Here is a 483,697-nt window from a genome sequence, read left to right on the forward strand (position 1 = left end):
CACTTATGTGTGGAATCTAAAAAATAATACAATTGAATCTATGTACAAAACAAAAACAGACTCATGGACAGAAAACAAACTTATGGTTACCAAAGGGGAAAGAGGGCGGGGCAGGGATAAATTAGGAGTATGGGACTGACAGATACACACTACTAAACATAAAATAGATAAGCAACAAGGACTTGCTGTAATATGGCAACACAGGGAACTATATTCAATATCTTATAATAACCTGTAATGGAAAATAATCTGGAAATATATATATAACTGAAGCACTTTGCTGTCCACCTGAAACTAACACAATATTATAAATCAACTCGACTTCAGTTTTTTAAATTGAGCATAATTTGATAGCTCAGGCCCACTGGGGAGGGTGGAGCAAGTGCCCCTACACAGGTGGCCCCCGACAGTCCTGCATTTGAGTTCTTGCTGTTGTTGGCTTATTATAATTTTGTGACCTGCCCCTTTGTCAAGCTGTCAGCATGTGACCCTCAGCAGCTTCTCTACCTCCTTGAAGTTACTGCTTCCAGGATTGGAGCCAAAACGTGGTACATGGGGAGGGGCCGAGGGGGCAGGGGAGGGGGCGAGGAAGTCTGGTTCTGCCTTTGTCCTCCATCCTGGAGTGTGTAACTTCTCTGCCGTGGACCCCAGGCTCCCCATCTGAAATACAGGGAATTAGAAAAAGTGACTCCGTAAGGCTCTAAGCTTGGTAATTCCCATGAAGATGCTCTAAAGTGATCTCAAACTCAGCGTATCAACCCAAATGAGATTAAACTGTGATTGTCTGTGTAGCTGCCTCACTCCTCCTGTAATCGGTGCACTCCTATGGGCAGGGACCATCTTATAGTCATCCTCCAGCGCCTGGCAGGTAGCAGGGCCGTGATACACAAGGGTGGACAAGCAAATGGACCGACCAGCTGAGACCGAAGCACTGATTCTCTCCAGCTGTGAACCTCTCACCTGTCTCCTCAGCTCAGTCACAAGCTCTCTGGGAGCGAAGAATAGATCTTTTCTTCACGAGGTCTCCAAGCAGGGCTGATGGGCACTCAGGGTGCACTTGTGTGTCCAGGTCAGTTATTAAAATACTGAAAAACTTCCATACAGTTGCTGCCTGAGCCCTAGAGTGCCCCCCACCCCTAGATGCCCAGCACCTCATCCAATGCCCCCAGCCCCCTGTCTGGCTGCTAAAGGGTGATGTCTGGCCTAGCAGGGCCTCTGGGACTCTGCTCCAGCTCTATGGCTGCATCCTTCTCACTGGTCAGTGTATTGCCGTGCTATTGTTAAATGTCCGAGTGATGGGCCAGCCCGATGCAGATGATGGGGATGCAGCAGATGCCTGGTAAATGCTACTTGTTACCTGAGAATCGATATATGTGGGCTCTGGTCTCCCAGTGGACTGACGGAGTTCTCAGCAAGGAAGTGGGCAGTGTGCTGCCTGATGCCCAAAGACAAGTTTACAGGTCCCTGGCTGGACAACATAAGGCCCTCCAAGGACACCCGCAGGGGAAGGAAAGTACAGACTTGCTGTCCTTGCCACTCTCATCCCTGTCAATCCATCCGTCCATCCATCCCTCTGTCCACCCATCCACTGTTTGGGGCCCACACTTCAGGCACATCAGCTCCAGGAAGACCAGAGAGCAGGTCATGCCGTACAGTGGGCTGGGCAGGGGCAGTAGGAAGAGGTCAGACTTGGTGCTGGGGGTCGGAGTCGGGGTCGCTGGTCTGAGCCCCAGCCCTCTGACCAGCCTGGCGGCCAGACTCTCGGAGCCTGTATTTCCTCTTCTGCACAAGTAACAGAGTTAAACCTACTTTTAGCTTGTTGTGAGGCCTGGTGAGTCTAACAAAGGCTCCGATCTGGGCCCACAGTTGGGGCTTCTCCTCTAGATGGAATCTTATTTGGAGAAATCAGGACTTGAAAAATGACAGAGTGGTTACACAGGTATGTCTTGTTTGCAAAGACGCATCGAGCTGTACACTTATGTATGCCCTTCTGTACGCAAAGTAGATACAGTAAAAAGCTAAAACACCAAACGTTCTCAGGCATCGAAAATATTATCAGGAAAGAAGTTGAGATGCTAAAACAGATAGCTGAGAAAAATCTAGGATTTTAGTCGGTTTTAGTCGATTTAGTCGATTTTAGCCAGGGGGTCGGTACATTCCAGGCCAGGGATCATTATAAACAAAGGTAGGACAGGCTTTTTCACAAGGCTGTGGGAGGACAGGGGTAAGGCGGGCACGGGGCCAGGACAAGGCCCTGAGCTATGTGAGGAGGTCTGTGTAAGAAGCCATGCAGCAGTGGGCAGGGGAAATGAACGCCAAGAGCCTCTCAGGACCTCCCATGTTCCTGAAGGCTGGATGCCCCAAGGCAGGTAGAGATGGAATCCTCCGGACAACTTCTCTCTGCAACTCATCCAGCTCCTCTCCAGGCTTTCTCTTCTGCAGGTGGAGGGGCCCAGGGCCTGGCGAGGCCACCCCTGTCTACATGGGAAAAGTGGAGGTAGGTCCAAGAGACAGAATCTCCTTCCTCACCGTGGGGAGAGGAGGGGTGTGTGTCTCCTTCAGCTCCTGGGTCAGCCTTCCCGCCTGGGGCCTCAGAGAAGCCTCAGAGACAGGACCCCTCCTGTCCAGGGCCAAATCTTCAGATCAATGGGTTCATGCCACCGAGGTTGTGCAGACAATCCCACACTACACCCCTCTGCTCCTGGAAGAGCTCTTTCTGGAGCAGCTGAAATGGTGTAGGTAACTTTCTGTGCTTTCCCAGGGAAGTCAGAAGTCAGAGACAGCCGGCCAAGCTCTTGTGGGTTCATTCATCTGGATACCAGATGGGAGGGGCAGAAAGAGGGCTCCTTAAAGCAAAAGGAAATGAGAGCTGAAGACAAAGTCTGCAAGCAGCCAGAGGCCCGCCCACCTGTAGCAGCCGAGGCTTGTTGGTCCCAAAATCTGTTCTCCACTGTTCCATGGGATATTTAGCTGAGAATATGGCCACTCAGAAGGAAGACTACATTTCCCAGCGTTTCTTACAGTAGATATGGCCATGTGACTAACATCTAGTTAACAGGTAAGTGCCATTTCAGGGACGTTTATTTAAAGGGAAGAGATAGACCTTTTCTCCTTTTCCTCCTTGGTGTCTGGAATGTGGGCTTAATGGCTGGAACTGGAGCAGCCATTTTGGACCATGAGGTAATCTTGGGACTGAAGCAATATATAGAAAAGCAACAAGGCAGAAGGATACTGTGGGTTCTTGACCTCATGGAGCTGCTATACTAGCACTAGGCCACCTACCTCTGACTAGTTCTGTGAAAAGAAAGAGCCTTGTATTTTGCTTAAGTCATTTGCTGTTTTGGATTTCTCTGGTACTAACAGTCAAACTTAATATTACACCATTTTTCAAGGTGCAAATCCAGCCTCCTCCAAGAAACGCTGCCAGATGGTGTGTTGCTACTTGCAAAGTCCTTTCACATGCATTTAAAAAAATCCATTTCCTGTTTTCTGCACAATCACCTCTAGGTAGGTATTATTGCCAGCATACCACAGGTAAGGAGGAGGCGGCTCAGAGGGGTAAACGGTTTTCTGGTTTGGCAACACTCTTCAGCTTAAATATGAATTACTAATGCCTGTGTTGATCTCCCCTCCTGCCCGTGATCTTCTCCGTGGCCCAGAGGGGGCTGATTCAACTCTGATTCCCTCCAGGACTGAGGGCTCCACCCACAGCTGGTGCTCTGTAAATTTGTGCCAAATTGATTTACTGTGTATGCAGCAAGTTCTCCTCCATCCAAAGACATTGATTTCTTCTAAACTCCATTTCTCTCTTTGACATTCTCTAAGAAAGGGAGAAAAACTCCAAGGAGAGAAAAGAGCTTGGTCCTTTTGGGTGAATCTTTGGCCTGTAGAGGGCCAGGTGGCCAAGGCTTGGTAGTGTATGAAGGGACCTGCTCTGGGGTGTCAGAGGACCCAGGACAAAGTACCAGGGACCCGGAGCTGGGGCTGCAAGAGAAAAGTGTGGGGAGGAGGGGCCTCTGAAGCTGGGGGCCTGGCAAGGGTTCCACCCAGCTCCCTCTCTGGGGGCAGGGAGGTGGGCATGCAGAGCCCAGGGAAAGCAATGAAAGGAGCTGGTTTCATAGCCAGATGGTTTTTGCAAGTATTACTTCATTGAACCTCACAGCACTCCTCTGGAGTTGGGTGGCAGGCAATTTCATCTTTTGAAGGGGATGGAGAGCTGAAGGAGGAGAAAGAAAACGAAATCTGGTGACCCGGCTATGAGGAAAAAACACTGCCCCAGATTTGCAAATCTCCTGCGAGGAGGGAGGGACCCAAGGATTCTACCTCATGATGAAAATAACTGTTCTCCCCCCATATTCAACCAATGGCTCTTTACTGGGTCCATAGGCCAGCAACTTTGATCTGCCCAACAATTCTTGGAGGACAGAGGCAGGCATTGCCCCTTTCAACAGATGAGGAACCTGAAACCCAGAAAGGGAAAGTGACTTGCCCAAGGTCACACAGCAAGGGCAGGGGCAAAACCAGGACTGCAGTCACTTCTTGGTCTTAGCAATGGAGAAGGGGCCTTGTGTGCCACAGGCTCCCATAACCATGCACAGATGTAACCTGGGACTTCAGACTCCTTCTTCCGGCACCTTCTGTTGACAAGGGCTTACGTAGGAGACTGGCTTCCCTGGAGAGACAGTACTGCTTGTCCTAAGCATCCCAAGACCCTACTTGGATGCTACTTTCTTCATTCATTCATTCATTCATTCATTCATTCATTTATGGTTGCATTGGGTCTTCGTTGCTGTGCATGGGCTTTCTCTAGTTGCAGCGAGCGGGGGCTGCTCTTCATTGCGGTGCGCGGGCTTCTCATTGCGGTGGCTTCTTTTGTGGAGCACGGGCTCTAAGAGTGCAGGCTTCAGTAGTTGTGGCACGCGGGCTCAGTAGTTGTGGTGCACAGGCTTAGTTGCTCTGCAGCACGTGGGATCTTCCCAGACCAGGGCTCGAACCCGTGTCCCCTGCACTGGCAGGCGGATTCTTAACCACTGTGCCACCAGGGAAGCCCCTCGGATGCTACTTTCTTCAAGGAGTTGTCATTCATCTTCCCTCCCCCACGGTCCTCCAATACTTGTGACACACTGTCTGTGCCCTGTCACTCGTGTCACATATAATCCTTGACCCAGGTCTTGGCTCTCTGACTACTGGGTGCACCCAGGGCATGACCGCCATGCCTGGGTACCCCTCACGCTCCTTGGGTATGAGAGACGAGTTGGAGTGACCTCCTGATGGAATGAAGTCAGCTGTGGCTGTGAGACGCTGGGCCGGAGGATGCCGCTAAGTGTCTGTGGTATACACTGGGCCCTGGGAGGGCAGTCTCGAAGGCTGGGGGTATGCGAAGGAATGGCAGCCTCTCAGCAGTGCTCTAGGCCAGGCCTTTCCCTGAGGGGTTTGCAGAGCTAAGGAGAAGGGTCCATGAAACAACCCAGGGTCCGTCTCCCAGTGATTGTAGCTGCAGTCCTTTAAGAAACCTGCTAGTGGAGACTGTTTCAGATGCCCAGGAAGGGCCCCTTCTGCAGAGGAGAGGCGCCAAGCCAGACCCCATCACCCAGATGGGCCTTCCCGAGCTGCCCTGGAGTCTGTCTGTCCGGGGGCGATGGGCTCAGCCCCGGCAGCCACAGTCCCATCACACTCTGCCGGGGCGCTGAGCAGTGTAACACCCTCCCCCAAATCCTGGGCTCCCACCTCCACACCGTGGTTGATAGCTGTAAGTGTAATTTAAATAAATAGCAGCACAAAGCCAACCACAACGAGTAATCTTATTTTATTTTTTTTTGCGGTACGCGGGCCTCTCACTGTTGTGGCCTCTCCTGTTGCGGAGCACAGGCTCGGGACGCGCAGGCTCAGCGGCCATGGCTCACGGGCCCAGCCGCTCCGCGGCATGTGCGATCTTCCCGGACCGGGGCACGAACCCGCGTCCCTGTATCAGCAGGCAGACTCTCAACCACTGCGCCACCAGGGAAGCCCCACAATGAGTAATCTAAAAACTAATAAGAACCTTAAGCCAAAAGGATCGTTTTCCCTCTTGTGTCTTAATGCTGCTTTCCGGGGTGGGGGCAGATGGCTGGCTGCTCAGGGGCTGGAGAGCAAACGAGGTGAGGGCACACGCCTCACCCTCACCCTTGGTCCTTCTCTGTCTTCCCAGACGTTTCTAAGTGTGATTTTTTTTGTTTGTTTGTTTTTTAACATCTTTATTGGAGTATAATTGCTTTACAATGGTGTGTTAGTTTCTGCTTTATATCAAAGTGAATCAATTATACATATACATATGTTCCCATTATCTCTTCCCTCTTGCATCTCCCTCCCTCCCACCCTCCCTATCCCACCCATCTAGGTCACAAAGCACCAAGCTGATCTCCCTGTGCCATGCGGCTTCTTCCCACTAGCTATCTATTTTACGTTTGGTAGTTTTGAGGAACGCAAAAACGCTAGACATGCAGGCCCAGTCACATATATGAAAGAGATTATCTCTTCATTTCTTATTAACTTCAGCCCACAACTTCCTCAAAGACATCTCCCAGGACTGCAGCATCTAAATGCTTCTGCACATGAACTTTATTCCTTTGATTTCCCCTTCATGGTGTTTCAGCAGGATTTTGCAGCAGCATTCTCACTCTGCTCGGCTCCCTGCCCCCAGCCCTCCTCAGAGGGCCCCTTCTAAAACTCCAACGGGGTCTTCGCTCTCCTGCGTCAAATTCTTCCATGGCTCTCCAATACCCAGAGCAGGCTCTCAGCCTACACAGCAGAATCACCTGGGAGCTTTAAAAAAAAATTGATGCTTAGGCCCCAACCAGACCAATTAAATCAGAATTTGGAGGGCAGGCACTAATCATTTCTTTTTTTTTTAAACATCTTTATTGGAGTGTAATTGCTTTACAATGGTGTGTTAGTTTCTGCTGTGTAACAGTGAATCAGCTATACATATACATATATCCCTATATTTCCTCCCTCTTGCGTCTTCCTCCCACCCTCCCTATCCCACCCCTCTAGGTGGTCACAAAGTACTGAGCTGATCTCCCTGTGCTATGCAGCTGCTTCCCACTAACAATCTATTTTACATTTGGGAGTGTATATATGTCCATGCCACTCTCTCACTTCAGCCCAGCTTACCCTTCCCCCTCCCTGTGTCCTCAAGTCCATTCTCTACGTCTGCATCTTTATTCCTGTCCTGCCCGTAGGTTCATCAGAACCATTTTTATTTTTTTTAGATTCCATATATATGTGTTAGCATATGGTATTTGTTTTTCTCTTTCTGACTTACTTCACTCTGTATGACAGACTCTAGGTCCATCCACCTCACTACAAATAACTCAATTTCATTTCTTTTTATGCCTCAGTAATATTCCATTGTATATATGCAGGCACTAATCATTTTTAAAAGCTCGCAGGTAATTCAAATACAGAGCCATTGGTCTAAAGGGTAAAGTAAAGAGAGAGAAAGCTCCTCTAATCCAGAAGGAATTAGAGAATTAGCAAAGCACCATTTGCAACCACTGATAGAATAATGGACACCTGCAAGTCAATAGATGCTAAAACCATTGGGTGAGAGGTCTTTGAGGAGCAGGATATTCACACAGTCCCCAAATAACACTCTGTGTGCCGGGTATAAAAAGATGAGACTAGAACAGTGTGCTCAGAATGTGGTCCCCTGGGGTGACAGCAGCATCACCACCTGGGAGCAAATTCTCGGGCCCACCTGGGACCAGCTGAATCAGAAACTCTAGCACTTGGGGCTCCAGTGATGGTTTAACGCAGCCTCCAGGTGATGCGAGTTTGAGAACCACTTCGCTCAAGGACCTCTGGGGCGGGCATCACCAGGAGCTGCTCAGACCCCCTTAGGAAAGAAGGATTCATCATCCCTGGTGCTAAGAGCATGGTCAGACAGCAGCCTGCACGCCGCCCGTGAGGCTGGGCTGAGCTGAAGAAACCTGCCTGGAGCAAGATCTCCCCTCCCTCCGGGGCCGTCCCACAGTGGGTGAGAGATCAACTTAGTGGTATAAATGTCTGGGCCCTCCCCCCAACACAGGACAACACCGAAGCAACCCCGCCCCCGCCCCTGCTCCCAGCCCCTGGAGTCAGCTGAAGCTTCCACTTCTTCCCTTATGCAATCCTGCGTCCACCCTTCCCCGCCCCCGCACAGGTGTGGCTCCTAACAGCTCTTGGCTGTACGACCCCCCCCCCCCCACCAGAGGCTGCTCTTCATCTCAGAGTCCATTTCCGAGAGAGGCTGTGCTGCAGCAGCTCCGGAGGGCTCTGCCCCGAGTCGTCATCGGCAGCGCCGTCTGCTTCGTCCTCACCACGCGTATCACTCGCTCACTGTGTGCAGAGCCGGCAGCGGAGAACGCTAAGAGCATTTTTCCGTTCAGTTCTCAGGCCCACCCTGGGTCTCCGTCTCACAGGTGAGGCTCAGAGGTGAAGGTGGAGGGCCAGGGCTGGTCTCTCTGACGCCAGTATCACTCTTCTATCTACCAAGCTTCCATCTACTCACTCTCCTATCTCCCAGGGGTGCCCACACTCATGAGGGTCTGTGGGGTCAGGGTGGGGTGTAGAGGGGCCGGGAACAGGGTCCCAGAAACTTGATACACTCGGGGAAGTGCTGGGCTGACCCCAGGCTTTCCACGGTAACCCCTGAGCCAGCAGCCAGGGCTCTTGAGCCACTCAAACAAACAGTCCTGAGGGGGGCGCTTCCCTGGTGGCGCAGTGGTTGGGAGTCCACCTGCCGATGCAGGGGACACGGGTTCGTGCCCCGGTCCGGGAGGATCCCACATGCCGCGGAGCGGCTGGGCCCGTGGGCCATGGCCGCTGGGCCTGCGCGTCTGGAGCCTGTGGTTCGCAACGGGAGAGGCCACAACAGTGAGAGGCCCGCGTACCGCAAAAAAAACAAAGAAAAACAAAAAAACCAGTCGTGAGGGGAAGCAAGCACATGTATGTCTCTAATATAAGGCCGACTATGATGGGCACCAGGAATGAGAACGGGGAGGGGGCACAGAGAGGGCAACGGGAGAACTGGGGGAGACTTCCTGTGGCGGGTGAGGTGCTGGACACCAAGCAGAAACCCAGGAAGACCAAATACTTGGTGAGCCTGGGGTGTGGGGTGGCAGCCAGGCCACAGAGCAGCCGTGGCACAGAGACGGGGCCAGGGCCCAAACAGCTCTGCAGGGGCAGCTGCCCTGGGGGGCTGAGTGGAGGAGCTCCATGCATGGGGAGGGCTTGCCCGGGCCCAGAAGGCGATGGGAACAGCTGCAGCTCATGCCCAGAAAGGGAGAAAGAACACAAGCCGATCCCAGGCCTCTTTACCCTCCTGGGAGATGCACGGTGGGGAGGGAAGGGCAGGGGGCTCAGAATCAGATGCTCTGGCCACATCTCAGCTCTGCCACTTGCTGACGGTGAAGCTTTGAGTCAGTAATTTAATATCAGTAAGCCTTATATTCCTCATCTGTTAAATTGGTGCAATATGCCCTCCTCTCAGAGTTTTTCATTAGGTTTAAATAACATGAGAGATGTAAAAAGCACCTGGAACACAGGAGGCCCATAATGTTTTTTCCATCCTGTTTTACTTTACCCTGTGGCCAGTGACTTGGAAATAAACATGAAATGACCACAATTATCCCTGGGATCAGCCAGGTCATACTAAATGATCCCTATCTGCAAAAGGTTCTTACCCATCCTTGAAGATACTCTAAAACAGCAATTCTTTAAAAAGGATTCTGTGATGAAATAAATTTGACACATCTTAGAATAAAAATAAACATAGTTCTCTCCTGCAGGACTTCTCAGAGCCTTTAATATGTACACAAGAACACTGCAAATCTCTGAGAAAGGGATCCAGTATGGGGCTAGGGTTTTCCGAACATTTGTCCAAGAAACCTTCTGCCTTCTGACCACAAATTTTTTTTTTTTTTTAAATAGCCATTAACATGTTCTGAGAGATGCTGATCTAAGCTCATTCCGTTCCTTTACAGATGGAAAATTGAGGCCCAGAGGGATGAATTAACATACTCAGGGTCACAGAGAAACAGAGCTGGGATGAGAACCCAGCCCTCCACCATTTCCAGGAGCCCGGAAAACGGTAGGAGGTGTTTCCTGACATTCTTGAGCAAGATGGGGTGGGGGCGGGGGTAGGTACTGGGGGGTTAAGGGTGCCGTGCTTGGTTTCTCCAGTGGAAGCAGGTCACACAACAGCCCGCTGCCATTCACACCTGTCATTATTAGGTAGTTCCTGATTACGCCGGTCCCTTCATATTCTATTGCACCAGTGACTGCCTGAGTTTACCAGCAATTTCTGTATAATCTGAGCTGTGTACCTAGCTCTTCACTTGCCTAGCTGCCAGCAAGGCTCCATGAAAGTGAGGAGTATGTCAGTGAGGCGTGGTGCTGTCAGCCTCCAGTGCTGCGTGTGTGGTGGGCAGCGAAACGGGCAGGGGACAGCTTGACACCAAGGCCACTTACAGGCATGAAGAGACTAAAAGGCAGCCTCTTCCCTCTGCGTGGAAGCTTTCTTCTCCTAGCAATATGGATGGAGATATCCCACTTCTCCAAGCAAGCTGCCACTTCTCCGTGTTTAGGCAAGACTGAGCCAACTGATGATACTTTTAGCTAAGAACAGACATTTGGCAGCTGGAGTCAGGCCCTCATGTTGCTCTGCTGTTCATGCACTGGGAATGTGGTCTTTAGGCTCCAGGGACTGTCAGAAAGGGAGGGGCCTTCCAATCGCACTGCCAGGTAGCCAACCAGCCACATAACCAACCAACCAACCAGCAATCGGCCCATTCATCCAACTGTATATCCAAGAGGAATATGCAAAGAATTGTATAAGTAGTGATATACTGGTATATGCTTAACCACTGGCAATCTGGGGGGAAAAGCCCTGGTTTGTGCTGTTTGCCACTTTCTGCAGTGTAAATATTCTCACTGTGGTCGAATTCAAACTACCAATGTGATGTCATCAATGCGGAGTCAAGAAAGATGCCCAGTAGCCTGATTTTATTTTTTTATTATTATTTTTTTTTTTTTGCGGTACGCGGGCCTCTCACTGTTGCCTCTCCCGTTGCGGAGCACAGGCTCCAGATGCGCAGGCTCAGTGGCCATGGTTCACAGGCCCAGCTGCTCCGCGGCATGTGGGATCTTCCCGGACTGGGGCACTTTCTCGCGTCCCCTGCATCGGCAGGCGGACTCTCAACCACTGTGCCACCAGGGAAGCCCCCAGTAGCCTGATTTTAGATGGTATTTCCACCATACAGATACAGATAACTTCAAGAGCATAGATAATTATAAAATGGTGTAAAATCATTAGGAAGTGATGTTTTGAGTATCCGTTATTTTTGCTATTAAGATAATTTAATTGAAAGTTTATATAGTGATGGTTGTATTTAACAACCTAAAAGGTAGTTCTGATCACTAATTCCAATGTATGGCGTGTATGTGCATGGGGGTGGGGGACGGACGGTTGTCCTGACACCAACCAGAAATTCTTAAGACACAACCTGACCATTTTACAGTTTAACTCAATTCTGACACTATCTACCCAGAGACAGCATCAGATCCCCCAGGTTAAGGGCTCAGCACTACAAAACTGCCCCCTCCCCAACTTCAGATACCAGTCACAAGTCTAGACTGTCACCTGTGCTTGAGACTGACCAGCCATAGATCAGAGGTTCCCATGACCCCATTCTTGGGTTCAGTTAATTTGCTAGAGCAGTTCAGGGAATTCGGAGAAATATTTTACTTACTAGATTACCAGGTTATATAAAAAGATATAACAGGACCAACAGATGGACGAGATGCATAGGGTGACGTATGTGGGAGGGACTCCCATGTCCTCTCCAGGTGTGCCATTCTACCTGAATCTCTATATGTTAAACCAGGAAACTCTCCAAATTCCATCCTTTTGGGGTTTTGTGGAGGCTTCATACATAGGCATGGTTCATTAAATCATTGGCCGTTGGTGACTGATCCAACCTTCAGCCCCTCTCCCCTCCCCAGGGGTCAAAGGGTGGGACAGGTGGCATTGAAAGTTCCAACCCCAGTCACAGGGTTGTTTCCTCTGGCAACCAGCCTCCATCCTTAGGTGACCTAGGGACATCCCAAAAGTCACCTCATTAACATAACAAAAGACACCTTTATCCCTCTGCCACTTAAGGGATTTAGAAGCTCTGTGCTAGTCTTGTTATAAATCACCATATCACAACCACATTGCAAAATTCCTGACAAATTATCAGCTCTTGTAAGCTGATATGAGCCAGCCCCAGCACAAAGTAGATTTAGGGCACAGGGGAGAAAGTTGTTCGCTACTGGGGACAGGCATTGAAAAGGGATCGCTAGTGATATGACAGCCAAAAGTTTTAAATCTATACTGGAGGGAGAAGACCAGTCTGATTTAGCTGAGTCTGAGTTCATGTTGATTGCACTGATATAGTCCTTCTGGCATTCTTTGGATTGGGCATTATGTCCTCCAGTTCTGGGAACTTTTCTTATGTTATTTCTTCTATTTTCTTACATGTCTTATATTATTCCTCTGGTAATGTCCTCCCAATTACTTTCTCTGATTTCTCTTTCTAGAGCTCCTATTGGACCTTCTGAAATTATATTCTAATTTATTATTTTTTATTGATGTATAGTTGATTTACAATGTTGTGTTAGTTTCTGCTGTACAGTAAAGTAATTCAGTTATACATATGTACACACTTTTTTATATTTTTTCCATTATGGTTTATCACAGGATATTGAATATAGTTCCCTGTGCTATACAGCAGGACCTTGTTGTTTATCCATTCTATATATAATAGTTTGCATCTGCTAACCCCAAACTCCCAATCCATCCCACTCCCATCCCTCCTCCCCCTTGGCAACCACAAGTCTGTTGGCTATGTCTGTGAGTCTGTTTCTGTTTTATAAATAAGTTCATTTATATCATATTTTACATTCCACATATAAGTGATATCATACGGTATTTCTCTTTCTCTGTCTGACTTACTTCATTTAGTATGATAATATCTAGGTCTATCCATGTTGTTGCAAATGGCATTATTTCATTCTTTTTTATGGCTGAGTAGTATTCCATTGTATATATGTACCACATCTTTATCCATTCATCTGTTGATGGACATCCAGGTTGTTTCCATGTCTTGGCTATTGTGAAGAGTGCTGCTATGAACATAGGGATACACGTATCTTTTTGAGTTATAGTTTTGTCTGGACATATGCTCAGAGGTAGGACTGCTGGATCATATGACAACTCTATTTGTAGTTTTTTTGAGGAACCTCCATATTGCTTTTGCACCAATTTACATTCCCAAAAACAGTGTAGGAGGGTTCCCCTTTTTTGTACCCTCTCCATCATTTGTTATTTGTAGATTTTTAAATGATGGCCATTCTGACTGGTGTGAGGTGGTACCTCACTGTGGTATTGATTTGCATTTCTCTAATAATTAATGATGTTGAGCATCCTTTCATGTGCCCCTTGACCATCTGTGTATCCTCCTTGGAGAGATGTCTGTTTAGGTCTTCTGCCCATTTTTTGATTCAGTTGTTTGTTATTATGATATTGAGCTCCATGAGCTGTTTGTATATTTTGCAGATTAATCCTTTGTTGCTTCTTTGCAAATATTTTCTCTTTTTTTTTTAACATCTTTATTGGAGTATAACTGCTTTACAATGGTGTGTTAGTTTCTGCATTACAACAAAATGAATCACTTATATATATACATATATTCCCATATCTCTTCCCTCTTGCATCTCCCTCCTTCCCACCCACCCTATCCCACCCCTCCAGGCGATCACAGAGCACCGAGCTGATCTCCCTGTGCTATGCGGCTGCTTCCCACTAGCTATCTACCTTATGTTTGGTAGTGTATATATGTCCATGCCTCTGTCTCGCTTTCTCACAGCTTACCCTTCCCCCTCCCCATATCCTCAAGTCCATTCTCTAGTAGGTCTGTGTCTTTATTCATGTCTTACGCTTAGGTTCTTCATGACATTTTTTTTTTCTTAAATTCCATATATATGTGTTAGCATACAGTATTTGTCTCTCTCTTTCTGACTTACTTCACTCTGTATGAAAGACTCTAGGTCTATCCACCTCATTACATATAGCTCAATTGCATTTCTTTTTATGGCTGAGTAATATTCCATTGTATACATGTGCCATATCTTCTTTATCCATTCATCCGATGATAGACACTTAGGTTGTTTCCATCTCCAGGCTATTGTAAATAGAGCGGCAATGAACATTTTGGTACATGACTCTTTGAATTACGGTTTTCTCAGGGTATATGCCCAGTAGTGGGATTGCTGGGTCATATGATAGTTCTATTTGTAGTTTTTTAAGGAACCTCCATACTGTTCTCCACAGTGGCTGTATCAATTTACATTCCCACCAACAGTGCAAGAGGGTTCCCTTTTCTCCACACCCTCTCCAGCATTTATTGTTTCTAGATTTTTTGATGATGGCCATTCTGACTGGTGTGAGATGATATCTCATTGTAGTTTTGATTTGCATTTCTCTAATTATTAGTGTTGTTGAGCATTCTTTCATGTGTTTGTTGGCAGTCTGTATATCTTCTTTGGAGAAATGTCTATTGAGGTCTTCTGCCCATTTTTGGATTGGGTTGTTTGTTTTTTTTGTTATTGACCTGCATGAGCTGCTTATAAATTTTGGAGATTAATCCTTTGTCAGTTGCTTCATTTGCAAATATTTTCTCCCATTCTGAGGGTTGTCTTTTGATCTTCTTTATGGTTTCCTTTGCTGTGCAAAAGCTTTTAAGTTTCATTAGGTCCCATTTGTTTATTTTTGTTTTTATTTCCATTTCTCTAGGAGGTGGGTCAAAAAGGATCTTGCTGTGATTTATGTCATAGAGTGTTCTGCCTGTGTTTTCCTTTAAGAGCTTGATAGTTTCTGGCCTTACATTTAGGTCTTTAACCCATTTTGAGCTTATTTTTGTGTATGGTGTTAGGGAGTGATCTAATTTCATACTTTTACATGTACCTGTCCAGTTTTCCCAGCACCACTTATTGAAGAGGCTATCCTTTCTCCCCTGTACATTCCTGCCTCCTTTATCAAAGATAAGGTGACCATATGTGCGTGGGTTTATCTTTGGGCTTTCTATCCTGTTCCATTGATCTATCTGTTTTTGTGCCAGTACCATACTGTCTTGATTACTGTAGCTTTGTAGTATAGTCTGAAGTCAGGGAGCCTCATTCCTCCAGCTCCACTTTTCTTTCTCAAGATTACTTTGGCTATTTGGGGTCTTTTGTGTTTCCATACAAATTGTGAAATTTTTTGTTCTAGTTCTGTGAAAAATGTCATTGGTATTTTGATAGGGATTGCATTGAATCTGTAGATTGCTTTGGGTAGTAGAGTCATTTTCACAATGTTGATTCTTCCAATCCAAGAACATGGTAGGGCTCCCCTGGTGGCGCAGTGGTTGGGAGTCCGCCTGCCGATGCAGGGGACACGGATTCGTGCCCCGGTCGGGGAGGGTCCCACATGCCGCGGAGCGGCTGGGCCCGTGAGCCATGGCCGTTGAGCCTGCGCGTCCGGAGCCTGTGCTCCGTGACGGCAGAGGCCACAACAGTGAGAGGCCCGCGTACCGCAAAAAAAAAAAAAAAAAAAAAAAGAACATGGTATATCTCTCCATCTATTTGTATCATCTTTAATTTCTTTCATCAGTGTCTTATAATTTTCTGCATACAGGTCTTTTGTCTCCTTAGGTAGGTTTATTCCTAGATATTTTATTCTTTTTGTTGCAATGGTAAATGGGAGTGTTTTCTTGATTTCACTTTCAGATTTTTCTTCATTAGTGTATAGGAATGCCAGAGATTTCAGTGCATTAATTTTGTATCCTGCTACGTTACCAAATACATTGATTAGCTCTAGTAGTTTTCTGGTAGCATCTTTAGGATTCTCTATGTATACTATCATGTCATCTGCAAACAGTGACAGCTTTACTTCTTCTTTTCTGATTTGGATTCCTTTTATTTCCTTTTCTTCTCTGATTGCTGTGGCTAAAACTTCCAAAACTATGTTGAATAAGAGTGGTGAGAGTGGGCAACCTTGTCTTGTTCCTGATCTTAGTGGAAATGCTTTCAGTTTTTCACCATTGACGATGATGTTGGCTGTGGGTTTGTCATATATGGCCTTTATTATGTTGAGGAAAATTCCCTCTATACCTACTTTCTGCAGGGTTTTTATCATAAATGGGTGTTGAATTTTGTCAAAAGCTTTTCTGCATCTATTGAGATGATCATATGGTTTTTCTCCTTCAGTTTGTTAATATGGTGTATCACGTTGATTGATTTGCGTATATTGAAGAATCCTTGCATTCCTGGAATAAACCCCACTTGATTATGGTGTATGATCCTTTTAATGTGCTGTTGGATTCTGTTTGCTAGTATTTTGTTGAGGATTTTTGCATCTATGTTCATCAGTGATATTGGCCTGTAGGTTTCTTTCTTTGTGACATCCTTGTCTGATTTTGGTATCAGGGTGATGGTGGCCTCATAGAATGAGTTTGGGAGTGTTCCTCCCTCTGCTATATTTTGGAAGAGTTTGAGAAGGATAGGTGTTAGCTCTTCTCTAAATGTTTCATAGAATTTGCCTGTGAAGCCATCTGGTCCTGGGCTTTTGTTTGTCGGAAGATTTTTAATCACAGTTTCAGTTTCAGTGCTTGTGATTGGTCTGTTTATATTTTCTATTTCTTCCTGATTCAGTCTTGGCTGGTTGTGCATTTCTAAGAATTTGTCCATTTCTTCCAGGTTGTCCATTTTATTGGCATAGAGTTGCTTGTAGTAATCTCTCATGATCTTTTGTCTTTCTGCAGTGTCAGTTGTTACTTCTCCTTTTTCATTTCTAAATCTATTGATTTGAGTCTTCTCCCTTTTTTTCTTGATGAGTCTGGCTAATGGTTTATCCATTTTGTTTATCTTCTCCAAGAACCAGCTTTTAGTTTTATTGATCTTTGCTATCGTTTCCTTCATTTCTTTTTCATTTATTTCTGATCTGATTTTTATGATTTCTTTCCTTCTGCTAACTTTGGGGTTTTTTTGTTCTTCTTTCTCTAATTGCCTTAGGTGCAAGGTTAGGTTGTTTATTTGAGATGTTTCCTGTTTCTTAAGGTAGGATTGTATTGCTATAAACTTCCCTCTTAGAACTGCTTTTGCTGCATCCCATAGATTTTGGGTCGTCATGTCTCCATTGTCATTTGTTTCTAGGTATTTTTTAATTTCCTCTTTGAATTCTTCAGTGATCACTTCATTATTAAGTACTGTATTGTTAAGCCTCCATGTGTTTGTATTTTTGACAGATCTTTTCCTGTAATTGATATCTAGTCTCATGGTGTTGTGGTCAGAAAAGATACTTGATACAATTTCAATTTTCTTAAATTTACCAAGGCTAGATTTGTGACCCAAGATATGCTCTATCCTGGAGAATGTTCTATGAGCACTTGAGAAAAATGTGTATTCTGTTGTTTTTGGATGGAATGTCCTATAAATATCAATTAAGTCCATCTTGTTTAATGTATCATTTAAAGCTTGTGTTTCCTTATTTATTTTCATTTTGGATGATCTGTCCATTGGTGAAAGTGGGTGTTAAAGTCCCCTACTATGAATGTGTTACTGTCAATTTCCCCTTTTATGGCTGTTAGTATTTGCCTTATGTATTGAGGTGCTCCTATGTTGGGTGCATAAATATTTACAATTGTTATATCTTCTTCTTGTATTGATCCCTTGATCATTAAGTAGTTTCCTTCTTTGTCTCTTCTAATAGTCTTTATTTTAAAGTCTATTTTGTGTGATATGAGGATTGCTACTCCAGCTTTCTTTTGGTTTCCATTTGCATGAAATATCTTTTTCCATCCCCTTACTTTCAGTCTGTATGTGTCTCTAGGTATGAAGTGGGTCTCTTGTAGACAGCAAATATATGGGTCTTGATTTGTATCCATTCAGCCAATCTGTGTCTTTTGTAGGGAGCATTTAGTCCATTTACACTTAAGGTAATTATTGATATGTATGTTCCTATTCCCATTTTCTTAATTGTTTTGGGTTTGTTATTGTAGGTCTTTTCCTTCTCTTGTGTTTCTTGCCTAGAGAAGATCCTTTAGCAGTTGTTGTAGAGCTGGTTTGGTGGTGCTGAACTCTCTCAGCTTTTGCTTGTCTGTAAAGGTTTTAATTTCTCCACCAAATCTGAATGAGATCCTTGCTGGGTAGAGTAATCTTTGTTGCAGATTTTTCTCCTTCATCACTTTAAATATGTCCTGCCAGTCCCTTCTGGCTTGCAGGGTTTCTGCTGACAGATCAGCTGTTAACCTTATGGGGATTCCCTTGTGTGTTATTTGTTGTTTTTCCCTTGCTGTTTTTAATATGTTTTCTTTGTATTTAATTTTTGACAGTGATAAATATGTGTCTTGGTGTAATTCTCCTTGAATTTATCCTGTATGGGACTCTCTATGCTTCGTGGACTTGATTTACTGTTTCCTTTCCCATATTAGGGAAGTTTTCAACTATAATCTCTTCAAATATTTTCTCAGTCCCTTTCTTTTTCTCTTCTTCTTCTGGAACCCCTATAATTCGAATGTTCGTGTGTTTAATGTTGTCCCAGAGGTCTCTGAGATTGTCCTCAGTTCTTCTCATTCTTTTTTCTTTATTCTGCTCTGCAGTAGTTATTTCCACTATTTTATCTTCCAGGTCACTTATCCATTCTGCCTCAGTTATTCTGCTATTGATCGCATCTAGAGTATTTTTCATTTCATTTATTGTGTTGTTCATCATTGTTTGTTTCATCTTTAGTTCTTCTAGGTCCTTGTTAAATGTTTCTTGCATTTTGTCTATTGTATTTCCAAGATTTTGGATCATCTTTACTATCATTATTCTGAATTCTTTTTCAGGCAGACTGCCTATTTCCTCTTCATTTGTTAGGTCTGGTGGGTTTTTATCTTGCTCCTTCAACTGCTGTGTGTTTTTCTGTCTTCTCATTTTGCTCATCTTACTGTGTTTGGGGTCTCCTTTTTGCAGGCTGCAGGTATGTGGTTCCCATCGTTTTTGGTGTCCCCAGTGGCTAAGGTTGGTTCAGTGGGTTTTGTAGGCTTCCTGGTGGAGGGGACTAGTGCCTGTGTTCTGGTGGATGAGGCTGGATCTTGTCTTTCTGGTGGGCAGGTCCACGTCTAGTGGTGTGTTTTGGGGTGTCTGTGGACTTATTATGATTTTAGGCAGCCTCTCTTCTAATGGGTGGGGTTGTGTTCCTGTCTTGCTAGTTGTTTGGCATAGGATGTTCAGCACTGTAGCTTGCTGGTCGTTGAGTGAAGCTGGGTGCTGGTGTTGAGATGGGGATCTCTAGGAGATTTTTGCCATTTGATATTATGTGGAGCTGGGATATCTCTTGTGGACCAGTATCCTGAATTTGGCTCTCCCACCTCAGAGGCACAGCACTGACTCCTGGCTGCAGCACCATGAGCCTCTCTTTCTAGCAAAGATCCAGGCTTCTCCACGCGGGAATCTCCCTCTGGCTGTCCATGCACAGGGGTAGCATGGGGGTGACCACCCACCGGTCCAATGTGGCAACCATGCCGGAGATGCTGGCTGGGCTCTTCTGCCTTTCCAGCCACGACCAGGGAGTGGACTGGGTCTCCTCCTCCAGCCCTCCCAAAGGGAAGAACCTCTCAGGTTTCTGGAAGGAAAGGGTGCAGGGGAGCTGGGTGGGTGTCTCTGGTCTTACTCTCTTCAGAGGGATGGTTCCCCAGGAAGTTCGTGCCCCTTTTAACCCCCAGCTTTAGACGGTTTCAACAGCATAGCTTTCTTGAGAAAATGCTTGTCATGGCAACAGCTCCAGCCAACTCAGGCAGACTCTGGCTCACCAGCCCAGCCGGAGCGGGAGGAGAAAGGGGAGACTATTTTCTCTCATTCTGAGGGTTGTCTTTTCATCTTGTTTATATTTTCCTTTGCTGTGCAAAAGCTTTTAAGTTTCATTAGGTCCCATTTTTTTATTTTTGTTTTTATTTTCATTACTCTAGGAGGTGGATCAAAAAAGATCTTGCTGTGATTTATGTCAAAGTGTGTTCTTCCTATGTTTTCCTCTAATAGTTTTATAGTGTCCAGTCTTACATTTAGGTTTTTAATCCATTTTGAGTTTATTTTTGTGTATGGTGTTAGGGAGTGTTCTAATTTCATTCTTTTACATGTAGCTGTCCAGTTTTCCCAGCACCACTTATTCAAGAGGCTGTCCTTTCTCCACTGTACATTCTTGCCTCCTTTATCAAAGATGAGGTGACCATATGTGTGTGGGTTTATCTCTGGGCTTTCTATCCTGTACCATTGATCTATATTTCTGTTTTTGTGCCAGCACCATACTGTCTTGATTATTGTAGACTTGTATAATATGAAGTCAGGGAGCCTGATTCCTCCATCTCCAATTTTCTTTCTCAAGATTGCTTTGGCTTTTCAGAGTCTTTTGTGTTTCCATACAAATTGTAAAATATTTTTTTCTAATTCTGTAAAGAATGCCATTGGTAATTTTATAGAGATTGCATTGAATCTGTAGTATAATACCCAACTGCTTTGGGTAGTATATTCATTTTCACAATATTGATTCTTCAATCCAAAAATGTGGTATGTCTCTCCATCTGTTTGTCATCTTTGATTTCTTTCATCAGTGTCTGATAGTTTTCTGAGTACAGGTGTTTTGCCTCCTTAGGTAGGTTTATTCCTAGGTATTTTATTCTTTTTGTTGTGATGGTAAACAGAATTGTTTCCTTAAGTTCTCTTTCTGATCTTTTGTTGTTAGTGTATAGGAATGCAAGAGATTTCTGTGCATTAGTTTTGTATCCTGCTACTTTACCAAATTCATTGATTAGCTCTAGTAGTTTTCTGGTGGCATCTTTAGGATTTTCTATGTATAGAATCATGTTATATGCAAACAGTGACAGTTTTACTTCCTCTTTTCCAATTTGTATTTTTTATTTCCTTTTCTTCTCTGATTGCCGAGGCTAGGACTTCCATAACTATGTTGAGTAAGAGTGGTGATAGTGGACATCCTTCTCTTGTTCCTGATCTTAGTGGAAATGCTTTCAATTCTTCACCATTGAGAATGATGTTTGCTGTGGGTTTGTCATATATGGCCTTTATTACGTTGAGGTAGGTTCCCTCTATGCCCACTTTCTGGAGAGTTTTTATCACAAATGAGTGTTGAATTTTGTAAAAAGCTTTTTCTGCATCTATTGAGATGATCATACGGTTTTTATTCCTTAATTTGTTAATATGGTGTATCACATTGATTGATTTGCATATATTGAAGAATCCTTGCATTCCTGGAACAAATCCCACTTGATCATGGTGTATGATCCTTTTAATGTGTTGTTGGATTCTGTTTGCTAGTATTTTGTTGAGGATCTTTGCGTCTGTATTCATCAGTGATATTGTAGGTTTCTGTAAGTTTCTTTTTTTTGTGATATCTTTGTCTGGTTTTGGTATAATAGTGATGGTGGCCTCGTAGAACAAATTTGGGAGTGTTCCTCCCTCTGCAATTTTTTGGAAGATTTTGAGAAGGATGGGTGTTAGCTCTTCTCTAAATGTTTGATAGAATTCACCTGTGAAGCCATCTGGTCCTGGACTTTTGTTTGTTGGAAGACTTTTAATTACAGTTTCAATTTCATTACCTGTGATAGGTCTGTTTATATTTTCCAGTTCTTCTTGGTTCAGTCTTGGAAAATTGTACCTTTCCAAGAATTTGTCCATTTCTTCATTTTATTGGCATATAGTTCCTTATAGTAGTCTCTTGTAATCCTTTGTATTTCTACAGTGTCGGTTGTAATTTCTCCTTTTTCATGTCTAATTTTATTGAGTTAAGTCCCCTCCCTTTTTTTCTTGATGAGTCTGGCTAAAGGTTTATCAAATTTGTTTAACATCTCAATGAACCAGCTTTTAGTTTTATTGATCTTTGCTATCATCTTCTTCATTTCTATTTCATTTATTTCTGCTCTGATCTTTATGCTTTCTTTCCTACTACTGACTTTGGGTTTTCTTTGTTCTTCTTTCTCTAGTTGCTTTAGGTGTAAGGTTAGATTGTTTATTTGAGATTTTCTTGTTTATTAAGGTGAGATTGAATTGCTATAAATTTCCCTCCTAGGACTGCTTTTGCAGGTTTTGGGTCATTGTGTTTCCACTGTCATTTGTTTCTATGTATTTTTTAAAATTTCCTCTTGGATTTCTCCAGTGATCTCTTGGTTATTTAGTAGCACACTATTTAGCCTCCATGTATTTGTGTTTTTTACTATTTTTTTCCTGTAATTGATTTCTAATCTCATAGCATTGTTGTCAGAAAAGGTGCTTGATATGATTTCAATTTTCTTAAATTTTCTGAGGCTTTATTTGTGACCCAAGATGTGATCTATCCTGCACAATGTTCTGTGTGCACTTGAGAAGAAAGTGTATTCTGCCACTTGTGGGTGGAATGTCCTATAAATGTCAATCAAATCTATCTGGTCTATTGTGTCATTTAAAGCTTGTGTTTCCTTATTCATTTTGTTTGGATCTGTCCATTCGTGTAAGTGGGGTATTAAAGTACCCCACTATTACTGTGTTGCTGTCGATTTCTCCTTTTATGGTTGTTGGTATTTGCCTTATGTATTGAGGTGCTCCTATGTTGGGTGCATAAATATTATAATTGTTATATCTTCTCAGATTGATCCCTTGATCATTATGTAGTGTCCTTCCTTATCTCTCACAACAGTCTTTATTTTAACATCTATTTTATCTGATATGAGTATTGCTACTCCAGCTTTCTTTTGATTTCCATTTGCATGGAATATCTTTTTCCATCCTCTTACTTTCAGTCTGTATGTGTCCCTAGCACTGAAGTGGTCTCTTGTAGACAGCATATATATGGGTCTTGTTTTTGTAAACATTCAGCCAGTCTGAGTCTTTTGGTTGGGGCATTTAATCCATTTATATTTAAGGTAATTATCGATATGTATGTTCCTATTACCATTTTGTTAATTATTTTAGGTTTGTTTTGGTGGGTCTTTTTCTTCTCTGTGTTTCCCACCTAGAGAAGTTCCTTTAGCATTTGTTGTAAAGCTGGTTTGGGGATGCTGAATTCTCTTAGCTTTTTCTTGTCTGTAAAGCATTTGATTTCTCCATCAAATCTGAATGAGATCTTTGTTGGGTAGAGTAATCTTGGTTGCAGGTTCTTCTCTTTCATCACTTTGAATATATCCTGCCACTCCCTTCTGGCCTGCAGAGTTTCTGTTGAAAAATCAGCTGATAACCTTATGGGGATTCCCTTGTATGTTATTCTTTTGCTTTTCCCTTGCTGCTTTTAATATTTTTTCCTTGAATTTAATGTTTGTTAGTTTGATTAATATGTTTCTTGTTGTGTTTCTCCTTGGGTTTATCCTGTATGGGACTCTCTGCACTTCCTAGACTTGGGTGGCTATTTCCTTTCCCATGTTAGGGACGTTTTTGACTATAATCTCTTCAAATATTTTCTCAGACCCTTTCTTTTTCTCTTCTTCTTCTGGGACCCCTATAATTTGAATGTTGGTGTGTTTAGTGTTGTCCCAGAGGTCTCTGAGACTGTCTTCAATTCTTTTCATTCTTTTTACTTTATTCTGCTCCTCGGCAGTTATTTCCACCATTCTATCTTCCAGCTCACTTATTCATTCTTCTGCCTCAGTTATTCTCCTGTTGATTCCTTCTAGTGTATTTTTCATTTCAGTTATTGTGTTGTTCATCTCTGTTTGTTTGTTCTTTAGTTCTTCTAGGTCTTTGTTAAACATTTCTTGTATTTTCTCGATCTGTGCCTCCATTCTATTTCCAAGATTTTGGATCATCTTTATTATCATTACTCTGAATTCTTTTTCAGGTAGATTGCCTATTTCCTCTTCATTGGCTATTGTGAATAGGAAAGCAAGGCTTAGAGAGGTAGTGAATTTCCCAATTCAATAATGAATTTCCCATTCATTATTGGTTTTCACTTTGCTCCTTCATCTGTAACATATTTTTTTGTCAGCCGTCTTTTTTTTTTGATGGGTGGGACTGCGTTGCTGTCTTACTGGTTGTTTGGCCTGAGGCTTTCAGCACTGGAGTTTGTAGGCTATTGGGTAGAGCTGGGTCTTGGTGCCAAGATGAGGACCTCTGGGAGACCTCACTCTGATTGATATTTCCTGGGGTTTGAGGTTCTCTGTAAGTCCAGTGGTTCAGACTCGGTGCTCCCACCACAGGAGCTCAGGCCCAGCCCCCAGCCCGTGAACCAAGATCCTTCAAGCTGTGCAGGTGGCAATAAAAAAAAGGGCAGAACGATAACAAAGAGTAAAAAATAAAATAAGATTAGAAAACTAACAGATATGTTAGAAAAAATAAAATATAAATAAACAACAACCAGAAGGTAAACAGAACCACTTTAGCAAAAAAACAGAAGGGAAAAAAAAGCCAGAAAAGGCCTTGGCTGTGGGGGGCAGGGCTTAGGTGGGGGTGGGGCTTAGGCAGGGGTGGGACCTAGGCTTAGGATCCAGGTGCCAGAAAAGGCCTTGTGGGGTGGGGGTGGGGGGGCGGGGGGGCTGGGCTTAGGCTCAGCGTGGCCAGAGGGCCTCCGGAGTACCTCTGGACTTGGAGTGCGAATGATCAGGCCCGGGACCTCAGCAGGCTCCCCGTTCACCTCTGCTCTTCTTACCCCCCTGCCATGCCCCTAGGACCCACATGGCAGAGGGGGCCACAGAGGGCAGAGGACCATGTCCAGGACACCAGCAGGCTCCCCGGGGCCCGAGTGGGCAGGGGAAATGCAAGCTGCATTCTCTCCCTGATCCTCCGATCCCCAAGGTTCCCTCCCCATTCATCTCTACTCTTCTTACCCCATCTCCCTCCCACACCCCTAGGGCCCATGTGGCAGGAGGGGGCCCCTGAGGGTGGAGGACCTGGCCCAGGACCCCAGCAGGCTTCCCGGGGCCTCAGTGAGCAGGGGAAAGGCCAGCCGTGTTCCCACCCCCCACCCCTCCCCCATCCTCCAAACCTCCGAGGGTCCCTCCAGGCACGGGAACCCCTCCCCTCCCATGGCCACCCCTCAGGGGCACTGGACCCATCTGACCTCCACTTCTCCTCCCCCCTTGCTTCCCCCCACATCCTACCTGGTCACTCTGTGGTTCCTCCCATCCCCTTGGGTGTCGAGGTTCCCCACCAGCATCTGGTAGGTGCCCTAGTTGTGGGGAGATGCTAACTCAGCATCAGCATTTCTCTAATAAATAGCAATGTTGAGCATCTTTTCCTGTGCCTGTTGGTCATCTGTATGTCTTCTTTGAAGAAATGTCTATTTAGGTCTTCTGCCCATTTTTTAATCAGGTTGTTTGTTTTTTGTTGTTGTTGAGTTGTATGAGCTCAACATACATGTTTTTATATTTTGGAAACTAAGCCCTTGTCAGTCACAACATTTGTAAATATTTTCTCCCAGTCTGTAGGTTGTCTTTTGATTTTATTTATGGTTTCCTTTGCTGTACAGAGGCTTGTAAATTTGATTAGGTCCCATTTGTTTATTTTTGCTTTTGTTTCTATTGCCTTGGGAGACTGACCTAAGAAAACATTGGTACAATTTATGTCAGAGAATGTTTTGCCTGAGTTTTTCTTCTAGGAGTTTCATGGTGTCATGTCTTATATTTAAGTCTTTAAACCATTTTGAGTTTATTTTTGTGTATGATGTGAGGGTGTGTTCTAACTTCATTGATATACATGCAGCTGTCCAACTATCCCAATACTACTTGTTGAAGAGACTCTTTTTTCCATTGTATACTGCCTCCTTTGTCGAGGATTAATTGACTGTAGGTGTGTGGGTTTATTTCTGGGCTCTCTGTTCTCTTGCATTGGTCAATATGTCTGTTTTTTGCCAATATCATGTTGTTTTGATAACTGTAGCCTTGTAGTATTGTTTGAAGTCTGGGAGTCTTATGCCTCTAGTTTTGTTCTTTTTTTCTCAGGATTACTTTGGCAATTCTGGGTCTTCTGGTTCTATATTAGGATTGTTGGTTCTAGTTCTGTTAAAATTGTCATAGGTAATTTGATAGGAATCACATTAAATCTGTAGATTGCTCTGGGTAGCTTGGCCATTTTAACAATATTAATTCTTCCAATCCAACAGCATGGGGTATCTTTCCATTTCTGTGAATCATCTTCAATTTCAATTTCCTAAATATTTTATAGTTCTCACTGTATAGGTCTTTCACTGCCTTGGTTAAGTTTATTCCTAGGTATTTTATTTTTTGATGCAATTTTAAATGAGATTGTTTTCTTACTTTCTGATATTTCATGGCTAGTGTAAAGAAATGCAACAGTTTTCTGTATATTAATCTTGTATCCTGTTACAGTACTGAATTCATTTATTACTTCTAATAGTTTTTGTGTGGAGTCTTTAGGGTTTTTAATATATAGTATCATGTCATCTGCATAGACGTTCTAATTTAAAAAAACTTTACTGCTTTCCACCTTTGTCCTCCCACCCCGTTTTCCGGTGATCTTTCCCAAATTTATCATTCAACCCTATTATTAAATTTTTTATTTTAATATAATTTCTAATTTCCAAGAATATGTTATGATCTCTGGCTGTTCCTTTTTTTAATAGCTTCTATTTGTGTCTCATGAATTTAATACCGTCTCTTCTTAGATATTATCATTTATTTTGACATTTTCTTTATCGCTGGGTATTATCTACTTCTTCTGGGTGCCTTTTTTTGATTGTCTTGATCTGTGTTGTGTTGGAGGTTTTCCTCAAATATTTGATGGAACTTGACTGTGCCTTTGTGTCCAAATGTTATGGGAAACTAAGGCACAGGTGGGATGTAGGAGACTGGCGAGCTGCCTTGTGGGGTAAGCAGGTCCATGGTATTTTCACTTGGGGTCCCAAAGTCAGTAGCTGTGGGTACTGGGCACTTCAGTTTCTCTAGAGAATAGAAAGCTCCTCCTCTTCCTGCATGCCCAAGGATAGATACCTAGCTTCTAGGGAAGAGGCTGGGGCAGGCTCATCTGTCAGGTTACAAATTCTTGTTTAGTCTGTTGTACTTAGGGCTTCGTCACTGCCCTCCCGCTCTCAGGCCTCCCTGGTTCATTATTCAGAAAACAAAGTTCCAGTTTCCTGCCAGATTGGGGAAAGGGTACTCATTGGTGAGTATCTGGGCAAGGACTACTTTTCCTCACATGGATTTTCAAAATTCTCTCCCTGTTTTCAGCCCCCATTTCCCTGGCATCACCCCCATCTTTCTCATCTAGTGCCCCCTACTCCTGTGCTTCACAGGGGTTCTGCAAGGTGGACCAGATTCCTTCCTGCTGGTACCCCCTGACCTCAGGTGCTTAGATTTGGGCTTTCTCCTCTCTGCTAAATCATTTCTCGTCCCTCTGTCTACTTCCCATCTTCATATATTGGGTTTGAAGTTACAGACTTCTCCTCACTTCATCAGACTTGGAGTTTTATTTTAGGTTTTTGTTTTATATTGTTTTGGAGGTGATTTTCAAGAGGATAAGGAGGCGGGTACAATATGGCCTCACTTAACCAGCCTGAAACCACAAATCTGACTCTCAGATGGAAAGCCCATAACCAATCTCTCCCCTGAACTCTGACAGTATGTTTGAAACTTCTACTTGGTTGTTTTTTTAAAAAAAAAATCTCACATTTGTTTTCAACAAGACACGATTTCTTCTCCCCTTTAAAAAAAAAAAAAAAAAGGGCTGCTTCTCTCTAAGCCTTTTCTATCTTAATAAAGGCATGCATCAAATTGCTCGAGCTGAAAACACAGGAGAAAGCTGTAATCCCCCTCTTTTATTCATACCAGCCTGCCTGCAGCCCTTTTCCTTGTCAAGGCCTGGCTGCTACCCCTTCAAAATATATCCCGTTCTTTCATTTCTTATTCCACCTTAACTGGTCACCAGTTCAAGCCTACATCTTTCTATCACCTTTTGCCTAAACTGTTTTATCACCTCCTAACTAGTCTTCCTCCTGACACACTTGCCCACCTATACTCTACTTTCTATACAATGACCAGATCATGTCACTTCCCTAATTCAAATTCTCCAGTGTCTTCCCATCACACTTTGGATAAAACCCCATTCCTTCCTGTGGAAGATGAGGCCCTCCTGATATGACCTCTCATTCTGACCCCACCTCCCTCCCTGGCCCTCCTCTCTGTCCTCAGCTACCCTGGCCCTCTGACAGTCTTTTTCCTTCCTTGGTGCCTTTGCTATTGCTGTTCCCTCTGCCTGGCATCCTCTTCCCCCCAGGGTTTCACAGGGCTGTCTCCTCCTTGTTCAGTTCTTGGTTCAAATGTCACCTACTTCCCTGACCATTAGTTCTAAAGCAGCACCTCCCTCTCCAGTCACTATGAAATCACCTTTATACCACTCATCACTGTGTAAGATGATCTTGCTTGTTTATTGGTTTATTTCTTTATTTCTTTATTTCTGTCTCTTTTCATTAGAAGATAAGCTCCATGAGGGCAGGGACCATGTCTCTCCTGATCACTGCTATATCTCTAGTGCCTTGAATAGTGTTTGATACACAGCAGGAACCAAATAAAGACTTGTTGAACGATAGAAAAGTTGGAAGCCAGGAGTCCTTTGCTATCGTACCAGTTCTACAACTTTCAGGCTAGGCAAGCTTAAGCAAAGAACTTGACCTCTGTGAGCTTCAGTTTATCTTATATGTACCATGGGGATAATGGTCCTTTCCTTTCCATCTTTGACGGCGGGGGGAGGTGGTTGGTACACTGTTGTAAGGCTAAATGAGGTTGTGACAGTGAAGACCCTCTGCAAGAGCTTGTTTATGAACTGTGAAGTCCTCTGAACATGTACAGGAAGACTCCCATTTGCATACTTCCCCTGCCATTCCATTTATCCCAAGAGGGAGTGGAAGTGAAAGGAGGGCTGGAAAGGGAAGAGGGTAACTGGGTTTAATACCCTTATTTCAGAGAGAAAGGCCCCACTGCCATTTGTACAGCAGGAAGCAGCTGGATGGTGTGTCTATAGTTGTTACACACTCCAGACCTGAGGCTAGTGGGGCTCCTGTGCTTCCCTGCAAGCTGAACCCAGAGAGGGCTTAAGCCAACCTGGTGTCAATCTGTGACCAGAGACTTCTTGGATTACACTCACTCAGCTGTAGTCCAGAGCATCTATAGTGTTTGTTGATGACCTCTATTTTTTTCTTTTTTTTTTTTTGCGTTATGCGGGCCTCTCACTGTTGTGGCCTCCTCCGTTGTGGAGCACAGGCTCCGGACACGCAGGCTCAGCGGCCATGGCTCACGGGCCCAGCCGCTCCACAGCATGTGGGATCTTCCCGGACCGGGGCACAAACTCGCGTCCCCTGCATTGGCAGGCGGACTCTCAACCACTGCGCCACCAGGGAAGCCCCCTTTTTCTTTTTTTTTTTAAGAAAAAGAAATCACAGCAAACACTGTCTGGTACTGGTAAATGTTACCTTGGTTGGGTCAGGATGGTTCTTTCTCCATTTTGCTAAGATCATTAACCTTATTTTTAATGTTGGCTGTAATTTTTTTAAAGGATTTTTTTGCTTTCTAATGCGGCTTTTATTAATCCCCCTCCCTTCTCAGGGTTTTAGCCCACGTGTGTGGCTTGAACTGGGAGCTGAGCAGCACATGGGCTAGAACTACAAATCAAATCCCTGTGGCAGCATGAGTTTCCATCAAGCCCCTTTTCACCAACTTTCAAGCCAGACCCAGCCTGATTCCCCTTCCCCAAACCATCTCCCTCCCTTCCGGATCTCTGTTTGCCTGTGGGATGCCTAGTGTGACTTTCTTTAGTACTTCTTACAAGAAGTTAAGATTACCACATGGAAAGGGGGAAAGGGAGAGTGATGAGAGTATGGAAGGGATTTTCATAGGATCCTGGTCCTGTAGTTTTTAGACAGGAGTCTCCTTTCTAGAAGTAGGCAGAGCCTCTAGAACTGGAACCTGAAAATGCTCAGGTATAGAGGGTAAATGTTTCTTAATGAGGTTAATTCTGGAGAAAAGGGCAGGGAATAGGCTTGGAAATCGAGAATCTCAGGGTCATCAGGAACACCAAGGTCAGGCCATTTGAGCTCCCATCTGTTGCTGAACATTCATCTCATGTTCTCTCACAAGAGGCTGTGCAGCCTCTGCTGGCATACCTTCAGTGACGTGGAGCTCACTACCTCTCTAAGCCTCTCTTTCCCACTCTACCTGCACCTCAGGATTATCCTCCTCGGTCCCACTGAGCAGGGCTAAGGGAACATTTGCGGGCATCCTCTAATCAGATACTGGAAATTTTATGGGCAGAACAATTGCCACAGGGACTGTCAAGTCCGAGGAATTAATTTAGCTTGAAGAAAGGACCAATGTGAGTGCAGAATATTCATTAAATGGGGACAGAGGGAGCTTTCCTGGCATGAGTGTTGACTTCTGGGCCTCCACCCATCTCCCCCAATTTGGCTCTAATGCTACATCCTCCCAGTTGCCCAGTGCTCTTCCACTGCCCCTCCCTTGGCCCTTACTGGGATTCTATGATGTGGGCAACTCTGGGCCTCTCTCCACTCTTCCCTCTTGCTCCGAAACCCACTGGTACCATTTCTCTTCTCTACTCAATTTGTGAGCATGGTTTTCACTTATTCATGCAATCAAAATGACAAAGATTGAATGAGTGCCCACCATGTGTCAGGGTGCTGGGGGCACAAGGATGCAGGGGTTCCTGCCTTCGAGCTGTGCAGAGATTACCAGCAGAGTTGGAAGATTGGCAAGGCAGCAAGGTTACAGTGGTGTCTGGCCCACAAACCCGTGGGCCCCACGTGACCCAGTCCCAGCCTTTTGTGGCATCCAACATCATGTAGTCCAGCAGCCAAAGTTAAATGCAACAGCCATGTCAATCTCTATGTTTTGTGAAAAAGGGGAAAGGTGATCCCATTCATAATGCCCTGCCACCAGTGTCATCATCTCTTATACTTCCTGGAAAACTCCTCATGTCTCCATATGCCCCCCGTACTCTGGATCCCTCACTCATGACTCTTTTCTTAAAACAGGCCCTAGCACTTCTCTGTCCTTTCCCCCTGATGGTCCAGGCCTCACAGCTGCCTGTCAAGGGGCCCCTGGATTCCTGCTTCCCTCTGCAGGCCAGGCCGGAGACTATAGGATGCTACGGGTCAGAGGGTCCCGGACCTCCTCCTAAATGCCTGCTGCACAGGAGATGGAGCCCTTTGCTCAGTGTGACTGCTTTCTCTTATAAGAAACCCTTGACACACGAAATTCTCCACACTGTTACAGAGGGATGCACAAGTGTTGTGGGTGACAGAGCAGGGATATGTAACCTCAGGTGGGAGTTCAGAGGAGGCTTCCTCTGGCCCTGAGCTGAGCAGTCATGGAGGAACAGGACCGGGCCATTTGTTCCTACATCTTCAAAGGCTATTGACTAGAAAGACTGGATGTGGATCAAAGCGAGCTCTTCCCCTGAAGGCAGATCCACAGATGCGAGGCAGCAGCCACTCTCTGCACTTCATACATTTTCCACTTTCTTGCCATTTGGTACCAAGTGACAGCAAGCACAGGTTTCAGACTCCCCCACTGAGTAGGTAGGTCAAGGGCAGTCATCCAGACTCCACTTGCCTCACCCAGACTATGCCTGGGGGGCTTCCCCACCCCATTGGTGACTCCCTAGAATACGAAGATGTCAGGTTGGATTTTATTTTTATTTAGTTATTTATTAAAGTATTGTTGATTTAAAATACTGTGTTAGTTTCAGGTGTACAGCAAAGTGATTCAGATATATATATTTCAGATTATTTTCTATTATAGGTTATTGCAAGACTGAATATAGTTCCCTGTGCTATACACTAAATCCTTGTTGCATATCTATTTTATGTATAGTATTTTGTATCTGTTAATCCCACACTCCTAATTTATTCCTCCCCCCTCCTTTCCCCTTTGGTAACCATAAGTTTGTTTTCTGTGTCTGTGTGTCTATTTCTGTTTTGTATATAAGTTCATTTCTATCATTGTTTTTTAGATTCCATGTATAAGTGATATCATATATTTGTCTTTCTCTGTCTGGCTTACTTCACTTAGTATGATAATCTCTAGGTTCATCCATGTTGCTGCAAATGGCAGTATTTCATTCTTTTTTATGGCTGAGTAATATTCCATTGTGTATATATACCACATCTTTATCCATTCATCTGCTGATGGACATCTGAGTTGCTTCCATGTCTTGGCTATTGTAAATAGTACTTCTATGAACATTGGGGTGTATGTATCTTTTCAAATTAGAGTTTTCATCTTTGCCAGACATATGCCCAGAAGTGGGATTGCTGGATCATGTGGTAGTTCAATTTTTAGCTTTTTAAGGAACTTCCATACTGTTTTCCATAGTGGCTGCACCAATTTACATTCCCACCAATAGTGTAGGAGGGTTTCCTTTTCTCCACACCCTCTCCAGCATTTATTATTTGTAGACTTTTTGACAATGGCCATTCTGACTGGTGTGAGATGATGCTTCATTGTGGTTTTTATTTGCATTTCTCTAATAATTAGTGATGTGAAACATCTCTTCATGTGCCTGTTGGCCACCTGCATGTCTTTGAAGAAATATCTATTTGAGTCTTCTGCCCATTTTTTGACTGCGTTTTGGTTTTTTTTTTGATACTGAGTTGTACGAGCTTGTGTGTGTGTGTGTGTGTGTGTGTATGCATATATATGTATATACTTTTTTTTTGGCCATGCCACACAGCATGTGGGATCTTAGCTCCCCAACTAGGGATAGAACCTGAGCCCTCTGCATTGGAAGCATGGCCTCTTAACCACTGGAACACCAGAAAAGTCCCTGTATATCTTGGATACTAACCCCTTGTCGGTCATATCGTTTACAAATATTTTCTCCCATTCCATAAGTGGTCTTTTCATTTTGTTGATGGTTTCCTTTGCTGTGCAAAAGCTTGTAAGTTTAATTAGGTCCCATTTGTTTATTTTTGCTTTTAACTCTTTTTGTCTTGGGACACTGATCTATGAAAATATTGCTACAATTTATGTCTGAGAATGTTTTGCCTACGTTCTCTTCTAGGAGTTTTCTGGTGTCATGTCTTATATTTAGGTCTTTAAACCTAAATTTTGAGTTTATTTTTGTATATGGTGTGGGGGTGTGTTCTAATTTCATTGTTTTACATGTAGCTGTCCAGGTTTCCAAACACCACTTGCTAAAGAGACTCTTTTCTCCATTATATATTCTTGCCTATTTGTCAAAGATTAATTGACCATGGGTGTGTGGGTTTATTTCTGGGCTCTCTATTTCATTGATCTGTATGTCTGTTTTGGTGCCAATACCATGCTGTTTTGATTACTGTAGCTTTGTAGTATTGTCTGAAGTCTGGGAGGAATATGCCTCCAGCTTTTTTCTCTTTCCTCAGGATTGCCTTAGCAATTTGAAGTCTTTTTGTGGTTCCATATAAATTTTAGGATTTGTTCTAGTTCTGTGAAAAATGTCATGGGTATTTTGATAGGGATCATATTAAATCTGTAGATTGCTTTGGGTAGTATGGACATTTTAACAATATTAATTCTTCTAATCCAAGACCAAAGGATATCTCTCCATTTCTCTTCATCAACTTCAGTTTCCTTTATCAGTGTTTTATAGTTTTCAGCAGATAGGTCTTTCACTTCCTTGGTTAAATTTATTCCTAGATATTTTATTGTTTTTTCTGACATGATTTTGAATGGGATTGTTTTTTTACTTTCTCTTTCTGATATTATTTCATTGTTAGCATAAAGAAATGCAACAGATTTCTGTATATTAATCTTGTATCCTGCTACCTTGCTGAATTCATTTATTTCTTCTAATAGTTTTTGTGTGGCGCCTTTAGGGTTTTCTGTGTATAGAGGAGTGTCATGTCATCTGCAAATAGTGACTGTTTTACCTCTTCCCTTCCAATTTGAATAATTTTTAATTTATTTTTATTGTCTGATTGCTGTGGCTAGGACTTCCAATACTATGTGGGATAGAAGTGGTGAGAGTGGGATCCTTGTCTTGGAATCCTGAATTTAGCAGAATGGCTTTTAGCTTTTCACCACTGAGTACTATGTTGGCTATGGGTTCATCATAAATGGCCTTTTTTATGTTGATATATGTTCCATCTATACCCACACTGGTGAGAGTTTTTATCACGAATACATTTCATCAAATGCTTTTTCTGCATTGATCATATTGTTTTTGTCTTTCCTTTTGTTGCTGTGGTGTATCAAATTGATTGATTTGTATATGATGAACAATCCTTGCAACACTGGAATGAATCCAACTTTATCATGGTGTATGATCCTTTTTATATATTGTCGGATTTGGTTTGCTCATATTTTGTTGAGGATTTTTGCATCTATATTCATCAAAGATATTGGCCTGTAATTTTGGTTTTTTTGTAGTGTCTCTGGTCTTGTATTAGGGTGATGGTGGCTTCATAGAATGACTTTGGGAGTGTTTCCTCCTCTTCAATCTTTTGGAAGTGTTTGAGAAGGATCAGTATAAGTTTTTTGTATGTTTGATAGAATTCCCCAGTGAAGCCATCTGGTCCTGGACTTTTGTTTGCAGGGATTTTTTTTTTTTTAAACAGATTCTATTCACTTCTAGTGATTGGTCTGTTCAAATTACCTGTTTCTTCCTGACTCAGTTTTGGAAGACTGTATATTTCTAGAAACTTGTCCGTTTCTTCTAGGTCATCTGATTTGTTGGTACATAACTGTTTGTAGTGTTTTCTTATGGTTTTTTGTATTTCTGCGGTACTGATTGTTATTTCTCCTCTTTCATTTCTTATTTTGTTTATTTGTGTTCTCTTTCTTTTCTTCTCGGTGAGCCTAGCTAGAGTTTTATCAATTTTGTTTAAATTTTCAAAAATGACAGCTCTTGGTGTTGTTGATCTTTCCTATTTTTTTGATCTCTCTTTTATGTATTTCCTCTCTGATCTTATTTCTTTCTTTCTGTTGACTTTGAGTTTTATTTGTTCTTCTTTTTACAATTATTTTAGGTGGTAGGTCAGGTTGTTTGAGATTTTTCTTGTGTTTTGAGGAAGGCATGTATCACTATGAACTTCCCTCTTAGAACCACTTTTGCTGCATCCCATAGATGCTGTGAGGTTCATTGTTATTTGTCTCGAGGTATTTTCTGATTTCCTCTTTGATTTTATTGTTGACCCACTTGTTTTTTTGTAGCATGCTGTTTAGTCTCCATGTGATCATTTTATTCCTGTTTTCCTCTCTGTGGTTGATGTCTAGTCTCATACCTTTGTGGTCAAAAAAGATGTTTGAAATGATTTCAGTCCTCTTAAATCTGTTGAGGATTGTTTTGTGTCTGAGTATGTGGTCAGTCCTAGAGAATGTTCCATGTGCACTTGAACAGAATGTGTATTCTGGGTTTTTTTGGATGTAGTGTCCTGTAGATACAATTAAGTCCAACTGTTCTATTATGTCATTTATGATCTCTGTTGTCTTATTGATTTTTCTGTCTGGAAGATATGTCCATTGATGTCAAAGGGATATTAAAATCTCCTGTTATAATTGTATTCCTGTTAATTTCTCCCTTTATATCTGCTTGTATTTGTTCTGTGTATTTAAGTGTTCCTATATTGGGTGCATATAAGTTAACCAGTGTAATATCCTCTTGTACTGATCCCTGTATCATTATATAGTGTCCTTCTTTGTCTTTCTTTATGGACTTTGTTTTAGAGTCTATTGTGTCTGATATGAGTATTGCCTCCCCTCACTTTCTTTTCATTTCCATTTGCATGAAATACCTTTTTCTATACCCTCCCTTTCAATCTATGTGTGTCTTTCACCATAAAGTGGGTCTCTTACAGGCTGCATATTGAAGGTCCATTTTTTTTATCCAATCTGCCACTCAATGTCTTTTGATTGGGGCATGTAGGCCATTGACATTTAAAGTAATTACTGATAAGTATGTATTTATTGTCATTTTAAACCTTTTTTTTCCAGTTGACTTTGTAGTTCTTCTTTGTTCCTTTCTCCTTCTTTTTGTTTTTCCTTCTGTGGTTTGATGGGAGTGTTTTTGGTATTATGCTTGAGTCCCTTTTTTTTTTTTCTGGTTTCTGTGAATCTATTGTAAGTTTCTGATTTGTGGTTACCCTGGTTTTCAAGTACATTAACCGATAACTGTATCTACTTGCATTAGACTGGTAGTCATATAGGTTCAAACACACTCTAAGAGGTCTACATTATTTTACCCCCCTCCCCCACATTCTGTGATTTTGGTGTCCTATTTTACATCTTTTTTCCCATTTTTTAAAAAATTATACTTGATTTACAATGTGTGTTAGTTTCAGTTGTGTTAGTTTCAGGTGTATAGCAAGTGATTCTGTTATACACACACATATATATCTATTTTTTTCAGATTCTTTTCCCTTCTAGGTTATTACAAAATATTGAGTATAGTTCCCTGTGCTATACAGGAGGTCCTTGTTGATGATCTACTTTATATATAATAGTGTATATGTTAATCCCAAACTCCTAATTTATTCCTCCCCCCTCCTTTCCCCTTTGGTAACCGTAAGTTTGTTTTCTGTGTCTGTGTGTCTATTTCTGTTTTGTATATAAGTTCATTTCTATCACTGTTTTTTAGATTCCATGTATAAGTGATATCATATATTTGTCTTTCTCTGTCTGGCTTACTTCACTTAGTATGATAATCTCTAGGTTCATCCATGTTGCTGCAAATGGCAGTATTTCATTCTTTTTTATGGCTGAGTAATATTCCATTGTATATATATATATATATATATATATATATATATATATATATATACCACATCTTTACATCTTTATCCATTCATCTGCTGATGGACATCTGAGTTGCTTCCATGTCTTGGCTATTGTAAATAGTGCTGCTATGAACACTAGGGTGCATGTATCTTTTCGAATTATGGTGTTCTCCAGATATATGCCCAGTAGTGGGACTGCTGGATCATATGGTAATTCTATTTTTAGTTTTCTAAGGACCCTCCATACTGTTCTCTCCATAGTGACTGTATCAATTTACATTCCCACCAACAGTGTAGGAGGGTTCCTTTTTCTCTACACCCTCTCCAGTATTTATTATTTGTAGACTCTTTGATGATGGCCATTCTGACTGGTGTGAGGTGATACCTCATTGTAGTTTTGATTTGCATTTATTTCTCTAATAATTAGTGATATTGAGCATTTCTTTTCAAGGGCCTTTTGGCCATCTGTCTTCTTTGGAGAAATGTCTATCTAGATCTTCTGCCCATTTTTTGAGTGGGTTGTTTGTCTTTTGATATTGAGCTGCATGAGCTGTTTGTATATTTTGGAGATTAATCCCTGGTTGGCTGCATCATTTGCAAATATTTTCTCCCATAGGTGGTCTTTTTGTCGTGTTTATGGTTTCCTTTGCTGTGCAAAAACTTTTAAGTTTAATTAGGTCCCGATGATTAGGTTTTCAAGTATGTTAACCCACAACTAAATCTACCTACTTTAGACTGGTAGTCATATAGGCTCAAACACATTATAAGAGGTCTACATTTTGTCACTCCCCTGCCCCACCCACATTCTGTGCTTTTGATGTCCTGTTTTACATCTTCACATTTATCCTTTTGCTGCTAATGTAGTAGTTATAGCTTTTACAGTTTTTTGATTGTTTTTTTTAACATATGTACTGGCTTATTTAAGTGATCTTCAATCCTTTTATTTATTTGCCTTTCCTATTGTGATTTTCCCTTTCCTATAGATTCTTGTTTGTTTTCTATTTAGAAAAGATCTTTCAGTATTTCTTCTAGGGTAGGTTTAGTATTGCTGTATTCTTTTAGTTTTTGCTTGTCTGAGAAATTCTTTATCTCTATGACTATTCTTCTTTTTTCTTTTTTTTTTTTTTTTTTTGCGGTACACGGGCCTCTCACCGTTGTGGCCTCTCCTGTTGCGGAGCAGAGGCTCCAGACACGCAGGCTCAGCAGCCATGGCTCACGGGTCTAGCCGCTCTGCAGCATGTGGGATCTTCCCGGACCGGAGCATGAACCCGTGTCCCCTGCATTGGCAGGCAGACTGTCAACCACTGCACCACCAGAGAAGCCCATCTATGACTATTCTAAATGATAATCTTGCTGGGTAGAGTATCCCAGGTTGCTTTTTGCCTTTCAAGATTTTGGATATACAGTGCCACTCCCTTCTGGCCTACAGAGTTTCTGGAGAGAAGTCATCTGATAGTTTTTTGGAGGTTCCCTGATTCTTTGGTTTTCTCTTGCTGCCTTTAGAATCTCCTCTTTAATTTTTGCCATTTTAAGTGTCCTGGTGTGGGTCTGTTTGGTTTCATCTTGTTTGGGACCCTCTGTGCTTCCTTGATATCTCTTTCCTTCTTTAGCTTTGGGAAATTTTCAGCCATAATTTCTTCAAATACATTTTTGATCCCCCTTTCTCTTTTTTCCCCTTCTGGAACCCCTATTATATGTAGGTTGGCACTGCTTATATTATCCCATAGATCTCATATGTTGCTTTTGCTTTTTTTTCCATTTGTCTTTCTGTCTCCTCTTCTGATTGGGTGATTTCCAGTATTCTACCTTCCAGATCACTTACTTGTTCTTCTGCATTATTTAGTGTGCTATTCATTGCTTCTAGATTGGTTTTTTTTTTAACATCTTTATTGGAGTATAATTGCTTTACAATGGTGTGTTAGTTTCTGCTTTATAACAAAGTGAATCAGTTATACATATACATATGTTCCCATATCTCTTCGCTCTTGTGTCTCCTTCCCTCCCACCCTCCCTATCCCACCCCTCCAGGCGGTCACAAAGCACCCAGATGATCTCCCTGTGCTATGTGGCTGCTTCCCACTAGCTATCTACCTTACGTTTGGTAGTGTATATATGTCCATGCCTCTCTCTCGCTTTGGCACACTTTACCCTTCCCCCTCCCCATATCCTCAATTCCATTCTCTAGTAGGTCTACTAGGACACAGTCTTTATTCCTGTCTTACCCCTAGGTTCTTCATGACAGTTTTTTTTTCTTGAATTCCATATATATGTGTTAGCATACAGTATTTGTCTCTCTCTTTCTGACTTACTTCACTCTGTATGAAAGACTCTAGGTCTATCCACCTCATTACAAAAAGCTCAATTTCGTTGCTTTTTATGGCTGAGTAATATGCCATTGTATATATGTGCCACATCTTCTTTATCCATTCATCCGATGATGGACACTTAGGTTGTTTCCATCTCCAGGCTATTGTAAATAGAGCTGCAATGAACATTTTGGTACATGACTCTTTTTGAATTATGGTTTTCTCAGGGTATATGCCCAGTAGTGGGATTGCTGGGTCATACGGTAGTTCTATTTGTAGTTCTTTAAGGAACCTCCATACTGTTCTCCACAGTGGCTGTATCAATTTACATTCCCACCAACAGTGCAAGAGGGTTCCCTTTTTTCCACACCCTCTCCAGCATTTATTATTTCTAGATTTTTTGATGATGACCATTCTGACTGGTGTGAGATGATAGCTCATTGTAGTTTTGATTTGCATTTCTCTAATGATTAGTGATGTTGAGCATTCTTTCATGTGTTTGTTGGCAGTCTGTATATCTTCTTTGGAGAAATGTCTATTGAGGTCTTCTGCCCATTTTTGGATTAGGTTGTTTGTTTTTTTGTTATTGAGCTGCATGAGCTCTTTAAATTTTGGAGACTAATCCTTTGTCAGTTGCTTCATTTGCAAATATTTTCTCCCATTCTGAGGGTTGTCTTTGGTCTTGTTTATGGTTTCCTTTGCTGTGCAAAAGCTTTGAAGTTTCATTAGGTCCCATTTTTTATTTTTGTTTTTATTTCCATTTCTCTAGGAGGTGGGTCAAAAATGATCTTGCTGTGATTTATGTCATAGAGTGTTCTGCCTATGTTTTCCTCTAAGAGTTTGATAGTTTCTGGCCTTACATTTAGGTCTTTAATCCATTTTGAGCTTATTTTTGTATATGGTGTTAGGGAGTGATCTAATCTCATACTTTCACATGTAACTGTCCAGTTTTCCCAGCACCACTTATTGAAGAGGCTGTCCTTTCTCCACTGTACATTCCTGCCTCCTTTATCAAAGATAAGGTGACCATATGTGCATGGGTTTATCTCTGGGCTTTCTATCCTGTTCCACTGATCTATCTTTCTGTTTTTGTGCCAGTACCATACTGTCTTGATTCCTGTAGCTTTGTAGTATAGTCTGAAGTCAGGAAGCCTGATTCCTCCAGCTCCATTTTTCGTTCTCAAGATTGCTTTGGCTATTCGGGGTCTTTTGTGTTTCCATACAAATTGTGAAATTTTTTGTTCTAGTTCTGTGAAAAATGCCAGTGGTAGTTTGATAGGGATTGCATTGAATCTGTAGATTGCTTTGCGTAGTAGAGTCATTTTCACAATGTTGATTCTTCCAATTCAAGAACATGGTTTATCTCTCGATCTATTTGTATCATCTTTAATTTCTTTCATCAGTGTCTTATAATTTTCTGCATACAGGTCTTTTGTCTCCTTAGGTAGGTTTATTCCTAGATATTTTATTCTTTTTGTTGCAGTGGTAAATGGGAGTGTTTTCTTGATTTCACTTTCAGATTTTTCATCATTAGTGTATAGGAATGCCTGAGATTTCTGTGCATTAATTTTGTATCCTGCTACTTTACCAAATTCATTGATTAGCTCTAGTAGTTTTCCGGTAGCATCTTTAGGATTCTCTATGTATAGTATCATGTCATCTGCAAACAGTGACAGCTTTACTTCCTCTTTTCCGATTTGGATTCCTTTTATTTCCTTTTCTTCTCTGATTGCTGTGGCTAAAACTTCCAAAACTATGTTGAATAAGAGTGGTGAGAGTGGGCAACCTTGTCTTGTTCCTGATCTTAGTGGAAATGCTTTCAGTTTTTCACCATTGAGGACGATGTTGGCTGTGGGTTGTGCATAATGGCCTTTATTATGTTGAGGAAAGTTCCCTCTTTGCCTATTTTCTTCAGGATTTTTATCATAAATGGGTGTTGAATCTTGTCGAAAGCTTTCTCTGCATCTATTGAGATGATCATATGGTTTTTCTCCTTCAATTTTTTAATATGGTGTATCACGTTGCTTGATTTGTGTATATTGAAGAATCCTTGCATTCCTGGGATAAACCTCACTTGATCATGGTATATGATCCTTTTAATGTGCTGTTGGATTCTGTTTGCTAGTAGTTTGTTGAATATTTTTGCATCCATGTTCAACAGTGATATTGGCCTGTAGTTTTCTTTCTTTGTGACATCCTTGTCTGGTTTTGGTATCAGGGTGATGGTGGCCTCGTAGAATGAGTTTGGGAGTGTTCCTCCCTCTGGTATATTTTGGAAGAGTTTGAGAAGGATAGGTGTTAGCTCTTCTCTAAAAGTTTGATAGAATTCGCCTGTGAAGCCGTCTGGGCCTGGGCTTTTGTTTGTCAGAAGATTTTTAATCACAGTTTCAGTTTCAGTGCTTGTGATTGGTCTGTTCATATTTTCTATTTCTTCCTGATTCAGTCTTGGCTGGTTGTGCGTTTCTAAGAATTTGTCCATTTCTTCCAGGTTGTCCATATTATTGGCATAGAGTTGCTTGTAGTAATCTCTCATGATCTTTTGTATTTCTGCAGTGTCAGTTGTTACTTCTCCTTTTTCATTTCTAATTCTATTGATTTGAGTCTTCTCCCTTTTTTCTTGATGAGTCTGGCTAATGGTTTATCCATTTTGTTTATCTTCTCAAAGAACCAGGTTTTAGTTTTATTGATGTTTGCTATCGTTTCCTTCATTTCTTTTTCATTTATTTCTGATCTGATTTTTATGATTTCTTTCCTTCTGCTAACTTTGGGGTTTTTTTGTTCTTCTTTCTCTAATTGCTTTAGGTGCAAGCTTAGGTTGTTTATTCGAGATGTTTCCTGTTTCTTAAGGTAGGATTGTATTGCTATAAACTTCCCTCTTAGAACTGCTTTTGTTGCATCCCATAGATTTTGGGTCATCGTGTCTCCATTGTCATTTGTTTGTAGGTATTTTTTAATTTCCTCTTTGATTTCTTCAGTGATCACTTCGTTATTAAGTAGTGTATTGTTTAGCCTCCATGTGTTTGTATTTTTGACAGATCTTTTCCTGTAATTGATATCTAGTCTCATAGCGTTGTGGTCGGAAAAGATACTTGATATAATTTCAATTTTCTTAAATTTACCAAGGCTTGATTTGTGACCCAAGATATGATCTATCCTGGAGAATGTTCCATGAGCACTTGAGAAAAATGTGTATTCTGTTGTTTTGGATGGAATGTCCTATAAATATCTATTAAGTCCATCTTGTTTAATGTATCATTTAAAGCTTGTGTTTCCTTATTTTCATTTTGGATGATCTGTCCATTGGTGAAAGTGGGGTGTTAAAGTCCCCTACCATGAATGTGTTACTGTCAATTTCCCCTTTTATGGCTGTTAGTATTTGCCTTATGTATTGAGGTGCTCCTTTGTTGGGTGCATATATATTTAGAATTGTTATATCTTCTTCTTGGATCGATCCCTTGATCATTATGTAGTGTCCTTCTTTGTCTCTTCTAATAGTCTTTATTTTAAAGTCTCTTTTGTCTGATATGAGAATTGCTACTCCAGCTTTCTTTTGGTTTCCATTTGCATGAAATACCTTTTTCCATCCCCTTACTTTCAGTCTGTATGTGTCTCTAGGTCTGAAGTGGGTCTCTTGTAGACAACAAATATATGGGTCTTGTTTTTGTATCCATTCAGCCAATCTGTGTCTTTTGGTGGGAGCATTTTTATCTTGGCAGTTAACTGATTTTGATTGGTTTTTTCTATAGTTTCTAGTTTCTTGTTGCAGTGATCTGCATTTGTATCAGTAATCTTTCTTAATTCTGTCAGTATTTTTACTGCCTCCTTTTTGAACTTGGGGTCTAGTAGACCGGTGACGTCTGTTTCTTTGTTCTTTCAAAGGATTTCTCTTGCTCTTTTAATTGGGAGTAGTTCCTGTACTTTTCCATTTTACTTAGCTTTCTCTATCTCTATGAATTTAGGAGAAACTGTTATCTACTGTGGTCTTGAAGGGCTCTTTATGTGAGAGCATCCCTGTGTAGATGGTGTGAGTCCAATATTTTTGGTGCAAGGGCTGTTTTCGGTATGGATGCCATCTAGATCTTTCCTCAGCGTGTGTTGGCCATTATCCCCTTAATAGGGGGTGTGATTAGTGTTGTGGTGACCAGAGCCTGTACTGGATGTTGGGCAGAGCCTCCTCTGTGTTTTGGGGCTGTCATAGCACTGTCAGGAGTGAGGTCTGCTCCCCAGTTGTTGGAGTAGAAGCCTTGAGGGTCAGGTTTCATAAGCCTCCATTGCCCTTGAGTGCATGCTCTGTCCCAAAGGAGGGGATCACTGAAGCAAGTGAGGCTTGTGTGGTCACGGAGAACCTAGATGCTTGCACACGTGGCACATGTGTTTCTGCCCAGAAGCAGCCCAAGGTCATGTCAGTTTCTCTGTTGTGTTTGTCCCAAACCTAGTGCTAGGCTGTGGTGTGTGTGGGTCAGCGCTGGGGGCCAGGAACTGTGGCTACAGGAATTGAAGTGGTTGTGCTACTGCCTGGGACCTGGGTTGCCTCTTTGGCAGGCTTCTCTCAGGACTTGTGAGCCCCAGATCTGGCTCCAAGCTGAGGTGTGGGGTGGGCAGAGCTGGAGCGCACTGAACCACTGTGTACTCCTCCCCAAGGGCTGTCCACCCGAGACGTGAGTTTCTGTGGCACCACCTGGTGTGCGCTCTGACAAAGTCAGATGTGGCCTGACCCGCCTTCACTGTGCACGCCAACGAAGTCTGCCCAGAGGACCTGCCCTGCCGTGCACGTGCTGACAGTGGGCTCTGAGGTTCAGACTGGACCACACTCATCAAGGGCAGAGTCCAGGCCCCTCCAGCCCCTCGATCTGTCCCAGTGGACCTCCCAGCAGATGAAGGGGCTCCCCAGGGCAAGGGCCTGCCCCTGTGGACCTTCTATCTTTTTTATTTATTTATTTTAGTTTTTTCTTTTTTGGCTGTGTTGGGTCTTCATTTCTGTGTGAGGGCTTTCTCTAGTTGCGGTGAGCAGGGGCCACTCTTCATCATGGTGCATGGGCCTCTCACTGTCGCGGCCTCTCTTGTTGCGGAGCACAGGCTTCAGACGTGCAGGCTCAGTAGTTGTGGCTCACGGGCCCAGTTGCTCCGCGGCATGTGGGATCTTCCCAGACCAGGGCTCAAACCCGTGTCCCCTGCATCGGCAGGCAGACTCTCAACCACTGCGCCACCAGGGAAGCCCTGGACCTTCTATCTTTCATAGATCCCTCCCAGGGGCGCTGGCTCCACCCTGTCTTTTTTTTTTTTTTTTTTTTGGTCCTACCTGGTTATGTGGAGATCTTTCTTACAGCTTTGTTTGTATAAGAGTTCTTCTGCCAGTTTCCAGTTTGTTTTCTCTGAGAATTGTTCCACATGTACATTTTCTTGGATGTGTTTGTGGGGGGAAGTGAGCTCCACTTCATCCTACTCTACAATCTTGATCCCTCCTCCCCAACGTGGATTTTAAATGTTTATTTCCAGCTAGGCCTTGAAGTACAGACTCTGATCCAACTCCTTTCTGTTACAAAGGATGTAGGTAAGATTAGAGATGGAATGTAAGGTGCTCGGGGTCACACGGCAAGTCGGTGGCTGTAGCAGGGCAAGACTGAGAACCCTAGCAGCCCAAGTCCCACCCAGACCCTGGATAGAACAAAGTCCTTAGCTCACACTTATCCACAGAGCTCAGGGAATTACCTCATTCCCAGAAAATGGTAGCTCCCTTTATCTATCATAGTAATAGCCACCATGTGTTGGAACTCTTGTCCATGAGTTGGGACCAGAAACTACGATACTTATGTTATTTCACTTAGTCCTCACAATGGCCAGCAGGTGGGTATAACTGGGAGACTCAGAGAGGTCAAGTATGTGCCTCAAGGCCACACAGCCATGCTCTCTCTCACCAGGGGTTGGGGTTCTTGTCGCATACTCCAGGACACATCCCTCACCCCTAGTCCAGGTCCTAGGGTACCCCTCTATATGCACCCATAGCCCCTTCTCAGAGCACCCATGGTAGTGAGACTACCTCACTCTGTGAGAACTTCTGTTGGAGTAGGGATTGGCTCACACTCCTCACCACTGTGACCCCAGAATTTAACCCACAGCGGGGGCTTGGTAAATATCTATGACACACACAGATGAACAGTGCCACAGGTGGGGTATCAGCTTGGGTCCCCTCCTCCAAAGCCTGTGCTCTCTGCACAGAATTACTCCTCTGTCCTTCTCCCTACAGTACACGGGAGGTAACCCCAGTAGAGGCTCACTACTTTAACATCAGCCCTGGCAACGGCAGATGCTCCCTTGTGTTTGGTGGGGTTCCTGACCTTTGGAGAGCACCCCACCTGTCAAGTTGGCCAAGGTGTTGCTCTTCCTGCCAACTGGAATCCCTACAGCCTGTCTGTGCGCCCTGGGCCACACACAGATCTTGGAGAGTGCAGAGGCAGGTAGGATCCAAGTCTGGAGGGAAGGGACAGCAGATAAGGCCTTGCTCCCTACAAACATCAGATGACCTTCCCTTGTGTTGCCAGTAGGACTGGCCTGGCACCTTGGGGTATGCTGGCTGTAAGAGCAGGACAGTGTCACCAGGGAGCCTGGGCCTGGACTCCTGCTCAAAGAAGGGGCCAGGAAACCCAGAAGAGGGCAGAGCTGAAGCAGGAAATGCCCACAGCTGAAGGACTTTGAGAGAAAGAGCAAAGAGTAGTTCAGAGGAAAGCCAAGGAGGAAGATGCAGGAGGAGGGCTGTGGGCAGCTGGGCTGCAGGGCCAGAGCTTCCAGAGTGGACACTGGTGTGTTGCCCAGAATCCCCCTGGAGCAGCCTGTGTCGTGACTGGACAGGAGAGGGTTGAAGGCCCTGCTGCCAGGCTCCATCCAGGGCTCCTCTGCAAGGCTGCCCCAGCTCCGGAGTTCTGTATGAGACTGGTTGAGGCCTTCATCATGACTGCTTCACAGCTCAGCTTCTCCCTGCCCAGTCCTGCTCCCCTCCTCTCCCACAGAACCCTCCCCAGGAAGCCTCCTGCACATAAGTCACCTCAGAGCCTGCTTCCTGGGGGGCCAGCATAAGCCCTGTAAGGAGAGGTGGGGAGTCATGTGAGATCATAGCACACAGTGGTTTGGACACAGGCTGAGATGGTGGGAGCCCCAGCTGGGAAGTTTCAAAGCATGTGGGGTGGTAGTAGGGGATCCTGGGGACCCCTGGGGAAGGAGGCTGGGCCAGGGAAGGCGGGCGGGAGAGGAGAGGCCACGGGCTCCCAGGGAGATGCTGCAGGGGAGGAGGGTTGTCATGGCTTCCTGGATTAGAGATAAGGTTAGTTTCCCTGAAAGGTAGGACAGGATGAGATGGACCCAAGTTTACACTGAAGCTGCCTGTGACTGTGAACAGGGACTTACCTCTTTTTTTTTTTTTTTTTTTTTTTGCGGTACACGGGCCTCTCACTGCTGTGGCCTCTCCTGTCGCGGAGCACAGGCTCCGGACGTGCAGGCTCAGCGGCCATGGCTCACAGGCTCAGCCGCTCCGCGGCATGTGGGATCTTCCCGGACCGGGGCACGAACCCGTGTCCCCTGCATCGGCAGGCGGACTCTCAACCACTGCACCACCAGGGAAGCCCTAGGACTTACATTTTTCAAAGCATGTGTTCACTTAGCCTTGGAAGATTATCGACATCTCTGCCACTTTAGGGCTCAGATTGTTGCTAACAAAAGAGGATTACTTACATCTCTGACAGCGCGCCTTCAAGCACAGAAGCTCTCCACACATCTAGCAGGAGCTCTTAGCCCAGCTTCGTGCTTCGGGTAAAAGCATTCTGTGCTTTGGGAAGTGCCAGGCCCAGGTTGGATGAGGGTTAGAGCGTTACAGCTTCCTGGCTGCCTGGGATGTGACAGAGGAGGCCTTCCTGAGAGAGGGCAGGATGACATAATGGGGGAACACTGGGTTCTGCCTGGGGCAGCTTGGATGTGGTTCTTGTCTTTCCTTTTGTTGACGTGGTCTATCATATGGATTGATTTGAACATATTGAACCATCCTTGCAACCCTGGAATGAATCCGACTAGATCATGGTGTATGATCCTTTCTATGTATTGTTGGCTTCAGTTTGCTCACATTTTGTTGAGGATTTTTGCATCTATATTCATCAAAGATATTGGCCTATAATTTTGTGGTTTTTTTGTAGTGTCTCTGTCTGGTTTTGTATCAGGGCGATAGTAGCTTCGTAGAATAACTTTGGGAATGTTCCCTCCTCCTCAGTCTTTTGGAGGAGTTTGAGAAGGATCAGTATAAGTTCTGTATGTTTGGTATAATTCCCCAGTGAAGCCATCAGGTCCTGGACTTCTGTTTGCAGGGAGTTTTTTTTTTTTTTTTTTTTAAATTACAGATTCGATTTCACTTCTAGTGATCAGTCTGTTCATGTTATCTTTCTTCTTGACTCAGTTTTGGCACCCAGAGGGACTCCACACCAGGGCCAGAAACACCCCAGGCTCTGCTCTGTGTTGCATGGTCCTGCTCAGGCCTGTGTACAGGGAGCGGGGTTCAGAGGATTTGCCCCAGTCCTCCCATGAGGGAAGGGGGGCTGGAGATAGCAGCTGGCCTCTAAGGCGCTGAGAATGTGGGGTGCTCGCGAGGCTGCAGGGTCTGCATGGAGCAGACAGGTCTCCCTCAGAATGCGGGTACACCTGGAGACACCCTGGGAGCTGAGCCAGCCCCAGTTAAAGAAGCCTTCACGCCGGAAGTGTTTTTGATCTTAAGCACCTTAGGGAGTGACTGGCCAGTCCGCTCAATGTGTCCTGCAGGGCATCTCTACTGGCTGGGGGACTCAAGGCTCAGGCCTCCCCAGGGTGAGACCCATGGTGGTGTGGGTCCATCTATCAAGCAGCTCTGCCTGGGAGGCACTCGGGCTGGTCACATAAGCTGAAAGCTCAGACAAGATTTTTGGTTCTCTCTCGATTTTAAATACCACTCCCAGCCCCCCCGTTTGTCTGTATTCCTCACTTTGCCTATCCTGTTTGAGGGGAAGGGAGCGTGCTAACAGTACACTTTGAGTGAGTTTCCATTTGAATGGTCATAAATTCCAAGTTGGTGACTGGTGAGTGAAAGTCTGAAGGTTCTGCATTTGATTTCAACTCCCTGCCATGTGCACCCCAATGGATGCAGAAAAACATGTTACTTCCAACAGAGCCAGGGCGGGCGGCTGCTTGGAGATCTAGGCCAGTCCACTTATCCCCTTGTTTTCACAAATGAAGAAACTGATCCTAGAGAGGGGTGAGGGTTTACCCAAGGACCCCCAACCTCCTGGGCACACCCAGGCCTCTCCAGAGTGGCGTGGCTAACAAAAACTCAGACAGCCTACAGGCGAGTGTCTGGTCATCCAGTGAGTTTAGGGATGACATTTAATGTGCCCCAAATGGCTCATTTATTATTTTAAAACAGTGTTTTCAGTAGTAACTCTAAGAATTCCCTTGCATCTGTGTATTATTTCTCAGCCTACCAAGCCCTTACACAACTCTTTGCTTCCAACAACACTGCTTTGAAGGAGTTCTCGTTACTTGTGTCTAGAAATGAGGAAAGAGGTGATCTTGCTTGTCCAAGATTGCCCAGGTAGTGAGCGAGAACGTGGACTCAAAGCCAGGCCTGTCTCAGGTGAGAGGTTCTCTCTATGGTACCACCTTGCTTACTCAGAAATCTCTGCTCGCCCTGCCAAACTCCATGTTCAGCCCAACCTCGGGGCTCCATGCTGAGATCAGGTCTTAGGATAAGTAGAGGTTTGGCCTTTGGTTAAAACGTGCCAAGTCACGGCTGCACTTGCCCCCTTAGCCCATGAGCCCCCGGGGTATCCTACGTTGGGCCCACTGAACCAGCACGTCACTCCTTAGCTTGATGAGATGTTATGGAAAGGGGGATGCTGTAGTTTGGTTTTGACACATATACAAGAATAAATCTCTTCAATGAGGCCGCAAGCCTTCCAAAGGCCATTGTCATTTGTGTACACACAAAAGATGACGGTATCAGAAATGAAAGCAGTCTAGAGATGCTATTATTAGGTCCTTTTTATTTGGAGAACTAGGGCATCCATAGGGAAAGTTGAAAACCCAGAGCCTATTTAACCAAGATTATGTTTTCTTATCGATGATGGTAACCATGGCCAACTGTGAGCTGTAAAGAGGCTGGGATGATGCTTACCTGTAATCGGAGGGAAAGCGGGTTGGCTAGAATTTTATAGCCTTTATTGTTTATCTTTAAAAGTAGTTTTCACTATGGAAAATATAGAAGTAAATACAGATGAAAATTAAAAAGCACTTAATCCTACTACCCAGAAAGGTTCTCTTTTTGGATTTCTGTTCAATTCATACTACAGGCATATGTTCCACTCACACAGCACAATTAATTATGTTTGTGTTGCATTGATTATAACAGGATCCCAATCAGGAACCAGCCTTCCAGGATTTGTCAAAAAGTTGCTTGTGGAAAAGCACAGGAGCACATGATGGCTTTGTTAGTCTGGCTGGGTTTCCTGTTGAGTTATTTTGCTGTTCACCATGGAGTTGTCAGGTCAAGGTTACTTGTGACAGAGAAGGGGGAAACTCCTGAGTAGGTGACCTCAAAGGTCACCTATTGTTTGGCTTTTGCCCATTTTGATCAATCAGTTTATTGCTTTTTCCTTGTAATGACAAAATTCATTCATAGCTAAAGAAATACTGTAACTACTGAAATTATTGCAGGAAAAATACCTTTGCTATTGTGAGTCTAAAATGCTCCAGTGTTTCACTCACTTTTTTCCCCATTAAAATAATTGGTTTTTTTAATGTGGTGTTTGAAACACGTGATTATTTTTAGGAGTTAAACTAATGAAATACAGCGGAACAGGCAAGCTTTCTGTCTCTTTATATATTTACATACACATATACATAATTTAAAAAATAAAATTAGGATCATTCTATGCATATAATCTTGTATTTTGCATTCGTTACTGAATAGCATATTATAAGCATTTTCCAAGGCATTTGTCAAAAATATGATTTTTCTTTTACATCTTTATTGGAGTATAATTGCTTTACAATGGTGTGTTAGTTTCTGCTTTATAACAAAGTGAATCAGTTATACATATATTCCCATATCTCTTCCCTCTTGCGGCTCCCTCCCTCCCACCATCCCTATCGCACCCCTCTAGGTCACAAAGCACTGAGCTGATCTCCCTGTGCTATGCGGCTGCTTCCCACTAGCTATCTACCTTACGTTTGGTAGTGTACATATGTCCATGCCACTCTCTCACTTTGTCACAGCTTACCCTTCCCCCTCCCCATGTCCTCAAGTCCATTCTCTAGTAGGTCTGTGTCTTTATTCCTGTCTTACCCCTAGGTGCTTCATGACATTTTTTGCTTTCTTAAATTCCATATATATGTGTTAGCATACGGTATTTGTCTTTCTCTTTCTGACTTACTTCACTCTGTATGACAGACTCTAGGTCCATCCACCTCATTACAAATAGCTCAATTTCGTTTCCTTTTACGGCTGAGTAATATTCCATTGTATATACGTGCCACATCTTCTTTATGCATTCATCCGATGATGGACACAGGTCGTTTCCATCTCTGGGCTATTGTGAATAGAGCTGCAATGAACATTTTGGTACATGACTCTTTTTGAATTATGGTTTTTCAGGGTATATGCCCAGTAGTGGGATTGCTGGGTCATATGGTAGTTCTATTTGTAGTTTTTTAAGGAACCTCCATACCGTTCTCCATAGTGGCTGTACCAATTCATATTCCCAGCAGCAGTGCCAGAGGGTTCCCTTTTCTCCACACCCTCTCCAATTTATTGTTTCTAGATTTTTTGATGATGGCCATTCTGACCAGTGTGAGATGATATCTCATTGTAGTTTTGATTTGCATTTCTCTAATGGTTAATGATGTTGAGCATTCTTTCATGTGTTTGTTGGCAGTCTGTATATCTTCTTTGGAGAAATGTCTATTGAGGTCTTCTGCCCATTTTTGGATTGGGTTGTTTGTATTTTTGTTATTGAGCTGCATGAGCTCCTTAAAATTTTGGAGATTAATCCTTTGTCAGTTGATTCATTTGCAAATATTTTCTCCCATTCTGAGGGTTGTCTTTGGTCTTGTTTATGGTTTCCTTTGCTGTGCAAAAGCTTTGAAGTTTCATTAGATCCCATTTGTTTATTTTTGTTTTTATTTCCATTTCTCTAGGAGGTGGGTCAAAAAGAACCTTGCTGTGATTTATGTCATAGAGTGTTCTGCCTGTGTTTTCCTCTAAGAGTTTGATAGTTTCTGGCCTTACATTTAGGTCTTTAATCCATTTTGAGCTTATTTTTGTATATGGTGTTAGGGAGTGATCTAATCTCATACTTTTACATGTACCTGTCCTGTTTTCCCAGCACGACTTATTAAAGAGGCTATCCTTTCTCCACTGTACATTCCTGCCTCCTTTATCAAAGATAAGGTGACCATATGTGCGTGAGTGTATCTCTGGGCTTTCTATCCTGTTCCATTGATCTATCTTTCTGTTTTTGTGCCAGTACCATACTGTCTTGATTACGGTAGCTTTGTAGTATAGTCTGAAGTCAGGGAGCCTGATTCCTCTAGCTCCGTTTTTCGTTCTCAAGATTGCTTTGGCTATTCGGGGTTTTTTGTGTTTCCATACAAATTGTGAAATTTTTTGTTCTAGTTCTGTGAAAAATGCCAGTGGTAGTTTGATAGGGATTACATTGAATCTGTAGATTGCTTTGGGTAGTAGAGTCATTTTCACAATGTTGATTCTTCCAATCCAAGAACATGGTATATCTCTCCATCTATTTGTATCATCTTTAATTTCTTTCATCAGTGTCTTATAATTTTCTGCATACAGGTCTTTTGTCTCCTTAGGTAGGTTTATTCCTAGATATTTTATTCTTTTTGTTGCAGTGGTAAATGGGAGTGTTTTCTTGATTTCACTTTCAGATTTTTCATCATTAGTGTATAGGAATGCCAGAGATTTCTGTGCATTAATTCTGTATCCTGCTACTTTACCAAATTCATTGATTAGCTCTAGTAGTTTTCCGGTAGCATCTTTAGGATTCTCTATGTATAGTATCATGTCATCTGCAAACAGCGAAAGCTTTACTTCTTCTTTTCTGATTTGGATTCCTTTTATTTCCTTTTCTTCTCTGATTGCTGTGGCTAAAACTTCCAAAACTATGTTGAATAAGAGTGGTGAGAGTGGGCAACCTTGTCTTGTTCCTGATCTTAGTGGAAATGCTTTCAGTTTTTCACCATTGAGGATGATGTTGGCAGTGGGTTTGTCATATATGGCCTTTATTATGTTGAGGAAAGTTCCCTCTATGCCTACTTTCTGCAGGGTTTTTATCATAAATGGGTGTTGAATCTTGTCGAAAGCTTTCTCTGCATCTATTGAGATGATCATATGGTTTTTCTCCTTCAGTTTGTTAATATGGTGTATCACGTTGATTGATTTGCGTATATTGAAGAATCCTTGCATTCCTAGAATAAACCCCACTTGATCATGGTGTATGATCCTTTTAATCTGCTGTTGGATTCTGTTTGCTAGTATTTTGTTGAGGATTTTTGCATCTATGTTCATCAGTGATATTGGCCTGTAGTTTTCTTTCTTTGTGACATCCTTGTCTGGTTTTGGTATCAGGGTGATGGTGGCCTCGTAGAATGAGTTTGGGAGTGTTCCTCCCTCTGCTATATTTTGGAAGAGTTTGAGAAGCATAGGTGTTAGCTCTTCTCTAAATGTTTGATAGAATTCGTCTGTGAAGCCATCTGGTCCTGGGCTTTTGTTTGTCGGAAGATTTTTAATCACAGTTTCAATTTCAGTGCTTGTGATTGGTCTGTTCATATTTTCTATTTCTTCCTGGTTCAGTCTTGGCAGGTTGTGCATTTCTAAGAATTTGTCCATTTCTTCCAGGTTGTCCATATTATTGGCATAGAGCTGCTTGTAGTAATCTCTCATGATCTTTTGTCTTTCTGCAGTGTCAGTTGTTACTTCTCCTTTTTCATTTCTAATTCTATTGATTTGAGTCTTCTCCCCTTTTTTCTTGATGAGTCTGGCTAATGGTTTATCCATTTTGTTTATCTTCTCAAAGAACCAGGTTTTAGTTTTATTGATGTTTGCTATCGTTTCCTTCATTTGTTTTTCATTTATTTCTGATCTGATTTTTATGATTTCTTTCCTTCTGCTAACTTTGGGGTTTTTTTGTTCTTCTTTCTCTAATTGCTTTATGTGCAAGGTTAGGTTGTTTATTCGAGATGTTTCCTGTTTCTTAAGGTAGGATTGTATTGCTATAAACTTCCCTCTTAGAACTGCTTTTGCTGCATCCCATAGATTTTGGGTCATCGTGTCTCCATTGTCATTTGTTTCTAGGTATTTTTTGATTTCCTCTTTGATTCCTTCAGTGATCACTTTGTTATTAAGTAGTGTATTGTTTAGCCTCCATGTGTTTGTATTTTTGACAGATCGTTTCCTGTAATTGATATCTAGTCTCATGGTGTTGTGGTCGGAAAAGATATTGATACAATTTCAATTTTCTTAAATTTACCAAGACTTGATTTGTGACCCAGGATATGATCTATCCTGGAGAATGTTCCATGAGCACTTGAGAAAAATGTGTATTCTGTTGTTTTGGATGGAATGTCCTATAAATATCAATTAAGTCCATCTTGCTTAATGTATCATTTAAAGCTTGTGTTTCCTTATTTATTTTCATCTTGGATGATCTGTCCATTGGTGAAAGTGGGGTGTTAAAGTCCCCTTCTATGAATGTGTTACTGTCGATTTCCCCTTTTATGGCTGTTAGTATTTGCCTTATATATTGAGGTGCTCCTATGTTGGGTGCATCAATATTTACAATTGTTATATCTTCTTCTTGGATCGATCCCTTGATCATTATGTAGTGTCCTCCTTTGTCTCTTCTAATAGTCTTTATTTTAAAGTCTCTTTTGTCTGATATGAGAATTGCTACTCCAGCTTTCTTTTGGTTTCCATTTGCATGGAATATCTTTTTCCATCCCCTTACCTTCAGTCTGTATGTGTCTCTAGGTCTGAAGTGGGTCTCTTGTAGACAGCATATATATGGGTCTTGTTTTTGTATCCATTCAGCCAGTCTGTGTCTTTTGTGGGAGCATTTAGTCCATTTACATTCAAGGTAATTATCAATATGTATGTTCCTATTCCCATTTTCTTAATTGTTTTGGGTTTGTTATTGTAGGTCTTTTCCTTCTCTTGTGTTTCTTGCCTAGAGAAGTTCCTTTAGCAGTTGTTGTAAAGCTGGTTTGGTGGTGCTGAACTCTCTCAGCTTTTGCTTGTCTGTAAAGCTTTTAATGTCTCCATCAAATCTGAATGAGATCCTTGCTGGATAGAGTAATCTTTGTTGCAGGTTTTTCTCCTTCATCACTTTAAATATGTCCTGCCAGTCCCTTCTGGCTTGCAGAGTTTCTGCTGACAGATCAGCTGTTAACCTTATGGGGATTCCCTTGTGTGTTATTTGTTGTTTTTCTCTTGCTGCTTTTAATGTGTTTTCTTTGTATTTAATTTTTGACAGTTTGATTAATATGTGTCTTGGCATATTTCTCCTTGGATTTATCCTGTATGGGACTCTCTGTGCGTCCAGGACTTGATTAACTGTTTCCTTTCCCATATTAGAGAAGTTTTCAACTATAATCTCTTCAAATATTTTCTCAGTCCTTTTATTTTTCTCTTCTTCTTCTGGAACCCCTATAATTCTAATGTTCATGTGTTTAATGTTGTCCCAGAGGTCTCTGAGACTGTCCTCAGTTCTTTTCATTCTTTTTTCTTTATTCTGCTCTGCCTTAGTTATTTCCACTATTTTATCTTCCAGGTCACTTATCCATTCTTCTGCCTCTATTGATCCCATCTAAAGTATTTTTAATTTCATTTATTGTGTTGTTCATCGTTGCTTGTTTCATCCTTCATTCTTCTAGGTCCTTGTTAAATGTTTCTTGCATTTTCTCTATTGTATTTCCTAGATTTTGGATCATCTTTACTATCATTATTCTGAATTCTTTTTCAGGCAGACTGCCTATTTCCTCTTCATTTGTTAGGTCTGGTGGGTTTTTATCTTGCTCCTTCATCTGCTGTGTGTTTTTCTGTTTTCTCATTTTGCTTATCTTACTGTGTTTGGGGTCTCCTTGTTGCAGGCTGCAGGTTCGTAGTTCCCGTTGTTTTTGGTGTCTGTCCCCAGTGGCTAAAGTTGGTTCAGTGGGTTGTGTAGGTTTCCTGGTGGAGGGGACTAGTGCCTGTGTTCTGGTGGATGAGGCTGGAGCTTGTCTTTCTGGTGGGCAGGTCCACGTCTGGTGGTGTGTTTTGGGGTGTCTGTGGCCTTAGTATGATTTTAGGCAGCCTCTCTGCTAATGGGTGGGGTTGTGTTCCTGTCTTGCTGGTTGTTTGGCATAGGGTATCCCACACTGTAGATTGCTGGTCGTTGAGTGAAGCTGGGTGCTGGTGTTGAGATGGAGATCTCTGGGAGATTTTCGCCGTTTGATATTATGTGGAGCTGGGAGGTCTCTGGTGGACCCGTGTCCTGAACTTGGCTCTCCCACCTCAGAGGAACAGCACTGACTCCTGGCTGCAGCACCAAGAGCCTTTCATCCACATGGCTCAGAATAAAAGGGAGAAAAAGTAGAAAGAAAGGAAGGAAGGAAAGGAGGGAGGAAGGGAGGAAGGAGGGAAGGAAAGAAAGAAAGAAAGAAAAGATAAAATAAAATAAGATAAAAGAAAGTTATTAAAATAAAAAATAATTATTAAGAAAAAAAAAATTTTTAAAGAAAGAAACGGACGGATAGAACCCTAGGACAAATGGTGGAAGCAAAGCTATACAGACAAAATGTCACACAGAAGCATACACATACACAGTCACAAAAAGAGGAAAAGGGGAAAAAATAATAAATCTTGCTCTCAAAGTCCACCTCCTTAATTTGGGATGATTCGTTGTCTATTCATGTATTCCACAGATGCAGGGTACATCAAGTTGATTGTGGAGCTTTAATCCGCTGCTTCTGAGGCTGCTGGGAGAGATTTCCTTTTCTCTTCTTTGTTCTCACAGCTCCCAGGGCTCAGTTTTGGATTTGGCCCCACCTCTGCGTGTAGGTCGCCTGAGGGCGTCTGTTCTTCGCTCAGATAGGACGGGGTTAAAGAAGCAGCTGCTTCGGGGACTCTGGCTCACTCAGGCTGGGGGGAGGGAGAGGTACAGAGTGCGGGGTGAGCCTGCGGTAGCAGAGGCCAGCATGACGTTGCACCAGCCTGAGGCGCGCCGTGCATTCTCCTGGGGAAGTTGTCCCTGGATCCCAGGACCCTGGCAGTGGCGGGCTGCACAGGCTCCCTGGAAGACGGGTGTGGATTGTGACCTGTGCTCGCACACAGGCTTCTTGGTGGCGGCAGCAGTAGCCTTAGCGTCTCATGCCCGTCTCTGGGGTCCGCACTTTTAGCCGCGGCTCGTGCCCATCGCTGGAGTTCCTTTAAGCAGCGCTCTTAATCCCCTCTCCTCGCGCACCAGGAAACAAAGAGGGAAGAAAAAGTCTCTTGCCTCTTCGGCAGGTCCAGACTTTTCCCTGGACTCCGCCTGGCTAGCCGTGGCGCACTAACCCCCTGCAGGCTGTGTTCACACCACCAACCCCAGTCCTCTCCCTGCGCTCCGATCGAAGCCCAAACCTCAGCTCCCAGGCCCGCCCACCCCGGCGGGTGAGCAGACAAGCCTCTCGGGCTGGTGAGTGCTGGTCGGCCCTCTGTGCCGGAATCTCTCCACTTTGCCCTCCGCACCCCTGTCGCTGTGCTCTCCTCTGAGGCTCCGAAGCTTCCCCCCTCCACCACCTGCAGTCTCCGCCCGCAAAGGGGCTTCCTAGTGTGTGGAAACCTTTCCTCCTTCACGGCTCCCTCCCACTGGTGCAGGTCCTGTCCCTATCCTTTTGTCTCTGTTTATTCTTTTCTCTTTTGCTCTACCCAGGTACGTGGGGACTTTCTTGCCTTTTGGGAGGTCTGAGGTCTTCTGCCAGCATTCAGTAGGTGTTCTGTAGGAGTTGTTCCATGTGTAGATGTATTTCTGGTGTATCTGTGGGGAGGACGGTGATCTCCGCGTCTTATTCTTCCGCCATCTTCCCCTCCCACCCAAAAATATGATTTTTAATGCCTAAAGTATTCCATTATATAGCTGTAACACACATTATTTATCCACTCCCCTATTCAGCATTTTGTTGCTCCCAATTTTTTTCTATTATAAAAAAGGCTGTGGTAAACAGTGACTCTGTCCACATCTCTTATTTTATTGCAATAAATTTTAGAATCTGAATTACCTTAATGAGGTTTTCACAAGTATCAGTGATAGTGTGTCATTATCACACGTAATACAATGCTAGGCACACAGCAGACATTCAATAATTGGTAGCAGTTGGACTTTCCTGGTGGCGCAGTGGTTAAGAATCTGCCTGCCAGTGCAGGGGACACAGGTTCAATCCCTAGTCCAGGAAGGTCCCACATGCCACGGAGCAACTGAGCCCGTGCACCACAACTACTGAGCCTGTGCTCTAGATCCCACGAGCCACAACTACTGAAGCCCGTGCACCCAGAGCCCATGCTCCGCAACAAGAGAAGCCACCGCAATGAGAAGCCCGTGCACTGCAACAGTAGCTCCTCACTCGCTGCAACCAGAGAAAGCCTGCACGCAGCCACAAAGACCCAACACAACCAATAAATAAGTAAGTAAGTAAGATTGCTGTCTCTCAAAAACCACTAAAAAATAATTGGTAGCAATAAATAGGAAATCAAGTCCCTAAGCGGACAGACCTGTTCTGTCAGAGCTGAGAGTTAGGAGAGACGTGTGTTCCGTTTCATCAGGGGATGATGTAGGCGGACAGTTGGGGTAAGCAGATGAGAAGGGATGCGGTGGTGGGTTCTGCTCCCAGAATTAGACCGGCCTGTCAATACCTGAAATGAAATAATTCTCCATTTTGAGCCCAATATAACCTTCTCAGATGTGGTCCCCCTTAGGCCCCAGAGACCCACTGTGAGCACACTTACTAGCTTAATCACGTGGGGAGGCAGACTCTGAACGACATTGATCACACTCTTGATTCAGATCCTTCAGGTAGCTGGAAACTGTGATCAGAGAGCAAACAACAGAAATCATTGTGTTCTCAAAGATTATTTATTAGCTATTCTCACTCACGGTGGAAAAAAATAAAATAAATGAAATTGAATTAAAATAAGATGAAAATCCAACAACACTTCTTTCCCGAGGACCCCAGGTGGATTATACAAAATGGACCAATAGAGGCTTCGTATTTGTAGCTCACTTACAGGAGAACTCATTAAAGCAGAAATCAAGTAATGACAGCCTAATTTCTTGTAAGGTATAGGGTCTGACCTGGTGCGATAAAGTCACACAGATGATTCTTCCAAATAAAGAGACTAGAATGCTTATAAGTCTAAGAGCGACACCCCTTCCAAGCTGCACGGTTACACTAGGGCACTGCTGGGCTCCTCTTTGGAATGAGTCTTCCCAATCCAGACAATTCCATCACCTGTCCTTGCGGGTGGCCAGTCTCTTTGATGGCAGATTTGATTTCAGAGCAGAGTCTGGTCACCTGGAGCTGGATCAGATGAATAAGGGATAATGAGGTTCTGTGATGCAGTTGGGAGGTAAATGCTGTGAAGGTTAAAATAATGAGACCAGTTTTCTTACGTGGGCCACAGGTGCTGTTGAGGGCCCTCCCCAAAGAGGTGGGATCTTTACATCTCCACCAGGCGCCACGAGCATCGTGAGACTAACCACACGGCCTCCTAGGATGCGCGTGTGGAAGGCCAGCATTCCTTTGGATGCTTAAACTCTGGGCTGGTTGTTAAAACCCTGGCTCATGCATTTAGAGCTCACTGGGAGCTACAGCAGTACTGTTTGCTCTGTCTCGCCTGTCGATGTAAAATAAGTTTATATTTGGTCTAAGAAAGCCCAGTTCTTAAAAGGATTTCCATTCTTTGGGGGCTGAAGGCAAGAGGCACCGTTTTGTTTTTCTTCCTTCTTTTCAAATGCTCGCTTCCTAGCCCACCGGAAGAGGTCTATGTGTTTGTCCTTCATGACGCCTGGTCCTTGGAGGCAGAGGGTCCAGAGCACCAGTGGGGGCAAAGGGTCCAGTCGTCATGGGATGGCTTCAGGACAGCGATGTGTGCTGGGAGAGCTGCAGCACCTGATCACAAGGACGTCCTTGCCGTGTCTCTCTAGGAGTTCAGACACTGCCCCAGGCCTGTCCGAGAGGCGCCCCTCTCCTTCCCCAGATCGGGTGAGGAGGCGCCTAGGCCTCTGGGATAGGGGTGTTGCAGTTCCCATGGTAGATCCTGACGTGGCCCTCACACCGGAAGTAGGCATCGAAGACGTCGCTGTAGCCATGGTCCCTCCACCAGGTGCAAAGCTGCCGGTTCCAGGTACAGTCCAGCACGTGGAAGAGCTCAGGGTGCTCCATGCCAATCATGGTGAAGAAGTCCTGGTCCCCGAGGTGACCCCGGAAGTGGTACTTGTCGGCCAGCTGCTGCACCTGTGCTGGCTCCAGCAGGCGGCCGTACAGTGGGGACTGGCGCATGGCCTCCAGGTTGAGCAGCATCACCCCGCTGTTGAAGCCGGGGAGCCCCTCAGGGGGAGGGCCCCCGACCCGGGTCTTGGGGTTCTCATGACGGAACTGCCAGAATGTGTGCCTGGGAAGGGGAAAGAGAACAGATTTAGCCTGACGTGTGTGTGTGGGTGGGAACAGTCTGCCAGTCCTGTTCCTCTGGGTCCTCACAACCACCCAGGAGGGAGGTTCCATTTTCACTCGTTTTACAGCTACGAGGACTGAGCCATTCTGAGGCTCAGAATCTGTATCACACTGCCAGCAAGAGGCAGAGCCGGTCTGAGTCTCCCAAGTCCAAGCCTCACGTTCTTCCCACCACCCTCAGGATGACATCATCATCTCCATCAATCACATCTGTACAGACTTCGTGAGCACCAGGCACTACATCCTATGAGACGGGTGTTCTCAGAGGCAATATGTCACCTCACGCCTGAGGAAACTGCACAGAGAGGTTCAGAGACTTCCCCAAAGCCACACAATCAGCAAATAGCACAAGCAGGGACTCAGCCCAGGCATCCGGCTCCAGCGTCCACTTCTGAGGTTAGTAACAATCTAGGTGGAACTTTCCACCTAGATTTTTGTCTGTGATCTTGAAAAGGAGAGGAGAGAGAAAAGTTGGGAAACAGTTCTGAATGGTGATCAGGTAAAGACATAGGGAGCTAAACACAGGCTGAATCAAAATCATTTTTTTGCTTCAGAACAAGTCTCATTCATTAAAACCCCATGCCTAGCATTTCTGAAACAGCTCAGGTCCACCGGTGGGTCAAGTGAAAGTGGCTATGGGACAGCCAAGTAGAATTATAGCAATTTTAGAGAGCAGGTCCACTCAATTTCAGTTTCTCTCTAGGCAGATTTAGAAATCTGCTCTAAGTCCACTGGATGTTAGAGCCAAGGGGCCCCTCCTAGGTCCTTTATCCAGATGTTTCCATCTGGAGACAGGAAGTCAGATCCAGAAACCTCCCCGTGGGTGACAAGGTTAGAGCATGAGCCACTCTGTTCTCTAGCCTCTTTAACAGCAAGTTCCTGCACAGAATGGGCACAGGAAGGGGCAAAGAGAGACCCAGGCTCCATTCCTGCAGAGATGCCGTCACAGCAGAGGGGCTTCGACTTGGAGGAAGGAGGAAAGATGGAGGACACTCTGTCGTGGGCAAGGGCAGGAGTGGGCTGGGGCGTGTCCTGCATCAGGCTCCATCCCACCTGTTTTACCAGCTTTGCCTCTTCCCTAGAGTCCGTAGGATGGGGATGCAGCATAGCAAAACCAGCTCTGCCCCCGGCCTGGAAATGCCACCCTCTGGCCTCCCACAGAGCAGCTTCCCGACCAACGACAGGGAGGAGCTGTGCAGTGAAGTGGGCAGTGCAGTGGAAAGAAAACCAGAGGCCTGACCCGGGGTGGGCCACCCTGATGCATTTTCCAGTTCAACACATTTCTCCAGGTCTGGGAATAGAGAAAGCTTCCTTGAGGTCTCGCATATCACAAGGGGGCCGAGAGTTTGCTCCTGGCCAGGGTAAAGCATTCCATTTGGACATTCTTACAAGTGGAATACACAGGTTCATTGTCTGAATTTCACCATAATTGGACTGTGAGTGGAACAGAGCTCTGGTGCCTACTTGGTGATAACAACCTTGGCAAAAATAAGCTTCCAAAGCAAACGGAGATGCTAGATCTTTCTAGCCACTAAAGCCTGCAGTGATGGGATCATAGCAGGGTTAGAATGCCATTTGACAACTGTTAGTTCATTTTACCATATTTCTTCCAAATAGTTAATTTCAGGAACAGGTTGCAAACCAGCTAAAATTCTACCAAATAGACCTGGGCTACCACGGCATGGTAGAGGAGGGACCCTCAAACCAGGCGAGGTTTTTTGTTTTTTTTTCCACTATTCTAGTTGGAAATTTTATTACCCCGCTCTCAGTAACTGATAGAGCAACTAGACAAAGGATGTGGAAGATCTGAATAAAGCTATCAACCAACTTGACCTAGTCGACATCTGTGGAACTCTCTACTCTACTCAACAGCAGCAGAACACACATTCTTTTCTCCTGCAAATGGAACATTCACCAAGATAGACCATACTCTGGAGGACAAAACAAGTCTCAGTACATTGAAAAAAGTTAAAAGTCATATAAAGAATGCTCCCTAACCAAAATGGAACTGCACTTGAAATAAACTAGATAGAGAAAATTTCTAAATATTTAGAAATTAAGCAACACACCTTTAAAACAATCCACTGGCCAAAGAAGAAATCATAAGGAAAATCAAAGTATTGCAAATTGAATGAATAGTCCTGTACCCTTTCATTTTCAAAAGCAGGTGACCAGCTGTCCCATGTCCTGAGAAACTGTCCTAGTCTCAGGCAAACCAGGACGGTTGGTCATCCATTGAAATGTTTGGGTTCAGACTACAAGTTATGTGTCACCTTAGGTACAGGGCTTCTCTCTCCCGCTATCTTTTTTAAGAGGAGGGCTGTTCTATTGCCAAAGCACTGGATTCATTCTCCAGAGAGGAGAGACCCGGGGGAAAGGAGAAGATGGCAGCGAAGAGGCAGAGTCGGTGCGCGTGGAGCCCCTGGACACCTCATGCCCCATCAAGCCCACCGGTCCTTCTGTACTTCCCCCACGGTCTGTCCTCCCCTCCCAGAGGACGGGCGGGGGAACGTGGCACGGGCTGGTGGTGTGGGCGCGGCGGTCACGTCTGTGAGGTCCCCCAGCACCGCCATCGCCTCTGCCTGCTCAGCACCTGGCACAGTAGCGCCTCAGGAACCATGAAGTGATGATAAGGACTGAGGAAAAGGTCAGTGCAGCTCAGGCTACATGGCCTCCGATGTCACCTGGCACCAGGGGCAGGAAGAGGTCAGGACAGTTGCCGCTGCCGAGAAAAATCCTGCTGCTTCTCTGAGCCCTGGATCCACCGCTGCCAGGTCTATCTTGGGGGAGAGGAACAGGGACCCACGAGAGGGTGCTCAGATGTTTGAGAAAGGTTCAGAAGGGTTTCAACCCTTGAGCAAGCTGGGAGCAGAGGGGCCATTGGCAGCCCCAGGACGCCCTTACCAACCTCAGCAGGGAAGCTCCCCCAGCTCTTCTTGTCTACACAAGAGTGACCTGGCACCGGACTTGCTGGGCTCCGGAGGGCAGGGCCAGAGGCGGAGAGGTAGGTGGAATCCTTCCAGGCGGAGACCATAACCTAGGTGGCTCTTAGGGAACGTGCTGCCTAGGACCACTGCTTAATCAAGACATAAGAGGCATTTTATGACAAAGAGCCAGAAAGAACCAGGTCTGGGACATCAGTACATTATGATTTGTAAGGAGAAGCCAGAGAGGGAAAGGAAATTGGAAATGCAAGCTGCCTGGGGTGTCTGAAGCAGAAACACAGCCTGAAAATGAACCAACGATTCTCTAAGTACAAAATTACTGCCGTTATTTAAAGTGTTCCTACTACCCCAAGACGCACCCAGAAAAACCGAGCAGCTGCTTAGGGGAATGGTGGGTTTCTCAGGCTTCCACGGCAGCTGGTCCTTGTGGAGGAGCTGTGCGAGGCTTGGGGTAGAGAGTGATAGAGGGACGTGGAAGGGATGAGAACTCACGTAGGGGCCTCTGATCCCATGTGGCGCGGCCTAACGGGGCGGGGTCCCCACTTCCACAGCCGCGGCAGCACATGCGGGCTGCAAAGCCCTCTTACGATTCTCTACCTCACTCCTCTCCCAGCAGTGCAGGGACACTGTTGCCTGCATTTTAACAGAGGGAACAGAGGCCCTCAGTTGTGAGGGGCAGGGCCCCGACTCGGATCCAGGGCCTCTGACCTCCAAGGTCCCTTTAATCTTTGACTACTTCAGATTCCACCACAGGCTAATGTTCCAAGGAGCAGCACTTGGATTTCAATATTATTTCTGACTTTGGTTGGCAGACCCCAAGGCCACGGGTGCTGGGGACCAGGCCATCAGGTGAGGCAGCAGCTGCTGGCTTGGAGGGTGGTGGTCAGAGAGCACCCCAGACCCTTGCCTTCCTCATGGGGCCTGGGCTGACCATGTATATTCCCAGGGCACTGCCAGTAGCACGTGCTGAGGCTGCAGGAAACGTCTGTATGAATGAAGGAATCCGATTCTGAGAGCTTCCAGAAGTTTCTCAGATTAACCTCCATGGCCACAGCCCAGCCATGTGGTGCTGCCTAATTGTTTCATTTGGGCCTGTGTGGAGTCTTGTTCCCACCCCCATGGTCACCTGGAGACCCACACTAGAGGGGATAAGGTTTCTTCCCCCTTAGAAATAAACTTAACTGTAAAACGAGGCCTAGTGCAGATGGTCCGTTGTAAGTACCGAGTCCTTCCAGAAGTCGACGAGGCTTGCTGGGAGAGCACAAGTGAGGAGCCTTCAAGCACATTCTACTAGTTATGGGTGATGCATTTTCTAATTTTTTTATATCGAATACATCCTAATTAATAATCATAAAAAGGACTTTAAAAGCTAGTGGACTAGTTCTAGTGAGGAAAACCCATCCTTACAGGAAGGGGTGTTTGAAGTATTATAGTTTTGAAAAAGCAGAGCCATCTCCTCCCTCAGGTCTTTTCTCTGATGATCATTGCTAAGGTCACTCCAACAAGGCTCTCAACCAGAGGCCCTGGCTGAGAACCTAAAGCTCACGTTCTCCAGAAAAGGACTCACGCTGCCGTGAATCGTCCCTTCCTCCTCCCCACACACCACCCCAAATCACAGACTCTTTTGCCTCCCTGTTTCTTCATGATTTTTTTCTCCTGGGTTGGCCTTTCTCAGCTCCTAAGGCTCAGTTTTCTACTTTCACTTCCAAGAGGGGAGAAGCAAAGATGGGAACACACACTGGGCCCGGGCAGTCTGCACAACACCCCTCAGGAAGGTTCTGGAAGCCTGTGCCGACTCAGGTTGAGTTCAAGCCGTAGGTTCTCAGGCTGAGAAGGCCCTGTTGTAGGTGTGGGATTCACAAGGACGGCCTCACACGCGGCACATCTCACCATGGCTCACCCCTTGAGTGTGCCTCAGAGTCAAGGGCAAAGTCTCTAAGGAGCAAGGGAGGCCGGCCTCTACCCGGGGAAAGGTCGCCGTCTAATCAGCAAAGACTGGAATCAGGAAACACTACTTCCCTCATGGCCGTGCTTGTGTACCAGGCCCAATCAGCTCTTGTTTGGCTTGGAAGGGACCCTGTTTTCCAGTCGTCCGAGAGGAAAGGCCAGGAGTGAAGAGCCATGCTCAGAGGCAGCCCAGCGTTCCACCCAGCCCCGGTCCTGCGAGGTGACGGGACAGTTCTAGGGGATGATTTCACAGCAGTGGCACTGTCTCTCCATCCTGCCTTGGGCTGGGGCTGAGGTTCTGCGGGACGGGCGCTGACCCTTCATTCTCTAGGGGAACCACTGTCTTGTGGTATCCAACTGGAGAGGGCGTGGACCACGTGGGGCTGTGGGCCCCGCGAAGCTTTAAACTGCCTGTTGCCCTAGGGCATTTCTTACCACCGAGAGTCACAGCTGACCCTTGTTAGGATCTCCTGCTGGCAAGGCCTGAAGCAGGGAGGTCTCTGACTCCGCTGGTCAGAGAGGGTAAGAAATGTTCCCAAAGTCACACAGGTTATCAGTGGTAGGACTGACAGGGGCCCCTCGTCGGCACTGGTCAGTCAGCAGAGAGATGCCCAAAAGTCCACTCTCCCGTGTTTCCTAATTCTTCATGAGATGAACAGGAACAACAGAGAGCACACTGAACTGAGAAGATCAATTGCCGATCACTCAGCTATTTAACAGACCCAACCCATACGGAGGTGAGTGGAACATCCCTGCCCTCAGGAAACAGGCAGTGCAGCAAGGAGCTGAGACCTGGGTGTGAACACACCAGCGGGGGTGGTCCTGGGGTGGGGCTGGGGGGCTGCGCCTGGACCCTGGACGCCTGGGCTGGGGACCAGCGGGGTGAGCCCCTGGGCCTCTCAGGGCCTTGGTTTGCTCAGCGATCGCGTAGGGATGGGGATGAGACACCCCTTAGGGCCGTCCTGGACTCCAGGAGCAAACACATGCCAGACCCTGCCCAGCGCCTGGGCTGTCACCATGGGTGCTCAGCACCGAAGGCAGACGCCCTTCCTGCCCAGGCTCTTCTCAGGGTGTGGTGGTATCTCAGGGACCAGCCCTCGTCCACCAGCCAGGCGTCTGCAGGTTTTTGTTTAGACACGGCTTCCTGCTCCAGGGAGTCTGGAATGACTGTCTGTCTCGTTACCAAAGCAGCACCGGCTATGATCTGTCCACCTCTGTGGGACTCTAAAACCTGGCAGAGCACTGGAATCATGGAGCGTGAACACCCCTGCTGGCAAGGCTCTGACCTGCTGCAGGACAGCTCTCCTAACGCCCCCAGTCCTCCTTTGCTCTGGAGCCCTATGGGTGGCTTCAGTGGACCTGAGGCCTCCCCTGGCACAGCACCACCAGGACGCCAGCCGCTCCCCCGTGCCCTCAGGAGGGGTGGGATGCCCCTTCCTAAAGCATCCATCCCCATCCCTGGCCCTCCTGTCGTTCCCCGGCCCGCCGGCCGGACGTCTCGGCTTTCCTCCCACACCTGCTGTCCTAGAGCTGTGAACAGGTGGGTGGGGCTGGAGAACCCATCACCACTCAATCTGACAAATGGCTCTAGAGCACTGAGGTGCCGCCACTGGGCTGGGCCCTGGAGGGCTGCATGGCAAGGAACTGGGGGAGGCACAAGGGACAGAGATGATGGAGGAAGAGGCATTGCAGGGTTCAGCCAGGCAGACGGAGCTCGGAGGGGCTTCAGGCCTAGGCTACCTCAGGGGTGGCGGAGCTGCCAACAGCACGGCGGGGCTGGGAGGATGCAGAGGGGAGTGACCCCGTTCAGTCTCGAACAGATGCCCAGCAGGAAGCTGGACACAGGTGTGTCACAAGCACAGTGCAAAGCAGGCAGGACAGAATTCTGGAGAGTGCTGACATTTAGGGAATGGAGGATGAGGAGTGAGGACACAGGTAGGACCTCTGAGTAGCCTGTCCTCAACACTGACACGGGCCGTGGGGCCCCCTGAGGAGCTGCACCGACCTCCAGCTGGACCTGCAGGCCCACTGTGTGCACTTTAACCCTGCATGCCCCAGCCCTGTGTCCCAGCTGCCCAAAGCGCCCCCAGCCTTCCTCCTTCACCTTCATCCCCATCCAATCCAGTGGCCTCCAGGCCTTCTCTCCCCAGGTGCTGCCCTCCAAACCCTCTTACTGACAGCAACTGCCCATCCTCTGCCTCCCATCTGAACAAACACGGATCAGGACAGAAAGACACCCCAGACAGCACTAAGTATCTCCAGCCCTCCCTCCCCAAGTAGAAGCCAATCCTGCTGCCACTCCCCCAGACTGCAGGGATGCACGCTGCCTCCCCCGACACACCCTTCCAGAGCTGTCCCCCCACCATGCACCGCAGCCACACCATCAGTCTAGCTGCCTCCTCGCCTCCCTGCTCATCACCTCTGCCCACCACCCATACCCTCTTCTTCTCTGCTCCATCCCTAGGGCAGCCTCAATAATTTCAACAGCCGTGATAAGAGCTTCACCTTGGCCTCAGGGTTCTTCAAGCCCTAACTGAGCTAGCCACTTGGCTCCCCCTTCTGTGCACCTTGCCACCAGAAGGCACTCTCCTCCAGATTTAATGTGATTCTTATCAAATTACCCATGACTTCTTTTCCACAGAATTAGAACAAGCAATCCTAAAATTTATATGAAACCATAAAAGACCCAGAATTGCCAAAGCAATTCTGAGGAAAAAGAACAAAGCAGGAGGCATAAGACTCCCAGACTTCAGACAATACTACAAAGCTACAGTAATCAAAACAGCATGGTACTGGCACAAAAACAGACATATGGATCAATGGAACAGAATAGAGAGCCCAGAAATAAACTCACACACCTATGGTCAATTAGTTTTCGACAAGGGTGGCAAGAATATACAATGGAAAAAAAACCAGTCTCTTCAACAAGTAGTGTTGGGATAGTTGGACAGCCGGATGTAAATCAATGAAGTTAGAACACACCCTCACACCATACACAAAAATAAACTCAAAATGGCGTAAAGAATTATAAGACATGACACCATACAATTCTTAGAAGAGTACACAGGCAAAACATTCTCTGACATAATCATACCAATGTTTTCTTAGGTCAGTCTCCCAAGGCAATAGAAGTAAAAGCAAAAACAAACAAATGGGACCTAATCAAACTTACAAGCTTTTGTACAGCAAAGGAAACCATAAACAAAATGAAAAGAGAACCTATGGACTGGGAGAAAATATTTGCAAGCGATACAACCAACAAGGGCTTAATTTCCAAAATACAGAAACAGCTCATACAACTCAATAACAGGAAAACAAACAACCCAATCAAAAAATGGGCACAAGACCCAGACAGACATTTCTCCAAAGAAGACATACAGATGGCCAACAGGCACATGGAAAGATGCTCAACGTAGCTAATTATTAGATAAATGCAAATAAAAATAACAATAAGGTATCACCTCATACCGGTCAGAATGGCCATCATTAAAAAATCTACAAATAACAAATGCTAGAGAGGGTATGGAGAAAAGGGAACCCTCCCACACTGCTGGTGGGAATGTAAGTAGGTGCAGCCACTATGGAAAACAGTATGGAGGTTCCTCAAAAAACTAAAAATAGAGTTGCCATATGATCCAGCAATCCCACTCCTGGGTGTACATCCAGACAAAACTATAGTTCAAAAAGATACATGCACCTCTATGTTCACAGCAGTACTATTCACAACAGCCAAGACATGGAAACAACCTAAATGTCCATCAACAGATGAATGGATAAAGATGTGGTACATATATACAATGGACTACTACTTAGCCATAAAAAAGAATGAACTAATGCCATTTGCAGAAACATGGGTGGACACAGAGATGATCCTACTAAGTGAAGTCAGAAAGAGAAAGACAAACACCATATGATATCACTTACGTGTGGAATCTAAAATATGACACAAACGAATTTCTCTATGAAACAGAAATAGACTCACAGACATAGAGAACAGACTTCTTGTTGCCAAGGGGGAGGAGGAGATGGGGAGAGATGGACTGGGCGTTTGGGATTAGCAAACGCAAACTATTATACATAGGATGGATAAAACAACAAGGTCCTACAGTATAGCACAGGGAACTATATTCAACTACTGTATAGCACAGGGAACTATTCAATACCCTGTGATAGACCATAATGGAAAAGAATATGAAAAAGAATGTATATATATGTATAACTGAATCATTTTTCTATGCAGCATTAATTAACACATCACTGTTTATCAACTATACTTAATAAAATTTAAAAAAAAAAAGACACTCTCCTCCAGGGACAGGGAGCTGAGATAGATCCCCTCTGACCACATAACCCATGGAAGCTGCCAGTCGGCCCCTTGGGAGTCTCTGGGGCCCACCTCTCCTTATTTTCTAGATTGTCAGTCTTTCCTGGCTCCCCTGGTTCCCCCCCACAGTCTGAACTGCCCCCCAGCACCTCACCACATGCCTGGAACGTGACAGTGTTGAAAGCCGTAGAGAATGGAGACCCAGAAATGCTGCAGGAGGTGCCCGAGACCTTTGAGAGGTGAGTGATGGAGCCTAAGAGGCCAGACACTTGGCCCTGGGGACACAAGAGCAGGGGGAGCAGAGGCAGGGCAGGCAGATACACCAGCAGCAAAGAGAGGGCAGAGGGAAGCGTATTTACAGAGAGGGAAGCGAAGCCACATGTCAAGGGAAAGGGATGCGTGTGCCAGACTGAAGAGACAGGAAACAGGATGAATGGCAGGGGGGCACTTTGAGGAACGCTAATCATGATAATGGCTAATATTTAGTGAGTACTATGTGCCAGGCCGTTTTAAGTTCTCATTTAACGTTTGTAACAAACCCATGAGGTAAGAACTATTATCTCCATTTTATAGATAAGTGTGAAAGGAAGATATAAAACATTTGCCCAAGGTCAGAGGAGCCAGGCAGAAGAGTTTGCCGAGAAGAGGGAAATCCTGGGACGCATCTGAGCCTGAAGGAGGGACAGAAGTAAGAAGGTGCAGTGGCTCTGAGGTGGGAGCAAGGGATATTTTAAAAGCTCATTTTTGGTCAACTCTAAATCTTGGGAAGGTAAGAGGTGAAGTCATCTCAGAAGACAGAGGAGCTGGGGTGCAAGAAGGGCCTGAGAAAGAGAAATCGTCTATGAGGGCCCCTCGGAAATGCAATAAGGAATCAATAAAAGATGAATGAAAGAATTTGCTGGAGTAGCGAGGGCGTGAGGAAGCTCTGGATTGATAACCAGGGTATGCCTTATTCACCTGTATGTCTTGAGAGCCTAGCATGGGCATTTGATTCCCAGCATACCCATGAGAATGGCTAAGTTTCGAATGGATGGATGAATGGATTAAAGAATGAATGAACAAAAGAATAAGGGACTGTAAGATCAGATAGCAGAAATTTAAAAGAGGAGAATGTTGATGAAGGTGGTGGAACAAAAGTTCAGAAAGGCAGTTGGGAGACAGTGCGCCCTGGACCCTGTGAGCTGGGGCCATGCGGGTCTTCACCCGGGGAAGCCAGGTCTCCTCCAGGGTGAGGACAGAGAAGGCAAGGGAGAAAAGGTGGTCCCATGAGCTCTAGAATCCACACCTGTGATGAGATGCGGGTGTGACAAAGGTGAGCCATGAAGAGCCGCAGATGGTAACCTGACCCAGTGGCGCCCACAGCCCTGTGGACAGTGTCCTTCCCAGCGCTGGCTCTGGAAGAGCCCCTAGCTTCCAAGTAGCGGGGCTTGTACATCACTGCTAGGGAGCAGCTCAGATCTGGTGTGAGCCCTGGGACCAACCAGGAGACTGCAGGGCCTGCAGCCAGCAGGCTGGGTTGGTCACAACCCATGTGCAGGGGGCCCCAGCTCAGCTCCACAATCCTGCCCTTTCCCAGAAGTCGGGCTGAGGGAGGGACTTTCATCAGGGTGAAGACAAAGCCAGAGAGAGTCACCTTCAGAATTGGCTCACTGCTCCCAACAGCCCCGTGGCACTAGGGGACACAGGAGAGAAGTGCCCAGGACACATGCCGGGTGTTTTCCGGGGCAGTCAGCAGAGCGTAGGCGTGTGCAGTAAGGGTGATGGGGAGGACCACAGGTGGAATTTAACCTTGTGCCCGAATTAAGCTCAACACCAGTCCAGCCCGGTGTCCTTCACCCTGGTGTGGCTGAGCCGGGCACAAAGGCAACCGAGCTCCAGGAAAATGTGTTACTTCCCAAGCCCAGAAGCAGTCTGTGAGCTGTCCCACTTCACCTCAGCTGACCTCTGCCTGCCCCTGCTCGCTGTCCCACACACTGTGGCATGGGTCTCGGTCAAGGGTAAAACAAGTGATCGGCATGTTGACACAAACACTGGGGATCTCCTCTCACCTGTCAGGCACACGGCAAGGCACCGTGGGGGTACAGCGATGGGCCAGACACAGGCCCTGCCCCACGGGAGCCTATCACGGGCAACAGCACTTCTCAGATGTCACCATGCCAGGGACTCACCTGGGATCTTGTTAAAATGCAGATTCTCATTCAGATGCTGCATTTCTGACAAGCTCCCAGGTAATGCTGATGCTGCTGGCCCGACGATCATACTCAGAGGGGAAAAAAGAGGTATTTTTAATAATCTTATACAGAAATGAAAACCACATGAGTAGCAGTGATATTTTATCATGAAAATGGCCATGAAATAGGTGGCTCGGCCACTTGCAAATTTTTATGCTAATATTTGCTGAGCCTTCTCACGTTGCACAGTCCTGGGGGGCTGGCTGGGGAGATGCTTCCTGGAAGCAGGGCGCTTATGGTGCCAGGAGGGAGGGCCCAGGTCTGCCGCCTTCCATCCCCAGGGATTAGCAGTCAGTCTGGGGTGGAGGGGGAGGCAGGTATGTATTAGCTGTCCACTGACTTGAAAAAAAGTGCCGGTGCGTGACGGGGTTAAGAGGTTCTGAGGCAGACAGTCCGCGTTCAAATCCCGGTGCTTTGCTCACTACCCTGCACAAGGTGCTAAAGTGCTTTGTGCTTCAGTCTTCCTGTATGGAAACAGGGTTGTTGTGAGGATTTTATGAGATAACGCAGGTCAAACAATCCCATCAGATGAGATGATGGAAGCCAAAGACACACGTCACCTTCAGTGGGAAGCAGTGTGGATTCTCCGTGGCTCTGTTCCCACCCCTGCCCCATTTAGATGACCCCTGGGGTCTCTCCTCCAGTTTCCCCAGCACCAGAGGCCTCTGTCCTCATCAACTCCTTCTCACCCATATCCCTAAGTCTTCAGTAAATGTTCAAAGCCTGGTACAGACCAAGCGCCGCACCTGAAATAATGAGGAGGAGGAAGAGGAGTTGCCATCACTCGGGCAGCCCTTACTCAGCTTTACATACATTCTCTCAATCCCTCACGACAACATCTATGGTCAGTAAGGATGAGGAAGTGAAGGCTCAGAGAGGTTAAGCAATGTGCTTATGGTCACACAGCCCTCTTGCGAGGCTAAGCCCAGAGGTGAGGCTGCGGGGCAGGAGGAAGTGCCCTCCCTGCTCAGTGTTGCGCTCCCAGAGGGGCCCATGAAGTTGTGGAGCCTACAGGGTGGGCTCTCAATCTCCTGTGCTCTCACCAAGTTCAGAGCTGGAGTGAGAAAGAACTCAGAGAATGGATTCTCAGGGGAGGTCTGGTTGGTAGAGCAGAAGACAGGATAGGGGATTCCACACACCAAGACTGGGGGTGGGGTCTGAGTTTCGTCAGACCAGTTCCAACCGTGGAGCAGGCTATGTAAGGGTAGAGGGATAGCAGGAGTGAGCCAGTGTGCTCCCTGCCCCAGGTGCACTTAGATAGAGGCAGGAAGCCTGGTTTCAGTCGTGGCTCTGGCCCTGGAACCAAAATCCCGTAGGTGAAAAAACCTATAGAGATCACCCAGGAACACAGAGAGTGGAAGCAACTTGCACAAGATCCCCCAGCTGAGATGTAACAGCTCACATGCCCGGGCACCACAAAGCTGCCTGAGGGCCCTCCCACACCAGCAAGACGGCAGCCTCAGCTTTTGTCTCATGCTTTTCCAGATTCTGACCAAGGAAAACCACACACTTTTTTAGGGTCATAGGACATCAGTTCTTTCCCTAAAATACTTATGTCAGCCCTTGCTGCCTGTTCTTCACTTGCCATCATCTAGTAAGTTTAATCACCCCAGGATGCTCTCTGCAAACCCCCCACCCCTGCACACAATCCCAGGACCCCAACAGCCTTCGGAACCCAACCGCAGGGACCCATCCCAGCGGCCTAGAGTGTGCAGGGCACTGAGGACACAAAGGTGAATCACACAGAAACCTCTGTCCCACAGGAACCACTTAGGATGGGACAAGTAGTCACCACACTGGGGACGGCTCACCTTGGCTCTGGGCAGGGAAGTCTCTCTGGCAATGCTGGAGACGGGCATCCTGCCAGCCAAAGGAGCTCAGGGTAAGAAAGGGAGGCCACAGAGGCAGCCACTCCCAAATTCTCTCAAAACACTGAAACCCTCCAGAGTCCATGCTTCATCTGTGTGGCCGCAATGTCTTCATGTGGACAAAGGGCCATCCCCATGAGACTTAAATTATTCAAGCATTCTGAATCCTCCTGCATGAGGTCAAGTAGGCAAAGAAACTACTGTCACTTGGAAGTTCAGGTTGAGGACAAAAGGAGGCTCAGTGGGGTCCCTGCAGGATGGTTCAGAGAAGGGGTGTGTGCTCTGGAGAGAGAATATCTAGGTTTGCCCCCAAGGCTCCACCCCTTTCCAGCCTCTCTGCAAGGGACAGTGACTTGGGACCAGTGTCAGAGAGTCCCATCCCCAGCCCTGGCCCCACAGTGAAGTCAGAGAGAAAGGGAGCAGGCGTTCACCTCCCTGTGCCCCTCACATCCCAAGAGCCCTGCCCTGCCTGTGGGCTGTGGTGGGCGTTTATGAGCCACCATCTGTGTATGGTGACAAGCTGACAGAGTCCAGGACGGATGAAGGGAGACCACCCCCATCCTGGGCTCATTCTGACCATTCCCCCAGCGGCTGGCTCGGTTTAGTTCATGCTCTTGGGCCCCTGAGAGCCTTGTCCTTTGCGGGTGGTGATGGCACAACCAATGTGCTCAGCACAGGAAAGAGGCCCTGGATGGCGGGGCTGGGCCAGCCTCCTCCTTCACCCCGGGGCTGGCCCGGAGGCAGCCATGCCTTCACCTCTGCCTTCTGTGCTGTGTGGGCCTCCTGCAACTCCGTGGTGGCCCAGATGCAGAAGGACTCTGGGGCTCTTTAGGCCTCTCCTCACGCAAGGGCAGCACGGGGGCCGTGTGCAGGGCGGGGTGGGGTGGCAGCATTAGAGGTCATCTGTAAAGAGCACACCTGAGCCACACAGGCCTGGCCTCCAGCCCACCCAAACACCCAGCTTGTTCCTGGCCTGCCAGCGTCCCCTCACGGCTGGCTGCCTTCTGCGGCCCGAAGCCCCGCGGCTTGGCCCTCCACTGCGCTGTCTTCTCTGTTTCCTTTCTTTTAAAGAAGGAAAGAAGAAGAAATTCCACAAGACAAGCTGTCCTCCTGACAGGCCAGCTCAGATCGCAGTTGAGCGAGGCTGAATCAAAGAGCAGCGTTACCAGGGGGTTATCAGAACTGTCTGGCTCAGAAAATAAACAACTCCTCAAAGATGGCCTGGAATCTTGGCAGCTCCCTGTGCGTGGGTTGCTGGGACTGAGGCCCCTCCCGGTCTCTAAACATGCCAGGGGTCCAGCAGAGACCGCAGACCTGCAGTTCCATTCAACAAGCACAGGGATTCAGAGCAGGGGCTGTGGAGTCAGGCCTGGGCTGCCGTCTCAGGGCTGCCCCTTCCCAGAGGCAGGGCCTCCAGCCAGTTACTTAACTCTCTTGAGTGTGGTTATCTGTAAACCTGAGAGGATGAGATCTCTTTGAGGCTTAAGTTGAAGTGCCAGGGGAGAGCCTGGCACGTTTATTAATTGAAGAAATACTTACTGAAAACCTACTATGTGCTAGACACCATTCTAGGCCCTGGGATACAACCGTAAACAGGAAAGACAACTATGATTCCTACCCTCGTGGAGCTCAGTGTCTGGGAAGGATGCAGACCAGCCAACAGGCAATCACAATTCTGGGTGATAAGAGACAGGATGGCACAGCAATGGGGAGTTTTAAGACCCCCAAAGAGAGGCTCCTCACCCAGTCTGGAGGGGTTCAAGGAAGCCTTCCTGGAGAAACTGGTATGTGAGCCCCGATGTGAAGACTCAGGCAGGTGAAGAGCAGAGGTGGGCCACAGTGCACCTGGCCTGGGGAACTGAGCACAGTCCAGCCTGGTTGGACTAAGATGGGCGGCGGGCAGGGGCCAGACTAGAAAGGGTCCTGTGAGGAAGGTCAGGGAGGCTGACCTTGATGCCGAGGATAACAAAGGGTTAAAGCAAGGCAGCCTGTGTATGACGAAGGTCACCGGCTGGGCGAGGGATGGCCTGGAGAAGGCAGGGCTGGAAGCAGCCAGACAGCTGGGGGCTGCCGCAGTGACCCAGGGGAGCATGGCAGTGGTGTCAGGGCAGGAGGGAAGCGGAGCATTCAGGAGATGGTCAGCAGGCGCGGGACAGGACCTGAGGACTGACAGGTGGATAGAGGGACTGACGGAGGGTAGGAGCTCCGAGCCCGGGTTTCTGTCCTGAGCACTCTGGGCGTGGCATAAATGGCAACAGCTACATAACCATGATCACCGACTGGCGCAGGGACACGGGCCAGGTCATTGCCCTGTCTGGGCCTCGTTCTCCTGCCTGTACAGCAAGGAGACGCGCCCAGCGCAGACCTGTGCGTCTCTGTGCCACCCCCAACAACCGCCTGAGTACCGGCACACGCTCACTCCTCCCGCCTTTGTGCATTTCTCCAAACACAGGACCAGGCCGGGAGGACGCAGACAGGGACAGCTGTGAGACGCTGGCCAGCATGGCCCATTAAATGCCGACTTCTTTGCAGACGACGTAGAGCAAACCTGCCTTTCCCCTGCTTCTTCTGGACCACAGTCACCCTCACCTCGTTCAGGGCTGGTGAGCGTCCCTTGCTTCCCTGCCACATGGGGCCGATTTCCTAGGGAGATGTTCTCCCCTTTAATCTGGAAGCGTGCCCCTTAGCTGCCTCCTTGGATCTGATCTGCTCGAGTCTCTTCTCTATGCCTTCTAGATGGACCACCAGAATCTTGCCGAGCCTGGGGGGCTCCCACTAAAGGCAGAGAAGGATGGGACCTACCCTGGCCCTCTGTCCCCACCCAGCTCTCTACTCAGGCGCCCACAGGAATGCCTGGGGCTCCTGGAGCTGGAAGAGCACTGTGGAGAGGAACTGCAGCCCCACAGCACTCAGGGCCAGGGACTTCTCAGCTCTCTCTGCGGTGGAGGGCCGGAGCCTAGCCTGAACCAGAACCGCCAACTGGATTTGAGTGCACATGAAGAGGGGAATTAAAAAAAGACAGATCAAAACTGGCCTTAAAATTAGACGCTAGTCCAAGCCACTACCTGGGGAGAGTGATTAGAACCCTCTGCAACGACAGCAGGCTGCTGGACACCGCTCCTGCAGCCGTTCTTCTGGAATTCTCTGGCTGTTCAGGGGGCAGCTCTTCCTCCCCCAGGGCTCCTGGCCACCCTCTCCCTGCCTTTCTCCCCATGGCCGTTCAGGCTGCCCAGTTGCTGACTGAGGAAGAAGCGTCCTGACTAGAACCACAGCCCAAAGAATCAGGTGCTTATTTGCACCCCAGGGGGCCCTCATCCTGAAAATTCTGGTACTGCCAAGGGTCAGGGGGGTGCTGAGCTGCTCTGCTCTCCGCCCTGTGTGGAACCTGCAGGGCCGTTTTGCTGGGGAGGCCCCAAGTTCCCAACTAGTTCCCAGCCTGAGAAAAAGCAAGAAACCTGGGCTGCGGACACACCTTGGGAAGGAGGCAAAGAAGACAAGGAATGAACCCACACAGCAGAGCTGGGCCAGGCCCCACGGAGCCCAGCGCCAGCACCCTGCCCACAGCTGCACCATACCACGGGTGGGCCTGCATCTTCAACACTTCCTTTCCCTGCCAGACCTCCTCCTTCCCCTCCCCAGAGCCGCCTGGCTTCTCGCCCAAGACCTAGACACCTGCCCACACGCACAGAGCCCACAGGGGCCCGACCAGGTCTCCTGCCGTTCATTCCGCCCAGACGCACGTGCGCAGGGCTGCTGACCCAGGATGCTCCCCCTCCTCGCTCAGAGCCGGACTCCTCGTGGGATCTCAGGAAACTTCTACCAAACGAAGCCCTTCTAGCCTCTGCCCTCCTCCTCAGAGGCCATCCAGGTGCAGATGTCTCAAGGAGCCGGCTGCGAGTTGCCCGCTTCTCCCAGCAGCCCCAGTCTCCGGATGCAGATGCATGGGGCCACAAGGCCCGTGAAGGTGCCAATTCTTCCCTCTTCACGCCGTCTGCTCGTCCACATGGGCAGGAACCGCGAGGCTGCACGGTCAGGGGCCCCTCTTGCATGGGCTGGGCAGGTATTGCTGATGCCGTTCTGAGCAGACAGTGCTGCCTCTCCTTGGTGGCACTCCCGTGTGACTCGGCTCAAGTCTACCCCTAGGAAGGTTTTCTCAGCTAAGTCCGCTCTTCTTCTTCCTGGCTCAGGCTTCTCTTCCCTAAGAGCTGTGTGGTGAACGGCAGGGCTGTGCAAACCTTACTGTGCACACAAAATGTCTGTCTGGAGATCCAGTTAAATGTAGCTGGGGTTCAGCAGGTGAGAGGAGTGGGATCCTGCATTTCTGACAAGCTCCCAGGTGATGCTGCTGTGGTCCACAGGCAACACTTTGGGGAGTGAGAAAGTAGAGGAAAGAGACTTGGGATGTCTGCAATGTTCCTGCATTACGTGAGGTAATGCAGAGCCGAGAGCCCCTGAAGCCACGGGTGCCCACAAATGCAAGTTCTGCTCCTTTTGCTTCAGTTTTCTCCCTGTAATAGTAGGAACGAGAGACCTCGCGAGAGGTGTTGCCAGAGAATTAAATGAAATAACATCTGAAGACCGTGGTGCACAGCAGGTGACAGATGATGAGAGTTCTCCCTCCTTTCCTTCTGCTGTTAGTCCTGTGTCTGGCACATAACCTGTGTCCCATATGATCAGGGAGGGGGCTGGGAGGGCCCGAAGGCCTGTCTCTTAGACGAAGGGTCTCTACATCCAGCTCTGAGTGCCTGTGCGCATGGTACTGGAGAAGTGGGTTGTTCAGGTCATGCTGAAGGGTGATTCCTCAAGTGATTTTGTTACTTGGATACATGTGCATGAGCAAGAACGCCTGCTAACACGTGGGAGGGGTCATACAGAGCAAGGACCTACAGATGGCAGCCAGCCTGGAGAGCCCTGGGTAAGGCCCCAAGCCCTGCTGCCTCTTGGTCGGGGCAGCGACCACTGGAGACTTGGTCTGATTCTCACTGCAGGTCAGCAGCTCAATAGAAGAAAGGTAGGTGCTTTTAGAATCTGCATTAACCAGTCTGGCCAGGGAAAGGACCATTCATCAGAACCCCTCCTTTTTCCTGGCCTATAGGTACTCAAGCTGCTTCAGAGATCTTGCTTGTTTCCAGAAAAAGGCTAGGGGCTCAGGGAACCAAGCTCAATATGTGATATATAGCAGTGTTGCTTCTAAGGTTTAAGGCAAAGGCAAGAGGAGAAATTAGACTGATGGCCAATTCATCTTCAGTAAGCATTTACTGACAGCCAGTCTGCACCGTAGCCTCCCTTGCCCCCCCCCCACATATACTTAATCTTTTCTGATTAAGATCAAAAGTAAACCCCTTTGATCTTAATCAGAAAATGATGCTGTTTCAGCTCATACAACTCAATATCAAAAGAACAACCAACCCAATCGAAAATGGGCAGAAGACCTAAATAGACATTTCTCCAAAGAAGACATGCAAATAGCCAACAGGCACTTGAAAAGATACTCAACATTGCTAATTATCAGAGAAATGCAAATCAAAACCACAATGAAGCAGCACCTCACACCGGTCAGAATGGCCATCATCAAAAAGTCTACAAAGAATAAATGCTGGAGAGGATGTGGAGAAAAGGGAACCCTCCTGCACTGTTGGTGGGAATGTAATTTCGTACAACCACTATGGAGAATAGTATGGAGGTTCCTTAAAAAACTAAAAATAAAGCTACCATATAATCCTGCAATCCCACCCCTGGGTATATATGTGGAAAAGATGAAAAGTCTAATTTGAAGAGATATATGCACCCCAATGTTCATAGCAGCACTATTCACTATTCACATGGGCATTTGGGAAACAACCCAAATGCCCATCAACAGATGATTGGCTTAAGAAGATGTGGTACATATGCACAATGGAATGCCACTCAGCCATAAAAAGAATGAAATATTGCCATTTGCAGCAACATGGATGGACCTAGATAATATCATATTAAGTGAAGTCAGTCAGACAGAAAAAGACAAATATTGTAGATATCACATATATGTGGAAACTAAAAAATAATACCAATGAGTCTATATACAAAACAGAAAGAGACTCACAGACATAGAAAACAAACATGTTTACCAAAAGGGAAAGGGCGGGGAACAGGGATAAATTAGGAGTATGGGATTAACAGATACAAACTACTATGCATAAAATGGATAGGCAACAGGAATTTACTGTATAGCACAGGGAGCTATATGCAATATCTTATAATAACCTATAATGGAAAATAATCTGAAAAATACATAAATATAAATGAATCACTTTGCTGTATACCTGAAACTAACATGATATTGTAAATCAACTATACTTTAATTCAAAAAGAATAATGCTGTTTCATCATACTTGTAGAGGGTACCTGCTGAGACTGGGGGATCCCTCTGGCATGGTACCAGCCCACATCCAGTGCAGAGGGACACATGTGGCCAGAGAGGGAGCACTGAAAGTGATGGTGGTGCAAACACAGAGGTCAAGGGCTCTGAGTAGCAGAGATGACATGTGAGCCCCAGAAACCATGCTCTGTTCCCAGAGTGCATCCCTAATATACATACACACACGTGCACATGCACACACATACACACATGTATTTCCTCTGCCTCCGGGAAGCTGAGGTTCAACTTCCCAGCTAGTTCTGAGTTCTGCTTTCTTCAGAAAGAGGTACAAATTTGCCAGGAGGCCATTCCTTCTCCAGCCCCAGCCCTTCTCCATGCCCTGATAACATTTCACACAGCTATTTAAGAAGCAGGGTTAAGGTTTCTTTTAACTGGCTATTAAAATCAGAGCACAGAGACAAGTTTTGTAAAGCTTGGTTTCCATAAAGGATAACTTTTCTTCTGTGGGTTTAAAAAAATGAGAATCTTGATGGAAACTGTAGGCAGCCACATAAACAGTAAAGCCCACTCAGTCTTCCAGATGCCGACAGAATGTGAGGATCTTTTCCCTGAGGTTAAAAGGAATGCAAATTCATATGATTTGTTTCCAAATTTTTAAGAAAGGTGAAAATGCTAGTAAGACTGCTGTGAACTCAGATGACACCTCCAAGTGCAGGCTGTACTGATTTTTACCTCGCCACACTCCTAAGAAGACCTTCCCTTGGCATCCAGCTTCTGAGGCTTCCTCTTTCTCTGTTCTTGTCTTCAAAAGAACAGGAAATGCCAGCAGGTTTGTTTTTCTCTGCCCCCGGGGTGCTCCCATCCCTTTTATCAGAACAGTGGAAACTTCAAGTTAGAGGCACCCCTGGGACTAGTTTCAGAGCTGAGCTGGTTTTGTTGTAAAAATACATACATACATATGCTCACATGCACGCACACACACACACGCGCGCGCGCACACACACACACACACACATATACTGGTAGCTGACATTTACTAAATGCTTATTACATGCCAGCCACTTTAAAAACAACTTACATGAATTATTTCATCCTCACGACTTTGTGACGTAGGTTACAACAATGGCAATGATAATGGCAAACACTTATAAAGCAGCACGTGTCAGCACACGTAAGCACGTTCTAAGTGCTTCACACAGTTGACGCATTTACTCTTCACAAGCTTGTAAGGTAGGCTATTATTATCCTCACTTTATAGGTGAGGAACCTGAGGCTTACAGAGGTTAAGAAATTTAGCTGAAGCCACTCACCTAATAAGTGGTGAAGCCTGGGTTCAAACACAGGCAGCCAGGCCCCAGCGCCCCTCTGACAATTCCATCCTCACCGCCCCTCAGTGGACAGGAGCGCCCTGGGGTCATTCCATCTAGACAGGCACAGCCCTGAGCATCTACTCTGTGCAGTCCTGCTGCTCCCTCCAGGGGCTCCTTGTTCAGCAAGGGAGTGTGGGTGCATTAAAGACCTTTACACATAGAGCCTCACACAGAGCAGTCAGCTGGGCTGAAAGACCTCTTCAAAGCAAATGTTCCAGACAGAGAAAGATCAGATTAGTGGAGGGAAATCAAGAAAGTCCCATGGAAAAAGAGATAAGCAACAAAGATATACTGTATATCCTTGTTTTGTTTTTTAATTCATATATATATTTTAAAATCAAACACAATTAAATAGAATATGGCTTAAGTACATGAATACTTCGCTCTAGAATAACAGAGGTGGTACATAGTACCAAAAACTCACACACAGCCTTTCCACTTCTTCTGTTGATGAAACAGTGTGCATCTATACAATCAAATATTGCAGTGGAGTAAATTCTCTATTCATTCAAGACTTTCTCAAAGACAGAGGTGATTTATAATTATACATTCATATGTACATATATATACAGAGAATTATAGCCACTATCTTCTAATAACCTATAATGGAGTATAATCAGCAAAAATACTAAATCACTATGTTGTACACCTGAAACTAAATAATATAATCTTGTAAATCAACTATAATTAATTTAAAAACAAAGAAAGAAAGGCCCATGGAGAGTACAGTGAATGAGGAGGAAGGACTGACAGGCCCGGTGTTGGGGGTGGAGGGGTGAGTGCTCCAGGGGCCTGGAGGCGACAGAGTGGCGGAGGAGACAAATACTGTGAGTCCACACGTAGGAGGAACCACCTAGAACAGGTCAATTCACAGGCACAGAAAGGAGACTAGAGGGTACTAGAGGCGGAGGGCAGGGGGATACGGAGCTATTGCTTAACAGGTACAGAGCTTCTGTTTGGGGGTTATGAAAATATTTCGGAAATAGTGGTGATGGTTGCACAACACTGTGAATGGAATTAATGCCAATGACGGAACACTTAAAAACAGTTAAAATGGCAAATTTTATGTTATATATATTTTAACACACACACACACACACACACACACACACACACACACACACACACACACACACACACACACACACACACACACACACACACACACACACACACACACACACACACACACACACACACACACGAGCTGAGGAGAAGCAGCCAGTGGGCCCAGACTGTCAAGGTCCCGGGAACCACCCTGTCACTGCGCTGCCCCGCTGCTGAGCCCAGGTGCCAGGGCTGCCATTCCTTCCCTTCGGGATCTGAGAGCTGGAGCCCTGGTGCCCGGCGATAGAATCCGACGGCCTGACAGCCTTGCTCTTTGCCTGCGTCCCTAAGGCCAGCTGCTCGCTGGACCCCACCCGGGGCCTCTCTGCCCTCAGGCTGCCAGTCTCCAAGCCGCCTCAGGGCCCTCGGGCCCGCAGAGCTGTGGCTTTCCTTTTCTCACCGCTTCAAGTTCTGCAATCACAATCTGTTTTCCAAAGCCGTGGCAGCGGCAGACTGTAATTAACGCGGAACGTTCTGAGGGAGCGGAGGACATGTGGGACAGAGGTCAGGCTCTCCAACAACAACGCTTTCTGCTGCAAGAGGGCTGTTTTCTCCTCTCCTTCTCCCTTCCCGGGATGTCAAAACAATAAACCTCTGGGAGACAAAGAAATAAACCTGTCCTGCTTCACACGTACAAAGCAGGCCCTGGTGCAGGTGCGGGGACCCGCATACGGGGCAACAGTTGGACAGACGGTGCTCTGCCTTGCTCACCACCTGGGCCTCCTGACCGCAGAGACACACCTACAAACATACACCATCGAAGCTCCCATCAACCCAGCAGGGCCATATGGGGCCTGCACTGTCAGTCTGCATGCAGTCAAGTCACTAGAAGGAAAGTCCACTTTTTAAAAAAATAATAAACTGGTTCATAAGCCCCTTTTCCTGTGAAAGTGAGCAAAGACAGAACTATTGAATAGAGAAATAAATGCACTAACTGTATTTGAAATCCTGTCCAGTATAGAGGTTCTTGAGAAAAATTTCTGTTTTTCAGGTGTAGCTTAGGTGACATTTGGGATCTGTTTATTGCCGGGCACAAAAAGGAGAGAGAAGAAAAAAAGTCTCACTTATCTATACTTAAAAAAAAAAAAAAAAGGAAGCCAGATTAAATAAAGTACCATAAATAATTCTCCAGAAGAAAAGTTTGGTGGAATCTGGAATTTTGAACTCCTGTATAAAATCTTCTGAGAGTCTGCCTTTGAAATGAATCTTTGCCACTGCTTCATATCACTGCTATATGACTGCTCACAACACGTGGTCCAGCCATGTCCGTCCCCCTCTCCCCCCGTGGCCTGTGGACCTCTGACAGACAGGGCTAGGTGGACAGGGCAGGTGGACAGGGCTAGTTTCCTATTCATCTCTGAATCTCTGGTCTGCAACTAGCTTGGGATCTTGCTCAGAAAGTGTGGCCTATACCCATACATGGAAGTGAGTTACAACTCAGCATTCTGACTGCCAAAATAACAAGATGGCATGATTTAGCTAGGGCGGCGTCAGGGTTCAACCCCTCTCGCAGAAGGCAGATGTCTACAGAGTCTTCTGTGTTGACCCTGGGGTGACGTCATGCTCCTCACTGCCTCTGGAATTAACTGCAACTCCTTAGCACAACACACGAGACTCCCACGACCCAGCCCCTGCCTGTGTCTGACCACATCCTCTGCTGCCCCCCAGCCCTGCCCCTTGTGCTCATCCAGCCCGGAGCAGCTGGAGTCCCTGCACGTGCCACCTACCAAGGCCTCTGTGCTGCTGTTCGTCTCGGCCGCAGTGTCCTTATCCCTCCTCTTCATTAAAGCCCAGCTCAGAGGCCACAGCCTCTGTGTAGTTCCTTCCTCCGGGCCTTGGACACGTCCGTGGTTACAGTGCCCATAATCATCCTGTGTGCCTCTCTGACCGATCAAGCTGGGAGTTCTTGGAGGACAGGGCCTGTGTCTCTTTATATCTGAATCCCTGCTGCCTAGCCCAGTGCCTGGCAGGAAGTAGGGACTCAGTCTATATTTATTAAAGTGAATTTTTCTAGACAGGCGCACTCTCACCCCCACATAGTAAGGATAAAACATGCCTTTTCCGCAACGGCTAGACTCCACACTGTGACCACCCAGCCAAGGCCGTGGCCAGTGTCTGTGAAGGGCTTTGGGAGCAACGGAAGCCACAGCCAGCCTCAGTGGGGTAGCCACAGAGCACCTCACAGCATAAGATAGTGAGGCTGCAACCAATAAATACCTCGTTAGCTTCAGAGCCTGCTGGGCCACTTGCCAGGGCCGTGCTATACCCTTTCAGAGCCTGGACGTGCACCACCAGACTGAACGTAATCTACTTAATTAATTTACAGCACAGAATAAACACTGTACCCCCAGTGCTGCCCTCATTCAAGCTGCTCAAATCACATTGGGAAAAACCCACAGTGTCTCCCTGGCAGGTTAGCACCATCACTCCCAGGGCATCGCCATGGTGAAACTGGTAAACACACCCCCTTTTGCAAAACCTCTCCCTTCCCTCTTATTAATTTTTCTAGAAATGTATACAACTTTCATCTGCTTTAAGTAAATGTTTGCAAACGTTAATTAGCCCCAGGGATACTCCCTTTGTACACTATACATTTCAGTGAGATTTGGGCAAAATATGGTGGTCATACATGTATTTCTGATTAGCATATGTTCTGAATGAAAATGAGAGCACCTGGCCCTTAACTAAGATGAAATATATGAAATTGGGATGTGTCAGAAAACATGCCTGCAGGTCTGGTTCTGATCCTGCATTTTTCGAACAGTGAAGTTAGACTGAATGTTTTCTGATTTGGCTACTTTTGACATCTCTAAGGAATGAAAAGCCAGTACCTGATGGGGACAACGGGGGCTAAAGCTAGTGACCATCAGTGCTCCAGGCAGCGGATGGAAGGTGAGGCTTAGAATCTTACACGGAAATGGCGATTTCCTCAGGACAAGAGACTGGGATTTGGGGCCATGAGGGTGGGCCTCGTTTCTCAATGCCAGCCATCCATCCGGTGGTTTGGTTGCAAGAAAGGCAATTCCACCCAGCAGCCTATATTCATCATTTCTGGAATAGTAAGGCACACACGCTGTCAGGGCCCAGAGAGAATCAATCTAGGTAAGGCAAGAGAGGGGTTAGATTTTAAAAGGAAAATGTTCTTTGCCTTTCAAAGCCTTTCAAGGGTTACTGACATTCACCATCTCTGTGCTCTTACCTACTCAGATAAATGAGGGAAGAGGCGATGCTCTGTGACACCTCTGGAATCCACCAAGGGGCAAGTTGCTAGGCAAGAGAACTGTGATTCAGGGCTTGGGCCACTAGAATAAAAACTAAGAGAAACAATGCAGTCCTGTCAAGTAGCCAATCTGAATGGCATCCTTTGACCTCATGGAATAAAAGAGAGCCCCTGTAGTATCTCAGAAGAAAACAGGAGCAGGGGTCATGCCTCTGACTGCTGAGCAGGGCCAGCAGAGGCCGACGGTACCCCCTGTTCCTGCCAAGCCGTGTGTTCAGACACGGCCATCCAACAAGCGTACAGAAATACCACGCTCTAAAGGCACATAGCTTCCAGTCTGTTGTTTGGAATTCTGAACACGACTTCCCATAAAAACTATCTCCTCATGGTGTTCGGGTTCCTTCTTATACATGAAACACAGAATGACCTAGAGTTTAGAACGGGAGGACCAATGGTGAAGGGAAAAGGGGCATTCATGGCCATGAAACTGACTGGTCAGCAGGGGCATTCTGGGACCACAGTCCCATGATGATGGCCAGGAGGGATCCACGTGTGTGCGCGCGTGTGTGTGTTTTGTGGGGGAGCACGTCTGTGAGAGAAACATGGGGCTCCAGAAACAGAAACTCAGGGAAGGAACTGAAAGACAAGGAGAAGTACCAAGCAGAGGTGAGGATTCTGAGTGCCAGTAACTCCTCAGTTGAAGTCTTTCTCTCTAAAAGGACTCACTTCCCAGGTGGGAACAAGGGTGAGCTGTTTCGCTGAGGCCAGGAGAGGGGGGGGGCAGCAACAGACTCCCGCTGTTTGCTGGACCGGGATGCCCGTAACTCAGCTGTTCGCTATGATTAAGGAACACTATGCAGGACCACGTGTTCACCGAGCAGGGTCAAGACCTCCAGCGCCCATAGGGCCAGACGGTGATGTGAGCCAGTGAGACTGGGGCAGCGTGTGTGGCGGAGGTGCTGCGGAGGGCTGGAGAGTATGGGCCATCAACACAGCCGCCACGCCTCAGTCCTGGCCATGGGACCTGGAGAGAAGGCAGACACAGGGCTGTCCTGCCTTCTGAGTGTTAAATAAAAGTATAAAATACCCTGATTTTAAATGGTGGCAACTAATGCACATTAAGAAAAGAATGCCACAGGAAAACAAAAATCAAAACACTCTTCTGCCTGGTTGGTGGGATACTAGTTTGCAGCCCCTTTCCCAGTGCCTATAGTCAGAAAAAACTGTTTGGTTCTTCGGTTCCCAAAGCTAGTTACAGACCAGAATCACTTAGGGTGTAGGTCCAAAATGCAGATTTAGAGACCCATCGTAGACCAACTGAATCCGAATCCCTCTGGGAGAAACCTAGGAACCTGTATCTTGAGGTTGTGATTATGATGTGGCCGCACTGACCCTGAGGAACCCCTGACATGTTTGTGTTACTTTCCTTGGCTTCATAGGTATAACCAAACCCTCACTTTTGTCTCATACCTCTAGCTCATAATGAGAAAATAATATTATAAGAAAAATAAAATGATAACACCACAAAAAATACCGACCAAGGCTTCTAACACTTCTCTCCAGGGAAAGGACAGAGGCCAGCGTATGGGAGACCTGGGACACAGCTGTTGCCTAGTGTGTAAAATTGTGTCTTCTCTAAAAGCTTTATAAAACTTTAATATTCTACTCTATAATATACCCATATATATTTTAATATACCAATTTTCCCCCTACCAAATCTTTGAGAAAAACTGACTCTGGAGGAAGATGCAGTATGTTTATCCTGTGATTTGGAGAGCCCCCAAGAATTCCCCCAGCACAAGTATTTCAGGATATTTAGCAAAGTTCGAGAAGCACACACATATCTACATATCTATAATCCATACTATTTCATTTCATCTAGGCCCACTGGCAAAATGCCACATTAAGTCCACAGGTGGGAGGCTACATGCAGAATTATTTAGCTTCTATTAAGACTTCTATTTAAATTTCTGCTCCAAAAAAAGGCATGTGTGTACGTTAGAAATGTGTTAGATGGGGGAGAAAATGATGACATAATGACAAGAAATCATCCTTCAACAACATACAGCTTTCAAAGGTTAATGGCTTAAGAGTGGTTTATTTACTTTTTTTTTTTTTTTAATAAAAAGAAGCAGTCAAAGGAAATTAGGCGCTTAAACTGCTCTAAAGGCCCTGCTCATCTGGGCAGCGAGGGTCACTCTTGGAGGATTTGCTCACTGTGCGGCTTTGTGGTGTGGGCAGCTCAGACTCCTTGGGAAATAACAATCCATCCCGGAAGCTCCAGCCACGTGTATGTACCTCCTGTCTACACACAGGCCCCCGAGCAATGGCCTGCAGACCTGTTTCAGCCCCCCAGTGGGGTCTGAGGGACCCTAGTGCTATCTACAGGCAGCAGAGCCCCTGCAGGCATTCTGCCATTGTCTGCATTGTGGGGCTTCAAGGAAACCAAGGTATTCCTGCTGGGCTTAACTTTTCCTTTCTTGGTGACATCGCCAACTGCCACCAGCCTTTAAAGTCACACCTCCTGTTTTCCTACCTTCTCTTACCCTAATATCATTACTTCTTAGTAAGCTTAAAGCTAGGTTCCCTGGAGATATTACATTTTAGTAAGGGTGAGAATTCCTGATTAATTTCGGGCAGCATTTCACTGCTGTGTAGCACTTAACTATTGATCTGAATGCCCCAGGTGTTGATTCCTATGGAAAAGATGCTTTAAATTAAATGTGGGCTCTTTATGTCACAGTGCCCAACTTGTCATGAATAAAGTGATGATCACACAATCAATAAAGTTACTTCATATTATTACACTAAGGAAAGTGATAAAAGCTCTTTGTGGAAGCCAAATATACACCGTCATTCCCTCAGTCACTAATGTTCACGATGGAGAGATGCTCTGGCTTTATTCTCACCCTCACCCCACCCCCAAGAAAGTTCTGCCCCAGCTGGGACCCAAACCCACCTTCTCTCAAGGGATCAGCCACTTCCTCTCTGGGAGCCTCAAAATGGTGTCTAAGTCCCCTCAGCTGGAACGTTCCAGAGCTCAGTGCTTCTAAGCTGTTGTGAGGGAGGAGCCTTGAGAAGGTTCTCCCACCTGCATGCAGCCCCGGGAGTGGCACAGGCGAGACCCCTGCTGGCGAGGCGTGACCCTGCACCCACACCGAGGGGAGGGGGGCCTCCCAGCAAAGAAGCTCTCAGGGTGCCGCATCCTCTTTCCAGCTTTCTTTCACCACTGTCTCCTCTGACTCAGGATACAATCCACTCCCCCTCCTATACCGACAGGCTGGACAGCCCACTCCCCAGACAGGCGACAGAACCCCGACCGTCAGCACTTACCCCTCCTGGGCCTCAGCTGAATTCTCAGACCACCCCCTAGAAGGACGGGGGCGGGGAGGGGAGAACACACTTGGAGCCCTGGATACCTGGTCAGGGTGCCCACACATGACAAACTTCCTGCTTCCGATGGTAATAAAATCAGGGGCTCCTCGGAGTCTTCTTCTGTTGCTAACAGGATTAGAAAATAAAAATAAATCCCAAACACACAGAGGCACGCTGCCTCTGCCTTGTGGAGAGAGAACATTAGTTCTGTTTTGCCTAGAACGACCTTCCACCTTCCGATGACAGCTTCCCTTCAACAAGACTAAAAGCTGCCTCCAAACCCCTTTCAAAAAGAAGCAAGGGGGCCACAAGGTGCCAGGGCGCAAAACTTACGACAGCAATCTGTACTCTCCCCACCGTTAACCCCTTCCCAGTGTTTCCCACTTGGAGTGGATCTGATGATCAAGCTCGGTCAGGGCTTTCACCCTCCCGGCCTCAGGAGGCAGGCTCGGGGGGAAAAGGCCACCTCACACCTTAAAGGGACACGTCGCCCTCCAGCCACGGCCTCCTGGGCAGCAGGACCCTTCTTCCACGCCGGCTGCTTGACACGACACAACAAACAAAAACAGTCCTGTCGCGGTGACACAGCTCTAACGCCATTCAGCTCTCACGAAATCGAGCTCTGTTCCATTTGAAGTATGGTGACAACATCCCTCCCCCACTGACCCGGCTTCAGCAGCCCTCTGTCCTCACCCCGCCCGCACGGGGGAGCCGAGCCTCTCATCTCACCGGCCTGCAGGGGGCGCCCTGGGTCGCCGGCTCGGACTTCCAGTTCTGGGCCGCGTCAACCACAGCCTACCGTCCCTCCCTCCGCTCTTGTTTTTCTTTACTAAATATAACTGCATATTCAACCAACCAGGCATAAACATTAATTAGAAGTGCAAGTCACTACATTTACAAAAACATGCCATCTGAGCAAGACATAAAAAAAGCCTAAGAACTAGGTATAAGTGGAACCTTTCTCAAAAACCTTCAACTGTTATCGAATCGCTGAATTTAACTCTTGTTTTACTCATTTGAGACTTAGTAAAATCTTTCTCCTTTAAAAAAAATCAATTTCTTGTTTGTAAAATACATGTTCAAAGTAAAAAAGCTGGAAAACTCTATAAACCATAAAGAGAGAATAACACACACAACAATCTCTCTCTCATACACACGCACAGAGACCCGAAGCTAGAATTCAGGGTGTTTCAGCAAAGCAAACCCCAGGATTGCCCTCTACCACATGCTACTGTTACAGTCATTTCCCACAAAGTGTTTATCAATAATAAGTAAGGCAGCTACATCTTGTAAATCAAGCATCACGCTCAGAGTTTTACCTGCGTTTTCTTTAGTTCTCAAAACAACCCCAACGGTAGTAGTATTATTTCCAATATATCAACAAGGTAGCAAAGTCTCAGGGAAGTGAAATAAACTAGAAAATGGCACAGTTGGGATTTTAGATCACCGCAGTCCATCTACCCTAAAAACACATGCTCTCTGCATCACACCAGATGCTTTCTCTTTTGTTTTTACAGACCTCCACTCCTGAGCACGAGCAGTTTTAAAAAGGAAGGCACATGCATGGTGCTTCCACGTGAGAGGCCAGCACCTCCACAGTCACCTTCATTACAACTAAGAAGTTCCTGGAGAGAGAGAGAGAGAGAAAGAGAGAGAGAGAGAAAGAGAGAGAGAGAGAGAGGGGAGAGAGAGAGGGAGGGAGAGAGAGAGAGAGAGAGGGAGAGAGAGAGGGAGAGAGAGAGGGAGAGAGAGAGGGAGAGAGAGAGGGAGAGAGAGAGAGGGAGAGAGAGAGGGAGAGAGAGAGGGAGAGAGAGAGAGAGAGAGGGAGAGAGAGAGAGAGGGAGAGAGAGAGGGAGAGAGAGAGAGAGGGAGAGAGAGAGGGAGAGAGAGAGGGAGAGAGAGAGGGAGAGGGAGAGGGAGAGAGAGAGGGAGAGGGAGAGGGAGAGAGAGAGAGAGAGAGAGAGAGAGAGAGAGAGAGAGAGAGAGAGAGAGGGAGAGAGAGAGAGAGAGTTCGTTTGCTAGGGCTGCTGTAACAAAGTACCACAAACTGGGTAGCTAAACAACAGACATTTCTTGTCCCACAGTTTTAGAGGCTAGAAGTCTGAGATCAAGGTGTCAGCAGGGTTGTTCCTCCTGGGGGCTGTGAGAACCCCATCTGCTGCCTGCCTCTCCCCTGGCTTCTGGTGGTTTGTTAGCGATCTTTGGTGTCCTTCGCTTATAGAAGCAAAGCCCGATCTCTGCCTTCACGTCCACATGGCACTCTCCCTGTGTAAGTATGCCTGTGTCCCGATTTCCCCTTTTAATAAGGACATCAATCATATTGTATTAGGACGCACCCTCATGATCCCACCTTAACTAATTATATCTGTAATGACCCTATTTCTAAATAAGGTCACATTCTGAGGCACTGGGTGTTAGGACTCCAACATATGAATTTGTGGGGGGACACAATTCAACCCATAACAGTGAGTGAGAAAGAGAGACATATATGGGGCAGGGAGGCAGAGGATGGAAGGGAGGGTCGAAGGGAGAGAGTAAGAGAGGGAGGAGGGGAGGAAGAGGGAGGGAGAGCTGCAAAGGAGAGGAGGGGGCTGGGCTGACTGGGGCTGGGCTGTGCGCACCCCCTCTGGCCAGGACACGTCCCCAGGGCGGATGTGGGATGTGGGATGGTGTCGGTGTTTCTTATGAAAGGGGTGCCCCGTCATTGTGAACATCTGTAAGCAGTAGGTAAGGGACATGCTAATTGTGACCAAGTTTGAATACCACTGTGCCATCTCTGGCCCACCCACTGTCCACCACTGGTAGTGACTCTTGAATCATATATTGTCCCACAGAATTCTGCTGCCTTCAAGCTGGTAAGGCTGACAGATGGGCTTTGAATATAAGCTGCCTCAGAGAACCCTGGGGTGAACTTACCTGTCAAGACAGAATAGAATTTTCAAAAATACAAACTCAACTTAAAGATTTAAAATAGAGGTAAGGTGTCCTTATCCCATGCCTCCTGCAGGGAAAAAAATACGTAAATATAAGACATCATTTGCTCACCCCAATGGTGAAAGCTTGCTTCAAATAGAGCAGGCATGCTATATATGCGAAGTGTACATTAAGATGGGCTGTAAACGCCATAGGAACTCATTCCTTCTGGTTTACTTGGCATTACTGTCGCTGCATAAATGTTGTGCAAATGATGTTGGTGCTAGTATCAATCAGCAGATTGGTATACCACATCAGCTGAAGTGAGAAAAAATGGTTGTAATTATTCTTAAAACCAACAGGACCTTTTCTAACAAAGAAGAGAAGCCATAGACTAAGAAACCGAAACAAGGCTTGCTGACACCTCAGTGACATTTTGGCAAAAGGATACAGGAATCCAGGTCAGATTCTGTGAACTGTTACAGCTCAACACGGGGCAACTGATAAACACCGGTTTAATGGATGCCAGTGGGTTTTCCAGGCCCGGGAAGATCTGCACACACCATCCACTCTTCCCACTCCCGGCACCTGTACTGCTCCCCTGTGAGGCAACACGGGGCAGGGCCGATACACCCACCCTGCCCCCGCTGGGACCACGCACATACTCATCGCCAGGCCCCAGGAGGTGGGGGAACCACACAAGGCAGCCAAGAGAACACAGGTTTTGGAGTCTGATCTGCTTTTCAGCTGCAAGCCATGCCACTCACTAGCTGAGCTCTTTGAGCTTCAGCTTCCTGTAAGATGGGAATATTATTACACGTCTAGAGGCTGCTGTAAAGATTAAACAGCATTTTGTACAAGTAGCTGTCGCACAGAGCCTGGCCATAGAGCCAGTCCTCGGTCAGTGGAACTTTCTGCCCTTCTTCCCTTCCAGGAGAAGGATGGAGCCCTCTCAGGGAACAATCTCCATCTGACTGGACTGCAAGTATGAGATTTAAACAGAGGTGGAGATCCAGCGGGAGCTCAGAAGACCCCCAACATCTGGCACTGTCTTCTGACAAGCAAGTAAGAAAGTGTTGAAAGTGTATTTGGGGAAGAGGGGTGTACTAACATACATTTACACTTATGTGCCAGGCACTGTTCTAAGAACTTTATATACTTTATAATAGTTGAATTCTCACAACAGCCCTGTGAGGTAGGTTTTATCCTTATCCTTACTTAACAGATGAGGAAACTGAGGCACAGAGAGGTTAAGTGGCTTGCCTAAGGTCACAGAATAAGTGATGGAGTCAGGACCAAACCCAGGCAGTGTGGACCTAGCACCCATGAGCTTAACCACACTACTATGCCGCCCTTTCTTGTCCGAATCCTTTCTCTGCAGCTGGTTTGGGATTTCCCCCTCAGTTTAATGGATGTTTTGCTCCACTTTTTGCTGTTGTTGGAGCTAGATATAATTTTTTATTGAAGTATAGGTGATTTACAATGCTGTATTAATTTTCCCTTCACTTTTTTTTTAACATCTTTATTGGAGTATAATTGCTTTACAATGGTGTGTTAGTTTCTGCTTTGTAACAAAGTGAATCAGTTACACATTCCCTTCACTATTTTTTTTGTTTTTTTTTGCGGTACGCGGGCCTCTCACTGTTGTGGCCTCTCCCGTTGCGGAGCACAGGCTCCGGATGCGCAGGCTCAGCGGCCATGGCTCACGGGCCCAGCCGCTTCGCGGCAGTTGGGATCTTCCCGGACCGGGGCACGAACCCGTGTCCCCTGCATCGGCAGGCGGACTCTCAACCACTGCGCCGCCAGGGAAGCCCCTCCCTTCACCTTTTTTTTTTTTTTGGTACGTGGGTCTTTCACTGTTGTGGCCTCTCCTGTTGCGGAGCACAGGCTCCGGACGCGCAGGCTCAGCGGCCATGGCTCACGGGCCCAGCCGCTTCACGGCATGTGGGATCTTCCCGGACCGGGGCACGAACCCGTGTCCCCTGCCTCGGCAGGCAGACTCTCAACCACTGCGCCACCAGGGAAGCCCTCCCTTCACTTTTTAATCATTCACTCCACAAACAATTGTTGACACTGACTCTGAGCCAGAAGCTGGGAAGACGCAGCTGGGCTGGGAGGGAGGCCTGTAGGGCATCCACAGGCCTAATGAATGGGCAGAAAGGGGCGAGGGCCAGGAGAGGAGGAGAGAAAAGTGCTCTGGGTGTTCAGATAGGGCGAGAGTGGGCTCCTGTGGCTGATGGTCACAGGATGCTATGGGGAAGGTGTGATCGAGCTGGCCGTGAAAGACAGAGAGGGTTTCGCAAGGGGGAGACAAGTGAAGAGAAGCCCCCCAGGAGGCAGGGGGGGCTCAGGCAAAGATAAGAACGTGAGCGCCTGGCACAGCAGTTAAGGAAGCATGAGCGTCCAATCTGACTGGAGCGCACGGGGCCAGTCACAAAGGCCTTGGATGCCAGGCCCCCCAGGGGCTAAAATTCACAGTGCATCCCAGCACTCAGCTAGGGAAGCAGGGTGAGGATCTGCTGTAGAACTCCCTCTGGATTCTGCTCCATAAGGCTGGTAACCCATCCTCCTGCAAAAACCGTGCCCCATTCCAAACGCTCTCCAGGAAAGCTACAGGGGGCCACCTTCTCTCTCCTCAACCTGGAGCCCTGAATACAGCTGCCCTGACTTGTCCCCCCAAAACAGGGGGCCTGAGGGATGATTACTGCCTGCAGAGCTGGGAGAAGCCGAGAATCATGAGCCTCCTAACTCCTACCCACATTGAATCTCTTTTTATTTCCTTGCATGTAATAAATAAACCGTTTTGAGCACCTCCTCTGCATAAGGTGCTGTGTCAGGATCTGAGAGGAGGTCAAGAGGCTGCTGCCCAGGGCACACGATAGCTCCTGAATTCCATTTTGCCCCCTTTTCAAATCACCCCTTGCCTCCAGGCACTAAACTCCCCGCCAGTTCTGCAGCCACAAGTTGCTTTCAGCTTTCACACCCCCAAACTCAGAACTCTCCCACAGGCCCCCTTGAGACCCAAATCATTGTCATTTCTCTGACACCTAAAACACATCCCCCCTCCCCCGCCCCCGCAAGGCCCACAGGCAGTCATGTTACACAACCATGTCATGAGCAGGAAAAAGTGCTTGCTAATTACAGGGCTGGGAGAACATCCCTTTACATGTTTAATAATGAGGACCAGAATTGGACATGAAATCCTAATGACCCACAACAAACACCGTCTCATGCTGAAGCTGGCATGACTTAGTTCAGTCATATTTCCTGCACCTCTATCGAGCTTGTCACTCTGGAATCAGGCAAAACTAGGTAAAAATAAAAATATAAAGCTTTTGGAGCACTCAGGAAGGCAGCAATGCTTTATGTGCCTAGAACGGCAGAGAGACGTGAAGGAACTCTCCCTGTCGGCGCAGTGGAAACACGTCCCTGGGGAGAGAAGAACCTACCCACAGAGGGGGCCACCACCTGCAGAAGGCACTGCAGCCCGGTCTGGGAAGAAGCCGGGGTCTGGCCTCTGTGCCGTCATTCCCTGGGGCTGGGTGGAGGCTGAATTCTGGAGTGTGCGTGCAGAATGCCCCCACCCATCCCCACCGGTCAAAACCCTACCTGTCTGAGGTAGACATGCAGTTGGTTCTCCCCAGGCCTCCTTCTCACTCTCCTCTCAGGAGATCAGACCTGGGGAAACGACGTTTCGCAGACTCCCAGGCAGCCGGAGCTCTGCATGTAAGTCAGGGTCTGCCAAGCACAAGTCCATGAGATGTGGAGGGAGGGAATGCAGCTCCTGGCTGTCACTGCTGGTCACCCCAAAACCAGATGTCCTGCTGCCACTTCCAGGTATCCAAGAAGCAGGGCAGTGGAGGCAGCTTCTTGTCCAAACTCTAATCCCTGGACCTCACCTTAGGGTTGAGATCCTTCAGCTTCCTGGAGAGTCCAGAAACAGCTGTGGGGCTGGCAGCTGTACAATCTAGGAGTCATTCAAAAGGCCCAGCCAGGAACCAGCCCCTTCACCGATGCTATAAGCACCGAATTCCCAGTACTAAACCCCTTCTGCTTATAATACCTGGAGTGGATTCTGTTTCCAGCGCTGACCCCTGGTGGATAAACCACCTGGATAAACCGAGCAAGTTCGAATGCCACGGAACCCTAGTAGAAATGCTCCTGGGAGCACCGCTATTTAAACTAGTCAGTCCCCAGGGCAGCTCTGGAGGAAGGCCCTAGGTATTCTCACCTTGGAGCTGAGACGGAGGGCGGGGGGAATGGGGGGCATGTCTGTGTGGAGGTAGATGGCGGAAAGCGCAGGCCAAGTGTGTCAGTGCCAGGACCGGGGCTCCGTTACCTACAGGCTGACGAGGTCTGAACTCAGTGTGAAAACTGGAGAAGTGGAGCCAGTAGCCAGGCTCAAAGGAGAAAGGCTGAAGCTGGGTGACAGAGCCAGTGGTGAGCAGCTGCGAACACAGAAGTGTGCACGGGACTGAGAGTCAGGGCAGCTGAAGCATCCAGGGTCTGCCAGGCAGGCAGCTGGGGTGCTGGAGCAGCCTGGTGATTAGTGGGAGCCCGGGGTTCCCATAAGGCTCAACGACAGGGGGAACCAATTGGATTTGGGTGTGCTGAGTTTTCTTAAACTGAGGTATCCCTGTCACCAAGAGAGAGGGGTGCTGCATTCTGTTAGGTGACATTACTAAGAGACCTCACGGTCAAGAGGCAAGAACTTGTGCTACTGTGAGCCGTCTAGTCCATACTATACTGGATCTACCGGTGCATCTCAAAAGTGTGCAATGGCAGCAACATTTCTGGGCAAGTTGTACTATTTTTTTTTTCTCACAGCTTTAATCAATGTGCTTTAAGCCAGTGCTTCTCGACCTTTAATGTGCATCCGAATCACTTGAGGGGGGGGGTGGTGGGGGTCTTTTGAAAATGCAGGGTCTGATTCAGTGGGTCTGGGTGCAGTCCAAGATTCTGTATTGCTGGTGCAGACCACACTATGAGTAGCCAGACTTGAAGCTTGGTAAGCATCAGTCAACATGTGAACTACTTACAGATGCATCACCAAGTGCCAAGTGTCTGTTCCCTATTTCACGGATGCAGATTTCACATCAGCAAAAAGTTAAGGAGCTAGCCCAGGGCCTCTCAAGGGATAGGGAGCAACTAACCCACACGCCAGCCTGCCAGCTCTCACCTGCTTACAGCTCTGTTTTCTGCTTTCCCTTACCCTACCCTGGGCCCTTGGGAGAATGTGATTTAATTTCTCATTTCTGTGGACTCTAAAACCTGTGCCAGGGCACAGAGGTGGGGAAGAGAAGGGAGGGGGAGGGGAGGGAGACAGAGATGGAGGAGGGAGGGGGAGGGGAGGGGGAAGGGCACTGAGAGCCGACTGTCACCCAGGACCAGGTGAAGGCTGTTTACACCGTTTCTTGCCAGTTGACCCAGAGTCTTGTTGGTCCCTTCCCCTGGGATCCTAGGAGGCAATTCATGGCAGAACAAGGCAAATGGCAAATAATCGTATGAAGGATGCTCAGACTCGACAGGAGTCAGAGAAATGAAAATCAAAGTAACAAGGAGATATTACTGTTTACCCATCAGAAGGCTAACACTAACAAGGAAGTAACCATGCTGTGGGGATGGGGAAACAGGTACTCTCACCAACTGCTAATGGAAATGAGAACTGTTGTAGTTTTTTGGGAACACAATCTGGAAACGTCTATCAAAAATAAAAATACTGGGTTCCCTAGTGGCGCAGTGATTGAGAATCCGCCTGCCAATGCAGGGGACACAGGTTCGAGCCCTGGTCCAGGAAGATCCCACATGCTGCGGAGTAACTGAGCCCGTGCGCTACAACTACTGAGCCTGTGCTCTAGAGCCCGTGAGCCACAACTACTGAGCCCGCGAGCCACAACTACTGAAGCCTGCATGCCTAGAGCCTCTGCTCCGTAACAAGAGAAGCCACTGCAATGAGAAGCCCGTGCACCACAACGAAGAGTAGCCCCCGCTCGCCACAACTAGAGAAAGCCCGTGCACAGCAACAAAGACCCAACACAGCCAAAACTAAATAAAATAAATTTATAAAAAGAAATAAAATAAAATAAAAATACTATACCCTTCAGCTCAGCGCTCCTACTCTTGGGAATCGACCCCTGGGAAATAAAAGCAGTAGTTCGTAAGGATACACACACATATACAAGGATGTTTATGGAAGCAGTTTATGGATGTCTATGGAGGTAGTTATTTGTAAAAAAACAAAAAACAAAACTGCAGACAAAGTGAATACCCATCAATATAAGAATGGTTGAATAAAATAAAGACCATCCCTTCCAGGGAATAAAAAGAATGAAATAGGAGGTATACCAGCCGGCTTGGAGGGATTTTTCTATGAATTATTGATGAATAAGAAAAGCAGTATGCAGTGAATGTGATTAATTTTATAAAAAATTACTTAAAAAATCTTGCAGACATATGTATATGTTTATGTGTGTGTCTAACTGTATAATTTTTATAAGCATAGTTAAAAGTATGGAAAGATGCCAAGTTATTTAAATGAGTTATTTATGTGGAGCTCGCACAGGGAAACAACGAACACAAAACCAGTGCGTCTCTCCCTATGCCATTCTGTGTGTGTGTGTGTGTCTCTCTCTCTTTCTCTCTCTCACACACACACATGTTCCTGCATTGAAGAATGATGAAGTATGAAAAGGTCACAATGTGTGGAGGCCTTGCTCTCCTCCATCCACGCTGCCAACTTACAAGGCTGCTGGAAGGGCAGACCTGCCGCTCTGCCACACTGCCGTTTCCAGCAGATTTCCTCCATTGCCTGCAAGGTGTGAATCTGGAAGGTGTCGTGCCAGCAGTCACGACAGCCCAGCTACATGCCAACTAAGCTCTTTTTTCTACAGAAGAGGCCCATGTTTTCACTGATAGGTTCTTGCTGCTACCATTACCACCATCACCATCCTGCTCACCCAGAGAAATGAAGGCTAAGACCAAAAGCATGGGACGCACATGGGGAGAGAGGCCAGTGGCCTCCCCTTTCCCTGATCCTCTTCATCCTTTGGGGTGCCTCCTGGAGCCTGAGCCTGGATTGGCTCAGTCCTTGTGGGCAGCTGTCCCTAAGGACACCGTGGAGGGCGCCATCACGGGCCAATAGGTGTAGAGGTAAATGGCCGTCTCATTCTCCACTCAGGGCTGGAGGGGCCACTCCCTAAAGCCCACGTCACAGCCTCCTCATCAGAGGAACACAAATTTCCAGGCAGAGGAAATTCACTCTGCTCTGGACAACATATTCTATTTTCTGAAAACTCTCCTTTTAGTGAGTTCCTTTTTACATTGTGCTGAATGTCACCCCGTCCAAGCTTCTACTCTCTGGTCTAAGTCCTGCCCCTCCCCCCGCCCCCGGAGACATAAGGAACAAGCGTATTTCCTCTCTCACATGAAGACAGGGATCATATCCCCATGGGCTCTCTCTTATCTTGACTAAACATCCCCAGTTCCTCAGACTGGTGCTGAGCATACATCTCAGGAATTTCCTGATGGCAGGTCAAGTTGTTACTCCTCCGGTGAAGCCCAGGGATTTTGATAGGATACGAGCAAAGACGCCATGTGTCCAAGCCGTCCAAAGGAACAACCCTGCACCATCTCTAGCAGAAGAAATCTGAAGGAGATACGGAGCAGGCTGGGGAGGAAGGCAGTTCCAAAGGCCCTTCTAATTCCCCAAGAGCCTTCATCTGAAGAACGTGAAAGAGGCCCACCACTGGTGTTCCAACACAAATCACTGCAACCCAGCTTCCACGCTCAGTCCCAAGTGCAACCCACTGAGCTTGTCTGGCCGTGACTTACACAGGGAAGGCTGCACAGATTAAACCAGGCATGGACAGGAGGAACGGGGAGAGGCAATTAAGCTGTGTGTCCTCGAGAAGGCAATGAGCGTCTTGGCTCCCTTACAACTGCCTGCTGAAGGGCTGTGGGCTGGAGCGAGGGCGCTGGGCCCAGCAGGCTCATTGGCTGGCTGTGGGCGCCTGGGCCACCACAGGAGAAATGAACCAATTCAGAATTAGAGAGACCTGGGCCTGGGATTTTAGAGCTTCAATCCTAGAAAGAGCTTTCAAGGATAAAGACAACAGTGGGTCCACGGTGTTTTAGAACTTCCCAAGAAGCGGAGGCAGTAAGCTTTCAAAATTTAGCTCCTTGAAGAAGGAATCTTAGTAGGGTTCTGAGAGCACTGTGTTCATCAGGGATCTGTGTTATTAGCGGAGCAACATCGGGCAGGTCACTTCCCTGCCTCGAACCTCAGTCCTGCCTTTGATAAAGTAGATATCACTTCCAGGCAATGAAACAGAAACAAAGATCCAATAAGGAAAATTACTATGTACACTGGATTGCTATATGACTGGCAGTTAAAGGTATCCAGTAAGAGATAGGGTAGCTAGTAACTAGTATGAAACTATGGTGACCAGGTGATAGCTTTGAGCCGCTTTTCCCAACAAGATGAAAAAAATGGACTAGATAGAAACTGAGTGAGCATTAAAGCTGATTGCAAGTATAAATGTGTCCCTAGCTCAGGCCCCGCACAGAGGAGGCGGCTGCCACTGGGAGATGGGCTAAGGACATTCCACAGCCATCGGATGGATGCTCCCAAGGGGAGGGGAGAAGGGGCAGTTTCAACCCCGCTCCCCCGGAACAATGCTGAGTCTCCTGAATGCCTCTTTTGTTCCACGCAGCACAAAAATCACAAATATTTTCTAACTACCCTGTGTTTTTGTAGCTGTTTGTTCTTTTCTCAAAGGTCCTAAGATCACAGAAAGGCTTCCAAGAACAATAGCTAGTAACCTGCTCTATGCAGTTGAAACAACAAAGCTGAGGGTTTCTGGCTGAAGAAGGGAAGGCTGGCAGAAGGGTCTAGGCTGGGCCAGTGGGGTGCAGCCCTGTCCCTGTGCTCCCCCTGGAACGGGAAGTTCTCACTGGGTCTGCAGGATTCCTGTGGGATGATTGGGGCACTTGCTGCATTTCTCCAGGATAAGGTTCCAGTCAAAACTCACATGGTCTCTCTGCTCTCTGAAAATGAAGAGCTTAGGTTTCTACCCTGTTTTCTGTCTAAGGCCTCCATCAAGGCCCCAGAAGGGGATGATCTGCTCAAAGAAGTAAAGAGCCTAGACGTCCAGCGGAGGGCCTCCCCCCTCTCACTCTGCTGCTGTAGCTGTCCCATCTTCTTGGGGTGTCCTCCCTTCAAACACCACTGTCGCCCCTCGCTGCTCAAATGCCCCCACACAGACCACGGAGAAGGACAGCTTAGTAAAGAGCCTCAGACTGTGCGTGGAATCATGGCTCCACTATTTCTTGGCTCTGAGGGGGACCTTGAATGAGCATGTCAACGATCTGTGCCTCAGTGGTCTCATCTGGAAAATGGGGGTAATAATAATGATTTCACAGAATTGCTGTGAGGATTAAATAACATTCCATATAAAGTGCTTAGCACAGTGCCTGGCGTAGGGTGTGCACCCATAAACGTTACCTTTATCATTCCCATCAGCAGTAACAGTATAAGTACAAGCATCTCTGTATTCCTATTAACGTCACTAGCATAGTAACACTTCATCAGTGTTCTCCTCAGAGGAGCTGGGGTCCGTGAAGAGTGCTTGGTAATTGCTAAAAAGCAAAAGCTCAGCCCCTGTTTCCACCCGGTTCTGATTTCACTCAAGATGTCCCTTCTCTGCGGCTCAGTCACTGGAGGGGAGGACAAGGTGAGCCCCATGCCAGCCCTTAGGGTGCTTACTGGAAGAATGGCGTGGGGGTGAGGCCCTGGGCAATACAGCTCCTGCACCCCGTGCCCTGCCCCGCACCCGAGTTTCCGCAGAGCCAAGGCTCCAGGACTTGTTTCCCGGAACCCTCACCTGCCACGGGGTCTGGGCAGTGCTCCCTGCTCCGTAGTCACAGGCAGGGCTGCGCAAGTCGCGGGTTGAGGGTGGCCAAGGTTGGAGTCGGGGGGGGCCCATGAGCTATGTCTGTCCGCTGCCACCTCCTCCTTGAGCCCCTCCCCTGTGGCCCCCAAACCTGAACCCACATACCTGCATCATGGCATCCTCAGTTCAGCTGACACGCTGCCCTTGGAAACACTACACTTACTGAAAGTCTCACTGAGCTACGTGGAGGCCTCGGAGTCACCAGCGGGTCTGAGGCTGCCGGGCCAGCCAGGTGTCTGTCTTTCCACCTGAGGACGTGGTCAACCCTACCCTCAGGCCGGCCTGGGCCCTGTCTGGCTGCAGCTGCCCACGACTTCCAGGCAGAAACTTAGCCAAGTACCGCCCCAGCTTAAAATTCAGAACAGACAGGTTAGGAGAGAAGGGGGTCCCTCTAGTACAGAGAGGAAGTGAAGGAAGTCTGGGTCCCTGTGTCAGAACTGGTGCAGAGAGGCACCCGGGACCCCCTGGCTTGTCCCAGCTCTGCTCCTTTACCTCCTACTGGCCCTCACACGCTCCTGAGCGCCCTCAGAGCACAGATTCCCTGGGCATTCGTTCCTCTACTGAACAGCCCCTGAAGGCCTGTTGGCTGCCTGGCCCAGCCAACTCTTATCTGTCTCTACACCTCACTATCAAACTCCCATGGACCACAGCAGAGTGCTCTCTCCTCCCTAAACCTGCTCTGTACTTTCTAACCACTGGGGTTTGGGTTTGGGGCTGAGACACGCTGGTTGCGCACTGGAAAACGACACCCCAAACTAGAAAGGCGGAAGGCCTATAGCTGAGACTCCAGGAAAAACAGGGTAGAAATCTAAGGTTCACCCCAGTTCTGCCATCAACTGGCCCTGCAACCTTAAACGAGGCTGACCCCTCTCCAGGCCTCGGGGTCCTTAATATAAATAGCAGGTAGAGGACCCAGTCATCTCCAAAGGTACTTCTCTGGCACTGAGACTCCGTGAGAAACTCAAGACCCCAGGGCCCTTGTTCGTCATCCTTGCTCCCCATGCACAGGGGAGGTAGGCTCTCTGATCTCCCCCTTCCCGCCCCTCCTCTCCAGGCTCCAGGGGAAGGTGGAAAAACCAGCTCAGTGTCTAGCCAGGAAGTAGCCCATGGCTGAGCACCGGCAGCCAGGCCCAGCAGTCTCCACAAGAGGATGAGAAGGGCTGGCTCCCAGGCCCTGCTTCCCCTGAGCAGCCAGGCTCAACTCCCCTGGAGGCAAGTCTCTCCAAGGGGAGAGGGGACTTGAAGAGGTGACAGCCAGCGCTAAAGACCACAGATTAGCAGGAAAGCTGAGAGAAGGAGAGACGAGAGCGCAGCTTCTTTGTTAACCTTATCGATGGCACATAAACCTGCCTCACAGCCCCATCAGTGTGACAGCCAGGATGGATGTGCTACCCTCGGCATCACAGCGCCTGAGAAGGAAAAGAGCATCTGGTGTCCCAACATCACTGTGCCTGGGACTGCTTGCAGCACTCCAAGAAGAACGCTCTGCACACTGTGCTCAGGGCAGGGCGTGTGACACGCTGGAAAGGACACGGGGCTGTAAGCCAGGAGGCCCGGGTACCGGGCAGGCTCTGCACGAACCAGCTGGGTAACCTTGACAGTCACTTTCCTCTGGTCTCATTTTCCTACACTGAGAAATGAAGGGGCTGGAAGAGATGATTTCTATGTTCCCATTCAGCTGTGACATTCTAGAAGTCTACTAAATGGGAATGAGAATCAGTGCTAATCAGCTAGAACGAATTCAACCAATATTGCAAAAAAAAAAAAAAAAAGATCCTACATCATTTTTTTCTGAATGGCTGGGGATGCTACAGACAGAAGAAGGAATCTATCGCAGTGGATATAAGCCCCCCACCACCCCAGCACAAGAGGCTTTTTGCCTGAAGCCTGCGGTGGGCATCTACTCCCTAGAACCTCACTGTCCACAAGCCCACCCAACCCTCTGAGCTGGCTGATATAATTAGAGTGGGATTAACCTGTATCAATATTCCCTCTTCCGACTGATGAGGCTTTGGGGACTCTGGGACAGCATCGAAGTACTACTGTCTGAGTCATTAACATCTGTAACGTAACAGAGAACTCTCCCTGGAACATCTCTGGAGGCAGAAGACAAGTGAGTCCCAAGGGTTAGAAGGCCTGCGTCTGAAGAAGCTCGTCCACTGAATTATTAATGAAACCCTGAACGCTGCTCAAGTTTCCCATGACAGATGGCTTTGCAAGCTGATGGTTCTGAGGCCAATTAAGAACGATTGTGGATTCCGAGGCAGTGCCACCAACAGTGAGTGTCTTCAAATGTCTCCAGAGTCTGCTGCAGAACATTTGGTCAGCTGTCTCCTCGAACACAGACGTGATGATCGCAAAGGAGGAAGGGGTGCCAGATGCTATGGGCTCTGGGACCACCGCCCCACCCCAACTCCTGTCCTACAGCACAGAGCACCACCAGAGCCCCAGTTACAGAGTGCCAGAGCAGAAGGGGCCTTCAGAGGTCTCTGCATAAGCAGGCTCTGTGGAGGAGCAAAGCCTCGGGAAAGAAGGCGCCACGGGAAAAAAGGAATCTGGGTCCAAAAGTTTAAAAAAGGTTGCACTCAACGAAGCCAGGCCAGATTGCATACTCCAGGACTTCTCAGAGCCTTTAATGTGCTCTGTGAATTGAGAAAAGGGGAATATATGTGTATGTATATACATATATTATGTATATGTATATACATAATATACCATATATGTATATGTATATACACACACACATACATATATTTACATAAAATATTCAACTTCCCAAACTTACCTCGTCATGAGATCCTTTTCTCCAGGACATGTTCCGAGATTGGTTTTCCACGGAGCTCACCTTGAGAAATGTAACCCTAGACCACACAGCCCTCATTTTACAGACGAAGAGACCGAGGACCAGAGCAGTCACAGTGAGCCGGAGCCTAAGCAGAGCGCTTCATGCTAAATGGTCATGTTCCAGGTGCTTGGCACTGCTTTAGGGTGAAGGTCAAGGCTTTCTCCAGGAGCTGACAAAAGAGCTGGGGGCCGAAATGCTTCTGGGAAAACAATGGGCGTGAATCTAAGCCCTAGGACCAACCTGGAGGGAAATGGTTTGTATTAACAGTGTGAGAGAGCTCTGATACCTTCTGGCTTGGTACAGAAGAACACTTTCTTCCCTGTTAATAATTTGCTTAATGTTTCTATGTCTGCCCTGCTAGACTGTGAGCTCCAAGGGGTAGGGACCATGCCTATTTTATTCATGAATGCAGCCCCTACCGCTGGTACAGGGCCTGGCAAGCAGACAGCGCTCGGTAAACATTTGCTGACCGATGGACTAATGAACACGTGCCTTAATATCTACTTCCAAGGACTCAAGACACCTTGACGGTGAGCCCTCTTGCTTCCAGATGCAAGAGCCCCATGGAGAAATGAATACAGACTGTTCCTCAGCACCATGGGCCTGCCCCTGCTGCTTGGGGATGTGGTCAGCCAGGCTCCCACTAAAGCCGACCAGAGTACAGAAAGGGCTTGACTCCAGAAAGGCTGGAGTCAGAGCCAGCATTGGAACCATCTTCAGATGCAAGACACATCTGTATTTCCTAACAATGATGCAAGGTGAGCAAGGTAGCCACGAGTTATCTGAAATACGTGGGAGAAAGCAGATGCAGTAGGAATATACGGTATCCCAACTTCCTTCAAGCCAACCCAGGATCCATTCATTTACTACATATTTACTGACCAGTTACTCACGAGGAAAAAGAAAGAAATGAAAGGCTTGGTCTCCGCCCTCAAGAAGCTTATGGCCTAGAACGAGAGAAAAGATGCGTGTAGAAGTAACCACAGAACAAAGACGACAGTTACCAGAGATACACAGAGAAACTCTTTCCCTAAGAATAGGACAAAGAGTCTGATTTTGACAGAAAGCTGCAGTGATATTAAATTTGGGGCCTGAAAAAGGATGCTTGTAGCCTCCACTCCTCCCTTTGATCCCCTTCCTCTGGAGGCCTCAGGAGTTAGGACGCAGCCCGGGGCAGGCCTCCTCAGGAAGTGCTATGAAATAGCAGGGGCCTAGCCAGCAGGGTCCTAACCAGGAGGGGTGTGGGAGGGAGCTTCCAGGAGGGGCGGAGTAGCAGAGCCCAGGGTGAGCAGAGGAGGGCTGTGACAGCCATCCTCCAGGCTGGCCACCTGCTTCAAACCTCTTGGGGTGGGGAGTGGTTCCCAATGAGAATCTAAGCTCAGTGAATTTCCCGGTAGTACCGGGTGGCCCTCAGGCTTCCATATACAAATTATCCCAACAACGTCAAGAAACCACATTGCTTTTCAACCGAAATCCTGTCTGAAATAAGCTGAAATGTCCACAATCAGGATCTGCGGCCAGCAGTGGGGTCAGACCGCAAGGCCCTGATGGCGTCAGTCTGGAAGCAGGGGCTGAGCCCTGCATGGGGACAACCCCAGGAGTCAGGGGCTTTCAGTCCACACACACCCATCTTCCACAACAGTGGAGCTCGATCAGACGACAGCGCCCGCTATCAGGGAAAGTGGGCAGAGGGCAGTTCTGGGCGAGACAGACAAAGGAGAGCCCTGTCCGTGAGTCCTTTCCTTCGCCCTTGTCACGAAACGGTCTCCTCTGAGAAGTGACGGTGAAAATAGGAGAGAGGATGTCTGGAGATGGAAATGGAAATATGGGGGCTGCTGTTCCTTGAGGGGGCCCCTGAGCTCAACTAAGGGTGGCCTTAATATGCACATGCCCACTGAGCCTCCCTGAATGGGAGAGACGCAGAGGAAACAGTGCTACCCAGGAATCACGGTAGTGGGGCCTGAGAGGGGCCAGGAAGACAAGGGACACTGTGAAACCAACATGAGGGTGCATTATCTAGACTGCAGCTGGAGGCATGGGTGCTCGGTCTAGCCAGGACCCAGACGAACGTACAGGGGCCTCCCAGAACTGCTCTCCAAATGGCCAGGAGGTTGGCGCCTTCGCCCCCAGTTCCCATGCCCTACAGATGCCCCAGGGCATGTCTGAGCTCTCATGAGACCGCTCACTACCACTGGAGCTGAAATCTGAGCTGGCCGAGGGCATGTGACTCCACGGGCTTCTGCTGCAAAATGTATCACGAATTTCACCATATCTATTTTTTTTCTTGGTCTCCAAGAAGCTAAGTGCTGACTGAATCCTCAATAAAAGCAATTAAAATATCTTACTTTTTACTTCTTCCTAGATTAAAAAAAATCTTTTTTCTATTTTAACATTACCTATAATATCTCCTTTATTAGATGCCACCTTAAAAATCTTTGCAAGTAGATGGGAGTCTGAGGTATAAATAAATCAATAAAAATACGTGAATTAAAATTTTGATTCAAGCAACTTTTTGGCAAGTTCATGACAGCCCTTGAGATCACAGAGCAAGATAGCAGGGAGACTATAAAACCACTTCTAGGAATTACTGCTCTGCAGTCAGCAAATGAAAACTGTCAACACTGACGAACGGCCACATCACATACACACTCTGTAAGGTTATTTTTAAATTTCTCTTTTGTCGTAGACCTTCCTTGAGCAAGCTGATGCAGTCTTCCTTTCCTTTCCTTTTATTTTTTAATGGGTTGCGTTCCACTCCTAATTCATGGAGGTGGAAACCCACTCCCACTGTCAGCCTGAGGCAGGGTAAGGCCCCGCCCAAAGGCCATCAGACTGCGTCTGAAGAAGCTGCACCAGTACCATAGCAATGGGGGGCGGGGGGAGGTATTTATTCATCCACCCACCCTCCTGGTGCTGGGCTGGCCTATGGGTACAGATGAGGCCGAGACACCACCTGTGCTTGAGAACGCACAGTCCAACAGGCGCTAACAGAATCACATCCCCCCTGGTGGAGGAAGGTCAGAGTTGCCCCCTCATTGGTAACCCAGACCTGTCACTCTGCAGTTCCTTCATTCACTTAGCGAATGTTCTCAGAGACCCTGCATGCCAAGCACTGTGTCAAGTACTGGAGACATAGAGGTGATGAAGACACAAGTCCTGTCCTCTAGGAAGGAGCTCACGGATTTAGACTGGACCTTCCAACTCTGACATTCCTCAGTCCTGTTCAGTCTTGACAAAGACCCCACAGGACAAGAGACTTCCAGGGAAAGAAACATGCAGGAACAGAACGTCTATTCTTGAGAAAGAGGTGATACAGGAAAACAGACAGTCCTGAAGGGTTCCTCCTCCTTCTCTCAACCTGATCCCACCCCCCAGGCCCCGACCCAGAGAAAACAGACAGTCAACAACAAGGCCACATGTCTGTCAGCTGGCAGGGGGGTGGGTGTGGGTGTGGGGGTGGTGTGTGTGGGGGGGGTGACTCCGCCTCTCCGAAGCCCTCGTTCTGCCCTGGTCGCCTAGTGGAAAAACACTGGAAATCTGGTGGGAGGTGATTTGATTTTCTTGCCTGGTTGTGATGCAATTATAATGCTATAAAGCAGAGGGGCCAAAACACTCTCAGAGGGAAACAGAAAGAAAGAGTCCTTTCATCTTCGTCTGTACCCTTCTGCAACTCGAGGACAGCAACCAACACCTGGTCCATTTTATAGAATGCTCTCCTTGTGGATTTTCAGGACCAGGCTAAGAAATTAAAAGAAGAGGGTCTGAGGGGTAAGGGTGGGAAGAACTTGAGCTACCCGGGAGAGGAATCGTCTTTTGGAAGAGTCCTTGGGAAAAGACTCAGCTCCCAAGTAAATCTGAATGTTCAGAGATTAGTGCTTGAAAGAGAGGCCTTGGGAAGGCAGGGACAGCAAAACCGAAATCTAAGCTTTTGGAATTCTCTCCCAGTGGACAGATGATCAGAAAGGAATCTGAAGTGTCTCTGAAATGATTATGTAAATCATCAAAAGAGGTGATTGTGCAAATGTATAATCTCCCATCACACAGAATGATACACTATCAGAACTGGAAGGGAGCGTAAAGATCAGTAAATCCACCTCCCATTGGACAGACCATTAGTGGACCCAGAGTCCAGAGAAGTGAAAGAGCCTGGCATGCCAGGAGCCCAGACCCCATTGGGACCACGACCTGTAACTGCGTGTGGGCACACCGCTGGCTGCTGGCTGACTCAGGGACACATGTGTTCCAGGCCTGCTGATGCCAACATGGATAGCTCAGACCCAGTGCGGCCCCCAGGAGGCAAATGACCAACCAAAGCCTGCATGTCCCCCAGTGCCTCCAACCTCACAAACAGACACCATCACCCACCAGAATGTCCAAGCCAGAACTCTGAGTAGCATCCTTGACCCCATGGTGCCCTCACCCTCCTACCCAACTCTCCCTCCCTAAATCTCACCCCCGGCCCAGGCATTCATGCTCTCACTCCTCTCCAGACTAATTTCCATCATGCAGCCAACCTGACCTTCCTAAAATGAAACGAAATCAGGCCTCCCCATCCCCCCACAGGACAAAGAACAAATGCACTCCATGTCTGACCCTGCCCCTGCCCACCTTGGCACCCGGGACTGAACTCTCACAGTTCCCTGAAGCCCCCTGGCCGCTGCCGGTGCAGCAGTAAAACTCTCTTTACCTAAAATGTCCTTTCTTCTTGGCCAATTCCTATTTGTCTTCCAATAAGTCACCTTTTCCTGATGCCTGCCCTGATTACCCCTAGTTGAGTTCAGGAGCCTCTCGATGTGTTTACAGAGCCCCCATCACAATACTGACATCCATTCATTATTTGCTTACGTGAATGTCTCACCCACTGTACTGTAAGCTCCTTGATGGGGGAAACTGTTATTTCTGTCTCTTCAGATACCAAAACACTGGCACACAATAAATGTTTGCAGTGAAAGAAAGAATGAATGAATGAACGAATGAGTGAAAGCAACCACCAACACCGAAACATTAGTCAAGCTATCTTGTCCCAGTGGCCAAGAAAGGAATCCAAATGCAAGCTGAGTCATTTTAATTCTCTTGGAAAATAAAAGGGCAGCTCGATCATAAAAGTGAAAAGAATTTTTCATCTTAAAAAAAATGACTTTATACAGATTTGTCAGTTACTTATGTGTGTTCCATTCTGGAAAAAATATTGCGTGGGGGAAAGGTGATAGGATACAGATAGACAGGGAGAGCATTAAAAGATGTCTCCTTCCGTGAAAAACAAAGTTTAGCACATACATTGACGTCTACACTTAAACTGCAGCAGTATATCTACTCCCACCCTTATTTTTTTTATAACACTTTTATCGACACATAATTCACACACCATACAAATCATCCATTTAAAGTATAAAATTCAGTGGTCTTTAGTATATTTACAGAGTTGTGCAGCTATCACCACAATCAATTTTAGACCATTTTCATCACCTCAAAAAGAAAGCCAGTACCCTTTAGCTATCACTACCACAAACTATCCAAACCCAACTGCCCCAGCCCTAAGCAACTATTTTGGCCTATTCAGGACATTTCATACAAATGAAAGCATAGAATATGCGGTCTTTTGTGACTGGCTTCTTTCATTAAGCATAATGTTTTCATTTCATACATGTTGCAGCATGTGTCAACACTCCATTCCTTTTTATGGCCGAATAATATTCCCTTATATGGATATACCACATTTTATTTATACATCATCAGTTGATGGACATTTGGGATGTTTCCACCGTGTGCCTCTCATGAATAATGCTGCTGTGAGCACTCATGTACAAGTTTTTGAGTGGACATATATTTTCAATTTCTTGGGCACATATACATAGGAGGAGAATGGCTGGGTTATGTGGCTAACTATGTTTAACTTTTTGAGGAAGAGCCAGGCTGTTTTCCAAAGTGACTGCACCATTTTATGTTCCCATCAGCAGTGCGTGAGGGTTCCAATTTCTCCATATCCTTGCCAACACTTGTTACTGTCTGTCTTTTTCATTACAGTCATCCCAGTAGGTGTGTAGTGGTATCTCACTGTGGTTCTGATTTCCACTTCTCTGATGACTAATGATGCCGAGTATCTTCTTTTGTGCTTTTTGGCCATTTGTATATCTCTCCTGCTTTCTTTCCAGGCTCAGCAAATACTCAGTGTAATGCACTTTTCCCAGGACTTCCTGGTAGATCTCTGGGTCCCTCTCTGAGGAACACTGGGTACAGCTCCTGCAGCTCCTCTGTGGAAAGGACTCACTCACTAGCCCTTTAGAGATGACTCTGGAGCTGACTTTGAAGTGACAATGATTCAACTCAATAGACAGGGGACCGTGCAGCCTGATGTCTTCTAGAAACTACTAGGAGGGGCTTGGCTGGGAGTGAAAGGTTCAGAGATGAGTGAGGATAGAACTTGCTTGCTTTCAAAAACTTTACATTCGAGCTGTGGTGACACCATAGCCATAAGCAAGGAGCTTCAGAAGCAAAGGGAAAGGGAGATGTGCTTCCACCTTACGGGGGATGCGTAGATCAGGGAAGCCTTCGTGCAAGTAGCTATGCTTGAGCTCAGCTTACAAAACAAGTAGGATTTCAACAGCTGGAGTTGGGGAAGGGCATGCCACGCCGAGCAGAGGCATGCGCAAAGCCTTGGAGGGAAAGGAGAACAGAGGTAACGGGCGATCTTGAGGGGCTGGACTCAGGCCAGCACCTTTGAGAATCTAAACAGATGCACCCAGACCCACACACAGCTCACTGTGCATACAGCTTCAGGGCAGGGGGAGGGGAGTGGATGGAAATGGGTCTGAAAGATCAGGTTGAAGCCAGATCAAAAGGGGCCTTCACACCATACTGTATGTGGCTTTGTCCTGCAAGCCACAAGGAAGGGAGGCCAACAGGGCCCCATGGTGGCAGGATCCCCAAGGGTCTGCGCAGCTGAGGACCTGCAAATGCAATGCCACGGCCAAGACCTGCAAGCGGCAACATTCAGGCGCCTCCCTCCATGATGCCATGTGGCCCCCTCCCCTGCAGCCTGCCCTCAGAAATGAATCACAAAAGCTGACCTGTTCTTCCAGCTTGTTCCTCCACCACTGCTGGGAGCAGCAGCCTCTCTCTGGCACAAGCATCCTAACTGCCAAAGCTCTGACCCCCATGTGGCTCAATCACCCTAGAATCAGAACCCGAACCAGCTGGAGAAGGTCTCTCTTCTCACCTCCTTCCCCATCCCCACTCATTTCTAAACACACACAGTCATCACCCGTGAAAGGGCCATGCAGGCCACTGCCAGCACGACACGTGCTCTGACTTGGTCTCCCACAATGCAGGTGGGTTTTTCAGCCCTAGCTCCACGTGCTCACCTGCACCATGCAAGCAAGGGCAGGCCTTGGCTTTGCAGCTACCTGTCCTGCAGCAAACTAGATATATAGCGTTTGGCTTGCTATCTCATGGCTATTTCCGCTACTGCAGCAAAATGCACACATCAGCAGTCATGAAGAATGGCTTGGAATCTGCTGCAGCAGGAAAATGCATCTACAGAAAGCCCCACTCCATTTGTAAGACACTTTTTCTACTCTCTTTCCTCCATGGTGGTTACAAGTCAATGACGCAGTGACGCTTCAAACTGCGAGGTGAGAATCTCCTTCTGAGAAGACTGTTCTCTGAGCGTGAGCTGGGTAGGGCTCGGCTGGCAGACCAGCCAGCAGGTGACAAAATGCTATGGTAAGTGTTTATCAGTGGCCCGGCATAGCAGGCTATTTTCACCACACAGAATGCAATGTTACGATACAGTAAAAAGAATACCGGATTACGCTTCAGGCCTGGGGCCTCCATTTTCTAGTTTTATGACTTCCGGTAAATTCTGTAAAATGGGGACACTAACTCCCCGGTTCTCCCCTAAGGGGCTCAGCGACTACATGTGGCAATAAAGAAGTCTGGGCGGGTGGTCAGCATCTGGGAGGGCCAACAGGAAGATGCCAGAAGCCAGTCGAGCCAGCAAGACTTCAGAGAGCGAAGCAGGGCCTCCCTCCTAAAGAACTAAGGAACCCAATAGGGCTGAGGCAGTAGGAACTCAGGCATGGGGGCTGAGGCTGGAGCCTGGCTGTTGGGCCGGAGGCTGCGGGCCCAGGGCCTGCCTGGTGCTGTCGCTGGGCCATGTCTGCACCGTACACATTCAGCCTCGGGAGCTCTCCCCCACCTTCAGGGTCCTCAACCTCAGTACCACGAGGGCAGCTGGCCCACGTCTGACTCCTTTCTGTGTCCCCAGCGCCCGTGGCTGCCTCGACAGAGCAGGCCCCAAACACCAGCGATAAGCTTCATTCTTATATCAACTTTAAGGAAAAGGTACCAGACGAACCACATGGGTCCTTGGCACCTTCAGGTGACCACATACTCCACGGTCAGAGCGTCAGCCCGAGCCCAGGGCTCAACACTGGGGCCCCAGGGAAGGGGACGGCCTCCGCCACAGGTTAGTGAGGGAGCAGCTGCAAAACCCGGATGCCGATTCTCACGTTGTCAGTGCCTGCCCTCAATTCCTGTCTAAACAGACCCAACAGCACGGGACACAACGCTTCCTTCGCATCCTCTCAGAAACACAGACCACCACCACCGTCCCCCCCCCGCCCCCCCCCAAGCAGGAAACAGACTGAGATTCTCGCAGGCAGCTAAGCATAGCGAGTCATCTCAGGACAGCGTTCCTTCTTTGGGGGCTGGACAACCACAAAGGGGCACCCCTGGGGCCCATCAGTGCGAACCTGCACACCCAGGGAACAAGGGCAGCACAGGGGTCAGGGGCGGTGTCAAGGTCTGAACCCGGTCTCCACATTTACAGGCTGTAACACCCTGGGCGTGAGTTTTGCCTTTCTGGGCCTCTATTCTGTCATCTGTAAAATGGGGAGAGAAACGGTACTGACCTCATGGAGCTGGGATAATTAAACATCCAAACACTTTGAACGGTGCTTGACACATGACCCACGTTCACTAATTATGAATTATTATCGTTATTACACAGTCTACTTCTGCTCCCCCTTAATTTAAACTGCAACAAAGGGGAAAAAAAGCTTCAGAGGCGCCAAAGACATCGGCCTCGCTGGGGAGAGGATGTATAGCCTTCTTGATGTACCAAGTCAGAGCTGAAGAGGCAAGGAGTGATGCCACATTTTTATTCTTCATTTACATAGAGGAGACCCCGATGAAGCTGGATGCTTAAAGTCTAATAATAAATTAATCTTTCAGAGATGTATGTAGCACTGTAAGGTTTCTGCAGATTTTCTAACTCTGTGAGACACACAATATGACTCTCATTTTACCACTGAAGAAAGTGTAGAAGAAAATTCAGTTTGCTTAATTTCACGCATAATCCTCTATCAAAACCGTATATTCCGACAAACTGGATTTTCTAGTTTAACAAAGGCAGAAGTAGCGACATTCTGTAAACTGAATCTTCCGGTTAATGGAGTTCCAGGGAAACAGAATCTTACAGCATCTTATCCAGAAAGACCTTTTTTGGGGTGGAGGTGGTGATGCTCTCAGGGGCCATGGAATGCGGACAGTGCAGACAAGGAATCAGGCAGATCAAGGAGCATGAAACGGGGAGAGAGAGGCAGCTGAAGCTTGAAATGCAACTCCTGTTACACGGGAAGGCGGATGCCAGGCTGTGACGAGCAGCGGAAAGTTAACGTTTCCCGAATGGCATCGGAGTCACAGCAGCTACATCTGCAGGTAGACAGCTTTGCCAGCTCTGTGGAGGGAGAAGAAGGGAGGGGCCTTTCTCCCAAAGTAGGAAGAAGAAAACATGCTGGTGCGTCCAATAGGTGCCCAACAGTTCTAGAAGGACTGCAGGCAAACACGTGACCAAAGACCGCCTAGAGAAATTGTCCCATAAGTGACAGCATCTACCGGGCCCTAAAAGAATGTGTCGGCCCCCAGAAAACCAGATTTTCAGCCTCTCAAATGATAACGTTCCATATTTTAACCACCTCTGCTGGAAGAACCACCACAAGGAGACGATCTGCTGTTTAAACCTCTCGGATGCGTTTTCCTTGCGAACAGTCACCATGTGCCGCGTTGCGTATTTAACACAACTGCTTTACTAATTTTACAAATACTCACACAGCACTTGTACCTGGCGTTGTTCTAGGCACTGGACAAGCATTAACTTGTTCAATCCTCACAGTTCCATCCCTACCCACGAGGAAGGTACTGTTTTACAGATGATGCCCCCAGGCACAGTGAGGTCAAGGGGCCAGTTCAAGGTCACTCAGGCAGTGAGTGGCAGAGCCAGAATTTAACCCCAGTCCGGCCTGTGCCCTGAACCTCTCCACTAGGCTGCCTCGTGAGCATCACCCTCAGCCTGGTTCTGAGAGAGAGGAATGAAGTGACCCAGCTTCCCGAACCTTCCTCTCCGCAAATGCTGGGACCCCCTGCTCCCCAGAACCTCCTGGCCGGCTGCACAGTCAGAACCCTGGATGCCAGGGCAGAACGACAGCTGCACACCAGCATCCCCTGCGTGCGAAGCTTAAGCTTTTCAAAACCCCTGGAGATCAGCCCAGATGTGTACCAGAGACATCTAGGGGTTCAGTGCACTTTTATCCCCATATAAAATTTAAGCTGATTTTTAGGTGATGATAGAAGCAGTATGGTCTCAAAGCTGCCTTAGAGAAATCCCCCAAAGCTGTGACTAACGCCCCATGGCCATGAAATCCAGCTGTCAGGAAGCTCCAGGGAGCAGAGGCCCTTGGAGCTAACAGCTGTGAAAATGTACTGTCCTCACCTGGCGGGAACACCAGAAGGGGCGGGCCCCACCCAGACGGCAGGAAGAAAGAGCAGGTCTTTAGGACAGCATGGTTTGGAAAAGAGTGACAGACTGTGCTCGTCCCTTCTTGAAGCTGCTAACATCCATCTCACCCTGGTTCTCTGGCCTGAGACAGCCAAGTCAGCCCACCCGTCAGGAGAAATGACACAAACGCAGAGAATCTATTTTTTCCTTAAAATGGAGACGGGAGACTATAAGTGAAGAGGGGAAAGCAAGGGAAAGTGGTCTGCACAGCCACATCTGGGTAAGTCCCTGCAGGCCCTGAAGTCCTTCCAGGCGACTCCCAACAAACTGAAACATTTCTTCCAGACCCTGGCTATCCCAAAGCTTTCTTCTTTGTCCCTTTCTTCTTTGAATAGCTCCAGACATCCTGAAAACCTTGCTGGTCCCTGTGCTCAGAACATGAGCATGACCCCTGCTGATCATTATGCCCCTGGGATGCGTGCAAGGCCCGGGAACGGGGTCCTGTAGGGAGTCAGCACACACATTTGTATCCCTGCAGCAGTCAGTCAACCCTTGGAGGCTGGGTAGGACTCAGGGAAAGCTACAAGCGGGGGCCCTGGTTTCCCAGAAAAGCGTGCCCACGGAGCCTTGCTCCAGAGCGGCCTCCTTCCTGCTGCTTGGTGCCTGGGCCAAGATGGATGGCTTTTCCGTCCGTATTTCCAACTTGCTGATGTTCAGAAGTGGAATGACCTTCCTTGTGTGAGGGAAGGGCTATTAGCCACACAAAAGATCACTCAGAGGAAATGAGAGCTTCTCTGCACATCTGAATATCTGAAGGACTTTTGTGGGGAAGAGTACACACACACACACACACACACACACACACCCCTTTGTGTGGTCCCAGAGTACCAAAGTGAGGACGATGGGTAGAAACCACAGGGAAGCAATTTTTATTTAACTTTATATACAGAGAAACATTCCAATGAACTTGACCAGCAATAAAATAATGGGCTGCTCTGGAAGTGGCAAGTTCCCCATCACGGGAGGTAATCAAGCTGAGACCCAATAAGTCAGGGACGCTTTAGGGAGAATTTAAACACAGGAAAAGATGCCCTCAGCTGTTTCTCCTATTCCTGAGATCCTGTAATTATTTTAACAGAATCTATAATTGTCTGTTTGAGTTAGGAGAGACATTTCAATTCATCCTTCTCAGGTTATAAAAGAGGAACCCAGGGCAGGTAGAGAGGAGGTGACTTGACTGGAGCCACCCAAGGCTGTCTCTCCATCCCCTCATCCAGCAATCATTCAGCAGGATGAGGCAGGCTTGTTAAGCATGCCAGTGAGAGCAAAGAGGCAGCAAGGAGATGGGAGGGAAGGAGGCAAAGTACAGGTGGATTAAATTTCCAAGAGCTGGTGACACTCTGAGCACCTTCACACCACCCTGGAGACCCCAGGCTGGCTCTGTACACAGTCCCCAGGCCTCAGCACCAGGAGGTTGAGACCACAGGAGAGATACTATAGTAGAAACGGGCTGCTCTTGCAGTAAAGAGTAGGAAGGGATTTCTGTAAATTACGGGGTAGGTACTGAAACTCATCAGATTCAAAGACACCCACAGTAAATCTTTCCTATCATCTTAGATGGGTCACGGATGAGGAATGGATGGATGGAGGGAGGGAAGGAAAGAAGGAAGAAAGGAAAATGCTCTAATGCCTCCCTAACAGTAAGAGATATTTAATCCAAGTCAAGCTGCAGACTAACACAAAAATGAAGCCTATGCCCTCTAATAACTAAAAACATTCCCTCTTTGGTATAAAAGCTATGAGTGGCCTGACTGGACACAATTCACACTAAAACCTACACCACTGAGATTCCGCCAAAACCCAAAATCCCAAGAAACAGACTGAGAATAGCCATCCACAAGTCTCTTTAATTACACACTCATCACAGCATCCATCACCAGGGACATCACTGTGCTGTGAGGAAAAGTGATAAAACTATTTTTGCCAGAGGGACCTGTACAGGTCAGAGCAGAAATCCAGCCTTTACCAAATATAACTGTGAACAGAGGTAGGAGGGCAGTTTGCACGGGGCTCAAACACTAAGGAGGAACTTGAGTGCTCTTAAAGTTTTTAATGGAGAGACTGTGCGTCTTTAACATGCAAGTCTTTCCTGGGTATGTGTGGGGCACTGGTGCCAGGACCCCCCCAGGAATACCAAAATCTGTGGATGCTCGAGTTCTTTATATAAAATGGAGTCGTACTTGCATATAAACTACATATATCCTCCCATATACTTTAAATCATCTCTAGATTACTTATCATATCTAACACAATGTAAATAGTTGTAAATACAATAACATTCTATGTTAATAGTTGCCAGTGTGTGGCAAATTCAAGTTTCGCTTTTGGGAATTTTCTGGATTTTTTTTTGACCTGTGTTTGATTGAATCACGGATGTGGAACCTGGGAATAGCAGTTGGAGGGGTGCAACTGTATATGCTGTAAATTCCAAAAAAGGGGACTCAGGCTGGGAGATGGCTGGGCGTGAGGCTGCAAAACCTCTCCAGATCTGCTGCCTCATAATTCAGGAAACAGAGGGCAGGGGCCAGGAACGAGCCCTCTGGGACCTCAGGCACAGAGGAGACAGGGACCCGAGCTCTAGTCCTGACCATGTGACTGAGTGACGCTGGGCAAATCTAACCCACGCCCAAATCAGTCTCTTCTGCAAAACAGGGATAAAACTATCTGCCTTCCCACTTTGCTGAGTTAGTATGAGGAGCAGATGTGAAACCAACTTGGAAACAGTTGAGCCCTGCTCAAGCCTAAGGGACTGCAGTGCTGTTCCAACCACTGGCAGGAACTAAGAAGCTGCAGCGGGAAGCTCACAGCTCACAGCACGCACCTGAGCTGCCGGCAAGGAGACCACATGGCTGTCCAAGGACCTGGACAAGAAAGGATCAAACGGAGGTCTGAGGAAGCAAACAGCTTATTCTTTGCCTCTGAACAAAAGCCTTCGTCACATGAGTCTAGATGCAGAAGACAGGTTCTCAAACTGAGACATGACCCCAGGGAACAAGTGTCTAGAAGGAGGTGGACAGACTTCAACTCGGTCAAGTACCGGGAGGCTGTCCATAAGCTCAGGCTTAGCTGTGGGCAGCCCTGGTCACCCCGCACGGTTATGCCAGGCCATGGTGCCCATGCGCCTCAGAGACCGTGCTCGTATCAGCCAGCTTGGAGAAGCCGGGGCAGAGAAGGGGCCCTGAGACAGTGCAGTGAGAGAGAGAGTGGAGTGTCACACTCCTCTGGGGTATGGGGGTGGAGTGGCACGCAGGGATGGTCACATTATAAGGAGAAGCTTGAAAGGCTTTAATACTGGTACTTCGAAAACCCTTGACACCGCATGCTGTGAGCTGTTTTCAGTCTGTAATTTCCAAAACACAGATGGCTACTCACGGTCAGCTCCAATCTGGCCAGTTTCTGCACCTTTGCCATTGGCTTTCCACACTGGTCTCTGGACCACGGAATAGAAAAGCAAAGTCATATTTTTGATCATGGCCAAGGGCATGCAACTGGCCTGGAACCCCAAAGACTGTGAAAAGAAAAGGGTCAGCGGCAGCTTCGTATAATACAGGATGCAGCCTCTTCCTGCACAGCACGCTGCCTTTCCAAGCCCGGACAAAGTCCTCCTGGCTTCAAAAGGAGGCCCCACCTCCCGCTCTGCAGTATCCCCTCTGGGGACATTGTCCACTACTGACCAGCACCAAGGGAAGATGTGGATTGTGTAGGACGGCGGGTTGGTGGGGGGCACGTTGCTCACTGAGCACCTCTGTGCCTGGTGTTGTGTGATGTGTATATGACATCACTTCATTCTCAACTGTTCATTGAGCACCCACAGGACTAAGCCAGTGATGCTCAAACAGGGGAAAGTGAAGGCAGAAACTCCAACATCAGGATCACCAAGAAGGCTTTTCCAAACACATCCTTTCACCTGCATTGCAACACGTGAGTCACATATCTCAAATATGCCATGGCACAGGGAGCAGAAATCACTTTATAGCCAATATGCTGGGCATATCCCCATTTCACAGATGAGGAAACTGAGGCTTTAAAAGGTTTCAATATATTATGCAAAGTAATATGACTAGCAAAGTGGTGGAACCAGGAGTCTACCCAGCTCTGTCTGACTTCAAGGTCGGATAATTTCCCGACATTCTAGTCTATCTTCACAATGCAATGAGAGCATGTACAATACAATCCCAGAAAACCGAGTGATTTGGTTTTATCCCTATGGCTAAAGTTCAGTCTCCTCTACTTCCTTGATCCTTCATGCCATTATTTGAAAATAATAACCAAGCCTTAAAACTCCAAGATGTTCTTAGAGGACCAGAGTTGGACGATGGCTACAGGAATGGTTTCAGTTCAAGGCTTCCAAATTGTACTTGTGAGACTGGGAGAGAGAATGGTAATGTTTTATCAGCCAAGGGCCCCATCTGCAAAGAGTTCATACCTTTGTCGGGGGAGACACACACAGACACACAGACACACAGACACACAGACACACACACACACACGAAGCATCTGGCCTCCAAGTTATGACCTGCTGAACGATCTCAGGGCAGTTAGCGCAGAGGAGTGGGGTTTACAGCTGGGAGCAAGGAGGCCCTCGGTGGGCCCTCTGGAAGTGGGGGCTTCCCACGTGGGCCTTGAAGGACGACTGGGGCGAAGAGCAGGATGGAGGGAGAGCATCCTAGGCAGAGGGAAGGTCATCCCCAAAGGCCACACATGTGGGTGAGCACCTGTTTGGGAGATAGCAGGGGTTCAGGGTTCCTGTACAAAAGGTACAGGGAGCTGGTGGGATGGGGGAAGGTGGGGATGTGGGGAAAGGCAGACTGCAAAGGTCCCCGAGTGGCGGGCTAAGGCGTGTGGACTTTAGAATTAGCACAACGCCTGGCATACAGGAGGTGGTCAAGAGAGTGTGTGAGAGTTAAGTCATCAGTTAATTTGGGGCCAGGGAGGACAGGGATGGGGTAGGCTGCCCCTTGGCTGTAAAACACGCAGCTGTCAGTGAGCCAAGACACGGTGTCCAGCGTGAAATGAAACTGAAAGTCAAGTGGACACTCTGGCTAAGGAGCTTCTAGGCAGCAGATAACGGTGTGAGTGATGCAGAGGGAACCAGGGCCTTCAGCATCAGAAAGAGCAGCAGGAAGGAAGCAAGGTCCGGAGGTACCTCTGAGTTACGGGAGTGCGACCGCTGAGAACTTTACAGGGTGCTCAGTCCCTCGGCTGCAGGCAGGGCCTGCTGTCCAGACTGTATGCCCTTAAGGGTGGGGCCTGTGGCTTGTCCACTGAGCCTGGTGTAGAGAAGGCCCTCAACAGATACCTGTGGAATCCTTAACAGCTAAGCTACTAGTCACCAAATTAGCATGGATAAACTCAAACGTCCTGGGATGACAGGACAAGGGCCACCTCCCCAAAATGCACCCAAGACCGAAATGTCCAGCTCTCGTTAATTGCCTAAGGTCTTCATCTTGGGTGAAGCCAGGGCCAGCCCCGTGAAATCCGCAGAGTCTGAGTTTCCACTCCATTCCCCTCCTGGAGTTGGGCTGTGCTGGGCTGGGCTGCCCTCACCTACAGCCCCAGCTGGTTGCTCCCAGACGAGGACCCCTCCCAGCTTCTGGAGATTCTGCTCTAGATGTAATACAAGTCCATGCAGGAGGCAGAGGCGACATTTCCTGAGCCCTCCTCCCGCATCTGGGAGTGCACAGAAGCACAGGGTCAGCCTTTCCCAGTCACAGGCTGAAAGAGTGCAGCCCTGGCGAAATTCTGACATGCGGCGAGTGCACACTAAAAGCTCTTGGGAATTTTTGAGACCAGCCAAGAATCAATAGTGAAAACAAAGCATTTACACTTTTGAGAGGCAGTCGTCTCACCTTCACTTCTTTCCTCTGATTCCTTCCACATGGAATTATGGCCAAATCCCAGTGGTTAGTTCCCAAGTTAGTATCTACATAGTCTGAGCACTACCCAAAAGGGAAGCTCAACCTTCCCATTAAATCCAGGGCCAATCACAACTCCCACAATGACACGGAAACTCAGGAGAAGTGGGGGCAGGCCTGGTAAGACGCATTCACAGAGATGGGCTGCTTTCACTCTTCACCTTGGAAGTCCAGTCAATAGCCAAATTCCAGCCCAAGAATGGCCCAACATCCCCTTCCTGGTTCTAACAGATGGTGAATCCAGATACACTGCCAACCTCAGCAGTCTTTCTGACCCTAACTACCTCAGCCTCTCACAGCTTCCTCCCCCTGCCTCATTCCTGGCCCAGTCTTTTTTTTTTTTTTTTTTTTTGAGGTACGCGGGCCTCTCACTGTTGTGGCCTCTCCTCGTTGCTGAGCACAGGCTCCGGACGCGCAGGCCCAGCGGCCACGGCTCACGGGTCCAGACGCTCCACGGCACGTGGGGTTTTCCCCGACCGGGGCACGAACCCGTGTCCCCTGCATCGGCAGGCGGACTCTCAACCACTGCGCCACCAGGGAAGCCCGTCCGGCCCAGTCTTTTTCCTTACATCCTTCCCTGATCTGCCGCCTCGAGCTTAGAGTGGTAACACATCCTCGGGTGGCCCAGGACAGACTTGGTTTGCCCTTGAGGTCCTGGGGTGATTATGAACAGCATTCCCTTTTCACCCTCAAAGTATTCTAGTTTAAACAATAAATTAATGGTGAAATTAAATGGTCACCCCACCCATGCTGCACTTCCTCCAGGACTACTTCTCACAATGTTTATCTTTAATTACAACAGTCAGCCGGATCTAGAAAGTGGAGACTAATCCAGACTACATCCAGCTTCCTTCCCTCCTTCTCTCCTTTCCTTTAAATTTTAACCCCCATTTTTTTCCAAAAGGATTTATCTTAGCGAGCAAAGATGCCAGCAGGCATCCTATGGAGAGCCACAAGCTTACTACAGGTGTACCCAAGTTTGGCTCTAAGATTTCTGTTAGTGAACTGAAAGCAAAGGACATCTAAACAGTTGTACAGAAGGGGAAACCAATTCATTATCCAGGAGAAACAGGACTATTCGTGACTCTAAGACCAGGGAGAAGAGTCTCCAGCTGGGCCGTCAAGGAGGCCACTCTGTGTGTATTGACAACATCCCAACATCCTCACTTCCATGCCTGTGCAGACAGCAAGGCCCGGGGGCTGGAGTCTCCGTGGGCCATCACTTCCCTGGCTTGTTCACGAGGCAGCACCGAACAGACAGGATGGTGGATGAGAAGCAGTGAATGTACAACTGCCGCATGACTCCAGGCCTCTCCTCCTTCCCTCTTGCCTTGGGTTTCTCTCCTCCTCTCCTCCCCGTCTAGACTTTCAAGCTCCTCAAAGCACCTTCAGACACTGAGAGTAGTTCAAAGATGTTCGCATACACATTAAAGTAGTTGCCCACTCTGATAAATCGTAAGTCTGGGGATCTTTTTATTTTCTTCCCAAATTACACTTCTGGACGAGAATTATGATTGGCCTTGGCATTTTATGATTAGGTAAGTGTGAGGTCAATTAGAAAAATCATTTGATGGAATTTTAAATTACCAATAAAAATCAACTATTTCAAGTATAGGGAGAAAATATTTGAGGAAAAGTTTGAGCATCCAAAAACTTTTGCCATCAGCCTCCAAGGACCAGCCAACGACCGACCAAAGCCTTCAGAAGGTCCAGGCCAACTGGAGGAGGCATTTGGTCAATTTTTTGCCTCAATGAACTTTCAGACCCAAAGTCTCAAACTGGCAGTTCTTGGGCTGAATCTGGTGCACCATTTTGTTTTGTTTGGCCAGCAGACTGTTTGCTTAATTGCCACTATTTTAAAATCAGGAGATTTTACATTAATAACACATATTTCTGGCTTTTTTTAGAAAAAAAAAAAATCAAAACACCAGGCAACACTGGGCCCATATTCATGCAAAATAAACAAGATAATCAAAAACACCAGTTAAGGGCTTCCCTGGTGGTGCAGTGGTTGAGAGTTCGCCTGCCGATGCAGGGGACACAGGTTCGTGCCCCGGTCCGGGAGGATCCCACATGCCGCAGAGCGGCTAGGCCCATGAGCCATGGCCGCTGAGCCTGCGCGTCCGGAGCCTGTGCTCCGCAACGGGAGAGGCCACAACAGTGAGAGGCCTGCGTACCGCAAAAAAAAAAAAAAACACCAGTTAAGAACCAGGGCATAGATGGGTTTTCAATCAACGGCTCTCCTTCCTTCTGTGTCACAATCCATCTTTAAACCTTCAAAAACTTGTATTACTTCCTGGAGGCATTTACCTGAAACTAAACTGCTACAGGCTGGATCCTGAGTTCCCTGAATCACAAATGATTCTTGTGCCTGTTACAAGGTATTATGTTCACTGGATGATCCTCTTTTCTTTTCAGAGCCTAACCAGATGTTCTCTCATTTTACACTTTTTAAAACAAAAAGCCACTCAGTATCTGATCCTGAATGTGACATGGCACAGGGACTGGAGGCTGGGGCTCCTTTGCTCTGGTCTGTGCAGGTGGCTGGTGGGCACCTATCCTCACAGATATTCCATTTACCCACACATCTCTCCTACGTTCCAGCTGGCTGTTTCAGCCCCCTCTGCATCAACAAGGCCTCAAAGGCTCTCTCTACTCCTTTTATACAAAATGTATTGCTTGATCATCTATCTGATGCATTTAACCTTTGACAGCAGCTGAAAGGATGTGAGGTGTCAGTGGAAAGGGGGCCTGAAGGACCAAGGTCACGCCATATTCTTCCCAAACCCTGCTGACATCTTGGCAGGAAAGAGGAGGCAGAAGAAATGCGGATGCCTCTCCTCTCCTCTAGTCATTCCTTCTAAACACATGACTCACCTTTATGCTTTTACCTTGCTTACACACCAACTTCCAGGCTGAGAGCTGAATACCAATGAACTACAGTTACATTATTAGGAACATGAAAATCTTGTTCGCTGCTGAGCCAAGTTAGAGCACTAGAATTAGACTGTCTTCTTTACAGTTCCAAGCTCATGATCCTTGGGTCCAACAAGATAAGATGGTCCTAGCAGTTAGGGAAAGGGTTGCCCTTGCTTATACTCTGTGTAGACACCGGGCTTCATGTTATTAAGGGAGACAGTGTTTCCTTACAGGACCAAGCAGTCAAGGAGAACCAGAGAAGCACCCAAATGCACTGGCAAGCACTCCACGCTGCCTGGCAGTAATGAGGCCCCATGAGCATCTCCATGACGTCACGTTTCTGAAAACCCATCAGGAGCAGCACGCCTCATAATGAGTGCTCGTCTGCAGAGGTGGGGACAGGCAGATTATTATATAGGAAGCAATTCTGGTTCCTAAATATGCATCTCCTTCTACAAACAGTGATAGAAAAGTCTTGAAGATAAGCACGCCAGGGACGGCTAGGTGCCTGGATCAACACGCTCCTACGGGCAGCTCCTTGATGTGGGGGTCAGTTCTGCCCCCTCCAAACAGAAGATCATGGGAACGCTCTACGATCAACAGCAAATGGCTTGTTTAAAGAAGTCCCTCAACGCAGGAGTTGGAGGTAAGGCGTTCAGTTCAAACTCAAGTCCAGTTTAAAAGCTTGATATTTCTGCAATATCAATTCTGCAGCTAACCTAGTGGCAGAGGCCTGGGGACTGAATATCCATCACACTTAACCACCTGCAGAAATGCAGTCATGTGGCTGAAATGTGTACCCGAGGTAGCCACGGAGCCATATTGAAATTCTCCTCACATGGAGCCAGCCATGCCTAACTTAGCCCTTTTCACACACTGTTTGTCACAGAAAGTCCCTCTTGTACCTACGTCACTGTGATTCAACTCTATTTGGCCTCTTTTCCCCAGGAAGATGCTTACAGATAAGTCTTTTTTGCCGCCTAGATTACAAATGAGGTTCTCTCAACAAGATGTTTATTTGGCAAAAGAAACAAGTTGTAATGCAAAAAAAGGATAGTCCTCCCGGGCCTGTCATCCTTTGCTGGGCCTCCGTTGGAGCACCTGCCCAGGCTCACCCCCCAGGGAAGCCATCCAGGGCGGCAGTCCCTCCAGCTAGGCTGCCAGCTCCCGGAGGACAGGGTCTAGTTTCTCTCTCCTGCTCAGCCAGGCTCACAGTAAAAGCCCACTGGGGGAGTCTTCTATTTGTGCACAGGGCCAGGTCCGTCCTAAGCACGCTTCCTGGAGGCTATACCCACATAGCAAATCCAAGGGCCCTTCCAAGAGACCTTTCAGAAGAAAGAAGCATCTCACACACACACACACACACACACACACACACACACACACACCCCTTAGAATTCTGAAGGCAGAATATTAAACTGAGGATGACGTTGGCCACACAGTGAAGTTCTCAGTCCCACGTATTTGTGGCTCATCAAGGGAAACAACAGCAGCACTGACTTGGCGTTTGCACCTTTGGCATTTGTGTCTTTACCGAATTTCATCTGCCCTCTCTCCCTCACATTATAATCTCCTTGAAAGCAGGAACCATGTGTTCTACCTCGTAATTCCTCAAAGCACCTAATCTTACGGTTCACACGCGATGAACCCAATAAAAATTAAGAATAACAATGTTTCCTGTGGATTGTCGTTAAAAAGAAAAATGTGAAAGCAGTTTCTATAAAAACACCAGTGATGGACTATAGAGCCTTACTTAACAGCTGGCCAACACACTGTTGAGGAAGCATCCTCTGATTAAACGATGGTTCCTTCATGTGTTCAATCAACAGCTGCTACGTGCCTGGCACTCGGTCTGCACACCCTCAAGTTAGCATGCAACCTGGCCTCACCCCATCCGCTCCTTCATTCCCTCACTCATTCTTCCAATGACATCTGTGTCAGTCAGGTACCATGCCATGGATCTTACTTATTGATTCAGTAGTGCCAGAGGACTCATAATGCACAGGATGACAGAAGAGCTGAAATGAGTAGTGTTTTCAGAGGAGGGAAGCCCCTCACATGGTCCCCACCAGGGCCTCATCTCAGCCTGAGCATTCAGCCTTTGGGAGCCTCCCTGACTCCTATGGCCTTCAGATGACAGCAGATGTTCACAGCTTCCCTGGCGGGCACAGCCGTCAGAGAGGAAATAATTACATTAACAGTAACAGAATTCCACTCAGGTTTTCTGTATGCAGCTTTTTCCTTTTAAAATATATTTTCCCAGTGGGGTCATTAAAAAATAATGAGCTTCTAATAGATATTTGTATCTCCACCGCAGGGCAGGTATTTCTCTCCCCTTTTGCTAGTGATTCCTGGAGGGGCTACACCACTGCCTGCAGGTTACACGGGCTCCGCAAAAGCAGTCAGCCCTGTCTTCTAAATCCCAGGGAAGAAGGAATACGGGGCTTCTTTATCAGTCACTAGTTTAAAAGCTGGCAAGCTTTTTTCTCTTTACTCAGATTTAACTCTAATAGAAACTGACAGGTTCAATCTTGGTTAATTTTTTAAAAAACACGAGAACAAAGAGGCAAGAAGTTGATCCTCAGGTGTCAGGAGAAAATCTACTACCTTTCACCTCCAAGCCCCATGCTTACTCATCCTGGAACGACGGCGGGGACAGGTTCTCTTACAAGCAGAGCTTCATGCCTAGTGAGCAATGGACCTGAATTTATATTGGCCATAGAATCTTCAAGACACTACTGCTACATTAACATCCTGACATAAGACAATCTGGAGAGTGATGGAAGATGCTGCTTGGCTAGATGTTAGAGCCGTGTCTGTCTGTTTTCCTCCCTCATACAAACTGATTTCAGACAGAGAAACTTGAAGACAAAATGACACCATGAGTTCACACAACCTCTCAGCTCCAAACCCAGAAACAAGCACATAGAATTGTTTTTTTTAAAAAAATAATGGATTTTAAATGACATTTACTGATGAAATGGTATGCTGTCTGGGTTTGCTTCAAAATAATGGGGGTGGCTGGGGAAGAGGGAAGAGGAAAAGTGGATGGGGGTAAAGATGAAACAAGGTTGGCTCAGAGTTGATAATTACTGAAGCTCCATGAATATTACAATACTGAAGCACCCAGAATACTAGACTCTAGACAGATACATGATTCTGTCTACCTCTATGTTGGAAGTTTTCCAAAATAAAACGTAAAAAAAAAAAAAAATTATATTGGGAGACTAGCAATGTTTAATAAAGGAATACTGAGTTAGGTATAAGGATGGCCAAGATACACTGTTTAGCAAATAAAAAAAGATGCACAAGGGTATATAAAGTATGAGTCCACTTATACACACCACGCGCACACACACACACACAACTGATAAATCTGTAGAAAATTTCTGGAAAAATAATAATCCTCGCATACTGTTTGAATTTTTAATGAAAATGTATTACTCTTATATAATAATTTTTTAAATTCAAGGAATGTAGCAGGGGAAGGGAAATAATAGGGGTGAAAAATGATATGAACATCTCCATGAACCAGAAACCACTAGAGCCAAGGGCTGGAGTCCAGAAGCAGGTAGTGACCGGAAGGTCATGCTCTGGAGGGCACTGAAATACCGCAGGCCCCCAGCCAGGCTCACGGTGTGAAACAGGGGACCGGTGCCTGCCTCAGGCACAGTCTGTCCTCCTCACGTCCCCCGCCCCCCCTTTTCCTTCCTCCTCTGCTGCGATCTTCTGTATGCCTACCTTCCGCCTCTCTGAGCTCTTGGTTTCTGATAGAGGCATGTTAACATGTCACTCCGTCATTGTGGACTCATTGTTTTCTCCTTGTAATACTGTCAGTTTCTCTTCTGCAAGTACCTTATATTGCTTAGGGTATATAGTAAAAGTATAAAACAAGCCTGCATAGATGCTAAATTGCTGAGGGTGCTTTCCTCAGGGGAGGGAATGAAGAAGGGGAACACAGCGACAACACCCTAGCTGCAAGGAGTCCAGGAAAGAGAGTCTCCAGCCTGTTTGTCTTCCATAAAGGGAGGCAGGCTTCTATGGCAGGACATTCCTCAAACATGGGAAGGGGGTTCAGATGCTGAGAAGCCAAAGTATCAGCACTAATTATGCTAAATTATCAGTTGCTCCAGTTTCACATACCATGAGGAAGCTGAACCTCAGAGGTTAAATGATTTCCCTTAGGTCACAGAACCAAGTGGCTGAGTGGGACTGGATAAAATTGCTACCACCAGCAGGAAGTGCTACTCTGTGCCAGGCACACTGTTTAATTTAGCCTCCAGTCAACTCCACCATATACAGTACTGTACAGTGCTATAATCTCCAGGTCTCAGCTAAAGAAACTGAAGCTCAGAGAGATCAAGAAACTTCCCCAAGGTCACACAGCCTTGAGTGGCAGAGGTGGTATCAGTCCACTTCCTCCCCTCCTACTTCTGTGCTAGTCCTCACCTCCTTCCCAATGTCCCGGAGAGCCCTTCTCCAGTCCCAGGAGTGGGATAAAGCAGCCTGCAAATACGCTGGACATTTTCATTCCAAGCATCTGGAAAGAGGTTAGGCTGGCACAACTGCTATCAGTAAAAAGCACATGACCTAAAGGTAAAAGAGTGGACACTATTCAAATATTTACCACAAAAGCAAATTCCTGCCTGGTGGGGTTATCAGCAGCTGACAGGATTAGCCTGCTGCTTCCACCTCATGGTGGGTTTGGGCTCAAACCAGCACACAGCCAGCCTGTGGAGCCAAGAGAGAATGAACCGGAAGCCCACGGCCCCCACCAACAAAGCTGCCATTCAGCAGCTCCTCAGGCGGCAGCTTCAAGACAGAGTGACCATGACCAATGGTTGTGACCCCAGCTCCTCAACACACAGACAGACACACACACACACACATTCACACACTCACTCATTCCAGGCTCAGCAGGGGCCCTGTGACCTGGCTAAGCCACTGCCAGGCTTCCTAGCCCCAGGGGCCTCCCCTGAGGACCCAGGCCACAGTCTGGGCCCCCTGCAGGGGGTGGGTGGTGGACCTCAGGCCTGGTGCCTCAGGGAGACTTTAAGGGCTGCCTCCCAGCCTCCCACCCTCCCAGCCTCCCTCCCTCCCTCCCAGCCTCCCAGCCTCCCTCCCTCCCAGCCTCCCACCCTCCCAGCCTCCCTCCTTCCCAGCCTCCCACCCTCCCACCTTCCCAGCCTCCCACCCTCCCACCTTCCCAGCCTCCCACCCTCCCAGCCTCCCTCCCTCCCTCCCAGCCTCCCACCCTCCCACCCGTTTCCCTCATAAGCTCCAGTTCCATATCCTTTGTTCCTGCTCACTCAAGGATCTTATAAAAAAGCCAGCTCACAGTCCTCTGCTAAAAAGGGAGGGTTTAACACTTTGGCAGGGGTAGAACTGCCAGATTTAGCAAAGAAAGAAGGGAAGAAAGGAAGGGAGAGAGGGAGAGAAGGGAGGAAGGGAACCCAACAGGATACCCAGTTAAATTTAAATTTCAGATAAACAACAAATACTTGTGTAAGTATAACCCTATACAATATTTGGGATATACTTACCTAAAACAAGTATTCGTTGTTTATCTGAAATTTGATTTAACTGGGTATCCTGCATTTTAACTGGCAATCCTATATGGTTGGGAGTGGGGTAGAAGAGGAGGTATACAGAAAAACACATCAGCAGGAAAGGAAAACACAAATGCAGTTGTGATGATTAAGGAAGGAGGGAGACAACGCCTTTACTGAGAGTCTCTTCTACACCAGAAACTTGCATGTGCATTATTTCATTTGAGTGTTCCAGTAATTCTGTGTATTAGCCATATTTATCCCCACTTACAGATGAAAACACAGAAGTTCAGAGAATCAACTGACTTGCAAAGTGTCACATGGGTAATTCGTGAAAGGCAGGACTATAATCCACGGCTTCTGAGTATAATCTGAGCGCTATTTCTTCTACATATGGCTGCTTTGCCTGCTGATACACCCTTATAATTTTTATAGGTTGTACACAGAGCAGATCCAACAGTTTTCTTTACTTTTCCAATACATTCATAAGGAAGTAAATTCTAAACGGCATCCTGGACTAACACATATTTGCAAAATACAGTCGTCTACTTACAGAGATCATTCTATTTACAGAGAAAGCACTAGACCCTTCTCTCCTTTGGGCCACTAATCCCAACTAACCACATTGCCCAGCTAACCATATTTCCCTGACAAAGAGGCAGAGAAAGAGTCAAGACAAGAAGGACAATGTTCCACCCAAGATGACCACTGCTCCCCAGTTTTCAGTTGAGGAAGGTCATGAGATATCTGACTCAACAAAATCTTACAGGGACCCAAGAGGAAAAGGCTCCTCTATCCCTATGCTAGCATCCCACGAGCCATCATTTTCCCAAAAACACAGTTGATTTGGTGTTATGTTCTGGGGGGGGAATTGTTTTTTAAAAAGCTATCTGTCAAAAGGACAGTGGGAAATACTTTCTCCTCCAGCCCCCCAAGCCTCTAACATCTGTGGCACACAATCGAAGGGAAACAGCCATAAAAATGACTTAATATGTGCCTTTGTTGAAGTACAGTAACTGTCGGACAAGTGACTATAAAAAGAACACAGCTGAGACGGTCTAGATTTATTTCTGCTTAGTGAGTTTCCAGATCAGAATGTGCTCTGTTCATCAGTTGTTTTGCTTTTGTGCTGTTTGGTTTCTAAATTTTCCTTTCTTTTCACAGATGCTAGCAGCTTCTGTTTATGATAAAATCCTGCCCATCTCACAGTCCACACTCAGGGAGACCACGTGGCAGTCAGGCCCCACTGCCAGTTCCTGGGGGAGGGTGGTGCCCACACAGGTGGGCAGACAGCCGCGGGGATTCCCCACCAGCTACAATGGCCAAGTCCATGGAGATGGAGCTGAGCCTGTTCACAAGGGCTCCGCTCTGCCTACCCTTGCTCAGGCCCTGTTTACTCCCCTGCCTTCACCCCTCCTCTTGCTTCTCCCACCCCTCCCTACAAACACACAGGCACAGACTCCAAAGTGGCAGACAACTAACACTTGATCTTTTGGGCCACTGGAGCCTCCAGTTTTCTGTGGAAGATGGCAAAAAACCACACTGTTTCCACCCCAGCCAGCACCATTCTCAGCCTGAAACAAATACCCAAAGGCAATTATCCAGAACCCCGGGGCGCAGATTAGCTCAGGGCAGTCATTTGCAGACTTAATTATCAGAGGTGTTTAGAAACATTTCAGCTGGAGGGGGGTGGAAGCGGGGGGGGGAGGACATGGACGGACTTTTAATTTCTGTTGATTCTGAGGGCGCAAGCCCTACAAACAAGGCATTTTTTGGACTCTACCAGCTGCCCTGACGCAGGGGTCTCTTCTGTCTCATCGTAGAGAATGATAATTAAAGATTCTGAAGGTGAGAAAAACTCAACTTCATTTTGGATCTAAAATCTTTCCAAGATTTCTCTTGAAAAAGCCAATTAAATTGATTTAAGTTTCACTGTTTTTAAAATCCTCAAGGTACAGAAAACATGAATTCTGGCCAACACCATTTAAATAAGTGTGATCAGGTTTCCATATATATTACATGAGAAGATTCCAAACCGAGGCTTGGAGGCCTCCGGGCTCTAACTGCACTTAATAGTAAGCCTGGTTTAAGGATCCCTGGGGCACTGGCCCTACGGAGCAGTGAGGATCTCACCAGCTGACAAGCAACCTCAGGCCAAGGAAAGACTGTGCGGAAATGGTGAGGGTTGGAAGGGCTGGGATCACAAAGGCCAGGGCTGAAAGACGGAGGTCTCGGAGCCCACCTGCTCCCATTCCCAGACGGAGGAGCCCAAGCATGGTGGCTGGGCAGGCACCAGCACATAGCATATCAGACTCTGAGTGCTTCTTCCATCTCCTCCCAGGATCTTTGTTCCCTGACCAGGGACCTAACCCGTGTCCCCTTGCAGTGGAAGCGTGGAGTCTTAACCACTGGACTGCCAAGGAAGTCCCTCCTCTCTCTGTTAAATCAAGACCCCCAGACATAAGATACACCTTGTATGAAGGTGAGGGAATGAGGCAGGGAGGCTGCTATGAGTACCAGGGCAGATGTTTGCCCAAACCTCCCCCTTCCCCACACACAGCAGAGTAAAGGGCTCCACTCTGTCACTCTGGGGCAAACTGCAAGAGGATTACGTAAGGGAGAACAGCCCACCAGGCCCAGGAGTTATCGACTCATTCAGAGGCCTTGCAGGAATTTCCTGTTGTGTGATTTGGGTCTTGCAAATAACTACAACCAAGCCGAGGCTGTCACTCTCCTCTGTCTTAGAGGAAATGCGTGTCCTTGAGTCACCAGTTGCCGGTGCCCTGCAGCTCTCCAAAGACTGGGCCTAGCTCTGAGAATGCCCACAGGGAGCCAGCAGGAGGGTGTGCACTGAGAACGAAGGGTGGGCCAGCCCAGGGGCAGTGAAATCCCAGGCCGTGGGCCTAGTTTTTAACAAAAACCTACATGTGTTTCTGCTTTTCTTTCCCTTTTTAAATTTTTTTAAATTGTAAGACATATATTACGTACAAAGGAGTACATGCAAACACAGACACACTCCCTCAAGTGCAGCACAAAAGAAATGCAGCCCTCCAGCGGCAATCCCCACCTGTGTCTGCGTCCCCACCACTCCTCCGCTCCCTCCAGAGGCAACAGTCATGCTGGTTTTGGGAACCATCATTTTCTTGGTTTTCCTTATGATGTTCACCACTTGCGTATATATCCCTAAAGATTACATTTCCATTTTGCCTATCAATTCACATAGCTAGCTCCCCGTCTGCTCGTTTTATCTTTATATAATACTCAGTTAGCTGAATATATTATATTTATCCATTCTGCTGTCTATGAGCATTTAGGTTGTTTTCAGTTTGGGCTACTACAAATAATGCCGCGACAAACACTCTTGAATGTGTCTCCTGGTCCTCAGGTGCTGGAGTTTCTTTATGCTGCACACCTGACAGGGAAACACTGCAGCACCAGAACGCGCGTTTCACTAGCAGATGCCAATCTGTGTTCCAAAATTATGCTGCCTCTCCCTCCCTGAAAGACACTGATAAACCCACTCCACTTATACAGAGGAGGGGTCACGGTGACTCGAGGCCAAGAAAACCTAGTTCATCACCAGACTGGCAAGTGAAAGCTGTATCTTGATACCTTCTCTGTAAGTCAAAGCCCAAGATTTTAAAATTCTGAGCTGAGCCAGAACCAACAATCCAAATGGCTGGGCTTTCCACAAGAAAAAATGTCACAAACTCCGCCAAATGAATGAAGTAACATCTATGGATTCGGTGCAGACCCACCTGCCCATACTACTAAATATAAGCAATAAGTACAAACGTGTCCCTGAGATATTCAGCACAGAAAGACTGCAGACGGATCAGTCCCCATCTGCCGAGGGTGGAGGGGGGGTGAGGAGGGGTCCTGGAGGCCCCCCACGAGCTGCTACATACCTGTATACTGGCTGCATCTCCCTTGCTATGCCAATGACGGCGCCGGGCAGGAAGTTATCGAACTCCTCAAACAATTCCCGGATGTTGGTCTTGTACTTTAGGTCTAGGTCCAGCTGAATTATCCGCAGGATCTCTGGAGGAAAGAACAATACAATAATGAGACAGGCACACATCCTGGGAGGCTCAGCCACTGACAGAAAATGAAGTGGAAGGTGCAGAAAAGGGTACTGGATTGTTCTTGCTGTCACTGAATAATGCAAAGACACTGCTTGAAACAAAGGCCCTTCATCTACCAGCAAGCCCCCACTCACTAGAAGCCTTCATAAAAAACAGGGGCCCTGAAGATTTCCTTCCAATTGCAGACATACAGTTTCTGTAAAACTAGGCAACCAGATCCTCCAGTTTAGGCCACTGCCCTGGGGTAATTGTCAACAGGGCACCATTTCATTCTCAAAAGTATCTGATTTAGATGATACAGTACACGGACACCCTACTGAAAACTCAAAGCTACAGGTGTTTCTCTTTGGGGTACAGGTAGTAAGTGACCCACAGAAGTCATTATTGCTTCAGGTTCTTATTCCTATATATTTCTGCAAACCTAGGTATGTGTGGAGTTAGGATGCTGACCCAGAGAAAAACAGCTAAAAGACCTCAGATACTGTTTTTTGGGTTGTTTTTTTAACATCTTTATTGGAGTATAATTGCTTTACAGTGTTGTGTTAGTTTCTGTTTATAACAAAGGGAATCCGCTATACATATACATATATCCCCATATCTCCTTCCCTCTTGCATCTCCCTCCCACCCTCCCTATCACACCCCTCTAGGTGGTCACAAAGCAGGGAACGATCTTCCTGTGCTATGTGGCTGCTTCCCACTAGCTATCTATTTTACATTTGGTAGTGTATATATGTCCATACCACTCCCTCACTTCGTCCCAGCTTACCCTTCCCCCTCCCCGTGTCTTCAAGTCCATTCCCTACGTCTGTGTCTTTATTCCTGTCCTGCCCCTAGGATCATAAGAACCTTTTTTTTTTTAGATTCCATATATATGTGTTAGCATACGGTATGTGTTTTTCTCTTTCTGACTTAGTTCACTCTGTATGACAGACTCTAGGTCCATCCACAGTACAAATTACTCAATTTCATTTCTCAAAAACTAGTTTTTAAAGACAGTCTTAAAAATAATCATATTCATAAGCATCATAGTTACTAGTCTGTCATAAGATCAAGGCCAAACAGTGACTCTGAGAAATCCTGGAACAACTGGATTAGTTTAGATCTATCCCTGAATTAAAGCTGGCTGTTCATTTTTTATTCCAGCTTGTAAAACTCATATCTAGTTTCTTGAACTGGACATTGTACACAAAGGGTTTTATTCTTTCTTCTAAGTTGTAATATGCATTCAGCTGAGGAGTATATTTCCCATATCCACCGAACTTTCCAACTCAAGTTACACTTGCAGTTTCCTCCCCCAATTAGTTTTTGTATACTTGCAGGGTCAGGTTTTGCTTTGTACCTTCCTTCTTTAAAAATGATAAACAGTACTTCTAGAGACAACTACCCTGTCCTCGTCACACCTACAGTCTGCTTGATGTGTTATTTACCAGTTGAAATTACAGTAACAATTGTGTGCCGTAAATATAAAAATGTTTAAAGAGAATACTGACAAATAAGGTTTATAGAAATATCACATTAACTTAAGACTTGGCTATGACTAAAGATGGGAGAGCAAAATGTATTTGAAATTTGACAGAATTTTTACTTCACAATAACCTAATATTACTGATAAAAGTGAAGGGGTGGGCTTCCCTGGTGGCGCAGTGGTTGAGAGTCCGTCTGCCGATGCAGGGGACACGGGTTCGTGCCCCAGTCCGGGAAGATCCCACATGCCGCAGAGCGGCTGGGCCCGTGGGCCATGGCCGCTGAGCCTGCGCGTCCGGAGCCTGTGCTCCGCAACGGGAGAGGCCACAACAGTGAGAGGCCCGTGTATCGCCAAAAAAAAAAAAAAAGTGAAGGGGCAGTTGAAAATGGGTAATATTGAAATAACTGTTAACTAGCTTATGGAATAATGTGTTCATAGTTAGCCAAAGACAGCAGACGACTAAAATGGTGCTCTGAAGTTCTGACGTGGCACTTATAGCTGCAGGTTGCTAGGTTACAAGCAAGGTGTACACAGACGGAAATGAACAAATAATATAAAAAGTCTATGTAGATAGGAGATTCGTATTTTATTTCTCCAGTGACATATTTACAGTTGAATATAAATTAAAGGCGTGCTTGCACACCAAAGCCAGGTCCTTTAGGTGGTTCAGTCAAAGAGGTAAGACCTCCGGCTGGCTCACATGAGAAACGTCCACTCCTTGGCCCAGGTTTTGGGATTCTGCCAGCCTTGAGTTCATCAATAATTTTTTCAATATCCTTAGGTGTCAGATCCTTAAAGTAGCTGTCATTTATTTGAACCATTGGTGTGTTTACACAGGCCCCTGAACATTCCACTTCTATAAGAGTGAAAAGTTTGTCTGGTGTAGTCTCTCCAACCTTTACACCAAGCTTTTTCTGAATGACCTCCAGTATGCTGTCGGAGTTACGAGGCACGCAAGGGAAGCACGCAAGGCGTAGTAGTGCAGACTTGAACATGTTTTCCAACTGGCTTTCGGTTATACACTGTATAAAAAGTTGCTACTTCATATACTCTCATTGGAGGTACTTGTAAAACTTCTGCAACCTTGTTCATAGCAGAGATGGGCAGCCATCCATTCTGTCTTTGGGCTAAATCCAGGACTGGAAGCGCAGCTGCTGCTTTACGCCCTTCTGGGTAGTTTTTTACAACTGCCTCTATCCTCTTACAGTTTTCCGGTGTGAAATCAAATGGAGCATCTGGGTTATTCTCAGGAGTATCTCTCTGCACAAATAAGAGCTCCAGAGAGCTGGAGTTCTCTCCGGCTCCATTCTGCACAGCTGTCTTATGCAAATTCCTTACATGTCTTCCCCACTGGGCAGCGAAGCCAGCCGCGCGGGCCCAGAGCACCACGGAGAGGAACATGGCAGGCCAAACTGTGGGCCTTTGGGCCACGCCAGGTCTACTGTTATGTTTTTAATCCACTGTCTGAAAGACTAACTGAGCTATAATTAGACAGACCGACTCTCACAATCACCTGGCTCTTAAGAGCTGTTTGCTTCCGTTGCCCCCAGATGACTCAGGGGCGAGAAGGGAGGAGAGAGGCACTGAGATCATTCTCCATCCTTTATCCAACAGGACTGTCTGAGCTCCTGGGCCAGTGGTGGCAGCAGGGGACCACACACCAAGCTGACTGGGCCCTGCCCTCAGGGAGGGACACTCAGGTGACCGAAAACAGTAAGGGGGGACCTAGTGCTGACGTGACATGGAAGAGGGTTAAGTGATGAAGGAGAAAGAGTAGTACTAAGAGAAGGCCTGGCCTGGGAATCAGACCACAAGGGAGCAGATTCCAGTTCTGCTGCTGATTAATTCTGTGACCCTGGGGAAATTATTTCACTTCTCTAAACCTTAGTTTTTTCATTTGTTAGTGCAGATGATACAGTGTGCCTCATGAGGCTGTGATGCCAAGAAGACGAGAGAACAGGTGGGAAACGTCATCCAGGCTGTAGGCACCACAGGAACCCAGGGTCTGGAGAGTAGGGAACACTCACTAGAACCTGAGGCAGTTGAGGAAGACTGAACGGAAGAAGGGGACTTGGGCAGGCGAGGAGCAGTGAGGTAACAGCACCACCTACCCAGAATGCCGGGCTCCCCCCTCAACTCTCCACCACGCTTTCACGGCGGCCCAGCTGCAGAGCACGGCGCTGTCAGGACCCACTGCCCGTGGAAGCCCCCTGAAGACAGGGACCCCATCTTCGGCATCTTGGCCTCCGTCCACTCATAGTGCGGGGCTTGGCATTCAGTAAATGCTCAGGAACGTTTGTGGAATTCAGTCATTCTCTAGATTAGTTTATGAAGAAATCACAGCTCATGATTCAAGAAAACTGATTCATTTGTCTCTGTTCTACTTTCCTTTGTGATGCAGAAACAAATCAGTAACTGATATCCCATATGAGTTTTCTGAAAAAAAAAAAGTGCCAGTAGGTGAGAATCCAGCTGCTCAGGCCAGAGGGGAGCAGGCTGCTTCTTGGGCCCCTGTGGGAAGGGGGTAGATGAGAATGGGCCCCAGGCCAGTTCGGACCCGGCGGCCTGCCTGCCTTCACACTGCCCACCCCACACGTAAATGTGAGCAAAACTGCCACTTCCCCTCCTGCACTAAAGACAATAATCACAACTACCTAGAAACTAGGAAGGGTGATGACCCAGGAGCCTGGAGGTCAGCAAGCCCATGTGCTGACGTGGCTGCCTCCTAGACGCTGCCCTAAACCAGGAAGGAGATGAGAAACAGGCCACAAGGTGGAGTCTCGGGGCACCTGCTGCTCTCAGAGCTGGCCCTGGAGAACAGAGGTAAGGAACCTGATGGTGACCTTAGGGAAGGCCACTGTGTCCCAGGAGAGAGTGTCCAGGCATGAGTTGCAGCCATCAAGGAGTCATGACGGGGAGGCTCCACCGCACACACCCCTCCAGCCATTTCTCTCTTTCAGTCCATCTCCTGCGTCCCGAGCTCCCAAATCCAGGGTTTCAGGCAGCTCTCACACACGGTAGAGCAGAGCCCTCATGAGACAGGGACAGAATGGCACCATCATCCCAAACAGAGAAATCACATCATCGCCGGGGGTGGGGATGGTGAGAGGACAAAAGGGTGTTTGACCTGGAGATGGGAGGCCTCAAGGAAGTATGGTGGTAGTTCTGTGGCACCGTCAGGGCTATGAAAGAAAGGGAACTCTCATCCTCACAGCCCTGGGAGTACTTCCAATAATACCAGCGAGTGCCACATGAGAAGCACCCTTTCTCTGAGTGGTTTATAAGTGTCTGGTATTATTATACAGGCAACAGTTTTATTTCTCATAACCACCCAACATGTTAAGTGGAGTTATTCCCATGTTTAAATGAAGAACCAGAGGCTTAGAAAGGTTAAAAACAATAGCCCAAGGTCCCACAACCAACAAGTCTCGGAGCTGGGATCTGAACCCAGGTCTGCTTGACTTGAAAGCCCAGCATGCTCTTCCCAGTAGACCCTGATTCTGCTTGTGACGGGAGAGGAGCTCCTGGGAGGTAAGTTTTAGCTCCACCGCTACCCACACAGGAGGCCTGGGAGCACGGAGAAGTGCCAAAGACCTTGATAGACAAAAAGCAGAGCGACAGCCTGGTCAGATGAGAATTATGAGGAAGCCCTCTATATAAAAGCGGTAATTTCACTATAATTAGAGAAATTCCTGATCGGGGGGCCATGCGGTCTGTCAATCAGTCATTCTTCCTTGAAGGCTTACCATGTGCTATGTGTACTCTCTGGTCTTTCAAGATCATCTAAATCCTACTTAATCTGCCTGAAGCAATCCGAATACCTCCTTCCCTGGCCTGCCTGGACAGGACCTGGGCAGAGGGCCGAGCTCAAGGACATCAGATTCCCTTGAGGAGACCAGTTAATGCATTTGGGCAGAGCCTGGCCTTGTCTTAATATGCCCCTCAGTCAATCTGAGCACTTTCCCAGACCTTTAGGCACTGGCTGGGAGTGAACTTGGGAAGGTGACGTGCAGCCCTAAGACACAGGACTTTGAGATGCTTTAATATTTTTTATAACTCCTCCTTGGTAAAGCACCTTTCAGGAAGGATTTGCTTAAGCTTGGGAAGACTTCTTTCGAGAGAGAGCCTTCGCCACACAAGGTTAACTGATTAGGAAGGAAAGAGGCAGCAGCTCCAGCATGAAGTGACCCCTTCACACCAATGTGAAAGGACTGACCCAGTTGTCAACTTTCAGGCTGAGGCAGGAGGACACTCCCTTCTGTTCAGGGAGGCCGACAGCTCCCAGCACAGCCTGCACTAACACGCAGGCATTTGTCCAGACAGTTATCCTTTTATGTAATTGTGAAATAAGATGCCAAGTTGTAATGTCGCTGCTGAAAAGAGGAAGATGCTTACCAGGAAGGCTGGAATTCATTAGGATGAGATGTTTTAAAGGGCCCTGTTCCTCTGGTCCTTGATATAGTCATTTCTGTGGGAACTACATCCGGCGCGTTTTATACATAATGCTGAAAGACTGTTTTGAGGATGAAACAAGGTTGATATGTGGAAGTAGCAGCCACAGTGATGGCCCAGAGAAGATGCTGGTTGAAGGACAGCTGTAATGACAGCAAGTAAGACCACTGAAATGTAAGGAATAAATGAATGAGATAACTGCTCCCAAAGAAAAGAGGAGATGAAATCTATAAAGCACTGGGGAGAATGTTTGAGCAAAAGGAGGAGTAGTCTACAAAACGCAAAAAAATGTCTCGCATCTCAGGCTGGTTGAATGTCCGCCATGTCACAATCCCATGAGAAGAAAGCAGAAAAGGTAGTGGACAGAATAATCTAGGATAATGCATTTGAAAAGGGAACCTGATAATAACTGAGGCCAATATACCCATTTACAGATGGGGAAACCGAGGACCAAAGAAGCAGAAGGACTTGCCAGGGATCGCACAGTCCAGCTAAGTGGCCAAGCTGATCCCAGAACTCAGGTCTTCTGACTCCCTAGCCAATGGTCTCATGTTAACTAGCCCCCCTGCCACCACCCACTCCCAGCATGGACCATGAACCCCTAGGGAGCAGAAGATATTGCGTAATGGCCCAAAGGGTTGTGCACAAGACTTGCCAGGCACTCAACACAACTAGCTCATGGAGGATCCGCAAATTACCCATGAAACTGTAAACCTGCAGATTAATAAGTAGTAGCCAAAGAAAAGAAAGACTTCCATGACCCACACAGTTTGTAGGCAACTTTTGGAAATGGGAAAATGGCTCTCCATATTCTCACATTAACCTCAGGCAGAGACGTTAAAAAAACAAACAAATCTTTACATTCCTCTAAGAACACACCTTGAGCTGTGCTAAATTCAAAGGGAGGCAGGAACCTGACTTAGCATCTCAGAGCCACCCATGGGGACCCAAGCTCAGCGCCCCGTGCGAGAGCCACAGCGACCAGCAACCAAGCAATGTCCTCCCTGTGCCCACCATCCTCTGTTCTAGGCAGACCTGTGCATTCCCAGGAATGTGTCTACTGCTACATTCCATCAGTTGGGTGAGGGGCATTCCGACCAGCCCCTCAGGCTTAAAATCTTCTCACAGACGTGTTTAAATCACAAAAGCAAGAACTGAAGTATCAGTGTGTGCCTAGGTCACGTTCTCAGGTAGAAGGAAGCTTGGCTCACGTGTTAGGAAGAGACCTGTGTGTGCACCTGGTATTTGAGGAACACACTTGTGGCTGGTCAACCTCCTCAGGTGAGTTCAACTCCCTGATGCTGGTTGCCCAGGCCTCTTGGTAAACGATGGAACCTGGAAGAGCTTCCGGCATTCCCACCTCATGGCTCAGCAGCCGGAGCTTTAAACGCTGGTTTCCACGGAGGACAATAGTTTGGCAAGAGCTCAGAAAAGCTGACCTGGGCTATTTCAGGAAATGCAAGAATTGCTGCCTACAAGGTATAGAAGGTGGTTCAGGGTTCACACAGGACTGGTGAATGTGTGATCACAAGATAGGATCCACTGAAGTATGTCAACTCAAACTGGGAAAAGATGCTCAGGACCTAGGCGGGCTTTCTGGTCTAAGACATACTTCCTCTTGAGCTTCAACTCCAGGGGATAAAGTAAAAAATGTGGCGCCGTCTTCACAAGAGGAGGTCAGCTCGCCTCGTCCTCTCATGCTCCAGTTTCAGGCTGACAACATGGTGCCACTCGGTTCGAACAAGTTGGAAAAGGAAAGACAAGATCCCAAGTGCTGGCTCAAAATGCGCTTTCAAGACCTTCAAATCCCCATTACCATCATCACCGCCCTGACCCTGGATGGCACTGAGGAGGTTCCAACTGCCCGGGTGATTGCTCTTGGGGTTCAGAAAGCCCACCCCGGCTGCTGCGTCTGAGGCCCTGAGCACCAGCCTGGCTGGGCTGTAGGGTTGATGCCTCCGCACAAGTGCACTGCAGAAGGCAATGTCCACGGCCTTAAAACCAGCTGGGAGGTTCCCAAGCCAACATTCCCCGATGGAAACAGGCTTGAGACAGCTCATCATCAGCCTCCAATTAAACCAGCCACAGGGCATGTCATCTGACCATGGATGGAATTACAATGCGGAGTGAGTAATTAAGGATACCCCCAAACAAACAAAAGGATTTAAAAAAACCTCCTTTCCTCTCCCCTCCCTTCTCCTATCCCCAGAAACCACAGACACATCTTAACACACACAAAACAACACAAAACATAATAGGTCAGGAAATGATGAGGAGGTAAGACTCACTTAGGTGAGCACTGACCCCCCATCCTGGGCAGCAGACGGGCCTTCTCCAGGGGCAGATGAACCATGCAAGCACCTTCTCTCCCTTTGTGTTTTGAAAGAGCATCAGAGCTTCCCAGAGATAAATATTTATAAAACATTAGAAGGCCCTCACCTCTGAACATCAGCCCAAGCTTTCCACTAACCCGGAGGGGGCTTGGGGAGGAAGGGAAATGATGACAGTTCCAAGCAATGCGGGGCATCACGAGGCTGAGGACCTGGAAGCAGCTGCTTAGAGAGGGAGCTCACTTTCTCATTGTCTGCTTGGCAAGGTCGCAGCAATTTGCCACCTGCTTTATCATCATCTGGAGCTTGTTAATTGCTGCTCAGCAGCACCTCTGGCCTGTAGGACCCAAAGGGCACCTGAAAGGGGCGGAGACTTCCTCTAAGGGTAAGAGGCTCCTGACCGGGGAGGAGACAGTCCCGACGTGCCACACCAGCCCAGCATTTCCTGCTAGAGGGCTTCAGGCTGGGTGTGACGGAGGGCCCGCCATTCCACTGCACAGACCCAAGCTGTGTCCCCGAGGGGGTCCGAGGGTGGAATGCGCCGGGGCGGTTCTCACATCCAACAGGGAACTTGGGTCGCCTCCCAGCTGGGCTTCTCCATTCCCTTCCCCGTGCAAGGCCCAGCTGCAGGACAGCTGGCTAACTGTGGGAATAGCTGGCACGAAGGAACACAGTGCAACATGCCAAGCGTCCAAGGGGCTCCTCCAGCCCGCTCAGCTAAACGCTCCTTCCCTCGGAGCAGAGAGAGTGTGTCTGTGCCAGGCCCATTGCTGGGGCTTTACAGCTACTGACCCAACGCACGAACCTCCACTCTGCTCTGCTGGGTGGGTATCAGGACCCCCCATCTTCAAATGAGGAAGTTGAGGCTCAGAGAGTTTTGGAGACTCACCTAGGACAACCTGGCAAGGAAGCGTCAAGAGTTGAGAGCAAGCACAGATTTGCCTCATACAGGTTTCTGAGAAAACCCTTCAGACATCTCTGAAGTCCCTTTTCAAATTCCGTTATCTTTAAAAACAAGAAATGCTGCCACACCAAGAGCAAAAATACCAGACAGATGCAGAGCATCTCAGGCAGAGCTGGGCTTTCCCACAGCCACTTCCCTCAAGGCCCCCACCCTCAAGGAACTTGAAGACTATTGGGGTACCCTTTCATTGAGCAAGGGCCAATGGGGAAGTTTCAGGAAAAAGAGGTTTCATGCCACAAAATTAAGTTGAAAGGAAGTTCTGAAGCCCCACACTTGCTCTGAAGCCCCGCGCTTCCCTGCCTTGCAGGTCCCTGGATGGCCAGGATACAGCAGTGCTCGGGTCTGCAGGCTCAGCGCAGCCAGGAAGTCCCCCAGGCTAACCTATGCTTTCCACATCAGCAGCCGGCCCCTCCCCTGGGGGAGGAGGGGAAGGGAAAGGCAACTGAGTTCACAAGAGTGATTAATACAACCTGTTAGCAGCTCTGGTGAAAGGCTTTGGGGCCAAGAGGTTGAAATTAATGACCAGAGTCAGTTTTATGTATTAACTACAAAGCAAATTCTTTCTTCTAGCCCTACTCAACCCTCTCAAAATTAAGCGTGGAGTGTTAGCTATGGCTCAGCCGTAACATTTTTACAACTATCAGCTCCTGTTTTGTGGACAAAACAAGGTATTATGGAAAGACACGGTTTTCCCTTCAGCAACAGTGCAACGGGAGTCTCCTCCCTCATCCTTAGCACCTTCTGCGACTTGGTATAAATCATATCCTTTAGGATAGGACAGAATTTATTTTGAGCTTGGCTGAAAAACTTCAGGAACATATATAAGAAGACAACACATAAAACACCCAGCCTCAATTTTCCTCTCACTTATATTGCCAACATGAAATTACAGCTCATGTACTTCTTTATGAAGTTCAATATGCAGGGGAAATTGAATTTTAGATTTGAAAAGCAGAACAGCAGAATATCCCACTTTCTTTCATTTCTATGGTATGGATGTCCATGGTCCCTGCTGGCCTCTCCACAGCTTACAGCTCTCTGATGTCTGCTATAGACATTATTTCTTGTCTCTCGTGTAAACTCTCCTTCCTGTTGGGGGCAGGACCACACTGCGACTTTGTTCACCAACACTGAGTCTATGCCTGGTCTCTGCTCTTTTCACGGCTTTTTTCACGGACCCCTAGGGATGGCAGCTGTAGAAAGCAGTCCTCTCTGGGCAGAATTAATAGGTATTTTCTGGAAATAGCGATACAGCAGTTACCATGGGTCTGCCCAAACGGTCAAAGCAGGACTTTGCAAATTCCTCATTCTGAGGTTTTTACTGGAAGTGTGTGGCTCTTGCTTCTAATCCCATCTGCCCTCTCTCTTTCCATCTTCCAGCCACTCTCTTCCTCTGCGCTGGCATTTGAACCTACCCCAGACCCACAGATTCCATTCAGAATTAGGGAAACTAACAAAGGTTTTGTCCCATTGCCTCGCAGTTCCTCATCCCCAAGCTCTGCCCGGACACACGTTCCTGTCCCTGGGCCTGGCCAGCACCCCCCGCCCGCTTCGGTTCACTCAGATGACAATGACAATAACAGGACTGATTCCTTATATTTTACAGCACATAGCGATGTTCCCAGATCACAAAACTCTTTCCCATGCTTTGGCTCATTTAATCTTTACAACAACCCTAGGGAGCAGGTGCATCTCTGTCGGTTGGGTCCAACTGCACATAGCAGAAGACCTAAAGTAACAATGGTTTAAACACACATAAGACCATAGCTAAGCCATCCAGGGATGGGATGGCTGCTTTGTGAAGTTATCAAGGGTCCAGGCTCCTTCTACCTTTTCATTCTGCTATCCTAGGTCTGGTTTCCATCCTCAAGGTCACCTCATGGTTCAAGATGGCTACTGATGCTCCAGCCAACCTGGCTGCATTCCAGGCAACAGAAAGGAGGAAGGAGGAAAGGCCCTCCTTCTTCTTTGCCCCCTGCAATAAGGCAGACCTTTTAGGCAACCTTCCTGGAAGTCCTTAACAATTCTTCTTATATCACACCAGACAAAATTTAGTCACATGGCCACACCTAGCTGCAAGGGAAGCTATGGAATATATTCTTTTACTGGGCATAATGCTGCTCCCAAATAAATGGGATTCAGTTAAAAATGAAAAAGGAGAGAATAGAGCAGCAACTAGCAGTTCCACAGCAAGCAAGTATTCATTCCACCCACTCTGGAGATGAAGAAGTAGAGGCTCAAAGAGATTAGGTTTCGCTAAGGTCACATGGTCAATAATGGCAACACAGGAACTAAGTCCACATCATCTGACCCATGTCCAGACTCTTCTTCCTTGTTCACAAAGTCCCTGTGGCTGCAGTGGAGCCACTAGCGTGTTCCTGCCTGGACTCCTGTCTGCTCACCTTCCAGACCGTTGCTCAGCCCTCACCTGTTCCGTGATGGCCTACCATCGCCTACCTACCTACCTACCTACTGAGATCTGCGCCTGCCAGTCCTGGATGCCATCGTGAAGGATGCCTGTCCTTCATCGCCTGCCTCTCACTTCCCTCCCTGCCTGGCTCCTTGCCCTGTGCCCCAACATGTGCCTTCAAATCTGGGCATGGTCACTAGTAAGGTAAGCCCAGCCAGCGCCAACCCAGACCCCCGTGAGCTGGAGCACACCCCAAAACTCTGTAATGCCCGTGGAGTTCTGTGAGAAGGATGCCTCACCTGGGCCCTGCCCCACAAGGATCGTTGGCATCTCCTAACACTGTTTCCGGTGGTGAACCTCTTGTGTGGCCGGCGCCTTGTTCCATTCTGACACTGAAATCATACTTCCTGCACGCTGCGTGGCTGTGCGCTAGAGCAGAGACCTTCAGGTCTCTGACAACAACACCTAAGCAAGCACAGGCAGTTTTGCTTTCAAGGTCCCAGCACCCTGGCCACTTCTTTCACTTCACAAAAAACAAAGGCTTCTGATTTGGGCAGCAGTTCTTCCTGGTGTGAACAATGGATCCGTCCCTCTTTCCTGGGGCTGAACTGCCTGAGTCCCTTTCACCCAGCAGACTCATCCTTCTCCAACGGGGCTTACAGCTCACCACCACCCTCAGACTCAAGGCTGTGGGTCTCCTTCAGCATCCTCTCTAGCTGATACAGTGGGAGGACCTGCAAGAGAGGGATGGGCCCCACCGAGATGCTTACACCAGGAGGGAAAGTGGATCAGGCAGGGAACAGCCAACACTTCCCCAAGGGGAGAAAGCCTGCCCTCGGGCACACGCCTGACTTCTCCCTGGCACCATGGAGGAGTTGAGGAAAGAGAGGCCCCCATCATTCCTTGTGCCCAGAAATCCACATAATGGCAACTTGCAAGGAGAAAAACCAGTTTCTCTACTTTATGAACCCAGAAATACCTCTCTGAGACAGGTGAAGATCTACCCATCCCCTTACCTTTTGAAGCAGGAGAAAAAAATCTGTTTTTCTTTCTAAATCATTAAAAGGTTTTAGTCTTTTCAGGAGGAAAACCTGTGACGGTTTGCAAACTGACTTGGCTATGGTCAAATTGCTCTCCAGTTTTCCTGCCTCCTGAGAAAATGTTACATTATTTTGACTTTTATGCTACATTACAAAAAGAAAGATGGAAACCATAGCAAAATGCATAGACAAACTACAGACTGAGAGAAAATATTTGCAAATGATGCTACCGACAAGGGTTTAATTTCCAAAATATGCAAACAGCTCATACAACTCAATAACAAAAAACCACACAACCCAATAAAAAAAAAAAAATGGGCAGAAGACCTAAATAGACATTTCTCCAAAGAAGACATACAGATGGCCAAAAGGTACATGAAACGATGCTCAACATTACTAATTATCAGAGAAATGCAAATCAAAACTACAGTGAGGTACCACCTCACACCTGTCAGAATGCCCATCGTCAAAAAGTCTACGAATGGGCTTCCCTGGTGGCGCAGTAGTTGAGAGTCCGCCTGCTGATGCAGGGGACACGGGTTCGTGCCCCAGTTCAGGAGGATCCCACGTGCCGCGGAGCAGCTGGGCCCGTGAGCCATGGCCGCTGAGCCTGTGCGTCCGGAGCCTGTGCTCCGCAACGCAAGAGGCCACAACAGTGAGAGGCCCGGTTACCGCAAAAAAAAAAAAAAAAAAAAAAAAAAAGTCTACAAATAACAAATGCTGCAGAGAGAGAAAAGCAAAGGAAAAATGTACACTCCTACACTGTTGGTGGGAATATAAATTTGTGCAGCCGCTATGGAGAACAGTATGGAGGTGCCTTAAAAAACTAAAATAGAGTCGCCATATGACCCAGCAATCCCGCTCCTGAGCATACATCTGGAGAAAACTCTAATTCGAAAAGATACACGCACCCCAACGTTCGTAGCAGCACTATTTACAGTAGCCAAGACATGGAAGCAACCTAAATGTCCATCAACAGGTGAATGGATAAAGAAGATGTGGTACATATATACAATGGCATATTACTCAGCCATAAAAAAGAATGAAATAATGCCATTTCCAGCAACATGGACAGACCTAGAGATTATCATACTAAGTGAAGTAAATCAGAAAGAGAAAGACAAATATTATATGACATCACTTATATGTGGAATGTAAAATATGATACAAATGAACTTATTTCCAAAACAGAAAGAGACTCACAGACATAGAAAACACACCTATGGTTACCAAAGGGTAAAGGGGGAGGGAGAGATAAATTAGATGTTTGGGATTAACAGATACACACTACTGTATATAAAATAGATAACCAACAAGGACCTACTGTATAGCACAGGGAACTATATTTAATATCCTGCAATAAACCATAACGGAAAAGAATATGAAAAAGAATACACACACACATATATATACACACACATATATATAACTCAATCACTTTGCTATACACCAGAAACCAATATAAAACCGTAAATCAACCATACATACTTCAGTAAGAAATAAAATGAACTATCTATCATCATCTATAAAATGATGAGGTTCCCATATGCCTGGGAACAAGGTACTGGGCTAGCTCATTTTTATATATTTTACCTAATTTAATCCTTACAAGTAGGGTTTATTGTCCCCATTTTATAGTTTTCTCCCATCCAAAATACAGTCTATGTTTCATTGCTTTCATCCTTGTTTACCAAGGTTAAGAGGAGCCCCTCCTACTATGAATCTAAGAAGAATTACCCAAGAATGTGGAGTAGTCAAAAGACTGGCCCCTATGCTGGGAGTCCAGATTCCAATTTTCATTCGAAATCCTTTTTATAAATTGTTCCCATCACAGACGCAACAACTGAAAAGATTCTACCAAATTGTACTTATGCACTGATTGATTCATTCACTTGTTTTAATTTCATTTAATTAATTTAGTTTCTGGTTTTTAATTAAATAAAATTATTTGTTTTAATTTTTAAATTAAAGACATAAAATATAATGCCAAATTGACATCATTGCAGATGAAAGCAAAGAAAAAAAAATTTAACCTCTAAATATTTTAGTAGGTACTTCCTACCAAACAAGGACACTCTCATCATAACAGTACAACCATCAAACCCAGGAAATTAACATTAATACATCACTACCACTTAATCTACAGCCCCATTCAAAATTTGTCAATTGTCCAAAAACAAAAAGAAAATTTATGGTCCAGGATGGCATACGGTTGTCATGTATCTTCAATATGAAATAGTTCCTTAGTCTTTTCTTGTCTTCTGGGACCTGGGACAATTTGAGGAGCACAGGCCAATGATTTAGTAAAATCTCCCTAAATTTGGGTTTGCTAACGTTTCCTTCTGATTCGATTCAGGTTATGCATCTTTGTCAGGAACAGCACAGAAGTGACGCTGGGTTCTTCTCACTCCATCTTATCAGGAGGCACAACATGTCAATTTATCCCATTATTGGTGATGTTAGTTTTGATCCCCTGTTTTTTTAAAACAAGTAATGAAATGTGCTCTGCCTTATTTAATGAAATGTGGACTTAGGAACTCTGGGCAAGTGTGAGTAGGCAGGGTGCTAGGTTACAGCCCTGGCTCACAGGCCTGACTCTGCCACTGTGTCTGGCCTTGGACGAGCCACTTCTTCTCTGAACATCAGTTTTCCCAGACTGTAAAGACAAGGGCACTGGAGCAGATGCTCTCCCAACCCCTCCCAGCCCTGCATCCTTGTGACTCTGAATAGAGGTGGCCTTTTCCCCTCACTCATAGCCCAGCTGCTTGTCCTCAGAATAGCACAGATATATTAGGCACAGAAGATACTCCTCACTGTGTTGACCTTAGCCATGCCAAGCCAAGCAAGCCATAGTCCCTACTGTGTGCCCAGTACTATGTTAAGTGTGGAGGAGGTTCAGAAATGAATGACATTGTTCATAGCCGCAAAATATCCAAATACAGTAGCATTTTCATTATATATTCTCTGCTGCTGCCACTGCTGTTTCCAGTGTTTCCTTATACCCATTCTCCATGACTATTCAACATGACCATATGGAAACTAACACTTACTTAGTACCTACTAGGTGCCAGACGCTGGAATACTTTTAAATCTCCCAATTTCCATTTAACAAACGGAAATAACTTGCCTAAGGTCACACAGCTAGAGAGTGACAGAGCAGGAATGCACATCAGGCCTTTCTAGCCCTAGAGTCTGAGCTATTTGGCCACATCATACTCCCTTTAAACGTGTTTACTTTGAAACTATCCCACACCCTGTGCCAGTTACCTGTAGCTGCGTAACAAAACACCCCAAAACTTAGTGGCTTAAAACAGTGTGCGATTATCCCCTACAGTTCTGTGGGTCAGCTAGGCTCAGCTGGGCTGTCCTCAGCTGGGGTCTCCCATATGGACACCGGGAGATGGTGGCCGAGGCTACGGTCTTCCAAAGACTCAGCCAGGCTGGATGGCCACATCACACATTTTGCTTGCGGTTGATGCTGGCTGTTGGCAAAGAGCCCAGCTGGGGCTGTCAACCAGAGCACTTTCATGTGGGCTCCCCCTGGGGTCTTGGCTTCTCCCAGCAGGGCAGCTGGATTCCAAAAAGGAGCTTGCCAAGAACAAGTGTTCCAAGAGACCCAGGCTGAAACTGCACAGAGCTTAGAAGTCAGGCTGCATCACTTCCGCTGGGTCTTATCCACCAAAAACAAGCTACAGAGGCTACCCAAATTCCAGGAGAGGGGGCTGCACACAAGTGTGAATGCTGGGAGGCGTGGCTCCTTAGGGGGTTGTCTTTGGGGACCAGCTACCACATTCCCTCACCCCACAGTGGAATTACAGATTATTTTAAATTTCTTCTTTATGCTATTCTAAATATCCTACCATATATATGTATGTATTTTTGTAATGACAAAAATAAATAGATTAAAACATCTAATATTGTAATTATAATGTTATCAGTATGTCAAATATATACTAATGTATTATATATTTATGTGTGTGTATATATATACACACATATGCAACTAGAAGAAAATGTGTATTTTTAAAATACTTGTCCATCTTTTCAAAAAGGACATGTATTGCTTTTAAATTAAAACATTTGTAAAGGGATTAATTAACTACCTCACAGAAAATACCCATTTTCTGGCAAAGTCGATCACATTTAAGGCAGTTTGCCATGCCCTCAAGTTACTTTAAGATTCTTCTCAAGGTGGCCAGTTACCCATTTTTATAATCTTTTTCCTAAGGCAAGTCCATCTAGAAACTTCTGCCTTCCTCCTAGTTCACCACAAGGTGGTTTTCTGAGTTTCCAAATGCATTTTTTAAAGAAAAAGCAAACACTAAGCTGGGAGTTACTCTCAACTGGTCTCTTTTTCCTGTTATTTATCTAATTGTATTTGTGCTACATTTTCCCCAACTCCTCTTGCCAAGTAAATCTTGGAAGTTCAAGGCAAATGGCAGGTGCTTTGGGTACCTGAGCAGCTTAGAAAGACCCTCAAGTCTATTGGGATGAGTCTCTCAGAGGCCAAGTTGCATTCTCAGAGCTCCAGGCCTAGAGGAATCCCCAAAAGAAAGATCAGCCTTAGAGATACATGAGGACGCAAGATCACAGACGGGAAAGTTCAGTCAACCCTCAGCGGCAAGGAAGGTGGCCTGAGGAAGAGCAACCCCCCTCCTGCCAGGTGAATGACTGTGTACCCCTGTGGACAATGATGGCTGAAAGCAATAAAGCTGTCACTGCCCCAGATGTAGAGACCCTCTAAACCCAACATCCAAGCAGCCAGGGGGCCTCCCTCCGAATCACAACTGCCAAAGGACACTGCTGAGCCTGGACTGGAAACTTCTGAAATTGAGTATGGAGAGAGCAGGGAACCCAGGCAGAGATGACAAAAGTGGGACTGAATTCTCCTGCTGGCCTGCCTTCCCAAAGGAGGGCAGGCTCTGACCAGCCAAGCACGGGCATCTGTGAGCAGAGTCCGCATGCATCAGCGGCTCTGGGAGCCGGAGGACGCTGATTTGTTGAGTCAGTCAGTGCTATTTTTACCCAGTCACTTTCCAACCATAAACCCACACTTCAGATTTCATTGTTTGGGGTGGATTAAGAAATTCGACTTGGCCTTTCTTGTGGTTTCATTTCCTGAATGCCTGCATGAAGGAAAAACTTCAGCATTCCTATGGAAACATATGACGTTTTAACCTTTTCTTGGCAGGAGGGTGTCGGTGATTGGTGTCTTGCCTGCTCTCTAAACCTACACCGCTCTGATTAAGCAGGGAGGCCATGGCCTGCCCCTTCTCTCCTCTACCCAGGCAGGTGGAGTCCTACAGGTTAGTGTTTATGGTCTGGCTCCTGGAATGCTAGGTCAGGGCAAATCTGCCTTACGAATATTCCAGTCCAACATTAGGAGATGAAGTTGCCTCTGTGCAATTCATATAACAGCTAATTGTGACATCATTAGAGTCCTTGGTGATAAACATCCAGGTACAGAGTTTGGTAACTGCAGGTGATGGAAGAGTCGAACAATCTTAAAACTATTCCCAAACGATTTCAATTACAAAGCCAGACGTGACTGTGTGGTCACAGAAACAACGAACATGTACCAAAAGAAAAAAGAATGTTTCTTTTCTGTGGAAGCCAGGACGAGTCTTATTTTCTTTATAAAATACTTCCACTTTCACTTATATCTGAAGTACAGTCGTGATGCTGGGTAACTTTAATTCCTTGAGTATAAACAAGGTTTCTACAACTTCAGGGTCTTCCTGACTGACAAAAACACTTCTAGCTCAGGCAGAGCTGTGAGTTTCTATTCAAGGACAGAGCTTTCTCCTTTTCGAAAGAAAAATCTGGAACCGTACCAAATTTTCCTTCTGCATCTAATGAGAGGCTTCAGATGCTGTAATAAAAATGGAAACTCAATACTGCTAGAAATAAATCAAGCACTCAGGAGGAAAAATGCTGCCCCAGGAAGCTGATCACTAGGCACTGCCGGGCATGAGCACGGCCCTGCATTCCCGCCCAGGAGAAGCGCCACGCCAGCCCCTCCGAGGGACCATCCCACCAGCAGCACATGCGGCCGGCGCGCACTGCACAGAGTTCTAAGACACCGGATGCCTCCCTGTTCGTGACGAGCGACTCTGCATTCTTTCGATCATTCAACAAATATTTATTACCCCCCAACTGTATGCCAGGCACTGTTCTGGCCACTGCAGATATATCAGGGAAGCGACAGGCAAGGGCTCTGCTTCTGTGTCACTCTCTGTCTGCACGTGATGACTACAGACAGCAGTAGGTGCTGTGGAGAAGAGAAACAGTGACGGGGGCAACATGGCACTGTGAAGGGCTACAAAAGTTGGGGAAACAGACAGGGTCTTTGGGACAAGCAGCACTTGAGCTGAGACCTGCAAGATGGGGAAACAGAAATGCAAAGACCCGGGGGAAGCAAAGGCAAAGGGAGCCACTAGTGAAAAATCAGGGAACATCTTTAGTGCATCTGAGTGAAAAAAGGCGAGAGAGGTATGAAAGTCGTGGCAAGGCAGGCATCAGACCTGCAGGGCAGGGGAGCAGCCTGATTTGGCAACGTCCCTGCTCTGTAGACTCGGCACCTCTCTGTGTCTCCGGCCCCGCCCAGCTGTCCTGGTGCCTAATTGGATGTGCCCCTTGGCACCCTGCTGTCTTGGCTATGCTCCTAGCAGCTCAACTCGAGAGATGTAATCCCCCCACCATCAACCACTTAGGGAGCCGCTTCTCTCCATCACATAACCTTTGGGAGGCTGGGGTCCAAAGACAGAGGCTTGGAGGCTATTCCTAGAAGCAGACAATACCAGGAAGACTTAGGGGCACGTGTGCTCTCTTTCCTCGTCATTATGGGCTGAGTCTGGTCCTGGCCTCGGCTCTCTTCTCTGCTATTACCAAAACAATTCCTTTCTTCTCACCAACCGAGCTGGGGAAAGCTGCACATTCAGGCAAACCAAGGCATAATGAGGGTGGAAAAATAACACCGTGGGTCCTTTACCCCTTCCACGTGTTAACACCTGGGAGAGATCAGGTTAAGTGATCACCAGGAGCAGAAATAACTGAAAAGCAGCCATAAAAGGGCTCTCCGCGGCCTAACAGCCAACTGGCAAGGAGTAGGGGGTGAGTATCTGTGTACTTCATTCATTCAATTATTAGTTGAATAAGCATATAATACCTGGCACTCTGATTAGGATAAGCAAAACGAGGTCCCTGCCCTCAAACTGCTGATAGGCTAGGGATGGAAATTAACTAACAAAAATAATAATCTCAGGAGGCCTGTGATAAGTGCTCAGGAAGGGAGGGGCAGTGCTGCAGGGACAGTGAGGGGACAGTGAGAAGAGATGGGATTCAGCGGGGCCTCGTCTTAGCCTGCTCCAGCTGCCGTAACAAAAGGCCACAATCTGGGTGGCTTAAACCGCACTGATCTTCTCTCAGTTCTGGAGGCTGGAGTCCATGATCAAGGTGCTGGCAAATTCGGTTTCTGACAAGAGCTCTCGCCCCAACTTGCAGATGCCACCTTCCCGCTGTCCTTACGCGGCCTTCCATCTGTGCTCACTCAGAGACGGTACTGTGCTGTTGCTCCCTCTTTGCTAAGGACAGCAATCCCGCGGGGCCAGAGCCCCACCCTTATGACCTCATTTAACCCTAATAAATCCCAAGGGCCCCATCTCCAAATACCAGCGCCCTGGAAGCTAAGCTTCAACATAGGAATTTGGGGGGATACAATCCAGTCCATAATAGGCTTTGAAAGACGCATATGAACCAGAGTCTGTCTGTGTGGGAAATGGCATTACAGAAAAGCAAAGGCAGAGACGTGAGAGCCTGGAAGACTTCTGGAGAAAGCAGAAAGCAAGCCAGTTTGGCTGGAGTAAAGGATATGTGAGGGACACAGGGGGAGATGAGGCCGGAAAGACAGTCTGGGGGCACGTCATGGAGGATTCCAGTGCCACATCTCGGCAGGGAACCAGGGAAGTTACTGATCATAAGACTGACAGGATCAGGCCTGCAGACTGCATGGCTCTCCCCATCCAGGCTGGGGAGGGGGACAGTTAAAAGGCAGCTGCAGTGGGCAAGACGAGAGGTCTCTGCTTTGAAGCAGAGGCTGTACTTTAAAGCCATGGCTCAGAAGGGTGTGCTGCTGAGGACACGTGAGCTCGAGCTTTTCTGGGACTGGCCACCTGGAGCCCACCCAGGGTGGTGGGGAGCAAAGCTGAGGTCCCTATACCCGGGGCTGCATACCCCAAACTCCCCTCTGGGCGGCAAGGAACCGCACAAGTCCCTTGACAGAAACACTTCTCCTCTCTCAAGCTGCCCAGTGGGGAGCCCTGGCACAGCACAGCATGGCACGGCCAGCTAGGAGGCAGGGCCACGCACAGCTACTTGTGGCCACAGAGGGCTGGGCTCCAAAGGGAGCATTCCAAAGGGATGCAAAAAGTGGGGGCTCTCTCCAGTGAGGCTGAAGTCAACCGCTTCCCACCAGATCAAACCTCCCTGTGCCCTTCCGGGCTGACTCTGGAGACAGGGAAACTGCAAGAACAGGACCAGAGCTGCCCGAGCCACCCACTGCCCTGCCCTCCAAAGGGCCCACTGGTGGAAGGAAGGAAGAGGGGCCTCCAGAGGTTCCAGGGAGCTAGACATACCCTGTGAGCCACGGGCGGTAGTCCTGACAGCACAGATGAGACGCTGTGGTTTCCTGGTGAGGCTAGGAAGCCGGCGTCGCTCACAAGGTGTCAGTTACACGTGGTGTGCCTCGCTGTGGCCCCTGAGTCCACTTGCTCATCTGCAGAACAAGGGGCTAGGCCTAGGTGGTCCCCCAGACCCCTGTGGGTTCTAACCCTAGGACCACCATCACAGCACACACACCACGGAGGCAGCCGACCTAGGCGGCTCCTGATGCCAAACAACATTCTGAGTTTCATGAGACCTGGCAGAAGAACATCTCCCGGGGGCCCTCAATATGCGCCTAAAAGCTGGCATGGAACTGTACTGTATTAACTGGATCCTATCTTCTCAATGATTAAAAGCATCATTTCAAAGCTCTTTCATTTTCCTGTCTGGTTTTCAAATATCCAGTGAGCTTCCTATTTCTCCCAATTACCTTCCCCCACCACCCCTGCTACAGCAGTCAAACAACTCAGGCTAAAGGGAATCATATTTTAAAGGATGCAGGAACTGCCCCTCCCCACTCAGCACCTGCTTGCCATCCAGGGAGGGCACCAGCTCCCACCACAGAGCCATTCTTATTGTCTATCAGAGGCCACGACCACCCTTCCCTGAAGGAAAGGGGCCAGGTGTCACTCTCGGGGTGTCTTCCACAGGTGGCGAGTAGATCACAGAACCTGTGTCTGCAGGGATGCTGTTGACACAGTCCTTGGCTTTCTCACTTTGCAGGGGGCAGAGTCACCTAGCTTGGCAGAAAGACAGGAAAGCCATGGCACAAAGAGGACCCAAGTCACATGGATGATGCTCTGGTGATATATATATATATTGTTTAATGCAGATTGTGGATGATCCCATCCATCAGTTTCTTAAAAACAAAGTCTCAGGGCTTCCCTGGTGGTGCAGTGGTTAAGAATCCGCCTGCCAATGCAGGGGACACGGGTTCAATCCCTGGTCTGGGAAGATCCCACATGCCGTGGAGCAACTAAGCCCACGAGCCACAACTACTGAGCCCACGTGCCACAACTACTGAAGCCCGTGCGCCTAGAGCTCGTGCTCCGCAACAAGAGAGGCCTGCGCACCTCAACAAAGAGTAGCCCCCCCCTCACTGCAACTAGAGAAAGCCCACACACAGCAACAAAGACCCAACACAGCCAAAAATAAATAAAATAAAATAAATTAACTAAAAAAAAACTTTAAAAAACCAAGTTTCAGAGTAGCCAGGAAACAGCCTTGCCACTGGCGGTCAGGAAAAGCTCATTCTCCCTACCCCATTTCTGTCTCAAGTCCCCAGCCCTTCAAAAAAGGATAAGCCTTTCACCTATGAGGGGCTGAGAAGAAGGATCCTGGACTGAGGACCCCCATGGACCCAGTCCAAGGTCTTGCCTGGGCTCTCTTGCTCTAGGCACCCCCTCTTCATCCTCTTAGGACTTTTGTACCACTTGCAATTATACATTTAATTGTTTACTTATTTAGGGTCGGCCCCTCCAAGGAGACTGTATGCTCCGTGAGGATTTATAATGTGAGCACCGAGCACAGCACTTGACACATTCAACAACTGCTGTTTTGAAAAAGAGGAAATACAAGATGTTCCCAGAACCAGACTCACTTGGGAGGGAGCTACCCATTTAAGAAGCTCAGTGTCTGGTGGAGGCGACTATAAAACAGTCATTCCTCAGAGCCAGCAGGGCTGGGCCCTAAGGGTCACAGAGGTGGACAGCAAATTCTGCTGGGGAGGAAGGTCAGAGAAAGACACCCAGGAGGTAAGGCTCAACCCACCTTCTTAGACGACAAGTGGCAAGACCTCACAGGGAACAGGAGGGGCCTCAGGTTGACAGAGCACAAGGCAAAGCTGACCGATGGGAAAGGAAGCCGCCTGGAGCACTGGAGTAGGATCCTGGAGGCCCACAGGTCAGTGTCGCTGGGCACTGGGGGGGATAACGATTTACCAACCAGAATGTAAGTATTTCAGATTTTTTACAGCCGGATGGTCATGCAGTACGCACTGACGGAGCCCCAGCCCTGTGGACAGGAACAGGGGGCAGAAGCCATCAAGACGTATGTATGAGGTATTTCATGATGTATGTAAGTTAAATCATCATGCTGCACACCTTAAACTTATACAGGGTTGTGTGTCGATTATATCTCAATAAAACTGGAAGAGAAAAAAAGAAAATTGTACATATAATTTTGCCTACTGCCAAACAAATAAAATCATTTAATATCTAAAAGTAGAGGTCGGGGTATAAGGGAGAACTGGTGAGACTTTGTGACAATCTAAGGGGGAAGGAGGAAGGAAGGGAATCTAAGATGAGTCCGTTGCTTCTGGCTCAGGCAACCTATCATTTGCCAGGATACGAAACGGCAAATCTGGGGAAAGGAAGACAGTCAGTTCTGGGTTACCTGTTGATTTTGCTGTACCTATGGGTATTCAGATGGGGATTTCCAGGGTCAGTGTTAACTGAGACTTCTTTTTTTTTTTTGCGGTACGTGGGCCTCTCACTGTTGTGGCCTCTCGCGTTGCGGAGCACAGGCTCCGGGCGCACAGGCTCAGCGGCCATGGCTCATGGGCCTAGCCGCTCCGCGGCATGTGGGATCCTCCCGGACCGGGGCACGAACCCGTGTCCCCTGCATCGGCAGGTGGACTCTCAACCACTGCGCCACCAGGGAAGCCCCTAACTGAGGCTTTTTAAAACAGGTATCCAGTGGACATGGTGGTAAGAACATTACCAGTGCTCACCCACACGCTGTTCTCCTGGCTCCTTGCAGTTGGGTGGCCGTATGACTAGTACCTGGCTGATAGACTGTGAGCAGAGGTGATGGGTGTTACTTCTAAACAGTAACAGTGAAAGCCACTGCACCGCCCTATCCCCTCTCCCTTTGCAAGCCTGTGTTCCAGGGGGGCGTGGCTACAGGATGGAAGTAGTCTGAATCCCTGGGTTGTTGCTTGAAAGGAAGTTGCCCTAGAGAGTGGCTACACCCAGAGTGAAATTTTCTTGGGAAAAAAACAAATATATATTAAGGCACTGAGATTTCAGGGCGTGTTTGTTACTGCAGCCCAGTCTAGCCTAGCCTTCCTACTGCAAGAGTCACCAGTGTTCAGTGTACAGGCAGCAGCTGAGGTCAAGCCATGGACCAGTTAAGCGTGCACAATCTTTCATCTGCCCACACACCTGAAGGGAGAAGAGGCACCCCTGCCCCACTCTGGGGTACAGATCATAATCTTGGGTGGAAGGGGGCTATACAGACTGTCTAAATCCCCTCCAGGCAACTCTGATATTTGCGTTCATCCTCCACCCCCAGGATCTGAGCATAACTGGATGAAATAAGGAGAGAAGCAGATCTTGGGAACATGAATCCCAGTTCTAGGCCTCAGTCTCAACACAACAATCCATGCTTGTGAGCCATCAGTGTGCACCACCTCTCTGATATGCCAGTATAACTTGATTGATTTATCACGTCTATTAAGCTCCCTTGGCTTCCCCAGTCCCTCACATTTGGAGAAGCACTGACATTGAGGAGGCTGGAGAAGTGGAGGAGAGTGACATTAGTTTGTATCTCGCAGTACAGCCTGCATGCGCCACCTCCCTTTTGCCCACCTAGGGACTCAACACGCAAAAGGCAGAAGTCTGGGGCTGGAACTGACAATGTGAATAGCTCAGTAAGAAGATGCAAGTCACTGTTCCCATAGCAACACTCCTGACCTCACAGAACATATGCCTACAGTGTCTGCTGAAAATGTGATTTTAGACGTAGGACGTGGTCAATTACTCAGAACCAATGGGAAGGAACTCTCAAATCCCTCACAGCTGATGTCCCCTCTCCAGCACATCAGTGACCACGTACCACATCCTCTCTCTGGGCCTTCACACTAGCACAACCAGCCAGGAGTCCCTGCTCGCGGCAGCTCTGCCCCTTCCTCAGGCTGGCGCAGGTGTCCTCCTGCCAAACTCCTCACCCTCGTATCCATGCAGAAATACCTACTCCCTGACAGTATTCGTCTATACAGTTCTACTCTCTGCTCGTGGAATTATTTAGGCATTCGTGTGTCTGTATGATATGTGCTGTGTCCCACCCTCCTTTTATCCCCAGCCCAGGGAACAGGATCTGAAGGAGGCCCTCGACTGCAAGAGGACCTCAAGTGCATGAATTCAGGACACTCTCTTCAGACTTACTCTGTTAAATATTTCCACCAAGGACTTGTTAGAAGGTAGCGAAGCAGACCGACCCATCAGACTCAAGGTCAGGAAGCAGAGACAAAGAATGGTCGTGTGACTCCAGTTTTGATATTTCACTGCTGACAGCTTTCAAGCCTCATGCCTCCTCTTCCCCTTCTGCCCCACACCTGGGCAAGCTGACTAGAAAGACCGGGGGCTCCCTCCTTTGATGCTGGTGGGATGTTCAAACCACACCATCCCTGGCCTGTGCAGAACCTTCACCCCAACCGCACCCCACAACCACCATAAAAACCCCACACCGGTCTCCTTTCCCTACTCTTGCAAGTCGTCTCAGACCAGTTTGGGAAGTCTGCCCTGCTCTCCCCAGGAAGTCTCATTATGTGCTCTCAAATTTGGGGGGGGGCTCTATTCTGGTATACGCGGGTGGCCACAAAAAGGGGATACACAGGGATTTGCTGTGTCTGCAAGCACTGCATCTCCAGCAGGATGCAGCCATCAACTAAGAACCCCTGTGCAGCTCCGTCAACAGAGGCAGACGAGAATACCGCCTTGCTCTGTCCTCCAGTTTGCATCCGTCCCTCTCACAGTGCCCACCTCTCAAGTACTGTGTTCCAATCTGGACCCCATATTTGAAGGGGGGCAGAGACCAACTGAAGCATCCCCAGAAGCAGGCATCTGGGCTGTGAGCAGTCTAGAAATACTTCCTTTGGGGAACACACGAGGAAACCGGGGCTGTTTCCCCTGATTGAAAGTTGCCTTTGATTTTCTAAAAGAAAGGAACTAGGCTTCTTCACCGAGGTCAAGAGTTGGTATAAGCGTCAACATATAAAAGCAGGTTTTGGACAATGTAAAAAAGAACTTTCTAAAACCAAAACATGTCTGAAGATGAAAGAGGCTGCTTCTGGCGACAGCAGTTCCCTGTCATTAGGAGTCCAAGCAGGTTGTACTGCACAACCTCATGCTTCAGGATGCCACGGGGATAATTCAAGAACTGACGAAAGAATCGAACCTTCCAGTTTTTTCCAACCTTGAAATTCTCTGACCCAACGTAGCTACTCCCGTATCCCCATTAAAAACTGCAATATTCAATAGTCTGACCAGAAAAAGGATAGGGAAGTTCAAGGACTGGTTTGTAGTCACGTCCTATTTAAACCGAACCTGAATCTCAGCCAAAGAACCAGTGAGCTAAAGAGATGTGTGTGTGTGTGTCTGTGTATGTGCGTGCCCACGCGCACGCGCTCATGGAAACAGGTGGGGGGTAGGGAGAAATGGTGACGAGATACAAACTCCAGAGTGGACGCTATCAGGTTACAAATGGATAATCAATCCCAAGAAACAGAAACAGACTAGCCTGATATACCCAGAGGAAAGCAGTTTCTAAAGGGGAGCTCACTTTCATCCTTCCTGGGAGCGAAACACTAAAAGGTGATTTCCCAAATTTCACTCAGAATAAGTAATAAAGATGTGGCACAAATTTTAAAGCAAGCCCCGATTACCAAATGATTTCCTAAGTGTGGCTTCTGCCCCGGGAAGCCCTGTGCGTGCTGTGTGACTGGTGTGCGCCTCTGAGAACGCTGTGCTCCCCATGCGGCATCTCGTTTCCCCTCCCTCCCACTTTGTCTCCCTCACACGTGGGCAGCCCCAGGCCAGGACAGAACAGGACGGGGGTGAAGTGGAGAGACAGAGCTGCTGGTGAGCAGCACCATGGAGAGATGGGGCTCTGGGGTCCCTGGGAAAGCACTCTTGACCTTGCAGAGAAAGGAGGGGAGCAGAAGAGGTGCACGGAGGGGAGGTAGATGTGCAGCACATCTGGGAGGGTTTGACTCAGATGGGCAGATTCATTCCTGTAACTCCAGATCCCCAGATCTGCGCTGATGCTGGGGGAGGGGGTGGCACAGACAGTCCTTCAGTAATCAGAGAGGTCACTTCCATCCTGGAGACCTGGCTGGTCAGGGCCAACAAGGAAGGAGTCTCAAAGGTTTGGGGATGATTTATTCCTCTGGCCTGCCTGGTCCTCAAAACTTCTTTCCTTTGCCTGATGCCTCCCCTGATTCCCAAGCCATTTCCTGTTGCTTTTCTCATTTCATCATTCCCTTTTGAACAATTTCCTCTTCCTTTTTCTTTCTATGGGGGCTGTATTCCTCTTCCTGGCTCTGTAGCCCTTGGAAACAAGCAAACAGATAAGGGTCAGCCTCTGGGGACAGTCCCAGTGGCCCCCCCCAGAGCATGATGTGGCCCCATCTGGCCAAGAGGACCAGGCGGCAGTGGTGGCCGGAGCAGCCAGCGCCACTGCAAACGCGACCAAGCTCAAGGCCACCCCCGGCTCCCGGCTCCACACACACCAAAGGCAGATTAGAAAGGCATCCGCTGCTCCTACACCCCACAATGGCGCATCTGCTCTCCAAGAGCAACAGCAGTACCGGCACTCCTTAGGAGCAACCACAAGAACTCTACTGCTATCACAGGATTTTGTTCATAAGAGGTTTTCACAGACAAAGTGGCATAAGACCTTTAGCTGTAAGGAAAAAGCAAGTGACATGGTTCCTCCCCGCTTGGCTAATGAGGGCTGACCACAAACCAAAATATAAAATGCCCAGTTGATTCCAAAGAATTAAGTTTAGACAAAAGACTTGGGGTGAAGGTTTCCCATGTGTCCGATGGGCAGTGAACAGAAATGGGCCAGGTGTTTAGAACTTAGAGTCCATTTTCTCTAATAAAAGACATAAAAGCGTTCATTTATTTCAGAAGTCAATGCTTGGTAAAGCTCTGCTTCCTCCTCTCTGAAGAGGACACCTATGTGAATGAAAACAATTTCCCTCTTCGCACTGGCCACCAGGCTGAAGAGCTGCTTCTGCAGCTATGCATGTCTTTACCTCTTTTTCTATGGGACCTAAGCTTTCATTTTCTATATATTTACTCCCTGGCCCTGGATCTCTATTTGCTTTTATCTTTTTAACTTTGTTATCTTAGTGAGCACCTCAAATGCTCTGAGGAATAAAGCAAGGGATTAAGTAAGAAGATGGTAATAGATATCAACGATAATAGTACATTATCATTGTTTGTATGCCTACCATGTGCCAAATACTGTTTTAAAGTCTTCCTGTTATATACACTCATTTGGTTGCCACAACAACCCTGGAGATAAGCATATTATTATTATCCTCCCTTCGAAAAGGAGGAAATCTGGGCCTGGAGTGGTTATGTGCCCACAGGCGGTATCCGGCAAAGCTAGAGTTTGAACCATTGAAGTTTTCCTCCACAGGCCATACCCCTACGCAATGTGCTCTACATTGGAAATATGAGGGGGAGGTGAATGAATTGTAATAATTAACTCACAGGCAATGGTTAAGCTCTCAGGCTAGATTCTGAAGTTAGTTCCAAATGAGCTGCAGTATTTTTCTTCATGGCCCTGGTCCCCCAAGATCTCCAGTGAAATGAGCTACTACACTTTCTATCTAAGGGACGCCCCACTTCTCCAGGCCAATTCCAGACCGGCATGACTAAAAACTGCCATATGCTGAGGTCCCGCCTCGTGCCAGACACGGTGAAGAGCACGTTAAGTAATTAATCCAAATCCCCTGATTCTTAGTTATCATGTTCCCGAATACTGTGCCAGCCACTAAACCAGGTATGTGCTCATGGGCAAGTCACCTAATCTCTCCGTGCTGGACTTTTTCATGTTTAAGATGGGAAAACTACAGTACCTGCTTTCTGATCTCACATGGTGGCTGTGTGGATTAGGGGTGAGCACCCATAAAGCACTTAGAGCAGTGGCCAGCATCTGGTAATCGCTCAGCTAATGTCAGCTCTTGCTGCTGCTGCTGCCGCTGTTACCTGATAATGACAACTACATAAAGCAACCTGTTTATCTATCAAAGCAATAAGAGTAGCTGTCACTCTACAAGGGACTGGAACGCAGCATCTTCATTCTACAAGTTCTAAGTCTCAAATCACTCTCCAAATAAATCAGTCAGCCCTGTATGCAAAGGGTCAAGCCTCAGGCCAGAGAGCCAGACCCACTAGATGAGCAGAGTGTGTCACTCCCAAGGCCAAAACTTGTAAACAGCTCTGCAGAGGAGAAAACCATCCTGCTGGTGTTTCATTCTCCTTCCTCCTCCTGGAAACCTAGCAATAAGCCAAGGTCTGCTTTCACCATGAAGAGGTGAAGATAATAGGAAAAGTCTTGGTGGAAGGAAGGAAATTTAAAAAAAGAACAAAAGACCTTACATTTTTCATCCCTTTATGTGAAATCTATTATTTTTTCTCCCAACAAGAATAACTACCTCCCTATAGAAGGTCAGAATTTAAACCATTAAGTTGGGGCTGCCAAAACAGCTCCGTAAACACAAAAAGCTCTACTGAGAATTTCTAGCGTGCTTGGTGCTAAAGCACGTACTGAGGATAAAAGAACTTCCCAACCTAGAGAACAAGTAGAAAAAATTAACTATGTTACTAAAGCTTACATCATGTTTTCATTTACTTCATCTCCTTTATTTTCTATAAAACCCTGTGAGGTACATATGATCCTCCTCATTTACAAATAAAGAAACCGGGGCTCAGGCATGATAGATAAATGAAGACGTTCACACAACCAGTGGGCAGCAAAGCCAGGCTGAGGTTCAGGTCTGGGAACTCTAAACTCATCACTCTGTTCCCCCTACTGTCTGCCTCCCACTGAACTCTCGGATTCCGACTGGGATTGGCCTGCTCTGGGGCTCTCTGAGAAACCAGTTTCAACTGTTGTAGCCACAGAAGAAGGTCAAGTCATTTCCAGGAATCCAGAGGACTCAGGCCTCTCCACACAGGGATCAGGACTCTGCTGTGTTTGTGAACAAGAAGGAAGTGAAATTGCCCAAAACCCAATTGTTACCTCAGTCCACAGGAAAGGGGTAATTTGGAAGCAATTCAGAGTCCAGCCCTCAAAACCCCAAGAGCTGAAGGGAACTAGTGTGAGGGTTGAATAGCCAGAAAAAGGTTGAAGGCCTGAGACTTCCCAGAGCCAAGGAGTTCCGTGACCCACTTGGTGGACCTAGGTCATCTGTGAGGCATCTCATTTTAAGAGAGAAGCACCATCCTACATTCTGGAATAAAAATCCTCTGTTAGAAGACAGGCTGAGTTTATCATCTTGAGAGGGGGAGAAGGAAAAAAAACAAAGATAAAAATTAATGGCCGAATTTGTGCAACACTACCTGGCATATATAAATGCATTTAATCTTTATGATGGCCCTGTGAGGTCCACCAGAGACAGTCAGAGCAAGATACACAGATGAGCCCTGCACCGAGGCCACCTATGGAGAACCCCATCTTTTATTAACAGTGAGTTAATTCAGTGCAAAGGAACAAAGGACAAGCTTGGTGATTGCTTCATTCCCACAATGACACTACACGAATTTTTCAGATAACACCTTCCAAAAAATGCTAGGTGTAGAATGCAGACTGGTTGTTAACACAGCGTGTGGAGCCCTCCACACTTCAGCTGATTTCCTTTTGTATTTCAAACTGTCAAATGCCACTTGATCATAACAAGGGGCTAACAGAACAGCAGCCATCTTCCCTGTCTTTGCCTTTAAACTGAAAACACGACTGAAATCCCAGCTCCCCTCAGTGGCTATCACCATATCCCCAGACCAGCTTAAAAGAAATGGCCTCCTAAAATGTAAGGTACATAGCTAGTGGGAAGCAGCCGCATAGCACAGGGAGATCAGCTCGGTGCTTTGTGACCGCCTGGAGGGGTGGGATAGGGAGGGTGAGAGGGAGGGAGACGCAAGAGGGAAGAGATATGGGAACATACGTATATGTATAGCTGATTCACTTTGTTGTAAAGCAGAAACTAACACACCATTGTAAAGCAATTATACTCCAATAAAGATGTAAAAAAAAAAAAAAAAAAAAGAAATGGCCTCCTAATTCTGGAAGTTTAACAAAATCCTCGACCTTGGATTGAGTGTCGCGTGCAGCGTGTGCACACGGCCCACCGAGCTGAGGTGTCAGGTGCAGCCACTGGCCCTGGGGACTCTGTCTGAAGTGCCGGGTGTGAGGCCTCTGCTTGAGGCACCCTTTGAGCAAGTGACACCAGACTAAGCACAAAGGAAAAGAGAAGGGGAAAAAAGATTTCCCTGCTCTGCATTTTCACGAGTTGGATCATATGATATGTGGACTTTTGTGAGCGGCTTCTTCCATTTAGCATAAGGTCTTCCATTTCGCATAAGGTGAAAACTTCTCTCTCAAGGGGACTCCCACAGAATCTCTCCACCATCCCAGTGCACCCCACCCGCCCATCCCCACCCCTCCATTGGTGGGGACCCTGAGTGAATGTGTCTTTTCCCTCTGGAGCCTCCAAGCTGGGAAGAGCTGAGGAACCACTAGTTCAAGGGAAGCAATCACAGCTTGCGGGATCTTGGTTCCCAGGCCAGAGGTCAGGCCCAAGCTCCTGTGGTAGGAGCTCCGAGTCCAAACTGCTGGACTAACACACAACCACGGAACCCAGGGAATAATATTAATCGGAGTGAGACCTCCCGGAGGTCCTCCTCTCAGCACCAAGACCCGGCTCTATCCAACTGCCTGCAATCTACAGTGCTGGATGTCTCAGGCCAAGCAACCAGTAAGACAGGAATACAGCCCCATCCATCCAAAAAAAAAAAAAAAAAAGAAACAACAAAAAACTATGATACAGGCAAAGGAGCAAGGTAAAAACCTACAAGACCAAATAAATGAAGATGAAATAGGCAACCTACCTGAAAAAGAATTCACAGTAATGATAGTAAAGATGATCCAAAATCTTGGAAACAGAATGGAGAAAATACAAGAAACATTTAACAAGGATCTAGAGGAACTACAGAGCAAACAGTGATGAACAACACAATAACTGAAATGAAAAACACTCTAGAAGGAAGCAATAGCAGAATAACTGAGGCAGAAGAATGGATAAGTGAGATGGAAGATAAAATGGTGGAGATAACTGCCAGGGAGCAGAATAAAGAAAAAAGAATGGAAAGAATTGAGGACAGTCTCAGAGACCTCTGGGACAACATTAAATGCACCAACATTCAAATTATAGGGGTCTGAGAAGAAAAAGAGAAAAAGAAAGGGTCTGAGAAAATATTTGAAGAGATTATCATTGAAAACTTCCCTAACATGGGAAAGGAAATGATCAAGTCCAGGAAGTGCAGAGAGTACCATACAGGGTAAACACAAAGAGAAACACACCAAGACACATATTAATCAAACTACCAAAAATTAAACACAAAGAAAAAATATTGAAAGCAGCAAGGGAAAAGCAACAAATAACATACAAGGGACTACACATAAGGTTAACAGCTGATCTTTCAGCAGAAACTCTGCAAGCCAGAAGGGAGTGGCGGGACATCTATAAAGTGATGAAAGGGAAAAACCTGCAACCAAGAGTACTCTACCCAGAAAGGATCTCATTCACATTCGATGGAGAAATTAAAACCTTTACAGACAAGCAAAAGTTAAGAGAATTCAGCACCACCAAAACAGCTTTACAACAACTGCTAAAGGAACTTCTCTAGGCAGGAAACACAAGAGAAGGAAAAGACCTACAAAAACAAACCCCAAACAATTAAGAAAATGGGAATAGGAACATATATATCGATAATTACCTTAAATGTACATGGATTAAATGCTCCCACCAAAAGACACAGACTGGCTGAATGGATACACAAACAAGACCATATATACGCTGTCTGCAAGAGACCCACTTCAGACCTAGGGACACATACAGACTGAAAGTGAGGGGATGGAAAAAGATATTCCATGCAAATGGAAACCAAAAGAAAGCTGGAGTAGCAATCCTCATATCAAACAAAACAGACTTTAAAATAAAGACTATTACAAGAGACAAAGAAGGACACTACATAATGATCAAGGTATCAATCCAAGAAGAAGACATAACAATTGTAAACATTTATGCACCCAAAATAGGAGCACCTCAATACATAAGGCAAATGCTAACAGCCATAAAAGAGGAAATAACAGTAACACACTAATAGTAGGGGACTTTAACACCCCATTTTCACCAATGGACAGATCATCCAAAATGAAAATAAATAAACACAAGCTTTAAATGACACATTAAACAAGATGGACTTAATTGATATTTATAGGACATTCCAATCAAAAACAAGAGAATACACTTTCTTCTCAAGTGCTCATGGAATATTCTCCAGGATAGAGCATATCTTGTGTCACAAATCTAGCCTTGGTAAATTTAAGAAATTTGAAATCATATCAAGTATCTTTTCCGACCACAACACTATGAGATATCAATTACAGGAAAAACCTGTAAAAAATACAAACACATGGAGGCTAAACAATACACTACTAAATAACCAAGAGATCACTGAAGAAATCAAAGAGGAAGTCAAAAAATACCAAGAAACAAATGAAAATGAAAACACAATGACCCAAAACCTATGGGATGCAGCAAAAGCAGTTCTAAGAGGGAAGTTTACAGCAATACAATCCTACCTCAAAAATCAAGAAAAATCTCAAATAAACAACCTAACCTTACACCTAAAGCAATTAGAGAAAGAAGAAGAGAAAAAAACCGAAGTTAGCAGAAGGAAAGAAATCATAAAGATCAAATCAGAAATAAATGAAAAAGAAATGAAGGAAAGAATAACAAAGTCAATAAAACTAAAAGCTGGTTCTTGGAGAAGATAAACAAAATTGATAAACCATTAGCCAGACTCATGAAGAAAAAAAGGGACAAGACTCAAATCAACAGAATTAGAAATTAAAAAGGAGAAGTAACAACTGACACTGCAGAAATACGAAGGCTCATGAGAGATTACTACAAGCAACTATGCCAATAAAATGGACAACCTGGAAGAAAAAGACATATTCTTAGAAAAGCACAACCTTCCCAAACTGAACCAGGAAAAAATAGAAAATATAAACAGACCAATCACAAGCACTGAAATTGAAACTGTGATTAAAAATCTTCCAACAAACAGAAGTCCAAGACCAGATGGCTTCACAGGCAAATTCTATCAAACATTTAGAGAAGAGCTAACACCTATCCTTCTCAAACTCTTCCAAAATATAGCAGAGGGAGGAACACTCCCATACTCATTCTACGAGGCCACCATCACCCTGATACCAAAACCAGACAGAGATGTCACAAAAAAAGAAAACTACAGGCCAATATCTCTGATGAACACAGATGCAAAAATTCTCAACAAAATACTAGCAAACAAAATCGAACAGCACATTGAAAGGATCATACACCATGATCAAGTTGGGTTTATCCCAGGAATGAAAGGATTCTTCAATATATGCAAATCAATCAATGTGATATACCATATTAACAAACTGAAGGAAAAAAACCATATGATCATCTCAATAGATGCAGAAAATGCTTCTGACAAAATTCAACACCCATTTATGATAAAAGCCCTCCAGAAAGTAGGCACAGAGGAAACTTACCTCAACATAATAAAGGCCATATATGACAAACCCACAGCCAACATCGTTCTCAATGGTGAAAAACTGAAACCATTTCCTCTTAGATCAGGAACAAGACAAGGTTGCCCACTCTCACCACTATTATTCAACATAGTTTTGGAAGTTTTAACCACAGCAATCAGAGAAGAAAAAGAAATTAAAGGAATCCAAATCAAAAAAGAAGTAAAACTGTCATTGTCTGCAGATGACAGGATACTACACATAGAGAATCCTAAAAATGCTACCAGAAAACTACTAGAGCTAATCAATGAATTTGGTAGAGTAGCAGGATACAAAATTAATGCACAGAAATCTCTTGCATTCCTATACACTAATGATGAAAAATCTGAAAGAGAAATTAAGGAAACACTCCCATTTATCATTACAACAAAAAGAATAAAATACCTAGGAATAAACCTACCTCAGGAGACAAAAGACCTGTATGCAGAAAACCATAAGATGCTGATGAAAGAATTTAAAGATGATACAAACAGATGGAGAGATATACTATGTTCTTGGATTGGAAGAATCAACATTGTGAAAATGACTCTACTACCCAAAGCAATCTACAGATTCAGTGCAATCCCTATCAAAATACCAATGGCATTTTTCACAGAACTAGAACAAAAAATTTCACAATTTGTATGGAAACACAAAAGATCCCAAATAGCCAAAGTAATCTTGAGAAAGAAAAATGGAGCTGGAGGAATGAGGCTCCCTGACTTCAGACTATACTACAAAGCTACAGTAATCAAGACAGTATGGTACTGGCACACAAACAGAAATATAGATCAATGGAACAGGATAGAAAGCCCATAGATAAACCCATGCACACATGGTCACTTTACCTTTGATAAAGGAGGCAAGAGTATACAATGGAGGAAAGACAGGCTCTTCAATAAGTGGTGTTGGGAAAACTGGACAGCTACATGTAAAAGAATGAAATTAGAACACTTCCTAATACCATACACAAAAATAAACTCAAAATGGATTAAAGACCTAAATGTAAGGCCAGACACAAAACTCTTAGAGGAAAACATAGGCAGAACACTCTATGACATAAATCACAGCAAGATCCTTTTTTGACCCACCTCCTAGAGAAATGGAAATTAAAACAAAAATAGACAAATGGGACCTAATGAAACTTAAAAGCTTTTGCAGAGCAAAGGAAACCATAAACAAGACGAAAAGACAACCTTCAGAATGGGAGAAAATATTTGCAAACAAAGCGACTGACAAAGGGTTAATCTCCAAAACTTACAAGCAGCTCATGCAGCTCAATATGAAAAAGCCAAACAACCCAACCCAAAAATGGTCAGAAGACCTAAATAGACATTTTTCCAAAGAAGATATACAGATTGCCAACAAACACATGAAAGGATGCTCAACATCACTAATCACTAGAGAAATGCAAATCAAAAGTACAATGAGGTATCACCTCACACCAGTCAGAATGGCCATCATCAAAAAATCTACAAACAATAGGGCTTCCCTGGTGGCACAGTGGTTGAGAGTCCGCCTGCCGATGCAGGGGACACGGGTTCGTGCCCCGGTCCGGGAAGATCCCACATGCCGTGGAGCAGCTGGGCCCTTGAGCCATGGCCACTGAGCCTGCGCGTCCGGAGCCTATGCTCCACAATGGAAGAGGCCACAACAGTGAGAGGCCCATGTACAGCTTAAAAAAAAAAATAAAAAAAAAATCTACAAACAATAAATGCTGGAGAGGGTGTGGAGAAAAGGGAACCCTCTTGCACTGTTGGTGGGAATGTAAATTGATACAGCCACTAGGGAGAACAGTATGGAGGTTGCTTAAAGAAGTAAAAATAGAATTACCATATGACCCAGCAATCCCACTACTGGACATATACCCTGAGAAAACTATAATTCAAAAAGAGACATACACCACAATGTTCATTGCAGCACTATTTACAATAGCCAGGACATGGAAGCAACCTAAGTGTCCATCGACAGATGAATGGATAAAGAAGATGTGGCACATATATACAATGGAATATTATTCAGCCATAAAACGAAACGAAATTGAGTTATTTGTAGTGAGGTGGACAGACCTAGAGTCTGTCATATGGAGTGAAGTAAGTCAGAAAGAGAAAAACAAATACCGTATGCTAACACATATATATAGAATCTAAAAAAAAAAAGAAAAAAAAGGTTCTGATGAACCTAGGGGGCAGTACAGGAATAACGACACAGACGTAGAGAATGGACTTTAGGACATGGGGCGGGGGCAGGGTAAACTGGGACGAAGTGAGAGAGTAACACTGACATATATACACTACCCAATGTGAAATAGATAGCTAGTGGGAAGCAGCTGCTTAGCACAGGGAGTTCAGTTAGAGGGGTGGGATAGAGAAGGTGGGAGGGAGACGCAAGAGGGAAGGGATATAAGGATATACATATGCATAAGACTGGTTCACTTTGCTGTGCAGCGGAGACTGGCACAACATTGTAAAGCAATTATACTCCAATAAAGATGTTAAAAAAAAAAGAAGCCTCAAAATGATTCAGAAGAACCCTCCCCCCAAGACACCTCATGAGTCTATCTGATTCAGGTCTGTTTACCAGAAACAAGGTCACTCCCTCTTCAGGTCTCACTGGACAATCAACACAACCCCTCCAACTCCCACACAGCTTGTAAAATTTCCAATATTCAAATTAGCACAGATGCTGTGGGCTGAGAAAATATTCTGGGGAAATCACCAATCCTGAAGGAAGTGTCTATAATTCAGTTAAGGAAAAAATCTGAAGTTCCCCCCTCATGTCAAATCACTCTTATCTTCACCAAGAAAATGGACTACATTAAAAAGAAGAGTTTTATATAGTCCTGTATCTTAAACAATCCCTTCAGTTTCATTTTCTCAAATGCTGGGTATTTTCTTTGGCTCACTTTACAGGCTGTACACATCAGAAGTCGTAGCAAGGAAGGCTTGGTGTCCCTTCTGGCTACCCTTCCACAAAGCATCAACAGTTCCGCAAATGACCTCACTCCAGTTAAAGAGAAAGAAGAGAGAAGGGAAAAGGAAAGAAAAAAGGGGAGAAACGATGAAAGGACGGGGAGTCCTGGAGTATTGAGAAGAAAGACTGTTCTGAGAAATACAGAATAAGCCGGGTTTTGGAAAGCTCATGGTGTCAGAACTTAGAAGACTAAAGAATGGAAAAAGCAGCTTGGGTGGGGAATGTTCCATCATGATAATGTGACTAGTAGAACACGAAACTGTAAGCACACCTACAGGGAACGGGGAGGAATAACAGCCTGGAAGGGACCTTCCCCAGAACCAGCACCGGGAGGAGAGACACACCAGAGCAGAAAGCCAGCCGCTGGTATCTTTGTTTGGGTCCTGCTTCCGGAGGAAAGCTGTGGTCTGGAGGAGTTTTTGATCTGTTTTTGTTTTTTCACTTTGATCTCTGAAGTTCCTTAATGACCATGGGTAATGAGGTCAATTTGTGCTAATTTATAAAAAGCAGCTCTCTGACTTTAGAGCTGTGGCACAAATGACTCTAGCCCCCCGCTCTGAGGCCGTGGAGTTACCGGGATAGGCTGACCTGGCCGGAGAGGCAGGTCGACCCGCCCGCTGGATGCTGAGGGACACAGTGGGGACAGTGGCTTCACTATCTTCTTTCAGGGCCCTCCTGAATGTTGAAAATGAGCCCTGGCTCTTATTCCTCTCACAGGGGGCTCATATCCCTACTCTGCACCTGGATACCCACCTCTCCTTTCACAACAAGCCCAGAAGCCCCTCCAGCCCCTCTTCTCTCCTCTCCTCAGTCGCTTTCACTTAGATCTGTAACCTCTTTATTTTCCTGTGAAGGCCTTCTCCTCCCTTAGCATCTGAAGACTTCAGACTATAGAGCTTTTCCAGCTCCACCATCCCTGACACCTGCCCTGAGAGCTAAACTCCCTCCTTACTTAAAAATTCCAAGCCACTTCCCTCCTAAATGCCTGGACTGGCTTCTTCAGCGCCTTCTGGTTCATACTATGTTTCCCTGAACTTGAAAGCCACCGCAGAGCTGCTCCCCAGACTATGTCATCCTCCTCTTCAAAACCTTCCAAAGCTGGCTCCTTGACCACATGCCACAAACAGAACTCTTCTTTGGGCTTTGATGTGCTCCATGGGGATCTTCAAATCCAGGCCACTCTCCAGTCCATCCCACAGAAGAATGCATGAAAAAGCACTTAAGTCACTAGTTGAAAATGCAAACCATGTTTCTCCCTTGCTGAAAACTCCATCAATGGTCACAAATCCCACTGTCCACAGGATAAAGTCCCCAGCTCTCAATCCTGCAATGGCCCGGCCCCACTCACCCCTCTAGTCTGCAGTGCCCTGGGCTCCAGCAACACTGGTTAGGCCTCCGTGTTTAGGGCACATCAAACACCTTCCATCCCCAAAGACTCTATTTCCCCTGTACTCTCAGGCTGTACCCCTCCTGCTCTGCTTTCTGGCCCAGCTAAATCCCACCCATCCGTCAGTCTCACCTGAAATGTCACCCTCTCAAGGAAGCCTTTCTAGCACCCCCCACATACAAACCCCGAACCCCCACTAACACAGCACCTGCAGCTCCCCTCACTGCCCTTCTCACAACTGCATCTAATTAACCACCTGCTCAATTATCTGATTAATGTCTATTTGCACTGTGCGCTCCATGAGGACAGAGGTCACATCTGTTTTTCTAAACCCTGTATCCCTAGCACTTAGGGCAGGATTTGGCTCACAGCTGGAATTCAATAAATCTTTGCTGAATGAATGAGGGAATGAAGTCTGGTGACAGCTCCTCCATCTACCTGAGTCCGCTTACTGGCAATATTGGCTAAAGATTTGCTTCTGATTCCCCCAAATTCCTCTACTGTGTTACTTCTTTCGATATCTTCTCCACAGGCATTACCCCATCCAATATTTTCAGGAAATTTCAAATTATCTATGTAGTACTGTGAGGAACCATAAGAAGACAGTCAATCAGTCAGAGAGGCAATCTCCCCCAATATCTTGACCTAATATTTACTGGTGTGACTTAACTCAAGAGCTGCGGCATATAGAAGGAGAAAGAAATGGGATTCCGCCTCTGGAAACTATTCCACTAAGCTTCTGAGATTGTAATTGCATTGCACGCAAACTGAAGTAGAATCCCAGTTGCCTGGAACTTTTCATTTGTAGCCAGAAGTGAATGATGCAGGCTGCATTCCAGTGAACACACTCTTAATATTATGGCAAGACTTGAGGCTAAGGACATGCCTGGACATGATTAACAAAGTTGTGTACTTGTAAATTAGATGAATGCCAGGAAATATTTAAGACTTCCCTATCTCACTAAACACTTCAAAGATACGTCCTTGTTTACTGTCAACCTTTTACCCCCCAATTAAAAAAAGAAAGGGCAAATTCTTTCTCTCTGACAAAGGCCCTACTAAAGAAATTCACTGTGATATTAAATGCATCCAAAGGACGCGAGTTCAACTAACGCCTCAACTAGTTTCCTTGGCTCTAAATTTAGATGTAAGAATAAAGCCCTGTCCTTAGGAAAGGTTCGATTCCAGAGATACCACCTCTAGACAGGAAAAACGTCTAAAGGACAGAATTAAATTAGCGTACCTCCCAAAGGTATAGTTAATAGAAACAGTCTCTAGCTAGCTAGCCACAAATGTAGGACTTGCCCTTTACTCTCTGGGGAAGGAAATCCAGGAAGCGAGACTGAAACAATCCTCTGTGCTGGCTGGAGAAGACTGTGGGGCGGCAGGACCACAGGGACGTGCATTCCAGCAATGCTATATCTGATCTGCAAACTTTCTTCTGCAGTTTCCTCTCATTTCCTAAGCTGGACAGGCAGTGAGGTAAGGTATGCTGGCCCCAGGGAACTCCCCAGAAATCCAGATTCCTGCAAAGGCCCCAGTGAGGTGAGCTCTGCCAGGCACTTTCCAGACTAAGGGCCAAAGATGCCTCCCGGGTGCACGTGGTCTTTCCAACCTTAGACCCTCAGGAGTCTGAGGCCCCAATCACCAGCCAGCATTGGGTGATCATAGAGGCCTATCCAGCTCAAGGTTCAACATCCAAACCTGCTTGCTCCCACTTCTGTCCACAGTGCACTATCTCAGAACCACAGAATCTTGGGGTTGGAGGGTCAGAATTTCTTCCAATCCTTTTACTCCATCAAGCGCTTATTCAGACATTTTGTGACTTAACTTGACGGAGACATCTCAGAGCCAGGAGGTGCAGCCTGCAAGAACAGCATCAGACTGACCTGAGTTCAAGTTCTGCTCTAGCTCTCACCAGATGTGTGATCTTGAGTCACTTCATCTCCGACCCTTACGTTCCTCACACAATAACAGTCAGCAATAATTATGCTCACATCCATTGAGCACTAACTATATACTAGTCACTGTGCTGAGTACTTTACACTGATTAGGTAATTCAAACCACCCGAGAACCTTATGAGTTGAGTACTATGTTATTCCCATTTTAAGTAAGAAACCAAGATCTAAAACATATGTGACTTGCCCACTATGCTACACAGACAGAGGGGCAACCTCTAGTGATCCAAGCTTAAAAATTAAAAAATTAAATTAAAAGAATATATACTGAGCAAAGACATCAGAGGCCACACACTGGAGACGAGACAGATTTCACAGATTTACTCCAGGCAACTACTAAACAAAGAAAAGAACAAATAAATAGAAACAACAACAATTGGGGGAAAATATCAGAAACCAGAGTTGCTACAATATATTATCAAAATGTTGTTTTCAACAAAAATCATGAGACATGCAAAGAAACAGTAAAGTGTGACCCATACAAAGGAAATGTAGCAGTTAATAGAAACTATTAAAAATGTATCCAGATGTTGGATTTAGCAGACAAAAAATTCAAAGCATATATTATAAATATGTCCAAAGAACTAAATGAAAGCATGTTTAAAGAATTATAAGAAAATGTGATAAGAATGAATCAACAAATAAAGATTTTTAATAAAGATAAAAAAAATTTTTTAAACCAAATGAAAATTCTGGAGTTGAAGAGTTCAGTAACTGAAATGAAAAGGTACTAGAGGGGCTCAACATAAGATTCAAGATGGCAAAAGACAGAATCAGTGAACTTGGATATAAAGAAACTGAAATTATCCAATCTGAAGAATAGACAGAAAATATTATAGAAAAATGAACCAGAGTCTCAGGGACCTGTGGGACAACATCAAATATACCATATACATGTAATGAGAGTCTCAGAAGGAGTAGGCAAGGGGAGATAGAAGAAAAACTATTTGTAGGAATAATGACTGAAAATTTCCTAAACTTAATGAAAAACATCAATCTACACATGCAAGAAGCTCAACGAACACCAGGAAGGATAAATACTAGGAATTCTATAACTAGACAAAGCATAATCAAACTCTTCAAAGAGAAAGAGAAAATCTTGAAAGCAGTAAAAGAAAAATATCTAGCAAAAGTGAAAACAAGATAAAGCATTGCCAGATAAATAACAACACAGAAACTCATCGTTCAGACTAGCCATGTAAGTAAGAAATACTAAAAGTCCTTCAGGCTAAAAGGAAATGATGTCAGATGCTAATCTGAATCCACAGGAAGAAATGAAGAGCACCATATTAAAGATGTGTTAATATAAAATACATAAAATTTTTTCTCATTTCTTTACTTAACTTAAAAAACATAAAATTGTATGAAGCAAAATGATAACATTGTATTGTTGGAATTATAACATATATACATATAATTAATATGGCAAGAGTAGCACAAAAGGAGGGAAAGAGAATGCAGCTTCACTGGAGCAAAGTTTGATTTTACAGGAATTAAGTTCCTACTAGTCTGAAGTAGATAGTGAGAAGTTGAGATGCACACTGTAAGCCCTAGAGCAACCACTAAGAAAATAACTCAAAAAATACAGTAAAAATATCAAAAGAATTGAAATGCTACACTGAAATATTTTTATTTAACATAAAAAGAAGGCAATCACAGAAGAACACAGGTACAAAAAAAAGACAGAAGACATACAGAAAACAAATAGTAAAATGGTAAACGTAAATCCAACCATATCAATCAATTATATGAACATCCTAAACAAAGGCAGGAATTGCCAGGTGGATAAAAAGCAAGATCCAAACTATGTGTTGTCAATAAATGACACACGTTAGATTCAAAGACACAAATTGGTTAAAAGTAAAATGGGATGAGCTGTACCATGCAAACAATAACCGTAAGAAAGCTGGAGTGGCCAAGTTAATAAGAGACAAAATAGACTTTAACACAAGCATTATTATCAGAGATAAGGAGGAACATTCCAAAATGATAAAAGGGTCAATACATCAGGAAGATGTAACGATTATACATGCATATGCACCTAAAAACAGATCCCCAAAATACATGAAGCAACAACTAACAGACCTGAAAGGAGAAATAGAGGATTCAACAACTATAGTTGGAAATTTAAATACTCCATTCTTGCTAACTGATAGAAGAACTACACAAAATATTAGCAAGGATATAGAAGCCTTGAATAATACAATCAACCAGCTTCACCTAATTGATATATATAGAACACTCCATCCAGTGATTGCAGAATATACAATGCATAGACTCAGCACACTGAAGTACACATGGAAGATTCCCTGGGATAGATTATACGCTAGTTCATAAACAAGTCTTAATACATTTAAAAGGTCTGAAATTCTATCAAGTATGTTCTCTGTTTACGAGTAGAAATCAAAAACAGAAAGAACCTGGGAAATCTCCAAATGTTTAGAAATTATACACTTCTAAATAACCCACTGGTCAAAAAAGAAATGACAAAAGAAATCAGAAAACATTTTCAACTCAGTGAAAATGAAAACACAGCATGTCAAAATATGTGAGATACTGGACTTCCCTGGTGGTGCAGTGGTTAAGAATCCGCCTGCCAATGCAGGGGACATGGGTTCAAGCCCTGGTCCTGGAAGATACTACATGCCACGGAGCAACTAAGCCCGTGCGCCACAACTACTGAGCCTGAACTCTAGAGCCCGTGAGCCACAACTACTGAGCCCTCATGCCACAACTACTGAAGCCCGCATGCCTAGAGCCCATGCTCCACAACAAGAGAAGCCACCTCACTGAGAAACCCGTGCACCACAACTAAGAGTAGCCCCTGCTCACTGCAACTAGAGAAAGCCTGCATGCAGCAACGAAGACCCAACGCAGCCAAAATTGAATAACTTAATTAATTTTTTAAAAATATGTGAGATACAGCTAAAGCAATGCTTAGAGGAAAATGTATAGCTTTAAATGCCTGTATCAGAAAAGAAGGATCTCAAACAAATAACCTAATCTTCACCTTAAGAAACAAGAAACAGAAGAACAAACTAAAAACCAAAGCAATCAGAGGAAAGTAAATCAAAAAGAGTTGAGTAGAAATCAACTAAAGAGAAAACAGAAAAACTCTAGAGAAAACAAGAAACAAAAAGTTGGTTCTTTCTAAAGATCCAAAAAAATGACAAATCCTTGACTAGACTGATGAGGGAGAGAGAAAAAATGAAAAAAAAAGGAGATAAATATTACAAAATGATGAATGAAAGAAGGGACACCATTATCAATCCTAAAGAACAACTTTATGCCAACAAATTAGACAGCTTAGATAAAATGGAAATCTATAGAAAGACATAAATTACCAAAACTGACTCAAGAAGAAATAGATGATATGAATAGGTCGATAATAAGAAACTTATTTCATAACTTAAAATCTTCCCACAAAAAAAGCACAAGCCCAGATGATTTCACAGGTGAATCCTATTAAATATTTAAAGAAGAAATAATACAAACCCTTTGCAAAATCTTTCAGAAAATAGGAGAAAGAGACACTTCCCAACTCATTCTATGAGACCAAAAACACCACAAGGGAAGAAAATTTTAATTCTTAACAAAATATTAGTAAACCCTACCTACCAACATATAAAAAATATTATATAGGATAACCAAGTGGGGATTTACTTCAGGAATGCAAGGTTGGTGTAACATCCAAAATTAATTAATGCAGTACATCATACTGATAGAATAAAGGACAAAACCACTGATCATCTCAAAAGATAAGATAAAAACTCTCAATAAACTGGGAAAATAAGGGAATTTCTTCAACCTGATAAAGGGCATCTATCAGTTTTTTTAAAAACCTATAGGTAACCATAATACATAAATGGTGAGAGACTGAATGCTTTCCTCCTAGGATTGGGAACAGGGCAAGAATGCCTGCTTTTGCCACTTCTATACAACACTGTACTGGAGGGTCTAGCTAGTGCAATAAGGCAAAAGGATAATATTAAAAATTCTAATCGTCATCACCATCTAATTAATTAAAGGCATCCAGATTGGAAAGGAAGAATTAAAACTGTCTTTATTCACAGATGACATTATCCTGCATGTTAAAAATCCCAAGGAATCCCTACAGAAAAACTACTAGAATTGATCACCTCCCAGAGGTCCAACCTCCAAATGCTACCACATTTGGGAATTAGAATTTCAACATGTGAATTGTGGGCAGACATAAATATTCAGTCCACTGCACCTAAGAATTTACCCAACAAAAATGAAAACATATGTTCACACAAAACACACACATATTATATAGGATAATATAGGATAATATATCCAATTATATAGGATAATGTTCATAATAGCATTATTCATAATAACACAAAATGGAAACAATCCAAATGTCTATCAACTTGTGAATACATGAACAAAATGTAGTATATCAACACAATGGAATACTACTCAACAATTAAAAGGAATGAACTATCAATACATACTACAACATGAATGAACCTCAAAAAGATTATGCTAAGTAAAGAACCCAGATGCAAAAGATAACATATTGTATGATTCCCTACATATGAAGTTTTCAAAAAAGGTAAATTTATAGAGAAAGAAAGATCAGTGATTGCCTATGGCTAAGGGTGGAAACAGTGATTAACTACAAACAAGCACAAGGTAACTTTTTGGAGTGATGGAAAGGTTCTAAAACTGAATTGCAGTGATAGCTGCATAACTCTAAAAATTTACCGAAATCATTGAACTGTGCATTTACAATGGCTAAAATTTATGGTATGTAAATTGTACCTCAACAAAACTGGGAGGAAAAAAAGACAATGTATGTTTAAAAAAGTTTTTTAACCTTAAAATATAGCAGCTGCTATTACAACGGTTACTGATGCTATTAAATGTTGTGGTGTTGGGCCTTTCCAAGTGGAAGCCCTCCAGTGATAAACTTTGCTACTGTCTCATGAATGTCCTCTTAAATGAATTTAAATAAATCACGTAGAACAGTGCCTGGGTCTTAGTAAGCATTATGTAAATACAGGCATATCTCGGGGATATTGTGGGTTCTGTTCCAGGCCAGTGCAATAAAGCAAATATCACAGAAAAGCAAGCCACATGCGTTTTTTGGTTTTCCAGCACATATAAAAGTTATGTTTACACTATACTACAGTCTATTAAGTATGCAATAGCATTATGTCTTAAAAGTATACATACTTTAGTTAAAAAAATACTTTATTGCTAAAAAAAATCTGAGCCTTCTGCGAGTCACAATCTTTTTGCTGGTGGAGGGTCTAGATAGCTGCTGACTGATCAGGGTGGCTGAGACAATTTCTTAAAATAAGACAACAATAAAGTTTCCCACACTGACTGACTCTTCCTTTCATGAACAATTTCTCTGGAGCATGCAATGTCATTTGACAGCGTTTTACCCACAGTAGTATTTCTTTCAAAATTGGAGTCAATCCTCTCAAACCCTACTGCTGCTTCATCTACTAAGTTGATGTGGTATTCTACACCTTTTGTTGTTATTTCGACAATCTTCACAGCTTCTTTACCAGGAGTAGATTCCATCTCAAGAAACAACTTTCTCATCTAGAAGAAGCAACTCCTCATCTCTTCAAGTTTTATCATAAGATTGCAGCAATTCACTCACATCTTTAGGTTCCACTTTTAATTCTAGTTCTCTGGCTATTTCTACCACATGTGCAGTTACTTCCTCCACTGAAGTCTTGAACCCCTCAAAGTCATCCACAAGGGTTAGAATCAACTTCTTCCCGACTCCTGTTAATGTTGATATTTTGACCTCTTCCCATGATTCATGAATGTTCTTAATTATGTCTAGAATGGTAAATCCTTTCCGGAAGGTTGTCAGTTGACTTTTCCCTGATCCATCAAAGGAATCACTATCTATGGCAGCTATAGCCTTACAAAATGTCTTTACTGTTTTTAAAAATTGAAGTATAGTTGATTGACAATGTTGTGTTAGTTGCAGGTGTACAGCAAAGTGATACAGACATATATACATATATATATATATATATATATATATTCTTTTTCAGAGTCTTTTCCCTTATGGGTTATTATAAAATATCGAGTATAGTTCCCTGTGCTATATAGTAGGTCCTTGTTGGTTATCTATTTTATATATAGCACTGTGTATACGTTAATCCCAAACTCCTTATCTATCCCTCTCCCTTTACTCTTTGGTAGCCATAAGTTTGTTTTCTATGTGTGTGAGTCTGTTCTCATTTCGCAGATAAGTTCATTTGTGTCATGTTTTAGATTCCGCATATAAGCGATATCATATGATATTTGTTGTTCTCTGTCTGACCTACTTCACTTAGTATGATAATCTCTATGTTAAGTCTTTTTTTTAACATCTTTATTGGAGTATAATTGCTTTACAATGGTGTGTTAGTTTCTGCTTTATAACAAAGTGAATCAGTTATACATATACATATATCCCCATATCGCTTCCCTCTTGTGTCTCCCTCCCTCCAACCCTCCCTATCCCACCCCTCTAGGTGGTCATAAAACACCGAGCTGATCTCCCTGTGGTATGCAGCTGCTTCCCACTAGCTAGCTATTTTACGTTTGGTAGTGTATATATGTCCATGCCACTCTCTCACTTTGTCCCAGCTTACCCTTCCCCCTCCCCATGTCCTCAAGTCCATTCTCTAGTAGGTCTGCGTCTTTATTCCCGTCTTGCCCCTAGGTTCTTCATGACCACTTTTTTTTTTTTTTAGATTCCATATATACATGTTAGCATACGGTATTTGTTTTTCCCTTTCTGACTTACTTCACTCTGTATGACAGACTCTAGGTCCATCCACCTCACTACAAATAACTCAATTTCATTTTTTTTATGGCTGAGTAATATTCCATTGTATATATGTGCCACATCTTCTTTATCCATTCATCTGTTGATGGACACTTAGGTTGCTTCCATGTCCTGGCTATTGTAAATAGAACAGCAATGAACATTGTGGTACATGACTCTTTTTTTTTTTTTTTTTTTTTTTGTGCAGTATGCGGGCCTCTCACTGTTGTGGCCTCTCCCGTTACAGAGCACAGGCTCCGGACGCACAGGTTCAGCAGCCATGGCTCACGGGCCCAGCCACTCCGCGGCATGTGGGATCCTCCCGGACCGGGGCACGAACCCATGTCCCCCGCACTGGCAGGCGGACTCTCAACCACTGCGCCACCAGGGAAGCCCCATGACTCTTTTTGAATTATGGTTTTCTCTGGGTTAATGCCCAGTAGTGGCATTGCTGGGTGGTATGGTAGTTCTATTTTCAGTTTTTTAAGGAACCTCCATAATGTTCTCTATAGTGGCTGTATCAATTTACATTCCCACCAACAGTGCAAGAGGGTTCCCTTTTCTCCACACTCTCTCCAGCATTTATTGTTTGTAGATTTTTTGATGATGGCCATTCTGAACCGGTGTGAGATGATACCTCATTGTAGTTTTGATTTGCATTTCTCTAATGATTAATGATGTTGAGCATTCTTTCATGTGTTTGTTAGCAATCTGTATATCTTCTTTGGAGAAATGTCTATTTAGGTCTTCTGCCCATTTTTGGATTGGGTTGTTTGTTTTTTTTTGATATTGAGTTGCATGAGCTGCTTGTAAATTTTAGAGATTAAACCTCTGTCAGTTGCTTCATTTGCAAATACTTTCTCCCATTCTGAGGGTTGTCTTTTCGTCTTGTTTATGGTTTCCTTTACTGTGCAAAAGCTCTTAAGTCTTTCTTAAATAATAAGACTTGAAGGTCAAAATTACTCCTGATCCATGGGATACAGAGCAGATGTTGTGTTAGCAGGCATGAAAACAACATTAGTCTCATTGTACATCTCCATCAAAGTTCTTCAATGAACAGGTGCATTTTCAAGGAGCAGTAATATATTTTTTTTAATATATAGATATATTTATTTATTTATATTTTTGGCTGTGTTGGGTCTTCATTGCGGTGTGTGGTCTTCTCATGGCGGGCTTTTCTTATTGAGCATGGGCTCTGGGCGTGCAGGCTTCAGTAGTTGTGGCATGTGGCTCAGTAGTTGTGGCTCATGGGCTCTACAGCACAGGTTCAGTAGTTGTGACCCATGGGCTTAGTTGCCCTGCATCATGTGGGATCTTCCCGGACCAGGGCTCGAACCTGTGTCCCCTGCATTGGCAGGCAGATTCAACCACTGCACCACCAGGGAAGCCCAGCAGCAATATTTTGAAAGGGATCCTTTTGTCTGAGGAGTAGGTCTCAATGGTGTGCTTAAAATGTTCTGTAAACCATGTTATAAACAGATGTGCTGTCACTGAGGCTTTGTTGTTCCATTTCTAGAACACAGGCAGAGTAGATTTAGCATAATTCTTAAGGGCCCTAGGATTTTCAACATTAAACAAGCATTGTCTTCAATTTAAAGTCACCAGCTGCATGAGCCCCTAACAAGGAAGTCAGCCTGGCTTCTGAAGCTTTGAAGCCAGGCATTGATTTCTCCTCTCCAGCTATGAAAGTGCTAGACGGCATCTACTTCCAATATAAGGCTGTTTCATCTACATGGAAAATCTGTCGTTTAGTATAGCCACCTTCATTAGTTATCTCAGCTAGATCTTCTGGATAACTTGCTGCAGCTTCTACCTCAGCACTTGCTGTTGCACCTTGTACTTTTATGTTACGGAGATGTCTTCCTTCCAAAAACCTCATGAACCAACCTCTGCTAGCTTCGAACTTCTTTTCTGCAGCTTCCTCCCCTCTCTCAGCCTTTATAGAACTGAAGAGAGTTCGAGCCTTGCTCTGGATTATGCTTTGGCTTGGAATACGTGGCTGATTTGATCTTCTATCCAGACCACTAAAACTTTCTCCATCTCAGCAACAAGGCTGTTTCACTTTCTTATCATTCTTGTATTCACTGGAGCAGCACTTTTAATTTCCTTTAAGAGCTTTTCCTTTGCAATCACAACTTGGCTAACTGGTGTAAGAGGCCTAGCTTTCATCCTATCCGGGCTTTCACCATGTCTTCTTCACTAAATTTAATCATTTCTAGCTTTGACTGAAAGTAAAATGTGTGACTCTTCCTTTCACCTGAACACATAGAGGCCATTGTAGGGTTATTATTTGGCCTAAATTCAATATCGTTGTCTCAGGGACAGAGAGGCCCGAGGAGAGGGAGAGAGACAGGGAAACGGTTGGTGGAGCAGTCAAAATGCATACAACATTTATCAAGTTCACCATCTTATACGGGTGCGGTTCATGGTGCCCCAAAACAACTACAATAGTAACATGGAAGATCACTGATCACAGATCACCATACCAAAATGTGACACAGAGACATGAAGTGAGCAAATGCTGTTGGAAAAATGGTGCCAGTAGACCTGGAGGATGTAGGGTTGCCACAGGCCTTCAATTTGTAAAAAACCAAAAAACAGAAAACAGCAAAAAAAAAAAAAAAAAAAGGGGGTTTCCCTGGTGGCGCAGTGGTTGAGAGTCCGCCTGCCGATGCAGAGGACACGGGTTCGTGCCCCGGTCCGGGAAGATCCCACATGCCGCAGAGCGGATAGGCCGGTGAGTCATGGCCACTGAGCCTGCACGTCTGGAGCCTGTGCTCCGCCAACGGGAGAGGCCACAACAGTGAGAGGCCCGCGTACCAAAAAAAAAAAAAAAATGCAGCATCTGCAAAGCACAATAAAGCAAAGTGCAATAAAACAAGTTCGGTCTATATTCACTACAGTCTACCCTTGAACAACACAGGTTTGAACTGTGCAATTGCACTTACATGCAGTTTTTCAATAAATACGTACTACAGCACTACCTGATCTGAGGTTGGTTGAATCCGCAGAAGTGGAACCACAGATATGGCGGGCTGACTATAAAGTTATAGCAGATTTTCAACTGCTTGGAGGGTTGGTGCCCCTAACCTCTGCATTATTCAAGGGTCAACTATATTATCATTATTATTATTATCATCCTCAATGTCCTTATTATTAATGTGACAGGCATGCCTTGAAGTGCTCTGAGAAGGTGATCCTGAGCCCTCCAGGGGTGGCCATTGTGGACTCCTTCCCCAGAGGCTCTAGGGCAGCCAGAATTGTTCCTAAAAGGAGTCCCACTGAAAAGTGGCCACATTTCTTCCATTGGATAGAGCCTCTTTTAGCTTAAAAAAAAAAAAGCCATCTGTTTCTTATTTGTTCCTTTGTTCTTGGAACCATTCAGACGCCTGAGGAAAGGCCACTCCTAGTGTATTGTAAAAGAAAAAGATTCAGGAATGACAAGCCTTTGTGTCCCATTTGCTCAGCTCTTAAAGCACCCCCTTCTGCCCACCCCACCAACTCGGCTCACAGAGCTCTCTGGAACAGCTCTGAGGGGCAGGGCAGTGCTGTACTGGGAGCCCTGCCTTCCATGCACCCCAGCTGAGCCCCTCCTGGCAGGCCCAACCTCTCCGGAGGGCAGGATTTCAGCAATCCCAGACACAGCTGCAGGCTTTCGGCTCGGTAAGCCATCCAGGGTGCTTAAGTGAGCCTGAGACTTGCCCTGAACTCCAAGTCACAGTCCCTTTTCCTCCTCACTGGAGGTGACCCAGTGTGTGTCTGGGATTCTGTCTCAGTTTCCTTGCCTAGCACTGCTGTTCCTCCCGGCCCAAGGCCACAGCCTGCTTTCCCAGATCACCTACAACCTCCCTTCTTCAGAAAGCTGAACCCCATCCCCTGTACAAGGGCCTTGGCCAAAAAGTACCCTAAACATCGGCCTCTCAAAACACCCGGTAGGTTGCCATGCCCTCTAGAGCAGTGCTGTCTAATAGAAATTTCTACAGTGATGGAAATGTTCCGTATCTGTGCTGTTCAATGCAGTACCTACTAATCACATTTGGCTATTAAGCTCATCAAATATGACTAGTGTGACAAGGAACTGAATTTTTAACTTCATTTACTTTTAATTAATTTTTAAATAGCCACATGTGTCCAGTGGCTACTGATTCAGACAGCACAGCTCTAGATACTGAACACTGGCCTAGCAATCCCCTTGGGTGCTCCCTAACCTCATCCACTGACCCTGTCCCATTCCCCGACAGCACACACGGGCGCTGGCTTCCCCTGCGTCCCTTCCAGCATTATCACAGGACCAGCAACCCAGACATATACAGATACTCCCCCAGGGCAACAGGTGTGCTCATGGGGGTCTGAGAACTGTTCCTTTAATATTTCAGCAAAGCATCTTAGGGGAAAAAAACACACACAGAGGGAGAGACCACACAAATGAGTCAGACCGGTGACGCAAACATGAAGGATGGATGAGGCCCCTGCTTTCTCTTTTGAAATCTGAATAAATAATGTGCCTGGAATTTTGTCATAATTTCACTATTATACTAAGAGTTGGGGCCCAGATTATGTAAAACAAAATTTAAGAGTCACATCAGACAGGAAAAAGAGATTATTATAAAATGCATTGCAGGAACTAAAATACCAATGTAATGAATAATATTAGAATGAGATAAGACTAAATCAACTATAATTTCAAGTCCTTAATTGTCTTTTCATGCAAATTTTTTAAAAAGTAGCAGGTTTCAAGACAGGCAGAGCAACTAGCAGAAGGAAAATCCTTTGTTTTGCGAGTGTTGGTCAATTTTTAAAAAGCCAGTGTTGGTCAATTATCTCACAGCATAACCACCTTGGATTGAAAAAAATCAATATGCATCGAGGCAATTATTTTCTGCACCTCCTGCTACTGAACTGGCAATGGGTTTTCATGGCTCAATTAGTTTTTAGCTTAAAACAATAGCAGCCAGTCTATTTCTATCTGAGATATTTACAGCAAAAATGGAATGCTGGGCTTCCCTGGTGGCACAGTGGTTGAGAGTCCGCCTGCCGATGCAGGGGACACGGGTTCGTGCCCCGGTCCGGGAAGATCCCACATGCCGTGGAGCGGCTGGGCCCGTGAGCCATGGCCGCTGAGCCTGCGTGTCCGGAGCCTGTGCTCCGCAACGGGAGAGGCCACAACAGTGAGAGGCCCGCGTACAGCAAAAAAAAAAAAAAAGGAATGCTATTACAAATTGTTTTAGGGAAAAGACAGACTGAGAGTCAAATATGAGCAGTATAATATTAAAATGTTTTAATCCTTTGGTTCAGTAATCTTACTGTGATGATTTGTGAAATAATATTCGAAAAGAAAAACTATATACCTGAAGATATTCCCAAGCATCATAATCTAAAATGGCAAAAACTGAAACAATCTAAATAAATTAAATGTCCTATAAAAAGGGAAATGATTAAATATCCACTTCACTCAGGCTCACACTTGTCCGTGATCCAGTGAGAGAGCTCGTCAAGGTCACAGATGATATCCACGTTGCTAAATCCAGCCCTCATCATACTAACCAGTCATCAGCATTCGACACAAGTGATCACTCTCCCTCTCTAGAAATGCTCTGCTATTTGGCCTCAAACATTTCCCTAACCCAGACCAGGAGCTTATAGAAAAGCAAACCCAGAGGCTTCCCTGCAAGGACCTGCAGGCTCAAAACTGGGGGGAAGCTTAACACGGGCCCCACCCACTCATTACCTTCCATTCAAGTTGGAGACAGAAGCCAACCTGGGCTGCACCTGGCTCCAGTGCTAATCACAGGCTTCACCTCAGCTCTCCCTTATCCATATGATCACACTAGCCAAACTGAGACGAATTCATAACGGCAGGTAATCCAATAACTGTTCAACTGGGGCTTGGAGATAGAAAGCGTATGCCAGGTTCACCCAATTCTGTCTGACTTGGATTATAAAAACTAAGTTGCATTTCCTGACTGTGGAGTAATTATTGGGGAAAACATCCCAGAAGTATGCTTCACAAGGGAGGGATGCAAACCAAGGAGGTCATAATTGGCACAGCTGATTCATATAAAGGATGAGTAACTCTAAGAAGGAAATAGGCTCCTAGAGAGGAGTGGTGCAATGTAGAACATCTCCTCTCACTCCCCCCAGAGTTTTAAAAAAGAGCCAAGCAGGAGCAAGCTGCCCAGGCGTTTCATCCTGGGGAAGGCCAAGTGCCTGAAGAAGGAGTCCTAGGACTCCTTGATGACCTTAACTTACTCCATAGTAAGTAAAGGTTATCAAGTACAGCGACTTCAGGGCCTGGGTGTCAGGAGAGCCAGGCTGTAGGGATGTCCCAACCGGAGCCACACGAACAAGAGCAGGAAGAGTGAGCACACCACTTGTTGTGCGCCCCGTATCATCCAAGCACGGTAAATATATTAACTCAATCATCTTCAAAGCAGATACTATTATTTTCATAACTAAGTGACAGAGCTGCCTTTAAATCCAGGCAGTGTTGTTCCAGTGCTCTTAACTATTATGTAACACATAACAAAACCTTTAACACAAACACCCCAGTCATCAGAGAAAAGTTTCATGGTGTTCGCAAGGTCAGGGCACCCACAGTTCTTGATACCCAATTTGGGAAGTGACTCTTCTGTCAAGGGAGCAGAACACTCCCTCCACTCCCCACAGAGAACATTGATCACTACAGAAAATTCAGATAAAAGCCGCAGAGTCCTCAGATGGGAGCACAAACACCAGTTCTCGAGTTAATAAGTAAATATTGATAGGCATTTTGCCAAGCACACTGGAAAAAATAAATCTCTATAAAAATCAACTGATAGAGGCTGCTGCTTGGAAATAAATTTTTTAAAATAGATTTATTTGTTTATTTATTTATTGTTGTGTTGGGTCTTCATTGATGCGCGCAGGCTTTCTTTAGTTGCGATGCGCGGGCTTCTCATTGCGGTGGCTTCTTTTGCTGTGGACCATGGGCTCTGGCATGCGGGCTTCAGTAGTTGTGGCACGTGGGCTCAGTAGCTGTGGCTCACGGGCTCTAGAGCACAGGCTCAGTAGCTGTGGCACACGGGCTTAGTTGCTCCACAGCATGTGGGATCTTCCCAGACCAGGGCTCGAACCCGTGTCCCCAGCATTGGCAGGTGGATTCTTAACCACTGAGCCACCAGGGAAGTCCCGGAAATAAATTTTGATCAATTGCATTACCAGGGATGGAAATTAATCTGCAACGTGAATGAAGAGTTGGGATATGTGGATGCCGCCCTTGGGCCCGGGCACCGGTGTGGGAGCAGAACAAGGGCCCACGAAGAGGCCTCATTGGTGGGAACAGAAGCAGAAAACATCCACAGTCTGTTCCCTTAGCCCCTGGCTCAGGGGTCCCATCACGACCTTGGGAAAGAGGAAGTGGGATTTTATCCAAAACCCCTCAAAATATAACCTCTGTGGCTCTGTATACCTATGGATAGAACTAATCATTTCCAACAGATCTTGTTGCCACCTTCATAAAGGTCCAAGCTAAAGGGTCTCTCTAGGGGTTATCATCCACCTGTCTCCCACCAGGACTCAAGGTGTCCCCTTGAAGATGGACATCCTGGCAAAGCTCAGACTGCAGACATCCCCAGCCCCGTGACACACTCATGTTGGATGTTAGATAAGTCCTTGCCCTTCTGTGTTCACTGAAAATGAGAGAATTGGACTTATTGACCATGAACGTGTTTCCCAGACTAGTGTTTGAGGAACAGTAGCCTGAAAGCCATTTAGGATGATGTGGAAAGAAGTGTTCCATGAGTGCATCAATCTGGGAACTGCTGCTTAATCAAAGTTAAATAGATTTCCTTGTTGCTGTTCTCCAAGTCTCCAGTATGAGGAAGCACACTATCATTCTCCAAGGAGGGACTGAATGCTGTGTTTGCACATATTTTTCCATCACTGCTTTTCACATTTCCTGTAACGGTCTTCCCTGGAGCATGCAGTTTAGGGAATGCTGTTCTGCAAGACTTGTTTCAGATCCAGTGCTCTGGAAGACCATGGAGCAGCCAGGGTAGCAGCCCAGGGCTGGAGTCATTATGCCTGGTCTTGAACTCCAGCTCCAACCCAGCCAGCTGGGTAACACTGGCCATGTTACTTAACCGGCTTCCTTAGCCATAAAATGGGATAAATGACCCATTCCCAAGGGTGGGTCACGTGAGATAATTCATCAAAGTGCATAGCACAGTTCACTGGAAGGAGTAGTGGAAACAGTGGTAGTGGAATTCCATTAACTCCTTTGGAATCAAGCCTGGAAAATGCTTTTCCTGGTGCTTACCAAGAGACGTGCACCAGGACACAGAACTTGCCTTTTGTCCTTACAACTTGGCTCCTGCCAAGTAAGAGTTTTTTGTTTTTTGTTTTTAACATCTTTATTGGAGTATAATTGCTTTACAATATTGTGTTAGTTTCTGCTGTATAACAAAGTGAATCATCTGTATGTATACATATATCCCCATAACCCCTCCCTCTCACGTTTCCTTCCCACCTCCCTAACCCACCCCACTAGGTGGTCACAAAGCACGGAGCTGATCTCCCTGTGCAATGCAGCTGCTTCCCACTAGCTATTTTACATTTGGTGGTGTATATATGTCAACGCTACTCTCTCACCTCGTCCCAGTTTACCATTCCCCCTCCCTGTGTCTTCAAGTCCATTCTCTACATCTGTGTCTTTATTCGCATCCTGCCCATTCGCATCCTGTCTTTATTCATCAGAACCATTTTTTTTTTTAGATTCCATATATATGTGTTAGCATACGGTATTTGTTTTTCTCTTTCTGACTTACTTCACTCTGTATGACAAACTCTAGGTCCGTCCACCTCACTACAAATAACTCAATTTCGTTTCTTTTTACAGCTGAGTAATATTCCATTGTATATGTGCCATATCTTCTTTATCCATCATCTGTCAATGGACACTTAGGTTGCTTCCATGTCCTGGCTATTGTAAATAGTGCTGCAATGAACATTGTGGTACATGTCTCTTTTTGAATTATGGTTTTCTCAGGGTATATGCCCAGTAATGCAATTGCTGGTCATATGGTAGTTCTATTTTTAGTTTTTTAAGGAACCTCCATATTGTTCTCCATAGTGGCTGTATCAATTTACATTTCCATCAACAATGCAAGAGGGTTCCCTTTTCTCCACACCCTCTCTAGCATTTATTGTTTGTAGATTTTTTGATGATGGCCATTCTGACCGGTGTGAGGTGATACCTCATTGTAGCTTTGATTTGCATTTCTCTAATGATTAGTGATGTTGAGCATCCTTTCATGTGTTTGTTGGCAATCTGTATATCTTCTTTGGGGAAATGTCTATTTAGATCTTCTGCCCTTTTTTGGTTTGGGTTGTTTGTTATTTTTGATACTGAGCTGCATGAGCTCCTTGTATATTTTGGAGATTAATCCTTTGTCAGTTGCTTCGTTTGCAAATATTTTCTCCCATTCTGAGGGTTGCCTTTAGTCTTCTTTACGGTTTCCTTTGCTGTGCAAAAGCTTTCAAGTTTCATTAGGTCCCATTTGTTTATTTTTGTTTTTATTTCCATTTCCAGGAGGTGGGTCAAAAAGGATCTTGTCAAAGAGTATTCTTCCTATGTTTTCCTCTAAGAGTTTTATAGTGTCTGGCCTTACATTTAGGTCTTTAAACCATTTTGAGTTTATTTTTGTGTATGGCGTTACGAAATGTTCTAATTTCATACATTTAGGTCTTTAATCCATTTTGAGTTTATTTTTGTGGATGGTGTTAGGAAGTGTTCTAATTTCATTCTTTTACATGTAGCTGTCCAGTTTTCCCAGCACCACTTATTGAGGAGGCTGGTTTTTTCTCCATTGTATATTCTTGCCTCCTTTATGAAAGATAAGGTGACCATGTGTGCATGGGTTTATCTCTGGGCTTCCTATCCTGTTCCATTGGTCTATATTTCTGTTTGTGTGCCAGTACCATACTGTCTTGACTCCTGTAGCTTTGTAGTATAGTCTGAAGTCAGGGAGCCTCATTCCTCCAGCTCCACTTTTCTTTCTCAAGATTACTTTGGCTATTTGGGGTCTTTTGTGTTTCCATACAAATTGTGAAATTTTTTGTTCTAGTTCTGTGAAAAATGCCATTGGTATTTTGATAGGGATTGCATTGAATCTGTAGATTGCTTTGGGTAGTAGAGTCATTTTCACAATGTTGATTCTTCCAATCCAAGAACGTGGTCTATCTCTCCATCTGTTTGTATCATCTTTAATTTCTTTCATCAGTGTCTTATAATTTTCTGCATACAGGTCTTTTGTCTCCTGAGGTAGGTTTATTCCTAGGTATTTTATTCTTTTTGTTGCAATGGTAAATGGGAGTGTTTCCTTAATTTCTCTTTCAGATTTTTCATCATTAGTGTATAGGAATGCCAGAGATTTCTGTGCATTAATCTTGTATCCTGCTACTCTACCAAATTCATTGATTAGCTCTAGTAGTTTTCTGGTAGCATCTTTAGGATTCTCTATGTACAGGTATAGTATCCTGTCATCTGCAAACAGTGACAGTTTTACTTCTTCTTTTCTGATTTATATTCCTTTTATTTCTTTTTCTTCTCTGATTGCTGTGGCTAAAACTTCCAAAACTATGTTGAATAACAGTGGTGAGAGTGGGCAACCTCATCTTGTTCCTGATTTTAGAGGAAATGGTTTCAGTTTTTCACCACTGAGAATGATGTTGGTGTGGGTTTGTCATATATGGCCTTTATTATGTTGAGGTAAGTTCCCTCTATGCCTACTTTCTGGAGGTTTTTTATCAAAAATGGGTGTTGAATTTTGTTGAAAGCATTTTCTGCATCTATTGAGATGATCATATGGTGTTTATCCTTCAGTTTGTTAATACGGTATATCACATTGATTGATTTGCATATATTGAAGAATCCTTTCATTCCTGGGATAAACCCCACTTGATCATGGTGTATGATCCTTTCAATGTGCTGTTGGATTCTGTTCGCTAGTATTTTGTTGAGGATTTTTGCATCTATGTTCATCAGTGATATTGGCCTGTAGTTTTCTTTTTTTGTGACATCTCTGTCTGGTTTTGGTATCAGGGTGATGGTGGCCTCGTAGAATGAGTTTGGGAGTGTTCCTCCCTCTGCTATATTTTGGAAGAGTTTCAGAAGGGTAGGTGTTAGCTCTTCTCTAAACGTTTGATAGAATTCGCCTGTGAAGCCATCTGGTCCTGGGCTTTTGTATGCTGGAAGATTTTTAATCACAGTTTCCCAAGTAAGAGCTTTGGTGACCAGTGCTCACTGACCTGCAGTCAACTGACTCATGTGAACCCCCTCCTGGACTCTGTAGGGCAGATCCATGACTACATTGTGACATGCAGTAAACCTGGAAATATCTGTTTAGACTGGGCTGGGAAGAGGGGGTCAAACAACCTTGTCCCATTCTGACTTCATCAGCCACTCGTTTAAGGATAAAAGTCACTTGGTGGAAAGAGCCCTCGACCACAAGAAGGAAATCTGGGTTCCCATCCCTGGTCCAATATGAGCCCCAGGGTCTAATGTGCTCTTGTGCTCCACCACTAGCCACCTCTCTGGACCTCAGTCTCCCCATCAGTAATATTTAGGGATGAAGTGAACATAGGTTCTCAGTTGGAGATGAACATTAGACTTATTCAGGGCACTCTCTGGAAATAATCCTGTCTAGACCCAACCCCAGAGCTACTGAGTCAAAAATTTCTATTTTCACTGCATATAAAAATCACCTCGGGCTTCCCTGGTGGCGCAGTGGTTGAGAGTCCGCCTGCCCATGCAGGGGACACGGGTTCGTGCCCCGGTCTGGGAAGATTCCACATGCTGCAGATCGGCTGGGCCGGTGAGCCATGGCCGCTGAGCCTGCGCGTCCGGAGCCTGTGCTCTGCAACGGGAGAGGCCACAACAGTGAGAGGCCCACGTACCGCAAAAAAAAAAAAAAAAAAAAAAAAATCACCTCAATTTTTTAAAAAAAATCTCTCAGTGTTGGAACCCAGGCAAAGTATTTTGAAAAAAACTCCCTGGGTGACTCCAATCCAAAAAACTTGCCTGCATGATCACAAGCATCCCTTCAAGCATCTTATAAAAGGCCACCCGACTTCTGGGTTCCTCTATGAAAAAGATGTCGAACATACTGCCTTTCAAATCATTGGCTGGACGAGGTCAGGATTGTTGGGAAGGGCCCTCAGTTCTTGCAGAGAGAGGTGCTCTGTATATCCTGGGAAGCCCAGCACACACTTTTACCCAGCTGCTTCTGAGACATTCCATACAGCTACCTATCTCTGCAAGTCCAGCTCAACCCTCTGCCTTTAAGCCATCCTAACACTCTCTCAAACCATGTGCCAAAAAAAGCAAGCACCAACTATCCCAGATCCTCCTCCCCAATTCTATACTCACTTCATCCCAAGTCTTGTCTTGGGGCTGTTCCTTGCTGATGATCCCATTTCTGCCCTTCTGGACTCCGACTCTGTACTGGAGTCTCAGGCTTCCCTTCCACAAGGACCCTTGCTTGGGTTCACTCCACTGGCTTGTCACACTTTGGGCTATCTCAGGTAGAACACCTATCCTGGCTGGCCCCATACACATCCCAGGGACCATCTAAAGCTCACAGAACCTGACTGGCCAAGGGATAAAGGCATCATAACCTGAGGTCCAGAGGGACCCAAAGCCTTGGCATTCTGTTTAATTCTGAGTTTGGGCCTTAGCCACCTCTCTGCCCCTCTCCTCCATCCGCACAGGTAACTGAGTGCTGACTAAGAGCCAAGAGTACAAAGGAATCGGATGAGGCCAATTTCATACTTGGAACAAGTTTCTGGAGTGTTGAATCTCACTCTGTTCCAGTTGTCAGCACAAAGGGCTATAGAGAGACATAATAATGTGAAAACAAAAGAAATAAATGTAAGTGTTTAGAACTAATCCTAAAATCAACACACAATGGAATAGAGCAGAGATTGCAATGTAACCTTAAGGAGACCAACTAGGTCCCTGGCCAAGAAAATTGGCAGTAACCTGATAGAATACCTTAATAAGTCTTAAATTATAAGCTGTCAATCAAAAGACTGAGACTCTCAGAAGCGAATGTGACGGCGCCCATCTGAGCCCTGTTTTGGGAGGAGGAAACCACAGGCATCGGCTTTAGAGCACGTGGTTTCACTGCCCACCATCCCGTCCATCTTCCCTTACATTTCTATGTACACACTCCCATATGTATAGCCTGACATGTCTACCGGCAGCCCCAAAGATGAAAACCTAGGAATCCTGAGAACACTGTCAATTTGGCGTCCACAAGCCCAAGCTAAAAGGATATCCTCAGACTATCAGCTCCCTAGCTTCTAAACTTCTGTATCCAGAGTCACTCACTTGAGTCACCTCGAAAGAAGAGTTGCTTTAGATGAATTCAGAGAAGAAAGTAGGCCAGAACAATTCTTAAGGATGACAATAGTTCATTTCTCTATTAACACTGCAATTTACAGACTGCTTCATCAGAAATCATGAAATAATGTTTTTTATAATCTTGAAGTGAAGAAGACTTTTCTAGGTGGGACACAAAATCTAAAAGTCACAAAGGACTGACACATCTGAGAACACAATTATTTTTAGACTTCATGGGAGAAAAAAGAGTCAAAAGGTAACGAACTGGGCTTCCCTGGTGGCGCATTGGTTGAGAGTCCGCCGGCCGATGCAGGGGACACGGGTTCATGCCCCGGTCCAGGAAGATCCCACATGCTGCGGAGTGGCTGGGCCTGTGAGCCATGACTGGGGCCTGTGAGCCATGACTGCTGAGCCTGCGCATCTGGAGCCTGTGCTCCACAACGGGAGAGGCCACAGCAGTGAGAGGCCCACGTACCGCAAAAAAAAAAAATAAAAAGGTAACGAACTATAAAAAAAATATTTTCAATGTATATCAGGGACAAAGAAAAAACCCTAATTTCCTTAATAAATAAAGAGCTCCTTGAAATCAGTAAGAAAAAGTCAACAACTCAACAGAAAAATGGGCTAAGGATATAAATAGTTCCAAGAAAAGTAAATGCAGTGGTTCTTACCATATTCAAGGAGATCCAATTTCACTCAAAATAAGAGCAAGAAAAATTAATATTCCATTAGATACAATTTTTCACCTATAAAATTGGCAAAGATCAAATAGTTTGCTTAACATTCTGAGCTGGGTATGGAGAAACAGACAATCTCATTCATGCTGGTGGATTTAGAAATTGATATAAACATGATGGAGGGCCATTTGGCAACATCTATCAAAATTTTAAATGCACACACCTTTGACTCAGCAATTTCACTTTTAAGGATTCATCCAACAAAATCCTACATATGTGTAAAATCACTGGTGAACAAGGTAGTAACTGCAGCATTGTTTTTAATTATAAAATTTGGAAATGATCTAAAGGTATATCAACAAGGGACTAGTTAAGTAAATTAAGTTCCATACCATAAAAAACTCTGTAGGGTGGGGGAGGGATGGATTGGGAGTTTGGGATTAGCAGATGCAAACTGTTATATATAGAATGGATAAACAACAAGGTCCTACTGTATAGCACAGGGAATTATATTCAATATCCTGTGATAAACCATGAGAAAAAATATGAAAAAGAATGTATAACTGAATCTCTTTGCTGTACAGAAGAAATTAACACAACATTGTAAATCAACTCTACTTCAAAAAAATAAACTTCTAAAAATAAAATACTCTGTAGCTATAAAAAGAATGAGGCACCCCTAAAAACACTGATTTGAAAATATCAACAAGACATTAAGTGAAAAAGAAATAAGGTGCAGAACCTTTCCAGGGAGTTGAGAACTTGGTGGCAGGAATGAGGGTAAGAAGACTTATTTTCTCTGTATACCCTTCTGTGTTTTCTGAATTTTCTACCATGTGGCGGTGCTTGAAAATAAGACAACAAAAATTTAAAATGAGTTTCATCAATGTAGTAAATCTATATGCATCGATATCTAGACGTCTATCATATTATCAAGTGGGGGAAAAAAGCACATCTCGTTTATATTAAAAAAAACCTCTTTTGGGGCTTCCCTGGTGGCGCAGTGGTTGAGAATCTGCCTGCTAATGCAGGGGACACGGGTTCGAGCCCTGGTCTGGGAGGATCCCACATGCCGCGGAGCAACTGGGCCCGTGAGCCACAACTACTGAGCCTGCGCGTCTGGAGCCTGTGCTCCGCAACAAGAGAGGCCGCGCTAGTGAGAGGCCCGCACACCGTGATGAAGAGTGGCCCCCGCTTGCCACAACTAGAGAAAGCCCTACGCACAGAAATGAAGATCCAACACAGCAAAAATAAATTAATTAATTAATAAACTCCTACCCAAAAAAAAAAAACCTCTTTTGTTGTCTGTTGACATATGTGTGTTCATAAGCGCATAGAAAAAGGCTTAAAATGAAACATACAGTCTATTTACAGTGCTCACCCTTGAGGAGGGGAGTAGAATTGGGGTAGGAAAGAGGGAACCAAGGAATCTGTGCACTGGTTACCTTTAAAAATCTGCATTTTAAAGATTTTTCTAATTGACCACCCATAACTTTTTGTTTTGACTACTGTATTCTTTATTTCCAGAAGTTCTATTTGGTTGTTTTTCAAATATGTTAGGTCATTTTTTTAAAGTTCCCTTCAGGTATTCTCAGACTTGTCTTTTGTTTCTTTAAACACGGTTAGTATACATATTTTATGATCCAAATCTGATAATTCCAACATCTGAAGTCTTAAAGGGTCTACTTCTGCTGTTTCTTGTTTTTGCTGGTTCTCACTCATTGTACCTTATTTTCTTTGTGTTTGGTTCTTTTGAGCTGGGCACTGTTCATCGTTCTTGAAAGTTATTTGTGAGAAAGTAGGTGGCCAGGGCAACGTTCAACTAAGGTCCTGCCAGGTTTATGGATCATCCAGACCCCCTTTTAGTTGTAAAAAGCAGGCCCTGGAGTCAGGCAGTCCATGTTCTGTCCAGCTCTCCCATCAGTGCGGTGTCTTGGGACAATTTACCTGATCCCTCTGGGCCCAGTTTTCTCACCTGTAAAGTAGGGAACTGTACCTCCCTCTGAGCTAATGGGAGATAATACAATGTAGTAAGGCACTCAGCACATGCCTGGCACAAGGTGAGGCTTCTCTAAATCATGGCATCTATCATCACTGTAACATTGTACAACAAGGATCTGACCCAAGGAGATGGCAGCAAGAATATGGAGAAGGGGAGGGCAGCTGTGAGGGAACAACTGGGAATGGGGTCTCCCCCTAAGGAGCCTGTAGGCTTTGCGGGACCAAGAGCCATGCAGGCTGCATCTCAGCACTTCTCACAGGCCACCTAGTCCAGAGCAGGTGTTAACAAAAGTGTTATAGAAAGTAAGACGCGTGTGAAAGGGACTGTGTGATAAACAGTGTGCCCCCTGGGCCCTCAGGTCCTCCAAGCTTGCTACCCAGAGAGTGATCGCCCACAGAAAGGCCACTTGGAAGTCACAGAGGCCCAAAGAAGAGGGGCAGAGTGCCACCAAGCAACACCCTGGCTCCTAGAGCCCCCGCCCCCAAAGAGGGATGACGTGTCAGCGACAATTAGACAGGAACAGACAGCAGGTTCCGTGCAGAGCAGCCCCAAAGAAACTCTAACTGCCCTCTGGCTGCAATTCCTGCTCACACCTCTGTGCTGCTTGGATATGAACGTTCACACAAGTGTCCTCCACTGCCGGACCTTCATGACCATTATTTGTTAATTCAATGACTTGTACCCACCACTGCACCTCACTGAAAACCCTTTTGAGTCCACATATCCTTCAAGAGAGCAGCAGACACAACTCCAACCCCAGGCCTGGGACAGATAGCAATACAAAAGGGGAGCATGCTGGCACTAGAGAAAACCCACAAAAGAAGCGAGTCTAACAACACTGAAATCTCATTTTCTAGAATACAAGGAACAGAGATCTGGCAATCCCTTGGCATTTAAAGTAAGGTACAGGGGCTTCCCTGGTGGCGCAGTGGTTGAGAATCTGCCTGCTAATGCAGGGGACACGGGCTCGAGCCCTGGTCTGGGAGGATCCCACATGCCACGGAGCAACTGGGCCCGTGAGCCACAACTAGTGAGTCTGCGCGTCTGGAGCCTGTGCTCCGCAACAAGAGAGGCCACGATAGTGAGAGGCCTGCGCACCGCGATGAAGAGTGGCCCCCGCTTGCCACAACTAGAGAAAGCCCTCGCACAGAAACAAAGACCAAACACAGCAAAAATAAATTAATTAATTAATACCCTGTCTTGAAAAACCTCACAGAGACCCACAGAGTTACCCTATAAAAAAAAAAAAAAGTAAGGTGCAAACAGCCTGACAAAACCATCCTCTCTGCTGTTAGTGTCTCTTCAACACAATTCCTCTGTGCAGTGTTTTTCCGTAAATTTATTACCGATTCTTCACAGCCCCCCGCTGCGGAACGCTGGGACTGTCATTCTTGATGCTGAAGGGGCTGGAGGCCAGGTAACTGCTGTGCTTCTTGTCTGAAGTCACCCAGGAACCTGGGACATTTAGTCAGGTCAGCCCCTGGAACAGAAGCTGCCACTAACATCAGGGACATCGGTCAACAGCTCAGCAAGTGATGGGGGAGGATTACGACCCTGAGGAAGTTACATGTGTGGCAGACACAGCACAAGGGAGGAGACGAGGAAAGTGCTTTGAAAATCCTCACATTTTAATTTCTAATAGAACCTGGAATTTGCTGCACACAGTGCTCTAGAAAACTGCCATCATCTTAAGCAAATCTGGTGCGAACCTGTGGCTAAAAGGGCAGCATGCGCATACATGTACACTCACACGCTGGCATCTCCACCTTCCGGTCAGCAGAACTGCCAGCCAGGTCAAGAAAGATGAAAGGTGACTGGACGACCCACCCTAGCAGGCAGGGTGGTGGGCGGGGACTACAGTCTCATGGGTCACTCAGGCAACCTGAGTATCTCATTCCCACCCCACCCGGCATGTTCTTTAAAAACCAAGCTGTACTAAACATGCTTGATGTACGGCTACCCTGGTGATACAGCTGCCCTGCAGAATCTAGCCAGGCTGGGAAACGCAGGCGCGGATAGTCAGGAAGCATCTACCGTACTTCCCGAAGGTGCTGTGATGCCATTTTCAGATATCCCACAAAAGAGAAGCACCAATAATCTCAGTTAGGGAGAGTTTATAAAGCAGTTTCACATGTATCATCTCAATCATCCAAGACAATCAGGACATGGGTTTCTATGCCAAGTTGGTAGGGCAGAAAAGAGGGGAAGAAGGAGAGGAGACCTATAGACTAAGACTCAAGCAACACTCACACATTGCTGGTAGGCATGTAAAATGGTACGGCCACTCTGGAAAAGCCTGGCAATTTCTTATAAAACTAAGCATGGAACTACTCTAAGACCAAGCTACTGTTCTTTCAGGCATTTATTCCAGAGAAATAACAATTTATGTTCACACAAAAACCTGTATGCAAATGTCCTAGCAGCTTTTTTCATAATAACCCCAAACTGGAAACAACCCAGATGTCCTTAAATATGTGAATGGTGAAACACACTGGGGCATATCAATACTACTGAATTCTACTCAGCAATAAAAAGGAATGGATTTTGATACACGTAACAACTTGAAAGAGTCTCCAGAGAATTATGTTGAGTGGAAAAAAAGTCAGTCTTAAAAGGTTACATACTTTATGATTCCATTTATATAGCATTCTTGAAATGACAAAAGTATAGAAAATGGAAAACAGATGAGTGCTTGCCAGGGGTGGGGTGGGGAGTGTGAGGAGTGGATGTGGCTCTAAAAGGGCAACATGAAGGAGGAGCCTTGTGATGACGGAATGCTCTGTATCTTGACTACATCAATGTCAGTATCGTAGTTGTCATGTACTGTAGTCTTGCAAGATGGTACCACTGGGTGAAAGCTGGTAAAGGATCTCTATATTCTTTCTTACAACTACATATTCATCTACAAATATCTCAAATTTAAAAGTTTAATTTACAAAAAGAGAGACAGTAAGACTTAAAGAGACATGTAGCCCTTGTCTGAATCCCGATTTGAACAACCCTATGAAAACACATTTCTAAGACAACTGAAGAATGTGAACACTGCTTGGATATTAGACGGTAATAAGGAATTGTTCATTTTATTAAATGTAATAAAGATACTGTGTTTATGTTAAAAAAAAAGGTACTAATCTGTCAGAGATACTTATCAAAGTATTTAAGAATAAAATAATATGATATCTGGTGTGTGCTTTGAGATAACCCAGGGCTGAGGGAGAAGGCAGTGGGTGGGAGTAGAGATGAAATAAGATAGGCCATGAGTTGATAACTATTGAAGCTGGGTGATGGGTATGAGAGAGTTCATTATGTTATTCTACTTTTGTATATATTTGCATTTTTTCATAATAAAAGGTGCAGGAAAAGTCCCAGAGAAGACACTCACTGCCTTGCCTAAGGCCACGCCATCAGTAAGAAAGAGAAATAGATGTCAGAGGCACCCAGCTAAGCTGTGAGCTCAGAGCTGTGGCTCTCTACTCAGGGTCGGGCACTAAGCAGCCCGGCAGTGCCATCATGGCGGCCTCAGGGGCCCAGGAGACCCAACCTTCATCAGAGATGCCACGTGTCAGGCTGAGCGGGAGGCTCGAGCCTATCTTGCCCTTCTTCAACAGAAGATACAGACGTTCTCAGAGGCCACGCAACAGAAAAACCACGTGTTCATCTGATCCACCTTGGAAAATGGCCAGATCAGCCCTCCCTGCCCTCTGTGTGTACAGATGGCCCACCCTGTACGAGAGGCCACTCCAGGGAGAAAAGGCAGGCCACGCCCAAATGCCACCTTCTTCTCAAAGCCTTGCCCAAATTCCTTGGCCAAAGGTGCGCCCTCCTTTATCCTCTCACAGCTCTGTGCTTACACCCCCTGATCAGTTACCTGTTGCCGCATAACAGGCTAATCCCAAACCCTGCGGCTGAAAACGGCAAACATTTAGGATCTCACAGCTCTTGAGACACCTCAGCCACAGCTTAGTAGATGCACAGGCGGCAACCGTCTCAGAGTTCACTCATGTGGCTGTTGGTGGGCCTCAGGTCCTCTGGGCTGCTGGCCAGAGACCTCAATTCCTGACCATGCAGGCCACTCCACAGGGCAGCTCGTAACATGGCAGCCAGCTTCCTCCAGGGCAAGGGCTCAGAGAGAAAAAGGATCTCCAAGATGGAGGCCACAGTCTGTAGTAACATGACCTCAGAATCTTTGCCGTATTCTACACACTAGGAGTCAGTAAGTCCAGCTCACACTCAAGTGAAGGGCATGAACACCAGGAGGTGGCGATCAGTGGGAGGCAGCTTAGAGGCTGCCTACGACACCCCCCAAAGTCCATGCCTCTGTATGACAGGAATTTTAAATTCCTTCACTAGAAAAGTCATGAGGGCGAGACCCACATCTGATGCACGCCTTTTCCCTTCCCCTCCCCTCCAGGGCCACCTCAGACAGCTGCTCTGTGTCTTGAGAGCAGCAATCACACACCTGTCCCCTCTCACACTCTTGCTGAAGGGGTAGGCACCGGTGGCCGGGTTTGGGACTACATGGGCCCACCTGCGCTGGTCCCAGCTGACTGGATCAATGACAGAAAATGTCAACAATTCATGGCCTGCAGGCTGGCCAGAAGATTCTCTTTCAGGCTCTGAAATGGAAACTACCAAGAGATGATGCCTGTTGTGGGGAAGTTATAACAAACCAAAGCCCCACGCAAGCTTCAGTTCTGTGGGAACAGAAAAAAACACGTTTTAAAAAAGCAGTATAGGGCTTCCCTGGTGGCGCAGTGGTTGGGAGTCCGCCTGCCGATGCAGGGGATGCGGCTGCGTGCCCCGGTCCGGGAAGATCCCACATGCCGCGGAGCGGCTGGGCCCGTGAGCCATGGCCACTGAGCCTGCGCGTCCGGAGCCTGTGCTCCGCAGCAGGAGAGGCCACAACAGTGAGAGGCCCACGTACCGCAAAAAAAAATAATAATAATAAAAAAAATAAAAGAAGTCAGTCCTGAAGTAAGGCAAGAAGCTGGTGTGAGGCAGAAAAGCCACAAAGCCAAGGTTTAAGGCCACCATTAGAGCCACCTGAGATAGCTCCCTGAGCGACAAGCAGCTCTAGAACAGTATTTTATCACCAGAACTCCACACCCACGTGGCTGACTCTGTTCACTTAGTGGAATCCCTTGCCTGCTGAGAGTGCTTATCCACATGTGATGGGAATCATCCCCACCCATCCACCAAGGGCTTTCAGATTTTACAAAAAAGTTCAGGTTCACGTCATGTCCCATCCGCCTGACTTAGGACTCTCAAGAGGTTTTCACCCCCCAAAGGTCCAGGTCCAGAGGCTGCCCTGCGGACACCCTGCGTGCTTGCAGAGCCTGCCCTCTGGAAGCCCTTCTGCTAGGCAGCGCGGTGACTGGGGGGTTATGTGGGGAGGCATTACGCGCCAAAGGAAGAGCTGAGCAAGGCCAGGAAGTAGGAAAGCCGAGGGCACGTTTGACCACAAACTATTTCAGGCAGCCACTCAGGCTGGAAAACAGCATGGCTATGGGCAGCAGCCAGAAACTCTGCTGAAGGGAGTGGGTAAGGCGGCTAAGAGGGGCAGCGAGGCTTCAATCCCTGCAGCGCTCTCTCTCTCTGGAGGCCCAGGCACAGCCAGGCACATTCCAAAGGACGTCTGGAGCCAGAGTAAGTGGGTGGGGAAAAGGAAGGAAGAGCAGGCCTGAGATTCATTCCAAGATGCTTAACCAAGAGGACCTGGTCATCAGCAATTACACACATGGCTTGCGTAGAGAAATAGAGTCTCCTCCTGCCAGGGGACGATGCACAAAGACAGGGACAAGGAGAAGATGCTCGTTAATGTACTTAATGTCAACCCCAGAGGTGCTTGCTGGACACGCTGGACTGATGGATTTGGGATCTGCTGCCACCTGAAGAGACAGCATCCCTAGAGCACGATGGCCTCCGCCCAGGCTGAGAGGCAGGCTGCCCGGCACCACCCTCACCCAGAATACCTGCCCTTCTCCTCCCTCACCCTCAACCCCGCAGCCTTCAAGGCCTGGCAGAAACCCACCTCATCCTCCTCAATGAAGTATCCCCTCTGAACGCTGGCAGAACTGATGGTATCTGGTCCATTCTCCATGCAAATAATCTGACACCATCTCCCCAGACCAGCCCCAGGGCTGCTGACCTCCAACCTCTGGCTCTGCGAGCACCCATTCGCTTGGGCTCTCTCCCAACCAGAAGGCAAGCACCCAGAGGGCAGGGCAGCTGCACCCACTCAGCGCCCAGTGTATGGCAAGAGATAGCCACCCCTTCACAGGTGACAAGTCACCGAGAATAAACGCTGCTTAACCTCTTGACATCAATAAATGTTGGCTGATACCTTTGACTGGTAGCCAAGAATTTAAAAGAGGATCTTGAAAAGTCAAAAGGCAGAATCTAATAGGGGGACCAAAATGGAAGGTACTACTGTTCAATTTGGCAAGTGTCTTCATTAGCTTGCAAAGAGCCCCTGGCATTAAGTTAATAGAAAGTGGTCTGTGTCACCTTATTACTTTTAGCATTTTATGAGAAATCTGCTCAGTCGTCCCCTTTCAGAATAAGAAGACTGAAATGCCTCAAATTTTTTCCATAGGAGCTGCCAGAAAACGGTTTTCACTGCAACCACTGGACACATGTTCATAACCTTTGTTCAGTATTTACTCAGATGTTTTCACCCAGGCAAGCTCCTGAGTATCTGTTTTTCCTTTTGCTTTCTTCCACAGGAGAACTCCTGCCCCTCATGCCACGCTGAACACTGGCAGTCAGGGCACCATAGGCTGCAGCAGGCAATCAGGACCCACCGTGCTTCCTCAAGGCTTGAGGGGACCCATCAAGAAGTGGTCGTCCAGAAAACCCAAGCTCGTGGTTGTGACTAACTCACAAAGAACATCCAGGTTCTCCGCAATTTCTCAGAAGCTGCTGGACTTCATCCCCAGGCAGTTCCAAATGGGCTTAAGAAAATGTGCTGAGGCAGTGAGTCGGCTCTGTCATACGAAGGTGACCCACAAAATAGGCTAATTCAAGATACACGCTTAGGGGCTTCCCTGGTGGCGCAGTGGTTAAGAATCCACCTGCCGATGCAGGGGACACGGGTTCGAGCCCTGGCCCGGGAAGATCCCACATGCCACGGAGCAACTAAGCCCGTGCGCCATAACTACTGAGCCTGTGCTCTAGAGCCCATGAGCCACAACTACTGAGCCTGCGCACCTAGAGCCCGTGCTCCACAAGAAAAGCCACCACAGTAAGAAGCCCGCGCACCGCAACGAAGAACAGCCCTCGCTCGCCACCACTAGAGAAAGCCCACGCACAGCAACGAAGACCCAACGCAGCCAAAAATAAATAATAAATTAATTAATTTTTTTAAAAAGATACATGGCTCACAGAAACGTATTCATTTAATTCACTTGACAGAGATTTCCTGAATGCCCACTATGTGCGTGGTATTATTCTAGGCACCCGGAGCAGAGCAATGAACAAAACACGTAAGACTCGCTGCCCTCGTGGAACCTACATTTGGGTAGGGGAGACAGACGATCAAAGAAGAAAGTAGAATACATTCTCTGTTAGATGGGATAAGGACTATGAAGAGAAATAAAGCCCTGTAGGGGTCACAGCATGAAGAGAAATAAAGCCATGTAGGGGTCACAGCAGGGTGCTCCACAGCGAGTGAGTACACTGTTAACACAGGATGGCTCAGGGATGCCTCACCAAGGAGGTGACAACTGGACAAAGATCTGAAGGAGGTGAGGGAGCAAAGCCCTGAGGATCCCTGGGGGGGCTGGTCCAGGCAGAGGGGGCAGGGAAGCTGGTGCGGCTGCAGGAGGATGAACAACGCAGAGCTCCGGAGGAGAGGAGCAGAGTGGAGCTGACCGGCAGACCCTTAAACAGGACTTCAACCCACAGGCATCGTAGGCAACGTAAAGACAGGGAACCAAGAGCGGTGAGGCTAGAACGGCTGGTTTCCAGCTACGATGCCACTGAAAGCCCCTGCGAGGATGCTAAAATGGCCAGATTGTGGTCCATAGCCATAAGTGGCCAGTCTACACTCTGGATCTTATCCAACCCCTCAGGCTGTAGGTGAGGACCTGCACCCTGGCCAGGGAAAGGCCTTGCCCACGGGGCTCACAGAAAGGTGGCAACAGAGTTAGAAATTGCAGTCAGCTGTACCTGGGGTGGCCTTCAGGGCCTCACAGGACGGGCCGGCTTCCTCTTTCCCAGGACGGCCCTTCAGAAGGCATCGAGTCTTCACAGACTTAGAGAACAGACTTATGGTTGCCAAGGCGGAGGGAGGGAGGGGGAGTTTGCGGTCAGCAGAAGCGAAGTATTACATATAGAATGGATAAACAAGGACCTACTGTCTAGCGCAGGGAACTATATTCAATATCCTGTGATAAACCATAATGGAAAAAAAATATGAAAAAGAATGTGTATATATGTGTATAAGTGAATCACTTTGCTGTACAGCAGAAACTAACACAACATCGTGAATCGACTCTACTTCAATAAAGAAAAAGAAGGCAGCAAGTCTTCTCCGGTGCGCAGGTCCGGTTCCCTCAAGGGTCCGTTTCGAGACGGCACGGCCGCCCTCTGGGTCACCCTGCTCTGAAACCAGCTCGTCACTGCCACAAAGGGTGCCCTGCTTGCGGAGGGGCACCAGACTTACATCGCCCTCCTTCTAAACGACTCTGTTCCCCATGGCCCCACCACGTTTCGTGACCCAGAGAAAGTTTTCCTCACGCTTCTAGGTCTGAGGCAGACTTTGGGCAGCCCCAAAGCTACTTCAGACCTGCTCAGGAAGTCGTTGTGGTATAAGCAACAAAGAAGCGAGTAATTAAAGTGCCAGGCCCAGCCGGAGGCTCCCCGGGCTCCGCTGCAGGGAGAAGAGGAAAGTCTGACAGGAAGTGCCTTTCCCTGCGGGCTGAGGCGTCCTGCACCGCTTGCCCACCCCCCGAGAGAGCTACGCCAGTGTGGTGTGTTTACTACTCTAGTTCGAGGGCAGCATTTCTTAAAGTGAGTCCCGTGAAACAGCCCTGCCTCAGAATGTGAATAAGGATTCCTCAGAAAGGGGTTCTGTGATAAGTTACATTTGAGAAATACTGGGTGAAACTAAGTTAAACTTTTTTTTTTTTCCAACTTCAGCACTTACCAGAGCTTTTGATGTGCTGCTATGCACTGGACCCGCCGAGAGGAGAGGTACTAGTGACATGTGTTATTAGTCCCAGGGACTATGACTCTGCAGACGCCATCTCAGTCCCCGTCCAACCCTATGACGTCTGTACAGTCATTTATCCCCATTTTCTAAACAGAGAGTCAGCGGTACGGAGAAGTGAGGCTGTTCACCCAGAGCCTCTGTTAGGAGTCAGGAGGGGGTTAGGCAGTCCGAGACGTTATCTTGACCAGAGAACTCAGAGAAGCCCAGTGAGCCCTCCTGAGGAGGCTTCTGAGACATCTAGGCACCCCAGCAGTCATGGCGGGTGGGAAAGTCAAGTACCACCTTGTTATCAGCTGGGCTGCGATGCAGGACTCCCTGGCAAACCAGGCTGGAGAACGTGCCTGAGGCCCAAAGTCTCAGCAGGACCTCACTCTCCTCCCGCACAGGTAAGCCTGAGGGGTGCGCGAGAGAGAGGGTAACGGTGCTCCCCACCCCGCCCTGCTGAGGCAGCCCTGTTCCCACCACGTCTCCTGTCTCAGGAGCGAGCAGAAAACTCCAGAGAGAAGGGAAGCCACACTCATGCATGAGACCTCTTACGCAGTGACCGTGCCCACTAGTAAACAGGGTCCTCAAGCCAGTCTACATCACTGTCCTCTGGAGAGGAATCGGGGAACGGAGAGAGGCCCCCTCACCACAGCCAATTCCACATCCACACGAAACCACCCCTCGGGTCCCTTCATCCCTGGAGTACGCAGAGGCCGTGGGACTAACTGTGGGTACAGCTGCCGCCTTTCCCATTAAGGATTTCAGGAACTGGCAAACCAGTTAAAACAGCATCAATGAGTTTAGGGGGCCCCTTGCTTCTGCTTTCTCCCGATACTGAGCCTGACGGGGTAGGGGCAGAGAAGAGGCCACCCCCAGGATCCCCACCCCTTCTCCACTGCACCCCAGGTTCCAGAATGTATGTACATCCTGCTGCAGGACCCCTCCTACCAGACCCATGTCTGCCTCACTGAGGGATGATTAAACGTTGGTTATAGACGAGCTTCCTGATTTGGGTTCTAACTGAGCGAAATTATAAAGTTCCAAAACCCAGCCTTAAAAGCCGCCTCTGTTTATAAAACTGCTATGAGACAACAGTGGAGAATATTAATGACCCCCCACGGTAGTGAGTAAGAGCACAAAAAGCACAGAACAAAGAAGCCCCCACTGGATACAGCTTCTACTACATTTGTCAAATTTCACCCAAGGAAAAAAGAAAAACAGGAGATGGAATTTTAAAGGCTTTCTGCAAAAGACTGCACACTGATTCAGTGTTTCAAAGCAGGAATGAATGAATGAGAGCTGCCAGTGTGGATTTTCCCATTTTGGTTTTATCTCCAGCCTGCAGGCTTCCTAGCCCTGACTCCATTCTTTCTCACGTGGGCCTGTAAACCTGGGCTGAGACGCACCCGTGCACGAATTACCTGAGATTCACACCAGCTTTTTCCATCCAGCGCCGCCAACCCAAAGTAGGTCCAAGAATGTCCTCACAAGAGTCCAATCGTCTGCCTCTGGCCTCAGGACACCAAGGCCCCAGGGACAGATCGCTGAAAGAAGGGTGCTCAGGGGTGATGGTACCCATGATGCCAGGAGAAAGGGTGCTGGGAGCAGGACTGAGCCACCCTCTACTCATCACCAGTTGCCTTTTCATTCTGTTCTACAACAGCAAGCAACACACGTATCTTCAAGAATGTGACTCTGGGGCAGAGGACACTCAGGGCCCAAGTCCTACATTTTCAGGGAGTTTACAACATTTTGCATTTGCCTGATTTTTTTTTTTTTTTTTTTTTTTTGCGGTACGCGGGCCTCTCACTATTGTGGCCTCTCCCGTTGCGGAGCACAGGCTCCGGACACGCAGGCTCAGCGGCCATGGCTCACGGGCCCAGCCGCTTCACGGCATGTGGGATCTTCCCGGACCGGGGCACGAACCCGTGTCCCCTGCATCGGCAGGCGGACTCTCAACCACTGCGCCACCAGGGAAGCCCCTGCCTGATCTTTTTACTCACAAATCTCCTTAGGAAGCATGAGCAGGATGGGGCTGACCGTGTTGGTAATAATAATGTGCTATGATTGCACAGATTTCAAGTACTCTGATTCTGGGAGCTGGTCTTGGGAGGTGGGGGGGAGAAGCAATTTAAGCTGCATTACTCTATTTCCGGCTCACAGTAACCCTGAGGGGAAGGCAGGTCAGGGATGGCAATCCTCACCTGGGAGACAAGAGGTCACATGACTTGCCCAGGATCATCCAGAAAATCTCCTTCTCCCATATCAGAGGCTCTTTCCAAAAGGCAAAAGTGGGTGGCCTAAGTCTGAGAATAACTCCAGCCCCACACCCTTCAGTGCTGTGTCTGGAGGCACGTCTCATACTGCCACAATTACTGGGCACTCACCACGTGCCAGGCACAGTACTGAGGGCTATCGGAGGTATCATCTCATTAATTCTCGGAATGCCCTGACCACAGGCCAAGTCAGGAGAGGCTGCGACACTCGAACCCACCCCTCCTCTGTGTAGACACAGGATTGTACAGAACTTCAGTCCTCAACTGCAGGCCGGGAAACCAACAGAAACACAAGGCGCCTGGAAACATGACCCTGTAACATGCACAGACCAGAGCGGGCAGCTGCCCAGGCTCCCCTGGGGCCCAAGGTCTATAAACGCCCATCTCCCACGGAGCCGGTTTTGCCCAAGGCTCGTCAAGAAGCCGGAAGTTTTCGCTTGGAAGTTTCTATACCCCTAGCTCAACAGACAGCAGGGTAAAAACGGTCAGGTGCCCAGGCTAGCCTACAGAAGCCAAGTAGATACACAGCTAAAGCCGAGCTCTACGGCCCAGGCCTGGGTTCCAGGGCCCAGGAGCCAGACTCATGGGGTCTAGGAAGGAAAGTACTAGAAGAGGAGAGGAGGGTCTCCTCGACCTTTCCAGGACTGAGACCTCATCAAGGTCTAATCAGGCAGTTGGCCTCCTTCCTCCCAACCTCCTTCTGCCTAGACTCAGGGGTTTCTCAAGACATGCCTGAGCCTATCTCCAAAAGACCCCAGGAGAGCACCAGGCTCCAAAATCCTTTTTTCCTCCTTCCTTCCACCTTTCCCTCAACCTCATTTGTCATATTCATCCCATTCCCTTGGGTCATCTATCTCCATTCAGTGTCAGAGGAAAGCAATCAGACCGGAGGCTAGTTCACACCAAGTTTAGTTAGCACTTGCAAAGGACTGACTGCGCAGGAGGTTCCATGGCAGAAATATCTGCCTTGGTTTTACAGGGGTTTATGAGCTCAGAGAGGAAGACTGTCTGCTCTGCCTACTCTCATAAACTCTTCACTTCCTTTTGTTCCTAACCCACAGAGTTGCTAAAAGCTGAAGTTAGTTCGTAACTGTTCCCACAGCAGCCAGTGTCACAACATCTGCAGCCCCTCTCATGGAAAGAGGGAGGCAGTGCAAAAGCTGGGATGCCTGTCAGGTCTCACCCGGCACTGCAGTTCCCCTTCTGGATGTGACATGCTTGGTACACACGTGCACGTGCACATACACACACACTCCAGATTAGCTGCTGCTTGAGGCCAGGGAGTCCACCTGTGGGTCTCTCACAGCCTGTCCAGCCAATGGACACCCAGAAAAGATATGCAGCTGCACACCAACAGCTCCCCCGGTAATCCACTCCCAGCCTCAGACCCATCGTAAAGCATGGATCTGGTCAAGTTCCTCCCTGCCGGAATGTTCACAAAGGCTCTGTCCCCTGTGTTCAGAGCAAGCCCCCCGTCTGGCATCCAAGCCCCTATACACATACAAACCTCCTTCGCCCATCTCTTCCATCACTGCTTCCCAACACGTGCCCTAATGTGTTTGTCAAAAGAGGTGGTGTGCCGTCTCCCAAACACTCACCACACTCTTCCCACCTGCCTGCACTGCTCACTACCTGTTTCCACAATGACATCTTACCCACCCTTCAAAGGCTACCTCAAGTACCACCTTCCCCTATGAAGTCCTCCTACTTCCTGCCAAATGCCTGGGACTCATCCTCTCCTGAATGCTCAGCACGGTGTGGATCTCCCTGGTGGTCTTCATGACGTCCTGCCTAATTGTTGGACCATGCCACCCATCCCACCACCAGGAGCCCACCAAGCGGCAACCCAGCAAACATCTCTGGGACACCCGGAGTGCCCAGCGCCACGTCGTGCAAACATCAGACCCTTGGCAAAGGATATCTATTGCCGAAGGGTTGACCACAGGACAGGAGAGCCTTCCAAGAAAGTCTCCCGGGGCCTGTGGCCAACCCTACCCACTGCTGACTGTCTGGGTACCTGCCTTCCCTGCCCAGGGGATCCCCACCTCAACCATGGACCAGGCATTGCGGCTCAATCTGGGTAAGGGCTGTTTTTATGGTCCGTGTCTCTAAGCCGGGACCAATAGCTCCTTGGAGCCGTGTGACAAGGAGAGGGAAGCTGCTCTTTGCACCCTCCAGCTCCAGTTGGGAAAAAAATATTTTCTTTTCCATTGCGTAATGCTTCCAGTGGTGACAAACCCAACACCACTGACAGGAGATAAAAGCCCTGTGGGTGTGAGTGAGGAGAGCGAGAGGCTGCGTGTCTGTGTAGGGTACGTGGGCAGGCAAGTGTGAGCGGCAGGGCCAGCCAGCCACACGTGGCTCCTCCGACAAGCAATGGAAGGGAAAACAAGGTCCGACTAAAATCAGAGCCAGTGCGTTCCACCAGCAAGGCCCCTTCATTTGTCTCTGAGGATGTGGTCTGAGCCGAAGGGGACAGTCGGGGCAAAACACAAGGGGTTAACCATCGCCCACCCAGCCCAGCCAGGCCCCCTCCGCAGGGCTGCAGCAAGGGGCCCAGAAGAGGAGAGGAGGCCACGCGTTGGAAGCCTCGAGGGGCTGCGCGGGTATGAGAGGCTGGCACGCAGGTCTCGCCGTCAGAACGAGCGCGGTTGGCCAAGGCCTCAGGAACCTGCGGCGAGGCCCAGCTCACCCTAGAACTCGGAGAAGTGGCCTGCCCTCAGCTCCTAGCTTCCTCTCCTGCCATGTGGGGACAGCAACTGAAGCTCGAATACAGCTGCCTCAGGTCCCCGAGAGGCCAGACATCAACGGGCTTAGCAAACCGTACAGAACCTGGCAGGTGCAGGCTGAGACTGTGGGGCTGGGGCAGTTGACTCAGGCTGGCTCTGTAAGGCTCACCTTTGGCCCACGAATTCCACCTGAGGGGAGCTAGCCTAAGGAAATAACCCTAAGTAAAGAAAAGAATCTCTATGCATGAGGGTATGCATCACAATGTAACTGATGATTGTAGGAAAAAACAGAAAGCATCTAGGCAGCTGAGAACACAGAAATGATAAGATGAACTAAGGTTCATCTACTCAATGGAATCAGTCCAAAAATTTTCAAACACTGTGATTACACAGAAAACAGTGATGAGTGACATCAACTGAAAAAGTCATAATACAGATCGACTTGTACTATTTCTTTCATTTTTGAGCTTAAGCTGAAATGAAGGTTCGATTTCATAGGCTGATATACAAAAAAGACTCACTCAAAATGCTTTAAATATGTAGTATAACTCCTACTTTGCTTAAATTTTCAAAAAGCTACGTGCTGGGAAGATATTAGAAGATAATCAGAGAATTAACAGTAATGATATTTATGTAGTAATAAAGGGATAACTTTTTTTCTATTTTAATGTAGTTTTCAGATTTTTTTTTATGAATGACTGTTACTTTAAAAATAGAAAAATAAGTAAACGTACTGTAACGGCAGTTTGAGTACAGAAGCGTAACACTTATGCTTCAGAAAGGGGAGGGGAAAAGAGGCTTCAATGCACAGAAAGAAACAACCTGGAGTTTGGGGGCAAACACCTGACAGGACCTCCTGAGACATGACTCAGGGGAACACAAGCTTTTCTGACCCAGCTCTCCTGGGCAAGACCAAGGGTTTATGATCCACCCACATCCCATTCTCACTTTCCCAGAGGAAAAAGAACACTGTAAAAGAAACAAAATAAACCAAAATAGCAAGAATGCAGCAATTACACAAGAACAAAACAATCAACAAAGCACAAAACAGGGGCTCCCCTGGTGGCCCAGTGGTTAAGAATCCGCCTGCCAATTCAGGGGACACAGGTTTGAGCCCTGATCCGGGAAGATCCCACATGCCGTGAGGCAATTAAGCCCATGTGCCACAACTACTGAGCCTGCGCTCTAGCGCCCACAAGCCACAACTATTGAGCCTGTGCTCTAGAGCCCGCGAGCCACAACTACTGAGCCCGCATGCTGCAACTGCTGAAGCCCGTGCGCCTGGAGCCCATGCTCTACAACAAGAGCAGCCACTGCAATGAGAAGCCCGCGCACCGCAACAAAGAGTAGCCCCTGCTCGCCACAACTAGAGAAAGCCTGCACGCAGCAACGAAGACCCAACACAGCCAAAAATAAAAACAAATAAATTAATTTAGAAAAAAAAGCACAAAACAACAGCAATTTCTATGATTGAAAACAATGAATACAAAAAAGGCAGCAATAAAGAGCCATGACACACTCAAGACAGCACTAATGGTGCTGGAAAACAAAGCATCCTTCCAAAAATTGCAAGAATTCCAAAAGATCTGCCTGGTAGGAGCTCTGCAACACTGCCAAGTGTTGTGCAGCAGCCAGACTGCTCGGTGGAAACACCCAAACTCCGAGGGGAACTCCAGGACTGTGCGTTTTATTTTATGATTATCAAACTTTAGTTAACTCCTAATAACGTGCTTCTTAGCGAGTGGATGTAAAAATGAACCTCTGGCAGTGAATCATTTGCCTAAAGAACCCAAGAAAAGAGTCCGTGTTTGGGTCGGCACATCTCACACAGCTCCTTCCCCACCCCCTGACATCGGGCCCTCAGAGCCCACAGATCACCTCGAGGGACACCTATGATCTGATCTACTGCATGGACAGCAAAGCTCCAGGCAAAGCCTCTTCTCCGCAGACATGGCCCCAGGGGCAAGGCCAGGCTCTGGGGCAGGGCAGAGTGAGTGAGGCAGAGGGGCAGCGAGCTGGGTCCCTAACTCTTGTCATCTGCACTTACAGTTCACAGCCTGGTCCACGCCAGGGCTGTGAGGCAGAAGTATCTTCTCTGTCCTGACAACCCTCTCCCTCTGGGTGCCCCAAAGCAAAACCTGGCCTAGAGTTTAGCACATGATGGGCAGAGACCTACCAGCTGATGAGGAAAGGAGAGAGAAAGAGGGAAAGGAAGGTCAGGCGCGCCTCCTCCCAGATCTCCCAGTCCTTTGCCAGTTCTTCTGTCACAGAGCTTCATTCAAGGCCAATTGTGCATGCAAGACGACAGGACTGGGCAGCCCCTAAGGCCCACCTAGTCAAGACATTTCAAAGTGCAAGTTTAACCACGAAACCTTTTGCCCAAATAGAATCCTGCTCCCAAGCCTGATCTACAGAGCGATCAAGATGGACCGCTAGGAGTGAGGTGGGGATGGGAGAGAGAGGCAGGGAAAGGGTAGACCCCTCTTCCTTCTCTCCCCAGAACTACAGAATCCCATAGGAGATTCCCGTAACCCTGGACTCTTCACTAGTTCAGACTCCTCATTTCTAGGTGGGGAAACTGAGGCCTCAGCAAAGACACACAGGGCTTAGAGGGAGAGCTGGGACCAGCACCCACGTCTGTCTTCTCCCCTGGAATCCAGGAGAGGAGGAGCCACACCTTCCTCCAGTCTGAGAGGCCCACGGCACCTGCACAGGGCCTGCCCAGAGAGATCACACCTGCCCACCTGAGGGGAGAGAAATAACTGCTCATCACTCAACTCCTCGGTCAGCTCTCATGTGTAACCTCCAGGGCTATGGCAGAGCGGGGGGAGACTTGGGGAGCTGACCGAGCTGCACCTGGTCTCCTCACAGAATCACAAATGCCAGCTCTCCTCCCCGTGCCCTTTAGGTGAGTTTGTCCCCCATCTCCTTCAGACCTGAGCTCACTGAAGCTCCCTGAGCTCTTGCCTTACAGCTAAGAGAACAATCAGAGGCCTCTGTGGTGCAGGAACTTGCCCTACGGAGACAAAGGCCCAGCCAAAACAGTGGGCTAGATCTTCCTGTGCTCTGACAACCTGCCAACAGGAGCCCAGCCTCATCCTCTGACTCCTGGGTTCCTGCTTCACCAGGCATTCAAATGGTGGTGCTCCTGACTCCTCTCCCACCCTGGGCTGCTGGGCTTGAGCAGCGGGCCTCCACCAAGCGGCCGGGCTGGCCCCTCAGCTGTCAGGTCCCGCCTGGTCTGGGAACCGCAGAAAACTCAACTAGTCACAGTTTGGATAGCTGCTACCCCCAGACCCCAGAACTCCCCTCGTCACCCCTAAAATGCTCAGCTCATGGTTCACCGCAGCCAGAAATGGGGGCTGGGGGCAATACCCAGCCCTCCAGAATCAATCATGGGCAATTCGGAGGAAACGGACCCAGAAGTCTGGAACACCCCATGAATAAGACCCTCACCCCCTTCAAGTCTTCTAATCCTAGGATAACCTGCCAGCACTTCCACACAAGGCCAACCTACCACAGATCAGACAACCACATCTCTTCTGCCCTGGAGGGACTAAAGCCCAGAAAATACTTTAACCATGCATCAGCGTTTCAGAAAAAGTCTTATTACTAAGTCATAATCTGCACCTCTAACACCTATAGATTTGATATTTTAAAGTCAGATAAGTACAGGTTCAAACCAGAAAAAGCAGGATCAACAGACTGGGATGGAGGGTTATCTAGTCCAACCTGCCATTTTACAGATAAGCAAACTGAGTCCCAGAGGGGGCTGCGTATAAGGAGCAGAATCCGAGCTGGAGCCCAGATGCCCCGATCCAGGGACTCCACACTGCACAACTCACACCGTGAACTTGTGAATGGACTCCAGGAGCTGTGCAGCCCAGGGCCCTGCCCTAGAGTCTCTGTGCGGGAAACTCTGCACATAGAGGGCTTGGCTGGCCCCCTCACCCTCTCCCTCGTGTTGGAGTGGAGCTCTTCTCTCTGATACGGGACACCAGCAGTATTGGGGCCAGGAAAACAGATGCAAGGTCACACCCCAGGGGCTACTGCCCCGCAGCTCAGGTTACCTTTGGGCATGATCTGATGCATGGCCACTGAAAGGAAGAAGATGGAGTCACTGTAGTAGGTCCCAGAGCCGGCACTGAAGTGCTTCTGCATGGCCTCCACGACGGGGAAGAGCCTGTCCGTCAGCACACCGACGTCATGGAAGACAACCTGCAGAAGGGCACGGGAAATGGCGGAAGTGAGTACCCTACCCGGGCACCCGGCACGCGCGTCGGCTGAGGAGGGGGCAGACCTCTCCAGGGCCCACGAGCAGGGGGCCCACGAGCATAGGACTTGGAATCCCTAAGAGCTAACGAAACAGGGAGCAGTGGGGAGTCCGCAGAGGCTGGCTATGGGGACGGGGATGCCGAGTGTGAGCGTGTGCAGGCAGGCACGTGGGGTGTAGTGGAAGAGGACTGCGAGCCTGAATGGGGAATGGGAGCAGCTTCTGAACTTCAAACTGGGCCACCCTGGAGGAAGCTCTGTGCCCAGACTGGAAACCAGGTTAAAGCACGCTCCACTGCACGCGAGAGGCGCTCAATAAACGCACCCAGTCTTCAACGCTCACAGACATCTGCTGATGACCTTCCACCTCCCTCTTCCCTGGTGGCTAACAGGACAGGAGGAGCCTGCGAAACGGCCATGAGCTGCTCGGCCGCCACCACCCAGACTCCAGGGCCAAGAACCTGCCTGAACAGGGCGCCGACAGTGAAAGGAGGGGCCGTGCGAGGCCCCATCTGGCTAGCCTACACTCTCAGTGGCCCTGCCCGCAGGAGAAAAGACAGGTGTGGGTGGTGCCCGAGAAGTCCCCAAAGCAGTTAGGCTCCATTTTGTCGCTTACCTCTGCCCTTTCCCTCGACTCTGCCCGGGCCAGCCCACGGTGTCACCCACCCAGCCCACAGTCCCAGAGCCGTCAGTGGTCAGACGGTTGGAATAAGCACCTCTGAAGGCTCTGCAGCGGCCAGGTGCCCCGTCTGCTTCTTCCTAGTTTAGGTTCTGCTTTTGGCCAGAAATCTGTTTTTGTCTTAACTCACTTAAGTGTTTGCTTTTTATCCTCAGATCAACTTAAATTTCTAAAACACTTAGAAAAGTGTTTTAGAAAAGTGTTTTAAAAACTTAAAAAAGAAATATTTTAGGGCTTCCCTGGTGGCACAGTGGTTGAGAGTCTGCCTACCGATGCAGGGGACACGGGTTCGTGCCCCGGTCCGGGAAGATCCCACATGCCGCGGAGCGGCTGGACCCGTGAGCCATGGCCGCTGAGCCTGCGCGTCCGGAGCCTGTGCTCCGCAACGGGAGAGGCCACAACAGTGAGAGGCCCGCGTACAGCAAAAAAAAAAAAAAAAAAGAAATCTTTCATATCCTGTTAGTCCTTATCATTCCCTAGCTGGAACTCTTTAAATTTTTTATCTCTTCATAAAAGTCTTTTTACAACTTCTTGACATTTCCCTTCTAATGCACTATTTTCCTTTATCCTTTTACTGACTGCTTCTTTTCTTCTATTTGACTTTTTCCTTTTTTGTGATCTCTCAGCCTGGGATGGGGACTCCAGACCTATTCTGCTGTTTCTCAACACAGGTACCAAACTATGGCTTTGGCCTCGTACACCCCACACACCTCACGCACCTGACATCCTGGCTGCACGGGAATCACAAACCCCACAAGCTTTCCCACCTCCTGCCTTGCCCCCCTCCAAGCCAGACTCTGTTGTGCCCCTTGAGTAATTTTCCAAACATACAAATTCACTTCTCTCTCTCCTTGGCTTCAAAACTTCATATGGCTCCTCAGTGCCCTGGGTTACAGTCCAAATGCCCCAGCAAGGCCCTGCACTAGTGGCTCTGGCTACCCCTCAGCTCTCCCTCCCCTGGGGACTGAGCAGAACTGAACCAGGCAGTCCTTACCCTGCCTACCACACCTTGGTGTCCTTTGTCCTTACGTGTTGCACCTGCCCTTTGCATTGTCTGGAACTCATTCTCCCAGCCACCAGCTGCCGGGTGAACTCCCATCCAGTCTTCCAGCCTTGGTAGGCACCCACTCCGGCCTCCCCATGGCCTCCCACAATTCGTCACACTGCCCTGCACGCCCTGTGTCATAGGGAGGAAGGCGCCATTTCCTTGTCCGTCTCCTCTGCAGGTCCTGTTTCTGCATCGGTAGGATGGGGCAGTCCTGGAGGCCAGGGGCTGTGACTGCTCTTTGCCCTGGGCCCAACCCCAAGCCATCAGGACAGGTTAGCTGAATTAAATGAGCTGCATTTTGCACAAGTTACTAGACCTCTCGGAGACTCAATTTCTTCATGGATAACACAGTAATGATGACACCTCCATCCCAGGTGGCTGTTAGGACCACTTGGGACAAGCAGATAAAACACCTAGCCCACAGCCTCTTCAATAAGTGGTGCTGGGAAAACTGGACAGCTACATGTAAAAGGATGAATGAACACTCCCTAACACCATACACAAAAATAAACTCAAAATGGATTAAAGACCTAAATGTAAGGCCAGACACTATAACACTATAAAACTCTTAGAGGAAAACATAGGCAGAACACTCTATGACATAAACCATAGCAAGATTCTTTTTGACCCACCTCCTAGAGAAATGGAAATAAAAACAAAAATAAAAAAAAATAAAAATAAAAATAAAAAATAAAATGGAAATAAAAACAAAAATAAAAACATTAAAAGCTTTTAAGCTTTTAATGAAACTTAAAAGCTTTTGCACAGCAAAGGAAACCATAAACAAGACGAAAAGACAACCCTCAGAATGGGAGAAAATATCTGCAAACAAAGCAACTGACAGAGGATTAATCTCCAAAATTTACAAGCAGCTCATGCAGCTCAATATCAAAAAAACAAACAACCCAATCCAAAAATGGGCAGAAGATCTAAATAGACATTTCTCCAAAGAAGACATAGATTGCCAACAAACATATGAAAGGATGCTCAACATCACTAATCATTAGAGAAATGCATATCAAAACTACAGTGAGGTATCACCTCACACCAGTCAGAATGACCATCATCAAAAACTCTACAAACAATAAATGCTGGAGAGGGTGTGGAGAAAAGGGAACCCTCTTGCACTGTTGGTGGGAATGTAAATTGATACAGCCACTATGGAGAACAGTATGGAGGTTCCTTAAAAGACTAAAAATAGAACTACCATACAACCCAGCAAGGCCACTACTGGGCATATACCCTGAGAAAACCATAATTCAAAAAGAGTCGTACCACAATGTTCATTGCAGCTCTATTTACAATAGCCAGGACATGGAAGCAACCTAAAAGTGTCCATCGACAGATGAATGGATAAAGAAGATGTGGCACATATATACAGTGGAATATTACTCAGCCATAAAAGGAAACGGATTTGAGTTATTTGTAGTGAGGTGGATGGACCTAGAGTCTGTCATACAGAGTGAACTAAGTCAGAAAGAGAAAAAGAAATACCATATGCTAACACATATATACGGAATCTAATTTAAAAAAAAAAAGTTTCTGAAGAACCTAGGGGCAGGACAGGAATAAAGACACAGACGTAGAGAATGGACTTGAGGACATGGGGAGGGGGAAGGGTAAGCTGGGACAAAGTGAGAGAGTGGCATGGACATATACACTACCAAATGTAAAATAGATAGCTAGTGGGAAGCAGCCGCATAGCACAGGGAGATCAGCTCAGTGCTTTGTGACCACCTAGAGGGGTGGGATAGGGAGGGTGGGAGGGAGACACAAGAGGGAGGGGATATGAGGGTATATGTATATGTATAGTTGATCCACTTTGTTATAAAGCAGAAACTAACACACCACTGTAAAGAAATTATACTCCAATAACGATGTTAAAAAAAAAAAAATAGGGGCTTCCCTGGTGGCGCAGTGGTTGAGAGTCTGCCTGCCGATGCAGGGAACATGAGTTTGTGCCCTGGTCTGGGAGGATCCCACATGCCGCGGAGCGGCTGGGCCCGGGAGCCATGGCCACTGAGCCTGCGCGTCTGGAGCCTGTGCTCCGCAACGGGAGAGGCCACAATAGTTAGAGGCCTGCGTACCGCAAAAATAAATAAATAAATAGATAGATAAATAGAGATAACCATAAAAAAAAATAAAAAAAAAAACCTAGCCCAGGGGTTTGCACGCTGCACTTATTCCTAAGTGTTAGCATCCTGTGCCCACCCTTACCCCCTCCTCGGTCCCCTGAATTCCCTCAGTTCACAGATCAGTCTTCACTCATGAGCCAGCTTTTCCCTCTGAGCCTCATTACACCTCCAACCACTGCTAGAAGCTGGAATTTGACAAGAAGCTGGAAGCTGACAAGAGGGCCTTCAGAAATGGAAGCCTCTGTATTCATTAAAAAGGAAGATATGTACATATGGATATGTACAAACACACACACACATGCACGCACATGCGCGCGCACACATACACACACCCACACACACACTGAGCAGGGCCTGCCACAGCTAAGTTACGAGGGAGAGAGAGAAGCGGCCAGCTTCCTCCCCTACCTGGGCCCCCATCTCACCCCAGAGCTTCACAGGAGACAATTACATCCCATCAGCATTAATAGATTTATGAGGACAAACTGTACTAGGTACGTTGTTCCAAACACTGTACGGCAGAGCCCGCTCCAATGAATATTTCAGAAAATAGATCTACTTAAAGATAAATTAATATGTTCCATGGAATATACTTTCTGCAGCAAGAAGCAAACCACAGACACTGCAAGTGAGAATCAAAACACCCAGGCCTGCCAGTGTCTAAAACAGGTTTGCAAACTGTGGTCTCCTAAGGGCAGGGATGGAGTCTGGCACTCTCTGAAGCCCCCAGCCCAGCCAGGGGCTGGTGTATGGCAGGCGGAAGCGAAGCAAGAGTGATGGAAAGAGAGGAAAAAAGAGGGAGGGGGGAGAGAACATGGCACCCCTCCCTCTGCTCCTCCTCCTTTTCAAATCCCTCACTTCAGAGGCTGCAGGAAGAAGTACCACATAACCTAGAAACCCAGGACCACAAGGTGACGCCCATATTGAAGGCAACTGACCAAAGAGAAGAACCAAGACAACGGTTTACACCGAGCGTATTTTTTTAGGGATGTAGATTTAAAAGCCAAATCATTACTTGTAACTTTTATTAATAAATTTATACATATTCTAAATTAAAAATCCTATCCGTTATTATTTCCACCCCCCACCCTGCTTACACACTGATTTTTTTCAAATGCTTCACGTGCCTCCTCAACATGAATGCCTTCGTCAATCCCAGAGTCGAGCTGAGTCATTCAGAGTAGTTTTTCAGCACACGTCATCCTCGGCATCCATTCAAGATGTTTTGGATCCAGCCCCTTATAAATGTTTTTGTGAGCTCCTTAAAAGGCTTGCTCATATCAATATTCCACATTTATAATTATGAGATCAAAATCCCAGAAGCAGTGGCTAAATCTGTGTGAAGCTGCTTTGCCTCCTTTTACCTTTAATGAATGCTGTCAAGTACATCCTAGAAGCGCCCCCATTCAATAATGACTGAGGGGCTTCCCTGGTGGCACAGTGGTTGAGAGTCCGCCTGCCGATGCAGGGGACACGGGTTCGTGCCCCGGTCCGGGAAGATCCCACATACCGCGGAGCGGCTGGGCCCGTGAGCCATGGCCGCTGAGCCTGCGCGTCTGGAGCCTGTGCTCCGGCAACGGGAGAGGCCACAACAGTGAGAGGCCCGCGTACCGCAGAAAAGAAAAAAAAAATAATGACTGAGGCTGCTTCAGGCTAAGGTCTCAAGCTGATTGTTCGAAATAAAGCATGTAGTTCAGAGAGTGCCGTGTAAAATAAGAGACTGGAAAGACTCATCTCTCTTGCAAAGGACAGTCTGGGGATGGGCGGAGAGGTGAAGCTTGCCTCACAACCACCACGCACAGCACCTTCTCAACACTTCCTACACGGGAGGCCAGAGCCCCCAGAACGGCAGAGCCTGGTGCCCGGCAAGGGCAGAGGTCTAGGCCCTGGTCTCGTTGGCACAGACAGGCCTAAAGAGCCAGACCACTGCTCCGCTGCACAGCCACTGGGGACATAAGCCATGCCAAGCCGCAGCTGAACGTGGTAGAGAAAACTCATGTAGCACTTGGTGTGCCCAATGGGAATCAGGACACACTGAGCTCTTGGAGCCAAGGAGGGAGGCAGTGGGGCCGGCCCTGCACAAAGGGAGACACCAGGCTTCCAGGAAACGCCAATGTCTGCCTGAAGAGCAGCAGCTCCTCCAGCGGCAGGCACAGGGCCACGGGGCGGCCACAGCACCTCGCCGTGCTCGGATGTCCCTGGAGGAGCTGTTGAAGGACAGAGTGCCAGCGCAGCGCTCTGGGAAGCCTGTTCAAATCGCCGGGGCCCACGCACCGCAGGAACAGCAAATAGGCGTCCGCTTCTCCCGAGGGGCTGCCAGGGCACTCGGCAGGAGGGCTGCGTGCCAACATCTGGACTCGGCAGGAAAGTGCCGACGGCAACGTCCTCCAGGGGGTTGGCAAAGTTGCCGCCCACAGGGCTATCACCCTGCTCTGTGGGCACCAGTTTTGGGTGGAATCACACCTGTGCTGGGCAGTCCAGTCGGGGCTGGAGCAGGCAGTTCTGGTTTCAGATGGGAACTCCACCACTTCATCACCTGGCAACCCTGGTCAAAATACCGAAACTACCTCATCTACAAAATGGGAGAGAATCATGGCGGTGGTCTCACAGGCTTTGGTGAGGAATGTAGGAGGAGCTCAGTAAAGGAGAGTTGACACTATCACCCCCTTCCTCCCACTATAGCTAGAATGTCTTTCCCATGCAAGAATACCTAGATTTGATAAAAGAACACACTCTGTAATCAACAGCCCAAGATACGATACGGCAATAATCGGAGCCGCCTGGCTCTGCAGCCCTCGGCCGGCGTGGGGTGTCGGGGGGGTTACCGAGTGGACCCCAACACAGGCCGGTCAGCTCCCACAAGCACATTCCTCGTTTGTGTAATCTGAGTAATCAATTTCAACAACAGTTGGAGGGGAAATGATTTCCTGGGAAAAAAAATTTGTTTTCTCATTGATGTGCACTATGAATGTGAAGGCATATTTTTACAATGGAAAGAAAAACCTGCTAACAGACTGGCAGTCTTTCCATCCTACAAACATGCCAAAGACATTTATTACACCTCAGGGCTTTGCACCAGCTGTTCCCTCTGTCAGAACGCTCTCCCCCAGAATCATCGCATGCCTAGGTCCTTCTAGCTCTTCTGGTGCTGGTTCAAATGTCACCCCCTGAGAGCTTCCCCGACCAAACAAGGAGCTACTCTCCCCAGCCCCCCAGCCCCCCAACACACAACCAGTCCTGGCTATTCAATTATCAGATTTCTTTTCTCCAGAGCATGTATTACCACCTGACACGTTAATTTTTAAGTATTTAGTCATTTTTTGCTGTCTCTCCCCAGGCCCCAACCAGCCTATGAGGCACCATGAAGGGAGGACCTTGCCTTTCCTGCTCATCGCTATGCACCCAGCTCTTAGCAGACCGCTTCATGCCCTGTAGAAGTTGAGCAACTGCTTGTTGTAGGAAGGAATGAGCAAATGGATGAGCAGAGATAAAGGCATCCAGAGAGGAGGGGTGACAATGACAACCTGCCCCAGGACGCAAAGCGGTGGCCCTGCAGGTCTGGAGAACTTGGAGGCTCCTTCTTAACCCCAGGATCTCTCCCGGGCCTGTCACGTGCTTCCCCACTTCCATCCTGGCTCTTCTCCCAAAGGAGAGGAGTTTCTTCCCCATGGGACTTATTCTAAACCATCAGGAATATGGGTCTTCTTTGCACCTTTAGCCTGCTGGTTAGAATGTCAGGCAGGCCTGGCTGCAATATCTCACTTTGTCAGAAGGAGAGCTGTTGCCCATTACATTTTGTACCCAACCTGCAAGCTGCTTCAGAATAACTATGCCCTAGCTTTTAATTTTATGTCAGAAATGATATCAAAGGTGTCTCCTTAAATGAATGAACGTCCTGGACAAAGGAGCTATAGAGAGATGACTGAAAGATGGGTAGAGCAACGGAGAGATACACTGATTTCTTTTTTTCAAATCACTACAAAGTCCTAAACACACTATCAGTTATCAGTGGCTGCATGTTGTCCCCCTCCAATAACTTTAGCTCCCTTTGAAAACAAAGATCTCCCAGGATAAGTGAAAAACACCGTAAATTTGTTAGTTTTAAACGAAAAAACCAAAAATTATCATTGATGAGCAGTTTTCATGAGAAAAGAAAATTGTAAATCCCCAGGTTGCCCCCCCCATGCCACCTGTCCTGTTGCTCATCTTCTGCAAGATGTCCTAGATATAATTCGATTGTGTCAGGCAGAACCGCAAGCAGCTGAAGAGGAAAAAAGAAGCCAGCCCACCTAATTTCCAAAGTCATTTCTAACACCATTCTCATGACCCAGTTTACTAACAGCGCAAAAGCTACCGCCCCTCCCGCTACCCTCACTACAGGGCATCCTTGTCCAGTTCCTTCCCCGCCCCCACGTCCACCTCACACTTACTGCGCCATCAGCAGTGTCTGGATAACCAGGTGTACAGCTAATGTTCTGGGACCCCTACAAGACTCCCAACATTGCAGCAGAGATGGGCCGCGTTCCAGTTCTCCAAAACCTCGGTATGACCGAGGTAGGATAAGACGAGGAAGAAGCAGAACATAAGACGGGAAGGCCTGGCACCCATAGAGAAGGCCCCCTGGACGGTGGGTGACTTTCAGCAGAACAACCTCACCAGGGCGGGTGTGTCCAGCAAGACTGTGAGCTCCAGCCGTACTGCCAGGAGGGTGGTCTGGACCCGAGGTCCCGCATCTTCAGTGCGTGCAGGCCCTCCCTGGGGAGTCTGGTAAAAAGGCAGACTCCTGGGTCCTGACCCCAGACACTGAGGCTCAAGACTCTTTATTTAAAAGCCACCCCAAGTGATTCTACTGCAGGCGGCCCCTAGACGATTTGAGAAGGGGGGTGACAGAGGGCCCCACTCGACTCAGTGCCAGTCGGCCTGCCTCAGGGAACTGGATGGGTTCAGCTCTGGATACACGTGCAGCATGGCGCTGGGCAACCTCCAGAGTCTGTCCAAAGGAGAAAACCAAGGTGGCAAAAGGGTCAGGAGCAGCTGAAGGACCTGTGGGTGTCTGCCTAGCGGCAAGGGTGGGGGGACTTATATAATCTCACACACGTGCCAAGTCGTTCTCTCCAGCCCTGCCCTCTATCCCCGCTCATGTTTCCACCATGTTTCATTTTCTTGCCTGTAATGGAGGATAAATGGCAACGATTAACCCCATCCCCCTTTGAGACCTCAACTGTCTGTTGACTCAGGAGCCCTAACAAGGAATCAAGGAAGAGCAGGCCATCACGTCTGGAGGAGAGGAGGCCCCAGGCTCAGGACCTGGACCCGGTGCCCTCTGTGTGTCCAGTTGGCTACACCAGCTTTGCTTCCCCCTTACCCAGAGCTCGTCCACCTCACCTCCAGTGGTGGGACAGTCTTGGGCAAGCAGATAGAGATGAAGACCTTGTTTGCACAGCAAGGTGTAAACGTTATATATACAAAAACAAGCAAAAAAAAAAAGGTTGGTCTGTCTCGCAGGTGCTCCACTCTTAGACCTTGAAACACCTGGGCCTTCCCAGTGGATTTCCAGGATGACCACCAGGAACTACAGCAAATCACTGGGACGGAGGGTGAGCAAGGATCCAAGAAAACACAAACACGCCGAGAGGAGTAGAAGAGACAGAGGAATGGGCCCAGACGCCCCTCCAGGGCTAACTCCAAATGAACGATAAGGCGACTCCAAAGGAAAAGTGGGGGCAAAAAAAAAAAGAAAAGGTGCGTGCTATCTTTCCGGGGTCTGCATGTGTCCGTGACCAGCTGACAAACAGTGCCGTCGGACGGGCCACAAGCCCTTGCTGAGATTCGTGACACAGCTGTGGGGTTCCATGAGCATAAACCTATAATTTCTACAGCGCAGTCCATCCAACTCCCACAGCCCCACGGCCGTCCCCACCACCCGCTGCCCCGCCTCCCACTCCCAGGGCCGGTCTCTCAGCACTGAGCAGTCATTCTTAAATGCACCCAGTCGCCCCCTACCTTTTCCAGCACTCACTGAAGAATCTGTTTAGTGATCTCCAATAATCTGTACATAGTGGGTATAAACATTCCTTAATTCACTTCTTTTATAAATTATGAGGTTTGGATTGTTTAGATTTAATACTGCATTTTCCTGACAGTTGGAACCAGTTTTCTACAGAATAATGTTTTCCACCCCATAAGAAAAGAAAAGGTATGAAAGAGAAAGAAAGTAGGGAAGGGAGAAGAGATGGAAGGAGAGTAGTGACCCTGCAGTAAAAGGACTTTATTGTGAAATCTTAGGGTAAGTGTCCCAGCCCGCCCACCCACCAAGGAGTTGGACTGTCAGGTCTTCTTCACCAGATTCCTTGATTTGTCCTTTTTTGTGTGGTCATCTCCCATGACCTATGACCTCCCAAGGAACACTGCCATTGTACACAAGTGACATCCAAAAGGATGCGCTTAGCCAGCTTCCTGCTTCCACTGGGCAGGCAGGAAGGTGGCCTCAGCCAGGCCTCCCACACCCCCTCCTCAGTCCACACTACCCCCCTCCCTTCCTGGCTCTCTGGGGTGGGGACACAGAGGGCGCCCAAGCAGGGGATCCGTGGCCCGTAGAGCACCCTGCCGAGCTCAGACTAGCCAGCCAGGACAGCGTCCATCGTTTTCTGAGGCTGCCTGCTCTCCTAGGTTTCCTGAAACCCCCTCGTCCCATGCCCCCCGAGATGTGGTCCACACCTCTGGAGGGGTACAAAAGGGACTTCTAAAGAGGCAAAGAGACCAACCACTTTAATGCTCATAGACTTACTTTGATATGTAAAACACTAAAAAAATTAATTTAAAAAACACTTTAGAACTATGATTTCACAGATATTACCTAAGGAGAGGCTAAGGGAAAAAAAAGTGAGTCAGTTTAAAATACATATTAAGCAGCTAACACTGCAGGCAGTTCTAGGATATTAGCAAAAACAGCGAAGGAAACAATCAATGGCCCAACTCTGGGGACACTGCTCATGCCCATCACTTCCTTTCGAGGGTGAGATGATGTGTTTAAAATGCTGAGCGCAGCACAGGCAGCCAGGAGGCGCCCACAGGCTGAGTCCCTGCATTCCCCGAGGTCACACATGCTGACGTCAGGACCGGATCTCCTGACGCCCCGTCTGCAGCCTGTCCACTAAGTCCCCGCCTTAACTTCAAGCTGAGACTGTCTCTCCCCCGGCCACATCCCATTCCCAGCACTGCTCTGAGCCTTGCCACACGAGGTACTGGCACCTGCTCATCGAGGGGCCACAAAGAAACAAAAGGAAACAAGGGTCAGGCAGCAATGTGGACAGCCAGGAGTCCATCCGACCCTCACCAATACCATGCCCTTCATGAAGAAGGTAGCCATGGCCCTCGGAGAGGCGGAGCCACCCGCCCCAGGTGACCTGGTGGATGGCAGAGGCCCAGATTTGAGGCCGGGCCTTTCTGATTCCAGAATGTGAACAACCTCCGTGGCCTGCCCTCACGCCACTTTTCTTATTTTATCCCCTCGCCGAGGGGCAGAGCCCCGCTGAGTGTGCACACTACAACCCCAGCTCTGTCAAAGAGGTACACGTCGTTTACAGCCCTCTCGAGGCCACAAGCCCGTGTCCGAATAAACTCTTCTCCTGGATGGGCCCAGCATCCCCCCACCTCTCCCCAGACCCCCAGCTTCCACCTGCTCCCCTAGGCTAGGACACTGGCCTCCTAACGGTCTCCACTTCATTCTGTCCAGGGTGACCCTTCTCTGCTCAAAACCCAGAAGCGGCCCCTCCCATTACTCCAACAAAGCCAGAACCCTCACTGGGACCGGCCTGGACCTGCCCTCCTCCCGCTAAGCTTGCCGCCGTCCTACCACGCCCTCCAGTGACTCCCACGGCTGCAGCCCACGGCCCCCCTGCTGCTCCTCAAACATGCCAGGCACCTGCCACCCATCCTGCCACCCGAACACTCTTCCTCCGTAGCTGCCTGGCCAGCACCCTCACTCCTCCAGGCCTCTGCTCCAACGCCACCTTCTCAGTGACGGACCCCTGCCTGTCCAACTAAAGATCGTGACAGCCCTGCACCCCTCATCCTGCTAACATCCTAACTCACCTCGGAGGACGCGGTACAGTTTACTCATCTGCTTCTCAAGGAACAACAAAAAGATGAAATGAACCCCAGCCCTTTGTGAGCCCTTACTACACCGTGTCCCAGGCAGCAAAGCAGACATATTATTGGCTCGTTTACTCCTCTTCCTGCCAGAAGGTAAGCTCCACAAGGGCAGGGGTTTCGACTCTTCCTCTGTTCACTGACACACCCAGTGTGTCTCAGTGTCCTGGGACAGTGTGGCCACCTCTCAGGCACACAGTAAATTCTGGTTCCATGGAGGTTTCACGTGGCAGCAATGCCGCAGGGGCTCACACGGGCCTTAGAAAGAAAGCAGCACTCCTCTGCCGCTGGCTTCCGTGAGGTCCCCGACCTGCTGACAGGTCCCCTCTGTCAGCATTAATCTGCTTTGGCCTCCAGCCCTGGGATCTGAGGCCCTTCCCCCAAGTTGTATGAGAGCACAGACCGTTCTACTGAGGGGACAGCCAGGTCACTGGTGAGCGCCAGGCCCCTGCCACCCTGCAAAGCAGCCACCCAGCCTCCACCCCGACCTGCCAGCTGCCCACGGCTCAGGCCCAGCAGCTGTGGCTAGGATCGTGGAGACCCCTCTGCTGGTTGCAAAAGCCAAAGTGGGTGAGCAACACGGGCAGAGCCAAGAGGCCATGTGTACAAGTCACTGACTCGACCCCTCATGTCTCAGAGAGGGAAAGTGAGGGCCATTGAGGGAGGCAGGGCTCTCCCCAGGTTACATGGCCAGTCACGGGCAGAGCCAGCCCCAAAGCCAGGCCCTGCACCTCCCAGACAAAGGCACTCCACCTGCAGCTGGAAGCACCCTCCTCTACAGAGATTCGGGAAACGCCGGGGAAGCCTGGGTCAGGTCTCCACACAGCCAGAGAGCTTGCAGTGGCGCTGAGGAACACTCGAGTCTGCCCTCAAAACTTCCCTCCTTCCCTATGCCCAAAGTTGTCCTCAAGCTTCCACCCCCTGTCACAAAGGCAGCCGGACTCACACCAGGAAAAGGGAGGCTACGCCAAGTGCTCGGCAGAACTCGGGGTGGGCAGGGAGACCGCTGCCCTGGAGAAGAGCTTGGCAGGACCTGGGAAAGATGCACCTGGACCAGGAAAAGCCCTTCCAGGTGTGGAGTCTGGAGAAACTCAAGCACATACGCGTATGCAGATGTGCACCCAGATGTTCACTGCAGCAATGATTGTGAAGACAAAAAAGTAGGGGTAACCAGAGGGAAAATGGATAAACTGATGTCTCCCCAAAATGAAATCCTATATGGCAGTTAAAATGGCCACACAAGACCTGCCTGTATCAACACGAATACATCTCAAACCTATAATGTCGAGTGAAAAAAGAAATAGCAAGAGGATATAGAATGGGAGCATTTATATAACTGTTTAAGATATACAAAGCAATATATATATTTTACATATATGTGTATATATGTGTGTGTGCATGAACACATACGTATGGGGTAAAAGTATAAAGACAAATTCCACAAAGCATACCACCTCCTTGTGTGTGATAGTGAACACTGCTGAGGCAGCGGGGAGAAATGGGGGTGGGCTTTAGCTAGATCTATAATATGTTATTTCTTTAAAAAAAGAATCTAAGCAAAGAGAGCAAACTGTTAGCCCCTATTTAACTTATATAGTAGGAAAACAGGTATCATATTTTTTCTCAATTTTTCTATATTTTGATACTTCATAATTTAATGTATAAGGATAAAATGTTAAAAAAAATTTTTATTGAAGTATAGTGGATTTACAATATTGTGCTAGTTTCAGGTGGACAGCAAAGTGATTCAGTTATATATATGTTTTTTCAGATTATTTTCCATTGTAAGTTATTACAAGATAGTGAATATAGTTCCCTGTGTTATACAGTAAATCCTTGTTGCTTAAGAAACATTTTTTTAATAAAATACCACATAAGAGGAGAGAAAGCAAGGCTGTGCCATGTAAATTAGCTGGCAAACCCTTTATTATAGAAAAGCCAAGAGAGTGAGCTTGAGGAGCACCACTGCTGGGTCCTGACTTTCTAATATTAATTTGTAGACACAGGACCATTTAGGACTGTAAAGTTCCTTGTAAGGAGTCAAGAAAGTGTTCCTGGGAACAATTCAAAAGAAGTAAAAAAACAAAAACAAACAAACAAAAAAAGCACATACAGAGATGTTCTCTGGGGTGTTATTTATGGTGTGAAAAATCAGGAACTTACAGAACTGCTTACAAAAGAAATAGGACAGTAACTTATACTATACCCATACAAACAAAAAGGGCAAGATGAGACAGAAAATGGGAAGATGTTTACGAGATGCACCGCCACGTGTGGGTCCCGTATTAAGTGAAATGAGCAGAAAACCCCTTCTCCGGCTACAAAAAAGGTACCCGGCCAGTGGACAAGGCTCGAAGGGAACCTGGACAAATGAAGACGGTACATCCGATCTACAGTTTTATACTCTTGGTAGAAGCCGGGCGCAAAGGGGCTGCTGTCACTGCTCCCGCCTGCCCACCTTTCTCTAAGCCCTTCCTCCTCACCACCCCCCAGGTCCAGGACTCTGATTTCTCAGAGCTGAAGACTCGTGGGGGGCAGCAAGAAACCCCTCGCATTTTTTCCAGGTCCTAAAAGATCCCCCAAAGATTTCCAGAAATCCATTCCAGATGCTGCGCACGTCACAGAACAGGGCTCCAAGTCAACAGCTCCAGAGACAGCAAGGTCCTACCTCACCTCCCAGAGCCAGGGGCTTGAGACAGAGCTTTCCCCTGAGTAAAGAGAAATGCTTTCAATCTGCATCTGCCCTCAAAGCGTTACGGCTCTGTGAGAGCCACACTGGTGACTAACTTCAGTTGCTCATGTTTCTGATCAAAGCAAAAGCTGCTCGGGGAGCCAGAAGAACAGAGAAGGAACCGCAGCTGACCCCCTAACGCCCCACTTCCCCTGCAAACACTGCTCTCCACACTCTCTGAGCTATTTAACAGGCCAGTCGCCACAGCTGAAGGAAGTCACTAGCCAGGTTGGGTCTTAGGCGGGAACACGTGGAAGAAGTGAGGCTCGCAGACAAGCCCACACCAGGGAGCCCCTTCCACTGGGGACTGCAGGTGACTGGTGCCCCTGAGGCTGGGCAGCATGTAGCTGGGCACCCCATGCCCCGTCCATCGCCTGCTCCTGGCTGAGTGAGCCACAGCACAGCCAGACCCCGAGTGGGCGGGCGATCAGGGATCGGAGACTTTTTTGGCCAAGACTCAGGCGTCAGCAGTGCCCAACCCAGGGGACCCAGGACCGAAGTCTCACCCTACACGGACCACAGGTTAAAATCACCTTGAAACAGACAGACAGCAGCCAAAATCGCAAGCATCTCGCCCTGCCAACCGCAGGCGCACAGGTCCATCTCCCTCCAGGGGTACTCCCATATCAAGGTCTCCTCCCCAGCAGCCGTTCTCCCAAGAAGAAAGCTTGCTCCTTCCCCACTGTGAGACAGCTGGAGACCACAGGCTGTAACGCTGCTCAGCGGACCCCAGGCCTCAGTCACCCTCTCACTCTTACTCAGCACATACGCCAACTGTAATAAAGTGTGCAGACCGGGCCGCCTCTGTGCCAAACTTGCTCTTTTATAAGACAGACCTGAGCATTCAAGCGGCCGGCTCGCACAGCCCAGGCTGGGGGGTGGCCACCTGCACCAGGATCTGACCTGGGACACAGGATGAGCAGGTGCACACCAGCAGGGCAGGGCCACGAGGTGGTATTCTCAGGGTGGACCCAGACAGGGTACTGCCGCTGGGAGGCAGAAAGCACACCTGGACGGCCTTCACCGAGGATGGGGCCACCGTGCCTCAGGTCCGCAGCAGACCCCTCGTATGTGCTGGGCACAAACAGGTCCTGTAGACACACTGCATCATTTCATTTCATCCCCATGCCAACATCTTGAGGTGGGTGATGGTATTGTGCCCCTTGTGCAGATGAGGAAGGAGATCAGAGAAGGCAAACAGCTACCCACCGCCTCCCAGAGGGATGCGGTGGACCTGGAACCTGCCCAGGTCCATCTGTAGCCAACACCACGCTCATCCGAGAAGCTCCTGCCCACCCCTGCGCCAGGCCACACCGAGAGGGACAGAAAGCCAACACGGAGCCCAGCCTCAAGGCCTCCCATCTGGCAGCTTCACCATCACCGCAGACAGCACAGGGGAGAAAAGAGGCATCGGAAGACAGGCTCAGGCAACAGGTCTCCAGAGAGAGTGGACTCTCCAGGGAGGGCGAGTGGGATGGTAAATCAGAAAAAGGTACCAGAGAGCCTCCTGCGTCACGTGCATCACCTCACATAACGGGGAGCCCACTCCCCGGTGCCCGGAGATCCTTGTGATACAGCAGGACTGGGTTTAATGGGGGTGCAGACCAAGGCAGGAGACAGCAGCGGGGTCCTTATACCTCCACCCCACACATACACACACAGGCTCAGCCCCCCTCCAGCCCCGCGTGCCCTGCGCCTTTCAGACGGCTCTGGGGCCTGCACCTGAGGAGCCCAATCAACTGGATTCTGGAGCAGCTGCTCAGCGGGCAGGAAGCAAGCAAGGCCATTCGATGTACACAAAACACAGGAGACTGCAGGGCAGTCACAGCGGGGTGAGATCTGAAAAATGTGTCAGGCTAGGGACAAAACCAGAAGACAAGCACACAGAGACCAGCACAGCCCAGAACTGGCTTCAGAACAAACGAAACGGACAGCAGGCAGGGAGGCGGTGTGGGCAGGAGACCTGGTCCCAGGCCCCTGTCCGCGGACTAGCTGTGTAGCCTTGAGCAAGTCATTTGGCGTCTCTGGGCCCGTTTCCTCCCGGGTAACATGAGGGGAGAGGACTACGTGGCCTTTCCAGTTTCCCCTGCTCCGACCTCTTGTACCTGCTGCCATATGAGGGAAGTGGGGCTCCAAACACCACGGTCCTCTAAGATCCCACATCCTCGACAGAGGCTCCCAGCTGGTTCTCAGGGCAGAACGTGGAGGAGAAATGAGAGAGCCGCTCTGAGCAGGCTGAAGTTCCCCTGCTCTTCTCACACCACCCGGTGACAAGGGAAAGAGGACACGTGTGTGAGGCCCCAGGGAGCAGCAGGCACCAGGGAACTGTGGGAGCCCTCCTGGGGGAACCCCAGCTCTCCCAGAGCACCCCCTGCTTGGAGGGCCTGGAACGAACCACCAAAACAAACAGACATCACAGGCGTTAGGGCACAGAGCTTACGAGTCCGCAAGATCGGCTCCCATCCAGGCTCCACCACTTCAGGACCTCAGACAGACTCAGGATCCTCATCTGGGAAACCTCTTCCTAGGGAAGAATGCCTCCCTCCTCACAGGACTGATCACTCTAAGGTTAATAAGAGCACGAAGGTGGAATCCAGCAGGGGGCCCACCACTTAAATGGCAGCAACTGTGCGATAACAGCACTGATGCTGCGAGACCCCTGAGAGAGTCCGGGCGCTTCCACACCCAGCCCCCCAATCCTGAGGTGCAGCCTGGCTCGGGGCAGAGGCCGGGAAATGAACCAATATCTCCCAGAGGGACAAAGCAGAGTCGGCAAGCAGGACTTGGGAGGCTATCCCAGAAAGAGATAAACAATGGCTTCAAGACCCCCCAGTCTCCTACCCTCCCACTCGGGAAAAGTCTGGAAAGGACACGTGTTTTACAGCTTGCCAAGTCCAGTTTCAACATGCCAGTAAGAGAGCTATGGAATATCACTCAGGCTAGAGTGTCCCTGCCCATCTTACAGATAAGAAACTGAGGTTCAGAGACACTGAAAGCCTTGCCAGTGGAAGCCGAGGTCAGGGAGAGCCCTGGAACCTAGGATCACAATACCTGGGCAGGACTCTGAGAGTGAGCCGATGGGCAGGGGCTGGGCTGCTTCCGGGAGAGGCTGAAAAGCAGCCCCAGGCACTGCTCACCAGCCGGGGGCTTTGGGCAGATCAGTGGCCATTGCAGCCCCATCCTCCCTATTTGCATAAGGTGAGAGAGGAAAGCCAAGCCCCTCCCACCTCCTCCAGACGCCCATCAGTATCTCTGCACAGTAATACACGGCGGGGGGAGGGATTGTTTTGAAACCCAGGAAGAAGTCTCCAAACACACACCTGGATCTTCCAAGCTGGTTTCAGACTGGACAACTTCCTGTCTGGAGGACCTGCGTTAAAAGGTGCAAGGAAGGCTTTATTTAAATCAAGAGGCCTCTCTAGAGGGCAAGGACTCCCAATGTTGCCATCCACACCCTAAGGTGTGAGAGCACGCTCACAGAACGTCTGATGGAGCCGCGTGCTCTGCAGCCCACCTGCGCCAGCTCGGGTCTGACTCTACGCCAGGCCCTGTAGTACACCATATCCTGAGACACAGAAGGAAACAAGACAGCCCTGCCCCCAGGAGCTTGCACAGGGGCCAACTTCAGCACAGCGGGACTCAGAAGAGAAGGGCTAATGCAGGGTGAGGCGGTCAAGGACGGCCTCCTCACGTAGTTGGCACCCACCGGAGCCTAATCTTGAAGGTAAAGGTGGGCTGCGTGTTCAGGAGAGGAAGCACCTGAGCTAAGTCCCAGAGGCATGGAGAGGCTCCCACGATTACGGGCAGCTCGGTAAGCAGAGACACACGACAGCCAGCCACTCCCCGAGATGGCCAGCCTCACAGGCGCTGCAGCTCCCTCCACCTGTTCCGGAGCCCTGACGGCCCACCAGCCAGATGGCCCCTCCGTCCCGCGCTCTCCTCCCCCATCTTCTGGTCATGACTCTCCCCCCAGGTACAGGAGACAAAGCCGGCCTATTGCCCAAGCTGCCTCCATTCCCTCCTCTGCAAGATTGGGAGAGTCCCACCCCAACTTACAATGGATGCACATCCCCAAAGCTCCCTGACTCCTACAGCCCTTCCTCCACGCTCACAAAGCCAGCCCCAGTCCACCTGGAATCCCCCGCCTGGTGTCTTCCTGCCCCCCAGACAGTGGCGGCCAGGGGCGCCCGGAACAAAGCTTGCACTCTACCTGATCCTGTACGGGTTATCAAACAATATCAACTAATCCACCTGTCCACCTGCCAGAGCTGGTGAAGCCCCTCCAGAATCCTACAGTGACCAGGACTCAAGGAGCCCGACCGTCTGGGCAGGTCTCACGGAGCCCATGTCCTGGACTGCCATGCTGATCTGGTAAGAACTGGGCCCCTTCAGAGCAGTTGGTGGGGTATGAGCCACAGAGGGTGAGGCCCAAGACCCCACTCAGAGGGATGGGTGGGAAAGGGAAATGAGCAAGCTCTGGGGGATGTGGGTCTCCCCTGTAGCCTGGCTTTTTAAAATCGCTTACAGGTTATACTTCGCTGAATTCCCAAAAAGATTATGAACTACTGCTGTGTGCAATGAGACCGAGAAAACAAACACCATTAAGAAGAGGTAAGCAAAACAGGAAACATTCTCACTTTACCAGCAACAAGTTTGAACTGGAACCTTCTAGAAACTTCTAGAATTGGAACTTCTAGAAAGGAACATTCACAAAGAAGATGCAGCAAAGCACAGTGCAGCTTCCCCATCCTGATAAGAAACAGTGGCACCTGCTGCAGACCACAGGCCAAAGCAAGCTAGCATTTGCTGAGCCTCTGCCCAGAGTAAGGCGCATGTTAGGCACGGTGGGCAAGGGAGAGCCGGTGATCAGGCCCTCTTCCTTCTAGCAGAAGAGAGAAAGCATGGACACATCTGAGCACCAAATGAGGCCACAGCCTGGGGTGCTTTCAGAGAGAGGCAAACAGTGCACTGTTAAGGGAAACGGGGGACGGAGGGAGGGTCAGAGAAGGAGAGAACACTGTAGTTGGCGGAACTGAGGAAGACTTGAAAGAACATGAGAACACCCTGTGCTACGGTCTGATTGTGTCCCCCCCAAAATTCATATGTTGACATACGAACCCCCAATGGGATGGTACGAGGAGGTGAGGCCTTTGGGAGGTGCTTAGGTCATGAGGGTGGAACCCTCATGAGTGGGATTCGTGCTCTTATAAATGAGGCTCCAGAGAGCATCCTAGCCCCTTCCACCACATGAGGACGCAGTGAGAAGTCGGCAGTCTGCAAACAGGAAGAGGGCCTTTGGCAGAGCCCAACCGCGCTGGCATCCAACCTTGGGCTTCCAGCCTTCAGCACTATTGTTTAGAAGCCACCCAGTCTGTGGTATTTTGTCATAACAACCTGAACAGACTAAGACACCCTGAAATAAACCTGGGCATAACGGTGATTTCTGAGCTCAATTCACGGCTCTCCAGTTGAATCAAAGGTGTCGTGCCTTCCGAAATGATGAGAAAAGGGTCCTCCCCCCAACACCTAGTCAGGTACCAGTCACCACTAATTAGCCACCTGCCATGTTCCAGGGCCCCGGTGGTGCCTCACTTTTGCCTTACAGCCACTCTGGGAAGGTCCTGTGTGAAGGGTCAGAGGCTCAGAGGGCTTACATCCAGGGTCCCCCGGTTCCCAAATGCCACAGACTGCATTTGGGTCCAGGTCTCAGGCTTCAAGCCACACGCTCCTGCCCTGGGGCCTCTCCGTGGCAGGAACAGGACAGACTCCTCTGGTGCGGGAAGGGTGGTGAACCCCATCGAGGAGAGAAGAGGAGGCCGAGGGAGAACAGTGTGCGCCCACCAGGGACCAGTGCAGGGCAACAGAGGCCAGCCTCTCGGACACACTGTCCCACCAGCAGGCGGATCACTTAATCACGGCTGCTTAACAGTAATTACCCCAATAAAGAAAACAAATGGCTTTAATTTAAAAGACATTACGTTAACAGCAGGCTTTGTGCCAGCCACCTGAAACGGGAATGGGAGCACACAGAGCTGCCTCTTGGGGCCAGGCCTGACCATCCTGACCAGCCATCCTGACTGCCCTGAGCGACCCACAGGCCAGTGTGAGCGGCCCCAAGGCCAAAGGCAAGAGGCCTGGACCAGGAAGGGTGTGAGGAGGGGAAGCAGGGAGTTCTCCTGCCCTGCCAGGTACCCTGAGAGCCTGCCTGCTGCCGCGGGGATGGGCAGCTTCCCTTCCGCCCCTCCAGTCACAGCTGGGCTCCTCCTCTCCGATGGCGACCTCACTCAGCCAGAGACAGACTGGGGAAGCTGCCACTCACCATGGGGACATGGCTGGAGGTGGGGATCCGAGCCCCTCTGACTGCTGAGGACACGGAGGCTCCAGGCAGTTAGGCAACAAGGGGCCTTCCAGACCCAGCACCCAGGTCACAGCACCCTCCCCACCATGCTGTCCTCTCACCCAAGTCCCCACCAAGAGCCAGGATACCCGGGGCTGCTGACAGAACGCAAACCCTGCGACTCTGGCGAACTCACCGTAGGTGAGGGGCTCCACCTTCAAGCTGCTCCAGGAGGCACAGTTCCCCTTGTTAAGCGGAAGCGTGCCTCCCTTTACCGGAGGGCCCGTGCTAGGTGTGATGGGGACCCCACAGGAAAGGATGTGCCCTGGGGAGCTGCGAGGCCCGTGGGCAGCGCCCAGCTGGGGTCATAGGGCAGGGAAACAAGGAGAGGCGAGGAGGATCGGGATGCGCAGAGACCCACCCCGCACCCCATCCACGTTCTTATCTCCGGCTGTGCTGCAGAGAAGCACTGAAGCCTTCTCCATCCAGGATCCAACCATCCCAGCTTGTTTTCCATCCACCTTTTTCTAAGGGCCTCATCAAAACAGGTTTACACCTCCCCCCACCGCCACCCCCACCCCACCCGCGTTCAGGAAGGAAATGACCGCCCATAATCGCCAGGCAGATTCCCTTTCATTTCAGTCTTCCTTTCTAAAACCCGGGGCGGGGGGGGGGTGGTCAGTGAGAAAGGGAACGCTCGTGGAGAATGAACAAAAACAGCGCTGCTTGCGCCTCAGGCTTCCGTGGAGGGAGAGGCAGAGCGGGCTCCAGCCGAGCAAACGCGGTGCAGCGGCGCCCTCCACTGGCCGCGCGGAGCGCCGCACACGACTCGATGCGCAGGGGACGTGACCCCGCCTGGGAGCAGCAGGGCAAGCTCTCCCCCTACTGGGTGTCAGCGAGGATGCGGTGACCACCAAGGAGGGCAGGCCCAGTGTGGGCTGCACTCCTGCAGCTCCTCCTCCATCGGCCTGGGAGCACCGCGCGGATTCTAGCCCTGGAGCTCCCTCCAGCGCTCAGCCCCAAGCAGAGGACAAACCACGTGGTTTCCCTCGGAGGAATACAGCTCCCCCAATACTAACTCCCCGGTCGTCTCAGGCACTGGACAGCTGGAAAGCTGGCCCCAGGGAACAGCAGAGGTTTGGGCCTCTAGAGATCAGGGCGGTGTCGCCCCTCCCCTTCCCAAGCCAGAGGGATCCTTGGAGACACAGGAAGAGGCTCCGCTGGGATGGGTGAAAGCAACCCTGCATCCTGTCCACTCTGCTGTGGGGTTTAGGGTGAGCTGGCTCTCACCCACCCTCCCTAAAGGGCCAGAGTCTGCTGAAAACACTGACAAACAGAAGAGGGAAGGGCTTGGGCTGCGTCTAACCCCAGCGCTGTGCGCACTGCATAAATCACTGCCTTGCCGCCCAGGATCTATCAGCTCACCGGGAGGACGCTGCACCCAGAGGTTCAGAGTTTCCTTCCCGCTCCAATGCTTGGTGATTCTGCAAGGCTCTGGCAGCAAGCACAGTCTTTATTCAGAGTGAATGTTTATTGGGGGCATCCGGGCAGGAGGATGATACAGACTGCACACCTCAATGGCTCCCTGTTCTGTCCTGCCCTCCTAGTCCCCAAAGCATGTGATACAGTCCAGCCCCAAGGCTTAGTGTGGGAGCTCAAGTATGTCACCGGATCTCTCAGCCTTGAAGGCTCCTTCACTGGTCGCAGTGATGCTCAAGTGAGACATTTCTGCAAGCACTTTCATAAGCTCTAAGTGCTGAACAAATATTGTTACTATTCTCCTAATCCAGTCTTCATACTAATAACACCTCCTCATTGATTTTAGGCATATTATTACTGTACACATCAGAAATCTCCAAACTGCTCTTCAGAAACAAGTGTTTCCAGAGATGTTACAACATCTTTCAGGATGGGGAGGGGAGTCAAGATACCTGGATTTTCTTGTAAAATGTATTTTGGTAAATATGTAAGAAATATACCAAATACATTTAGTTGGCTGTCCTTATCAGTACCTAATCATCTCACCTTTAGTCATTAGGGAAATGCAAATCAAAACCACAACGAGGACTTCCCTGGTGGCGCAGTGGTTAAGAATCCGCCTGCCAATTCAGTGGACATGGGTTCAATCCCTGGTCCAGGAAGATCCCACATGCCGCGGAGCAACTAAGCACATGCGCCACAACTACTGAGCCTGCGCTCTAGAGCCCGCGTGCCACAACTACTAAAGCTCGTGTGCCTAGAGCCCGTGCTCCACAACAAGAGAAGCCACCGCAATGAGAAGCCCGCACACCGCAACTAGAGAAAGTGCAGGTGCAGCAACAAAGATCCTACCCAGCCAAAAACAAAATAAATAAATAAATTTATATTTAAAAAAACACAATAGATGCTACCTCACACCCACTAGGATGGCTAGAATCAAGACAGACAACAAGTGCTGGCAAAGATGTGGAGAAATCAGAACCCTCACACATTGCTGATGAGAATGTAAAATAATAAGACAGCTCCTCTGGAGAAGTCTGGCAGTTCCTCACATTCACTATATGACTGAGCCATTCCATGCCCAGGTATGTATATACCCAAGAGATCTGAAAACATACATCCTCACAAAAAGTTGTAAATGAATGTTCACAGCAAATTATTCACAATAGCCAATAAGTGGAAACTCAAATGTCCATCAACAAATGAATGAATGAACAAAATGTGGTATAGCCGTACAATGGAGTATTATTCACCCATATAAAGACATGAAGTACTGACACATGCTGCAACATGAACCTTAAAAACATTACGCTAAGCGAAAGAAGCCAGACACAAAAGGTCCGTTTATATGAAATGTTCAGAATAGGCAAATTTACAGAAAGCAGGTTAGTGGTTGCCAGGGCTGAGAGAAAAGGGGGAATGGGAATGACTGCTGATGCGTATGGAGTTTCTTTTTGGGGTGATGAAATGTTCTGGAATAACTGAACAACCTTGTGAATATATTAAAAACCACTGAATTGTATATTTTTGATATTAAGCAATCTGTCTACAAAGCCAATAAGATATATTTCTGATTCTAATGACATCATGAAAGAACTGTATTTCAATGATCTGTGACAATGTTACAGTAAGGGAGATCTCAAATTTTTCTAGTTTTGTTGAACTGTATATTTTATTTTATTTTTTTTTTTTGCAGTATGTGGGCCTCTCACTGCTGTGGCCTCTCCCGTTGCGGAGCACAGGCTCCGGACGCGCAGGCTCAGCGGCCATGGCTCACGGGCCCAGCCGCTCCGCGGCATGTGGGATCCTCGCAGAACGGGGCACGAACCCGTGTCCCCTGCATTGGCAGGCGGACTCTCAACCACTGCGCCACCAGGGAAGCCCCCGAACTGTATATTTTAAAAGGGTGAATTTCATGGGATGTGAATTACATCTCAGGTTTTTTTAACCGCAAGAAAATGTAATCATCTGTCTTTCAAAAGAATGACCTATTGGAACAGAGAACAGTCAAGTAATCATCAACACTGACTGTTACCCAAAGCTGGAACACTTCATACATGCACTGAAGCCCCACAGCAAAATCACCCAGGTGTCAGTGTATTTCGTCTACATGATGATCGCTGGTCTTATGTTATGGGTTTGCCTTATAATTTCAACAAATACCTGCGAAATTATCCAGAGTATAGTGTACATGATACAATAATGCCATACAAAGGCCTTCCCTACAGATCCATGACTAAAGCTTTCCATGAGAAACATGCACTGGTACACAAACTACTACAGTTGTATTATGAGCATATTATAATTTAAAAGAGTTCCATTGCATTTGGTAAATTCTCCAAATTCTATAGTATAAAATGTCAGTCAATCTTTTCAAAGAGCCTCTCGCTTCAGGATACATTTCTTTGATCACCTCTTTCCCAGACGGTCATAACTTAGTCAAAAGGTTCCTTCTGGTCAAGGTTCCTGCTGCTGTGACATGCCGGAGAAGCTGCACAGCTATGTCACCTGTTTGTCATTAGCTTAATTGAGACAGCCAGCATCGAGGTCTTTACCCTCAGGCTTCTTTCAAGCCCCGACTGTGAGCTGAGGCTTTTCAAAGCCACTCACAGTTTTGCTCTTGCAGTAAAAGAAACTGCAAATTCAGAAGAGGTGTGCAAAGAGCTTTAACACTTTTCCTGTTAGCCCAGTCCTCAGCACATGCTCCTCCTGAAATCCAACAGTCTCTTTTAAGTGTGGAAAGCACAAGGCCTCCTTCTTGTTCCTACCTGTCATCTGGAGACAAAGCAACCCAGCCTTGTGCTCTGAGGAGGCTGAAATTTCATGTACGAGGGGCAGATCCCCGAGGACTCTTCTATGATTTCTTGGGTTGAATTAATATAGCTATCAATCGGTCGACTACAAAATATTACTGAGAGCCTAGAAAGTGCCAGGAACTGTGCTAAAAATATAATGGTGATGGAGGAGGAGGGAACACCTCTGTTTCCATTGTCTCGCACCATCCATATGGAGGACCCCCCTAACTTGACCAGCACTGCCCGCCTCCTGCCCCCTCCTCAGCCCTCCTTCCCGACCTGTGCACACTACCACCTCCCTTAGGGAAGGAAGAGAAACTGCTGCGATGGGCGAGTTTGGGAGGCAGGCTGCCCCATCCTCCTCTCCTCTCCTCTGGAATTAGCCTCCGAGAGACTGCCCTCCCTGCAAGGCGGCCAGCGGCCGTCCAGAGCTGCCTGTCCTTTCAGAAGTCTGTCTGGTCTGTACCCCGGGTTGGGAGGCTCCTGTCCCTGTGTCTGCCACTTCCAACTCAGGCCAGAAACAGGGGTGACATTTACGGGGTGCCTGTCCACTTCAGCAGATGAAGAAGGTAAGTAATGCTCTGCCCCCCATGGAGATGATACTCTAGTAGGGAGCGGCAGAATGCAAACTAGGAAACAGGGTAGTGACTTTCCAAACTTGCTTCCTGATGTCCAAAGAGCTCTCGCTCTCACTTCCTTCAGCCCCTGCTCAGAGGTCACTAAATCCATGGGGCCTTCCCTGACCAGCTGTACAAAACAGCCCACAACTCCGCGCCCCAACACAGGAACGCTCCCTGTGTCCTTATCCACCTTTACTTTTGTCTGTACAATGGATCACGATCTGACTCACTCTACGTGGACAGGCTTGTTTGTTTAAAGTCGATCTCCCACACACCCCCAGAACCCCAGAATGGAAGCTCCATGAGGGCAGGGACTGGCTCTCTTCCTACTGGCACAGGCACCTAAAACAGGGCCTGGTGCCAGGGAAGCACCCAAGAACATCTGCTGAATGAATGAGCACATGAGTACGTGCTACAAACAAGGTGATGGGAAAGATAACGAGGGCTAGGGTGGCGGCGGCTTTAGAAAAGGGGTTCGGGGAAGGCCTTTCTGAGTCGTCACCATCTGAGTGATAACACAGTGACGGCACGAGAGAAGCAGCACAAGCAGCAATCCTGCTGTACCCCTGAGGGTGTCCGCACAGTGCTGGGTAAGCTCCCCCAGGCCTCTGCAAGGGGCTGGCCACCCCGAAAAGGAGAGAGGAGATGGCTACAGGGTCCCGTCAGTGCTGAGTCCCCAGAAGTCGGCAGAGTAGAACCGTGTTGTGAGGCTGGACACACAACAACGGATGCATTAGCACTGGACTCCCTGCACAAAACAGCAAGGCTGCGTTTAATCCTTACCGCCCCGTGGGGGATGGGTGTTTAATCCTCATTTTACAGGAGGCCCGGGAGGCCCTGAGAGGCGAAGGGGGTTGCCCACAGTCACCAGCTAGTAACTGGCCACTGGGGTTTAAACGCAGTGCTGTCTCCCTCCCTCAGGACCATGTTGTGCCCAACCCAGCAGGTTTAGCAACAGGACAGGCTGTACGTGGGGATGATGCTAAGCGACACAGGTACCTGGGTGGCAGGGGGCTGTGCCTGTGCCCCCTCTGTGTCCCCTGCATTTGTGCATTCAGGGTCCAACACACGACAGGTGCTTAGTCATTCACAGGGCTTCGACATGCATGGTAGCCTCCTGAGGGAGATGACTGGTTGCCTACCCCAAAGCTTCCCCTCCTCTCCTTATTAACTATTTTTAACAGGAACTCTGCTTTGGTTCTTCCTCCATCCTGCGGCTGCAACACAGATGTGATGACTAAAGCTCTAGCAGCCATTCTGGCCCATGAGGACAAGGGCCACCCTGTGGGGATGGGAAAACAGAGCTGGAGGGGCCTAGGACCCTGATGATGTCATGAAGCTCCTGGGCCAGCCCGGAACGCCTCCTACCTCTGGACTCCATTCAGATGAGAAAGCTCCATGTTGCTTAAGCTACCACTATGTGGGATTCCCATGGCATATTCTATCAAACTTAATGCAAAAGGAAGCCTTATGGAACACAAGTCTGGACCTAAGTTTTAGAAGGGTGAGATCCCACTGGACAGACAGAATGAGACAATAGATGGCTCGGAAGCAAAGCGAGCAAAGCTCCAGGAGAAGGGACAGCGTCTTCTGCAGCTTAGTGGGGAAAGGCTGGACAAGGAAGCTGCAGCCAACTGCTGTGGGGCCAGAATGTTGGAATGACCTGGATGACAGGGAGCCGGGAGCCAGGGGGTTCTGAGTGGTGTGATAAAAGCCCCATTTTAACAAGATGACAGCAGAGCCAGGAAAGCCTGAATGAAAGGCAAATGCTCCCTGAAGGTCTACTATGTGTCAGGCATTGTGCTCCCAGGGCAGGCTGCACAGGGGCAAGGATGCCTGAGCTGGGTCTGAAGGTGGGCAGGAAAGCATCAGGCCCTCCTGTATCCCTTTTACAGCAAGGACTTCCATGCCTGCTGCCACAGCCTCGTACAAATTCAGATTTCCAGGCCCCATCAGGAGATTCTGACCCACAGGCTGGGGCAGGGTCCATGAGTCTGTATTTTGAATAACTGTCCCCAGGAGATTCTGATGCAGTTAGTCCATAGACTTATTAAATGAGCTAGAAGCAGCTCCTATCCTGGTACCTCGAACATAACAGGTTTGGATGTTTATTAAATAAGTGAACAAATAATATATTTCCATACTGTTAGGAGATAACAAACCAGTGGATTTTGAAAGACTTTCAATAATAAGTCGAAACAAGATTTTTCTGTTTAAGTGAATAGCTTTTCAGCTAGTATTTAATTAACCAAAATGTAATCTAAAGTCACTAGTAATATTCTATGATCAATTTCTGCAACCATTTCGGCTCCACCATTTCTGTGGCACTTGAAAAGGGCCTGAGAAGAGACCTCTGAGTGTGAGCACGAGTCCTAGGCCGGCTCACTGCAGCCCTGCCCTGCATCCCGCACACCTGGCGGAGTCCCAGATCCCACCCTGAGGGAGGAAGAGCTTTCAGGCTGTCTCCAGACAGCCGGGTGGGCCAGGAGCTGCCTTCCTCTTCCCAAGGTGTTCTTACACACTTTAGGGCAACTCTCCCTGGAAGTGGACTGTTCTTTTACCTTGTCTTACAAGAGAGAAGTGCTCCTTAAAGGCGGAACATGGTACAAAGAGAAAAACATTGGCCTAGGACTTGAGTCTAGCCCCCAGCCTTGTAACTCCCCAAGTGGCCTTAGGCAAGTTTCCTCACCTGGGTTGCTATATGCTCTTGAAGATCCCTTCCAGCTGTGATGCAACTGGGGTGAGAATTTCTAGTGTCATTCTTCCTAATTAACACTGAAAAAATAATTCTCATATAAGATGCACTCCCGTTTGTAAGACATGATGCTCGCTGCTAAGAATACACTTAAGAGAGGTCAGGGTCCAAGCCCTTAAGGAGTTTACAGTCTAGCAAGGTAGACAAATAACTCATTCAATAATTACATAACGACAAGTGTGAGAAATGTTACTAAGGAAAAGTCCTTGGTGTGATGCGAATGTACAATGGGGGCTCAGGAAAGGTTTACCAAGGAAATAACATTTTGCTGAGACCTGAAAGCAGAGTACCAGTTAAGGAAGTGGGGGTGGGGTGGGAGGTACTCCAGGTAGAGGGAAAGGCATGTGTGAAGTGGTACCAGAAGACACATTCCAAACCTGAGGAAGAATTAAATGACAACTAAAATGAGGCAAACCTTTTAGGACTACATATTTAAAGAAAAAAATAAACAAAAAGAGCACCTTTTGTCACAAACAGAAAACAGATTCACAAAAAATCATTCAAAAGGAACAGGAGCAATTTTAGCTAGAACTGATAAAGCCTTATCTGAACACAGCCATCTGGCTGAAAGCCCCCAGACCCTCATTCCTCATGCCTCAGTAGGGGTGGTGTCAATTCCCTCAGGTCATCTGCAGCTGCCTCAGGCCTTGGGTGATGGCTAAGGCTGTCAGAACTGGGCCCAGCAGAGGGAAGGTGTCAAAGCATGAAACACAGACTCCAAGAAGGGAAGCTGGCCCTGAGACTGGACCTGCCCTGGACAAGTATTTCTGGTGCCCACTATGTGCCAGGCATAGGGGTGGGAGATAAGACGTCGTAGAGTCTACAGCACCAGGGAGGTACACGAGGAAGAGGAAGATGTGCCTTTTGAATGGGGGTTCCTTGGACGGCTCCAAGGAGGGGATGGTATCCAAAGATGGGCAAGACTCGGCGACGCACACAGAAAGGGTATCCTGACAGTGGAATGAAAGAAGCAGAGGCATGTAGGCTGGAAAGCACTGAGTTTGCAACAAGATACTGTGGCTGGAGCTCGAGAAGGGGACAGTAGAGCCCTAGCAATGGAGGAGATAGGCCTGAGTTGTGACCTCTGACTCAGGAAGTGAAGAGATGACGTGCCGGTCTTCAAGGCAGTGTCTGGAGAGCCGGTCAAATCCCAGCTCTGCCCAGACTGGCCCTATGATCAAGGGCCCTTGGTTTTCTCCCTTGGACTAGCACACTAAACATTAAAGTCCCAAGGACCACCTGGAACAGGTTGCCAGGCCCTACTTCCAGAGACTGCAATTAGGGCAAATGCGATGGGCCCCAGGCTGAAAAACCCCAGGTCAGACAGTGGGTGTCAAGGGCCTGGCCAGCCACAAGCTCCAGGACCTGGATTCTTGGCCTCCTGTACCATGGAATCCAGGCCCAGGTACCTCTCCCTGACTATGGTGGGTGTTCCAGATGGGCTCATTTGTTTTGGGCAGAGGACAGACTTTTGATGCTATGGGGGGAAGCTGGAAAGGAGAGCTGTGGAGGGCTGGGCACAGATTGTCCCCAAGTCTATGGACATTCCTGGGGGAAGGTGAAAACTAAGTAAAGAGTGGCCAAGGGCCCAGGAAGGAAGGAAGGAAGGACATTCTGGGTGAAAAGTATAGCTTATGTAAAGGCACATTCAGTACAGTTAAGATCTAAGGTGCACGTAGGGGGAGGACAAGAAGGTAGGCAGAAGAGGAGAGCCAGGGCCACAACACAGACAGCCTTACCAAGAAATTAGAACTTGATTCTGAAGACAACAATCAACAGACCCCTGAACCCTGCAGGATCCTGGCATCAGCTCCCCTTAGTCACTCATTGGGCACAAACACATGGAACACTACTCTTGCCTCACCGCCCGTCCCCCCACCATCAGGCTCCATCCTTTAAGATCACCTACTATTTCTAGCCCAAAATCAGACCTTGGATCCCCTCTGTGCAACTGTTAGGTCAAAACGAGGCAAGCAATTTAACTGAGACCATTAACTCTAAGTTAGGAATCCAATCTCTGACAAGCAGAGCCAGGAGGTGAAGCGAGATGATGGGGATGCAGGTGGGTCCAGCCTGGGACAAGGTGACTAGCTCTGCTCTCCCCAGATCTTATCTGTACCTCCTGGGAGGAACCCGGTGCTTCTCTAAATGGGTTCAGGACCCTTGAGGGCAGGGGAGAAGGGGGCACACAGAGGAGATGAGATGGTTCACACTGGCTGGGTTTGGGCTTGACTAGTTCCGACTGAAATACCTTAGAGAAATGAGCTATGAGAAATGTCACTGTAACCTGACAATTCAAGCGGCCGAAGACCCTGTCCAGCAGACTCTGCACCAGAAGCATATTGGTACGTTCAAATGACCTGCTCCATCCTCAAAAGTAAAAGACTGAGGCGCTTCCCTGGTGGCACAGTGGTTAAGAAGCCGCCTGCCAATGAAGGAGACACGGGTTCGAGCCCTGGTCCAGGAAGATCCCACATGCCGCGGAGCAACTAAGCCCGTGAGCCACAACTACTGAAGCCCGCGCACCTGGAGCCCGTGTTCCCAACAAGAGAAGCCACCACAATGAGAAGCCTGCGCACCACAAGGAAGAGTAGCCCCCGCTCGCCGCAACCAGAGAAAAGCCCGCGCGCAGCAACGAAGACCCATCGCAGCCAAAAATAAAATAAACAAAATAAATTTATTAAAAAAAAAAGTCAAAGACTGAGAAGAATAAAAAGAGGGGCAGGCTTTGAAGGCACTGACTGCTGAATCCTGTAACGCTAGCAAAGACGGGGAGTGTCAATTCTCAAGGAGGCCGCAGTTAAAGGGGGAGACGCGGTCAGGGTAGTCGGCTAACAACGAGGCTCCCGGACACGCCCCCGGACGACGCCTCCAGCGTGCTGTGAATGCACACTTCAGCCAGGGGGATCGGGTTGAGAGGGTAGGCTTCTACTGGCGTTGGCAGTGGGCAGCGCAACGAAGACACCTCCCTCCTGACCCCTGGAGCCTGGCCGGGCGCGCGCGCTCACCGAGCCACCCGCCCGGAACCTCCGGCTGAGGCCCCGCTCACCTTGCACTTGAAGCCGGCGGCGGGCGGTAGCAGCTCCCGCAGCAGGGCCTTGGCCACCTCGCGGCTGGTCTCCTCGCTCACGAAGTGCAGGTTAAGCACCTCGTGCGCCTCGAACTTAGCGAGGCGCAACAGGGAGCGGATCGCGACGCGGGCCTTGGCCTGCAGCGCGGCATTGTGTTCCGCCTTGGTGAACATCATCAGCAGGTGATAGTCCACCGGCCCGGCCCCGCCGCCCTCCAGGCTCTTGGCCTTAGCACCCGGGGCCGGCGCCACGGAGCCCTGCGCCAGCTCCGGCACCAGCGGCGAGGGCGCGGCGGGGGCTCCGGCGCGGGCCTCCTTCAGCCTCTTGGTGGCGCTGGAGAAGGTCTCCCGGCCGGAGCCGAGGTAGTAGAAGGCACAGACGGCAAGCGCCGCGGCCAGCAGCAGCGCGCAGTAGTGGGAGCGCACAGCGCCCAGACGCGCCATGGCCCGAGCGCATGGGGGCGCGCCTCGGAGGAGACCCATGCGCCACCCTCCCGCGGACAGGGCGGCCGGGGAGCCGCAGCGGAGAACAGTACCTCTACAGCTACTTAGTAGCCCCGGCGGCGGGCGGCAGCCATGACGGAGGCGGAGCCGCGCTGCCAATCCGCGGGCGCTGATGCGCCGAGAGGCGGGGCCAGGGCTGCCCGGCAGCCTCTGGGTCCTAGGCTCAGAAGGATTACATCGGGGATGTGCCGCGGGTCCGCAGGAGCCGCCCCAGAGTGGTCAGAGAAGCCGGTGAGGACTCGGGCATACAAGCCAGCTGGCTGTACCGTCCGTGAAAAATGGCCCTCTTAAGTGCCCAGCCCCAGACGCTAGAAACCGAAGCTAAGACTTCGGTAGCAAAAAGACTAAACTGGACTCACAAAGAAAATTTTTCTCTATATACCTTTTCCACCCTAATTTCTTGAAGGCTTTAAGTCCTCTCCCCGACTCCTTTCACACCTTGGAGACTATCTGGGGCTAAAGAATTTAAACTAGCAACTTCCTCCCTATTCTCGGTGAAGTAGGATTGACACCCGAGGTGTAAATGGCCTGCTCACCTCACTTGGCACCTCTGAGGCGGACCAGAGGCAATCTAAAGGATACTTTTTTTTTTTTTAACTTTAACACTTTAAAAGAGGCTTAATATGTACCCGGTAGTTTTGCAAATTCTTAACTGAAGCATAACTGAGGTCACTTGCCCCGGGTCACACAGTGGCAGGTTTGGCAATATAGCTGGACACTGCCAACTACATAAAAACCCATTAACTTGAGTCTTCTGAGGACCAATGACACACTACAGTGTTTACGTAAACATGTACAAGTGGTCTGCATGCTTGAAAGAGGTGCAGGTGAAAACGCAGGCACAAATGCAATCACAAATTCTCTCACCCGTTTACTGTGCCATGCCATTATTTCTCAAAGTGTGGTCCCCAGAACCACAATTCATCTCCTTTTTAACTCTTCTTCTTTTCAGTTGGAGCAACACTTCTCTGAAAAACCTTGGACCGCTAAAGAATGCTTAGCAACAAGTTCAATACATGCTACTCACCTTGGGGGGGGGGAACAATAGCAGAATTATCTCACTTTAGTAACACGTATTACTTTAGTTCATTTAATCCACACAGCTGTAAGAGGTAGAGGTATTATTTGCTTATTTGCACTTTACAATTGAGGAAATTGAGCTTTAGAGAAGTGAACTGCCCAAATCTAGTTGGCTAGTAAATAATGGATCCCCGCTCAAGCCATACCACTTCCAAAGCCCAAACTTCCTGCCAAGATTAGCACTGAAAGTGATAACTCAGACTCTGAGTTGTGTGTATTTTACCACAAGCTTCAGCAGATGACATTGTGGTTAAGAGAGCTGGATTTGGGCATGTGCGGGGGGAAGCAAGATGGCAGAGTAGGAAGACCCTGAGCACAGCTGCTCCCACAGGCACCAGAGAGCTGGATTTACAGCTAACTAGGAGTTGTTAGACTTCAAGGGAGGTAATCTCTCTGAGCTGCAATCATACCCCTATGTAACATGGGGCTAATATTAGTACTTATGCCTCATAGGGTTATGAGAGATAATAGATAAAAAGCAGTTAGAATAGTGTCTGACACTTAGTAAACAATAAATATAAACTATGCTAGAAACACCAAACTCTAAAACAAAGTCTAAATATCCAACAAGTACAAAATACAGTTTAGCAACCATAGCTTTTCTAGAGTGTTTACAAATTCTAAACCCCAAATATCCATTAAAACTTTATTACATGTACCACAGAATCTCCACCACTGTGTGCTACCATTGTATTATTACATTCTAATTATTGTTCATTAATAATGGGGAAATAATGCTGGAATTGTACCTTTTAGTCCACCCACCTCCACAATCAATAAGGTGGATTTTTCCTCTGCCATTTATTCTGGAATTTATTCAACAAATATACTTTTTCAGACCTTTATAAGATCACTACTCCTGGAATTTATGGATAACAAATGAAGAACAAGATAATTTAAATTTTACATAGGAAGTCAGTAGACACAGGAAAATACTCAAGAGACTGGTCTTTTCTCCAAGCTTCTTCATCCTCAATTCTTTGACCATAAAGAAAAATTAATGTGTTATGTGAATCAGCAGGATGACGGTAAAAGTTTATTGGAGGCTTGAGCTGGGATACAAGCAAGAAAGATCTGACTGAATATTTGTCTCGATTTGGAGAAGTTGTAGACTGCACAATGAAAACAGATCCAGTTGCTGGAAGATCAAGAGGATTTGGATTTGTGCATTTCAAAGATGCTGCTAGTGTTGATAAGGTTTTGAAACTGAAAGAACACAAGCTGGATGGCAAATTGATAGACCCTAATAGGGCCAAAGCTTGGGGAAGGAACCCCCCAAAAAGGTTTTTGTGGGTGGATTGAGCCCAGATACTTTGGAAGAACAAATTAAAGAATATTTTGGAGCCTTTGGAGAGATTGAAAATATTGAACTTCCCATGGATACAAAAACAAATGAAAGAAGAGGATTTTGTTTTATTACATATACAGACGGAGAGCCGGTAAAGAAATTGGTAGAAAGCAGATATCAAATTGGTTCTGGGAAGTGTGAAATCAAAGTTGCACAACCCAAAGAGGTATATAGGCAGCAACAGCAACAACAAAAAGGAGGAAGAGGTGCTGCAGCTGGTGGACGAGGAGGTACTAGGGGTCGTGGCCAAGGTCAGGGCCAAAACTGGAACCAAGGATTTAATAACTATTATGATCAAGGATATGGAAATTACAATAGTGCTTATGGTGGTGATCAAAACTATAGTGGCTATGGCAGCTATGGTTATACTGGGTATAACTATGGGAACTATGGATATGCACGGATATGCAGACTACAGTCTGCACTTATGGCAAGGCATCTCGAGGGGATGGCAATCACCAAAATAATTACCAGCCATATTAAAAAGGGACGTTGGAGAAAACAGGAAGAGATTGCTAAAGCAGCCCATCTTGCAAGGACAACATTGAAGTTTGGTCTTCTATTGATCTAAGATGATAATTTTGTAAAAGACTTTCTAGTGTACAAGACACAACTGTGTCCAACTGTATGTAGCCGCCAATAAGTTTTGTTTTTACTTTGTCTTTTGCTATCTGTGTTATGACTCGATGTGGATTTGTGTTTATACAAATTTTATTTGTATGATTTCATGTTAAACCTCTAATAAATGCGATTGTTTTTCTGAGTCAGGTACTAAATAGCTCTGTAAAAGTGTAATTTTAAATAAGTGATAATTAAGGTACAGTTTATTTTGTAGGGAGTGTTGGTCCATAGGGAGAAACTGTGGTCCTTTACGAATAGCCAGTTACAGTGTCTACTCTGTTCCCCGTATTTGTTAGATGTATTCTGTCTTCTAAGGCTTCATTTCCCTGTTAACTGAGGTTTCCACGTAACTTTAAGTAATGTTTTCTCTCTGTATATCTGGAGCCTTTGTCATGAAAGTTTCTGTGGCTTAGTTATAGTGTGTGATTAGTGGAAGCTTTCTAGTAGACCATAAGTCTTCTGGTTATATTTTGAAAAGTAGCTTTTTAATGGCACAAAGCATGCTGTTAGCTCCTTTTATGAATAGAAAATATTTTGCCTTGTTCTTGTCTCTGGGAAGGCATTTGTTATGACTTGCTGTATTCAGTGGTCTGCTGGAAAGAGCTTTGGCTAATCATAATAGCATAACTTTGTTTTCTTGATTAAAATGTCTAGATATACCCAGGGGAAAAAAACACTTGAACTGTGTTACAGGAGCTACAGTTTAAGAATATCAGATGTAGTTACATTTAACACAAGGGTTTTGGCAAATAGGTACGAAGTTATTAAAGTCTGAACAAAAGTTAGATTAAAATATTTGAAGTAGCGGCTGAGTAACTAAAGTAATTGTACACTATTCTGTTGGTATTATGTCACAGCAAGCACCAAACTGAACAAAATGTTTTCTGTTGGGACATTTTTAGGAAGCTATATTGGGTGTTAGCTGTTATGTGGTGTTGAGTTCTTAGAAAAAGTCATGGTAGTAAGTTTCATCATTTTTAGCGCAGTTAGTGCATGAGCTGGGTAGTTAACGCATATCCATATTCAGACATAAGGAATAGTGGGGAAAGGTATCCCTTAAATCTTATATAAATGCAAATCTAAGTGTGACCAACTCATGTCATTACAACAGATCTTCCTGGTGCATTAAAAACAGTTTTAGCTATAGATTTTGGAGGATGACCTGGGTAAATTCCAGTTTTGAATTTTACATTGTGTAGTTACTGAATTTAAGGTCTCTGTTTTTGTTTCTGTGGTTCCATGTTAGCCATTAGCATTGGCATACATGTTAACGTGTGGAATAGCTGACCTCACCTTCAACCAAGTGTAATTTTTTTTATGCTAATGAACCTGCCTTTTTTATCTGGTGCCTGCAACTTTCTTTGTTCCAATGATGTTTGTACTCGCTGGACAATCAAGTTATGCTTTCGGCCTTCTTTTGCTCCTGTTTTGCTCTTTGATCTTACACCTAGGCCAAGTACCAATGCTGACTATTGCAAAGGACTGTTTAATTCTTTCAACATGCAACCTTAGGGAACAGAAAGGAGATTTTCATTTTAAGTTATGTTGTCAGTCAGTAGATACAGTGTCTTTAGGGCAGTGAATCCTGTAAATTCAAATTTATGATTAGATGACAAGTTGACATTGAGATTGTCCTTTCCCTTATCAAAAATGAATAAAGTCTTTTTAAACAAAAAGAGAAAGTATGTAGTGTGTCAGATGTTATGCGCTATTTTCTCAGCTTAAAATAGATATATCTGGGTGTATAACAATATGACTAAATAGACAAGAACTTGGTCAGCAAGTGACCCTTCAGTTCTAACTTTAACTGTGGTCAAGTTCTCTGACTTCTAGCCAGGGGAGATGGTTTTTCCTGTTGTATGATTTCTACATCTGTAATGTAACGTAGAAATCTGATAGTTTAGCAGGCTTTTTTCTTTATTGACCACTACCCAATATTGTCAAAGATACAGAGAAAAAGACACTCCTCTACAGTAGATGGGGGTGTGTATATTGACACAACTTTCCTGGAGGGAACTCTGGCAATACTAAAATCTTTCTAAGAGAACTTTCAGTTCTCTCTCCTATCCAGATGAATGTTTCTTTCTGAGACAAGGGTCTCAAATTTTGATTGGCATTGGAAACCATGGGGAGCTTGGTAAAAACACAATGGCTCAGGCCCTATTATCTTCAATGAGCCTGGGCCTCTACGGTGATTCTTTTACAAGCCAAAGTTTGAAAAGTACTGCCCTAGCTCTTCACCGAGCCAACCGCTCTGGCTTCAGACCTTGGCTTAGATGTCACTGCCTTGAGGAATGGTCTCTAATCACCAACGCGTCCAGTGTCCAGAGGAGGCACCATCCTCAGGGATCCCATGAGGGCCACCTATGAACTGCCCAGTCCTATCTTTCTCCACTGCAAGAGGGCAAGAATTCAAGAGAACAGGTAGTGTGTGTGTGTTTTTTTTAACCATAATATCCCCAGTACCTAACACAGTGCCTGACTCATTGAATGAGCCTCAAAAATTTACCCACCCTTTGTGAACCAGCATTTTCACATCTAGGAACTCATCCTAAGGAAATAAGGAAGAATGTACTCAAATATTTAGCCATAAGGGTAATGAAGAACTAGGTTTATGATGACAAGATACTGAAATCAAATGTTCATCAGTAAAGTGAAACTAAAATAAAGATGCTGTCATTAAGAGTGATGTATTCAACAAACTATAAGGGAAATTTTTTAAAGTGATAAATAGAAGAACCTATAGAGACTCAAGAGATATATTAGCCAATTGCAATGAATGGAACTTACATGAATTCTGATTTGAAAAATCTGTTTTTAAAGAACACACCTAAGACATTGGGAAAATTTGAATATTGACTATATAGTTTCATATTTTAAGGAAGGTGATATGATTTTTTTAAAAGTCCTTTTTTCCCCCCTTTATGTTTTTAACCTTTTATTTTATATTGGAGGAGAGCTGATTAACAAATGTTGTCTTAGTTTCAGGTGTACAGCAAAGTGATTCAGTTATACATATACATGTATCTATTCTTTTTTGGATTCTTTTCCCATTTAGGTTGTTACCTAATATTGAGCAGTGTTCCCTGCAGTTACACAGTAGGTCCCTGCTGGTGATCTGTTTTAAATATAGCCGCGTGTACAAGTCACTCCCAAACTCCCTAACTAACGCCAACCCCCCACCACCCTTCCCCTCTGGTAACCCTAAGTTTGTTCTGTTTTCTGTTTTGTAAATAAGTTCATTTGTATCATTATTTTTAAGATTCTGCATAATAAGCGCTATCATACGATATTTAGAGACACACTCAACGATTTGTTGAAATGTCTGGCATTTGGTTTAAAAAAAATGAAGAGGAAAAATGGGTGGGAGTATAGATAAAACAATGTGAGCCATGAGCTAACAGCTACTGAAGTTATTGTCTCTACTTTTGTATATGTTTGAAAGTTTCCATAATAAAAACATTTAAAGAAATCCTTCCCAAAGTGATGCAGATTACTTAAGGACTTAGAAACTTGTTCCTCATTTATTAAGTGAAAGAAGCAGTTGGCAAATCAGTATGATCCCCTTGTATATAAATATAATACATACACCCAAAGGTCTAGAAGGGTATATACCAAAGAAGTAACAGCTTGCCCCGTACTTGGTAACTGTCAAATAGAACTTCCTAGGATGAATATGCTCTATTATCTGCCCTGTTCAAAACAGTAGTCACTGGGCACATGGCTAGTCAGCTCTTAAATGTGGCAATTCCACAGATGAACTGAACTCTTAATTTTGTCTTTTAATTAAATTTCAATAGCCACATGTAGCTAGTAGCTACCATCTACTAGCCACACATGAACATCACAGGCAGATGACGGAATTAGGATGGAATTCTTTTTACTTATCATTACTTAAACATTTTTCTACGATGAAAAAGCACTGTTTTGTAATAACGAAAAGTAGGCTGTTTTCATTGAAAACATTTACTGTCAGTTTGGATTCTCTTTGTCAAAGAACTATTACGAAAATGAAATGAAGTGGAATAAAGCAAATTACATAGAAAAGTTTTAAGTGTCTGCTTTCAACTAACTTTTAAAGGAAAGGCAAAAGCAGGCAATTCACTGCCAGGTCTGTTCCTTCAAGCCTCTATTCCTTCAATCTCATTTCATGCAAAAACATGTTGTTTGTTTGTTTACTAAAAGGATTGAGTGTAAATGTGTTGCCTAGATTAGAAACTTCAACAGATATCTCAATCATAATAGAAAAAAATTAGAGCTACAGCAAAAAAGGCCTTCTGTGGTTTTTAGCTAATGAACTGGGAGCCATACCGCTCTGTGATCAGGCAGAAGAAAATATTTAAAAGATCAAAATGGATTTCATGGTTGAAGCAATCAGCAAATAGGATCAATCTGGACCAGTGTGACAGCGTTGGAAAGGAATACAGGACCTTAAACATGACAGTTGTTAACAGGTATGTCTGCAATTGTAGTTCACAATAAAGTGGAAGTCTGAGCATAATAGAACTATGCCAGAGGTGAGATTTTTATTGACTTGACATAATTTCTTGGCATACAAAGAGTTTAATCAGGTATAATATTTACAATTCTTACATAATATACATTTTAGAATAACTATAAAGATAATGTACTTTGTTCCATTTACAGTGACATCCTACAGTAAAACTACATTCATGAATTAGATACAAATAAATCCTCTACATACTAATAAAAAGTAAATGGATTGTTGGTTATACATTCTTTAAAATATACCTTTTCACAGGTAGCAGGAAATATTACATGTAATAAGTCTTTATGACTGGAATGATCCAGAAATATCACAAAGCACGAGTAAACACATATAGAAAAGTAGCTCATCACTTCCAAAAGTTAACCTTTAGCCTTTGTGTAAAATAAATGGTGCCAACATTCTTTATAATGTAGCGAGCTTTCCCTGTTTAAAATGAACACCCAAAAGGTGGGAGGTGTGTTGAGGAAAAATAAGAAAATCTAGTACATAAGATAGTGAAAAGAGCAATGTAGAGAAAAGTTTACTTAATCAAAACCTTACTTCCCTCCCCCCATTACCTTATTTTAGTAGATAATTTATGTAAATAGAAAAAGATGCCCCCAAAATCATATTTATAGATGTCAGGATTTGGCCAAACTGAATCCATGCCCCTTTCAGTTGTCTTCGTTTAGAAGCATCAAGAAATTGATAAGCATATGTGAACGAGAATTGCCTTTACAACGTTTTGCCTTCATCAATGTTTGTTATTGCAAATATATACAATTCCCTACAATTTAACGTATTTAAACCCTAATCTAGTCCTTCAAAGTAATTTTATATCCAGGTTCTCCAGAATACTTGGAGTCTTCGTTATCAAAGCACAAGGAAAGCTGGCAGTCATTATCCAATTTTGCTGCTTTACAATGATTTCAAATCATTTCATGATATGAGTAAAGTGCCTCTGACTACTAGTCAGACAGGGGTTCTGGTGTCAGCTACGCCACCAACCAGCAAACCAGTGACCTGCTCTGTCAAACAAGAGGAGCAGCCCAGGATCAAAGAAGAGACACTGTTGGTGCTCTTAGATTAAGATCTCAGAAGTCCTACTGTGAGTAACGGCAAAGCACACTGTGAGCAGATGTGAGCAGCGGAACAGTACACCAAGGGATGCTGTTACAGTTTCACCTTGTTTCGTCCCACTCATTTTATTTGTGAGGAGCTCTGAATCCAGTAAGAGTAGTAAGTAACTAGTCAGTGCTCTTTCCACTATATCATGCAGGTCTGAAGTCATTCTGAACAGACAATTCTATAAAAATATAGCATTTTTCCAGCTCATGTCCATAGTTGAAAGTGCTATCAAACAGAAAAGTTAATTCCACAATGTAAGAGTGATATGGGAATGTCTTATTCAAAATGGATAGTAAATTTAATCTTAAATACAATTTGGTTTATCGTGACCCCACTTCACATGTGTAAAATTATATTTTTAAAATACTGCTTTAACACATCACAAACTTAAGCTGTCCAGACTGTGAAAGTATAAGTTTTTTTCAAAATGCACCCATGAAGAACCAAAGTAATATTCCAAATAAAATCTGTATGTTTTCCAAAGTAAACACCAAAGTTGATTAAAATCTACAAAGACCAGTATAAATTAGGTAAACAATGTAATATAGTGAATCCCTGGAAATTTCTGAATTTCTAAGGATTGTACCAAAGGTAATTTTTAAAACCTTAGAAATCTTAAACATGTAAGTGTTACAATGAAAAAATTGCAAATAACTATGCAATTACCTTTAGTCTAGTTCTAACATGAAACTGTATTTTATGAATTCCTCATAGTACTGCTATTCTTATTTTCAGATTACTCTAACTTTTAAGTTAATGAGTTAATGGAATAATGACAAGGAATCAGAAACTAATACCAGCAGATCAGTGAGGGAATGAAAACAAAGGACAGTCAAATTGATTTCTGAAGCCCAAGAGTATGACTAACGTTGTTTAAACTATAATTTATCATATGATACTGAATAATTCACAGCATAATGAAACTAAGATTTGTTACATACTACAGAAAGGCTATTAGTTGACACAGCTAATTCACCTTGGTTAAGAGCCAACCTACTCTATAACTACTTGTAACCATTAATTTACTTTAAAACCTTGCTGTTACTCCTGCATCATTTCTGCCAAATTTAATCCAAATTGGGTCTCCGCATATTCAAGAAGTCAAGCCACAGAAGTATATTTTTGTACGTACAGGCTCCCTGTACTGTTAAAGATTTCACTTTCTCTGAAGATATTCAGAACCATGATCTTTAGTGTACTTCAAATACATCTCTAACAATTAAATTTAAGTAGACACTAATTACTGCCACATTAACAACTCATGACTGAAGCCACAGGAGTTAAGAGTATGATCAAGAATTGCTTTTACAACCAGAGATCCCAGAAGTGATCTGAAGACCAAAGGTTGTATCCAAAAGGTAAACTGCCTAGGCTTCCTCAGATAAAGGTCAGATGAATTTCTAGGAGCAAAACAGGAATAGGCACTACAAAGGAAAAGTGAGGCACTCTTTTCTTTTTTTCTTTCTTCCTTTCTTTGTTTCTTTCTTTTCTCAACATATTTCCTTCTCCTTGAGATTTTCGGACAATTAATTTCAAAGTACACTAATAAAAATGCTACAAATCAGACTTTTGCAAAGCCCGGTGACCTGTGATTCTGAGGTGAAACAGGAAAGATTTAAGGTTCCTGGTATTGTTGCAATTAAAATACAAGGCTTTGGAAGTTAGCATTTCCTTAGAAATAATCCCTAAATATATTTGTATCCTTATCTAATACACAGCAATTATTACTAAATAAGCATTATATGCATGCAATTTGGCCAAACAAATATGGAACCTTTTCTGTGATATGAATTTATGTCAGTATAATTCCTGTTTAGACAGATTCTGATTTGATGTTCAGTCAACTTAGAAAACTCTACTTACTGGTGGGAAAATGTTAGAAAATTTATTATCTACCCAATGAAATATAATTTCTGTACTCATTTGGCAACTCAAGTTTAAAAACCTCTCATTTAGAAACTGAGTATCAATAATATTATTTACATGTAACTTGAAAAAGAAAGTTAAACTTAATTATGACAATATCAGAAAGAAACCATAAGGCAAATTACTTATTTTATACTCCTGACAAGATACGTCAATCAAAGATAGAATCAGACTAATCTGTAGCATATACCTGGAAAATTAGTATACCCATAATATTTTGGAATTCAAGGGTCTGTGATTCATGTAACCAAATACTAAAGCTATAGAGATGCTATAATTTAAAAGAATGTATACCGTGTACAACAAGTACACAGGAGATGTTAGAAGAATTAAAAAGCAATTTATTGCTGTATATTTTAGTATAAACTAAAAAAACTTGAGTCTTTTTTACTCCTTTTACAGAGATATTTTTCCTTTCACTAGGAGCAATAGCAAAATTGTATCTGGAAAAGGACACATTTCAAATATAAATTCTACATTATTTTATAAGTCAACTTTTCCTTTGATAGTTACAACTGATGAAAGCATAATTTTGCAACATTCAAGTAACTTTTGAAACACAGTTTTGTTACACCAATAAATTTGTCAAGGTTTTAGGAAATCAACTAAACAATGAAGAACTACAACTGCTATGAGATTCTTTTGGTAATTAAAAAAAAACTATTGTCAAGGGTTGTTTTTTTTTTCCTTCATAAAATGGAATAAATCTAAAGGACTGAGTTATGTCAATCTGTACAGCCACTGTATGTACGTTAAAGTACTGGACAATAACTGAGGAATATAACTGCATTTTTGAGCAAATGGGGGGGCATACATTCTCTAGTTCTAATAATTAAATTACATATTGTGTATATGACAGCTAGGCTACCAAGAAACAAACAAACAAACAGAAAAAAACTATTTCTGAATCACCAACATCAGGGAAGCTAAAGCAAAGACATATTCTCAAGTCAGGCAGGACATCAGGCTCCCACTCGATGCCGATATGCTTGATTGAACGATCCTGGGCACAGTGCACAGAAGAAAAAATTCAATGCTACCACCCACTGGGAAAAAAAGATTATTTTGTCTAAACTCTTAGCATCTTGTAACCTAGAGATGGCCTAAGTCTAGATTTAAATTTTAATCTATAAAAAATAGCCCTTTAAACAGGCTTTAAAAAAAATTTTAATAAAAGAAGTCTTAAAGTAGGTTCCTCTCCCAACTACTAGAGATCTATGTTTTGATTTATAAAAATATCAATGAATGGGTACCTTTTTCCCAAAAAACTCAATAGCTACTAAAAGTAAGTAAGTAGAATTAAAGAAGTAAAAATCTGTGAGCTTTCAAATGTATACTTTAGGGAGTCACCAGATTTACTATTTTCCCCTTCTTAAAAAAACTCAAAATTTCTGTGAATCTTGCTGGAAACGATTTAGTTTCTCTGGATTATTGGATGCCATTTGGGAGAAATCACGAAAAATATCCTGGTAAGTTTCATCACCTGCATGAAAGTAAAATGAGGAGACTTTTAAAATTTACACAATTGAAAGCATTAATAAACAACATTCATTTTTACGACTAGTAACTATTTTATAATTCATTACATTAAAATTTTGTTCAGATGAGCATTTTTGGAAGAAAAAAGACCAACTAAATATAAGTGCTGGAAAAGTATACAGTGGAAGAAAAAAAAAAAACTATACCTGAAAAAAGCACCTCAGATGCAGCCACAGAGGAAAGTTCAGAGTTAGAAAAGAGCAAAGATGCAAGTGTTTTAAAGCAATATAAAGAAATACATTTATTAACACATGAGAAATAAAAGTCATTCTAAATGAGGTAAATCACGTCATTCTAAATAAACAAAGCATTCTTTAAATAAATATTTCCCTTGATCAAGGCCAAAAGAAAAGACCAAAAACAAACACTAATGTTTCTGTTGGATGCAAGTTATTAGCAAGACAAAACTAATAACCATGTGGGAAAAAAAGCCTCATATTTTAATATTATCTTTTAATTAAAGGCATTTTAATTTAAATAGCATGTGAAAAAGTAAGTCTTTACTCAAACTTTAATTCTTAACTCAAACTAATGCACCTAATCCACTTTTTACTAGGCTTATAAAATAAAGCCTAGAAAATGACTTTAAAATCATTTCACATTTAGTCAGTTTTTCATTTAGTGTAGGTCATATGAGCAAGGATGCTATGACAAAAGGGGAATAAATATCAAAGACATCTGTTAAATTAGAGTAATACAAATGTTTATACACACAAATATGCTTGTAGAGAAGATTGTAGATACTGATATTATAGTGGATTGAATACTATTTTTCTTGCAATGAAAAACTAAATATATAACACACATAAAGGCTAACTCCTCAGACAAAAGATTTGTATAAAATGAAATCTTATTTTCAAGATGAATCATTCATCATGAATGCTTCCTGTTAAACATATTAGCTTTATGCAGAAGCTGGGCATAATTCTGTTTTCTGATTTAGAAAACAGAATTTAGACTGTCAAATACTGTTTTAGATGATTAGTGTTGGAACATGGTTTTATAATTATTCCCCATAAGATACCTTGCATCCATCTTATTATACACTCATTGCTACAGTTGTTGTTAATAGTGCAGTAAGTTTTGTCAGCTTTTAAAAAGTGAGATTTTTTTGAGGCAACAGATGTCATACCAAAAGCCAGAGAATTAGAAAAAATCTGGGGGAGGGGGATACAGATCTAGTAAAAGGTCTAATAGCATAAACCAAGATTTTCAATTAAAAAAAGTTAATGCATTTAATATTTAGTCAATGTAAAAAGCAAGTTATTAAAATCTCTATGTAGTTTTTCATTTAGCCCTGGAAATTTTCTCATGACCTGAATCAATCAATCTACTTTAAAAAGAAAAAATATGGTAAGAAGAGAATCTTAATAGGTTGGCTAAGAGTAACATCTAACTCATATTATTGTTACTAAAACAATAAAGGTTGATATGGTGGAACAATGGGTAAGACAATTCAATTACACCCATGTTTCATTTCATAAAAGTTTACCCCACATTAAAAGACAAACTACAATCTATTCCCATTATTAGCCACTCTAAAAGATATAAAATAAACTGAGAAGAGACAAACATTAAACATCACTTAACAAACCATATAAAATATTTAAACTTTTTTCTTATTCTTAGATGTTGAATTCAAATATTTAAAATATTTATTGTAAACAGTATAAATATTTTAAAAATACTATCTAAACTGGAGAGTCTGGAGTTTTACTTTCGAAGAAAGTGTAAAGTGCAGATTATAATACAAAAATACCACACTGATTTTACCATTCAACACCAGAAATAACTTAAAAGGCACACATTATACATTCAAGAAGAAATAGGAAGAAGTATCTAATAGATGCTAATGCCAAATAGTTTACAGATAGCACCAGGTGAGCAATCTTAAGTATTACAACAGTACAATGGCAATATATGGCTTCTACTATTAGCAATGCATATTTTGTATAACAGGTTGTGAGATTTTTTTTTCCTTTTTGTGGTTTCCCAGTTTTTGTTTTTAAAGTATCTACTACACAAGTACATTTTAGTAGAACCATTGTACCATGCAAAACAAATTATAAGATTTTTTTAATTCACTGAATTAAATGCTTCCTTGAAGGAAAGTGTTGGTGCTACACTACTCATTGGTTTCACTTACCGAATACATTTTAAAAGAGTTAATACAATACAAAAGGAAGTCTCACCTTCACACACATACACAAAACTTTTTGTTAACATTCAGTTTCTAACCAAATGTTAATTAAGGGACTTATCAATATAATACCTTTCTTAGGCCTCAAAATGTGTTGTCAAAAAGCAAACGTTACGATAACAATAGTGACTAAGATATTTAATATAGTTAACACAAATTGAACTTCAATATGATTCTTTAAATACAATTTTCATCATTTAGAATGTTTCCCACGGCAAATATAACTTGTCTACACTACAATACATAAACAATGACCCAGAATATGTTGCCCTGGAAAGTTCATATGAGTACATTTAACAGTCTATTATAAACAGTAAACAACTAACCACCCAATATTTGTAATACTAAGTTATATTCTTTAAATTACTTCATCACATTTTATTTCTCTTCAGAAAGTTAACTTTTCCATGTGCCTGGACAGTTCTGAGTTTTTTGAAATGTGGACTGCTATATTTCCACTGATAGCTTAAAACAGTTCTTGATTTTTGGTATTCAGAATAAGCACTGCAACAGCAGTGATGATCCAAGATTTTGCTAATTTTGCTCTCAAAATGTACTCCCCTCAAAGATATGACAGCTTGTGAGACCCTACTCCCAGGTGATCAGTGTATGATCCTGCCCCTTCTGGGCTGATTACAGCTTCCTTTTTGTAACTGATTAGATCAATGATCAATCTTCATCAGCAACATACTCACGTAACCAGTAGTGGTTCACTAAAGCAGTGATTTTCAACTGGCTGAGAAACTCTGCCAACAATCAAGAGGAGTCACAGAGCCAGAGACTGTGGGAACCACCAAACTGGTTTCCAACAATTGAGAGAACGGCGTGATGTTGCACCCACCCACCCAGTCCTATGAGTTGTGGGAACTGACAAAGAAGGATACATCTTCCCTTCAGGAAATGTGTGCTCTTAAGTCGCCTTGCAAAAAACAGGGAGTCTCAGGTCCATAGGGTTGTAGACAGAAAGTTCAAAAGTGGGGTTTCCTAGACATAGGTCCATCATTCCCAAAGATTATATCTGAGTCTTTTAACGGTAGGGCTCTTCATAATGAAAAAATTGAAAATACCCGCCTTTTAAAACTACCCAGAATTCTGAAGTTTTCCTTCTATTGCTAGGCAACAAAAAAAGGATCTAGATAAAACAACCAACCAAAATCTATGAGAGGGAAATTTACAGCGATAAGCAGAGAAGAAAAAAGACCTGCTGCCTGAGCAAAAATATCTGCTCTCCCAAGACTCACAAAGGAAAAGAAGCCAGAGAGCAATTGCTGAACCATTTTACCATGTCATCTGTATAAGTATAAAGTTGTTCTGCTTTAACTACGAGACCCCCAAATGAATTTAAAATCTAATTATTACCAAATCAGAATCTCATTTTATTCTGCTGATATACCATTTCCAGACTTCTGATCTATTTTTTAATCTTTTCTAAGCTAAAATTTGAGTGGTAGGAAAGCTTGTTTTTTTACTTTTATTATTTTTTTTTTGCAGTACGCGGGCCTCTCACTGTTGTGGCCTCTCCCGCTGCGGAGCACAGGCTCCGGACGCGCAGGCTCAGCAGCCACGACTCACGGGCCTAGCCGCTCTGCGGCATGTGGGGTCTTCCCGGACCAGGGCACGAATCCGTGTCCCCTGCATCGGCAGGCGGACGGACTCTCAACCACTGTGCCACCAGGGAAGCCCAAGCTTTTTTTTTTTTTAAATAAGCCTTTTCTTCAAATTTTCATTCAAATAAATTGGAAAAATCTGTTTTTCTACTGTTGAGCGGAAGGTATATACTCATAAACGTATACATAAAATGACAGTGAAAGAGACATTTGAATGCTCCTAGATGGGGGCAGAAGCCCGAGCAGTTTAGGTGGAACTAGAAGCTGCAAGAACATAAGAAGACCTGTCCTTCCAAGCTTCCCAGCTCCAGAGAAAAGTCACCCACCGACCTTCTGACTAATCAGCTGGGTGCAGCTTCATCAGCAAACACCTTAAGAAAACATTTACACTTAAAATATCAGGAAAAAAAAAAACTGTTTAACTTAAAATCTTGAAGTTCACTCTTACCTCACGAATCAGGTCATAGTCTTTGAATAATTTTCATTTTAAAGTGCTTAAACATAAAGGCCTCAAAAATGGCCTAGTAATACTATCACTTAAGTGTATATCTGTTACAAAATTATAATGTATTTAAAGTCTAACATTCAAGTTTAAAACAAATGGGTGAAATTCAGAATTAACGCTGAGACTTCACCCTTAATCAGCACTCTTACATCTTGGTACATCATGAGTCAGTAGTACTGTCTGATCCATAGGATTAAAGTGGGACACCCTAGATTAGAAGTATCTAGCTGAAGTGCCTCTATTCTCAAAGTTCTTATTTGTTCCTATTAAAGTAGACCAAAAATAAGTCATAAATACAGTCCTCTGAGAAAGGAATGGTCCCATATTTATCTTAGTTATATATTAATCTGGCTAAAATAAAAGTAAATGGCTGAAGCTAGCATAAAGTGCAGAAATTTCAAAACATACTTAAACAGGAAAGATAGATGATATCACAAGCCACTTTTAAAATAATATATTAGTAGTCATTGAAAAAAAATCAAACATACTCACTTAAAACTGAACATTCTCAATTATTTTAGTCATGAATTCCTAAAATTTTTAACCAGCATGTATATGAATTTAAAACAGATAAATTAGTAATTCATATACTCAAATTCATGAAACTGGAGATCTAATTATTACTCTCTTCTTTGTGAAGAATGTCTAATCAGGATATGTTCATCAAAGAAAGAAATCTGATCAGCAACATTTCTTGCTTTTCTTGACATCTCGACTCAAAAATTACTCAAAATGAGAATTGAGCTGATCCTGAGTTCTCTCTAATAAGAATACGTCTACTTTGCCATCCATCAAGCTCATGAAATATTCTTCTAAATACTTCCATTTATCCAACAGATATTGTACAATTACTTGGGGCAAAGGTACAACATAAAATTTGACCTTTTCCCTATACCTTTTAAACTAACTCCATTTGCATTATGGACTTCTTAACCTACTGGTAAATTTTATTCTTAAATCTTCCACTCATTTTTAGATCAAATACGGAACTCTTAATTTAATAAACTTCTTCTAGGCATTTTCCATACTGACTGTTATATGTCAACACATAGTGATTTGTTTTTTTCCCTGAACACAATTTATAGAAATTCCCTGAATAACAAAAAGAAAACAATTTTGTTATATTCACTTGACAGCCAAAAAGAAAATGACTGCTGTGCTGCTGTAAGTGTATAAAGATATGTTATCATTCCATTCGCCTCTCTGGAATGTATATGGAAGACATCTGTACAGCAGATAAAGAAGTCAGCAGCCAGAGTTAGATACAGCAAGTAAATGTGTTCTGTAATAGGAATAGTTACGGATTTTTAAAGGCTCGGGAGTGAGCCACTCCCAAGAATTCAGTAAGTACAGTATATATACCTAACAACTCACAATTTACAAGTAATTTATAAAAACTCTGTAGCATTAAGTTAGTTTGCTAAAGAACTATGAATCTTCCAATTGTAAACTGATAAATTCCTGGATGCATTTCTTATACTGCATTTCAGTATGGTTATTAGTAGAATATTGACCTGGCTGTCCATAAAGTCCTTCTGATTCCCGCATCTCTTCATTCATTCTTGCTAAACGTAACCTAAAATTAAATAAAAGAATTTTTTAGATAAGTTATACAATATAAATATTCATAAACTAATGAATTACATACACAGCTAAGACGTATTCATGTAATTTTTTCTTTTACCAGTATTTGCCACTGAAACAAAAGTACTTTTAGTTTATCAGGCCCAGCAATCTGAGATACAAAAATAACTGTATTTTATCTTATACAATTCTCATGAGAGAAGACAATAAAAGACTTCTAACAAGGGCATTTCACTTCTGTTTAAGCAGGTTCCCGGCAGCACCTCTAGCAGCTTACTTCCTCCAGACACAGAGAATTCCTGGCTCCTAAAGCAACCTGTCAAACTTTAACTGCCAACTGCTGAAATTATTGCTTCTATAGAATGGAAGCAATAGCCTGTCATAAGTTCATTCTGGTTCACCCTGAGGTACGGTAGTTCCAGATGTATAAATAGCACGTGTTATCTATAAATATTAGGGATATATTCTGACCTACAGACATTATAATAAGTGACCATAGGTTACCAAGATTTTTGCATGGTTACCATATTGATTATACATTCTTTTTTGGGTTATTTATCCTGGCAGCAGGAAGACCTGTAGCACTGGATTAAGGAAACAAGAATTTCCTCTCATTTTCTTACTGACTTTAAGCAACATTTTGAAACAGGCAAATGTTACCTGTGGTGCCCCTCTCCTACTCTGTACTTCTTGCCTGTCCTCCAGGCCGCCAAATCCTCAACGCCTTCCCAGACTTCTGTCACCCTCTTCTAGCATGCTCTCTCTGGCAGTTGCCGCATCTGACATGGGCTTTCTTTATCTTAAAAGTACCACAATTCCCTGCCATTTCCTTTCCAACCATTGTGTGAATTAATAATAGCAAGATAAGTCTCCCTTTTTGGTATTTGGACTTTTCACAGAGGATGCCTGTTTCAAAAAATTGTAAGTGAAACTGACGTCCTCATACAAAGTAAAATGAGAAAACTTAAGACAATTTGGGACCCTATTTTGGGGGAAGAAGGCCCATTACTGTAAGAATTGCCTGGGAAGCTGCAGCCAGGGTTAATTTCTCTGTATATCACTCCTATCTTTTCTTTAATAACTTATCTTTCTCCAATTTTAAGTCTATAATGATTTAATAGATGTAAATTTTCCTACAATAGACTCCATAATAACAATAACCCCTCCAGTGAGGAAAAGAAGCTAAGTACAGAGAAAATATGTCTTGCTCTTTTGTTTTTTCGTTTTGTTTTAATCTGGCAGGGGTCAGGGAGGGGTGATATATGGCAAGTCAAGAATTCTCAGTGGGAGCTCAGGAGTTCAAGACAGTCAAGGGAGTTTCTATCTGTAAGTGACTGAAATTCAGTAGTGTAGATGGAACTATCTCTACTTATTTAACAGGGAATCAGCAATGCTGGGCTTCATTCAGAATAGACTGAATAAGCGATTCATACAACATATGCTTGAGACTCCCTACACAACAATAAAGTGTAGGTGACAACCACACTCCTAGATTCCAAGTGTAATGAACAACTCTGATCTAAGATGAAAATCAAATAAAGACCTCAAGATTCTTTCTTTAGTAGGTCATGTTAAATTGTATTCAAACATTCCAAAACAAATATTTTTACCTCAAAATAGAGGACTCATACAAATAATTCTTTAAAAAAGTAAGTACAAACAGGTCCCCTAATTATCACTGCCCAAAGGAAATGCAACTGCAAAAGTTACTAACATCAATGCAGTTGGTTTCCCTGCTTATAATCCTCTAATTCCTGAGGTAGTTGAAAAATTGCCTGTTACTATACCAATCCAACTCCCACCCCAGTACTGTACTGAGAGTTAAAGAATCAGAAAAGTTACTGATTTTCTGTTCCTACTGGCCAGGCAGTATAACAGAAGTGGCTAAGCACATGGGTTTTAGAGCCAGAATTCTTGGTTTCAAATCCCAGCCCTACCACTTACTAGCTTCTCAAATTATTTGTGGCTTGGCTTCCTTATAAAATGAGGCTGATAATAATAAAACCTTCCTCACAGGGTTGAGGTGGGAACCAAGTAAGTTCATGTATGTAAAGTGCTTCATACATTTAACGTGCTTAGAGAAGTAAATGGCTTCTAGTAAAGAACCAAGTTTAAATTTCATGCCTACACACGAAACTCTACGTTTAAACACTGTATTAAGTAATACGGTGTATGGAAAATAATCAAGTGAAAAGAAAACACTTACAAGGTCACTATATCAGCGTTGGCTGCTTCCACAGCTATACTCAAAGGGTCCTTCCCTTCTTCATCAGTGGCATGTTGATTGGCACCTCGTTTTAGGAATAAACATACCTGCCTGTTTAAGGGAACAGTGTTTATGAGATATTGCCGATAAGAAAAAAAATTAGTATTCACCTTAAGAAATAAAAAGCACTACTTAAAGAAATAACATTTTCATTAGGAAATTCTTGATTTCATTCTACAAAGATTTATTGACTATTGACTCTAATAATAAAAATCTACCATGATCAACATTTTATAAATCTTATGAAATTTTCACATTTAACCTGATAATATACAGCATAGTGAGATGTGTAAATTATGGTCCCTACCCTCCAAGAATATCATAAAAAGATGTACACAGATCACTATAAATGTAAATAAAACAAAAATCACTCAAGGTCATTATCTGGGAAAGAAGAAAGCCAAGGCAATGTTAACATCATAATACATTAACGATAATACAACAGCAACGAGTGGGAAGTAATCTTGCCGCTGTATTCCACAAATATTCATAACTTGAAGAAACTGACAAAAAATGAAAAAAAATGAAAATGAATAAATGGAGTCTACAAAGTAAAATGGGAATAATTATGATTATGAAGAAAATACAAAGGATGAGTTAAATATAACCATTTTTAAGTAGAGAAAAGTTTTTATGATAAAGTTATTGAACTGAATCTTCTTGCTAATAGAGGGAAACAAAATAAGCTATGATGAAAATAGAAGATGCTATAAAATAAACATTAAAAAAGGACAGTTTCTTGTTTGTCCAGGTAATAAGACTTGGAGATCCTGAGATGTTTTATTGAAAAACAATGACCTATGACACAAACTTTACATAAGGCCAATATTTTGACTTTATTTGTACCCTCTAGTAGAAAGCCCATTTTTACGGCTTTATTGTTCTGTGAATCTAAATATTGCTCCAGAAGCCACACAACAATAGCACAAAATAAGAATTAACTACCTTGTGGGAAAACTAAAATTTACAAAGTTACAAAACTCTCCCAAAATGTATGTGCTACCTACATAATGTATGTACATGCATAAATATACACAAATACAGACTTCAGTTGCCTGATGAAATCACCACAGTTTTAAATACTAAAACAGATCTATATAAAGAATTAGTAAAGTTCAAAGTAAGCTTGGCAATTTTCTTATCTGAAAAGTAACCATATCTTTTTTCTGAATGAAATTTTTAAAAATTTTAAGTTCCAGCATGAGAGTATAAGTCAAGGAAAGTATAACTTTATAAGCTCTAGCTAACAATCTTAACCTGAGAAAGAGCAAAACATTATTTCAAAATAATTTTTTCAAATAAAATCTACTTAAATATATAAGCACTAGTTTACCCCGTGTGCCCTAAGACAGTGGCATGGTGCAGTGGTCCCCGCCCTTGCACATCTCTCTGGTTCACATTAGCACCATTCTGAAGGAGAAACTCGCATGTCACCAAAGAGCCCTTAGAGGAAAAAAGAAGATAACAATGGAGAAAAAGCAAACAAACAACAATATATTTCTATTAACAGAGTATTTACTTTACTCTAATAGCCTTTCTATTGTATTTTCCCCAAAAGAGAAAATACCCCCCTGCAAAAAGCAGAAAAATGATAAATTATATTATTTTCTTCCCAAGAACTACTTCTAACTGGGATTCAGTTTGTGATCTAGCAAAACCCACTACTTTCATTACTAGAACTCCCTCATTAAGAAAAAAAATTGAGCTTATACAAAGTGATGTTCAGAAATCACTACTAGCTGCTGCTTCTATTTTCTATCCCATCTCTTAAAGCAAACAATAATGCTAAAGCTATGCTCAAAATGAATTATGATTTTTTTTTATGCTCTACTACCACTGAAGACCTGAATTTACAAATTCATACCCCTAATACAGCCTGAATAAGTGGTGTTGCTTTGTTTTCCTCAGAATTAGCCCAGTTCACATCTGCGCCATGAGCCAAAGCTTCAGCCATTTTAGGAAGATTTTTTTCATACGAAGCCCTATAAAGCTGGAGTCCTGGATTAAGATGTTGAGAGTCAAGAAACACAGAAGAATCCTGCCTTTCTGTCTCTGAAAAGCAAACACAAATACATCAATAAAAATGAGCTCTTGGCAAGGAGGGAGGGAAAGAATGGGGAGTCATTGCTTCATAGGTACAGAATTTCAGTTCTGTAAGATGAAAAGAGTTCTGTGGATAGATGGTGGTGATGGCAGCACAACAGTGTGAATAGATTTAATGCCACTGAACTGTACACTTGAAAATTGTTAAGATGGTAAATTTTACGTTATGTGTATCTTACCACAGCTTTTTAAAAAAGCGAACTCTTACCTGTATCACAGTATGAAAGTTGTGACATAAGAAGCCACTAGTTTAACAAAATGAGCTAATGGGAGATGTTCACAAAGGAATCTTATTTCCTATAGACTAATCACTCTCCACAACCTTCTTCTCTTATAAATACATCGACTAGTACACCAGGCCTTTATGGTCTTGCCAGTATCCAATGGATAGGTAAATTACTCTGTATTAGATTAAAATTAGGTATATATGAGTATAAGCCTGGACTTAGAGACTCAGAAGAGGCAGTAAGAACCCCTAAAGGATTTCACTACTAGACCAAACCTCACTTTATTCCTAGAATGGTCCAATACCATCATCACAATTTGCAGTACAAGCAATTCAAATAATTTAAAGAATGCTTACTATCCTGAGTATTCTGCAAGATCATAACCACTGAAATCATAAAGGAGAGAATATAGGAGGAAAGCACAGGTCAGAAGAAAAACCTAACTTGGGGGGGATGTGGGGGATTTGCTGATCTCTTTCTCCTGATAAGAAAAGACAGCCACAAAAAAACATAACGGGTAGTAAGAAATACCATTCACGTGGATTAAAAATTATCCTTAGCTATTGACACATATCTTGAGGCTTAGAAAAATGTACAGCTAAGAGAGAACTTCCAAATATGAAAATAGCTGCTTTCTCATTCAGCAGTATTAACTGCCCCTTAGTACCTTCTGAAAGACTAACCACTTCCTTCAGAAACTATTTAATCAAACTTGGCATTTTCCACATGCATTTTTCAGCAAACAATACCAATTAACATGGAATTTCACCAAAACTCACCCGGCTCATATAAACTATTGGCTGACACTGTGGAAGGTAAAGATTCTCTTCCATCATCAGAGCTCTGCTGGATTCCACTGTCATTACTTTTGACTGTTTTAAAGAAAAACCAGCTAGTGATTAAAGTTTGCACCATTAAGAAAAAAAGTCCCACAATCAATGAGGTTTTAAAATGAGCTCTGATACGTCAACGTGATCTCAGTCACCACCAGTAGAATAAATTTACGACAATTTTAATCCTTTGGAACACTTCACGTATCAAAATATGAATCAGTCATGAAGCCTGGCAATAAACTTATTTTCAGAGTCGCAACATATCTCATTACCCCGTAATGTGTCAGGGGTAGTAAAGAGTTAATTTATCGTATGACTGTAAGTAATGTGTAATTCTGAGACAATGGGTAACATCTAGAGAAATGGCCACACCGCACAATGACCACGGGCACAGACTTGGAATGCTCCACAAGAGTAGTACTTACTACTACGTAGTTTTGAAGAAGTATCAAAGTAGGAGAAGAGTGAATCTAGCTCATCAGGACAGAACAGAGACTCCCTCCTGGCCTCGTCGCTATTTACAGCAATCACTGGGGACATGCAAGTTAGCAAAGCACAAAGCAGGCCATAAGAAGGGAAAAGGGCAGGAAAAAACGTTACTGGGAAAAATTTAGGAGGAAAAAACAGGAAGGCTATTAGGTGGTTAATCAGATATTTAGGGCTTTTTGCATGACAGATTTGCAATTCCCATCTCCCCTTTCATTTTAAGCAGTTTTATTCCTTAAGAATATACACATTATGGTTGAACCTTGAACAACACAGGTTTGAACTACGTGGGTCCACCTATACTCAGATTTTTTCAATACTAAATACTACGGTACCACATGATCTGGGATTGGTGGCATCCACGGATGCAGAACCAATGATACAGAGGAACTGCAGAGCAGACATGGAGGAAACGCATACATGGAGGGCCAACTACAAATTATATGAGAAGTTTCAACTGATCGGAGAGTCAGTGCCCCAACCCCCGAGTTGTTCAAGGGTCAAGTGTACCTAGAAATGTGAATTATCAGAACACTGCTTAAATTTAACTGTTGTAAAGACAGAGAAATCCAATTTTTCTGTTGGATATACAGAAGGAAACAGTTTTTAGCATTTAAAAAATCTACAACAGCTACTAATTCAGAGATTAAGAAAGTGACTTCAGCTTAAGAAAACATTTATATAGATAACAAGTAAACCGTAATACCTGAACTTTGGGGAGATGCTCTAACTTGTTCACTTGGCCCAAGTTTAGAAATGCTCAGCCTCTTTTCTTCACAACTTTTGGAGACAATCTGTTTTTCCTGCTCAGGAGGTGATGATGATATAGAATATTTATCCACAAATTTTCTCTCCACATATTTTGCTCTGATATACGCCTCTTTCTCCTGTCTGGTTGGTATACATAAAAATGTCATGATGTTCTGCTTAATATCTTAGCATGGCTAATACTGAAAAGAAGCCATTACATATTGAATTTTTCAAAGAAAGTCACTAAATGTCATACTAGTTAAAACTGAATTTGCAACATTCTACAACATGTTTTCCTTCCCAATATTTAATGAACTATGATTTCATGTTTAAATGAAAAACAAACAATAAAATGAAAAATCACAAGTATTAACATGGCACTCTCTTATTGTCTTAATTTCTATGCTCATTCATTCCCATACATATTCTCTTTTGCTTTTTACAGAATGAAAAACATTACCAAGAAACTATTAAAATTTACAGAAGTTAACTTTAATTCCATTTTTACTCCAATAAATAATGTCACACACTGAACTATCACTAGTCATGACCATAATTCTTCGTAAGACAACTACTTCAAAACAACATAGCATTTCTAACTTAAGGGGGACCAAAAAAGGTATCACATTTAAAATTTTTGATTTATGATACAACTATAAAACACCAAGTTTGTTCTATACCTTTTCTTACTTACATCTTTCTAAAATGCCTAGGTCTTTGGCTAAAATAGGATATCTCAAGGTCTGAAATAACTCAAACAGACATGCTTTAGCAAAAAAATAAGAATCTGATTTAAGTGGTATTGGTTTAGAGGGCAATAACTTTTAAAAAGTATTAATTATCATAAAAATATAATCAAACATAGGATTATGGCAAATAAAATTTTAATACCTAATATAAAGAATCATAAAGTCTAAAAATAACATGAACAACAAAACTAATTATCTACCTTGAAGGCGGCCACTTCGTTCAGAGTCTCCATATATAGAATTGGAAGTAAAATTTCAAACAGAGCAATTAAGTAAGTACTCTCCCCTACCAGAAGCTACCCTTTTCATCTGTAATTCTTCAATATAATAATGCCATGTATGAAATACATAATTAACAAATATTTGCAGAACGAAGTCAAACAATGTGATACTATTCATTGTAGGTAGTAGAAACTTGATCCTTGGAGACATTAATGAACAGATTAACTTTTTTTAAAGGCCTGCCACTAATAGAACTTTGTCTCCTTTAATTGCTAAGAGTTTTTATATTCCTATGTGGAGTCTTTTTTTTTAATTAATTTATTTTTAATTTATTTATTTCTGGCTACTTTGGGTCTTTGTTGCTGTGCGCAGGCTTTCTCTAGTTGTGGCGAGCGGGGGCTACTCTTCAATGCAGTGTGCGGGCTTCTCATTGTGGTGGCTTCTCTTGTGGAGCATGGGCTCTAGGCATGCAGGCTTCAGTAGTTGTGGCATGCAGGCTCAGTAGTTGTGGCTCACAGGCTCTAGAACGCAGGCTCGGTAGTTGTGGCCCACGGGCTTAGTTGCTCCGCGGCATGTGGGATCTTCCTGGGCCAGGACTCGAACCTGTGTCCCCTGCATTGGCAAGCGGATTCTTAACCACTGTGCCACCAGGGAAGCCCTGGAGCCTTAATTTTTAAGATTCTCTCTCATCTGGAGACTATAATTTATTATCTGACTAGTAAAATATAATTATCTAATTAACAAACCCAAGAGAGACACAGACACATTTTAACAGAAGCAGTAATGATCTCTTCTGAACAGTCTGCTTCAATAATACATATCAATTAAAGTGAAATAAAATAACAGCTATATTCAAGATGGTGGGGGGGGAATGAGGTAACACATTAACACAACAGTACCTTTGTCCTGGTTGCGGTTTCTTTATTCCCATTTTTTCCACATTAGCTTCATAAACTCTATTCATAACATCATTCCCCAACTCACACATAAGCTGTTTGGCAGAAAGAAAATAAGCAATAATTTCCTAAAAAACACTGTATAAATCCTTAAGCAAACAGAGCTACTTAGTTCTTTTTGCATGTTCTGCAAATGCTCATTTCACAAAGATGCTTAAAGTTAAAACAAAAGGAGACAAGGACTGAGAGCAATATCACCATTTTGCCATTCTTCACCAGAATACCTCCCCTAGAAGATTACTACTCCTCAAGAAAGCGTTTCTCCTCACCCATCTTCTACCAGATTTCTATCCCTTACTGTGGCTAGCACAAGGCTACACATTCACAACATCTGCTAAGTTAACTGAAAAAAGAAGCCTAAGTCCAGACACGGTAAGGTTTAAACAACTCAGAATTGAAGCAAACTATTTTCTCCTTACTCTTTATTTATAAGTATTTCTAAATATTTTTTAAATGTATCAGACAGTTGTGTTTCAACCAAAGCTTCTAAACTGAATCCACTGAGTTCATATCTACACGCAAAGTTGATGCAGAAATTAGATTGCTAGCCACCACCCCCCACTTTCTTCTCCTTTGAATTCATAACAATTTATGGAATCTATCGAAATAGGGCTCTACCACAGGAGCCAACTTAATCACTTTCATTTAGACGTTTCCACAGTGATTCCACAAAGAAAACTTTTTACTTTACTTAATTGACAGGATTATTGGTTTATTTATGGGTTGAAATAAAAACACAAGCACATTAAGAACACAATTTTCAGACAGAAATAAATGTAGGATACACTACAAGCTTTAAACAAACGTATATTTTTTACAGTATGGTAAACTAAATGGTGGGAATTAAAATGGGTATACTATTAACCAGTATAAATTTTGTAAATATTAAAAACCCAGTTGTGATATAAAATCATTTATGACATTTTCATAGATATGAATCCTTACACAGGAAAAAGGATGTCTTAGTCTGATGACTACTACCCCTTAAAAATGTAAATTTGCAAATGTGTTATGCTAAAATATGCAATAATAGTGACATGCTATACCAATCCATCACGCAGCTCACTATAGCAATATCTAATATTTTTAACAAGAATTTTGTAATTATAAAATATAAAATTAAGGCACAGAATCTAAGATAATTTGTGAGAAAACATAAAAATGCAGGGGTGCTGGTTTCCTTAAAAAGTGAACTGACAGGGCTTCCCTGGTGGCGCAGTGGTTGAGAGGCCGCCTGCCGATGCAGGAGACACAGGTTTGTGCCCCGGTCTGGGAAGATCCCACGTGCCGCGGAGCGGCTGGGCCCGTGAGCCATGGCTGCTGAGCCTGCGCGTCCGGAGCCTGTGCTCCGCAACGGGAGAGGCCACAACAGTGAGAGGCCCGCGTACCGCAAAAAAAAAAAAGTGAACTGACATGGAGTTAAGAGTGCTACATAATAAGCTTAGCAATTTAAAAAACCAATAACAAAACACCAGATTTGCCAAAATAACATCAGATATGTTCCAATACAATTTAATTCACTGTTAGCACTGAGAAACTCACACATTTGTAAAACCAGATTCTAAAATCCTGACTTTGGGGGATTCCCTGGCAGTCCAATGGTTAGAACTCTGCCTTTCCACTGCAGGGGGCACGGGTTCAATCCCTGGTAGGGGAACTAAGATCCTGCACAGCTATGTGGCAAAAAAATAAATAAATAAATAAAATCTTGACTTTTATGTGAAAACATAAAATATTTTTAAGCAAATATTCATTTTACCTTTAAAAGTTCAGGCTCCCAGGTGTCTAAAGTTAAAGATCGTACTTTTGAAAAGTGAACTCCAAGACTCCTAAGTGGGGGAAAAAAAAGACTGCATTAATATATAAAACTTTCAAGTCTCTATTTGCACATTATGCAAGTTATTTTTCTCTCTTAATGTGACATAGTCTCTAATATAGGCCTCAACACATACATAAATAGGGATAGATCTTCTAGTTAATAATGAATGGTGAATCAAAGTCCTCAAAAGTACTTCACAAACCAGAATTTTATCCACTTCATAAAAGATACAAAAACACACTGGCAGTCAAACTAGGCAAGTGGGAAAGGTCCTCTAACCAATGAGACACAGTAATTTACAATGTGTGTTTAACGGAAAGAAGTCTCTCATCCTGGGCAGGCCTACCCACCGGTGAATCCCAGAACACTCGATACACAGGGTGATGCCCAGGTTGATGCTGGCCCACCGTGGGTCTGCCAGACCACAGTCACAACAGCTGGCATTGCCAGGAATACACTGGACTCGCTGCAATGCACTTTCTCCTTTCAATAATTTATCTTTTGACTCATTTCCAGAATCCAGGCTTCCCGTGGATGGAGATGATTTCTTATCCAGCTTCTAAAAGAATTAAGAATTATTAAAAAAAAAAAAAAAAGGATTGTAATACTACGTTGCACACTGCATGCTCCAAACAAATGCTTCTAATCAACAAATTGAAGGCCTATTATGGGCCTAAACCAGGCACTGTTCTAAGCACCGGGGATTCAAGGATGAAAAGATATAGTTTCCTCCATCAATTGGCCTTTAGTCTTGTGGGGAGAAACACATTAATATTGAAAAATAACCCGACACAATGAATGTATGTACAAGATAAAATGGCAAAGAGAAAGGGGAACAGTAAATTAACACACAGGATGAGAGACAGAGAGAGTACACGTGAGACTATAAAGACTCAAGAATAAAATAAATACCAAAATTTTTATAAATTTTATACCAAGTTTTTCCAAGGTATTCAATGAACTGCAAGCAAGTTGTTTCAATTACTGCAGTGAATTACTGAAAATGATATGGCCTTTTACTATGAGGAGATCAATTGCATAATTATAATTACGAGTGAATCAACAACAGAATGCACGATGTCTAAAATCTCAGGCAAAACGAGGAGAAAAGCAAAGGTGGTAGATAAGCAAAAAGCTAATTTTTTAAGTGAACAACAAAGTCTATACCAATAACGACCAAATACAAACATGTAGTTTGGGGATCCTAAGCAATTAAAGATATGACCTAAAAAGTCTTCTGGTTTAAAAATATTTCAACAAGCCAGTGTTTTAGTATAAAATCAACAGAAATATAATTTGGCCCTTGTCTTGCCCTTCTTGAAAACTCAATTCAATAGCCATTAGGTGGGGCTAAGTAAAGAAAGTGTGGGGATACAGTATGCCAGAGAGGACTCAGCTGGGTGAGGAGCATACCCTCAAATGAGAGTGACCCTGTGCAGGTTGCTGTTCCCAAGCAGCAGAAGGAGGGCATTTGCATAGGGAGACAGCCCAACAAAGGAAATGAGAGCCTGAGGATAGAGAGGAACTACAAAGTGGGAGTGCCACCTAGTGAGAGATGTTAGAGCCTGGCAGGTGGGAAATGGCAGCAGGGAAGGGATATTGGTCACATACAGGGGAACTGATTATGTAACTAAACCTGCTAAAAATAAGTGGGAGCCAGATTTCTCACTGCAGAGAAAGGGCTCATTTATATAAAAAGGGAGAGAGTTAGAACAAACCCTGTTATATTAAATTAGGACTGGAGATAACAACAGGTGCCCTAATGGTTTCAATACAAATAGATACATAAAGTTATACAGATGTAAATGTGTATATATACATGTATATTCCCTTATCTTGGTTTCTACAAACTATTCTCCACGAAAAAGAACTAGGGCAGTTTGCAGAAACTACTGATTTCAAGGCTAGTACAGAGAAACTACAAGAAGATGAACTCGGAACATCTCATCATGTTAGAAAGTCGAGAACAACTCAAAGATTGTTGGGAACATGTCAAAAGGATACAGAATCCAGGGCTCCACTGGACTGGCCAAACTTGGGTCAATTTGAGAAACAAAACAAATAATGATAGTAATGAATTATAATACACTGAATAAAATAGAGGCCTATCTTGATATAATTATATTTTAAAATTTAAAGCCTGATGAGGAACAGAATATCTACATAGTCTCAAAGTACCCCCCCACACACACATAAAATACTATTACAAAGATAACATTATAGTAGAGAAGTCTAGCAGACACTACCTTACTCAAGTGATCAAAGTTAACATCACCAATAACGGGACAAATCAAAATCTTGTGCCACCTGAAAGGATGCAGTGAGAAGAACACAGCATCATTTATACAACATTCCTACAAAAGATGCATAACCTTGTGAGTAAACAAACCAACAATGAGGGACATTCTACAGAAATCTGTAATCTTGAATACAACCAAGGTCAAGAAGGTCAAAGTAAGACTGAGGGACTATTCCTAACTGAAGGAAACTGAAGAGTCATGACAACTAAAAGAGACCTGTGCTTCTGAACTGCATCTTTTTGCTGTAAAGAACATTACTGGGACAACTGTTAAAACAATGATATTTGAGAATTAAAAGGAAGTAATGCATCAATGCTCATTTCTTGATTTTGATGATTGTACTATGCTTATACAGGAGAAATGTCCTAATTGTGGGAATTACTCACTAAATTAATAATGGGTGATGGGGCATATGTTAGCAGCTTACTCTGAAACAGTTCAGGGGAAAAAATTGTTTGTATTATACTTGGAACTTCTCTATAAATTTGAGAGTACTTTAAAATTTTTTAAAAAAAGAAATAAAATCTGCTTTACTAAAACATGTTTGATTATGTGAATTAGCTCATAAGCAATTACCATATAGAGAAAGGATGTCAATATAATGCAGAAATCATGTTGGTTCAGTCCCAATTTTTTCTTTATTAGCTAATGCTTTTGGCCGACAGCAAAATACACTAACACAGCAGAACTTGGGCTGGCCACCTCAAGGAACACAGGACTGAAAATGACACCCATCTCCCCATTCTTCTTGGCTCATTTTGGCCATGTGCTATGACTTGAAAGTGTTTACTGCACCATTCTCTCTGATCTTTATGTACTTTGTATATGTCACCAAAGCCTCAACCCTTCTGTACCCTTCCTTTAAGCTATCCTCACCAATTTTTAAAGTTAAGTCCTATCTGTATTCTATATTATAGTGTTCATTTATTAGGAATTTAACTAGGCTAATATTGGGTTGGCCAAAAAGCTCATTCGGTAGTGAATAAGTTGTTCCATAAAGTTCTTCATGAAAAATGTGTCTTTTATCTTGACTTAAAACCAAACAAACTTTTTGGCCAAGCCAATATTTTTACTGAGATTCTAAAGTTCCAAAAATTATTCAAGTTACAAACTTACACGTTTTTTAGGTTGGCCCTATCCCTATTTTTCCTGTAATCCCTGCTATTTCTGGTGTATGATTTTGCTAACATAGGTATTTCAGCAACACCACTAGCTCCTTCATCAAGATGATCTGGATACACACCTAAATTTGTTCCCTCTCAAAACTCCGCTAAAAACTAGAGAATTTTTTTAAAGGCAATTACCCAGAGCCCTTAATGGACAAAGCTGTGATAATCTGAATATGAAAAAAGAGTAATTACTGCAATTAATTGGGACCCACTGTATTTACCAAAAATCCATGAGTGTATAATGATATCCCAAAAAACATGTATCCGTCCCCACTTAAGGTAGCTAATAAATCAACCAAATGTGGTAATTAAAAGCAAAAAATCAAGCATTTTATTAAACTAACTAAATAGCTCCGTTGATGAAGAAAACCTGTATTTCACACAGGAATGCAGACGGGAATGACAGAATTAGAAAATCATCATTTTGCAATTCCTAATGAAATTACAAATTCAGTTATAAAACTATTAGATGAATGGTTGATGGAGCATAGATCTTATAGGGTCAAAGTAACACAAGGTAGATTTTGTTACACAAAATAACAAAGTAGACTGGGAACAAAAAAGGAAATGGAACATGACAATGGAGGGATCATATTGTCATGTCCCTAATCCAATGTGTCTGCTTCATGTTCACACAGAACATTTTCGCATTAACAGTGGCTGGATAACAATATTGTATGTCTCCTGTTGCAGCATAAAGTATACACATTATCTATGTTGCAATCTATGAGAAGGAATTCTATAGGAACAAATAGCCTAACCTTTTCAGCACGTCATTGTTATGAAAAAAAAAGAACTGTTCTAGATGGAAAGACAAGGAACATAAGACCAGATGCAATGCCCAGTCATAGAGAGCTCCTACTTTGTAAAACAGGTTGTAAAAGACATTTTTAGGACAACTGAAGACACATGAATATAGACTGGGTTACAGACGATATTAAGAAATTACTATTAAGTGTGGAATGACATGATATCTGTAATCTACTTTTAAAAACTTAAGCTTTTTTATTTAAAAAAATTAAGACATTTATCCACAAGAATAGGGAGAACAGGAAAGAAAATAAGAGCAACAAAACTTGGGGAGCTGAAGAGTGGCTGGATGAATGGTAACTGAGTAGACCAAGGTAAAATCTAAGGAAATAATAAGAAAAATCTAAGAGTCCATCAATTTATATCACATAATATTCAAAGGACTCAAGGATTTATACCAGTTATCTTGGAAGTGGGGATGAAAGTAGGAGGACTGATTGTTTAAGAAGCAGTTAGATCGAAGGTGCCCTCCCCAACACTGCCATTAGTGGACTGCTCTCTACAAAGACACACAAATGACTAGAGGTTTATTCTCTGGGAAAGTAAAACAGAAAGTGACTGGATGGGGTTTACCTAAAAGGTGGAAGGCAGAGGATTAAATTAATGTATACACGCCGAATGCTGCGATCCCCAGCAATTAGCTCCAAGCCAGGCCCTTATCCCTATGCAGGAGATTGGTGAGTCTTCTCTGGGGAATCTTAGCTGAAAAGACTCCAAAGACCCTAACTCTGGTTGTTCCTCAACAAATGGTCCACACTTTGCTGAAGCTCACAGTCAACGAAGTCCTAACTGTGTTCTCAGAGCTTCCGAAGAGGTTAGTCCTTAACTTGCAACCATGAGCAGATTACCAGAAAGCCCCTAATAAAATGGTTCTCAACATTGTCTATACACAGAAATCATTTAGAAAGCTTTTAAAAATATTGATGCCTGGGTCCCAACTCCATTCAATTGTTCTGGGGCGGGACCTAAGCACTGGGATTTTTTAAAGCTTCTTGTGTTATCCTAATGTGCAGTCAAGATTAAGAACCACAACTCTAACACTGCATATATGAAAAAAGAACAAGTTTATATGTACAAACATTCAGCAAACAAAAAGGATCTCTTGGAAATTAAATATGTGCTAGCAGAACTGAAATATTTAATAGAAGGTTTGGAAGACTAACTGATAAAATCTCCCAGAATACAGAACAAAAAACACAAAAAATAAGAAAATCATAAGACCAGTCCAGAAATTCCAGAAAAAGAAAACAAAGAAATTGGAGAGGAGGAATACTAAAGACTGGTAACAAGAAAGACTCCAACAACAACTCTGGAAACAAGAAAAACACTGCCATTAAAATTTTTAAGAATAATCATTTCCAACCTAAAAATTCCACACTCAACCAAACTATCAAACAAATGTGAGGATAGAATACAGACATTTTCAGACATGTACAGAGATTCACAAATGTCACATTTTCAGGAAGCTAGTGGGGGGAAGTGGTGAGTTCCATTTCTTAAGACTCACTCATGGCCTTGCTCAAAGGAGTTTGTAAACTCACTGGGTAGCTAAAGCCAGACTACAACCCAAGACTCTATATTTAGTTTATCTTCTCCAGGGAGATTTCCACTAAAATATGAGCTTTCCTTTTTTGCTTTTCACCCAGTTTTAATTTTAAATACCTTTCACATTCACTGTTTTATTAGAATAATAAAATATTTGGGGAAAAATACTTGCATCAGAATACCTGGGACACATATTGAAATAATGGATTAAACATAAATATATATATTAAATATATATTAAACATATATATAAAATGATAATTAAAGAAAAATAAGCAAGAGAATTGAATCTACAATTTAAAAATAAAAACCATTTCAATTACAAAAAAAATTATCCTCCATAAAAAAGAAAGTTTTAATAATCATGCAATGTTGCGACTAAAATTAGAAACTTTGTTAATGTATCACTTGGTATTACAATATTGTTTACTAACCTCCGATTCATCACCCTTCTCTCTATAAGCAGTAGCAATACTGGTCTGAACAGCCTTAATCCATGCCTGGCGCAGCTTTTCAGAATCTGCCTGAAGCATACAACTTCTAAAAGGAAATAACATTGTTTTCTCAGATACTAAATTAAACCAAAAAATAAGAAGGTTTACTTTTTTGTCCACTTTGTTATTTAATAATTTTCTAACAAAAACTAATTTCTGTTGAAAGGTTTTATTTCACCTATCTTTACGACAGGGTATGTTCATAAAGAAATCAAGGAACCAATGAAATAAATTACCTACTGAAAACAAATCACCCATTCCTGTATATTAAAAAAAAAAACAACTTTAAATTTGCCACATAAAATAACATTAATTTTTTCCATTGGGTAGATATATGAAATGATAGTTATCAAAGAAATTTATCTGATATATGACTTCAGTTCATTACCATGACAGTTAATATGTTTTCACATGGCCACATCAATCATCTTTATAGAATTTAAAGAATACGATACTGGGTAGAAGTTACATAAATATCTGACTTAATACGTGTAACCATTAATTATTAAAATTTACTTTTAGAGCACTTTTTTCCTCTTTAGCTCATATAATCACAACTGCAACACAGATCTCTCTGTATTCTGGAAAATTCTTTAAGACAAGCTATGGAAACATAAAAGCAACTCTCAAATTCTTTAGAACCACTCACTTTGTTGGAGAGACCACCTCAAAGCAGAATCGTCGTTCTATGTCCTCACAATGTTTCACTGTACAGAGCCTTAGATCTTCTACCACCACAGTGGGATTATCCTACAATAAGGATACAAAACTCCTATATTTATCAACCTAGGTTTTAAATACCAACTACCAATGAAAACATACTTAAAAACAGTACTTGGAATAAATGGTCTAATTTTAAAGGTTTATATTTTATCTTATTTTAGATTAGAAATAGGAGTTATCAACATAGATATAACTAATAAAGGTAATTCTGCCCTGCTAATTTTATCTGCCTCATAAAACTGCTGTATAAGAATTAAATGAAATAGTTTATATATACTTAGTCCAACACTTGGTAGTTAATCAGCAAGTGCTCAATAAATGTTAGCTTTCTGTTCATTTTCTTCTATTTTCTTTCATATCGATTTCTCTCCTGATCCTTACTCACATATAATAAAAGCTACTTTCCTCCAAAACAAGAAGCCTTTCATGAGTCAAGTTTAAATAACTGAAAGAAAAATAAGAAGCCTATATGTGCTTCTTAAAATACCTAAGAAAATGAGAAATTTTAAATCATTTTTTAGTACTTAATAAAAAAATAAACTCAAAACCAAGCTTATCAGAGTAGAAATAACCATGGACTAATTAGTTAGAATAAAGAACTTCTATGGAATAAACCTGCTACCATAGAATAGCAAGTAAAATTTCACATTGTGTCATCTCAAGAGTAAAGTGGATATTTGAAATTTACAGGTGAATACATCATTCATAAAGACTAACTAGGTAAAAATCAAGTCATCAATTAACTAATAGTTCTTTTTCTCTAATTATCTTTAACATTCTCAAGTCACATATAATCTCATTATGCCTTTCCATTAAATAAAAATACTTCACTCTTAAAATCAGGTTCAGGAAAACAAACATGTAAAAACAATGTTAACAAATTTAAAAGTTTCTATTTAAATTAATTCAAGCTTACACTTTAATGTAATTATTAACCTTTCTCCATTACCACTTTTGGCCCTAAGGTGATATTTCTTAAAAGGCACCCTTTCCTTCAGCATCAAGACAGTACTAGGGAATTCCTGTCTCACAGCTGGACAAAGAAACATGTGAAGGAATAAAAGTAATAATCCTGGGACACAGAAAAATCCATCTCAAAGCTAGGAACTAAGAATTCAGGACACAATGTTGACACTTTCCACTTCTGAGTCCTCTTATACATACACAAACATAAAACTAATAAACAGTAATCTTGCACACATGCATATTTATGGACTTCAATGCTTTACCAAAAGGAACAGTTAAAAAACTTAAACTGGGGACTCAATGGGTTTTCACTAATTAACAAAACACCTACCTTAAACTTTTTCTGGTAAACCAACTGATTATTCTGTATTGAAAACCAGCGTCTAAATAGATACAAAATAGATTACGTTTTCACAAACATAATTTATTTCAGTTGTTGTTAGAAAAGAAATACTGGGGAAAGCACTAGAAAATCAGTTTATGGTAATTATGTTTTTAGAAGTGCATTGTTTTGTTTTGCTTTATATAAACGATGTCAATGAGATAGATAACTACTGAAAGTAAAAAAACAATTTCAGGCAATTTTAAAACCACAGATTAGGAAAATAAAATTACTATATTTTGATTCATTTTTATGTCAGAAATTTATATCCTAACAAAAGTTGTCATCCTTTATGTCATTACCAAATAATAATTGTTTTAAAATAAAAATTTAGCTTTTTGAGCTTCCTCAAAAATAACTAAATCTTTCCCCCAAAATAATTTGCTTTTGTTATAAAGTAGAAATAAAATTATATTATAAATAAGACTTCATTTGTATACAATAAAAGACTGAAATAAATGGTGCTTTGTTTTCAACCTTTCTGAAGCTAATTCAGCATTTGATTTGTTAAGCAAAACAGAAAATTGTATCATCCTTTTAGAACTGACATCACAGGAGATAGGTGCCAATTCACTTGGGCTTACTTTCATGTAAAATACTTCTAAGCAGAATAATCAAAGTTATGACTAAAAATGAGTCACCCAACTATTGTTCTGCTCATTACTATACATTAATTGGCAAACACTTTACTTGCAATCTTCTTTAGAAGAAAAAACTAAGCTACGTATGGCATATTTACTAATTCTAATTTATTAAAACAGTAAAAGGACCTAAAGACTTACAAAAAAAAATCACAGCCAAAAGCCATTCATAAAAGGAAGCAAAAACTCTCATCAAGCATGAAAGGTAAAACAATATTTGAGTCATTATTTTAAAATTAGTTTCATGTGAGATGATTTCTATCATAAACATTAGTTATTCATCTATTAGCAGATAGAGATTCTACCTTTTCATTGATACTAATACAAAGCACTAAAAATTGTATTTAGACATATTTAGAATTTCTATTTTAAAAAATTAAGTTAATTCTCCAAAGCTGAGAAAATGATTAGATGCTTTTCTATTTTTAAGCTAGACAGATTGTTAGGTTTTCTTGCTATTTAAAAAGGTATCACCGTTACCATTAAAATAGAGACTGTTAAATAAGCATCTAGATAAAACCAAGTGCGTTGCCTCTAAATGCAAATCATCAAGAGGTGAGCTAGAAAAGGAAGAACTTCTGGGGTCTCTTTGCTTTGGAACACATGGTTGGTTAGAAATGTTAAAGGAAAAACCTCCAAACAAACAAAATGGTGCAGCCCTGCCACATGGGATGACATGCAATGGAAACAATCTCTGATATTGATTAAAGTGTTTTTTAAAAAAATCATTTGAAGTAGCGTAAACCATATTAATAAAAATTCTTATATTTTATATATAGTAATCATATTATATAATTTGATGAAAAACTACAATGAATTTTATTGCACAATGGAAAAACATCCATGTAAACTTTTCATGCTTCTGAGGTCTTCAAAAAATAAATTTCTTTTGACCTGCTGAATCTTAGAATAGCCTCTAAACATAAATAACAAAATACTAGATAAAAACTTAATTTTTTTTGGTTAGAGACAATTTGCTCTGATTATTAACTTTATAGATCATTTGTATTTCTGAAACTCAGTTCCCCTACCATCTATCTGCTTCTGGGTAACTTTCTCACATCATTAGTTTTTGTATACACTATAAATTCATCTTAATTTGACATCTCCTAAGGAAAAACAACCCCACAATATATCCTAGGTAGAAAAATACTTTAATTACTAAGATCAGTATGTATTATGATACTATCTCCCCTCCTCTGCCATTAAAAAAAGAAAAAAGAGTTAACTTTACTCATTTACACTGATGAAGACCTTAATCAGGTAAGTAAAATAAAACATAATTTTAAATTGCTCCTGTAGGATGATCCTAGTTATTATTAACAATTTTAATAAAAGGAAAAATGAGGCAGTTCATAGTCTATGCGACATGCAAAAATATTTAATATTTTTCAAGTTCATGCTACCTGCAATTTGAAGATTCTTTAAAAGGTAATTAATAAAAAAGACAAATGTTGGAAAGCATTGTGCTGACAACTACACTATATTCTGCAAGATTCACAAACTGACCACAAAGCCAAAATATAAGTTTTTAAAAAGAAAATGTCTTGGTTTTAAGAAAACTAAGACACCACTTTATATCTATCTCAAACTGAGATAACATAATAAAGATTTTAGACCAAAATATTACATTCATAAACAAATATTATTAATTTTTAAATACCAATGAGAGCCATAGGATGACAGAATTTTGGTGGAGAGGGAATACATTAAAAAAGAAATCAAGTATCTTTTACAATTTTTGAGCACTCGTCCCGGAACTCAAAATCAAGAACATGGGTAAAAGTCAGACTTCTAAATCTGTAGAAGCTTTATCACTAAAACTATACAGATGATGGATTCATGCACACATCTGGCACATAGGTGCCAAAAAGGTGAACATTTAACAAAGTTAAAAGCTTGAACATGTATATGTTCCTTTATCTAAAATTCAATTTAGTTTTTCACAAGGAAAAAGACCAAAATGGTAAAACAAACAAAAGCTAGGAACTGACAATGTTTCCTTTAAACATAATTAATAAGGTGATTACCAAAGGGGCTAATTCCTAATTACTGTTTAAAAAATTTAAAAAGCATTTACTAGCTTATTTCCCTTAAAAAATACAGACACATATATATATAAAGGTATTCGTATTACTCAATCTATATCTTCTTTGGATAACTATATACATATCAAATGTTCTTTTCCAGATTAAAACAAATTGAGGAGATAAGCAATGAAAAGGTATAATTCCATTCCTCAAATAAGAATTACACTTTCTTCCCAATTTAAAACATGAGACTTTATATCCATTGCAAGTAATCCAATTGAAATGCAGGTTAATTATGAGCCTTCTCGTGCCAAAGAGGAAACTGGAGTAAGGTAGGGGTGAGGGGAAGGAAGCCATTTGGTACCTGATATGATCGGGCTTTTTCCTGTCATGTGAAAAAATGGGGCAGGATTAAAACATAAGGGAAAGGTGGTAAAAGAATGAAAACGCAAATGTGCAAAATAAGCAAAAGACTAGCATGATATGAAAATAAAGCAAGAATTAAAGGAACCAGCTTAAGCTCATAACCTAACAAAAGAGTCAAAAGTATCTGTTGTATTTTGCTCACATATTATACATACATGCATTTATACAGTTAATTCCAATTCTTAGGGATCTGAAATGCTAATATTTCAGAAATATTCAAAATTTTCTTCAAAGCATTATGGTATAGAAGGTTCTGGTAGGACTTAGCACACTCTGCTATTATTTTCTGCCTCTATGGTCATAGCTGTAAAATATAAATAGTACCTTTCCTCATCTTAAAAATTTAAAGGAAATAATCACTACAGTTATATTTATATATATATATATATATATATATATATATATATATAAAAACCTGAAACAAATGAGAACTTTCCATAAGGAAAAGTTCCTCCCATCTGCTCACCCTCTTTTTGTCAAATGATAGTGGAGACTCTAAGGCCACACATAAGTAGAGTTTATCTTTAATCTATCTATACACTTCTTATTTGTATCTGTACTAGATTAAGATACTATATAATACATTTTATGCTTTTAGCTATATTTTCTAATTCAACAAAGACTGAGCACAGCATGTAATTATTCAACTTCTTTATTCGTTTTAACACCTCACTACTAAATAATGTTAATATTTAATTATTTTCCTTGTTCCTTCATCTTTTCTAAATTTATCATTAAAAGCAAAAGAGATATACAGGTATTAGTAATCCATCTAGCACTGACTTGAGCTTGAAGTAAAGCTGACACACTGAGAAGATGGCCTGGTATGGAAAGACTATTTTGTAGATATCACATCATCAAAAAATGTATATTATAGACATATAAAAATCTTAAGAGACACCAGAAATCTGAAGCCAACCAGAAACAAGCTCAACAATTCACATAAGACATAAAACGTTTCACTCCTTACGCTATTTCAATCATATCACACAAAATACCATCTCTTTGGTTAAATTTCAGATCATAGAATGATGCTTTCAAGATATACTTAGATTTTATGAAACACAGGGTCAGGTTTTAAAACTACCTGGGAATTCCTAGTCAAATTCACATTTCCCTCAGGAAGATCTTTTTAAAAAGTTCCTTTTGAAAATATTGTATGCTTCTACTCCATAAAACTATAGACAATGGCAAATTTGTCATCATATGATTGGCACCTTATAGTAACTACAAGAAAGTATGTTTCCTAAAACTAATCCACAAACAATTAAAAAAAAACAAAAACAAACGTAAACGGTGGGCAGAAAAAAAATCTGTACATTTGAACAGTTGAATTCCTGAATTTTTAAAGTTAAGGCACAAATATCACAAATACACAGTCTTTTATTCAGAGGCTCGTAGAATATATTAAATCAAGCTAGATAGAGAACTAACTAGAGAAGCAGGGCAGAGTCTGGAAGTCATATACAGGTAAAGGGAAATTATTTGCACGTACTTCCTAACATTAGATTTTTGGTAACCTCATATAAAAAAATTTAGATACATTCCAAATTTTTAAAATTGAAAAGCAGAAGAGAATTCTAAATAACATTTAATAGATAACTCTTTCTTTCTTCTCCCTTTTATAGCTACTGACCTATAACCTAGAAAATACTTAAGACTTCTGTTGCAAGGTTTTGACTTTTGTTTTTAAAAAGGGATTTGTATAATGTTTATATGCTATATTCCTTAGAACTCTGCCTTTAACTACTGCTGTCATCAAAATATTCTTTAAAGGTGTATGAAAATGAAACTAATTTGCTATGCATAATTTATTCCTAATAATGCAAATGGATTAGGAAGGTTTTTAAAAGTATTTTTTAAGCTATTTTTTTGTTGTTATTGAAGTTGTATTTTGTCTTATCAAAATACAGATTGTGGGCTTCCCTGGTGGCACAGTGGTTGAGAGTCCGCCTGCTGATGCAGGGTACACGGGTTTGTGCCCCGGTCTGGGAAGATCCCACATGCCGTGGAGCGGCTGGGCCCGTGAGCCATGGCCGCTGAGCCTGCACGCCCGGAGCCTGTGCTCCGCAACAGGAGAGGCCACAACAGTGAGAGGCCCACGTACCGCAAAAAAATAAAAAATAAAAAATTCAAATTGTTTGGAATTTCCATAGCAAGTTTTTTATTTCTTTCTTTTTTTGACATTTCCTTTATGTTTTATTTTATTTTTTTTTGGCCTCGTGTAATGTGGTATCTTAGTTCTCCGACCAGGGATCGAACCCGCCCGCCCCTGCACTGGAAGCACGGAGTCTTAATTCTGGGTTGATCCACTGTCGTCTGACCTTGGTCGTCTCTTGACTATCTGCCATAGCAAGTTTTTTAAAGAGCCAGGTTTTGAGCCTCAATTTTGTCACAAACCAGCTGTGTGACCCTGAATGAGCAACCATCTCCCTGCACTTCCATTTCTTTACTAAAAATTAGGGTGTTAACTACAATCTATGATTCTAATCAATAACTGTCATCCTATCACACAGAAATGGCATCTCCTTTAAAAAGTGGCCTCATTTCCAAAGTTATTGTCTTCCTTACTTGGCAAATGATAGGTAACATATCTACAATTGAGAATTTTATAGTTATTCCCTACTTGATTTTAGTTATGTTTTAATGTATATGCCAATTAATAAAATTCATGAAACATATAATAAAAAACCAAAAGGTCCATGCTTAAGTCAATTAATGTTCTTCCGTTGTCCTAAGTGGGAATGCGATTTTCCACTAACACTTACTGTGCTTCATTTTGAAGTCTGAGAGCATTTCTGATTGGAGTAGTCCATGGAATTTCATTTCATTTCTTCTTAACATAACGGTACAGTTTCTATGGATTTACTGTATTTTCACTGTGTTAAACTTTAAGGAGGTTGTTTTGAAATCTGAAGGTTAAAATTCAATTCTAACATTACCTCATGAAACCATACTAGTTGAAAAATCTTTATTATAAAAATTTGACAACCACACGATTTTAATTTCCTACTCTGGCTATGCAAATTTGCCAGGAAACGCTTCAAAGATTATTGGCTTAATACAGAATTTTAATTTTTCTTTTTTACTTTATAATAGTTAAAACATTATTTCTTAACCAGACCATGTAGTTGATCCATCTATATTCATGTATTATTTTTAAAGTTCTACATAACTCGGGCTTCCCTGGTGGTGCAGTGGTTGAGAGTCCGCCTGCCGATGCAGGGGACACGGGTTCATGCCCCAGTCCAGGAAGATCCCACATGCCACGGAGCGGCTAGGCCCGTGAGCCATGGCCGCTGAGCCTGCGCGTCCGGAACCTGTGCTCCGCAACGGGAGAGGCCACAACAGTAAGAGGCCCGCGTACCGCCAAAAAAAAAAAAGTTCTACATAACTCAAAGAGACTTAATATCAAATATAATCATTATTCTTTCCAGTTTATATTCACTCTCAAGTAAAGGAAAATTATTTCAAATACAACGCACCATGTACCATTCAAACATCTGACAATATCGAATGCTATGGAAATACTCAATGTATCACTGACATTTGAAAATATCAATAAATGTTTTTTCTATAACCTCATCACCAAGGACTCAAAATTAGTGCACAAGGAATCCATTTCAATGTACTGAATATCCAAGCATAATCATTTCCAGTTAAATTAACAAAAATGTATACTAAATTAAACTTACCAAGAAAATTCTATTTATTTTGCTACTGTCCATTTTTTTTAAAAAGAAAACAATCTATCATTAAGTGAATGCATATCTGTTCAAGCAGCAAATAATATACATTCAACCAATAATATAATAGTGTACCAATTAACCAGAACCCAATACTATTTTCAATTATTACAAAACTGTTCTAACTACTCTTTTTTTTTTTTGCAAGAAGGGAGGCATCCTTGAATAAAAGGCTAATCACTGCTATTCAGAATAATGATCCTGAGACAATACAATCTTTTTTTTTTGTTTTAATGTTTGAAATTATTCCACTTTATTAATACATAAGAAAATAAAATATTTTACACATTCATTCAAAAGACATTTACTGGATCAATATATATAAAAATCAGTTTAGAAAAAAACATTTTAAGTTTTTGGTAGGCATCAAGTTTAGAAAAAAGGAGCACCAGCTGCCATACTCACTTCACACATAAAAACAATTCCATATCCTAAAACTCCTGGTTAAAGTTATTGCAAAGATCCAAAGATCAGAATCACCTCACTTAAAGATTCACAAGCCAAAATTAAGTAAAAATGTACATAAACAGCATATAGGGGAGGAACCCAAAGGGGAAAAAAAAAGCTCACTTGTCATATTCATCCATTATATTCAAAATATAATTTGCAATCAGATCTATTTGGTAACAAATATGGGAGGAAGCTCACATTTAAAAATTTATTCATTGTAATGATCTAGTCACTACAGACCAAGCAGTATAAAAAGTCTCCTTGTTTCCTGGTTTAAACTTCGCTTAAATTTTAAAATTTAGAATTACTACTGTTACTTTTGACTTGCTTCATAAGGCCCCTTTCCTAGAAGGGCCTTATCTTATCTTCAATGGACTGGGTTCAGGAAAGTTACTAGGGACGGTGAATTTAGAGAATTATGAAGGAAAGAGTTGCCAAACCAAAGGGAAAGTCAGAAAACTGAGAATATGGAAAGAGCAAGACTAGATTTGAAATATATTACCTGTTCCAAGTTTTGAAGGCATTGCTGGCTCGTTTGAACAGATAACCTTCCATAACAATGCCATTTGCAGCATCTACATTATATTCTAGCTTAGAATCATCACTGGAGAAATCCTAGACAAAATAACACATTAAAAAGTTCATATGATTTTTACTGATTTCCCTAGACAACAAATCTATCCTAGAGAAACAGCTCAAACAGTAAAAAGCTTTGTATTAAGATAGTTATATCAACAATATTCATAAGAAAGCAGGGGAGACCTAAATGTTCAAAAATAGAAGAATGCTTCAACATATTGATGTATTTCAATCCAGTAGACTATTATGCAATAACATAGATGAGTATACAGAATATACATTAAAAGAGAAAAGACAATATAAATTTTATAAATTATACAGCTTGGGTAAATAAATTGTATATACACTGTGATTAAAAGCACAATATGTATACAAATAGATAAAGGGAATAACTCGATATTCTACAGGTGTTATGTTTAAAATGTTTTCATTTAATCCCAATATTTTATGGTGATGTGTCTGCTAACAATTTTTTTTAAAGGAATATGGGTATATTTAATTGGGATTATTTAAATCTACCACTATTTTCTAAATATATTACTATTATGGCAGTTTTTAAAATCTGGTAGAAACAATAACTCCACTGTTTGGGGGTTCAAAAAAGGATTAAAATAAAATTATTTTTGCAAAGGAGAAGCACCACAGTGTGAAGTAAGCATTCCGAGCTCACTTTTTTATGAGGACTATAGAACCACTCATAGGCATTTTCTATCATTCTAATCATTCTAGTTTTCACTTGAATGCAATTCAAACTTTCAATTTTCCTCCAAGGATTCATGAATTTTTGAAATCAGAATTACCATATTTAAAATATTTCCTGGTGAATTTCCAAAGTAATTTCAACAAAACTGCAAGACTGCTGTGATCCCCAAATTGAAAACTCTAAAGATCAGTCTTGAAACTTTCAAAATTATTTCTGGACCAATAATCAAAATTAGAATGCTATCCTATTAGAGAGTAGTAGACTTTCTGTCTTGAGAAAGATTTTGGTAGAGGCTGGATGACCACCTGCCAGAACGCTGGGATGCGGGGGTCCTGCACTGGAGGGGAAACGGAGTGAGAACCACCTAAGGGCTTTCCAAATCTGACTCTAAGACTATGGAAAGAGGAAACAGACTAACTTCAGAATTAAAAACAAACACTGCTGACATCTCTCAAAATTTAATCATAAAGACATAATAATCCAAAATAATCAAATGAAATAACCTGTAAATAAATTGCTACATTTCTTCCTGCTTTAATACTTTGGGGGAAAAAATCACGGAAATTTTAATTCCTTCATTTAAAATTTACTTGAAGCTATAATTTATTTAATTATGTAGACAGAATTAAGTCAGCAACAGATGTAATTGAGTTTGGCAACATTCTAAAAATTTCATTTGTAACATCGGCATCTTTGCAATGCATTATAAGTATTTTTTTCTAATTTCAACTATTTTTCTTGAGATAAATTAAGTCTTCAGTATAATTCCTATTAACATCAATTAATATTTTATAGTACTTAAAATGTGATAGATATGATTTTATAATGAAAGCAACCAATAATGTTGAATAAAATATATAATATTAGAATTTAAATACACTGATGAGCTGACAAATTGGAAGGAATACTCAAAGGCAAAAGAATAAGTGAAAATTGGAAGCCACAGGGGTAAGCAGAGCAAGGAAGCCAAGTCTCCCATTAAGGGCGTTTGTCTCATGAGGAGAACTTGAAGCTCTGGTGTGGGGCCCAAGGAATAGAAGGCAAGGCCAAGGCTGGCCAATGAGGGGACTCTAAGAGAAGCTTTCTCTTTTGAAATTGCAAGAAGGACAAGAAGGACCACTATTATCTCTTTGTTTTAAGCTTATTTTAAAAGTCCTAGCCAGCAAGATAAACAAAAAGTAAAGGAAACAATTATTTGCAGATGATGTGACTTTGTACACATAACATCCAAAAGAATCCAGAGATAAGTCAGTATTAAAGAGAGCTTAAAAAGACTACTGGTTACAAAATCAATACATAAAAATCAAATTTTATTCTAATATAGAACAAAAGTAAACAGTGAGAAAAGAAATTTTTACAAGATAATATTTACAATAACATTTGCAATACAATGTAACAAAAGATGTACAAGAAAACTATCAAACTTTATGAAGGACATTAAAGAAAACTTAAATAAATGGAGAAATATTTCAAGCTCATGGACTAGAAGACATTTAAAATAAAGATATCAATTTTTCCCCAAATTGATTCACAGATCCAATGCAATCCCAATCAAAATCCCAAAAGCTATTTTTATGTAACCTAAAAAGCCACTCCTGAAATTTATATGGAAATGCAGAACTTTGGCAATTCACTTTTGAAGAGAAGGTAGGAGGCTTCGCTTTGTCAGATATCAAGATATGCTATAAAGCTAAAATAATTAAGATAGCACAGTATTGGCATAATTAAGATAAAAAGACCAACAAAACAGAATAGAGTCCAAAACAGACCTCACATGTATGGAAATGTGATGTATAACAGTATACAACACTGAGTAGTAGGGAGAAACAAACTTTTTAATAACTGAATCTAGATCATTTAGCTACCAATGTGAAAATAAAAGGAAACTGGATCTCTACCTCATACTATATACAAAAAACCAATTACAGATTGATTAAAAAATCTAGATATTGATAAAAGGCAAATCTATAAACACTTAGAAGATGATGCAAATCTATAAACCCTTAGGAGATATACCATTGTGATCCTCGGTTGGGAAGGACACAAAAAGTACCACACAGAAAAGACATTTTAAAAACTATGTGAAAATTTAAAACGTATATACCCCAAAGGGGGGCTAATATCCAGAATATTTGAAGATATGATCAACAGTTAGCTAGGCAACATGATGGAAAAATGGGAGAAAGACTAACAGACATTTAACAAGGAGGATATCCAAATGACCAACAAACTTGGGAGAAGGTCATTAGTGACTAAAGCATAAATTAAAACCACAACAAGATGTCAATACCTACCACCAAAATAGGCAAAAAATTTAAAACTTTCACAATACAACGAGGTGGCAAGCAGCAATGGGAACTCTCACACAGTGCTGCTTACCAGGAGTGGTATAACATTTTGAAAAATAATTCAGCATTATCTACCAACACTGAACATATATACACACCCTCTGACCCAGTTTTATTCCTAGGTATAAATCCATCAGAAATGTGTGCATATATCCAAAAGGCATGTACATGAATATGCATAGCATCGTTTCTTCAACTGATCAATTTCAGTTCTTGAAAAAATCTAAACAATTACATTAGACATACTTTTCCTTAATTTTTAGTTTGACTGGATCTTGTTCTTTTCCTTTTTTTTTTTTTTTTTTTTTTTTACCTGTAATGCAGCCTTGTGTCAGCATTTAAGGGCAAAAAAAAAAAAAAAGGTAAGTATTCATAATGAACAAAAACAGCATTATTCCCTTTAAGGAAAACAATAACTGACAATTATTTAAAATCAAATAAATTTATCAGATTTAATAATCTACTACTCTTGGACATTCGGTACAACACTGAGCTGTTTATACAATAGAGAAAGATATTAAAAGATGCATAGTGCAACAGAAACTAACACGGTACTGTGAAGCAATTATACTCCAATAAAGATCTATTAAAAAAAAAGATGCATAATATTCATTAAATAATTCAGTTTAAACAAATAGTCACATGTTTCTAAATTTCATGACCTCTCATTTTAATTAAAAATGATTGGTCCCAATTCTTAAAAATCTTTCTACAGTAACGTCATTAAAACAAGTTATCCAACCAATAGTGATTCTAACTTTAAACAAAATAAAACATGGAGGTAGTCTTACCTGAATATAACTAGAAGTAATGAATTAAACATGGTCTGGTAGAAAATCTTCCACTTTTTAAATAACGTTTCTCTTTGAGTACTAACAACCCATCACCAATAAAATTTTCCTTACTTTTATTACAGATTTCACTTTCAGTTTTTTCCTCTGACATCTTCTATATCAGATCTAGTTTACTGGTATTTTAAATTCTAAATAAACCATAACAAAAGTTGATTTGACTGCTCAATACCAAGAGAATAGATTTCTTAAAGCAATGCTAGAAGGTATCTTTTTTTTTTTTGTCTTTTTAGGGGAAAGTGTGATAGCAGTCCCCCACTACCAAAAATTATGCAGTCAAGTTTCCCACGTTTGGGGAAATTGTAGGTGTGGGATGGATAAGCCTCACCCTGGGAAAACCACCTTTGTGATCATGGTATCTCTCCTGCCAGGTAAGTACAGAACACATCTTTTTTCATACTTTTTACATACATTCAACCTCCAGTTGTCTCTTTTTATTTTCAGATTACTACACACAAAAAAATGTCAATGACTATATAAGATAAAATATTATTAGACTGAGTTCCAGGTATATCATATTCAAAGCTTTTAGCACACAGAAACAAAAACTGTTTTCACATTTAAAGCTTCATTTTTAAATATATATTTTTCAAACATTAGTTTAGCTAGACTTAGGCAAATTAATAAGAAATGCAAGTGAAATTTCAGCATCACTTGAGAGAGTAAGTGCTGCCTTAGAGTGACTGCAGCTGGAAATTCCAAGTACCAAACACACACATTGATGCTACAGTGTTCTCCAACCCATGACCACCTCCACGCACCCCCCCATCCACCGCCCCCCACATACACACACACATTTTTACAGGTGGTTGGTGATATCCTAACTGAAACTATAAGTAGTGTTTTAAACCCTAAGGGCCACTTTTAAAGCAGTTAAGGCCCTAAGAGACTGATGTTTTTATAAACTGGTTCAAGAGCATGGCTTTCAAATATTTTGATATAAAATAATAATAAAATACAAACCTGAACATCAGAAAAATATTTTATTTTTTACAAAAAACGGAGGAATTTATCTATACAATACAATCTTTAATTATTAAAGCAACTCAAAGGATCCTTTCCAACACAATGATATCCTGCTGAAACCAATAATCAAGAAATTGTGTAAAATGGGAATTAATCTCCTTTAACTTCTCCCCTCAAGTACCTTTTGTTGAATGGTGGAATGTTTTTGCTCCATTTCTCTTTTCTCCTTTGCTGCATCCACAACCAGTCGATCCAACTATAAAAGGAGTAAATGATAGAGACTTAGAAGTTAAAGAAAGAAAGACATGATTATTTTTCAAAACTCATACTCCAAATCAGTCAGTCAATTGAGGTTTACCTAAAAAGGCATTTTGGCTACAACTTTAAAGTGGAAGTTCTTTTTTTTCTGGTATCATATCCTCTTTGAGAAGGTCTTTAATTCCTCTAGGGAAAACATTTCTAAGAGCAACCATGGTTCCAAGCAATTGTGACAGGTGGCCCTGTCTAAGGCACAACAGTGATAACATGCTCACCCCTTGAATTAAGGAGAATGACTCTAGATTAAGTTGTCTGCTGATGCACTCAGCAATTCTGGTAGTCGCTATCAAAGACAGAAAGAAGATATACTGGTGATTTTTCTTCCCAAACAGCAAAAAGTAGCAGCTAAGCTAGTGTATGCCAGCCTCACAAGTTCAACGTAACAGACACTTCCAATCACTCAAGATGCATGATGTTTTCAAGTTGGCTTCCTAATATTACAATAAAATCTAAAAGGTAGAAAAAAAATTCAACAGATAAAAGAGAAAGCAAGAAAGGAGGGAGGGAGGGAATAGAATAGAATAGAGTAGGAGAGGACAGAATAGGATAGAATAGAACAGAATAGAACAGAATAGAAATCATTCATTAGATCAGAGTATAAAATCACCAATTTTTAAAGTCCTTTTATTAAAAAAAAATTAAAAAACTTATGAAATCATAAAATCCCATTTCTTTCTTGATCCTTTCCATCAGAAGAGAAATATCTGGCTTCCAGTATTATGACAAAAGCACTGGCTTCTTGATCTCCTCTTTGCTGGAATAACAAAAATTGGGTTATAAAATACCCCATTATGTGGGTCTACTCTTCTAAACTGTGATGCATGTCATTTCATCTTTTTTTTTTTTTTCCCCGGTAGGCGGGCCTCTTACTGCTGTGGCCTCTCCCGTTGCGGAGCACAGGCTCTGGACACGCAGGCTCAGCGGCCATGGCTCACGGGCCCAGCCGCTCCGCGGCATGTGGGATCTTCCCAGACCAGGGCACGAACCCGCGTCCCCTGCATCGGCAGGCGGACTCTCAACCACTGCGCCACCAGGGAAGCCCTGTCATTTCATCTTTGAACACCCATCACCTCAAACTGACTAATGTGTGATAAATGAATAAATAAAAATGTAAATGTCAACAGACTACAGAGACAAAGTATTAAATGTCAAAATGTTCTCATTGATATCCTTTAAAAACAAAACTGAAAAAGGCCTTCTTAAAAGACTGTGTGATCCTTTATTCACTATCACAAATGGTGTTTTTTTCTACAGGAGACAAATTCTGACCACAGAATCTTAATATCACTGAATAATAATAAAGAACCAAAAGAAAACACTGAAATAGAACTATCACTATTATAAAATATTTTACTTAGATGGCAACTATACCACTCCACTTTAAGATCTAATGCATACTTACCTTAGTGACATGCTGCATTGATTTAATGGGTAATGCTGCGCTAGGAAAATGTTTGTCCTTAATAGTTTCTTATACTGAATGAGTGGAATAACCATTATATCCTTGTTTTATAGCCTTTAAGTGAAAGGCATGTTAATGTTTTTCATACATTCAGATTGAAGTGCAGCAGAAGGCAGCCCCCAAGATTCAAACTGATATTTCTAAACTTGCATGCATGTACTTTCCACACCAGTACTACAATGCTAGTGATGGTAGTAAAATTGTCAACTTGGTAGTAAATTTCTCTGCTGCATCCCACCCCACTGCTATTGCAGCAGAAAGGGAGGAAATCCCCTCTCTCTGTTGGGGCAGAAGTATAAAGAAAAAGATATCTTCCAACATGGTGGAGTACCGGAGGACGTATGAGTTGGGGAGGTGCGACGGCTGGCAGTCTTGTCTCCTAGATGCTGGGTACTGTATCAGGAAGAGAGAGTTTGGAGCACAGTAGCATGTGTCCCGTGTTTCTATTAGTGTTGGGCATCATGAGGTTAATAGGCTCCTATACCTAACCAGGTGCCCCCAATCCTCTACCTATGTATTGAATCTCCTACACTCCTACCACCTCAGATTTCACCACTTCTCTTTCTGCCTTTCAACTTCTCCCATTCCCATTTCTTTTTAAATTTGTGCAAATAATACCTTAAATAAAACCTTCCTACAACTCATACTCCCCTCTAGCTACTACCTGCTCTCTTTTCTTCACAATACAACTTCTTAAAACATTTTTCCCTGTTCTCCACTTGCCCATTTCATATTCATCTACCCACTGTAATTAAGCTTCCACCTCTTGGACCCTCAACTCTCACATCAGTAACACATAACCTTCTTGCTGCTAAACCCAAGAGGTAGTTCTCAGTCCTAGGGTTACTCGACCTTCTTTCCAGTATTTGCACTGACAACCACCCCCACCTTTCTGAGACACTCTTTCCTTGCCCTGTGCTACCATGATTTTCTGGTTTTCCACCTCCTCTCCCATCAGTGTTCTCACGGAGCCCCTCTTACCTAGCCGTCTCTTAAAAGTAGATCATTCTTAGGGCTCTGTCCCAAGCCAAATCTCTTTTTACTGCATACTTGTGGACCTTGACCTTAACTTACAAAATCAGAATTATTAGGCATGGTGTTCGGTCACTTATGTTTTTTTAAAATAGGTTCATGATTTTGAAATACCTATTAACTTTCCTTGGGTCAATTCACACACTCTTGTGATTGCAATTAGCAATTATATGCTATTGACCCCTTTAGTGTTTCTTTCTCTTGAACTCCAGATATACCCACTTAGATGTCCTATTCTCAAAATCAACACATTTAAACTTGAACTCATCATGTCCCTCCACTCTCAAATTGGCTACATCTTAACTATTCCTCAAGTCTATCTATTTATCTCCACCCTTACCGCCAGGACCCTAGTTCCAGATGCCATAATCTCATAACTGAATTACTGAAAGAATATCCTAACTGGCCACCTCCAACCAGGCCATAGTATCCACCAGGCACTACAGGCACCAGAGTTTAGATGCTTTTCAAGGACCTGCAAAATTACTTGAGACCTGGGAGGGTAAAAACTGAAATTAATAAATGTCAAAATATACAATTATTGAAACTAGTCAACTACAAACCAATTCATTTTTTTGATAAACTATACTTAATGTAAGATGAGGGTACAATCTAATGTTTGATTAAGATGTGGGGAGTGCCTGGGGCCTAGGAAGGTCTTGCCTTCTTCCCAAGTCTGGGCTGGATGTACTGTATACATGTTACAGTAACACTTTGATCCTCCAATATGTGGTAGGGATAGCTGGTTGCCTCCCAACATCCATTCTCTCCTCCTTTCTTAACAACAGAATCCCCAAATTCTAGTAGGTTAACATGGTTACATGCATTGAGACTAAATTTCCCAGCTTTCCTTGCAGCTAGTGTGACACTAGGTCATACACAGAAGTGGAATATACAATTTCTAGGAAATATCCTTAAAGAAAGGGAATGAATCTTTCTTTCCCCTTTCCTCCTTCCTGTTGGCTAGCATTTGGATATGAAGGCTAAAGCTTGATAAACCACTTTGAACCATTAGGTAGAATCCAAAGATATAATAAGCCTGTGTCCCTGCAGATTAAGTGACCACCATACTAGGCCTTTGGTTTTACATAGAAGAAATAAAATTCTATCTTGTTAAAGCTCCTACTATTTCTGGTTTTCTATCACATGCAAACAAATCTAATCTCCATTTATATACCCAGACAGGGCACTCAGCACAGAGATTAATAGTGTGGTGACTTGTTATTTTCTTCCAATAGATTAAGTTCTGTAGAGGCACGGAAGAGCATTTCTATAATTCACAGCATATGCCCTGCACACCATCTTTCCCCAACACCATCCCAACACACACACACAGACACACATGCACACATGCATGCACCACATTTATTTTTGGTCAATGAATGCAATTCTCATTCTGCTCTTACCTTTTCCCCATTTCCCTAAACTCTATTTTTCATCCTTAATCCCTCTCCTCAGAAAGTAACCTGAACCATTTTGGGAAAGAAAATCAACTGAAAATTGACAGAAATCCAGAAAACTCACCAGTCAACAAAAAAGAATGTCCGGGAACAGATCTAACATAAAGTTTTGATTAGATATCAAAAATAATTTGGATGTAATAAAATTTCTATATAATATTCTTATATATAATTCATGCATGTGCATGTGTGTGTGCATGTGTATAAAACGAAAAAGTTCCCAAGAGTTCTATAATCTTAAGATTCTAAAATTTATTATTCAAAATAGCAAAATGCAAATTTCTCTGAAAATAAAAAAAGAGCTATAACTCAAATAAAATACCAATTAGGATAGTAACTCAATAATCCAAATGTAAGAAACAAAAAAATAAATCCAGCTATGTATACTGTAAAACAAACACTTTGTTTTAAAATTCTTCTTTTTGGTACCCTAATATACTATCTGCAACATTTTCTTTAACTTTAATCTTATTTTTGGTTACACATTTAACCCATACATAAATCTGCTATAGCACCAAACTTCACCATTAAATAAACTGTCAAATTTCCCAATATGCTAAATCTCTTTAAAAATACAGATACTAGAACAAAGACTACAAAAGGAAAAATAAACAAGTCAAACTACATCAAACTAAAAAGCTTCTACACAGCAAAGGAAACCATGAGCAAAATGAAAAGGCAACCTACCAAATGGCAGAAAATATTTACAAGTCATATATCTGATAAGGGGTTAATATCTAAAATATATAAATAACTCAGACAACTTAACAGAAAAAAAAAATTCAATTAAAAAATGGGCAGAGGATCTGAACAGACATTTTCCCACAGAAGACATAAGATGGCCAATAAGGGGTCAAAGGTACTCAATGTCACTAATGATGAAAGACATGCAGATCAAAACCACAGGGAGATATTGCCTCACACCTGTTAGAATGGCTGTCATCAAAGATAAGAGAAGACTGTCAAGGATGTGGAGAAAAGGGAACCCTTGTGCACTGTTGGTGAGAATGAAATTGGCACAGCCACTATGAAAAACAGTATGGAGGTTCCTCAAAAAATTAAAAATAGAACTACTATGTGATCCAACAATTCCACTTCTGGGTATTTACCTGAAGGAATCGAAGACACTAACTCGAAAAGATATCTGCATCCCCACATTCACTGCAGCATTATTTAGCCAAGATATGGAAGTAACCTAACTAAGTGTCCGTCAATAGATGGATTTTAAAATGTGGTATACATATACAGTGGAATATTATTCAGCCATAAAAAAGGAAATCCTGCCTTTTGCAACAACATGGATGGATCCTGAGGGCATTACACTAAGTGAAATAAGTCAGACACAGAAAGACAACTACTGTGTGATCTCACTGATATGTGGAATTAAAAAAAAACAAAAACAAAAAACAGAACTCATAGTAAAAACAGACTGGAGGTTGCTAGAAGTGGGTGTTGGCGGTGGGAAAATGGGTGAGTGGGGTCAAAAGGTACAAAACTTCCAGTTATATGTATGTCAATTATATCTCAATTTAAAAAAATACAGATATTGGTATATAACACAGAATCAAGAAGTACAGTACATTACCTGTGCACCAAGATCCTTCATGTAGGGCCCAAGTTCACTAAATAGATCATATCCTTGATGAAAGAAGGCCAAATGGGCATACATAAAGGATAACATCTAACAGGAGGAAAAAATGGTTAGCATTTTAAAATCAATTCTTAGATAAATATTCTGAAATTTAAAAAAAATTCTGATCCTATCTATTATTTAAAAATTATTCCACCAGAGCCCAAAATAGCAAACCTATTTAAAATTAAACTGAGTCATTTTTCTTAAAAGAGTATTACAAAAATATTTTCAAACTTATATTGCAATAATTCAAAGAATCAAGTTTCCAATAGCTTCACCATCTTTCCAGGTACATTATAAAATATCTATGTGTCTTTCAACGAAATTCATTGGCAAAACCTCCAATTACAAATAAAACATTAAAATATTAGGAGGGGACATATGAAGCTCTCAAAACAAAGCAATCACATATACTTTACAACCCGTAGATCACTAAGCACAACATGAAATAGGGGCATGCTCATTTTTTTCTCAAGATAGCAAAATAAAATGAGGCAACAGACTTTGCCAATATGGAGATTTTGTTATATTCATTCCAAAAATTAAAAATGATTAATGCGTTAAGATTTTTTTCTAAGTTTTCCTACATTTTACCTATTCATGAGAGAAAAAACACTCTTATTTTCATTAGTTAAATTTTTACATGAGAAGGAATTAATTCAATCACAATACTGAAAGAATCCTCCAAACATCCCTGTTATTTTTAGCAAGAAGAGACATCTGTTTAATTCTGTAAAATCTAAAATAGGTCAAAAGGTCCTTAATACTCAAGAATCCTTCAAAAGGAATTTTTTTGGGAGAGAAAAACCAATAAAATAAAACACAATGACAAAAGGACAAAGCTCACTAAAAGATGATTCTGGAATTAGATAACGCCGGTTGTACAACTTTGTGAATATGATTTTAAAAAACACTAAATATATTTTAAAAAAAGAGAGGAAGAGATTAATAGTTACAAGTTCATAAAAAGTAAAATATGCCTGCACATCAAAACACAGAATAAGCATATTAAAAGATAAATAATAAACTAGGAAAAAACACTTGACAAAGGGTTACTTGTCTTAATAGATAAGAGATGTTACAAATCAATATGAAAAGCATGAAGACCCCCACAAAAAAAGAGGGGAAGGACATAAATAGAAAACATAGTGACCAAGAAAAAAAAGGTGTGTGGGGGGGGACATTCATACTCCTTTGCCACAAAGAAATCCAAAATTAAACAATGAGATGACATTTTCAATCTACCAAATTGTGGTAGAGTGGGGGAAATTAATACCCAGTGTTGGTAAAATGTGGAAAAATGTTCACTCTCACACACTATTAGTGGAAATTTTGTGTAACCCTTAAAATTTGACAATATTCCTTAAAAGTTTCAATAAATGCTTCAACGCTTTGACTAAGTAATCTCTTGTCTTAATCTATCCGAAGGAAATATTATTCATTAGAATGATCACTATAATGCTACGCTTTATGTCAAAAACAGGGAAATTACTTAAAATCCATTAATAGGTAAAGTTAATTTACGGTATATTCAAGGTCAGCAAACTGACCTACAAACTATATCCAGCCCTACCACCTGTTTTTGGATGGCCTACGGGCTAACAACGGTTTTTGCATTTTTAAATGGTTAAAGAAAATGAAAAGAAGACATGAAATTCATGACACGTAAAAATTATATAAAATTCAAATTTCCATGTTCATAAAAAAAGTTTTATTAGAACAGTCATGCCATTCATTTACATATTGTCTATGACTGTTTTCCTATTACAATAGCACAGCTGAGTAGTTGCAACACAGACAATACGGCCTCCAAAACCTAATATATTTACTACCTGGCCCTTCAAAAAAAATGTTTGCTCACCCCCTACTGTATTCATATGGTAGAATTCTACCTGGTCACATCGTTAAATAAAAAAATATTTAATGACTCATGATGATTTTGGAGTGTATTAGTGAAAAAAGAAAATTATAGAACAGTATGTAGGAATGATTCCTATTTTGTTTTTAAAAATTAAATGGAATTTTAAGAGGTGTATATACATTTTCACATACACACACACACAGGCGCACGCACACAAACAGAGAAAAAAGACAAAGATTACACCAAGATATTAATAGTGGTTCTCTCTTGGTAGTAGCATTTATAAGTATTTTTATTCTTCCTTCATATATTTTATTTTCCAATTTTCTACAATTAACATACATTACTCTCAATCTGGAAAAGGTGGTGGAGGTAAACAGGAAGTATAATGTTCTCATCTGATAAGAAATAACATAAATATTAACAGAGAATTTAGGAAAAACCTAGGTGTGGACAAGGATCAAAAGCAATTTCTGTAGATCCTTTGAGAAAAAAAAAAACCATAAAAAAACTTTAGTGAACAAAATCAGAGAGGAGAAATTATTTCTAAGGTTCTCAAAATATAAAAGAGTGTAATGTATATATGACTATCATCCTCTGCCCACTTCCTTGTTAGCTTTTAAGACGAAAAATGGGCAAATAAAAAATCACTGTTGCCATGCCATCCTTCAAATTTTATCTCGTTTGTTTTCTACCTGCACTCCAAAAAGTTGATACACCATCTACAGCCCTAAGGGAAAAATTCTGTAAAATGATGCTATGTATGCCCTCAATCTCAAATTATTTAAGTGTCTGCTTTAAGCAGATTACAGTGTAATTATAGATGAGACACACATAAATAACTATAACATAAAGGAAACCAAAAAAAGTGGTTAAGTGACATAGAAGTACAAAAATATCATTAAGTAAGATTAATTATGAACCTGGAATAAATAAATAAGTCAATAAATAAATATACATACACACACACATATATGGTGCTATTTTAAAAACTTAAATATAGACATTTAACTTCATATGAAAATATTTAGAACATCATTTCAATAAATATCTTACTGATTTCAGGATTTCTGATCTCCTTTTTGATTGAAGGACGTTAATCTGAGGAAAAATGCACTTGGTTAATCACCTATGCATTATTTTTAAAACTAATCCAGAATGCAATATTGTAAAATTTGCTTATTCTAATACTTTTCCAGAAAAGTAAATGAAAACAAAGTTCAAGTTTTTCACCTTTTGACCTGCTTTTTGCAAAAACAGTTAAGACAAACATACCAATGAAACTCTCATCCATTTTTTCAACTTAAAGAAAAACTGGCCATGTTCAAACCATAATATTGTACTGTACTAATAAAACTATCACCTTGATAAACTTCTGAATTTCTTAGAATTCCGTCTTCTCTCCACCCTCCTTATCTAATTGCTCTTTTAACATACATCCTTCATACAAATTCTAATCACTTTTACCACTACCACCAACCACCATATCTTTTCCTGACTGCTATAATAGTCTATGAACTAGTCTCTGTTTCCACTCTTGACACTTCATTCTCCACACAGCAACCAGAGTGATCTTTTCAAACAATAAATAAGATCATGTACGTCTGTATTAAAACCTTCCAACTCCCTACTGTAGCCTACAAGGCCGTTTGTGAAGAGGCTCCTGCTACCTCTCCCACCTAATTTTATACTACAGTACTTTCCCCTTTTCTGTGGTCCAACCACAACCCAAGAGTACTCCCACCTCAATGCCTTTGTACTATTTGTTCTGTCCTCATGTCGTGATTTTCTTCCCAGATGGGCACAAGGCTCTTATCCATCAGGTCGCAGCTTAAACAGTATCTCCTCACAAAGGTCTAAAGTAGGCCTTTAAGCAGTCTTTAGTACACCAACCCTATTTATTTTCTTTATAGTATTCATAACTACCTCATATTTTATTTACTTATTTATTTTCCCCAGCTAAAACATAAGCTCCGTGAGATCAAGGTCGTGCTTTATTCCCAGCTGTATCCTCCAAGCTGTATATATTAGGCACTCAGAAATATTTGTTGAACAAATTAATGGATCTTAAATAAATATTTTAATTAGACCAAACTATTGAAAGATCAGTAATTATAAAAGTTGCCTTCTGTGGTATCTCTCCCAACTCTAGAAATTCACAACAAACATTTTATTTTTGTCTGTTATTTATTATATATCAGCTTAATGAAATACAATGTTTACACAAGAAAAGAATCATGAACTCTTTGCTAAAATTTCCAAAAGGTTACAGAATATCTTTTTAATATGTCCTTCCCACTGAATGTTCCGCCTGTTGTTTAATAAGGTAATTTTAAAGCACTGATCAGAAAACAAAAACAGACCAAGAGGGGACTTCCCTGGTGGCGCAGTGGTTGAGAGTCCGCCTGCCGATGCAGGGGACACAGGTTCGTGCCTCGATCCAGGAAGATCCCATATGCCGCGGAGCGGCTAGGCCCGTGAGCCATGGCCGCTGAGCCTGTGCGTCCGGAGCCTATGCTCCGCAACGGGAGAGGCCACAACAGTGAGAGGCCCGCGTACCGCAAAAAACAAACAAACAAAAAAAAACAGACCAAGAGGGAATTTCTTGGTGGTGCAGTCGTTAAGAATCCGCCTGCCAATGCAGGGGACACGGGTTCGAGCCCTGCTCTGGTAAGATCCCACATGCCGCGGAGCAACTAAGCCCGTGTGCCACAACTACTGAGCCTGTGCTCTAGAGTCCATAAGCCACAACTACTGAGCCTGCATGCAGCAACTACTGAAGCCCACGTGCCTAGAGCCCGTGTTCTGCAACAAGAGAAGCTACCGCAATGAGAAGCCCGTGCACCACAATGAAGAGTAGCCCCCGCTTGACGCAACTAGAGAAAGCAGGCGCACTGCTATGAAGACCCAATGCAGTCAAAAATAAATAAATAAATAAATAAACAAATAAATAAGTAAAGACAGACCAAGAAAAATCTAATAACTGTTTACCTAAGCACTAGTTTCTTCTGCATGTCTGTTTCAAGGTCTATTCAGTTTTGAGAACTAAAAGATTAACTTTCAAATGCTCTAAGTAAAAGCTTAGAAAAATGTTAAAAATGCCTGTTTGACAATGAAAAACAGCATACATTTGAAAATACAAAAGTATATTCAAATATTTAGAGAAACTAAAGCATGACACTCTATAAATCTGAATATTTCTTACTTACTATTCTCTAAAACAGACACTTTGGCCATATGGTAAAATAACGCAACAGTTCTCATTAGAAAAATCAAACAAATAGTTATAAGAGAGGTGAGGTCCTAACTTAAAACTAGTGGATGGACGTCAAAGGAAACGGACAGTTTATAATGTGTAAATTTGAAAATAATGAATATTTTAGGTAACTTCCCCCCTTCCCAAATAAAATTTAAAATTAAGTAAGCTGTTCACTCTTTCAAAAAACATTACCTATCTATTTTCCAACCACTGGACTAGAGGGAAGGGATATAATCTAGGAGTAGGAAAGACATATAAATAAATAATTTCAATAAATGAGATAAGTGCTCTAACAGCAATGTGTATGACAATAATATGGCAGCACAGAGGAAACAGAGACAAGAATGATTCATTTTGCCTGGAAAAGCTTGAGTAATTGTGACCACAGAACAGAGAATGAATTGCTAATGGGCAGGTTAAAAGCAACACAAGAAAGATCAATTTTTATGAGAACATCTTAATACTCGAGACAAGAAGCAGTAAGAACTAGTGTTGCGGCTGCAGCAGAGTGAGAACGAGGTACATAGAACTTTTCAAGGCAATTTTGACTGTTGGATATAGTAGCTAAGAATATCTGATATGATTCTCCAATTCTGATTTCTATGATTAAGAGGGTGATACTACTCAGTATGGTAACGGCAATACAAAGTCATTTGAGAAGAAGAAAGATTTTAGTTTTAGACACAAAAGGAATGAGGTACTTCTGAGAAAAATATATTTTGTCGCTTATATATGGTGATAATTCAAGCAAAGGGCATGATTAAACTGTAAGGGATTATCATAAAGTCAGAAAACAGGAAGACCAAAGATGGAACCCTAATAGAGAGACTGAAAAGGTGGACAAAGGAGAGAAACCCGAAGTGGAAACTGAAAAGAAACATAAATTAAGATGATGACCTGCAAATGGTTTAAGATACATTAAGACAAAAGTATGTTTCAAGAGAGTGTGGTCTACTATTTCAGTGAAACACAATAGTCAAGTTGGTTAAAAAGTACAATATATCTAATGAATAAGACCTTAACATGAGCCATTTCAGTAGAATGAGGTAGGCAGACTCAGTACTCATACTACTGCAGGAAGTGGTATAAATGTGAGGTAGATAAGACGAGATAGGAAATACAGACTACTCCATGCTAGAAGCCTTTCATTAATAAGTGGAGTGTACTTCATTTTTTAAAATTTAACTTCCCACTTACTGAACAGGAACTTAATAGAAAAAAATCTTAAAGTCATTTTCTACTGTTTTCGCAAAGTTACCTGAGTAGTTTTTAATCACTAATTAGCAATATGTTTACTTAAGTATTTTTTTTTTTTTTTGTGGTACGCGGGCCTCTCACTGTTGTGGCCTCACCTGTTGCAGAGCACAGGCTCCGGACGCGCAGGCTCAGTGGCCATGGCTCACGGGCCTAGCCACTCCGCTGCAGGTGGGATCTTCCCAGACCAGGGCACGAACCCGTGTCCTCTGCATCGGCAGGCGGACTCTCAACCACTGCGCCACCAGGGAAGCCCTAATAGCCATTTTTTGAAAACATATAATAAACATACCTGAAGTACGTAATCTAGGGCTATATGTCGAAAACATTTCCTTGTTGCTGTCAGAATGTTTGTGGCTTCTTCAACTTCATGCTGTTTGTTTCTCTGTACTTGAGCATTTTTTACTAATGCGTTTTCTTTTTCTTCACTGACTTTTTCAAACTGCTTCTTGGCATCTTTGAATTTTCTAAGATCTCTAAAAAAAATTAAAATAGTGAAACTTTCATAAAACTATCTGGATCAAAAACTTTACCAAAATAACATTTAGAATTTAATTCTTATGTTCCTCTACTTATTTATTTATTTGCAAATGACACTCAATAGCTCTTCCAACTAACATATATATTAGTTTATGAGTACACACTATTCCTGATATAGTCAGCTAGCATTTCCTTACTTAAATCTATACAATTTAAAGTGAAAATAAATTATCAAATTAACATTACAGAAACATAAAAGGCAAAGTTAATTTTTCTAAAGACAAATTCTGGGACATGCACCAATATTTAACCAAATAATTTTTATTTTTTTTACATTTATTTTTATTTTCTTTAACTGATGAATGGTTGATGTAAAATATTATATAAGTTACAGGTGTATAATATAGTTATATACAATTTTTTTTTTTTTGGTCAATCCCAAACTCCCTAACTATCCCTCCCCCACTCTTCCCTACTGATAACCATAAATTTGTTCTCTGAGTCTGTGAATCTGTAAACTTGTTGTTATTTTTTAATATTTATTTATTTATTTTGGCTGCGCCGAGTCTTAGTTACGGCACATGGGATCTTCATTGCAGCCTGCAGACTCTTACTTGAGGCATGCGAACTTAGTTGTGGCATGCATGTGGGATTTAGTTCCCCAACCAGGGACTGAACCCAGGCGCCCTGCATTGGGAGCATGGAGTCTTACCCACTGGACCACCAGGTAAGTCCATCTTGCCTTTCTTTTTTTTTTTTCTTTTTTTCCCCTGTTTTTGTGTGTGTGTATGTGTTTCTTTGTGTATTTTTGTGTGTTTGTTTTTGCTTTTACCATTTGTCTTGGGGGTTTTGCTTGTTCATTTCCTTTTTTTTTTTTTTTTTCTTTCACATGGTACAGCTTGCAGGGTCTTGGTTCTCCGGCCAGGGGTCAGGCCTGACCTTCTGAGGTGGGACAGCCAAGTCCAGGACACTGGACCGCCAGAGAACTCCCAGCCCCAGGGAATATTAATAGGTGAGAGCTCTCCTAGATGTCTCCATCTCAACACCAAGACCCGGCTCCACCCAAGGGCCAGCAAGCTCCAGTGCTGGACGCCTCACACCAAACAACTAGCAAGACAGGAACACAACGCCACCCATTAGCATACAGGCTGCCTGAAGTCATAGGAAGCTCACAGACAACCCAAAACACATCACCTGACACAGCCCTGCCAACCAGAGGGACAAAATACAGCTCCACCCACCAGAACACAAACACCAGTCCCCCACACCAGGAAGCCTACACAGGCCACTGGACCAACCTCACCCACTGGGGGCAGACACCAGAAGCAAGAGCAACTACAGCCTCACAGCCTGTGGAAAGGAAACCCCAAACACAATAAGTAAAACAAAATGAGAAGACAGAGAAATGTGTTGCAAATGAAGGAGCAAGGTAAACACCCACAAGACCAAACAAATGAAGAGGAAATAGGCAATCTACCTGAAAAAGAATTCAGAGTATTGATAGCAAAGATGATCCAAAATATTGGAAATAGAAAGGAGAAAATACAAGAAACATTTAACAAGGACCTAGAAGAACTAGAGAACAGTGATGAACAAGACAATAACCGAAATTAAAAATACTCTAGAAGGAAGCAATAGCAGAATAACTGAGGCAGAAGAACGGATAAGTGAGCTGGAAGACAGAATGGTGGAAATAACTGCCACAGAGCAGAATAAAGAAAAAAGAATGAAAACAATTAAGGACAGTCTCAGAGGCCTCTGGGACAACATTAAACACACCTACATTCAAATTACAGAGGTCCCAGAGGAAGAAGAGAAAGAGAAAGGGTCTGAGAAAATATCTGAAGAGACTATAGTTGAAAACATCCCTAACATGGGAAAGGAAATAGTCAATCAAGTCTAGGAAGTGCAGAGAGTCCCATACGGTATAAACCCAAGGAAAAACACACCGAGACACATTAATCGCATTAAAAAAAATTAAATACAAAGAAAAAATATTAAGCAGCAAGGAAAAAGCAAAAAATAACATACAAGGGAATCCCTGTAAGGTTATGAGATGATTTTTCAACAGAAACTCTGGAGGCCACATTGGAGTGGCAGGATATATTTAAAGTGGTGAAAGGGAAAAAGCTACAACCAAGATTAATCTACCCAGCAAGGATCTCACTCACATTCAACAGAGAAATCAAAAGCTTTACAGACAAGCAAAAGCTAAGAGACTTCAGAACCACCAAACCAACTCTACAACAAATGCTAAAGGAACTCCTCTAAGCCAGAAACACAAGAAAAAGACCTAGAAAAACAACCCAAAACAATTAAGAAAAAGGTAATAGAACTTACATATCGATAATTACCTTACATGTGAATGGATTAAATGCTCCAACCAAAAGACACAAGCTCGCTGAATGGATACAAAAACAAGATCCATATATATGCTGTCTACAAGAGACCCACTTCAGACCTAGGGACACATACAGACTGAAAGTGAGGGGATGGAAAAAGGTATTCCATGCACATGGAAATCAAAAGATTTTGATTTCCATGTGCATGGAATACTCATATCAGATGAGATAGACTTACTCATACCAGATAAGATAGACTTTAAAATATAAACTGTTACAAGAGACAAGGAAGAACACTACATAATGATAAAGGGATCAATCCAAGAAGAAGATATAACAATTACAAATATACATGCACCCAACATAGGAGCACCTCAATATATAAGGCAAATGTTAACAGCCATAAAAGAGGAAACTGACGGTAACACAATAATAGTGGGGGACTTTAACACTTCATTTACACCAACAGACAGATTATCCAGACAGAAAATTAACATGGAAACACAAGCTTTAAATGAGATGGATTTAACTGATATTTATAGGACATTCCACCTGAAAGCAGCAGAATACACTTTCTTCTCAAGTGTACATGGAACATTATCCATCACATTATACATTATACACATTATACATTATACACGGAACATTATACATCACATCTTGGGTCACAAATCAAGCCTCAGTAAATTTAAGAAAATTGAAATCGTATCAAGCATCTTTTCTGACCACAATGCTATGAGACTAGAAATCAATTACAGGAAAAAAACACAAACACAGGGAGGCTAAACAATATGCTACTACATAACCAAGAGATCACTGAAGAAATCAAAAAATACCTAGAGACAAATGACAACAAAAGCACGACAACCCAAAACCTATGGTATGCAGCAAAAGCAATTCTAAGAGGGAAGTTTATAGCAATATAATCCTACCTCAAGAAACATGAAAAATCTCAAATAAACAATCTAACCTTACACCTAAAGGGACTAGAGAAAGAAGAAGAAAACAAAACAAAAACCAAAACAAAACAATAAAAACCAACGTTAGTAGACGGAAAGAAATCACAAATATCAGAGCAGAAATAAATGAAACAGAAAAAAAGAAAACAAGAGCAAAGATCAATAAAACTGGGCTTCCCTGGTGGCGCAGTGGTTGCGAGTCCGCCTGCTGATGTAGGGGACACGGGTTCGTGCCCCGGTCCGGGAAGATCCTACATGCCGCAGAGCGGCTAGGCCCATGAGCCACGGCTGCTGAGCCTGCGCGTCCGGAGCCTGTGCTCCGCAACGGGAGAGTCCACAACAGTGAGAGGCCCGCGTACCGCAAAAAAAAAAAAAGTTTCCAACAAACAAAAAGTCCAGGACCAGATGGCTCGACAGGCGAATTCTATCAAACATTTAGAGAACAGCTAACGCCCATCCTTCTCAAACTATTCCAAAAAATTGCAGAGAGAGAAACACTCCCAAGCTCATTCTACAAGGCCACCATCACCCTGATACCAAAACCAGACAAAGATATCACAAAAACAGAGAATTACAGACCAATATCACTGATGAATATAGATGCAAAAAACCTCAACAAAATACTAGCAAACAGAATCCAACAACACATTAAAAGGAGCATACACCATGATCAAGAGCGATTTATCCCAGGGATGCAAGGATTCTTCAATATACGCAAACCAATCAATGTGATACACCATATTAACAAATTGAAGAATAAAAACCATATGATCAGCTCAATAGATACAGAAAAAGCTTTTGACAAAATTCAACACCCATTTATGATAAAAACTCTCCAGAAAGTGGGCATAGAGGGAACCTACCTCGACATAATAAAGGCCATATCTGACAAACCCACAGCAAACATCATTCTCAATGGTGAAAAACTGAAAGCATTTCTTCTAAGATCAGGAACAAGATGAGGATGTCCACTCTCACCACTATTATTCAACATAGTTTTGGAAGTCCTAGCCACAGCAATCAGAGAAGAAAAAGAAATAAAGGGAATACAAATTGGAAAAACTGTCACTTTTCAAATGACAGGATACTATATGTAGAAGATCCTAAATATGCCACCAGAAAACTACTAGAGCTAATCAATGAATTTGGTAAATTTGCAGGATACAAAATTAATGCACAAAAATCTCTTGCATTCCTATACACTAACAACAAAAGATCAGAAAGAGAAATTAAGGAAATAATCCCATTCACCAATGCAACAAAAATAATAAAATACCTAGGAATAAACCTACCTAAGGAGGTAAAAGACCTGTATGTGGAAAACTACAAGACACTGATGAAAGAAATCAAAGATGACACAAACAAATGGAGAGATATACCATGTTCTTGGATTGGAAGAATCAATACTGTGAAAATGACTATACTACCCAAAGCCATCTACAGATTCAATGCAATCCCTATCAAATTACCAATGGCATTTTTCACAGACTAGAACAAAAAATTGCACAATTTGTATGGAGACACAAAAGACCCCAAATAGCCAAAGCAATCTTGAGAAAGAAAAATGGAGCTGGAGGAATCAGGCTCCCTGACTTCAGACTATACTACAAAGATACAGTAATCAAGACAGTATGGTACTGGCACAAAAACAGAAATACAGACCAATGTAACAGGACAGAAACCCCAGAGATAAACCCATGCACCTATGGTTACTTAATCTATGACAAAGGAGGCAAAAATATACAGTGGAGAAAAGACAGCCTCTTCAATAAGTGGTGCTGGGAAAACTGGACAGCTACATGTAAAAGAATGAAATTAGAACACTCCCTAACACCATACACAAAAATAAACTCAAAATGGATTAGAGACCTAAATGTAAGACCAGACACTATAAAACTCTCAGAGGAAAACATAGGAAGAACACTTTTTGACATAAATCACAGCAAGACCTTTTTTGACCCACCTCCTTCAATAATAAAAATAAAAACAAACAAATGGGACCTAATGAAACTTAAAAGCTTTTGCACAGCAAAGGAAACCATAAACAAGACGAGAAGACAACCCACAGAATGAGAGAAAATATTTACAAACGAAGCAACAGACAAGGGATTAATCTCCAAAAAATACAAATAGCTCATGCATCTCAATATCAAAAAAACAAACAACCCAATCAAAAAATGGGCAGAAGACCTAAATAGACATTCCTCCAAAGAAGACATAAAGATGGCCAAGAGGCACATGAAAAGATGCTCAATATCACTAATTATTAGAGAAATGCAAATCAAAACTACAATGAGGTATCACTTCACACCAGTCAGAATGGCCATCGTCAAAAAATCTACAAACAATAAATGCTGGAGAGGGTGTGAAGAAAAGGGAACTATCTTGCAACTGTTGGTGGAAATGTAAACTGATACACCCACTATGGAGAACAGTATGAGGGTTCCTTTAAAAACTAAAAACAGAATTAGCATATGACCCAGCAATCCCACTACTGGGCATATACCCAGAGAAAACCATAATTCAAAAAGACAGATGCACCCCAGTGTTCACTGCAGCACTATTTACAATAGCCAGGTCATGGAAGTAACCTAAATGTCCACTGACAGATGAATGGATAAAGATGTGGTACATATATACAATGGAAAATTACTCAGCCATAAAAAGGAATGAAATTGGGTCATTTGTAACAATGTGGATGGACCTAGAGACTGTCATACAGAGTGAACTAAGTCAGAAAGAGAAAAACAAATATCGTGTATTAACACATATATGTGGAATGTAGAAAAATGGTACAGATGAACCTGTTTGCAAGGCAGAAATAGAGACACAGATGTAGAGAAAAAAACATATGGACACCAAGCGGGGTCAGGGGTGTGTGGGGTGAATTGGAAGACTGGGATTGACATATACACAGTAATATGTATAAAATAGGTAACTAACGAGAACATGCTGTATAGCACAGGGAACTCTACTTAATACTCTGTGGTGACCTAAATGGGAAGGAAATCCAAAAAAGAGGGGATATATGTATACATATAGCTGATTCACTTCGCTATACAGCAGAAACTTACACAACATTGTCAAGCAACTATACACCAATTAAAAAAAAAAAGACAAAATGGTTTTTAAACAGTAGTATATACCATAGGGAACTTGTTAAAAATGCAAGTTCCAAGGGTCCTCTACCAGAGATTACAATTCTTTGTGTTTTCGGGATAAGCCCTAGAAATCTGAGGGATTTTCTTAAGACATGCCCTTGATTTCACTGTTATGGTGGTCTACAGACCACACTTTAAGAAACAACATTCATTTATTGTTGAAAAAAATTAGGAGTCCAAAGGACATGAATATATTCTTAAAACACACACACAGAAGAATGCTTTCTAAAAGAATTATGTACCAGTAGAGAATAACAGTATCCATTTCAGTAGTCTGAAAATCTGAAACCTTGATTCATTAATGATCTTAGGTAAATATATAACATCCTTTTACTTTTTCTACCAAGGAATTAGGCAAAGTAATTTGAAGACAAATGACTTTAAAATAATAACAATAATAATAACGTGTACCTAGCAAAGACTTTAATAAGAAGCCATAAATTTTCATGTATACACTCTACAAGGACATTCTGAATATTAGTCTATTTTGAAGTGATTTATAAATGATCTGCAAGACATCACCTCCAGAACAACAAATTCTAACCTACTAAAACAGAAGTGCATTATGTTCATGAGATCTGCCACTATTTATAGCTTTTAACATCTGAATACTATATCATAATCAACTTTATCTGTAATTTAATATATTCTCAGTCAGGAATTAAAAGACATAAAGTGAAATTATTAATGTGGAAAAGGAAAACGTTCCTACCTGGAAGTTCAGATAAATTTTTTATTTCTAGTTTCATTTTATTTCACATATAAAATGTGATGAATGTGACACAAAAGGTTTGCTTCATTACTTATTATGCACCTTCATTACTCATTCTCGTATATTCTATTATCTTCTCTACAAAGAAAATACCATATTGAGACAACTAGAATAACTGACAGTATTTCAACCACTTTTGGGATCTGCTTTGATTTTTAAAGATCATTAGGTTATTTATTTACATTAAAAATTTTTTTTTAAGTCTGTAACAATTTGAACTATGTATCCTGAACACAAATTTCATAGTATAAATGATTCATTGAAAGGCATGAAGTCTGACTCCTTTACAGAGTAATTCAGGAAAAAATGCAATATAAATTTCACAAAGCAAAAAACACACAAAAACCCCCATATTTTCACTAAGTCATGTTTCTAAGCTCTCTGAAACGATACCAACTCCCAGATGTGATCATTAACTGGTTGCTTTTCTTTTCTTTTCACTGCAACTGACTTACTCTTTGACAAAGTTCTGAAGCTGTGCCTTAATCGATCTCTGAGTTTGGTCAAATAGGATCTAAAAGAAAAGAAGGACATTAAACAATTAGAAAAGTAAACAAAGAAAATAATTTTCATTTAGTTCCATAAATATTACATCCTTCCAACAATATTCCAATTCTAATAACACCTACATTTCTTACTGAACATTGCATAAGTATTTAAAAAAGAAACAAACTGATTTTCAAGCCAATTTCATCTGTTTAAAAAATAAAATTACTTCTATTTACAGAGGAATGAAATGTGCATTAATATTTAAATACAATGTTCAATCAGTAGAGCAATTTATTTCCTTGACTCTAATTCAGGCTTTGGAAGACAACCTAAAAGAGTAATACAAATTCTACTCTATCCACCACAGAAATTTCTTACTCTAATATATTAAAACAAAACAAATGAAAACAACTCTAGAACTGCCTTATACCTTAGTTAGAGGTTTCTCATTTGGGAAGACCTGTGGATTTAAATGTCTTAAATTCAGAACTCAAGTGAATATTATATAGCCCTTCAGGTTAAATTATTGCTAAGATTAAAAATGAGAATAAAATTTTACTTCTCACGACAATATTTTACACCACTTAATGGATGTCACATATTTAACTATGTGTGGTAAATTTCACAGGGCTTGGCATGGGAATTCCAAGTACTTTCATAATTTACAGATACACTTCATTCAGAATTTGAAACACATGCCAGATGAAGAGGCAGAAAAATAAATATTAAAAACAAAAAGAAAACCTTATGTCCTTCAACTAACTAAAAGCAGTACCAAAAAAATTCAGTCTCTATGGAATCTTACTATTAGCAAAGTCTTACGTCCTTGTCTAAACGCCAAATACACACACACACACACACACACCCCACACACACACAAAACCTGGATTGAGTACAGGGTTTCAAAATCTGTCAATTCACTTCCAAAGGAAAAACAGTTTTGTATTATGTTAATCCCAAAGTATTAAACCCAAATTAAGCAGAAGAAAGGAAATAATGAAGATCAGTTTGGAAGGCAACTAAATAGAAAACAGAAAATCAATAGCCAAAACCCAATGAAACCTAAAGCTAGTTCTTTAAGAAGATCTAAAATAGATAAACCTACAACCAAAGTGATCAGGAAGAAAGAAGACACAAATTTCATACAATAAAAAGGAGAGAGATGGCTTCACCACAGATTCTACAGATATTAAAAAAGGATAATCAGGGGAACAATTTTATGCTGATAAATTCAATAGATGAGATGGGGAAATACTTTGAAGGACAAAAACTAACAAAGCTCAACTGTAGCAACGTTAAGAGCAGTTTCCCAAGGCAACAGAAATAAAAGCAAAAATAAACAAATGGGATCTAATCAAACTTAGAAGCTTTTGAACAGCAAAGGAAACCATGAACAAAATGAAAAGACAACCTACAGACTGGAAGAAAAAATTTGCAAATGTTGTGACTGACGAGGGCTTAATTTCCAAAATATACAAAGAGCTCATACAACTCAATAACAAAAACACAAACAAATCAAAAAATGGGCAGAAGACCTAAATAGACATTTCTCCAAAGAAAACATACAGATGGCCAATAGGTACATGAAAAGATGCTCAACTTCTCTAATTATTAGATAAATGCAAATCAAAACTACAATAAGGTCTCACTTCACACCAGTCAGAATGGCCATCATTAAAAAGTCTACAAATAATAAATGCTGGAGAGGGTGTAGAGAAAAGGGAACCCTCCTACACTGTTGGTAAGAACGTAAATTGGTGCAGCCACTAGGGAAAACAGTATGGAGGTTCCTTAAAAAACTAAAAATAGAGTTGCCATGTAATCCAGCAATCCCCCTCCTGGGCATACTTCCAGAGAAAACTCTAATTTGAAAAGATACATGCATCCCAATGTTCATAGCACCTCTATCTACAACAGCCAAGACATGGAAGCAACCTAAATGTCCATCAACAGATGAATGGATACATGGAATATTACTCAGCCATAAGAAGGAATGAAATAATGCCATTTGCAGCAACATGGGTGGACTTTGAGATTATCATACTAAGTGAAGTCAGCCAGAGAAAGACAAATATTATGTGATATCACTTATATGTGGAATCTAAAATATGACACAAATGAATTTATCTACGAAACAGAAACAGACTCACAGACATAGAGAATAGACTTGTGGTTGCCAAGGAGGAGGGGAGGTGAGGGAGGGAAGGATTGAGAGTTCAGGATTAGCAGATGCAAACTATTACATATAGGATGGATAACAACAAGGTACTACTGTATAGCACAGGGAACTATATTGAATATTCTGTAATAAACCATAGTGGAAAAGAATGTGAAAAAGAATATATATATACATACACACACACACACATAACTGAGTCACTTTGCTGTATACCAGGAACTAATACAACTTTGTAAATCAACTATACTTCAATAAAAAAATTTTAAAAAAAGAAGGTATCAGAAACCTAAACAGAGTTCCCTGGTGGCCTAATGGTTAGGATTCTGGGCTTTTACTGCTGTGGCCTGGGTTCAACCCCTGGTTGGGGAACTGAGAAGCCACATGGCGTGGCCAAAAAAAAAAAAAAAAAAAAACAAAGAAACCTAAACAGAATTAAAGAAATAGAATCTATAGTGAAAAACCTCGCCTATCCTATAAAGTTAAAGGTAACTTTACATAAAACCTAGCAACCCCAATCTTAGGTATTTGCCCAAGAGAAATGAAAACTTAGGTTCATAACAAAATCTGTATACAAATGTTTTTTAGCAGTTTCATTCCTAATTGCCAAAAATTGGACACAACCCAAATGTCCTTGGAGAAACAAACTATAGTATATCTATACAATGGAATACTACTCAGCAATAAAAAAGAAAGAACTATTAATACATACAACCACATAGATGAATCTGAATGCATTTTGATAAATAAGTCATATTCAAAAGGGTACAAACTGAATGAGTCCAGTTATATGACATTTAGGAAAAGGCAGAACTACAGGATGGATATCAAATCAGCAATTTACAATGGTAGGAGGAAGAAGGAAAGGGTGACTAACAATGGGTTAATAAGAGTATTTCGAGAGTTAACAAAACTGCATCTTGATTGAGGTATGGAGACCCAACCGTATGCATTTGTCAAAACTCATAAAACTGTACACCACAAGGAATCAATTTTGTTACATTTAAATTTGGGGCTTCCCTGGTGGTGCAATGGTTAAGAATCTGCCTGCCAATGCAGGGGACACGGGTTCGTGCCCTGGTCTGGGAAGATCCCACATGCCACAGAGCAACTAAGCCCGTGAGCCACAACTACTGAGCCTGCGCGTCTGGAGCCTGTGCTCCACAACGGGAGAGGCCGCGACAGTGAGAGGCCCATGCACCACAATGAAGAGTGGCCCCCGCTCGCCGCAACTGGAGAAAGCCCTCGCATGGAAACGAAGACCCAACACGGTCCAAAATAAATAAATAAATAAATAAATTTAAATTTGAAAATAACTTTAATACCCTCTAGGTCCACCCTATTTGTCACAAATGGCAAGGTTTCATTCTTTTTTATGGTTGAATAATATTCCATTGTACATATACTATACATGTAATATATACACCACACCTTCTTCATCCATTCACCTACTGATAGGCACTTAGATTGCTTCCATATCTTGCCTATTGTGAATAATGCTGCAATGAACACAGGGGTGTATGTATATTTTCTAATTAGTGTTTTTGTTTTCTTTGGTTAAGTACCCAAGAGTGAACTTGCTGGACCATACAGTAGTTTTACTTTTAGTTTTTTGAGGAATTTCCATACTGTTTTCCATAGTGGCTGTACCAATTTATATTCCCATCAACAGCACACAAAGATTTACCTGTCTCCACATCCTCACCAATGCTTGTTACTTGTTAACGTTTAGGTAACAGCCATTCTGACAAATGTGAGGTTATATCTCATTGTGGTTTTGATTTGCATTTGATTTGTTTAGATAACAGCCATTCTGACAAATGTGAGGTTATATCTCATTGTGGTTTTGAAAGCATTTTTTCATGTGCCTGTTGACCATCTGTATGTCTTCTTTGGAAAAATGTCTATTCAGGTCCTCTGCCCATTTTTTAAATTGGGGTATTTGGGGTTTTTTTGGATGCTGAGTTGTATGAGTTCCTTGTATATTTGGGATATTGACCCCTTGTTGGATATAACATTTGCAAACATCTTCTCCCATTCAGTAGGCTGCCTTTTCATTTTGTTCATGGCTTCCTTCACTGTATAAAAGCTTTCTTAGTTTCATGTAGTCCCATTTGCTTATCTTTGCTTTTGTTTCCCTTGACTGTGGAGACACAGCCAAAAAAATATTGCTAAGACAGATGTCAAAGAGCATACTGCTTATGTTTCCTTCTAGAAGTTTTATGGTTTCAGATCTTACATTTAAGTCTTTAATCCATTTTGAGTTTATTTTTGTATATGGTGTGAGAATGTAGTCATCTGATTCTTTTGCATGTAGCTGCCCAGTTTTCCTAACACCATTTATTGAAGAGTCTGCCTTTCCCCCACTGTGTACTCTTGCCTCCTTTGTCATATATTAATTGCCCATATAAATGTGGGTTCATTTCTGGGCTCTCTATTCTGTTCCCTTGATCTATGTGTCTGTTTTTGTGCCAGTACCACACTGTTTTGATTACTGCAGCTTTGTAGTATAGTTTGAGATGAGGGTGCATGATACCTCCAGCTTTGTTCTTCTCTCTTAAGATTGTTTTGGCTACTTCGGGTCTTTCATGTTTCCATACATATTTTAGAATTATTTTTTCCAGTTCTGTGAAAAATGTAATTGGGATTTTGATAAGGATTAAAATGAATCCCCACACCGCCTGAGGTAGTATGGTCATTTTAAAAATATTATTCCTTTCAATCCATGAGCACAGTATACCTTTCCATCTGTTTGTGTCATCTTTAATTTCTTTGATCAGTGTCATATAGTTTTCTAAGTCTTTTATTTCCTTAGTTAGATTTATTTCCATGTATTTTATTCTTTTGGATGTGATTGTAAATGGGACTGTTTGTTACTTCATTGTTAGCGTATAGAAATGTAACAGGTTTCTGCATATTAATTATGTATCCTATTTGTAGTGAGGTGGATGGATCTAGAGTCTGTCATACAGAGTGAAGTCAGTCAGAAAGAGAAAAACAAATACCGTATGTTAACACATATATACAGAATCTAAGTAAAATAAAAAAAAAAAAAAGGTCATGAAGAACCTAGAGGTAAGACAGGAATAAAGGCACAGACCTACTAGAGAATGGACTTGAGGATATGGAGAGGGGGAAGGGTAAGCTGTGACAAAGTGAGAGAGTGGCATGGACATATATACACTACCAAACGTAAAACAGATAGCTAGGGGGAAGCAGCCACATAGCACAGGGAGATCAGCTTGGTGCTTTGTGACCACCTAGAGGGGTGGGATAGGGAGGGTGGGAGGGGGGGAGATGCAAGAGGGAAGAGATATGGGAACATATGTATATGTATAACTGATTCGCTTTGTTATAAAGCAGAAACTAATACACCATTGTAAAGCAATTATACTCCAATAAAGATGTTAAAAAAAAAATGTATCCTGCAACTTTACTGAATTCATTGACAAGTGCCAGTAGTTTTTTGGTGGCATCTTTAGGATTTTGTATATATAGTATCATATGGCATCTGCGAACATTGACAGTTTTATATCTTCCTTTCCAATCTGCATTCCTTTTATTTTTCTTGTCTGACTGCTGTGGCTATGACTTCTAATATTTGCCATTTGCTACAACATACATGGACCTAGAGGGTGTTATGCTATGTGAAACAGTCAGAAAAAGAAAGACAAATATTATATGATTTCACTTATATATGGAATCTAAAAAACAAAACAAATGAACAAACATAACTAAAGAGAAACTACAGGAAAGCCTACTAGAACTAATAAGTGAATTTAGCAAGTCTGCAGAAATAAAGTCAGTATACAAGATTCAGTGGTATTTCTATACACCAGCAATGACCAATTAGAAACTGAACTTTAAAATATATCACTTACAATAGCACCAAAAAATAGGAAATGCTTAGGGATAAACTTGACAAAAGATATGCAAGACTTGTACGATGAAGATCACAAAATACTGCCAAGAGAAATTAAAGAAAACCTAAATAAATACAGATATATTGTGTTCATGGATTAGAAGATTCAATAGTAGTAAGATGTCAATTCTCACCAAATTGATCTATATAGATTTGATGCAATCCCACTCCAAATCCCAGTAAGGCATTTTGTAGAAGTTTAAAACTTGATTCTAAAATATATATGGAAATGTGAGGGACCTAGAGTAGCCAAACCAATTTTGAAAAGAAGGAAGAAAGTTGAAATATCTAACCTACTTGATTTCAAGACTTATTATGAAACCTACAGTAATCAAGGCATTTGTAGTATTAAAGATAGGCAAAAAAGGTCAATAAAACAGAATAGAGTCCAGAAATGACCAATACACACGGTCAACTTTTTTTTTTTTTAAACAAAAGATGCCAATAGGGAAAAGATAATTTTTTGAGCAAATGATGCTGGAACAAACAACTGGACAGCCTTATGACCAAAAAATGAAACTCGACCCTTACCATGCAACATACACAAAAATTAACTTGGGATGGATCTACAGACCTAAACTAAACCTAGAATAGTGTCAGTGAACTTGGGTTAGGCAAACATATCTTAATAGTACACAAAAAGAAAACTATAAAAGAAAAAAAGATCAATAAATTTACTTCATCAAAATTAAAAACTATTGCTCTTCGAAAGATACTGCTACAAAAATAAAAAAGATAAGCCAAAGCCTGGGAGAAAATACATATCTGCAAAACACTTATCTGACAAACAACATATCTGGAATATAGAAAGAACTCTTGTAACTAAATAAGATAAACAGCCCAACTTTTTAAAATGGGCTAAAGATCTGACATTTCATTGAGGAAAATACAAGGGTGGCAAATAAACGCATGAAAAGATTCTTGGGATCATTAGTTATTAAGGAAATGCAAATTAAAACCATAACAAAATTAAGAAGAGTATCCATACCAAGTGTTGGCAATCATGTGGAACAACTAGAACTCTCATACACTGCTTGTATAAAAGGATACAATCAAATTTGGAAAACAATTTCCAGATTTTGGAGGTTTTCTTTAATGAAATTTAAAACTTTTAGAAATTTAATGTATAAAAGAATATTAACATCATTATAAGCATTAATAAATAATAAAAGAAATTCTTCTTTCCATAATTCTTCTTAGCAATTTTTTTGTAGATTTCACTATATAAGTAGTTTCGTAAAATGTTAAACATACTACCCATTCTACCTCTAGCTATTTACACGAAAGAAATAAAAGCATACATCTATACAGACTTTTACACATATTTTTTATTAGCAGCTTTATTTGTAATAGCCAAAACTGGGAAACAACTCAAATGTTCATTGTATTGGCTTTAAAATACGTCCACAAATTGTTTGACATTCTTCCCTTCAAAAGTGGAGCCTAATTCTTTTCCCCTTGAGAGTGGCTGGTCATAGAGACTTACTTGTAACAAATAGTAATATGGAGGAAGTGACAAACAGTAACTTCTGAGACTAAGTCATGGATAGTATTGCATCTTTCTCTTTGCCCTTACTCTTGTATCATTTGTTTTGGGAGTAACCAGATTCCATGCAGTAAAAACCACTCAAGCAGCCCTGTAAAGAGGCTCCTTGGTGAGGAACTGAGGCCTGCAGTCAACAGTCATATGCACGGCCCTATCTTGGAATTGGATCCTCCAACCCCAGTGAAGCCTTCAAATTACAGTAACCCTGGCCACATCTTATCAGCTCTCTCATTAAAGACTCTGAGCCAAAGCCACTCAGCTAAGTCTCTCTAAAAATTCCAGGCCCAGAAACTGAGATAATAAATGTTTGTTGCTTTAAGCCACTATATTTTGGGGTAATCAGTTATACAGCAATAGATAACTAACACATCCATCAACAGGTGAATGGAAAAACAAATTGTGATATATCTACACAATGCAATACTATTAAGCAATAGAAAAAAAGGGAATAAACTATTGCTACACAGACCATGATTGAGTCTCAAAATCATTACACTGAAAGAAATTAGACCAAAAAAAAAAATCCATTTACATATAGGTCTGGAAAATGCAAACTGATCAGTAATGACAGACAGCAGATCAGTGATTGACTAGGAATGAGGAGGTGGCAAATCAGAGGAGGAATTATAAAGCGGCACAAGAAAATTTTGAGGCATAATTGTTATGTTCATTAAATTAATTGAGGTGACAGTTTTATGGAGGTATACATATGTCAACATTTATCAAATTGTACACTTTAATATACAGTTTATGTCAATCATTCCCCAGTAAAAAAAAAAATCAATATATTCCAGAGAAAGAAACACAATGGTTTTTGCCTATTATTGTTATTTTAAAACTACAAAAACATTACAAAGTTCTCCAAAATATAGCATTAACTAAAGTTTATATACATTTGGATAGAATGAGAAATATTTCAAGCAATTGTCAATAATCTAGCCTACCTATTTTAACACCTCCATTAGAATGAAAAGTATGTTGTAATGCAAAGGCAACTGAGTCTCCCACTTGCCAGTTTCAAGCTATCCAGCTACCGAACAGCTAACTCTTCCTCTGGTGAACTGTTGCAAAGAGCTGCCTCAATAGGGCACTAATCTATTCCCCACTAAGAGAGAATTCGCAGCATTTCTTAAGCTTTAAGACTTTGCCTTGTCAATGTCTCTGGAAATTCGGTGACGAAGGAATTTTGCAAGACTCTTCCCTAAATTTTTGCCCTTTACCTCATTTCCCTATTTTCCTTGTGTAGAGTTCTACTATCCTGACTAGTTGGGGGTTCTGATCAAGATCTTACCCAAAGTGCTCAGCAACCACCCAAAAACTTTATCTGGGCTTTAGACCAAAAACAAAATTTGTTTCATCCTCAGAATTGAGTGCATACAGGTCTTCTCTTCCATGTCTGTACCACAAAACCTGGGATGGTATAATAAAGCCAGAGTGACAGGTTCCTTGGGTGGGGTGTGTGTGTGGGGGGAACCAACACAAAAGCAAAGGTTCAGTTCCATTTTTGGAAATGAATGGCATTATTCCTAGCAACATATGTATGACAAATAATCAGCAATGTCATTTGACCTATCTGCTACTTATAAAAGGATCTTACCTTTTAAGAGGTAAGAGTGCATAAATATCATGGCTGTTTAAAACCAATGGCTTACACTCAGTTAAAGCAACACTATCTAGCTGTGTTCAGCAAAAGATGAAAGCTGAGATACACTACAAAGATGGCAGACACTCTAGGAACTTTAGTAGAAGAATAGGCTACACATCCATAGATAGCATTGAACTATTCTCAGTTCTTGCCATTTAGGTCCCATTGGCCGAGACTAAAAATTTTGTAGTCTTTGTGATCCATTTAAATATTACTGAGCTACCACAGCAGTCTCTTCTGACGATTCTGCATGACAGAATCATTCCTGTCCTTTCCAGAATCTATAGGCACAGGGTTATGGCTGTTGACACTGTGGATTCATTGAATCTTTTAGTTAATCTCATTAGGCCTGTTTATTACAGACTTATAATAATCAAGAAGACTCTTCTTTGCTTTTATCAGAAACAGGTCCCAATATGCAAATGAATATTTATTATGTGTTCCTGTTTTTCTACATCCCCTGCCTGTCCTAACCTATCCATTTATCTAACTTCTTCTTTCTCCCTTTCTTCATTTCTCTAAGGCAGTGGTTCTTCACGGGCTTGGGTGTGAATCAAAATCACCTGCAAAGCTAACAGAAAATATTAATACAAAGATCCAAGCTTATTGAAGGACAGAATCCCTCTGTATTTTTTAGTAAGTTCACTAGGTGATTCTGTTACTCCAAGATTGAGACAAATCGCTCTGACCAGGGGTTCTCAATTGTACAGTATTATAACCTGGGGAACTTTTAAATACCCTGATGCTGAGATAATTAGAAAAAGTGGCAAGTATCAGGAATCAGAATTTTTAAGGTTCCCCAGATGTGAACCAGCATTATCCACATCACTTGCGTGCTTGTTAGAGATGAAGAATCTCCAGAACCACCCCAGACTTACAGAATCAAAATCTGCATTTACCATGATTTCCAAGTGCTTGTTTGGGGGAAGAAGCAATGCATTGTTTCTCAAACTGGGCTGCACAATGGGATGACCTGTGGAGCTTTGATTGCTGGTTCTTACTCCCAGAGACTAATTTTAACTAGTCTGGGTTGCAGCCCACTAGCACTCCACTGAGAAGAATTCATCAAGGCATCTAAATCACTAAATTACCTTCACTAAGAGCAAAAAGGGGCCTCCCTTCAGTGGATGTCATGACAGATACAGTCCTTGGAAGTGGGCAAAAACAGTCTTGAGAGCAGAAGTCAGCACATTTTTTCTGTAAAGAGCTAGATGGTATTTTAGGCTTGTGGGCCATGTTGTCTCTGCCACAGCTACTCATCTCTGCCATCGTGCGAAAGTAACCATAGACAATACAGAAGCAAATGAGCACAGCTGTGTTCCAATAAAAATTTATATGAAAAAAAGGGGAGGGGGCGATGGGCTAAATTTGGCCTTTAAGCCATAGTTTGCCAACCCCTGCTCTAGAACAGTGGTTCACAAACTTTAGAATACAACAGAATCCCCTGCAAGCCTTGTTCAAACACATATTGCTGGCTTCCAGCCTCAGAGTTTCTGATCTAGTAGACCTGGATGGGCTCTAAGAAGTTGCTATTCTAACAAGTCCCTAGGTGATACTGATGCTGCTGGTCCAGGGACCACAATTTGAGAACCATCGATCGAAAGTAATGGTCCTCAAATTTTACTGCATGTCAGAATCACATGGGGAGATTTTAAAAATTCTAATGCCGCACTCCAGATGACATAAATCCAATCTCTGGGAATGGGAACCAATTTACTACTATAAACGTTCTCAATGCTTAGGTCATGGCACACTAAAATAGTGACATTTCAGGGGAAAAGTTACATGGCATTACTATTTGAATCATCCAAAGCTATTTTAGTCACAATTTGTTTGTCATCACTTCTTTGTTTTGTACGCCCTGTCAAATATTGCATCTTTCTTTTGCTTATTTTTCACAATTCTTGCTCCTATTGTCATTTTTCACATTTTTCCTATTAACAAGGTATGTATGATTGTTTCCTTAGCATCATCATCATTAGTTATAAGGTATTCCTATTAGAATGCAATTGATTTTGTTATTTTTTGGCTCTTACTTCTTGGTATTTATTTATTATTGGCTTTTAATGTTAATTAGCCAAAGTCTGACTCTTAATGAAATTTAATTATGTTTTATTTTAAATTATTAAAAAACATTTATTTCTGAAGATGGAATTAAATGCACATAGTTATATCATTTTAAATGGGATTGCAGATTCAAAACATTTTGAAATTTTGATTTTTTGATCATAAATAAGCGTAACATTTGTTGAATAAACTAAAATGAATTAATATTTCCTATCTTTACTAAATGCCTAATTTTATAATCTTGCAATATAATTTACTTTAAAACATTTTAAGAATGCAGAAAATTATACACATAATCAACTTTTGAACCTTAAAACATATCCTATTTTATCTCATATTTAAATAGATCTGATTTTTTACTGGTTGTCGTTTTCCACCATAATGGACAACTTTTTCATCAAACAGTGCTGGAAAGCCATTACATTCATAAGGCAAACACAACATTTCCAAAATTCTCTTCTTTAACCAAAATGTATTTTTACATGAAAGAGTTATTAAATAAAGCAATTACAGAAGCAAATCATACAGGACTTCAACACAAAATATCCATTTAATACAGAAAAAGATTTGCACTTTAAACTTCTACAAACACAAAATAAGAAACAAAGTTCTTTTATCACATTAGTTATAACTATATCAGATTACTAAACTGCTTAAAAGGTTACTACTCAATTAACGGCTAGAGCCAGAATGCCTCATACAATTGCAAAACTGTATAATATACCAGCCTACAAGGAAAATTTCAGAACTTTGTAATTTCCAAAGAAGCAAAGGAAATAGAAAATGTGCCGCATTCAAATAACAGAATTAACAGATGCGTTTGATGGCATGCCAAATAAACACAGCAATAATTACTAACCCAGAAGACAACTGTATCAAAAAGTTTTCATTGCTGCCCAATGATTCTACATGTTAATAACTGTACTCAAACTAACAGCAATACTTAAAATTTCTGAATAGAAGATTATCTTGGAAGAACACTGATTGTTTTACTAAGCACCAAAACAAATTCCTAGGGATGAAATACTCAAATGCCAAAAGAAAACTTTAAAACAAAGAGGATAAATTTGGAAACACTGTAACTTTGCATACTGATAGAACAGCTACAAAGACAGCAAGACGTAAATTTACGTTAAGAATTCATTTAGAAAGCTGTGAAGATCTAGTAGTACATTATTTCACAAAGGATCTCTTATATGTAAAAGGTTACATGTAGATATAAATTCCAAATTAAATTTTATGAAAATGATACATGAATCTAAACAAATATTCAAAATATTTCAATTTTTTTCAGCTTTTTGCATAGAAGTGAGACAAGTATATCACGCTCTGGGGACTTCCCTGGCTGTCCAGTGGTTAAGACTCCAGGCTTCCAATGCAGGGGGCACGGGTTCTATCCCTGTTCGGGGAACTAAAATCCTGCATGCTGTGCAGCGTGGCCAAAAAAATTTTAAAAAAGGAATATCACTTTCTACTGTTTTCATACAACAGTGTACTAGCTGTCCAAAGGAAGAGTTTTGCCTAAGTTTATGATTTAAAAGTAGAATTCAAAAAGTTTAAGGAGGAACAACTTTCAACTTGCAGATGTGTTTAGTGCTAGTTATTGACTTTAAAAGGTGGCTTAGTTAACTGGTGTTCTAAATCTGATGATCTTATTTCAAACAATCCTTGATATTTTTGACAATTAACATGTACCAACAATCTTTATGGATTCAAAGTGTTGGAAACAAGAGGCTAAGAATGAGTCACTAGGGAGTCAGTGCTATAATCTGAATCCAAAAATAGAATTATTAAAAGTGAGTAAATGGGGGGCTTCCCTGGTGGCGCAATGGTTGAGAGTCCGCCTGCCGATGCAGGGGATGTGGGTTCGTGCCCCGGTCTGGGAGGATCCCACATGCCGCGGAGCGGCTGGGCTCGTGAGCCATGGCCGCTGAGCCTGTGCGTCTGGAGCCTGTGCTCTGCAATGGGAGAGGCCACAATAGTGAGAGGCCCGCGTACCGCAAAAAAAAAAAAAAAAAAAAAAGTGGGTAAATGGGGTTTAGTAAGTAGAGCAACTTCTACGTATACCTACAGAAAAGCTTCATCATTATTTTATTCAAAATCCATTCAGTTTATCACAGAAAATTTAAGCATTACATGTGTCAATGAAAGAAAAGGAAGAGCAGCCCCACTTAATGAATGATTGCTCCTTTAAGGTATAATTTAAAGATATGTAATTATTTAAATTCTAATTACAAGTGATAAAAGAGTTCCTGTCAATCAGGAGGAAAGGGCAATAAGTGCTCATATGCCTTTCACTAATATGTCTACCTATGCAGACAAAGTTCTCATCAATGACAATGGCCAAGAATTTGAAAAGATCATCAATTTTTAAATCTTGATCAGGAATTGCTTGAAATCATTTCATGCATAAGATTGTTTTTTTTTTAAGTTATGTTCAGGGAAGCCAGTTCAAGTTTCTCATTAAAATATTTTTTAAATATATGGAAGTGTTATACACACAGAGAGAAGAAAAAGAAATAGAAGGAATACAAATTGGAAAAGAAAAAGTAAAAGTGCCACTTTTCAAATGACAGGATACTATACACAGTGAATCCCAAAGATGCTACCAGAAAACTACTAGAGCTAATCAATGAATTTGGTAAAGTAGCAGGATACAAAATTAATGCACAGAAATCTCTGGTATTCCTATACACTAATGATGAAAAATCTGAAAGTGAAATTAAGAAAACACTCCCATTTGCCACTGCAACAAAAAGAATAAAATATCTAGGAATAAGCCTACCTAAGGAGACAAAAGACCTGTATGCAGAAAATTATAAGACACTGATGAAAGAAATTAAAGATGATACAAATAGATCGAGAGATATACCATGTTGTTCGATTGGAAGAATCAACATTGTGAAAATGACGCTACTACCCAAAGCAATCTACAGATTCAATGCAATCCCTATCAAACTACCACTGGCATTTTTCACAGAACTAGAACAAAAAATTTCACAATTTGTATGGAAACACAAAAGACCCCGAAGAGCCAAAGCAATCTTGAGAACAAAAAATGGAGCTGGAGGAATCAGGCTCCCGGACTTCAGACTATACTACAAAGCTACAGTAATCAAGACAGTATGGTACTGGCACAAAAAGAGAAAGATAGATCAATGGAACAGGAGAGAAAGCCCAGAGATAAACCCGCTCACATATGGTCACCTTATCTTTGATAAAGGAGGCAAGAATATACAGTGGAGAAAAGACAGCCTCTTCAAAAAGTGGTGCTGGGAAAACTGGACACGTACATGTAAAAGTATGAGATTAGAACACTCCCTAACACCATAAACAAAAATAAGCTCAAAATGGATTAAAGACCTAAACGTAAGGCCAGAAACTATCAAACTGTTAGAGAAAAACATAGGCAGAACACTCTGTGACATAAATCACAGCAAGACCCACCTCCTAGAGAAATGGAAATAAAAACAAAAATAAACAAATGGGACCTAATGAAACTTATTAAAAGCTTTTGCACAGCAAGGGAAACCATAAACAAGACCAAAAGACAACCCTCAGAATGGGATAAAATATTTGCAAATGAAGCAACAGACAAAGGATTAATCTCCAAAATTTACAAGCAGCTCATGCAGCTCAACAACAAAAAAACAAGCAACCCAATCCAAAAATGGGCTGAAGACCTAAATAGACATTTCTCCAAAGAAGATATATAGATTGCCAACAAACACATAAAAGAATGCTCAACATCATTAATCATTAGAGAAATGCAAATCAAAACTACAATGAGATATCATCTCACACTGGTCAGAATGGCCATCATCAAAAAATCTAGAAACAATAAATGCTAGAGAGGGTGTGGAGAAATGGGAACACTCTTGCACTGCTGGTGGGAATGTAAATTGATACAGCCACTAGGGAGAACAGTATGGAGGTTCTTTAAAAAAACTACAAATAGAACTACCATACGACCCAGCAATCCCACTACTGGGCATATACCCTGAGAAAAACCATAATTCAAAAAGAGTCATGTACCAAAATGTTCATTGCAGCTCTATTTACAACAGCCAGGAGATGGAAGCAACCTAAGTGTCCATCATTGGATGAATGGATAAAGAAGATGTGGCACATATATACAATGGAATATTACTCAGCCATAAAAAGAAACGAAACTGAGTTATTTGTAGTGAGGTGGATGGACCTAGAGTCTGTCATACAGAGTGAAGTAAGTCAGAAAGAGAAAAACAAATACCGTATGCTAACACATATATATGGAATCTAAGAGTAAAAAAAAAAAGGTCATGAAGAACCTAGGGTTAAGACGGGAATAAAGACACAGACCTACTAGAGAATGGACTTGAGGATATGGGGAGGGGGAAGCGTAAGCTGTGACAAAGTGAGAGAGTGGCATGGACATATATACACTACCAAACGTAAAACAGATAGCTAGGGGGAAGCAGCTGCATAGCACAGGGAGATCAGCTTGGTGCTTTGTGACCACCTAGAGGAGTGGGATAGGGAGGGTGGGAGGGAGGGAGACGCAAGAGGGAAGAGATATGGGAACATATGTATATGTATAACTGATTCACTTTGTTATAAAGCAGAAACTAACACACCATTGTAAAGCAATTATACTCCAATAAAGATGTTAAAATATATATGTATATATATTTTAAATATATGGAAGTGTTATACACATTCAATATGGAATATCTTTCCTAACACTTTAGGTTTTATTTTAACATAATTCTATAAAAATAAATTATTTATTAAATATTTATTATTTAATGTAATTCCATAAAAAGGAAATCTAAACATTTTTCACCAACACCCAGACAGGACATGACACCTTATGTCCCCTAGAAGTTTTCTCCAGTGTCTCATACAAATACAACCATCAGTTTCTATCTGTGCCATGAGATGAGAACCGTTGGAAAGCACTGAACTACTATATTCTCACTACCTAAAACCATTTGTTGAGCGAATGAGTAGACAGCTGTAATATGGAAAACCAAACTCACAAAAAAACAAAACAAAAAGGGTCATATATTTTCACAGAATTTTATGCAGCAATTCAACTTCAAAACTTCATTCAGCAAATAATCAAAATAATATTCCAATTTCCTCATACTAACAGCAAATTAGAATCCAAAAGAGTCATCAGTGACGTTACAGAAACAGAGCTCTAAGTTCCAGGAAAACAAAGTAGTCAAATCAACTGTAGTACATAGTAGAATGTAGCATATATGACCTGCTCTGGAAAAGTTATGAGTTGGCACCTTATAAAAAACATATGAGTTAAAGAGCAACCCTAGGAAGTTCTCATTCTATAAGGAATAAGGAACAGTACTATCCATTTTTACAGAGAAAATAAATCACAAAAGAATCCAAATAATTTATTTTTTAAATGACTAGATAATCTAAACCCAATCTATGTTTAATCTTACTTGGCTAAAAACCCAAATGGTTACATTATTTCACACATTTATTTAAGCCCACAAAGTTATTCATAAATATCATCTCTGTAACACCTAGCCTTTTATCCTGATACAAAGTGATACACCAAGACTTAAGTGTTATGAGCTTTGCTATAGAATATAAAGCAGATTCCAGTGTTTATTACCTTTTATAAAGCAGTTTGTCTTATCCTATAAAGTCTCCTTTATCCTATAATGCTATGTAATTAAAATTTCACTGAACAGAATGCTACTAAAATAAAGCATTTTATACAACTAGGCTTTCCCACATTTTTAACAAGTGACTCTGAGATCATATTTAAATCTTATAATAATTAATACTTTATAATTAAAAGTCATCTAGTAAAAGCTGCTTCATTTTACAGAGGTGGAATGCAAAGCTTAGAAAAATTAAATGACTTCCCCAAGGTAAGAATTATGCAAGTACTAAGGATATAACAGTAAACAAGATATGTGTCATCCCTATCTTTAATCTAGTTGAAGTATACAGCGTTACGATGCGGGAAGAACCTTTGCCACAAATATAAAGATTGTGATTCGGCCTTCCCTGGTGGCGCAGTGGTTGAGAGTCCGCCTGCCGATGCAGGGGACACGGGTTCGTACCCCGGTCTGGGAAGATCCCACATGCCGCGGAGCGGCTGGGCCCGTGAGCCACGGCCGCTGAGCCTGCGCATCCGGAGCCTGTGCTCCACAACGGGAGAGGCCGCAACAGTGAGAGGCCCGTGTACAGCAAAAAAAATAATAATAATAATAAAAAATAAAGATTGTGATTCAAGTACAAAGAGGTCACTCCTACTGAAAAAACTAAGGGAAAAGTATTTGTTAACAAGAAACAAAAAGGCCAGGTAAAGCACAGAGCATAGCAACTATATAAAAGGCAAGAAAATTAAAAGAAAGTAAACTACGGTCTCACAATTTCATACCTATAGTTATTAGTAGAAAAATTTCTGAGATGCTGTAAAAAGGAATATGGGAATAAAATTAGAAAGGCACTAGACATCTGGGTGTAGTATCAGAGCTCTCCTATATACATATATATAAGTATACATGTAAACACACACAAGATCACCAACCTATAGCATTTAGACCTCTAGGCAGACAGGCAGACAAATAGTGATCTCCTCTTAGTTTGCAAATTATCTTTCTAAAGCATATTAAGCATTTCTAAAGAATATTAAATACTTCTGTCTATTTGTTCACTGAATTTTCACTGATTTAACACATCTTTATTCATTTAATGACTAAAAAAACATTACAAGCGTTGTCATAATCTCAGTGTCCTCAATCCTGCCATGAGTAACTCCTTCCTGCCAAGGACTCTTCTAGGTGGTAGTAGCAGAGATGAATACAACAAAGTGCCTACAGTTATAAAACTTAGAGAGGAACAGACAATAAAATGAGTACACATATTTAAGAATATACATGGTATGTGTGTGCGCACACAAAAGGCAGGGTAAATTGATAGACAGTAACCATATGGTGGTCAAGGAAGGCTTCTCGTAGAGGCAGTGATCTATTAAAGTGAGGGAGACCTATAGAAAGAAAAGCAATATGGTAAGGAAACAGTCGCACATAAACGTAGAGGAGGAACATGCCACACCAAACAGACTGCAAGTACAAAGGCTGTAACATGAGAATTACTTTGGCATGTTCAAAGAAGAACAAAGAGCCCAAGAGGCTACAACTGGACAGAGAAGAGAGATGAGATCAGAAAGTTATCAGCAGGAGCCTCATCATATAGGGCTTGGTTAGGATTTTATTCTGAGTGTAACAGGGAACTAGAACAGGAGAGTACTGTGAATTAATTTATATTTTTAAAAGTTCATTCTGGCTGCTGTATACATAACTCACTATATTTAGAAGGGCAAGTAAAGAAGCAGAGATACAAGTTATATAATCCTAAACAAAAGATGGTAGTAGTTTAGACTTGGAGGTGACAGAGCAACTATTTATTATAGGATCTGCGGTATATTTTGTTAATGTGTGGGATATGGAGTATGGGGGGAAAAAGAAAAGTCACAGAAAGAGGTTTCAAGGATGAAAATTGCTAAGACTGCACAATAATTTGCTTACTAAAACTGTTTTCAAAATTATAGCCTTTATGGTTGGTGTGCCAGTTGTTTACTGGCTTTCACCACTACATCACCCTTCCATAATCTCCTCCTCTATGTTGCCAGGAGCTAGAAATATGCAAAGCATATTTCCCAACCCCCCTGCAAGCCAAGAGGTTAGGTTCTGCAAATAGGATCTGATGTTAGATTAAGAGGCAGGAGATAAGGAGAAGCCACTTTCTTTTTCTGCTTCTGTTCTGACACAGCCATTAGTGAGCAACTGAGCTACTCCAAATTTCGGCAGCGTCAGTGACCAATCTGAGGGTGTCAATGGGACTGCAGGCTCCGAGGCTCTTGCAGCCACAGCAAGCAGGCAACCCCTGACTTCCTGGCTCGGCAACAATGGCAGTGTTCTCAAGAGTGCAGTACTTAGGGGCTCTAGCACCACCACTTCCACCCTTGCTCCTGCAACCCCTAAGGACAGTAGCTCCTTCCTACTTTGACTAATCTCTAGGCTTTTTTTATTTTTTCACTGTGGCTTTTTGCATTCCTACAACCCTTCCAACACTTTGTAACCAATTCACTATATTAAAACCCTTCTATAAGAAATACCGTATGTGGTTTCTGTTTTCCCGAACGGATACCAACCAATATAGTAAAGGAAGAAGTATCACTCCCCAGGATCTAGCTGCACATATTTTGTTCCTCATCACAACACCCTTACACGTTGGTATCGCAAATTCTACTATTCCCCTTTTATAGAACAGTAAAATGAAAAATGAAAGTGATTAAATAAACTGACCAAAATTATACAGCTAATAACAGTGAAGCCTAAACTCAAAGTTGTTTCTATCTAAATTCTATGCTCTTTTTACAATGTTAAAATTAAGAAATATCGATTGCTTTCAATTTTAGAAAAGGAAAAAAAACCCCACATTATTGGAATTAGTTCAGGAAACCAGCTGCACATTAATAGCACTAGCACTAAAAAGACCAACCGCTATCCTCTTGAAGCAAACTATACTTATATACCTTGCTTCAAACAAACCTCATTTTTAAAGACTCAATTTACTCTAAGAGAATGATTTATAAAATACTCTGAACTTAAGTTTTCTTGACAGGACAGATTTCAACATACATTTAAACTATTTATTTACCAGAAGTTTATCTTACTCATAACTTTTCACATATAAAACTATAACAAAAAGCAAAATATTCTTATATAAAGCAATAATATAAGACTTACTGATTTAAAGAAAATATAAGAAACAGGATTACTACAAAGGATACTATATTACAAAAAAATTTAACCTGTTAATTTAAAATCAGTAACTTAAAAAAATTTAATTCTCATTATATTACACTTTTTAAGAAGTTTGAATCCCAAAGGTCCCTGATTTAAAAAGAAATCAAATATACTCTACACTAGCATCCAAATTCAATAGAAGGCAAAAAGAAAATTAATAAGAGGTCATTAAAAACAAATTGGTGCAAAATATTAGAGCTAAAATCATAAAAATATTAGAAGAAAACAAAGGGATTAATCTGTATGATCTGGAATTTAGCAGTGGATTCTTGGATATGACCCCAAAAGCAGGAGGAACAGAAAAAAAAAGATAAATTGGATTTCATCAAAATTAAAACTTCTATTTATTTTTATTTATTTATTTTTGGCTGTGTTGGGTCTTTGTTGCTACACGCAGGCTTTCTCTAGTTGCGGCGAGCAGGGGCTACTCTTCATAGCGGTGCGTGGGCTTCTCATTGTGGTGGCTTCTCTTGTTGCGGAGCACGGGCTCTAGGCGCACAGGCTTTAGTAGTTGTGGCACATGGGCTCAGTAGTTGTGGTTTGCAGGCTCTAGAGCGCAGGCTCAGTAGTTGTGACGCATGGGCTTAGTTGCTTCATGGCATGTGGGATCTTCCTGGACCAGGGATCAAACCTGTGTCCCCTGCACTGGCAGGTGGATTCTTAACCACTGTGCCACCAGGGAAGTCCCAAAATTAAAACTTTTAGAGAGTGGCCAAGATGGTAGAGTAGAAGAACCCTAAGATCACCTCCTCTCACGAACACACCAAAATCACAACAATCTGCAGAACAACCATCATTGAAAAAGACTGAAACCTACCAGAAAAGATTCTCTACAACTAAAGACATACAGACAGAACCACAACAAGACTGGTAGGAGGGGTGCACCTGTGATATAATCAAATCCCATACCCCCCGGGTAGGACACCCACAAACTAGAGAATTAAATTACAGATGTTCTCGCATAAGAGTGAGAATGCTGAGCCCCACATCAGGCCCCCAGCCTAGAGGTCTGGCACCAGGAAGGAGAGCCCCCAGAGCATTTGGCCTTGAAGGTCAGTGGGGCTTGACTGCAGAAGCTCCACAGGACTGGGGGAAATAGAGACTTCACTCTTAAAGAGCACACACAAAATCTCAGGTATACCAGGACCAAGGGCAAAAGCAGTAATTTGATAGGAGCCTGGGCCAGACCTAATTCTGGTCTTGGAGGGTCTCCTAGGGAGGCTCCTGGGTGACTGTGGCCCACCCTGGGGACACAAACACTGCTGGCAGATGTATCAGGGAATATTCATCTGCGTGAGCTCTCCTGGAGGCTGACATTTTGGCACAGAGACCTGGCCCCACCTAAAAGCCCGTAGGCTCCAGTTGCTGGGACACCTCTGGCCAAACAAAAAACTGAGCAAGGACACAGCCCCATTCATCAGCAGACAGGCTATCTAAAGACTTCCTGAGCCCACAGCAGCCTCTAGACACACCCCTAGAATGGCCCTGCCCACCAGAAGATGAATACCCAGCCCCACCCACCAGGAGGCAGGCACCGGCCTCTCCTGTCAGGAAGCTTGCAGAAGCCTCTAGACCAGTCTCACCCACCAGGGGGCAGACAACAGAAGCAAGAAAATTACAGTCCAGCAGCATGTGGACCAAGTCCACAAACACAGGCCAGACACTACCCTGGACCAGCTGGCCCCTAGCCCTTGTGACAAGAGGGGAGTGCACTGCTGGGACACATAGGACGTCTCCTACAGAGGGCCACTTTTCCAAGGTCAAGAAACTTAACGAACCTACCACATCCATAAAAATACAAATAGCAATTTACAAAAAATTAGGTGACAGAGGAATATGTTTCAGACAAAGGAACAAGATAAAACTCCAGAAAAACAAAGTGAAGGAAGATAGGCAATCTAACCAAGAAAGATCTTGTTCAGAATAACAACCATAAAGATGATCAAAGAACTTAGGATAAGGGATGCACAGAGTGAGAAATTAGAAGTTTTTAACAAAGAATTAGAATATATAAAGAACAGCCAAACAGAATTAAAGAATACAATAACTGAAATGAAAAATACACTAGAAGGAATGAATAGTAGACTAACTGAGGCAGAAGGATGGATCACTGAGCTGGAAGACAAAATAGTGGAAATCACTGTCCCTGAACAGAAAAAAGAAAAAAGAATGAAAAGAAATAAGGACAGTTTAGCAGACCTCTGGGACAACATCAAGCGTGCTAATATTCACTTGATAGGGGTCCCAAAAGGAGAAGAGAGGAAGGGCCTAAAAACATATTTGAAGAGACAATAGCTGAAAACTTCCCTAATCTGGGGATGGAAATAGTCATCCAAGTCCAGGAAGTGCAGAGAGTCCCATACAGAATTAACCCATAGAGGAATACACCACAACACACTGTAATCAAAATGACAAAAATTAAAGATAAGAGAGAATATTAAAAGCAACAAGGGAAAAGCAACAAATAACATACAAGGGGACTCCCATAAAGTTATCAGCTAATTTTTCAGCAAAACTCTACAGGCCAGCAGGGAGTGGCAAGATACACTTAAAGTGATGAAAGAGAAAAACCAAGAATAATCTACCCAGCAAGGCTCTCATTCAGATTTGATGGAGAGGTCAAAAGCTTTACAGACAAGCAAAAGCTGAAAGAATTCAGCACCACCAAACCAGCTTTACAACAAATGCTAAAGGAACTTCTCTAGGCAGAAAAGGCCACAACTAGAAACAAGAAAATCACAAAATGGAAAAGTTCACTGGTAAAGGCAAACATACAATAAAGGTAGGAAATCATCCACAAACAAAGCTAGTAGTAAGGTTAAAAGACAAAAGTAGTAAAATCATTTGTATACACAATAAGCAGTTAAGGGATATAGAAAACAATTTGATGCAGAATATAATATCAAAAACAGTGGGGCTTCCCTGGTGGCGCAGGGGCTGAGAATCTGCCTGCCAATGCAGGGGACATGGGTTCGAGCCCTGGTCTGGGACAAGATCCCACATGCCGCGGAGCAACTAGGCCCATGAGCCACAACTACTGAGCCTGCGCATCTGGAGCTTGTACTCTGCAACAAGAGGCTGCAACAGTGAGAGGCCCGCGCACCATGATGAAGAGTGGTGCCCGCTCGCCGCAACTAGAGAAAGCCCTTGCACAGAAACAAAAACCCAACATGGCAATAAAGAAAGAAACAAACAAACAACAAATAAGTGAATAAATAAATAAATAAATAAATTTTAAAAACAAAACAACAAAAAAAACAGTGATCGTGAGGGGAGGAGGGTACAAATGCAGGTTATTTAAAATGTGTTTGAAATTAAGAGATCAGCAACTTAAAACAAGCATGTATAAATATAGACTCCTATACAAAAACCTCATGGTAACTGCAAAACAAAAATCTATAATAGATATACACACAAAGAAGAAAAAGGAATACAAACATAACAGTGTTGTTAGAAGAGAAGTCATCAAATCATAAGACAAAACAAAAGAAGAAAGGAGAAAAAAGACCTATAAAAACAAATCCAAAACAATTAAGAAAACAGCAATAGAAACAAATATATTGGTCATCATAACCTTAAATGTAAATGGACTAAATGCTCCTACCAAAAGACAGAGACTAGCTGAATGGATACAAAAATAAGACCCGTGTATTTGCTGCCTACAAGAGACTCACTTCAGATCTGGAGACACATACAGACTGAAAGTAAGGGGATGGAAAAAGGTATTCCACGCAAATGGAAATCAAAAGAAAGCTGGAGTAGCAATACTTATAACAGACAAAATAGACTTTAAAATAAAGACTGTTACAAGAGACGGAGAAGGACACTACATAATGATAAAAGGATCAATCCAAGAAGAAGATATAATTGTAAATATATATGCACCCAACATAGGAGCACCTCAATACATAAGGCAAATGTTAACAGACACAAAAGGAGAAACTGACATTAACACAATAATAGTGGGGGACTTTAACACCCCACTTACATCAATGGACAGATTATCTAGACAGAAAATCAATGAAGAAATACAGGACTTAAATGACATATAGACCAGACAGACTTAATTGATATTTATAGAGCATTCCATCCAAAAGCTGCAGAACACATTCTTTTCAAGGGCACATGGAACATTCTCCAAAACAGATCACATGCTGGGCCATGTAGCAAGCCTCAGTAAATTTAAGAAAATTGAAATCATATCAAATATCTTTTCTGACCACAAGGCTGTGAGGCTAGAAATCAACTACAAGAAGAAAAACTGCAAAAAAACACACACACACATGGAGGCTAAACAATATGCTACTAAACAACCAATGGATCACTGAAGGAATCAAAGAGGAAATTTTAAAACGCCTGGAGACTAATGAAAGCAAAAAAAGAACCGACTATCCAAAACCTATGGGATGCAGCAAAAGCAGTTCTAAGAGCGAAGTTTATAGCAATACAATTCTACTTCAGGAAACAAGAAAAATCTCAAACAACCTAATCTTACGTATAAAGCAACTAGAGAAAGAAGAACAAACAAAATCCAAACTTAGTAAAAGAAAAGAAATCACAAAGATCACAGCAGAAATAAATGAAATAGAGACTAAAAAAACAATAGAAAGATCAGTGAAACTAAAAGCTGGTTCTCAGAAAAGATAAACAAAACTGATAAACCTTTAGCCAGACTCATCAAGAAAAGAAGGGAGAGGGCCCAAATCAATAAAATCAGAAATGAAAAAGGAGAAGTTACAACCGACGCCACAGAAATACAAAGGATCATAGGGAGAATACTATGAGCAATTATATACCAATAAAATGGACAACCTAGAAGAAATGGACAAATTCTTAGAAAGGTACATTCTCCCAAGACTGAACCAGGAGGAAATAGAATATATGAACAGACCAACTACCAGTACTTAAATTGAATCAGTAATTTAAAAACTCCCAAGAAGTAAAAGTCCAGAACATGGTTTCACAGGTAAATTCTACCGAACATTTAAAGAAGAGTTAACACCTATCCTTCTGAAACTATTCCAAACTACTGCAGAGGAAGGAACACTCCCAAACTCATTCTATGAGGCCACAGTCACCCTGATACCAAAATCAGACAAAGATATCAAAAAAGAAAAGTATAGGCCAATATCACTGATGAACACAATGTAAAAATCCTCAACAAAATACCAGCAAACTGAATCCAACAATACATTAAAAGGATCATACACCATGAACAAGTGGGATTTATTCCAGGGATGCAAGGACTTTTCAATATCTGCAAATCAATCAGTGTGATACACCACATTAACAAATTGAGGAATAAAAACCATATGATCATTTCAATAGATGCAGAAAAAGCTTTTGATAAAATTCAGCATCCATTTATGATAAAAACTCTTCAGAAAGTGGGCACAGAGGGAACCTACCTCAACATAATAAAGGTCATATATGACAAACCTACAGCTAACATCATACTCAATGATGAAAAGCTGAAAGCATTTCCTCTAAGATCACAAAAAGACAAGGATGTCCACTCTCGCCACTTTTATTCAACATCATTTTGGAAGTCCTAGCCACAGCAATTAGAGAAGGAAAAGAAATAAAAGGAATCCAAGTTGGAAAAGAAGAAGTAAAATTGTCACTGTTTGCAGATGACATGATGCTCTATATAGAAAATCCTGAAGATGTTACCAGAAAACTAATAGAGCTCATCAATGAATTCAGTAAAGTTGCAGGATACAAAATTAACATACAGAAATCTGTTGCATTTCTATACACTAACAACCGAATATCAGAAAGAGAAATTAAGAAAACAATCCCATTTACCATCACATCGAAAAAGAATAAAGTACCTAGGAATAAACCTACCCAAGGAGGCAAAATGAAAAGACAACCTACTGAATAGGAGAAAATATTGCAAATATTGTGACCAACAAGGGATTAATTTCCAAACTATACAAACAGCTCAATATCAAAAAAAACAAACAACCCAGGAAAAAAAAATGGGCAGAAGACCTAGACATTTCTCCAAAGAAGACATACAGATGGTCAAGAGGCACATGAAAAGATGCTCAACACTGCTAATTACTGTGAAATACAAATCAAAACTACAAATGAGGTATCACCTCACTGTGGTCAGAATGGGCACCATCAAAAAGTCTACAAATAATAAATGCTGGAGAGGGTGTGGAGAAAAAGAAACCCTCCTACACTGTTGGTGGGAATATAAATTGGTGCAGTCATTATCGAGAACAGTATGGAGTTTCCTTAAAAAACTAAAAATAGAGTTGCCATATGATCCAGAAATCCCCCTTCTGGGCATATTTCTGGAGAAAACTCTGATTTGAAAAGATATATGCACCCCAATGTTCATATCAGCACTATTTACAATAGCCAAGACATGGAAGCAACCTAAATATCCATTAACAGAGAAATGAATAAAGAAGATGTGGGGTGTGTGTGTGTGTGTGTGTGTGTGTGCGCGTGTGTGTGTATATATATATATGCACACACACACAACAGAATACTACTCAGCCACTAAAAAGAATGAAATAATGCCATTTGCAGCAACATGGATGGACCTAGAGATTATTAAGTGAAGTAAAACAGAGAAAGACAAATATCATAGGATATCACTTATATGTGGAATCTAAAAAAATGATACAAATGAACTTATTAACAAAACAGAAATAGACTCACAGACACAGAACACAAACTTCTGGTTACCAAAGGGGATAATGGGGGTGGGGAGAGGGAGGATAGCAGTTTGGGATTAACATAATACACTCTACTATATATAAAATAGGTAAACAATAAGGACCTACTGTATAGTGAAGAAAACTATACTATCTTGTAATAACCTATAATGGAAAGGAATCTGAAAAAGAATATATATATATATGTATAACTGAATCACTTTGCTGTATACTTGAAACATAACATTGTAAATTAACTATACTTCAATAAAAAAAAATTAAAACTTTTATGCATCAAATGACATTATCAAGAAAATAAAAAGACTACTTACAGAATGGGAAAAATTATTTATATATCATATATCTGATAAGCATGTAATATCCAGAATATATAAAGAATTTAATTAAAAAAAACTTTAAATGGGCAAAGGACTTAAGTGGACAACAATGGTAACAATGGCAGAAGAAAATATACAAATGGCCAATAAGCAGATGAAAAGATGCTCAACCAGATTGGTCATTAGGGAAATGCAAATCAAAACCACAATGAGGGACTTCCCTGGTAGTCCAGTGGCTAAGACTCCACACTCCCAGTGCAGGGGGCCTGGGTTCAATCCCTGGTCAGGGAACTAGATCCCACACGCCGCAACTAAAAGATCCCACATTATTTCAGTAAACGTTTACAAAACTTATAAAGGAATTTCACAACATTCCAAAAGTAATACATATCCCTCATTCTTGAAGATCTGTCCTCAAAGGGGATATATATATTTGTATCTTAAAAGAAATAGCTAATTTTAGAATGATGACTTGTACGTCTTTCTTCTTGAAATTACTTAAAAACTTATAAAGGCACAACTTAAAGGAAAAAAATTAACTTTTATGGGTGTGTACTTCATTGAAATTAAAGTTCACTATTATAGAATGGGAAATAATACACATCTATACTTTCTCCCTCTGTCTCTCCCTCACACACACACAATTTTAGATCCACCCAACTAAAAAGTTGTTGACAAATCAAAGTCATTCATTTTCCAACTTAAGTAATTTTATAAAATACTGCCACCAAAGAAAGTACTAAAACATGAACATGGTCATAATAACACCTATTTACTAAACACTTACTGTGTGAAAATTTATCATTTCTTGAAGACTGTCAGAAAATTTGGTCAAACTTGTCTATGAGAAAGAAATCAAAAGAAAACCAAGTCATTTAAGAGCTACTAATATAGGCCACAAAAATGTTACTTCAGCATTTCTGACAGAAGATCAAGTTACACTGTAAACAGTAACATTTATTTCTCACTAGGACAATCTCACTACCTCTCAGGCATGCTCTGCAGAGAGGTCAAGTCTACATGTAGTAACATAAAACCCTAGAACAGTCAAAGAATTAGCCTGCCCTATCAATACTATTATACTAGCAAATCGAAATGGCCCATGTAAACCTAAGGTAAAATTGAGTATATCAAGACTGTCCATTTAGGCATCTATGGATCACATAATCATCAAATTACAACCATTTCTGTACCAGTTATTATTCTTCATAAAAGAAATGTCATAATACCACATAGTATAGCCAGGGGTCTAAGCTAACACAGCATAGCTAGCTGACCAGAACTTTCCTATGCAGCCCCCAAAATGTATAGTTAGATATTAGTCTTGGGTTAATGCTCTCTGCTTGCCCCGATAAACAGCTACTAATAAGCATGATCCTACTCTCACTGCTCAGGTCCCCTTGTAGATGCTTCAGTTCACCTAGCAGCAAGTATAGTAAACTTATATCCACAATGCAAATCAACCATCACCTTCTAACTGTCCTAGAAAACAGGATTATATCAGATAGCACCAACAGATGATAGCTTTTCCACTTCTAATTTTAAGGACCACTACTACTATTAATAAGGTAAATGGATGCATAATTCTCTTAACATCTTGTTTCATTTACCATTTTAACTAAATTTAATAATACTAACCTCAACTACAGCATCATTGCTAGAATACTGTGCCAGGTCTCGAATCCCATTCATGAACTGTTTATTTGCAACACAAAAGGCTTTTCCAGTATCAATCATTGCAATACATAGCTTCACAAGCTGAAAAAGAAAAACATCATATCATTGAAAATAATTTTACAAATTACTTAATCAAACAAGTGCTAGCATTAACCACATGTGTTAGCCTAGTTAAGACAAATTATAGTTCATCAATAAACCCAAAATAGACTAAATGAAAACTGTTTCTTTTCCTTTGGCTTAAAAAGTAAATTCATAAGAGAACTGTACCAAAAAAAGTTGACCTTTCAGGATGCAGAGGCTGTCTGATAACAACAACAACCAATCATTTTATCAAGTTAAATTCAATCCCATAAATTAACCCCATAAAAATGTATTAAGCACCCCTTGGAAGGAAGGAAAGGAAACTTCAGGCAGAGCAAGCAGTATGATAAAAGATTTTTTAAAAACACAACTATGGTATGGTGGAGGAAAGGGAAGTAAACTGGTATGGTGGGTTAGTCATGCTGGTCATTTTAATATCAGACTATCAAAGCAGAATTGCTTCATCAACCATATTTCTCTAATGCCTACCATCTAGGCATTGTGCTAAATCTTAGAACAGAGGTTCTCTCTCTCTTCTCCTGTCCCCTCCTTTCTTCTTTCTTTTTTTCATCTTTCTCTTTTTCCCTTTCATTCCTTTTCTCTCTCTTTTTTTTTTCCTATCCCTTCCTTGTTTCTTTCTTCAGTTCACTTAGATACAGAACATTTTCTTTAAGTAAACAAAAACTTGGCTGAAAATCTAATATTAAAAAAGATAAAAGTGGAGCTGCTCTAGATGAAGGAAGGGTAATGAGAGGGTGGGAAGAGGGGCCACCAAGAAGAAGATAAAGAGCTCAGGAAAACTTTAGAAGACAGCTCAAGGATCTCAGGAGTGTAATTTAAAACTGTTACCCTGGGACCCAGAGGAACAGAAGTGAAAAACATAATCTCTGTTCTAATTCTAACCATTCAAAAAGCAGATAAATTCTATTTAGCACAAGTACAACTGCTATGCTCATCAAAATCATGCAAGAGGGAACAAAGGAGGAATGCGTAATGAGGGCTATGGGGATCAAGGAAGGGTTCCTGGAAAAGGTAACACTTGAGAAAAGCCCTGAACACCAACAGGAATTAGCCAATCAGATAAGGGTAATAAGAAGACACTTCTCTAGGAAAAGCATATTCTAAGGCCCTGAAGCTTAGACGGCAGGGCAAACCAGGGGCACTAAGTAGCTTAGCACAGTGTGAAAATGTATACAAGGGCCCGATCAGGAAAAGCCTTGTGTGCAAAGCTAAGGTGTTCACATTTTATACGAAAGGAAATGGAAAACAAAGACATCGAATGGGTGAGTTGACCAGAGTTCCATTTTAGAATGATGACCTAAAAGAAGAAAAAGTAAGATACGGAAGTGGAAAGAATAAAGATAAGGAGATTAGACCAAAAACTAAGAGAGCCTGAATTAAGGCAGTAAGCAGGGAGAGAAGAGAGGAGACAAATTTAGAAATTAGTTGAGTACCGAAGTACAATTATGCAGATAGTGTCCTACCAAAGGGAAAAACAGGGGATGAAATCCAGCCTGAGCTCTGCTTGCTGAGGGCTATATCTGCTACAAGATGCTAATTTGCACAAAGACACTATACTGTCCAGCCAAGACTTGTTTTAACAGCATTGGGCCTGTGAGGTAGGCCTGAGCTAGATGGGTCTGTGAAATAAGCCAAGTGGAAAGTCTACCAAACCCAAGTGAAAATAGATATTTAAAGCTCAAAAAAGAGAAGTGTACTGTAGATACACACACAGGAGTCAGCAGCAAATAAAGTATCAGTGCTACAGCCTAGATAAAAAGCAGGGGTCACAGTGTGTACAGTGAGGACCCCACAAAGGAGACTAAAAAGGAAAAGGGAAAGGTAGGAGGAAAAGCAACAGATTAATTTCATCAAAGTCAAGAAAGAACAAAGTATCAAAAGATGGATGATGAATAGGTTGAAAATCCATAAAGGTCAAGTTTTAAAAACACTTAAAAAAAGTTTGTTGAGTTTGGTGACAGTCACCAGCATCCCTAGCAAGAATAGTTTTAAGAGAAACTGGGGGGGGCTGTAGCCAGATTACAATGAGTTATGAACTGCAGATGAAGAAGACATAATGAGAGGTCAATTCTTCGCGAATATATATTCTATAGAATATCCCAGGGGAACATTCAATACCAAAATAGGATTCTGTGATCAAGTAAGTCTGGGAAACTCATTTTGTCAAGTTAAACAGATTTCTTTATTACTAAATTTGTAAGAGCTTTTGATATATTAATGTGTATTATGAATCCTAGAAAGGAAGTATGTAATAGGCAGCATTTCTCAAAATTATCTGACATTGATTGAATTCTCTTTAGAGGAAGCATCCTCATAGGACCAATGTTCCACAAAACCCACTATGAGAAATGCTGGCAGAGACTAGTCCTTCAAATAGTTTGCTATTTCAAAAAAAATAAAAACATATCTTAACAACCAAAAAAACTAATTCTAAAATTCATATGAGTAACCAACATGCAAGAAGAGAATCAAAAAAATTGAAAAAGGGTAATGAGGTGGGGACATTAGCCCCACATTAAAATATACAGGTGCAGTAATTAGAAGTCTGGTAATGGATGTGAATAGACAAATTGGTTAATGGAAGAGAATACAGAGTGAAGAAGCAGATACACACTCCAGCCAGGGGGGTAAAAAATTATCCAATAAAGGACACTGGACAGCCATCTAAAGCCATCTAAAAAAAGAAACTAAGTTGTATTCCAAACCCCCAAATTAATTTCAGATGGAATAAATATTTAAACATAAAACATTAAATCAGAAAACCAAGAGAAAACAGGAGGTGGTATTTTTTATAATCTCAAAGTAGGAAAAGTCTTTCTGAAAAGGATGCAAAACTCAAAAGCCATAGAAGAAACTAATCAATTCAAATACATAACAATAAAACATTTAGATAAGGGGAAAAAAAAAACTTAGTCAAAAGACAAATGACAATATTGGAAAACAATACTAGCAACAAATCACAAGGGACTAATTTCCCTACTACAAGAAAGGGTATACAACTCATTTTTGAAAATCCAACCAGCCACTACAAAAACAATGGCTGACAGACATGTACAGGTAATTCCCAGAAAAGAAAATTCAAATATACCTATGTCCATGAAAAGAAACTCAACCTCACTCATAATAAAAGAAAGGTAAATTACTATTTTTTATAGAAGAGCAAAGGTCAAAAAATGTGATAACATGCTGTTTTAGAGAAGGTAGGTATGGGGAAATAGGCACTCTCGCACACTGCTGGTGGGAATGTAAACTGGTACAATTTCCATGAAAGGCAACTAAGCAAGAGCTATAAAAATTTTAAACATACATGCCCTCTAATGTAGTAATTTCACTTTTAGAAATGTATCATACAGATATATTTGCACAATTAGATACAATCAGCCATTAAAAAGAATGGGGCAGCTCTGTAATTAATAATAAGGAACAAAATCTAAATTATGTATTTTAAGAAAGCAAAATTAAAACAACGCTAATATCTTTGTTGGAGTGGGGAGAGAAGAGTACAAATACATATAATCTTTCACATGCTTAAGAGATTTCTGGAAGACCACACAAGAAACTAGGTCAGTGTACTCCTCTGGGATATAGATTAGATGATGACTAATTTTTCACTAGGTACACTTTTGTACCTTTGAATTTTGTACCACATGTGTGATATTGCTTATTAAACAAATTAAATAATTCAAAAATGATTAAATTGAAAGTTTCCATAAAAACAGAAACAAACAGACAGGTTGGTAGTAGAACATTATGGTTAAAAACAGGTTTATAGGCTCAGTTGGCTTAGGTTCAAATTCTGCCGCCAAACTTAATGCTCTAAGTGATTCGGAGAGACCTCAGCCTCAAGAAGCTTCAGGTTCTTCTGTATGACACAATGACAATGGTATCAAACCATAGAGGGTTACTATAAGAGTTAAGATAATGCACTTAAAGATCTTAGCACAAACTGTTACTGGCACATGGTAATTACTTGATAAAGATTTGCAATTCCTTGTCAGAGGTGAGATTTTCCTCTTGTTTTGTTTTGTTTTGATTCAAGAGAAACAAACGTTTTTGTTTACTTAAAATAATGAGATGGTAGAGAAGGAAAAGGAGAGAGATGGCTAAAGCAAAGTCCTGAGAAGTTAGAGTTTGGAATTACATAGGAAAGGGGATATTTTTATCACTCAAATGGAAAAAAAAAAATGGAATAAGGACAGATTCTGTTAAGTTTCTAGATTAAAAGCAAGAAATAAAGGTGTTCCCACCAAAAGGAAGTAAGAGACAAGTTCCTCTACTAAGAATGAAGAGCAAGGTGGTGAATCTTGAGAAAACAGTGAAATATAAGAGACGCTAAACACAGTAAGATAACCTGATTGAGTGTCAGAAAAATTGCTTTGCATCATGAATCCCAGGTATGTGTAGCTCCACCAATTAGTTTCACCAAACAGTTGTGTAACTTCTCCTGTAGGGCTTTATAGCCCAGATAAGGGACAGAGGATATAGATGGTTAGACAAATATAGTCAGAATTCGGCAGAGTAGGTGTTATGGAAAGGAAATGAAGGTCTCCATAAGAGAAATGATGTGGTAAGAGTAGACTGGAAGAGTTCACAGCAGTATTATACATAATAGCCAAAAAGTGGAAACAACCCAAATGTCCATCAACTGATGAATGGATAAACAACATATGGTATATCCATACAATGGCATATTATTCAGCCATAAAAAGGGAAATACTGGCGATGCTACAACATAGACGGATGAACTTTAAAAACATTATGCTAAGTGAAAGAAGCCAGTCACAAAAGGGTCAAATACTGTATGATTCCATTTATATGAAATGTCCAGAACAGGCAAATCCACAGAGACAGCAAGTAAATTAGTGGTTGCCAGAGGATGTAGAGAGAGGGAAACTGGAATTGACTACTAACAGGTACAGAGTTTCTTATCAGGGTAATGGAATTAAGTAGTATATTCACATTGTGAATATGCTAAAAACCACTGAGTTGTACACTTTAAAATGGTGGGTTTTATGTTAGGTGAATTTTATCTCAATTAAAAAAATTATTTTAAAAAATATATAGTGAATAAAAAAGGGATCTGAAACATTGGAAGCGGATAGACTGAAAGACTAGAGATTTAGATAAGCTTGAAAAACAGAAGCAGGAGGAGTCCAAGATGAGAACTGGAAAGACTGGAGACTCACATCAGAAAGTAAGATATCAATGAGCATTCCACAGTTTCAGAGATTACGACTCTGAGCAACAAGACACAGCATATGGCCAGGAAAACAGGTATCAGAATTAGAATAAAGGTCACAATCGCAGGCGTTGGAGAGAAGATGAAATTGTCATATAGCTGAAGCACATATACACTGCAGCTACTCAGGTGGAAGGACTGACTGGGTGATAGACAGATAGATACTTTGCCAGCTGTCAAAGTCCTTATTAGATGACAGTGATGACAGCTATACTAAATAACATAAGCCTACAAAGAGGGAAGATTTTTACCTAAGAGTAAAATGAGGGCTTTTTCCCTGTTAAAGACAATCTGTCTTCAAGGAGATCTAAGAGTCTGTTGAAAAGACACCACCATCATTAACATTTATTTAGAACTTATCATGTGTCAAAGCACTTAACATGTATTAACACATCTCATTCACATAATAACCTTATAATAGATACTCTTATTTTCCCCATTTTGGAGATGAAGAAACTGAGACATAGGAAGGTTTAGGAACTTGCCCAAGGCCATACAGCTTAGTAAGTGGTAAAGCCTTGCTCCAGGCTTTGTGCTCTTAATTACTAGACTATGCTACAAACCAAAAATTACAATAATATTATAATAATTTAAATGGCAGTACAATTTTAAAATGTAAAAATGCAAGAAATAATGAAATACCTGAAAAAGAACCTAAGTTTGGTAGTACCTGAGCTGTGATTTAAAGGGTATCTGCTTAACAAACAAGGAACAAGCATTCCAGTGAGAAGATGCAATAGATACAGAAATTATATCTAGATGGCCATTATGATGCTCTGTGTATTGCCAATGCCAGAATACCTGGCAGAATGGATAAATAATTGGACCTAGTCGAATAATGCCATCCATTCATGGAGCATTACTCATCAGAAAGAGTGTAACTACTGGTGGCATACATTATAAGCAAAATAAATATAAGCTAGGTCGTCAAGCTGGTTAAACCTGTTGCTGCCATGATTTGCAATATTACAGGTACAACTGGTCCTGCACAAAGTTATGAAATCAGTAAACTAGTTTTAGGCAACCCCTCCCCTCCACAAGTCCTTCAATGCCACCTCTTTCAATAACAACCATTTCTTGCTCCTCACAGTCTCTCTTCTTTAATTGTAACTCCTCATAATTCTAAAGTAAAAATGATTAGTAATAGCTTAAGAATTTGGGAAAGGGACATTGTATAAGGGATCAAGATCTTAAACTAGAGAAATGTAAAAGTAACTATGGAAATTCTATTTGGGTGGAAGATGGTATTTTAAAAGATGCCAAAGCTTCCATGATAACCTGAGTAGCCCTTTGGGTAATATGGACTCTAGAAAGGATTTAGGGTTCTTAGTACTGAATGCCAATACTGTGACAATTTGGTTTAGATTTGAATCTTTTGGTTTTAAGATTCTACCAGTCTCTCAACTGCAACCAAATGATACAAAGGGGGGCGGGGGAGATAGCTGCTCATAAAAGCAAATCATTAACAAAAATACTATAAGAGGATTCTGTTTAGGTACTTTAAATTTTGAGGTCCCCCCGACACAAGTGTTTTGTTTGATTTAGATGCAGTTCTGCCCAAAGAGAATAGATATCCTTATTGTACTACTCTGTGATTCTTTGAAAAGCCTTCTCCTTCTATATACTCTCTTATAAACCTACCAGAAAATCAAAACTACATCTTCTGCTGCCTACCTTAAGGGTTTAAAAACTTTGTTTCACAGAGTCCTTAAAAATAAATGTAATACCTCAGGGGAAAATAATAATAACAACAACAACAACAATGATCCCATATATATAATTTTAAATAGAAAATAAAATTCTTGAAAATAATATCCTTACAAAAAATTCTAACATTAGTTTTTAAAAACACTTGCCTGGAAGCTTGCTAGTGTTCCTCAGAAAATTTCCAAGTGGCATGTGCTCCCTCAACATGGATCCAGGAGTACAGTGGTGCACAAGAAGAGCACTGAACTAAGAATAAAACAGATGGATTCTAACCCTGGTTCTGCCTTTTCTAACTCTGTGATTTGAAGCAAGTCCTCTTCACTTTCTGGGCTGTGGGACCCTCATCTATAAAATGGAAATAATCCACTTGTCCTACCCACCTCACAGGATTATTGTAAAAATCCAAAAACATACTGTATATCAAAGTGCTTTGAAAACTACAGAGTACTGCACAAAAATAACTTACTACTAAACATTTTCTAAAATTATTTTGTTTTACATATATAACTAATAACTACTGCTTTATATAGTTTCTATACTATTTACATTATATACATATATTTCATGATTTCAAAACATTTGAAAACCATCAGTCTAGTTAATATATATTATCCTTGTTATTCAAAATGCAGTCTATGGAACAACAGCATTGGTATCACCTAAAATCTGGTTAGAAACACAGACTCTCAGATACCAAGACTTACTGAATCTAGATCCATATTTTCACCAGAACCCCACATATTCCTATGCACAGTAAGGTTTGAGAAGCACTGCTTTACATAATAATTCCATTTATAATAATAATTACATAAATAGGAAATTATTTTCAGAGAAGGTATTCAAATATACACATTTATCTCCAAAAATTTTAACAATGAACAACGGTTACTAAAGATCAGAAGCCATGTCTTACTCATTCTCATATTTCACTGTTATACAGCAGATAACATTTCTTGGGTAGAGGCCAAAAAAAAAAAAAAGATTATCAATAATTAATACAGAAGATAGGAATCAATCTACATCTACCCTTGCATAGAATATGACCATTTAATATCAATTATTAAATACATATTCAGCATTTCTGGCATTAGCTTTAAAAAATGGAAGGAGTATTTAAAATTTTATATTTGAACATGGCCTCACCCAAATGTATAAACAAGAGTGGTTAGGTTACATATGATATCCATTAAGCATCAAAAAAGACTGCAATCTTTTTGATGGAGAAGGAAACAACCGTCCAGCAATATAAAAGATGCCTAGTCAGACATGGTTCAGATTCTTGCTCTGGCACTTAGATTAAATTTTCAACAAACTACTTAATGTCTCTAGCCTCAACTTCTTCATAATATTGGGATAATATTAGCATTTACCCTCACGGAGATAAAAGAAGTCACTTGAACCATCTAGTGTTACAGGAACAAATCATTATGCAAAACAAGAATTAATGTTTTAAAAAGTTAAAGTAAAATTTACCTTATCAAGTTTCAGTTCCAATTCTGCCACATCTCCTTCTACTTCTTCCAAAGCAGCCCTAGAAAAATTAAACATAAAGTAAGTTACTTTGTGTTTAAACATATACTTTACTCTTGAAAAATAACTCCAAGTAAAAAAATAGATATGAATGCTAAAAAATTACACTTCACATAAAGTAATAACTCCCTTAGAACAAAGTATGAATACTTCATAACCATGTATTACAACACATAATACAATTATTGTTTAAGGTAATGAGAGAACACATTAGGCTAATTTACTCAACACATTCATGTTATTCAAATTAATAACACTAATTAGAACTATTAAGCATGTTTTTAAAAATAAGTAAGATTTTGAAAGTTGAGCCTTACAAAGACTTATATTTCTATTCAACAAAGCACATGTAACCAAACAGCACAGCATCCTTGGCAACCAAAACTAAAGGCTTTTACTTTTAGAAACGGTTCAGAAAGATGTTATGACCCTTGTTTAAGACCGCGTTTTGTTTCCTATGTATTTTTAAAGAAATCAGCAGATTATCTTCCTTGTCAGGGGAATGATAAAATTCTAACACTAAGTAGTACTTGATATGCCCTATAGGGCAACATTCCAAAATTGGAAATTTGGAACAAAACAGCAGCAACTAAAACTTTTTAAGGATAACAATATTTTATACTTAAGAGTAAAAAATGTTATTCATCTACTTTAAGCCATCTATCTATCCATTTTAAGATAACTACTTGATAAACTAGCAACTTTGCAATACCTGTTTTTTGAATCAACCAAAATTTGTTTCAATTGGGTAACAGTGGGGGACTAGCCACCCAAAAAGCTATTTTGAACTCTGGGCAAGAATTCTCAATTAGACACTGTTAAGAAGAGAAAAATAGCCAAGATATAAGCTCTATTCCCAAAACTACCCACATAACCTCTGTGTGACCTCTTGAATACCATTTTTATCAGCTTGTGGTTCTACTTCTCTACCTGGTAACATTTATTGAAAAAAATTTTTCATCTCCAAAATGAGAAAATTATGTAACCATAAATTATTCAGTAAAGAAATGCCGATTCCATAAAATGAGATACTCTAGCACAGTTAAGAAAACAAGAGGTGCTATACTTCCACAGCATAGAAAGAGAAATGCTTCTCCCCTAACTAAAAGTTTGTCATTTTCTTCAGCAGTGTTTTCAAAGTACACATTGTTCCCTTAGCCTAGAAAACATTTCCCCTTCACATTAATCCTCATTCTCTTCACCTGCCTCTATGTTACTCATCATTTAAAACTTAATTCACAGAAGAAAACAAATATATTAGTACAAGGATATCTATTTTTTGTAAATAGGTTTAAAACCTACATGTCCAGCAATGAGAAATAATGTAAATAAATGATGGTACTCCATCCTATTATGTGAAGCAGCAGGTTTTTAAATGAGATTAATCTGTCTCTACTGAGATGGAAACATATACATTACAGACCATCACAAGGGAGGAAAAGCAAGTTACAAAATTACATATAGTGTGAGCCCAGTTTTTTTGGGGGGGTTGGAGTGGGGAGCCTATTCGTATATGCATAAGAAAAAATCTGGAAGCAAATTTACCAATCTGCTAACTATAACTTTGAAGAATGGGGATCAGAGGGCAGAAAGTGAAAATAAGGATTTACACTTCTTACGATTTATATTTCTAGATTGTTTTAATGTTTTCAATGACTATGTGTTTTTAAATAATTTTTAAAGCTAATAAAGGGGAAAAGAAATAAGTTCAGACATCACCTTCCTAGGAAGTGGGTCCTCTTAGAAGGTCTATCCCTGTCCACTTCTCTCACTAGTACGAACTCCTGGTAGCAGTACAGAGACTCAAAATGTTTGCCGAGTCAAGAAAGAAACTCCACAATTTCAGAAACTTTCTTCATTTATACTTCTTTTGTTGTTGGCCACGCCGCACGTCTTGCGGGATCTTAGTTCCCTGACCAGGGATCGAACCCAGGCCCCCAGCAGTGGAAGCGTGGAGTCCTAACCACCGGACCACCAGGGAATTCCCTCTCCATTTATAACCATTTAAAACCTCTCCATTTATACTTTTAACCTGCATTTAATTTAGCTTGATTCAATCTTCAACTTCAAGAAAATGAGTTGAAACAATCAGCTTAAGATTTGATTTAATCATTGGTGTCTACTAAACATATAGTTTAATAGAAACTTCATGTACATTCCTCAATCTTATTTCACTGTGCAATACTACGAATTTATTTGTGAAACACTTTTAAACACCTTTCTTTAAAGAGAGGTAAGAGGGACTTCCTTGGTGGTTTAGTGGTTAAGAATCCACCTTCCAATACAGGGGACGCAGGTTCAATCCCTGGTAGAGGAGCTAAGATTCCACATTTTGTGGGGCACCTAAGCCCATGCACTCTAGAACCCACGTGCCTCAACTACTGAGCCCGCACACTCTAGAGCCTGCCTGCACACTGCAACAAAGACCTGACGCAGCCAAATAAATAAATAAATATTTCTTAAAAAGAGAGAGGTAAGAGTTTGTGTATAAAATTAACAGGTAAAATGTGTTTTGCCTATCATTTCAAAATAAAGCTCACTGTAATCACATATTGAGAATCTGAAAGTTTATCACAGAGGTTCTTCAATTCAACATTTCACCTTCTCTAAAAAAAATCTCTGTCCTTGGTCATCTAAGATGTGTGTGAAAACTTGTAGCAATAAGTAAGTAGCTAGTGTCTAAAGCAGCCTGGTTAACTGTTGAATATTCCTTGGTATAAAAAGAAAAGTATATGGACAGAACATATTCTCAGTTCAAATTCTGTCTCACCACTCACTTATCTAAGGCTAAGGTATTTTATCTAAGTTTCTTCATCTGTAAACTGAGTAAACAAATGCCTATTTAAAAGAGTTGTAAAGGTTAAATGAGGGACTGTACATGTCACTGACCACAGTATATATGTACTACAACACAAAGAACACAATCAATAGGAGCTTCTTTCTCTCCTTTCTCGTCCCTGCATTCTGAGGTGAGTTTTGCCTCCCTATTGCGTCTACTCATTATGCAAGACAACCATTCTGGAACACATTTTTAATACATAAATCAATAAGTAAAACAATCTACACAACAATCCTTCAAATAGTGAAAGACAGATATTATTCCTTTCCAACTCTCTCAAATATTTATTGAGCATATGGGCTTCCCTGGTGGCACAGTCGTTAAGAATCCACCTGCCAACACAGGGGACACAGGTTCGAGCCCTGGTCCAGGAAGATCCCACATGCTGCGGAGCAACTAAGCCCATGTGCCACAACTACTGAGCCTGCGCTCTAGAGCCCGCGAGCCACAACTAGGCCTGCACGCCTAGAGCCCGTGCTCCACCAGTGAGAAGCCTGCGCACCACAACAAAGAGTTGCCCTCGCTCACCACAACTAGAGAAAAGACCACGCGCAGCAACAAAAACCGAACGCAGCCAAAAATAAATAAATATATTTATTAAAAAATATATATTTATTGAGCATATAATTTTTATAAATGTGCAAGGCATTAAAGATGACAATATTATAGACCCTACACTCCATAGCTTAAAATGTTAATTACAATTATTAAATTTTAAAAGTTACACACACATTAACAAGGAAAGAAAACCTGATTTAGTAAAATAAGAATAATATGAAATAATGTTAAAAGATGGTAAAATAAAGGGCAAAAAAACCAGAAAGCAGTAAGCTAAGTCTCACAGGATTATTATAAGCAGGGGTCAGCAAATGACAGCCTGTCAGGCAATCTGGCCCATAACCTGCTTTCACATAGCCCATGAGCTAAAAATGGTTCTTGCATTTTTAAATGGCTGAAAAAAAACAAAAGAAAAATAATATTTAATGACCCATGAAAACCATATTAAATTCAAATTCCAGTGTCCATAAATAAAGTTTTATGGAAACACGGTCAAGCTCATCCATTTACACATTGCCTATGTCAGCTCGCACGCCCTAGTGGCAGAGTTGAGTAGTTGGAAGAGAGACTATATGGCCTACAAAGCTTAAAATATTTACTACTATCTGGTCCTTTATGGGAAAAGTTTACTGACTCCTTACTATGAATATCAAATACAAGAACAGGGATGAAAATGCGTTTTCATACATGAGCTACATACAAGAAAATAATTTTTAGGACTTAGGTCTGCTTGGCTGTACCCTAAGAAACTGAATAAGCCCAGATTTCAGGGAAAGAGTCATTTTATTTTTTTAAATTTTATTAAAGTATAGTTGACTTACAATGCTGTGTTAATTTCTGCTGCACAGCAAAGTGATTCAGTTACATATATATTCTTTTTCCTATTCTTTTCCATTATGGTTTATCACAGGATACTGAATATAGTTCCCTGTGCTAGACAGTAGGACCTTTTTGTTAGGGTCACTTTATTTTTAATAATAACAACTTCATTCTTTTATCTATTCATGCATCACAGATCAACTCACAAAAGAGTTAACTAAAAATAAAAACATAAAACTAGAATAGGAAAAAATCTAGCAGCAAGTACTAACACTGAGACATTTCTAATCACATGGTGATCACTTTGGGCTGTGAATTAAATAAAGCTCTAAGAAAAGCACAAACATAGAACTCTCCCCACCCAGATAACTGCACACCCCTGGTGTAGAAATAAACTTTTTTAAAAATTTTTTTATTGAAGTATAGTTGATTTACAATAAACTTTTTAAACCACTGCTTTTACAAGTTTATCCATAAGAATAACTAAATAGTATGTGTAACACGAGCATTACATTTTCTTTATAAAAGAAAATTATTTGAAAGAAACAGGAGGTATGATAAAGAATTATTCTACCCATCCATTTGAGATCCTTTTAAAAAAAAAAACTGTTTCCACTTCAGCTTTGACAATATGCTTAAAATGGAATTGATAATCTAAGACTAGGTCACATGATGATGCAATCTAAAACACAACTACAGGATACTCAAGATCACTTATTGAGCACATAAATATCCTCAAAGCATTAAAGATGGATTTGAGGCTCTGTCATAACTACCTCCCAAAGAATTATGAAAGAGATCAAATAAATACTCAAACTATAATGTACAGATTTTGAAACTAACATCTATGGTCCTTGTTTTATATAATAGATATACTCCTAAAGGCTGCACATAAATTGAATAACCATTTAGATACTCAGAGGAGTTGCCTATATGTCTATCATGACCTACCATCCCCAACCAACTCTTTCAACTCAACAGCTTTATCCACCGTGGGCAATGCTGGGGTATTCTTTGCAAAGATAGGACAATGGCAGGATCAGGGATAGCTCACTGATCCAAGGGTAGCCCTATAACTCAACAGATGGCAAAACTAGATGATCAAACTCCCCATATAATGAGATGGCTCTCTCTGGGTTTTTGACCGGAGAACACATGACACACCCTGGAAACTTACTTTTTAAAAGAAATCCTTCATTAGATCATCTTGTAATGTGAATGGCCTTCCCTTATTTTGTTCAATAAGCTCTGAGCCCTTTATAATTGGGTCTCTGTAATACCTTTAATGTTGAGAGGGAATGGAATGGAGTTTTTAAAAAACTGTCTAGGTATGAATCCATATTTTACTTCTTACTACCTATGTAATGTTGAACAAGTTCTTCGTGTTTCAATATCATCTATAAAATACAGGTAATAATAACTGTATGTCCCATAGAGACGTATGAGAATTTTTAAATACATATAAAAACCTTAGCACAGTACCTGACACTCAGTAAGTAATCAATAAATGTTAGCTATAATCATCTATAGTGTTAAAGAAAATACGCAATTTCTTTTCATTTTCATTTCATGGGGCCAAAAGGGAAGAAAGCAGTGATAAGATTAAGTTATCACATACTCCCAACAAGAATTTGAAATGGTTTAAGAAGGAACAAAAAATTTACAACAGGCCTTTGATCAGCAGATAAAACAGCAAGTCCAAACTGCTTTAAAATACTTCAATACTTTTGCCCTCTTACAAAAATTACATGTCAAATACACACTGGAGTCTTCTCCTAACTTCTTCATAATTTCAATCTAGCCATAGGAGAATATAATAAAATTTACTTGAAAATCCTCTAGGTTTTCTATGGTTATCAAGGTTGGTTCTATCTGACTCCTCTAAGAGCCTACAAACAGAGGAGAACCAACACTGCAATCAGTACCAGGGGGAGTTAAGGCCCTGAATATATATTTATTAGACAATAACAGTAAGCCACCTTTTAATAAACAACAAGGTTCTCCTGTATAGCACAGGGAACTACATTCAATATCCTGTGATAACCCATAATGGAAAAGAATAGGAAAATGAATACATATAACTGAGTCACTTTGCTGTACAGCAGAAATTAAACACAACACTGTAAATCAACTATACTTCAATAAAATTACATAATAATAATAAGCCATCTTTTTAAAAAGTCTCTGCCTTTATTTCTGTAAAGTCTCAGTGAAATTAAAAGGACATTCTCCTTTTAAAAGTATATGCTAGAAATGTTGCTGGAAACATTTATATGCAACATAGTATGCTAGAAATGTTGTTAACTGCTCCTATTCGCTCAGATTGGTCAACTAAGCAAAACTGGCAAGATCCATGAGAAATTCAGTCCTGTAATGGAAAAAAGAATTGTGGAAAAACAGACTAGAAATGGAAACCAAACTTTTAGTCTAACCCTCTACCAACTAATATGGGTCGCTGGAAAGACCTCTGAATCTCTCCAGACCTCAATTCTCTCATCCATAAAAAGTGACGAATGGACTGAATCATCTTTAATATCACTTCCAGATAATAACATTCTATTACTCTGGAATAAGCATTCAAAGGAAAGCAAGAACCTGGATTTGATTATCTTCTCCCAAGCAAGGTTTCCTCCAGGCCCTCACTCACACTTTCAACAGAGTTAGAGAATAAAAGAAAAAAACATATAAGCCATGAAAACCCTCACCAAAATTTATATTGTTTCACTCATCCCTTTCAAATGCCTCCTCTATATGCTTCTTAAAAGATAATGGAGGACGAGGGAAAGATGGCGGAAGAGTAAGACACGGAGATCACCTTCCTCTCCACAGATACACCAGAAATACATCTACACGAGGAACAACTCCTACAGAACACCTACTGAACGCTGGCAGAAGACCTCAGACCTCCCAAAAGGCAAGAAACCCCCCCAAGTACCTGGGTAGGGCAAAAGAAAAAAGAATAAACAGAGACAAAAGGAAAGGGACGGGACCTGCACCAGTGGGAGGGCGCTGTGGAGGAAAGGTTTCCACACACTAGGAAGCCCCTTCGCGGGCGGAGACTGCGGGTGGCGGAGGGGGAAGCTTCGGAGCCGCGGAGGAGAGCATAGCAACAAGGGTGCGGAAGGCGAAGCGGAGAGATTCCCGCACAGAGGGCCGACCAGCACTCACCAGCCCGAGAGGCCCGGGGCCCGGGGCGGGCGGGGCTGGAAGCTGAGGCTCAGGCTTCGGTCGGAGCGCAGGGAGAGGACTGGGGCTGGCGCCGAGAACACAGCCTGCAGGGGGTTAGTGCACCACGGCTAGCCGGAAGGGAGTCGCGGGGAAAAGTCTGGACCTGCCGAAGAGGCAAATGACTTTTTCTTCCCTCTTTGTTTCCTGGTGTGCGAGGAGAGGAGATTAAGAGCGCTGCTTAAAGGAGCTCCAGAGACGGGCGCAAGCCGCGGCTAAAAGCGTGAATGCCAGAGACGGGCATGAGACGCTAAGGCTGCTGCTGCCGCCACCAAGAAACCTGTGTGCGAGCACAGGTCACTATCCACACCCCACTTCCGGGGAGCCTGTGCAGCCCGCCACTGCCAGCGTCCAGGGATCCAGGGACAACTTCCCCGGGAGAACACACAGTGCGCCTCAGGCTGGTGCAATGTCACGCCGGCCTCTGCCACTGCAGGCCCGCCCCCCCCCCACCCCCGCCTGACTAAGCCAGAGCCCCAGAAGCAGCTGCTCCTTTAACCCCGTCCTGTCTGAGCGAAGAACAGACGCCCTCCGGCGACCTACACACAGAGGCGGGGCCAAATCCAAAACTGAGCCCCGGTAGCTGTGCGAACAAAGAAGAGAACGGGAAATCTCTCCCAGCAGCCTCAGAAGCAGCGCATTAAAGCTCCACAATCAACCTGATGTACCCTGCATCTCTGGAATACAGGAATAGACAACGAATCATCCCAAATTAAGGAGGTGGACTTTGAAAGCAAGATTTATTATTTTTTCCCCTTTTCCTCTTTTTGTGACTGTGTATGTGTATGCTTCTGCGTGAGATTTTATCTGTACAGCTTTGCTTTCACCATTTGTCCTAGGGTTCTATCCGTCCGTTTTTTTTCTTTCTTTAAAAAAATTTTTTTCCTTAATAATTATTTTTTATTTTAATAACTTTATTTTAAATTATCTTACTTTATTTTACTTTATCTTCTTTCCTTCCTTCCCTCCTTCCTTCCTCCCTCCCTCCTTCCCTTATTTCTCTTTTTTCTTTCTCTTTCTTTCTTTCTTTCTCTTTTCCTTTTCTTTTTTCTTTCTTTCTTTCCTTCCTTCCTTCCTTCCCTCCCTTCCTCTTTCTTTCTTTCTTTCCTTCCTTCCTTCTTTCTACTTTTTCTCCCTTTTATTCTGAGCCATGTGAATGAAAGGCTATTGGTGCTGCAGCCAAAGTGCTGGACACCCTACGTAAAACAACTAGCAAGACAGGAATACAACCTCACCCATTAGCAGAGAGGCTGCCTAAAATCATAATAAGTCCACAGACACCCCAAAACAAACCACCAGACGTGGACCTGCCCACCAGAAAGACAAGATCCAGCCTCATCCACCAGAACACAGGCACTAGTCCCCTCCACCAGGAAGCCTACACAACCCACTGAACAAAATTTAGCCACTGGCGACAGACACCAAAAACAACGGGAACTACGAACCTGCAGCCTGCAAAAAGGAGACCCTAAACACAGTAAGATAAGCAAAATGAGAAGACAGAAAAACACACAGCAGATGAAGGAGAAAGATAAAAACCCACCAGACCTAACAAATGAAGAGGAAATAGGCAGTCTACCTGAAAAAGAATTCAGAATAATGATAGTAAAGATAATCCAAAATCTTGGAAATAGAATAGACAAAATGCAAGAAACATTTAACAAAGACCTAGAAGAACTAAAGATGAAACAAGCAACGAAGAACAACACAATAAATGAAATTAAAAATACTCTAGATGGGATCTATAGCAGAATAACTGAGGCAGAAGAATGGATAAGTGACCTGGAAGATAAAATAGTAGAAATAACTACTGCAGAGCAGAATAAAGAAAAAAGAATGAAAAGAACTGAGGACAGTCTCAGAGACGTCTGGGACAACATTAAACGCACCAACATTCGAATTATAGGGGTTCCAGAAGAAGAAGAGAAAAAGAAAGGGACTGAGAAAATATTTGAAGAGATTATAGTTGAAAACTTCCCTAATATGGGAAAGGAAATAGTTAATCAAGTCCAGGCAGCACAGAGAGTCCCATACAGGATAAATCTAAGGAGAAATACGCCAAGACACATATTAATCAAACTATCAAAAATTAAACACAAAGAAAACATATTAAAAGCAGCAAGGGAAAAACAACAAATAACACACAAGGGAATCCCCATAAGGTTAACAGCTGATCCTTCAGCAGAAACTCTGCAAGCCAGAAGGGACTGGCAGGACATATTTAAAGTGATGAAGGAGAAAAACCTGCAACCAAGATTACTCTACCCAGCAAGGATCTCATTCAGATTTAATGGAGAAATTAAAACCTTTACAGACAAGCAAAAGCTGAGAGAGTTCAGCACCACCAAACCAGCTCTACAACAACTGCTAAAGGAACTTCTCTAGGCAAGAAACACAAGAGAAGGAAAAGACCTACAATAACGAACCCAAAACAATTAAGAAAATGGGAATAGGAACATACATATCGATAATTACCTTAAATGTAAATGGACTAAATGCTCCCACCAAAAGACACAGATTGGCTGAATGGATACAAAAACAAGACCCATATATATGCTGTCTACAAGAGACCCATTTCAGACCTAGAGACACATACAGACTGAAAGTAAGGGAATGGAAAAAGATATTCCATGCAAATGGAGACCAAAAGAAAGCTGGAGTAGCAATTCTCATATCAGACAAAAGAGACTTTAAAATAAAGACTATTAGAAGAGACAAAGGACACTACATAATGATCAAGGGATCGATACAAGAAGAAGATATAACAATTGTAAATATTTATGCACCCAACATAGGAGCACCTCAATACATAAGGCAAATACTAACAGCCATAAAAGGGGAAATTGACAGTACCACATTCATAGTAGGGGACTTTAACACCCCACTTTCACCAATGGACAGATCATCCAAAATGAAAATAAATAAGGGAACACAAGCTCTAAATGATACATTAAACAAGATTGACTTAATTGATATTTATAGGACATTCCATCCAAAAACAACAGAATACACATTTTTCTCAAGTGCTCATGGAACATTCTCCAGGATAGATCATATCTTGGGTCACAAATCAAGCCTTGGTAAATTTAAGAAAATTGAAATTGTATCAAGTATCTTTTCCGACCACAACGCTAGGAGACTAGATATCAATTACAGGAAAAGATCTGTAAAAAATACCAACACATGGAGGCTAAATAATACATTACTTAATAACGAAGTGATCACTGAAGAAATCAAAGAGAAAATTAAAAAATACCTAAAAACAAATGACAATGGAGACACAATGACCCAAAACCTATGGGATGCAGAAAAAGCAGTTCTAAGAGGGAAGTTTATAGCAATACAATCCTACCTTAAGAAACAGGAAACATTTCAAATAAACAACCTAACCTTGCACCTAAAGCAATTAGAGAAAGAAGAACAAAAAAAAAATCCGAAGTTAGAAGAAGGAAAGAAATCATAAAAATCAGATCAGAAATAAATGAAAAAGAAATGAAGGAAACAATAGCAAAGATCAATAAAACTAAAACCTGGTTCTTTGAGAAGATAAACAAAATGGATAAACCATTAGCCAGACTCATCAAGAAAAAAAGGGAGAACACTCAAATCAATAGAATTAGCAATGAAAAAGGAGAAGTAACAACTGACACTGCAGAAATACAAAAGATCATGAGAGATTACTACAAGCAACTCTATGCCAATAAAATGGACAACCTGGAAGAAATGGACAAATTCTTAGAAATTCACAACCTGCCAACACTGAATCAGGAAGAAATAGAAAATATGAACAGACAAATCACAAGCACTGAAATTGAAACTGTGATTAAAAATCTTCCAACAAACAAAAGCCCAGGACCAGATGGCTTCACAGGCGAATTCTATCAAACATTTAGGGAAGAGCTAACACCTATCCTTCTCAAACTCTTCCAAAATATAGCAGAGGGAGGAACACTCCCAAACTCATTCTACGAGGCCACCATCACCTTGATACCATAACCAGACAAGGATGTCACAAAGAAAGAAAACTACAGGCCAATATCACTGATGAACATAGATGCAAAAATCCTCAACAAAATACTAGCAAACAGAATCCAACAGCACATTAAAAGGATCATACACCATGATCAAGTGGGGTTTATTCCAGGAATTCAAGGATTCTTCAATATACGCAAATCAATCAACGTGATACACCATATTAACATACTGAAGGAGAAAAACCATATGAATATCTCAATAGATGCGGAGAAAGCTTTTGACAAAATTCCACACCCATTTATGATAAAAACCCTCCAGAAAGTAGGCATAGAGGGAATTTTCCTCAACATAATAAAGGCCATATATGACAAACCCACAGCCAACATCCTCCTCAATGGTGAAAAACTGAAACCATTTCCACTAAGATCAGGAACAAGACAAGGTTGCCCACTCTCACCACTCTTATTCAACATAGGTTTGGAAGTTCTAGCCACGGCAATCACAGAAGCAAAAGAAATAAAAGGAATCCAAATAAGAAAAGAAGAAGTAAAGCTGTCACTGTTTACAGATGACATGATACTATACATAGAGAATCCTAAAGATGCTACCAGAAAACTACTAGAGCTAATCAATGAATTTGGTAAAGTAGCAGGATACAAAATTAATGCACAGAAATCTCTGGCATTCCTATACACTAATGATGAAAAATCTAAAAGTGAAATGAAGAAAACACTCCCATTTGCCACTGCAACAAAAAGAATATAATATCTAGGAATAAACCTACCTAAGGAGACAAAAGACCTGTATGCAGAAAATTATAAGACACTGATGAAAGAAATTAATGATGATACAAATAGATCGAGAGATATCTCATGTTTTGGGTTGGAAGAATCAACATTGTGAAAATGACTACTACCCAAAGCAATCTACAGATTCAATGCAATCCCTATCAAACTACCACCGGCATTTTTTACAGAACTATAACAAAAAATTTCACAATTTGTATGGAAACACAAAAGACCCCGAATAGCCAAAGCAATCTTGAGAACGAAAAATGGAGCTGGAGGAATCAGGCTCCCTGACTTCAGACTATACTACAAAGGTACAGTAATCAAGACAGTATGGTACTGGCACAAAAACAGAAAGATAGATCAGTGGAACAGGATAGAAAGCCCAGAGATACACCCACGCACATATGGTCACCTTATCTTTGACAAAGGAGGCAGGAATGTACAGTGGAGAAAGGAAAGCCTCTTCAATAAGTGGTGCTGGGAAAACTGGACAGGTACATGTAAAAGTATGAGATTAGATCACTCCCTAACACCATACACAAAAATAAGCTCAAAATGGATTAAAGACCTAAATGTAAGGCCAGAAACTATCAAACTTTTGCAGGAAAACATAGGCAGAACACTCTGTGACATAAATCACAGCAAGATCCTTTTTGACCCACCTCCTAGAGAAATGGAAATAAAAACAAAAATAAACAAATGGGACCTAATGAAACTTAAAAGCTTTTGCACAGCAAAGAAAACCATAAACAAGACCAAAAGACAACCCTCAGAATGGGATAAAATATTTGCAAATGAAGCAACAGACAAAGGATTAATCTCCAAAATTTATAAGCAGCTCATGCAGCTCAATAACAAAAAAACAAAGAACCCAATCCAAAAATGGGCAGAAGACCTAAATAGATATATCTCCAAAGAAGATATACAGACTGCCAACAAACACATGAAAGAATGCTCAACATCATTAATCATTAGAGAAATCCAAATCAAAACTACAATGAGATATCATCTCACACCAGTCAGAATGGCCATCATCAAAAAATCTAGAAACAATAAATGCTGGAGAGGGTGTGGAGAAAAGGGAACACTCTTGTACTGCTGGTGGGAATGTGAATTGGTACAGCCAATATGGAGCCAGTATGGAGGTTCCTTCAAAAACTACAAATAGAACTACCATATGACCCAGCAATCCCACTACTGGGCATATATCCTGAGAAAACCATAATTCAAAGAGTCATGTACCAAAATGTTCTCTGCAGCTCTATTTACAATAGCCCGGAGATGGAAACAACCTAAGTGTCCATCATTGGATGAATGGATAAAGAAGATGTGGCACATATATACAATGGAATATTACTCAGCCATAAAAAGCAACAAAATTGAGCTATTTGTAATGAGGTGGATAGACCTAGAGTCTGTCATACAGAGTGAAGTAAGTCAGAAAGAGAAAGACAAATACCGTATGCTAACACATATATATGGAATTTAAGAAAAAAAAATGTCATGAAGAACCTAGGGGTAAGACAGGAATAAAGACACAGACCTACTAGAGAATGGACTTGAGGATGTGGGGAGGGGGAAGGGTAATCTTTGACAAAGCGAGAGAGTGGCATGGACATATATATACTACCAAACGTAAAATAGATAGCTAGTGGGAAGCAGCCGCATAGCACAGGGAGATCAGCTCGGTGCTTTGTGACCACCTAGAGGGGTGGGATAGGGAGGGTGGGAGGGAAGGAGACGCAAGAGGGAGGAGATATGAGAACATATGTATATGTATAACTGATTCACTCTGTTATAAAGCAGAAACTAACACACCATTGTAAAGCAATTATATTCTAATAAAGATGTAAGAAAAAAAGAAAAAAGATAATGAACATAAGATGAAAATAGTGGGTTGTTTTTTAAGTTTTTTCTTCAGCTCAACAGTTTGGGGAAAAAAATGTATCTTCTGTTCACACATGTATTTTTCTGAGTGAGTTCCATTATATTTCATTTTTAAAGATTGTAAATATTATTCTGCCATTTCTCAGAGAAAAAAGAACATTTTTTAAAAGGTAGTTAAAGGAACACATACCTCCTCTCTTCTCAAGTTCTCCCTTGTCAATACACAGTATCCAAAGTAAAACCATTGAGGCCAGAGAAGAGCATAATTTAAAAGGCAACCAAACCACAGCCCAAGATCCAGATGTAAGTACTAGGTCTAAGTGAATGAATACCACACTCTCAAGTCATTACTCAGGCTTCAAGAACCCTATCAGTCAAAGCTCATCATTAAAAAAAGGGAACAGTCTTAAAATATTACCCAGATCATCCTACATAGAGAATAGCGAGTTGGAGAAGTGGAAAAGTACAGGATCTTCTGTTCCTAGAGTTCCAGACTGTCTCAACAGGGATATAACTTCAATAGTCACTTCCAGAATTTGCTTTGCATAGCAGATAGGAATTATACACAAAGTAATTTTTTTTATCACGTGCAGTGGCAAATATTCACTATTTACAGGAAACTAGTCTAAGGAAATACTAGTAATGTTTTATTTTGATCAGATAGGAAATTATTTTATATTTTTTCTCACAAAAAGTCAATAGAAAGCCATATTTCCATTTCACCCTCCTCTAACAGGCTAAATTTCTTGTCCAGGGAGTTAGCATATGCAAGCTGGTGCATATGCTACTCCTAATTGCAGTAGGAGTTAACTTCATTCTACTGTGCCATAAAAGAAGGTAGTGGAAGAAGGGATGGCCCGTCTATTATGTTGGGATCAATAAGTGACATATGACTGGTTAACAGTCCCTTCCAGTTTTCACAGTACAGGATGTAAACTAGAATGAAAGAACTAGTCATCTAAAGAAGGGTAAGGTCACTTTCATGAGAAAAAAAAAAAAAAGAGGATTAAGGGAAAAAAACTACAGACTTACAGACTATAGAATATTGCCTTCAACTGGGCCCAGAAAAATAAAAGCTAAAGAAGAAAGTATTTCTGTCTTGAAATCACAACAAACTCAGGCAGGTCTACTTAAAAAAAAAAAAAAAAAAATTTAAGTTGACTTTCTATAAAGGCAGTCCAGTCCCAAGAATTCTTATCACTGTAGTAGGCATTGCCATAATAGGAAAATAAAGTAGCTACCATTACTGTTTAGAGGATTAAGAGCATATGTTCAACCAAAGCAGTTAAACCACAATGCTTATTCTATTAGTGGAGTGTCACAGGCGACATAGAGAGAAGAAGCTCTGTAAACTTCATGGTTCATAACAAAGGAAGAGAAGATTTCTATGAGAAAAGGACACTGAGACTGATATTACTGTCAGGATGACCAAGGCTTTCAAATAAGATGGGACTATCATCAGATTCACAATGAGAGAAAGAAGCAAGATGGTAGAGACATCTAGGGCCAGGCCCAGATACCACTGTCAAAAATTATAATCAGAGACCTGCCATGTTCCCTTTCATGGCTGTTCCCCCATTACCCTTTTTAGAAAATAGAAATGGTACTAAAGACACAGGTTATCCTCTGCAAATCAGAGCAGGTAGGTAAGGTAACTACATACTGGGCCTTTCCGGGTTCTCTCCATAACATATCAGAGACTGATAGACAAATCACATCTATAACTTTCCCAGACTCCTCCAGTAACAAAAAAAAAAAAATCCACTTTAATACATAATTAAAATAATTTTGCATTACCTCTTCTCTGTGTTTTACAATTTGCATGGCACCTTTGTGCATGGTATAGCATGTATTGTATTCAGAGATGAATATAAAATAGTAATATGAAATAATAAATAGAAAAAATATTAAGAGGAAATGAGCAACAACCCCAGAATCACAGAATCAAATTGGAAGAAACCTTAGCAAATTGCTGAATGTCAGAACTGTTTAATAAAAGTAGAGCAGGGGCTTCCCTGGTGGCACAGTGGTTAAGAATCTGCCTGCCAATGCAGGGGACACGGGTTTGAGCCCTGGTCTGGGAAGATCCCATATGCCACGGAGCAACTGAGCCCATATGCTGTAACTACTGAGCCTGCGCTCTAGAGCCCGTGCTCCGCAACAAGAGAAGCCACCTTAACGAGAGGCCTGCGCACCGCAACGAAGAGTAGCCCCCCACTCTCTGCAACTAAAATGAAAGCCCGCGCACAGCGACGAAGACCCAACGCAGCCATAAATAAATAAATAAATAAATTTATTTTTAAAAAAAGTAGAGCAGCTGTATTTAGAAAAGCACTTCACATACTATTTTAGCTCCATTAAAATGCTGCAATTTTACAAGATCTGTAAACAGGATGCAGAAGAATACAAATTTAAGAGCGTAATAAGTAGGCTCAGGGTTTTGAAGACAATGTTCACACTATAAACCATCTTTGGATAGTAAACTTGTGACACTGAAGCCCCTTCTACTCCTCAGTGGAATGAGCACCTCACCACCACCACCACCTCCTCCACAAAGCACCCTATGTTCACTTCAAATAGAGCACCTGGCACTCAAAATAATTCAACTATTGGTCTAGATGTCCAAACTGAGACGCCTTGAGCAAAGACTATGATTCCTTTAGCTATATATCCCTAGTTCAGTTAGTTAACAAGTAAAACGCCTGCTTACTGGACAGATGGAAAGATGCAGCATTTAAAACAATTATGTACGCTGGGGCCCAGGGCCACTTATGATGGTTATACATGCATTGCAGTGTACATGTATTTATGTGTAACTTTCCAATTCCTTTTCCAATTACAATTACAATTCCAGACTTTAGTTATTCCAATCTGCCATAACCTCTCCAGCCTTATACAGGTGTTATTTTAAAAGTCTTTAGAAAAAACGAAAGAAAAAAGAACACAAACAATTCCATAAACCTCAAACTCAGATTTACAATGAAACAATGAAAAAGACAGTTCTTTCCACATAAAAGGAGGAGCCTATACACCTTTATTGAACCATTACAATACCTATAATTTCTTTTAAAGTTGAGAGAAATGGGAATATTTTTCACAATATAATACTCTAGAATGTAGAGTAATAGAGGATTTGGAAAGTAGCTTAAACTAAAGAGGATTTCCTCATGGAATGGATGTGAAGTATGAGCATATATAAGCACAGGTATGCCAGTGAGCAGATAGATGTATAATCAAAGATGGATTAAAAGTTTTTGGCTAGAGCAGCCAAAAGGATAGAGTTGCAGCCAACTTGAGATGGAGAAGACTATGGGTAGAACTGGTTTGGGTAGAAAAGATCTGGAGTTCAGTTTGGGACTTGACTTTGAAATATTTATTAGATATATAAGCAGTGACATCAAATAGGTGGATGGATATAAGAGTCTGGATTTTAGAGGTCTGAGCTGGGGGTACAAGTTTAGGAATCATGGGCATATCGATAGCATTTACAGCCATGTCACTGGACATTATCAAAAAAAGTGAAGACAGAAAAGAGGATTAAGGACTGAGGTCTGGGACACTCTGATATCAAAGATCAGGAAAAACAAGGGGAACTGGCAAAAGAAACCGAGAAGAAGCAACTAATGAGATAAGAGGGAAAAATGAGAGAGTGTGGTGTAAAAGGGAACTGAAAAATGCATATCAAGGAGGAAGGAGTGACCAACTCTGTCAAAAGCCACTAATAGATCAAATAAGATAAGGGCTGAGAATAAACACCAATTTTATGACAAGTCAAAATGGTTGAAAAACACCTCTAGTCTGGTATTTTGATGAACCAAGGGTGTACTCCTACAGAAGGAATTACTTTAATATCTTAAAACAGACGTTTGGAAATTTTTCTAGGAATAAAACGCACCTGAAACTAAAATGAGAAAAAAAAATTTCCCAACTAGAAACTCTGAAAATGCATATTAACAATAAACAAGGAAGACAAGTAGCTAGGTTCCCCTCTACTCTTCTCCATCCTCAATCTCTTCCTAGAAGCTAAAGCTAATTAATTATATGAAAAAGAAACCTTATTCTTTCTCAGGAAGTCCAGGGCAAAAGTTCTATTGCCATCCATAATATTAAACACAATCTAACTCCTACAAATACAAAGACTGCTAACCAAGCTCTAACTCTCCATGAGACAAATTATGGATCAAGATCTGTACTTTCTTTTCTTTCTATAAAGTTGGGATATTTTGCATTCCAATTCTACAGTTCTTTTTGTATAGCTATACTGTTACCCTTTGCTAATAAATTCTCGAAACTAAAAGCTATGCATACCCACAAGATCAATAATTTTAAATTAATTTCATTAACTGCTTACGGATGGGTTATAAATCTGTCCCACAAACTTGCTAATCTTGTCTTTCTGCAGTAAACAAAACTGGAAGTCTAGGTTATCTTTGTTTAAATAATCTAGCAACAGCAGTCTTAAATGCAATCATATTAACTATATTGCTGAAGAGCCAGGAATCTTTATACCTCAGATTTTATCTTCTATCAGCAAGTCCTCATCCTCCTGTTTAACAATCCTATACTCTAAAGGAGATGGTGCAACTTAAGTAAGAGACTGTACAGTTTTGGGTAATATGTGTATTTAAGCTGAGCATTTATTCATATTCTGTAGTTCACCACTAGCTCTACCTAATCCACTGATTTATAATGGCTACAGATACGATGGATGCTTATTAAACACTTGGTTGATCTATTGCATCTTGGTTGCACATTCCTGGTGATACCTAATATTACCAACTAAATAACAGGAAACTAGTCATTCTAAGACATCAAATGACTTAACTCAGAAAACTAAAAATGTACATACTTTCATAAAACTCCTAATGTGACACTTCCAAGTAAGTATAAACTAAGACACCATAGAAGTTCAGTGCATTTCGTGTTTAACACAATTCAAGGGGAAAGAAATACAAACTACTACTTAAGTATTTACAGACTTAATGGCTTCGACATAAATCTTACTTGTTCTATGGTTATGACCTGTAGCCTATCTAAATCTGTGTCTAACAACTTGTCTTGTAAAGGAATTCTACTGGAGTCTCAAAATAACTGCTGACAAGTCTATTTTGAATTTGTCTTCATTTATGCCATAAGGAGTGGGATACATGTGTATATGACATACACTAAAAGCTAGAAATATAAAGATGCCAGTTAAGAAAGTCTCCTGGAATAATGGGAAGCACACTTATCTCTGACCAAATAACAAGCGTGTCAAAATACAGACTCCTAGATCTCTATCCCACTCACTCTAATATAACCTTAACCTGCACAGTTGAGATACGTGTAATTTTAATAAGCTCCCAGGTGACTCTGATGCAGTCAGTCACAGGAAGTCACTACCTTCAAGGGCAAAAATAAAAATATATTGTAACACATAAACTTTTTCTTGTAAAACACATAATATTTTAAAATAAAAAGAAATCACAGGTACATTAGTGCATTGGGAATAGAAATCACCCTTGGCTTTAACATTCTACTGACTACCTTAAACTATTATTACTGTTTCCCCAAAGAAGATAAGATTGCCAACAAACACATGAAAGAATGCTCAACATCACTAATCATTAGAGAAATGCAAATCAAAACCACAATAAGGTATCACCTCCCACAGGTCAGAATGGCCATCATCAAAAAATCTACAAACAATAAATGCTGGAGAGGGTGTGGAGAAAAGGGAACCCTCTTGCACTATTGGTAGAAATGTAAATTGATACAGCCACTATGGAGAACAGTATAGAGGTTCCTTAAAAACCTAAAATTAGAACTACCATATGATCCAGCAATCCCACTACTGGGCATATACCCTGAGAAAACCATAATTCAAAAAGAGTCATGTACCACAATGTTCACTGCGGCACTATTTACAATAGCCAGGACATGGAAGCAACCTAAGTGTCCATAGACAGATGAATGGATAAAAAAGATGTGGCACATATATACAATGGAATATTACTCAGCCATAAAAAGAAACAAAGTTGAGTTATTTGTAGTGAGGTGGATGGACCTAGAGTCTGTCATACAGAGTGAAGTAAGTCAGAAAAACAAATATCGTATGCTAACACATATATATGGAATCTAAAAGAAAAAAAAATGGTTCTGAAGAACCTAGGGGCAGGACAGGAATAAACACACAGACGTAGACAATGGACCTGAGGACACGGGGAGGGGATAGGGTAAGCTGGGGCGAAGTGAGGGAGTGGCATGGACATATATACACTACAAAATGTAAAAGAGATAGCTAGTGGGAAGCAGCCACATAGCACAGGGAGATCAGCTCGGTGCTTTGTGACCACCTGGAGGGGTGGGATAGGGAGGGTGGGAGGGAGACACAAGAGGGAGGGGATATGGGGATATATGTATACGTATAGGGGATTCACTTTGTTATACAGCAGAAACTAACACAACATTATAAAGCAATTATACTCCAATAAAGATGTTAAAAAAAATAACCACCTATTATTAGTGTTTCCAAGAACGCTGAAGAAAAGCAAAGTGTGTTTCTTAGGGAAACAACACTAAAGTTGTATTTATTGTATGGATATGTGGCTTTGCTATATTCTGATGAAGATATATTATTTAAACCTACAGGAATAGAACCACACTCCTAAAAGGGACAAGGGCTCCCCTGAAGGAGAAAGTCATTCCCTTCATGTCAATTGTTAAGGTAGCATCCATCATCTGGATAAAGACTAGGAGAAAATACTGCAGTGTCCATCAACAAATGAATGGATAAGCAAAATGTGGTATGTACATACAATAGAATATTATCCAGCTTTGAAAAGGAAGGAAATTCTGACCTATGCTACAACATGGATGAAACTTGGGGACATTATGCTAAGTGAAATAAGCTAGTCACAAAAAGATAAATATTGTATGATTCCACTTACATGAGATTCTTAGTCAAAATCATAGAGACAGACAGTAAAATGGTGGTTTCCAGGGACTAAGGGTAGGAGGAAATGGGGAGTTATTACATAATGGGTACAGAGTCTCATTTTGGGGAGGTGAAAAGAGTTCTGGAGATGAACAATGATAATAGTCGCACAATAATATAAATGTAATTCATACCACTGACATGTACACTTAAAAATGGTTAAGACAGTACATTTTATGTTATATGTATTTTACCACCATAAAAAAATGGAAAATAAAAGAATTTCTTCACATCAAAAGACATATGCATTTTACTTAATTCTTTCCTTGATAATCTCTAACCTGTAGTCTCTTGCCTGTGACTGGCATATTCCTAGTACTAACCAATTTCAAATTTCTAGGTCAAACCATCAAGAAATTTACAGATAATTAACATAACTATGTTGCATTTAAACTCATATTGCATGGCAAAACTTGTTTTAAAGCTGGGTCTTGATGATGGTAAAGGATTACATCACATACTACACAGACCCACTGACCAACCACTCAAAAATCTATAGTTGGCTTAAAAATAAGAATTAGCATACTCGATTAAGGTAGCATAACTTGTTGCTCAGAATATGAAATTTGAAATTCTGAGTAGTAGTACTAAGCAGAGATTTAAGCCCTTTTGAGGTGTGAGAAGTCTTTGTAAAATCAATCTTGGGGATAATAACAAATTAAGGCCATAACAACTACCTCTGAAATAAGCAGTAATTTTTTTAAGCTTTGCATACTAAAATATAAGTAAGTTTTTCATTCATTCAACAAATATTTCTTTAGTATTTATTGGATGCCAGACACTATACAAGGGACTTAGGATACAGTAGAAAATAAAATAAATCTCTGTTCTCATGGAACAGGTTATGACAATCAATAAAGAAATCTAAGTGGGTTTAAGACTATCAATAAATATGTACACATATTGTATCAGGTACTATAAGCACTTTTTAAAAAGGCGGGATAAGAGGATACAGAGTGATGGAAGGGGATTCAATTTTAAATATTTAAGAAAAAATATTCATGGCTGAAATATACTAAGGAATGGAAAGAAATTGTTTCAACAATATAAGCAGTGAAGAAAATAGTTGAATAAATGTGATTTTTATTATATTCCATAGAGGGGAGTTCTACATAAATTTAGACCTTAAGGCACTCAACCTTGTTCTTTTTGTAACTAGTTTTAGTTGGTAGTATTTACTGATTTAAAATTTTATTCATTCTGCGTTATTTTATTTGGTGGGTTACATCACAACCAAGATTTCTTATCTTAGGACACTAATCAATTAATTAAAAAATTATAGTCCACAAACAAAAGTGCCTGATGTTTATTTAAAAGTAAATATTGCTTAAGAGAATAAAATGACAGATCATAGGCTGGGAGAAAATATTTGCAAAATACATATCTGATAAAAGACTGCTATTCAAAATATACAAAGAACTCTTAAAACTCAACAATAAGCAAACAAACAACCCAATTTAAAAAATAGGCCCAAGATCTGGACACTTCACTAAATAAGATATACAGGTGGCATATAAACATATGAAAAGATGCACCACATCATAAGTGATCAGAGAAATACAAATTAAAAACACAATGGGGGGGTAGGGGACTAAGAGATACAAACTACTACGTGTAAAATAAATAAGCTATAAGGATATACTGTACAGCACAGGCAATATAGCTAATATTTTATAATAACTATAAATAGACTATAACCTTTAAAAATCCTGAATCACTATGCTGTACACTTGAAACATATAATGTTGTAAATCAATTATACCTCTATTAATGAATTAATTTTAAAAAACAACAAGATACCACTACACACCTATTAGAATGGCCAAACTCCAGAATACTGACAACACCAAATGCTGGTGAGAAGGTGGAGCAACAGGAACTCTCATTCATTGCTCCTGGGAATGCAAATGGCACAGCCACTTTGGAAGACAGTTTCGGGGTTTCTAATAAAACTAAACATACTCTTATAATACATACCATACAATCCAGCAATTGTGCTCCCTGGTATTTACCCAAATGAGTGGAAACCTTTTGCCCACACAAAAACCTGCACATACATCTATATAGCAGCTTTATTCACGATTGCCAAAACTCGGAAGCAACCAAGAAGTCCTTCAGTAGGTGAATGGATAAATAACCTGTAGTACCTCCAGATAGTGGAATATTATTCAGTGCTTAAAAAAAAAGGAATGAGCTATCAAGCCATGAAAAGACATGGAAGAAACTTAAATGCATATTACTAAGTGAAAGAAGCCAATGTGAAAAGGCTACATACGGTATGATTTCAACTATATGATATTCTGGAAAAGGCAAAACTATGGAGACATTAAAAAGATCAGTGGTTGACAGGGGTCAAGGGGATGGAGAGATGAATCAGCAGAGCACAAAGGATACTTAGGGCAGTAAAACTATTCTGTATGTCACTACAATGGTGAGTGAATGTCTTTATTCACGTGTCAAAACCCACAGGATGTACAACACTACCAGCGAACCCTAATGTAAACTACAGGGTTTGGGTGATAATGATGTGTCGTTGTAGGTTTCTTGATTGTGACAAAGGTACCCTGGTGCCTGATGTAGACAGTGGGGGGAGGCTGTAAGTATGTGGGGACGAAGGGACATGGGAATTCTCTTTACCTTCTGCTCAAGTTTGCTGTGAACCTAAAACTGCTCTAAAAAATAAAGTCTATTAAAAAAAATACATTTGCATATGTCTGTATCATCAGTTTATAACTGTAAAATATTTTCAAATGTATAATTATTCGATACCATTGATTTGATAAATTCTCTATGTATAAAAGATAAAAATAACTTTCTTTTAAAAAATAAGATATGTATATATTCAAAATAAGCAGTAAATGAAGCAGTAAATTTTAAAAGTCTCAAGTCACAGAAGGTGAAGTTTTAGGGTGAAAAAATAAACAACATTAAAAAGTGAAGAGAAACCACAATCATTCCACAAATCAGAAAGAAAAGGACAAACTCACCAATAGAAAGTAGGGGGAAAATATGAATAGGCAATTTGTAGAAGAGAAATCATGAGTGGACAATTAACATGAAAAGATGCTCAACTTCATGGGCAATTAAGAAACAAATTTAAAATCGCAAGACACCATTTCACACTCCTCAGATTGGCAAAAACTTTAAAGTCTGACAATACCTAACATAGGAGAGGATATGAAACATACAGTCTCACACATAGCTAGTGGGAGTGTACACAGATATAACCTATTCATAAAGCAATCTGTCAACAGCTGGTAAAATTAAAGATGTATATGCCCTTCTACCTGGTAGTTCCACTCCCTAGCTCTCACACATGTGCAGAGACATGCACACAAGCTTCATAGTAACACTAACTATGAACACAGTAGCACTAAGAAAAATAGGAAACAAATGTCCATCCACAGAAGAAGAGATAAATACAATGAAGTATTTTCTTACAATGGATTTTAAAATACCATGAAAACTGTGAAAATAAACTAAAAGAATAAGAATCAATTAGGTTGAATCTCACCAATTATAACACAGGAAGTAAAAACATGACCAACAAAACACTTTCAGGTAGCCTGTTATTTGGCAAGCAACTCTTTGAGCATAAGCATTGGCTGTCATAAAATACAAAAGGAAATTATCCCAACTTATAAACCCAATTTACCCTCAAGGAAATGAATATCAAGATCTCAAATATTTATATCCAGCCCATTACCTCTCTCAGAGCTTCAGACTGCCTACTGAACATCTCTGCCTGAATGAGCCACGCTTAACTAAAAAACTGGGCATTATCTTCTTCACCAAACCTGCTGTTCTCTAGCTCAGTGATTAGCAACAAACAGTATTTGCACAGTTGATCAAGACATAACTCTGGACCATCATCCTGGCCTCCTTCCTCCCCATCCCTCATATGCAAGCAAACACGTCCTATCATTCTACCTCCTAAATACTTTGATGCTATCCCACTAACTACCCGGAGCAAACCATCATTTCCTCTCATCTGAACTGCAGCAACCACCTTCTAAAGGACTCTTTTGCTCCAGTGAAGTTAATCATATCAACACACTGCAATCAAAATGTTCTTTAACAAGTAAAAATATGATCAAGATACATCAACCTCCTACTTAACATTTTCAATGGCTCTCCACTATCCTCAGGTTAAAATCCTTAATGGACTCAAAAGGCCCATGATCTGGCCCTTATTTATGCCTCCATCCTCACCATTGTACACTCTCACTTACTTTCGGGCCATTCCACACGCAGTTCTCTGCCAGAAGCCCTTCTCCTCAAACTTCTTCACCTCAGTAATTCCCAATTTGTTCTTCATCTGTCAGCTTAAACATTCCCTATTTTAGGAAGCCTTACTTGCCCATGCAAGACAGAGATCTTTCTTATCTGCTCCTAGGATTTAATTCAATTGTATCACTTAACACACTGTAAGTTAAGTGTCCATTTGCTCCCAGAGACAGAGACTGAGTCTTTTCACCAAAGCTCCAGAACCTAGTTTAGAGGATTAACAGGTTGAACTTCCTTTAAAAAGCAAGAAACCTGCAATTTCTTGCCATTTGCAATTAACTTGCTCTTGGGTGGTTGCTCAGTCTGCTTGAAACCCATACTGAAGATTACTGTTTTTAATAATTTCTGGGCTTCCCTGGTGGTGCAGTGGTTAAGAATCTGCCTGCCAACGCAGGGGACATGGGTTCGATCCCCGGTCCAGGAAGATCCCACATGCCATGGAGCAACTAAGTCCGGATGCCACAACTACTGAAGCCCACGTGCCTAGAGCCTGTGCTCCGCAACGAGAAGCCACCGCGATGAGAAGACTGCACACCACAACAAAGAGTAGCCCCTGCTCGCCACAACTAGAGAAAGCCTGCACACAGCAACAAAGACCCAACGCAGCCAAAAATAAATAATTTTAAAAATAATAATTTCTCAACAATCAAAGAAATAAATAAGATGTTCAGATGAGAACATTCATTCTATAAAAGTGTTTTGTAGGGAATATTCCCAGATAAATAAATAACTAAACACACACACGGCTATTCAAAATACTGAGATATTATATAACACGGAGATACCTGGAAAAGACTATTAAGTGAAAAAAGCTTAAAGTGGAATTGCAGAAACAAATGTTTTATGAGTATGAATATTTTAAAGGTTTTTTTTCTTACACAGTGATACACAGCCTCCCACAAAGGTTGACCATTTACACTCCCACCAACTATATATGAGTAAACCCAAATCTTTGTCAATTGAAATATCTTAAATAATGGCAATTTAATATGGATTTATTGCCATTTATTTAATGCAAAAAATGAATAACTTTTAGGTTTACTAGCCATCTGCATTCTATTTTTTAATTGCCTATTTATGATATTAGCCTATTTTCTTTTTTTAACCATTTTTTAATTGAAGTACAGTTAATTTACAATGTTGTATTCGTTTCAGGTGTACAGCAAAGTGATTCAGTTATGCATACATATATACATACATATATATGTATTCTTTTCAGATTCTTTTCCATTATTACAAGATATTGAATATCGCTCCCTGTGCTATACAGCAGGTCCTTGTTGTTTATCTATTTTATATATAGTAGTGTATATATGTTAATCCCAAACTCCTAAATTATCTCCCCCACCCCCTTTCCCCTTTGGTAACCATAAGTTTGTTTTCTACGTCTGTGAGCCTATTTCTGTTTTGTAAGTCCATTTGTTTCACTTTTTTTAGATTCCACATATAAGTAGTATCATACGATATTTGTCTTTGACTTACTTCACTTAATATGATAATCTTTAGGTCCATCCATGTTGCTGCAAATGGCATTATTTCATTCTTTTTTTATGGCTGAGTAGGTATTAGCCTATTTTCTACTGAGTCAGGTTTGCAATTAAAAAAATATTTAAACAGCTTTACTGAGATATAATTCAAATACTATAATCACTTAAAATATACAATTCAATCTTTTTTAGTACATTCACAGAGTTGTGCACCCATCACCACTAATTTTAGAACATTTTCATCACCCCCAAAAGAAATCCAATGCCCATTAGCTAGTCACTTCCCATTCCCACTTCCCCTGCTCCCAGCCCTAGGCAACCACTAATCTACTTTCTACCTCCACAGGTTGGCCTATTCTGGACATTTCATATAAATGGAACTGCAAAAAAAATTTTTCCCAGTACAATACTTTGGATTTATTTAAATGGATTTTGATAAGAGGACAGGGAAGAATTATTACATTAGACTCTATGTTTATGGATAAGTTGATACAGACATTTTCAGATATCCAAGCTAGGTGTTATGTTTCTGACTTTTAGATGGAGACTTCTTGTATTTCCAACCAAACACATTCTTGAATGTAGATATTCATTTGTATCAAGTCTTATCTAAATAGAATACAGATCAGCAGAGGCATTCCTATGATCCAGTAGAAATACACTCAACTCAGGAACAGCCACAGAGAAGAGATGCATAGGGTAAGGTATGTGGGAAGGGGCACGGAGCTTCCATGCTGAGTGTGTCACTCTCCGCCAAAACACCACATGTTCACCAACCCAGTAGCTCCTGCAAGACATTTCTAAGAACTTTCTAAATATATAGGATTTGACACTTCTTTCACACATTCCAAATATTTTTCCATCTATGGAGGGGAAGTTAATATTTTTATATAGTCAAATCTATTTTAAGGCTTTTGCCTTTTGTGTCATGCTTAGAAAGACTGTCCTGATCACAAGTTAATATATAATCTCATCTATACTATCCATTACTATATTCAAGGCTTCAATTTTAACATCCAAATCATTACTCCACCTAAAATTTATTCTGGAGAAGTGTAAGTATCCTATCTTGTTTTTTGCCAAGTAGTGAGCCAGTAGTCCCTCTTTATTTCTCAAGTAACTATTTTCGATTGATTTGAAATATCACCTTAATCATACTCTAAACTCATATACATTTGAGTCTGTCTCAGAACTTTTAAAAATTCTGTTCCTTTCATCTGTCAGATCTGAGCTCAATAAAACACTATTTTAATCTTGGTATTCCAATAATACATTTTAAAATCTGATGCGGGGAGGGCTTCCCTGGTGGCACACTGGTTGAGAGTTCGCTTGCCGATGCAGGGGACACGGGTTCGTGCCCCGGTCTGGGAAGATCCCACATGCTGTGGAGCGGCTGGGCCCGTGAGCCATGGCCGCTGAGCCCGCGCGCCCGGAGCCTGTGCTCTGCAACGGGAGAGGCCACAACAGTGAGAGGCCCGCATACCGCAAAAAAAAAAAAAAAAATCTGATGGGGGACATCATTGTCTTGGCTAGTCTCGCATATTTGTTCTTGCATTTAAATTTAGAGATTTAAATTTATAAATTAATTTAGGAAAAATTTACACTTTACAATGTTGAGTCTTCAAGCAATAGACATGATTCCTTAGTCATATTTTCCCTTTTTGTCATCAAGTGTTTAGTTGTTGTATAGTTATAAAGTCCCACATATTTTTGTTGACTTCACTTCTATTCATTTTATGTATTTTTTCACTAACTTAAAGGAGATTTCCCTGAACATGTCTTTATTTCTATCTGCTTACTTGGTATACAGGAAAGTTACTAACTTTTATGTATAAACATGTTCAAAATCATTTTTGAATTGTTTTATTCATTTTCATTGTATCTGCCTTATACTTAATCAGACCTAAACATTATAAGCTGAAAAAGGACTATGGGAATATGATCAGAAAACGAATGAGATTCAGAGTAACATTCACACATGACTCCAGAGACTGTTTTATAAAGTATATTACCTATCCATTCCTTTAAAGGAGAGCAGTGTGCATTGTTTTGCACGTTACTTTTTTCAAGGGGGTATTCTGACTACATTCAACAAGCTAAATTTCTCAAGGAAGACCAGAGACATTTCCAAATAAACAGCAGAAAGAATTGTACAGCCATGAACTTGGGAGACCATGGATGGAAGTAAAAGGAAAAGAACCCTGTTCTACTCAGAATCCATCTGACATAGCTTTCAATCTAAAAATGTGATTTACTACCTAACTTTGAAATACTAGATGTGTCTCACAAACTAACATATGTTTGTTTTCCCAGGGTGGGGGAAAAAAAACTTACTGTCATGCCATAGAAATGTATCCTTGTTTAAGAGGAATCTCACTGGGACTTCCCTGGTGGCACAGTGGTTAAGAATCCACCTGCCAATGCAGGGGACACAGGTTCGAGCCTTGGTCCGGGAAGATCCCACATGCCGCAGAGCAACTAAGCCCGTACACCACAACTACTGAGCCTGCACTCTAGAGCCCGCAAGCCACAACTACTGAGCCCACGTACCACAACTACTGAAGCTCGCACGCCCAGAGCCTGTGCTCCGTAACAAGAGAAGCCACTGCAATGAGAAGCCCGCGCACTGCTATGAAGAGTAGCCCCCACTCGCTGCAACTAGAGAAAGTGCGCGCACAGCAACAAAGACCCAACGCAGCCAAAAATAAATAAATATACATAAATTCATTAAAAAAAGAGAAATCTCACTAAGTCTAGAATAAATTATGATAGAAAATGATAAAAATCTTTTTAGTGGTGAGCCATCTTGAATGATTTTTGTGTTAGACTTAATTTGGGATGAAGAGGGTAACTATGTTGCTTTTCCCTCTCTCAGTCATTTGATTACTCTTGCAGAGACTCAGCATCAAAATAAAAGACCTCTTAATTATGTTGATCACAATAAACCTTACTACACTAATGGTTTCCCTGTGATTAAGACTTAAAGGCTAACTTAAGCAGGCAGGGCTAAAAGACAGCATCTCTTCCTATTGTTTTTCTTCCTATTTACTCTGACAACATTCTTGTATGTCTTAAATGTTTCACTTAATTTCCAGAATCAGGTCTATGTCAACAGGAACTTTCATGAGGACAGATTACCTCTTAACACAGGCAGTTTACCAAAAAACTCCTTTCTTCATTATTCAAATTAGACTTTGCAGCCCATACAGTTAAAACAAAAAAAAGAACAGGGAAAAACATATACAAAATTAAGCAATTAGCCTGGGGTTTGAGTAAAGTTATTGGTACTATGGTCATTTCTGATCAATCTATTACTTTGATAACTCCCCACTGCATAACATAGAGAATAAAAACATCTAATAAATGAGACTTTTAATAAATGTAACCCATTCCCACATTACCTATTACTCTAGCAGCAGTTATTCCATCTGTCAGGTCTGGGCTCATTACATAAACCAATTACGGGAGGCAGGGGTGGGGGGGTACCCATTCCTCAGCAGAAAATCTGCAAACTTGTAGTACCCAGGAAACAGAATGGAGTTGGTACAGACTGTGTTCTAATCCTCACTGTCATTAATTTGCTATGTTATACTGGCCAATCACTTCAAATCTGACTTATTCGTTACCTATAAAACTCCAAATATTATCACTTATCCTACCTTCCCAAAGGAGCTTTGAGAATCCTAAAATCTCTGAGTCAGGGGCTATCAAAGATAACCCATTTTAATTGTTCCATTTCAAAAATACAGAAAACAAATCAACTGCACTGAAGTATCTGAAAGGAAATAAATACAAAAGAATAAAACACTAGATAAATATAGAGAATGAGTATTACAAAGAATAAATTCGACAGAAATTTAGAAAAGATGGAAGTCAGTGAGGGAATGATGAGATGACTGTTTTGGGAGAGCAGTAAGAGCATGTTTCTTTCCTTCCCTAAAGTTTACAAACATTAATAAAAAGAAAACTATTATTATAGGAAACTCCACCTACTATGAAACTAGGGAATGGCTACAATTCCATACCACAGATAAGAATATAGGTCCAATACCATGAAATAAGGACAAAATGAAAAGTGGAGCTCCCACAATTTCACTAATCTTAAGCTAAGTACAGACACGTCCTATTAACAGCATATAACACGATACCAAATAAACACCTGTCAGTTCTTAGCTGAGCCTCCAAGGTACTACCTGCCAACTACTTACTTCCACTATCCAAAATGAAGGGCTACCCCATGAAGGACGTGGCCAAAAAAAAAGGGCAATTTTATAATACCTTAGCTAATCACCCACCTCCAACTATTTTTAAAAAGGGTGGAGGTGGGGAGGATCTGGAGAGATCTAAAGAGAAGATGGAAACTGGGGAGAAGAGATTTTCTTTAAAGTGAGTTGTCAATAACACTCTCAAATGAATGGGAGTGGACTAGTGTTTTACCCTCACCTCTCACCTAGTAAGGAGGGCTTCAAGGATACCACTCTGAAAACTTGGTATCTGTCTTTTGGAGTTTAGGGACTCTGTGGACTGGTTTTATCTGACTTCTACCTGAGAAATCTAAAGACTAGCAGTTGATTAGAGTGACCCACAGCAGCAGAGCAGAAGACTAGAATTACAAAGTAGCTGCACTGTCACTGCTAATAGGCCAAGGACTGTTTCGCATGTAAAAAAATATGAACCACTTGAGAGCTGTCTTGGACTTTATATCCTGGAATGAGGAAACTTCTGCAGAGGCTGAACTGTACCACCAGATGCCAATGGACAGAAATACTGTAAACAACCTGCCTAACAAGAAGCATTGGCCTATGACAAGAGAAAAGCAGTTAGAGATCCACATTGATGGATTAGGGAGTAATAGTAATAGCATTCTCTAGGCTGGTTTTGTTTTTAAACAGATTTACTGAGGTACAATTGACAGTGCATATATATAAAGTGTACAATTTGATACATACATACACACACACACACACACGAAGCCAACACCAAAATCAAGATAATAAACACATCCATCACCCTGAAAATTTCCTCATGCCCCTTTGTAACTTCTGCCTCCTGCCCCTCCCCTCTCCAGGTACTCTGTGTTGCCACAGATTAAATTTTTAAGCATTTTATATAAATGGGTTAATATAATATGAACTCTTTGATCTGGGTTCTTTTACTCAGCATGCAAATTTTGGAAATCAAAGAAATCAAAGAAGAAATCAAAAAAGACCTAGAAACAAATGACAATGGAGACACAACGATGTAAAACGTATGGGATAGGGCTTCCCTGGTGGCACAGTGGTTGAGAGTCCGCCTGTAGATGCAGGGGACATGGGTTCGTGCCGCGGTCTGGGAAGATCCCACATGCCGCGGAGCGCCTGGGCCCGTGAGCCATGGCCGCTGAGCCTGTGCGTCCAGAGCCTGTGCTCCACAACAGGAGAGGCCACAACAGTGAGAGGCCCACGTACCACAAAGAAACAAAACAAAACAAAACAAAACCTATGGGATGCAAAAAAGCAGTTCAAAGAGGGAAGTTTATAGCAATACAATCCTACCTTAAGAAACAGGAAACATTTCAAATAAACAACCTAACCTTGCACCTAAAGCAATTAGAGAAAGAAGAACAAAAAAACCCCAAATTTAGCAGAAGGAAAGAAATCATAAGGATCAGATCAGAAATAAATGAAAAAGAAATGAAGGAAAGGACAGCAAAAATCAATAAAACTAAAAGCTGGTTCTTTGAGAAGATAAACAAAATGGATAAACCATTAGCCAGACTCATCAAGAAAAAAAGGGAGAAGACTCAAATCAATAGAATTAGAAATGAAAAAGGAGAAGTAACAATTGACACTGCAGAAATACAAAAGATCATGAGAGATTACTACAAGCAACTCTATGCCAATAAAATGGACAACCTGGAAGAAATGGACAAATTCTTAGAAATGTACAACCTGCCGAGACTGAACCAGGAAGAAATAGACAATATGAACAGACCAATCACAAGCACTGAAATTGAAACTGTGATTAAAAATCTTCTAACAGGGCTTCCTGGTGGCGCAGTGGTTGAGAGTCCGCCTGCCGATGCAGGGGACACCGGTTCGTGCCCCGGTCCGGGAAGATCCCACATGCCGCGGAACGGCTGGGCCCGTGAACCATGGCCGCTGAGCCTGCGCGTCCGGAGCCTGTGCTCTGCAATGGGAGAGGCCACAACAGTGAGAGGCCCGCGTAACCGGCCCCCCCAAAAAAAAAAAATCTTCCAACAAACAAAAGCCCAGGACCACATGGCTTCACAGGCGAATTCTATCAAACATTCAGAGAAGAGCTAACATCTATCCTTCGCAAACTCTTCCAAAATATAGCAGAGGGAGGAACACTCCCAAACTCATTCTACGAGGCCACCATCACCCTGATACCGAAACCAGACAAAGATGTCACAAAGAAAAAAAACTACAGGCCAGTATCACTGATGAACATAGATGCAAAAATTCTCAACAAAATACTAGCAAACAGAATCCAACAGCACATTAAAAGGATCATACACCATGATCAAGTGGGGTTTATTCCAGGAATTCAAGGATTCTTCAATATACGCAAATCAATCAACGTGATACACCACATTAACAAATTGAAGGAGAAAAACCATATGATTATCTCAATAGATGCAGAGAAAGCTTACAACAAAATTCAACACCCATTTATGATAAAAATCCTGCAAAAAGCAGGCATAGAGGGAACTTTCCTCAACATAATAAAGGCCATATATGACAAACCCACAGCCAACATCGTCCTCAATGGTGAAAAACTGAAACCATTTCCACTAAGATCAGGAACAAGACAAGGTTGCCCACTCTCACCACTCTTATTCAACATAGGTTTGGAAGTTCTAGCCATGGCAATCAGAGGAGCAAAAGAAATAAAAGGAATCCAAATCGGAAAAGAAGACGTAAAGCTGTCACTGTTTGCAGATGACATGATACTATACATAGAGAATCCTAAAGATGCTACCAGAAAACTACTAGAGCTAATCAATGAATTTGGTAAAGTAGCAGGATCCAAAATTAATGCACAGAAATCTCTGGCATTCCTATACACTAATGATGAAAAATCTAAAAGTGAAATGAAGAAAACACTCCCATTTGCCATTGCAACAAAAAGAATAAAATATCTAGGAATAAACCTACCTAAGGAGACAAAAGACCTGTATGCAGAAAATTATAAGACACTGATGAAAGAAATTAGAGATGATACAAATAGATGGAGAGATATACCATGTTCTTGGATTGGAAGAATCAACATTGTGAAAATGACGCTACTACCCAAAGCAATCTACAGATTCAATGCAATCCCTATCAAACTACCACTGGCATTTTTCACAGAACTAGAACAAAAAATTTCACAATTTGTATGGAAACACAAAAGACCCCGAACAGCCAAAGCAATCTTGAGAACGAAAAACGGAGCTGGAGGAATCAGGCTCCCTGACTTCAGACTATACTACAAAGCTACAGTAATCAAGACAGTATGGTACTGGCACAAAAACAGAAAGATAGATCAATGGAACAGGATAGAAAGCCCAGAGATAAACCCACACACATATGGTCACCTTATCTTTGATAAAGGAGGCATGAATGTACAGTGGAGAAAGGACAGCCTCTTCAATAATTGGTGCTGGGAGAACTGGACAGTTACATGTAAAAGTATGAGATTAGATCACTCCCTAACACCATAAACAAAAATAAGCTCAAAATGGATTAAAGACCTAAATGTAAGGCCAGAAACTATCAAAACTCTTACAGGAAAACATAGGAAGAACACTCTTTGACATAAATCACAGCAAGATCCTTTTTGACCCACCTCCTAGAGAAATGGAAATAAAAACAAAAATAAACAAATGGGACCTAATGAAACTTCAAAGCTTTTGCACAGCAAAGGAAACCATAAACGAGACCAAAAGACAACCCTCAGAATGGGAGAAAATATTTGCAAATGAAGCAACTGACAAAGGATTAATCTCCAAGACTTACAAGCAGCTCATGCAGCTCAATAACAAGAAAACAACCCAATCCAAAAATGGGCAGAAGACCTAAATAGATATTTCTCCAAAGAAGATATACAGATTGCCAACAAACACATGAAAGAATGCTCAACATCATTAATCCTTAGAGAAATGCAAATCAAAACTACAATGAGATATCATCTCACATCGGTCAGAATGGCCATCATCAAAAAATCTAGAAACAATAAATGCTGGAGAGGGTGTGGAGAAAAGGGAACACTCTTGCACTGCTGGTGGGAATGTAAATTGATACAGCCACTAGGGAGAACAGTATGGAGGTTCTTTAAAAAACTACAAATAGAACTACCATATGACCCAGCAATCCCACTACTGGGCATATATATACCCTGAGAAAACTATAATTCAAAAAGAGTCGTACCACAATGTTCATTGCAGCTCTCTTTACAATAGCCAGGACATGGAAGCTACCTAAGTGTCCATCAACAGATGAATGGGCAAAGAAGATGTAGCACATATATATGATGGAATATTACTCAGCCATAAAAAGAAACGAAATTGAGTTATTTGTAGTGAGGTGGATGGACCTGGAGTCTGTCATACAGAGTGAAGTCAGTCAGAAGGAGAAAAACAAATACTGTATGCTAGCACATATATATGGAATCTAAGAAAAAAAAATGTCATGAAGAGTCTAGGGGTTGGACAAGAATAAAAACACAGACCTACTAGAGTATGGACTTGAGGATATGGGGATGGGGAAGGGTAAGCCGTGACAAAGTGAGAGAGTGGCATGGACATATATACACTACCAAACGTACGATGGATAGCTAGTGGGAAGCAGCCGCATGCACAGGGCGATCAGCTAGGTGGTGTGTGACCACCTAGAGGGGTGGGATAGGGAGGGTGGGAGGTAGGGAGACACAAGAGGGAAGAGATATGGGAACATATGTATATGTATAACTGATTCACTTTGCTGTAAAGCAGAAACTAACACACCATTGTAAAGCAATTATACTACAATAAAGATGTTAAAAAAAGAATTTTATATAAATGGGTTAATATACTATGAACTCTTTGATCTGGGTTCTTTTACTCAGCATGCATATTTTGAGGTTCATCCACGTTGTAGCAACAGTTCATTCCTTTTTGTTACTGAGTAGTATTCTGTTTTAAGGATATACCAGTTTATTTATCCACTCATTTGCTGATGGACATTTGGGTTGTTTCCAGTTTTCAGCTATTACAAATAAAGCTGCTATAAACATTCAGGTACAAGTCTTTTTATGGCCATTTGCTTTCTTTTCTCATGGATAAATACCTAAGAGTGGAATGTGTGCATTGTATGAGAACTGTATGTTAAGTTTTCAAGAAATTGCCATACTGGTTTTCAAAGTAGTTTTGCCATTTTATATATCTACTAGCGTGTAAGAGAATTCTAGTTAGTCCACATACCTGCAAATACTTGGTATGATCGGTATGATCCATCCGTTTCATTTTAGCCATTATACTAGGTATGTAGTGGTATCTTAGTAGGGTATTAATAATTTGCATTACCCTAATTACTGAAGAAGTTGAGCATCTTTTCAAATGCTTATTTGCTATCCTACATCTTCTTTAGCTAGTCCTGAGAGGTGAAAGAAGGCTTCTGGAAGGTGGTAATGTTGACACTGAGACAGAAAGGATGAATAGGAGTAAGCTAGTAAAAGGGAATGGAGAAAGCCTTCCAGGCAAAGGGAACAAACAGCCTGTTCAAAGACTGGAGGAGGCAGGAGAGAGTATGAGTTGCTTGAGGAGCTGAAATAAGACCTTCTTAGTAAACTGGAAATCCACATATGTATAGAAAATGTCCAAATGTTTTAATATTGGCACACTTTTAATCAATGTTAATTTTTAACATTATACAAGTCAACACAACGCATGGCAAGAAAAATATATGCCTATGGGCCAAATAAGACCATGTTAGGTAGTTTGTAATCTCTGATAGAGAGGAACTAAGTAAGATTATTAATACAATTAATCTAATAGACATACAGCTATCAACAAAGATTTATACTCTGCAGAGTATGCTTCTATTTAAACATTCATGGACCACTTTAAGAAACTGATTAATTAAGCCACAAAGAAAATTCATAAGTTTCATAAAGTAGAAATAAAACTAATCACACTCATTAACCACTAAGTATTGAAAATTGAAATAGCAGAAGTAAACAAACAAAAAAATCCCAATGTTAGGAATTTTAAATTTTTCTCTGTAACAGTGTTGAGTTAAAAAGAAAATCAAAACTACACAGTAATAATATATGATAAATAATCATAAAAACATTTCACATCAAAACTGGTAAAATCCAGCAAAAGCTAAGCTCAAAGAAAAACTTATACTCTTGAAGACTTCATACTGAATATTAGACAAAAAGAATGTAAATGAACTCAAAATGTCAGATTTACTTTATTCTTTCTTAGGAAAGCAGAAAACAGAATTATGAAGGCTAAGGCCAATAGTAATAAAAAAGAGAACTGATCAAACTTGGGAATTCCCTGGATATCCAGTGGTTAGGACTCAGTGTTTTCACTGCCGAGGCCTGGGTTCGATGCCTGGTTGAGGAACTAAGATCCCACAAGCCATGGGGCACGGCCAAAAAAAAAAAGGGAAAGTTGATCAAACTCAACAACTAATATGGGGAGGTAGATAAAAACTAAGTATTATGGGACACCATATTAACAGGATAAAAAAAGAAAGCATCAATTAAAACATTATGAATGAAAAAGACAAGAAATCTACAATATTTTACATGACCCTATGTTGTACAAATTTGGAAGCCTGAGTGAAATACATATTATATTAGTTTTCTAGGGTTCTCATAAGAAATTACCAAAAACTGGGTAGCTTAAAACAATAAATTTCTTCTCCCACAGCTCTAGAGTCTGAAGTTAAGGCACCGGCAGGGCCATGCTGCCTCTGAAACCTGTACAGCAGGATCCTTCCTTGCCTCTGTCTAGATTCTGGTCATCGATTCCTGGCTTATAGCAGCATCACCCCAGTCTCTGCCTCTGTCATTACATGGTTGTCTTCTCCCTGTGTGTCTGTCTTCACACTGCCTTCTGCCTCCTTATAAGGATATCAGTTACAATGAATTAAGAGTCCATCCTACTTCAGTATGACCTCATCTTAACTTAATTACATCTGCTATGACCCTATTTCCAAATAAAGTCACATTCTGGGATACTGGAGTTAGGACTACAACACATCTTCTGGGGGACACAGTTCAACCCATAACAGATACTTCTGGGTAAGACAAATTGCCAAAGAGTGACAGAAAGGTCCAATCTAGGTGAATTATATAACAATTTCAAGAACAAATAATTTGAAGAGCAAATTATACCAGAGCATGTAGAAGTGGGTACTTATTGGGTTGGGTTTTTTTTTTCCACTTAAAAAAGTCAATATAAGGCTTCCCTGGTGGCGCAGTGGTTAAGAATCCGCCTGCCAATGCAGGGGGCACGGGTTCGAGCCCTAATCCAGGAACATCCCACATGCCGCAGAGCAACTAAGCCTGTGCACCACAACTACTGAGCCTGTGCTCTAGAGCCTGCAAGCCACAACTACTGAGCCCACGTGCCACAACTACTGAAGCCCACACGCCTACAGCCTGTGCTCCGCAACAAGAGAAGCCACCGCAATGAGAAGCCCGCGCACCACAACGAAGAGCAGCCCCCGCTCACTGCAACTAGAAGAAGCCTGCACACAGCAACGAAGACCCAATGCAGCCAAAAATAAATTAATTTTTTTAAAAAAGTCAATGTAACACTATAGTAGTCCCCACTTCAGTTACCCACAGTCAGCCACAGTCTGAAGATATTAAATGGAAAGTTCCACAAATAACCCATAAATTTTAAATTGCATGCCATTCTGAATAGTGCAATGAAATCTTGTGTCAGCTTGCTCCGACCCGCCCACCACTGACATCATCCTGGCTTGATGATCCAGGATTACCTGAAGTAGATGATCATCTTTCTCACATATAATCAGAACATCAACAGTAGCCTTGGGAATTCTCTGGTGGTCCAGTGATTAGGACTCAGCACTTTCACTGCCAGGGGCCTGGGTTCAATCCTTGGTCAGGGAACTAAGATCCCACAAGCCATGCAGCATAGCCAAAAATGAAAAAACAAAAAAAACAGTAGCCTAACGCTTCATCACAATGCCAACTTCATTTTATCATCTCACATCATCACAAGAGGGTGAGTATATTACAATAAGATACTTTGAGAGACCACATTCACATAATTTTTATTATACTTTATTGTTATAAATTATTGTTAATCACTTACTATGCCTAATTTATAAGTCAAACTTTATCATAGGTATGTATGAATAGGAAAAAATAGTATATATATGATTCAGTACTATCCTCAGTTTCAGGCATCCATTGGGGGTCTTAGAATGTATTTCCTTCTGATTAGGGGAGACTACTGTATTACCAAAACCTAAAACAGAACAACAGCTCATTATAACTGCTGAATATTAATAAAAATTTATAAATAAAATATTAATAAGATCCAGCTGTGTTTTTTAAAATTATGACCAAATGAAGCTTCCAGGACTGTAATAAAACTTAAATATTATTAGGAAATCCATTAATTTAATTCACTATGTTAACAGGTCAAAGAAGAAAAGCAACATGGTTATCTCTCTAAAGACTGAATATTGGTATCCCTCCAAAATTGATATGCTGAAACCTTAATTTCTAATGTGTTGGTATTTTGAGGTAGGGTCTTTGGGAAGTAATGAGGGTTAGATTAGTTCACAAAGGTGATGATGGGATTAGTGTCCTTAAAAGGAGTTTAAGAGATCAGAACTCTCTCTATACACCAGGAAGAAGGCTCTCATCAAGAACTCAACCATGCTAACACTCTGATCTTGCACTTCCAACTTCCAGAACTGTGAGAAATAAATGTTTGGTATCTAAGCCACTCAGTCGATGGCAATCTGATATGGCAGCAGTCCAAATTGACTAAAACAGTCTCAGATGACAAAAAGGCAACTGACAAAGTTAAACACCCATTCCTGATTTATAACCCTATTTATTCAAAAACAGTTACTTCTTGGGAATTCCCTGGCAGTCCAGTGGTTAGGACTCTGCACCCCAGGTTCAATCCCCGGCCAGGGAACTAAGATCCCACAAGCCACGCAGTGCAGCCAAAAAAAAAAAAAAGAAGTTACATCTTTAAGATACGCACACACACCACACAGAGAGAGAGAGAGAGAAGAAAGCACATTTGCTTGGACTAGTCCTCCTCATTCAAAATTTAGCAATAGCTTCTAAAATTTTAAGTGTTATATCCTCTTTTACCCAAATTATTATGTTCCTTTTAGGTATTTATGCTACAGATACAATAAGGCAAATACACCAAGAGTACAGAAGGAAGCTCACAGGAAAAATAAATAAACTAAAAATAAAAAACCCATCAGGGGACTGGTTATTCAAATTACCATTCACTAATTAATTAGTACACAGCCACTTAAAAAGTATGCAGCCATTTAAAGAGGCAGATCTCTATGTACTGACAAAGAAATATGAATATTATATTAAGTGAAAAAAGCTAAGTGAAGCAGACAGAAGATGATCTGATCTCATTCATACAAGAAAAATGACTGTGTTAGCATAAATAGAGCAAAACATCTGAAAGCATATACACTAAGTTGTTAGCACTTAGAATTTACTTTAAATGTATTATTTTTCCAATTTGTATAAATTGTTTTTAAAACCTGTACAAAATAAAGCTTCATAATTTTTTTAAAGATAGAATAAAGAAAAGGGCACTGCATATAAAAGTTTGAAGTGGTCATGACAGCAATGTTTAGGTGGCAACAAAAGAAAAAATTAGAAGACACAAGAGGGTATAAATTAGAAGGCCTTAGCAAAGTTTACTCAAAGGCAGTGTAAAGACACTGATCATTTTTGGGTATAAAAGTAAAAATGATGAAATTAGTATCACAGGAGGACTTAATACAATATTGGGTTGGCCAAAAAGTTCGTTTTGTTTTCCCATAAGGTGCTGCAGAAAAACCGAACGAACTTTTTGGCCAACCCAATAATAATAGGTAGTGTTGGGTCGGGCAGGGAACAGGTTATCTAGGGAAGAACTATAATGAGGCTGTCTACACTGGGGAGTTATTGAGGTCGGTCTGAGGTGTGACAAAATACTTGTTACTAATAATTCAGATACAAACGTTATCACATCACTTGCCTGCTAAAAAACACTTTAATGGCTATCCACTGCAATCCTGAATGCTTTACTTGTTCTAGAGAACAGGTAAACAAGAATAAGGAATGGAGTTATAGATAGCCAGTGGGTAACTGTGCCTTGCCTAGAACCATTAGGTTAAAAAGACAAGAAGACTGAAATCACTGTGCTTTATTATCTGTTTACATATATTAAAGAAGAATTAGAACATTAAAAAGAAGAATTAGAATTAAAAAGACACTCTTAGAACAGTAGTCCTTGAATAGTCCTTGAATATAGGTTCATATCAGAACCACCTAAAAGACATTTTCAAAGTATCTATGCCTAGGTCCATTTCTCCCCCAAAGTTCTGATTCAATAGGCTTGGAGCAGAATCCAAACAAAGGTATCTTGGATAAAGCTCCCTAGGTGATTTTGATGTGCACCTCTGATCCTCTAGTTTAAAACTGCTTATTTGACTACATGGATGGTTTCTCAAATAATCAAACATTAAAATAAAATGAAAACTAACACATTGCTAATATAGAGGGCAAAGGCCTTGACATTAAGTCATCAGTTAACTATCTTAGAATCAAACTCTCCCTCCCTAACACAGTCATATCTTTACTTCAATGACTGCAACTAGCACCTGTGGTCAGAATACAGCTGGCTGGATTCAAATCAAGAGATGCCATTGGGCTTCCCAGGTGGCGCAGTGGTTGAGAGTCCGCCTGCCGATGCAGGGGACACGGGTTCGTGCCCTGGTCCGGGAGGATCCCACATGCCGCGGAGCAGCTGGGCCCGTGAGCCATGGCCGCTGAGCCTGGGCGTCCGGAGCCTGTGCTCCTCAACGGGAGAGGCCACAACAGTGAGAGGCCCGCGTACCGCAAAAAAAAAAAGAGATGCCATTGTTTACATCTCTTGGAATCATAGTAAAGCAGCACTAGTAATGTATTAGTGCTGTAATTATAGGAAAGATTACACACAATTTACACAATAGCTGATTGAAAAGCAAGAAATCTCCACAATAGTGTTCTACAATTGTGAGTGGTGGTTTGAATTAAACAGTTTTGTAATTTGTACAGACTTTTTCTATTGTCATAGCTAGCTTTCTGCCATACTTAAAAGATCACAGTTTTTAAATAAATACTGTAAGAGCAGGATTACTTCTTAATACCTTCAAACATTGGATTCTCTTCAAGAGATTCAGAAACATAATTATTTTTGCTAAGAATTATTTTTCTAATCAAATGTTTTAAAATGTTTCTTTGGTGTATTTATTTGATACTATTAAAGAACTCCTATGGAAAGTAACAGAAGTTTTAGATACCAGTCAACTTTCACATACAACTTACTTTCTAATTCATTTTTCAAGTCAAAAATGAGGTGTCAGTGGTTATGTCTTTTTTACCTCTTATGAAATTAATCAAACACATAAAAATAGACAGAAGTATATGATGCACTCCCACATACCCATCACCTGGTTTCAACAATTATCAAAACTTTGCCATTCTTGTTTCATGTAATCCTATCCTACTTTTTTGCTGATGTACTTTAAAGAAAACACCAGCTGTTATATTCTTTAATTAAACTTTAATTGATAAGAATTTAATAGAAACTCTTTATCATTATCACACCTAATAACAGTAATTCCTTAATAGTATCTAATAACCATGTCATGTTTGACTTTCCCAGATTGTCTCAAAAATGTATTTTTTACAGTTTTATTCAAGGCTATATCATTTTGTACCAAATGTGATACTCTAAAATATTTTGCCTCAAAAGTTAATGTTTTATACACTATCCAAATCTGAACATGTCATAGCTCTATAAGAGCTTCCCACTATGTTTCTATGGCGATCCACCAAAATCCTTAACGTGATATACAAAGTCGTGCATGTTCTGGCGCTTACGCAAATCAAGGCCTCAGGTTATGACTGAGACCTCTCCTAGATCCATAATAATCTAGTATTTTCTTAATGGTAAGTTGCCCCAGTGAGAGATAATGGACTAAAAGAATCAAAAAAGTACACTCAGCTAAAGGTAATGAAAAAGCAATCCACTGCGTGAACCTTTTTTTTTATCATCTTTATTAGAGTATAATTGCTTTACAATGGTGTGGAACCTTAACTGAATGCTGAACCAAAGGAAAAAAACTACTTACAAAAGACCTTACTGGCACAATTGGGAAAATTAGAACGTGTAATTACTGTTAGCGTTATAAAGGTGGTTATGAAGGAGAATGTCCTTATTTTTAGAAGATGCATTTTGAACTTTCAAATGGTTTTTTTAAAAATGTACATGCTGGGGAATTCCCTGGCAGTCCCGTGGTTAGGACTCTGTGCTTTCACTGCAAGGGCCTGGGTTCGATCTCTGGTCAGGGAACTAAGATCCCACAAGCCGCGCAGCATGGCCAAAAAAAAATTTTAAATAAATGAATAAAATAAATAAATAAAAATGTACATGCTGTATGTATATGTGTGTGTGTGTGTGTGAGTGTGTGTGTGTGTTAAGACAGAGGGAGCAAATGTGCCAAAATATTAACAACCAGAGGATCTAGATAAAGGTTAGATAGGTATTCATTGTACATCCTTTCAACATTTCAGTAAGCTTGAACATTTTTAAAATAAAAAGTTGTGGGGGGCAAAGGGGGAAGGGAAAGAATGTACTGCCTCCTTTTCCCCATAGTATCTTTTTTTTTTTTTTTTACTAATAGCACTTATTTTTGTAAACAAAACTTCAAAAATAATGGCCAGAAAGCATACTCCTATTTCCCAGAGATAAAATACTTTAGTAGTTTTCCAGACTTTTCCAGACTTTTTAATAGCCCTTTTGACATACACAGTGTCATGTTACACATTCTAAATTATATTCTATATTCCACTTTTTCTTTTCACATAATGTATCATGGACATTATCCCCATAAATTGAGATCTATTTCTCATTCTTTTATGAAAGGCAGAATAGAACAGTGGTTTAGATCTATAGAGCAAGCACTGGCAAAGTTTCCATATAGAGCCAGATAGTAAATATTAAGCTTTGAGAGCCATACAGTCCCTGTTCCAACTACTCAATTGTGCTGCTGTAGCAAAAAAGTCATTGATAATATGTAAATAAATAAGCATGGATGTGTTCCAATAAAACTTTATTTATGAACACAAATTTAAATTTTGTATAATTTTCATTGTGTCATAAAATTATCTTCTAGGTTTTTTTCAACTTTTAAAGATATAAAAACATAGTTCACAAGTAGAAATGACAACATAATCTGCATGGACCAATGGAAAAAAATAAATGAGGCCTCTTGTTTAACAATTACGAATTTCAAAATAGTGACAGAGCATTAAACCAAGCACAGGGCCCTTCTAAGAGTGAGGCCCTACATGACTGCACAAGTTATATAAAGCACATAGAATGGTCCTAGTAAATATAAAGCACTTTTTAAGTGTTAGTTATCATTATATTTTAATAGCTAAATAGTATTCTACTTAACCAATATTCTACTTGCACAATTTTTCTTATAAATAATGTGATAAATTTACCTGAAAAATATCCTTGGTCATATAACTTTGCACACTTTTCCTATTATTCCTTAGGAGAAATTCCTAGATGGAAAAATGGTAAATCAAAGCATATGCATTTTAAAATTCTGAGATATTTTACTACTTTGTCCTTCACAAAAGCTCTACCAAACCACACGCTTTCCAACAGTATGAGGACTGTTTCCCTATACCTTTCCTAGCAATGAGAACTCTTAAAACTGTCAATTTGACAGACAAAAATAGCTCGTTTTAGCTTTAAATATGCAATCTTATTGCATCTTTATAATTCTCCTCATCATTATTGCCAAGGGCACTTTTGGATACAATGTGCAGCAGATTATATTTTCCAAAGATGGCCACACATGATGATTTGCAACATGACCTGGCCATTCCCCCATCAAGATGCAGAGTCTATTTCTCCACTCCCTTGAATCTGGGTGACTCCTGTGACCGCCCTAACAGAATACAGTGGAAATGATGCTGAACCTGTTCCAGGCTTAGCCCTTAATCAGCCTGGTAGCTTAAATGGCCTCAAGAATGAGATGACATGTGAAGAGACGGCAGAAGGACCATGAAGCACAGGGGCGTCAGGCATGTGAATAAAGAAGCCACATTGGAAGTGGATGGTCCAGCCTCAGCCACCCAGTTTTCATAACATGGATCAGAGATGAACCTTCCAGCCAAGACCTTTTCAAACTCCTGACCCACAAATCATAAGCAAAATAAAATGGTTGTTTTAAGTCACTAAATTTTAAGTTGGTTTGTTACAGAGCAGTAGATAACCAGAACATGATTTAAAGTAAAAACTGATAAAAAAATTTTTTTTAATTTTTGAATTTTATTTTATTTTTTATACAGCAGGTTCTTATTAGTCATCAATTTTATACACATCAGTGTATACATGTCAATTCCAATCGCCCAATTCATCACACCACCACCACCACCCCCCACCGCTTTCCCCACTTGCTGTCCATATGTTTGTTCTCTACATCTGTGTCTCATTTTCTGCCCTGCAAACTGGTTCATCTGTACTATCTATTTTTCTAGGTTCCACATACATGCGTTAATATACGATATTTGTTTTTCTCTTTCTGACTTACTTCACTCTGTATGACAGTCTCCAGATCCATCCACGTCTCTACAAATGATCCAATTTCATTCCTTTTTACAGCTGAGTAATAGTCCATTGTTATGTATGTACCATATCTTCTTTATCCATTTGTCTGTCAATGGACTTTTAGGTTGCTTCCATGACCTGGCTATTGTAAATAGTGCTGCAATGAAAACTGGGGTGCACGTGTCTTTCTGAATTATGGTTTTCTCTGGGTATATGCCCAGTAGTGGGATTGCTGGATCATATGGTAATTCTATTTTTAGTTTTTTAAGGAACCTCCATACTGTTCTCCATAGTGGCTGTATCAATTTACATTCCCACCAACAGTGCAAGAGGGTTCCCTTTTCTCCACACCCTCTCCAGCATTTGTTGTTTGTAGATTTTCTGATGATGCCCATTCTAACTGGTGTGAGGTGATAACTCATTGTAGTTTTGATTTGCATTTCTCTAATAATTAGTGATGTTGAGCAGCTTTTCATGTGCCTCTTGGCCATCTGTATGTCTTCCTTGGAGAAATGTCTACTTAGGTCTTCTGCCCATTTTTGGACTGGGTTGTTTGCTTTTTTAATATTGAGCTGCATGAGCTGTTTATATATTTTGGAGATTAATCCTTTGTCCGTTGATTCGTTTGCAAATATTTTCTCCCATTCTGAGGGTTGTCTTTTCGTCTTGTTTATGGTTTCCTCTGCTGTCTGATAAAAATTTTAAGATCATATATCCCCAAGTCAACATGCACTTCAAAGGTTATCTTAAAGAAACATACTTACTCCAATGATTTCATGATTACTAAGAGCACCTTAAGAACAACTATTTTATAATTGCTTAAGGAGCCTTAATATTTATCTCATTCTGAATCAGGCTGTCAAGGAACAACAGTTTCCAAAAGACTGTTATAGATATTCTAACTAGATAGTCAGCTGAAAAATTAACAGTTTATCAAGGAGACAAAATAATGTTATTTTAGGGAACTCCCTGGTGGTCCAGTAGTTAGGACTCCGCGCTTTCACTGCCGAGAGCCCAAAGTCTCTCAAGGTGGAAGCGGAAAATTTTTTAAAAACTGAAAAAAATAAAAAAGAATATGATATGTAAAATTTTTTCTATACAACTACAATAAGCATTAATTCTCTGAATAGTTCAGTTTGTGAAATTAACTATTTCCTTATAAACCCCAAGTATAAATATTCTGGTAGCCTAGAAAAGACTAGGCTCTCTAGAATTATAACAACTACCCAAGAGGATCTAAAGATTTTGGTTTGATTTAATTACTATGTAGTGAAGGAAAAGTTACACAAGCCCTAGCAGCTGTCACGTATTACTTATAGTTTTTCAAATTCATCAATAGTACAATAACAGCAAGATTTTTAAACTAAAAATAGTATGTTATGTGAAAATGGAGAATGTATGACTATCTTATGAACATAATTTTTGGCAATAAAAGTCTGTAGCCTAACTTGTGCACAAAGTATTATGCTGAGAGTGAAAGGAAATGAAGACAGTGGTGGTCTCTGTATCAAAGAGTTTATAATCTAAAAGGGAGTATGAGATGAGATCATATCAGTTTGTAAAGTAAAATTACAAAAGGCTACACTTCTGTGCCGATTCTACTTAACAGCACCACCTGGGTGTCTACTAGGTATCTCAAACTTAACAGGTACAAAAATAGAACTCTTTATTTTTTACCCAAAACCTGTTCTTCCCTTGCCTTCCCCTTAGCAGCAAACAATACCTCTATCCGCCCAGTTGCTAAAGGTAAAAATGTCATTTTTTATTCTTGTTCCTGACAAGCAATTCAACAGCAATTCTGTTTGATTCTACCACAAAAATTATCTCTACTATCTCCCCGAGTCATCTCTTGCCTGGCCTAGCCTGATAAGGAAGCCATTGCAGGAAACTAGTTAACTGTTCTCCCCACATTCACCCTTGCCCCTCTACTACCCATTTTCCGAACAGTACTCAAAATATTTTAAAAATATAATCCTTATCATCTCTCACCACTGCTTTCTAATGGCTTCCTATTGCACTAATCATAAAATCCAAACTTCTTACAATGGATGACTTACAAGGCCTAACATGATATGATCCCTGTTTCTCTCTCTAATCTCCTACCATTGTTCCTCTTGCTCACTTGCTCCAGCCCACACTGGTCTCTTTTAGTTCCTTGAAGATCATGCTCCTTCCCATTTCAAGGCTTTTGATTCAGAAGCCTCTCTTCCCCCTAGTTCCCAATCCATGGTACCAGAGATCAACCGGAAGATGACCAACTATCATGGGCCTCCTGATGGAAATGAAACATCACCACTCACAAGTATTCTTGCCAAAACTGTTTAAACTGAGTCTATCCAGAGGGAACCACCAGACAATTTCAGAATGTGGGAAATTGTACAAGATAATTTGTCTACCCTCAAAAAAGTAACATGAAATTATTAGTTATCATATTATCTATAATCCAGAAAAGTGGGGGAATCATCACTTTGAAAACAGGAATAAGCAGTAAGTGTTATGCTATAACATCTTGATAGAACATATAATACAACCATTTTCTTTAAATCATAAAACCTTCCTAGCAACAGTGAAAATTTATAACATACTACTAAATAAAAAATAGCACAGCTGGGGCTTCCCTGGTGATGCAGTGGTTGAGAGTCCGCCTGCTGATGCAGGGGACGTGGGTTCATGCCCCGATCTGGGAAGATCCCACATGCCACGGAGCGGCTGGGCCCATGAGCCATGGCCACTGAGCCTGCGCGTCCAGAGCCTGGGTTCCGCAACGGGAGAGGCCACAACAGTGAGAGGTCCGCGTACCGCAAAAAAAAAAAAAAAAAAAAAAAAAATAGCACAGCTACCAAAACTTTGCACTATGATTTTAAGATGGTAACATGTAAACTAACAAACACAAATGAGACTTTTGGCAAAATTTCAACCCAGATGAGATGAGACTTAAGTTGCAATGAGGTTAATAAACTCTGCATGTGAGACAGAGGTGAGACTTTAGGAGTCAGAGGGTGGAATGTGGTAGACAGAATAATGGCCTCCCAATGATGCCAACATCCTAATCCCCAGAACCTGTGAAGATGTTAGGTTACACTGTTTGGGTGAATTAAAGCAGCAGAAAGAATTAAGGTTGATAATCATCTGACCTTGAGATGAGGAAATTATCCTGGAATTATCTGGGTAAGTCCAATGTTACCACAGAGTCATTATAAGGGAAAGAGGGAGACAGAGAGTGTCACAGTCATTACTGGCTTTGAAGATAGAAGGGGGCCATGAATCAAGAAATATGGGCAGCCCTTTGAAACTAGAAAAGTCAAAAAATAAAGATTCTGGGACTTCCCTGGTGGCACAGTGGTTAAGAATCTGCCTGCCAATGCAGGGGACACGGGTTCAAGCCCTAATCCGGGAACATCCCACATGCCGTGGAGCAACTAAGCGCGGAAGCCACAACTACTAAGCCTGTGCTCTAGAGCTGCAAGCCACAACTACTGAGCCCACGTGCCACATCTACTGAAGCCCGCGCACCTAGACCCCATGCTCCGCAACAAGAGAAGCCACCACAATGAGAAGCCGGCACACTGCAACGAAGAATGGCCCCCGCTCACTGCAACTAGAGAAAGCCCGTGTGCAGCAACAAAGACCCAACACAGCCAAAAATAAATAAATAAATAAAATAAAGATTATTCCCTAGACCTTCTAGAAAGAAATGCAGTCCTGCCAACACCTTGATTTTAGCTAAATGAGACCTGTATCGAAACTCTGACCCTCAGAACTGTAAAATAATACATTTGTGTTGTTTTAAGCCACTAAATTTGGGATAATTTGTTAAAGCAGCAATAGGAAACTGACAAAGCTTATTCAGTGACTGGACTAGGATGATCATCGGTCACACTGTCTACCTAACAAAGGAAAGAATTCACCCTCTCTGGAGGAAGATAATATCATCCAGAGCATCTACAGTTTTTCAAATACGATGTATAGCATGAAGTTAAAAACTGGGCCCACCAAAAGAAAGAACTAAATAACAACAAAAAGAAAACACAAAACAAATAGAAATAGACCGACAGATGACCTAGATATTGGTTTTATTAGTGACTTAAAAGTGCCAATAATTAATATATTCATGAACCTAGAGAAAAACCTGCAAGAAACAGATGAAAAGTTAGCGATTTTCACCAAAGAATAAGAATCTATAAAAGAGAAAATCAAATGAAGTTTCCAAAAGTGAAAAGATACAACTGAAAACTCCACAGACAGGTTTAACAGCAGTTCATACACAGCAGAAGATGAGGGAATACAGATGAATAAAAATATCCTATTTTTCTATGAAGAATATTTCAAAAAAGAACAAGAGACATGTAAGACACAGCAAAAAAATTCTAACATATGTGGAATTGAGTCCCAGAAGAAGAGAAGAAGTGAAGCAGAGGCAACATTTGGAGAGATAATAGCCAGGAATTTTACAAATGGATGAAAGATTCTCTACAAACCCCATGTATTGAAGAAACCCTACAAGCCCCAAGCAGGATGAATATGAAAGAAACCACACCTACACATCATGGTAAAACTGCTTGAAAACCAGTCAAAGAAAAAAATCTTAAAAGCAGCCAGAGGAAAATAGACACATTATGCTCCAAAGAGCAACAATAAGACAAACTTGTAACATAAATGATAAAAACATAAAAAACATAAACAAAAGACAATGAAATGACATTGTGCTTTAAGAAAAAAGCCAACCTACTATTCTATGCTTTGGGAAAATAGCCTTCTAACATCAAAGAAAAACAAAGGCTTTTTCAGACAAACAGAGGTGGCTCTTAGCCAGCCCATAAAACCTGAAAGAAATGCCAAAAGAGGTCTTCAAATTAAATGATAAGTGTGCTAGGAAGTATCTTAATTCATTTTATTCATATAAAACTATTACCTGACCATAACCAATAAAATCTAGTCTCTTTATTATTATATTAGTTTAAATACTTTCATTTGAAAATTCATAGAAATGGATTTTTAACTTACTATAAAGCCTCCCTTTGAACAGAAAATTGAAAATCGAAGTAAAACATTATCTCCAAGTTAAAAACTATTTTTTAAAAAAGGAAAAGTTTTGTTTATTTAAAAATGAACATGGGGAATTCCCTGGCGGTACCATGGTTAGGACTCCGCTCTTTCACTGCCAAGGGTCTGGGTTCAATCCCTGGTCAGGGAACTAAGATCCCACAAGCCCCAAGGTGCAGCCAAAAAAAAAAAAAACACACACACTTCTGGCTAGAACTAAAAAACTAAAATTAGTCCCATCAACTTTAATTTTATATGAGTCAACTTTAAAAGTATACACACTTGCTCACATCTTTGTCTAAAAGTGACTCTAGACTACACACAAAGTTAAATCCTTGATATTAATTGTCCTAGTGTTAGGGGAACCACTGACTAAAACTGCCCACCCTGGCCAGGCACCAATGAGTTATCTTGCAACAGGAGGTCCTGGTAAGGAACATGGAACTAACAAGCCACCACCAACCAGAAGAATTCAGTAAAGGTCAAAAGGTGATGCCAGTCCATATGCCCTGCCAGCCTCCCAGAATCCTCCTCGCTGTAATCCATCTTGGCTGAGTGATGCATGCACCACCAGGAAGGACCCTGAGTCAGAATGATTGGCCAGAGACAACCCAGAAACTAATCCTATCACCGTAAAAACAGAGACTGCAAGCCACATGGCAGAGCAGTCCTCCTGGGTTCCCTTACCCTCCTGCTCTCCACCCGGATGCCCCTTCCCAATAAAGTCTCTTGCTTTATGTCAGCATATGTGTCTCCTCGGACAATTCATTTCCGAGTGTTAGACAAGAGCCCACTCTCGTGCCCTGGAAGGGGTCCCCCTTCCTGCAACAGTAATGCCCATTCTCCATTGCCTGCCTTTGGTTAAACTATTTTACCCTTTTTTTTACACTTCAGCACTGAACTATAACTTTTTAAGCAGTGAAAAATTCATATTTAAATTTGAGTATGTCTGTGGCATCACAGAAAATATAAAAACTTTAAACAGAAAAACTGATTATATTTCAATAAAGAATCCTGACGTATTTCAGGTACAAATTACTACAAGATTACAATCAAATTAATTCCTTCTATGAGAATTTCTTCATGTACTCATTTACCCGGATCTTTATAGAGGTTTAACTTGCATTGCTTCTCATCTGTCTAACCTCCAAATCCTAGATACAATTCAATGGAAACAGATTTCATGTACTCTCGAGTAAACACGTACATTTCTTCATAGTAGTTTTCTTCTACAACCTCTCAGTTCACTTATCCTTTGCTCTGTCATCATTCAGGATTTAAATCCTTAAGGCACTGTGTCCTCAGTTGTTTTTTGTCCTCCTATTCTTCTTTTGCTCACTCTTCCTTCTTAAATACTCTACACATAAAATCTACATATGGCCCTTTTTAAAGACCTTTACTGCTCTCCTACAAAGTGAAGTCTGTCCATCTACTTTTATTGTTTCATCATCCACAACACAGATGATTTTCATATTTACAAGTAACATGCCTAATCCTTCATGCATTCTAGATGCTTCCAACCGATAGCTTATTATTTCCACGTGGGAATGCCTGCATCCTTAACTAAATCATCCAAGCTTCTCTTCAAGGATACAAGAGAAAGAGGAAGGGAAATTAGCATTATTAAGTGGGTACTCCCCACCTACTTCGGTGAAAAGCATTTTGAATTCTCAGTAATGCCGTACTGTTCTCACTGAGCCTAGGTAAAAGTAAGAAACCTACCCAAGATCTCACAACGAGTAAGTGAAAAAGCAGTCAAACAGGTAATCAACCTCCAGAGCTCACATACTTGGTCCACATTCACTACCCTAAAAGAGTGTTCTCCAGTAGAAATTATGCTTTGCATACCAACAGCAGATCAAATACATCCATTTATCTCCATTTTCTCAAAAAATCCAATTAAGGGCTTCTCTGGTGGTGCAGTGATTGAGAGTCCACCTGCCGATGCAGGGGACACAGGTTCGTGCCCCGGTCCGGGAAGATCCCACATGCCGCGGAGCGGCTGGGCCCATGAGCCATGGCCACTGAGCCTGCGCTCCACAACGGGAGAGGCCACAACAATGAGAGGCCCGCCAAAAAAAAAAAAATCCAATTAAAATGACAGAAAAGTAAGGTGGGTTAATACACAGGACAAAGAACAGAAGCAATAACAGTAGCCACACAATTCTGGAATCTGAAAGGCAAATAAAACAACAGTAACTCAGACCAGAAAATGCCAAAACCTAAGTCTTCAAAGTACACTTGTGAAGCCAATGTCAAGCAAGAAGATCCACAATACAGAATCCCCTAATGGTTAGAGGCATGAAGATGTCATATGTCTCAAAATACCAGGATGGAGGTGGGAGGAGGTGGGAGGGTGAAAACAGGATTAGTTGAAATCTTATACTCATAAGGAGCAACCAAACTCTTCAGATCCTCATTCTACTCCTCCAACCTGATATGACTAACCCTCCCTGACCCTGACAAAAGATGGGAGCTTTATTTTCTGTAAAGGTTTACATAATTAAATCAAAAGTATTGATTAAAACTCAGTTAAAAATTCCCTATGAGAGAGAAACTCCAGTAAGAAGTCTCTACCCCACAGCCCTTCCGCAACCCCTTCCCTAGCTCAGTTCCCTGAAATTCAGCACTTATGCTCTACCTACCAGGCAGAAGATGGCTCTTTAAGGACATGTCAGATAAATAAGAAAAGACCTAAAGATACTGACATTTGGGAGTGGTCCCAATGAAAATACTGCCCTGTAGAGAAACTCACCAGTCAACAAGCTGTAACAAAATATACCATACTTCCAATAACTTTTTAAGTGCCTCATTCTTTGATGTAAACAGAGAGCCAAGGGTCAACAGAAACACATTAAGGAAAACTTCTAAAAGGAGACCAAAACAAACAAACAAACAAACAAAAACCTTAGAGGAAGGCAATTCAGAGAGGAAAAAAAATTGTTGACTATGACTAATTTCTTCAGACGTACAAGGAAAGCTCTTGAAGAATGGGTTGACATTAAAAAGGAATATTCACAGTAAGAAAGAATTCTTGAAAACTAGGATTAGTAAATAATTTGGATATATCATCCAGAAAGTAGAACAAAAAGACAAAGAAATAGAAAAAGGGAGAAAAAAGAAAATTAGAGGATTCATTCAAAATATGAATATAAAAATAACAGGTTAAAAAAGAGGAAAAGAAACTACCAAAGAAATAATAAGATTCCTCAGAACTAAAACACATGAGTTTTCAGATTGAAAGTACATGTCCAAGACAATAAATTAAAAAGACCCACCCAAAGGCACATCATCATGAAATTTCAGAATACCAGTAGTAAAGAAAAAATCTAAAAAAACTTCAGGGACAAAAAATGAATCAGGAAATAAAAACAGCATCACATGTCAACAACAACACTGAAAACCTGAAGAAAATAGAGCAATGCCTGCAAATTCTGAGAGAAAATCGTTTCAATCTACAAACCTACAAACATTTCCAAACAGCTAAAGTCTAAAAGGAAAAAAAAAAAAAATGCACCTTTTCAAGGGAGGGTAGTGGCAACTGCGCACTGCAAAAATAAGTAAATAGAAAAAGCAACAACATGAAAATCAAGAACAGTAAACCCAATATATGAAGGACAGAGGGAATTTCCATATCAAAAATAAAGGGAATCAAGAAAATGAAGACAAACCACAGACTGGGAAAAAAAAATTCCAAAATACATATCTAATATAGGACTGTTCTTCAAAATATACAAAGAACTCTTAAAAATTAATAAGAAAACAAACAACCCAATTAAAAAATGGGCCAAAGACCTTAAAAGACACCTTAACAAAGAAGATATACAGATGGCAAATAAGCACATGATGGCAAATAAGCTCACATCAAACGTGATCAGAGAAATGCAAATTAAAACAACGAGATACCACTACACACCTACAAGAATGGCTAAACTCGAGAATACTGACAACACCAAATGCTGGTGAGAAGGTGGAGCAACAGGAACTCTCATTCATTGCTCTTGAGAATGCAACTGGCACAGCCACTTTGGAAGACAGTTTGGGGGTTTCTTATAAAACTAAATATACTCTGGCAATACTTACCATACAACCCAGCAATTGTGCTCCTTGGTACTTACCCAAATGAGTGGAAAACTTATGTCCACACAAAAATTTGCATACAAATGTATATAGCAGCTTTATTCATAACTGCCAAAACCTGGAAGCAACCAAGATGTCCTCTGGTAGGTGAATGCATAAATAAACTGTGGTGTATTCTGACAATGATCTTGTATCCTATGGCCTTGTTGAACTTATTAGTTCTGACTTTTGTGCATTCCTTAAGATTTTCTATGTACTAGATACAGTCAGCCCTCCATATCCTTGGAGAACCTGCAGATAAAGAGGGTTGACTATACTACACCATTTTATGCAAGGAACTTGAGTATTCACTTTTTTTTCTTTTTTTTTTTTTGCAGTATGCGGGCCTCTCACTGTTGTAGCCTCTCCAGTTGCGGAGCACAGGCCCCGGACGCACGGGCCCAGTGGCCATGGCTCATGGGCCCAGCCGCTCTGCGGCACATGGGATCCTCCCAGACTGGGGCACAAATCCGCGTCCCCTGCATCGGCAGGCGGACTCTCAACCACTGCACCACCAGGGAAGCCCAAGTATTCACATATTTTGATGTCCACGGGGGTCCTGGAACCAATCCCCATGGATACCAAGAGACAACTGTATATAATCTAAAAGTAGAGATGGATTTACTACTTCTTTTCTTATATGTATGCCTTTATTTTTCTTTCTTGCCTAATTGCTCTGGCTACAACCTCCACTACACTGCTAAACAGAAGTGGGAAGAACAGACTTTCTCTTGATCTTAGAGAAAAAGTTTGTCTTTCACCATTAAGTATGATGTTAGCTGAGAGTGTTTTATACATGTCCTTCATCAGGTTGAGGAATTTTTCTATTCCTAGTTTATTGAGTATTTTCTTTTTTCTAATCTTTGAATTTTATTTATTTTTTATACAGCAGGTTCTTATTAGTCATCAATTTTATACACATCAGTGTATACATGTCAATCCCAATCACCCAGTTCATCACTACTGAGTATTTTCATCATGAAAGTGGGCTGGATTTAGTCAAATGCTCTCTCTGTATCAAGATGATTATGTGGTTTGCATCATTTGTTCTATTAATACAGTTTACTACATTGATTGATTTTTGTACTCCTGGGATAAATCCCACTTGGTCATGGTGTACAATCCTTTCTATATATTGCTATATTTGGTTTGCTAATATTTTGTTGAGGATTTTAATACCTGTATTCATAACAGATATTGGTATGTAATTTTCTTGTGATATCTTTGGCTTTGGTAGCAGGGTGATACTGGCCTCATAAATCAGTTGGGAAGCGACACTTCGTTCCTACCGTTTCTTCGAAGAGTTTATGAAGGACTGTTGTTAATTCATCTTTAAATATTTGATAGAATTCATCAGTGAAGCCATTTTGGCCTGGGGTTTTCTTTTATTTTTTCTTTTGGGCGGCATTGGGTCTTCTTCCTGCGCGTGGGCTTTTTCTAGTTGTGGCAAGCAGGGGCTACTCCTGGTTGCAGTGCATGGGCTTCTCGCTGCGGTGGCTTCTCTTGTTGCGGAGCACAGGCTCTAGACATGCAGGCTTCAGTATTTGCAGCACGTGCGCTCTAGAACACAGGCTCAGTACTTGTAGCACATGGGCTTAGTTGCTCCGCGGCATGTGGGATCTTCCCAGACTAGGGATCGAAACCGTGTCCCCTGCACTGGCAGGCGGATTCTTAACCACTCCGCCACCAGAGAAGTCCCTGGGCTTTTCTTTTCAGGAAGCTTTTTGATTGCTAATTCAATCTCATGTCTATTCAAATTTTCTATTTCTTCTTGAGCCATTTTCAGTAATTTGTGTCTTTCTAGGAATATATCCATTTCATCTAGCTTAACTAATTTATTGTCTGAGTATTCTTCATAGTATTCTCTCATAATCCCTCTTATTTTTGTAAGACAGCAATGATGTCCCCTCTTTCTGTCCTGAATCTAGAAATTTGAGTCTTCTCCTTTTTTTTCCTTTGTCTAGCTAAAGGCTTGTCAGCTTTGTTGATCCTTATGAATAACCAACTTCTGGTTTCACTGATTTTCTCTAGTTGTTGTACTAGTCTCCATTTTCATTTATTTCTGCTCTAGTCTTTTTTATTTCCTCCCTTTCCCTGCTTTGACATTAGTTTGCTATTCTTTTTGTAGTTTCTTAAGATGGAAGGTTAGATCACTGATTTGAGATCTTTCTTCTTTTTAATATAGGTGTTTGTAGGTATAAATTTCACTCTAAGCACTGCTTTAGCTGCATCCCATAAGTTTAGTATGTTGTATTTTTGTTTCCATTTGTCTGAAAGTATTTCCTTATTTCCTTGTGATTTCCTCTTTGATCCACTAGTTATTTAGGAATGTGTTGCTTAATTTTCAACTATTTATAAATTTTTCAGATTTCTTTCTGTTACTGACTTCTAATTTCATTCCATTGTGGCCAAAGAACATATTTTTCATGATTTCAATCCTTCTGAATTTACTGAAGCTTGTTTAATGCCTTAATATACAGTCCGTGCTAGAAAATGTATTCATGTGAACTGGAGAAAAATATGAATTCTGCTACTGCTGCATGAAGTGTTCTATAGATATCTATTAAATCTTTTTTTGGTTTATAGTGTTATTCACATCTTCTATTTCCTTGTTGACCATCTGGCTAGTTGTTCTACCCATTATTGAAAGTATTTATGTCTCTATTATTGTTGGATTTTCTATTTCTCCCTTCAATTCTGTCAATTTTTGCCTCATGTATTTTGAGGCTATACTAAGTGCATATGTTTATAAGTATATGTCTTCCTGATGGATTGACTCTTTTATCATTAAAAAACGTCCTTTATCTTTAGTAATTTTTGTCATAAAGTTTATTTTATCTGATATTAGTATAGCATTCCAGTTCTCTTTTGGGTACTGCTTGCACTGTTTATCTTTTTCTATCCTTTTACTTTCAATCTATTTGTATCTTTGAATCTAAAGTATTTCTCTAATAAACAGCATGTAGTTGGATCATCATTGAAATTTTACATAATAAAAAGTTTTAAATAAATAAGGCCAAAATACATAGAAAGACGTAACCTCTTCTGGAATTGAAGAAGCTATTATATAGACAAAATATTCAAGAACAGCCATTAAATTTTTGGAAAAAACAGTAACAAAGGAAAACTTGTCCCACTGGATATCATAACAGACTATAAAATTTTACAACTAATACATTAACAATATTTGCAAGAGAACAAAAAATTACATTGGTAGAAAAGAGTAGAATCCAGAAAAAGACCCATGTTCGTATACATATATGTATATGCACGTATGTGTATAATTTTAAATCAATGGGGAAAGGATGGATTATTCAATAAAAGGTATTAGGACAAGGGCTTCCATTAGGAAGAAAATAAAATAGGATTATCTCCCACACTCAAAACTAAATCCAGCTGCATTACATGAAACTAAAAATTGCTAAAAATAGAAAATATCCTATAATAATGGGAATGGGAACACTTTTCTAGGGAATACACGAATGCCAATTTTTAAACTTCTGTATTATAAAAGACACCATACACACACTTAATGCAAATTTAATTAATGCAATAAAGCCTGTGGCTCAAGAGATGGAGTAAAAGAGTGAATTCACTTCCAAGTCCACCACTTGAAAGTCCACCATTAAGAAGTCAGTTTGGGCTTCCCTAGTGGCGCAGTGGTTAAGAATCCGCCTGCCAATGCAGGGGACACGGGTTCAAGCCCTGGTCTGGGAAGATCCCACATGCCGCAGAGCAACTAAGCCCACGTGCCACAACTACTGACCCTGCGTGCCTAGAGCCCGTGCTCCGCAACAAGAGAAGCCATCACAATGAGAAGCCCGCACACTGCAACGAAGAGTAGCCCCCGCTCTCCGCAACCGTAGAAAGCCCGTACACAGCAACAAAGATCCAACGCAGCCAAAAATAAAATAAGTAAAATTAAAAAAAAAAAAGTCAGTTTAACTTCTCAAAATATCCAGTTTGGTAATTTTTAAACATTTTAAAAACAAAGATAGTAATTCCTACATCGTAATACATTTTAGTATTAAAAGAGATGGTAGCTATAAAAGCATCTAGTATAAGGTCTGGTATGTTATAAAAGCTTGTTCTTCCTTATTTCAACTTATGCTGGTACTACATTAAATGAGGAATTAGAAGCTGCAATGAGGAGTAGCTGGGTTCCTGTATTTTGGTTCATGATAAAACTATTGATACTTTATAATGCCATTCTACCACTTCTGAAATAAAAACACATTTTGCTTCATCTCTTGCCCACTGTATTTCCATGTATATAAAGTACCAATTGTTAAGAGTGTATACCGGTTCTAAATATGGAAGGTAAAGAGGCAAACCAGCCAGGATTGGCACCAGCTTAAGAGCAAAACATTATATGTATGTGTGTGCACATGCACACACTTATGTGTGCATTTATTTATTTATTCCAATGTCTTTCAACCATTAAAATCTTTCACCCTAAAACATCTTTTTAAGATTTTTATCCTAAGTTGCTGAACAAGGATATCTGAAATAGAATCAAACAAAAAACCTTCAGATCAATGCAAAATAAACATTGTTAAGGATAAAAAATAAATGTACCAGATAAAGACTGAATATTTTTATATCTGAGGAATGAATTAGAGCAAAAATCTTCCACAAGTCAAAAAGCACTTGGGACCTCCCGGGTGGTCCAGTGGTACAGAATCTGCCTTCCAAGGCAGGGAACTCCGGTTCCATCCCACACGCCCGGGACAACTAAGCCCGCCAACTGCTGAGCTCGCGTGCCTCAACAGAGCCCACGCGCTCGGGAACCCACGCCCCACAGCTACAGAGCACACGAGCCCTGGAGCCCACGTGCCACAGCTAGAGAGAGAAAACCCGCACGCCACAACTAGAGAGAAGTTGGTGCACCGCAAGGAAGAGCCTGCACGCCACAACAAAAGGTCCCGCGTGCCACAACTAAGACCCAAAGCAGCCAAAATATAAATAATTTAAAAAAAAAAAAAAAGCACTAGCAGGGGCTTCCCTGGTGGCGCAGTGGTTGAGAGTCCGCCTGCCGATGCAGGGGACACGCGTTCGTATCCCAGTCCGGGAAGATCCCACATGCCGCGGAGCGGCTGGGCCCGTGAGCCATGGCCACTGAGCCTGCGCGTCCGGAGCCTGTGCTCCGCAACGGGAGAGACCACAACAGTGAGAGGCCCGCGTACCGCAAAAAAAATAAAAATAAAAAAGCACTAGCGGAACCGCCATCTTCCAGTAATTCGCCAAAATGACCAACACAAAGGGAAAGAGGAGGGGCACCCACTACATGTTCTCTAGGCCTTTTAGAAAACATGGAGTTGTTCCTTTGGCCACATACATGTGAATCTACAAGAAAGGTGATATTGTAGATATCAAGGGAATGGGCACTGTTCATAAAGGAATGCCCCACAAATATTACCATGGCAAAACTGGGAGAGTCTACAATGTTACCCAGCATGCTGTTGGCATCATTGTAAACAAACAAGTTAAGGGCAAGATTCTCGCCAAGAGAATTAATGTGCGTTTCGAGCATATTAAGCATTCTAAGAGCCGAGATAGCTTCCTGAAACGGGTGAAGGAAAATGATCAGAAAAAGAAGGAAGCCAAAGAGAAAGGTAATTGGGTTCAACTGAAGCGCCAGCCTGCTCCACCCAGAGAAGCACACTTCGTGAGAACCAACGGAAAGAAGCCTGAACTGTTGGAGCCCATTCCCTATGAATTCATGGCACTAAGGGTGTAAAGAAAATAAAAGACCTGGACTGTAAAAAAAAAAAAAAAAAAAGCACTAATTCAACTTTTTGTTTCAAACAAAATTTCACTTCCTGAGTGAACCATATGTTTATATAAAGGAAAAAGCACAATTTTTATTAAAATTTTATAAATTTACAGTTTAGGGCCCAAACAAGTTCAAACTTCTTCAACAAATGTTGGTCAAAATGGATAATTCCCACTTTAGAAATGTACACTTAGATGCATTCACTTTCCTGCAGATTTTAAATGAACAAGATTTTCACCTTTAGACTGGTTTTTTAAAAACTAAGAAGGGAACCCAAAATTACACAATGAAATGTGCCTTCCAATCTAAAAACAAAACAAAATGTTCACAGGAATGTAAAAGTAACCACGGACTATTCAAATTACTAAAAACAATGTTGCAACTGCAACATCCTTCTCTCCCTATTTCAACCAGTCTTCCTGTTTCCTTACCAATTTAATAGGAAAATTAATGTCTGAAGCTTGAACACTGATGAAATTTTTCTTCAGCAAGAGCTGCCATTTACATTGATTCTACAACATTCAAGGCAGTTATGTCCACATACCAGACTTAAACGCCACAAGATTCATTTGTGAAGGATAATAAAAATAGGAATTAGATTTAAAGCAGCACAATAGATCAGGACACTACAAGGAATAAATAGTACAGCTGCCTTGCTCTCAAAAAAACAAGCCCAGCCGCCACAAATCTTCTCTTTTGATACAAACACTTCAATATATCACTCATAAAGTGCACAATGCTTTTAAAAGTTTCACTTATACATAAGGCATGTGAATAAAAAGACTTCTGAAACATTATTTTCAAATGCTATAGAAACCTACACAGTAATGGGATTATAGGAAAACTGTAAAAATTAGAAGTGTGAATGATGAGACTTTTATTTCCTGGCATTCTTGCCTCTATTGCAAATTTAATCTAGTCTCACAAATGTATACAAGATATTAGAGTTCTCTGAATCTTGGTTTGTCTTCCCAATTTGCAGCCAACAGCAACTGGAATACCGGAAACAACTCTAGAAAATCCCTAACATCCTAATTAATATAGAATATAAATTACATTCAAGTCTAACAAACGTTCACTATAATATTCCATACGACTTAATCAGTATCTTTTCCTCTTATTTTATATTCAATGATTCTTTTATTTTAAAAACAAAGACAGCACACGGTTTGTGACCAACACCAGGGATTAGAAGCATTTCCAAATCACTTCTCTCAACTTTTTTTTTTAATGAAATTTAAACTGTGAAACAAACTGAGCACAAAGCCACATTCTCTAGGTAAAAAGTGCCGTGATTACCTTGTTACCCAGTAATATTAACAACAATTTCACCAAAAAAGTAGAACTTTTTAAGGTACACTTTAAAAATTACTTCCTTTGCCACACAGTCCTGGAATCTAACTTGCAAAGCTGTCCTAAACAATCCATTTGTATCTCCTCTGAGTCCATCAAATCACGCACAATGTAAGTTTTAAAAACTAATACCAACAACAACAATCAAATCAGCTGTACGTTTTTACAAGCAATAGCCCAAATAAAATTAACACCAAAAAACAAAAAAAAAAATCAAAGGACATTCTCTTAGAAGTAGGAGTTCCTTAGTTTTACAATAGTTTTCTTTGCTTTTCACTGAAAAGAAAATGGCAAATGAAATTAACAGTGATAACGATGAGAACAGTTAGTTCCCAGGCAGAGGATGCAGGAATTTACAACCCAGGCTTGGCCTAGAGATCAGCCGGCACACACACATCAATGCTCAGGGGACGCTTTCAAGACATGTCACTATCTAACGGAAGTTCTAAAGGCCTTATTTTTAAGGCCTAAGGACAGCCCTATAAATGCACTGTAAAACACAACCTAGCAAAACTCCATTCTCCAAAACAATTCAAGAGTTTCCTACGATGCCCGAAACCGAAAGAGTCTGTGCTCTGGACACCCTCAGGACTGCCGCCTCTCTCAAGGCAAGGTGGCCAGCCCATGTGAATCGGAGCGCCACCACGTCAGTTTATGTGACAGATCCACTGGGAGCATCCGACGGGGATGGGGGCCCTCCCGGGCCGACGCTGCTGGAAGAGGAACAGAAATGCCATCTTCAGGGCCCTCCTACTTCCGTTCTCAAAACAGAAATGCACTGTTTCTCCTAGTCCTCACCCCTCAGCCCGGTACCTCTCGACAGCGGTGCCCCTCCGACGAGCTTAGGTGTAAAGAAAAGCCTATAGTCTCGGACCAAGGTGGACAGAATGCTGTTGGTCAAAGGACTCCCATCCCCGAACTCCCGTGCAAAATCAACCGCCAGCGCCTTCCGAGGAGACCACCCCAGGCAGGAGACACGCCAGCAGCATAAATCAACATCCCAGTTCGCCCCCCACTCCTTCACCCTCGGGGTAAAAGGAACTAAGTGAACTGCAGGAGGGTGCCCTGCAAGCTCCCTCAAAGAGGGGCTGGGGTGGGGGTGGAAACGAAGAAGCAGCGGAAGGAAGGGGAAAGGACGAGCGGCAAGAGGAAGGGGACGAGAGCGCGCACCGCAAAGGGCACGAGTCTTCGGGGACGCGGCTGCATCCCAGTTCCCCGGAGCTGGTGCGCCCCGCCTCTCGGGCGCTCCGCCCCGGGCAGAGAGCAAGGAAGGGGGATAAGGAGGCAACATCCTCCTCTGGCTCAGCCTCGCCCCTCACGAAGGGCTAGTCGGGGCTGTCGTGCCCTCTCCGGGTCGGGAGCGACGGCATCCGCAGCCTGCCCCGTCGGAGGGCGCGGACTACGGGGCCTCCCGCGCGTTCCGCGGTCTGCCTTTCACGCCCCCACCGCCGGGGGAGGCACCTCCGGGTGACGCCGGCCCGGCGCCAGGCGGCCGCGTCGGCTACCTGAAGCGGGGCGAGTCCTTCAGACACTCTTCGAAATCCACCGTCATCTTCATCCTGCCTCCGCTTCGTCTCGCAAGCGGCGCTGGAAGAGCCGAGGGAGCCGCGGGAGCGGCTGCGCTGGGGACCCAGACGGCTACGGCTGGCGCACGGCCGCGACTAGCGCTGCGCAGAGCTGCGGAGGGCGCCTCGCCCGCTGGTCATAGCAGCCGCGAAGACAGCGGCGGCAGCGACGGCTCCTCAGGCCCCAGTCCTGCCTCTCTTCCTCCCGCCCCCAGCAGAGGACCGACCTCAGGGAAACGACCCGGAGTGACAGCCCCAGCCAGCCAGCCACGAACACGACGGCCAATGGGAGGGGCTTCCGGTAGCACCGCCTGCGGGCGCTCGGGCAACGCGCCTGAGCGACGGTAGCGGAAGCCAATGAGCGGCGCGACCGTGGGAGCCTCCTTGCCAAATACGTCCCGAGGGCCAACCAGGATGCGCGGGCGTCGTTAGGCGGGACGAACCGGTTGCTGGGAGGCCGGCAGCTGAGGCTCCTTGGGAAGGAAGTCACGTGGCTGCGCGCCGCGCTTCCCCCGGAGCCCCCGCCTCTTCTCCTGCTTCTCCAGCCCCGCCCTGCTGAGCTGCCAACAAGGAGGAGCCGCTGCCTGCAGGTCTGAGGAAGGAGAGCTGCTTTTCAAGGCAGCTTTGGCAGAAATCTGAAAAGGGTAAAAGAGTAGAGATTATAAAAGGAAGAGATGGTCTAAGCCACCACTTCCTTTCAGTGTAGAGAAACCGAGGCCAGGAGAGGAGCGAGGGTAACTTTAATGATAAAATCCGTCTTTCACTTACCGGCTTCATCACGTAATAATTTGAAAGTATCTCCCATGTATTGATATATATTTTCATATAACCAGAGACTACTTTCAGAAGGAGCTGGCATTTGGGGTGGGCATGGAAAGATCAGAAGGATTTAGACAGATGGGGGAGGCAGGGCGTTTTGTGTGGAGGAACCGTTCTCAAAACCACAGAAGACATTCCTCCTTACTGACACCTTTCTCTCAGTAGCCTTTGCCAGTTCTAAGATGATAGGATTCTGAAAATGCAGGCTCATTTACTCAACTTGCAACACCTGCCCTCTGATACACGATTTTTCTAGGAGCCACTGTAAGATACTCATCTTCTGATCCCCACAATAATCCCACAATCCCCTACTTCTGATTCTTAGATGCCACGGACTCATGGCATGTAAGTAAAAAGTACCATGGATACATTGTATTTAAGTATATACTTCTAAACTCAACCTAAAAACCATACCTGTAAAAATGCACAGGGAGGGTTAGAACAGCATAGTGGCTCTGGAGGTAAACTTCCTGGATTTGCCTGCTAGCTTTCTCACTGCAAAATGAAGGTAATACCACTGATGTGACAGAGTGTCCTGAGGCTGAACAGATAAGAACTCAAGTCAACAGTGCCACATAGTAATCATTCAGTTAATGTTGGTTATTATCATAATTGTACCGCTTTCTTCTTCAGTACCATAAGCAGAAGTTAGGTTTAAGTCTTCTCACTTCCACTGCCTAAAGTCTTATATAATAACCCTTTTGACCATCTGGTTAAGCATAGCATGATGGCATGCTGTTTTTCATAACGTATGGTTATATCTTGATCTCTTCATCACCTTTAGAAAGTAACAGCATACTTTTGAGACATTTCAAAGAATATACGAGCATTATATATGTTTCTTCTTTGTTTATAAACTTGGTTTCTTTTTTTAATTGAATTGCATAGCCCTAGAATCTACACAGCTTCTCTTAATAACTAGAAACTATTTGGCAGTTAAACATTCAGTGTCCTCAGACACTACAGTTAGTCAAAACAACCTCTTCTTAGATTTGTAACTTCTGTGTCAAATTTAGAGAGTTGGCCATTTCTACATTTAATTGTATTCCGTATGCATGACAACTAATCTGTGTATATGATATCTTGTTGTTTCAATGACTCAACACAATGTAACCTTTTGGAAGACCCCTAACATGACACTTTGAGATTCAGATTAAAATTCAACTGCATGGCACCATCAATGCAAATAACTAACCTAATTATCAAATGAACATCTTTCTGTGGATGGCTAAATTTACATATACCTAGTTAGTGATAACGCTGTCACAATTTTTCTTTGCCCTGTGATAAAGCAAGCATTTTGGGGTGTCAATTGTAAGATACGTCTTAAATTGAGAAATATTAAAAGTGAGATAGGGTAGGAACATTGAGTCTTAGAATAGAATTACAATATCATTATTCTTATAATAATGGAAACCAAGGCCCCAAGATACAAAAATAACTTGCTAGGTGACTCAGGCCCCATGATCCAGACTCTTAACTGCAAACTGCCCACTCTCCCTTTAGAATTCAGCCTTTACAGTTGTGGCTCTGTCTGCCTGTGAAGCATTTCCTTTTCATCTCTTTAAAACGCAGCTCAGGGCTTCCCTGGTGGCGCAGTGATTGAGAGTCCGCCTGCCGATGCAGGGGACTCGGGTTCGTGCCCCGGGTCGGGAGGATCCCACATGCCGTGGAGCGGCTAGGCCCCTGAGCCATGGCCGCTGAGCCTGCAAGTCCGGAGCCTGTGCTCCGCAACGGGAGAGGCCACAACAGTGAGAGGCCCGCGTACCGCAAAAAAAAAAAAACAAAAAAAAAACGCAGCTCAGATGCCACCTCTTTCAGGAAGCCTTCCCTGTTTGCTGAAATACAGACCTCTCTTTTCAACACACAGTGAAAGTTAGTTACCAGGCCCAGTCTACACTCTTAGATGATATAAATGATCAAAACTTAAATCTCTTCCAAATTTCTTCTCCCCAGACTTCCTAGTTCCTTCCTCCAAACCCTCTGGAACCCTGCATACCCACAGCCCTTCCCAGAATGCTTCTGATTTTCTCTGAGAATACTTTTGACTATACATCCTCTCGAGCAGAGGTTGTTCAGTGCCCCTTCTCTGATCTTTCTGAACCAGGATACATAGTCGACAAGAGTCTAACTCTTGACAGCAACTTATAATTTATATTCCACCTTCATGTAAGAATTTCTTCTTTGAGGCTAATAACATCTAAATAAACCACTGTCTTACTTGCCTCATTGCTGTTATCTACCAATTTCCTAGTAGCCCCCTCCCTTAGCCTGACTAATTGCATTGCAAATTATCTCAAGAAAAGGGAATTATGATGAAGGTAACCATTAGCAGTTACTAGAACTGAGAAGCCCAGAAACTCAGGCATCTCTGGGCACTGGTTTCCCTCTCTTAGCAGCTGTATCCTCTCTCTTTCTCACCTACTCCCCAACTCCCACCAGTTTCCTCCTTGCTCTCTTAGGGATTCTGTTCCCCTGTGAACCTGGCTTGCATATAAGCCCTCACTGCTAACTTGTTCCTTCAACAAGTTGGTTGTCAGATGGCTATAGGGGCCAAGCAGATAAAGTAAATGAATGAAGCTGGCCAGGTGTGAGCATATGGCGTGGGAAAGGCCATGGCGAAGGGGAAAGCAGGTGCCCTGTGTTCTACTTGGCTTCAGTTTTTGCCATATCAGACTTTTGAATTTTACAAGAGAAACCAAATAGCCAGATTTCAATGTGAAACCTTCCAATTCTCAAACGTTGGCAACCCATTCAAAATATTATAAAACATCGCACAGGTCATAAAAATGTATCCGGGCCACTCTGCAACTTCTGCTAAATATTTCTTGACAATTCTTGATGTATCCTTTCAACCTATGCTCCTAGAGCTTATCATTTTAACCTGTTTTCCAATTCCCAGATCCCAGGAGAAAATCCGATTAACGCAGCTCATCTTTTCATGACAGGTCACACAGGTCCCTGGCAAGCAGATAGAAGGGCAGGATCACTCAACTTAATCATTTGTACAGGAATGGTGTCAGGATGCAGGATTCAGGACAGCTGACTACTAGACAAGGAAATTTCCCTAAAAGAAGGTGTCGATGGCCAGGTCCCATAAAACGCAGCTAGTAAACTCTCATCCAAGACTTTGGGCTCTCACTCACAGTCTTCCAACCCCAATTCCTACCCTCAGCTAAGGAGATTTCAACATTCACTCATTCCTTCTTCATTCAATAATATCCATTGAGCATGTACTCTGGCCAAACCCTGTGGTAGGCTCTGAGGTTTACAGGTGAAATAAACAGTGTCTCCCGTCTAGAGCTATCAGACCAGAGGGGGAAATATGTGATTAGTTCTGGGCCAGGGGCAGGCACAGGGGGCTACTCATACTCTGATGGTCATTTCTCCCAGTGAAGGAAATAAGGTTCTCATACCTCCACAGATATGAGGGATCTTGAAAAAGATCCAAGAGAAGGTGTGGAAGGTCTTTCCAAGGACCTTTAATCACAGAGAACTATGTGACTAAAGCACAGAGGTAAACGGTGACCAGATACCAAGGACCTTGTCTGCCACACTAAGGAATTTGTATCTTAAAGCAGTGGGAAGCCACTGGGAGAATTTAAGCCTGGGAGTGAGATCTGGTTTGAATTTTAAAGGACAGTGGGGCAAGGGGGTGGGGGCAATTTCGAGGTTTTCAATCAAGGCAACTGCAATCAAGAGATGTTTAGGGGGCTTCCCTGGTAGTGCAGTGGTTAAGAATCCACCTGCCAATGCAGGGGACGCGGGTTCAAGCCCTGGTCAGGGAAGATCCCACATGCCCCGGAGCAACCAAGCCCGTGTGCTACAACTACTGAGCCTGTGCTCTAGAGCCCGCGCGCCACAACTACTGAAGCCCGTGCGCCTAGAGCCCGTGCTCTGCAACAAGAGAAGCCACCACAATGAGAAGCCCGTGCACTGCAACAAAGAGTAGCCCCCGCTCGCCGCAACTAGAGAAAACCCGTGCGCAGCAACGAAGACCCAACGCAACCAAAAATAAATAAATTTATATTTAAAAAAAAAAAGATGTTTAGGAAATACAGTTAAAAGGTTCTGTTGGCCAAATGAATGTAAGGGAGGCAATGAAGACTGAACCCCTAGGATGACTCCAGGTTACAGGTTGTGGTGACTGGTAGGAGGTGGTGTCATTCACACAGAGAGAAGAAAGGTTATCTCTTTGGCTCAGAATATGTCACTCCAGAAAGTCCTTAAATGTTCCCATGTTAAACTTTGTCTCACCCAGAACATTCCGTGCACAAGCTCAACCTTCAATGTTCCCCGCTGTCTCACTCACACACATTCACTTCACACCCCAAGTCCCGACCCCAGGACTCTCTCTTTAAGGCTGTTGGTATCCACCTGTCTGGTCTTCCTCCACTACTTCAACAGCTTTTTTTTTTTTTTTTTTAATCATGCTCCCTACCTCTCCCTAGGTCATACCCTGGCTATTTCACACACCCAGCACTGGATCAATCCAAAGATTTCCTTCATGATGCCTCCCCCGCTAGTTGTTGAGCAATACTGGAGACAATTTATATCTTAAAGCAATGGGAGCCATTGGAAGAGTTTAAGCAGAGGAGTGTGATGTGATCCAATTTGTATGTTAAAGGGGGCTGGGTAGGCAAGAGTTGAAGGCTTTCACGGCTGAGACTGTATCACTGCATTCAGTAGTTCAAGACTTGGACACTACATACTTAGGCGTTTCAACTGTCTTTGTATTATTTATGTTGCCACATCCCTGGCACACTGACACAATGGCTATTCCCAAACTTTGCTAGCCAAGCTGTGGCCCACGCCTCCATGATCTGTAGATAATTTTGCCTCTTCACAAAGAAGACAGGAGTCATTAGGTAGGAATACTCTTCCCAGCCCTGCCCCGCATACTCATCTACATTCCCATCTTCCTTACTTCTTACCCACCTATCTCAGAGGAAAGTGTATCTTTTCCTTGTGCTCCAGACCTCACCCCTTCCATTCTCCTCTGAGAAAGGTTCTTTCTCGGTATCCTCACCCTTTCTCTCCACTGACCTTTCTTTTCTCTTTGAAGAAAAGAGAAAGAAATGGAAGCATATATCCTCTGTATCGGTAAGGATCATTTTTGTTGTAAGAGAAACTATTTGAGTAAGGCAAAAATAAAGAGTTCATGATAAAATAGGATGATTTCACCTGCAATGGAGATGACAGGCTTTCCATGGACCTTGAGAAGTAGTTGGAACCAGGCCCTGTAAAGCCTGGATGCTCCCTCCCCTCTGTCCTTTCCAAACATCTGCTTTGTTCTTCTGCACACCTGAAGCTCACTTCACCTGACTGTCCGGGCCCAGCTCCCGAGATTAACCAACCAACTGGCAAGAAAGGGTTTTCTCTCTTGACCCAAATTCTAAATTTCTTGGGGGAAGTATCAGCCCAGCTTGGATGATGTACCCCATCAAGGGCCAACTGACCACATCAAGGGGACAGCCACGTACAAACATAGCTTCAGAAGCCTCCCTCTGTGACCATGTGGATAGGGGATCAGTTAGCAAAGAAGGCAGACAGGTGAGTTGAGTAAACCCCCCCTTTGGCTGTTGCCAAATCTCCCTCCATTGCTTCCTAAGATTCTTAAGAGCATAGTCGACACATTTTCTCCTCCTGTTCATTCCACTATCCACTGCATTCTGTTCTCCACTCCCTACCCACCCCCATCAGCTGTTTTCAGTAAGGTCACTTTCCGATTGCCAAGCCAAAGGACACTTTCCAGTACTTATTTTTCCTAACATCTCTTCAGCGCTTGACACTCTTGGCAACTCTTTTCACCTTGGAAACTCATAGCACTCTCATGCTTAAAATTCTTCAGTAGTTTATCATCACCTAAAGCTATGGTTTTTAAGTTTTCCTTAATCATGGGGCCCTTTGTTTAAAAGAAAAAGTCTTTCACTAGTACCCACTATTAAATGGGTAAAAGCAGAGTTGGTGTGGTTGAATTAGGCGTGGGAGACCCAGGCCCCTGCCCACCTGGGCCCACTCCGCATTCCCAGATGACCCACCAGTGGACTCCAAAGAGACCTCACAGCTCTACGGAATAGAATTTGAAAACCACAGATCTGTAGGATAAACTCCAAATTCCTTAATTTCAAAAATCAGGCCCCGTCAACCTGCCAACCTTTCCTACCTTCTTTGCTGCCCATCTCTCTACTCCAGACAGGTTCAGCCATCCACGAAGGGATTCTTTCAGTGGCTTTGGTGTGCTTTTTTCTCAGCCCCACCGTGGTACATGATGATTCCTCTGCCTGAGTGGGCCTCCTTCCTCTGTGTGCCTGGTGAGCTCCAATTCATTATTTGTAAGTTGGCTTAAATGGAATCTCCTCAGGTGCTTCCCACATGATGTGACTTCTCCTTTGTGTCAGCACATAACTCCATTAGAACAGAGTTCAGTTCAGCTTTATAATTTGAGATTTTTATACTCATGTTCTCTTCAGACCTGGAGCTGCTGGGTGGTGACATTATGTTCTTTTCACCTTTTTAGCTCTGGAACCTAGCCTAGTGCCTGGCACTTACTAAGTGTCTGATAAATGTTGAGTAAATAGATGTATTTCTCTCCCCAGATGATCTTTTTCTTATTCGCATCCCCATGGTTACTTCCCCACCAGATTATGGGTAAGTATATACTTCCCCACCAGATTATGAGCTCAGATTACAATACTTATATGTTAGGGTGATGGTGAGAACTAAATAAGATATACATAAAAGTGCCAAACAATGCCTGATTCATTGGGAGTTTTTCATCCTGGCTGTATAACAGAATCCCCTTTAGAGTTGTTCTGTGTTTGTTTGTTTTAATGTAGACTTGTGGGCCCTACTTATTAAATCAGATTTTCCAGAGGTGGTCCAGGGCATAAGTCCCACAGATGACTCTGATGCACAGCCTTCATAATTGAAACTCAGTACATGCTACCTAATGTTCATTTTGTAACTGGCAAAGGTCCTGTTGGGTCTATACTTCAGTATAGTCTGTACCCTCTGCTGCTCTTCTTACTTCCTTCTGCCCCCTTCCCACCTTCCTGCCTTTATTACATAGTAAGAAGACTTACTCTTTGCCCAACTACGACCCCCACAGATCCAAAACACCAAAGTTTCTAAGATTAAGAATCAAGAATGTAACTTCTTGATCTGGCTATGGTCTCTCTCTCAGCGCTTTCCTGGAAGTGCTCTCTCATAACCACCACATTTAATTGATCCTCAGATCCTGTTAACTTTATCTTGTGTAATAGCTCTTGAATTTGTGCCCAACTTCCAATCCTCATTGCCACTGCCTTGGTTCAAGGCCTTCAATACCCTTGCCAGAATTATTCTAAATAGCATCCTAACTGGGCTCCTTGCTTGTTATAGGCTGAACTGTGTTCCCCTCAAATTTATATGTTGAAGCCCTGTGCCCAGGACCTCAGAATGCGATTATATTTGGAGATGGGGTCTTTATGGAGGTATTAAGGTTAAGTGAGGTCATAATGGTGGGGCCCTCATTTAACAGTATGAGCGATATCCTTATAAGAAGAGGAAGGGATCCTAGGGATGCAGGCACACTGAGAAAAGGCCAAGTGAGGACACAGAGAGAAGGCAGCTGCCTGCAAGGCAAGGAGAGAGGCCTCAGGAGATACCTGCCAACACATTGATTTTGGACTTCCAGCCTCCAGAGCTGTGAGAAAATAAATTTCTGTGGTTTAAGCCACCCAACCTGTGGTATTTTGATATGGCAGCTCTAGCAAACTAATAGAGTCTTGGGTGTCCGGGGAATCCTCCACTTTACTCAGCAGAGTCAGCCTGCCACCGTCAAAGCCGGAACGGCTGTCATTCTCTTTCCCAGCCCTCCTCACACAGAGGAGGAGGGATTGTGACCTAGGCTTGGCCAGTGAGAAGCAGCCACCCCAATCTTGGTCTCAAGTCATAGACAGAAGAGGAAACTAAAAACATTGTTTTGTCCAGTCCCTTGTAAACTTTATAGGTGAAGAAATGGAGGCATAGCAAAGAGTAATCTGTGCACTTATCAGACCTCACGGGGATTCCATGCCGGAGCCCAGGCTCAGCACACTGCTTCCTATTTCTCCTAAAAGCCCAGGAACTAAGGCCAGCTCCACTGGTGCTGGTCATCCAGCACCTGAACACAGTCAGGGCCTGGTCAGCAAGGACAGAGGGGCACTGGTGTCTGCCACAATGGCAAAGGATCAATGTGACTAACCCTGACAAATCAAGAAGAAAAAGAAGGAAAAGACAAGAATGCTCATATCTTAAAAAATGGAAGTAATACAAATGGACAAAAAATTACAAAATTCAGAAATCAAATACATGCAAATTAGAAAGATATACCTTTTCCTCCCCTCTCAGATGGTAAAGATGGAAGAGAATGCCCTAGAAAACAACCCATTAGAGTGTAAACCTCCTGAGAGCAGAGACTTCTGTTTTGCTCGCCACTATATCCCTGTCATGTGGTACAGAGCCTGGCAGATAGCTGGGGCAATTTAATATTTAATATTCAGTAAGTGACTAGCACACCTGTGTGAGATCGGCTTTCCTTATTGCACAGGAAGGCAGTCAAATCCAAGCCCTGCAGCCTTCCCTCTGCCACACACAACACATAAGAAAATACCTGTTCTTTAAAGAAGTATGACTGGCGGGCTTCCCTGGTGGGCGCAGTGGTTGAGAGTCCGCCTGCCGATGCAGGGGATGCGGGTTCGTGCCCCGGTCCAGGAAGATCCCACGTGCCGCGGAGTGGCTGTGCCCGTGAGCCATGGCCGCTGAGCCTGCGTGTCCGGAGCCTGTTGGCTCCACAACGGGAGAGGCCACAACAGTGAGAGGCCCGCGTACCGCAAAAAAAAAAAAAAAAAAAAAAAAAAAAATTAAGTAATTTTTCTCACTGGTGAGACTGTGTAGATAGAGGTTCTCATACACTGGAGAAGCACAGAACTTTTCTGAAGGACCGTTTGGCAATATGTATCAAAGTGCTAAATATGTTTATCTTTGAATTTATCTTAAGAAAAGGATAGGAGATATGTACATATACATGTTTGCTGCAGTGTTATTTCTGGAGAAAAAAGATATATTCTAAATTTTTACTAATAGACGGGTTAAATAAACTATAATATATCCATACAGTAGAATACTATGTAATGAGAAGAAAATAAATCCAATATTAGCAATGATTATTAGTTTTGGTTTAATCCTTTATCGTTTACCTCCTTTCTTTGTAAACATATATATTACTTTTATAATTGAAAAAAAGTCTTCAGACCTATTATTCCAAGAAAAGTAGACCCTAAAGTGTTTAAAATTTTACCTATTTGCTCTATTTTAATCACTTATATCCTGTATGTCTCTTAAATTAAGAAAATATTAAATAATAAGGCAGTTAAAATGAAAGTTTTTCTAAAAACATGGAAACTATGGGAAAGAGAATAAAAAGTTATGCTAAGAACCCAGGCTCTTTTTTTTTGGACAAGGTTAAAAATAAAATACACTGTTATGTTGTTCCAATTAACTGAGAAAAGAATTCATACCACTAACACAGGAAAGACAAACATTTTCCAAGAGAAATTTATACAAGCTTAATTTCTGTTCCTATCACCTGTTAGGCAACTAATGTGCACTTCCACTGAACCCTCTCTTTAGTGCTGAATTCATGGCTTTGAAAGTGCTTACACATGAGGATGTGGTATTATCACAAGGACATTTTGGTACTTCCTTTTAGTGGGCCTCAAAACACATACCCTGTTTTCTTTACTTTTGTTATTTTAAAGAAAGTTTGGGATTTCCAAATATGAAAATGAAGCTTTACTAGGGGACTTCAGTTTTGTTGCTGTTGTTTATGATTTAAATACTTTGAACATTTGCACATGTACAAAGGGGTATGCACTGAAGAGCAGGTCTCCTTCCTGCTGCTGTTGATGCTAGGAGCACTCATGTCTTAGGCTTCACTGCTTCCTTCCTTACCTACCAAGGGCCACCCATGACCTTCAGCAGAACATTTACTGCTTTTCTTCCTAATATCTGTCTTTTGCCTTTAACTGTCTCTTGGCAGAGGTGCTAGGGAAGTAGAAGGCAATAGAAATAAATTTGTCTTCTTCCTCCTCGTCTTCCTTCATGTGCTAATGTTGGTATTGTTAGGTAAAACCAAGCTATTGATTTTCATGGCTGAAATTTAAAACTTTTAAAAAAAATTTTTATCGACTGTAGGAATAGAGCCAAATATGTCCCTCACTAGAAGAGCTAAGAAGCTGCCTACCTCATTCCTTAATCTCTCCTAATGACAGGGTGGCTTGTTGTTGTTGCTTAAAAAAAGAAAAAGAGGGGGGAGGAGCTGACGAATTTTACCTATTTATTAGTTCCTTTGAACACACTGTGCTATATCAAGGTATAGATCTACATTATGAGGGAAGTATTCTTTTTTAAAATGTAATGTTGACATTACTCATAGCCTTTTGCACCAACACAAATGCTCGCCCAAATCCTATAAATCCAAAGCTACACATTCAAACACCAGATGTGTGTGCTCTGGGAATGCAAGGGGAAGGATGATGTTTCAAGTTAGTAAAATATCAAGTACAAGGCATAAACTGTTAGAGATGTGGCAGAGTCCAGGAGTACAAGGGGTTAACGGCCCCACCCCGACCTGGGGCCTCAGTGCCTGAAGTGTAATGCTGTTCAATGTACTGTGATTTCAACATGACTGGTCACAACATAGCTACATTCAAAGAACAGAAATTGTCCAACTCCTCTCGTCCCAGCCACCACGACTCCAGTTCCTTGCAGTTCTGACTCCAGCTTTCTTACCTCTCTCAGAGAATTAGAACACCTGTTAGAGCAAAACTAATAGGTGGGCTAGTGCCAGTGGTGCGCCGCCACTGACAAAAGGGGTGTGTATCACCGCTGGCATTGGTTACATTGCTACATACATATAACTAGCCAGAGTCAACCCTCCCCTCCACCCATGGAACAGCTGACCTGCCAGGCAACTTCTGGCAAAGAAGCTCCACAGAGACGACCGTCAGGCATGCAGAGACCACCAACCTTCTGACAGACATAACAGCCCTCACTGTTCTCCTCAGCTGATTCCATAACTGGCCGCTGAAAGGGGCCTGGGTGGGCAAGGGCACTGCCACAGAGCTGTCGGCAGCTTGTCGACATGATTCGAAGGCGGCCGAGGTGGGTGGCACTATGGAGATAAGCAGTTCACACTTCCCCATCCTTCCCCCCACTCCCTAAGTTGGAAACACAAGGTACTTTGGGATCTGAAATCAGCCTCCCGCAGCTGCTCTGCCCTGGATTGTGCTTTGCCAACTGCTTCCTTGGGGCCGTCTCTCAAGGACTGGTTGGGTTTTGCCTTTTAGCTCACTATAGGTCACAGCAAGACATTTGGCCACACAACCAAACAGGGAGGACCTCCTATATCAGGAGTCATGATCTTACAGAGCCATAAGAACCTTCAGGATTCTATAAAGGACTCACCCAGGGTGACACAGCCAGCTTGCAGAACAAGAATTCAAACAGGTCTCCTGAAGCACTGTTTCTCAAACTTGTGAAACCAGGATCCATGGTCAGAAATACATTTAACCTCGTTACCAATGAGTGAGTGAAATGTAGACATACATGTGATTGAAACAGACATGGCATGACACAGTATTACCCTTTCCAAATGCTATGCTCTGTTTTCTTTTCTGTTGTTTTTATTATCATTATTTTTTGGCCGCACCGTGCAGCTTGCAGGATCTTAGTTCCCTAACCAGGGATTAAATCCGGGCCCTTGGCAGTGAGAGTGAGGAGTCCTAACTGCTGGACCATCAGGGAGCTCCCTCTGTTATTATTTTTAAGAAGTTTTTTTGACCTACTAAATCGGTCTATGACCCGCTAATGAGTCACAACTTGCAGTTTGAAGAGGCCCAAAGACATAAGCAAAAACTCCTTGTGCTATTTCATTTTGAACCATCTGGCTCATTTTAAACTAGGTACATAGTAAAAATTTCTGAAAATAAGAGTATAGTCATCCCTCTGTATCAGCCCTCTTCTTCTGTCTTCAAAGCCAGTAATGTACAGTTCTGTGTCCATACTTCCCTCTGACCACAGTCAAGAAAGGTTATCTACCTTTAAGCAGTCATGTGATTAGGTGGGGACCACTTGAATAATCCAGAATAATCTCTGCATCTCAAGGTCCTTAATCACATCTGCAAAGTTCCTTGGTCACATGAGGTGGTATATTCATAGGTTCCAGGGATTAGAAAATGGACATGTTTGGGGAGGGTATTATTCTGCCTACAACAAATGACTTGATCTGACTTAAGGTTTTACCAGGATAACCCTGAGTGCTCTGTAGAGGACAAGGGTGGAAGCAGGGAGACCAAGTAGGAGGCTATTAGAATAATCCAGGTGAGAGCTGATCAAGGCCTGAGTGCCAGCACTAGAGGTGGTGACATGTAGCCTAATTCTGTTTTTTTGTGCAGGTAGAGCTGACATGATTTGCTGATGGATTGGATGTGGGGTATGAGAGGAGGGTGTCAAGGATAACTCCAAGGATGACACTCTCCCCCCCACCCCCTTAGAGTACTTGACATATGTTGTGTTGATTTGTTTAACTATCTTCCCTGTAAGACTGAAAGTTCTAAGGGAGAAGGGCTCAAATCTGCCTTGTTCATTGTTGTATTCTCACATCAAGGAGTGCATAGAACATAGCGATACAGCTCATAACTGCTATTTATTGAGCCGTTGCTACATGCCAGGCACTTAACATAATCTCATTTAATCATCAGAACAGCCTTATGAGGTAGGTACTATTATTATCCTCATTTACTAAGTGAGGAAACTGAGGCCCAGAGAAATGAAATGACATACACCAGTGAATACAAGGGTGGAATTCAAATCCATATTGAGAGGCTTCCCTAGTGGCGCAGTGGTTAAGAATCTGCCTGCCAATGCAGGAGACGTGGGTTCGATCCCTGGTCCGGGAAGATTACCACATGCCACGGAGCTACTAAGTCCATGTGCACAACTACTGAGCCTGTGCTCTAGAGCCCACAAGCCACAACTACTGAAGCCCTCGCGCCTAGAGCCCGTGCTCCGCAATAAGAGAAGTCACCGCAATGAGGCAATGAGAAGCCTGAGCACTGCAACGAAAGAGTAGACCCTGCTCTCCTCAACTGGAGAAGGCCCATGTGCAGCAATGAAGACCCAACGCAGCCAAAAATTTAAAAATCTTAAAAATAAATAAAACAAATCCATATTGAATAAATGAAATAAAATAATTCTTTCAAGATAAGCAAACATTTGGGTTTAGCTAAATATTCTAACCACATATGAAATGGGAGAGGGAGAAAAGGACATAGATTTACAAATATTTCAAAGTTTTAGCCGTAGAAAAATCATGTCAAAAAATAACAAATGTTAGTGTCACTAACTTAAGGGTTCTCAAACTATCGTCCATCTTAGCTGTGGTTTGGTTACTGTGATGACTTATACAGACAGTAACTTCAAAAATGTTTTATAACCAATCTGGAGGCAGAGAAGAGAAAAACAGATGACATCAGGCAGACCATGGGGGCACAGTAAAAAACGTCCAGACATGAGAGTGAAGGGGGAGGAATTTTAGTCTTACTTTAGTCCCATCCACTTATTAGCCAATACTCTTAAGGCATTTATTTCATCCTTCTGAGACCATCTCAACTATAAAAACGATATAGTATTTTCTGCTTTACTACCCCATAGACTCTTGGGAGAAACTAAATTTATTCATTCAGTAGATACAGAGCACCTACTACGTGTGCCTGGCATTGCTCTAGACACCAGGAACATGTCATGAACGAGACAGACAAAATCCTTGCCCTCATGGGGTTTGCATTCTAGTGGAAAGGAGGATTGACAAAAATAAGAACAAATAAGTAGATATTTTCAAGAGTAATATGCACCCTGAAGAAAAATAAAAGAGGACAGGGGTTATAGAGTGATCAGGGAAGAGGTAACATCAGACAGAGACTTGAATATAAAGAAAGAAAGCTAGACAGTGATCTGGGGAAAGGGCAGTCCAGGCAGGGCAAACAGAATTTAAGTTCCTGAGGTCAGAATGAACTGGGGGTTCACATGTGAGGAATAGCCAGGAGTGAGCACGGGGGGATAGTGGTAGATGATGCTACAGAGATAGGCAGGGGCCAGGTCATGCATAGCTTTGCAGGCCATGGCAGAGAGCTGGGGTTTTATTGTGCATGTGGTATGAAGATAATGAAAGCAAAAATACGCAAAGAGCAACACAAATAGTAGACAACAGAGGTGTAACATGGACTTTGGCAGCAATATGGCACATCTGTTAAGAAGAGCATGGGCTCGAGAGCTGCCTGCTTGGAATCTTGGGTAAACCACTTACCGTGTGTGGCCTTGGATAGGATACTTAACTTCTTAGTGCCTCAATTTCCTCACTTGTAAAATAGCAGTAGTAATAGTACTTACCATATTAGGGTTGTTTTGAAGATTAAATGAGATATTACACATATAACACCCAGAATACTTTCTAGAATTAAGTGCTCAATAAATGTTAGCCATTATTACTATCAGTTACCAAGTTGTACAACTAATTGAGTTCATTAAGGTAGACTTCACTAATTCAGAATCTGCAAGTTATTTTTTAAACAGAAAATTTACATATAAAGAAAAAACATTTTTAGGGCTTCCCCGGTGGCGCAGTGGTTGGGAGTCCGCCTGCCAATGAGGGGGACGTGAGTTCGAGCCCTGATCCAGGAGGATCCTGCATGCCGCAGAGCAGCTGGGCCCTTGTGCCACAACTGCTGAGCCTGCGCTCTGGAGCCCACGAGCCACAACTGCTGAGGCCTGTGGGCCTGCAGCCTGTACTCTGCAACGGGAGAGGCCACTGCAGTGAGAGGCCCGCACACTGCAGCAGGGAAGCGGCTCCTGCTCGCCACAGCTAGAGGGGGCCTGAACACAGCAACGGAGACCCAACACAGCCAAAAATAAATAAATAAAATAAATAAATTTTTAAAAAAAGAAAAAGAAAAAACATTTTTAAACAGGAAAACTAAATGCATATTTCTTCTATATAAAGAATTCAGACAATAAATGAAATTAGCCTCCCTGAAGGTTCTGAATGTGCTTATTTATAAAAGGTTTGAATAAGCACACTGAAGGGCTTTATCTGCTTGTTGTTCCTTCCTTTGGGGGACCAGCCCTCCCTCTTCCGCAGTGATTCTTCTTGGTCTGTGTAGTCCTGGTGAGGAGTGAAGATGAGATCCAGCTTTGCCCGGAGTCCTCCATCCGCACTCTGTCTTCTCCATTCCTGCCTCCTTTCTCCAACGTACACACACAGTGATTGTTCAAAGAAGGAGCAGCACAAGACTCAGACTGGGCCAAATCGGAGTCCTCCTTGGAAGTTTTTCAGAGAATGCTCTCTCTTTCTGGCATCTCAAGCCTCTAAGGATGACATAGACCAGGAAGTAGCAGCCAACTCTACCACCAGGTGGAGAGAATGAGGCCATCACAGAGAGAAACAGAGTCAAAAGATAGAGATAGCCCTGCTGAGAATTCAGCCACAACTAAAGTCAGCTCTATGTACCTCTGGACTTTACAGTTATGTGAAACATAAATTCCTATTTTGTTTAAGGATTTGGTTTCTTTGCACCAAAAGACTTGATATACATACCTTCTCTGAAAGATGCTCTTTGATTTTCTAAGATATCTGTAATAGTCTGCATCTATATAACATTCTTTATAAGATGCTTCAAGAAACTGACCAAAAAAAAAAAAATCATTATGGATGTTATACAATGTGTAAAGATGAAAGTTAGAAATCAGTTGTCAGGTTAGCTGATAACCCAAGGCAGGCACAAACTTCGTCAATATTTCTGGTAACCCACGTTTTCAGATCTACAGTGGACCTCATGCTAGTTATTGGAGTCACCTTAGGAATGAACTATATCATGTTAAGTTTTCATTGTATTTGTTACTTTTCAGGGAAAGTGATTTCAGTCTCAGTAAAACCTAATACACGTAGTAGTATCACAGTGGTGCTATTTTTGCCATCTCTGTGTAATAATAAAAAGGCATCGTCTGTTTCAACAGTCTAAAGGGATTCCATATCCACAAATTCACCCTATTTCATATTTTAGTAATTTTTCCCTTACTTTCACAGTGTTTAGCAAAATCTTGTTTTTGTTTGTAAGAAGGAAATTGGAGTAATGTGCAATTGAAACAAACCAGATTAAGAGCCAAGCTATTCTAAAACCCAGCTGCCGACCAGCTACTCAGTCACCCACCCTACTTAATATGTTCTCTTGGAATTGAGTAGCAGCCAAAACCAAATTCTCTTCAAAACTGGATTAAGATGCATGTGGATAACAAAATGCTCTTAAACAAGCCTTTCCATATTAGTAAATAACTTGAGAGGAAAGAGGCAGATGAAAAATCCCTGGGAATTTATGAAAACTCGGCAGACATGTTTATCACTTAGGTTATGCAAGAAACTACCCTAATAATAAATAAGCACACTAAAAAGTCCTTGTGTAACACATAACATATTTTACCACCATTTGAAAAGTATGTAAAAATGTTTTGTATTTTTATTTTTAACCTTTCTAAAGTCAGGCACACAATGCCTTCAAGAAGCTATTTTTGGTGCTGGTACAGTGTTCTGACACCTTCTCCCTGAGTAAAATTGACACATCTGCTGAAATTAACATTTTTATCTCCATGGACCCACGTGTCCCTGAGAAATATAAAATATCATTGCGCTTTTCTGCTAACCAGCATTTGGAAGCAGACAGCTATTCAAGCCAAATCTACTCCAGTCCTCTGAGAGAGGGACCTTGTTATCACTAATCCATATCTCCTTTGAATATTGTAAGGCCTTACACAGGGTGAATAAACTCACCTCAAACTAAACCAAATATATGTGTCTGTGGTACCCCAAATCCCATGTGTTGGGATCTGCATATAGATAATACCTTGGCAATCCAGCAAGTTTGCTTGATGCCCAGATCTAGAGAGGAAGGAAGAGCAGTGCAACTGTAATGTTTCCTTACATCCAATACAGGAACAGGTCCAACGCACTGGAATCTATGCAAAATTTCCTCTGTTCCCTCTACCCACATCTCCTTTTAATTGACCCTAGGGCTCCATCATTACAGATTGGAATCACAATCTAACGTTTCACTAGTCAATATACCTCAAGACTCAAGAATAATTAAACATTTGTCATGCACTTTCCTATGTGTTAGAAATACAAGAAAGATGTATTTAGTCCAAGGGAATAGAAGACAGGTACATAATTATAACACAGAGCAGAATGTGCTAAGGGAGAAATAAGTATAATGTAACAGGGATTCAAAGGAAAAAAACCACCACATATGAAAAAGCTTAATGAAAGAAGTGAATCTTGACCTAAAAGACAGGAAAGATCAGAATGACAGAGGCTGATAGAGAAAAGAAAAAGAAGGTGAGAAAGCCCAAGCTATGTTAGTGAAAAAAGAGCAGCCCAGCTTCACACAAACCAAGGGAATATATAGAGAGTAGAAAGAAAGGACCTAAGGACGAACTGAGTTTTGATTTTATCCAGTAGGCTGTAGGGAACCAGGGCCCTCCAAACCAGGAATATCTTAATGCATGATTAGGTTTGTCTTAAAAGACAATTAACATCCAGGAATAGGATGGATGTAGATTAGCAAGGGTGACAGAGGAAGGACTGAGACTAGTTGGAGGGTAGATAATAAAGGATCAGAGTGAGAAGAGTTACAGAGAAGTTAGAAAAGGACACATTCAAGAGATATTTTAAAGGTAATATTGACAGAGCTTAGTAATTTATAAGATGTTAGGGTAAGGGCAGGGAGGGCATCAAAGATGGCTTTGCATAGCATGGGTGACAGGAAGACACTGCTCCACAATTATGGCATGGTTTGGTACGGAAATTTTATGAGTTTAGTTTTGTACACATTGAGCTTAAACAAAAGAATGTAAACGTAAAGTCTGCTTTTTCTCAGATATCCTTTAGAAAAATTTTGCTTTGACTTCTGAGTTCCAAAATTAGCTCCGAGCTGTCTAGCTCTGTGCTCAAGTGTTTTGTTTTGGGGCGTTGGAATATCCCCTTTCTCTAAGATCTGCCACTTTTACTGTCCAAAATTTCATTTAACAAAAGATAGGTGATGGTAATTTAAATGTTTTTCTCAGTAGCCTTTTTTTTTTTGCTGTCAGTAGGTATTTTAATTTTTATTATAACTAAATTTTGGATGCAATAACTTTTGTTAATAAAATGTGTGAACAAAGAAGCATAACATCTGGGGTTCTAACTTAATACATACCAAAGCCTCTGACTCTAAAAAAGATTTCTTAGTTGTTGTGCCACCTGTTTAGAGACTAATTAATGGTTTAAAAATAGATGATCTTTTGGAGGCAAATGACATCAAAATCGTAGAATATATTAATATAGATCATAAACCTACACACAGAAAACAATGATATGCTTTAGGCATTGCATTAAACAAACAGGCTGAGATGATGCCACGATGAATGAACATTATGTGTATGTTATAATTTGTACACATAAGGAGGTAGGTACTTCAAAGAACAGTAAGGCAGGGTTATTTATTAGGTACGTTCATAGGTCTCTTTTCAAATGTTACTGCTGATGATTAATTTTTAAACTTTATCTAGTCATATGTGCATTTTTAACCTATATACAAAGATGAACCTTCTCTATCTCCTAAGTCTAAACATCTTCTAAAATATAATTACAAACATACAAATCTCTGCTCCACTTTACCTATCGTTCTATCCCCATATTCGCATTCACAACTAAAGTTCTTGAACAAGCTGCCCACACATGCAATATCCATTTCCATGCCTTGTATTCATTCCTCAGCCCCCTGCAATGTGGCTTCCGCCTTCACAAGGCCAATGAAGTCAATTCTCACCAAGATCATCCTGATCTAGGTGACCCTAAATCAAATGAAGAAATGAGTTAATTTATCTAATATACTTAGTAGAGTATCTGAAATATTCAAGATATGTTCCAAGCTTCTGTCTTTTCTTGGTACCTCTGACTATATGTAAATCCAGCAAATGATTTTTCCATCATTCAAAATAATTGAAAAGTCATCACATTTTCACTCACTTGTATTTATATAACTAAACAAGAAAAATAGCTAAAAGAAGCTAAATAGCTAAATAGCTAAATTTCCATTTTAATTCTTCAGGAAAATCTCATCAACACATGTAATATAATTTTCTGGAATTTGGGCAGAAGAGAAGCTAAGTATTCAGTCTGGTTCTCAAAATTTGTAACTTTTTTGATTCATGTTCTGGCTGGACCACAGGACCTGACAACTGATATCTTTTCAAAAGTGTTAAAGACCTTCCTAAGATAGGTAGGCTGGGATAAGTTCAAGGACTATTACATTACAGTAACAACCCATTCACCCTGGTGTGAGCTTTTTGGCAGTTACAGCCAGAAACAAAGACAGGAAGCTGGAAATGAAACAAGCCTCTTGGCATCAAGGAAAACAGTCACAAAGGCCTCATCCAGAAACTGGTAACTACCCTCAGATGTCTTACTTTTTAAAAAAGACCAGCATGTTAAGGCTTGGGAAAAATCCCTTCAATGTGCTCTTGAGGGCAAGGCTGTATTTCAGACAGTACAATAATCAATGTTGATAAAAACAAACCAGTCAGTAAGTAAAGATTATGTTTGGGATCCTTGGTATGTGAATCTTGGACAATGCACCATTCTTTAGCAAGATTTACTTCCAAAATGCTTACAGGTACAAACTTCTAGCTACAAAATAAATAAGTCACAGGGATGTAATGCATATATCGGGAATAGAGTCAATAATATTACAACAACTTTGTATGGTGATGTATGGGAACTGGTCTTACTGCTGTGATCACTTTATAATGCATAAAAATACTGAATCACTATGCTGCACACCAGAAACTAATACAATATCGTATATTAATTATACACATATGATGTGTATCATTGAGTGTATCATTATAACAACAAAAAAGGCAGAGTTTGGGTAACTCAGTTTTGAGAAATTTTACTTGGGGGGAGAACTCATTTTCAGATAATCCTGAATAATGAGTTAATAATTCTTAACTCCCTCCACTATGAAAAAATATAACCACCAAGTCTAGACAGGGCCACAGTTGTTCAATCCAAGGAGAGATTTATTGTGAAAATAGAGTCAGAGAAACTAGATTCTAGACTCTCTGCCAAAAACCAGATGGGTAATCTTGACTTCTCTTTGCTTTGGTTGACTTCTCTGAAAAACAAGGACATTAGACTAGTTGATTTCTAAAAATCCTTTCCAGTTCTAATATTCAAGCATTAAGTATATGAAGATGCTAAAGAGTAACGGGAAGGAAAAGTTAAATCACATTATAAACAATTATCTTCCTTTTATTCATTCAATAAACATTTATTGAGGCTTCTATTGAGATGACCTATACCAAGCTCTGAGAATACTGTAGTAAGTAAAAGAGGTCCTGCCTTGAACTTTCTGTTTAGAGAGGGAGTCAGGCAACAACAAAGCAAACCAACCAGATAAGAAAACAAGAGTCTGAGAATAATAGGAAAGACATCTTTTTAGATAAGATGGTCAGGGAATGGCACCTCTGGAGAGGTCATGTCTGAACCTAAATAATGAAAACAAAAGCCATATGAAGAATTAGTGAAGAGCATTTCAGGAGAGTAACCTTTAATGCCTAGGCCTAAAAAGGGGGGAAAACTCAGTAAACTTGAGAAAATGAAAAAAAAAAAAGTATGACTATAATAATTATGCAGAAGAGTGGCACGAGAAGATTTGCAGAGGTATTTGGGGGTCAGTACACACAGTCTTGTTAAGCCATTCTAAGAAATCTGGACTCATTCTTAAGGATGGTAGAGAAATCACTGAAGGGCTTTAAGTAGGGCAGCAACACTTGCTGTTATAAAAGATGGATTGGAAAGGGACAGAATGGAAGTGGGGAAATCAAGTACTTAGGAGGCTGTGGTAGCAGTATAGGCAAAGTATGATGGTGGTTTGACTATGATACTGTAGTACAGATTGGAGTAGGGGAGAGATTTAAGATATATCATGGAGGTAGAATCAAAAGGGCTTTCTAGTGGATTGTTTTCACATATTTGAGAAAACGAAGGGAATCAAAGTTGAGAAATAATATGGTGCTAAGTTATTGATTTTGGGAGAATGTTTTGGGTGGGGAATACAGCAATTAAGAATAATTAGAGGAGGGCTTCCCTGGTGGCTCAGTGGTTGAGAGTCCACCTGCCGATGTAGGGGACATGGGTTTGTGCCCCGGTCCGGGAAGATCCCACATGCCATGGAGTGGCTGGGCCTGTGAGCCATGGCCGCTGAGCCTGCGCGTCCGGAGGCTGTGCTCCGACACGGGACAGACCACAACAGTGAGAGGCCCGCGTACCGCAAAAAAAAAAAAAAAAACAAAAGAATAGAGGAAAAATAAAGAGCTCAGTTTTAGATGTGGTGTTTGATATATGTGAGACATCTTATGTAAGCAATAGATATCTGAACCCTCTGTTCTTACATCTTTTGATTCTGGTCACAGTAATTGCATACCTTTTTTTCTAAGAACCATCTATTTACCTTTTTATGTACAATACCCAGCAAATTTCTGGGGTCACAGTTGGTGCTTAATACATATTTAATAATCTTCTCAAAAATAAACATCTTTTCCCCTAAACTCTGCATTTATCAGTGTGTCTCCATCCAGACTGTAAAATTTCAGATGATTCTAGTCCACGTCTTCCGAACAGTGCTTGAAGCTTAGAATAGAGAATACTATTCTGGGTCAAATTCACTTTGCAGTCTGACCAATTTCCCACTACCCGCCCCATTCCCCCACCCCCGGGCTGGTTTTAAAATTCCTGGATTGAATTCTATACTTTGTCATTTGCCATAAAAAAACTCAAGATACTCCTACTTGGACAAGTGGGGACCGCTTTTCAAAGTTAGCACTGAACCAGAGCACATTTCCTGATAGCTTCAAACTACAGTGGGACTCCCATAATTGTGGTCTTGCCCCAGACCCTCTCAACCCACCCCTTTTCCCCCAATAACCTGACTTAGGGATAACTAAAAATGGCAGCAGAAGGTTAACTCGCAACAATCCACAAATTTGCTTTAACTTTTAAAATCCAACATTTCAGATTAAGTTTTGTTAAAAAAAATGGTCATTTAACATTTTTGATTTCTGTGGGAACTTTCTAGCTTGCTTAGTAACAATTTTGTCTTAGATCACTAAGAAATCTTACCTTCAGGAAAACGGCATAAGTAATCTGCTAAATAACAAAGTCTTGCTAATAATAATTAGCCCGGGCTTCCCTACCAGAAAGGCCTCCTCAGAATGACTAGAGAAGGTAAGTGTGTAGTTTACTCCTTCCTTGTTCCCCCCCAAAGTGTGCTCTCTGCTCTGTATGTACATGTAACTTCTAAAATATTTAAAGGCGGGGCAAGAGTCTCACGTCCATATTTCCCAATTAGCTTGGCATGATGCCCTACAATAAAGTGCTTATTTTTCACATGGGAATCTCTTTTACAAATGAAGATGAAAATATATATATTATCTTTTAAGTAACTGCTTATGTGATGCTGCAGATACCAGGGAGTATAACTAAACAAGAATATAATTAAACTTTCTTCTTCCTATGCATGTTAGGTCTATTGCTGGTTAACACTTTTTCAGGCTGTAACATTTATTAGATCAAGGCACACTGCAAAGCTGCTTATAATCCCTTTGCCTAAAAAGTGAGGTCAAATGATATTAAGATGCCAAAGATCAGCCTGCACAATCCTCTTCTGCTTCTAGTCAACACAGTCAACAATCCAAAATAATTAAATGGAGAACAAAAATGTGTATTTTCTTCCAATTACAATAATTCCCATTGGTAACAGAACTGAAATGCTTAACACTCACTTGGCAGACTTACCGAAAAAAATTTCAGGTCGGGCAGTTGAGATAAAATCATGACTGAACACTTGCCAAATCCACCCTCACTTACCTCCTCTCAGCATTACCTCCCACCAATAATTCCTCAAATAAAAGACTAGATGAGTCAACCCCAAATTTAAAGTGTAGGAGCCAACCCCCACCCCCAACATCCCCCCCCAAACACTGGGGCAGCTAACCAAGGCTTGGGGGTGTAAGCCACAGACCAGAGACACTTGCTATCTGCTCTTTTATTTTCCCAATGAGTAGCAGATGTGCTCTTGTCAACCAGTTATGTGAGCTGATGGGGAGGACAAGGCATTTTGGAAATTTGCTTAGAGCAGCAAGTCTTTGAGCAATAGTTGTATCAATACTAAACCACAGCAGCTTATAACCAAACACATCAACCACACCCTCATCTGTCCCGGATGTGTATTTTACAGTTTCTTGCATAAGTTACCAAAAATTAAAGTCTTATATCTGGCAAATTATATACAATCTGCAATGTGCAGTTATTGCTACCGTGTCTTCCCTCTTTCAATGGTAAACTGTTCTTTTCTTTTAGGAGGAAGTTCAACTTTCATATATTAGAGATCCCAGACTATTTCCCTACTCCTATTTGGAATTCTACTTGAGGGAAAAGGGGGTTGGGAGTGGTTGTGAAACGTTTGATAAATACTAGGTTAAACCAAGTTTTGAACAGTTCCTTAAGTAGAATGTCTCAGACTCTTGATTATGATGATGTGCATTATTATAAATCTCTGGGAGGTAGGGGAATAAAGCATATAGCATGTGCAAAGCACATTTGCTCATGGAATCCTTTTCATGGAACATGTGGGATTGAGGGTTTCACGGAACACACTGGGAAATGCTGGCTTAGGTATATGTTAATTTGACAGGCTAGCTTGGTACTTACTTTGTAACACGGAGTCTATGAAAAAAAATCATTTTTTGAGTTTGAAACATTCTGTTCAGAGACAAACTTGTGGAACGCAAACCAAATCACATGAATTTAGACATCTCCAGCCACTGTATAATTGTACTTTTGAGATTTTTCCTCAATGGTATATAAACCTCAAACAAAATTTCCAAATTTCTTCAGATTAAAGTAAAAAACAAAAACTCAAACTAAACACCTGAAAAATGTTACTCCTAAAGCACACGATGTGTATCAATAATCCAAATAAAGTTTACTTGTAAGGTACAACTGCAAAAATGAGGGAATTTCTACATCTAAAATGGCATGGATAAAGAGTATGAAATTTAGTTACATCTGGATTTGAATCCTGTCAACTGGCATGTATGAGACATTGAGACTGAAGAATTTGGCCAAGAGCATTTTCCTCACTTATAAAGTGCTGATAAGATACCTGTTCTGCGTGGTTGTTTTGAGGATTATATATTGGACACCTAGCACAATGCTGGGCAACTAAACAAACTATTCTGTCACAGTGTAGTTCAAGACCCTCTCCTGGTATCCAGAACATTTAGCCAATGGAACACGATAGCTGGGTAACAAGAAAATAAAATCCACACACAATCGTCATATACTGTATTTTATTACAATATGTTCGGTGTACTAATTTAAGAGGAAAAAATGTAAACAAAACGGAAGTCTAGGGAAAAATGGCACTTTGCTTTAATCTTCAATTTAAAGTTATTTTTAACAATCCATTTATACCATTATATGTCTCAGATTTTAAAGAGCATCATTGCTGAATTTCAGACTGAAAAATAAACAGAAAAGATGACATCAGAGGAGTTAAGCAGAGAAGAGATATTGATTAAAAAATTGAAAGTAAAATCTACTTTGGCTAGAACTGAACACTGACAGATAACTTTCTCCAAAGGAAAATCTAACTTGAGTCATGAAGGTCCATTTTTTGTATAGTTCAATACTGTGTCAATTAGGAATTCATGACGATGAACAGTTTTACTCAGTCACATTTGACTACCTAAAATCCTACTGGGCATGCTATTTGCCATGTCTTATTCCTCTTACATAACTATCTACTTCCTGAAACCAGAAATGCAAGTTTGCCTGTGATTTAAGTTTCAAGAAATAGTTTGTAGAAAACACCAAAAGGATCAGTTGTTAAAGGTCTTACCTTTTCTTCACTGTATAGCAGCTATTTCTACAAATAAAGAGCATGTGGATACTTTCTAAGGACTCGAAATGAGAAAACCAAAAACAGAGGTCTGTGCGCATGAACATATGTACACACATATGTATAAGCTTAAATACCCCCAAACAGGTTTAAACAGGTAAGAATACCTCAACATTCTAAATTCAGAAAGTAGAGATAAACATTGTTTATAAATCAGTAGTATTACTAGCTAATATGTTTTAGTTAGAACACTATACCTGCAGTTCAAAAGTACTGATTGGATTCCATTAAAAAAAAAGACATTCAAATTAATAAAAACATTCTTCTAATAGCAAAGAATTCTCCCACTTCTTATTTATTTTGACATATTGATATTTCTATAAACTTGCAAGTGGAAGAAAAGCTGTTCAATAAAAGCCAATTCATACATACATACAGTATACAGAAATTATTTTAAAAGTCTGTTCATATAATGGATTCCTTTGGTACTAACAAAAAATTAAGATACAAATAATTGACTAGAAATGAAACCATCACTAAACTAAGATACACAGGAACTGCACTTCATTTCAGGGAAGAAGTCCAAATCTTACTGTGTTAGAAGAATAAAGTACATTTGTCATAGTATACATTATGATATTCCCTTAAAGCAGGAACTATTTAAGGTTTTTAAATTTAAAAAGTGTTCAGATTTACTTCTGTCTATACATTCAGGAACTATCATCATATCACTGGTTACACACAATTCTCTCATCATGCAAAAAAAACCCCCGAAAGCCTCAGTTAGTTGTTTTCTAAGGTCTAATTAAGTCAAACAATAAACTAATAATAGCACTTTAATTAGCAAGCTGTAAATCACAGAGGTGTAGAAATTCTGCAGTTGAATTGTATTTCCTGTCTATAGTACTGCTGCTATTCAATCTATTTTCTCCATGTATTAGAAGAACTAATAGGCATTGATAGTCAAAATAAGATTTTCATTGTTGCAGCAAATGACAGAATATGTGAGAAAAGGAAAAGTTCCTAATGTCACGACAATCTTTATGATCCTTTATAAAGGTAAAGGATTCTGTGCATATGCGTGGAAAGGAGTAAGAAACAAAGGTAGGAAGTTAAGACAAGTAGATAAAGGGAATGCTGAGACTATATTAGAATTATATTTATTTAAAAAACTGATCTGAAGTCTGCCCATCGAGAGTACAAAAAAAAAGTCAGAGCAGACGTTAGTGCAAGTTTAACCTGATAATTTATTTGTGGAAAAAGCTAATTTTGATGAGAAAAAGTTTAATCCTTTCCTTGTAAACATAAAAGAAACTCAACAGGAATTTTAAAGGTAGTATACCAGAAAATGCAACAGTAACTCTTATAATTCTTTTCAATTAAACAGACAAGTTGAAGATGCATGTTAAAATACTTTTCAGACTGAATATTTATCAGCCTGTATGATCTGTTGTTCCAATTGGATTTTGATTTAAAAAAAACCTAATTTTTATAAGAGCTATCACATCTAGAAGTGAAGAAAATAAATTAGATCCCTTCTCCCTCCCCAAAAGATATTAACTTCTAAAGCATATAAAGCTATATATCTTATACAAATTAACCAGTGTTCTTACAAAAGTAATGTAGTTTTGGACTGATGACATTATGCTGTATTTGTGGTGAAGTACTAGGCACAAGAATATATGTATCAATTAGGCATTTTCAGTCTATTTAGTCTCTAAAGTTATTTAATTCTTGGCAATATATAATAACTGGTACGCATTTTGGTACTTAAGTCATGAATTGTAGAGAACAAGAAGCAGTATGTTATAGTAACGGTTTGTATCTGACAATTACTGTGCTGAACGAATCCCTTCTATGAGCTCTGTGATTTGTTTTGCAGTTGGTCACATGTAGTAGATCCTGCAATGATAAAAGAAAAAACAGCAACATAATTTGTTTGTTGAGTATTGCCAAACTTGGAACTACCTGAGCTAAAGTTTCCTTCCACTGCTACGTATGATAAACAAATAGAAAGATCTAAAAAACAAGTAAGATGTATTTCATGCAGACTGATCAGTATGATATGAAAGAATCTGTATACCCCGTAAATAATATAAAGAGCAGAACAGGTGTATCTATTTAAGTGACAGGACAAATAGGTTTCAGGTTGAACACTTTTGTGACTAAATCACAGGTGGATAGCTAAGAGTTTATTACAACTCAAATATCCAGAACTATAAAAGATTTGTGTTTATGATATAAAAATGATAAAAAAATTTCCTGAGAGTCTAAACATGCCACATTTCTTTTTATAAAAACAGTAATAAAACAGCTGGGAATGGGCAGGAGTGTAGAAGAGGGGGAAAAGAAGGAAAATGATAAAAAAGTAATGGGTGCCATAGATCCTTGGAGATTTTAAAAGCTGGTAAAATTTTTTTAAGGGCCCAAGAACAGAAAATAAATAATGAACTTTCTTCTCTATGCCTTATTATGTAGTCTTTTCTATCTTTGTGGACGTTATTGAAGCGAAGCAGTATATACTCCTAGGTAAGGAGTACTTCATCTCCACTGAAGAAAAATCGGCGTTAATACAAATTTTAATCATCTATTACACTTAAATGAAAAAAATGTATTTATGTGTTAAATCTGTGAAATCCAATGTTTTAGAAGCAGAGACAGACAAAAGGTCAGATTTATTTTTCAAAAGCTGTGGCTTAAAAAACAAATCCCTTTAATATTTGGCATAGTGGTGCTGGTACAAATTTCCATTGGCAAATGAAGGGTATTCCCAACGCTTTGTTAGAGTCGCTACAAATAGATACTGAAAGTCTGAGAAGAAACTGATGAAAAGTTATAACCCAGAAACATCTGCATTGAATACATAAAAAGAAATCACCAAGATATAGGTAACAGGGAAACAAAGACCAACTAGGAGATAGGTCACCTAAAAATGGATAATAAATTTAAAGAGAGAGAAGAGAGAGACATACAACAATAATTACTCAAGATAAAGTTTGTTCAAGTTAAACAGACTATGGTGAATAAAATGGAAAGAAAATGCTGTATGAAACAAACTGAAACGCAAAAGCATAACATGGAATAACAAAAAAATATTGTCATCCTGCTATTATAATGAGCACAGTCATCAGGTTCTACCATAGAATCACTTATATTTCATATGTGCTCACCAAAACAATAATATAATAATTATTTACTTTCCTAAGACTTAATCATCCAAGGCACAACATATAATAGTAAGTTACTAGGGAGGGTGGGAGGGAGGGAGATGCAAGAGGGAAGAGATATGGGAACATATGTATATGTATAACTGATTCACTTTGTTATAAAGCAGAAACTAACACACGATTGTAAAGCAATTATACCCCAATAAAGATGTTAAAAAAAAAAAAAGTAAGTTACATCTCCACTCAAAAGCACCAGTTTGCAGCACAAAGAGTAGGTAGATGGGCACAAAATCTGCATTAATGGTATAGAAGATTCACCTTTGTTGAATGCCAGAATAACAGTTTATGAAAAATAAATAAATAAAATCAATTTTCTATGACTGATCGAGAGTTGGTAGGCTGCAGTGGCTGCCTGTCTGAGACTTAAAACAAACAAAAATCAGCCAAATAATTTGTTGACCCAACAGTCAAAAGAATCAACACTGGAAAGACATGACATACTTTATGCCTGAAGGGATGTTAAAACAAATCTTCCATGTTAAAAACACGTTTCTTTAAAAAGTTTAAACCTTAATTGACATTGTTACGACAGACAAAATATGATCTGAACCATTAAAAACAAAGTATAGCTTAATATGAAGACAAACATCATTGCTTAAAGCCAAGTAGACCAAACAACATAAGACATATAACATAACATATGGGCTTAAATCAACTCTGAGCATAAAAACATTATTTTGAAACTGACCAACAGGGGTTGAAATTTTCTAAACTTTTGGCATAAAAAGTGAATTTTAGAAAAATTTTCTGAGGTTCTTCAAAGTTGCGAGCAAAATAAAGTATATTATTTATGTACAAAGGACCACAAGTGTCTCAGTGATATTTTCAAAACACCTAACCTTGATTTGATTCTTCTGTATTCATGCTTTCTCCAGCTGCAGTCTCTGACATTTCTTCATCCTCCTCCTCATCACGTAGGTCTTTTGAAATTAATTGTCTAGCTAATTTAATATTCAGTCCTTCATTGTAGTGAAGCTTCCTTTTCATTTCAAACTGTCGCTTTTTTTCTACAAGATACAAAAAAGTAGGCGTCTTTAGCTCAAAGACTGGCAAACTACAGCCTGTGTCTATTTGGTAAGTAAAGTGTTATAGAACACAGTCACACTCATTTGCTTTTGTAATGCTTAAAACTGCTTTTGTACTCAATGGCAGAGTTGAGTAGTTGCAATAGAGACCATATGGCCCTCAAAACCTAAAATATTTACTGTCTGGCCGTTTATAGAAAAAGTTTACCAACCTTTGCCTTAGATGCTTCAAGTACATCTTAATGGGAGACTAAGAGTAAGAGCCATTAGTAGTTATATTTGTGAAGGAAATTTAAAGATATAGGAAAATTCTCCAGATAGAGATGAATGGGAAAAAAGGAAAACTATAATACCATATACATACTATGTACAAAGCCTGCGTGCATGCACATGTGCACACACACACAAAATAAAGACTCGGCAATTAACAACCGTTAATTCTGGGTCAAGGAACTATGGGGTAATTTTAATGTTTTCAAGTTTTCTATTTTTATAATTCAGAAAAAAATTCCTTTAAAAAATTCTTATTATCCATTAAGAAATTGCCATGATTTAAAACATTGCTGGCTCTAAAGAGGGAGGGAGGGAGGGAAGAAGGGACGGGGAGAGGAAAAAAAAACAAACATTGCTGGCCTAAAAACATAACCTCATTCCCAGAGTAATTTTAAGAAAAATGTGTTATTAGGAACAGTAAAGTGATTCTAGACTATTCTTTATTTATAGTCTTCACCACAGAAACAAAAATAGCTGTAAATCAACACAACTGACCATATTTTATCAATATATAGCACTTTAAAGATCAACTTTAAGAAATATTATAAGATTTTAGAATTTCTTAGACCAGTAAATTGAAAAACAAAAAAGGAGTCGACATAAAATTGCCAACTGTTTATTTTGTCAAGAGCATTAAAACTCATTCACCATAGGTTTATTATGGTATTCATAAAAATATTTTAATGCCAAAAAGGCATAAGAGAAATCTCTCAGAATAAGGCTATTCAAAGTACTTTCTCTATGTCCCCTAATTCCCTCTATCGAACCCACATCCCCTGCAGTGGAAGCGCGGAGTCTTAACCACTGGACCGCCAGGGAAGTCCCTCCCTTTAAGTTTTTATTATCTATACTTATTTATGTTCTAAACACTGGCATTTACAGTTGTCACTACTGATCAGTCACTTTTCAGCCTCTATTTGGGTTGGGAGAAGGAAAGTTCCGAGATCAACATCCATATCATCATCCCATAAACATTTGTTGCAAACTACCAAGATCTTGCCAGCCATCTTTCTCCTTCTCTAAGTTACTTTTGTGATTTGTTTTACTCTTTGAGTACCATATTGTAGAAGAAAGTAAAAATTTTTTAAAAAATCAATAAAAGACCAAATCCTCATGACTAAATTTTTAGTGATGAGTTTCAGATGATGTAAAGGCCAAGATTAAAAAACAACAAAAAATGATTCTAATTGCCTCCAATACCAGATACATTTACTAAAAAGGTAAGACTTTTTCTCAGTACAAAGTAACACATGTTCTTTTTCATGCAACTTAAAAGAACTTACAAAGTTTAAAAAAAAGCTAGAAACTTAAAAATCACTCAGTCTCCACACTCAGAAATTATCATATTTTATGACTCGACTTTTTTCTAAAAATGTATTTTTTATAAAAATGAATCATACCTTGTTGTATGTATATGCTGTTTTCTCACTTACTGTATAGTTAGAATGACAACGTCCCAGGAAGTCTCAGTTTATGCCTATTGTCTGATGGAGCTGTATTAGTGACCCTTTCACTCTTAAAATAATCCAGAGTTTAGACAATAAAGTATATGAAGATAGAGTAAAATTCTGCCACGTACATAGCAGATCTACATAATTTTTAAAAGGTTATAAAGTAGTGAGTTATAATTTAATCCCCTAACTTGGTCAAAGGTTTCTGATTTCCCCCTTTGTATTTTCATTGTTTTTTATGATGTAATATACAGTTGACCCTTGAACAACGTGGGGATTAGGAGTGCCTACTCTCCTCACAGTTGAAATCCACATATAACTTTACAGTTCGCCCTTCATGTTCACAGTTCCGCATCTGTGGATTCAACCAACCGCAGACTGTGTAGTAGTGTAGTAGGTATTTAGTATAAGTGGACCTGCACAGTTCAAACCCATGTTGTTCAAGGTTCAACTTACATATTTGTGCATCTGTTCTATTATTTTCTCAACATTAGTTAGTGTTTTTTTTCCGTTTTTTTTGTGTTTTTTTTGCGGTACGTGGGCCTCTCACTGTTGTGGCCTCTCCTGTTGCAGAGCACAGGCTCCGGACGCGCAGGCTCAGCAGCCATGGTTCACGGGGCCAGCCGCTCCGCGGCACGTGGGATCTTCCCAGACCCAGGCATGAACCCGTGTTCCCTGCATTGGCAGGCAGACTCTCAACCACTGCGCCACCAGGGAAGCCCTAGTTAGTGTTTTTTTAAACTGTGCCTTATAATCCTTTAGTAAGTTATAACCAGCATTTTAAAAAAATGAAACAAAACAGAATAAACTGGATAGAACATATCACATATAGTAAAGGTTAAGTAATGTTTTGTGAAATTTTAATTTTTATAATTTTATGTTTACATGTATACTGAGTGGCACTTGGTAAAAAATGTTTGAGAAACATTGAAATAAAGCCTGGGAAACTGAATTGCTAGAGCAAAGGGTGTCATTTTCTTTTAAAGCTTTTGGCTCATATGTTGCCATATCGCCGTCCAGAAAAGCCAAACCATTTTTCACACCCACCAATTGTATATGAATAACTTATTTCTCCACATTCACACCAAAAGGGATATTGTCATTCTTTTTAATTTTTGTTGATCTGAAAGGAAAGAAAGGCATCATAACGCTGTTTTAATTTGTAGTTTCTTATTCCTAAGAGTTGATCTTATGGTATTTTTCTTTTGTCAATTATACTAATAGTCTAAGAAGATGATTTCTTTTTAATTCTAAGAGATATTAAACTCAGTTTTGCTTGTTATATATTTTAGTTTTGCAATACTCAAAATTTATTATATAATTTATGTATTTATTTTGTAGAAAGCTAACATAAGTGGTCTCAACCTTCTTTGAATATTAATTTTACTTATAATCTTTGTATGGCAGAGCAACATAATGCCAAAGAGTACAAAAATTTTCAGGTTTCAGGCCCAGCTCTAATAATAATCAACTATCCATGTGAACTTGACAAGTAAATTATCCTTTTTATACTTTCTTTGGCTATTTTAAAAAATAATATAATGGAGAATATACCGATTATTTTAAGTTATTAAAAGTTAATATTTACTGAGTACTTACAATATGCCAGAATCAGTGCTAAGTGTCTTAAATTCTTTATCTCATTTAATACTCAAAAATGACTCCAAATATTTTTATAGCCCCCCCATTTAGAAATGAGGAAACTGAGGGTCAGAGAAATTAGGCAAATTAGGTAAGTGACATACCTAGAGTACAAACTTAGATCTATCTGACTCCACAGCCAATATTTTAATTGTTATGTTACTAGTTACAAGATAAAATTTTCTTTTTCTTTTCTCCTTTTTTTTTTTTTTTTGCGGTATGCGGGCCTCTCACTGTTGTGGCCTCTCCTGTTGCGGCATCTCCTGTTGCGGAGCACAGGCTCCGGACGCGCAGGCTCAGCAACCATGGCTCACGGGCCTAGCCGCTCCGCGGCATGTGGGATCTTCCTGGACCAGGGCACGAACCCATGTCCCCTGCACCGGCAGGCGGACTCTCAACCACTGCGCCACCAGGGAAGTCCCCAAAATAAAATTTTCTAAGAATTTCTTTAATAAACAAGGATGTTCAGACATGTAATTTATTTAAAAGCAATAAACACCTGTATCAGTAACTCTTACTACTGGGAACTTGAACTTGTGAAACTCTAACTAGTGAAATGGTTCCCCCTGCTGGCTAACTCCTGGAACTACAATTTGAGGGAAAATCGCTTAATGAAACTGACAATAGAGGTTAATAAAAAATTCCCTGTTCTCAATAGATCACGTTTTCAGAGAATAAGGAATCAACAAACTCTAGGAACAATTTCTATCTGAAACCGTTTCAAAGGCCTTTGGGGTATATTTTGGGAAAATAAATCAGGAAGTCACTGAGGATAGATAATATAATACAATTTGAGATTATGCTATATGTTATATTTCTTTCTTGTATAGTACTCAAACTATCATAGTTTTGTTCAATACACTACATTCTAAAGATGATAGGAGGGAATAGCAAATTGTACCTTTACAGCTACACATGACAAAGATCCTGACAGTTAACTAGCAAATATTCAGAATCGTAGTTCTAAAGTTTCTAAACTTCTTTACAGTACAGGTAGTTTCTGCATTTCAAGCCTTCAAGTAAACAAACTACTCGATTTCTTTTTTCTTTTTTGTGAGGGTGTGTGTTTTTCTTGCATCTTTTTTCCTACATACATAGGCTTGGTCTTCCCTTTTAAAAATAATTGAAGGGACTTCCCTGGTAGTGCAGTGGTTAAGAATCCGCCTGCCAATGCAGGGGACACGGGTTCAATCTCTGGTCTGGGAAGATCCCACATGCCGCGAAGCAACTAAGCCCGTGCACCACAACTACTGAGCCTGCGCTCTCGAGCCCGTGAGCCACAACTACTGAGCCCGTGAGCCACAACTGCTGAAGCCCGCGTGCCTAGAGCCCGTGCTCCGCAATGAGAAGCCACTACAATGAGAAGCCCGCACATCGCGACGAAGAGTAGCCCCCACTCGCCGCAACTAGAGAAAGCCCACGTGCAGCAATGAAGACCCAACGCAGTCAGATAAATAAATTAAATTAAAAATAAATAAATTATTAAAAAATAATTGAAAATAAACTATATAAGCAATTTTCAGTTCCTGTGATTATACATTCACATCCTTCAAAATTACAAAAAGCAACAAAGTGAAATATTTTCCATCTTTCCTTACCTCCACAGATAAGAACTATTACTTGTAAAAACAGGAACAATGAATAGGTAGCAATGCCTTAACTGTGTATGTACTGTGTGGGCTAAAAGAGCCTCTTTCATCCTTGTTGAGAGGGCTATCTTTATCTCCTTTCCTGTGACACTTCTGTTCTTTCTGTTCAATGGGACCTAACAAAAATCTTTATTCCAAGTCTGACCATCTTGATTCATTTGGTAAGCTTCACCACTGCCTTAATACAGAAAAAGCACAAGCAATTGAGAAATTAGCTCTTACTGCTATCCACTTTAAGATCATCCAAACGCTCAATGACCCTAAATGTATTAATTTAATAAATATTTACTGAGCATCTACCTGGTATAGATGCTTGGTACAAAGAAAGGAACAAAAAGTACAAAGAAAGGAACACATGTTAATCCCTTTACAGACAGTAATATTTTCTTGAAATGGGGGGGGTGTGGAGCTGTCACACAGTAAACCCACACAAGTAGAATCTGAATTATAAAAATGTTGCTCCTTAATCTCCCACCATCCACTTCCTAAAAAGGAAAACCATTTGACAGTCTTCTATATAATGTATTTATCTTAGCAAAAATTATTAGCAATGCTAAAAGCAGTAAAAGAAAGAAACTACCTCGTTCTTCAGGTGAGAGGTCACTATCCTCATCTTCACTGCTTTCTTGTTCACGAACTCGACACTTTGGCTCTGAGCTTTCAGCAGCAGCAGTTAATCTATACAACAATCATTTAAAAAGAAATCAATACTGTGATAGTCTTATATTAGTTGAGTGTCTCACTCTACTTTTTAGTCTCATAAAAACATCTAAAGATCATTAATATGCTAGCTATAACCTGATGAGGAACATAAAAAGCAAGAGAGTGGGACTGTATATAGAAACCAATAAACAAGAAGAGTGGAAGTTGACAAACCCATGAACAGCAAATAGAGCTTTTTTTCAGGAATTCAACTTATTTTGCCTTTCTCACTTCTATCTTTAAAACCCAGGTGACAGGATATTAAAAAGCAAAAACAGAAAAACCTCCATTCAGGGAACTGACACAGGGAATCTGTGTACCAGCTTCTGGTTCTCAATCTACATACCTTGATTTTAACCTAGAAATAAGACTATGTAAGTTGCTATGAAAAAACCAGATAAACTTATTTATTTAGCACATGCTTTTTATTTACACTTGTACAAGTAAAGTAAAATGCCTTTAACTCTGCAGAATTAAAAACAGCATGAGAAAAATGCTTTATAGTCATCAATACTTACTTCCTAGCTAAGATATCTGGGGTCAGGGCTTCAGTGGTTTCTGAATCACTCAGTGCATCTTCATCATCACCTACCATACTAGGATGATAAGCACATTATAAATTAATACCTGAACTATAATTTTTCAAGCAGGAAAACAAGGTAGAGAAACATAATTCTATTGACTAAAAGTATCAATGTATTTATGGCTCTGTTGTCATCTTTGAAGTTTAATTTTACACTGTTTCTATTTGATACAAATATTTAAAAGTATAGCACCAATCAAGAAAAGCCTTCAAATAATTTAAAAAAAAGAAAAAACATGCAAAAAAAAACCCCACTGCAACTATAAAAATAAATACTGAAAACGCGAATCATCTGGAGGCGGAAAAAAAAAAACTTCAGTTAGTCCATCCAGTGGCAGGGAAAAAATAATGCAAAAGAACCCTATCCAGCTTTAGAATATGTATTTGTACATCAACCTGAAGATAAGACACAAATGATCTATGCAAACACAGGTTAGGTAAAATAACAAAATTAGATCCTAAGACCTAATTCAGGAAGTTTAAAAGCTATTTAGCTTACGCAATCTACTCTCTAATGAAATATTTGCTCCCTACATAATTGCGAAAAATGGTTATCTTTATTATTTAAATATAAACAGTTTTAAAATAATGGCTACAGCTATTTATTTTTGAATGTTTGATCTTAATTTTTTTAGGATAGTTATCTCCAACCAACACAGATAAGGGATGTCTACTACCTTTATTGAAAAGGAAGAAAGCATTGACTTTGGCTTCTGGTACAACAGAAGTTTTAGTTTACGTTTTAAAGTATATACCTGTAATTAGGAGAAAAATAAGGATCACTTTCATAAATGATATGTCTACTTCTTCCCTCAAGCTTTATTAGTACTGAGTTTCAGTATCTGTACCTCCTATTTCATTATTTTTCTCCCCTTGTCACAATCATGTTAATTCTTGTTTTTACTGTTTTTGCTATTATCAAGTTATCTCAACTTATCTTCCAAAGTTTCATCCATTGATTTAAAACAGAATTTCTTTAACTCTATTTTAATAGTAACTTCTGGATTTATATTGTTTTACTTCAGTGACAAATACAAAATATTTCAGTCCTGAAAATCTTTATTTTCTTCAATACAATCTAGGCATGATCTGAATTAGGTATTTCTAACTTATTTAGAATCTCATTATGTTTATTGGTGCCTTATTTTTGTCTTCATACTAACTACAGCCATACACTATCATTTTACAACTCATTAAAAAAATGATAATGAGTCATTTGAGTCTGGAAGACTCAAAACTAACAATTACAATGCAATTATATGAACTACAATATCATGTAAGTTCAAAAATAAGGACATGAAACAGTAGTAATGTCCATTTGTCTTTGCATGGATTAAAAAAGAGTTACCATCTGTGAAGTTATCCCTTTCTGCAAAGAGAATGAATAAGCCCCTGACACCTACTTAGGAAGCAAACAAGCCCAGCTCTCATCTTCCTTTACAAATAGATGACTTTAAGGAAGGCAAAAGTCACTTTGTATATATCATTAGCAGCTAGGGACCACTGAGGTGCAATGAATAAACATTTACTACTATAATTATAATGTAAAAAATGGATTCCATAAAGTTCCATATTACTTTTACTATTACACAAAAATATGCAGTTATTAATTAGTGTTCCAGTAACAAATATAAAAAAACAGACAAAGATTCAAATCATCTGTTATCCAGAAGCTCATGTCAAATGCAAAATGGAAACAAGTCAAAAAAGGAATGCTGTGTACAAAACATTACCTATGGTAAGGAGTGCTAGGTTCATCTATTTTCATTAAACCATAGTCTTTGTCTGCTGGATGATATGTCGCCAGGATGTTCATTTCATCCCACTTCTGGGACTTTTTACTACAATAATAAGAAAAAAAATTTTCCTCAATGTAGTGAAAGATACAAAATGTACACATCTAAAATTCACGAACATCCAAATCCCACATTGCAATTTCTATTTGACTGCTAACTTCTATTTTTACATCTACTTTCTTGGAACAGAAACTGACTTGGGTAAAAGCCATAAGTAACTACAATAAAGTGTCAGTAAATATTTTACAGAATACTTAGTGCCCACATATTAAAAACACATTACAGTTGTCCCTTGGTATCCTCAGGGGATTGGTTCCAGGACTGACACAGATACCAAAATCCAAGGATGCTCAAATCTCTTTTTTAACATGGCGTAATATTTGTATATAATCTCTGCACATCCTCCTGTATACTTTAGACCATTACTAGATTACTTATAATGCCTAATACAATGTAAATGCTATGCAAATAGTTGTAAATACAATATAATACAATGCAAATAGTTGCTGGCACATGGCAAATTCAAGTTTGGTTTCTGAAACTTTCTGGAAATTTTTTTTCCAGAATATGTTTGATCCATGATTGGTTGAATCTGAGGATGCAGAACCTGTGGATATGGAGGGGTAAACAGATTCTTCACCAGACATTCAAAAAACGATTACATTATGACATGTTTAATCTTCATCTGGCCTATAGAGTAACAGCAAAAGCTGGAATTTACACATTGCCTGATCTCAGTAGTTAAGGATTTTGGATCTACGATATATTTTTAATAGTTTGATAAAAAACACAACAAGAATATTTTCCTTGGCCTAATTTTTTTTAGCAGTATCTATAACAATCAAAATAATCATAACATAAAACTACAGAGAAAACCTCATTAAATTCAGATACCATTAATAAAGATTTAGATTGCACATAAAATTATACCTCAGTTGTTTTTTTTAAAATTTAGAAATACAACGATTTGCTGATAAATGGTTTCAGATCACCTGGAATAAATCTACTTAAGAAAACTAGAAATGCTTTGTAAATGCTTTATGAACATCCATTAGTGTACATTCAACAAAATATTTGTACAACTACTAAGGTGCTCAATAATTAAATGCCTTAATTACAAATCCTTATCTACTCATTAAAAAGGACATCAACAACCTCTGTGCCAGCCAACAATCTGTTACATATACAATTTGTGACTTGGTTATATACTTAAAAATAAAACTACCTTAAAAAAATCAATGTAGATTTTACACAGATTCAAATCATCCTTTCCATATTTGCTCAACATTGGTGAGGTTTTACTGCAGATATTTTCAATTTTCCTAAATCTACCAATACCTGGATCTTGAACTGCTCTTGAAGAAAGACAGTTTTAAAATTTTAATATTATATTCTCTTCTCCATGTTCTGAGTCACCTTAAAAATTACATGTGCCCACTCGTGGCAGTTGAGCCTGACTTTATGCTCTTCTGCTTTCTACCATAAAGGGCCCACAGTGTCCTCATTTAAGGCTAATACACTTTTTTCCTTCATATTTTTATTGTGGTAGAATATACATAACATAAAATTCACCATTTTAACCATTTTTTTTTTTTTTGCTATTCGCGGGCCTCTCACTGTTGTTGCCTCTCCCGTTGCGGAGCACAGGCTCCGGACGCGCAGGCTCAGCAGCCATGGCTCACGGGTCCGGCTGTTCCGCGGCATGTGGGATCTTCCCGGACCGGGGCACGAACCCGTGTCCCCTGCATCGGCAGGCGGACTCTCAACCACTGCGCCACCAGGGAAGCCCCATTTTAACCATTTTTAAGTGAATAGTTCTGTGACATTAAGTACATTCACATTATTGTGTAACCATCACCATCATCCATCTCTAGAACTTTTTCATCTTCCCCAGCTGAAACTCTGTACCCACTGAACACTACCCCTCACCCCCGCCACAACAACCATTCCATTTTCTGTCTCTAAGACCACTCGAGGTACCTCTTATAAGTGGACTGATACTGTATTTGTCCTTTGTGGATGGCTTATCTCACTTAATGTCTGTATGGTTCCATCCATGTTGTGGCATGTGTCAAAATTTTCTTCCTTTTTAAGGCTGAATAATATTCAATTGCAGACTAAATGCTATTAACTACAACTTCCTTTTAAGCCTACTTATGCTTAGTTTTATCAAGAGGCAAATGTTGGCCTAGATATACTCCACAGGTGACTGCCACTACAACTCCCATTCCCGCCCCCCACCAAACAGAAGTTTCTTCACCATGAAAAAATCAAAATCTTAAGTTTATAAGAAGCTAAAAATTAATGGGTCATTTATTTTTAAAGCACAGAAGTAACACTTCTTCTTCAAAAAACGGCTTTTTAATTCATTCAGCAAGGTACTCACCTGAATTTTCAACTAATCAAACTTAAATGTTGCTAGTGTGTGTATGTATATAACACTTGATTGAACTAGACTGTGTATATAGATGTTGCTTTAAAATAGTATTGATTTCTTTAGATGCCTAGTTTCTGACCATCAGAGTAATAGTTGGTCTTGTGGCAAAAAACAACAACAGTAACGTACAACTGTGAGATAGATGTTTAAGGTTCAAGTTCCACCTACCCTTCATTAGTCCTGTTACTATAGGCAAGTCCAACAAACATTCTCTCTCGGGCTGTATTTACTCTACATGGAAATTATAAAAAATGGAATTTTTAAATCTAAAGTTTTGTTACAAGTCTGGAAACCATATCTCACTTAGCACTGTGAGAATGGCTTGCGATAAGGCATTCTGAAAAAATGTTTAAATTGCTTATGTATGAATGCCTTCTCCCACTGTCCCACATGAGTCAAAATTTAAATGATTTTGAAATATTTATGATCTGCTACAGAATGAGTTTTTCTAAAAAGCAGTCAGTTTTCTATTTGACTAAATCTACAGTTTCAGATTTGTATTTTGCTAAATAGCTCTATTATCTACAAATTTCTGTAAATTTAGAAAGCAAATGATTTAGGTCTTCTCATGGTCATATTCTACATAAGGAAACTCACAGTGAAGAGAGATACACTTTAAAGATTTTAGACAGCAGAAATGATCAAGAAGCTTCTGATCAGAAGGATAATTAAAGACATATACAAATTTTAAGAGAATTAGATTAATTTTGTAAAGAAAGCAATTCAATTAATAGACAAAGGGAGACCCATTATATGGTAACTCAATGTTCCCTCCTGATAGACAAGGCCTCTGAAATGATAAGCCAGAGTTAAGTCCGAGTCAGAAACACAAAAGCACAGGTAAACGTTTCATAAAACCTGTATTAATACAGTCCAATTAAGATTCCCTATTAAAGATATTGTAAAAGATAACTAGCAAATATCTATTTATATAAAGTTCAAGAGCACGCAAAAACTAAAATGTATAGGGATGTATACTTAGGGAATTACCGTAAAAGTCAGGATAGTGATTATATTACAGGGGAGGAGACTGTGATTGGAAAGGACAGGAGACATTTCTTTTCTTTCTCTGTTTTTTTTTTAAATATTTATTTATTTATTATTTATTTTGGCTGCACCGGATCTTAGTTGCGTCATGCATGAGGGATCTAGTTCCCAACCAGGGATCGAACCCGGGCCCCCTGCATTGGGAGCGTGGAGTCCCACCCACTGGGCCACCAGGGAAGTCCCAGACAGGAGACATTTCTGAGGTGATGGAAACATTCTTCTTCTTGACAGGGGTGTTTGCTTTATAATTATTCCTTAAGCTTTAAAATTACATCTAATACACTTTTCTGTATGTGTATTAAATTACAATAAAATATTAAAAAAATAAACACATACAGGGGCTTCCCTGGTGGCGCAGTGGTTGAGAGTCTGCCTGCCGATGCAGGGGACACGGGTTCGTGCCCCGGTCCGGGAAGATCCCACATGCCGCGGAGCTGCTAGGCCCGTGAGCCATGGCCACTGGGCCTGCGCATCCGGAGCCTGTGCTCCACAGCGGGAGAGGCCACAACAGTGAGAGGCCCGCTCACCGCACAAAAATAAATAAATAAATAAATAAACACATACAAAATGACTTTGTTAGGTGTGTCCTAATCTCAAAGTAAAACAAGCTACTTCCTAAGTGATGCTAACAATATTGAATTAAAATGACAATTTATCATCATTAGAAGAATGAAGATGGCCCTCTGAAGTTACAGAGGTACCCCCAAACACCCTGCAAATCTGTTCTGTGAGACAATGATAGAAGAAAAAGAACTGAATTGTAGGATATAAGAAGAAATGATGTTTTCTTGAAATTAAGGATAAAATTTAAAAATCACAATCCTAGTACCTTAACCCACTAACAATTTTGATTTCTGTATATTCTTTCTACTCTAACATATACGAAAAAATACCCAAGCTATTAGTATATATAAAAATATAGACAAAACAGTATACATATAGTATATATAAAAATAGCTTCTATATCAGTATATGTATTTTATCATAAGCTGCTTGTATTTTCTAGTCTTTACCTTTTTAATATTACATGCATAATATTCAATAACAAACTATTTACCTAATATTAGATATTTAGATTGAATCCAGTGTCTTCCTACTTAAAGTAAAGCAGAAATGAACATTTGTGCATATTGTATTCAATGACTTTTCAGGATAATTTGCTAGGACAAGCATATCTGGGTTAAATTTATCAAGAGCTTTGTAGTTCACTCCATGTTGCCATATAGCTTTTTTTTTTTTTAAAGAGGACTATTTGTAATGTCCCCAAATAACTGCCAAAACTTTGCCAGGATTGGGTATCTGTGTGTGTTTTTGCCACCTGAGAGGTATAAATTGATATTTAAATGCTGTTTTATGTTTCTCTGCTCATTACCTAATAAATCATATGAAAAAATGCTTATTTTACTTTCCTTGTGTGAATTGTTTACATCCTTTGCCTATTTACTGGAAACATTCTCATTGAGTGAGTTCTTTGTATCTACTTAAATGTAAAGAACTCATTCAAATTTATGAGAAGGTTTAAACCACATTATATATAACTCCAAGATATATATAAGATTTAAGCTATATTATATAGAACCACATTACATATAACCTAAATTTTTCCCATTCGCTTGCCATTTAGTTTACTATCTACTATAAACAGAATTAAAGTTTTATATATCCAAAGCTTCACTCCACATCTTCACCACAATACTAAGAGGAAAAGAACCTTACAACTGTCAAGATCCAGAGGAGATATTATCTTGCAAAACCATGAACTTTCAGTAAGGGCATAAAACAACAGACTCCAAAGAATGCTGGAAATTCTTAGGAGGAAAGTAATGAAGCCGAAGAAGCTGTCTGCAGAGGACACTGGATATGGAAATTAGCATCTCTTAAATTCTGGTAGAATTAACATCAGTTGAGTAACAAAACCCAAGGAGTGAACTTGGTTTATTCCCAATACTACCACAAACTGTTCGTGTGACCTTCTTTGGGCCATCATCTCCACTTACAAAAAATAGGCACAGTACCACTTACACGGAAGATCTGCTGTGAGGGTGAAAGCACCTGCTAGTTTCAGCTCCCTCCTCCCTCTTGGGTGACTGGTTTTCCGGCAGCCTAAATCTGCACCAGAAAAAGTCACCAATTCTCACTTTCACTTTGATAGCTCATATGATGCCATCTCAAAGACCTACTCATACTTCTTGTTGCTTGTGACCTTCTCGTTTTTACAGTTTTAGCTGAGTTTGGAGTGGGAAGCAGGATTTTGCTTCAATGTGTTAAACTTTAACCCCACATTTCAAGAAATGGTTCTTTCTTAAATGAAGATTCAACTTCTGTAGGTTGACAAAGTACAAGCCTTTGAAGCTTGAACAATTAAACTAAGACTTAAAAATAAAAGCAATTAGTAAATAAAAGGTCACTTTTGGAAAACTTTACTCAGTGGGCCTTTGACCGTATTCCATATCCCTTTATAGGCAGAAAAAGACAAAGCTGAAGCATGCTTATATAAAATTATATTAAAGGAAATTAATTTAAGCACAATTTTTCCAAGCAGAATTTGCCTACATTACCTAAGACTACTACAGAATTTGAATTGAACACAGTGAATCCAAAGCATACTGTGTACAACAACCCCAAAAGTGGGGAAAATACAGATTTCTGTATTTCTAATAGAATAAGACCAACATTTGAGGGTGAGGTACGGGGTTAAACACTTTACATTTAGTAACTCATTTAATAATTAAACTAGGCAGGGATATAATGAATAACGCACTGTAAGTCACAGAGCTAATAAGTAGCAAAGAGGATCTGAACCCAGGCAATCTGGCCCCATATTAATCACTAACCTTTAACACTTCTAATAAGATAGCCTTTAGTAACACAATATTTTCAACAATTCCAAGTGAACATTTTTCTCACTTCAATATTTCTGAAAACAGAATATGTCTTAAAATGGATGGCATCTTAAAATTGGCAGTATTTTTTTCTTTCTTGGTGCTACCTAAAATCATGGTACATCTTAGAATCAATGGTGTCTTGTTTTTGATGAAACACACGTACTTACTCACTAGATCTGTTATGTCTGACCTTCACAGGTTGTTCACTATATTCAAAGCATCCAGAAAGAATGGGAATTCCACAATCACAGTGATGACAGTGGTGTTCTAATTAGTTGAGCAGGGTGCTGCAATATACTGACATTATCTATGCCTAATTATGTGGATTTACAGACTATATCCAGTTTTAATTGAACTAACCCTCAAAAAGTGGTACTTGACAAATGGTACCTGAAGAAACCACTGAAGATAACAGTACCAATGCAAAGTACAGAGAATAAGAAGATAACACCACTGGGACATTAAAAAAACAAAAAGGTTGGACAAGAACTGTATATAAAAAAATCCTAAAGACTACTTGAAATACGGCAGTATATAAACCTCACTTTAAGTATATATTGAATCTTGAGATATTATCTAATGGTAGTAGTATATGTATATAAATCATAAACAAACATATTTGAAACATATTTCAAGTTTTTCCTACTAAAATGATGCACAATCAAAAAGTTTAGAGACCAGTGGAATAGCACAACTCATGACTTAAAAAAAAATCCCTTAGTAACATCTCTTTATGTTAAATAAAATGTTCTGTTAAATTATACCCTCTCACAACCTGATGGCGTTGGGGTAGGGAGTGGTTTGTGCAGAAAAGGGAAACTACCACTATACTTCACATGATAATGGCACCAATGAAAGTTATTCGTGGATTCTGTATTTGCAAATCTGACTACTTGCCAAAATTTATCTGTAACTCCAAAATCAATACCTGAGATTTCTGTCTCTCTGACATGCATAAAGCAGGGAAAAATTTGAGTTGTCTGATGCACATGTTCCCAGCTGAGACTAAACCTTGCTTCAGCTCTCTTACTGTAAATGTGTCCTTTTTATCTATTTAGTACCATGTTTTTTGCTTTTCTGGTGAATTAGCCATTCAAAATGGCTCCCAAAGATTGTGCTTAAGTGCTGTCCAGTGCTCCTAAGCCCAAGATGATTGTTATGTGTCTTATGGAGAAAGTATGTGTTAGATAAACTTCATTCAGGCATGAGTTATATATAGTGCTATTGGCCATGTGTTCAATGTTGATGAATCAACAATATGTATAAAATTAGGTGTCTTTAAACAGAAACAGAAATTTTAAAAGGTTATGGACTGATTGGTTGATGAAAATGTTGTGACCAGAGGCTTACAGGAACCTAAGTCTGTATTCCCCCTAGGAGTAACAGTTCAGTATTAACTAACTCAGTGTTTGTGGTGACTTTATAGAGTGTCACTACTGAGAACAGTGAGAACTGACTTAAATCCCCGGTCATTTTCACATTAATATGAGATTATTTTACTAATACTCTGGCTCCAACATTTGAAGTTAGACCATTACACCGTACTTTTTAGTTTCTGAATTTTAAGTGCATTGTACTTGAAAGAGCTATTTCGGTCCTTTATACATGAAAGGGAAAATACTGGTTGTACTTAAACATTATAAAAAGTTTGTTTCAAATGTGTTCACCTATACTTTCATTGTTTCTGTTCAAAGAGGCTCTCATAAAGTCACTAATATTGTTTGCATGAGCTGTGCCATAAATAATAATGTGTACTGTATTACGAATAGAATTAGTTTATTTCCCTTCCAGTCAAATAACACTTACCATGAAAAAACCCATCCCCTTTTACTACTTAGAGCTAAACATCATAAACCTCAATGAATTAGGGCTTGGTAACTGCCTTTGAAGACAGGACTATAACCTCCTAATTTACATAAGTCAAAGTCAACTGCCTTGCAAAAGGCTCCCTTTAAGTCAATCTGCCCTGTTAGCAGCTCCTAGAGAAGGAGCAGCCCTATGTAGGTGAGACAGTCTAGTATAGTGGCTTTCCAGGCAGAAGGACCTGGAGGTAAACCCCCATCAATTACATAAAGAGGCCAACACACAGAGTGGGGCCACCAGAAATTACAGCAGACCAAAGTTGAGAATAAACAGAAGCAGCAGCAAAAGACAGAAGAAAGTAATAAGCTACTTGGTAGCCAAACAAAAAGAAGCTCACACTGGAGAATAGGTAAATAACTTAAATGCTAGTGAGAACCACATTCTTGCTGCTGAACACCCTGAAATCATATAAAAGCCTTCCATAGTTTGTTTTGTTATTAAGACTATCTTGGTCTTTCTGTTATAGCTATGCTCTGGTAAGATTATTTTCTTAATCCCATTACAACACCCCCCCCCCTTCCCATATGAAGCGGCTTACCCCAAATAGAGGTTTGAAAATTGCATGTTGGAGAACGTAAGAGAGTCAAGCATCCAAAAGAGAGTGGGAGTAGGAGAGGTGCTAGACAAATTAAGGTCCTTTCCAACCCCCAAAGGCCATGATTCTGAGCTGTGATCCTACTTAATGTTTTCCTCTAGGTAACACAAATCCCCATAAATTTACCATCACCAAACTGTAGTTCCTTTTATAGCCCTAAAATGATCCTTTTGAACAGGTGTGCCCTAGTTCCAATATTCAAAGTTTTCGGGAACATCCTCATTTTAGCTTTATGACTTCACAGATTTCAACAACTTTTCTTAGGCCTTACTTCCAGAATGTAGAGTCCTTATGTGTTTAGTATCTTAGAACACCCAAGCCCCCGAGGACTTCTAACCCAGTGTTGTATTTTACACTATATATACGGTTTTGCACCTTTTTTCTTCCCCATTGAGGACTGCACCTTGGATATCTTTCTCTGCACATTAACATCTATTTCATTCTTTTTAAAGGCTGGTCTGTTTTCCCATTATACTAATGTACCATAATTAATATTTCACCAGTCCTTCTTAAGGGACCTTGGGTTGTTCCCAATTATTTACTATCACACACAATGCTATGGGTCAACATCTTTTCACATATGTATTTGTGAGTATGCAAAAGCAACTAAATTATCACGGGATCATTTTAAGTTGGTACTTTATGAACTGTTCTGAGCTTACATATGTCTTTCAAGAGGAACAAAGACTAGAAAGCGCTCAAACTCTCGTTGCAGATGCAAAAATAATTAGCAATAAGTAGCTTTCCATTAAATATAGATCAGACTGGGAAATTTTCGGTTTCTTTTAATGCAGAGATAATGACAAACCAGGACCCAAGAGAGTGAATGTGGCATGATTCTTGTGGTAATGTTCACCTAAAAAGGAACGACTATGGCAGAAGGGCAATTAGAAAAATGGAGAAATTCTCTCTTTTTCGGAGGAGTCTCTTATTAGCTTGCGAGTAGATCTTAAAGAGCTCCCAAGCCAAGAAAATACACTTTACTCATTGAATTTAAGACACTCCGATACGAAGTGAAGAAATAATAAATGCTTAACAGGTGAAGCTTTAACTTCAATTTGATTCTTTAATATTCCCAATTTCCAGAAGCTCAAAGATCATGGTGTATGTTTTCAAATTATTATATATGCGTATATACTTAAAACCCACACAACAAACGTCATAGCTCCTGTCTTCTTTATAATCACTCCACCCCTCAGCCTGGCCGGCGGAGGGAGACCCGAGCGGCACAAGGGCCGCATCTACGCAGCCGCCCCGCCCGCCGCGCTCGGTGTCCGGGGTCGGGCTGGGGGTCGGCAACAGTGCCGGGGGGTGGGGAGGGCGAGGCCGCCCAGGCGGGGAAGAAGGGGTTGGCCAGGCCGACCCGGGCGACGATGGCCGTCCCTCGCGGCTCTTACCTCAGCTCTTCGTCGACACTCCTGCCGGGCTGTTCGGCCGATGCCACCACAGAGGAAGTCGCAGCGCTCTTGTTCTTCAGGATCCCCTTGATGGGCCGGTGCGAGGCCGTCGAGGCCGCCATTGCCCGTCGCTCCGGCGGTCGGCTCAGCGTCGCTGCTTGGCGCCGGGTACAGGAAGGAAAGGGCTGGGCGTGAGCAGAGACTCGCCAGTCAGCCGCCAAGCCTGCCTGGGGCTGAAGCGGCCGCACCTGCTGTCGCTGAGACAGCCACCAGAGTCGTTGTCACGACACAACGACTCGGACGCCCTGGCGTCCAGCCGACGCCGCGTGGCTAGCGGTCCTTAGCGCGCCGGACGGCCCTTACAGCACCCTAGGCTACCCACACTTCATCCGCGGCCCGCGGAGAGAAGCCGGCCTGACGCCGGAGCAACGCCGACGCCTAACCCAAGCGGGCCCGCCCTCTCGCGATATCTGGGGAGGGGCGGGGGCGGGGCGGGAACCATGTCCACCTCTTCGCCCCGCCCCTTCCCGTCCCTCTCGGTGAGCTGTCTCCTGCCTTGGCTGGGGCTCTGGGTGAGGAAACGTTCCGAGAGGTTTCCGGCTGGAGTCTGTACCGAGCTGTACATCTCTCCAAGCACCCTCGCTCCCACCATTTCATGAGGTTCATATTGTTATTTCTGTATTTTATAGATCTGAAAATTGAAGCTCAAAGGTGACATCATTCGCCAAAGATATTAACTGACTTTCAGAGAAATGAAGTATGTCTCCTCTTTCCTTCCATTTAACCAGCATAAAAAGCTTAACTATCCATTATAAAATCATGAAATATCAGCATTGGAATGGTCCTTAGAGACCTATTGTGAGATCATAGAATACTGACTTTTATGAAATCATAGAACATCAGCATTAAAATAGTCTAACTTATTTTTACCATTGGAAAAGCTGAAGGAGAGTAGAAGTGACGGGACCACCACTGTCACACGGCCCATCCGTAGTGTGTGGTCATAGAAGTTCAGACTTCTGCTTCTAGTCTGATGTTTCCCCATTTTACCACATTCTGCCTCTGTGTTGGTAATCTCATGGAAGGTATCACTGGCAGAAGTTCCTAGAATTGTAGCTTATAATTTTTCTCCCCCCAGATCTTGGGGACACACTTAGTGTAACCAGCTGTCTAACACTGGGTGAAACAGGCCAAAAGCCTAGGGGACTGTCTAGGTCTTTGTAAGATGAGTCCCAAAAGAGAAAAAAAACAAAACCCTCCAGCACACACTCTCCGCATGTTATCTCTGCCTGGGTGCGAATGAAAGATAGCCGGGAGAACCTTGATGAGAGAGAAGAGACCTTGAGGCTCTAAGGTGCCAGGATACACGTGTTTCCCAGTGGTGGGTGCTGTGACTGTTGTGAGGAGAAGTGGGTTCTAGGGAAGGGCAGGAGTTTGAAGTCCTGGGAACACTCTGGGGGCTAGGCTGTATCTAAAGTCAAGCTCAGGTCAACAGAGCGGGTGGTGTCCACTCCAGACACCCAGCCTCTCTCCATGCAGCGCCACCACTGGCGTTGTACTGGTGGGAAAAGTGGAGGGCTCAGGAATTAAGCAAGTTGCCTCCTGTTACGGGTTGAATTATGTCCCCCTAAGTTATATTGAAGTCCTAACTTCCAATACCTTAGAATGTAAACTTATTTGGAAATAGAGTCATTGCAGATCTAATTTGTCAAATTAATATGAGGTTGTACTGGAGTAGGGTAGGCCTCTAACCCAATATAACTGGTGTCCTTATAAGCAGAAGGCCATGTGAAGACAGGGGACTGGAGTGATGCATCTACAAGCTAAGGACCACCTGGGGCTACCCAAAGCTGGCAGAAGCTTGGAGAAGACTCTCCTTTCGACATCTCAGAAGGAACCAACCCTGCTGACATTTTGATTTTGGACTTTTAGTCTCCAGACTGTGAGATTAAATTTCTGTTGTTTAAAACCACCCAGTTTGTGGTACTTTGTTATGGCAGCTGTATATACCCCTCCCCTCCCGCTCCTCCCCTTAGTCCCCAACTCCCTCATCACCAGGCTCTTTCCCATCACCCTTTCCTTGATCAGGCCTCCTCATTATCTTCATGACAGGTCAGAGCAGAGCAGACTAGTTCATCCAGAATTGCCACTGCCAGCGGACCAGACCCTGTGGATTCATGGACTACTAGGTCTGGAAGGGACCTTGTTAATCCCACCAGGTAGCTATCCAGCCTCTTCTCCAACAATCCCAGTGGCTGGGCGCTCGCCACCCCTCAACACCACTCATTTTATCTTTGGACAGCTCTGAGTTAGAAAGTTCTTCCTTAAATTGATCTGACTCCCAGTTCCCAGCAACATCTGGCCACCTGTGTAAGGGATGAGAGGAGCGAAGGTGAAGGTACTTTATCATACCCCAATGGCAGTGATCTCATTCAAGTCTCCTAGTCCTGGGCCCCAAATCTCATCTCCCTTTAAAAAAATTATTTTTAAATTATTTATTTATTTATTTTTGCCTGCGTTGGGTCTTCATTGCTACGCGCGGGCTTTCTCTAGTTGCGGCTAGCGGGGGCTAGTCTTCGTTGCCGCGCTCAGGCTTCTCATTGCGGTGGCTTCTCTTGTTGCGGACCTTGGGCTCTAGGCGCTCGGGCTTCAGTAGCTGTGTCTCGCGGGCTCTAGAGTGCAGGCTCAGTAGTTGTGGTGCACCGGCATAGTTGCTCCGCAGCATGTGGGATCTTCCCGGACCAGGGCTTGAACCTGTGTCCCCTGCATTAGCAGGCGGATTCTTTTTTTTTTTTGTGGTACGCGGGCCTCTCACTGCTGTGGCCTCTCCCGTCGCGGAGCACAGGCTCCAGACGCGCAGGCTCAGTGGCCATGGCTCACGGGCCTAGCCACTCCGTGGCATGTGGGATCTTCCTGGACCGGGGCACGAACCTGCGTCCCCTGCATCGGCAGGCGGACTCTCAACCACTGCGCCACCAGGGAAGCCCAGCAGGCAGATTCTTAACCACTGCACCACCAGGGAAGGCCCCAGGCGGATTCTTAACCACTGCACCACCAGCAAAGTCCTCTCATCTCCCTTAATACAGGCTCTGTACCTTGAAGAGCAACAATCGGTTTATTGCCTTAGAACTCTGCTCCTCAGGAACGACTGTAGGGTTCCTGGAAACTATTCTGCTTTTATTGCCTGGTCCCCAGCCTATAGCTGAGTTCCTGGCATGGAACAGGGCCTCAGCAAGGGAATGATTGCTGAATGGAGACAATGCAGGGGACAGTGAGCAGGAAGGGCAGGAGGGCAACAAACTTGTCAGAGCTGCATGTGTTCCCCAGGGATCTCCCCAGGCAGAGGCATCCACAGCCCCCCTTGGCACCTCCCTGTCCTGGCCCCACCTCTGTTCCTAGCCACAGGTCTTCCACTGCCCAGTGGATCTGACGTCACACCCTGAAGGCCCTGACCAGCCCCGGGGAAGAGAGAGGGTTCTCAGTGAGAGGAAGCTGGATGGCCACCTCCCTTCCTGAGTTCTTTCCATCCAAGTTTCCAACACCTGCACTGCCTCTTCTGCCCTGTCAGCAGGAGCCCAACTCAGCAGTGATAATCCTGTTCTCAAGGGAATACACCCTTCATGATGTAAATTACTGGGCAGAGTTGCCTGGTTCCTGCTTGGGCCCAGCAGTCATCTCCCTGGACCTAACCGTGACTGGGCTCTAAATTAAGCACTGTCTTGCTTTGAGACACTAATGAAAAGGGCTAGCACAGTATGACATAAAGTGTTTTATTACGGTTAATAAAATAAAAAGCATTGGAACAGGGAGTGGTAAAGAGTTCTCTGGAGAATCTTGAAAAAAAATTTCCATCATCAAAAGTCAAACTGTTGCCTCTTGTATTATTTTTTCCACTCCAAACACCACTAAAAGAGAATGTAGATGAAGAGGACTTTCTTAGTGTGTAAAAATATTAATGAAGCATTAGTTTGACTGCAAGATTATGAGTGCCAGTACAGCTTTTCTTTATATTTTAGAATAATTGAACCACTTTACTCCTTAGTGTGGCCCAAAGAAGATTTCCAAATGCTTCTAAACAGAGCTCTCCTTCTATGTGTTTACTGAGATACTCTCTTGTGGGAAGTCGTCTGGACCAAACAGCCCAAGCACTGAATTTGGCTGTATTCGCATTACATTTCCTGTGTGTTGAGGGTTTGGCTGCCAAGAGATGGATTGTGGATGGAATCTTCCATTCTTGTTTCAGTTTCTGAAGGTAGCTATTGAGATCAAGGCAAATCATGTATTTAAAAATATATACATGTTAGGGACTTCCCTGGTGGTGCAGTGGTTAAGAATCTGCCTGCCAATGCAGGGGACATGGGTTTGATCCCTGGTCCGGGAAGATTCCACATGCCGTGGAGCAACTAAGCCCGTGCACCACAACTACTGAGCCTGTACTCTAGAGCCCGTGAGCCACAACTACTGAGCCCGTGTGCCACAACCACTGAAGCCCGCACGCCTAGAGCCTGCCTGTGCTCTGCAAGAAGAGAAGCCACCACAGTGAGAAGACTGTGCACCGCAACGAGGAGTAGCCCCTGCTCGCCGCAACTAGAGAATGCCTGTGTGCAGCAACGAAGACCCAACGCAGCCAAAAATAAAAATAAATAAATAAATTAATTAATTAATATATATATATACAAGTTTAAGAATTATCTGACAATTACCAATATTTCTGCTCTCCTTTTGAAGACTTCATCATGGTTGCCTGATTCAATGCTATGTGTGGAGAGGAAGAGAGGAGACAGGTTGAATGTACCTCCTTACCTGGCTGAGCCAGTTGGCTCTCATTGGAGTAGGCAACTGAGACCAACACCACTTGGTTTCTCACCAAAAACAGAATTCCAAAGCTAGAAATGGCTTCTGTGACTGACCTGTCTAAGTCATCAGCCAGGGCTCACTGAGCAGAGAAGCGATAATGCCCACTCCTGACCTCTGGAAAAATACCCAAGGGTTGGGACTTAATGACCACTGAGTCAGCAGCAGCTCTTTGCTTGTCAAGAATAGCTATTGTTCTTTTCCTTTTCAGGTAAGCCCTCCATGGGACAAGAAAAATCACAGATTTTATAGTGCATGGAAAAATTCATCATAGCAGGGGCAAGATTATTTAAACAAAAATACAAAAGTATTCAAAAGAGGGAGAGAAATCTAAAGACAAATATTAATCACTTTTTGCTTAAAAAATGGCTTTGATTTGCAACTCTCCACTGTTTCTCTTCTCTTCAAAGATACCTACCAAAAGGATTCCTTACCCTCACCACCAAATACTGCCAAAATACTTTTCTGAGAAGACCCACACAGCATAGGTACACCTGTCAAGTATACAAAGGTTTCATTAGTTCCTAGATGTTTCCTGACCCATTAAAAACTAATTAAATTGAGGAAATCTAGAGAATTACCTACATTTTTCGAAACCTATAAGACAAAAAAATGGAAAGAAAAAAGAAGGCAGGATAAGAAGTGTGAAGAGCCTTGGAATGGTAAGTAGGAAATGTGAATTATTTTCTTGGCTAAGCTACAAATTTATCTTGGGCCTGCCAGAAATCTCTCAACTTTTTGTGACTGTAAATTTTCCATAAGTGTCATTGAGTCTGGTCTGTAAATTACTGCAAGTAGTAAGCAAGCAATGACACATATTTTAATTTCATTGTGCTAATATTTCCAGATTCTTTTTAAAAAATTTTTTTTTCACTTTGACATCTAATGACTTTTTTATTTTATTTTTGGCTGCATTGGGTCTTCGTTGCTGCGTGCAGGCTTTCTTTAGTTGTGGTGAGCAGGGGCTACTCTTTGTTGCGGTGCCTGGGCTTCTCATTGCGGTGGCTTCTCTTGTTGCAGAGCATGGGCCCTAGGCGAGCAGGCTTCAGTAGCTGTGGCATGCGGGCTCAGTAGTTGTGGCTCGCAGGCTTAGTTGCTCCGCGGCATGTGAGATCCTCCCGGACCAGGGCTCGAACCCCTGTCCCCTGCATTGTCAGGCGGATTCTTAACCACTGTGCCACCAGGGAAGTCCATATTGCCAGATTCTATTGCATTTTATTATTCTGTGAACTCATAATGGAATGAGGAGTATAGACTTTGATTCGGAATACATATGATGTTGGTATAAATACCTCATGGAAAATCCTAAATATATTTTGAAGCCTATAATCATTGTTTACAATGGGCAGACTTCTTATTTTAAAAACTGTATTTATGCTCACTTGCATTTGTTCTACTTTGATATTTCTCAACTATGTAACCTTATTATTTTTATTTGACTCTTGTAACAGTTCTAGATTGATCTAGCGACCAATCTCCATTTTTCCTTATTGACCATTCATCTTCATACTGCTCTCATACTAAACAAAATAAATTGTGTTATGTAGTGAAATGTAATTTATAAAATCAACTCTGCTTTTGGCATGGAGCAAACAATTGATTAGACCCTTACCCCACTTTCATCTTTTACTCAAGGACCTCAGCCTTCAGTGACTGCTTATTGCATAGAATAAAGTCCAAACTCCTTGGGCCTTCACAATCTGGCCCTGTCTGTTTTTCTAGGCTCCCTGTCTTTTCACATCCACTTTCTTTCTCCCCATGCTCTTCAGACCAATCTTACTACCATTCTCAAGGTGCCAGAAAGAAACCATGGGCAATGAGTCAAATCCATTTCCCCTGCCTTCACTAATCAGGGTTGTTTTAAGACTGGTGTGTCCTCCACGCAGCATGTAGCCTAAGCGATAAGATGTTTGCTAGAGCTGTTTTCCAGGAACTTCGAGTCAGCTGTGTCTAGTTGGAGCTGAGCTGGTTGAGACTGGATAGGACCACTGACCCTCCAACTGGACATGAGCAAGTGTCCACTCGGTGACCTTTTGACGTCACAGGGCCCAAAACTCCACCCTCAAATGATGCTAAGTGCCTCCATTTTTGAATGCGCAGAGGCCCATAGCTTATTTACACCTGCCCGGAATGACAGTTACCACACCTTTTCCCAATCACCTTCCCCCACGCCCCTTACACCTCAAGACACCTTGCTGTTTTATGCCATGAATGCCCTGAGCCCCAAGCATTTGGTAGGTGGATTTGAGACTTGTTCCCCTCTCTTGGCTGCCTTGTGAATAAACTCTCTGTGCTGCGAACCTCATCATCTCAGTGTTTGGGCTTGCTGCACGTCAGGCAAAACAAATGTGGTTCTGTAACAAGAGCACCCCATGTTCCTTCACTTTTTCATGCTCTACTAGTTTGTGTGAAATGCTGTCCCCCATTCTTGCCCTGGAATCATCCCAGTTCAAAGGTCACCTCCTTCCCACTCCACTCAGGCAGAATTAGTCTTTGCCTCCGTCGGGATCCTGAGGAACTGTTTGCATCCCTCTATATCGTGGTATCATAATTCTCTAAGTGTCTGTCTGTCTCTCCCACGGTGGCCTCTTTGGGAGCAGGTGCATTTCTCCTCTCAGCTTCCCAGCAGTATAACTTAACGAATGCAGTGTCTGTCCATGAGAAGCACCTGATGAGTGTTGGTCGAATCAGTGAATAAATGAATAAACGCTTCTGAAATTCTTCCCCAATCAAACAATGGTTCCCTTAACAACATCAATTTCTTAGAAAACTATCTGATTACATATCTTGTTCTACATGGCAGAGTGAGTTACTAACCAGCTATAATGCTGGAAAGGAAATAGTAGAGATAAGAAAGCCTGCTGAATAAGGCAGAGAAGGCATTAAAGGTGGGGGAGTGGTTGTCTGTCAACACAGTCTGTCAAAAATCTTTATCGAGGACTTGTTCTGTGCTGGGCCCCTTTCTAGGTGCCGCCGATTGCTTGGTTTCATAAATTGAACTATGGCAGCTATTCTTTTTACATTTTAGGTTCAGAACCCTTTCTAAAAAAAATTCTTTGTTCTCTCTCTCTCTCTCTCTCTCTCTCTCTCTCTCTCTCTCTCTCTCTCTCACACACACACACACACACACACACACACACACACACACATCCAGTTTTAATTAGTTCTCTCTGCATTTGTGTCTGTGCTCTGTGAGAGCAGTGTTGCTGTTTTCACAAAGGCATGTCTTCCTATCTGCATCATCAGGCATTCTTATGAAGTGGGCCTGTGCTCTAGATGGGCTTCCAGACCCTCTGTGTTCTCCTGTGGCTAAGGCAGGTTCCCCTCTAGGAACCACAAAGCTCTCACAGAAGCAACTGGTGCCTAGCTGTTTTCTCCCTCCTGGACTGGCAGTCAGGGGAAAGCAGGGGAGGGGAGACTGCGAGAAAAGCTCATGCTTGGGAAACCAATGGCTGCGTAGGTGGCTGGTTTCAGGGCAAACATTCTCATCTGTGAAACATAAAGCAGGAAATGCTGAAGGTTTCCAATAATCTTTTTTTATAGCTCCTACAAGAACATTCTAGGGCATGAAGGAATTTGCTCCTCCCATTTTCTCATATGTGGGGTTTTCTAGCCAGCATCTTGAACTGAATTGAACTAAAAATGAAGCCAAAATCTTGAACTGAATTGAACTAAAAATGAAGCCAAAATGAATACTAGCTTTGTCCCTAGAAGTTTTCTTCTTTTTCGGCTGCACCATGTGGCATGTGGGATCTAACCCCCTCCAGGGATCAAACCCAGGCCCTCTGCACTGGGAGCACGGAGTCTTAACCACTGGACCACCAGGGAAGTCCATCGCTAGAATTTTTTTTTAACTGTGGCACCTATACTGTTGTATTGTAGGTAACTAACTAGAATGTTCTTTCTAATTGCCTGTCATTAATGGTTTACCTACTTGGAAACCCAACTGTGTCCAAGCTAGGCCCTTAGTAAACATTAATTTTATCTTAATTTTATGAAGGTCCACTGTACCCCTAATACTCCAGCATTCTTATTTATTTATTTATTTATTTTGCGATACGCGGGCCTCTCACTGTTGTGGCCTCTCCCGTTGCGGAGCACAGGCTCCGGACACGCAGGCTCAGCGGCCATGGCTCACGGGCCCAGCCGCTCCGCGGCATGTGGGATCTTCCCGGACCGGGGCATGAACCCGTGTCCCCTGCATTGGCAGGCGGACTCCCAACCACTGCGCCACCAGGGAAGCCCCTCCAGCATTCTTAAATACACTGCTCAGCTGTGCTTGTCAAAGGCAGTGAATTGTATTTGCCACATCTCAGAGGAGAGTCCAGAAGCATATTTGATTCTGTGCTAAAATGGCTGCAGTGCAGGATTGTGGACCTTTATGGGTGACTATAGCTGAAACTCACTTTGATCTTGCTAAATCCCTCTAAATAGGAAACAATGAATTAAGGCTGCAGGATAAACTCCCTCCAACTCTTTCAAAGAGAACACATAAACACGTTAACTGCTTTTGTTTCATGTTTCTTCTCCTTCCATAGAGGGACATAGAAATAAAGAAAATTTATACAGAGTGGGCAGGAGTAAAGTCTTCTGCTTAATCACGTTAGCATACTTATTAAATACAAGATTATACTTCTTGAAGGATAAGAATGTAATAAAGTTGTCAATGCTAATTGACTTAAGTCAATAACTCTAAGTGGAATTCAGCATAAATGTCTTTTGCTCCCACCTCCCCTGCTCAGGCATCAAACTCCATTTCAATCTTTCCGGGCTCTGGGACCCGGCCAAGCCCTTTCTTCTGGGACAGCTGCTTCCAGGAGCCAAGTAGGCTAGCCATGCTTCTCTCCTAGTTCAGGCAGCTTTCAGAGAGTTCAAATGGCACCGTGGACCAGCCGTTTCACACCCAAGGCCAGTTCTGCTCATTAGGCCCCCAACCCTGTCACCCTCAGCCTTCCTGGACATGCAACCTCTTTGCCCACTGTCATCTTCAGGCATCTTAGTGCTCATTTTCCTCCTCAGCCCTTTCTGCTGGCACTCCAGCCTCCATTCCTCACAAACAAACAGCTCCGAATATTCGATAACCAAAACGGTGTGGGCTAGCTCCGAACAGTCAGAAAAATAGCCATGATGCGGGTGCGGGTTCATATAATTCATGGAGGCCTCTGCAGTACCAAGTGTTCCTCCTTTAGTTTCTGGGCTCACTGGGGGGGCCCAAGGACGACCAAGTGATGGGGAGCACTCTAGAGGCTCAGAAGAGTGGTTGCTTACCAAGTGGGACTGCTGTGATGGCCCACATACTGAGTAGCAGCCTGAGACTCCAAATGACTTCCCAGAAGGTTGCCTGCATTCCTCACCTTAGCAAAATTCTGGCTTTTCTCTCCCACGCAGCTCTTACAAATCGTGGCTGGTAATTCATCCATGTGCCATGGAGCCTGGGGGTAGGAAGTGGTGGGCCTTTCTCCTTTACTCTCAAGGCTGCTTCCTTCATCATCACTCCCCCTACCCTGACCCACACCCCAAGATAAAAACTCCTGGAGGCTCATATCAGCTACTATGTATCCCTGTCTGCCCTTTCCAGCTGTGGCCATCTCGCAAACTCCTGCCAATCTCTACAATTCATCAAGAGCTTTGGCTCATTTTTTTCTCATGTAAGAAATATTCGGGAATTCCCTGGAGGTCCAGTGGTTAAGACTCAGCACTTTCACTGCAGGGGGCCTGGGTTCAATCACTGGTCGGGGAACTTGGATCCTGCAGGCTGCACGGCGTGGCCGGAAAAAAAAAAAATCATTATTAAGCATTCATTGTGTCAGTGTGCAGTATGTACAGAGATGTGTAAGATGTGTAAGACTTCCTGTCCTTAAAGATAAGCTCATAGTTTAAAGAATAAATATAAAACAAAGACTCAGACTAGATGGTAAATGCCTGAGCGGTCGTAAAGCATTTATAGGTATGGAAACATGGGCACATGGAAATGGCTGGTATATTAGTTTTCTGTAGCTGCTGTAACAAATTACCACCAAGCAGCTTAAAACAGCAGAAATTTATTCTCTCAGAGTTCTAGAGGCTAGAAGTCTGAAATCAAGGTGTCAGCAGGGCTATGCTCCCTCTAAGACTCTGGGTGGAATCCTTCCTTAGCTCTTCCTAGCTTCTGGTGGTGGCCGGCAACCCTTAGACTTCCTTAAGGGCCGCTGCCTCATTCTAATCTCCGCCTCTGTTGTCACGTGGTGTTCTCCCTGTGTATTTCTATCTTCACAGAGCATTTTCTTCTTCTTATAAGTACAGCAGTTGTATTGGATTAGGGTCTACCCTAATGGCCTCATCTTAATTTGATTAAATATGCAAAGACCCTATTTTCAAATAAAGTCACATTCACAGGTACTGATGGTTAGGATGTCAACATATCTTTTGGGAGGACACAATTCAACCCATAACAGCTGAGTAGGAAGGAAAGCAAGGGAAGGGCTGGAGAAGACTGGCTGGACAGAACTGGTGAGCTGGTAAGTTGGAGTCATCCAGGTAGAGCAGGAGAGTGAGATTGTGTCATGTCATCTGGAGCAATGTGTACAAAGGGACTGAGGTCTGAGAGGATGCCACCTTTGGGAAACTGCAAGTGACCTAGTCTGGCAGCTGTAAAGGATCTATACTCAGTAGTGGCAAGAGATAATCCTAAAATGTGGCAGGAAGCAGGTCAGGAATCTCATTATCTTCCCACACAAACATGCCTTCACATCTTTACTCTCTCTCTTTGGCTCCTGGTAACCACTTATCTTAGACTCCTCCTTCCCCATCACTTCCCACATCCAGTTGGTCCCTAAGTCCACATGATTCTGTCTCCTAAGACTCTCCTAAATCTGACTTGTCCTTTTCATCCCCACTGCCTTAGTTCAGTCCCTCATCATCACACACATTAGTACAACAGCCACCTCATGGATGTTCCTACTTTCAAGCTCACCTGTCCCTCTCAGCTCAGGACAGTGCCCTTCCCAGGAGGAAGGTGTCTGAGTAGGTGGTAGGTGGATGCCCAGTGTGTCATGAATGACGTGGCCTTAGCCTGCTGCCTGAGTTTCACCAACCCCTTTCTCATCAGACCCTGGCATACTCTGCAGCCAACTGAAGGCAGAGCATTAGCTCCCAGAGGACTCCATCTGCTCTTTAAGGACTTTTTTCTCTGCAAGTTAAATTACTTCCTAGATTTAAATCCTCAGTCACTCCCCTTCACCTTCAAATTGACATCCGAACTCCTTGTCATGGTTTACAAGGCTGTGGGTAATCTGACCTTGGCCACTTAGCTAGCTTCATATTCCACTGCTCCTCCATAGACCCTGGACCCCACTTGCTACTGAATTCTTTGAGTTCTCTCATGTGACAGTCTTTCTTCTGCCTGGGATGCTGCCTCCTCACCCTTCTATTTCTGGCTAACTTCAGCTTGTTCCTTCAAAAGCAGATCAGGATTTGCTCCTGAGAGAAACCTTCCCTGACTCTTCAGACTGGGGTCAGGTGCCCCTCCTTGGTGCCGCCCTAGTGCCCAATTCTAACCTAGATTCCAGCTCCTAACCCTTCGTGGCCTCTGAATCCTACATTGCAATGGTTGATTTTCTTGTTTCTCTTTCTCTCTAGACTGTGAGCAACTCAAGCAGGCTCCAGATCTGTTCTCCAAAAGCAGTGTACTGTACCCACAGTACTGCCCTTTTGGCATCTGTGGAGGTATCTTGTGCTTTTTTTGCCTACTTTTTGTCGTTTTTGTTTTGCTTTTTTTGATGGAATTCCTGGATTTACAAGGACACTAGATGTGGACTCTAAGGCAACCCCCTTCAAACAGGTAATGTTGGCAGCTACCCATGATGGAGACTGGGTAGCAAAGCCTGAATGAGGTGGGGATGGAGCATTTTGCAGGCAGCTGGAAGCATTGCTGCAGATGAGATGTGGAGATTATGTGGAGACTGAAAACTGTTGTCTATGGGTGGATCCCAACTGTAAATTCTTGAAATAACTTGCTTTCAGTCACCCATAATATCTGGTACAAGTTAGTTTTTATAATTTATAGTATTTATAACTAGCATTTTAGAATCCAGAATATTATTTAGTGATTTTAAGGTCTTGATTCATGGTAAATAAAAGAAAAATAACAGCCACAGGGGAACTAACAACACCATCCTTCATAAATGTTGCAAATCTATTATAAGCTAATTTGAAATACAAAGTCCGAGGTGCTTTGTATGTCAAAATACTTTAAAAAGTCCTTCAAATGCCAAAAAGATAGGAATAAAGAATAGAACAGATAAAATTATAAAAAATACTTTCAAGGGGCTTGATTTTTGAGGCAGGCTCCATACCTACCCATGTATTAACTTCACTCCTCTGTACTAGAAGTGAGGGAAGTGAAAATGAATGACAGCGTCCCTGCCCTAAGGCCCTCATCATCTAGTGGGAAAGGCAGGCTGGCCAACCAATAGCTAAGAATGAAGTAGATGATTTAGGGTTGACACATTGCATTTGTCTTTGGAGGCAGTAATTCCAAGAAAAAGAAGAGCTGCCTTCCTGCCAAAGGGAATATGTGCGCTGTTGGCATTCTTAGGCATAATTCAAATAATGAGTCAAACCAGTCCTCAGAGCAGAGAACTGAAAACATTGCGTGGGTTACCAGTCTTTGTCCCTCAGGCAGAAAACTATCACATTGTTTCTTGACCGTATTGAATTTGGTGGCCTAATATAATGTTTTCTGGGATGTTCTGTGGATTCTGTTTTCACAGAGTTGCTCTACTACCTGAAGAGTTTCCTTTTAGTTTTCTTACATTATGCTGAAATAAGAATTTTTCTTCATTTTAAATTGCTTTGTGATTTATTTTTCAGTTTGTGTTTAGCATTTAGGGTACCATCATTCTGTACTGAAAATTGTCTCTCAGCAAGCCACCCATTGGCTGTTCTTTGTGACTTTAAAGGGAGATGTCTTTCTTTAAGATGGTGGCAGAGGTGGTTGTTACAATACTAGACATAATTAATAAACAATATCAGTTAATGGTGAGGTTTGTTTGAGAGCTAAGAAAGATTCTCTAAGTTAGGCTATTCTTTGGTAAAGTACACATCTTCATAGAGTCTCCCTTTACTGTGATAATTCTTTTGCTGTCAGTTGGCAGTGAACTTACTTATAAGAAGCCAAGGTACCTCAGGGCTTTTATTTGTGTGCATGAAAAAAATTCTCCTTTCAATGACAGTCATACTTTTCTATTACAATTAAAAACAAGTTTCAGAATGGGTGACATTTTCAAAGAGAAAAAAGTAAGAAGGAAGGAATGAATGAGCTGGGGTATACTTTCTATAACACACAAAGGGACAACAAGAACTGGACATAGAGAAAGCATTCACACTTAGTAAGGAATTAGTAGCTTCTCAGTTAACGTGTTAAGTACATGCAATCAGCATTTGTCCCTCAAATCAGAAGGAGGCAGCAGAGTCTCATGGGAGGAGGGGCGTTTGAAGCTCCTCTTCTTCATGCTTCCTGTGCTGTCCTTGTCCAGATGGCTCTAGATGCTGGGAAGGTCTCATAAAGTCAGTCAGTCCCCTGCTTCCTGGTAGAGTTGCCCCTTAGCCATATGAAAACATATTCCTAATGCTAAAAATAACCAGAGTCTGAATCCAAGATTTCCTTGTGACATCTCACGTGTCTGGTAGCCCTGGGGAGCAGGATGTCCTCCTCTCACTCACCTCTAATAACATAGAGTATCACCAAGCCTAGCCAAAATTACCTCCTTAGTTATTATTCCTTGACTATAGCCTCCTATGTAGAGGTTATTGACTTGCCAAATGTAACACTGACTCTGTACCATAGTTTTTTGTCTCATGGAGACTGAACATTTTTCTCATAGGAGGTGTTTTGTTGTTGTTGTTTGTGGGAAAAAGGAACAGGAAGAAGAAAAAAATCCCAATTATCCCATGAGTAAATTACTTCTCTGATAGAAATTAGTGTCCAAGTTCAAGTCATCACTGTAACTAGCCAAATAGTTTTGTTCAAGTCATTTCACTTTGCTGGGCATCAGTTTCTCCATTTGGAGAATGAATATGCATATGAGGGGGATGATATTCCAGTGGTAAATTGTGGGAATGTAGCAGAACTAGCAAATTGGGAGACAATCTTAGTTGAATATGTCGCAAAGCACATGAATATAGGATATTTACATTTATTTGCCTTGTTTTCATTTCCACGACTGATTCTTTCTGGGCCCTAGGGAGTTTATTAATTTGTTCATTCATTCATTCATTCAGTAAAAAATTGTTGAGTGTCCTAAGCTCTGAGGACGCAATAATGAACAAAACAAGTTTCCTGTCTTCAGAAAGCCTACATTCTAGTGGGACAAATAGACAATAAATACATAAGCAAATAAGTAAACAAAATAATTGCAGATTGTGAAAAGTGGTAAGAAAGAAAATTTAAGAAGTGTATGGGATAGGTGGTAATTGGGGCAATCACTTTTAGGTAGATGCCTGTAGAGATGCCATCTGAGCTGAGAAATGAATCCCAAATGACATGCCAACAACCTTAGCCTCTAAGCTTGCCAAGGTAGAGAGGCTGTTCATATCAGTAACTCATAGGTACAAAAATGACCCATATAGACTGTTCCCCATGTACAGAACACTTGGTTGACATAATGCCCTTAGGCAGAATGCCAGAGGTGTCAGTCCCAGTGTTGTAGATTTCCATAGCAGTAGGGCTGGTCCTGGTCATTACCAACCACTCCCTCATTTGGAGAGGGAGTCCTCTGA

The 483,697-nt window shown here is 42.4% G+C and overlaps 3 protein-coding genes, 1 long non-coding RNA gene and 5 pseudogenes across 9 annotated transcripts; 3 read left to right on the plus strand and 6 right to left on the minus strand.

Moving 5' to 3' along the window:
* Window positions 1-58,228: 58,228 nt before the first annotated feature.
* On the minus strand, window positions 58,229-248,596 carry XXYLT1 (xyloside xylosyltransferase 1). The gene is made up of 4 exons (XM_060150334.1): window positions 248,006-248,596; window positions 216,025-216,172; window positions 133,426-133,558; window positions 58,229-59,785 (listed from the first exon to the last, which is right to left on the minus strand). Exons 1-4 carry the CDS (start codon window positions 248,507-248,509, stop codon window positions 59,389-59,391), a joined length of 1,182 nt encoding a protein of 393 aa, XP_060006317.1. The 5' UTR covers window positions 248,510-248,596; the 3' UTR covers window positions 58,229-59,388.
* Window positions 135,667-136,500, minus strand: LOC132520548 (NADH dehydrogenase [ubiquinone] flavoprotein 2, mitochondrial-like; annotated as a pseudogene).
* Window positions 248,597-250,595: 1,999 nt separating the features above from the next.
* LOC132520549 (heterogeneous nuclear ribonucleoprotein D-like) lies at window positions 250,596-251,559 on the plus strand (annotated as a pseudogene).
* Window positions 251,560-256,898: 5,339 nt separating this feature from the next.
* On the minus strand, window positions 256,899-419,897 carry ACAP2 (ArfGAP with coiled-coil, ankyrin repeat and PH domains 2). Of its 2 annotated transcripts, XM_060150340.1 has the most exons (23): window positions 419,560-419,897; window positions 355,986-356,043; window positions 347,423-347,542; window positions 346,572-346,625; window positions 318,546-318,604; window positions 310,669-310,852; window positions 306,920-306,964; window positions 303,955-304,050; window positions 298,279-298,353; window positions 293,153-293,265; window positions 285,307-285,358; window positions 283,936-284,036; window positions 283,227-283,332; window positions 277,319-277,527; window positions 276,909-276,978; window positions 275,093-275,184; window positions 273,179-273,363; window positions 271,933-272,025; window positions 270,688-270,875; window positions 270,157-270,266; window positions 268,764-268,874; window positions 266,488-266,549; window positions 256,899-260,605 (listed from the first exon to the last, which is right to left on the minus strand). In XM_060150340.1, the coding sequence occupies exons 1-23, from the start codon at window positions 419,610-419,612 to the stop codon at window positions 260,505-260,507; spliced, it is 2,337 nt and encodes a 778-aa protein (XP_060006323.1). In that variant the 5' UTR covers window positions 419,613-419,897; the 3' UTR covers window positions 256,899-260,504. The 2 variants fall into 2 exon arrangements, with proteins under 2 accessions (XP_060006323.1, XP_060006324.1); XM_060150341.1 differs by lacking the exon at window positions 271,933-272,025.
* LOC132521461 (U1 spliceosomal RNA) lies at window positions 297,362-297,510 on the minus strand (annotated as a pseudogene).
* On the plus strand, window positions 416,151-416,665 carry LOC132520551 (large ribosomal subunit protein eL21-like; annotated as a pseudogene).
* A 25,049-nt stretch (window positions 419,898-444,946) lies between the features above and the next one.
* Window positions 444,947-468,537, minus strand: PPP1R2 (protein phosphatase 1 regulatory inhibitor subunit 2). Of its 5 annotated transcripts, none has more exons than XR_009540730.1 (7): window positions 468,086-468,536; window positions 457,799-457,906; window positions 456,001-456,078; window positions 455,361-455,458; window positions 449,581-449,748; window positions 445,515-447,416; window positions 444,947-445,133 (listed from the first exon to the last, which is right to left on the minus strand). XR_009540730.1 is itself a non-coding variant. In XM_060150337.1 (7 exons), the coding sequence occupies exons 1-6, from the start codon at window positions 468,205-468,207 to the stop codon at window positions 445,522-445,524; spliced, it is 594 nt and encodes a 197-aa protein (XP_060006320.1). In that variant the 5' UTR covers window positions 468,208-468,537; the 3' UTR covers window positions 444,947-445,133; window positions 445,515-445,521. The 5 variants fall into 5 exon arrangements, 4 of the variants coding, with proteins under 4 accessions (XP_060006320.1, XP_060006322.1, XP_060006319.1 ...); XM_060150337.1 differs by having other exon boundaries at window positions 445,515-445,541; window positions 468,086-468,537; XM_060150339.1 differs by lacking the exon at window positions 445,515-447,416 and having other exon boundaries at window positions 468,086-468,537.
* Window positions 454,755-454,871, minus strand: LOC132521426 (U6atac minor spliceosomal RNA; annotated as a pseudogene).
* Window positions 468,066-470,051, plus strand: LOC132521101 (uncharacterized). Its single transcript, XR_009540731.1, has 3 exons — window positions 468,066-468,253; window positions 468,775-468,842; window positions 469,866-470,051. It is a non-coding gene; the product is annotated as an uncharacterized LOC132521101 (long non-coding RNA).
* Window positions 470,052-483,697: the final 13,646 nt, after the last annotated feature.

Source organism: Lagenorhynchus albirostris, chromosome 5 (genome assembly GCF_949774975.1).
Source record: "Lagenorhynchus albirostris chromosome 5, mLagAlb1.1, whole genome shotgun sequence".
NCBI classification, from domain to species: domain Eukaryota; kingdom Metazoa; phylum Chordata; class Mammalia; order Artiodactyla; family Delphinidae; genus Lagenorhynchus; species Lagenorhynchus albirostris.

Excerpts from the sequence above, each read along its gene's own strand:
- PPP1R2 (XM_060150335.1), bottom strand. The coding sequence starts at position 468,207 with ATGGCGGCCTCGACGGCCTCGCACCGGCCCATCAAGGGGATCCTGAAG. Across the intron at positions 456,079-457,798 it reads CCTAGCACTCCTTACCATAG|TATGGTAGGTGATGATGAAG; the intron begins GTAATGTTTTGT and ends TTATCATCCTAG. Across the intron at positions 447,417-449,580 it reads TACAGAAGAATCAAATCAAG|GATCTACTACATGTGACCAA; the intron begins GTTAGGTGTTTT and ends TTATCATTGCAG.
- XXYLT1 (XM_060150334.1), bottom strand. The coding sequence starts at position 248,509 with ATGGGTCTCCTCCGAGGCGCGCCCCCATGCGCTCGGGCCATGGCGCGT. Across the intron at positions 216,173-248,005 it reads CCGCCGGCTTCAAGTGCAAG|GTTGTCTTCCATGACGTCGG; the intron begins GTGAGCGGGGCC and ends GCCCTTCTGCAG. Across the intron at positions 59,786-133,425 it reads GAGATGCAGCCAGTATACAG|GCACACATTCTGGCAGTTCC; the intron begins GTATGTAGCAGC and ends TCCCCTTCCCAG.
- ACAP2 (XM_060150340.1), bottom strand. The coding sequence starts at position 419,612 with ATGAAGATGACGGTGGATTTCGAAGAGTGTCTGAAGGACTCGCCCCGC. Across the intron at positions 310,853-318,545 it reads CTTCAGAACTTTGTCAAAGA|AGATCTTAGAAAATTCAAAG; the intron begins GTAAGTCAGTTG and ends AATTTTTTTTAG. Across the intron at positions 260,606-266,487 it reads AGGACTTTATGGACAGCCAG|GTGATGAAACTTACCAGGAT; the intron begins GTCAATATTCTA and ends ACTTTCATGCAG.